At 42.9% G+C, this 576,716-nt stretch overlaps 4 protein-coding genes, 1 long non-coding RNA gene and 1 other non-coding gene across 11 annotated transcripts; 3 read left to right on the plus strand and 3 right to left on the minus strand.

Moving 5' to 3' along the window:
* The first annotated feature begins 566 nt into the window (after positions 1–566).
* Positions 567–37,296, plus strand: KCNK1 (potassium two pore domain channel subfamily K member 1). The gene is made up of 3 exons (XM_013946043.2): positions 567–1,249; positions 31,015–31,410; positions 34,383–37,296. The coding sequence occupies exons 1-3, from the start codon at positions 895–897 to the stop codon at positions 34,640–34,642; spliced, it is 1,011 nt and encodes a 336-aa protein (XP_013801497.2). The 5' UTR covers positions 567–894; the 3' UTR covers positions 34,643–37,296.
* A 57,967-nt stretch (positions 37,297–95,263) lies between these two features.
* On the plus strand, positions 95,264–288,648 carry SLC35F3 (solute carrier family 35 member F3). Of its 4 annotated transcripts, none has more exons than XM_067294735.1 (8): positions 95,264–95,485; positions 95,847–96,076; positions 228,045–228,369; positions 274,454–274,673; positions 282,001–282,126; positions 284,852–285,044; positions 286,576–286,665; positions 288,386–288,648. In XM_067294735.1, the coding sequence occupies exons 1-8, from the start codon at positions 95,433–95,435 to the stop codon at positions 288,628–288,630; spliced, it is 1,482 nt and encodes a 493-aa protein (XP_067150836.1). In that variant the 5' UTR covers positions 95,264–95,432; the 3' UTR covers positions 288,631–288,648. The 4 variants fall into 4 exon arrangements, with proteins under 4 accessions (XP_067150836.1, XP_067150838.1, XP_013800933.2 ...); XM_067294737.1 differs by having other exon boundaries at positions 288,423–288,474; XM_013945479.2 differs by lacking the exons at positions 95,264–95,485; positions 95,847–96,076 and adding exons at positions 126,781–126,810; positions 198,881–198,990.
* A 15,176-nt stretch (positions 288,649–303,824) lies between these two features.
* On the plus strand, positions 303,825–314,222 carry LOC106486809 (uncharacterized). Its single transcript, XR_010883726.1, has 2 exons — positions 303,825–303,909; positions 313,957–314,222. It is a non-coding gene; the product is annotated as an uncharacterized protein (transcript).
* On the minus strand, positions 306,173–348,667 carry TARBP1 (TAR (HIV-1) RNA binding protein 1). 3 transcript variants are annotated; one of them, XM_067293466.1, is made up of 30 exons: positions 347,839–348,667; positions 346,819–346,916; positions 345,827–345,896; positions 344,719–344,867; positions 343,407–343,459; positions 341,467–341,564; positions 339,087–339,222; positions 337,989–338,085; positions 337,009–337,098; positions 335,025–335,163; positions 333,580–333,676; positions 333,115–333,290; positions 329,726–329,823; positions 328,756–328,917; positions 327,046–327,239; positions 326,026–326,284; positions 325,736–325,924; positions 322,051–322,250; positions 321,823–321,894; positions 320,329–320,449; positions 318,736–318,846; positions 317,590–317,739; positions 315,423–315,509; positions 314,308–314,504; positions 312,745–312,826; positions 311,257–311,428; positions 310,802–310,993; positions 309,783–309,907; positions 308,422–308,558; positions 306,173–306,554 (listed from the first exon to the last, which is right to left on the minus strand). In XM_067293466.1, the coding sequence occupies exons 1-30, from the start codon at positions 348,665–348,667 to the stop codon at positions 306,389–306,391; spliced, it is 4,746 nt and encodes a 1,581-aa protein (XP_067149567.1). In that variant the 3' UTR covers positions 306,173–306,388. The 3 variants fall into 3 exon arrangements, with proteins under 3 accessions (XP_067149567.1, XP_067149568.1, XP_067149569.1); XM_067293467.1 differs by lacking the exon at positions 321,823–321,894; XM_067293468.1 differs by lacking the exons at positions 306,173–306,554; positions 308,422–308,558; positions 309,783–309,907 and having other exon boundaries at positions 310,909–310,993; positions 311,257–311,397.
* Positions 348,668–417,294: 68,627 nt separating this feature from the next.
* IRF2BP2 (interferon regulatory factor 2 binding protein 2) lies at positions 417,295–422,870 on the minus strand. Its single transcript, XM_067293469.1, has 2 exons — positions 421,478–422,870; positions 417,295–421,103 (listed from the first exon to the last, which is right to left on the minus strand). The coding sequence occupies exons 1-2, from the start codon at positions 422,526–422,528 to the stop codon at positions 420,388–420,390; spliced, it is 1,767 nt and encodes a 588-aa protein (XP_067149570.1). The 5' UTR covers positions 422,529–422,870; the 3' UTR covers positions 417,295–420,387.
* A 141,881-nt stretch (positions 422,871–564,751) lies between these two features.
* On the minus strand, positions 564,752–568,475 carry LOC136991574 (uncharacterized). Its single transcript, XR_010883727.1, has 3 exons — positions 567,942–568,475; positions 567,596–567,763; positions 564,752–565,166 (listed from the first exon to the last, which is right to left on the minus strand). It is a non-coding gene; the product is annotated as an uncharacterized lncRNA (long non-coding RNA).
* Between the last annotated feature and the right edge of the window lie 8,241 nt (positions 568,476–576,716).

Here is a 576,716-nt window from a genome sequence, read left to right on the forward strand (position 1 = left end):
GGGTATTTCCTATCATTAAAAAACAAGTATCTTCAGGGGCGGCGCACAGACTCATAGAATAATTTATGTTGGGAGGGCCATCTGCAGATTGCCTGGTTCAAACCTCACCCCCAAACAGGCCCGATTTTCAAGTTACATCCCAATGGTTTGAGGAAGGCCATTAATGCCTGCTGCCAGGATTACTTCCTGAATTCATTTTATCAGAGGAACTGAAAACGAATCTCCTGCTTCACAGAGGTCAATGCCACGCTAGGAATTCCCTTCTTCTGCTTTGACAAGTGCCTTTTGAAGTATGGAAAACTGGTGGAAGGATTTTTAAAAGTCTTTAGCTGTTGGCTTTCTTATTAGTGATGGGGGCGCACCAAAGGCAGGAAATCTTGAAGTACATTCGTATAAAAAGGGGAAGAAACCTTACTGATTTCCCCAGCCACGCACGGTCCCCGTCACAACCAGAGTTTTGCAGTTGGTTTCACTGAATTTTGGTTTGGGCTTGTAACACTCCCATACATAAGAAGGTTAAAAGGAAAAAAAAGATGTGTATGTATATGTATACAAACGTCCTTTTATTCAGCGGGCTCAAGCGTGAAACCCTCCGTTCCAGCGGCCGCCCCGGCAGGCGGCGGGGCGAAGAGGGGGCGGGGGCAGAGCCAGGGTCGGGCGGCCGTTGGCGGCCGTTGGCGCCCGCCCGCGTGCGTGACGGCGGCGGCGGCCACCTGCGCCGCGAGGCCACGTGAGCGCCACATCACCGCGGCTCCGCGCGTTCAAAGTCAGCAGGAAGAGCGGCGGCGCGGCGCGGCGCAGCACAGCGCGTTTCCCCCCAGCCCTTCAACTTCGCGGCCCGGCGCGGGGGCCGCAGCTGGCCCCGGGGCGCTGGGCTGGGCTTGGCTTGGGAAGATGCTGCAGTCGCTGGCGGGCAGCTCCTGCGTGCGGCTGGTGGAGCAGCACCGCTCCGCCTGGTGCTTCGCGCTGCTGGTGCTGGGCTACCTGCTCTACTTGGTCTTCGGCGCCGTGGTGTTCTCCTCGGTGGAGCTGCCCTACGAGGACCTGCTGCGCCAGGAGCTGGGCAAGCTGAAGCAGCGCTTCCTGGAGGAGCACGCCTGCCTCTCGGAGCAGCAGCTGGAGCAGTTCCTGCTGCGGGTGCTGGAGGCCAGCAACTACGGCGTCTCGGTGCTCAGCAACGCCTCGGGCAACTGGAACTGGGACTTCACCTCCTCCCTGTTCTTCGCCAGCACCGTGCTCTCCACCACGGGTAAGGAGGCGGCGGGGGGCGGCCCTTCCCGCCGGGCCTCGCCACCTGCCCGGCGCCCGGAGGCCTCCCCTGCCGCCGCGTTGGGAGGGGGGGCTCCGGGAGGCCCCCTTCGCGGAGGCGCGGGGGCTGCTGAGGGTTCCGCCTGGCTCCCTCCGCTCGGGGTCCCCGCTGCGGGGCTCCCCGGCCCGCGCTGGGCGGCGGCGGAGGGGCCGGGGCCTGCGGAGGCCCGGCCGGGGGCCGCGCGAGGGGGGAGGGGGGACGGGCGGCCGTTAGGCTCGAGCCCCCCGCGCAACCGTGCGCGGGAGGCGGCCGCCGCCCCGGAGGCGGCTCCCGCGGAGAGGCTGGGCGGGTGTCACGGCGCAAAAATGCGGAAAGCGGCCAGGCGGGCTCCGCGGTGCCTGGTGTCACTCCGTGCACGGAATGACCTAGCGAGGGCAGGCTGGTGTAAAGTTTCTTTCGCTGCGGAAAAATCAATTGCTCATCACGGGTGGCTGGAAAAAGAGCACACCCATAACTAATTCAGTATTTCAGTCTGAGTGGCGTTTTCATACGCGCTGTTAAATCCTGGAAGCAGCACTGAACTAGGTTCAAATAGATGTGTAGACGTGGCTGCTGGTCCTAGCTGTTGCCAAAATAGTGGGCTGTCTGCTATCTCTCCAGGAATTTAGAAATACTTTTTTTTTTTAATGAAATAAAGTGAGACTGTCAGTTTAAACTTATAAATTTATGCCTCTGCTTCTGAGGTGAGTCTGCGTTGTTTTTGGAGCATCTCAAAAGTGAAGGAAAGAAGAGAGACTTTGCACACCTACTGAGTCTCTGCAACATGGCAGTGGCTATGCAGTAATCCTGTCTGCAAATACTTAACTGGCAACCCACCTGCCCTTGGCTTCAGGAGGGCACGCAGGTATCTTGTGCTAGTGATAGCCGAGAGGCCTCCTGGAAATGACCTCTTAGCAGAGCTAAAGGGAGACATCAGAGCTGTTACACTGACTTCCCAGAACCTGCGTAGTTCCCTTGTGTAAGGGAAATCTTTTATGTAAGATGTGTATCCCAGAACAAAATTAGTGCTGTCCCCCACAAACATCTATATTGATGTCATTGCCATACATTCAAAATATGGTTTCAATTTTAATAATTTAATCTACTCTATTTATCCCTAAGAGCCAAGGTTTTAACTTTCTCTAATGCTTAAAGAGGCAGGCACTGTGCCAGGCTTCCACCTCCATGCGCCGCCCCCCCCCCCCCCCCCCCCCACACACAAATAAACTGGTGTTTTGGAAAATCCACCTAGGTGCCTGTCTCCTTCTTTGAACTTTTACATGCTTTTAGAAGTCTCTTCTTAGGCTCTTTGAAGCTGAAGAAGTCTGCTGCTTTGCTTTCTTTTTTGCTTTTTTTTTTCCTTCTCCAGTCTGGACTGAAAAAAACAGTAACCTAGAATAATAAAGAATAATGAAGTTAAATTTCAGTATTATTTTTACTGCCAGCTTCAATTTCAAGTTTAATATTTGCATAGTAAAACGCTAAAAGATAATGTTTATTTGCTTCTAAATAGCAATGGAAATTGCTGTTTTGAAAGACTTAAGGAAACATTTCTTCAGCCATAATTTTTATACACTCATTTTTATAACAGTTATGTTTCAGGTAAGATGGTAATGGACTGCTCTTTTTGTAAATACTGAGTACAGGTATGTGTGCTGGGAAGCTGGACTTGTGACAATTTTAATGACTGAATTTGGAAATTGGCTCACTGAAATAAACTTTTTTTATCACAGAATGGTTGAGGTTGGGAGGGACTGTTGCAGATCATCTGATCCAACCTCCCTGCACAAGCAGAATCAACTAGAGCAGGTTGTCCAGGACTGTGGCCAGACGGCTTTTGAATATCTCCAAGGATGGAGACTCTGCAGCCTCTCTGGGTGACCTGTCCCATGCTCAGTCACTCTCACAGTTTAAAAAAAAAAAAAAAAAAAAAAAAAAAAAATTTAGTTAGAAAAGCTTTTAAAAATTGCCTTAAAGCTAGTCCAAATTGAGGGCTTTGCCGTCTAAGTAATTTGAGTCTTTACTGCTATAAAAGATGCAATGCGCCCCCCCCCCACCGAGTGAGCACTCTAAGAGCTATATCAGCTGATATCAATGATAATGTTTTGTGGTGTGCTTTCTGACTGATTAGGACAAGTATTTTTGTTTTTAAAAAAGAATGTTAGACAATGAATGTACAAATGAGGTTGTCTGCATATTTTAGGAGTTTTCAAATAGTAAGATGGGGGCAAAGAAGATGTGAAAGTGACATGCTTATGGCATATGCAATTAAATGTTTCCAGTGAATGAAGTTTTAAAGCTATAGTCAATGTATAGTAATAGCAGGGGTGGGGAAAAGTGTGAAATTGTAATAGTACTTCACTACTTTTTTTATTTATTTTTTTTTAATAAAATCATAAAATTCTTTAAACTTAAAGCACTGAATTGTATGGATCTTATGCTACCCTGTTTTCATTCCTAATCAAATTTTCTAACACCAAAATATAATTTTTTTCTGAAACCTATTTTTATGTTCAAATTAACTTTTCTATATAATAGTAACCTGCACTTTAAAGGAAACGAAAAAGGGCCCTGCTTTTATATCTGTTCTTATACAGTTAGTATATATAACTTTTCATTTGTTTATCAGAAAAATCTAGTCCACAAACACTGCAATATATTTATTTTTAAATCTGGCAATTTCCATTTCAGAGATGAGTCAACCCAAAAAAGTTCATCATCAGGACCCTGGGATTTGGACTGTGTTAGTAACACTTCAGTACTGCCTGTTAAGACACAATACAGAATAGTTGAATTCAGTAGTACAGTCCAGGCACAGATACCCCTTTCCCCCTGCACATATGCTTTGGGGCAAGGCATAACCTGATTTGAGCATAGAGACCTCACAAGGAAACTGTTGAAAACACAAGCCACTGTTGTCCAAATTGAAAGCCTTTTAGAAAACTCTACTTCAGAAGTATGCACTTAGAAAACAAAGGTCTGAAATGTGTGGGTTTTTTTATTCCTGTGACTATCAAACTGAGGTTCATCTATTAGTCATTCATCAAACAGATAAGGCATCAAATGGTACTTCCTTCTGTATCTAATAATCTTTTGGGCTAGGCTGCTCTTAACAAAATCCATCCATTTCTTATTTTAGGTACTGGCTTTGAACTTTATGTAAAAACACTGTTGTACTTCTTGCATTGCTTCCTGTTATATATAAACAGGAACTTTAAGTCCACAGGTATATATGCAGACCAATCTACCGTGTCCATCATCTACCTAAATTCTTCCCAGAGCATACAGTTTTCAGGGATGGATTCCCCCTTCCCCTTCCCCTTCCCCTTCCCCTTCCCCTTCCCCTTCCCCTTCCCCTTCCCCTTCCCCTTCCCCTTCCCCTTCCCCTTCCCCTTCCCCTTCCCCTTCCCCTTCCCCTTCCCCTTCCCCTTCCCCTTCCCCTTCCCCTTCCCCTTCCCCTTCCCCTTCCCCTTCCCCTTCCCCTTCCCCTTCCCCTTCCCCTTCCCCTTCCCCTTCCCCTTCCCCTTCCCCTTCCCCCTGCATCTGTGCAAGAAACCTTTTGAGTCCTTTCAAATAGTCATTAAAATAAGACTGGCAAGAAGCAGGACCTGCCTGGTCATCTGAACATTCAAATATTTATGAACAGCTACTTGAGAAGTGTTGTATCATTACAAATAGTATACCTCAAATGCCTTCTCTTTCGCAAAGAGCGTACAGATTAATTGCAGAAAAAGACAACACTGGTATTGAAGACCTACTGATGGTTGCTTCTGTATTCAGGGGCGTAGTATGAAATTGGAGGGAGCACTAGGATGTTCCTTATGTTTAGCTGATTGAATTTACCAATCACTGCTTAAATGAATGCACACCTACCCCCTGTACAGAGGCCAAGGCTAACTTCACAGCCTTTTAGTTTTCTGTAGCAAGCCTGTAGGGAAAGCTTTTAAATTTTAGAATCCCCAACTCTCCTTCTTATTCCCTCAGTCCTTATTTGGGCTTTTACTAACTAAAGAAAAATACTTGAAGAAAATGATTAAAGTCAATTAAGAATTCTGAAAAATATGTATAAATAGAAGAGGTTTGCAAAATAAACACAGGAGGGCAAACTGTTGCTTGAAAGGAATTCAAATTGGCTGCGCACATGGACTGTCACAGGACTGTCACAAGCTGCCTGAAGGATGGGCAAACAAAGGATAATGATAAATGGCAGTGAAATGGACTGGATGAGGCTCCAACAAATTACAGCAGTCACTGGCAGAAGGTTCCTCTTTTAACAATTTACTCCACCCTGTAAAACTTCAGCAGTCTTGCAGAATCCTGTATGAGCAGTGCGCAAAAGGAAGGAATTGATTAATCAAGTGTTGACAATATAAACACAAAGAATATATGGTTGTGTGTGTTTAAATGGCATCTGTATTTGGAAACTCTTCGTAATTATGACCTTATGCACTTATATGTTCATAGCTGGTCTCAGTGCTAGATGTCGTGAACAATCTTGCTGAAGCCATTGTTTCTGGTTGGCTTTATTATGGGACCATCTGTGCATATATGTGTTTATTTTAAGAATAAAAATGAAGTAATTTTTGCATGCAGAATCGGTTATCTCCCAGGTAGTATATTTTCACTGTTCTTAGTGTTGTTGGTCTCTAACATCTTATTGCATATTAGTGCAATATGGGAATACTGTCAGAAGAATAGAGTAAGAAAGGAAATTACTCTTCTTATCTTCCAACACAACCAATAATAAAGTGTCTTATGCTGAAGAAAAACAGATAGGGAAGGAAGGGAGATGCCAGTTCATGAACTTATGGCCTGTATTTTGAGACATGTTTTTGGAAAGGGTCTTCTCAGTGTAAAGGTATTTTGCAGCTGTTCACAAGAAAGGAGGATAGGTGTGTTCTGGCTGTCCAGCTTTGAGTATTTTTTTCACCCATCGTGGATATAGGTTTCATTTACCATTTAGACAACAGAGGGAAGGTGAGAAAGAGCTACTTTAGGTCTTCCTCTACTGTGACAGAGCTGCCAAGATACATGTTGCGAAGAAGTCAGGTCCCAGGGCAAGACAGAGGAAGTGTGAGGAGAAATTTCTTCTAAAATGGCAATGAATATTTTTGGATTAAGATCAGACTGGACTTTTTTTCTGAACTAGAAGAGTCGAGACAGTAAGAGGAGGAAAGAGAGAGAGCTGTCAGTATTCAATGACTTATGAATCTGGTAAGGTCATTAGGATGTACCTGCATCTTCTCCAGAGTTTAGCCTGCACCAGTTCTAACGTTGGCAATAAACACGGGTGTGTTATTCTGCATTGCAAAGGATGGCACCCAGATCAGTGGCATACTAAACTCATGTTTCTGCTTGCTGTATTTTGAACAGAGTAAAGACTATATGTGTAATAGCTATAGCTAAATGCTCATAGTGGCTAGTTATCTTGAAACTGCTTGGTTGAAGAACAATGAAGATACAGTATAGTTTTTGGGAAGAGTTTTGCATTCAAGTTAAGTAGCTTATTTGAGTCTTACTGGCAAGTGATATGAGGAATCTTAGTTACATTTATTATTAATGCAAATATTTGATTCTCAAGGCCATTCTCTTTTAAGTCTGATTCTTGTAAACGTTCTTACTAATTATTTGTAAGAGAAACTAAACTATGTATTTATTTATGAAAGATACCAAATTGGGAGATTGTGCTGGAGTCAGTGGATGTACTGTAAAGGAAGGGTTAGAAATATGGTAGAAATTCAGAAGAGACCTGTCAGTTCGCATCATTTTCCCCGCATTCCTTTATCAAGAAGTGATCATCTTTGCTCTTCTGCCTCTTCAGAGGAACAGACCCCACATCCAGTGCATACTTACAGTATGCAGTACAGATCTTAACAAATCCATGAAAGATTAGGGAATGTCATGAAAACATCATGATGTCTTTGTAACACTCTTTTGTAAGATTCAGGCCACTGCGATTTCGTGACACTGGGTCTTTCATATATTATGGAAGAGGGATAATTTAACTTAATCAGAGGATAATTCACAAAGGCTTTAGAGGAAAAGCAAACTTTTATTTGTTCTATACTCAAATTTAATGTAGAATAAATAATTTATTTTGTAGGCAACAATGTGGTTAATATCCCTGAGGATGCCTATACTAGCTCATTAATACACTGAAAAAAATGCTTTTCATAATTCATATCAAATGTATGCCTGGAAACTTGTCATAAGTTACAGAGTTGTCTCTTCTATGAAAATATACAAACTTTATGATGGTTTAAGTTCAGATCAGTCTCACTAGTCACTTCTGACTCCAGCAGAAAACTGAAGCTTCATTGTACTCCTCCTCCTCCTCCTCCTCTTTACAGCTTGTAGATCGTTAAATACCTGTGATAAATTGCAGTTATTCACTGGGTGGTTCCAACCTTTGGGAATGAATTTTGTTTCTCCCTTTTAAGTAAGAGTTGTTTGTTACTTAGCAACAACAGCTACAGAAAAATGTAATTTGCTGGAGATGGTCTAGGAGACAAAGCTAGATTGTGCTGTGACAGATGTTTTCATATTGGAGTGCCAGTAAGAAACGTAAAGGGAATGAAGAAGTAGATTGAGAAAGATGCCAGAGGAGGGGGTTTACGTTCAATATGCTGACTGTTTGGACGTTGAATTAGAACGTGAGAAACCACATTCTTTAATCTCCTTTGCTTAGAGGGACTTGAATTCACGTCCCAGGAGAATGGTTTAATGACACAGGGCATTCTGGGACAGGGTAGTCAGAGCTATGCCATTGAGGCTGTCCCCTTTCAGATAATTAGACATTCACTGGAGCTGGGCCTTGAACCAAGCGTCCCACCTCTCAGGTTAAATAGTGTAAACACGAAGTGAAAGAGTCATTCTGTCTGCCTGTGTCCCTGAGTATTCCTCTCAGGGAATATTTCAGTATTTTATACAACATAGTACAGCTTCAGACTTGCATGCTGTCAAATTTTAGTCTGGCCCCAGGGTTAAGAGACTGTCTTCTAGGATGTGAGAGACTTAAGATGAGTTCAGCTTAATGCCTTTCTTGAGACAAGGATTTGAGTTGAGATTTTCTGGCTGTTTTGGGGAAGAGGAGACAAAAAGACTACCATTATGTATCTTGGAAAGCTGTAGGAGGAGAAAGGATGATGCACATAAAATATTACTGAGAAGGTAAATTGTGTGTTTCTGATCTCCCTGTCTTACAACCTAAGAACATGGGAATGTTCAATGAAATCCAAAGATAGCAAATTTAAAACCAGAAAAGGAGGAATTTATCAAGTTTTGAAAAAACTCAGCTTTTCTGAATATGTTGGAAAAAAAACTGATTTCTGTGAATATATCCAAAATATCTATATTTTTCAAAATTAATGATAGTAAACACTTTGGAAGGATTTTAGACTTCATGCTTTAGGATGCAGGCCACTCTTTAGTTACTAGAGATGACAGCTATGCCCAGTAGACTGGTCACATTACCTTTTGTGTGCCTAGTACAAAGCTTTTGCTGTTTTCTCTATCGTAGTAGCCTGTAGCAGAGAGAAAATCCGGGTCTAGCCTGTCTTCTGTTCCAGGTAGGGTGGCAGTTTCTGGCTTCTCAAGTGGGCACAGTCCTAAGCTGTGCCAAACTCCTGCTTGTGCTTGCTGAAATAAAGGATGGTAAAAGTAGCTCTAATCCATTGTTTATGCTTTGCAGGCTGATGAGTAGTAAAAAACATCTCCTGGCAGAAATTAGAGCAGCCATGGAGTAGCATGACTGTATTGTTGTTCAGAGCCATGCTGGCTGCTGATGGATGGAGTGCCTCTTTTACCACTTCTGTCCTCACTTCTGCGTGGAACTGTTCCACCTGCCTTGCTAAATTCCCAGTGATGAGGAGCTAGCCCAGGAGCTCTCCACAGGGAAGGAGCTTCTTTAGTCCTGCTACATCAGCTTTAAGGTCATTCTTCCTCTACTGAAAATCAAAGGGCGGGGGGGGGGGGGGAGGACAGCCCATTGAACTCTAGTATGGTATGTAGAGTATAACTGAGGTTGTAAATGAGTTGATGGTGTCCTACCATGGGTTTATTAATCAGTTCGGGTTTTGTAGCTGTTAACTTTGTTTGCTGTTTCTCTGTTTTTCCAACTTCCACTATCTTGAAATTAGTTGGTGTTTGTAATAGAGGGATTATGTGGCCTACTGTTATTCTGTTATTATTCTAGTATTTGGCTTTGTTTTGATCTGTAATACTTGCATCCTTTTGGAAAGGAAGAGACTAATCTCTCACACTTGCCTTTCATTAAAAAGTTTCTATTTATAATTCTTTCTCTAAGCTAGAGTTTGTATTACCATTCAGCTGTTGTCTCCAAATTGAATTCCTAAGCAAAAAGTTATATCAACTGTCAGAACACAATTTCTCAAATGTGTGCATTTGACAGTCAAATCCTGCAGTTCCTGACTTTCTGAGAAGGAATTTCACTTTTATGTGCATGTAACTTAAAAGAAGTCTTCTTTCGAATCCAAATTCTTTCCTTTTATAGTTTATTGGCTGTTTTTCATTCTATGTTTCACTTTGGCCTACTCCATCATAGTCTTAATCTTCTATGTTTTTTGGGGTAAAGGAACAGCATAATCCAGGGAGAAGTAGCTAGTTTAGCCACTGTTTGGAGGTTAATCATAAACTAGGCCACAAGCTACTCAACCATACCAAGACACTTCTTGACACGCTCAGAAATGAAATTTCAGCAATTTGAGAAAAACTAGGAAACCTGGAGAGTTTTGATGCCTTCAGGATTAGAGAGTAGCTCTGAAAGATTTCTCAGGAATTAGCTGCCTACATTTCTACTGTCTTTCTGGATCTGGCCATAGTTGCTTGAAGATTGTGGCATTTGTACAAAGTTCAACTGAAGCTCTAGAGTAGTTACTGATGATGATCCAGAAGACCCTGGGAGAAATATGTCCCTTCACTTTTTCCCTTAAGAACCTATTTGCAGTGTTAAACAGTTTGCATTTCTTACAAAGAAAAACAATGGCATGATCCTGATTAAAAAATTAACTGAGGGAAAGAAATTAATAAAATAAAACTTTTCGAGTGGCTGTGCTTCAGAAAGGTATCAGAGTGGCTTTTGCACCAACACATGGATTTTCTGTCCCCCAGAAAGAAAGATGCAGAGTCACATGTGGCTTTGCTTAAGGAAGTTTTTATACTCTGTTCAGAGATGGCTGTGGATGGTATACCACTTGTCTCCAGACCACAAATGTGTACCTGGTGAGTTTACTAACTGATGCTTCCCTTGTGTTACTGTAGTTTGTATTCTAAACTGATTTTTTTGCCAGTAGCTTAAGCAATTTCAGAAAGGTATCACAGCATCTTTTTGGAATTGGGGGAACGCAGATGTGGAAGCAAACAGCTTGCCTAGGCAGTATCCTCTAGCAGCGGCTGAGGGAGGAGGTTGGGCTGGGCAGCAGGTTTTGCCAGTAGAACAAGCCAACCTAGTCATTTTCTCAGCACCATCCTGCTTGTGTGCAGAGAAAGTGAGGCTGTGCCCTCTGAAAAAAGTTGCATGCTATTTACCAGCAGAAACTTAAACAGCAAGTTTCCATTTTTCTTCTGGTAATCATGAGTGCTGTTATGCTAATAGGAGATAGAGGCTTTCTTTATCTTCTTACTGTCCTCTACTACAAACTGAAAACTTCTGGAGTACCTGCAACTTCTACATGGAAGGTTTTTAAGTATAACTTAATATCGTTGCAAACACAGCTTTTGAGAGAACTGGTACCATGAGAATGGGGTTTTGTCATCTCTTTGCTCCTCATGTGCGTATCATGCTCCACATACTGAATGTATTTTCTGAAGATGTTAAAAATAACTCCTGAAACTAAAATAAAAAGGTTAAAATGTACCTGTGAATTTCATCCTACGTGTTAGTATCTGAGTGCTTGCTTCTGTGCCATTTAATTATTTAAAGACTATTTAAATCCAATCAGCTAAATAACCTTAAATTCTTTCACAGCAGCTACTTCACAAATGGTTTTCAAGGCAGAAATGGGTTGGTTTTTTCTTTTAGGGGAAAAAATAATAAACAGATGTAGATATTAAAATGTTGGAGTTAAAAAAAATATGTTGTCCCATTCCTTACCTCTGTAAGCAGAAACTTAATGAGAGAAGAATCTAGCTTCAGATTTCTGGCTTTTATGAATCAAAATCCATTGCAGATGGCACTTAGATTTTGGACCTTTTTTCCTTTGTGTAGGCTGTGTAATGTTGCTAGTAGTATTATGCAGAAACAGATATAAATGGAATCATTTTTCCCAGCTTCATTGACAATATTTTTAGTTTGAGGTTAAATATTCTTCACTGAGTGTTTACAGTGAAGGCATTGCATATAGTTAAAAAGATATAATTGTATGCCATTAAAATAAATAAGTTATAAATTTGGTTCAGCTTAAGTATTTCCTGAAACATTGGTGAAAACTATTTCAGGCTTTTCATATAGAAACATGCAGTGCAACTAAAAGCATGAGCACAGGGTATCTCTTTCATGCTGTTGAGGAAAAAAATGGTATGACCTACAGAAAACCGTACAGCTACTAAGCCTGCTGGGAATTGGTGCATATCTGCTTTTCCGTCTTTTCTGTCATAATATGCCTAAAGGTGACACAAGTATGCTGAAGCCAAGCTAAACACAGAATTGCAGGGTGAAGACCTCGTGCCAAGGAAAAAGAAAACAGCCAGCTCAACAGTGTTTGTAAAATTTACTGTTGTATCACTAATTTCTCCATTCTTCTTATACATCAAAGCTTATGTACTTACTATAATTATCTTTAAATTTGAGAAGATTTATTAGCAAGAGGAAGGAAATATGATCCTACTGAAGACCTCAAATAATGGCGGCACTGTTTTGTTTGGAGCTTAAGTATGTTTTTATCTTTAAGCCCTCACGGAAGTTCTTTTGCATGACACTTGGATGCTTACTTTTTTAATTTTTGATATTAGGCCTACAAGGCACATGAACACATTTTGATAGGTTGAGCTAGAATGGGTATCCTCCACCCTTTCTGGTATAGTTTGTAAAGTTTTTTGTTACTTCAGAATCACCAAATGCAAAGGCAAGGCAAAGTGTCTAATTTCTTCTCCTTCCCCATATGCTGAGATCATACTAAAGGTGGCTTTAGAGAAAGCTGTAATGGGGGGGGGGGGAAGTGTGTTTCAGAAATAGCAATGTGTTCAGGGACCTGGAAAAAAAACAAAGGAGCTTGGATGTTTAACTATTGGGGACTTCATTCTACAATCTTACCTTGTAAAAGTAAAAACACTAAAAATGTTGTCATGTTTAAGATTAGCATGAGAAGGCTATGAAAGCTCTACACTGTGTATTATTTAAGTAGCTATTTACCTAACTGCATGCTATACAAGAATGGCATAGACCTTTCCCTTTGAAGCCTATAGCCTAAAGGAAATGAGAAGACCCTAAAGCAAACCAGAAAGCTTCCATCTGTTCTAGAGTTCTGGAAGCTCTAGGCTGTGTGACTTACTAATGGGCAATTAAATTTTAAACACTTTCCAGCATGCCTTGTTACTTATTTTCATGGTTGTATTTTAACTTAATATTGGAATGCTGACTCAGCTGTAAACCAGAAATAACTAAGAATCAAAGACATATCATTGTGTTACTACTTGAAAGTCCTAGCTACTGTAAATTGTAAGAATGATGAACAGAAATGAATACAGTGCAGTGAATCATTTAGAATGGTTAACATCTGGCACTGAAGCTCTCTTGTGTGGGAATAAGAGAACGTTAAATTCACCTACATACATTTACATGTCCATTGAGCAATCCAGCCCCTCAATTTGACTTCTGGTCCACTGCTGCGACTGCAGTTGGGCAAGCAAAGAACTATAAACATTATGAGATGTTACGTTCTGTGAGTCAACAACAACTGTGTTGACAGGGAAAGGGTAAATATAAGAGGGCAAGCTCCTGCCTTACTTCATTACTGGAGTTCTGCACGTTTACATTCTGCCCATCTATAGTGCAAAAAATAAAGATTTATTTTAGTCATGCTCCTGTAGGTACAGCTATTTATACTATCAAAACTAGCTGAATGTTCAGGTCATATTTGGGGGGGGGGGGGGGGATAATTGCTATCTGACAGAATCGTGTATGCTGCTTCCAGGAAAATGTCATTTACACTAAAAGTTATCATTAGAAATAAATGTTGACAAAAGAAAAAGGTACAAACCCTCTCAACATCTCAAGCAGAAGTCTGAGATCCCAATTTTGGCCTTGTATTAGGCCATGTCCTTGGATGTTATGAGGGAGATGGTAGTAATCTGTCACATTTCTGAACCATCTTTCATCAATAGATCCCAAAGCATGTGCATAGCAGAAACTGGTTTACTGATTAGAGCACTGTTAACGTGTTCTACATCTTGTGGGACAGTGGTATTTCTGTATGTATTTTGCAAATGGGTGAACTAAGGCAAAGAGAAAACCATTTGTGAAAGATCATGTAAGAGTCATTAGTATAGTTGAGAATAGGAGCTTGTGAATCTTGTCTTGCAATTCTCTGCTCCCACTGCTAGGCCACATTCTCATACATAAAACTGATTTTTCCATCCCGCAAATGCACTTCCGCATGCTTTCATTTTCTTGGTTTGAACTTCTTTTTCTTTAGTATTATTTTTTTTTTCTGCTCCATAGTATTTTAGGAAGTTGCAGTTACATGAATGAGGACTTACAGAAGCTATATAAAAGTCTGTAATAACATTTCCATACCTTTCCTTCAGTGGAGACTGTAGAAATATTGCCACACCCATCTAGGAAATTGTTCAGTTGTGTACTTTGTGCAAAAAACAAGCAGGATATCAGTTGCTATCAGCTGATAGCGTATCAAATCCATGAATAGCCTTTGTGGGAAGAAGTTAGTGTTTGCTCTGCTGTAGCCTGCTGGTTGCCTCTCTTTGTACATGCTCAGGGTGACATTGAACAAAACGGGCTGAGCCTACCTAACCTCTCTGCCATTGAAAGGAAGATGTCTTGGACACCTGATTCCTCCCCTGGGCTAGGTCTGTCACTGACCAGGCCCCAACAGTAAGCCAAATCAGCCTAGAAAAAAAGTATTCACTTTTTTTTTTCCTGGATTAGTTTGCTCTGAGTTATTGCAGTCAGATAAGCTGCAACCAACCTAAGAGGAGGTAGACCCACACAGAGGAAAGGATCTTCTTTTTCAGCAGTGACTCTTAGATTAGATCAGTTGTCTCATGTAGCTGTTTGGGGAATGCATGGAAAGAATCAAAAATGCACAGGCCAAGTTAACAACAGATGTAGGAAAGGAGCTGGCAACCTAAGAACGCGTTTCCTGTAATGGTGATGTATCTGACAACTGCTGACCGCCCCTTGTAAAGGAGCGTCATTTCAAGCAAGTTTAAAATGAGAGCTAGCAAAGCTGAAACATTTTTAACAAGTGTCCTCTTTGCTAGTACAGGTTCCAGCACCAAAATATTTTTACATCCTGCTAGGACTCCATGCAGTATACCTTAAGCACAGACATCTCAAGGCGAATCTTATATTTTTTTCCACTTGATAACTAATGTTATCTGATATCTCGCCTAGCCTTTGAAACTAGTAAGGAAGTAATGCAGTAATGCATTGCGTTTAGTCACTGTAACCTGTTTGCAAATTCTAGTCATTAGTAACTATAAGAAACTTGATGCTTTCCTGGGGTCAGGCTCTTGGAAAGAAACACTTCCCTTGAAAAGATGTGTTAACTAGCAATTTACAAATTGCTGACCCCGGCTGTTCAGTGTTAAGCTTTTATTGTGGAATTAATCTTCAGTTTACCCCCCCACATACTGAAGTCTGAGAGATGCCACTTAAAGCATCACGTTTTCCTTAGTCACAGGTTACACTGATCTGGCTTTTTTTGTTTTGGCCAGAGTTTGCAAATGCAAGCACTGACAGGAGGGTGCTGAATATGAGAAACCTTAGTATGACTCAGTTTTCAGATGGGATGGTTGCTAAGCAGTTTCTGATACTTGTGCTACTTTAAGGTGTAGGAAATAAGACTCAAAATCATTTATCAGTGTTGACAGTCTTTGACACAATGGGTCCAGCATTCTGATTGGGCAGATGGAGCATTTTTGACGAGTTGGCCTGTTGATTTAATGTTGCCTCTATTCACTGTGTGCAGGACTATCTTATTCTGTCCCTGGGAGGTTATCCTGATGTATTTTCACTAGGAAAATCATACTGTAGGAAGCAGAAGGGTTGTGAGAATTTCTGAGAACATCAAAGAGGCACTTTTCTAAGAAAACAAATCAATGTTTACTGTTTTAAAATAAATTGCCATCAATCTAAACAAATAATATAGTATTTGAAAATGGTGAAGCATTTATGTTGCTCTGTCTGTGTCTTTACATTGTTGGTAAACTTCTGTGTCTGCAGTTTGCTTTTTTTAAATATTATATCACAGTTTGTTTCTAAATAATTTCTTCTAGTTAGATGAAACAACCTACATTTCTTCCTCCTATGAACAGAAATAGTACATGCAATTACAATGATGGGTTTTTCTTTTGTTTTCCCTTAATTTGTTGGTAGGACATACAGTTGTGATTATCCTAAGCCATCCTGATTTCTGTGTGACTAATCAAGTTTATGGTTCTCAGAATTTTTATTTACTATATGGAATGTCCTAAACATATGAATGGTTTAATAACACTAGTATATCTATAAAATGTGCTTATGGTTCAATGAGCTAGCTTTCAAAGCATTAAAAGTATTTCTCCATTGGGTCTTGCAAATTAATGTTTTATTATGAACATGAAACTGTGAGTATATTCAGCTAGCCTGTATTCGGATGGTAGAGTACCATCATGCATCATATTTTGAATTGTGATTTAGAATTTTGAATAAGCCGGAGAGCTCATCTGAAAACATACTTCACTTTAGCCTTTGTGTAAACACTGTCTCTTAACTTTAGAAGTGGGACGTTTTGGGGTTTTTTTTAATTAAAATTTGATTTTCCATATGCAATATACCTCTGTAGAAGTGGAGAATGATGCATTTTAGTGCTGTGTATTTTTGTTATTTGATCCTCTGATTTTTAGTGGTCTGTGTTAAGTTGATTTGCTTTTATTTTGCTCTGTGTGCTGTTAAATTCTTCATATTTCTCAGAAATAGCTATTAAAATACAAGGCAGAAATAGGATTTTTTTTTTAACATAGATGCATTATCATGTTTGATTCCTTTAAATATGGAATACTGAAATATCTTACAAATATAGGTAAAGACTGTCTTCCTCTGCCAAAAAAGGAAGCTAGTGCAAGTAATTTCCCCAAGTTCCATATGTCAAATCAATAACAAGATTAGGAGAATAAATTCCTATCCCCCTGCTGTATTCAGTAGATAATACTTTCTTCCATGTGAGGTTGCATTTTAATACAAAAATGCTGCTTGCGGATTTGATTTTAACTCCACAACCTGGAATTGCCTAATTTTTTAATGTTGTGTGGTAATTCTTTACTGCCCACAATACCAGTTTCATTCACTGTTTTCATGCTCTGTTCTTCCTGATGGTACAATAAAGCAATTTTTGTTTCAGAGGTGGAGGTGGGAAGCATACTAATCTGCAGCTGGTTGTTTCTATTTATTCCCAGATGGCAGGAAGAATAACAACTGTGACTCATTTCAGTGTAAGAAATGATAATTTAGCAAAGCTGCATAGGTACTCATCACTAATTAGATACCTGATTAAAGTACTACAGTACATGCCACTGAGACGTATTCAAGGCTTTTGACACATCAAAGACATATTTGGGATGGTAACAAGTGCCCATTATAATTTTTTGTAAACCTTTTGCCAGTAAACTGCACCTGACTTTTGTTCTTTTCAAGCTGAGTTCCATACCACACAGGTGCCAGGCTCAGCAGTGGCAGCTGCTCCATCCCTATAGTACCCTGTGTATAAACAAGGTCTTTCAAGTGGTAGGAGGCTGAAGTAATTGACAGAGCTTTCAAACCTGTTACAGGAGAAATTGGGGTTGAGGGAAGAGAAAGTTGCAACATGGAAAAAAAACATGGTTCCAGACCTTTTCCTACAAAGAACAAGCCCTGTCTTCTGCTACTCTGTTCAAAAGTATATATGCTCTCAGGTTCGGTGCCAGTTAGAAGCTAAATGGGTGTCAGCTGCTAAAACAGATTTTTTCCATTGGTATCACTGTTGCAGACTGCTGTATCTAAGTACAAAATCTGGAAGTATTAGTCTTGTTTAAGACATGATATCACCTTTATATTGCAGCCAAGGTTAGAGTCTCATCATACTCTGTACCATATTAACACATGTAATGAGACTGTCACTGTCATGGACAAACTACTGGCTAAATTAATAGATAATGTCATTTCCTCCTTCCTGGTCTATCAGAATCTCTGAAGCATTTCCCAGCTTAAGTTCTTTTCCTACACTGAATATTTAGGGGTTTGATTCCCAGGAAGAAGAATTGCAGAAAGGCTTCTACCCCTCTCAGTACCTTGAAGATAATGTTGAACTACTTAACAGGGTTTTGCATGAACCTGTTTCTTTGATTGCATATTAATGTTGATGATCAGTGGCTTTAAAACTCTATTTTGGTGAGAATGCTGCTGCACATGTGCTGATACGCATAGCAGTAAGAAAACTCTAACCAAAAAATCAGCACAAAACCTTGTTTCCTAACATTTCAGAGGACTACAAGTAAAGCTTCCTTGCTAAAGCCCATTTATATTTCTCTTCTATCAAATTTTAGTTTCGGAGACTCATGGAGTTTGTTCTACCAAGAAACATTCATAATAAAATAGTCTGTTGGTGAGAACCCCACTTTGGTACAGATTTTAGACCATCTGTTGCCTAGTGGGCAGGTAAACCAATAAAACAATAATTGGAGTTCTCCTTGCTGAATTCTCAGAGGAGCCCTCAGGAAGTCTAATCTTGCTTTTGACCTGTTGGTTGGCTTGTGTTCCACAGGCTTTTGTCGTTTTCCTTTTCCTGTTTTTTCCATTGAAAAATGAACCTGAGATTAGATGGAAGTAACTGTTGCTGCAAAATCCACGTTTCCTTGCTTAAGCTAAATATTTGCTAGAGGCAGATCTAAAGATGTGATATTCTTATTTTGGATAGGTATTTCTAGAAATGTGCTGTTACTGAGAGGTCTTGGGGGGAGGAGGGGGATCCCAACAGCGAATGGATCCTAGTTTGATTACAGTTTAACCCTTACAGAGTCTTAAATCTAGATTATGACTAAGAGGAACTGAATTCTAGTTGAAAAAAAGTAGTTAGCTTAAAAAAAAAAAGTAAACCCAGAAATGCATGCATATCTTTTGACTATTATCTGTGATAAGATTAAAGACTGAATGTTTTGCCACAAAGGTGTAGCAGAGCTCTGTCTGCTGAATACACTCACATATTTAGTCTTTGTTCCTGCCTTGAGCTCTGTGTAGCCGTGCGTACTCAGAGCATGAAGTCTTTAATGACACGTTGCTTCAAAAAACATGATTGAAGTCGGCAGGACTCTGTGGGAATGCAGGTCCAGCCTACGGATACCTCATGTCAGGATCAAGGTTTAGCATGTCATAACAAAAAGGAGTTTGACAATGGACAGTTTCATACAACCTGTTTAGCTTACAGCTACGGTTTGGAAAATCTAGTTTCCTGCTCACACAGGCTAAGAGGGAAAGCTTTTCCACCTGAGAGCCTGGAGAATCCAAACTTCTCCTGTGGAGTGTGTACCTTTCTAAAGGCAAGTTTAATGGTCCTGGAAATGTAATATATGCCTTAACTATAGTTCCACCACCTTTGTCTCACAGTGGGTTCCCTTTTGGTGATGGCTGGGGAGGAATGTGTGCTTTCATATAGACTGGCTGATTAGAGACCTGTGCTGGAAGGGTGTAACAGTTCCCTTGAGTTGTTTGTGTATGCTTCACTCATTTACACTGTATGCAGGCAGGATTAGCAAGATCCGGTATCCGGCTATGACATGAAAGAGTGCTTTCGTTTTCCACTTAAAGTTGTTATCTTTCGAGTAGTATTTCTCTCTGGTACTTTTACTGAGAAGATATGTTATTGAGCCAAACACTAACTAGTAATCATCCCAGATGTGGGAGGGATATATAATTTCTGTACTTATTCTTATGGCTGTACTTGGTTCCCCTGCAGCGGATTCCATCTACTGTTTATGCAGTTCCAGCACAATACATCCTTTTACTGCGTAGTATCTGTACTGAGCTCTCCCTTATTACCCCCACCCCATGTGGATCTTAACCATTTGTGTGTGAATGAGTTCAGCATTGCCTTTACTACTGCATAGTTATAATGTTTTTCACTTACTTCATTATATAGTAACTATATGACTAAAACAGCAGTAAATGTCTATCCAAATATTACTGCTTTCTAGCCATTCATTATGCCCATCAGACTGTAATCCTTTATATATGTCTTGTCTCACACATGGTGTGATGAGTGAACTTTCCAACAAAAGGAATGTGGAATATTTGGATTAGAAGTAAAAATTATTAGCATTTGTTTAGTTTGGCCCAGTTATGCCTGATTTCCCTTCAGTTTATGCAGTGTCCTCATGTGTTCATTAATGACCTGAGGTTCAGGTAGCCACACAAACCGTTAATACTGTCATCATTTATCTTTCACCAGTATATTTGCAACATGGTGGCAATTCTCAAACTATTTACAGGTGAAAGACTTTACTATAGCAAATCAGGACTGCACCTGAGAAGAGGAAACACATCCCAAATGGGGACCTGTACTTTTAAGATGTTCTGGCATGGGTCTGCTGAGCACATGTCCAGGAGTTGACTCTGGAGAAGTGCTGTTAACTTAAGAGTTCAAACTCTGAAGGCATCTGAAGTCTGCCAGATTTCTTGACCCTCGGTGGGAGAATCTGCAGTTGGGTTTTGGTTCAGATCAGGAGTGTGCTATTGAAACAAATCTCCAGATCGTTCCCACTTCCCCTCATTTTGGTTCACACTGTGGAGCAGTCTTGGAGCACACAAACAGGACTCCTTTTGGATTGAACAACACTCAGAGGTTCACTCTTGAAGCACAGTTAACCCCAACTGTTAATGGGCATTCAGTCTTTGGGAACAGATTAGAGCAAATCTGAAGTAAACGCTTGCTCCCCTATGTATAATGTTGACTTTAGGTGCACACTGCCAATTGTTTCAGTCTACAGATCCACCCTTATTATGCTATACTACTTACCAGTTTTTCTGTTACTGGTGGAAATGACAACAGGGTACTTGTACTGTTTTGTTTTGTAACCAGATTTATGCTTGAAATTTTTTTTTTTCTTTTTGAAAAATGTGTTATTATATTAGTGTTTGTGGATCATGAGTGCAACTAGCTCATAGGTGCAGCAAAGCAAAGGTATTTTTCACTCCCTTTCAAGAACCTGATTTTTTTCACTCATGTAGAAATGACAACATAGTCATGTCTTTCAAACTAGGGAAAAGGTTTGTAATAATTCATATGAAGTATGTCAGAATTTTCCGCAAGAAATAAATAAAAGGTTATTTATTACCATTTGTCATGAATACTTAAAATGACAACAGTTCCTCCAGCTGCATAACTGAAACACCTGGAAATTGTAAAGGCATGCCCAGGCCACAACTTCTGTTTTCCAACCTCCTATATCCCACCTTAATATATTAAGGTGTCCAGCAACCTTAACACAGTACAGAGATTTTTCCTAGTACAGACATTTCTCCAGCGTTGGCAGCTAGGGTGGAACAAAGGCAGCAAACAACAGACTTCACAGCTGGCAATAGAGAGAATATTCCTTGAAGATCATAGAAATGGGTTAATAGTAAACATGAATAATGTAAAGATTTTCCTGCCCTAATTTTGGAATTATGAAATGTTCTTTGTAATTTGGGAGTGGCCAGGCCTGCAAAGCTGCAGATGGTGACAGTGGTATCACTCTAGAAACTTGTAAGTGGATTTCATAGTATCAAAAGACAACACAAGAGAGTTCTCATTATGGGGTGATGGCACTGTATTTTTTTCTGTAGTTAAGAAAAAAGATACCTAATGTATCTTTTGTTCTGATCCCCATTGTTAAATTCACCTGAAAAGACCTAATGCACTTCAGATTTTCCTTGCATAATTCATGGCCAAGGGAGAATATATGAAAAAATGTGAAGCTGATTTTGAGACAGAACTTAAAATCTTCAAAAGAGAATTTTAACATGTGCCTGTTGTTGGTTTTCTCTCCAGTGCTGCCACTTTTAATGAAGATCTCTGTGATTAAGCATATTATTTTCTTTCAAATCCTTCTTTAAGTATTTTCTCTTCTGTGATTCCTATTTTAAAAAAGAAAAAAAAGTGCGAGTTAAGCAGTGGTGGTGCAGGTGGTATCTTGACTTCGTTGTATCTCACATTGCCCAGTATCATCTCACTCTTTCTTTTTTCTCTTTCTACCTATCAGTTTGTGTCCACTTGCTGGCTCATATTTTATTCCAAAGTTGTAAGATTTTGGGCCAAGGGCATCTTTTTACTCTGTTTTGGCACAATACTTAGCACAATAAGTATAAAATAACTGGTAAGAATATCAACTGTATTGATATTTCCTGTACGATATATGGAATACTTTCAAGCCATTTTTATTTTATTTTTAAGTATTTGTTTACATGCTAAATTCTAAATGCTTATTAAATTTATTAAAAATACTATAGACAAAATATTCATTAAATAGTGAATTTTAATGTATTCTTATACTGCTAAGTATTTATGTACTGCATACAATTTCTTTTATTATTTTTGCAAAGCTCTGCATCAGAAGTGATTTCCCACCAGAAGTCTCATCCTGTGCATAGGTCTGGGCCAGTAAGAACTCATGCTGTCTCTTGTTGTGGGGCTCCCAGAGAAGACATGGGGATGGGACTGAGGCTTATTTCAGGAAAAAGGATAAGTTTTCAGGGGACTAAGGACATAAATCTGTAGGAAACTAGAATCATTGCTCCCCCTGCTCCCAGCATGAGCTGTTGGGGTTTTTTTTGGAGGGTGTGGGTGTTTTTTTTTTTTTTTTTCCAGTAACAATCACCATGTTGTCTGAACATGGATATGTTGCATGTGAATATGTAGCCATAGCCACTGGCACAAAGGATGTTTAGGCTGACACATGTCATATAAGTCAGAACAGGAACCTAAGCGTGTTTTGCCAGCACCAGTACAAATTCGTGGGCAGTTTAAAGAATAACGAATGTCAGATCATCAAGCATGTTGTTTATCTCAATAGATTAACATAAATAGTGTAGGAAATAACCCTTGTCCTCATTCAAACGTTTTCCCCAGTTTCATTCATCAACATCCCCTTTTCCCAGCAGCTGTGGACAGAGTTTCTAGCTCAGTTTCTTTGGGCATGTGAAATTGCTTCATGTGCAAGAACAGGTATGTTAGGCACTATATTCATTGCAAGATACAAATGTTCTGACATACAGCTATGCTGGCAGAAAATGGTTTTGAAACTGCCTTTGAACATACAAGCCAATATATCCATGCCATTGGCTTGATACTGTGGGTTCAGATGTTGCTGACAGCCAGCCAAATTATTCATACAATCCTATTACAAAACTGACCTGTGTTCAAAGACCTCTCAGCCTTTCTTGATGCAGCAGGTGACGTTTGTGAACTTATTAAAGAACCAGGCCTTTCTGAGGGGACTCCAAACCCAGCTAGCAGAACTTCAGTTCCGAGGAATTGGTGATCTCTAGGTTTGGTGACTGATGGCGGCTGTAGGAAATGAAACCATGTTCAGTTATAGTAGATATAAATCAGTGTGTTGGAATCTCTTTTCTTTGGAAGAAGTCCCCTGACACATCTCTGGAATATCACACTGAAAATATAAATAGAAATTGGCAAAATGAAGTAGATTCTACTTTGAAAAGTAATTAGGTGAGAAATTGTTACTGAGAAGGTCCAATCCTTGTGGTTACTTTTAATTATTAAAATATGTTTTTACCAGTTTCATTCTTGTCAGGTTTGAGGGATATATTGTTATTGAAGGGAGCTGGAATAACACCAAATCAAATAACTTTAAAGGAAGTTTAAATTATTTTTACTGATGCTGTGTGAGGATGAAGTTAATGAATGTTTTCTTTAGTGGCAAAACTGGTTTAAGAGACTTCCCCTCCCTTTATCACTTCCGTAATTTTGCAGATGATACTCTTTGGGGACTGTGCTGTAAGCTTTCATTTGTGAAATCAAATAAATGTCATCTTTCTCGCGTTCCCCGAATTTTTTTAATTGATGAAACGATCTGGCTTCAGTTTAAAGCATCTCTTTGTCCTCCTCCTCCTCCTCCTTCCCCCCCGCCCCTGCACACACAAAACAGTTCCATTAGCTCAACTGAGGAGGTAGCAAAATGTGACATCCAAACAATTTCTGGGGCTTAAAAATGCCCATCATGGTGGGATTTTTCCTCTCTCCTTTCTGCCATATAGGGTAGCTTATCTCAGCCTGATTGGAAATCAAGGCTTTCAGGTGAGTTTAACAAAACTGGATTGCTGACCTTTTAATATTTACCCCTCCTTTTCTGACATACATCTCTTTTAATATCTTGTTTTAATGGCATTGCTGTGTCTCAAACCTCTGACTAAAAATTCTGAAAAATGTTTTCTAGCAGTATGATGCTACTGATTTGCACATTTTTAACAAAAGACTATCCTTCATGTCTTTTCCCGCAGTTCTTTAGAATTCTTTTTCCCATCTGTAATACAGGGAAGAGATGCTTATGTGCAACAGTGCAAGCTAAAAGGTTAGTTAACTACCTGCCTAGAATTATCACTCATTTTTAAAGCTGGTCACTTGTGTGCTTCCAAGCACACACCTAACAGAAGCAGCAAAAGCAAAATACTTTTTCTCAAAAGATGATTTGACTCTGAACAATGCTTTGGCATTTGTAGATGTGTGTAATAATGTAGCATATATTTCTGTTTAATTTCTTTCATTTTATGTAGTAGGTCACCTTTGCCTTGTAATGTATGGCACAGTCAGCTTTGGTACTTTACATAAGCTTCCTAATCATCTACTTTAATCATAACGTTGTTGATCTGAACACATTAGTTCAAGTTTCTGATCACTTTGGTTACTGCTGTGCTCCTCCTAGCAATAAAAAAACTTTTCTGGGTTCTTACTACCACTTGGATATACCATCAACTGACATTTCCCTTATGTTTTAGAGAGGATAAGAGACCAGTTATGAAGAAGGATGTTTCACTGTTTAACACAGATTCTGGAGCATGTCAAATGTTTATACAAAAATAATGTAGAAATTATGTAAATACTATTACTGGTCTTCATCACCATATTCCAGTGAGTCATGTTATGCTTGGGGTGAATGAAGAAGATTTTTTGCATGGCTTTAACATACAGCACATGAGTCACTTCATCTATTGGGGCATTTGGAGATTATGATCAGACTTCAAAGGGCTACCTTCTCTTCATGAACACTAACTCGGATCAGAAAAGGGACTAGCATACTTGTCATGTTGTGCCGCCACGTTTGGCCTGGGTGTCGTGACTCTGCCATCGGAGTAGGTGAGTCTAGGCGGAGTGTGGGTGTGCTGAAGACCTCCCCATGAGAAGCTCAGTGTTGCCACATAGGCTGGTAGCGGTGTAACAGGTCACCTTGGGCTGGGGGAATGGACCTGAGGGAGTGGCAGCTTGACAAAACACATGGGAGGAAAGAGGGGAGGAGATCGCTAGGCAGAAACAAGTGGACAGCACAAAACCATTGACTGCTTAAGGCATGCAGGGAGAGGGATGAGCTGTGATCCTGTGGAACTGGGGTCTCTGGGCTGTGAGGTCCCATTCTTGTGAGAGAGATATTAGGCAGCTGAAACCCCGAGAGCATAACAGAGGCACAAGAGAAAGAGCCAGTGCTGCCACCTGCGAATGTACCATCTAGGTTTCATCGCCGTAGCCTAAGAGACTGTTGGGGGAGGCTTACTGAGGGCTGTGACAGCTCTGTTTGCCTCTTGCTTGCCTCACTTGACATCAAAACCGTTTATAACAAACACACCCACCCTTCAAGGCAGCCCCTGGGGGACTCCTGTGTAGAAATCCAGGCTGGGTAACAAAATCATGGAGTCACAACGCACAATTGCAGCATGTCTACACTTTGCTACTGTATGTTTTATTTAGAGTCACAAAAGGATCTGTAAGAAGGCTGGTGTTTCTTAACAGAAAGAAGACCAGTTGCTTAATAAACTGCAGGAGGGACTGACTATGAAGAGACACAAAGTAGCAATGACATAGAACTACTTAGATTGGTCAAAAGCAACAACTGAGAAGGACAAGATGAGAAAAAAACAGTGCCAACTTGTGCCAAGGTAGTGCAATGTGGAAGACTAGTACGAAATGCTTGTAAATAGTGCTGGGTTTGACATAGACTGTTATGAGTTGGACATGTGAGCTGCCTAATGACTCTGGAAAATGAACAAAATGTGGTGATATATCAAAATGGAGGGAGAAAATCTCTCTTACCTGGAATACAATGATCAGTTCTGGTCCACATAAAGTGACCTAGCAGGTTAGATACAGGGAAGACAGAAGAGGAAAATAACTGGAAGAGGAAAATAACTGGAAGAGGAATCTCATGAGAGGGATACAAAAGACTGAAAAGTATAGAAAAGTTATGACCAAGCATTTTTATAAAATATAAGAACAAGAGACTGACTTGAAAGACTGCAAATAGAAAAGTATTTTATTGAACACATAATTGACCTGTATAACTCCCTGCATCAAGATCAATGTAAAAAGATTTGTGTTTTAAATGATTTTTAAAAATAAGCAGTTTTGTAGGACATTACGAGGACGTTCAAAATTACATCAGAAAAGATAAAGGTATTACATGTATTTATGTGAACGTATAACAATAGAAGTCTTCCAAGTCATAAGTTGGAGAGTAAATGACTTTTAACAAAAAAATCCCCATTTATAAGCAGAACTGAAACCCAACTGTCCATACCCTTGAGGGTTTTGCTCTTTATATGAACCATCAAGTGCTTGTCTGTCTCACAATGCTGAGCTAGATGGAGTGTTGATCTTATTTAACATGGCAAATCCTACAAGTCTTGCACACATTTTTTTATGTGAGTTTTCTTGAAAGAATGACTAATTTTTTATACTGCTAATGTGTGAATGGGCAGTAGAAAGTGTTATATACCTATGTGAGTAATACCATTTTATCTCTGGTGTCACTTTGCTTCTAGTTTGGCCAGGCTATCTAAGCATTTGGTTTTAAGCATCGGTGATTTTAAAGGAGCAATTGTTACCTGGTGTTCAGCTTATACATATCAAAATACAGCAGTCTCTAAATCTTGCCTATCTTTATAATCAGTAACTGAGTTATCAGATATGCTACATGGACAGTTTAATTCTAGTCACCCATAGCAAGTCTATCCATTTCCTCTCCTTGATAGATTAACAAAATGACTTTGTTTTAATAAAGGTAATATAAATAGTCCCCTTTTTGTGAGCATCCTTTTCTCATAATAAAGAGAATCTTAGGACTGCAGTTGTAATGCTTTTGAACATGGTGGTTTCAGCTGAAAAAGGCAAACAGGCACACTGTTTATTACTTAATATTTAGCAGAATGAGCATATGCAGGGCACTTTATGAATAGATTGTGGAAAGCCTCTGCCGTGAAGAGGTTACAGTGCGAGGAAGCAACAAAGACGCCTGAACAGAGGCAGGAGGCAATAGATTGCAAATGGCTGAACGCTGACATGGAGTGTCTCCTGCCTTGGTTCTCCAGTGTCCTCTGTTCTAATGTATGGCTGTGCTGTTTTTTTTCTAATGACTTTTGTACGGTTGAGGGCTAAGATGTATAGACTTTGTTAGGAGAAGTCACATAAGCAATTTCCTGCTGGGAAAAAAAATGGGTCTTTTTCCTTACTGCTTGCCATAGTCTCATAAATTGTGACTTTTTGCTCAAGCTTGTCAAAAGAATTGTTCCCAAGCAGTGGCTCTGGATCCTGAATAGCAAACACTGGTCTCTTTTCCACTGCTGTTGGAAGATGTCATCCTCTTACTGCTGCTGGCTGAGCTGAGCCTATATTCTCTCCTCACTGTTCTAACAGCCACACTGTATTATTACATTTCCTGTAACTGTTAGCAGCTGAGGAGCAGGTACACAGTCCCTGCAGCTAACCTTCATGTGATGTGGCAACCTCACTGGAACAGCAGAACAGATGTTAGAAGGTGGTGCCTGCTTCAGGCACCTCAACTACTTCTGTGAACTGGGAAAATTTCAGTAAGGGTTAGCCTGGTTAAGTGGCAGACTGGTTTGAGCATCCAACTTAGCCCAACCTAGTTGCAAATTTCCCTGTGGTACAGTCTTTCTGATTCTATACTTGCCTCTGAGTCTGGGTGCACTCTGGGTCGTACCTGGAGGAATATTCTGCCTGTCCTTCAGAAAGGATTGTGGGAAAAGTGTTAGAGGTATCAGCACTGGAGCCCATCCTTACTAAGAAATGAGCTGATTACTACCCGAGGTAGAGCAGAGCTTGAACTTAAAACACTATCAGCCTGTTTCGGTTTTGTTTGTTTGTTTTTTCATATATGGTATGGATATTTGGGTTTAAATTACTGAAAGTTTGGATTAATTGTGCAGTGCAAGCATACAGTAATTTTAGGAACCTGGAGCTTGCAAGGGAGTTTGAGTCTACAAGCTCAATTTCTGCTCATCACATTAGTTATCATTAGTTATCGAGCTTCATCAGGCTCCATCTTAAACATGGCTGGGTTCTTCCCCCAGTACTGACACTGGATGGCTGTTCCAAAACTCTACTCTGAAGTTTTGAAACATTTTTTGAACTTCTAGAACAAATTTATTCATGGCTACATCAAAGCTGTTTGTTTGCGTGGCAGTATTGTTCGTCTAAAACACTTCTCCCTTGGTAGTGCTTGTCTTCTGATGCATTAACAGGGAGATGCTATATCACCTTTCAGTCTTCATTCAGATGTGCCAAGGAAGCCAGCCACTTTTATCTTCCTCTCACAGAACAGTCTCTAATCCCCTGATAGTTTCAGTAACTCTTCTCTGTGCTCGTTGCAGGGTGAATTTATTCTTAAGCTTGGATATGCAAAATGAGATTGATTATTGCAGATGAGGACCGATCTGTGTCTTGTACAACTAATACATCTCCAGTTCTGCTTTACTGAAGATGCCTTGATGTGATGTAGTATTGCAGTTGCCTTTTTCCATGTATGTGTCACATGAGTCAGTGATAGACACCCTATGATCAACTCAAAGACACAGATCTATCTTCTCTTCTGAACCTAGAGCTGGAGAGCTAAGCAACCAGTGTGGGTCCTTATATAGATAGAAGATAGAAAAAGGTAGAAAACAGAGTAGGGGAAAATGGTTAGTTCTTGAAATAGAGGAAAGTCACAAGGGCTGTTCCTCAGAGGCCTGTGTTGGGAGCTGTGCTATTCAACGTATTCATAAATGACCTGGAAAAGGGGATGAACAGTGAGGTAACAAAGTTTAAAGACACTATATTTATTTAAGGTAGTAAGGATGATGGAAGAATTGCAGTCTGACTGGACAATAAAGTGGCACTTTAAGGTGAATACAGATAAAATGTGAAGTGATGCACAGCAAAAGTAATCCTAGTTTCACATATGAAGTGATGGGGTCTGCACTGATGGATGCCTCTCAAGAGCAAGATCCTGGTGTTCTGGTAGACAGTTACAAGAAAATGTTAACTCAGTGTTCAGCAGTAGCCAGAAAAGCCAGTTGGATGTCAGGGGTTATTAGCGATGGAGAGGAGAACAAAATCAGAAATAGTCTTTGCCACAGTATAAATTTATGATTCAGCTGCACCTGAGATTTCTGAGTGCAGTTCTGGTTCCCTCATCTCAAAAAGGACATAACAAACAGAAGGTGAGCATGAAAAAGCCATATATTACTTTCCCCCCTTCCCCCCCTCCCCACCTTGTGCTTAAAATAATCCTTAGTTTTTCAGTTGTTTTGAAAGCTGAATAGAAGATGGTGGCAAAAATGGGACAGGTGCTGTAAACAGCACAAAATAGGAATTGTTAGACAATTTAGCGTGTTTAAAGTCCTTAATGATATATAATGGATTTGGGTAATTTTCCACATTAAAAGAAATACCCCTGTAATATTTTTCTGAGGTTCAAAAGACTGAACTTGGATAGATTATTCATAATATTAAAATTCAAATGCAACTGAAGATTCCTGTCAGGTTAGCTAATATGGAGAAACTACACCTCACAGATCTATTCTCATGACTTTGTATGTTGGAATGGTAAGACATTTGGCATGTCCTTCATTATCTAGAAATGTCTCTATATATCTTAAGGAAAAAGACCATTTGCTTTGTTTACCCTTCTGGAAAACTTTAAAGGTCAGTATTTCTACTATTAAATTCATTAATCTAGAGGGGAAACCTTTTGTGCTCATGTAAAACCTAAAAGGGCATGCTGAGTAGCCGGTTTCACAAGGGAGCAGGCAGGGGGTTCCCAGGAAGCGCTTAGGGGCTGTCTGGTCCGGTGCCATGCTGGGCAGACTGGCCTAGGTCAGAGTGAGCTTCCTCAGCACAGCTAGCTGCAGCAGCTCTAGAAAATGCTTCATTGTACAACACTAAGATAACCTGAGTGAGCTAGCAGATTTGGGGCTGCAGAATTAGTAGGGCTTGTCTGTGCTTGCTTGCAGTGCAAACCTCAAGAGCTGTGACTACCCAAACTAGATTTCAAAAGATTTCCTCTTCCTTGCTGCAGCGAAAACAAAATACTCATTTTGTTGGTTGGCAAACAGAAGAAAGCATTCCTGGTTTATGCTGCATTTACTGTTCTTTTCTGCGCCTGTGATTTACATTTAAAACCAAGCTGTCTGGCATAGGTTGCTTTGGAAGCGTAGCTGCTTGCACTGTATACAAGTGTAATTGTACACCTTTGTGAAATAAAGATTGCTGGCCGTGATCAGCCTGTACAACAGTGGATACATTTCTATACTCTAAATAGATTATATTGATATTTCTAATACGTAAGTATTGATATTTGTTATACATAAATGACTAGACAGAAAGTCTAGTTGCAATGCAAATATGAGATTTTTACTCTGGAAATGTTTGTTCTGCTTTTAAATATCTTCAGTGGATTATCACCTAAACACCTTGTAGAAGTATGGAAATGTATAGTGTGGAATGCCAATCATAATACTTCTTTGCAATTTAAATTCTTTTCATAAAAGTTTTTAGAATGTTTTACTACAAAGTAGATCTAGGAACACCCTTCTGAAGTATATATTGTCCCAATTGACAAAGTAGGAAAAAGAAAAAGTTGCATGACGTGGCAAATCTAAACAAAAGGGAAGACAGAAGAACCTAGAGTAGAACACACATTTCCTGGCATAGGTTCCCTGCTCCTGACCAGGCACTACCACCTCCTCCAAAATAAGGTTTAATACAATTATGTTCACAATTTTGAAGTATAAAAATCCTTCTGGATTTTTACTTGTTTAGCACCAATAATTTGGCTGTATGCCTGGTTAAAAGCGACCTTCTTTGAATAGCATTTATCAAGAATAACAGAGTTTAGATCTAGCAATAATGGAGCGGTTCTTTGTCTCACAAAATACAACCAGTGTTGAATTGGTACGTGCAGTCCCAGCTTTGGCACATATCTATTTCAGTTTCAATTTCAAGCTTTTTCCATGCCTTTCCTCTGTTTTATTCCAGGTTATGGACACACAGTGCCTTTATCTGATGGAGGAAAGGCCTTCTGCATCATCTACTCAGTTATCGGGATCCCTTTTACACTGCTTTTCCTGACAGCAGTGGTGCAGCGCATCATTGTTTATGTCACCAGGCGGCCTGTACTATATTTCCACATTCGCTGGGGCTTCTCCAAGCAGGTTGTTGCAATTATCCACGCCGTGGTCCTTGGGTTCATCACTGTCTCGTGCTTTTTCTTTATCCCAGCAGCAATATTCTCTGTTCTGGAAGATGACTGGAATTTTTTGGAATCTTTTTACTTTTGTTTCATTTCCCTGAGCACCATTGGCCTTGGAGACTATGTGCCGGGAGAAGGCTACAATCAAAAATTCCGAGAGCTGTATAAAATTGGAATTACGTGTAAGTGTCAAACTGACATTTATGTATGCTATCAAAGTTTTCTGGGCTTTTTCTTTTCCCTCCATCAACTGCAGCGGTTTTGCTAGTTGCCTGCTAGCAAACTGGGCACTGTAGCCAACTGTGCAAAGAGGAGAGTTTTAAATAAGATCAGTTTTCTTAGTTAAGAAAGAACAAGCTGAAAATAGAATCCCTTTGTGCTAAATCACAGCTGGCAGGTCTCCTATTAATAATGAAAAAAAAATTACCAGTATTACTGTCGTTATTATGAAAATGCTTAGGATCATGTCAGGGACTAAGATTTCACAGTGCATCACAGAGCCAGAAGATGGTCTGTGTGACTTAAGGTCATCTCATGAAGGTGAGACAACAGGTGGCCAGAGATGAATCAAGGAGCAAAGGGAAATGAGGCAGAAGAACAGAGTTTCTTACTCCAATTGTAACAGAAGGTAGCTGAGGCTGGCATTGGGACATACCAACTGTCAGAGAGAGAAGTAAACTGAGAATAGTAAAAAAGCAAGGCTATGTACATTAAATTTAAACAATAAAACTGTTTAATTATGGTTGACACAGAAGAGAGGCACAGTGATCAGTGATTTGATCAAAGAATAGAGCTAAAAAAACTGGCTGTGTGTTGACATTCTGAATAAATATGCTGAGTGCAATATTCTCCAGAGACGATAACAGTTTTTCTGATAGGGCTTCAGTCTGCGCAGTTCTGGATCTTCAGAAATACTGATTAAAAGATCTAAATGGCCAAAATAAACCTCTCCTGCCAGGTCCATTTCTTAGACTAGTATACTGTGCTCCTATACATGATCCAGCAATCTTAATTTAGACAAAATGTCTGTTAATTTGGTTTTGCATTTTATCTATTAACAGTTCATGTCTTGAATTTGCATGTGTTGAAGCAGTGCCTTCAACTAGCCAGGAAAACATTTCACTTTCTCTTCAGCCTCTTGCCAGGCCCATCCTCATTGCAGATTTTCCCCCCTCTCCCAAGCTTGTTTATCTCATCATCAGTAGCTTTTAATTATTACTCTGCTGATCTGCAGAGTTAATTTGGGGATGCTAAATTATGAAGTGAATAGCGACAGAGCCTTGCATAATGAAGGCCTTTTAAAATTCTAGCAGTTCTGAAAAATGAAAAGCAAAAGCAAGCATTGTGGATCAAATCCTTCTCTCTTCTGATTTTTTTTTCCTGTTAACTGTAAAGTCAAAGATTCCATTTTTGGACAAAGACAGACTTTTATTTCAGTTTCAAGCTTTGGAATATTTAAGTAATAAATTGAAGGAAAATCTAAAAGAAAAAGGCAATTTTTAGTCAGTGATGTATTTCAAAAGTGTGAAATTAAATATTTTAAAATGATAACTGTGGATTATTCTTTCTTGTTTTATGTGAACAATTCAAGGAATGAAACAGTATGTATAAAATGTTTTACTCTTTCTGAATCTGTATTTTCTCCAAGAAAAGTTCTGGCCAAGAATTTCACCAAGATCTGTATGTGAAAATGTTTAATGAGTGCTATAGACTTTTCAAGAATTAATGGAAAAATACAAGTCTCCTACTAAATCAAGTGGTGATCAGCTGGACCGCGTTTCAGAAATAATTACAAAATTCTTAGTGTAGATTTATAGATGCCTTTTAATTGGCATAGCTTTGTCATTTCCTCCCTGGACTAATGCATAGCTCCCATTTGATTTCATGAGGTAAAGCTTAAAAACAATTCATAAATTTTAGCTGTAATGTTGATTTAGATCAGTACCTGGTATTGCAGTATTGATTTGATGGTGCTCCTGGAAGACAGAGAAGTGTTATTGTCAGTGAAGTACCTATAATCTGTAATTACATGTAAAATATTTATGCCTTTTGGTAACAAAGCATCCGTATGCAGATTATAATAATTAATCTGTGTTGATCTTTCAGCACATTTAATGCTCAGTCTTTGGAAGAGTATATTGTACTCATTATGCATTCAGCTTCGTGTGATTTATTATGCACTCAGCTTTACTTGATTTACTCAGTGAAATGATAAAATATTAAGGTAGTCGTGCCTATTGTTAATTTGAAGGATCAATCACAGGGACCTAATGATAACACAGAAATTAAGAATTGCTCATTTTAACACCTTCCTTGAAATTCTAGATACAAGCGTTTGGAGAGGAAACAGAAGAACATAGTGAGCTGTAACCATGCAAAGTTAGGTTTCCAAAAGTGACAGTCCATGAGAGCTAACTAGTCAGAGTCAGTACATCACTGAAGTCATCACTAATGTTATTTAAGTAACATGAGCACGATTGGATAGTATATATACTGTTAGTAAAATTTTGCAAATAATCTTCAAGGTTTCATCAGATGTAGTAGAAACTTTGTCAGGTTTTTAAAAACCACAGCAGTAATTTTACAGTAATTCTGAATTTTGTTTTTACTGCTTTTGTACATGTTTCTAGGTTCTTTGTTTTTCCACTTATTTCACAATGTCAGTTTTATTCCTATAATTTAAAATGAAAATACTTCAAAAACGTTCATGAAATAAGTGATTTGTCCTGCTAAGCTGGTACAAACAACAAATAACTATATTTACCTGCCATATTTTTACTTCTGTTTGAAACATGAAGTAATAATAAGGGGGGAAAAAAACTTTGAAGAGCACATAATCATGAAGCTCATAAATACATGAGAGAGAGTACCTGTGATAAAATTCTAATATTCTGATTGATTGAATGCTATTACATATTTTTCTCATGTACAGTTGCAACAGAACTAAACCCACTAACATTACCTTTTTTTTAATTATCTGGGGCCTTGTTGGTTGTAGAATGAAAAAGGCAAAAAAGGATTTGACAGTCCAAAGTGAGTTACAAAACTTTGAAACTGGGTCATAAAGAAGATAGGGGTGGGAAGAGCTACAGGTTTAAAACTGTTTCATCCCCACTTTATTTGCTAATAATTAAAGCACTTTTTTCATTCCTAGGTTATCTGTTGCTGGGGCTTATCGCAATGTTGGTGGTTCTCGAGACTTTCTGTGAACTCCATGAGCTCAAAAAGTTTAGGAAATTGTTTTATGTGAAGAAGGACAAGGAAGAGGACCAAGTGCATATAATGGAACATGACCAGCTCTCCTTCTCTTCCATCTCAGACCAAGCGACCTCCATGAAGGAGGATCAGAAGGCAAATGAGCCTTTTGTGACTTCTCAGTCCCCAACCTCCAATGACAGCTCTATAAACAATTAATACAGGGGCATCCAAACCATTGTTTTGGTGCATTTATGCTACTTACCATAAGAAATAGAATGCCTCTTCTTTTACAAAAATATAAAAGCTGGAAGACTGTGCTACTTTAACAGGGATTCATCACTTTCGACATAGGAAGGACTTTTAGAAAAACTGTGGGAGCCACCCTGGGAGAACAGGGAAAAACAATGTAGGATGTGGCTGGGAACTTTAGGCCATTTTGCTTGAAGAGTAAGGAGTTAGGTGTACTGCTTTCAAAGGTGCCAGAGAGAAGGGCTCGCACAAGCAACCTCATGCAACATATTTAGGAGAGCAGGCCTTCACTGACGTCGAACTCATTTAGTTGCATGCCCTGTCTTGGAACTGGGTGAAATAGCAAATTGTGACATGCACTTCTGTCTCACAAGTAGTCACAGATTTAATCCAAACACAACAAATATCTTCATCTGGAAAACATGTCTAGAGCAATATCTACCAGCCTGCTGGAGGGAAGTATCTAGATCATCCCTCTATTACCCAGTAACATCCAAGTGCAAACAATAGGAATTAAAAAACAAGGCTCAGTTTCCTCCTCTGCTCAGGGCATTTACATTCAAATTTCCTGTTTCTTTTAAAGGTCCCCTGATCACAAGAATAATGCCAGCTTGAAGAGTGTGTGCCTCGAGTCTTCTTGCTGATGCTGTTTTACTTTGTGTAAAACACTTCCGTGAGCTCAGAGGTAGTAAGACCAGCTCAAAGTGCTGCATGAGACAGGGTTTTAGGGAAGGGAGACAGCAGCATTTCAGTCCTCTCCTCTGAAATGGATAGGAATAATTTATTTAAATAAGTGGAACAGTATGAACAAGAGAACTGAAATTCAGTACATGCCATGTTCAGCATAATCACCTGCTTAAGGCATTATCCTGGGAGAGGGATGAAATCTGTTCAGCAGAGGAAGGACTCAGCCCAATTTCTTCCACAGTCCAGGCCAGTGTGTGCTCTCCACCGAGCTGTTAGGTAAATGGAGAAGCAGTGTCAACTTCATGAATGTAGGTAGCCCTTTGTCTTCTTTTGCTTTTCTAACAAGTACTCAGAGCACTTCGTTGGGAGGAGAACAGAATGTTTCGGGGCAAAACAAACAATTTTTCAGTTTTTCATATGGCAAGAAAAAAGGAAAAATGTCACATTTGGTTCAGATGGAACCGAAATTTTTTCCCGTTGGGAAAAGTCACTAAGAAGCCAAGACCCCACTCAACTTCCGGAGATGGAATCTCTTTGGCTGTAATAGAGAGGCATTTTAGTCCAGCTACCAGTCACTGTGCTGAACGCAGGGATCTCAGTGAATTTCAGTGAGCAGGAGGTGAGACTAGATGGTCATAGTACTCTCTTCTGGCCTTAAGAATCTACAAAATGAGTATTTTGCTAATTGCTTTGCAATGGACAAAGGATCTGGAGCACAAATAGCCATATTAGGGCAGCCTCCCACATATGAATAGTGTAGAGGAGAGCCTTTTCCCTGCAGTGCAAGCATGCCAGGTTGCCTGTACTTTGACTTTTAGTGTTTAGAGCTGATCATCAATATTCTAGTGTAAAAGCAAAACAAAAAATTGCATTGTGTCTAGATTTAGCTCACGTGGGAAAAATACTTGAAAGTAAATTACCCAAAATGTACTGTATTTGAGCTTAATTATAGCTAGCATCAAACAGACTTTATATCTCTACTCAAAAAAATACTTTATGGTTAAATCAGCTAAAAGTCTTCAATTAAAATTTATATTTGTAAGAACCAGAGCTAAAGGTTTTGGTTGTTTTGGGTGTTCTAGATTAGGTGAAAGCATACTGTGTTTGCATGTTCCCAGGAAAGTGGCTATTTTTATACTGCTTAAGTTAAGACAGTTCTATTTATAATGAATGTTAGCCAATATATATGTACATATATACAAAAGTATATTTATATACTGTACATATATCATAACTCAGAGTTTAACTGACTTAGGAATGGCATTTTAGATAATTTTTTTTCATAGACTTCTCTTTATATGAGGAATAATTGAAAACTATGTCATTAAAGTGACATTGGCATAAGATTAAGAGCACTGTACTACAAGAAACATTTATACTGTTTTTTTTAGTGGAGTTTTATTGATTGTCTCCAATACCTAAAAATTCAAGACTTCTTTTAATTTCAGTGTAGCATTAAGCTCTAAAGAAATGGATATGCAATTATGCACAGATGCTAAATGATATTCCAAGATAATTTTGCAGCGTGTACACAATTGCAAAATATAGACACTTGAAATGAAAGCACAGAATTCAAAGCAGAAGTGATAAACTAAGTATACTGTGATGTAGGTGAATATTTGTTATTCTAAACTTAAATAAACTCAGCTTTTGGCTGCCTGCACTATGAAGTGGGGAGTATTTTCTTTAGCATTGTGTGTTTGTGCATACTGTGCAAAATCATGTTTGCATTTGGCAAGATTATGCATCCTTTAGTTACCCTTCCTCAACTTAAGGAGGGACCATTAATGCCAGAGTGTGTTACCCAATCTTGATATTGATGGTAGCTTAATATTGTATTGATTATTTCTATAGAAAAAGCATTCCAAAGTGTGTGTGTGTTTTTGTTTTGGATGCTGACTGATTATAGCAAATAAAATAATAGTGGCATAACATTTATCTTGTCTTTATAAAATAACTACTCCAGTATTTGAGGAAATTAATAAAAAACTGTCATTGCCAGTTATCAGTAGCACTGATGAAGATGATAAGCTCCATATTCTACCAGTTTTACATCTTCATGTGACACCAACACACAAGATCAGAATGGTAAAAACAAGAATCCAGATTAGAAGAAAAAAGATTATTGTGCAGCAAGGACCTTTGTATAAAATGGATATCTATCCTGAAGGCAAACTGTGAAGCTGGTGCATGTAAACTAAAATGGAGAACACAGGTAAGAAAACAAAAGTGCCAAAAAAAAAAAGTAGCAAGAGGTAGTCAGAAAGTGAACAAGGGACTTCTATGTGTCTACGTGGAAGAAAATTGTCTAGGTCTTATCCCCACCTAACTACTCTCCTACCTTCAGTTGGTCCAGGCACATATCCCATTAGCTTTATTGCTGTCCTGAAGATGACATTTTCCATCTTCTCTTTGTTTGTCTTTCAGTCATTAAATATAGCTTAATTTTGTTACTGTCTCAAAGAAAGAAATGGCAGGCTACTCAGTCATGTTGGGGGAAAGAAAATGAATGAACCTACTAGAGCTTTTTGTTTTGGACCTGGGCCATAATCAAGAACATGTCCTGTTCCCCAAGGTCTTCCCAAAGATCACCAATGACACATTGGTGATCCTTGTGCAAGTGAACACGAGTCTGGCTGAAGGTTGAAAGGAGTTAGAGTCACTGTGCCCTTCCCACAAGGCAGTTTCAGGATGAGTGCTTTGCAGTTACCAGATGGGATAGCAGTAATGCATGGAGCACTGTGCCCCATGGGACAGTCTCCTGAAAGGGCTTGTTCCTTGGACACTGCTGTCCTCTGGGTAGGTAGGAACAATTATAAAACCCTTTCATCGATACTAAATTTTGCAACCCTGCATTACCATTAGCTTTGTAAATGCTAGTTGGGAGCATATTGAGATGAACCGTAGGTATGCAAGATTCCCAGCTGCTAAAAACATTGCTATCCTAATGCTATCCCATTGTCATTTGTTCTAGATCCTGCTTTCCACTGAAGCAAAATAAAGTTACTAAACTGGAAGCAGTGTTGTTCTAGATGTACACTAGTTCAAAAGAGGGTTTCTCTTCTCTGTAAAGAGTTCCATTAGTAATGTTCATTATTATAGCATGTATTAAAAAGCTCCTAGGAAGCCCAAAAAGGTGTTTGTTTTCATGTAGCTTTTTTCAAAAAGAAATAATTTTTGAAATCATCATGACAACCTCTGCAAATTTGCATGCTTACTAATGCATATTAAGTATTTGATATGTGTCATTTTTAATGCATAAATTGTTAGTCTCATCACTTCCTAAGTTATCATTCTACTTGCTTTTGACCATGGATTTCTTGTCCCTATTATCTTGAAAAGTCATCATGTTGCCACTGATTATGAGTGCTATAACGCAGAGTTATTTTACTGGTCATGATGCTGCTGTGTCAGAGTCATTCTCTAACAAAATCTACTTTACATGTGGACATTTGGGCCAAATGACAGATTTAGATAATGAGGAGGAAAAGTATGCCTGGGAGCAGGTGCGAAGGCTGACAGTCCATCCTCCTGAGTGGCATAGTGCAAAGCTTGTCGTGAGGGAAAGCATAAATCAGAATGATTGAATGTCAGAACAAAATCATCCTGACAGTCTGTTATGTGACTACGTAGTTTTCACCGGACTTCATTCCTTTTCACTATGAGTAAGCGAAAAATAATTCTAGAAGAAGGAAAGAGGAAGGATATGGACAAAATTAATCTGAAACTAAATTCAATAGAATTATGTTCTTTCATAATTTGTCTATAATCTGTGGCTCTCTGTTACTGCAACTGCATTGTATCAGACCTGTAAGGAAGAGTGCAAGTCAGTATCACTTGAGGCTTTTCAGCAGAAAACATTTCACTTTGCTGGTCAACCCCTTGGCTGCCTCCCTTCCTGGATTCCAGGCTGTCTGGAAAGAGAAAGGTGAACCCTACTACAGCTACACCTGTACCTTATAAACAGAGAAACCCACTGTCCTAGAGCTCAAAGCTCCCCAAACCTATTTTGTGCTTATCACAGAGGCCATATAGTCTCATTAAAGCACGTAGAATTGGGTCTCTGGGACTCTTTCTCTCACAAGGCCTAATTTTTTGTGACTTTGGTCAAGCTACTCAACCTCCTGAATTTATCTTTCCTATTTAAGAATGTGACTCAATATTCACTGCCCTTCTCTAAGCACTCACTGGTAACTGGCTGGGCCACTTCAGCAAGTGGTGAGGTGAGATTAAAAGAAGAACAGAAAGGATTCATATGCTGTGTGCCCTAAGGAGTGTTGATGGGAATATGTTAGCTGTTTCGGGGTGACTGAGAAAGCATTCACCAATTTTATTTATTACCAGTTTAGTAAAAAGCTTGAGGAATAACCTCATGCAATGCTGTGTAACAGCAACCCTCTGACCTAAAGGGAGGACAGCTTGCCCAACAACAGGGCCTGGCTGTGCCCTTTTTTGCCATTAAGGCATTTCTACATGTCCAGGGACTTGTATTTCCAGCTACTGATCCCAGGAGACTCTACCACCAAGTCTGTTATTCCTCACCCTCTTTGCCTGAGTCTCCCTCACATAGTCAGTCAGTGTGTGAGCAAGAGGCACCACGCTCAGTTGGCCCGCCAACCCCCAGGAGAAAGTTTACCAGAGACATTGGCCTCCGTAGGACTTTCAGCAGAGCTCGGTGCCAGACCATCTTTGCTCCCACAGACATCAGTGAGAGCAGACTGAGGGGACTGTTAGGCACCGGGGAAGCCCCATCCCTGAGGTGACCATGTGAGTATACGTTAACTCTAGCCGCAGCCACCACTAGTCACGCTAATTTATTTCTAAAACCCGTTACAAAGTCTGTCACATAAGGACTGTATGATTCACTCGGCTGCTCTTTCTGTATGTCAGCCAAAGTTCACGCTGCTTGTAACGTAATGACTATAAAAACTAATAGCTCATCTAGAAGAATTAAATTATTTTATTTTTCTTTTTTAAACACATTGTGGCCGTACTTCCTGCCATTATTCTGGCCTGCAATGCCATGTTATTCTAGAACTGTAAAGCTTTTATCTCAGTCATGCATTGTCAAAGATTAATTAAGATGCTTGCATAGACAGAAGGCAGTAAACTGTAATATCAGTTTAAATGGGAATTAGCAAATCCTAATTCTGTGTTCTGGGCCTGGTTTCCTCGATTACAGACAAAGATCTATTAAATTTGTTTTGCAATTGGCAGCTGTAATTTGAGGAATTCTTTCTGAAGAGAGCTTGATAAATATTGATGTCCAGTAATAAAGTACAGTATCACCTTTGGGCTTAATTCCCCCAAATGTTTAGTTAGCTGCTTTTGCAGATTAATCCTGTTTGCGTGGGGTAATAAGCCCTTGTTTGAAATCTGTTTTGCAAAAATTAAAATCCACACTCCATTTAACTCAGATTCCTACTGCATGTTCTGAGAAAAGAAAAAAAAAAGGAGAGAAAGATGACCTTGTTCCGTACCTCACCTCCCAGGGAGTTTGGTGTGGCTCTGTCATTTCCTCACAGTACTGCCGAACCACCATCAGAGCCAAGATGGGGCTGCCCAGGGGACAGCAGAGGTGGGAGCCTCTCGTAGCCGAGGGGCAGACAGGGCCACGGAGACCAACCTGTGCCGGCCACAGCCTCTGCCCCACAGGCCAGTCAGCCCCCAAGAGGAACAGGAACATGGGACAGCAGGAGGAGGCAGGAGCTGACCCCATGACAGATCCCCCAGGCGTGGAGGGATGCTGAAGGTGAATAGCAAAACCTAAAGGCGGCTGAGGGGACAGGGTAGGATTGAGAGGGGGCAGGGGCATGCAGCCTGTTCCACCCTCAAGGGTAGTGCATGCACTGGCTGCATCATGAAGAACAGGAGTGGAATAACATTGGTGTCAGGATTATCAAGGAGGGGGATTGCTTTCTGAAGTGATTTAAATTTTATCTTCCAGATTGAGCTGTGGAGGACTTTGAAATTTTCTATGAAGAAATACAGAGAAGTAGGAACTAGTGAATCTGCAAAAATTAGGAGGTGTTTGGAGCAAAGATACATTAACTTGTAAAAGCAGAAAAGGCCCTTGTGATGCTCTTCCCTCACCTTTTGCATGACCCAAAACACATAAATGGTTGCTGAATTAGGACAGATCAGATTTACAAGTCTGACAGAGACTGCCCCAGCCATCATCCCCTGTCACAGAAGTTAATTACCTTCTCTGTTAAAAATTTGCTCTTTCCTTGGTCTGGCTGCACAATTTCTAATGGATTATTCTGAAAGCAGCATTTCCGTAGGTTTGGTTATGTTGTTGTCTGCAAGGTGACGAAACTTGTTATATTAGCTATCAGCTTGCCCTGAGAAGATGAGCATCTCTCTGTCTTCTCTTTAATAAGCCAAGCAGGCTGAGCTCCTCTGAGCTCTGAATGCAGACATGTCTTTAAAAACTCAGCTCATCCCTGGTTCGGTTTTTCAACATCCATTTTTGAATGTAGACACTAAAACTAGATACCATATACTCTTCTCGGTACCCAGATGGTGCCATTGCAGAGGTCTCTGCTGTGCCATGGAGCAGGATGAGGAGGCAGCATTTCATACCGTCCCCCGTATGAATGCTGAGAGTCTCTCCGGGCACCCCCAAGTTTCCCTGTCATATATATATTAGGGCATGTGCACATGAATCAGGCCAGGGCCCTCACAGGGTGGGTGCCCTGGCAGAAACCAACCCATTTTCCTTGGTCTCCAGCAGTGTGAAAAGTAAGGGTGGGGGGGGAGGTAATTGAACCAGACCTAATTGAAGTAAGTTCTCCACATTGCAAGATTTAGTTCAACAAAACCTTCATTTTTGTTTCACGTTACTAAAGCAGCTGACATGACCACTGAGGCATCGCTGGCCATAGAGCGGGGTGGAGGCGGGGGGGATAGCGGGACAGAGTGGGGTCCCACGGCACCCGCACAGGACCTGGCACTCCCGGGGTGTAACAACCCTCAGGATGAGAAAGGGTGTCAAAGCTCAGCGAAAATGCAGGCTGGCCTGCTGAAAGGGAGATTTATTGTTTCCTTCAAGCAATCTCAGAGCAATAACTTCAGACAGGAGGGATAATTCATCATTCCTCCCGCACTCACAAGGACCACGTGCCTACGAGTGCCTCAGGCGTGAACAAGATGCTTAGCACACATTTGAGAGTAAAAATGCTCCCTTGGTACAGAAGGGCTTCTGACTGAAATGCCTTCCAGAGAGGGCATTACAAAGCGAGTGGAGATGTATTTTTATTAACTTCAGGGTATGGCTGAAAAAACTACCCTCCTTTTCATTCAGTGCAGCTGCTCTAAGGTACTGCCTTGTCCCTGTGATACGGAGCTCCCCCAGCGAGGAGCGTCAGGGACTCTCGAGCTGTGACCCTGATCCCAGCAGTGAGATCTGGCTTTGATGAAAACATAGCTGAGGCTGCAATTTCTTTTTAGATTCAAGACAGGAGACCTTACCCAAGGATACTGAGGTGGGTAAGGCAGTATCCTGAGTCAGGCACCAAGGACTTACATCTAGACCGTCCAGAAACCTGTAAGTATCTGTCAAGTTACTAGTTATTTTGATGCTGGAAGTATTACTATTTCATTTTTTCACAAAGGAAGGCTAATAAGGTTTAGGGTTTTTGTTTTGTTGTGTGTACTGCGCTGAAACAAAAGCTAATCTCAAAATGTCAATAGTTTTTCCAACGGTTTTAGATGGCCGGTCTCATCCTTTAGTCCTGAATGCCCTTAAATGGGAGTTTGGTGACTAAACAGAATAATTTATCGATCTGTAAGGCAGACAGGAGTCTGAGGCTGAATGCTTGGACAAAAATAGATCCATTGGGCAAATAGTTACCCAGGACTTCTTTTTCCAGCTGCAACAACTGAGCCTGTGGGAAACTTCCAGAAGCAATAACAGAGCCAGAGAAGTAAGAAGGAAAAGAAAAGCACACCCCCCCCAGTTCAGCGATACCTCAGGAAAATAACTTCTCTGCAACCCATGAAACAAGAGGATTTGCATATACCAAACTGACCAAGATAGGGCAAGAACTAACATTATCAGCCACAGCAGTCTCTGCTTTTTTTTTTTTTTTAACCTCTCTATCACTGTCACACTTTTCAGCCACACTGCAATCCAGGGGCTACCATTCTTCTGGAATACAACCATTCTTCTTGAATACAATCTAAGCTAAATTTTATATGATTTTTGAGGCATTGCATCAAAAACATGATTGCGTTTCAAACAGTGTGGTGTTGGCAGCTCCATAAGGAATTCCCTAAGGCCATGCAATCAGTTTGATATTTCAGTAACACCTGGCATTTCATGAGGTATGAGGTGTAAAATTAGTAGAAAAACAACATGTTGAATAGTATAAGGAGTTGCTGCTCCAATTTCAGCCAGTAATTTTGTATCTCTGTCAAAAGGAATGAAGTCTGTCTTGCTGAACTGTTTTTATAAATCCTGCTGCTAATTGATCATGGCTCTACTGTATTCCAGAAATGCGACTGGATCCTGTTCTGTTTGTATTTGTGTTACTTTACCAGAGATAAAATTACTGACACATGCAGTTTATCCTAGAAGCAGAAGTGGGTTTGAGACCTGGGAATTTTCCCTAGATCCCAAGAGCCCAAATTCAGCACCTTAACTACAAAATCTTCCTCATCTCTGGAGATGATAGGACTGTGAGAAAGCAAGAATAGGCATTGAGCTAGGATATGAATTTCTATTCCTCTCCTGCTTAGATTCAATTCATATTCTATCCCATATGCAGCAGCTCCCATGTGCACACTCCCATGGGAGCTTAGCAATTTTAACATCAGTTTCACTGATTTTGCATTCAAACTTGAATGTGCACAAGCCATACCATTAACAGTATTTCTTCTATATGATATTGTTTAATCTAAACACCAACAAAATGGATTACATGAAAATATTGTGAAAGGTTGGGAGGTGCTGGATAAATATTTACAATATAGAGAGACAAACTCAAAACAAATAAACTTGGGTTTTATGTCGGCTGTAGGTATGTGTTAAAGCCGTGGCAGAGATGCATATGTTTTTAACAAGCTTAAGTCTTACCCAGCTATCAGTCCTCCGAGAGATGTTGCTGTCAAATGGTTTAGTCTAATTACATACACTATTTAATGGCTGGGCATACTGACTCTGGAGGAGGTTTTGGTTAACCAGTACTCCTGCTGAGGAAAAAAGACTTCATGCATATTTACACAGTAGATTAGTGGCTAAGAAGTTTTCCTGGGTAAAAATACTCACTTTAAATAACAGCTCTTTTGGTTATGTTTACCTAGGCTGTTACCTCTTGGGGCATATACCTGCAATGTTTTCTGTTTGTTGTCATAAATAATATTCAGTTCTCCTGTTTTAATGAAACAAGAAGCCCTGGATGAGCATGCAGCTTGAGAATGGCTATAAGCTCCACTCTGCAAATAGTGGGGAGTATGGGGAGGTTTCTGTAGGTGAACTTTCCCTCTGAAATCAGAGAGTTTCTCCTAGCCAGATGCACTGCCATGTGTAAAAGTCTGCAGGACTTCTCTCAGCCCATCAGTTTCAAGGATCTCTCAAATGCAGACAGCAATGCCCTTCTTCATCATATTCTTTTCTTTGGACCCATGCTCTGCCAGCTGCCAAAAAATGAAATTCTGTCCCCTATCACACCTAATGGGACTTAAAATTTCTTGAAAAAGAGCAAATAAAAAGGCCATGTAGTCTCAGGTTGTCTGGGCCAGTCTGGGCTCCAGGGGCAGGCAGTGTGTCAGGTACCTGGAAGTGTTTTCCGCCATTCAGGGGCCTCCTCTGCCGCTACGGAAGCATTTCACCTGATACCTCCTGGAATTGCTAACCCATCTTTCGTGGCTGTCAGACATCTGTGGCCAAGAGTCAGCATGCAACTTTGCAGCACACCTGGATCACCCTCCTCTGCTGGCATCAAGTGATAACATCTCAGCATGTGGCAGCAGGCCTTGTGCTTTGACTCCAGGTGGGTTATGTCACACTTTTTTCCATCTGATTTCATCCTCTTCCTAGCCTCAGGACTGTCTGGTTATTCCTATGAAATTATCCAGTCACCCTTTATGAACACATGCCTCAACTTGCGTCATAGTCATCAAGGGAAATGGGCTAATTTGTGATTCGAGTTATCTCTACCTGCTGGTAACATCCCTATCAATTAATTTTCTTATATTGTCCTTTTCACCCAAGGCCTTATTCTCTTTATAATTCTCGTAGTACATCCCATCTGCACAGATTATTCCTTGTGAGTCACTGCACTAAACATTTCTGTATAGATTAGGCCAGCCAACCTACTCTATTGATGGGAGTAAACTTTTTCATAGTGCTTTCTGTCTGTATGGGTTTGAACATAATAATCTGCTATTTCTATGATCACATTTTCTATTTCCTCTTCAGTGGAAATGATGTTTTGTGTCATCTTGCCCTGCCCACTGATAAAACTGTAACAAAGATGAAAAATACAAAGATGAAAAATACTGTGTGTGCTTGAATGCAAAAGAAAGTGAATTGATGGATATAAAAATAGTGGCTTTACATAATATGAAATGCAAGATTTGACACATTTTAACCTGTTGGGTGTTTCCTCCTATTTCCTTCCCTTTCTCCTGTTAAGAGCTGGTTACTTCCTACCCGGAGCCCACAGTAGACAGTACGTCCCTCTCTGCAGGCAAACCATGCCTCTTATTTGCCTGGCATCTTTCAGTGGGTCCAACATCCTTCGCACAGGTAAATGACGGAGTTCAAGAGTTAAGAACACTGCAAAAGAGAAGGGCAGAGGTGTAGGCAAGAGAGAAAAGACATGATTTTAGATAAGACCTGAAAAGCCTGAAAGGCTTGGGGAGAAATGGAGAGACCTAGAGTCATGCTAGATCCCTAATTTGCCTTGCAGACCCAAGGAAGCTACTCCAGCATTTGCTCAGTCTAAAGCACATCTGAAGCACATTTGAGGTAGGCTGGTGGCAGAATCAGCTCATGGTGTAGTTACATGACGGGGCACACACTTCGTGCCCTGTGGACATACTGCCTGGGACCATCTAACGGCAAATGCTCCCGGCTTGCAGCTCCCATGTGCTACCTGACGCCAGATGGACACATCCAGCTTTTTCCAGGTTGGCAAAGGAAAACTGTTTAAGCTAGTTTGTATGGCTTTGCTGTGAAAGAAGATGCAAGCTCACATGAATAGGTTTAAAAGGGAGATTTAGGAAGTTACTATCTTCTAGCTGAGGTGAGGCAGAGGCTGCTTGAATCTCTCTCATCCCTCTCAGTGTAATCACATTTCCTGAAGGCAGCGGTGTGGCAAGGTTCTTGCAAGGTACATGCTACCACATCAAAATGTGGAGTGCTCACAGACAGGCTGCGAATGGGCTCAAGTGCAAGGAAACCCCTTCAGAAGCAACACAGCTGCAACATTCCTTACACCCTGAGTGCAGCCACCAGTGAGAAGAAAGGCAAGCAATGTCTAAGAGCACAAAGCAAAGCTAGCATGTTGGCTTTGGGTTGTCTTGTCCTGGCTACAAAAAGCCCAAGTTCAGCCTTTTCCGTAGGACTTCCACAGCACAGGCCACCGAATGCTCCCTGCAAGTGCTAGCCTAGGAGGCACCTGTAGGTGCCAGTCAGCCTGCCCTTGGTACCACGGCACGCGGTGCCCTGGGGGTGTCTTTGGACATCACTCACCCAGGTGTGGAGCCTGTCTCACTTTCCTTCGCTTGACACTGTCCCAGGCCAAGGCTGGCCGACAGCCGCCTGCATTGCAATAACTGATGAGCTCTTTGCCTTGCCGCTTGGCAGGGAGAATCACAGATGGTCCAGAAATCAAACACCCTTCCGCTCCAGCCCATCTCCCCACAATGTTCATTAATAAAATCGTTTATGCCAGTTTTCTCAGAAAGGTCAAACTTAGCTGGCTAACAGCTAGGGCCGAATAATTTTTCCCCTGTAATTTAATGTTGTTGTTTGCTGGCTTTCCAGGCCTGCCACTTTGCCACAGAATTTATTTCCCGCAGAAGAAGCTGGCATCTCTGTGTTCGTGCTTCTTTAATCATTTCCTGGTTGGGACAGGGTTTGCTTTGTTTGTTTGTTTGTTTGTTTAATCATCTCCTGCTCTGTTGTGCTGAGCCCTTTCTCAGTTCCTCGCACTCCCCCGCTCCATTCCCGTGCCTGCTGTTATTCTTGGCAACCGAATCAATGTTAACTGGTATATAATCAGCCTGTGTTTTACCGACCAACATTTGTTCCACTGTCAGCTTTCATTTCAGTTTCTGCTCTGATGCCAGCTCCTGTTGTGCTCTCCAGCGTCTCACTTTGATTACTTTGCTGCATGCCGTACACCATTGTTTGGTCCACCTCCAGTTGTCTCCACATTTGTTTCAGTGCAGCCTGTTGCCCTGTCTTGTGCTTGCTTCTTACCAATCTCTATACTTTGGCCGCTTTTACCATACATCTGCGTGTCCTGGCTTTCACCCACCCTCCTGTATTTGCAGGTTCATACAGTCATAATTGTGCACAGTATATTTCTTAATTTTAAGCCTAAAATTATTAAATATTAGATAAATGCTTCCTGGCAGGCACACATATATTATAAGAGGCTGGTTTGGGTGTTTGGGCATAGACCTACTTTATGACATTCTGCTTTTGATGGTCAAAATGCTAAAAATCTATTTCACTCAGTTCCCGCTTTTCCAAATTTGTATTTTATTGATCACTAAAAACATGTGTTGTGCTGAACAAATAGAAATGTAGCTACTTAGGCATTGATCTACACATTGTCTATACTAGTCTTTTCCATGGCAGGACTAGATTGTGTAAATCAGATCTTGATTTTTGCAAATAAGAGGCAGCAATTAAAATAATCTTAAAGAAAAGCTGTTTTCCAAGTGTCACAATTCCTCCCTTCCCACTCAAAACTCTCTCAGTAACATTTTTAGTTTACCTGCCTATTTTCTGAAGAAGCACCTACATGCCAAAGTCACCTTTGAAAATGGCCCTCAAACCCCACGGCAAGATCCACAAGGTCCTGAAGCTTTCTCAGGTCCGACGCTGCAATTGCAAAGAGCGAGCTGGCTGCCAATGCAGCACGGGCCACTGGCTCCTGGTAGCCATAACACAGGGACCCACCTTGTAACCTATAAGGACCCTTAAGCGAAAACCCTGGAGATTTAAGGATATCAGGATGCCAAGAAGCTAGGAAGGCTTGTACAGACCTCTCACTAACACTTAAATATCTAAAAAAGGTCCTCAGCCCCTTCATGTCGCTCTCTAAGAGTTCTTAAAACTTTACCCTAAATTCCATTCCCTTTGGTGTTTGCCCCTATTCTCCAGACCAGTTCCAACCCTTATGACAGTGATGTACATTGATAGGTATATTCATGTGCATTGATAGGTATATTCACTGCTTCTCACAGAACAGGCTGGAACTGACCATATGCTGCATTTCTTTTGCACAACGTTGTGTGGAGCACGTAAACTCCAGGCAGAAATTGTGTCTGGCCAGATAATGATTTTAACCGCCCCCCCCCCAAAAAAAAAACAAAAAACAAAAAACGCAGCGGTGCCAAGCAGGATAGAAAGGAGCACGGTGTTTAGTCTGGCTGTGGAGGGGGCCTAATGGAGTCGTGATGTCAAACCGGTAGGAAGCAAGGCAAAACAACAGGAGTAACGCAGACATAGCAGATGGGGTCATGTAGCACATTGTCTAGTCTCTAGGGGTCCCTCTACTCCAAAGTCCTGCAGCTTATACACTCCCAGGTAAGCCTGCAGGATGTGGGGTTTCATTGTTCAGAATACAGCCTGTGAGAAAACCTACTGGAAAGAGCTGGGCAGCCAGGAAGAACACTCAGCCCATAAAAACAGAAAGATAAGCCTAAATACAAATTGTTTTTTTAAAAAGTTTTCCCTATTTAAGAAACAAAGAGCTAAAACACTAAAAATCAAAGATGGTCTATAAAAGCCTTTCACATATTCTTTCCTTTTAATGCTGTGAATAAGGAAGAGATAGAAAAGTTAACAAGGAAGAAAATATTCTAAAAGAGATAAGATGCAGTAGTTCGTTTTAAAATAATTAAAGAAGACACCCTGGATTCCAAGATAAGGAAAATGAGGATGCAAAAGGAAACATCAGCTCAGTAAGAATCTGGCAGCTCCTTCGTGTGGCCTAACATGTTTTCAAAACTAGACTACATCTTCTGGTAAATACCAATGGAGAGGAAACCATAGCCATATTTTTTTGCAGCAGATAAAGCAGATATTATCTTAAAGCAGGAGTTATTATGCCTCAGTGGACCAAATACAGCCCCCAAATCACACTCAATGCTACCTTTAAGATGTTGTCATTTTCTTTTAACTAACCATGTTTGCTAATTTTACTGGATTACATGTGATGAACAGCACAAAGTAATCTGCTGATCACCTAAAAAAAAAAAGTATATATCCTCTGAGGTTCAGATAGGGCTCCGTTTAAGTGAGACCAGACAGTAGAGGTGGGTAACAGGGTAGGTAAAGGCTAAGCCAGAAAAGGTCTGTGGTTTCAAGGGTAAGAGCTTCTCCTTTGTGGAGGGTCAGGCTAGCTAACAAGAGATATCACAAAAATCTGAGCAAAACGAGCAGGACAAACACCTGGTCGAACAAGCCCTGGCAGCTTTAGCTGTGGAGTGAGGTCCTGCATGCAGCAGGGAGTGACGGTGGCTTTTCTCGGTGCTGCTGGGGCCAGCCGGCACTGGCAGTCTCACGGGCAGCCCTGCCTAGGTCAGTGTGTCCCTCTGTGTGCCTTGGCCCTGTCCCCCTCCCCAGGAAAAGGTGAGACCCTGGAGCATGTCTCCTGCTCACTGCACCTTTCTCCAGCCCTGGACAGCAGCAGCTGTGTGCTCTGGTCCCCTGGAGGCTGGGACACAGGGGTGGGGGGTGCACCCACTGCTTCGGGGCAAGCAACCGGAAGGGCTGAGGGGGTGCTGGGGGGCAAGGAGCTGGGATCAGAGAAACATCAGAGAGCAGTGCTTGGAGTGGGTATGAGGCAGGTGATCAGTTATGTTTTTAGACTCTCACACTGAAGAAGTGCTCTCTGGAGACCCAGATGGAAAGGTTAAATTGCCCTGAGACTAGAAGATGAAAGTTTCCTGTCTGAGGGGAAACAGCCCAAAGTCAGGCAAGGATAATACCCTTGTTAAGGAAATAGCAAAATATATGTATTCCTTTGATCTGGCTGGGTTTAAACCTCATCCATATGCTTATTAACCTCATCTTATCTGAGCCATATGCCTGCCTGCAGCTGCATTTCCCTTAGCACATACCAGTGGAAAAGACTCAAAATGCCTAAAAAAACCATATCACTGTTTCACATGCTTCATAAAAGCCCATCTGTCATCCACAACACTGCCATAAGTCCTCCTAACCTTACACTTCTCATGCGCGCTCCCTTCTTCTCCTGGTCTCTCTGCCATCTTGCCTTCCCTCCCTTCCAGCCACTTTCTGCTGCACCATCCCCTTCTCTCCTCCCTTATTTCCTTTTCCCTGGTCAGTTCACCAAGTGAACGGTTGCTTTTAAACCCCCTGACTTGCCAAGGGGGCTGCATGGTGAACCTCTGGCACCTTTAGAAACCCATCTGCTGGAGAAACTTTGCAGGCAAAGGAATTGCCCAGTTGTGATGCCAAGGGCATGCCAAGCAGCTGACTGCTGCTGGGTATTTGATGTCAGGGATGGATGCTAGGTCAGTTCCAAAAAAAATGAAGGCAACCTTTAGCAAAATGTAGGCTGTCAGAGACTGAAAGTCTGACATGACCCTACTATATTTATTTGGAAGGTATTTTTTGAATGAAAACATCTCCTAAAGCCTGTGGAGAGGTTGGAGGTACACGTTGTCATGCTAGAATACACCTGTAATGATATGACCTTGATTTGATCTCCTCATAAGGCCAGTGCTTGACTCAGTTTAGGTTAAGTGAAACCACACAAAGCAAGTATATTTCCTACAAGCAACAATTAAAATGCATTTCCTGCTCAATGCTAGCCAGTAAAAGTAGGACACCAGAAATCACATTGTATGTTTAGAACCTGGGGGAAGAAGGTGATCATTTATGGATGAGGCAAAGGAGCATACAAAAGAGCAGAAACGCCAGGCAAGTTGTGTCTGAGCTGATATGAAAGCCTCACCCACACAGTGGGCTTGTGGAGAGCCAGGATGTGTCCTGAGACTCTGCTTGAGCACGCAGCTTGTCAGGGACTACAGATATTGGTGGGAATGTGAGAGCTGAAGATGTGCGAGCTGTGGACAGGACTTTATCATTTCCTGAGTAAAGTGCATTTCTCTTGTACGAAGACGGTGGTCTGCCACAACATCCTGGCTCTGGGTGTCATCTGAAGGCCAAGCACCAAGCACAGCCTCTGGAGCTGCCCAGGAAGTCCAGCACAGGGCACGATGGAAAAAACCCTCAGAGGGGCCTTTCACTTTGGTGGACAACTGTGATCCAGCTGCACCACAGCCGTCATTCACTGTGTCCCCTGCCAGTGGCTCTGAGTCCACTTGGAGAAGAGGCTTTTTAGAGGTGTCCTGGATGGGAGCAGGCCTTGGGGGCATAAGGCCTGTAGTCATGACTACAGGCCTCCCCCTGTCCATAGATTTTCTCTTTGGTACATTTTCCTCAAGAACTCCTCTCCTGACCTCTTCTCAGGCCATCTCAGTTGAAGGCAGGTAAGGCTTGGAAGAAGCAGAGTCACAGGGAATGTCTGCATTTCTGCCCACAAGGCCAGGATGTCCTGGGTGACACCTTGCACCAAGCATGCTTCACAGAGGATTCAAAGCACTTTCTGAATCTGTGGCATTTTTTTGTTTTTATTTTTTACTACCAAGCCAAATTTCAGTGAGGGAATTGCCCGAGTGTATTGGTTTCATGAAGAATTGCAGCTGTTTTGTGTTCCATTTGTCAAACATTCACTTGACTGGGTTGGGAAAGGGACCACTGAGCAGCTGCAGTCTGCCACAGCTTTTGCTTTTGAGATTATCCTTAGCTGACTGTGAATAACAAATGCCTCAGGATGTTTTTTTCCATCCAGTATAGTCTTTCTCTCCCAAACTTCCTTCATAGGTGAATTAACAGAGTGATCCAGTGCCTCAAGTAGAGCCTGATCTTTGCCTGGACCTCCAGGCATTCTCTTTATTTCTAAAATTTGATTTATGTTCTAGCTAACTATGGAAACTATTTGACAAGGACTGATGTGAAGAGAAGCACATGATTTGTGGAAGGAATGTGAAAAGAGGGTAAGGGCAGAAGCACAGCACAGACCGACACAAGCTCCTATGTACCACTTTACTAAAGGAAACTAAACTTCATTAAGTGTCTGGTTTTGGCAGGTTCTTCAACCTTCACTGAGTAGTGTATTAATGAATGAAACCAAGAAGGACAGAGTACAGTTAGGATACCAAGGTGTCACTGGAGCACTGACATTACCACTTGGTACACTCAGTAAAGGACTGCTAAAAAGTACAAAATGACTGAAGAATGCAAACAGACTTAGTCCAACAGCTTCAGTCGGGAATAACACTACTTCTTGCACAAAATCTTTATTTTGTTTAATTTTAGTTTTTCATTTTAATGAAGCTGGGAGTATTTTAAGAAGACTAATTAGGATCATTAACGTTAAAGTGGTGCTCAGTCCGTCTTTCATCCCTCCTGGGATATATCCTTATCAACATTCGAGGAAACCCTCTGGGTCCCTCTGACCATGGAAGCAGGCCAGATGCACATGATATGGTGAGAAAATACAGGTTTATTGTCCTGCTCCAGGCTGCATTGATGAAGTGCACGGATATTTGACAGGTAACCCTCAGAGCCCCGGTCACATGAGTTGCTTTACCTTGGATTCCCTTTTCACCCCCTTTTTTTCACCCAAATAAATTCACCTCTGCTTAATCTTCCCCCATGGCCCCCGTTTTGCCAATTTGGCCTTAGGGACAGCCAGTAAGCCAGCAACCCCCTTTCACTATCTTTTGACATCCTTCACCTAAAGGGAGTTCCCAGCACTCCCCTTTCACCATCTGAAATGTCCAGCAGTTTTTCCAGTTACTGTTTTATCAGGTTAGTCCCAGGTGTGCTTGGCCAGGTGCTTTCCCCCTTCCCTCTTCTGCAGTGTCTGGCTTTTTTCCACACTGTTTTCCCATTAGTTCAGCCTTGGGCCAGGGCTGCCCATCTGTATGCACACCTTAACAGCTGATACTTGTTTCTGGAGACTGAGTCTTTCCTGCTGTATTCAGATTTGTTGCTTTCAGAAGTGCTGCTTTCCTTTCTCTGTTCTACCAAAAAGTAAGGCTGGGGGGGAAGGAAAAAAGGCTCCAACATTTTGATCTGAATCCTCTGAGTTCCCTGTGCGTGATGCCGGCGTCTCGCAAGCTGCCCAGCTGGCACACACAGTACACCTGGCTCCAAGGTTTCACACATTCATCATTTTTGGGGCTATAAAATACTTGCCTTCAAACCCAGATCAGACTTCCAAATGAATATTTGGTTTCCGTAGGAGTAAGTAAGGCTTTTCTCATGCACTCTTAACTGGAAGTTTTCACCATGCTGGTGGCTGGGTTATTTGCTCTTTGTGCCCTGCGTTTGCTGCCTGACTGGTGCTATCACGTACTATCAGTGAGATCACCAAAGCTCTCGGCTGCTCTTCACAGCAGAATCAATTGCTTTGATTTTTGGTCTTGGAGACCATAAGAGAAAAACCATTCTCCTGACTTCCTGCCCAGGCTTGTAGCATCTTGAAATGCTCGTTTACTTCCTGGTGTGTTTCGGTGCGCGGCAGCACTGGCAGGGCAGGTTGATGCCCTGTGGGAGGACTTGGTGGGAGCAGAGCCGTTGGGCACTGCCATGTGGCTGAGCAGACAGCCGCAGGGAGTGCCAAGGCTGCGATGGGGCTCCCCCAGCCATGGGGCAACAGGGGAAGCACACCTGGGGCCAGAGAGCCCGTCAAAAACGGACACAGAGGAAAAGAAAGACATGAAGAGGAAGGGCATTGATTTAACCCATTTGTAATTGATGTGGAGAGGAAGATGATCTTCCTGCACTATTTAACTGCTGTTGTTGAAGGTTTCTGGAAGAAAAGTCTAGAAATCATGTTGCTTTTTCCAGTGGGAAGAAGCAATTTTGAGGGAGAAGTCTTGCAAAATATATGTTCCAAGCGCCTGCGACAGGGAGCTCGCTGGTAATGAAGTACTGACATCAGGCAAATAGCTGCCTGCGAGCTTTTCCCCCACACACTGAGCTCCTACCTGAATCACTGTTTTGAGGCTGCACCTGCTCTTAGGAACTGACAGCCAGTGGCCTTATTTTACAATTACCATGCAGGACCACTTAGTAAATATGACACACTTGTTCCTGCAAGCCATAAACAGAACTATAAATAAAAGGCTTTGTGCACATTCATGGGCCATAACTAGAGAGAGAACAAGTATACACCCAAGGTCACCGCGGTTCTTCTCAAGTAATATATTGCAAAGTCTGCCTCGAGTCCACTGGTACCATTAGCCATACTAGCTAGTCCGTGCAAAACCTGACGCAGCTCGTTTTGCTGTGCAGACAACTCCTTTAATTTATGCCCCCTATTTTCTGGTGTAAGACTTAAGAGAGCACTGAACACTCAGACACAGAACTTAAATAGCCAGGAAATGAGCTTCAAAGCCTGAAGGCAAGCCTAGGTGACACAGTGCTGGGCTACGGGAGTGTCGGAGCTCGCTTGCCTAACACTGACAGGGCGCTCCTGTGTGGCTCTCCCAAAGCTACTGGTTTGCCTAGAGTATCCGAACTCGTTCAAGTGTCACTGTGTGTTCAGCATATCTATTGTTATACAATTGTATAATTATCACATATGACAAGCTTGCATAAAACAAGTGCTCTAAAAGGAGGAATCCTACCTGTTGAAGTTGGTCATGCAATGAATGGATGCTCTGATATTCTATTTTTTTTTTGTCTTGATTCTCCATCTGTAAAAAAGAGAGATAAAGTGAAAGTCCGCCAACACCAGATTGCTATGACAGTAAATGTATGTCTATTTATTATGTATTCAGACACTATAGTGTGTGTTGGAGAAAAGTGCAGGACAAGCGACACTTCTCCCATCAGGGAAGAACAGAATTGCCATGTGGTTAGACAAGTCAATGAAGATAAGATAAAGCACAGAATAATCATATTAAGAGTGCTGATTCTACTTCATTCAGTGTACAAATGGGTCCTGTAGAAAAAAACAAAACAAAAAGCAAGAAGGATCCTGTAATCCACTACATTGTTTGAACAAATGACCTCAGTTGTGATGTCTCCCAGCATTTGAATAGTTCAACCAATATTACATGAACATTAATGTCATAGGGTGTGTTTTGTTATACTCATAATCCAAGAAAAGGGAGGGAGGAAACAGATTTGTCACAGGTGTGTTCTGTCACACTTATGCACAAAGGTAAATAGCTGACATGCCCAGAGATGGCCCGTCTTAAATTTACAGCTCTCACCCTAGGATTGTAGGATGAAATAGTTTCTGCAGTGCAAATGCTGTGCGGTAAGCTGCTTATCTGGCATGATGGTTAAAAGGAAAGCTGTAAATAAAAGTGATACAGCTGAAGCAATAGCTTTATATGATTTTGGAGCCTGCTTTCTGCATGGATAAGCATATTGTTTGAATGACGGGACCTGATCCACAGCAGCTGTAGAGGGGAGGGAAGGAAGAGTGGGATGTGGGTCTGGTTTATTTATACTTTTTTATACTTCTTCCTATTTTTCACCAGTCTCCTCTGCATGCTGCTCATGTGTATATAGTGTACAGAAGTGGCACAAGGAACCTAGGATTTATAAATCCCATTAGTTCCTGAAAGGAAGAGTTTCTGGGACTGCGGAGTTTCCATTGCAACCTTCACTCATATGACTTCATATCTGTCACATAAATTAGTTTTCAAGTGCCTCAAATGAGGAAGTAGCCTGAGGGTCAAAAGCTTCAGACCACTTCTGGCTTTCAGAAGTCTGAATTAGCTTTGTGTGCCTAATGAAGATTTTGAATAAAAAACTCCAGTGAGACAGTTGCTCCATATAATAATATGTGAAAACTTCCTTATAAGCCTCCATCCACTGATACAGAAAAAAAGAAATCCAGTAAAAAATGTGTGCAAATGGTTGCCATAAAGTCATAACATGCTGGGATATCATCCTCAGTTTGACATTAATCTGGATCTATTAAGGTGTTGAAATTTTTTTTTTAACCTAATATATAATTTCCAAGCTAAAAAGGAAAAAATAGGTCTCCAGTGAATCACTTGCTTGTGAAAGGCAGAGGGACTGGCACTTTACATGGGGCATGCTGTTATCTGCTGTAATTACTGACAAATTGAAAGAGAAGACTTGAAATGCCTCTGGTTCTGTGCTGTGACCTGCTGCGAGGGAGCCTGATACCATGCCCAAATTGTGGGAAGGAACTGGATAAGCAGCTCCTTCATATATTGAAAGGGCCTGCATTATAAAGGGGAATTTCGAGTCTAAAGACACCTTGGCTGCAGCTGCCAATGGCAAAATACCTATGAAGTGTCTAAGTATTTTGATTTTCTGAACAAGGTATTGCCACCAGATGGGGATTATTCTGTGTCTGCTAGACAGATTTATCCCTGTAAAGTTAACAATTAATTTCTGCAGCTACCTACAAGCAAGTGATGGTCACAATGTAACTTTATGGAGGAAAGGAATGTGGTTCTGGCATAAGTAAGAGGAGCTCAGAGCTAGTGCTCAAAAGGCAAACGTGCTTAAAGGAAACTGAGTGAGGGAGAAAAAAGTCACAAAACATGTATGTTATTACCGATTTTTAAATATCTCTTTTGTGATGTAAAAGAATATCATTATTTAAGATTGATAATATAGACACATACCTATTGAATATATATTAATATAGCTATTAACATACATATTTTAGATATGTGTGTGTGTGTATGTGTCATTGTTATTTTTACTTCCAGCTTAAAGATAAAATTTGTATAATGGAAATATGGACAGAGGGAGTATTTAGTGAATATATGGCAGAAGCATGGACCTGACTGATCTTCTGTAAACAATATTAATTTTAAAAAACCCAACAACCTATGGCCAATGAATTTTAAGGACAAAAAGAGGGATTAAAACCTGATTGATCAACAGATTTGCATCTTGCCTCCTGAGCGAAAGGGGATCACCCAGTAAGCTGCTACGCAGGGACACTCTACCAATGTATATTGTAACACTATTCAAGTACCTACTTATTATGATAAAGAATCTACTTAGCACTGTATCCAAGGATATATAAGCAGGGAGATATCAATGAGCAGAAATAGTATGTTGTTTCTGTGCAAGATAAAAATATCACCACTGCAGGAATATAATGACCTGCTCTAGGGTTAATACTTTTTCTCAGCGTGCTTTACGCAAAAGGATTCAAGAAAGATTTAAAAACTGGGGGAAAAGGATATCAAATTTAATCTGTTCACTTAATCCAAATAGAAGTTAAGATGTGGCTTGATCATGATCCACATTTGCCTGACTAAGAGAGGAATCTGAATGTTTAGAGAGAAAAAAAATGGAAAGAAATCTTCAGTACTTTTAATGCTATCATGTCATCAGGATAAACTACCATGTCTCTGCATTCCCTGATCAGTTTGCATTCAGAGAACTTCTATAACCTAGCCAGAAATGTAATGATACAGATGAAAAGCAGTTCTGAAATTCTCTTTCTTATCCTCTGATTGTTCAAAGAATTACTAGCTTGTTAAATTAGAGACACCATGAATTGGGTAAACAGAAGCATCCAAGTATAAAAATGATTTCTCTGGCCAGTTTAGAGCAGAACCTCTGCAATTCCTGCTTTAACTCTTGGTCCTGCTCAAAAATCAAAAGCCTGGTTCAATTCTGGGCAAAGCTGAGCTGTCGTTCCCAACTGAGCTCTTGAAAACACTCTTTGTGCTCTTAAAAGCAGAGCCCAGAGGGGGAGCTTTTAATTTTTATTCTGTTTCAGGTATGTAGGAGAAATATCTGAGGTGGGGGAAAATGCTGGGTATAGAAAAGACCCAAGTAAACTTGTAAGTTACATCAACTAGTATTATTTTCAGAAATCTCTCTGGGTCACTAAGAGCTCTTGTTTAAAGCCTAATTTGGAGCTGTGTAGAGAAGTGAACAACCTACAGATGAAAATCTGCATTCTTTATCATCCTCTTCTATGGTGAACTATCAGATCTTGCTCACTGTAGAAATAATGCTTGCAGTGTGAAACAAGGTAAGAAAAACATGAGGGTAATGTAAAAAAAGTGTAATAATAGGAAAACTTTTTTTAAAAATTACTCTGGTACTATTTTCTGCCTTTCCTAATTTTTTAAATAAAATCTTACAGGCACAAGGAAGGAGGACACATCACTCTCTTTTCAGTGATAGTGCAAAAATTCAAATAACTTTAAAACCTACAGCTCTCTAAAACTGTCCCAGAAACGTACCGGTACAGACCCTAACCATGACACATCCTTCATCCTTGTCAGATGCCAGGAAAATAAATTCAAGTAACTTGACAGATTGTTTTAGATTGTTTTCATTAAGAGTAGACCCAACGTATCCAGTGTGGCTGGGTCTGGCAGAAAGTTAGTTATGTTTTCTACCATACACAAATTATGGCTTCATTAAATATACATTTAATGATTTTTAGGTCCAAATTCATCCTTTTAGCAGGTTCCCAGCAGTCAGTGTGATTATTTGTGGCAGGGATTATTTCTCTATATACATAAATGTTTCCTGATAGAATAGAGCAGATTATCAGCCTTGTCTCATGTGAAAGCACTAACTATTCATTACACATTTTCAGTCTGATACATATAATCCAGTGCTAATTAAGCCCCTGCTATTTCTGTGCTTCTGGGCAAAGTGACTCCCTGATGTTTCTTGCTGTCTTTCATTTGCAATTATGTGAACTCAATAGGAATTGGCTTTTCTCTTTCTGTTATATCATACAATTTATATTCTTAACTTGTACAATGGTTGTCTACAGAATTGACACGACTGCACTGAAAATTGCTCCTAGCTCATGAAAGAGCTGCAATTGATTTTAAAATGGTAACTATTCTTACTGCCTGTGATCTCAGAGCAGGTCTGAATACACTAAACCTTGTCTAAATTTGCTGGGCAGCTCTGTAGCAGTATTTCATTCACTGGAAGCTATGGTTTTCATTTGCAAATTTTAATGGGCCTGTGACCTCCCATGATATGAGCTTGGATCTCCTATTAATACTAATGGGAGTTGCTCTGAGAGGATAACATCTTCCTAAGAGTATCTGTGTGCAAAGATTTTGATGCAGCTTGTGAAGATGTCTTCTGAGTTGCATTAACACCCACAGTGCACAAATATATCATAAATACGCTGTTCAGATAAAGTGTTTCTGTACAAATCAGTTCTAACCTCTGTTTCTTTTAGTCCAAAAGCAGTTGTGGTTGCCTACTGTCTTTCAGGTCTTCAATGTCCTTTGTCCAGTTCTCCCCTCTAGTCTTAGCAGTTATAAAAAGAGCCGTTAATACTTTTGATCAAAACTTTCTGGTAAAACCAGCTTTCCTGTGTTTTTCCCCCTGTCAATGCATGGCAAAATGACATGTCTGTACTTTGAGTTTGCCTCAGGCTTAGCACATCTGTGGTAAATGCTATGTTGCAATGGTGGCCTGAGCTGCAAATACAGTACTTTTGTACTACAGCTGAGGTATTTTTCCCTTAGTGAGTTGCAGTGATATTTTGATGCAATGTTCAGATATGTGTAGTGTTATGCTAGTTGCTGCTCTGTACGTCTTCTGGGGCCTTCTGGATTATTTTTTTTTCTGGGATTCCCAGCAGACAACACTGTAAACTAAAGTTTGGGTTTAATTTAATCATTGCTTTTTGAGGATCCCATCAGCCTATTTTTCTCTAAGCCAAACCAGAGACGCGGAGAACACACGGAGCACTGGACCCTGTGGGTGAGGCACAGTATATCTAGCAGTCACCCATTTATCAAGGGGAGTGTTGCAGGGCAGCAGTGATGACAGCTTCCCCTCCCAGACAAAAAAACAGCACCTTCAGGAAAGTCAAAATTGCTTTTTTTGAAATTTCTGAGGACCTTCCCTGGCACTGTGGTGCTGTAGTAGCCACCTACATGAAAGCTCTCCGTGTGGTGACTATGATCCTTTGCTTGCCACACCAGATTAGCTGCACAGTGTTAGCAGTGGGCATTTTGTGTTTGGTTGATCAAATTCCAGGTGTGGTTGTAAGGTAATGGATATTTCGAGAAAGATCTGTCCCCGTGAGTCATAATTACTGGTGCGCTGAGTAGTCTTGTAGGTAAATTTGCTGCCGTAGCGTCCGAACATTATGTTGATGGGACTGCATGACAACAGGGACCTCCCACCTCCCAACGTAGGCAACGTGGGAGGTCATCCCATAGACATACGGAGTGAGCCAGAGAGGCTAGGGGTGCCAGGACATCCAGAGAAACAAACTACTGTTGCAGTGAGGACTTTTGCTCCAGTGGACACTCTGGGAAGTGGTGGCAGCAGTCATTCTTGGAAACCTGGCTTAATCTCTGCTTGCTTTCAATGGGGAACCAGCTGCAGCACAGGTAGTAATTAGGGTTAAGGGATTGCTTAGCACCTAGTCTCATTCTGCAGTAGTGCTGCAATGGAGCCCTAACTACATAATGAGGTGCCCTAATTCTTTTCTGAAAGAATAATTTTTGGATCATTTATCAGGTATTACACCATGTGATGAAACTCATTGTTTTAGTGCTCTGAGTGCACGGGGTTGAAGTCTCAGCTCTGTGTGCAGGGCAGCACACCCGTGCCAGCATTTTCAATGCCATTTGCTACTTGAAAAATGCTAAAGAGACTACACCGGGAATAGTACTGAGTCGCTGGTAGGTTCAAGGAAAATGTAAAAACTTTTCTGTGCTTTATCACCTTAGAATCTACAGTAGAGAGGAAAAATATTTTGGAATAAAAGTGGCATTAGAGTATTCTTTGCATTACTCTATAGATTTTAAGATTCTGAAAGAGCTTTGCTGTTACTCTTTCTCTGCTTACACTGCAGCTCATTTCTTTTAGGATTATCAAACATATACTGAATCAAAAACTGAGATACTGTTAGAGATTGAAGAAGTAATGGCTAACATAGCACATGAATTACTAGGAGCACAACTTCTTTGCAACACTCCTGACCTGATTAAAAGTTAGCCAAATGTCTTAAAGATCTCTGTTAATATTGTGCATACAATATTCTTCGAGAAGCCTTGTTATTGTAGCAATAATATAAATAGAAGTGGAAGAGATTTTCTTGTTTACCAAATGAAAGTGTTTGCAATTGAGAATAACTTTAAAGTCTTAATAGAATTTCTAGCTTTTGTAAACACACTGAAATGAAACCAATGATGTAGTTTAGATTTCAGTGCTCTTCCCATGAAGGAATATTACTGATACATATTTCAGGAGCTGTAGGCTGCAATGCATGTAGGTTTTAAAGTTCTCTCTCTTCCCTAGGGCATTCTTCAATGGCATAGGCATTGGACAGCCAATTTAGCAATTTCAACAGCAGTAAAGAAGTAAAGTTGGTCTGGTTTTGTGTTCATTGCTGCTAATCTGTGCACTTCCAAAGGTAAAGTTCTCAGTGCACTAACTGAATAGCAATGCCATTTTAGACCTTTTAAATCTGCCACTGTAGAAAGATAGTGTCATGGGTTTGTCATTACACTTGCACTCCCTTAAACACCTATTTTCCAGAGTTTCCAACTCTGATTGAAAAAAAAAATCCAGCAGACAACAATTTGACACTGGGAATCTCAGCCTAGCAAGACGAGAAGGATTCAGACACTAAGACTTATGCATCTAGTGCATTTCTTAAGCCTCCCAGAGTATCCTGTTGGGTTGGCAGATGTGACACAAATGTTACAGGAGACCTACACCCTTTGGAGCACAAGGTCACCTGGGATACCTTTGGGCATCTAGGATGGTACTAGACTATGTTTAGCCACCTAAATCCCATCTTTAATGTTTATCCAAAAAAGGAAAAAAAAAAGTGCATTTTCATAAAACTCTTCCTTGTGTATAATTGTGGATCAGAAACTGTTCAGCGATTTGAAACAGATAGGATTTCCCTACTGTAGCCAAACTACTTTATTTCATAAATTGTGATTATTGTGATTATTACAAAAAGAAAATTGACAGTCCTGCTATCCTGGATATTTCAGTATCTTTTGTTGCTTGTATTTAACAGGCTTTTTGTATAAATTCCATTCTCTGAACTAAAGAAAAATGACAATGTTCATTTAAGTACTTGGGTCCAAAGAAATAAGTGTAAATAAGGAACTGTGAGCTCCTGAGCAATAATCTGTCTGTTTAACTGTGTTGTTAGTCAGCTTTCATATCTTCCTCTGTTTTCTTGTCCTTAAGATAAGATTGTTACCTGCCATTGGTTTTAAAGATTCATTGGTCTCGGAAACATGAAGGACAACATTCAGGAAAGCCAGAGAATACACAGTCTAAAAAAGGCTTGTGAGAAAGCAGCGCTAGGAAAAGCAATGTCTGATGCCATAGTTTTTCCTTTGTGATTCAGGTTAAAGCTAATCAAAAAGCTTTAAGTGTGATTTGTCTTTATCTAGGTACTAGTTTGACTCACTGGTTGTACAAACCTGTCTTACACACCCATTTCTATTCAATATGACTTAAAGCCCATTGAAGTCAGTGGAGTTGGAAGCACAGCTTATATGAATCAGGGGATCTGGGAAGAAAAAAGAGGATCAGGCAGGAGTTTGTCAGGTGAGCACTACAGATCTTGCAGCTTGAAAGTCTGAGTGGAACTTGTTACTGTACAGCCCCCTTATCCACCCACACCCCCCCCACCAAATATCATTTAAATAAAGAATATATTCAGGCATATAAGCAACATGACAGTATTACAGTTGCACAGTCTGTCATAATTCAAATGTTTCCTATATTTGTGTGGCTTGCAGTAGTAACACTGTCTGAATGCATTTTTCTAGCAGCACAGAGGCTACTGGTGCTGGAAAACAGCTGAAGAAAATGAACTAAAGGCTACCCGTAAGAACAGTTTTCATTCTGCTGCTGGTCCCAGGCCAGATTAGAAAGATACTATGTGTCATTTGGGCAAAACAAAATAGCTGGCAGCTATAGCAGCTCCCCCATACTGCTCACATCAGTACATTCAAAGTTAAAACTCATATTTTTGTGGCATTAGAAAGCTCTAATCCACAAGCTCTGTGGTCTTAATGTTTGTTATAACAGCTGGATGAAATATGCTTAAGGGCAATCCTGAATACAGAGGGACGTCAGCACGTTATTACACTTTTATTTTTCTTTTTTTTTTCAAACTGGATAATGATACAAGGAGCTACAAAGCCGGCATTACTAGCCTGCCTTTCTGAGAGTGCTTAGCAGCATGGGTGCAGACATCACTTGCAGCTGTGAGTGCTCAGCACTGGGGCAGACCCGACCCCAGCATCACGTCAGGCGCACGGCTCATTCATTAGTGCACCCAAAGACTTAGGCCAGGCAACTTGCTTAACTTCACAGAGGCGCTCTATGGCAGAGGCAGGGATAGCAAAATTGTATCCCGGCAGCATTAATCTGCTTTAACCATGAGCTCATCTTTTCTGACTCGCACACTGTGTGCTTTCCCATTTCTACAACGGGCAGAGGAGTTGTTTTACAGCCCTTCTTCCTGCACAGCCTCGCTTCGCTCCTTGAGCAGCTCCATCCTGTGATCTGGAGGAGGAAGGTCCTGTCTGCATCACTGTGTACCAGCACATGCTACAGCCCACAAAAAGTGTGACACGAGTACACCTCAGTAAGGCTGCAAGGGCAATACTAATTTCCAAGCACCTTTCTTTCCAGCCTGCTCTTCTTGTACATTCTTTGGTATATAATCATTTTAAATGCAATTTCCCAGTTCCAATACTGAACAGACACTGCCACATAAGTAGTGCAAAAAAACATTTTTAACAAAAAAATGAAAACTGTGCTGTCTGGGGCATGTAAGTCAACTGCTTCATCTGTTCTCTTGCTTGCTTAGAGGATTTACTGTGCCTCTGAAGTCCTGCTGCTGCTTCAGAAAGAATACCAGGAAGAAAGGCAATAAAATGCATCCAGGTATGACATTCAGTGGCATAGACAGATGGCTATAACTGCACTTTTAAATATCCATCTTTCTTTATGCAGAACATATTACACTCAAAATTAAGTATTATTTTTGTATGATGAACAATCAATGAAACCATGTGATGCAAATATGGGCTTATACAGGCATGAAATGACTGAATGACTCACACAAGGCTCCTCTTGATAATATGACATCCTTTCTTTTTCTGACTTGAGTCTGTCACAGATCTTTAACTTCATCTTCCCTGAGATAATGCTAGTTGAATAAAGAGTTGTTTTCATGAAAAGTCTTGTGACAAGGAAGAGTTGTATTAAAATGACACTGCTAACAGAAAGGCAGCATAGTCCTTTTTTTCACATGTGACGTTGGCAGTTAGAAACTCCTGAGCAGGTCATATACTTTGGAATTGAATTGTTTTATGGCTTAAAAATTGCATTGTCTTTCTTTCTAGTGTTGCAAAACAGAAGGGATAGCTTAATTTACTGCTTCTTCGGAGATTTGTGAGGCTTCAACCAGACAGTGCTGGACTCAAAGCCAGATCCCAACAGACTTCAGAAGAAAGTGGGTTGAGGTTTTGGCCACTTGGAAAGCAGCTGGGATACCTTTTCAAAGTATTTGCTTGACCCAACACTCAACAAGGATAGTCTTGAGAAAAAAAAACAAACTTTTCACAAAGTTGCAGATGGACCTGTAGAAGAAAAGCAGGACTCCCCCTACTGAAGTAGCTTGCATTTGGTCTAAGCAGAAGTAGGGACACTGCTTTAAAAAGATTTTTACTGCCCACACCAACTCTGATTCATCCCATAGAAATGTGTAGAGTATTTTTAAGAGATATTATGGATACTTTGTCTTGGTTTGCACACCTAAGCACAATAATAACAGAGCATTTGACTCATTCATTCAGATAGTGTTGGTTTTGTTCCACGCACTAACTGGAATTTGACAGATAAGATGGAAAATATATATTTTGAATGGTGAAAGCTTAAATACTGTTATAAACAGTGTTAAAATCAAGTAACACTCTTAAAATAAAAGCAAGCTATTTTCTCAGGAAGAAATGTGATCTCTGCCTATTTCCCAGGGCTTCCCAGATACTTCAGTTTTACAACTATATCAATACGAATGCCTTATTATGCACAGTCATTGTGAAGTTGTCCCTCTGCTTCTACAGCTTCTACAATTTACTTTTATTATCCAAAGTAAAATATAGCCATAGTAATGTTTGTCACATATAGAAAACCACACACACCTTCTATAGTGCCTTTCTCTTGGGAGATGTAAAAATTTCCCATGTATTTCAGTTCAGTAAAAATACTGAGAAGAAAAGTAATCCTTCAGCCTATTTTACTGACTTTGACACAGAAAACATTGAAGTTGGAAAATCCAAAGCCTTGGGACATTCTGCTCAAACTCTATGAAAAAACATGAATGATGCTGTAGTCTTCAGGCTTCTGATATTTGAACCGAGATACATAGCAGTTGAAAACTGGTTTGTATCTCGGTTCAAATACCAGATGTGTTGGTCTGAAAGGGAAGAAAATGGCTGATCAGACTGAAGTCTTGCACACTCCCATCTTAGAAACTAGTACATAGATAATTTGGCATATTTGGATGTAATAATGGAAATTATAGTAGAAATTCTGTTTTCAGTGAGGTGACTTAACTGTGACCAGTAGCCTCTGAAGATTATCATGAAAGCTCCACAGAGAAAAACACTTAAAGACAGGACAAATCTGGTGCACACAGAAAGCTCCAACTTCTCTTAAATGGAGCTCTTCCTAAATTTATACGGCTGCAAAACCACCCCATGCAAAGATACCTGGCTGCTTGCACGTGAGCCGTGATACTGACCTCTGTCATATCCATGGGTGCTCTTGTACAGATAGCTACATTTTTTCTTTATTTTCACAGGTTACTAGTTTCTTAATGCTCATTGTGACAGTTTTTGCTTGTCCAGGTTGATGGCAGATTATAACTGAAAGTATTTACAGAGTACAAAATACAGAGTATCATAGAACCTGTCTCACTGATAGTGGCTCTTTATTACACACAGTTCAGAACCTTCCTCTGTTTAGGAATTTTTGCTATCTTTATTCAGAAACTGCATCCTTGTGATTACTTTGTATTTCTTTGCAAGTTTAATATACCTGATTAATAATAATAAAAAGGAGGGGACTTAATATTCCATTAGGTCATCTAGTAATGTTTATTATTAGATGATCTGATAGAATTAGTACAATGGTTCTGACCATATATTTTTCAAGCTGATAAAATGTGTATGTTTTTCTGTGTATGCATCTCTTTAGGTATGTCTACCAACAGCTATGTGATACTGGAAACTGGAGACTGAGAAGAGCTCAATAGTGTTTTGGAGGATCTAGGAAATCAGAGGTTTCTGCATTTTATCAACGGACATCCTAAGCCCACCCTATGAGCCGCCACAGTCTTTGCTCTCTCCAGTTTCAGACTGGCAGGAGATGGCATTGCTTCCTCAGGTATCACCACCAGGAGAGCAGGTGTGAGGGCCTACGGCAGCATCCAGCACATCAGTGAGAGCTTTGCTGCTCCCCTTGCAGCATGCAGCGTAACAGAGCGGAGCAGGTAATAAGGAGATGCGTGTTTTCCCAGGTGACTTGTGTACATCCTCTGAAGTGTCTTTCTCTCTGTGTCTCTCCTTGCCTCCTGCGGGCTGACAAGCTTCTGGTCCTCTTGGCCAGCAGCGGCTCTTTGCACAAGATGAGCACGAGTGAAGAGAAGTCTTGGCCTGGTCTTAGGGCTCTGAGAAGTGCAGGAACCCTGCAATAGCAAGCAGCAGGCAAAGCGGGGAAAAAAACTCCTTAGAATCACTAAAGCTTTTAAAACAAAGGTCAAAATAGTCTTCAACATCTTTTAGAATGGCTTTTTTTCTTTTTGTAGCTAAGGCACTTTAAAACTACTGTAGGTTTTTGGGTGATCATCCTGCTAGTAGGCTCGGAGCCAGCACAGAGGATGGGAAGTGTACCATAGCCTTGCCCATAGCACAGCCCTGCAAGCTGTCCAGGATGTTGGATACACCAAACTCATGAGCTGTAGGTAGGTAAACTGCACTGAGCCTTGATGTTTATAGTCAAAATACAGGCAGGATCCTTAATATGCAATGCATCTAAAAGTGCAATGGTTTAGTATCCCTCCTACTCTAAAGATCTCTTAAGACTGGGAGAAAACCCATGGAGCTTATATTTAGAAAAAGAAACCTTTATTCCTTTAAAATATACCAAAATAAATGGAAACAATTAACCTGCTGCTGCACAAAGTAATTTCAGTGCAATGTGGAGATTGACTCCAAAATATTGACACTTTCTGAAAGCATGGAGGCCTCCTTGAAAACATCCAATGCAAAGGAAATGCATAGTCTGATTCCCATTGTCAGAGCAATGCAAAAGAATGTCAAAGCGCTTCTGGAAATTGAGGCAGTTTGTATATCATGTTGACATAACAATACATGTTCCTAAACGTCAGTATGAATGCATCTGCAAACAGGAGAAGAGTGACTGTCAAAATCGGTCTCATACAGAAGGTAGACTTAGACAAATTACAGACATGACATACATATTGGTATTCTGCAATGTACAGAATGATCTAGTTATCAGCTAAAGTGATTGCCTTTTAGAGAAATCACCATTTTTTTTCTGGTGATGAGATGTTACCATAGTCCTCCAAATGAAAAAAATGCAATCCCTCCTACCATTCTTATAGGCATATTACAGAGATATCCCTCTCATGCTTAGTTATTGGGGAGGGGAGGGTTGTTTGGGGGCTTTGGGGCATTATTGAATTGGAAGAATGTCCTTTTTTAGTAATATTAAATGTCAGTCAGAATGTAATTTAATCTTGGATGTCCTTTATGATGGAAACAACAAACCATTTTCTGCTGAAAAGAAAAATATTTTAAATTCCTAATGCTGTAGAACTCAATAGAATTAACCAGGGGCTAAACCAACAAAATTTCTGAATATATCATTGTTACTATAGAAACATGTCAAAATCCAGAACTTCATTGTGAGGTACAAAGGAAAATTTTTCTTCATTAATCATTTTTACTCTCCAATCAATATTTGCTGGATTGGGGCCCAGGTACCCACAGGGCAGAGAGTCATAGGGGTATAAACATGCCTCCTGCCCACCTAGCAGAACAGGCTAGATGTAGAGCCAGTTTGTTCCTCAGAGCTGGGGTCAGCAGGGCTTTTCCTTCAGCCACCAGCTTGTGCATACAGAAGCTGAACTCCAAAAAGTCTAACTCACTCTCCACCAAAAGATAACTGTAACTTTGTAGTTATTGCTTCAAGATTAAAAATGTCAGCCTGAATCTCCTGTGTACACTGCAGCGCTGTCATAGCCCTGTTTTCTTGTATCCTCAGTCCAAAAGAGGCAAATTTGATATTTGTTGCTCCTTTACACAGTTTTTCATTAATGTGTGAAATGCACTCCTGCAGGGGATCACTGGGACAAGTACTGCAGTATTAATTTAAAATGTGGATGGACAACTTTACTAATGAAGTTTTGATTAATATATAAGTGCAGGCAAAGATGTAACTAAATTCTGTGCTTTGGAGAGTCAGGCTGCTTTCCTGTGCCAGTACATAGCTCTTCTTTTGGTTTTGCAGCACAGCACAGATGCTTCTGTGCAATCTGTTGTCTGCCTTGTCTGTTGCCATTTTCACGAGAAACATTGAATGCAGTTATGTTCGAAGGCAAATACCTCCAAGATGCAGACCTGATCTAGTATTACTTTTAGATACCATTTTAATAATTTTGGTAGGGACCAACAAGGTATGAGCCAGGCTGTTGGCCAGATGGAGCACAAAGAGGCAGCGCAAGGCTACACTCAGGGTGGCCTGGAGACCTGGAGCATTTTTGCTTCTGTTTCTCCATGGCAACCAACAGGAGCAGAGTGAGGCCATGGTGATCACCCGTGACATTAAGACCCATGATGCTGCCTGCTGGGAGCGAAGGCATGCTTGCCTCAGGTGACAGTCACGCTCTCTGGAGAGGGCAGTCACTTTGCTGTGAGCTGTTGGATTTGGAAGTCAGGGGAGCCCAAAAACATGCCCATTGAATTCCCTGTTACATTCATTACATGCTCCCTGCAAAGTAATGTACAAAATCTTGTGTGAAGGCAGGGAAGGACCTTTACGTAAAGCTCCTTGGTGAGTTAGAGAGGCAAGAGCACTTGCAATGGCCAGTTCTAACCCAGGGGTCTCACAGCTTTTCCCAGTCTGTCATCCAACCACATCCCCTTTTCTCCTCACCCACATGCCTTCATTTCAAAGATAAACACCCAGAAATGGGGCCTAGAAGACCTCTGTGCTGCACCCCATCCAGCCATGTCCTCAGCCTGTCCAGGACACCAGGACCCCACACAACACATCTGCTCAGTTGCAGCACAGCTGCAGCCCCCAGTACCTGACAACATGCACTTCTGGATGGACCCAGACTGAGGTGCTGAGTTCTCTCAGCACATCACAAAGAAGGTAAAATTATGTAACTTTTTTTGCAAAAGCTGACATGATTTTGACCATAGTAACACTTTCTTTGGAAAATCTTTATAGGGTTTAATAAAGATTAAACTGATAGGCTGCTAGAGAAACTATTGTAATAACTACCGAAGTTAGTAATACCTTTTCAATTGAACTGTTTCAAGAATACCAATTTAAAAATACAGTTGGAAGGATTAAATAAGTTCTCCATGGATACTGAGCAGATTTTTAAACTATCTGCTATGAAGAAAGCCAATCAGACTCTCCTTTTATTAGACACTCTAGGAATCTTCCATAAATTGCTTAACATCCAAAACTGAAAGCACATGACTTTGCCTGTATTTCCTCTGAGAATGAGTTTATTTCTAGCCCTCCCCTGCCCTTCAGTTAGTCCTGGAAGCTCTTTAGAAACCTATGGTCCTCTCTAGAACAATCTAAATTAGGTTTCTGACAGAGTCATATTCAATAGTCACAGTAACCAGGATCCAAATACTAGCCTTATTTTTCTGTTTTAAAAAAATTCATAGTATAAACTTTCTAGTATTTATAATTTAAAAATCCTCATTTTTGTTAAAGGCCCAGAAGTGATGTGCTTTTCATAGGAATATAAAAAAAAAAGTGCTACCAAGTTACAATATCTGAAATAATGAAGATGAAAACTGAAAAAAGGTATCTATCAATTTTCTTGGTGGGTAGTTTTCTAAAAATTACATTTCATACAAAGTTAAAACACAGCCTTCTTGTTTGGATATTTTATATACTTCTGGATTATAGCTATCATTAATACCAAATATTTTTTTTCCTCCATGCAGATACTTAGGTACTGTCAATGCTCCTCTCAGGCTCCTTATTGATAAACAAACAGACTAGCTCCTACAGTCTTTCACTGTGAGGAGTTTCCTCCAATCCTTGAATCATTTTATAACCATTGTCTATGCTCACTTCAATTTTGCAACATCGTTTAAGAAACACGAGTAGTGGAGCTGGGTACTGTATTCTCATAGCAGCCTTGCCAGCCACAGAGAAATTCTCCTGCCATTTGTTTGGTTTACACCAGCAATCAAACCAATTCAATTTGCAACGTGGTTTCACTAATAGTTCAAGCTGTTTGCCCTGTGGTAACCTGCAAAGAGATACAAGCACCCTTTTCTTCCCCTAGCAGCAGCCTGGCTGGGACTGGAAGGATTCTGTTTGCTTCCTCTGCTTGCCCAAATTGCCAATAAGGAACAGCTGCTATAAAGGGAAGCTCACAAAGCCCATGGGAGCAGCAAGTGGAGGTATGGCAGGTTGCTCTGCAGAGCTAGCAGTGAGAGGGGGGTGAGAGAGGCTGTTTGAAGAGTGGTTGGGTGGGGAAGGTAGGAAGCAGTCTTGGAGAAGGGTGAAAAATGATAAGGATTAATCCTTGGCAGATTATTGTGAGATCTGCATGTGGGGAAGTAGTGTAATACAACTCAATGAAAAATCTTAAGGAAGGGGAAAGTGATTTTGTTTTCAACAAAACTGATCTCGCTCATGCTTGTTCTCTCATATTGCTTGTGCTTTCAAGCATGTGTACTTGTAAGCACCAACAGAGGTTTGCCCAGGTGATCTGGCCAGGGTGATTGTGTGTAATGTAGAGGATAAGGAATGCAGAGCATCAAGTCTTCATTATGTCTCTGGGATTCCACTTAACTGGTGACAGAAGACCCATCCAAAAATGGTCTATTGCACCCTTTAGAAGTTAACAGTTATTATACTATATGGTGTGGTACAGCAGGGGAAGTCAAGGTGATAGGCAATGCTGCTGTTTCACAGTTGCTACAGCCAAGGCTGCCATTGATTATCACGTCCCTGGCTGGCTCTTCCTTGCTTGTATGTGGCATAACAAGGAAGCACAATCACTAGTTGGCACATCTGTCATCTGTGCTGAGATGCCAACCCTGACAGTCCCCAGTAGCCCCCTGGATCACTTGTGTCCTGCTGTGGTGCCCTTCCTGCATATGGCAAGGAGGTTAAGGGGTATTCAAAAAAAAAACAGTCCTTGCTGCCCAGTCCTGTGAGCGGCACTTCATTGACTGTTGGGCCCTGATGCCTGGGAACATGGTCCCTCTGGGGGCTGACTGGGAAGGCCTGGCTCCCACCCAGCCTTGGGACATTGGTGGTGCTGTGTCCTGGGCAGCAGCAAAGGACTGTTTTGGGATTTCAGTGGTATAAGGACACCGATGCACATGTTTGGTATCCTTACCTGGCATCTCAAGAATGGGACTTATCAAACTAACTCCCCATGTGCCTCACTTGGACTTAAAGGAGGTCCAGAGCTTCAGTTAGGTGGCAGAAAGGTAGCAGAGTGAACCAGCCACTGCCCTGAGACTGCTGTTTTCTGGCAGCAGTTTGTCTGTCTAAACTGACCTTTTGGCTCTTTGAGAGGAGTGGGGAAATCGTTGGTCCATGTAAGCTTTCTGGGATGGGCTGTGAGGTTCACGGGAACTGCTGGTTCTCCTGGGCTTGCCAAAAGCAACAGTTCAAAAGGCTGCTGAGTCCTGAGGTCCAACTGCTGGCCTGAAATTCCCCACATGCTCTTGCTGTAGTTTCTGCCAGTGTCTTTTGGCAGTAACTTGCCATCTCTTATTTAAGGCTGGATGGTGGGATTATGTGCTACAGACAGCCTGGAGGAGACGAGCCCCAAACAGGCCTTTTTTGGAGCTTCTGCAAGCAGCTATGGAACAAGCAATGAGCCTGTGCTTGCGCAAAGTAATGAACTATGTGGTTGTTCCTGGAGGAGGTGCAAGGTGACCATGGGTAGGTGCTTTCAGCTCTGACCCCTCCTCAGAAGCAACATAATCAGAGTTGTATCTTGGGAAGCTGCCAGTTGCTAACCTTGTGACAACTCATCATTCCCATTTGGAGAAGCCTAAAATTAAATCATAGCACAAAACAAATCACAGTCAACATGAAAAGATAGAAATTCTGGCCCAGTATAGATTAATTTATTGTTTGTGGGGGCCCTTCAGCGTGTGTCTGCCCTAGCATACAATCTTTTCCTCTGATTTGGTCTAGTAGTACAGTATCCTTGTGTTCTCCCAAGCTCATTAGCCACATTGCACGTTGTGTGCAATGTGCACAAGGCACATCATGGGTCAGTGCATGGGAGACTGTGGTTTCCTTCCTCCAGTTTCTCTATTTAAACTATACAAAATGAACTTTGCTTCTTGTGTTTTTCAGATGTTAGGAATACAATGGTAAAAGGCTAGGTGTGAAACGACTTGCAACAATTATCGTTTGAAACTAATACTTTGTTTTTAATCCTTGTTTCCTACGCAATATTTTTACTGCAAAATTCCTGCACTCACTGCAATAACAATATGAAGACATTAAATTAAAAATAATCAGAGGAAACAATTTCTCAAACTGCCTTTTTAAGAAACATTACAACATTTGTCTTACAGATTTTGTAATAAAGAAATTTAAAACAAATCATAGAGTGAAGTATTGTTTTCACTCAGGAGATTGTTTTTTGTCAGAAAGACAATTGTGCTTCTGGCAACGCTAGTCTGTGAAATTTGTAGAATGTGTTTGCCTGGATCCCAAACAGATCTAAACTCATCTGTTAGGCTGATGTCACATAAAACATTTTTGTTTGCTTTTTCTTTTGTATTTCAAAGAGCTCTAATAATGGTCCAGGTTACAAAGAACTCCGCAGATCTAGGAACAAAGAAATAATTGATTCTCTCATGAGAGAGAAGCAAACAATATCAAGATGATTGACACTTCCTCATTCTCCTATCCCCTCCTAATATTTTCTGGGTATTGTACCAATTGATTTAGGCAAAGTATCTTGTCATTGGCTAGCTTGAAGAAGACCAAACATTCTTGTTAAGTTTTTTAGCACTCTATCATTGTATGTTAGTTGCACCAGAGAAATAAAGAAGATGTTGCTGCTTTTGAAGAGTGTATCTACTAACTCGGATAAACAGAGCAAGAGAAGACAATAAGCCAAAAACTGTGAAGGAACTGGGAAGGGAAGAACAGTGTTTTACCTGACTGGACTGTGTAAGACCCAGAGCACTGTTCAGAAACTTGTTCTAATGGTTACACCTCCCTTAAATAATAGTAAACAAGAAAGTGAACTTTTGAAATCATGTGAATAAAAGAATTTGTGTCAAATGCTTCAGCAATGGTTAAAGCTGGATTTAATTCCATACATTGTGTTAACAACTAGCAATCATCAAGCTTGTTTTCTAATACAACTCCTTTAACAGAAACTACAAAATACAGCAAGGATTGAATTATATGGGTGTGTGATTACTTTGCAAGATGCATTGCAATAAGCTTCTTGATTTACAGGCAGTAAATGAGACTCTGTAATTATGCCACAATATAAAATGAGAGCAGCAAAATCAGAATGTAGTCCCTTTTTTCTAGATCTACTGTCACCAAATGTGAACTTTATCCATTTTTACTTCCATGTAGATCTAAAAAAAATTCAGTATATTAATCAGCATATAATGAGAAACAAGTAATCTAGAGAGTTCAGAAGAGCGTATCATAGCCCAGAACAGGCAGGGACATCTGGCTCCAACAACAGCAGGCAGCAGGGCAAGGCCCCATGTTATTTCGGCTCCCTGGCTCAAACCTGATGCTCTTATTGGGACCTAAGCACGTATTTTGGCATGGTAAAGTACATAGACTTCAACACAGATAGACCATTCTGAGCAGTTTTTGGAATATGCACTGCTCTATGGTGTGATCATGCCATAAGATCTCCTATTCCTCTGACAAGTACAAATTTAACAAATCTCCCTGTCCCAAAACAGCCATCTTCTCAAGACTTCAAGTTTCAGCCATAGAGGTTGAATGGTTTGAACCTTTATACTGCTTAGGCATTATGTAAATGTGATTTACAAAATACAGGAGTGATATCAAGAGGATACAATGATATGAGTTTGCTGATGATACAAAACCGGCAGGAGTGGCCGATACATCAGAAGACTCTGCTGCCATTCAGAGAGTCCTGGAGAGGTGGGCGGAGAGGAACCTCATGAAGTTCAGCAAAGGCAAGTGCAGGGTCCTGCACCTAGGGAGGAATAACCCCATGCACCAGGACAGGTTGGGGGTTGACCTGCTGGAAAGCAGCTCTGCCGAGAAGGACCTGGGAGTGCTGGTGGACACCAAGTTAAGCATGAGGCAGCAATGTGCCCTTGTGGCCAAGAAGGCCAATGGTATCCTGGGCTGCATCAGGAAGAGTGTTGCCAGCAGGTCGAGGGAGGTGATTCTCCCCCTCTCCTCAGCCCTGGGGAGGCCACATCTGGAGTACTGCGTCCAGTTCTGGGCTCCCCAGTACAAGAGGGATGTGGCACTACTGGAGCAAGTCCAGCGGAGGGCTACAAAGATGATTAGGGGACTGGAGCATCTCTCTTATGAGGAAAGGCTGAGAGAGCTGGGCCTGTTTAGCCTGGAGAAGAGAAGGCTGAGAGGAGATCTTATCAATGTGTACAGGTATCTGAAGGGAGGGTGTCGAGAGGATGGGGCCAGACTCTTTTCAGTGGTGCCGAGCGACAGGACACGAGGCAATGGGCACAAACTGAAACACAGACACTTCCATCTGAACATGAGGAAAAACTTTTTCACTGTGAGGGTGACAGAGCGCTGGAACAGGTTGCCCAGAGAGGTGGTGGAGTCTCCTTCTCTGGAGATATTCAAAACCCGTCTGGACATGATCCTGTACAATGTGCTCTGGGTGACCCTGCTTGAGCAGGGGGGTTGGACTAGATGATCTCCAGAGGTCCCTTCCAACCTCAACCATTCTGTGATTCTGTGAGTTTTATATAACCCTTTTTAGTGTAATAATTTATAGAAAGAAAAAATGCAAAAAGAAAACCAAAGTGGAACTTAACCTTTAAGGCATTAACTATTATTTTGGGGAAAAATAGGTTATTGAGAGAATTGTACTTATAGTATAATGTGCTAGTCTTTATAACAGTGATATTCTCTGAAGTATAGCATCCTTTAAAGAATAATAGTTAGCTTTACATTTCCATTGAACATGAACACTTACTACTAAAGGATATGATCTTTAGAGTAAAAAGAACTGCTTCTGAATACTCTTATTAGGAATTCTACTTCAGCTAAAGTAATCCATGGTTATTTTTGTGTTCATGTAACTGTAAATAGAGATTTGAAGGTAGAGGAAACAAATACAAACACGTTTTTGATGGTCTAAGACTCAGTTTAGGGTTAGCGTTGAGAGAAAGTGTCCAGAGCACCAGTTGGCATGGGGCTGGAAAGGGGCTGCCAAAGGAAAGGGTGGACTGCAAGAAGAATTCTTCCCTGAAAATGGCTTCATCTGGGCCAGATGATACTGAGAGATACTGATAATGAATCTCAGACAAGATCATATCATGGAAAGTATAACTTTTCAGTAATTTGAGAATAGAGACTATTTGTGGCTCAGACACTTAACCTTTATTAAACCGGTAAGGGAAGTCACTTATCACATACATAATGCATAACTGAACTATAAAAGCTTTTGAATCAGTTTTCTCCATTAGGTACATTCTGTGTTATGCTGCTGTTAGTTATGGTCTACTTGGTTTAATAAGAGGAATGTATTAACAAATTTTTCAACTGTCTTAGCAAGGAATACAAATATCCCATCTTTTTCTCTTTATGTGTGTAGAAGCTATAACTAGTCACTACTGGAATACAAATATTCATTGTGTTAATAAGTAGTATATGTCTTCTTGTGACACAGAAGGGAAGTATTTAATGTGGAAAGTAGAAATTAGAAATCGCATCATCTGTTTGTGATAGTAATGAGGACCTTTCCAGAGGTCTCAAACTTCATTGCAAATGGAAAGAAGAGACTGTAGGTCTCCTGTTCAGATGGGGCTCCTGCTTACTCCAAAGTCCTGCTTGTTTTTTCTTTGTATAAGTGGACCTGGTATTCAAAGAGGAAAAGTGGGACCAAGAGAAAGAAGTTGTGTACGTACAACTAACACTGGCAGGTTATTGTTGGACTCTCTGTTCGTATCACAAGGCTGCTAATATGGCTCCCTTTGGCCTGTGAGCTGCATGCTCTAAACTGACTACAGGTGCTTTGGTTTGCTATTATCACTGTTGAGGGAACCACTTGAGCTGTAACCCATTTTATTTCAAATTGTCTGTTTGGGTAAACTAGGTCTGATTCTTAGTTTAGTTGCAAACTAAGTGTCTTTTGCTGTGTCTTCTGACCTATAGTATCAAATCAGAGAGATCTCTGCAGGAGTGAACACTGTGATATGGATAGAGCTGTAAAGTTAAGATATTTGTCTTTTAGAGCTATGAAAGCTTTCAAAGATGGGCTTGTTTGAGTTTGTTATTGAGTTATAAAGGGAACCTCTCTAAGTAGCCTGCTGTCATTTTCCTGTGTTTACCAGTCTCTCAGATTGTTCTCTCTTCCTCTGTTTCAAGAGGAGCAGGACTCAAAACTGGCAGCCCTCCCTGCTTCTGCTTTAATTTTTTTGTGCTCTTGAAGACAGACACTCTGCAGAAGGGGTTTCTGAAAGCCCCATAAAGCCTGCCAAATGCCTGGAAAGCCAGACCTGAACTATCTTCTCAGTGAGCGCAGAGGATATGCCCGAGTTCAGATCTCAGCAGTCCTATCTAACTGTCACTGGGCAGGTTTACTGGGGGCTGTAATACCCTTGCCCAGCTAAGGATTCCAAATAGCATCCAAAGCATGATGGTTTAGTGCTGAGCTCTTCCCTATTTCTCACTCAGAATGATAAACTGCATTTAGGTGACTACCGCTGAACATAGTAGTTCATCTTCTGAAATAATCCTAAACAGGCAATAGTAGATGTACACACAAAAAAGAGCAGCTGATTTTATACCTTCTGAAATTCCTGCATTGGGATAAGATATATTAGATATCTGTAAGTACATTATTAATTTCTGAATGTGTCTGATAAATGTCATGTGTTGTAATTGATTGAGCTTTTCCAAAAACTACTTAAGACCTAAACAATAATCTCAAATTTGAACAACTCTCTTGTATACCTGCAGTAGTTACTTAAATTATCCTCTGTATCTGTGCATCTTCTGTTTAATATGATGAGTAGACAAGCAGCAAAATATGAGAATATAATTCTATTCCACTATGTTTTAACAGGACTTTTTAATTAAAATTAACATTAAGGGGGTGGGGGGCTAGTAAAACAAAGTTTCTGATAATGTGTTCTTTTTGCCTTTCTTTTTTTCACCATATCTCCCTTTTCTTCTGTGTTTTTTTTTTTTCCTTCCCCTTCCCCTTAGCTGAAGTGCTCTGAAAAGTAAAACTTGGATCCAAACTTTTCTGGTTTCAGGCTGATGATATTTGAGCCTCCACTTTAGGTCAGGATAGTGATAAGCTATGTGGTCATGATCAGAAAGAAAATTTTCTCTGTAGGTACATTAGAATAATTTTTCTTTTTAATGTCTTTGACATTTATTAATGTTTACAAATGCTAACTATGAAAAGAATGTCCTCAGAGAAGAGTGATCAGACTGCCCAGAATATCACTTCAGTAAATGATTTCAGAGGTGTTAATTACATCACAATGGGATTTTAGTGCTAAAGCCCAAATGGGGCAGCCTTTTTAATTTCCTCACAGTTGATCAAAGCATTCAAGAAAAGAGAGGAAAAAAATTATTAAAAATTTCATATCTTAAAAAAATCTCATATAGCTTAGGCAAGTGGATAAAATTTTGGAAAATGCTGCAAAGTTGGATCTGCTTTCCTTGCTGTTTGAATGCATTTTCTCTGTATTAGCGAAATGCATATGCATGTAGCAATGTCAATGTCAACATTATATCAAGCAAAATGATTTTTAGCATTCGGATAGCTCAATGCTTTTAAATACTGAAATTCTTTGTACTAATGAATCAAAAAGAACACACTTTTTTTCTAATGTTCTAAGGAGTAGGTTGTGGCTAAGCAGACCAAGCATACTCACATTTATCTCCAAGGTAAAGTTTGAAAAACAGAAATTAGATATCTGACCTCTTCAGCCTTGCTTCTAACAAGACATAAAAGATTGGATGAGTTGTCTTGGTTTGTTTTTAGTGGAAGCCATGTGTGAGCAGGCCTGTCTGTAAGTACAGAGTACACATGTGCCCACAGAGACTACCTGCCGTGCAACATGCAGAACCAACTGCATGGGCTGGGAGGAACCTCTGCCCTTACACCTCTGTGTATTGAGGGGCAGGTCACACCAGTAACGTGTCTTCCTACTCTGTACTCTACTGAAGAGTCGTCCCTAAGGCTTGATTCTGGCTTCGCTGAGCCAATCAATCAGAAAAACTGAACTAAAAGCTGAGAGAGATCAGACTTGTGTCTTTTAAAAGTTGCTGAAGGACTAGAAGGGCTTGTGCAAACAGCTTCTCACAGCTGTGCTTCATGTTCTGAGTGAGGGTACGCAAACTTCAGAAAGCTATCATGAACAAGACTTTCACTTCCAGTTCATTTCTTTATTACTAAACACTGTGCTGCTTTTATTTCTTATGCCAATTTTAGTGTCCTAAACCTGATGCAACACATACATGAACTCAGAAGCATACTGTTAAGTACGCAAAGCTAAGCAGGATCTTCTCATATGTTCCCTTTCATATGAAATACTTTGGGACTTGTTTATTACAGGTTCAGGGGATTCATCTTTCAATGTATTTAAAGACATCCAGAGATTATTTTTAATACAATTTTATTCAGCCGTGTTCCTTAAACATTGTGTCATAGTATTGGAGACTTAAGACTAGATGTTGACTAACATGCTTAAAGCAGGATTCCAGGCGCCAGGGAAAAGAATATTACAGTGTTTTCCTACATCTGTCCATAGCAGGCCTTGAGATAAATGAGAGCAAGATCACTGATTACACAAAAATAACTATTTCTCACATTGACTTTGGCCGTACAGCCTGGTCAAGGATCAGTTCTGATGCCTTTACTGAATTTCTGCAATGGATAAAGATGATGATTAAAGTCTCATATATGCAAGAAAACCAGACATTGAACTGTAGTAATTTATAAACTGCCTTTATAAACTAGTGTCCATTCTCTCAATCAAAAATCTTAGCTGTGCAACTCTGCATCTCTGCATCTAGTTCATGACAGTCTCCTTGATATCCAGAAGAGAGATTTGTCTTCCAAGGGCACTCCCCAGTGGATGGACAGGAAGACATCTGTGTCCTATCTCTGTAAGTGTGAAATGTTGAAAAAGTCTTGGAGAAAACTACAGTGTCATGAGAATAAGGACTAAGTATAACTCACTGTACCCAAATGCCAGTCAATGATTAACGGCATATCCATTGCTTGCTTTAAGAGCACCATATTCATGGCAGAGTGGAAGTGTTGTATCATGGGATTTTCATCGTTTCGGGTATAGAGTACTAACATAAAACCACCTCTTCCATAAGCACTCAAGAAATAGGAGATCTAATCACTCACACCACCATGTCCATCAGGTAGTGCTGGTTGGTTTGTTCCTAGCAGTGCTGCAGGTACGAGATGAACACCACAGCTGTATGGTAGTTGCAGCCAGCCTGAGGATTCTGGTGTTTTATTCTTCTTCTGTGTCTTTGCCTTCATTTCTTTCCTAGGATTACTCTTGATTATCTTTGTTCTGATTCTTTGTTTTATGATTACAATTTACCTTTCTTCTTTTTCTCTCTTCCCCCTCTTTTTTTTTCCTTTGCACTCAGATGATAATGCTTGTAACAAACAAGTACAGAGTTAATTCATTTTCCATTAATCACATAAGAGTCTTGATCTAGGCCAATGAACTCCACTTTAATGTTTGGAAGGATAAAGAGTACTCTGAATTTCTGCTTTTCTGTCTCTCTCCTTCCCTTTGTTATAAGATAGATGTTAAGATTGGTACATATGTTACCCTCTATAAAGTGAGGTAAATCACTTGTCTCGCCCAGCAAATAGTCTCTCCTTTTTGTTGCACTGCTTTTCTTCTGCACTACTTCTTCCCTTTTGCTATGGCATTGCATTTAACTTTCATATTAACCAAACCAAAGTACAGCAAGCACCCTTTCTTTTTCTTTCTTCCCCCCCCACAAAGGTTCTCAGTCATGTATGGTAAGATGTAACCTAACAAACTCTAACAAAACCAGATGGTGTCCTTGTGATTAGCAATGAGCAACTGTTGTACTTACTGCAGTAATGTAACTGCCCATACCTGTATGTAGGCCATTGGACCAAAGGATTTTGCCAGTTCAGGAGATTATTCTGATCAAGGGCTGTGGACTGGGATCCATGAGGACGTTGCGACAGTTATTGACGTTCTGTCATTCTACTGCAATGTTCTTGCTCTGAGACTCCTGATTCCTACAAGTTTTCATAGTGCTACAGGAAGAAATTGTTGACAAAGAACAAGTAAGCTCAGAGTTAGTCTTGGCGTAAGGAGGGACTGTTGGCTTTTACAGTTGATGAACTTATTTGATCTAGATCTTTGAAATGGGTCTACTGGTCTCTGTCATGTTTCTGATTTATTTTAAAATGAAGGCTCAGTTTCTTTTAGCTCTAAATAGAGCTTTAGCACCCATAGGCAGCCCCTTGACATCCCAGCTAGGATATCATTACACCTTTTTGTCACTGCAGAGCTTTTATGCAGACTTGTGTATGTGTGTGCATGACAAAATTAATACATTCATTGTAACTTCCAAATCACTGGAAAGCTATAAATGCATGAATAATGGAAAAACTAAAGTAGGTACTATTTTAACAAATGTATACCTGATGGGGAGTGAAGAGGTTCCTGTTAGCATGGTATTGTTCATTTTCATTCTAGCACTGATACTTGTAGATATATGTTTAACCAAGCTGATACTGTAACATTATAAACAAATGAATTGGGTTCATTATACAGGCAACAAGAAATATATTTGTACAAAAACATAGCAATTTATCTTATCTTGAAGCTCGTATAAACATTAAGAATATGCCATGAAGAAAGGAAAAGAGGAAAAAAAGTAGAGCCACCAGGGGAAAGAGCTAAAAGTGCTGGTACTTTAGGTATCTCAAAGCATGGCAAGAGCAGAACCTTCTGCATGGAGCTAGGTCCACCTGCACAAAGCCTTGCTTTTGCACCACCTGGAGGCTGTAGGCTTATGTGAATTGAACCTCTCCAGACATGATTTCTTTTTACTTATGTCTATTGAGACAGCCCAGTAAGCTGCTATGTGGGACCAGAACACATTCCAGTGGGATCCTCTTATGCTGTCAGCGCCACATGTCACCAGAAATAACGCTTTATAGAAACTCAGCATAATGCTGCCACAATGCTATGCTAAGTGAGTGCTATATTAAGCTCCTCTATTTCTCCTCTGTTCTTCCTCACAGCAAACTGTTGTGCTATTGTTTGACTATCAAACTATTCTAACCTACGTGTTTTTGATGTTAGAACAGAATTATATCACGGATCACACTTACTTCCAGCTACAAAGGGGGACATAGATAGCAAGGTCCTGCTTGCTTTCTGGAGATATTTGCAGATACTTACATTAAGATATTTGAATGAGTGAAGAGAAACTCTTGCAATCTATGGAGAGATCACTTAGACATTTTAAAATTAGTTTCAAGTTGAACAAGACTATGTGAGGTAAAACTTAGATTGAAGATATTCCTTTTTGAGTTCCCCCAGTTCAAAATGGATAAATTCTAGCTATTGCTTCTCAAACAAACCAGGTGACTTCAAGATGTCAAACAATAAAAAACTGTTTTTTTTTTTATTTTAATAGCTTACCTGAGGAGACTGTTACTTACAGATCTGATTTTTGCCAAGTTACACAAAGTGATCCTATAGCAAAGTGGCCTGGATTAGAGTTTTCAGCTCCAGTGAGAAAATGCCTATTACTTGGAGCTCTGCGATCCTTCTGTGGGTGTCATGGCTTAAGGTCCAAGATTGGACTTTCATTTCATAAAGTTCCTTAGTGATTTTAACTAAATACCTCTCACATTTTTCTTTTTAATGCTGTATTGTCACCATCTAAAAGGCAGAGTTGAAACTACCTACATCATGGAGAAATGTTATGTACATAGAAGTGATTCTTGGATAGAAAATATGATAGACAAACCAGTGACTTTCAGGTTGCTGCCAATTCTCACATTTCCTGAGATGAAACATCAAATTTCACACACTTCAGGGAATTCTTATTTTTGTTTTTCTTCAAATGGGATAGAAATGTAAGAATTGCTTCAGCTCACCTTAAAATACATATCCCAAACAACTCTATTCTGCAGTTGTAACCAGGTCCTTAATTACCCATATATATTGCCTGTCAGTTGAGGACTAAGCAACCAATCTGAAAGGAGAATAGTTACACTGAAAATACAGAAGGAGGGGTGAATTTATGACTTCTTAATGAGCCCCACAACAGTGTAACAGGTGTTATCTTGTTGCAGATAAGCTAAATTGTGTTAATTCATTAATAAATGTGGATAACATTTGTAATTGCTAGAAATTATTTAAACAGTTTAAACAGCTGCTTTCTGGAGAAATAGGAAACTGAAGCTTCTTTACAGCCTGACAATTCAGACTAGAGCTGCAAAACAGCTATAACTAGGATCTCAGTTATGAATTACCAAAGCTTGCAAGACTTCATCTGTTTTCATGAGACAAGTAGAGCCAAAAGTTTCTAGTAATCTAATCATCTAATAATAATTTATAATTATATGTATCAATAACCTAATAATCATGGAAATTCTCAGATATTTTGTCCAAAAGGAACAGGTCCTTCTTAAAGTTCTTGGCTTACTATTAGAAAGAACAGCCTCAAAATGAAAGCCATGTCACCTGCCTGCAACTCTGCAGAACCTGTCAGTCTTATTTCAAGTGACAGTAGCCTCAGCATCCCTAGTAGATGTTGTTATGGTGACAACGGAAATCTAACACTGAGCTCTACATCTTCCTGCTTATCAGTCATTAGCAACCCTGCTGCATACAGCTTCAAAAGGAAATGAACCTATGGGTTGTTTTTAAAAGCTCCTCAACGATCAAAGAGGAGAGAGATTACAAAACTGTCCTTCTATTAAAAATTTAATGCTTGAGTTTGATCTCAGCGAGGAGAAGGGAGGGAAGATAAGTCTCTTCATACACCTCTGCAGCTGGATTCATGCTTGTTTAGGGCCTGCTCATGTTCCTGCAGAAGATGGCAAAATGTGCTAGCCCTTTATGAACAGTCTTCAGTGGAGTCTGCAGCTAATGGAGCAATTTGGAGAATGAGCTAATCAGTGCTGTTGTCTGGAGTGTAAGTGTGTTTGTGGACACGTATGTCATATTGGGAATGCACTAGCACAGGACAAGAATGTGTAGATGCTGGCACTGGGTAATTTCATCTCCCTGAATTGCAGAGTTCACCCTCAGGGATGTCTTCAACCACCCTTCAGCTGTTACTGCACTTTGCTTAGCATATTAGCAGCAATCATGTCTATGTAGGTAAGCACCAGTTAAATTTATTAAGATATTTAGGAAAGGCATGGCAATGAAGTGTATGGGGGGGACAGGGGGGCGGGATTCTTAAAAATCTCAGGTTAAAAATATAGTTGCTGTTTGTAGTGCAGGTGAATACCATAGCTGCACATTAGTATTTTTTTCCCTACTGAAAAATGTGGTCAGGGCCACATGAGAGGTCTTACCCTTCTCCTCTCAATCTTTATATCAGAGGCAGTTTCTGTATATTAGTCTGTTTGGTCTCTTGTTGACTTCTCTGCAGTATATGCACTTGTCTTCTTGGCTGGTGTCATGCAGTACACAACACAGGTGGCACTGTATATAATAACTACTAGACACATCTGCAGTCAGCAGGACCTCAAGGTGACAAATGTGCACCCTGCAGTTACCCTGCCAATTCCAAAGCCAGGTAATAGAGGACAGGCTGAACTTTCTAAGAAAATGGCATGCTGGTAGCTGTTACCACTGGCAGAGAACTACAGCCTTTCTTGTCTGATATTCAGCAATTTAGATTCCACAGCACTTAGATGGTGCTCTTCAGGATGTTTAGGTGGTTTCTCACAAAGCTTTCTTTTCCACTTCTGGATAATGGGAGAAGGGTTCTGTGGTTTTTTTGGTACATTTTGGAAATGATGACTACCCTTCATTCAGATACTGTTTCTTTGCAATGAGGCTGACTCTGTCGGCCATTTTGATGACTGCCTCTTGATGTGGCAAATCAGAGCCATGGGAGCAGGCAAGAGGCACTCCCCCCTTCATGTTTCATTTGTATCTTTAAATACGTGACTAAAGAAGCCCTTCAAAAGTTAGTGCTACAAGCTGCATTTTTGGAAAGTGACACATAATATTCTCTGGAGCTCTGAGTGGGATAAAATGAGATGCAGTTGATAAGCATCCATGGGTAGGAGAGGAGAATCAGGAGTAACTTAATTTTCTCAGATGAAATGATTCTTAATTCTGGAGGAGGAAAAAAAGCTTCATTCTTAACCATAGAACAAGCATTCAAAAAAGGGAAAACAAGTCATTACTCATGCTACAGGATTTATTTCTTTTCAATCTTGTTTGATAACTGAAATGTAATAAAACGGAAAAACTAAGGAGGCTGCAAACAACGAGGTTGCTATTGACTAATACAGCACAAAACATTAAAAGAAATAATAGGAGCAAGTGCAGTGATGTTTCTCTGGACATCTAATACCGTGCCTGTGGTTTTCTGCCAAGCTTGTGGCCTGGCACATAGAACTGCTACTGCCAGTAAGCAAATGGGGACTGGGGCCCCCATCACAGAGAGCAGAGCTGGATGGGTCAGATTCTGGCCCTTGACAGAAATGTGCCTAACTTTTTAAATACCAGCGATGGAGGTTTAGCACACTTCCTAAGCAATCCACTCCTATATTTAACCATACTTACCAACAAAAAGTTTTGCTCAGGGCCTACACTGTAAGTTTCTTGCTGAGATTTAAAGCCCTTACTTCTTCTCCTATCCCAAGCAAACAGGAAGATCAGTGTAACATCTTTTTCTCATAATGAATAGCTTTAAGGCATTCATGTTAGTCTTTTTTTTCCCCAAACTAACAACTACAGTATAGTGAGGTTGTGTAGAGATGGCATCTTCTTGCAACGCCCTGTCTGTTTATATTCTGATATGCTAACCTCAGAAAGTAAAAGAAATGTTATTCCTGTGCAGTCTCATTGCCCCTGTAGGAATAAAACAGCCGAGAAAGTGAAAAAAATTCACTTTTTCCTCAAAGTGGTAAGTATCTCCTAAATGATGAACCTTTGTTACTGCTGCTGATGGCACAAGCCTGAAAAATAGTTTTCATCTTTGGCTACCTCGAAGTGTTTTTTAAAAGGTTGGTTTGTATATGATCTCATGGTGTGGTGGCATGATAAATGTAGGTTTCCTAAATGATATGAAGATATTCTCTTTGGAGTATAAGAGCACTTTGGAAGAACTGAGAGGCAGCTCAGATTTTTGCATATTTTTTCCTACTGCAGATGTTCTGGTTTCAGTTATTTGCTTTTTGTAAGGTCTATTCACTAACTGTAGAAAAGTCTAGTAAAGTCAATCCTCAGATTTACTAAATGACAAATAGCTAAATAATCACAAATACTGATCATCATCTTAATTTAAAACACCTATTTTAGGCAATGGAAACTTTTCATCAGTTACATTGTAAAGTTATTTTGTTACTTGTCTGCCCTACTGTTACAAAATACCTCAATACTAAAATGAAATAACCACATGCTACAAAAATTACTGTTCATAGAAGATGAATACTTAGTTTCTGGTGGGAGATATATCAGAGCCTAAAATTAGTCTGCTAGTCCAAGGACTATGACAATGTCAGAATAACTGCTGTTGAAAACTTGCATGTTTAGTGTGTGTGTGTGCTTATATATATACATATATATATATATATATCTCCTCCAACTCCATGTTCTGATCTGAATATTTCTGTTTGTTTTTTGTTTGTTTGTTTAATTTGACTGTAAGATTTGGCTTAAAATAGAAATAGTTTCTGTATATTACAATAACTCTGCCTGTGTGTAACACTGTTTTGCACCTGATAAATCAGAGAACCTCCACAGGCCACGGTCTCCTCCACAACTACTGGAGGGCGGAGGGAAGGGAGGTCTTGCTCAGCCATTAAAAGGTACGGGGGTAGTGTTTTACAGACTAATGCAGCATGAAACGAACTTGGGGTTTGTGGAACAACATGACCATCTCAGCCAGTGCACGGTGTGAGTGGGGCTTTTGTCTCAAAAATGAGATCACAGCAATTAACAATATAGCACGTGGGAGGAGAAGCCTCATAAAAGACCTTTTTATATTTATGGCATCAAAAGGAATAAATGCAATTTTGGTCCATGATTGGTGCCACAAGTCAGACTAAAACTTGTCATGATGAGGACTTATTTTGTTTTAGTAAAGGAGCACCATATTTAAGGCTACAAGACATTAAATTTAGTAGTGGCTGAGAGCTAAAGCTCTATTGGTATATGTATGTATGTGAATATTGGAGGATGACAAAACACTAGGAGCAGCTCTATGTTCAGGCAGTAATAATGACTTTGTTTTATAGGGCATATTTTAATTCTCTATCACTGTTTACAATAAATACATTGAAGGTATTAAAAAGATCCTGTGTGTGGTAGAAAGGGATTAGAATACCTCACAAATTGTGGAGTAAAGCACAAAATTTGCCATTTTTCAACTTTTTCATGTGTGAAATCATAACTTATCTGTCTGTATTTTGTGTAGTGGGAGAAAAAAATTACATAAAAAATAAATTACTCTGATTTTTCTTACTTCAGAGATGTGATACAGCTAAAATTGAGGTTTCTGGCACAGATATATTCTAAAAATCCTATTAGAATAGTTTGAAATCTCTTTCTTTTTCTATTTACTACAGATTCTAACCAAAGAATATCAAAGCTAGAATTTTGGCTTATCTTTATAGCTAAATATTCCATAGAAAACAAAGTTTTTCTTTTTTGGTCAGATGTCTGGCAAACTTTACAGTTAATGTGAACTAGCAATGTACCTCCAAGGTAAGTGGAAAGTATCTCCTAAGTTTAAGTGGACTTTCAGATCCATTTCATATGGTCTGAGGATCATTTTGTTTTAAGGGACATCTTAATATTCTCACTTTTTGAAAATGGCTGCTTCAAATACCGTACTGTATGATTATATCCATTTTGTCTCCTGATGCTCAGCGTTACCCAGAGGGCTGACAAATGGAGTTGAGGAACCCTGCCTGCCTCTCTGCCTGCCTTCCTCACCAGCCAAACTCTGCCCCTCTGCTGCAGTGCGCAATGATCACTGTTAAAATCTCTTAGTGATATAAGGCGGTAGAAATGGTGGGGTGCAAGTCTGCCATAAATAGTCTGCATTTGAGGATATCTCACAGAGCATATGGCTGTCAACACTTTCAGGGTCAGCCATAACTCATGTCAGCCCCTGAATTTCACTTTAAGCAATGTCATCTCCAAAAGTGCAATAGATTCCTATAGTATAGGAAGTTTTTTCAAGGACAACAGGTATATTTCAAGTTAGTCAAGGCGAGTGCCCGTCTCCTAATGAAGATATCTAAGCATGATGAGATCTCCTCCTCACCTTCATGTACAGTTTTTCATTTGCCTTCCTGTCTCTTGTTTTTCACATTGCTGATAGGGCTTAATAAGGCTTCAGGGAATCTCTCAGATTCCCTTATCAATCCTTGAATGGGAATCTTGCATGGGTCAACAAAGGAAAAGTTTGTATATAAAGACAAACCTTTCTAACTAGCTCAAAAAAATTAAGGCAGTCTACAAAAAATAATATAAAAATGTGTTTTAGCAGAAAGATTACCCACAAAGGAACACAAGGACCTACTGATTTAATGAATTTTTTGATATTAGCTTAACCAAAATTACAAGTAGAAGTTAAAATACCAATGGCAAATAGAAAAACTTTCCTTGTGATCATGTTTCTTTGGAAATACGATAAAGTGACTGATCAGAAAAGTCAGGCCACTCTTCAAATTGAGTGTCTGCCTGTGAATTCTGAGGCTATACATTAAAACCATTAAGCCAGTGGAGTTTCACCAGTGTGAAATAAGATCAGATTATTTCAAGTTGGTGGAAAACTTTGCCTTAAATTGTAATGACTTGCACTTCTCAGTTCTTTTGAGAAACACAGCTGCTTTTGTCTAGATACAAAAGACTATTTCTACCTGGAAAAACAGTTGTAAATAATATTTTCATTATCTGCAATGTTTGCCTGACGTGTGAGTAAATAATCTAAACAGTGTTTCCAAAACCAGGTTTTGAGGGCTGTTTTATAGACTGTTCATTCTGTATGATAATTGCAGTGCAATTTACTTGATAATCTAACTTTGTGCAGTTATGTATGCCATAGATGCATGATTTTCAGCAGCAATGATGACATTCATCCTGATTCTTGTGACCTTTTGGTGGAAAAGATTATGTACAACTGCTAGTGCTTTTCATCCACTTTTTCCTTTTTTTTTTTTTCTGAGCTGTAAATCTTTAAATAAAGAGTGAGGCATTGGTAAAACTGATGTGGTGGATCTATATCAGATACAGTAAATGGAAGTTTAGCTGTTTACCTTTCGATCATCATGTGACGCTGCTGTACTTCAGGTACTAAAAAATGTGAGAGGATGCTAATGCACGTGGCTCCTTCCAAACTAAGACTTTTGCGTTTAGCTTCCCAATTGGCATGCACAGCAAAATCCAGGTCTGCTTTGAATAATGCAAGGAGAAACTGGGCTGTTTTACTTATATAGTTCTGTGCAGTAAGCAGTTCTAACATGAATGTAAAAAAAAAAAAAAAAAATCTTCTGGAGAGTTCAGGACTACAGCTTTTGCAAGGTCATCTTCTCCTGACTCAACCTTTAAGAATATGATTTAAAAGCTTTTTGACTTTCCTCAGCACATGCCCTTTGGCAGGACTAAACTGCACTGCTGCCAGTCCAGCTCAATACCAAGCATGTTAATGAAGTGTCTTGGGCTTTTTATTAATTCTACAAGCAGGGAAGTCCATTCAGCAGTGACTGAGAAAGTTTTATCAAATAATCTTATTGTTTCAAATTTATCACCACCACAAAGGGATCTACTAAAGAAATACAGGGTGGAAGAATTTGTTTTCTAACACTGCACATTTTACACTAAGAAGCAGTGCTGCCTTGAGGCTCAAATGGAAAAGCAGTGCTAACTTCTGCCCATGCAGCATATAGGGATGTTGCTATCAACAAAAGAATATGAAGGAGCCTGCATAGTACCTCTGTGAACTGTCTGCCCACTGCCTGCAGTTCTTACTATTATTATTATGAGGAAACTGCACAGTCCAAGGCTAGTGACAGGTTTTCTGCATCAAAAATGTCAATTTTAAAAAGCACCTTCAAAACTAGAAGAACAAAAGTTTATCTCAAGGTTGAGAATTACTACATTCTTCTTGGGGCTAGCACACTCTCCAGATAAGCAACTTTAAACATAATATGAATGCTGTGCTCTGATTCACCAAAGCAACTTCCTTCCCCATGCACAATCCATTAATTTTTTTTTTTTCCAAGTTCCAGACGGGGTCCTTCACTCTCCCTTATGTGTTTTCATGGCTGCTGTTATTTTCTGTGTGGTTTTTCAGAGGCTAGCCAGAGTAGGTGTCTGTGGCTAGATTCCCCCTTTTCATTATCCCCTGATTGTTTGGCTTAACCCCTCTCAGCCAAACGAGGACCCTGTTGTGGTCAACACAACATGGAAAGGACAAGCCAGGATGGATACACAGATAAATACAGAAAATTTGCAAGACCAGTAACTAGCGTAACGAGTTTTGCCTTAACCTCTGTTATGTAGCCTATTATTTCTAGTGTGTATTGCTTGAAATGGGAGAATATGAAGTGATATCAAGCCTATGCAGAACATGCAATGACTTTGGGATTCAAGTCTCTAGCATTTCTCAAAAAACTGCTGTTCAGTATTTTCTGTCAATTACACCTCCTGAAGCTCTTTTGTGGTCTCTTGCTGGAAGGAGAAGAAGATTTTACCACTTTTAAAACAAATATTATTTTTTCCTCTTTTTGGATACCAAGTTTTCACTTGAACTGAGAAGAGAGGGAATGGCAGGGCTCATACACCACCCAGAAATGATGATAAGGTCTAATGTTTTTTTCTGTACTTCTCATCTAACAATAGATAGCAAAAAAACCCAGTAAGCCTATTTTCATTTTCCAGTCTAAGGGACTTATATTTTTGGCTGTGTCTGGCAAAGGAGAACAGTTCATATTCTACAGCTTCAGCGCAGTAGATTAAAATCAGCTTTCTACAGAGCTGCAGACTTCCCAGAAACGGAGACTCTGTATGTCCCTTGCTGACTGCAACAGGAAGCTACATCATAACTTTCAGAGTTTTCTAGTTGCTTTCAGCAAGGAATCTGAAATCCTGATGCTTTGGTTTTGCCTGTGCATTGCAGGGGTCCCAGAATAACCTGGGAGTTTACATTAAAGATGTGCTGCAACTTGTCTTTAATTCATCTGACTGTGCTCTCTCAAGATCTCTACTTGAGAAAGCAACTGTGAGTCTGTTGAAGGTGGTTGGACTGCTTGTGTTTAATCAGTTGTGCATTTGGCTGCTGACTGTCAGCTCTATTTTTTTGTTGTTGTTGTTCTCTGGGTTTCGATAAAACATTGAAAGGCAGTATTAAGTACTTGAAAAACATGAATGCAAGTAAGATTCTCCAGGATAGACTGGAAAGTCTCTAGCAACGTATTTTATGTTGCCAATTCAAAATATTTTGCATGTGAAATAGATTATGTTCAAAGTTGCACTCTTATCCAGACTGCATAGCATATGACTCTTAAGTTGGTCCCACTGATTTAGCTGGAGCCACTTTGGAGGTATAGTAGCTTTATATTCATGTGGATGTCAACTTTCACCTGAACTAGAGAAAATTAGTAGTTTTGCCATATGAGTGTTTCCATATATTATATGGGACTTTCACCCTGCACATTGTGTTTGTCTGTCTAACACCCCAAAGCCTTTGGAGCAGGAACGTCTGATTAATGGCTCTGGTATATACCTTCAGTGCTAAGCATAAAAATATTAAGAAGCAGGACATACACCAGCTACAGAGATTCAATCAGAATACTTGTTTAAGGAGGGGGCTGGGTTGTCTTCAAAAGACTCCAAGCTCCTAAGGGTGATTTTTAAGAACTGGAGAAGAAGGAGCAAGTTAACTTCATGCTGTAGTTTCTACAGTTGTGGTTATTTTGTTACCCAATGAATTAGCTCTACTACATTATCCTACTGCTGTCACTGTATCCTCTAAACATAAAAGTCTTATCTTTTAAAAAAATCTCATTTATCCTTCCCACGAAATGAATAATATTTTGATGAGTATAAACTTCCATCCCAGAGAGACTTTTGGCAAGCTAGTATTGATGGGAGGTGAAAATAAATACAGTTTAAATTATGTTTTCCTCTGGCATGGCATCATATTGTAGACAATACAGTGCTAATATATCTTAACGGCTGTGTCTTTTAAGAGCTGACTATCAGTCAAGCATATAACTTCATGTGGTCTAAAAGAAAAGGTTTATCTAACAGGATAGAATAGGTCACAATACTCTGTAATAAGTATTAATTGTTCCCTTGCTACAGGACACTGACAATTTTTTAAATATATTATTTCCTAACTATTCACTGCTCAGATGATTGCAGGTATTTTATTAAAGTAATGCACTAGTAAGAGGTTCAGGAAAGCTATTTATAGTGGCTCCAGTTTGGTGTTGCACAGCATACTAGGTGGCTCCAGCTTAAACTCTGAGTGAAATCCTGCTCAGTTTTGGACCCTGTTTCTTAAACAGGCATATGCTATTTAGCAAGTGTTTTCTGTCTAACTTGTTGCTTCTTTTTGGTAACATTGGTAATACTGCAATGCTTTTTCTCTCCTCATACTAAAAATCTTAAGTCAGCTCCAAAATCCCACCAATTTAAAATCATAAAGGATCCCAAATGTTATCTTTTAATGGTTAGGCATTCTCCGATGTCACATTGTCACGTTTCAGTTTTAACTACAATGTCTACTCACAATTAAAAAATGCAAACCCAAGCGTATTTTTGCTTGCATGTCTCCAGCAGCTGCTATTTTTAAGAAATATAACTTACACCAAGGTTTGATAAAATCCTAAGAGCCAGCTATGTTGATGCTGCCTCTTACTAAAGTTTGAAATGTCATTTTTATTAACCATTTCAGTGAGCCCTTTAATTTTCACTCCTATGCATTTGCTTCTCTCTAACAAGATGTCTGTCTTGTCATGCATGCTCACTTCAAGTTTGTCAGCGCTGCCACCCAAGCCGTCCAGAGTCACTCGCCTGCATGGTAGGGGAAGGTATTAACACCCGTGTGTCATTTCATTCACATCTTGAAAATGACAGTATTGGGAAAGAACAAAATAGCAGAAAAAACATTCTGGACATGCATGAGGCAGTTCTGGCACATCAAAGTCAAGATGTGGGTAGTCATCTCTGGGCAGCAAGGTACTTCACGGAGGGGCAGAGCCTCTGGCAGAGCTGAGCTTGCCTGCACTGCTAGGCACCAGCCCCTCTGCTCCAACTGTCCGGAGAGGTCGGCTGCCGCTCCATGGGTATTCCTGCTTGGTCGGCCAGCGGTGCTGACTCCTCAGTTTTCTGAGCCTTCGTTTGCTCCCTGGCACTCAGAGAGCCTTATACGACCCTTTTTACCATGCCAATGTGAATTAGTCCTCTACTGAGCGCTGCTAGCCCCGACCTGAGTTTCTGTACCTGCGTTATACTATTTTAGTACCTTCTGAGAATCTTGCATCTATAATGATGGAGAATTTGAAACTAGGTACATGCGGTATTTCAAGCAATTCTCGGATGAAGTCCTATCTTAGCCCATCGCTTAAGGCCAGAGGGAGCATGGACACTGCATACGGGGCAGTATTGGACTTGGGGAGCCTGGCTGAAATGCTGTAATGCCATTCGTGCCTGTTACCACTATCCCTGCTCCGAACGCCCAGAACAGGCTTTAAACCAAGCTAGTCATCAGTACCGGTGGATTTAGTGGACACTGTGTTTTTAGCCTCCCATCTCAGTTTAAAGCACCCCTCTGCGTTGGTTTGTGTATCTTGCAAGGCGCTCTGCCGTGCCGCAAGCAGACAGTGTCAGAGGTCTGCATGCTCGCTACACGGTTGCCCTGCTGCACCACCGTGGATTGCTTGTATTGGATTTTGGAACTGACCTCCACAGTTACAAATATTTTCATTTTCACAGGCTCAAAATAGTGGTTGCATGGGTTATAAAATAACTGTACTGCATTATTTAGTACATATATATTTAAAATTTTGTTCAGCTTTCATCTGCTCGGGGTTTTTACTTTTTATTTCTGATAATGGCACAGTGATCCTTTAATGCTACCTTTAATTGATAGTGAGACGTTGCATTTAATTGATACCAGTTAGTTTTTGAATTCAATGCCATAGTGTTTTAATACTCCAGATAAACTGAACGTGTGTGCTGGTGAAAGGGAATGATCTTTTCTCCTTGGACTTTCTCCTTTTTTTCCCTATGAGAAACATACACATGTACATAAAATTATTTAAATAATTGGAAGTATCTCTACCTATAGGTGCTCAGGTTTTGTCTTAGTAACTATTACTGTTTTTTTATTTTTTTATTGTGCATGAATGTAAGCATTTGTGTAGGGTGCAGACATATGTGCAACCTTAGGCATAACTGTGTTTACTGAGTACTTCCACTGACTGCATTTGTGCCCTAGGTGAGGTTGTGCGTAAACGTTTAGCTTGAGAAAAGTGACCGGTGTCCGCGGTGCCCATTCAGCGAAGTTACCGGGAAACGAGGACTGTGCTGCCGGTGTAGTAAGGCGGGGACATTGGGCTGGTATCGCAGGTGGGGCCGGCTAACACCGCCTGCGTTAGCCCCACTTTGGGGTAACGGCCGCCAAGAGGCCGCGTAAGCAGCCGGCGGGGCCACCCGAGGGGGAGGGGGAGGGGGAGGGGGAGGGTACCCCGCCCCGCCCCGCCCCGCCCCCCCCTCCGCGGGGGGTGCGCGGCGCGGCCGTTGGGCCGGGAGGTTGGCGGCCGTTGGCAGCAGTGGGGCCGGGCGGCTCCCCCTGCTGGCGGCCGGCGGGAGCGCGCGGAGGTGGAGAGCGCGGCGGCGGGCGCGGGGCGCGCCCTGCCCGGCCCTCGCCGCCGCCACTCGGCGCTCCGCGGGGGGGCCGGCCATTTCCCTGCTTCTCCGCGGCGAGCGCCAGCCCGCGGACCCTCTGCAGCCGCCGTCGCGCTCCCTCCTTTCCTCCCTGTCCTGCCCGGCCGGTGAGCGCTGCCGGCTCGCCCCGCCGGGAAGTCTGGGCGCCCCCCAGCCATCGCTGCTGCTGCTCCCCATGGGGATTCGGGAGTTCCCCAACGGCTCCGCGCGGGGCAAAGCCGCCAGCCTGTGAGTACCGCCGCGGCGCCGGGCGGGAGAGCGGGACGGCGGCGGGGACGGAGGGACGGAGGGTGGGAAGGGGCACCTCGCGGCGCGGCACCGCCCGCCCACCCGCGGGGTCGCTTGCGCTGGAGGCCGGCGAGGAAAGTTTGCGGCGCCGCCGCCTCCTGCCGCGGGGCGCCCGGCCGCTCACCTGCCGGGGGAGGTCCCGCCGCCGCGGCAACCCCGCCTCGGGCCGCGGAGGGCGGCGGCGGCGCCGCGCACGCTGCCGCCGAGCCCCGCCGCGGCCCCGCGCTGGGGGAGCCGAGCCGCCTCGCCTCGCCTCGCCCCGCACCCGGCGCCGCTCACGCCCCTCTCCCGGCCCTCGCAGCGGCATGCGGCGCTCCCCCGATGTCAGCCCGCGGCGGCTGTCCGACATCAGCCCGCAGCTCCGGCAGCTGAAGTACCTGGTGGTGGACGAGGCCATCAAAGAGGACCTGAAGTGGTCCCGCTCCGTGGAAGACCTCACCAGCGCGTCCGTGGGGCTCACCTCCATCGAGGAGAGGATCCTCCGCATCACCGGCTACTACGGCTACCAGCCCTGGGCTGCCAGCTGCAAAAGTGAGTCCCCGGGCGCGTGGCTCCGTGCGGGGCGAACCCGGCTGGGGCCAGGGGCGGCGTGGAGGGGGCCGGGGTCACACAGCGAGACTACGGCGTGGCACCCGGTTCAGCGTGAGTCTTTAATATAGACACAGGTTTGGTCATCTTGCATGTGGGGAACAGCCCTCACCCCCCCGTGGAAGCGCTTTCATTCTTTGCTGAGGATTTTATACGTATGCCGTGTTAATCTTTAGGCAGTTTTTGGCTAACGGGAGTGTAGGCTTAATCACTATAGTTAAATTCTATTAAGAAAAATAGAGCAAATATTCGTCTTAATATTACACTTAGTGAAGTATGTTGGTTACCTTATTTGTGACAGCTCTTTAAAAGTACCAGTGCTTTCATGCACGTATATATTTTTAGAAGTAATGTTATCAGTATCTCTTTCCATTGTTCTAAAGGTCTGTCAGATTTTCACAGTAGTTATACTTAATGTGGATTTTATGCCTTTCCTATGTCTACTGCAACTGTTTTTTCCGTCTTCCTGCACCTGAGAAAGAAACTTCCTATGATACCAATATGGAGAGAAACCTAGTCATACTCCTCCAGCACATACATGTTTTACAAAGGAGGTGATATCTTGAGAGGCTTTAATATATCAACTAGAAATATTTTTGCATGTAACACTCTTGTCCATTTTTCATCACCACCAAAGACTATTGCATGAAATAACAAGTTTAAAGAATTAATTTGCTCCTTAACTGAAGTCATGGAAGATATTTTGGTTGTCTTAATGCTGTTCATAACATCGCAGTTTTCTGTTGTAAAAAAGATTATGCTATGACAGAATTCATTACTTTGCTGGGAAAACTGGCTGTGACAAAGTGATTGTTTCTGTGCTGTGCTTTTTTAAGTATTCAGTGTAAACATTCTAATATGTTACTGGTGGATTATCATTACTAAGCACACTGGCAATCAGAAAGGGAAAGATATAAGAAAATACAGTACACAGTACTTGTTCAGTTTCTTCATGAGGAAGAGCAGTTCATGATTGCCTGATAATAGGACTTTGCTGATAAATACTCTAATACTTTTTCTGTTAGAGCCTTTTATTTTTCTTTACTGTGATTATGACAGAAGTATCTGATATTTGCTACCTTTACTCACAGGGAGTATGGGCTTTCTCTAAGAGCAATTCCATTGCCTGGATTGGGACCATTCCTGAGAGTAAAGCTTATTCAGGTCAGTTTTCAGGATCAAACCATATACTGATGCCAGATTGGGTTGGATATTAGTGCTTCTATTTGACATAGTGACTAACAGTCCAGTTGAAGTCACACTCAGCTACTGTGGCTGATTCTTCTGAAATAATAGATGTCATGCTGGCTGTTCAATTATAACCTGTTTGTTGAAATTTATAACTGCCTGAAAAAGTTGTCTAAGCAAGCCTAAGCTTACTATTCCAGTTGTGTTTTCTCTGGTAACTCGTTTGAATAACAAATTTACATGCTTGAGTTGGGGGGGATGTCTGAGGTTTCTTAAGTCTATGCCTAAAAATAATAGGTAATGGGAAGTCTACCAACCCAGGTTTTAAATTGGCAATGACATGTAAAAACAACATTCAGAGAAAATGGGCCATCTCTCTTGCTGGTGTAATACGGTATGGCTGAAGCAGAGCTGTGTTGATCTACATCAGCTGAATAGCAGACTGAATGCATGTAAATGGGGTAAATTGGCAAAAGTGGGAAGCTGGCTTTGTAACAGCTACTTAGAAACCTTTTTGAAGACTCCTGCAATTTGGACTTGTGCAGTTAGCTTTGGGATATGAATCCTTTTGACTTTACAGTTACTAGCTTTAATTAGCCCAAGAACTGTGAACAAAAATAATTTCTATTAAGTTCAGATTGCACTCTTGTACTTTTTGTCTTCTTATTGTGCGTGTTTGTAAGACATTCAGATGCTGTTGGCACTATATAAATAATGAGTATAATTAATGGAGTGCTTTAATAATGGACCTGTTTTCTGGGAAATAAATCAGTAATCTAGTCTGAACTGATCAAATTTCATCCATCTCAATGACATTTTTGTTACTCTGTCACGTGTAGGGCTAGGTCTATCTTTTTTTTCCTCACATACTTCATTTAGACTGTTTATTTAAATAAAATTGTTTGAGGTGTTCAGAAAGCTTTTGACAGTTTTTAACAAAGCTGTAGGAGGGAAACTATCAAAGAAGTTAATTGTCATGAAGTCAGAGATAAAGTGTTGCCATTTCCCCAAAACTGGCCAGGAGACTGGCTTTGTGGTTGAATAAATGACCATTTAAAACAGATTGGGATATCTCAAGGTTATGGACCAGCTCCAGTATTTAATGTACTTATAAATGAGATGGGGGTGGTCGTGGTGGAAATCAAGATTTGCTGAAGACACAAAGTGATATAGATTGGACAGGACAAGAAAGGATTCTACATTACTCTAGAGATTCAGTCAAGTGAATAGCCCAAATGTTAACAAATGACATTCAGTATCACAAATACAAGCCTCTCATGTTCTCTGAAAATGCTAAAATTACTGGTCCACCCCACAAAGTTTCATATCACTACATCAGCTCATGAAAGGGAATAGGCTGGAACTATATACAGTTCAGTGAAGACCTCTGCTTTTTGACTACACTTGCAAACAAGATTTTAGGTGCTACAGGAACTAGAGTAATATATTTTTGTGTTGTGATGCCTTCAAAGAATTTAGTGGTACAGCCTAATGAAATATTGTGCAATATTGATTGTCTCCTCCCAAAAAAGATAACAGAAGGCTCTGAGATGAGTAAGGAGAAAGAATACATACAGAGAGAGAGTCTAAAAGGAGATACTGAAGAGTTTTGGCTGTTTACCTCAAAGAGGTTAGAACAAAGGTACATAAAGTACTGGCAGGTATTGTACAGGCAAATAGAGTGCTTTTCTTTTTACTGTATCATGAGAGGAAAAACATGAACAGACAATGAAGCTGAAAAGCCATCAATAAAAAACAGATAGAAAAAGAAACATTTTTTGAGAAAACGCATCATTTGATTCTGAAACTCATTGCCACGTGCAATTTTTGAGATCAAGAATTCAAAGGGATTGTAATTTATAGTAGTGACAAGATTTCAAATTACCATATTTAGGAAAAGAATGTTGGAGAGAATATTAAACTTCATTCTGCAGAATGCAAATTAGTCTCTCTCAGGCTGGGAGGCAGACCATCTTCTTGCTGAGAGCTTCTTCCTCTGTAGCATCTAGCCACCTTCAGAAAGAGGATAGGTGTGTGTCCTGATCCAATTTGGCACTTCTTATTTTTTTGAAATTCTTACTATTGATTTTCAAGAGAGCTAATTATATGACTAACTGTTCTCCAGTCTAAATCAAATGTTCATGTCTGTCCCATAGGGACTATTTTGAATCAACTGATTTGATTTTTTTTCAAATGCAAAAAGGCAGAGGGGAAGAAACACGTGTCAGATGCAGTCAGATTACAGATTCATAATCTGATGCAGCTATGTCAATAATACAGCTCAATATTTGTGAAATCTTAGTTTTCTATCAATAAGAAATATGTTAATTGACTGTTTAACTTTGGTTAACTTCTTGGAATTGGAGTTTGGTTAACTAACTTGGAGAACTTCTGGTTCTCACCAGTATCAGTGGGAATTAGATTTCAGATGTTTTTTAAAAATGTAGTCTCTGGGAGCTTTTCTGTACTTGAGAAATACAGATGTCACTAAACTCAGCTGTCTTTCTCACAGGCATAGAAGACTATTTTAATTATGGTAGCAATTGGCAGGATGCTTGCTTCCACCTGAAACGTGCACAGCTAGCACCTTTGCCAGACATTCATTTTTCTTTGTGTTAACTAAATCTATTTTGTAATGATTCAATATCACAGTCTGTCATTATGTGATTAGTATTTTAAATACATATGTGTGTGCCAGAGCCAACTATCTCCATTTTGCAGTCTTTGCCTCTTCCTACAGATTGCCTGCATACTTCTACTCCTTGTTTAGGGCTAGAGTCTTCTAAAGCAGAGATTCTCTAATATCCTTAGCATGTGTTCCTAGATACAAACTCCTTATGGACAAATCAGGATCTGTCTCCTTTTAGATGCCCAAGAGACTACCTGGCATCCCACTTTCATTCACACACCTGCTTTGTGTACAGACAGATGTTGCTCTACATGCAAAAGCAGCAGGAAGAGAATATTTACACAGTTTTTACTCCTTTTGGTGCTGTTAAGTAGAAATAGAGCACAGTCTGTGGTTCACAGCTGTGAACATACATTTCTATGAGACCTTAACCTTGTGAATAGTCCCAAATTGTTCCAGTGACGTCCTTCAAGTGGCATGTTGTTGTTCAGGTGAAAGGGAAAGATTGTTTCCACGACACTAAAGAACTCTGGTTCCACTCCTCCCTCTTACTTTAAAAATTAATTCCCTATTTTAATATTTCTTCATCAGTATTTCAACAATAACAAAACAAGCCACACAGTGTTATTGCTCAGACTCTCAATGTAATACTCATACAGCTTGTAGCACAGTAGGTCTTGACCTGGATGTGGAATTTAAGTGCTGTCACCAATATTAATAACATATTGAAACACATTGACTTACAAAACTTCTGAACTTTGCTCAGAAAACATAAATGTCTGAGTATGAAAATATCCCACTTACTGAACTTTGATAGGCTTTCAAGATAGTACTTTAGGGTTTGTTTTATCTAATTAAAAGAATAAGCAGTGTTATGAAGATTGGTATCTACACATCTAAGGTCCAGTGCTTCCAGCTGTTCCCAAGTGTTCCTCCTTATGGTCTGTTTTCACATGCCATTGCATGCTGTCACTTTGGTACTCGGTAAAAGCAAATCTAGTGGGGATATGAATCAGGATAAAAATACTAATGCTTGAAATTTGTGCAAATGCTGTTTTGCAATACTTGTAGTTGAGCCAGAACTTAACTTTTTTTTTTTGAGGTGGTGTGCAGGAATCTCCGGAAGTTTGAAGCCAGAAGTTGAATAGCATTATTTTGTCTGGGGAAAAACATTTTCAGGACAGCTGTAGTTGATTCATGTAAAACTGATGCTTGCTTTCTAATATATAAATACTAAAGGTTATGCTATTATAACTAATGCAGTGCTTGATGATATCATTCATGTTGCTGTTCCTGAGGTTGAGTGATTATGTGAGAGTCTCAGTTTTCAGGCGAAAATACAAAGTAATCTCTAGATGTCTTGTTCTGGGAGAAAAACTTGGATAGCTACTTTAAGGTCAATCCATAGGTCAAAAAAAAGCCAGAAGCTTAGAAGAGAAGTAAAAATCTGCATTTTATTTCATTGTTTTAAGCCAGCTTTATCGTGTTTGAGACCTGATTTATTTTTTCTAATGCACTTCATTGGCAGCACTAACATAGCTTTTCTTGCTAGCATAAACATTAATTGAGGAAAGCGTGGTCACTCCTACAAGTGAAAGAAAACAATGGTAAGCAATTACACTGTAGCTTTAAAAATATTGTGCCGTTCAACTGTCAGCTGTAGTCCCCTGCCACATGCTGAGCCTAGGTGTGGTGGTATGCCAACCAGGAATATTACTGATTTATATCCACATGACAGTTCACATTCAAACTCTTAAAGCCATTTCCCCATATTTTTAGTACTCATTATCACTGAGAATAACTGTCTCCAAAGACAATCCTCTTAAAATATTTCAGAGACTTAATCATAAGCCTGCAGTGGATGTGCCAGGAGGTATTTCTCCTTGGCAAGGGAACCCGTTGCCCCAGTGGACTTTAATTATTCGGATGGTCTTGCAATTGAGAATGAATATGGCATAGCTCAATCTGGCCATGTGAGACAGAGCAAAGAAGTATGGGTGATGAATACTGAACAGCTGCAAAAATATGACATGAATGACAAGAAAAAGGGAGAGAGAAATGGAGCCTTTCAGAAGTTTCTTGTTCAAGACAATTCCAATAGAGAAAAGACATAAGGATTCTTTGGGGGTTTTTTCCCCTCAAAGTCAGCAAAATATTTTTTAGCCTATGCTAAGCAGGAAACTGCTTCTTGTTACAATATTTATCTTCATTAATCACAAATTTTAAATTTTAAATTGTTTGTTCTCAAAGCAAAAAATTTGAATTAAAGCCATTTTACTAAACATTTCAAATTGTTTAGTAAATGTTTAGTAAATTGTAAATGTTTAGGGAACATATAATAACTTGTTTACTAAACAATTTTAATTGTGTAGTGTTAACTTACCACCACTTTTAACTAGGCTTCTGGGTAAACATTTTATTTACTATCTTGTCTTCAGGGTGAAGAAACTAAAAATTACCATCCACAAAAGGAGCATTTCTTTGTTTGTTTGTTGTTTAAACAAATTAACTGGTTGCTTTCAACTTTGCTTCCGTGCAGCATTAATTACATGTCATATGTAGTATGCCATTTATATAGAACAGTCCACAGCAACTGGGGGCTGTTGGCTTCCAGCGTTCATTTTTATACCCCTTAACATAAATGTTACCGTCAAATCTTGTTATGTTAGTAGAACATACCACTGAGGTCTCCATCATGAAAACCTGCTAGTAAAGCTAATCATATGTGTAAATGTTTGTAAAATTGGGGCCCATGTTAGCAGTTTTGAGAGAGAATATTAATTGCCATTGGAGACTCCTTCCAGTGGTGAACTGTATTTTTTTTAATAGAAATGTGAATGCACTCAGTAATCAATGTGTTGAATTGATAATAATGGATTGTTCCTGAAAACACAAACTACTCTATATTGATATGGAATAATAATCAGGGAGCAAATTCATTTACTAAACAAAACAGGATTTGGGAAGTATTAAGAATTATGCACAAACTTGCATCAAGTTTATGAAATTGTATCTGTCTTTACAGAGGGGCTCTTTCTTCATTAGGGAAAATTTCTGTAACCATTTCAGAGTGTACAGTATAGTATATATTTGACATGCAAATCAGTGATTTGTTTAACAAGCTATTAACTGCTAGCAGTGTCCCCCAGGGGTCAGTACTGGGTCCAGTCTTGTTCAACTTCTTCATCAATGACCTGGATGAAGACACAGAGTGCACCCTCAGCAAGTTTGCTGACAATACAAAACTGGGAGGAGTGGCGGATACGCCAGAGGGCTGTGCTGCCATTCGGAGAGAACTGGACAGGCTGGAGAGCTGAGCGGAGAGGAACCTCATGAAGTTCAACAAAGGCAAGTGTAGGGTCCTGCACCTGGGGAGGAATAACCCCATGCAGCAGTAGAGGTTGGGGGTTGACCTGCTGGAAAGCAGCTCTGCGGAGAAGGACCTGGGAGTGCTGGTGGACACCAAGTTAACCATGAGGCAGCAATGCGCCCTTGTGGCCAAGAAGGCCAATGGCATCCTGGGGTGCATCAGGAAGAGTGTTGCCAGCAGGTCGAGGGAGGTGATTCTCCCCCTCTCCTCAGCCCTGGTGAGGCCACATCTGGAGTACTGCGTCCAGTTCTGGGCTCCCCAGTACAAGAGGGATGTGGCACTACTGGAGCAAGTCCAGCGGAGGGCTACAAAGATGATTAGGGGACTGGAGCATCTCTCTTATGAGGAAAAGCTGAGAGAGCTGGGCCTGTTTAGCCTGGAGAAGAGAAGGCTGAGAGGAGATCTTATCAATGTATACAAATATCTTAAGGGAGGGTGTCGAGAGGATGGGGCCAGACTCTTTTCAGTGGTGCCTAGCGACAGGACGTGAGGCAACGGGCACAAACTGAAACACAGGAAATTCCATCTAAACATGAGAAAAAGCTTCTTCACTGTGAGGGTGTCGGAGCACTGGAACAGGTTGCCCCGAGAGGTTGTGGAGTCTCCTTCTCTGGAGATATTCAAAACACGCCTGGACGCGATCCTGTACAATGTGCTCTGGGTGACCCTGCTTGAGCAGGGGGGTTGGACTTAGGTGATCTCCAGAGGTCCCTTCCAACCTCAACCATTCTGTGATTCTGTAATTGCATAAGATAAAGGCAAGGAATGTGGCCGCAAAGTCAGTGATGATCTACTGTAGTATGAGATAGTGTTGTGCAACTGGAGTATTATTGAAACACAAAGCCACAAAAGGACAAAGACTCTTGGTCCCAGATGTTGGTCCCTCTCGAAGTTGCATAGTACATCAGCCAGTCCAGTGATGCTAATCAGCCTAATAGCTATTTTAACCAGATTCTGGCTCATGTCAGGACTGTGTTCAAGGGGAGTTGCTGTTCCCTAATCTCTCATTAATGTAATAAGGTGTTTGAGTTTCTTATTCCTGCCATAAATCAGAAGCTGCCATTTACTTGAGGTTGGATGAGCCTCAGGATAAGGAGAGGGATGGAGAAATTACATAAAGGCAACTTTACCCCTTTGACTTAGTGTCCTTCTCTAGAGCATCTGAGGATCTAGTTTTGATCCTCTCTTTGTTTTGGTAGCTGAAGCCATAGGCTTTCCACCATGCTAATGAATGCAACTGCTCTGAGAACAGTAATACAGTGAACACTTCTGTTTTGAGGAAGAAGTTTATCTAAGAAATGTATCTGCAGAGCATGGTACCTACCTTGGAAATAGCCAGCCTTCATGGGATGTATATTCATGTAGAACCTGCTTCCTTGAATATTGTTGATTCTGTGTTTATCTTCACTTGGTGCATGCTATTTTATTCCTCAGTACATCTGTGGAAGAAAAGAGATGCTGTAACTGCATGTAAGACCAGGGTCCAGAGAACTGTTTGCTTCATGAACCATTTAACTTGTAAAGGGAGCAACTAAATTTTCAGTTTTGAACAGTGGTGCAAAGCCCTACCAATCCCACTGCAACATAAATAATAGTTAATAGAGCTGATCTGATAGTGATAAACCTAAGGGATTTATTGTTTGGTTTTTACACTGCAAGTAGCGTGTATTTGATGCTTACTGTCATTATGTCTTCTTCACACTAATTAAGTGTGCCAAAGTAGGGCAAAAGTTGAACATGCTTTCCACTTTCTGTGTATGCGGGATCAGGCCAAGCCATTTGACTCATGCACTCTCTGGCAGTGGTGCTGTTCATTAGTCCTGGGGAAGCCTGCATGCTCTACCTTGTCCGGGGTACCTTGTTTTAGCTGGGCCAGATCCATGCAGTTGTGTGAACAGAGCATGGGCTTGTGCTCAGGTGCAAAGTGAACTGATGACATGCCCCTTCAGAGATCCTGTGCTTGTGTGATGACAAGTCTTTTCATGAACATGTTCTGAAACCCTGGAGTTTGCTCTCCTTTTCCAAGCAGTAACTTGCATTCAGACCATACAGTTTTTCAGGCATTCAGCAGGGATGAGCTGCTTGCAAATTTTTGCCCTAGCTGAAATATTCAGTGCCAGAGTTAAGATCAGCCATCCAGTGTTTCCATCGTGAAACAGGAGATGAGTCTTCACAGCTTTATGACTCTGTGGCTCTCCTGCTCATTTCATGTAATGTCTTTTGAAAGCTTTGGGACTGACTTCTTAAAATATACAGCCATTTATATTAATATTTGTTTGGGCAAGTTAGCGTTTGAATCCATAGCTGTTTGGTAATCATGTTTTAATTTTTCAACTTATTTAGACACTAGTTACCACTTGTGTTTTTTGAGTAGTGCTTTCCATGGAACAGTAATTGATAACAGTAATAACAGCGAATGGGTTGGTTCCCTATATTTCTGCTGAAATTGTCTTTTGCTGTATCATCCTTCTGTATAGCATTTAGTTTTACAGCATCCCCCTGGCTTGATAACTTCTCAGTTGTGAATCTTTCTTCCTTTCAGAAACAAGAAGTTTATTAATGTAAAGGAATACGTAGGAATATGTAAAAATAAAGGATTTATTTTGAAAGGCTAGTCAAAGAGAAGAAATTACAAAATAATGTAAAAGTATGAAGGCAAACAAGAAAAAAATTCTAAACTTAGTAGAGCCCCAGAAAATGTCTTTAATCAAAGTTAGGAGTTTGGATCACTTTCAAGCTGAGCAAGAGGAATGAGGAAAACGCAGAAAAAGCTTTCTTTCTGCAAGGGTTGGCTTCCTGACACTTCTATGGGCACATGTTGTGACTAGGGGACTTTATTGCACAGGACTTGCATTTAACTATTTCTTGCATACACGACAAGGGTATTCTGTGGGCCTTTTTGCAAAAGATTCCTTTTCCTACTCTGGGAGAGTACAGGAGTTGGAATGAAACCTAAGTTAACATGGTGCTGTAGGGCTACAGTATGCACAGCTTCAGGGTTTTCAGGAGGCTATCTGATTCCTGGACAGTTTCTCAGGCTTTCCAAGTTATCCTGGGAGAATGTTTGAGGAGGATGCAAGGACATCTCTTAAATCGCTGTATTCCTGCAGTTGGCTAGAAGGAATTATGATGATCCTCTTAGAGGTGCAGCATAGAATTTGACCTCTTATTACTGCTTGTAAATTATTTCCCAGTCTTTGGAAGAACTTCGTAAAGGTTGTCCCAGAAGACTAAAAATGGCGTCAAAATTCCTAACTTTAATTGGAAAAGGAAATTTGCAATCTTGGTCTCAGTTTTATTGCAAAATAGTCACTCAGAAGTCCTTTCCTAATTGCATTGCTCATGTAATAAATAGCTTCTTTATCTGCTTTTCTTGTATCAAAGGCAGGAATAAAATACAGTATACTTTGCTATTTCAGATTTTGCACTGTGCTCAGTAATGCATGATTTAATATCTGTAGAAGCTTCTTTGTCTTTTGCAAATAGTGACAGGTAGAATGCTCTATGTTCTGATTTTACACACTGTGAAAAAAACAATGAGAAGTAGAGCCTTGTGTTTTATAGTATTTCTCCAAATAGAAACAAAAATGGGCAATAAATCATAGAAATGTGAACAAGTATATTCCCAGTGTAGAAATGCATGGACAACAAACAGGTCTTGACTCTTGTACAGGGAGCAATGCTTTGGACCTTCTGTTTCTGGTATGTGCATAGTAGAAACTGAATCTCACTGGAAATAGTTCTGTCAAACAATGTTAGGTGTTTATTCCTAGAAATAACAGAATATGGAAAGATTTTTGCATGGCATCTTGATAGGAATCTTTGATATTGATGTTATTTTAAAATAACACTTATATATCAGACTGTTTTCTTTCTGCATGTCAAATTCTTTTACATCCTACAGTAATACTTCTTTAGAAGAACAATATTGCTTGTCTACATAATAAAAATACATTGGAAGTGGGAATGATGTCAGAATCTCCAGAGAATAAACCTAGACTCTCTTAGGATTACCTAAGTACTTTTTGTTTCTTGACGGAATTATTGCACAAAGGAAACAGGGAAGAACTCCTCTAGTAGGGCATTTCTGGCTCAAGGTAATATACTCCTCAGCTCTGCACACTCCTACTAATACTACAAATATGAGAGAAATAGAAAAGCTGTTGTGATGAAACCCTGGCTCCATCCAAGTTCATGGCACTTTTGTCATTAACTTCAGTCAAGCCAGGGTTTCACCCACCAGGGTTTCACCCACCAGTTTGCCTTTTAAGCACCCTTCCTCTTTTATATGCTGAACATCTGTTCCTAAGGCAACTGCATCCAATTACACCTACCCGTACATGGTCTTTATTGTATGTTCCTAAGCACTATTGAGGAGCTCTATTTAAATTATAGAATGACTTATTTTAACAAATGTTCAATTTTAATTTTCTTTCATCTTGAACTTGGTATTTAATTAGTACTTAATAGCTTGTCCCAAAATGGGTAGAGAGCATCTACAGCAATTAAGGAGAGACCACTTTTTCTTCCCATTGCCTAGAAAGATGACTACCCAGAGCCTTGGGTGTGAAAGGAGGAAGAACATATATATAGTCATTCTTGGTTTTAGGTTAGGAGTTGAGGTTGGAGACCTCTAACAAAGCATGCAAAAGAAGCACTGGAATAGGAGGAGAACATCCTGAAACAGGTCTGCTACCAACAGAAAATTTCTCTTCCCCTGAACAGGTCATGCACTGCCCCCACCCCTTTGTTCTTGCTAAATGCTAAATCATTATTTGTGTGTTTCCAGAAGCAGTCTGGAAAACTAAAAATAGTTAAGCTTCAATTTCCCAGACTAATTTTCAAGTTCTGCATATTTGGGCAGAAGACCAGGATCCCCAAAGATTTTAGGGAGTCTAAGTTTTATTGATTCTGGTGAGAGTTAGCTGTCCAAATATGAGGATCTGTACCAAAGATTTGTTCTACCTTCTTGGTCTTTATTTTCTTGCTTGCGGAGTTTCCCTAAGATGTAGCATATGATCTGTGACTATTTGCATGTTGTTCTCTGGCAGAGGGTCTTTCTGTTGCCTGATTTGGCACCACATTTGTTCCTGAGCTTGTAGGTCATTCTTTCAACCCAGGCCATCTATTTCTTCTCCTTCATTTCTGTTATCTCTGCCACAGTCACCTCATCTACTCCTGCCTTCCCTCTCTCAAGTGCCAATGACTTTTTTTCCCCATTTACTTAGGTTTCTCATCTGTTACCTTTTTGTCTTTCCCCTGATAGCCAGCTGCACTGCACGTCTGCAGTACTAGCTGTGGATAGATAAAGATCACACATAGGAGGGAAAGAGACTCAGAAGGACTGACAACATACTGGGTACTGATGCGCTAAAAGAGAAACTACAAACATGTTCTAAATTTTCTATAGGAAGCCCAAAGAGACAAGCTGGCCAATGCCAGAATGACAGTTCTAGAAACAGTTGGGGGAAAAGGAGTTTGTGTTTAAATTTAAAAGGAGTGATGATAAATTTGTAAATGACAAAAAGGATTTTTCCAAGTGGTTTCAAGCTAAAAGTCAAACCTGTTTTTATGCTGTATGATAGGATCTATACAACTTTTGGGCACCAATACAAAAATTAGGAATACAAAGCAATATTTGTAGCACAGAGGAACATTTTTCCCAATTTGTTTGTGTGCAAGTCATTCATCTGTTCCTCGAAGAATGAAATATTAGTAAATTACATAGAACCCCTCCACCTTTTTTAATCCAGCCTTTTCTGAAGAGTCTGGGAAAGCTGTTTGCCTTTCTTTCAAAGCTCCTGCAGGTGAAATGACAAAGGGGTTTCACAAAGCAAATGCAATGTAACTTGCCCGAATTCTGGTTTTGGTAGTTATGATGTTCTGAGGTATTCATATGCCTATCTGAACTTTGGCATTAGCATGACAGGACAATTAGGAAAAAAGACATTTTGGCAAAAACAGAATAATAGGGATAAAATATGGAAATGTAAACAAAACATTCTGAATCAATTTAGTAAATAAAAAAAATACAAAACAGGGTAAAATACACAAACTCGAAGAGATTGCTATGGAAGTCTACGAGTATGTATGTGAGAATGCCAGATGAAGCATTACATTGCAGTGGGCCGAATTCATGTCTGATGTTGAGGTCTGTGAAAACTGATAAGGGAATAAATAGTACAAGAAAGGCATTGAAGAATAGAAATGATATAGCAAAGGGAATGAAAGCTTCAAGCAAGTCAGAAGAGCTAGCACTAGGAAGAAAACTAGGTTTTTCTTGTGTTGAAAATAAGTTTAAGAAGTGTCAAGATTTATGGTATCTTTATACCTTTCTCATACTCTCATTTAAGTGCATCATGAGCTGAAACATTAACACACAAACTGACTGTACCCTCAGCATGTTTTTTTAAGAGGTGAGTGCTAGCTAGGCAATCTTGTAATTGCTGTATTGTTTTGTTTTGTAGGTAGGCAAATAAAGCAACTTTATCTGACATAACCAAACCAAAAATTCAGACAACCTAGTGACAGTCTGAAATTACTCTTGCCTAGAACCATGTAAGTGCTAAAGAAGAATGCCAAGAAAATTCCTTCAAATTGAATATTTTCCTCTCTTTATACTATATCTTAAATATCTAAAATAAAAAGGCCAGATCTTGGGTATTCTTTTTGCTGACCTATGAGTAAAGGGATTTAATTGTTGTTTGAGTATTTCCCTGGTTTAGAGATTCTTTGGCCAGCAAATTCAGCTGTTCCTGCTACAGGACACAGAAAGGACAGCTCTATTATGTCAAGTAGATTTTAGGGTCAGGAAAATGGAATATGGTTGATCATCTTTGCATGAACAGCAAGTCCCTACATGCTGTTTTCTACTGATGTAGTTTAAAATAGCCCAGCCCAGTACCAGTTCAGAATCACAGGAATGGAAAGGATGGAGTAACGTATTGATGTGGTCTGTCCCATCTCCAGATGTGCTATGTACTAGGAATTTGGCTCAAAAAGGTACCCTTTTTTTCTTCCTCTCCAGATAAACAGTTGTTTTAAACAAGGCAACACTGAAATTCACAGTGTTAGCTCCTTTCCTTTGCTTAGTTTCTTAGCCTATGCATGTGCAAAAAGACGCATATCCAAAAGAAGATTGTAATCCTGATGTTACAGCATTCTGGACTTTTTCGTTGTTTTAAATATAAACACATTGGTTCAAACGCACACAAAACAAATGCATGCACGTACATGTGTATGCACACATGTATGAGAGAAACCAGTTTTAACCAGTGCTGTTGGGATTTAACAGAGTAGCCTTGGTGAAAGCTGTGTCCCTGAACAGAAACGGTTAAGTTTTCTCATAACAATTACCCTCAGAGAACATTATGTAATGATCCACACTGACATGTTTGGATGATTTCTTTACATTGACTGACTGTTCTTACAGTTCATTTTCCCCCTCCCTTTCTAATCATTTAATTCATTCCCTTGTATAAAACCCATTAGTTTTGCACTGAATTTATCATCTGTATCATAGCTATAGATTTGTTCAACTAAGGCATTTTATAGAAGCCTTAATTTAGCCTTTTCTACTGTCGCAGCAATGAATATTGTAGTTTGACAACCAGTTATTTCAAACTGCACACAGCACTCCTATTCTTGAGTGCTGTTCATAGAGAAATGGAAAAATTAATACGGAAGTTTGATAGAAAAGTCTATGTACTATGCTTTTTACCTTCCTTTTTCCGCCCAGGTAAACCTCTTGGGGGATATAGAGGGAAGGCAGCAGAAAAGAAATCTGTGCTATTTTCCTATGACTAAACCATAGTCTGCTCTGGCTGCTCTACTAAGAAGCCTGTAAGCACCCACAATATATTTAAAATTGTGAAAAGGTCACTTGCTTAGATACTCAGTAGAATTCAAAGGCAGATTTTTTTTTTAAGCATGAATTGGAATGTGCCTTGAAAAAGAAATTTCAAAATACTGCAGAAGTCTTTGTGACATACATGATGCATAATGTTGAGCAGGAGCTAGATAAACTCTGTATAATTTGAAATAATGTGGCAATAACACTGAGCTGCAAAGTGCTATTAAGTCTGAAACACAGAAATGTGATTTCAGTTTATTTCTGAATGAGGAAAACGCCTTGTCCTCGTTGTATGTCTCTCTCCAAGGCAACTTGTTGGGCTTTGCATACACTCATAATGTGAAAGTTTTAGATTTCTAAATGGTTATTCAGTGAGCTCCAGGATCCACAGACAGGATAATTACTGTTACAGAAAGATACCATTTCACCTACTATGTTTGCCAAACCCTAAATCAGATATGCTTACTCTGGGCTGGGCTCTTGCAAATCTGGACATCTTGCAAATCTAGACATCAAAACACTAAAGCATAACCCGTTACCAATGATAGCGTTCACTCCAATGGTATTACTTGTGGATATAAACATAGGAATTACCATGATTGATTTGAACTGCAGTCCATCTAATTGTTATCTGATCCTCAAGAGACAGCAATGTTAGGCTACTCTGAGAAGTTGTTTTGAGACAACCTCTCTAGGAATTTTTTTTCTGATCCTTTAAGAGTTAGCTATTAAAAATAAGGGTTAAGATACCCTCTGTTTTTGTATTTCGATATTTTACAGGTTCAGATATGGCTTTAAAATAATTCATCAGCTTGGCTATATATATTTAACCAGAACAAGATAAAAAATACTATGTAATCTATAATTAAAGATATGGGATCATTCTCTTAGACCATGCAAATAACAGTGGATATCACTGGTAGGATTGTCATTGATTTACTTCAGAATTCTAGAATGACCATAAAGATAGAAGAGGCTTAGGGTGATGCCAGCGGGTTGATATGAAATGAAATGATGTGTTGCTAAGCAGTGAGCAAAGCTTAACTAGCAAAGCAAATAACAATGAATAAATTGCAGAACATCGTCTCATTCCCTATGTGTCTTATACCTTAGGAAGCAATGTGTCTGAAATAAGAACAAGAACAGGTGATCTTTGTAAGGGAGTTTAACCTAACGTATTTATATATCTTATACTTGAAAATGGAAAAAGTGACTATACTGATATCTGTGCATCCCAGTTGCTTTGACGGAGGACAGGAAGACGAAGGTGTAATTTTCTGAAGTATCAACAGAAAAGAGACCTACTTTGGTCTTGATCTATATCCCAAATCAAATTAAAATCTGCATGTTTTTTTCTGGAAGTGGGAGATTTGTATGAAAGTATATAGTCCAGCTGCATGAAGATTTAATTGGATATTCATCCCCTGTAACTAAAAAACGAAGTAGTAAAAAACTCGCATACATAATCCATTCAAAAGTGCATCTATAACTTTGAATATAAAATATAAGTGAAAATTCATTGACTCTATTTCACAATATCATCCTTTTACAAGTTTGACTTGGATATCTTTAATGCAGTTCAGATTTTCAGTTATCTGTAAAGGTACTTGAACTCTATTGTCTTAATGATAGGATTGATTCTAACCAGTGACAGACAATGTTTTAGGGTCTCGAAGAAGTGAAATGTGGCAGCTACTGAAAAATGAAGCGTCTATATCTCATGATGAGGTCAATTTGTTCTAGTCTTATAGATATTTTTCAAAGTAGGTGCTCTATAAATTGTTTAGACATAATTAACAAGTTTAATAGACTTATTACATGCTTCAAGACAGTAGCAACTGAACAAGGAAATAAATAAGAACTAGCTTCTGATAGACTGTTAACTGAGACTGACATGAAGCCATACACAAGCCTTGCCACTTGGAATAAAAGTATCAATGGAAAATGACATAGAAACAGCAAGTGTGGTTAGTAAAGCAAGGACACTTATATGTATAATGCCTGTAATGTACTAGTAGTCTGAAGTTCTTTGCCAAAATATTTCACTCCTTTAGAATGGAAATGCTTTTTTTTTTCCAAGACAAGATCAAAATCAATTAAAAAGGAAGTATGAAGAAAATAATGTTATGGCTATACACTGGAAACACTTTCTTCCCCAAATCAGAGCACCAGCAAGGCCCATTTGACAGTGTAATGTTTCAGATGACCCAGGCTATACTAATCATTTGCCTTTTCTTGAGGAATCTGTAGCACAACATTAACCACCCAACAGTATGCAATAAGATGGATATTGGCTTGTCTTGGATACATGTGCCCAGCCATGTCTCCCTACCCTAAGATATAGCGCTCTGCATTGGCCAGGGTTTCCTTTGTTTTGAGGGAAAAAAAATTGCTTTGGGATAGTGCAGCGAAATTGAAAGTGTGATCATATATTTAGACATGTAGATTCTTTTCACTGCATATTAAGAGAAATAAAAGCCATGAATGCAAGATTTCTGTCTGTGCAAGCATCTTTGATTGCTAAGGTTTGAAGGGCTAAAATATTTTGGCTGAAAGTCCTTGGCCAATTGATACCAGTTTTTCCACTGACTACAATAAGCCTGGGATTAGATTTCTTTCTTAAATGGAGTATAAACTGCAAAATGTGTGCATATTAGACTGTAATATTATCTGCAGTGCTTGAGAGTCTTCATGTACATGTATACTGTGTGGTTCTTTTTGTCCTTATGGATATAACATAAACTCTCAAAAATAATTAATAGCCATTGGATGTGTCATAGCAAAATGAAAACAAAATGGAAAAAAACTTTCAACTTTAATGATTCTAATAAATTAGGATTTCGTGCCAATTAAAGACTGAGGTAAGTAAACTTAAACTACAAGGTATTTTATCACAACAGGCATATGTCAGGATGTATTGTCATGTAAATATTTCTTTAAGCTGATTAAATGGGGAGGTCTAAATAAAAGTCTTTACCTCAACAAATTTCCCGCTACAGGAAGAGTTGAGAAGTGGTGTGACTGAAAGGACAAAAAAATATATAGTTATTCTAGAACGTACTGGGTTCTTTAGCTTTCCTGTTATTTAGGGTTTTATTAAAACAACCTGAAATTGCATTGCTTTTAAATGTATTTGTGCACTGCTATTTTTTTGGAGAATTTTCTTTCTAAATGGAAGTATGTAGTCTGAACTCTTGTTACTGTGCTGTTGCCAAACATTTTATTTGCAGAATATTGTACATACATTCTTCCATGCTAGTTTTTTGCACTTACGGGTGGAAAAAGTCCCACTCAAAATCCGGAACTTCACTGCCACATTCTCCCTCATATGCCTCTTCAAAATTTCCCTTCCACGCTATCTAGAGAAATACTTTAACTTGGTAACAAGAGTTGGTTTTGAATACTGCTCCCAGCTTGGCCAAGAATTGGGCATATTCTTCTATTTTGCCATTACGTTTCATCCCAGATCCTGTTCTAGCTGTCGTCTTGTTATACCCTCCTTTTATTGTGTTTAGCTTGTATGCTATTGGGGGAAAACACTCTAAATACTTTGACAGTATTTTATGCTTTTACAGTATGTAGTATTATCAATCCCAGTTTAGATGAATTCTGAATGTCACCACAAGGTAAGTATTAATAACCTGTGCCTATTGATTATACAACGAAGGGTCAGTGCAATCCCTGTCTGACACCAGGAGGCTGCACAGCTGCAACCCAGTTAAACAACATGGGAGGAGCTGTGCCACACTAGTTGTTGTTAGTGGAAGGACTACAGCACCCTCAGGTCCTCTCTCACTAGTTTATGTCTACGCTGGTCAATCTCTGTGATTTGCCACAGTACCATACAGTAGCGTCCCTAATGCTTTTTAACTGATGGGGATCTCAACAACAAGTTTTGTAGTAGGCTTGTCTTTATGTACACGTATAATACAATAGGAATTTAAAAGAACTGCCTTACAAAACAAGCATATAGTTTATTCATTAGGTTGATAGTGCTATCAGGTCAAGAATATTTTGTTGTTATATTCTGGAAAACATAGAAAATGTTGTATTACCTTGCAAAGGACCTTGTAACTTTCTCCCACTCCTCCCTTTTCATGTTGGACCCAAGTTGCCCCATGCCTGTCTCTGTGACTTTGGGAATAGCCAGAGAAGTCCCTACTGACGGCTACCATGAACGCACAGGAACTCTGCTGCATTTACTAAGCTTGTTTTTCAGCAGAAAAAGATACTTTATTCAGCTTTGTCATAAAAGGAAGGTCAAAGCACAGAGTTTTGTAATAAATTTTTGTTGTTCACCTCACAAATGAAGTCACAGGACAGGTGGGGTGTTCGGGGCCTTCTGACTCTCTCCTGCAATTGAGCCATTTTTCATGCTCAGCCTGAGTTGCCACATGCCTGTCTAAGTGACTTTAGGGATAGCTCAGGAAACTGCCCCAGAGGGCTACTGGGCAGGTGAAGTATACTTCCTATTCTGGCATATTCTTCCTGTCCTGGGATACTGGGCTTGGTGCAAGGACATGCACCACCAGTACTTCGTGCAAGAGGGAAAGAACAGCTCTGGAAGGACTTACTGAAGGTTATAAACGAAGACACGACAGCAAGAGATGGTGGGGATAAATCCTACTATTCTCATGGTAGGATCTGTCTCTTATTGTATTCTGTTGAACTGGTTAAGGAATTGAATTGATAAGGGAAAATAACGCCCTTCTTAAATTTATTCAAAAAAATGTAGTACAGCAAAGCTAATTCAAAAGTTTAAACATATAATTAGATAGTAAAATAGCCCATGTAACAGTCAACTTCTAGATCTTTAAGTCTCTCAAGTTTACAGTTGAATGGGATTGTATTTCAGAGGGTGTAATCAGCTAAGTTTACCTCATAATTTGTCTTATATGCTACTCTTCCTGTGTTTTTGTGCAGACAATTGGAGGCCAGAATAAAGACTGTGACACTTCACTATGGTACAGTAGCAGTGCATTCTTGAATGCCTAAGTACTCAGGCCTGTGCTGAACTTGTGTTTTTTTTAGGTATGCAGCAATGCAAGCAGAGAAAAAATAGTCCTGGAAAGCTTAAATGATTATCAATAACCTATAGCGTGTGCATGCTGATATATAGAAACTCTTAGTTTCTGTAACAGTTTCTTTCTAAGTGTTATTTAGAAAGGGTATACTGTTACTGTTTTGTGGATTGCAAAGGAAAGCAAAAATAAGATGTTTGTGATTCATTAAACTGTTCCTGCAACAGAATACTTGATAAGATACCTGTAAGATCAAGATCTGATAAAGGTGACTTTAATGTCCCTATTAATATAACAATGATGTAAATATGAGTGAATGATTGGTGTACCTAAACATGCAAGTGTATTAGCTGGTTCAGTTAGTGATTGAACAGATAAACTGAGGTGCAAAAGGTATGTTTAAGGAATAGGGATGTGAGACTTTTTTTAGGATGTTCGCTACATTTAAGCGCCCTATTTTTCAGGTGTTAAACAGTGGAAAACAACTGATTTTGATCTTACCTTCTGCCCCTTGATTTGTGACTATGTAAACCTCTGAACTAAGGCTAGACAGGGCCCAATGGACATTCATTATTCTTGCAAAAGTCATATCAAACCTGCCAGGCTTTTACTCAGAAACAGTCTAATGGCTTACCCCTGTCTGGACCAGGTAAGATAATTAGTTCAACAAGCTGAAGTCATTTTTATCTCACACTGTTGTGAATGAGCTCTCCAGTGGGTTTCCAAGTAGTATGTATGGTGAACTCTAATAATTCTACTGTGAAGTAATGTAAGGAACTCATTTCATCCTCACATATGCATTTTCTGCTTTTCTGGGTCCAAGCTATGCTTTCATATCACCAGAATGTGGCTGGAAAGGAGGGACTGTGTGTGGTTTAATATTTAATAGTTGCTAACTCAGTGTCAGACAAAGCATTCTGGATTCTGCTGATTTTGCTGGAAAAAAGACATCTGTAGTAGTTGCATAAATGTTTTTATCTTCTTTAACAGAAAAAGGTACTCAAGAGAACTTTCCTGTTTATAACCTGTATAAATATGAGGTTGGGTGTTTTGATTTGCTACAGAAGTTTGTTACATAATGACTAGCTGTAGAATACTATTCTCTTTTCATCTTTGTCCTGCTGGGTAGTTATGGACCTTACATGAGAGCATGGGGAGAGACCTGATTACTTTGTCACGTGAGTGATCTCAAATAGATGTGAAGCCTGGGTCTTTCACCTGCACACTGCTGTGCAACCTGGATCTCTTACAAATTTCTGTGTTTTGTTTCTGTGATTCCAAGGTGGCTAATGCGTTTGGAGGGATGATGTATTAATTAACAAGTATTTGATTATCTATGTTCTTTCCCAGTATGGAAGCGTATACTGCAGGAAAATAATTCAATAACTTCAAGTCTTGTGCATTCTGAGATATGAAGTGGCTGGTGATAGGATAGACAATAGTCTGATTTTTATAAGCAAACTAAAGTCATCTCTGTATTCTCCATGAATGTAAGTTGAAGAGGAAGGGAACTACATTTTGTGTGATGACTTCTCCTTGGCTCCTTGCTGTTCTTGGCAATATTTTTTCTTAACACATGATCAGCTAGCCTGTGAACAGGTGTGTGCAGGAAACAGAGGCAACTGAACAGGGGAAGTAAACAGTTTGAGTAATGGGATCTTCTGTCTCTGGTTATTGCTAGTGATATCTCTCTCCTGTGTGATTTTTCCCATGATTTTTTTCCTTTATGCATTGCACAGAGAAGGGAGCACATGGGGCCTAGAATGAACTTCTAGGAGGATTCCTTTTCTTGGTGTTCATGCTTCTGCAGTATGATGGCATCTGAGAGGAAGGCATCTCTTGTTGTATGTCAGGTTTAACTATCCACTGTATGATATGGTTGAAACTGCTTTTTCTTCTTGCGTGTTCCAAGACTTTGGTCTTTCTACCTCTATTGAGGCAATTTAAGAGAGTTTTGTAGTGATGAAATTGTGCTTCAATTCAGAGGCATTCTGACTTAGGCTGGGAGATTCCAGGGAAACTAACAAGATTGTCTGATTAACAACACTGCATTATATTTGCCCCCTTTTAGAAAAAGGATGAGATTTTTCAAAAGCCTAAAGCAGTCCTGACATTCCCCTTGTTTTCAAGGGGACTGTATGTTGCACTTCTCTCTTACGCCTTTGAAAGTCTGCTGAGTCATCTCATTTTCTTAAACTAAATTGAATCATTCCTCAACTCCAGCTTCAGTACTGTAGGTTCTTGCCTGAGTCTTAGGATCATCACTGATGGACACAGTAAATTGAAATAAGTGTTTTCTTTCTTCAAATAAATAAATAAATATATATCTTTCATTATTTAAAGTATTTTCAGAAAGGCCTTTACTTAGATATAAGTAAAGTTTCATTATGAAAACTTAAGGGACTTTATGCATAAGTACACTATAATCTAGTCAAATAATTCTAAGTGAATTTTTTAAATGTAATATTAGAACAGCTTTGTTTGCTGCTTCAGTTTTAAGAATGTCAGATCATGACGGAGTTGGAAGTCCCTGGCTAATTACCTGGGACTGAAGTTTGTTGCATGGCTGAGCCCACTTTTTGTATTTGTAGGCTTTTGTGGGGGAGCAGAAAAAATTTTCTTTAGATGTAATAAATTAAATGAGTAAATTTAGAATTTGAAGAGCAGATTGTAAGCTCTGAAATTAGAAAAGTCTCTTTTTCAGTCTATGAATGATGATGCAGTGTGTGATTTTAAGGATCTGGTAGCTCTAGACTCTTGAATGACACAATGACTGGACACAGTCCATTACTATAGTTCAGTTTATTATGAGAAATAAATTTCTGTGTCGAGTGAACTATTTTAAAATTCAAGAAATGTTATGACAAACTAGCTTTTTGAGCCTAAGAATCCACTTCACTTAGGATATTTTAATTAAAAATAACATCAAAAGTTTGTGCCAATTTTTCAACTTCTAAATCAAATTGCAGTTTTCATCCACAAACAGCATAATAAAACCATAACATATAAAAGGTTAATCATCATAAGTGTCAAGCAGCAACTCTGTTTTACTACCTAAGAATCTGAGTAATTTACATCACTGCTTAAATGACTGTGTATATCTATATACTATAACTTGTTAAAAAATCAGCGAATTTACTGTGAAGGGCATCTTAGGTTTAATTTTATTTTTAAAAAGTAATTAAAAATATTTATTTTTAATTATATTTTTTGATTTATATATTCATTTAGCTGCTATAATGCAGCTTTCATCTGGGGAGAAACTAGTTAGATTAACATAAAACAATGTGAGAAGAATTTTATGGAGAGAGTTAGAAGTCTATAGAGAAGATATGTTAGCTGGTCTTTTTCACAAGGGAAGAATTAGAAGGTGCTCAGTGAAATGATCAGGCACTAATCTTCAAACAACCATAAAGAAATTGTTTGGGCTTTTTTTAAATTTGTTTATTTTCTGCACTCTTGTAATAAGATTATAGAACTCACTGCCCCAGGATATGCGGAAGCTAAAAAGGAACAGGGCGTGCTGGAAAAGGAACGAAGCATTTATGGAGAACAGGTCTATTGCTAGTGACAGCCTTGATGCAGCCTCTGGCTGGTAAAGTCCCTTGATGTCTAATTACTGAAGCATATATGAGGGGAGTGGTCGTTCTGCTCCTGTTTCCCATACTTTCCAATAAGCATCTGTAGTTGGTCACTGATCATACTGGTACTCCCCATTAGGGGCAAATGTCAGCTGTGCCATAGCAAATGAATCCCCTTCCTCTCCCCCTCCAGAAAAAGGACACAAAACTGAAAGGAGAAAGTCTGGAAGTCAAGGAGTCAAAAATGTGGAGAGAGGGAGCAGGAGGGGAAACCTGGGTGAAGCACCCCCACCACTCCCTGAAGGCAGCCAAGGACCGGGGCAATGCTGCCCTGTGGTGCAGGGGGATATTTAAAAAGGTAAGAGGAAAAGTACAGCTAGGATGTCAAGAGATTGTGGAGGAGCTGGCAGAGGGGTGGCAGCCTTGTGTGGTTGAAGTGCATGTGCACCAAGGGCTCCCTCTTGCCACAGAAAGGGCTTCGCTCAGAGCTCCCATCAGCTCTGCTGTGAACATGGCAGTGGCCACTGCTCTGCAGAGGGTTTTTCAGTTCCCATCCTCCTGCCCCATGTCTGTGCAGTTAGCTCAGAGTACGTGCTGCCTGTTTCCGTCTTGCACAGGCTGCCTCCTGACACCCAGAGCTCCTGTTGGCTAGTGTCTGGGCAGAACAGAAGGAAAGGAAATGGCATGAGCAAAGCACAGCATTGTACAGGTGTTTCTGAAGAGCAGTTCAGAGGGAGTGGGCTGGAGTTCATGCAGCCTGCTAAAGAGGAGAGTGGATGATGCCCAGGCAGGCCCACAGGGCATAGCTGGTAAAAGGAGCTCCTAAGGGCTACGGGTGGTGGTGGCTAAGCCCTTGTCTGCCAGGGCCTTGAGAGAGAAGAAGGTTGCCAGATTCAGGGCAGCCCCCATCAGGAGCCAACAGTGGGGAACGCTGCAGGTGGGTCACCCTGTCAACCTCTAGCCTCACCCTCTGTGGCAGTTCATAAGCTCTGATCATTAAAACTATAGTCTTCTGCTTCCTGTTTTAAACTGCAGTTCTTCAATAACTTTAAGTAATTTCCCTCCTCTTGATTACTGGTCCTTATGCCTCTGATCTTCCACGAGTGAAAATTACTGGATTTGAGAGTTAACAGTGAAGTCCAAGGAAAAATAGGTTTTGCCTGTATACCTTCCAATCTTCATAAGCTCTCCATCTCAAAAAGAAATCTTCTCAGTGTTTCTTTTGTTTTATTTTCTGTTCCTTTTTCAAAAATCTTTGAGTTTTTTTAATTTGTTTTTTTGTCTTCCTCTTTATCTAAGAATGCTGAGGAAGACTAAGGCAGGTTGCTTCTGTTGAATGACTCTCTGAAGTCCTGAAAAAATTCATTCACAGTGAGAGATTTTCCCATCTGTTGTCCTGAGTCCATATTAAATAGGTTTAAGCAGAAATGAAAAGTAAACAAAGAGTTTTAAATAACCGGATTCAGCATCCTCTTTCTCTTTATGGAGAAGCTGCAGAACTCAGAAGCAACTGTGCTTTATTCTATCATAATTTCATGCTCTCATTATTTTTCAGTTATCCAACAAAACCTGAAGAGTTAAGAGCTATATTTAATGTAAGAAATGAGGAGAAACACCCTTCATGATCTTCTGTTTGAGTAACACCTCCTTCCAAGCATTCTTCATTCTTTGTAAAGAAGGAATAAAAGAGCAACATTTTTTTTGTTTGCTTTCTGCTGTTAGTCACCTTTCTACCATTTTCCTTTTTCAGTACCAGAAAATGTTTTCCTTTCAGGCTAAACCGTGCAGACTTTTTTTTTTCTTTCTTTTGTAAGAGGAGTTCTATGGGTAAGTGCAGATAAATTTCAGTGCTGTTTTTTTGAGTTAAATATCTTATTTCATCCTGGCTCTGTCTGGGCTTTCCTTCAACTTTTCCATACTGCTCTAATATACATTGTGACATTATTTGATTCCATAAGAAAAGAAAAATATAATAGAACAGTGTATCTAGTTAACTGCTATACTTGCTCGTTAAATTCTTTGCTTTTTGCCCGCTTGGTTACTACAATAAATTTACAGTGAATGTATGTTTTCTGACATTGGTTTTGTTCCTTTTCCCTTTTTTAATATTTCTGCTCTGTTGCTATATTTTATATTTTCTTGCACCTTCTGTTTGTCTGCATCCACACATTTTCTTCTTACGAAAAGCATTGGTAATTTCATTTTTATTAGGTGCATGTGGGACTTAGGATGTATGTTCCTTTCTAAATTAACAGGGAAAGCCGAGATCATCTGTAATTCTATTGGACTTTTTAGATGATCTACTGAATTACTGAAAAAAAAATAAAATAAACTTTCTTTTAGAGTTTTGCCTGAAAGTTCCTATCTATCGCTTTCCTTGCTTTTCTCTTAGACTAGACTTATTTCTTCATTTTTCATATCCTTTCATTTCTTCAAAGTTAGGGCCTACTAGATCATTTGTGTCTGTCTTTTGTCCTGCAGCCAAAGTTATGTTATATACATAGAGTCTTTTTTTGTGGAAGCACTTAGGTATGTGCCTAAAGCTGCCATTTTCAGGAAAACTCGTATGTACCTGTATATGTCCTCTTCATTCTAATGGATCTTAAATATGCATTTCTGACACTCCTCTGCTGCAGTCTTCCTGCTCCTGTCTTACAGGCTTTTCCTCAGAGACTGCATCTGACTGGAGGATGTTATTGTTAATCTTTGGTCTCATTACATCTGTGCTATTCATGCAACCAGAAGGGCTGACCTGCATGTCAAGTGCTGAATTCTAAATTATTTCTGTGCTGCTTAGGAGTATTGATACCATTATGCTTTCCCGGCAGGGTTACTCTTTACAAGGTAGGTTCAGGTTTTAATGTCATCTTTTATTTGAAGGTTTCTCAGATGCCAACCCAAAATACTGTGCAGAGCTTTTGTAATCAAGGTTTAGAACTGATTAAATTATCTACTTGTAAACAGTGTAAAGAGTCACTTCTTTTGCATAGTTTACAATATTTTTATTATGAAGCGGTCAGGGGGATGTAGAGGATGTAGGTCTGTGGTGCAACCACATTACTGGTTGCCAAATTTGGTTTTGCTGAAATTGAGCTGGGGGGCTTTTGATCCTGTTCTACAATCGTCAGTACCTGTGAAGGTGATGTCGTAACTGGGTAACAGATAACAATTAATGCTGCAACATCCTAAGTTTTAAATTAGCACTTTCTGCAAAAGCTCTTTAGTTGTTCTCTTGTTGACATATTATCAAAGGATATGAAATTCTGACTTAAAATAAATATTATCTTTTTGTCAAACTGAACTTAGCACAGCATCTCTGAATACATGGAGAGAAGATTCACTGGAGCAAGTAATATATTGCTGGTACAGTTCTACATTTAACACTAATTTTATAGAACATTAGTAGGGACAATGAAGTAATATAAAAGGACCTAAAACATTTTGAAATATGGGCAGAAAAAAATCAGTTGAGATTGGAAAAATGCCAGGTTGGACCCAGATCTGTGAGACTTTTGCTTGATACAGCTTCGGAAAAGTGACTTTTCGACGCAGATACTTGGTAGAGAGAGGAAAAATCTGAGATGCAACAGTAATGAAGGTTGCCTGAGAGTGGGAAAAAATATTGTAGACATAAATTTACAATAGGATATAAAAAAGCCTGACTGTTTATGCGTCATCAGCCCATCCTGGAGCAAAGGCAATTGATGCAATGATAGAATTGAACTTAACCTACTTTGTTTCTGGACACCATTTCTTTAATATATTATCTAACAGGAGGGAACTCAAGGGGAAAAATATGTTTGTTAGGTGGCTGAGGGGACCAGCTTATGAGTAACGACTAGCAGAACTGAGTATTGGTTTAAAAAATTTATTTAGCTTGACTAAGAAATAATAGAGGAAAGGACAAAAATACAATGCTGATGTTCTCTTAGTTTAGCATTCAGATCCCTGGAAGTAGTCAACGGACCATCCTGCTGTTTTCCACCTGGACTATCAGAATTAGTTTTGCCTAAGAGAAACACTTTCAGGAGCAGATTGGATGTGCTTTTCTGCCTGTGAAGTATCACACCTATTGCAAGGAAAAGTTTCAGGAGGTCTTGCTGGAACTGTGTCTTTGGTCTGCTGGCAGTGATTGCATCATTTGTAATGGAGCTATTGAGCCCTGCATTGCGCAGGTAACTGTCTTTAGGAGGAGTTGATGTGTGCTACCAGTGTCATGTTTAAAAAATAGATCCTGCACTGTTTGCAGGCATATGAATAAGTTTTGCCTTTCTGCAGGGTATTAGAAGTTATTAAAAGACAATGTGAAGAGTAGAAGCTAGAAGAAATTCATATACAGGTGGCATGGGCTGACACAAAGCAAATGGATCAAGGGCATTGAAAGCCTGAGCAACTCAGAGAAAGAGCAAGCCTCCCAGGACATTTGCTGCAAATGGCCAAGCTTGCTTTGTTTTCCAGGCCGTTTAATTTAATGAATAATGACTTTTTGCCCATAATCATGACTGATGGCATACCTCTTTGTCTGGAGGTTGAGACCAGAAGGTCTGTTACTCTTAGCACAACCTTGCAGAGGTTACCTATTACTTTAGCTGACTTCCTAACTAAAAATAAAGTCATTTTTGCAGTAAATGAGACCTGTAAATATTGCAGTATAATATACTAGAGCTCTGCTATGCAAAGGCCAAGGTTCCATGCCATGGAAAACATGTGAAGGAAACTGCTAGAGGCAGCACAGCTGACTTTTATTTGTGGTGATCCTTCTCTCAAGGGTTGGGGGAAGAAGAGTGGCACAGTACATGCCTTGGCTTTTGCCATGTGGGGCAGGACCTGGGTATCTACCCTTATGAAAACCAGGAGACCTCTCTCCTGCCAGCTGCATCTGAGAGTTTGGCCCCATGTGCCAAAAGGCAGTTTCCTATCTAGCATAGTGAAAGGGGAGACTTAGAAAAGTGCTTAGTGTTGTCACGAAGACCTGAAAAATGTGATCCTATTCCAGGAGTAGGTGCTGTTCTTTCTGTTGCTCTCTCAATCTGTTTCACCTCTGTGTGCAGCTAGGGGCATAAAAGACAAAAGCCCCAAGGAGTCATTTTTTGTTTGATCTTGTTTAGGTTTTAGATCTGTCCCTTTTCACTGTGTGCAAAATGATTCAGACCAAAGATTCCTGTGAAAAACAGGAGGTGAGTGGACTGGAGACACTGAAATATGTCAGGGGACGCTGAAATAAGTCTGGGACCTAACTCCATGTCTCTTCTGAACACTGGACTAAAACAAAGAGAGGGCACATTATACTTTTCCTCAAACTCTATCCCAACTAACCTGGTAGTACTCTAGACTCTAGGAACAATCATGGTCGCTGTCTCCTCATAACCACTCATAACTACATCAGCCTCATCTGTGAATATTGTCCTCTGCTCCACCAGCACCAACCATTAGCTAACCAATTAACCTAAACTAGGAACTCACAACAGTTAATCTGCATTTGGCTTGGAGTTGTTGCTTTTATTTGAGATATAAAGATGATCTTATGTGCCTGAAAGCTTATCTTTGTTTCCTTTTTTTTCCCACACCTATAAACATGTTTGCTTATACCATCATACTATAACAACATTATTGACATTATTGGTATTCCAGTTTTGGGTTGATATGACAAGGGACAAAGAGAAGGGTGTTAAGTTTTATTCTCTAGGCAGTACAGTTACTGTAAGATATGAAAGTTTTCTAGTGGTCATAACCTCAAAGCTTGTGAGTTTCATCCAAAGTCACTTTTCTTAAGAAAGTAAAGAATGTGGTCAAGTGTTTATTTTTTTTTCTTTTTGAAGAAATGTCTGTTTTAAGTAGATTTTCCCGCTTTCTGAAAAAGAATAATTAAAAACAATGCTCAGTTTTTAACTGAAATGTAATGGCAATGATACTGATCAGTATCTTTAGTTTTTAATGCTATGTCAAAGCTTATCTTGTAGTTATGTTGTAAAATACCAACTTTATTTTAAAGGAGAAGCTGTGTTTTGGATAGCTCTCATTAGAATGAAATACAGTAGTGGAAAGTTCTTAGATCACCTGAGATCACTAATAAAATGACTACTGTTTTTAGTACAATCATTACATGAACCTTTTTTTAATTTTAATATTTGTTGGGGGAGTTAGATTTTTTTATTTTTGAAATCTGTTTGGAAATCATTTTGATGAGTATTCTTGCTGTAATCTTACTCCATTTGCTTCTCTTTAGCTCAAGGTTAGCAGCATAAATCTTCATTTGATTTTAAGGTTTTGTTGTGCTAATGTGTCTTGTAGGTTAATGAGGTCACATACTGAAGTCTTAACAGCTTTTTCCTTTTTTTCCTCATATCAGATGTTTTGAAACAATTGTTTTTCTTGCTTTTTCTCTGGACAGTATGAATCTGACTTAATAATGCATGAATGTGGGCTTTGTTTAATAAAAGCAATTGTGTGAAGAAGTCCTGATGTTCTAAACAACATCACAGGAAAGATGTCAAGAAGCTTCGGTGTCCAGCATCTTTTTGGAAGGCTTAAAAATAAAAGGGAGAATAATGTTTCTTAAAGCTTTTTGCCTTGACCTAGTTTTGTTCCCATAAATGTCAGTGGTAGAATTCCCATTAGTCTGCGGAGTAGACAACACTGAGAACTTTGAATGTGCAGAAAGGGGTTTTCAAAAGCACTGAATAAACACAAATTGATCAGCTAAATGCCTGATACCCCTGAGGGAAGCAGTGATTGCTTAAAGGCTTTTTTTTTTTTTTTTTTAGACAAACAAACAAAAACAGTACTTCTATTTCTTCCATCCACCCTTTCAAACCAGTGACTTGTGTGCAACTTCTGTGAGCAACTGTGGGAAGTTTAAGGCCTGGACAGACATTTTCTGACATACCTTGTGCAGAGGTTTTGGATGTTGTCACTCAGCCATATACCCTATGGCAAATTTGGCAGGGTCCCATTCACAGTGCAGTGTCTTAGCTCAAACCTGGTGTCACTGGCTACGCTGCTTAAAACGAAAACATTGCATCAGAGTTACTGAGAGGTAAGTATGCGTTCTCTTCTATATGCTTGGCTGTAGGGCAGGTACCTCCAGCAAAGTGAAAAAAAGAAACAATTGGAAGTAGCAAAATCTTAAATCATTGCAGCAAGATTGTCACAAAACATCTGCTGGTACTTTTAGTACAAGTCACAGTGGAGATACATTAGTTAATGTATTGCAGATTATATCATTAATAGTGCATAACAATGCACACAATCGTCTACATGTTGTCATGTGGTGATATAAATATATGGCTGCTTGTTTATTAATTGGACTTGTCTGTTGTTTTTTTCAAAGGACATTGAGAGATACTAAAGAGGATTGAATTCATGCATGCCATACTTTGCAAATAAATTATTTGTGGCTGTTACATCAGTCATGTGCCTTTTATGTTTTATTTTCATCTCTTGTACTTGTTTTTCAGATAGAAATAGACTAACTTAAGCATGCAAGAAGTTACATGTGTATATCTAAGCAACCCAATTCTTCTGTTCTGTGAAGTGGCATTGCGATAGGGGCCTGTGCTGCACGAGGATGAAGTATGAGCAATGTGTCATTCCCCTTTCAAATAACACTCAACCTGTGTTTTGTCTTGCTGTTGCCTCATCTACTGTAATTTCAACCTACTACCGACTCTAGAGGCTACAATGTGAGCCTTAATTATACCCATCTGAAGAAAAATGCCAATGAATCAGCTCTTCATCAGGCTGAATATTAAAATGTCTCAAAATAAAGTATTTGCTACATTTACAGATTTAAAAGATTCTTTGGTTGCCTGGCAACCGCAGAAGAAAATGCAAACAGAATGCTGCTTTTCAGTGATGATGGGGAGAGCAGCACTTAATTGTAACAGCAGTACTTTAAAATGGAAGTCCACATCTACTAATCCAGGTTTCTCTCCAGGTAGACACGTCCACCTCCTTCTGGACTCTCTGATCTCCATGGAAAGTAGGCATCATTAGCTGAAGGATCATTCAGCTACAGAAACAGGTGCACAAATTGCTAGTTGTATAGCTCTTGTTCACTGGACTTTGAGGACTGTTGGTGCCTCTGAGCATTTAACTGGGCTGTAACCATGCACTCCGTTGTTGCGTAGTCACCTGTCAGAGTGATGAACAGTTGTTCATCACAAATGTCAAACCTGGATCTATCTTGCTGTGACTTAAAAAAAAAAAAAAAAAAAAAAAAAAAAAAAAAAAGCTTCAATCTCAGCCACCATGGAATTATGGATTGACGAATATGATTGTTCCCTTTCTCTTTGCAGCAGCTTTTCATGTTTTGGCAAAGTGTTAACATGGTCACCTCTGTCGTCTCTTCTCCTTTTGCATCTCTGACTTCTCCTTGTAGCTCTCCATTGCTAGATCTCTGATCGCTCTCCCTGTTTTCTTCTGGACTCTGTCCAGATGGTCCGCTTTGTTCTTGACAGCTACTCCAGTCGTGACCTTACCTGTGCTGGATGTGTACATTACCTACTGATGCAGTGCAAAGGGGGAAGGACCTGCTCCAATTTGCTTGAGCTGCAGGACCACATGCCCTCATGGCATCTTAGCCAGCAGTGAAGTGTGTGCCAGTTGCTGTACCTAGGCTCACACCTCACACGTGTAGAGCACTGGTGCTGGAGGACACTGCAGGGGGGGGCACTCTGTGTTTGCCCAGGTGCACCGCTCCAGCTTTGACTACACCACAGTGGAAAGCACTTCCAGTGCTAATGTGGATGCACCCAGTAGGTCTACAGGTCTGTACTTTCAGTACTGTCCTTTTCTTTGTACATCCCAGGCAACAGAATGGCCTTGATTGCTTTTCTTCGCATTATCATCAACAGTAGCCCCTTCTTCCACAGGAATACTATCCTATATTAGCATTACTGATTTTTCCCATCAGTACACAGGCCTGCTGAATAGCATCCAACCTTCCCGGCAAGAGGTTGGTGAAATGGCACAAATGAAGCTGCTGTTTAGGCAGCTGTCCCTGCCTTCCCTAGTGTAGAAATTGCATACTGAACAGCAAGTGAACCAGAAAACAGAAGTATGTAATCACACAGTAAAATTATACCACAGCATAGGGAAGGGCAGATAGTGAAAGGGTACCTAGTGGTCCAGGGCAGTAATGCGAGATTCCTGTGCTCTGGTTTCATTTCCAAGGGGCAGTTCAAGTGCTGAAATGGTGTAAAAAAAAATAATAGAGATTTTTAAAGTGATTCTCATATATAAGAAATTAAAGCAAAATTTGCAATACATAAGGAAAATTGATACTGAAAATATGTTTTTGCCTACTTGATGCTCAGTGCATCCTACCCTAGTTGTGTTGGGGTGGGCTGGAGGTCTATAACGCCTGTAGCCGTGCTTTGATCAACTAATGTACTCTCTATTTGATGCTGCCATCAACCCTTCTTAGCTTTTAAAAATCTATTAAGTCTATTTTTACCTTTTTCATGGTCGAATAAGATAGAAAACATGTGTTATTGTTTTTCCTTGAGAGTGTTCCCTTCCTGATAAGGAGTAGAAAAGTACAGGGGCAGTACAACTTTCATAATTTACTGTTTGGTACTTAGGAACCAGCTTCTCATATATTACCTGTCTCTGGCCCCACTATGTGTTCTTTCTGATGTCTGGACTTTGTAATTGGCCTTTACATTTTTCCAGTGAATTCCTGTAATACTTTCACAGGCTGGATAAAATTGTAATTAAAAAAGGAGGATGTTGCAAGCCCTTTATTTTTTTCTCCATTTTATAAACTGGAGTATATGAAGACTATACTGTATGTTTACTTTCTTAACTGTGAAAGCTCCAGATTGCATAGAGCTTTCTAAAGCTTCAGATTGTGTAGAGGGCTTTTTTCTACTAAGTTACATTTCAAAATTCTTGTCTAAGCTGGGATATCCAGTTCCAGGGCTTCATTGGTATCCTTATCACAGAAACAGTATAGGCAAAGCTGAGGAGTAAAAGGTCTGAGCAGTAGTTGTAGCTACCAATGCTATGCCAGATACAGCACTTCTGCATGTCAAGGAAGCTGACTGCTTACAGTTCTCCAGCAAGATCTGCTGGTGGGAGCTTTGGGGCTTGTGCTTCCATGTCACTTGAGCAGTTTTGAAAATCTCACATTGAGGTGCCTGAATATGAATTCAGAAGCCTCATTTAGGCTCCTAAACAGTTCATTCTGCTTGTATTTAAAAAGTTAACTGTAGCTTTGTTAAAAGGTTGCAAATCAAGATTACTTTCCTTTCTTAAGGCTGGGCGTTTTTGTTGGGATGGATTTGTATTTTGTGAAAATAAAGAAGCCATAATCTTTAGTGCCTGATGCTACAGTAATAATAAACATACTTCATTTTAAGTACAGAAGTAGTTTATGGAAGATTTGGAGAGTAACGATATGAGTAACACTTCACTAGTGTCTGTTTTGCCTGCAGGCTCTTTTTGTAAATTGAGGTAACATTATCCAGCAATAGCAACATTTAAAAAATACAGCATTTTCAACTTATTTCATTGTGAAAGTTTATCTAGAATGGGAGCAGGATAATTGTTGAGATAATTTAAGGCTATGAAAAAAACAGATGAATTCTTTTTTAAAAGGGAAGTAATTTTAAATCAGTTATTTAAGCTGAACTAGATGTAATCATCTTTCCTTGGTGTTTTCAGTCATTTTCCTCCTCTCCCTCTTTTTTCAGTTGTTTAGTTTCCCTGCTGGCCATCTTTTTCCTTGTCTACCCGTTTTTCATTTACTGTATTCATTCTTATCTTGGTTTTACTGTTCTGTTCCTTGCTGATGCAGCATTGCCAGCTCCTTTGATTTGCTTAAACAAGCTGCAGTGCAAAAGGCATACCTGTGTCCTGCAGCTTTGCTTTGAAAGTATGGAACCTGTCCTAGGCCCTGTTGTCTTTCAGTGTCAAGGGCTGGCAAATGTTTTAAGGAAGTGCTTCTCAGCAGCTGTTGTGCATTACCTGTTATGACTGGTCAGCAGGATTTTCCCTTTAGACTTCAATCTGTAGGCCCATAAACTTTTCTATAAAGTGTCAGACATCTGCTGTCAGCAAGGTGATAGAGTGATAAGCAAAACCTGTGTTGATGAGATATTAATAGGTGTCTTTTAATAGGTGATCTTCTGTGTTGAACAGCAGATGTAATTAATTATTCCCAACAGTGGAAGTATTCTAGCAGCAAAGATAATCAGTTCATATTCACACTAGTGCATATATACCTGGGCGGCAGCTGCTGCTGCTGCTTTTCAAACTCAGTGCAGTTTCCCTAATAATTTTATTAGCAGTGCCTGAAAGCTCATAGAGAATTCAAGGTGAATAAGCTGACTGGCAAAGAGCAGAAGCTCCACAGGCTCCCTGTGCAGCCCATTTGCCTTAGCTCAGAGAGAAGGCAGATGACATAGGTCAGGGTAATTCATTACCTGTCAGAGACCAACTGTAGCCCTGGACCTGTCAGGCTCCCTGCCAGGCCAGAGTGGTTCTTTGGACATGTAAGAAGAAGGAATGCACTGGCCAGGCAATGCGTGTGGGACATGGCTGCTTCAAGGGCAAAAGCAGCAGTGCAGAGGTGTCTCCTGTGAGTCTAGGTGTGGTATCTACTGTCTTTCCATGAAGCAGTTTAAAGGTCTCTCCCCAGGAGAGAAGCGGTCAGCAGGGGCAGTGAGGTAGGTATTCGTGACTGACCCATATGTGCTCAATAGTCTCTTGAGTCTAGATTCTAAGTGCTGCAAGAGTAAAAACATTTTCTAGTATGCTGAAGATAAATATTTATTCAAGTTTTCTCCTTCTTGCTGTGATTTGCTTTCAGATTTAGTATTAATGATGGCATTAATATTGAAGCTGTCTACAGTAGGGGATACACACAGTCTTGGTGACAAAAAAGTTTTGATTCAATGGAATTGGTCAGACGGTGCTATTGGCAAGGTAATTCATCAAGCGGGATTGCCACTGGGTTTTTTTCCAACCTGTTTGGCTGATAATTCCTGCAGACCTGACCTTTGCCATGTGACCTACTGAGCAACAGCCATTTGTCCAGAGTGGGTCAGGGTGTTTTGCAGATGTAGCCACCTAAGAAGAAATAACACAACAGCGTTTTAGCAACTCTTTGCTTGATATGGAAAAGCTGTACTAATCTCCATATTTGAAAACAAAGGCAATCGTAGACTAGCCCTATGTGCTTAAAAGCTGTAATCATACAAAATGCAGAATGCAGCTTGAATTAGACTTAAATGCCAGCAAATCCAGCAGCCAGGAAAAAAAATGATAGGGATTTTATGGTCCAAAAGCCAATTAAAGCTTTACAGAGCTTATAGAAGAGATTTAAGCTTAAAGCCTTCATGAAAGCTTGCAGAACATGCCAAAGCAGAAAATAGCAACAGTTCGCAGAAGCTAAATCTTTTATCCAAAGTGAACTCTGTCATCTCAAATTGTCACTGTTTGTAATCTGAATCAAATACTGAAAGTACACTTATTAGGAAAGGAAAAGTTGAGGTTGGGGAGGTAATAGGAAAATGCTTAGGAAACTGCATGTGATCACCCATCAAAAAAAAATAATCCTGATCTTCAGATAGTGGCGTTATGTCAAGTTCAAGGACAATGTTGAATAGTTTCACTTGAAAACTAACTCTTGCATTAATTGTAATTTGCCTGCTATGCTCAGAAAGAGATACGAATCTAAGTCTTGTTAAAATGTGCTTGTTTGGAAACAGTTTATAATAAAATCTGAAGGCGAGAGAGAGGGATTTGTGAGCTGAGAATTCATAATCCCAGTGCTTTGAAGATCTTTTTTTCTTCTCCATACCCGAGAAGAAAACATTGGGAACCATAATTTATTTCATAGCATTTAAAGGAACAATTTGTTCATATATAGTCTGTACATCAGTAGGATTCGTTGTTGTGCTGCTCCTGAATATATAGTATTCGTGCTGACACATGCTTCAGGAGGCTCAGCTTTTTACTTGATGATCCTAATTATTTTCAGTAGGTAAAGGGACCAGTTGTTAATGAAAACAACCAAAGCAGTTTTCACCATTAATAAGTACTGAAGGCATCAACTATGGGCAAGGACACTACTTCCATTCAGTGCGTGCAAAGGGCCTAATATAATGTTTTATACCTTTTTAAGCATAGTAAAAATATGATTAATATTAATAACACTAACATCATTTGGCTAATAGAAGCATTTTGTAACCAAACCTATTGAAAAGAGCGTCTCAGGAACACTCTATCTCTATTATGCACTTTAAACTTTTCTGAAGAAAAATTTTGAGCTGAGCGTTTGGAACAACCCAGAGACAGCTGTCCATATGGACTCCCACAAATGAAAGATTTGTATTTAGCTGCATCAAACTGAGCTCCCTGTCTTTCTTATGATGGCTGCTGGATTTGTTCGGGTAGACCAGTGATACAGACCCTCTGTCACCCTCTGAGTAACTGGCATGTTCTGTATCAGTTGTGGGAAATTTCCTGCGTCTGAAATTTTATGTATTCATTCTTAACACTTTTTCTTATCAACAATTAATGCAGAAACTCTGATGGTCAGCCCAGAATGACTCTTGAATAGTATATTACTCCATTTTCTCTGATTCTGTCATTCACTTTTACCTTTTCATAGTTAAAAATTATTGGATATTCTTAGTAATTAAACTTTTTAAAATTAGATGTGCTGTTAAATGTGCTTCTGTTTATCAGGTGAACTTCTCTTTTAAAAAATCTGGCAGGAAAAATTCATTCATTCCTACTAATTCCCTTGATTTTGATGGGATATAAGCTTAGGCATTTACTTCCTAATCATTTCACTTATTGCTTCTAGGAGGTGAAGGAAAGACTAGAATTTAGAAAATGAGCTAGGAGAACTGTGCCTGAGATGGCATAGCCAAGCATGAATCTGGGATCCGGAGACAGTTATGTGCAGCCCAGACGAAGGAAAGTCAGACATGAAAGCAGTCCTTGGAAAATGAAGCAGAAAAGTCTGGGTCTGGTTTGACATTCTCCCTTTCAGAGCTGTAAATGGGTTCCAGGATTCATGAATCTCAGCATTCCTCCACAGTTATTAAATAACTATGCAAACCCATGTGTGCCTCATGCCCTGTCTGTGCTAATCCTGTAGCGGGTGTCAGTTCTTTCAGTAGCTCAAGTAATAGGTGTCTCACTAGTGCTTTCAGAAAAATTTCACCTGGCTTGATGAGTGAGTTTCAGTAGGATGCTGTGATTCATTTTTTCTCACTTTGCTTTCACTTTAGAAGTAGTGAATTACAAAGAAATGATTATTTAAGTGGATATCACTAAGAAGGAAAAGTGGAGTAATTTGGAAATGCCAGACTCCAGGCCTGTACAGCCTGGACATGACCCAGTTTGTGTAGGTGGGTTCACCAGAGTCCATGAATCCAGGCCACTGTAGTCTCTTATAGCCATTCAACAGACAGCTCAAAACACTGCACCTTTCATCTTCTCCACAGACATTTAGTCATCACTGGCCATAAAATGCTTTTGATCCTGTAATTACAGAATCACAGAATGGTTGAGGTTGGAAGGGACCTCTGGAGATCAGCTAGTCCAACCCCCCTGCTCAAGCAGGGTCACCCAGAGCACATTGTACAGGGTCGTGTCCAGGCGTGTTTTGAATATCTCCAGAGAAGGAGACTCCACAACCTCTCTGGACAACCTGTTCCAGTGCTCTGTCACCCTCACAGTGAAGAAGCTTTTTCTCATGTTCAGATGGAACTTCCTGTGTTCCAGTTTGTGCCCGTTGCCTCGCGTCCTGTCGCTAGGCACCACTGAAAAGAGTCTGGCCCCATCCTCTTGACACCCTCCCTTCAGATACTTGTACACATTGATAAGATCTCCTCTCAGCCTTCTCTTCTCCAGGCTAAACAGGCCAAGCTCTCTCAGCCTTTCCTCATAAGAGAGATGCTCCAGTCCCCTAATCATCTTTGTAGCCCTCCGCTGGACTTGCTCCAGTAGTGCCACATCCCTCTTGTACTGGGGAGCCCAGAACTGGACGCAGTACTCCAGATGTGGCCTCACCAGGGCTGAGGAGAGGGGGAGAATCACCTCCCTCGACCTGCTGGCAACACTCTTCCTGATGCACCCCAGGATGCCATTGGCCTTCTTGGCCACAAGGGCACATTGCTGCCTCATGCTTAACTTGGTGTCCACCAGCACTCCCAGGTCCTTCTCGGCAGAGCTGCTTTCCAGCAGGTCAACCCCCAACCTGTCCTGGTACAGGGGGTTATTCCTCCCTAGGTGCAGGACCCTGCACTTGCCTTTGCTGAACTTCATGAGGTTCCTCTCTGCCCACCTCTCCAGCCTGTCCAGGTCTCTCTGAATGGCAGCACAGCCCTCCGGTGTATCAGCCACTCCTCCCAGTTTTGTATCGTCAGCAAACTTGCTGAGGGTGCACTCTGTGCCTTCATCCAGGTCATTGATGAAGAAGTTGAACAAGACTGGACCCAGTACTGACCCCTGGGGGACACCGCTAGCTACAGGCCTCCAACTAGACTGCACCGCTGATCACAACCCTGTGAGCTCTGCCATTCAGCCAGTTCTCAATCCACCTCACTCTCCACTCATCTAGCCCACACTTCCTGAGCTTGTCTATGAGGATGTTATGGGAGACAGTGTCAAAAGCCTTGCTGAAGTCTAGGTAGACAACATCCACTGCTCTCCCCTCATCTACCCAGCCAGTCATTCCATCAGAGAAGGCTATCAGATTGGTTAGGCATGATTTACCCTTGGTGCAGCCATGCTGACTACTCCTGATCACCTTCTTGTCCTCCACATGCTTGGAGATGGCCTCCAGGATGAGCTGCTCCATCACCTTTCCAGGGATGCAGGTGAGGCTGACTGGCCTGTAGTTCCCTGGGTCCTCCTTCTTGCCCTTTTTGAAGATTGGGGTGACATTGGCTTTCTTCCAGTCTTCAGGTACCTCTCCTGTTCTCCACGATCTTTCAAAGATGATGGCGAGCGGCCTAGCAATAACATCCGCCAGCTCCCTCAGCACTTGTGGGTGCATCATCCCATCGTGGCCCATGGATTTGTGAGTGTCAGGTTTGCCAAAATGATCTCTAACCCACTCCTCCTCCACCAAGGGAAAGTCTTCCTTTCTCCAGACTTTCTCTCTTGCCTCCAGGATCTGGGGTTCCTGAGGGCTGGCCTGAGCAGTAAAGACTGAAGCAAAGGCAGCATTCAGTAACTCTGCCTTCTCTGCATCCTTCATCACCAGGGCACCCACCCCATTCAGCAAAGGGCCCACATTTTCCCTAGCCTTTCTTTTGCTACTGATGTATTTGAAGAAGCCCTTTCTGTTGTCCTTGACATCCCTTGCCAGATTTAATTCCAAATGGGTCTTAACCTTCCTTGCCCAATCCCTGCATACTCTGACAATGTTCCTATATTCCTCCCAAGTGGCCTGTCCCCCTTTCCCCTTTCTGTATACTTCCTTCTTCTGGTTGAGTTTTGCCAGGAGCTCCTTGCTCATCCGCACAGGTCTGCTGCCCCCTTTGCTTGACTTCCTACTCGTAGGGATGCACCTATCTTGAGCCTGAAGGAAGTGATGCTTGAATATTAACCAGCTCTCTTGAATGCCCTTCCTTCTAGGGCCCTAACCCATGGGATTCCTTCAAGTAGGTCCCTGAAGAGGCCAAAGTTTGCTCTCCTGAAGTCCAGGGTTGCAATCCTATAACCTGTAATAAACTTTAGACCTATTCAAAGGACTAAGAAACACAAATATAACTTGCCATGAGAACAGGAGATGGAAGACACTGCTCATGTTTTAGGTCCTGCAATAGCTGAAAAGTTGTTAGTTAAATTTCCCCTGAACCATTCCATAAGGAGGGAGAACGCAGTCTGATATTCTGGACCCAACATGTGAACGTGTGAGAAGCTGCATCAGTCAGGCACATGAGAGATTGAAATGTCACTGGAAATGCCCATGCTACCCAACCATGTACTTTTTTCCATCTATAACCAAATTGAGTGCTTCAGAAAAAATGGGAGAGAAGTACAGAAACCATGTTAGACTTGACAAGAAGGAAAAACCATCAGATAACTTGCAGAAACCCAGAGAACTGATTAACACAACATAAGTATGATGCAGACAGTTTAAGACCAACCATCTACAAAAATGTTGCAGTTCTCCCTTAGCAATCCGAGCAGGGCTCTGCATCTAGATAGTTGTTTGCTAGGTTTCTCCATTGCTCCTGGACAGGAATTAACTGCAGCCACCATTGCATGTGCTCCAGGAAGCCTGTACAACATGTCATTATACGTATTGAAGAGGTGCTAGATTTTCTCAGCACCCACTCAACTCCTTTCAGGACAGAAAATTGATCAGCTCTGTAGAGCCTGCATGCCTCTATTCAGAAGAAGGTGGCTTGGCATATTAAAACAGCAATGAACACAGATGCTTGCCTTGGTATCCCAAGGTGCTACAACAACCACGAGCTCTAGGAGGAGTTGATACTGCAGGCTTTTTACCTTCCGCTTTATGTACATAGCCTGTATATACGGTACAGACAGAACTGTTGCTGCAGAGTCATCTTTGTGGCAAAAGGAAATTTTATGCATGTGTGTATGAAGTAAAACTAAATGGAGAATTTGTTTAAAAGGCAAATGCTGGGCTGGATATTACTAACAGAGATCTGACCATCAGATCTCATGGAAGGCCAAGCAGGCCCTGCTAGAGGAGTGTAGACCTGACTGCAACATCATGAAAGCAGTGAGGAAGAAAAAGCCAAGTATCAGCATTCCTTAGGTGTCATGCCTTACAGCTTGCTTATCTGCATGTACAGGATGCTGTGCTTTTAAGAGGCATAAATTTTATGCATGATTATATTCTTTGTTTATAAATAGACATGCTTATACAGAAGAACATGCTTTCTTATTTACACAGCTTTCTGTGCAAAGCCAGTTTGCAGTATTAAGTAATCTAATATGTTCATAGTACTCGTTTCTTGCATAGGAACCAAATGTTGGTCATTCTGATTTTCAGTTCTCCTTCAGCAGGCAAATTTACAACATTCTTTCTGTGTTGTTTTGTTCTCTTTTACACATTCAAGCTAGAGGTTTTCTAAATCTGACTAGCTTTGATACAAGTCATAGAACATGATTTTGTGGTTAGAGACATTTTGAATGCAACTTGTTTAAGACCACAGTTCAAACTTAGAAAAACATGCTGATATTCCATGTGACCCTGTCAGAATTAAAAAATAATGAGCCATTGGGTGGAAGTCAAGAAAAGTGTATTAACAGTCATATTTGCAGACTTGAAACTGTAGTCCTTTAGACAATTTTTTAAACTGAGGTTTCTTTTTGCCTTATAATTGTTCAAGCATTTATTATTTCTAATAAGATTATTATTAGAAATCTATTATTCTAGAAGTGTAGTAGTAATATTCTGAACAATTTTCCATTTCTGAAGTCTCTGGCTGTCACTGAAAAAGTAACTCAATTCACAACGGCATATGATTTTGTTTTAAAAAAATAGATGCTGCTCTTACTTACCACATGCTGAATAATTACTTTTTCAGAGTTATAGAATAAATGAGAACAAAAAAAATCCAAGAAATGTATCCCTCTATTGCAACTTACTCATTTCATTTTGCAGACAAACTTTATAGGTTTTCTTGTCAAAGAAGAAATGGTAAACAGGGACAATATAGAAATTGAAGACCTATTTTAAGAGGTAAAACTTTACTTTGCTGCTGAATAAAAAGAGAGTAAATACCGTGTCTGTGGAGCTTACAGATGCTAGAGCTATGAATTATTACTAGGAAAGACAAGTGGATAGGAGTAGAAAAACAGACAGAAGCCTATTGGGAAAGTGCAGACTAATACAACAAGGAATTTGAAAATGAATGCAGTGGAGGCTCTAGTTTATCAGAAGAGATTAAGCAGTAGATAGATTCTCAGGAGCACATCTGCATTAATTAGACCCTACTTGAAGCTTTTATGGTTTGCTTCAGACATTGAAAGTGTTAGAAATATTTTTCTAGATTACAGCTGGTTTTATGATGAAACTGTTACCACTGTTTTTGGTTTTTTTTAATATATGTGAGTGCAGAGACCCTGGGTTACTGTAAATAGCAGAGTTTATACTCCAGATTCTCTCATTTTCTTGCCTGGGATCCAGTCTGGAGCAAATCACAGCTGAAGAGAGTTTTGGTGCTCTCGTATTTATCTCCGCTAAACCTCTCTGCATGTTGCAAAGGCAGTACAGGCTGCAATACAGTTATGTTCTGTTTACAGCTGTCCTCTGAAAAGCTCCAAGAACAAAACCACACTTGAGATCCCCTGCTTGACTGGAATGGACAAAACTGTAAAGAAGCTGGAGGTTATCGTTCCAATGTGAAAGCTCTGTTTATGCAGCACCCACCCACGCTGGGTCTAACTCTTCTCTTGTACTTGCTTTCATAAACATCCCTACCTGCAAAATTCTCCAACAAAATATTTTTTAAAGGAATAAGAGAAATATATTACACATTTCATCTCACCCTCCAGTGAGACTTCCATTTACTGTAAACATCAGGCAAGTATGACAGCCTTCTTCCTGTAAAGAGGATGATAAATTCTGACTTCAGGGGGAAACACAGCTCAGCTACAGTCAGTGGCAAAACTCCAGTGGACTTGAGCGGAACTAGGATTTGGCCCTTAGTGTCCAACTATCTCATCCGTAACTAGCAAAGGACAGAATAAAACATGGAAATGCATGTGTTTATACTTTGGATTTGTTCATCAGCTAACTTTCTGTCAGGTCCTTAAAACCATCTGTGCTTTTTTTTTCAGCTCAGGGAATTGGATTACTGCCACATTCACGTTTGAAAAATCCGAGGCTTTCAGTGCGGTCCTACACTGAAAAAATGAGTATGTGAGAATAGCACTTTGTACCTCAACAGATAGGTACAGTCATGGGTCCGCATTTTAGAGGCTAAAGTGTGTTCTTAATGTCTGTTAATTCTGCTTGCCCTGCAGAGTCTGTACAACATAGAACAAGTACACATTCTGTCCATCCTTTATCATCATCAACACATCTTTTCTTTTCCTTTCTGTCTATAAAACTTCCCTGTGAACTCCAGCTGGCTGTTCACAAATGCTTTTGAATCACATGAGATGATGACAAATAGATTGTACAATTTCACTGCAGCTCAAATTTGCCAGCAGCACCTTGGAATCAAGGCAGTCAAAGGCATGGGATGCTACGTGTGGCGACTCTTCTTTTCAGGCCTGCAAGAGTGCTTTGGAGTTAGGATGAAGAGAGGTAGCACACACATTTCAGAGCTCATGGTTTTGGTGGTATGCAACCTTAAGTAGGCATCAGTGGCTCAGACCAAACTAGTTGGTGCATCTGGTCGGGCTAGAGACATAATTTCAGAGGAGAAGCTAAGATTTCAGTTTCATCTCAGGAGTCCAGAAACCAGGCCACTAAACATGCCCTATAGTATTAGGGGACTGATACTTTTGATCTAGGTTGAAACTGGAGAGCTAGCAGCTGGGAGTTGCTTTTCATTAGCAACCTGAGCAGACTTCATCCCATCTGTATAGGATAACAGCTTGTTAACTTTAACTTCTTTTTTTTTAATATCCTGAAGGTTTCTGAGATGCAAGTGAAGATTTTGCTAAATTCTTTTCTTAGAAATTTTTGAATAAGAACCTATACAAGAATGAGTAATGTGACTGACCAAACTGTCATCTTTAAATGTCATTAGAGATGCTTGCAAGAAATCCATTTTATGTTGTCTACCTGGATATATGTAAAAAGAAATTAAGATTTTCCTGCAAAGGGTGCCTTTTGCCACAAGACCAGCAAGATAAATGTTTTATACAAACTAAGTTAAATAAAGAGCTTCCCACTCATTCCTGCTTTGCCTCAGTGCTGTATCTCTTCCCCTACAATTTCAGAGATTGTTGGATGGTGTTTTGCTTTTTGGTGTGTTTCTCTGTAATCGGCTTCCACAATTTGGAGGTAAAATTAAAAAAAATTGTGTAAAAAACTTTGTCCCATCAGGATTTGTCTGTTTGCCTCTGACATATACAAAGTGTGTTTGTAACATGTTTTTCTAATAATCAGAACATGTAAAGAATGTATCATTTAAACTATTGTAGACCTCATTGTGACCTCTGCTAGAAATACTGGAGAGAGCAAACATCAGATTAGGGAGAGAAAATATGGCAACAAATGGTTATTTTGGATGTTGAAATCTTGCAGTTAGAAACAGTAATCATTTTTTCCTAAACTGACTCTGGGAAAAGAGGGTTTTTAGAGGAGCTGGATAGGAAGTGACCTTAAAGAGACCCTGACAGTATTTGTCATAATATTTTCCTTCCCTTATATGGTTTCTGCCTTCACTGCCTTATATCCAAATCTTCCTGTCTCCTCCTCCTTGAGACCAGTCCACTAAACTACCAGCCATGCTGAGTCTTACTGTCAAAATACTGAAAAATATATGTGTTCTAGTATGGTGAATTTCCATGTGCTGTTACTGTGCTTGTTACAGGACAAACTTCTAGGACAGTAAATGTAATTGAATGAAAATGGGGATTTTAGTGACAGTATAGTAGGCAATAGTACATATGAATGGAAATTTGTGGCTAGAAGGAAACACTAAGGGAAAATGTGAGGATATGAGCTAGAAGGATGCATGGCAGTGCAAGAGAAAAGCTGTTAAGGCAAAAAATATGATAAATATTATTTACTTGATTTTTAGTTGGACAGCAGAAGTGTCTGGGAATGGAGAATTCTTTTCCAGAAATTCTTCTTTCTAACCCCCTATTATCTTTCCTTACTCTCCATTTGAACTTTTCCTCTGATAACAACAGAGCTTGTCATCCTTGGTGTTAGGAGCTGAGCCCAGAAAGTGTATTGGAAAAGCAATGCCCCTGCTCCCCCAAAACTTACAGATAATTTCTAGAGAGCCTTGACAATAAGAAAAGCAAAACTGTTTGATTCAGTGGAAGCTGTAGGATCAGTTGAGGAATTAAAGAGAGAATTAAGAAGGGAGAAGAGTGCAGGAGAAATGGCTTGAATGCAGGTCACACCCTTAATCTAGCCACACTTCAGTTTTAGATGATAGTTTGAAATCCCTGAGGAAACGGCTGGAAGATGGTCTGGTCTTCAACCTAACAGTATGTCTTGGACAGGAGCAGAAATCAGAAGCGTTATGAATTGCTGACCTAAAGATGGTATATATACACCTTAAGGGCTGAATCTAAGATCTCAGGTAAGTTCATGAGTCAGGTAGACATGTACAGTTTTATTCAAAGAATATGTTTAGATCGGTGATTACAAGCATTACAGTTAAATCAGCCATCTTCAGCAAGTTGGGTTAGTAATCTTACCCCTACTGGGTGCTCCAGTGAGGAGTGCTGTGATATGATGTGTTTCCTATCTGTTTATCCATGGATCACAACATCCCTCTACAAAGATGTGATATAGATTGCTTAAGCAGGTATTTTAGCCTTGTCAGCGGTGGGAGGTGCGCAAGGACTTGTGCAGCAGGTAATAACTGTGTCATGCAGGATGGCTATGCCCAAGTCTGCCACTGTGCCTGAGAGCCTGCAGGCAGCAGGAGGCCTGGAAGGGTTCATAGAGGCAAACTGTAGCATAAGGGTGGCCCATGCACTGCAGCAAGCAGTTGCTCTGCCTCCAGTCTGGCTCAGCAGCAGCCCACCGAGCAGCCAGGCGATCCCAGCTGAGGAGTGCCATGCTGTAGTAGTCAAACATGTGAGAGCACCTAGTGATGGTGAGCAGAGACGAAAGCAGGGAGGGAGCCAAAGTCAGAGCCTGAAGACATGTGGATGTCAACAAAGGTCTCCATAAGCTTTTCTCCATTGGAATCTCTGATAAATGGGGTAAAACAAAGCTTTTGTCCAAAAATTACTTGGAGTTGTGAAGAAGAAAGTGATATAAATGTTTTCTTTTGATTTTTGAAAATATGCCAAATATTTTATCAACATTTAAGTAGCTATAAGCAGGTAAAAGTGTAAATTCTGTACTATGAGAAAAAACACTAAAATTGTTAATATTGTTTAAAATTAATCCACATATTTTAAGGGTGTTTTAATCCTGTTTTTGACCAAATCTATACCAAACCCTTCTCTCTCTTTTATAAGAATGTGTAAGAAAGAGAAAGCATTCTTTAGGATTTGCAGACCTAAGAATTTGAACTGCCTTTTTTTGTACGTTAGCAATTATTCTGTTTCACTTACAAAGAAGCTTCAGAAAATCCAAGTAAACCATAATGCACTGACCAAAAGATGTGTTTGTGGCCAGTTTCAAATCCACTTTTAGACATGTGAGAAGCTGTGATACAGATTTGTGAAGGTTATTTGGCTGATTTTAGTTCTAACACTGAAAGCATTATAAGATTTTGCTTGTTGCATAAGTACAAATCCTAATGAGGATAGAATATACATTTAGAGAGGGATCCTGATTTGGGCACCAGGCTTAGGCATGCACTTTAAACCCTCATTTCAGTAGAACTGCTGTTTTATAAATGTGTATTTTTTCAGAATCAAGAATAAACCTTTCTAAAGAAGGTTTGTGTTCTGCCAATAAATACTTGGAATTGTACAAAGAATTGATCATTTCTTTCTGAATATGACCACTATCAAAGATCCTCGTACCTTTTATATATGTTTGTGCAAAGTTACAAAGGGACAACTAGTTGCTCCCATTGCTGATGAAGTGAACCCTGGAGCGATGCAGGAAGTTTAGCAAAGCATCATCACATGAAGGAAAAACTCCGATGGCAAGAGCTGGTCAGGAAGTGCATCCTGCTGTATGCTGCAGGGCCCAGCCCTTGACAGTTCAGTCCGATGCTGTTATGGCAGTGAGAGTGAGATAGCCAGGAAGTAGGTTATGGTATGGATCTGTTGACAACCACGTAGTTACTCAAGCTGAAAGACTGCAGTAGAAATAATGGGATAGCTGTCTCATTATGAAGTGGAGAATTTTGACTCCTCTTAACCATGCACTGGAGAGACTCCTGATGTCAAAAGTACATAGGTGAGCATGACTGGGTCAGGGATGAGCGGGAAGATAGGATATACTCACAAATTATGAACAAGAAAATGTATATGCTTCTTCCTGATTGTGTTTTTCAAGTACCTATACACAATTTTGGTCCCCTTTGAGCTTTCTAATGATCTCATATATCATGTCCTTTGAGTGCTTTCTTTTGAAAACTGACCTGCCAGAACACTTTGGGACTCTTTGTCCAGCAATATGCTGTAACTCTGACATTATGTGCTAGAGCAATACAGAGGGAGGATAGTAATCTGTGCCTGTCAACTTTTTTTCTAACCCAGTGCATGAACTTTGTAAAAAAAAATGCCAGATCACAGATTCATCTAAGTGTGTTTTTTTCTGGGAGTGGCTGTTATCAGGTGTTTCAAGAACAAGGTAGGAACAAGGCATACATAAAATAGGGATTTCCTGGCATGGATTGGCATTCCCTGGGAGGGAATGACTTCCCTGCTCTTGGAAGTCATTTGACCATGGTCTTAGGGGTTTACAATGAAGAAGAGAACACCAGGACCTCAGGTCACATAAATGGGAGGAGGGAAGCAGCCTGATTATGCGCTAAGGGAGAAGTGTCTGTGCACAGCAGCTGCTGAGTAAAAAGTGCTTGATGACAGGACCCTCTGAGTACAGGTCACCCCCACAGACTGTTGTGAGTGTTGTGGCTCTTCCCTGCTCAGAGACCTCCTGTGCCTGAGATGGTTCACAGGTCAGGCTGACCAGCTGTGTTTGACCCATGAAATTTGGAGCATCAGAGAGACTGCTGGATTGCAGTGCAAACACAGCAGACAGAGGCTCTGTAATGAGGAGTCAGATGAATGGGTATTGCATATAATGCCCAAAACCTGAGCCATCTTCCTGTGGTAGCACAGGTAATGATGAGGCAAAGTCAACTTTAGCACACACTAACAGGGACCCCATTGTTGCCCTTGCAAGTTACTGCAACTGTACTAATACATTTTACAGTCACAATTTCTTTTTCTTTATAGACCTATCCACATATAAAGCACAAATACTTTTCTGTAATAATAGGCAGTGCCCTACTTACATGGTATTGACAGTATTTTTGATATATCACTCTCGCTCTGTTTTTTACTTTCCATTGCTTGAAGTGACTCCTTAGAAACTTCTAGGTAGCATACTTTACACTGTCACATTTCTTTCTCCATTGATTTGTTTCCAGTGGAGCCAAAACTTCAGCCTGAGCATAATTATTGATGCAGCCAACAAAGTCCATGTAGCTCTGAGAGTACGGTTTAACTTATGCTTCCTTCTCTGACTGGAAAGATCTTCAGAAATGGAAGTCCATATGATGTATCTGTAACTTAAAGGGCAGTTGTTTGCCTCGGATTTTATTTTACTGTTTGTTGGCAACACAGTGGTCAATATTTCTTTCCTTTATGTCTCTTCAGTAGGTACTTAATCTTGGGAATACATTTCCAACCAGACAGTGATCATTAAATAGGTCAAATTTAGGGCAAAAAATGCTTGTGCATTGTTTTTAGTGCCTTATATATTTTTAAGTTAATTTGTTCTCCTTCTTGAGTAACTTCTCATCCTGACTAGTTCTTATGTACTATAGTTTCCATATCTTTACCCAAAGGCAAAAAGCCTGACTGATCTCCTGAAGATAAATAATTGCTGCTGCCTGTAATCTTAACTGCACAGGATTAGTTACTTCTCATCAGGAAATATTTTCTCAAATGCTTCTGTATATTAAACATATACAAAGGGATAAAGCAAAATAAAATTAAATTTAGCTGCAGGGAAAAGCGTAGCAACATTCTGCATTTCATTGAATAGGATGCATCTGAATGCATAGTATTTGACAAAATCTTTTTTTTTTAACTGGATTTTAACTTTAAACATTGCCTCGCACTTGAATAATTTCCCTTCTGTTTTTACATTCAGCAGTCCTGTTTCTGCACAGATCTGAGCGAGTGAAAGACTGTATTTGCAATGTGTAGCATAGTCCTCCTTGAGTATGTGTTTTGTGTGCAAGAAGAGCTGTACTAGGTCATACCAGAGGTCCATGTACTTCAGTATCCTCACTCCATCGATGGCCATAAACAATTTTTTACTGAGTAGTAAGATAAGGACAAGCCTGTATTAATACCTCCCTCTACTCTGCCAGCATCTAATATCTTCAGCACAGTGATTTCCTGGGCCATGTGTGGTTTATTATATTTAATAGCCTCCAGTCAAATTCTCTTCTATGAATTTGTGCAGTTTCCCCTTGAATCTCTGTAAATTTTGCACATCCCACAGTATCCTTTGGCAAAGATATCCACAAATCTACTACATACTGTGTGACAAACCACTTCCTTTTGTTAGTGGTGAACCTGATTCCTACTAGCTTCATTTGATTCCTGCTAGTTCTTGTACGGAAGAGACAGTGGACACCAATCCCTATCCAGTCTTTTATCCAGTCATGACATGTATTATTTTGGTAGACCTTTTTCACATTCCCCAAAGTCATTTCTCTCCCTGACTGAAGAGGTCTAGCTTATGCATTCATTTCTTGTATGGAAGCCATTCCATAGCTTTGATCATCCCTGTTGCCCTTCTCTGAAACTTTTCCAGCTCTACCATTTCCTTCTTCAAATGAGGTGACCAAAACTACATGCAGTATTCATGGTACAGCAACCACAAATTTATATAGTTGCATACGATGTTTCTAGTTTCATTCTCTGTTCCATTCCTAGTAATTCCTAACGTTTGATTAATTGCCTTTTTTGCCTGTTGCTGGGCATTGAGCAGTTGCCATGAGCTATCATGACCTTAAGATCTCACTTCGATCTGATAGTGGTCAACACAGCCCATCATTTTATGTGTGAAGCTAGGATTGCTTTTTGTGATATGCATCACTTATGTGTGTGAATATACATGAGCTGTTGAAATTGGAGTCCCCAGTAGATATCCTGTAGATTTGTCTAGGCTACTGAAATAAGGCAATGTGAGTTTGGAGCTGGCTAGTGCATTTTATCTCTTTTTATCTGTCACCTTAGGATAGTGAGAAATGAACACTTTTAACTTAGATTTAAGTTGTCAGGATCCACTGGAGTTTCTCCAAAACATTTGCCTCAGCTGGATAGGTAAAAGGTGTTAACTTGTATCTGCATGAAGAATAAAATCAAGCTCAGATCCTTTCTAGAGGGGAAGACAAGTTAACTAATGCTGACCTGTTCTCAACCACCTGTTTGCATCTCAACAAATCTATTGTGTCTGAGTATCTTCTGTAAGTTTCCATGGGTTGCTGTAGGGTTCTGCCATGTACCATGCATTAGATATTTCATTGGTTATACTTTCAGATTCAGATCAGAAAAAGAACTATTTCTTGTGTTGTTGTTTTTTAACAGACTTTGACCTCTATTTTCATTTATTCAAAATCCATGTTGTACCACTCACCCAGTGTAATGAGGAATTAAAATAAGCATAAATGAAATTTAAAGACCATTTTTGCTACCATTATTGTTTAAAGTGCTCTTGGCAGAAGTGGTAATCAGAGTCCTCATGTTGAACATAAAAATAAAGAAAATTATTTTATCCAGGGCTGAAAAACAAAAAGCATGAAGTATAATTGTATTCTTAAGCATAATCTGGGACTAGTTCTAAATGAAGATTGCATTACCATAAAAGAAAAGCATTTTTATTTATTTATCTAGTGTTTACTCTTTTGTTAGATGTCTCGTTAGAAATTACATGAACTGAGCATATAAATCTTCTTTCTCTTAGAATATATTTTAGCACAGGCTGCTTCACTTTTCCACTTTTTGTTTTGACTATATCTCAGATACAAGTGTCCATTACTATGAAGTACCTGGCCACATCTGCAAGTAATTTTCAAGCTCTTGAACTATCCCAGGTCTTTTCATTTATTAGTTGCATTCAGATTTTCCATCCTGTGTTTACCTTCATTATATTTGTGCATGACATCCATTCACACAAAAAATACGTGATGGTGTTATTCAGTGAACAGCTGGGTTGTCTTTTTTAATGAAGTTTGCTTTAAAACAAAAAGAGGATGAAAAAAATGTATCAACCCTTCCTCTGTCTGCTGCAAAGAAACAAAACAAGAGACCCTAGAGCGTACTCCCCTCATACCCATGCCTATAGACACCTAAGTATGCCCTTGCATTTTATTTGCTTCATTAGGCCTAATCATCAAAATAAAGTTAGTCCTGCTTTCAGAGCTGTTTGCATTTTTTATATTTAATAGTCCAGCTTTAGTTGGAATTTTTGATGTATGTGGAAAGAAAGATGAAAAATTGAATATGAACAGTCTCTGGAATCCAGTTCTCTCCTCCTACAGGAGTGCCCTGGCTTCGTCTGTGCCTCAAAGGGCCATGGCTCTGTTTTCCACAAAATGGTAACAGTTTATGAGCAGGAATGGAAAATCCTCTCCCTGATTCCAGAACAGTCTGTAAGCCTAGGTCAGGGCACTTTTCGGGGATGTGCACTGAGAAGCCATCTCCCCTCTAGCCGTGTGGGCACTATAACCACTGAACCACTGGGAGCTCATGCCAGATCCCATGGTGGCTTCTCATCCCTCTCGACTGCTTAACTGCCAAATTTCAGGAGAGGTTGCTAGCCTATGTGGCTAATTCTGTCAGTCCTCATCCTCTCTATGGGTTTGGACTGGATTCTGCTCTGAAAGTCAAGCATCACCCTATTTAACATCCTTTTGTGAATCAATCCCTAGCTCCATTTCATGCTCTGAAAGCAGAGAAATGCAATCTGAAGCCATTTTAAGGCCTCCTTGTAATATCATACATAGTCTTATGTGGCTGTGGTTGTGGTGATTATTTGTGCTAACTTACGACATCTCTTGAATCATGCAAGTAGGTAATAATAGGTAATCTCCATTCTGTAGATTTATCGTAGATTTTTTTTTTTAATTCTTAGGGATGAGAAAATATGCAAAAGTGAATTCTGCTACAGAAAGTGTCTTGTCCTTGTAGACAATAAAGGAGCTTAAAAAGCTTCCGACAACTCATTAATTCAGATTTCCAGGAATCAAAAACAACCTGAAACCTTTTCATTATGCATGATAAAAACTCTAGTAAAGCATCCATTTCTCACCCCTTTGACTGTCTTTCCTGTGGTACTGTCTTTCATGAGGGAGTGCTACTCTCTAGAGGTGGAGTGGATATGTTTTTTCATTTGAAACAATATATATTGTGGACATCCAAATCATAAGCACTGTGTCATCTGCACAGGCAGTAAAATAGGTGAATAGCTGTTTGCACCAAAGTAATTCCAATCAGGGATGAGAATACGTGCGGTCTTTGAAGATAGTGAAGTACTGGCTGGGTTACTACTGCATACTGGTGTGAGCTGAGCTTTTCATCCCCAGCTCTGGCATCTTTCTATCTGGTATGAGGAATAAAATGGAGGCTTTTGAGGACAACTTCCCTAGTGCAAAGGGCAGACAGCAGCTTCCACCCCATCAAGTTTTTAAAAGGGTCCTTTCCAATCACCTAGCAGCCTCAGATCATAAAGGCCCAAAGTGGCCCTCAAGCCACTTAGTCTTCTATTACTGGATTGTGTGCAGTGCTATGTCTCTGGAAGCACAGCATCAAGGGTTAACCTTAGAGGTTTATTTCATATAAGGCATGCTCACGCAGCACTTAAGAGTTTTTCAGTACAGGTGAAAACAACGAAAATTAAGAAAATGCTTATAATTAAGTAATTTTACATATCCCAGGCAGCATCATTTTTAAAAAGCTCTGGACAATTTTTTTTAGGCAGGTGGCTAGAGAGTTTGGTCAAACAGGAGGAATTATATTGTGTACAGTCACTGACCCTTTTAGTACCCACCCCACTCATAAAATTCCCTTCCAAGGAAGTAAAGGGTCTGGTAGATGCTACCTATCTTTCTAGACAAAATTTTCTAGTGCCATTTCACACAAAATACACAGTTACATCAGACAAATAACAGCAAGAACCTGTTCCACAGTAGATAAAAACATGGAACTGTACTGCTTATCCAATTTCCCTTCCTAGCTGATATAGTGAAGTTCTTACAAAGACTGGGTTCTTTGCTTCCTCCATTTATGTCTACAGAACAGTCTGTCTTATACCTCCCTGGGCAGTCATCCTCAGTGAAAAAGACAGTGAAACATGATTCATTTTTGACAGTGTCATAAAAATGAAACAATCATTCTAAATGCACAGAAGCTATCTGATTTACTTTCTTAGTGTTTTTATATTCACAACTCAGGAATCACTAAAATTTGCTTCCAAATGTTATACATAGATCAATTTACTTCAGATATTTTATAAAAGTACAACTAAGACTATATTGTCTACTTTGGGTACCTGCATAATCCTTTAATTCTGAATGCCGTGAACACTATAAAAACAGAGTACAAGGTTTCATCCACTATCCTATCATTTTAACTACAGTTAAATGGTATTATCATGTATTACTGGAAGTTTCAAAAATATTTTACTATGGAAAACTATCTTCTATAGATAGTGGATTTTAATCAGTAAAAATAATTAAAATAATAAAATAATTTAAATAATTTAAAATAATTTAAAATATATATACTTTTCATTACAGTTGCCTTGATAATTACAATTTATAACAAAGGGGTAGCTACCTTTCCTTAATCACATAAGTTAAATCACAATGCACGGCTTACTCCACTGGGCTGATTACCTTTTTTAGAGCAAGTCACAAAAAATATGCACAGCATGAAGCTAGACTCACAGCATTATAAAACAGAAGATCCTATCTCTATGCTGCCGATAAAACTATTCCTCAGCGTGCTTCAGGGCATTGCCTACTTTAAAGAGGGCCTGGTGAACAATTTTCTAGCAGGTAGCTAGATGATGCTGGTTTCAGGACCATATGTTTTCCCTACAATGTTGCAGATAAGTGTAGAAAACATATGATGGGCTGCTTCTTGCATGTGATCCTATTCTGTATGGCAGCAGTTAAATCAGCCTTTGTGTAGCTGTTGTCTCAGGCCCAGTATATCCTCTCAATATTGACCTTCATGCTATTGCTGGAATTTTTAGTAAATTTGAAAAGTAGAATGGGGGGAAGAAAAAGGCCACACCCTGAGCTAGAACTTGTTGGACTCTAGTTGTCAGGAACATCCGTGTGCTCCTTAAGCTGTTGTAGTTTCCTGTTAATTTGTCTTCGTGTGCCAACTGCATTTTCAGTGATAGCATAATCCATTGGCCTACCTCGTCTTTATTCCCAGTCCATCATTTTAGAATGAAGCATGACTGGAAATGATCTAAAAAATATTCATTTTTCTTCTCGTTTCTGTTGTATGATGCTGTATAACTTCCATTCTACCAGCTTTCTTTGTGTCAACAGTTTCTCTATTTGAGGATTCACTGATATTGGTACTAATCAGTTTCTTATTGGGGAAGAAGGTAGAAGCTGGTAATTCTCTGCTGATCTAAGAGCCAAATGTTGCTTTTATTTTCTGTCCTTTATTATTATAACCATATTAGGGGAAGGTTTTTGACCTTTGTTTTGTATTTTGACGGTTTAAAATGTTGATTTAAACATACAGAATGGGGATATGGCTGGCATTCTGTGAGCTGACTCTTCACTGCATGATTTCTAACACAAAAATCTGCACATTCGTTTTCTTCCCTTGGAAGGGGTCAGTAGTTTTCATGTGTGCAGGACAAGTGGCTGAGTGGCCTCACCACGAAAATAGTACCCTGGGCTCTGCCACTTGGCAGTAGGTTCTTGAGGGCGAGAGAAGTTTGCTTCAGCTGTTTCTTGCTAGGTTTCAACCTCAAAATTACACGAGAGGTCCTCATTAATGAATCAGATGGGACTGTGAGATTTACCCCATTTCCGTTTTGTACTTGAACAATGTCAAGGGAAGTTCATATCAAATTCAGTTTTTTCTAAGAATTTTGTATTCAGCCAGACAGCTGAAGTTACTCCACCTTTTTATTAAATAATAAGATCCATGAAGTAATATTCTTTTTCTCTACCTGTTCTGCATGATAGTATTATCCCTGATCAGTCTTTTGATAGGAAAACAGTCCCTCTTTGTAAAAGAAATCATCATATAACTATCATGTTTGCTTGATTTAGATCAGATTTCAAATCCCTTTAGTTTACCTTGATCGATATTATATCACCAATCTCCTAAAAATTAAATTAATGATGGTGCAAGTCTTCATATGTATAAACTTAATACATTGACACTTGGTTTGCCTACAAGTAACATCTCCTGTGCTATCAGATCATCAATATTAGGAGATTCCTTGTGAGCAGCACCTAAGAACCCCACAAGAGTTAATAGCTAAAGATAGTAGTGCAAAAATGGGGTTCAGAGTGGAGCTGTGGAGAAATAATGGCTCTCTCTCCCCTGTACACTTTTCCTCGATACATCTGTGGCAGTATAGTGTTTGAAGGTCTGTTTCCTTGACTTCTGTATCAAACAACCTCCAAAAACCTTATTTCATAGCACACTGAAGTAGCATAGAGCCATGTGTTGATTTATAATGTTATTCAATGGATATTCCTTTCAAGGTTACACTAAAATGAATTTTTTAGTGAAATTAGGGTTCTGAAATGTGAGTCCAGAAGCTGCAACCTGCAAGTTAGTTGGCTTAATATAAAATAGAATTATTTTTTCAGAGCCACATGCTTAGTTAAGCTTTCAGCTTCCCAACAGATGCACATATAGGCAGCAGCTTTGAGCCCGTTGGAACCATGTCTATGCATAAAATGTGTTTCTCAGAATAAGCAGTTACAGAACTGAGTTTTTAATTTTTATTAGAAAATAAAACACCTGCAGCTGCAGGAAATGGTCCTCATTTTGATCATTTGAATTGTTTCTCAGATATTAGAAAAGATATTTTGCATGTATCAGAATGTTCAGAATGTTCAGCTGCTCAAAGCGGTTAGAAAATGCTAAATACTTGACTGTATTTTATCCTGTTTTTAATAAATTTTGTTTTCACACTTTATTGTGCATCAGTTAAGTCACACACACTTTATTGTATCATAATAAAAATATTTGGAAAAGAGCTTGAAAATACTGAAATGTTTTACTGGAGATCATTGAACTCTTAATGATAATTGCTAGCATGTTTATTTCTGAAATGTTTTACTGGAGATCATTGATTTGTTAATGATAGTTGCTAGTGTTGATTTCTGATTTTTGCAGATGAATCTCCTTATTCCAATGTACAGTGCAAGACAGCTTGGTATTGACAAGAATTAATTTTTGATCTTGCTGTATCTTTGTTAGATTTCACTTCCTGACATTTAGAAAATAACCCATTAAGATACCTGGTGGATGCAAAGAAAGATTTTCTATTGAAGCACAGATTTTAAGTTAATCTATCCGAAGTGGTAGTGAATAAAGAAAAAGTAATTCAAGTTAATTTTATAGAGAAGTGTATGTACTTTGTAAGCCTTTCCATAAAAATTGATCTGTTTTAGGTAAATTAAAAAAAAAAACTCTCCATGCTTAATTTTACTTTAATCTGGTCCAATTTTGAAGAAATGCTGTCAGCTTAGAAAACACACTTTTTTCTAAAATATTTTCCTATATGTGTTATTTTTTAAATTTGTTTTGATTAAAATGAGACCTAAAAGTAGGTATACAATTTAGCAATGCCCATTTGTCATAGTGTTTCAATCTGCTGGTGTTACAAGTTCAACTAATAATGAAGGTCACTTGTAATCAAAGAAGGTGAAGGGGAGGATAAACTTATCTCTTATTCAGTATATGCTCACTTTGCATATATTGTTTAGAAATAGATTACTCTTTGCATTCAATAATTTTCCCCTCTGATTTTTGGGAGACTTTTACAAAACAAATGGGGAAGAGGGAGAGAATAAGAAAATAGATTGTACAATTACAGATGCTGGATTGAAGTATTAGACTTGTATTGTAGGTGAAATTACTCATTTTTTTAAAAAACGTTAGTAAGACTTAAAATTTACCTTTGCTTTAAAACTAATCCATATTTAAAAAATTTTCTCTGTTCTTCCACAACAGTATTCTTTCTTGTACATTGTACTAGCTTTTAATTCATAATCTGGTCATAGCATGTTTATGTATTTTGTAATAAATTTTTCTTTGTAGTATTAGAGGGTTTGGGGTGTGACCTATCTAGATATATGTTTCCATGTATGTCCCAACCTTTATCCAATTGTTAGTTTTGAAAATAGGAAAGACGTCATTTTAACAAACACAATAACTACATCTTGCTTAACCTTAGTGTCTGGTGAGTTCTACCAGAGTTTATGCAAGGATGAGCTGGCTACGTCCCAAACTGAAAGGAACTGAGATGGTACCTCTTGGCTCTGGCCAACAAGATGCAAAAGCAGTACAGATTACACTGTACCTATTGAATGAAAAACTGAACTCATTTGTTTCTCAAGCTGATATTTAGTAGACTTCTTAATCTCTCTGAGTTCAAAAAAACTGTTTCTGTGGTTGCCATGTGGCACAGTAGCATCTGGCCTTTGTGCTGCCAGTGTGATTGCTCATTGGAGTATGGACCTGTGGCCATTGTTCCAACTTCAGCACTATGCTGCTTTGCTTTTGGGGTGGAGTGTGTGTGTGTGTGGTTTTGAAGACAGGACAGGGACGGGAAGGGCTGAGTTAGTCTTGATCTGCTCTGTTACAGATGGAGCATTACTGACACCTATAGTTTGGATTCCCCACACAGTACTGTTATAAACTCTCTTATGGAACTTCCAGAAATGTTCATTATTTAGGACTAAACTTTTAAAACTCTGTTTCTGTCTGCTGATAACTTTTCATGTTTTTTAGCTTACATGGAATTGACTGTCCACAGCATCAGACTGGGTCATTGGTTAGAGAATGGAAATATAGTTGCTGTAATGACATTAAAATATGTAGCCTTTTTTTCCAGCAGTGGCAGTGCTAGAAACAGCCAGAACTGAGAAAAGGAATATTTCCCTGACTTAAAATAACTGTCTGCTTTCAAGTTTGAAGTGTTAGAATAAGTCCTTGTCAAAATGGATCAGTAAGTGTGGAACATATGAAGCCGTCAACAGCACATTAGGAAACAAGAATGACCTTGCCATTTCAGACCAAAGGTCCAGCTAGCCCAGGATCTTATCTCAAGTAATGCCAGTGCAGACTGTTACAGAAGAGTCTCAGACAGTGCAGGCATGCAGCTATAGCTCCCCAGAATATTCTCCCAGGCTCCCATGATTTGAGGCTCAGGGACTTGCTGAAACAAAGGGTGTATCTTTGTGTTTGACTGCCTTTGATAGGCATGGTAAATATGTCACAAAGTCCTGCCTGGGTATCTGCCCTACAAGCAAGCTTGCATGTGTATTAGGACACAGCTGGTCACTGAACCTGGTCCATCAAAGTGGGGGACAATCCACATGCCCACACACTGCTGTTTGTTGACACTGATGTGGAGATTCATGCTCATGTTGTAGTTTCCAAGGTTTAAAGAAAAAAGAAAAATAGTTAGAGAAAAGTAAAAAATAATTTTATGCATAGCTGCCCACCCATTAGCAGGATTTGAACCCCAGACCTTGCATACTTTATTATATTTTGGTCATTTGAGCTGCGCTCAAGTTTGGCTAAGCATCTTGAACATCAATGCCTCTAGATGACTTGCCCCCTTTGGTTCACAATGTAAGACCCAGCAGTGGGACAGAGCACTGTGGGATACCAACCCTCATAATTTACTGCGCACTTAATGAAAAGAAAAACCCCATGGAAGCTGAGTCATATCAGGGTGAGAGCCAGCTGCCTGGTTGGAAGTGATTGCAGCTTATTGTCTACTTCACATTAGCTACTGCATCTACACTGACTGCAAACTAGACCCACCTGGATAGACAAGCCCTTAGCTAGCTCTTTTCTTCCTTAGCAAGGAGGATGTGAGAGGGTTTGTTTCACTCTTTTTCAGTATAAGTAATAGTAACAACAATAATATTTTATTGAATCTATGAGATGTTGAGAGATGCTGATCTTGCTATCCCTTTTTTCACTGCATGATTCAAGGTTCCTTTGTTCTCCCTGAATTGGTGGGAGATCATAATTTGAGTCTAGCAGGGAATGTGGATAGGTTTTCTTCTCTTCCTGCCTGCTCTCCTAAACATAAAGGATACTACCATCTTTCTACACTGTGAACACACAGAGAAAGAAACTGAGCTCACATACTTTACAGATCTGTATGGAAAGAATCAAAAGTGATGGAGAATGTAGCATGAATGTTATGTTCACTTGTCAAGGTGGATGTATACAGCTTTCAGCAGTATAGGCACAAAGCCATAAAGAATCAGAACTTAGAAAACTAAAAACTGCAATGGAAACAATTAGCAGAGTATGCATAAGATTCTCAAAACGCAGTATTTGCATGTAAATAAAGGTGAGTCCATTTTGAAAGACACTCCCTATTGGGAGTAAGGTTGGAGCCAGAAATACCTTTAAAAACAGAAAGTCTTTTCTAAATGTGACCGTGCTACATTCACTTAACTGTATCTGACATGTCTTCATCTCCAAGGATTCCCTGAATCCTAACCATTATACTGTTCATTCATTTCTTCTTAATCAGGTTCTGGCAAATCACCATTTCAGAGATCATTTTTCTCACATTTGTTTGACTGAAGGGTCTGGCATGCTGTAACTCATCACTCAGCCACATCATGCTCATGATGTCACTCCTATAAATTACATTGTTTTCTTTATATTTCTAATATTTTTGGTGTTGGTCCCTGCAGTATCTGATGCATAGCAGCTTAATACATTGACAAAAACCCTTTAAGGCAGTGTTTCATACAGGGCTGCTCTAGCAGCAATTGTAAAAGAAAAAACAGCTCTGGTGGCATGATAAAGGGCAGTCAGAAGGAAGAACAGAAAGGAGAAAGAGGAGGGAAGGGGACAAGAAAGCAGTTATTGCTCACGTGGGGAGACAAAAAAATCAATTGATAGGAGAGCTGGCAGAAGTAGTAATTATTCACAAAACTACAGGATTTGTCACACAGGCTTGAATTAGGGAAGAATAATATGTGAAAGAGGGAAACAGTAAATGGATTTTAAAGAAAGGAGTGCAAAATCATACATGAAAAAAAGTCCTAGGTTTGGAGGTTTGTTTGTTTTTTAAAGAGAAGACAAAATGGTAGCTTGTGTTCTTTCTCGCATTACCCTGATTGGTGGGTTTATTTTATCTACTTTTTTAACTGTATTTTATTTGTCTATTTATTTTCATCTATCTGTAGATGACTTTCTGAAATAATGAGGGTAAATGTTCCATTATGTGCAATATTTTGTCACCACATATATATAATCCTGGATATTAGCAAGAAACAATTATTTTTTTAGCAGTACCAAATACCCTGCATTGGGCAGCTCCACAGCGAAAGCAGAATTGCAGGTTCTGTACAAGCAGCTTGCCAGACAACAGAGATAGGGCCAAAACCCAAAGCTGTGGTTTATGACACCACCGTGTAGGTGTTTTGTGTGATATGGGCTTTAACATGTAGTTTGCTAAAAATGTTTGCGGCATAAAAGGATCCTGGTCTTTTCTGTCAGATAATGCCAAAAGCTTTATTGAATCATGTTTCTGCTGACCTTGAAGGCTGTTCTTTTCCAAACTGTTGTGAAAATTGTCTGCATTCACAAAAGGTTTTTTCAACCCAATTAGGGCCAGGGAGGCAGTGTTGGGATTAGAAAACATTTGAGCAAAGAAAGCACAAACTCCCTTTGAAGCCTTTTGTAAATCACCCTACATGTATCTTTGCATTTTTTTTTAGGTAGCACCTCCTTCTGTATATCTCATCTTCTGCTATCCTGGTCAGAAGACCATGAATCTGTAATTCACAGTCCTTTACAAGATCTAACGCTCCCTCTGAGAGCCTGAGTATACTGTGGGAGTACTGCACCAGTGCAGAGTCCCATCACTTGCAGGCCACTTTATTACTGGAAAGCTGCATTTTTATACAGTGTGCAGAGCTATCGATCTTTGTCTGGAACCTCCAGCATGAATAAATCAGAAAGCAGAAAAAAATCTTTTGTTATTTGGACCTCTGAGTGCTCAAGGAGTGAAAAAAAATTATATAAAATTTGGCAATATACTAGTATGATCTACATTTGATGAATATCCTGATGCATATAGTTTCAAATGGTCATTATTCTAAATGTATATTACAATTTAGTGCATACTTAAGAAAAGAAAGTTAAGTAAAGAAAGTTAGTGTTGCTTTTGCACTCATACCTTATGTATAATCCATCATGTGTACCAAAGCATCCAGAATAAAGAGACTAAAAAGTATAGAAAGGACTTGGCTGATTAATTTTGAAAAGCTTCTTCACACTCTTCAGATCTATGAAACCATTGAGCATTGATGGATGTGATGGTTGTGAGAAAGCTGAATAAACATCCTAGAATAAGGTTATGAATTGCCTGAAGAGGAAGCATTCAAGAAGAAATGCCGATGATTGCCTGAAGGGGGAAGTAAGAGCATTTCTTCCTAGTTCAGGTTGCATGCTACCATCACCTAATTAGTGGATCAAATACCTGCTAAACTGAGGTGTCTTGTTAACTTGTGTTCAATTCCTTAGTACAGAAAGGATATTTTACAGCTTATAAGTCATATGCTTAATTTCACAGCAGGCAGTTAGTAAAGTAGTGAAGCTGGTAAAATTCCATCATAGAAAACCAATATAAAAGAAATGAAATGGCAGCATATTTTCACTGCAGGAGGTATACATTTCAAGGCTGCACTATACACGTTTACTTTTTAATACAATAAATTAAATTGTAAGGAGGAAAGCTAATTGTACATGGGCTTGATTTTAGCAGGATTACACTGAGAAAATGTGCTGCTTTAGACTTCAAATTAGACTGCTTTGACTTGCTAGAATCTGTCTTTTCAGATTATGCAGAGATGTGCTTCTGAGACCGAAGGAGCCTCACTCGGGCAAAAAAAACATTCTGGGAGTTACATTCAGTGCTTCAAGCCAGTGAATGGGAAGGTTTTGCCCTCAGAATTTACATACTAATCTGCACTTTTCACACATTGCGCTCATCTCCCAGGTGGAGCCAGTGCTGGAGAAAATGGCTGTGTGTGTGTGTAAATTCTTGATCTCCAGCTAAAGTCTTGGTCTTTTTGAAAGATACAGATTAATTTCTACATAATCAGAAAGCAATATCTGTGCTGAATCTAATAATAAGAAGGGTCTATTGGGAAAGGAAATTCATATCTTCTGTCCATAGTCAGAGTTCAGTTATAAGAGCTGCAAGTTTATCAGTCAGATTTCAGAACAGCTTCTCTGGAGGTGAATTCATGGATATTTTTCTAGAAACTGCAGCTCAAATTATGTCATCCTGTAAAGAAAAAACAGCATCGGGGCTCAGAAACCTTTGTGATGATCCCTGTGATGTCAAGGTTTGCCCAAGAGGAGAAGGCTTGAAAGGGCTTATTATGTCTCAGCTTAGCAGATTCCAAGAGACTTGGGTTGGTCAAGGGCCCCTCTACAGAAGAGTTCTCCAACTTGAGTGTAACTTTTCTTACTCCTGAAGAGCTCGGTTGTGACAATTGAGACTGAATTTTGCACTGAAACCCAGCTGCTTTATGTGTTGGATTGGGCTTTCTTTAAGAAAATGATTTGCCTTAGGCTGCTTTCCTTAAAATATGACTCTTCCAGATGCCAGTTTTCCTTAAAGGAATAAAAGCTGGTGTCTAAATTGGCTGTGTTTAGTTAACACTGCTCCCCAGAACTCCTGCAAAATCACTTCCTGCAAAGCTGCCCAGTTTCAACCCCAGGGTTGTGGGAGATTTAGGTAGCACTTGAACAGAGATATGAATTATATATTAGCTCAGCATAGTTTTCTGCTGTGAAATAATAAAACACATACTCTTAATAATTACAAGTAAAAATACAAATGTTTTTAATGTCATATCCACAGTCAAAATATTGGCCATATTCTCTGACAATGGGGCACCTCTATAAGATTGTATATTAAGAAAAAAATGGGGCGAGGGGGAATACATTCCCAAATGCTTCTCCATATTGAGTGGCTGGTTTCTGCCTCCATTCAGCTGCCAATGCCAGCCAGCCGCCCACTGCTTTTGTCTTTCAGACAAGTATGTTGTTCTTTTTCCCAAGCTTGAGATGTGCAATCTGCCTCATTATTTTCATTCTCATCATCCTTTAAGTTCTCTTCTGCTCTAATGCCTGCAAGACAGTTATTAGTGGCTAGTTTGTGGTGTGCTGTGGCTACTGCCTGTCTTGCTGACCCATGCTAAGTCACAGTGTGCCATAACTTTGTGTTACCTTTTGTCTCATACCGAGATTTTAATCTGGGCTGAACCCAGCAGAGCTTTTGTTATTCCCAGGGACTCAAGTCAACAGCTGATTAGATGAATTCTTAAAAAGTGGAGGTTCAGGGTAGGCTTTCAGATTCTGCCAGCTCTTTTGGGGCTGACTTTAGGAGAGATTTCCAGCAAAGTTACTTGTGATTGCTCTTGTTATGAGCAGAGGGCTCATACACTTCTAGTATATATCATGATTTTTATGTATTTCTTTAAAAACTTCTAACAGAAATTGTCTCTGTACTTGTGTTGAAGCAGGACCATGTTTGGATAAGCCTTGCAGCCACTATCAGCCTTGAGATAAATAGCTTGTGTCCAATGCATTGATCAACAATCTTTAACAAAAATAAATGCATAACATGAAACATCTAGCAATTTTTCTGCCCTTGTTCATTTTAGTAGCTTTGGCTTCACTTAAGGATATCTTGAGTCTCCATCATTTGAGGAAAGCTATAAATTGTTCCATTGAGAACAATATTTGTATGTGCTTTGAATGTTTCTTGGTCTTTTAGTTTTGTCTATAGACTAAATGGTATAGAATTGGACTCTATAGCAACAACAGCTTACAAGCAGAACTGTCAGCTTCCTCAAGAAAAGCAGCAACACCATTAGAAAATGTGCAGGTCTTTGGAAGTGACATCTGCATCCTATGATAGTGATATATACTGTGAGTTGCCTGTCATCAAGAGAAAAGATTCTCCATGGTTTAGAGCTCAGATGAGGTCAGGTCTGTGGCTTACTGAATAACCACTGTAAGTTCCCCAAACTCACCAGGAGGTTCTTTAGGAACTTTCACATTTGTGATATGGACAGGTAAAAATGCAGTTCCTTCTCAACAGAAATATGTTTAATATCCCTTTACATCCAGCAGATATAGCCTCTGCTGGGGCCATTTACCATCCAGTCAGAAACAGAGGCCGGAAATCCTTTCATTAATACAGCAAAGCCTGTAGAATCTTCAATCTTTGCTGCCTTGCATTTGGGTGATAAGAAGCTTTTCATAGCAATGTGTGTCCTGGGTGAATTCCCTGAGTTAGTCCAGCTGCCAGAGGACCCTGTCAAATACTCTCGGAGAATCATCACAAAATGCATTAATAAAAATATATATATATACATATATAAACTTGGGGCTTTGGACAAACTGATGAGTGCTGACCAACAAGGTCTTCCACAACAGATCTCGTTGTGTATATATATACATTCATCCTTAGACATCCATGGAAAGATTTTTATCCGGTGCCCTGCTTATTTCTGAGCCTCTCTGGGGAGTCAAATTCACACAAATCCATCGAGGAGTTCTAGATGCTTTCTAATCATCTCAAATGTCACCATTGTTAGAGGCTTCTTCTGTCAAGCCTGAATTATTGGCTCTATCAATTGCAAGTGAAAAGGTATTTTTCATCTTCTCAACCAATTTTGCTAACAAGTGGGGTTTGACAGTTCCATTCAGGATGCTGATAGCTTTTATTCTAGGCTTCAGAATATGGTTCCTCAGGGAACACTCAGAGAAGTACAGCAATTACAACTTCTGACTGTGCTTTCCTCACCTCTCAGTCTGAAGCAGAGAGGGATTACCTGACATAAGTCTTACCCAGTTGCCAGGTGACATATTCGTGTTCCAGGTTCTCCGGTTACTGCTGTCGGCACATTGGTGCACAGATCAGGTTTCCTGCTGGCAGTGAGTCAGGCTGTATCAATTCAGCACTAAACAATGTTGTGTATATGTGCCAAGTTAATATAGGTACTGGAAGCCTTACAGTTATGTTAACAGACTGCTCTAGACTGCTTTTTGGCTTAGGTGCCGTTTTAAACTGCCTATACCATGTCAAGGACCCAGTTTAGCTGGTAGAGAATTAGTCCTTATGTCCACACTAAACTGCCTCATGCTGAGTGGACATACTCTCTACTATTGTGTAAGTTTTGTGGGACAGAACTATATATTTCCTATTTTGTATTAAGATGATCTTAGGATTTTTCTTTTCTTCCCATCTGCCTGCTTGGAAGTGGGCATACATCTGCAAGCCACTGAATACTTCTGAGTTGAAAATTTTCTGTCTCGATGAAATATCACTTGAATTGCCAAGTAATATGTTTGGTTTTCATTTTTCTTTTCCTTCAAGCATACTAGACAGTTTTGACTGTTGTTTTCCATCGTGGCAGCAAGTGGATTTAATAATGGCACTTACATGAGAAGTTGTTTAGATCTGTTAATAATCGCTGCTTTCTCAGGCCAGAAGTTACATGTTATGTTAAATTACTGCTGCCCCTTGCCTGGCCAGGAGCTTTTAACTGCAGATACAAGCTAGTGGGGTCAATGATTATTTCATCCCCTGCACTGTCTTGCATTCTCCTTTTAATCATATGTTCCTAGCACAACACATGGGAGGTAATATATTTGATGGACCTGAAATGAAATGATGTCCTTTCATAAATATAGTACTTTTATCTGGAGATTAATGTTATGCGCTTCATGAGGAATCCTGTAGAACATGTAGCTAGCCAAATTAATATCAGAGACTTTCCTATTAACTGTAACTGTTTCACAGGTGAAAAGCATTGCTTTCTCCCCTAGCAGTTTTATTAAGGACATTTGTTCTGAGATTTTCATACTATATTAAATCTCTCAAACCTGTCTTTCAATGTCAGCTGATGGTAGCAATTTTACTGCTGTAACTCAATTCTAAGTTGCTTTTCCTGCTACAGTCACAGAAATCTGTGATATTGGGAACTTTCCTAGAAAACTGTTTTCAGCTTTCTTCTCCTTTTTCTTTTGCCATTTGACACTTATTGAGGTGACTGAGTATGATCTTAAATTAGGAATATTAGATCCAATCTGACAATAAAACAGTTCTAATATATCTTGGTCTCAATACTATATGCTTGGTCTGCAAGACAGCAGAGGAATAAGTGTTTTGGAAGGGGTACACCATGCCTTGAACCATATGGGGACAAGTCCATAAAAGGCAATTCAGTTCCATGCAGAGGGCCCCACAGAAGCCCTGAAGGAGTCTGCTCCAGAGTCATGAGTGGGCTGTCACTTCAGCACAGTGCTGGCCTCGGGCTATGTGACCCCATCGAGGGATGAGGATAATAAATAGCCTAGGCACAGCACCATGCTGACACAGTATTCCGAGGTCTCCCCAGTTATATTTGTAGAAGTATCTGCTATTGGTGTAGGATTACCATCCCACCTGAGTATTCCCAACACAGTGGTCCCCCTCTGTTCAGATGTACCACAGAGAGCTTTTAAGACAGTCTTTTGCACCCTATGCAGGAAAGCAGAGCATGACGGGTGATCTATTAGCAATATCCCATATTAAGTTTGCCAAAACCCTTCCTTTGACTCTCACAGGAAAGCAGAACATGCAATCTACTAGTAAATAACTTGGAGATGAGTAGATAGCAGGTGACAAGAGCACAAGGTTACGATACTTTAAAGACTAAGCTGAAATTCATAGGATTTTTGTTGTATTTCTTTGATCTTTAATTTTCATTTTACTGCATAATTTCATAGTACTGTTCTTAAAAAGAATGCTGTTGGTGGTATGTGATGGTGATATGGAAGACAGGAATTCAGAACAAAGTGTATTCTGTCCTATCAAAAGGCACATATAACCTATTTTAGACACCCTGGGTGTTGTTCTCATTTGCATGAAAACCCATTTATGTAATTCTAGCAACATAAAGAAACTTTAGAAGATGTTTTTGCATGTAATTTATACCCAGAGAAATATATAGGGGGGACTGGCATGAATGTAAGACTTTCAGTGAAGAAAATCTGAGCAGAAGCATTACAGAGAGGTGTAAGGCACTAGTACCAACCTTTCAGATTCTCCTATCTTAAAGATACATTTCAGAGCACAAGCTGTGTGATCCAAAGAAGTAGCAGTGGTAGCACTGAGAAGAACCTGCTGTTTTCAAGCCCTCTACTTCCATGTTTCCTGTAAGGAGTTTGGAAGTTGGGGAAGGGGCGACAGGGCTGTGGAGGAGACATCTGCTGCAGGCCAATGTGCCAAACAGCCTTGGTGAAGCTGTGAGAGCTGGTAGCAGGGAGGACAGAGGAGTAGCAGGAGGGGAGGGAATAAATGGGGGAAGCCAACTTAAAGAGGCTCGAAGATTGTAAGAGTAAATAATAATAAAGTGCGTTTCTATTACTCAGTACTGAGTTTGTTGCTTTAACACTGAGAGGTAGGTAACTCAGGGTGACTCCCAGGAAAAGTAGGTTCATATAGCCCATTGAGGTTTATGCTGAGATGGCTTTACAGCATCTTGGCAGTTTAAAGAACTCCTTAAAATTGATGGAAATGTCTTCTTGTTCATTGTTACACTGTTCCACCCTTCCAGAGCATTTGGAAATGAATTCAGTGTCACTCAGAATCAAGAACACTGCTCCATACCCAAAACTGACATCCAAATGGTTCCTGTGTAATCTGAGTCTGGCAGCGTAGGTTCATATTTCTATTCCCAACCACTTAGCTGGGGGAAAATAGAGGCTGCTTCTTTTTTCTTTTTTTTTTCCCCAGAGGATGGCGGCACTGAATAACTAGCAAAAGTTACTGTGCAACACTAGAGCAAAATATTGTGCCCTTCCAGACCCCAGATCCTTTCCTTTCGCTCTGACAAAGCTGGCTGTTGGTGCTGCTTCATGACAATATGCTTGCTAAATTCTGGATGCTTCTCACTACAGGATTGTTGCATAGTTTCTGTTAATAATCACCTTTCTAGTCAAATTAAATGAAGAGGTGTGCTAGTATGTGTATCATGAGACTTACACAGTGTTGCAATGCAGGTTTTGCAAATACATATTTCCAGATAACTTCTAGCTGCAATAGTTGATCAGCTGATTAGGATGGGAGATGAAAAATAAATGGGGGAATGAGGAGGGGTGGATTTTCTTGGCAGTGTCTCGAAGCCTGAAACTTAGCGGCCAAGCTTGCTATCCTGCCGTTGCTATTTCTTACCACTTACTAGCTTGGATGCTGGGACTATTCACTAATGGAAAGGCCTGCATGCTGCTTGGAGGGTCTGTCTTTGAAGTTAGCATCTGGGTAACAGATTCTCAGAGGACTTTGAAACACTGACCTCCTTTGGCTCCTGGTGAAAGAGGAGACTTAGATTTTTGTTTCCTTTACTCCCTTGAGAATCTACTAGCTGCCCTGTTGGAGGGCAGAAGTCTTTCCTACTCAGATGTTTCTTCAGGCCCAGATTTTTGGATATATATCCAGGCCTCCATTTCACTTTATACTGCACTAGTAAATTCGGTATCAGCATCTGCTACTTCGTTAGACATTCTGTATTTTGATTGCTAAGCATTCCAGAACTGCCAGTCAGAAATCCAGTATGAGGGAGGCTTGAAAATCAGTAGATATAATAATAAAACACCTTTTCTTTATTTTTTTATATATCTGTTTTTGTATTCTGAAATTCCAGAGTGTACTCATATCAAGTTTTTGATCTTTTTCCCCCTAAACAACAGGACAAGGAATGTTTTCGAAGGTATTTCAGATTCTCACAGTTCCACATCCACAATTATAGTAGAAACAGAATAGCTGATGTCTTGAGAATCTCAATGAAATGGAGAGAATTGACAGTGCTGTAGATCTCCCACAGAGCCTGAGCTTGATGAAACTGGTGAGATTCTTAGAACAAAGATTTCATTATGTTTATTGCTATGTTTGGATGTTTTACAGCCAAAAATGCATGCATCTTTTTTGGTACTGTGTTGCAGTCCCCATAGCTGCATTGATGCTTCTCCTTTGCAAACTAGCTAGTGGATTGCTGTCTTCTTTTAATTTTGTCTTACAAAATCTGATGTTTCCAAAGGTACACCTCATGGCCCCACATATTTTAAGGGAGAGGTAACTTGTTCCTAATAGCATGCTATTCTTGTTTAATATACTCTGCATGTCTAATTTCTAATCAAACAAGACAGTTTTATGCCGTATCATCATTCAGACAATATGGTTATGAGGGCAGGACAGTGGAGCAAGAATCAAGCCATTCAGGTTATAGCTACATGGACCAATTCAAGCAGCCATGTAGCTGCTATGCCTGGAAGCTCATTAAGTCTGTAAACTGTGTAACCATGTTAGAGCTGAGCTGAGCCTTTCAGCAAACACACAGCTGACTGCACCCAGCCTTGCCGACAAGCCCTGAGAGCCTCTTGCCAGCACTGTCACTGATGCTGTCTGCCTCTGAGGTAGCTGCTGCATCTTTTGGTGCCTGAGTGTCCCCACCTGTAAAAAGGAGACACAGTAAATATTCACCCTCCTTTGTCAAGGGGTAGAAATGCTCACTTCCATTTCGATGGTGGAAAACACACATATGCATACATATACATATACATATATATACATATATATACACACCAAGTAACTCTAGGATTTATTTTGCACAAGGGTGAAATTCATAACTCTAGTTTTGTTTTTGTTTCATTTCTGAAGCAACCATAAATCCTGCCTGATTTTGATCTCATATTTCTCAGGCTTCAAATCATCATCCATTTATCTTCTGATTTCATGCACTGTGTGGAGTGTTCTGAGTTTCCAAGCAGCTTCCATAAATTATTTAGAACCGAACATGTCATGTTAAAAAAATAAAAGCAAATAAACAGAGCATCTCTGCTGGTGATAGAACCCTGAGAATAAAACCAGAGGGGTTTGTGCTCCCTCTTTTGGTCATGGCCAGGCAATGAACAGTCAAAATGTTACTCCAAAGCCTCTAATAGCAAAATCTTTGGTATGACTGGGTGCTGAGATGATCCACATGACAGGACACTTTTCAGACTTCAGGAACAAAGTTATTATTTACAACCACAGTCCAAGGTTAAGGAGAGAGAAGAAGGCAGCTTTCTTGCAAAGCATATACTAGCATTTGGAATGATCTGCCAAAGGAGTAGTTGTTGTATGGGTGTTTAGTTCAATATACGTATCCATGTAGGCAATGGTTAATGAATTTCACCAATCACAATGGGAAGCCACAGCACACAAGCTCAAAGTATTATTTGAAGGCTCTGAATACTTTATCTTACCTCAGGTCTTCTTCCCATCAATCCCTCTCAAATTGTAACTCATTTTCTGGAAACCTGTATTAATAGCTTTCTCCTGCTCTGTACAAAACTCTGAAAATGTTTATATATATCATGTATATGTATGCACACACAAGTTGATATATATCATGTGTATGTATGCACACACAAGTCCCTCTCTCTGATTAATCAAAACTGTACATGCCAGTCCTTGAAAGAAGGTATGGACCTTTCAAGAAAGAGGGACTCCAGTGACGTGACTTCTGTACAATTTTACAGTAAAGCATGCAATTGTAATTTGCTTAAATTTCTTCTCCTGTTATGTAGAGAATTCATAGATCCTGAATTATAAAATAATTCAGCTTTCTAAGCAAGACTGTGATCCTAATGCTGTCCATTCAATGACATTTCTATAGTCATCTGTAAAATCAGGAAAATGACTTTGCTGCCCTAAGATTTTCTTGATTGTTAACATGCAAATGACAATTTTTCTTGAGGATGCTAACTTTCAAGCTTCTAAAAATTTTTTGCCAATGATAGAGAGTTAAAAACTACATTTCTAACTGTTCTGCTTTTATCACAAGTGTCATTAGAGTTTTCTTAAAGCCTCAAACCTCGAAATCAGAGATTATAGTTCCATTGCCTAATAAGAAAAAATAGAAAACCATAAACTTTGAGAGTCCTCTTCAAAAACATCTTTTAAACTCCTCTTTTTTGAATCTCACAGTTGTTTAAACTAGCCATGTTGTTTGATGAAGGAAGGGCTCACATATTCACAGTTCAAATGCTTGAAGGCATTTTAAATAGTAAAGAAAATAAGTTACACTCTAGAGTGGAGGGGAGTGGGGACTGCCGAGTGCTGTTTGCTCTCTCAGCTGCGTGGGTTGAGAATGTTCCCACCCCTCTTGTGGGGAAGGCCCTGGAGAGCCACGCTGTGGCTTTATAGAAATGGTGGTCAAACACTGGTGCAGGTTGCCCAGGGAGATTGTGGAGTCTCCATCTTTGGAGACATTCAAAACCTGACTGAACACAGCCCTGAGCAATGTGCTCTGGTTGACCCTGCTCTGAGCAGGAGGGTTGGACTAGAGGATCTCCAGAGGTGCCTGCCAACCTCAACCCTCCTGTGATTCTGGGGTGAAAGTGGCCTTTCACATCATGGAATTAGTAGCCTACCTTGAGTCCTCCTGGATGCAGGGAGGGTCCAACAGATCATCACCAGAGTGAGCACATTTCATGGGCCCAGAACTACTGAGAAACAGTGGGTCATGGCTCAGCCAGTGTCCAGCAACATTATTTGTGCACCTAATAACAGCCAAGGTATGACTGGTGTTGGTGCTGCTCACAATCCTGCATTGTGCTGTTGTTTCCTGGGATGGCAACTCCATGACTCTTTCTGCCTCAAGCTGCTTGGAGCCTCCTGCTGTCTCCCAGTCCTTCCCCATCCTCACTAAATCACAGCTTCTTGCAATATGCTAGAGCGGCAACATTACTGAGGATGCTGAAAGCATTCCTTTACATGGGAGTTTGGTAAGTTGGTGGGAGAGGAGATGCTCGTGAGTTGGATAAAATAAGAATTTTAGAAACCTGTCTCTAGTCTTGCAAGCATTTTTCCCCAGGACAGTAGCTGTAGGACTTTGGCACCCTGGAAAGTGTACTTTTGTTAGATCAATTCTCTAGAGCCACCTCACAAAATATTGTGGAAATGAGCACTACCTAGTGACGCTTCTTGGGAAGTGTGGCAAAGCAATGAACTGAACTCTTTAAGCCTCTCCAGTCTTAGGTTAGTACTAAGTGGTGTTGCATGTTTAATATTCATAGCACAAGGAAAGAAACAGAGCACCGTGTCCAGCCAGCCCCCTGTGTGCACCTACAACTTCACAAGGCTGAATAATATCTGGTAGATGCATCTCCTACCCTTAAGCTCCGGTTCATATGCTCCATGTGTCTTTGCTGTCCATGGAAGCTACATGTGATCAGGAAGTCTCTGAGCTGTGGTTATTGAAAAATCTCTAAAAATATATTCAAATGGGAATAATATAAATATATAGGTAAATGAATCTTCTGCTTTCTGGGTTTGAGGATGGTATCTAGTTCCTTGTCATATTGACGGAATGACCATAATATGCCTGAGCTCCACTGGAATTCCTCCACTTATGCTGCAAGTTTCAGGATAATTTTCAGTTTCTTGGATAATTACTGCCTATAAATCCCCCTCTGAGATACTCTGGAATTCTGTAAGTTTTCTGTTACAGAAAAAAATGATCTACTTTAGTGTTATATTGCATAGAGAGTGACTGTTTGCCTTTTCTTACTAGAGTTTTTGCAGTTCTTTTTGCAGATAGAGATGAGATGTTTATAAATGCCCGGACTCCTCTGTGTTGAGACAGGATAAAGCAGGATCCATATCTGCATATAGATCTTTGTGCCCTATTTTAATCAGATTAATATATGTTGCTAAATGTTTTTTACAACATCCTTTTCTTACAAATTTTCCAAAATCCAGCAAGCTCATGCATTCTCCAGGGACTTTACCTGTTTCCCAGTTAATCATTAGATGCTCTGACCACTAGGTACTGCTGTACCTTGAGAGATTTTCCAACGCTGGGAGAATCTGGCCTCTAAATTACGTTCCTTGGGATTCTAGGAAGTTCAATATTGGGAGGTTAATGCTAAAATGTGTGAGAAGCAGCTTCTCTGGCACCTCAGGAGACACTCAGTTGTCAAACTAATCCCAGAGACTATCAGTTTCCATGGTTGGAAGGCTTTATTGGCGCAAATATAGATTGGGGGGGTTATTAGGATTAGTCATTCTATCTGAACACAAGGTGGCACTGCAGGAATGGATTTTATACTCAGTTTCGTTCTTTGTCTGAGTTTATGCTTTTTGTGGTGTTCTTAATAGGCTACAGAGGGTATTTTTCCTTTCATATCAATGTTTTCAGGAATTAGTATGGACATTTTTACTGTAAAATGAATAGAAAGCAACAATAGCAGCATGGCCTAACTGATCCCAGGCTCTAGAATTTTTTGTCTGAAAAATCTAAATAATCACGCTTCAAATACCAACCCTTCTGCCTCCTGAAAGCTCTCTCTTTCTTTGATGTCTACAAAAATTTGGTATGTTGAGATTGTGGAGTATCCAGTCTGTTGACTATCTTGTTGACCAATATGGGCGTCTTTTCATGTTCTTTCTCATCCATCTGCTGTTTCTCTCAGTTTTGGTTTGCCTTATGCTTAAAGTGTAAGCTCACTGGGCCAGAGGCATTATTTTCATTCTGTCTTTTATAGCACCTCACACAATGCTCTCCAGTACGTGATAGGACTTCCAGCAGCTGTTAAAATGCACATTAATTGCAAGTCAAAATCATGCTTTTGTTATTGCCAGTCTCAACAAAGTCATCTCAAAGACGATATATATCCAAATGCATGATAGCCAGTTAAAAATTTATAAATGGAAGACAAACTTATTTTATTGCCAGCTCAGGTGTGATGTTTTCAAATCTCTTTTGGTTGCAAATATAGTAGAACAAGTTGTTCTACTTACTTTGTAGCTGATTTTCTGGAGAGCTTGATTCTTTCCTTGCCACATCGTGTAGTACTTATGAAAACACTTACATGTGGTCACTGTTCTCATTGTTGGATTGCATGAAATGTACCATGCACATGCAGGGTTTTTCTTAAGTGCTTTTTCTCAAGGTTTTCATAAATACTTGTCTGATTGATAGAGCTGGAAATCCTATGGTCAGCCATAAGCATTCAGAAGTCACGAATTGCCCTTCACAGTCATGGCATTATCTTACTAAACACAATATATTTATTTCTTCTTACAGTCCTGAGCCTGAATGTTGTGACTGTGTTTTACAAGCCTGTTTTTTAAGGACACAGTATATGCTTAGATGGTAGTTTTGAGCCTTTTTTCACAGTGCTATTAAGCTAGAAACATTTTTGTTGCAAAATCTGAAATACTGAAGTGATCAGTTGATCCAGGAGCTGAAACTTTAAAAGAAGAAAACACATTCTGAAACATAATAAAAAAATGACAGCTGGAAATGTTCAAAATTTTGATCACAGAACTGCCATGGCACTAAAGCCTAGCACTGGAGGTTTCTCTATACTTTTCTGACAACATGCTTGCACAGCACAATGGCTAATATTAAGAGCACCATCTCTTCTCATGTGTTGCCAATACCTGTCAGGTGACAACACATTCCCACTAGTCCTGAGACAGATCAGAGTCCAGCTAATGACCTAAGCTAAAAACTTGCCTCCTAGTTTCAGTCAGTTGTGCCAACACATGTCAGTGAGATTATGTCAGATAGTCTTATCAGTGAAATTTTATACTGTTTTCAAATAAAAGCTTGCTAGTAATGGCTCATGGTACTCCACAAGAAAATTTGAAAGCTGACAAAAGTCCATTGATCCAAAAGACCCTCAAAGCCATTTCTCAGCTATTGCTAATCCTGTAGGCAGGTGTTCTTAGGTGTCTACACATCTCTCCTTGGCCATGCACAAGGCCACCTGCATGCTGAGGATGAATGTCCCTGGGCTAGAAAGCAGTGGAGAGTCTGTCTTAAACAGTAATCTTGGGTACTTGAAGTTGTATTCTCAGACTAGGCATTTCTCTGACTGAAATTGTCAGAGAAAAATGAACCCATTGATATGTTTGTATTGTACCTAAAAGAGAAGCTATCTAGACATGATTCTGTTTTTTTCTGGTGTATGGGAGAACACTGTCTCTCTTGTTGAAGCTTTTTGTTTTGTATAAATAACTAGACTATTCTTGCAGTCAGAGAAAAAGAATCAGGGGGTTTTCTAGTGTTTGGGACACTTTGTTCAGAAGCAGGGTCAAATCACTCCTCCAATAAACACTCTATATATACAAGTGAAGAAACTGAGAGAGGTTTTCCCTTAGACTCAGATGGGCTTGGGAGATCTGAATCCAGATAGTTGCTTTGGAGCAAGGGTTTGAACATGATAATCCATATCTCAGGTAAGTCTTCTGATCCTTAAAGAAACATACATCCGTATGCTTTCCTGTATCTTGTATTGGGTTCTGCATCTTGTATTGGGACCCACAAAATTCAGGCTCACTGACAAGGCTGGAGACAGATCACTTCACAAGACAAGTCCTGCTTTGGAGTTTTAGCTTGTGTTGGATCTCTGAGCAGCTCATTTGCTCTCAGGTTGCACTAGCCCTGAGTACACGTTGTGCACGCCACTCAGTGGCTGCTCAAGATCCTGCGATAGCGAAGCAGCAGTTTTGAAGGTGTCAGTGGTGCCGAATTAGCATATAAGCACCTTTTTTTTTTTTTATTTTTTTTGGATGATCGAGGCCAAAGTGCCTAGGAATTCGCTTGCTGCAGATGTCAGCTCAGTGGCACGTTCTGGGAAGGCTTGGAAGAACTCTGCTTTATAAAGAGGATGCAGGTTTGGGAGTGGTTCATACCTGAATAGTTGCAGGCTTTTTTTCTGAACTAGTTTGAAATGTGATGGCAGCAGAACTAAAAGTAAATACAGAAGCTGTATGTCTTATTTTGTTCAGTTTTACTATTTTCAAATATGTGAAAATGAAGCCTGGAGAGATTTATGTATATTTATTAAAATACTTAACTAGGAAATCCCCAGTGAAATGAATCATCTTGCTTCTTATAGATCCAGAGTTGAGAGTTTCTTTGACAGTATCGTATTGAGAATAGAATAAAAATATGTATTTACTGAGATTTTTTTTCATGTGCCAAACAAGTTAGGAATGTATTGTCATGATTTGCTCTTTACACTGTTGACAAGTGTCTGATTTTCCTTTTGGGCATAGTAATCATCAAATTAAATTAACATATCCTGCATGTTAATTGCAGTGAACATCAGTTTGAAACCATTTTGGAGATATTAGGCTCAGTTCACTCTTTGATAAGATAACTAAGATAGCTAAACATTTCACATTGCTTCTGTTTCGATCTTCAGTCTCTCTGCTTTATAAGGAGACACCTGGTAATTGGGTAATAAAACTTGGAAAGGTGATAATGGTAGGCTTATTTTAGAGGGTTTTTTCTTTAATTATAAGATAAAATACCAGCAATCAGAACATCTCAAAAAATGATAGTGCCTGGAAAACAACAGTAAAGACTGTCAGTGCAACAGGGTTAACTCCATTCTTTTCTGATTTGGACTAGCAAGTATGTTAGTGGGTGGACTACAAGAGAAGCATATTCTTGTGGCTTATTGAATTACCGTCAGTCAACTGAGTTGCAGTAGCTGACCATGTGCCAAATTGCACAGTAAAGCATATTAGTTTAAACCACTTTCACTGGAGTTTAAGCTAATGTATTTTGTCTTCTGTTTAGAGCAGGCAGTGAATGAACACTGGGCCAGCTGCAGTGACCCAGCTGGTTGGGAGGGCAGTATCTCACCTGGGCATGACTGTGTGACCTTTAGTCTCAGGTAATTAAACCATACCTGTGCCTTGTACCTGTCATAGCAGAGTGATTTTAACCTGGAAAGTTCGTGGTTATCAGAAACAGAAAACTGTAATAATGAAAACTGAAAGTATACGAAGTTTCCTAATGGTAATTTAGTGGATCTCAGCTTGTTTAATACAGGGTCAGAGCAATAGCATGAATAGCATGAATGAATTTTGCAGGAACAAAGGCTCTTTTAAATAAATATTTACAGTTGTTGGTTTCCTGTAGTTTGTCAAGGAAAGAGCTTCACATACTTGGTTCATCTGCACTCAGTGATATAATCTCTTTACTTCACCACCAGCCCCAGCAGTTCAGGACAGCTCTCTTCAGACAGCTGCCTGCCATGTGTAAATAGTAAGTTCCATCCAGAAACAAAATGGAGAGAAGCTTAGTAAAAACAAGAATGACTGAAGGCACAGATAGGATTTACTGGGGCACCACAAGCACTAGAACAAATGGGGTCCCTGAAGCAATGGTGAGATTAGGAAACCTGCCATTCATGGCCAGTGATAGCCGCCTGTCATGCAGCCATGCTGTTTGTCTAAAATTTGTGACCCAGTGGTCACATTTTCTTCCCAGCATCATCTTAGAGGGCCATAGAACAGATCGCAGTACTGACTAATATTTCAATTTATATTCATCATAAAATAAGAATGGAATATTAGATTACAGTTTCACAATAATTCCGTAATTACACAATTTTCTTAAATAACTTCTTAGAATTTATATCATTGCTATTTTCTAAGTTTGTAGCACATGTATAGTAGAAGTCATAATAAGGTTTGCACCTATGCTTTAGTCTGGTGTTTTCTTATTTTCTGAGCACTTTCCCATGCCCCCCTTAAAAAAACTTTAAAAAACTACTCATTTCTCAGCAACAGCACTGTGGTTGTGATTTCTAATTAGCGCAGTGCCTGTGGTGAGTGGTATACAGTGATGCTGTTTCACTCTTCTAACATGAGATAAAAGGTCCTAACACTTTATACTTCTCAATAAAGACAGACTATGGGTTGTTTTTCATATTAAAATAATTGTTTTCACTGGAATGAAACAAAGGATCACGACCTACTAATGTACTCCCATTGTTTATTGAACTTATTAGTGGAGTCTCTGGACATTTACAACCTTACGGTAAGGAAGAGGGACTGAGCAACAGAGATAATTGTAAAAAGTCTGATAGGAGATTATCTTCCAGGAAGCTCATACAACACTTCAGAGCCATTTTGCAAGCAATTTGACATGAGCAGGCATTGGCAGAACTCACATTGTTTAAAATCTGATTGTTATTACTGGTAGCTCTTCTGATTATTGTCTGTTGACTTCCATCAATGCTTGTGTAGCTTTGCCTTTTACAAACCAAAAAGAGAGCAAATGTGTATGTACAGAAAGGGGAAAAGAGGCAGCTAGGGACTCTGTAACTTCCCACCCCATGAGTACCACGTATACTCTGCATGCACTGGAGTACGTGATATGGGGGTATCATCATGGCCGCACAGCCCTTTTATCTGTGTGTCCTGCTCCGTAGATTTTTGAATTCACATCCACCAATGTTAACTGTCCCACAATGTCATTTGCTCTAACTGGGTTAGAGCACACACAAATGCCATCAGGCAAATTCAGAATACAGAAGGAGCAAAGCCAGCCCTCCTGGCTCTCCTGTGCCTGCTCTCCCTTCAACCCCCTGAATTAATCTTAGATTTGGCAAATGAAGGAGATGGTTCTGTGGACCTCATCTTGTGCTTCTTCTTTAGGCAAATCACTATCAGAGTCTTTGAAAGTTTTGGGTGAATAAGGACTATACATATCTCAACAGCACCCATTTTAATAGATGAGACTAGCCTAGCTCCAAAACAGCACAATTTGCAGCCACCATACCACCCTTTCTGTGTTTTGAAACCAAACATTTCAAAATGTGTAAAATAAAGCTGTAGTCCTAAAACCATATTCAGTCATCTTGACACCTCCTGGACTTTTTGCTCGCAAGAAGTTCTGCAAAAGAGAAACAGAATTCCAGCCATGAAATCATTACAACCATCAGGCTTGAAAATGAAACCACTTAGTTGGAAGTGACAGTACAGAATAAGGACTCTAATTCGCCTCATTTTCTGTGAGGTTCAGTATCCAGGTATCTTCTTGTCTGTCAGTGCAGCTCCTTAGTGCTATTAACACAGTGAAGTATAGTGCATACAATGTATAGTGGGGTCAGTTCCCAAATGAACTTAGCAAATGCTTGTCGGTCTTTAAGAGGAGAACAGGGTGTAATGAATGAGTCAAGGCTGCATTTTTGTCTCTGGGAGAGCAGAGCAAGATGAATTATTTGGAGGACCTTTATTATATAAGCTAGAACTATGTAGCAAAACAAGGGACTATTCAGCCTTAACTCCTAGAGAATAACCATTAGTTCATTTTTGCTGAGATGTATATTAAACCTGTACCTCTTGAATCCACAGTCAATTGGTAGAAGGTGGGGGGGCTTTGAGTTAAAAAAAGTAATCGGAGCTGCTGTGTTTGGGAAGTCTCTAGGCCTTAAGGGCAGATTTATGTCATCCATAAAGATGAACAGCCTAAAATTGCTGGCATTTGAAGAGATGTACTAATATTACAGCTGATTTGGTTTTGAACCAGTCAGACAGTCTCCAGGTTCTGAAAAGTGGGGAAAATCATCTCTTCCTATTCATCTCTTACAGTCACTTGCCTCTCAGGAAAGTGAGAATAGGTTTCTTCCAAAGAGGATAATGCTCCCATTCATTGGCCCTGCATTCCTTATCAAATCACAGGTATCTTCCTTTCCCTTCTAAGGTCTTAGAAACTTAGTTTTCTGCCTTACTAATTATTTTTGGTAGTAGCCTTTGACTTTGTTGCACTGACAGTATCAGCAGTTACCACTGCCTGTTCTACTTTTTTCTCAACAACTGAAAAAACATACAAGATACCGGTGGCTTCAGTAGCAATGGTTACATTGCATATATCTCATAAGCAACAACGGAAGTGTGCTTTTAAACTAACTCAGTTTACAAAGGAGAAATACTTGCCTCATTAGTAAAATGACAACTAAAGTATGTATGTCAGATAAGTATCTACCTAATCTAGCTAGTAATATCTGCAAACCACAACATCTCATCGCCAGATCAGTCACAAATGTGTTTGCCAGATATGCGAGTGTGAAACAGAGCCCTGCAAAATTCTTCAGGCAAAATTCTACCAGAAACATCTATTGCTATTTAGTAGCTATAGCGAAGAGCTCCTTGTTAAGGACTGACAACTGTTCACTTATGCAGAGAGTGTTTGATTTATCCAGCTGTCCAAAGACAAAATCCCTGTGGATACGTTAGAAACTTTTTCAGTTTCTACAGTATTGATCACCCCAATGTCATGGCTTACATGCAAAAATCTTTGATTGTTAAGGAGTTAGGTTGTACAGACTTGGGGCATTCTGGCATCCCTATTTTACAGGATTATATTGTAACCATTCAATTTAACTTTTTTCCCCCAAGACACTTCCAATACTACTTTATTTTCGCTTTCAAATATATATTTTTTCTCACCAAGAAGGTATCTTCACACAGATGTAAGCACACCCATTGATGTATTTATATACTAGTGATCTAGGCCCATTTGAATTGTAATGAAAGACAAGCATGTACATGGATTGGATTATTGCACCTCATTTGGCAGGGAGGAGGAATTTCTTAAAATGTGCTATCACTTGTCATATGAGCCCATTCAGGTTTTCTTAAATACATAGAGAGCAATACTGCTGCAATATCTTTATTGTTATTGACATAGAGTTATTATATTTTGCAGCTCGTGAATTATTTTGAGGAATTGGCTTATGATAGCCAACTGAGAGACTAAAACTAGAGTAAAGAATAAAGAGAAAGGAAAAAATATTAAAAAGAGACTAGAAACTCTGCAGCTTTAGCAGCTAGAGTGCCACATATGCTTTTTGGTTGATCTTTTTAAAGTGCAGGATCCTGTTGGCACTTGTTCCAATATATTTGCTCTAATCTTCAAAATATTGAGCTGAGAGGAAGGTGTGGCAGAGTAAAGGAATGTGAATTTGAAACACTTAACAAGCCTTTTATAGAGGTTTATAAGATATGCTTAGATTTTTATCCCCTAGAATTTTGTCTTTGAGTTTCTTGAATTTGTTTTCTTCTCTTTAAAACTTTTCTTAGAAATGATTTTGTTTATTAGGTAAAATGTGGACCTTTTTGGTGGACCTTTAGTGTTCTTGTTCTTATGAGTCATTGCCTTTTTTGTATCGCTTAATTTTCACTGTTTAAATGTTTGCATTAATATTGATTCCCCCAAATACATAGATACTGCTTTCCCCATATCAAATCAAATTTAGCTGGCTTCCCTTAGTTGGGACTGTTCTAGGTCTTCTTTTCCTTCTGGCTCCAGCAGAGCTGTCTGTTGCAGTTCTCTAAGTTTCTGCTCATCCTCCTGGGACCAGGCTCTGCAAGGGGTAAGCCATTCCCACACATCCACAGCACAGACTCTGTGCTCGCTGACTGCTGCAGCAGCCCAGCATTTCCCCAGGGAGAGGACTAAAGCGTCTCCCTCACACAAAACCCCTCTGTTCTGCCTCAAGAAGAGAGTGAGTTGCGTGTGTTTGTGTGTTTGCATGTGCAGAGACAGATTATTGTACCTTGTTGTTTACTTAGTGGTCAGTCTCTCACAGAATTGAATGACCTGGAGTTGTTGACAGCCTGAAGTACTGTAGACTACTCTGGGACTTTGCTGGCAGGGTTTCAGCTCTGTTAGGACATGTTAGGAGATACAGAGGTGGAGGAGCCTCTGGAGCCTCACCAAAACCGAGCCAATATCTGTGCTCTTGTTCTCCAAGGCTCCACTGCAGGCATGTGAGGGTTGCCTGCTGCACATACATGAAGCATTAGGCAGCCGATGAAGCTCCCAGAGCAAGTGCTGGCTTTGAGAAGTGCAGCTGTGTGGAAAAACTTCATTCAAATTGCAGGTTGACCAATGTAAAAGCAAGTAAAATGACATACTGATGTTGAATACCCTCTGAAACATAGATTGCAATCGTTTACTTCCACAAAACTAAGTGCTTTCTGGACAGATGTTCTCATGTTGTTTAAAATTAAAAATATTACCAAAAACAGGAGATTATTTCAGTTATGACATCTTTTAAATGATTTGGCTGTTTTTATGAGAGATAACTGACAAATGATTTATGTGTTTGAATATTGTGCTTTGGAAAAGTCACTTGCAAAATTAGTAAGTCTAATAATATGTATTTCAGAAAGGGTAGCAGGAATTAATTTACTTCCCAGAATGTTCCTTGATTTCTGGTGAGTAATGCTTCATACTCAGAGAGTGATTAGCAGTATGTTTAAATCTCCCACCATTTATCATAACTAAACTCACCACCAAGTGCCAAGCATATTCAGATGTACTCGTAGCATAACAATTTTTGCTTTACAAAACTATCTGCAAAGTTCTGTATGCCCCTAATAGACTGTAAGCAATTATTATTAATGAGACTTTTAAATATTTCTTTCCATTGTTTTGGAGGGTGTTTCAGCACTGCATTGCTTCAGTTTATTTGAAACCTTAGGGAGTTTTTTAACAAAAAAGATGCAGATACCTATGCTACCATTTAACAGTCTTTTTTAAAGTTGCATAGCCATCCATTCTGAGACCCTCTGGCTGTGTTCAGCATAAGATCCAAGAGAGCTGGGAATGTGGGGGAAGTGTAATTTCTTGTGGTTTGTGTGGCCTGTTACAAAGGACATTTGCAGAGCAAGGGATACCTGGGGTGTAGTAGCTATCTAGACAGTCTCAGCAGTCTAATAATCTGATACCATCTTAATAGCAGCTGACTGAAAATATCTAGTACAGTAATTTCCTGTACGAAAATGTTTTTACTGCAAAATCAAAACATATTGTGAAATATGCACACTGTAGGTACTTTTAATTCTTGAGAGAAAAGATTGTTTTACTAACAGTGAAGTATTTCATTTGATTTTACTGTTTTAACTTTTAAGTTTAGTGTATCTTTTACTGTAGCCATGGTATTTCATTACTGAATGATGAGACTGTTTCATCTGAAGCTTGAATCATTGAATTATTTTCCAATTTCAGCTCAAAATTCTTGTTTTCCAATTGTCTCATTCCATTTCTCTGAGATTCAGCGTGTCTGTTTCTTTGTTTTTTTAGTCACTCGTATTTCTTGGCCTCTTTTTAGTGTCTATAGTACAAGGATGTTATTTCTCTTAAGTTTCCCCATTCCTTGACTTGTGACAATCCAAATATAGCTCTGAATTCCAGAGTCAGAAACTTCTCACTCCAAGCTGTTTTTTGGGGTTGACAAAAATCTACAGATTTTTTTCTTACCTATTTAAATCTTACATATTTAAGAAATGATATAGAAAGACTAAAAAGTATTGCAGGATTTTAATGGCCATATTTGGAGGCAGAAAGGCCACTGGGAGAAAGATGTCTTAGAGGCTATCCTACTTGCATAAAATGTTAATCACATGGGATAAGATCCAGTCTGCCTTTCTGTCTTGCGTCTAGGTTTTGCAACTCTGTATCTGACCATCTAGCATGCACCTGAATTTTAAATGTTTAGTGAAGAAGTCCTCCTAAAATAAGCACCTATGTTCCCTGTCAGATGAATGGAAACCTCCAAAGTGCTGTAGAGAGGCATCCTGTATACTTGAATTCAAGCATATAAATAGGTCTTTATCATTCAGCTCAGCAGTTTAATACAAAAGGTAAGTTTTACTTTAGTAACTCAATAGGTAGATCTCTCTCCTGGTGAGAAAATGAAATGGGAAAATGAAGATCTGCTTATGTAGCAGTCACATCACTGGCATGTGTATAAGAGAAAGTGGGATGTGATCTGTCCATAATTCCATTCAGAAACATTCCCAGGAGCATTTCGTCTTGTGCCATTACTGGGGTAGACAGTTAAAAAATGGTTATTTTTGAAAACTTGCTTAAACTGGAAACCATAAAAACAAAGAGAATCTCTTAGCAAACACATCTGCCTCACTTTAAAGGGCAGGTATCCTTTTTTTTTTATTTATAACAAATGAATTATGAATGGTTCTTATGCCAGTTCTGCAGCAATACTTATGCATGCGACTTTAAAGACACGGGGTTTTCTTCGTAATAGTCCAAAGGGAACACTGTCAGTAATCAGAATTCTATTTGTACAACAGTTTCTGTCTGATGAGAAAAAGATAAAATGCTGATATTAATATTTTAACCTTAGTAATTTGAAATAACTGTTCAGCAGTATTTTTCAGTAGTAATTTGAGAGACCATCCTCAAACAAATAATGAAAGAAAAAGAGATTTTAAAGAATAAACATGAATCATGATAGAAATTAGTTCCTTTAGGGGCATGGAGCAAACCTGTTTTTGCAAAGATGATGGACAGCATAGCTCCCTAAGCCAGCTGTTTTGAATAGATTCCAGTTTGACATGGGTTGACATTATTAACTCCATGGATGTGAAAAAGACTTGAGTCCAAAGAAGACTTGAGTTTTAGAAGCAAGTAAAAGAACACCCACAACCAGAATTGGACAGGCACGTTCCTGTTACTTAGAAGAGATTTTGATACAAAAGTTTTCTACAGTAGTTCATTATTGTAGGAAAGGTTGCCATCATAATGAAGTACCCAAAGATAATAGGAGAGGAAAAGCTGTGCCTGGAGCAGCCCTGTGCCGGCACAGCCCAGGGTGACAGCTGACAAGCCGCACAGCCACAACTGCTGCCCAGCACTGGAAACCATTCAAGCTGCTTTGGTATTTGCTTGGGGAGAGGACAAGAACTGGTTTCTTTGGCAGTACAGGGCTCATTTCTGTCTTTTCATGCATTCAGCTGGGAAATGAAAAAGTACGTGACTGAGCTGCATATAGCAAGGGTTGATAAGGGCCAGAAGTGTATTACTGTCTAGTGTGTGTCCAGAAGTGCTGCAGCTCAGGTGCAGGTGAGCAGTGGCATTCGCCTCCCGGCCCCTCTAGTCCCTTTCCTCTGCCTCCCCCTTCCCAGGGCTGGCAGGGGTGTCCTTGGGTGTCCAAAGACATGTAGTCTTTGTTGCAATTTTGTATTGCTTTCAAAGAAAAAGTAATTAACTTTTAATCCACTTACAAGGTAAAATCCAGCATGTTATTTGATTACTTCAGTACTTCTAGATTGCTTTTGTTTTAGGTTTTCAATGTTTTGGGCTTTTTTCAAGAGTTAAGTGTGATTTTACAATAAGCATTTAAAGTCCATGGAAGAGTACAAACAGATCCATAGAAAGTTGTTTAAGATGATACATATGAACCATAAAAGTAAAACTATTGATTCAAAATGTTTATTGGGAAAGAAGCTGAGAAGATGTGTGGATGTTTATAAATTATGGATATTTCACATAGCTAAATATTGCCAGTGAGCCTAATGTTTCCTCTTTTAAATTTCATTTCAGTTTTTATGTCTTTTCTAGCACATTATAGGATTTAAAAAATGCAAACCATTACTAAACAGGAGATTCACTGGTGTACTCTGTTCTGAGATGAATGTCAATTTAAGTGCAGAAAGCAGCAACTGTTCAAGAGGATTATAAAAGTCAATATTTAGACTATTATCGGTGTCTAATAAAGCTGGTTATGGAATAACATTTAGCAGTTATGTCAAGTGTATAGAAGCAATGGGCTATTTGTCTACAAAAAAGGCTCAGCAGAAGAGCATTGCTACCAAATATTATCAGAATAACCAGTGCTACCACAATCCCTCCTGCTTGAAGGAGTGTGTGTTTCTATAAAATTAATCAAACTGTGTTGATATTTTCCTGTTTAACAGGATTAAAAACAATTCTATCAATCCAGTAAGCATCCTTCTATCCCTGTGTGTCCTTGAAAATCTTTATCTTCAGTTATTATTTTTTAGAAGTCTTTGGCTCCTAAAATAGTCAAGGAACATTTTAAAATGCTATTCTTGTATTTTTTAATGATTTTTTGTAAAAAAAAAATTATGAAAAGCTTTTGTGTGCTTGCATCCATCCAGCACCTGGAACTAACTGCTGAAAGCTGAATTTTAGGGCCAGGCATTTCAGGTTAGTGAAGCACCTGAAGATGCAGAGAGACAGCTGTTGTTATCAAAGGGGTTTCATGGGCCTAAATCTCATCTACTTCCATTAATTTCAGTGCAAATTAGGCATATTACCAGCTTCTGAAGTTCCTACTGTATACATGTCAGTGTCTTCAGGTTTCTGACTATCTTTCAATATCTGGCCCTCAGGGTACTTTATTTAGTTAACTGATATTTGTAATTTCTCATTTACTTGAAATTACGCTCAGAAGCCATTCCAGATTTTTTTTGCAAGATCAGTGTTAAGGTTACAATGACTTAATCTTACAGTATTTCCCACTGGGAAGGTGAAATATTAAGACACTAATATTAAGATTTTCCTCTGCATGTCCTTTTCAGCCCTTCGTGATACAGCTGCTGAGTTCTTTTCAACAAGTTGGCTGTGCTCTGAACAACAAGCTTTCAGGTCTTCAGATATTGCAGGAGGAGCACATATTCCGTGTTGCACTGGGAGCAGCTTCTCTCTGGGGTGGGTGGTCTGCCCCTCTCTGCAAGGGCGATCAGGACTCACCAGTTTGAACCCTTGAAGCAAGAGGAAAAGAAGACAGCACAAGTGGTGGAGAAATTAAGGAAAAAGGGTAAAAGACACTTTCCTATTAAAAAGCATTTCTATTCTATACAGAGCACATACCGGCATGCATTACCCTGACGCCTGCCTTGCAGAGGCATTCTTAATAGCTATCCATCTCTCTTCCTCATTGTAACTGAAGAGAGAGCATCCCTGCTTATACTATGGCACATCTGTATACACAGAAGTAAAACACATTTTTATATTTTCTAACTTAAAAATGAATTTCATTCAGTGACTTATGTTGGTTGAATTACCCCCAAAATTGTGTCCTTGCTATCAGTTTAGAATCCAAGTCTAAATATGGCTTGGTTAGACTTTTCATCCATAGCCTGCTTCATTTCATTCCTCTGCCAGGATATGATCATTTCATGATGCTCATTCAACAGCACGTCCTTTTCAGCACTTCAGTAGACCAGAAATCAAGTCATATGTGGCTTTTCCCCCAAAAAAAGAAGTCAGAATTATTCCTTTCACACAATTTTGTGAAATCAGAAAAAGAAATTGCAGTAAGAGGTAGTTTTAAATAACAGATTTCAAGTTTCAAAATAGTCTTCTTGTGACAGCTAAGAAGTGCTACTGCAGCTCAGCTTTTGGGTGCATCTGCAAAATCAGTGAATGAAAAATCAGTAAGAGTAAGGAGAATTGTTCATTCAGCTAACTGCATTAGTGGGGGGACCCCGTCAACAAAACAAGGAAATTTGAACAGTGCCTTTTGAGATGCAAACCAAATGTAGTTGAGTGGATAGGTTTTTGTCAATTCAGAACTTGAAATAAATAATAGTACCTACCCAAAGCTGTGTGTGGCAATAAAATGATCTTAAAATCACATATTTTAAGTCTTGTGGGTAGTACTGAAAATGGCTGTATATCCTTAGAGACCTCTGAGGAGAAGTGCACCTCAGCGGTTAGTCATTGATCAGATTTTTGTCTAGGAGAGACCTGACACAGCATTAGACTTACTTGCAAAAGTCAGTGCATGTGTCACCTACAGCAGATCGCAGTTGTGATGCTGAGTTTGAAGTATCTGGTTATGGATTGCTCTCAGCAGCTTCAGAAAGAAACTTAACCAGTAGGTTCAGGTTATGCTATTTATCAGCACATTTGCTGAAGGGAAGGATCTCTTTTGTGGCCTGGGAGCCAGGAGGTCTGGATCTATTCATGACCTGTTCTGTGACCTTGAACAAGTAAGGTTAACCTCTCTGGGCTTCTATACAGCTGGTATTACACCTATGCTCAGATAAAAGCATTGCAAAGTGTTATTAGTGTAGTCATTGCGCTTCTTTTTTGAGGGCATCTTCACCTTCAAGGCAAGGGAAATGTCAGGAGGACAAGCAAGAGAAAGTTTGTTTTTTTTCCTCATGCAGTCGTGTGTTAATAACAGCCTCATGTTCAAATGTGCTCAATTTTAGTGTTACAGACATCTTTCTTCAAAGGAGTAAGTGTCACCCTGCATGCAGATGGCTCAGCATTGTCTTCCCTCCACCTCTTCCCAAAGCTTAAGGTCTATGAGGAGATGCCACTCCTCCCTCTTTACTGGGCATCTATTTGATGCTCCATCCAGGCCCTAAGCAGTCAGCACACATCACCTGAAGGCTCCTTCTGAAGCTTGCTCTGTCCCCAGGGCAACTCTGTGCAGAAGTGGGAAGCAGAGGGATTGCTTTTAACCAGTTTCTGGTCGCAGTAGCAGTAGGTTATACAGTAATGCTGCTTACAGGGCTGTGAGTTTCTATACAGGACATCCCTCATGGACAGGCTGCTCAGGGGGAGATGTGCACTCCCACACCCGCATGTAGGTCCCCATCCAGACTATGAGGCATCCCTAGACTCCCAAGGGACCTTGCTGCGAAGCCCCAGTCCTCAGCAACCCGCATGGCCCTGGCTGGATTCAGCAGGGGCTCTGCTGTTCTCCTCGTGCTGACAACAGAAGGCAATAAACAGGGTCTATTAGGCTGGTCTAAAACAGTGGTGTTTCTGTTAGTTTTCACTTGTTGGAATTAAAATAAAACCATTGTATGGCAGATCCAAAGGCTGTGCATATGTGATGGCTGAGCAGTTCGTGTTTAATAAATAATACTGTGAACCTTATGAATGTTCTTCAGTAGCAAACCCTCATGTAAACTGTTTTTGCTGAAAGAGAATTTCTGAGATGAAGCAGGAATGGGATTATCTCTTATCTATGGACAGTAGAGGGCAATATAGTTACTCAGATCTCGATAGCAACAATTGCAGTTTGAAGGTTGTAATATACTGACATTTTTAGTAGCTTACCTGAACAGTCCATCCACTGCTAATCATACAGATTTCTGCAAATCATACAAAGGACACTCATTCTTGGTTGTATGTTAAAAAATACATGACTAAGTAACATTATTATATCTGAACAATGCAAAAAGAAAGGATCACAGATTTGATTTTCATTTCATATTATGACAAATTCTGAACCCATCCCATTCTGAGCTAGACTTACAGTTCAGGCTGTGGATGGGAATTCACACAGAGGTGACTGAACATTTTCTTTCTGACCACAAAGCAGATGTAAGATAGTATTTCATTTTGTCTCTAGCTACGTGCAAGATAGTAATAACAATGTACTAGATAATAATAGCAAAACCAAAAAAACAGGTTAAGGAAACTGGATCACTGAAACTAGTTAAAAATGACAGTGTTCTATGTGCTGCTCTGGGGGTGGCTTTCATGGGAGAAGAGGTGGGTGGTTTTGATTTTCTGCTACCCTGGGACAATGGGAAAATAATAGATGGAACATGAAAATTAAGAGCTGTTTTCTTTGCTGTCTGAGACAGGGAGCTATGAAAGTCTGTCCATATTAATATTACAAGGGATAGAGCAGTGTTTCTATTAAGCTGTTCTTCTATGATTTCTCTTTCCTGCAGCAGCTCTGACAGATAGAACAGCAGCAGAAGGTAAAAAAATAAAATGAGTTTACCTGGATTTTTACTGCAGGGCTTTCATCACAGAACAATGGTGGGAGGCACAAATAATAGGAACACACTGCCATCAGGCAGAAAATTATTAATGTAGAAAACGGTCTTAAGATCTCAAACATATGATATCACATGCTGTATAATAGAGTTTAGCTATCCCTGGCTCTCATAAGTTTCAAACAACAGCTGAGAAGAAGTCCTAATGCCTGAGACCACTGTGAACTCTGGTTTTCCAACCTGAAGCAAATTATGGAATTGCTGTACCCACCCCCCTAGTTGTGGCACTATTATTTCTGCTTTGCGTTTTAGGAGTTTTACATCTTTGGCTGCTCACAATTCTGTGAGCAATGAGTTGAATGAACTTCTTATACTTTGGATCTAAAATCAGATCTGAATTTTTCAGATTTTGCTTTTTCAACAGTTGACAAACTCAGCCTTAGCCTCTACTAAAGAAGGTATTGTAGATGTGGCTGCCCTGGGAAAGCTGTATCAGCAACCTTCCTAAACATACACTTTACCCAGGAGATCTTTTTGCCCATACAGCTTATAGCAATTCCCAGAAAAAAAAGTAAGGTAGATCAACAAAAGGATTTCCTGCCAGTATAACAACTATACTGGGGCTTTTTCTGGTTTAGTTGTATACTTTAAGGACAAGATATTTTTTAACAGTCCTAACAGGTTCAGTTACTCCAGTGGAACCTCTTAAGTGTAGATCAGGTCTTATCAACACCAGGAGAGTATCAAGCAGTAGCAAGCTTTCTGCTCCACCGAAGCCTAAACAGGAGGGACAAGAGATGCTTTCCCTTTCCATCTGAAAATCGAGGGAAGGAACAAACTCCAGATTTTTCTGGTACTACAGTCTCTACAGAAACATGGGGCATGTCCATCCCTAAAATGAAAGTGTGACTTTAGCTACTTTTGTCCACTTGCTCCCACTAACTGGCCTGCATTTCCCATAGCTGTGAGGACACAGGTTTTAGCACATACAAGCACCCAGCCTACATACCGAGATGCCCAGAGGCTCCTGCTGCCATAGCTTGTGCAGAAGCACTGCTGCCGTGGTCCTTTCCTTGCCATGGCTGCTCGGCCCAGCATGGCTGACCCAGCCCTGGGACCAGCTGAGCCTCCAAACCTGCCTTCACTGTGAGGTGCCCACAAACCCGCAACACCCTGCCCCAGCAGCATCTCAGTCCTGAGGGAACCGGCCTTTCGCCCTGCCTCTGCCATGCTGTGATTTGTAAACTCTGAGTCTGCGCATTTTAAAAATTTGAGAACTCACGATGTCCCTCTCAATTGCAGATTTTTTGTTTGCACTGCCTTTCATTTCACCGCAGCCAGGCAGGGTTACTCTTGTTTGCTGTCTTTTTTGTCACACAGCAGGCCACAGCAGGTGATAAGCTCCTTCGCACCTGCTTTGCCAGGAAGGTCTGTTATATGTTTACCTACCCCTCAAATTATAGTTTAAGTGTTTTGTTTCATCTTTTGGTTGTTAATAAGATTTCAAGCTGAAGCCTTTTCTCAGACAGCATTGTAAATGTTATTTCAATTAAACGCTAATGCATTAGTGGCACTTCCAGTGAGGTGAGATTGCTTGCCAGAGACATAAATGTTATTTACAATAAAGGCAGTTAATTGATGTTGGCATATGTGGCATCACAATGTTGAAACTCTATCTGCATGACTGCAAGTGAAAGCAGAGGTAAGCAGCGAGGGTTTCTTGACTCTCCCACCATTCCCAAGGTTGTGAGCTTTTGCTTCAGTTGTGGGGGGAACTTCACACTAGGGGAGCTGTGCCTTCCTTTCTGCATGGAGAGCTTTGGGCAAATTGCAGGAAACACTAAAACCAAATGATCATAGATGTCTATTGGCAAAACTTAGCCCTAGCTATCAGCTTTACTGTTCTGCCCCTCACAGGGTCTGCAGGGTCTGGTTACCAAAACCCCTTGCTGAGGAGAAAATGAGCCCTCCATCCCCTCTCCTCCTTTGCAGTGTACATACTTTAACCAGGCTGCCTTGCTAGCCTAGAAGCACTCTGCTTATTGCTGCTGTAGGGGCAGGGAAGAGAGTCCCTGGGAGGCAGGCACCCAAAGGGAGGGAGGAAAAAGTCTCAGAGGATTCAGGAGAAAGAAAAAAGCAGAGAGATATACTGGGCTAAAGAGAGTTGGGAAGAGGATGTCTCTTAGCTTAGCTTAGCTCAGCTCTGAGAAATACTAAGTTAATCATCCTTTGTATGGCACAGAAGCAAAGGGATGAGGCCATCAGTTTGTGTGTGTGTGCTTTTTGCTCATTTCTTAGCTGCCCTAAACACTCTCAGAAAGAAGCCACAATAACAGAAATTAGATATTGATGAAACTTGTCTTGGAGAGCATTTTCTGAAAACAGTCTCAAGGTATTTTTCTTGAATTGTCTGAATACCTTCAGTCCCTCCTCTCTGCAGCAGTTTTATGAGATCATATTCTGCAGTGTGGTCTTGCTACTGTGTATTAGGTATTACTGATTTAATTCCTACCACAAAAGAGATGCCAAGGCATTTCCAACAATATACAGATACTCACATGAACTTGGACAGAAAATTAGGTTGACAGACCCAAACTAAGCAATATAATCATGAATAGATTTACAAATTAATAGTAATGTGGTAAATTTTGTCCTGGATGCTGGACTTTCTGAGAACTTGAGGTGTGTGTGACATTTTCCAGCCACTATCTCAAATTCATTTTCCTTCTAAAAAAGTAGACTGAGAATAGGATCCGTCTACAATAATATTGGGAAAATTTTTCATTCAATGGATCTTTGTTAAAGAACAAAAATTGGAAGTGATATATTCTGAAGTAAAACAATATAGTAATAATAGACCATATGGAAACAGTTGTGAGTCTTATGAATAACTGATAGGAAACAAATGTCTTTTTTTTGTCTCTTCCGCTAGTAAACACTTACAAAAAGAACCTGTCTTCTAATCATACTCTCACTTGGTGTTAGCAATAAACAGCCATTTGTTAACAATGATCTGTTTTGATAACTCTGTTCTTTGACATTTCAGGCTTTCTTTCCTTGAAAATGTTTCTCTGTGCTACCAAAAGTACAGTTAACTCTTCCTATGTCGTTTACAGAACAGTTAGGAGTTCACCTCTTCATATTTATTTGTGCTATTCCACATCCAAAATAGTCAATAATCTCAGTTTTAACATGTGCTATCCTGGAGTGCTGTCCCAAATATTCAACAGTAACTCTTTACTGCTCAGTTATAAGGAAATGCTGTTTTTCGGCCTTCATAACTTGTGAAGGATTGGCAGATGAAAGTGTCAAGCTGCAAAACCATTGACTTGAAATGGAAGGACAGTGGTAGGGTAGAAGAATGGGAAAGGAACAAGGGGACATCACACTTGTTACAGGCTGGGGCACAAAGGAGTCACCCTATAGACAAGTAAGTGTTGTCTTTTGGTTAGAAAACAGTGTCAAAGAGCACAAACCATGAGCTACCACGGGACAATCTGGAGGCAAGGTAAGCAGCAGCTCTGTTGCCACTGCATATGGATCAAAAACAGGGATGTAAAACCAAAAAGAGAAGGCAAAAGAAAGGACCCATGGAACCACTGTGCATAAATCTGCGAGTATGATACAGTTATGCCTTATGAACAGCCACCTGGGAACTTCTTTGTGTCTCTCTTGACTAAGTTAGAGACATGAAGGGAAAGCCTGCTAGGCCAACTATAACTGAAGGCAGCGGCTTCGGGGATTTCCCTCTCCAGGGATTTACGGCCTCCAGTATTAACTACTTGCTTAGCAATATAACAGACAAAATGCAGAATGCATTTGAGAACTTTCTGTCACCTTTCCTTTACAGGGTGACCAAGGGTGGCAGGATCACCCAAACACTCCCAAACATGGTGTTTTGGTGCTGAAGATCCCACATTCACACCACTGTGGTAATGTTTAATAATTCTTTGTACTTTTATGAACACTCATCTAAATCAGAATTTCATAGAGAAAGTGAAGAATGAGGGAATTCATATTTATTTCTGGTTGAAGGGTGAAATCATGAACAAAACAATATTTACTCTCTCTGTTTAAATTGCTATTGCTTTTTTTGAAACTGAAGCTCAAAACAGAAGGCTTTGAAGCTTACCTTTGGTTGGTTATTTTAAGCATTTTGTGGGCTGCAGCAGAGTAGGAGGGTATCACTGGCAAATAAGCTTTGTAGTTCTGACAAGGAGTCTTGTGACATTTCAGAAAGTTGGATCCTTATGCAGCAAAGGGACTGATATGTGGTAGCACCATTTCTTATGTGTGAGCTTCTTCATTTGGAAAAGAAACTTGTTTGTTTGGTAGCAAGGCAACTTCTGCATCATCCTTGCAGATGAAGAGAGCTATTGGCTCAGGTTGTTTACATGCTAGTGCCATACAGCGTGTCCAAGAGACATACCATTGATTCTGCCTGAGGATCTGCTGGTAATCTTTAAAAATCTAGGTCCATATAGCACATTCTAAAATAGGAGCAGGACTGACACTGTTAGGCAAACATTTAATTTACAGTTACATTTTTTTCAAGGCTTCTCATAAGAGCTTTCGGACTTAGACATCTAAGAAACATGGAGGGTTTCTGTTTCTGGAAGTACCAAGACTAAAAGGAACTTAAACATGTAGGGACAAATGATTCACTCTCCCAGTTTTCGCTTCCCCCTCCTCTCTAAAATATGGAAAGACTATAAGGGAGCCAGCTTCTGTTAATTTGTCCATGCATCTTCCTCACAAGGCCTACAGTGGTTTCTTCTCAAAACACATATGAGAGAGAAACTCCCTATTGAGTTCATGCTCACTAAGTTTACATGAAAAATATGTGTTTTTTCTGAACTGCAAACTCACTGGGGGATCTTATGCAAGAAAGAGTTTGATACTATTACCCATAATAGCAAGAAAGAGTTTGACACAATTACCCATAATAAAGATTTTTTAAGTGGAACTTACTTGGAAAGGGTCATTGATGACATGCAATGCAGAATAAAATCCCAAACGGCTGCCCTTAAAGCTGTGCCAGCTCTGCAGAGCTAAGAGAAATACAGTTCTAAGTTGGTAGTTTCACCTGAAACCCCTTTGAATGAGGAATAGGGCAGGAATGTGCGTTTTAACAATGACTTTGCTGTGACTCAGTAATAAGGAGAGTTGAGATGCACTTGAATTTCAGCCTCTGCACTGCATCATGCCCTGGAGATAGAGAACAAAATGAAAGAGATTTATGAAGCATAGAGGGTTTGAGATACTCGCACCCAAGAGCAACTGAAGTTAAATGTCAAGTGCACTCATTCCTAAAGGCAGAACTTGGTTTATGAACACATGCAATTTGGGGGCTGACTACAGAGCTTAGCAAATGAAGTCGGAAAAAGATGGCAAAGTGTACTTAAAATACCACAGATATAACCCAATGCACTGTTTGATGGCTGCTGTCCTACAGACTTTACAGCCCAGCGGAAATGGGGCTTCTTGAAACCTTTCTGATTTTCTTAGTCCATGAAAAGTGTGAGTCAAAATATATTTTTAGCTGATAAATAGTCAGTTTGGGGGAGTTTAGTCCTATCCCATATATTTGTTTCATGTTATTTATTTTTCCTGCCTAGTAAAAGGTGCTGCTAAAGAAATCATACTTCTTCTTAAAATGCAGTATTTTAAAAATATGTGGAGAGATAACTGGTCCTCAGTTTAAGGAGTGGAAGGAGAGACTTCATGTTCAATGTCTTTTATCACAAGGAATAAATAAATTCACAAGAGGCATAGCAAGTGGACACCTGCAGTACGGTGCTGTGAAATTTCTTTATTCCTTGTGATAAAAGAATAATTATAGTGTGCTTGTTTGGACTGGCTGCTTCCTCTTTTCATTTTTCTATCCCTTTCCCAAGATCTTCAGGAGAAACTCCTGAAGATGTCCTGAGAAACAGCTAACAAAAGAGGTGAGGAGGAGAAAGGAGAGGTATTATTTCCTGTCTGAAGGGCTCACTGGATACTGTAACCCTTTCTTTCGTTCACTGGATGAAATCCTTCCCCCCATGACAAAAAATTTCATCTTCTCTTCAGTCCAGGCACAGATTGCGCCCAAGAGTTCTTTTGCACTGATGTTAATTAGCTTTGGATCAAACTCACTGCATGGAAAGATGTCTTCAGAGACAGCAGAAAGGTAATTTCCTCTGCAAACAGCTCTTCAGAACAACTAAAACTCTAAACTTTGGATTCCTGACTCCTCAGGGAGTAAGAGAACCAAAGGGCACTGGGTTGTCCCAAATCTTTTTCAGATACTACAAATAACAAGTTTATTCTACTCTGGATTTGTTCTGAATGATAGAAAACAAAGGCAGAAAGAGGAGCAGGAAAGAGCACCCTGCAGTGTCTGTGTACCTCTCTGCATGTGGCAGCCTGGGCTCTGGGTGCAGACTTTGCAGTGGTAGCCAAGGTGTCTGTTCGGCAGCAATCCCCCCTCCTCGGAGCAGGCCTCTAAAACTGCCTTGCAGAACAGGCAACTTAGCTCACCACTGCTGCATTGCCTTGGGAGCTCTCCTAGAGCCTGAATCTACCCTGGTCTTCTGTTTAAGATGGAGTGTCCTCTCCCCCCCTACCTGTCTTCTCACTCCTGGTACCCACCAGCATGTAAATTTTGCACTTATGAGAAAATGGCTGTGGTGAGGGAGCATTTTTTCCTCTTCTTTTCTCTAGCACCAACCTCTGAAATTAAAAAATGCAAATATAGCTGGTGAGACCTTTCTCCCTCCTGGGCTTCTCTATTTTATAATCCTACTGAGTTCCTTAATTAGCACATTCCTTCAAGTTTAAATAGCTAGTGCGATTTGTGAAGTTGTAACTGATAGTAACTACATTTCTAGGACTGTTGCCACATGTATATATCGTATATCTGAAATATTCACTATGTGTATCCTAATAAAATCAAAGCTTTGTGTTTGATTTGAGTTAGTTATTCAAAGAGAGCACAAATGATGTGCAGCCACACAGATGATATTCTTGCTCAGACTCTTTCCATGCGCTGTTTTTCCACCCTTTCGGTCACTTCCAGGGGCTCATGCCCTCCACGGCACGTAACCTTTTCTGTGCTTAATCGCTGCCTAGGTGATCCCACACTATCAACAGCCACACTTGACTGCAGCAAATACATCTAGCAATACTTCAAGCAGAATTTCTCATCTCAGCTCTGAAAGGCATAACACAGAGATCCAAATCAGATCCGTCCCAAAGTGATTGTAACAACCAGTCAAAATGGCTGAGTGGGAAAGAAAAACCCTATCATGCCTTGTGTAAAAGTCCAACACATTTTGGCTACTTAGAGTCCAAATTCTAGTACTCTGACAGAGGCCTGTCATCAAAGGCAGAGCAGCAGTTTCCATTTTCTTTATGGTAAAGATCAAGCCAAAGAGAAGTTTTTGAGATAGGCCGCATCTTAAGTGCAAAATAAGTCACAATACGGTATATCATCACTTCCAGTCCTGTCTTCTCATATTTGTTCAGTATCATGCACCAGTTATGCATGAATGCAAGGGCATCATGAAGAAGCACAAGTTTTATACTAAGTTTTATAATTTAGTTTTTTGCTAAGTGTTGTATCACTAAAATTACTTGAATAAATTGTTTAGTTTTTCTTCTTGCTTGCCTTTTAGTTGTGCAAAATGAGAGTGAGTTTTCAATTTTAAAAAGTGCCTGTGTGAAGATTTTTTATAATACATTGTAAGATGTCAGGTGTCAGATTATAAACATGATGTTCTGAAGATGTACATGTTTTGCATGTTGTTCCCCTATCAATATTTTATCTGAAGATCAGATGTCAGATAAGCTGTTCACAGATAGGACAAGCCTGTGCTCTTTAAACTCTTGCTCTGGCTTTCAGCCTCCGCTGAATACTGTATGCATGCCTTCCAGCACCTCAGACATTCTGATTCACTGCTGAAAAAACAGTGACTTTATCAAATTCTTCCTACTTAGGGAACAGATTCTCTTCTGCTACAGTTGCAGGGACTGCAGTGGAAATAAACCAACTGAGCATTTGGTGTGTGATCCAAAGTCATCAAAGTCAAGGGCAATTTTCCCATAGACTTCAACAGTAACTTTTCCGTTGACTGTTGTGGTGTTTGGATCTCACCCTTAAGACCAGACTGTAAACACCTTACTCCTATTGGTCAATAGACATTGTTCACACAGTAGTTTTGTGCAGATACGCACAGGAAAGTCAGCAAATCTACTCATGCAAGTAAAAATTAATACTGGAAATATAAGCCTTACAATCCAGCTGTAGGTTTGTCCCATAAACTGTTGCTGATGCAGTAGTGCACAAAAGCTCAATGTAAATACAGTAGACTGTTGAAGTGCCATCATAAGGAGACTGTTAGCAAGTTTCATTTAATGCTAATACAGCTGCTAATGCTTTCTCTTCCCTTTCTTACTAACTTATACAGCAGACAGACAGGCCAGCTAGTGACCATACATTTTGATTCTTTTCCTGTTACTTTATACCATTAATCAGACATGTAACTGGTCCCTCATTTGTGAATAATTAGATTTTGGTGTTTGTCAAATGTGACAAATTGCACACACAATATTAATATTTGGATGTCAGACCTAACTGTTTTGATTGTTGATCAGATCACCTTAAAAATAATAATATTTAAGTAGTATGATCTAGTTTTGTGTGGCTGGAATCTGAAGTCACCGTTGGTATCATTTGCACCTTTCATATTCTACTGCAGAACAGGCAAAAGGGTGGTAACTGCTGGGGAGAAGTTTTATTGCTCATTGTTACTGGATTTCTTCCTCTGGATGGCACTCATCTTGGGTAAATAATTTTCATTTTCCTGGGCCTTCACCTTTTTCCCATGCCAACTGTGTTCCAATACTAGGTAGACTCTGATACAGTGGAATACATGGCTATATTAAACAGTAGCAGATCCTTCAGAGGCCAGCAGATAGCCAGAGAACCTAAAAACATGCCAGGGTTGCTGAGAGGACAATGAGATCTTTCATTAAAAACACTCTTCTACATTGCTTGAAAACGAGGTAATTGTTACAATTAAAATTGTGGCAATTAAATTAAAATAATTGCTACAGCTGTCTTAAAAAAGATTAAAATTAAAATGACCAGAGGAGAATGGAAAACCAGAGAGTCTACTTCAGCCTTAGCCTAAATTTGTTGTTATGATAGCACAGAAGGCATTAAATGCCCCTGGTAAGACATGTGAACCAGCAGAGCTTCCAAAGGGGAGAGTGGAGCGTTTCTGCTCCACTGAAATTCTTTGAACCCATCAACAGAAACAGCAGAGGGAGAAGTGCTCACTCACAGATTTTCTCTGTCAGTGTGAGAGTCACCGGGTGCCTGCCCAGGACGGCTGAGCAAGGCCTGGTCCTTCCAGAGCCCCCAGTGCCTGAGCACACCTCCGAGGCTACTCTCCTCACTTCCTGCAGGCCACCAGGGGCTGCTTGGGGCCGGCTACCACAGTTGAGCTTGGGGAGTCATGGGGCTACCCATGCCCTGTCACTAACTCATCCTCTAAAGACAGTATAAGGTGACCGTATGGATTTTTTATTATTTGTTTCCACGCTGTTTTCTACTTGTAACAATTCACCCTCCCCAGTAGGCACTTTCCTCGCCTGCTGTCTTTTGGGAGTCCCAGCCATGTCTTAGCTTGCAGGTACCCAGACTGTGTCTGTAGTACCGCTTTATTTGAACCCGTTGCTTCTCTGTCTCATGAGATGTAAAGTTTGTCAGGCATAAAATAAAAAAAAATGGTGTTGTTTAGCAAAGCAGTAGACTACATTCTTGGCTATAAACACGAAAACATAGTTACAAAGAAGAATTTTGAAAAAAGAAGATACAAGATAAAACCAAAGATGTACTTCAAATAATCTCTTATCTAAACTGTCATCTTGCCTTTTTCTGAGACATCTCCTAGCTGTTACAGCCAAGGGCTAATCCAGGATGCTGCATTCTAGACTGGAAGAAATTCTGGGTCCTTGGCACATGATCTCTTCCAGAGCTCCATGTTGGAGTTTCTCACTCTAATACTTCTGAGATGTCAGGCTGGCAGTGTGTACAAATGATATGTCAAAGCAGTTCTAGGATCTTCTCTTTCTTATTAATCCATTTAGTGAAACATATTGTATTTGCAGCCTGGGAATGTGCTTGCAAAATTATAACGAATGTAATGAATGTGCTTGCCACATTGTTCAAACTTGTCTAGGTTGGACTATGCAAGCCTCTCCTGATAGGATGGATGACTTCTCACCACAGCTGCGCCCTCCTGCAGAGGAAGCTGATTAAACTGCAGTCTCTTTCTGTTCCAGACAGAATGATTTGTAATGTGAACATTTTCTCATTTTTATAGGAAAATACAATTTACATATTATGAAAGGCATTACCTGAATGGTATTTTGGTCTCACAAGTACTTTTACAATAAAGACTCATAGCTGGGTTTCTATTCAGATCTCCCTTAACATTAATTACATGAAAAAAAGTGACTTAGTATTTTGAGTTCCTTGTTTTCTCTCTCTTACTTTTGTCAGATTTATTGACAGGATTAATCACATTAAGTCAGACTACCAAATTAAAAAAAAAAAAAAATCCTCAGGGAGAAAAAACATTTTTCCTGGGCCCCATAATGAAGTACCATGGTTCCCCTAGCTATAAATCCGTGATCTATATACATCAAATTTAGCTGTAGTGGACAGTTCTGGCCATCCTGTCACAACCCAACTTCAGCAGGACCAGGAGAAACACAGGGTGGGGACAAGACAAGACCAGAGACATAGAGAAGTTCCAGAACAAAGAGAGAATGGAAATATGGAGTTGTTTCGTTTAGAGAAGCATTACATGGGAGTGAGCAAGGTGAGTGCAGGCAACATAAAAAATATTTTAGGGACCATGTTTCAGACTATTTGTGATTACTCATAATACAAGTACAAAGGGAATTGTTCTTGTTTACTTACCCAGTAAAACAGAGAGGCAGCAGCTGTGATACTGAGAGAGAAGAGTATTTTTCACATGGTGCAAAACTAACCTGTGGGACTTTTGCAATAAAAGAGATACTGAAACAATGAGTTCTGTAGGACTCAGGAAGGGATGGGACTTTCATGTGAAGTGAGTGTTCTCCCAACAGCATTAGCTGAAAGAACAAGAAACACATGTGCTAGGTATAGATCAAATAGATAACATGGAGAGAAGGAGGCTAATCAACATCAGTTAAACACTGATGCTTGTTCTCAGCTTTAAATATCTACTTAAACCCACTCAACAAAGCACTTCTTAAGCAGATACAGAGCTCTGAAGATGTGCTCAAGTCAGTTGAAGTTGAAGCTTCATTATGTGACATTTTGTGTATGAGCACTTCTCCATAGCATGAGGCCTGGAATTGAAACACGTCATGGGGTAATGTCAGCAGCAAGCACACCATTCATCAAATTATAAACCACGCAGGGACGGAAAGTCTGAAAAGAATATTGAAAAAAAACCCAATAAAATAGACCCTTGGTTGAGATATATAATAAATCATTCTGACACAGTCTTACATCTTATGTATTATCCCCAGTTGTTTTGCCTTTCAGATCCAGGTATATTTTGAATCCTTCTTCCTTTTCAGCTTTTCCCTAATTTAGGCTGGTCTTCCCCAGGGCAGAACAGCAAAAATTTTTCCTTCGAGCCTGGAGGATTTTCTCCATTCCCTTTCATCCAGCTGTACTACATGCAGCAGAAGTAGCAGTGACCTAATTATGGCATTTCTGTAGTCATTAACATTTTATAAATGATCTTGTTTCTTCTTTGACATGGTCCAATTCCAGCAGCAGATTGTCTCACATTCCTCCCCATTACTGGCAAATTATTACATATTTGGCATTCTGCACCAGGTGGAGTTGCAAAGACCCTCTCTTTCCTCATTTGGTTTCTTAATGGGTACTGCATGTCTGTTAATCTCTTTTTTAGATGTAGTTTGTTCATGTTCATATGCAGTAACATGCAGGCAGAAGAATATCACATTTTTATTGTAAATGACAAGAGAAACAACAATGATTTCTGCTTGCTCTCCAGTACCTTTCACCCCAAAGATTTCTAAATATTACCAAAAAAATATATAAAAATAAAACCCTTCAGTACTGATTTGACAGCCATTGTCCATCATTTTGGGTAGTTCTTTCAGCATGCCAAATACATTGTACTTACTCTGGGTGGGAAATAGAAAGGAAAGGACAATTTCTTTAGTTGAAACACAGAGAAAACACAGGAGGTTAAATATTTTCCTATACCTTATGCTGAATGGGCTAAAATGAGTGAAAGATAAATATGAAAGGCAGAGCATAATGACCCTGGTTGTTACCAGCGTATAGTGACTTCCATACTAACATTTACAGTAAGCTCTTCAGTGAATTTGAGTGACTTTTCTTGAAGCAGGGGAAATAATTTCGAAACTGTAAACTATCTGGTAGTGAGACAAGAATGACTCAACTTCTAATACAGCTCTGCACATTGAAATGCAATCAGTTTGCTAGTAATGCAATAGGACATAGCCTCTCTTCAGTTAAAAATTCTTTTCAGGACATTCAGCCCAAAATGAAAATGCAATTAATTGTAAGAGGTGTAAAAATCTCTGTGAAATAGCACATATGATTTTTTTTTTGCTTTGCATTCAGTGACGCAAGAGGAGAGTGTTAAGCATACCTGATCCGCACCACAAGTAAAGACTTTTTCAATGCAAGCTGATGTACTGAATTCTGGTGGCCTTGGATGATTAGAGCATGTGGTAAGCTCTTGTTCAAGAGTGAATTGTGAAATAGATGCTTCCTAATAAGCAGCAAAATATGACAAAGTTATGTTTGATAAGATACAGTAGAAATAAGGATGTAGTGAGATAAAAATGTATAGCTTGGCTCAAAACAGTGATCAGATAGAATATCATTATCTGGGTGTTATCCTCACTGAGAAAAAATATATGTTGGAGCAGTTGTATGATTCTAGAAGCTACAGAAGGCTGCTTTTTAAGCAAAAAGGGATTTAAACCAATAATCCTCACACTGCTTAAGGATTTAGACAGTTAACAATAAGACATTAACTGGCAGTTAAATTGGCTGAAGCTTAATATAGGGGGTATAGATTCAAGAAAGCATAAACAGACAAAAGCTTATTTTCTTATCTTTATGTATATTATACACTGCCAGAAGGGGGAAAGCAGGGTCAGCTGCTTTTATATATCTTTAAAATGTAAAACCTTAGCTCAGATGAAGCAGCAAGTATTATTACTATTCCTGTCTTGCCTACACTGAAGCACAGAAATTAAGGGTGACGTTTCATCTAAATATCTCCCTCTAAAAGTTAGAGATGTAGTTTTGGGGATTTCTCTGTAGTCCTTTTGTAATTAATGGGAAGAGACTGTGTAGAACGGATCCCATCCCAAGGTGGTCGTTTGACATGAATGGGTTATGTTATCTTCTGGTGCCCCCTGTCTCTCCCTGTGAGCGGTAAAGGGAGTGTACACTGTACACAAGAGTGGCAGTACAGTGGTCCAGCTAACCCTGGATCCTGCCTCCAGCCATGACTGGAAGTGGAGGCCTAGGGAAGAATACCAGAACAGGCAAGCACAGTAGTTTAGACCAGAAAATCACATTTCAGATAATTAATCTTAAGGGTGAGCAATACTGTCCCAGTCTGCTACTAGACCCTCGTATCTGGCATCCACTACTCTAAAATGTCATCCGTGAATGACGTGAATAGAATATTACTGCAGTGAAGACAGGCAAAAATACTAAGGGAGCTATGTGAACTCATGTTTACACCAAATACACACCAAAATGTACATCACACCTGGATCCTGCCTAGACAGCAAACACAGTATTAACTTTTAAAGTAATTTTTTTACGCTCTTAAAATAATGAAATGGATCCAAGCTATCATGTCAGACACTGTTCTGGAATGAGTTCTGTTGAATTTATCTCAGCAAAGCCAACTTACTCTCCCAAATTTCATCTAGTTCCTCCCTTTCTGTAGCCGTAATTGCACTGGTAAATTCTGTGTGCTCCACCTGTCTGGTGCCTTTGGATCGTTATCTTCAGATAATGCTCTGTTTGTTTTGTCACACACAAAAGTGTCATTCAGAAAATGTTTCCCACAGATATCCCTTTCATGACCTTATTTTACACAGTGATTGTATGAGTGGCTCTTAAATGTTTGGATGGCAAAAACTATTCTGAGTTCCTGGTCAACAAAACCGAGAGTCTTTCCTCCTGCTTGATTGGTGAGAGCTTATCTCAAGTTTAGTCATGCAGCAGTCTTAGTTCCTTGTAGATTTAAAGATGTATTTTGAGTCTTTCATTGATCTCTTGCAAGCCATCCAGGCATGATTTGGCTACTCTAATTGCAACCTTCCTTGTTGATCCCAAAAGTCCAGAAAAGAGCACAAGATAAGCTTTTTGATGGGAAGAAGAAACCAGGAAAAAGCTTGTCAGTTCCCATATATAACCTTGTGCCCTGGGATGTATATGTGTTTTCCAGTTAGGGTTTCTAAAGCTCCTTTAAGCGCACTAGCTATGCTCTGTATGGTGATTAATGGATTCAGTGAATATGGCTTAAGAGGCCTTATAACCTCCTAATCTCCTACATATGCATTTGATTACTGATTTTCTTTTCCTTTCTATTTTGTTTTTTTAATCCTCTCTTGAAAGTTGATCCTGGATAGATGCCATTACTGGGGAAAAGACTGAGCAAACAATGGGTTTTGTATTTACTTCTGAATGCAGATGGAGCCCTGGCTTATTCCTAGAAATATCTGAAAGAGCCAGAGAGTCTGAACTCTGTATAAATCTCTATTTTTTAGCTCTCCATGAGCAATATTTAGTCTGTTTTACATTTTGCTTTGGTAATGCTAATATCCAAGTCAGGTTTAAAGTGATGCTGTACACTGAAGAGTTATTTCTTTTCAGTGAATTATTACATGAAACAGCTATAAGTAATTTGCAAGGTGTTTTATACACAATTAATCAGAAAAAAAATTGTCTGGCATTGTGGTTTGGGAACTAGTTTTATATTTCAAAGCTTTGAACAACTGTGTGTTGCATTGCTGAAGTCCTATTCTGAAGACTATTCTATGAAAGAAAAGCAGTTAAGAAAATATATGCTGCTGCTGCTGCCTGAATTATTACATATATCTGAATAACAAGGTCCCAGCCACATTTGCCTCCTGCCTGAAACTATATTCAAACGTGCTTGTAATTTTAATTACTTAGAGCAAAATTCAAGTGATTTGTTAATAACAACAGAACCCTAGGACAGAATTATAGCTATGTTTTATACACACTTTGGGGGAATGCTGGTGAAAATATTATTCAGGATATAAATCTGCTTTCTTGCTGCTTCATGAGTCAGTGGAAATTTAACCTGGGATACAGATCTGAATCCGGTGGAACCGAGGGAGGGGAGAGGAGCATGAACAGCCGCCTCTTTGGGGAAAGTTTAATTGTTTCAGATTTCAGAAAAATGATTCTGCCATCAGCTGCAGAGGCTGGAGCCTTGCTAATGAAGGCTCAGTACAGCCTAGAGGGAGATGGATAGGCAAATTGCGATCTTAATCCTAGCATCACTCAGGCATCTATCCAGTTCCCAGCAAAGGTCTGAACGTGCCTCATCCTGGTGTAAATTAGAGCAGAAGCTAATGTTCCCCACAGTTATGCCAAGAACACAGTGCACCGGCCAGGGAGCCCCGGATAAGGTGCCACTCTCATACTCTTTACTCCCACTGCCTCCTCTGTGTCTATTCAGCGAACACTCGTATCTGACAGGTTTGCCTTGCGTGACAGGAGGGTTACAAGTCAGCTGGATTCACCAAGGAATTTGCTCTGGTGGCCAGGGTGAAAGAATCAAACTGCAGCCAAAGAACAAATTCAAATTCTCTTTCTACAAGGATACAACTTAACCCCAAACACCATGTGTTACAGGACAAGCAGCCTCACTGTAATAGAAATCAGTGCTTTAGTAGCCTGTTGTTTACTCCATCTAAAAGGAACTGGAACAGCTGAATTCCCACTCTCTATCCCAAGCACATGTGGACTTTACTCACAATGGGCAGGTGCTTCAGATTTTTTGAATTAGCCCAATATTCTTCTCATTTCTGACTGCAAGTGTGCTTTGTATTTATCTTCTGATGCTCATCTGAACTATTGTCCATCTGTCTTTGGCTTATCCTCTCTGCAGCTGTCCTCTCTTTCCTTCTCTATCTTGGATATTTCTGTCTGATGCTTTGCACACTTTTAGCTTCCCTATGTATTCTTAGCCTATCACGATTCTCCTTCCTTCTAGTCTATCAGCTAGTATTTTTAATGTGCCTGCTTTTTAAATTTAGTTTCCTTTTTAGCTGTGTTACTGTTACTGTTTTATCAGAAACAACAGTCCTGGTACTGAGTACTTGAAGCCAATGGCAAAGTTCCCATAAGTTGAAAAGAAAATTGACTGAGTCATGGGAATATAAAACCATGTGTGAATCTTATTGCAGAAGTCCCTGGTACTGTTAATTAATGATCCAGATCCATTCCCCAAAAGCATTAACTAAATCCAGTCTAGAAGGTGAGGGATTAATGATGAACAGTAGAAGTTTTTTGCAGAGACATCTTGTTATTGTGCAAAATACTGGACTTACAGCATAGAATGACACATCTTCAATGCTTATAGCCATTGTCACCTAAAAACTAACTTGAAATTTCTCCTCAAGTATTTTAGAAAATACAGTCATGCTTGTTTTAACAAAATCTCTACAAATTTAGCAATTGCTGGCAAGTACAGGGCAGCAAGAGCCCTTTGTATCTAACTGAATTTATCTAATAAAACATAATCTTACAAGCCTACCTTGTTTATTCAAAGTATCACTACTGGAAAAGTCTTCCATTTTTCCTCAGTCTCATGACTGTTTTGTTGAGGATCATTACAAACATAATGTTATTTTTTCTATATAAAAGATCAAATTCAGTGCAGGATGGGCAGTAATGCAAGATATTTGAGGTAGATTATACTCTTGGCTACTTGTACATTCATTTGATGCAGCTGCACTGAAGTCTGTGGAATTATTCTGGATCTACACTGTTATAAATCTGGTTGTATCCCTGGTGTTTCATATGAAGTAGCTCCCTTCCAAAAGGACAAAACAGCCCTCCTAACTTTTAGAGCCAGCCACAACCTGGAGCAGATGGCTTGTTTCCCATCTTTAACTCTCTTCTCTAATCAAAGCTTCCATGACCTTGAAGCAGTCCAAAGGACTTTTAAACTTTCCCTGTGGTGTTTCCCTGAACATGAGGCAATATACCTTTCCTGTAGGTATTAATCTGACCTTATATTCTGCAATGCAATGATTAAATTTTAAAATCATGCAGTCTATAAAGAGGAATATGAATCAATTTATGGACACCTAGAATATTAAGAGATGTATTTCCTCATTTACAAAATGCTGTTTTCACCGTCATTTCCAAAACTCAGATTTCGTGTGTGACCTAAACATCAGAATTATTCCTGCAGTATTGATAAATGGCAGTAATGATACATTCACTCTCTGCACTATTAATAAGTTCATCTGCTTTATTAACAGAGGGTGATAAATTATAGATAGTGAGGATAGATATGCTCCAACTATTTAATAATAATAATGCTTGGCTCTTTTCAGGGCTTTTCATCATAGGATCTCAAAAGTGCATTAAGGAAGTAGCTAAGCTACATCCCAGGATACTCATGAGTAACTTGTAGCAGAAACTTAACTCAAGCCATGTCGTATGTTAATGGCAGAGCCTGAAATCGAGTATGAGGATGCCTCTACTTGTAATATACTTAACCACTAGGTGCTTTTAGATTTTATAACACTGGGGAGGAACCGTGTCCCACCTCAACATTTCTCCTTTTTCCCTTTCCCTATGCCTCAAGGCACATATTCTTCTGGGAAGCAGGCTTGTATTGCTATCTCATATCATAGTATAATAGCTGGGGCACAACTGTATTAACATCTCCCTTAATAGCAGTTGAAAGAAGCAGGAGAAGCCCAACTAGGAGAGAAGTAGCCAGCAGGCGCAATAAGAAGCCTTTAGCCTCTACAGGAGTGGGAGACTGGAGTGGTTGGGACTGCAGGGTAGGGAAGACATAATTATAAAGCACTTGGTCCTAAAATGTTCCTCTCTATAATGCCTTTTAAATACAACCTACACTGGAAGCAGGAACTCAGTGTGCCAAACTGAATGGCCTCTCTGAGGGCAATCAGCACGGCTACTCATTTTAATCATTTCTTTTAGAGGTCCCAGGAAAATTAACCTGCTGCTGCTGCTTCCATGGCCCTAACTTGCTGGTTCTTGAGGGTGAACCCAGAACTCCCCCTCTGCAGGACCTCACCTGGAGCACCAAGTCAGCTCCTGTAAGGAAGCAGGATAGACTTGAAAACTTTCGGAGAAGAGGCTGTGCCTGTGGCATTATTTTTCAGCCTCATCTTGAATTCTTCTGGATGTAGCACTGATAGTTTGCACAGGCAGAAACTTAAAATCACAGAGCAAAGGGTAGGAGAGCTAGGGAGGTGCACAGCTTTTGGACAGCTTCAGCAAATCTACTTTGAAGCCATGAATCAAGGTCTAAGATAACTCCAAAAATCCCAGTAATAGCTATTAAGGGTTTTGATGGAAATGAACAATAAAAAAACAGTTGAATGTTTTTTTCTGATTGTCTGTGTAACTTTATAAGTGGATGTGGCATTCAGATCACACTGCAAGCTTTTTAGCATTAGCACAGGGAGAAATTTGACAATGGAAAGATATGAGAGAGGAAAGGAAAAGACAACTCCAAGAAAAAAATGTGAAAAATAAAGAAATGTGGACAAAAAGTACAAATGTGCAGAGACACAAGTCTCCGACAAAGTTCAGAGTACACAGAGCAGAACAGAGAAAAAGTACGTTTCTGCCTGAATTATTTAAAGTTTTTTTTAATTATATTCGTCAAAGTTTTCAAAAACAATCTTCCTGATAAAAGGGAAACACAGAAATCTGTCTGGACCTGCTGCTCTTATGCATCCACATCTGGATTTTAAATAGGCAACAATTTTCTACTGGCAAGTTGTTTACATAGGCCTAAAGTTTGCCCAGTCCAAAGGCCACTGGGAGTGCTTACATCCCTGCATTTGGGATCCTTTGGATCCCCAGCAATGCCAGATAGGTTTGAAGCAACTTGGCAAAGCAAACCTCCTTTAGACTGTTTCTTGTGTAAATGTAAAGTTTTATTCATAAAATTTTCCAATCTCATACCTGCTCATGGGCACTGAATTAACTTTTCTTAAAAATTCAAAATAACTTAAAAAAATCACAAAATATTTTCCTTTACAACATGGGTTAAGACATAAATGCTTCCTGTCAAAATCATAAAGCACAAGTCTAAAAATGAAAGGCATATAGTCCAATATTGAAGATCTGAGGCTTAAACTAGCTTTTTTATTAAATTATGTGGAATCAACCAGACTTAATATTATTAGAGTTAATATTTTATGAGATTTGGAAATAAAATTCATCAGTTCTGTATCCTCCACTAATGCTCACAACAGCTATAAACACAGAAGGTAAATGAAGGAACAAGCAGGATATCCTCATCAGGGCTTTACATCCCTTTCGGGGAACTGTTGGGTGTATGGTCATATGTACACTCTACGGACTTTATGGACATCTGAAATTTGGCTGTTATCTGTAGCACTGTATAGCTGATCAAATTTGGAGAAAGAGCATTCAGTTATCACAGTTATTACTCGATCTGTGCTCAGTGCAGACTGGCAAACACCTCCAGCCAGTCAGTTTCCCTTTCTTCCTCTTTCCTTTACTATCTTGTTCTGAGAATTCAAGATATCATACCTAAAGTAACTGATCTACTTTGGAACAGAGAAGATAAAGACATCATTGTTACGGCCGGGCTAATATTACAGAGAAAGACTGCATATAAATTTGACAAAAATTTGAATTTGTTTTGAGTGGATGATGTTTAAGTGGAAAAGGAGACTACTGGTGAATGTTCAGACAGCAAATTTTAAATGCATATTTCAAAATGATTGCAGGACAGCAAACATCACTTCCAAAATAGCTGTTATTTGTGTTGGAAATCTGCTTCTGACAGCTCTGTTTATTTAATTGGGAAATGAAAACAGATTAGAAAGGTATTAGACAGTAGCCAAACAACGCTGATGCAACATTCAGATAGAACAAACTGCTCACAGACTAATAATTATCTGCAGAGAATATTCAACAAATAACTTCAAATGAACTAGAGGAAAGGATGATCTGTTCTTGGACAAAATGTGGACAGTGTGGGTTTCTAGCTAATGTTCTTGCATGTATTTGGCTTCTTGCAGATTAATTCGTTTTGGCATGATATGTAGCCTGTTATGAAATTGGCTACACAAGAGAAAGTCAACGCTGTTTCCTTTAGGGTTGCTAAGCGCAACAATTATTGCACTCAGGGTAAGGCAGGTGCTTGTTTTGTTATTGTGCTATGTGGCTGATATTTTCATGCACAGAGTAAGACAGGAGCCTAACATGGATCTCGGTTTGTAAGCTTATGCATCTCTAAGGGCAACAAAAGAAATCAGAGACTGCCAGAGTTAAAATGCTCTGGGATCCAAGTCAAGCATAGCCATTTCAAACTTTGTTAGACCTGATTAGCTACATTTCACAGACACATGGGGCAAAAGATTTCCAAAAGCTTGCAAGGTGGTTAGATGTCCTATCCCCAGTTTGAAATCCTTGTCAAGTAGATCCTGCTTGTCTAACTTGGTGCCTTTTGAAAGCTTTTCCAGGGTGATTAAACTGAACATTGAGAGGAACAGTCCAAAGTGCCATGGTTATGCAAGGTGTCCTCAGAGGAAGGAGTTTTAAAGGCTCGTATGCCTCCTAGCTCTCTTGCCACCCCAGCTGAGAGGGGTGCCCCCCTGTCTGCCAACCATCCCCCTTGGATGCCGCTGTAACCTAAGCAAAGGGAGTTCCAGCCAGCCACAGGAGACAGAGTTTTTGCCATACAAGCCTTTGACATTTGAACCTCTAGGCCTAAATAAAATAATGCAAGCCTGAAACCTATTAATATCCCTGTGAATCCTGGAGTATTAGATACATGCACAGGTGAGTTAGATAACATGCTCTGTCAAAAAAAAATCATCTGGCTCTTTTTTAGCATGATTCTCTAGGAGAGCAGTGCCATCCTTCAAGTAAAATAATGTACTTTCCATCTCTTTCCTATAAAAACAAAGAGAGTGTAAGCCTTGCAGAAAGGAGAGTGGAAGTGCCCAGCAACAATAAAGATATTTGAATAAATAGCCTTTCAATGTATATGAATGTCCCAGTGGTGACAAGATAAGCCAGTAGAAAAAAAGTCTGATTTTCCTCTGCCTAGCAGAGCCATTTACCTCTCGTAAAAACTAAGTGAAATTTGGATGAGAAATGCTGATCTCAGAGTCTCCTGCACATATAACACAGGTTAAGATGACCATGGAAACTAAACTGAGAGTGGAAGCAGGCCCAGGTTACCTGGGTTCTGCTCCTTACTGATGTCACTTGGTTCTCTGAATCTGAGGAAATCACTTAGATTCTTTGGCTGTATTTTTCCATCAGTGAACCTGTGAAATTTCTTCACAGAGGCAGTGTGAAATGAATTAATATTTTATAGTGTGCTTTGAAATCCTCAGATAAAAGGCACTGTAACGTTGCAAAATATTTATGGACATAAACATCCAAAGCAAGATCTACCTCTTTTGATGTAAATTCTTTCAAAGATCAGAAACTAATCGGACTCCTACATAAAATAGCCTAGTGAAACAAGGTGGACCTATAGTTCCCAACATACCTATGATCTGTAACATCACAGGAAACCGAATAGATCAGATAATCCTAATCATAAAACCAGGAAATAACCACGAAAGCCATTTTTTTTCATTTGACTGAGCCCGGCTTTTGAGGTCTTAGTGCTAAGCATATCAATACTCTCCTGAAGAATCACTTTGAAAGGAACCTAATGATTGTTTGATAAAGCGCATCCCAAAGGCTGACACTGTAGAGGCACAGGAAATGCAAACGAACCCCAGGGCTTCATTAGTCTGCAGATCACCAGATGAGACCTTTACAAACTAACAGTCTGGATCTGACCCACCAAGAAAGCTGGGCTCTTAAATATAAATAGCCTGTCTGGCCTGTAGAAGTAAGGTGGTGTTTTCCCACGGTTTGCTAAACAGTCTGTCAGGGCCACTTTTCAATAGCTAGTATTTACCTAATTAACAAATACTTTGGAATGTTTGTGGAGTGCTGATGGCTGCCTGGTCTTGTTTGCCAAGTACACTCATCTCAGTTTGACCAAATCTTGGGAATTGTTGAGTATTTGCATCTTTGACTACTGACACATCTCATATTTGAATCTGGTAAATGCACTAAGTATTTTCATATCCATAAAAGAAGTCAACAGGAAAAAAGGGTGCTGAGCCCATTGTGCTCAGCATCTTGCAAAACCTGATTCTTTGCTTATAGCTATATAATCCTTTCTATATTAGTGTCATATTCATTCATTAGAATCTGTTTTCTCCTGGATTAACTTGCATTCAGTCCTGTTAATGAGTACCAGTTAAACTCTTGCATATCAATAGAAGGGTAAATCTACCACAGATTGTTAGTGTGTCATGACTGTGGATTGTAATATCGTTTCTGAAAAAAATATGAAAAAGTTGCTACATATGAGCAGCATCTAGTTGTCAAATACCATATTTTCTTTATTCAGTCTGTGAGTAGGTACTGAAGTATTCTGTTTAATGCACAGAGATGCCTCAAAAAGAAGTTAAGCTGAGTTAAGAAAGCTATAGAGTATGCTAGTGCAAGTTTTAGAGTATGAATAAAGCAATGGTGTATCCTCATCGTGGATACCGTGTCTAATTTTGCTCCCTCTGTCTTAGAAAGGACACAGCAGGAACAGAAAGGCTGTGAAGAGATTTGTGAAAATTACTAAAGGCATGGGTGAAAATCCGCATAGAAGAGCGACTGGATTTACTTAGTTTCGAAAGAAAATACAGGAGGGCTATAATATGGACGAAAAGAAATGGATCGGAGGATGCGAATTGTCTTTAAAACAATATCAAGGAAACCAAACGGGCAGGCGAGACATCTGCGACGGCTGCAAGGCAGTGCACCCCGTGCCGTGCCGTGCCGTGCCCGGCTGAAATCTCCCGCAGCAGCAACCGGAGGCCGGGACCTGGCGGGGCCGCGCACCCCGAGCCCGCTGCCCCGCCGCCCCGGGGCGGCCCGGGCTCACCGCCCCGCCTGGCGCCCCGGCCCGCGGACGCCGCGGAGCTGGTGCCGGTGCCGGTGCCGGTGCCGGAGCCGGAGCCGGAGCCGGAGCCGGAGCCGGTGCCGGCGGGAGCGCCCCGGCCCCCGCGCTGCCGGGCGCGGGGGCTGCGCGGCGCCCCTCGCCGCGGCGTCGAGGCGGGGACGGGCGGCCGCGGGGGCGGGCGGGGGCCGTGCCGCTGACGTTGGGTTTGCAGCAGCCCCGAGCGGCAGCGGGCGGCGGGCGAGCCCCAGCCGCCGCCGCCGCGGTGCTGCGGCAGAGGGCGGCGGGCCGGGAGCCGGCGGGCAGCCGCGGGGCCGTGCCGGGAGCGCCGCCGAGGAGGGCTCCGGCGGCGCCAGGATGTAGGCGCGGGGCGGCGGGGAGCTGCCGCTGGTCACGGGCTCGCCATGAAGAAGCACTCGGCCAGGGTGGCCCCCCTCAGCGCCTGCAACAGCCCCGTCCTCACCCTCACCAAAGTGGAAGGTAACGCCGCCGCCCCGCGCCGCCGCCGGGGGGGCGACGGGCGAGGTCTGGCCCGGCCGGGGGCGCTGCCGGGACTGCCCCGCCGGGGGTCCCGGAGCCGCCGGGGTTGCCCCGCCGGGGGGCCCCGAGCCCCTGGCGTGCCGCGCCGCGGTCCTGCCGGGGCGCCGGGGCGGGCGCGCGCGGAGGCGGCCGCTGCGCGGGCCGGCTGCGGCGGTGCGCGGGCGAGCGGCGGCGGCGGCGGCGGCGCCGAGCAGGGGCTGCGAGCCGCTGGCCTCGGGGGCCGCGGGGCGCCCCGGCCCGCTCGGCTCGGCTCGGCTCGGCGCGCGGCCCCGGCGCCCCCCGCCCGGCCCCGGAGGCAGAGCCCCCCGCGGGCGCCGGCGCCAGCCCCGGCGCCGGCCCCGGGCAGGTGCCTGCGCCGCAAGGGAGCCGCGGGCTGGGCAGGTGGGAACCGCCGCAGGAGGGACGGGGGCTGAGGCACGGCTCTGGGGGACCCTCCTTCGAGGCATGCTGAGGGAGGCTGCGGCCCTGCCTGCTGCCCATGGGTGAGGGGGAGCCGCCAGGGCTGAGGCAGCCCGAGCGCCGGCCCTGCTTCGGCCCTTGCGCCTGGTCGCGTGCCCGGCAGGTGTGGCGGCAGGCGGGTCGCAACTCTGCGGCCGGGAGGGACGTTAGGAGCAGTGAGGGCTCAGTATCCCTTCAGGGACCTTTGGGGACTGCAGCTGGGCTACAGTCCTAGAAAGGGGCAATGATGTGCTCAGGAGGGGACCCGGAGAGCTCCGAAGCAGGTTGGGAGGCCGGGGTGAGGAGCTGTGGTCATGGGGCAGAGACCTGTAGGCCATGTCCTCAGGCAGAGCAAAGGACCTGAGTGAGGGCACAGCAGGCGAGATGGACCCAGGGAGACTGGGATAGGAGGAAGAGAAGGAGGGTGCGGGTGGGGGAGAGAAGTCCCTCTGCAGAGTGAAGATGGAGCTCGCTTCCTGAAGGAAGGGAAAAGGGGAAGCTGTTGGTTTGGGGGTCTACTGGGGGCATGTGGTAAGATCAGGAGAGGATTGGGGGGAGGTGAGAGAAAAAGGCTGGCTGAGAGGAGTGGTGGGAAGAGAGGCAGAAAGGGATGAGAAAGCCAAGGCAAAGGAGGAGAAGAATGAATCAAAAAGGGGACGAGAGAACAGTAAGGTTAAATATGAATGTGAGACTCCATGGAAAGCTCATGAGAAAGAAAAAAGCAGAGAAAGAAAAATTGCAAAACAGAAGAAAAACAAAGGGAAAGAAAAACACTAGCGATAGCTCCGTGGACAAGAAAGGGAGAAAATGCAGAAGTGTCCAGGGGTGGGGGGAAAGAACTAAAATCAGCAACTGAAAATGAAAGATCAGGAATTTCAGGTTGTTATTTTTGTTTATGGAGAATACAGCTGTTGCATTTCTCCAATAGAAAAACCTCCTGCTGTAGAGACAGAAAAAGGGATCTCAGCTTCCTGACAGAAAGCAAAAAAAGGCCTGATTTTCTTTACACTATAATAAGAATAAATAAAAGCCCTTGGACTAAGCCCTGTGCCCAGTAGTGTTTGTCTCATGGTTTGCACTGGAGGCTCCTCTGGGCAGGGAGCATTTCTTCCTTTCTCTCGGTGCACTGGACATGCTTTATGAATCATGAATAATAATAACCCAGTACATTCCAGCTTTGAAATGTGGGTCATATCATTCCTTTTCTACCAGTTCAAATACAGTTTATTATCTACTTTATATAGAAACAGAAGCAGCACTATCTTTCCCTGTGTTGTAAAATTGAACCCTTTCAAGCATTTCCATGTCACCTCTGCATGCCAGCTTTTAGATACCTTATCACTGCCCAACAGGAACTTTGTTGACCTAGTTGGACTTTTCCTTCTTTAGTTCAGATTCTTTTCTTTCTGTTATCATCAGTGACAAAATCTAAATTACCTTGATGGTGTATGATAGGGCCCAGAGGTTGTATAGAAGCAGGTAAGACTTCCCTTTGCCTTTTGTTTCTTTTTAATGAAACAGACAGGCTCTGTTTGAGAGTTTCTCCTTCCAAATCGATTGACATTTCCTTTGAGACTAATATTGACTAATTTTGCCAGCTGGTGTTTAGAGCCACATGAAAAAGCCAAGATGTAGTCATAGACAAAAATAGTCAGGCAGTGGGGATGCTGTGGATGGCTTCCTTCCCGTGGTCTGACTGCTGTACCTTTGGCAGAGATTTGCCTTACCAAAGTTCTCTTGTAGGCAAATTCCCTTGCAAAGGTATAGCCAGTGCTTCAAGAGCAAGACAGCAAAAACTTTATTCTGCTTCGGAAGTACGATTACTCCTCTCCCCTATCTCCTGCTACTCTCCCCTATCAACCACCATCAAAGCCATTCAAGGATCTTTGGCAGAACCAGTGGGAATTTGTTTCACTCCAGGATAGTTAGCCAAGAGGAGCCTTTCATTGATATGCATTGCTGTAAAGCCTTCCAGCATTGCCTCTATTTTCCTGTCTGTGCAGTAGCTTCTTTGCTTTAAAAGGGAGATAAGGACTTTGTGCACCTTCAGAAGCGTGACTGCCATTTCAAATTATTTCAGAGACTGAATCATCAGTATGCACTGAGCTTGCTCTACCAGCACTTTTAAAGGCAAATGTAGCTACATGTATCACTCAGGCAGGACCTATAGGGTGTTTTTTTCTGTGCCTGGTACTTTAGATTTTGAGACATGTACACTCAGTGCCTGGTGATTTATGTGTGTCCATCTTTCTGTTGTTTTTATCAACAGTTTCCATCCCGCAGTGGCCATTCCTCTCAGACCAGCCAATGGGCTGGTTTTACACTGTTTGCATGTGAAAGCACAGTGTGCTTTGAGGACTGCCTTCCTCTCCAAGGAAGGTAAATGTTTCCATCTGTACTCTGTGTCTTGGGATCTTCCAGAGATGGGTGGCATCAACTTTGACCAGAAGATCCAGGGCCATTACCTTGCCAGAGAAAACCCAGTTGCAGTCCCTCCCTACTTAGGGCTACTCACTTCCAGGTCTCTAGTGCCAATGAAATGGTATTGCAGCCTCCCCATAGAGCACGTTTCCAGTGCATTGTTCCATACACCGGCAGATGCTAGCCTTGATTCAAGCTCTCGCTCTTCCCAGAAAATCACCTGATTGTATCAGATTTTGGACATTAATGTTGGTATCTGACCAACGTTAATTAAAATTAAACTTCCCTTCATGCCAGGGAAGTTACACTGGTGCAGAGACAATCAGAATCAGGCCCTCCCTCAGAATTGTTTGACTTTTATTTGGAAACCATCCAGTCATGCAGCTGCCTGACAGGTGTTACTCTGTCTTAAATCTGGGGTTGTGAAGTAATATGTTGGTAGCACATAGCATAACCTTGGACCTTCTAAGGCATGTTTAGGTATGTGGCAGGACAGAGATGGTAAGAACAAAAGGAGATTACTGAAAAGCTATTGTGCAGAAGAATGTAAATATATGGTACTGATCCGAGTACCATATCAGATCCACACAAGCTTCAGATTTGACCCTTTATTTACAGTCTGTCAGGGACAGCAGATCTGCACAATAATTTTGGCCATCCGTAACAAATGAAAATAAACTAAAACATGTACAAACACTCTCTTTCTTACAATTACACCTCATTTAGTTCTCTCTGATTATATTTATTATAATCATTTGAATTTTGTTATTCTTCACTGAGCGGAGGGATTAGTGGAAGCAAAGGAAATGTGACTGGTAATGTTCAGAAGCTGCTTATAATGTAAATGATACCTCTCTTCTATCATTATGCATAAATGTCTAAGCTTTGATGCTGTGGAGCCAGGTTCTGCCACATGCTCATCTGGAGTAACTTTGTTTGCATCACTGGAGTCACAGGGAATTTGTGCAAGTAGAAATGAAGAGATGATGAGAATGAAATGATGAGAAATGAATTTGGCCTTTAATTTATTGCATGCCTGCAAGGAATTCATCACACATGCATCAACGCTGTAATCACTTTAATAATAAAACTTTCACTTTTTTAGTAAGTACAGACAGAAGAGCTCAAGCACAGTAAAAACATTCATAAGTAGCAATATACCTCCTTAAGACATGTGATTTTTATTATTGTCGTTTTGCAGATAGGACAGCTGAGAAACTGCAAAATGAAGCAACTTGTCTAAAAACAAACAGCACATCTTTTCACAGGACAGGAAAAGACCTAAGGATAGAAATAGAACCTAAACTTCTGGCCACAAGTGGGCGCTCTCTCATGAAGGGATGCAATATGGGTGCTATAAGACTTTTTTATATTGAAGTCAATGACTTCTTGCATGTTTCCGATAAAACTTCCTTTTTAGGAAATAAGCTCAATGCTGCACAAATATATCTTTGGGTAAACTACTATAGAAAAATTAGCAGTGCTCTGCTGGACTCATCTAATGGTTTTGGTAATCAGATGGAATCTGGCTTTTACTTTCACTGAGCAGTAGGAGAGACCCCATGAAAATTTGGCCCAGGAGTTAGTATTTATAGAAGCAAGAGTTGTGCCCACTTGTTTTTTGTTTGTTTGGGTTTTTTTCTGATGCGAGAACTTTAAAGTATAGAAATATATAGTGCTTGCTGTTAAATGCTTGTGCGCTCATGTGCTCTAAAAACAGAACAAGCTGGAGCGCGGAAGAGGCCAGCCAGTGGTTCAGTGCGATGCCAAGGTTCTTGGGTTTAGTGTGCTTCCCCATTTAAGTGGCCTTCAAGGGGAATGCATGCTTAGGTTTGCAGGGAGCAGATAACTTGCAAAATGTTTGCTTTTGTTCAGGCTGTCTTCATGCACAGAAGACAACAAAGCTGATTCTTCGATGTGGACATTCAAGGTCAGGGCAGAGACCATCAAATGCACCCTGTACTGTCTCCATAGATGTGGTAACAGCTTTCAATCACTCCTGACTGGAGCCAGGCTAAAGCGAGTGACCTATCGGTGAAAATGAATGGGTTTAATAGAGCTGGGGCTATGTGTACAGGTACAGGAATGAACAGGATGGTAAATTTGTAGTGTATCTACTTTTTCTTGGTACTGGCCAGCATGTACTCTGTTTTCACAGAGTAAACTCAATGTAACTTATTCCCTTCGTGGAAAAGGGGTACCCTTCTTCACATTTACTGTGGGTGCTGAGTGGTAAGTGCACATAGGCGATAATTATATGCCGGCTTTATCCTGTGGCAGCTCGCTTTTGTGCCCAGTTTTCCAATTTCTTGCAGTTAATGCAACAGTGTATTTGAACAGATGTCCAAGATCTTGTTCCAAAGGAGTGATGGGTTTCTTGTTGCATAACACCTGGCACACTTCCCGTATGACACAGTGCTTTCTGAGACTTTAAACAGGTTCAAAATGAGCTGCCTTTAGCTATGCTAGGCTTATTCACTGGGGATTCCAGCCAGCGCATCTCTGATCATGTCCTACTGGTTACTTGATGTACCATCTCACCTGTGCAAACTCATAGGCTATAGGCTTAGAGGTGACCCGTTCGTTCTGCACTATATGTCCCCTCCCAAAATAAAATGAATATTTTGTTGTTACCATTTTGATGTTACCAAACTGCTAGATAATGCCAAAGTAGGAACTTTAATGCATCGTGAAGCAGAAGGATAAGTTATTAAAGATTCATCTAAGGTTCCTTACTTTCAGTGGCTAAAAGGAGCCAATATGTACATACGATAGACAAAAGATATTTTCATTTACAGTGGCAGGACTTAAAAATAACAGCAACCATTGGATCATCTCAGACTTTCTGCAGATCACAGATCCTTACATTTCACCCACTAAATGAAGCAAGATGCATTTTCTAGTCATCTTGAATCAATTTAGGCATATACTCTCAAAAAAAAGCAGATTACTAGTCCATCTATTTAATTATAGATTTCGCCCATGAAAAGTCAGAACGAGGACTAGTAAAAAAGAAACATGAAGTCACCAGAATGCACCATTCATCATCTCCTATTTTCATTTTATTAATCTTGTAAAAGAAATTTCGGTACCTCTTTCCTAATGGCTGACAATTGTAGGCAGAAGGATTTATAGCATAGAAGCTGTTCAGAATAAGAGCTGGAGTTCAGAAAAGACTGTAGAAGCTCAACAGAAAAGCATATGATAGCTCAGCACCTATTTCCAAGCAATTTCCCAGTTATAAGGCACATGCATAATATTGTTTATATTATGGCTGTCTTCCATTATACTCAGTGCAGCAAGTTATATACTAAACAGTTCCCTCAGCTTGGCTGGAGTACCATCCCCAACCTTTAGTCCAAAGCCTGGTTAATCTTTGTTAATTATAAACTGTGAGATGCCATTTCAGACCTGGAGAGCATCCTGTGGAAGACAGGATTTGGCTAATAATGAAGTAATTTACTTTGTAATCTTCACTGAATTTTGCTGACAGTAACTGCAGCATAAGATCAAAGACAACAGGAAACAAGGCATTTTTAGCACTGCAGAGTATGATAGCTTTCTTCTAGGCAGAGATAGCCACCAAATGTGTTGGCACCATTAACTGGAGAAGCCAGGCACCTCCTCCAATATTAATTGTTCAGTTACAGGAACCAGCCATGGAACTGCAATCTGCTCTGCCTTGTCATAGTGCAGAAAGAGCATCTCCTGTAAATCTTATGAGTCCTACTAGAGGCATGAACTTCTCCATGGGATCCAGCACCCTTTGGTGAGACAAATTATATGTTGACTCTTTGTGGAGTAACAAGAATATGTTTTGCTCATTATCACTATTTCTGGCCAAATAACAAACTTGTCCAATAAAAAAACTGTGAGCCCCATAAGCCTCATAATTCAGCCATGGAGAAAACAGAAATGAGGGAATATGATCTTGAAATACCTTTTCCATGGTCACCTCAGATTCCCTAGTGCAGCTCGCAGCAAGGATAGCATTGTATTTATGGCTGAAAAAAGTATGAATCTGACTTCTATAGCTGACTGAAACAAATGAGGAATAGCAGGTTGCAAAAGCCTTTCTCACTGAAAAGAGGAAGAGGCAGTAATTAGAGAGAACATGGGAACTAGAATCCTCGCATGTAATTGCTTTTTGCTAGGACTTATACCAAGTGCCTTGCCACCAACATGGGTGTAGCCAAGCCTAGCCTTGTTGTGAAAGGACACCCAGCTTCTGCTGAGCTTGCCGGTGAGAGGTGAGGAGACATTCCTCTTCCCTCTTTTGGTCGATCTTTGATCAGCAAATCATGTGGAGGCTTTGCTGGATATATGCACGTTACTCCGACCATTGTGAGCCCATTCAAGTCCATGTCAGGTCCACTGTAATGTCTGGTTATTAGTCGATAGAGACCAGATAGTCCAAATGTCTCGTTCTGAATTTAGGACGTAAAAAAAACATTGTGTGTAGGTTCAATAGCAGGTTAACTCTGTATCTTAAAACAATCAGCTGGAGTTAAAATTCAGTATGTAAGAAACCAATAGACTGCAGCAAATGTTCTATCTGAAACTATATGTACTTAACCATCAAGCAGTTGGGAATTTTAGAAAGCTCTAAAAGGGAGAAATAACATTGTCCTGGTTTTGATAAAATGCAGCCAGCATAGGCTGCACAATTAGCACAAATTCACTTATCAGTAAGCATAAATGCTTGTATATATGTACTGATATAAATATATGTTATTTATATCAGTATAAATAGCTGAGTGGATAATAGATTCCCTTGGAGATTAAGCTATTACTCAAGGAAGACATTTTCTTGCCCATGTGGCGCTCAAACTGTTGGCTAATTAATGTAATAGCTTCCTGTAGAGAATCCAGTCTCTTTTTAACCAGGACAGACTATCATCTCTCAAACCTTTGTTCAGGGTCATATTTGACACAGACTCCAACTCACAGCTGCCCACAGAATCCAGTTTTAGTCATTGCTTATTTTTGTTCTGGTGGAAGCTCTGCTTCCACAGAGATTCTGATCTCCTCAAAGGCAATGGCAAAACTCCCACTGACCTAACCAGATATTTTGCTGTAAGCTTTAATCCAATTTTTATTTAAGAAGGGAATGACGAGTAATGAACAAATATGAAAATATCTCTTCTTCCATACTATCAAGAATATGTATCTCATAGTTAGGATTATTCTTTACATGTTTTCCTGATACAACCTTGCAGTACCATAATGCTGATACTATAATAAACTTCCAGTATTTTCATTTTCACTCTGGACTCCAGTCATGCATTCTGATTAAAAATACAAAGGAGAGCATTTAGGGGGGGAAAAAAACCCACAAAATTCAAAGCAGAATATCATGTTTTAATGATACCCATTTGAGTGCAGCACTTTTAACAGAATTTCTAAGCAGTTGCCTCTGAGGATAAATTAAACCATCCCTTTTTTTGGATTACTGTCCAAATTGCTGCAGTGTGGAGCTGATAATTTATCAGCTGTTCCTGTATCACAAATGGGAATCAGAATATATATTTTGCAGGAAGTTTCGTGGGAATATTTGACAGAGGGAGAAAGGAGTATGTATCCCAGGGAGGAGAATTTAGTGTATATGCAACCATATCTGCAGACCTATTATTTAATTCTAATTCTTTTAGTAAGCTTAGATTTAGTATTTAGCAAAGGACAAAACAAGAATTAATATATGATAACCATTAATTAATATATGATAACCATTGGTGAGCACTGGAACAGGTTGCCCAGAGATGATGTGGCATCTCCATCTTCAGAGATATTCAAAAGCCATCTGGACACAGTCCTGGGCAGCTGCTCTAGGTGAGCCTGCTTGAGCAGGAGGGCTGGACTGGATAATTTCTGAAGGTCCCTTCCAACTTCAACCACTCTGTGTCTGTGTGTATTAGTGATAGCAAATGATAAAACTGTGAGTAGCACTTTAGGGTTTAGCAGTATCTGTTACAGGAAGCTCATGTCTGTTTAGCACAAGTTAAGCTACACAGAAGTTAGATGATCAGGTAATATCAGTGGTGTGAGCACAAATTTCCACAGACAAGAGGTCAGAAGAGTCATCTTGATTGCCTAGGAGCCAATAGACTTATTTTTTACCCTGTTGAAATTAAGGTGAGATGATCAGATCAAATTTGAATAACCTGCATAGATTATCATAACACTTTATTTTGTCTAATTAATTAATTTATATAATTAATTCCAATAACAAAAGAGGGTCTGAACTCAGACTGCATTCCTCTTGTTTTGAACCTGTGTTCTTACAGAGTTCCCCATTTACAGATACCTACATCCCTCTTGAAATTTATTCTGTAGCCTCAAGCAAATTCAGATTTTTTGACCTAATAGGTTAATTCCCTGTTTTTTTCTTTAAAATAACCTTTACTTTGGGTTTTAAAATTATCATCTCATTTCTTTTGTTAAATTCATTTATATTTTGTACCCACCTAATCATCATTTGCATTCATTTCACATTATGTGGTACATACCTTTGCTAGGTCATGCCTGTATTGATTTATTCTTTATTTAGTCATCCTATTTCATGATCAAATTATAAAGTAAAATTATTTTTATCTGTCTGTAAAAGCAAGGTATTTAAAGAAAGTGCTTTAATCTTTTATAGATTCCCAAATAGTGTCTAAAAATCAACATATGTGCAATGCCATTTTGACCTAATATACTCATTTAGAAAGTGATTTAATAATGGTTATGGGGGTTTTGTCATTTTTACATTATGATACATTAGCCAGTGTTCACTGAAAAATATCATACTGGTCCATTAGACCTTCAGCACCAACCATGGAAATAAAGTTGGGATAATATACACAGACAAGCCATAGTCATTGCAACGCTATGCATTACAGTCCCATCAGCTAGCCACCTAATAGAGCTCACAGCTTATGGTTAGGTACCTAAGCACAAGTTCCACACAAACAGCCACCATACAGGGTCCAACAAAAGGCCTGTCCAGCTTGTCTCTTTATCCAGTCTCCAGTTCAGTGAGGCTGACTGGCAAGGTGGTTTTTCCAGCATGAGACACATCCCTTGCGCTATGGGTGTGCTGACCCTTGCAAATTCCCCAGATGTTGGAAATGGCTGTTATTTTGCTGTTTTCTGTTTTGTTCCTAATAACTCTTAGTAACTAACTTGCTTTTTGTGGCTGCTCCTGAACACTGTGTTGCCATTTTCGTGGAATGGTCTGGGAAGACCCCAGCTTCCCTAGTGGAAATGGCCAGAGGCCGTCACTGTGTGTGCAGCACGAGGATTGCTTTTTCCAACCCGCACCTCTTTATCTGTACACGTCTCGTTTTACGACCCAGTCACTTAGCCCTTCGTCCCTAACAGCTGGCCCTTAGCTCTGCTACCCTGAATAACTTCAGTTCATCAGCAGACTTGGTCACCTCACTGCCCCCCTCCTTGTTCAAGGTTACTTATGAGCACAGTGAGTGGTGCAGATCCCCCAGCAGAGCTCTGCAGAACTGCAGTTACTTCCTTCTGTTGCTTTATGTACTCCTACCCTATTTCCTATTTTGTACTGAGGCATTTCTCCATTCCAGCACCTTGCCTGGCTGTTTTAGTTTCCTTAAGAGCCTTTGGAGTGGGGTTTTGTCAGAAGACTATCTTAAAAACCTAGAAAGAAAAAACTTCATCTCATCTGTTGATGTGCATGTCGACCCCTTCAAAAAACACCAGTAAGTCTTGTGTAAGTCTAGCTTGTCCCGCAGGTAACACTGAGCGGAGGCCTGTGCATCATGCCATGCTGGGATGCCCATTCCCCACTATTGCTCACTCTCTCTACCACTCTGTTTCACGGTTCAGCTGGCAGCTCAGTGGCTGAACCCTTTTTTCAGAAAGTGGAGGAGGAGCAGGTTCTCCTCTTCAGTAGCTCAATGTGGAGTGCTCTCTCCTAGCCATGGGAGCCCCCCCGTGCTCAAAGGAACAGGACTACCTCCAGCCCAGGAGGGTGCCCAAATCTCCAGGCCCTCCAGTGCCCTGCTAGAAAGGAAAACTGATCTTAGCAATGCTGGTTCACTGAGGGCAGAATATCTCTTGTTTATTGAGAAGGAGTTAAGTGAGGAGATCATTTGCCAAGAAGAGAAAAAAGGTCAGATTCTAGGCCTTGTTCTAGTGTATATTTCGAATATAGAATGGAAATATTTCTTGGAGTTGTATCTTAAGATGACAGATACAAAGAAATGTCTCTGAATCCTGACAGGGGTTAGATGTAAGAGAGGTGCAAACCTGTTTAGGACTCACAGCACTTAGGCATGCCCAGGAGCAAGTATTTTGGCATCTGAGGAGCTCTAAAGGGATTGCAAGAAGGAAACAGCTGGTGCAAGCAGCCTTGGCAAAGCTATAGCTAATTTGGAGAAGATGGAAATGTCCCTTGATGCAGAAGTTAGGCTGTGTGTGTTCTCATTACTATTCTGTGCAGCAGAAGTTGGAAAGGTCAGTACAGGGAGATTGCTGGCTTCTGAAATAAAATATTGCAGTTCCTTAAGATGAGCTATGAGGACGGTCAGCAAAAGGTGAGACCATCATTGACAATAGCATAAGAAAGCTGCCCTAGCTACTGGATGATCTGCCAGGTGACAGATGACTCCCTAAGACTTCACTCTTTAACCTGACCAACTGTGAAGGAGATGACTGGACAACATATCTGAATAAATATTAACGTATCAGATTTAGGCAACTACAGTGGCAGTTAGAGACATAATCCACTTTGTGGATTTGGCCCTTGATCTTCTCTTCACAGGATGATGCCTCAGCTGTTTTTAATAGCTTAGCTCAAAAATCCTGAGCGGCTAAATAATGCATAGTTTGTGTGGTAGAGAGAAATGGGTTAATAATGCTCTGAAGAGTTTGTGAGTCTCCTACTGATGCAAGCAGTATTCTGTATCCAGAAAGCTGTCACCAGAAATCAACGTGTGTATTCTGAGGTATAGTTGTAAATGCTATGTAATTGTTTTGGAACTAATTGTCTCCCACTTTTTTCTTCATGTTGTAATTATTGAAGAATGGCTGAATGGCAGAGCTCAGAGAGTTGTGATTAGTGGCACAGAGTCTAGTTGGAGGCCTGTAGCTAGCGGTGTCCCCCAGGGGTCAGTACTGGGTCCAGCCTTGTTCAACTTCTTCATCAGTGACCTGGATGAAGGGACAGAGTGCACCCTCAGCAAGTTTGCTGATGATACCAAACTGGGAGGAATGGCTGATACACCAGAGGGCTGTGCTGCCATTCAGAGAGACTTGGACAGGCTGGAGAGGTGGGCAGAGAGGAACCTCATGAAGTTCAACAAAGGGAAGTGCAGGGTCCTGCACCTGGGGAGGAATAACCCCATGCAGCAGTAGAGGTTGGGGGTTGACCTGCTGGAGAGCAGCTCTGAAGAGAAGGACCTGGGAGTGCTGGTGGACACCAAGTTAAGCATGAGGCAGCAGTGTGCCCTTGTGGCCAAGAAGGCCAATGGTATCCTGGGCTGCATCAGAAAGAGTGTTGCCAGCAGGTTGAGGGAGGTGATTCTCCCCCTCTACTCAGCCCTGGGGAGGCCACATCTGGAGTACTGCGTCCAGTTCTGGGCTCCCCAGTACAAGAGGGATGTGGCACTACTGGAGCAAGTCCAGCGAAGGGCCACAAAGATGATTAGGGGACTGGAGCATCTCTCTTATGAGGAAAGGCTGAGAGAGCTGGGCCTGTTTAGCCTGGAGAAGAGAAGGCTGAGAGGAGATCTTATCAATGTGTACAAGTATCTGAAGGGAGGGTGTCGAGAGGATGGGGCCAGACTCTTTTTAGTGGTGCCCAGCGACAGGACGCGAGGCAATGGGCACAAACTGAAACACAGACGCTTCCATCTGAACATGAGGAAAAACTTTTTCACTGTGAGGGTGACAGAGCACTGGAACAGGTTGCCCAGAGAGGTTGTGGAGTCTCCTTCTCTGGAGATATTCAAAACACGCCTGGATGCAATCCTGTGCAATGTGCTCTAGGTGACCCTGCTTGAGCAGGGGGGTTGGACTAGATGATCTCCAGAGGTCCCTTCCAACCTCAGTGATTCTGTGATTCTGTGATTCTGTGAAGAGGAGGGTACATGCCAGTCAAGGCTGTGAGAAAATATCTTGTCCTGTTCTGATCCCCCTGCATGTTACAGGTACCTAGAGCTCTAGCTGTTGTGAGGGTCAGGCGGTTTCTTCAGGAGTGTACCTCAGCTCCTTCTCTCCTATTTATTATGAGCATATATTATTTCTTGCAAGCTTTACAAACTTCTTCTGTGCAATGCTCAAACAGCAACAAAACATTTGAGAGGCTTGCAAAATGCAAATGCCTTGAGGATGGCTCATTTGTCATTGTCAGTGAGACCTGTGAGGATTCTTCCTTTTGTCAAAATTATTTTCAGAAGCCCTAATTTAAAAAGCCGTGTAAGAATGTGCTTACATTCAAGCACATTCATAGTCTGGGGAAGCTGGTGGAATTGTACATTATCATTAGGCACATGTTTCAGTCCCTAATAGACTGGACCTTAGTCTGTGAGGGTCACTTTCTTGCTCTGAAGGATTGGCAAGGGCATCTTGCACATTTGTAATACTTCTTTCAGTCATTTGCTAACTAGCTGGCAACAGCTAAAGCAGTTCACTGATGACAGCTATGTATGTTTGTGTTGAGGGGCTCACCTCTGAGCCTACCAATGTTATCTCCAGTGTCTGCAGTGACTTTAGTCTGGGTTCCTGACAGCAGTGTTAGGACTCATCTCACCCAGCTTCAGACACCTACAGAAGGAACACCTACTTCTGAGCTTGTCGGCCAAGACTATTTAGAGCTGATGAGAGAAACAAGCACTTGGAGAGGGTGATTCATCTGGCTTGTTTTAATCATCTGCTTCAGGATGAGATAAATCGTGCTGTGGAAATGCTTTTTTCTGTCTACTAACTATGCAGAAAGTGTAAATGACTGTCTCAGATGTACAAGTCTGCACAGCAGATGTCTCAAACTGCTAAGATGAATGACACCCTTGGTTTCTATCAATATCACATGTTTAGCCTATACAATGAGGTACAGTGTGGTCCTGTGGTGAGGGGGGCTAATTTCATGGGCTAGCCGTGCACAAGAGATTTAAGCCTTAAAACACTTCTGAAGTGGTCTAGACAGGCTTTTTAAAGGTGATACTACTACTGGGGTGGATTTCCTCTAACCCAGTGCAAGCATCTGTAGTTAGCAAGCAAGGGCACTTCATCTAAGGCATATACCTTAGGAGGGATAAGTTTGTTTCCTTGGACTCAGCAGAGAGCCTGGAGAGCTCAGGTATAGATGTCTACTGCAGGTGCCTGAAGTCAGTTGAGAGGGGTCTCACCCTTATTGTTCCCCTTACAGAGGAACACAGAAGGAGGGCAGTTTTCTGGGGGGCATCTTAGTGGGCAATGGCATTAGCAGTAGCACTGGAGGTGATTTCCTTCCATTGCTTCTGAATACCACGGGAGAGAGGTTGGGCTAAGAGGAAGAGAGGAATGATTCCAGCTGGGACTAATGAAACAGGAGAATGAACAAACAAAAGGGAGAGTGAAGAGCTAAATTTAGTAAAAGAAAGATAAAGCATTTTTCCTTTATCTCAGCATCTTGGTTTATTCTTTTGGGGGATACCATAGCACAGAGAGCAGCCTGCTGCAAAGGGCAAAGGAACAAGCACACTGAAAGTCTGGAGGAGGATACCCAGAAATAGAATTCCTAAATGCCCTGCCTTATCCATTCTGGAAAGCAGTTTTGCCATCCCTAAATTGATTTGGAGTCTGGTACCAGCCAGCCCTTGTGCAGTGTTGGAAAGAGAATGAGGAGCTTCTCATCCGTATGCGGGTTTGGTGTCACCCACAGATGGGCATAGGGACTAGGCAGGGAAAGCTACAGCTCTGGGTGTTACACATGTCAGCTGCCAGGAAAGTCCCGAACAGTGAGAAGATGGGACCACATGGGTTTATATCCTCTCCTATAGCCACCACAACTTCCAAAGACAATCCAGCTTCTTGGGACAGAATAAGTCCCAGGCTTCCTCCAGGACAGTGCAGAATCCACAGGGAAAGGCTATGACCATTTAGCATCTAGCCTTCAGTGGTGAGCACAAGAAATCATGCACACATGGTGAAGTTTCACTGGAGGACAGTTTAAAAAGTCCCAGCTTATAACTCTTAATCACTAGGGCAATGATTTTTACCAAACAATATAGGGCTCTCTCAGTCCGTCATCATGGAACCCCTCAGGCCTGGGATAAGCTTATACTCCATCCAGCAAGCAAATTAGATTACCAAAGAATGAACATCCCTAGAAATTTAGGCCTTGAGCTGCAAGATCACTTTAGAAGTAAAGTGGTAAATGCAGGATTGTCTTTTGCAGAGGGTGGACATCTCTGTTCATGTATTTAACCCAAGGCTAAATGGATGTGGATGAGTCATTTTGCCTATGGACTATTGAGAATATCAGTAAAATTTTGCTTTATTTCATAGAGAATAATTGCCATGGAATAGACATAAGACACAGTGATATTTGCACATGAGCTGTCCACATGAACAGACTGGCTCATGAGTATTTGCACAGTATAAAGGGGAGCGGGACAGCAGCCCTGAGCCCTTGGTGGGGAGAAGATCCTCACCACAGTGTCCGTTGTAGGGTGTCCACCAAACACTGCATTATTTTCTATTGAGTGTCTGATGGATCAGATAGTGTACCTGTGATAGTGTCCACATACTCAGTGAGTGCCATAACCTACTGGGCCAGAGGGTCAGACATGTTATCTTGCTGTCCCAGTGGCCAGTTCATAATTTAGGAAGAACATTACAGCTTCAGTGTTGTGGTTCAGAGTGCAGACCCATCTTGGGATGTCATATACCCTAGTGGCTTAAGGCATGTTCCCTCGTGTTAGATATCTTTGACAGGAGGGGGTTAAATACTGGTTTCCCACATCCTGCGGGAATAAGTGCAGAGAAGGGAATGAAGAATACTCTTCTGGCTGTCTTCTGGAAGAACGAAGATTTTTGTCTAACTTTGGGAGCCCTTTCACAGACGTTAACTGTGAGTGAAGAAAGGCACTTTTTTGCACTACAACAGTGACACAAACCCTGTCCTAAGCCTTTCGTAGAGGCTAGTTGAGATGGCTCTTCACTTAACATCTGGGTTTTCATGGATTTGTTTTTTATGTGCCCTTGGTTGCACAGGAAGCATGCCAGAAGGACAGCCCACTGTCACTGTGGGGAGGTGACAGCAGAGGGTTGGATGCCAGGACCTGGGCTGTCCTTACCACTTGTGTACTCCTGTGACTTCTACTGGCTGCTTTGGCCCCTAAATCTGGGGGAAGAGCGGAGTTTCCACTGCTTAGATTGAGATGACAAGAACTGCTTTGTGGGTCTGTTCCTCAAGGCTTAGATTCTCAAAGAAGTCTGGGTACCTAATTCCTGCTGATTCTCTGCAGTTTGTTGTGGTGTGCAAAGTGTTTGGTGTTGCAGTGCCAAGGCTCACTGCAAAAGTTTGCAGGGAAGCTGAAGATTCAGTAATCACTGCAGGATTTGTGTGGTGGACAGTAAACACAGCACTGGCAGCTGCACATTACTTTGTGAAGTTAAGAGAAATAAATGTACTGTTATTCTGTAAGCTGAACTCTGACCAGTCTATGCAATGAATGAGGCAAGACACATTAGCTACATGCAGTGATGTAAAGAAAATGTATTAAAGTGATTTTGAACAAACAAAGGCTTCACAGACAGCTCTATTTTATTTCTAGCAACTTCTAACTTTTAGCAGATAGGTTGTAACCTTTTCAATATATGCCTAATACAATGTCATGTTAACTTTGGATAATTCATTGGCCTGCTGGTGCATCTCCGTTTGTGTGGGAAGCTGCTCACATTTTTCTCTTGAAAACTGAAATAAGTGAAGAGATCATCAAAGTCCCCTCCTCTTTTAAAGCTACTCAAAAAAACACCAAGAAAACTCTAGATATTTGTACCTTTGCTGCTGTACTCTTGTATGCCTCTTTTTTGATCCCAAGATACCAAATAGAGGCCACAGTTTTGGAAACCATTCTGAGTATTCAATATGATTGGGTTGTTTTTCTGTTATAAAATACAGCTTTACTGGGCAAACTTATGGTACTGTTACCTTAGATCATACCTTTCTCACCTGTAAATAAATAAATAATTGGTTCTCTCCCCTGGCATAAACCTTTTGTTTACTAATGTATTAGCTTGTACAAATACAAAATTAGGTTAACATGAAATAAGAGGTATTAAAATACTGCCCGTTCAAACTACTGATTCCCATCAGTATAAGGAAGGAATTTTTGTGTGCAGATCTCTCCTCCCAGACACCGGGATCAGGAGTAATGCGCGTGTGAAACCGGGCTTCCCGAGCAACGTCCTCAGCTCAGTTATGCCAGGGCAAAGCTGAAGGCACGGTGCTGAGCCATGGTTGGTGCAGGCCTCAAGGAGAAGTTAGGGCTGCCTGCTCTGAAATGCTCTTCAGAGCACCGATGGGTTTCTCTAATTGTTGCCAATCGCTTACAGCCTCAAAAGGGTGGTTTTGCTAGGGACTACTGGCATGCTTGGCAATCCAAGCGCAGCATTAATCATGCTACTTACTTTGCAGTGATCACGCTTAGCTGCAAGAATAAATACATTGTCCCCTCTCTCCTCTTAAAGAAACACCATGTTGCATAAGCTGCCCAATTCTATATTTTACAAGACAATAATAATTGCAAGTGTTGCTATAATCCTCTCTGCTGCTTTATTAAACTCAATGCCATATTTTGCATTCATTTGCACGTCCTAGCAGCATCAGTTTGAGTGGTCTGTTACATCTTTCCATGTACATCAGAACAACATGTAATTTCACTTTCCATTTTGCCCAGTGGCTCCTAAATCTAGAGGTAATAATTATTATTTACACTGTAATTGTGCCTCAGTTGGGCTGGATGCTTTGTGATGATCTAAAAATGAACGACATTTTGTGGCAGGATCTGTATTTCATTGCGGTAGAGCTCTGCATGACTTCAAAAGGACCCAGGATCTGAAAACTGAACTGCTGCCTGGTTCTCCTTTGTAAGCCTTGTTTTTTCTTCTCCGCAGGGGATGAGCGCTCCCGGGAGTCTCCAGCCCCAGCAGAAGCACAGATGCAAGCTGGGGCAGAAGGCAGTGGAAGGGTGAACCGCTGTTGTTGGAAATGCTCCGTGATGCAACTCAAGAAGTTTTTCTGGGGTGTCGCTGTGGTCCTGGGTGTCTGTTCCTCCTGGTCAGGTTCAACCCAGCTTGCAAAACTGACCTTTAAGAAATTTGATGCACCCTTCACTCTAACATGGTTTGCAACAAACTGGAACTTTTTATTCTTTCCTTTGTATTATCTTGGACATGTTTTTAAGTCAGCTGAAAAGCAGTCTCCAAAGCAAAGATACAGGTATGAGAGCTTTTGTTTTTTCTCCTGTGACACTTGCATGCTGCTGTATCTCTAAGCAAACATTTTACTCGGATCAGTCTGTTAAAACAAACTTGCAATTGTTTTCCTCTTCAGTGTTGTTAAAGGGTGGTTCTGAATTCATTCTGTGCAGTCTGCTAGGTGGTATGTTACTACTCTCAATACAATTTGACTCGAACAGTAAGAAGTCCAGGTTTATTTCCAATACATGTAAGTCATTTAATGAAGGTCTGCACCTTCAGTCATTACTTTTCAATAATTTTCTGTCCAGACTTCTGTGACCATCATTTTTTTATTATTGGCATTCTTCCTCTACCATACAGCTGATTTCTTTGGCAATCTCTGAGTAAGCTAAGAAAGCTGCTCTTTCCAAAATCGGTACTAGTGCAGTTCCTTGAATAGCCAAATGACAGGTATTATGGTATTTTCCTGGCATTATGCCCTTGACATTAAGGCCAGACTCTGATCCCAGTTATGCTTGAGCTATTTTGTTTATTTCTGAGAGGAAGCACAGTCATAACTGAAGACAGCATTTCATCTTCAGTACACCTTTCTTTTTTTATAGCAAGCCTAAACCTACGAAGTGTAAACCCTCTCATGAAAATCCCTGAGTGCCCAACTTCCATGAAGGGCTGAGGATGGTCTAGCTGCTTGCGAGAGTGCGCCTGGCAAGTGCTCCTTCTTCTCATCTAGTTTTAGGTCAGGAGAGGTGCCTGGGACAGGTGGGATAAATCAGCCATCAAGAAGCCCCATGGCAGAGAGCCTCTGCTATACACAGAAGACTGTGAACAACACTTTCCCCTTCTGTTACGCAGCGGGACTCATGTCCCTTAATGAAGTTGCTCAGAAAGTGAACAGCAAGAAGTACACAGTTCTCAGCCTCCAGTTGTGCAGCAGTGAGGCAGAAACTCACGAAAGGAAAAATCAAGGAAATCAGGGTACTCATGAAATGCTATACCTTAGATTACCAGTGTTGAGATTATAAACATTAAAACTGTGCTGTTTACCTATCGTTACATTTTCTTAATCTTCTAAATCATCAGGGGGCTGTGGATAAAGGGATTTCACTGTTTATTGCAGGTCCTAGAGCAGCACTCAGAAGTTTTAAAGAAATTTCTGTAAGATACCATGTTTCCTGCTTTGCACTTCAGACTTCAGTTTCTACTTGTTGTTTACTAAATAGCAAACATGGGTGCCTCAGATGAGAGAAGTATGGAGGTTATAAAAAGCAACAGTTTAATCTAAAAGTAATAACAAATGCTAGCCCAAAACAACTACCTTTTAGTTTCTTTGGTTTGTAAGTATTTCTTTTCAGCTTCCCTCAGATAGTGTTTTAAATACTGATAATTCTGGGGTGAGCAGTTGCGGTTCACCATATTCCTGGGGTTAAAACCAGAGCATTATACTCTTCATTGCTACAGTTAATTGATACAGCTGGTAATTTTATGTCTTCCATTTAATTAACTGATGACTGAGCTGAGCAGCAGGTGCAAGTCTTACAGCTTATTTGGGATGTAGGGGGGAACATCACTACAAATATGCCTGCAGCAGGCTTAGTAAAGAACGTGCATTTGTGTGTCTGAGTAGCAAATTGAATAGGGTTAATTTGCAGGGTTTTTTTATTGGTCTCAGGGTACGGACTTGGCTTTGTTTCCTAGCTTTGCTGCAGATGTGGCGTGTGCCTTTGAGCAAGTCTGTGCAAACCTGATTCCTTCACACTTGCTGTTCCTTTGGATGGTACAGTCCTTCAGAGGGAGAACTGTCCCTTAGCATGTGTTTATGTAGAGTCTGCCTCGGTATGTCCATTATCTAAACCGAGATTTTTCAGTGGTGCCGTGCTAAGACTTACCATAGTAAGAATTATTGTTCATCTGCATTCTCCATTATGACTGAGATTTCATATGCACATGTCAGAACACACAAGCATTGGAGCCCAGCATCCCTTCTTAATCATTCCCTCTTTTTGCATACTTCTATATTTATATATGTGTGTGTATATTTACATACATGCATATATATATGCATATATAGATATCAATGTTGAGACTTTGCAGCTGTATGTGAGGCATCACTGTCTTCAGGAAAGGTTGTACTCTAGGCACAGTCAGACATGTTAGGAAGGCTTTGCATGGGCTTCAGAGTGCTTAAAGTAAGACAATTCTGACCTGGAACTAACAAGAAACTTGCTCAGTCACTTGCTTCTAATTTTATCCTCCATCCTCATCTATATTTTATTCATTGTCTGAGCTCTCTGGCAGGAATTTGCAAGGAGATAAACAGGAGAGTATAAAGTGGAATTAAGATGTCTAAGTCACCTCATTAGTAAGGTAAATGAAGGGATTCTCATGTGTTAACTACATAGGCTTCTAAAATCCATAGGCACTAACATTTTCTTGGCAGCAGAGTTCCCAAGGACACGTGCACAGCTGTCTCCTTCTCAGCAAGGCGGGCAGCTCAGCCCCTACCCTCACCGCAGCCCAGCAGTGCCTTCATACAGGCGCAGACTCAGGGCACGGCTGCTGCGGGGCCTGATCCAGCAGGTGCGCTTTGGGCACACGTAGCTATCCCTGCATGTAGTCATTCCTTATGAAACACATCTGCCCCTGCCACTTGTATAGGCAGCCAGCACGGGAGGAGGAAGGTGCCTGTGTTGTTCGCGCTCACGGGGTAAGCAGCTCGCCCAGAGCCTGGCTCCCTCTCCTGCTGAGCGCTCTCACCGCTGGGCCCCACCTGTGCTCACTGCTCCTTCTTGGCCTGCTGGCTTTTGAGGAGGTAATGTTTGCAAAATATTCTAAAGCATATTTTTGGCATAGTTTTACGTTCCAGTATCCCCTTGTCTTCCCTTTCTTCCTAAAAGTTTTGATAGCAGCTGTTGAGAGCTCGGCAAAAGCTAGCTGGGAAAAGTTATGATGCTATAAACCTTTTACAGTTAAAGGATATGTAAAGAACAACAGTCATGAGGAAAAAATACATAAAAGAGGGATTATAAAATGTAATCACAGTGAAAAAGGAGTCTGCCCTCTTGTACAGATATATGCTTACCCTGATTAGTTAAATATACCATCCAAAAACCTTAGTATGGTTTTAAATTCATATTCTAATTAACGCTGCTATTCCAGAGACATACTATGCCATATATATAATTTTTGTATGCTTTGTAATCTCACATAAGAACATGCCTGCTGCAGTCACAAATCAGTTTAAAGCTGTACAGTTTTTTTCCCCATTTTTTAAAACATATATTGGTAATAAATTTGGCACCAAAACCTTAGAGTAGCACATTACATTTAACAAGAGATTTTTTAATTTTCCTTATAAGATTTTGAGTATTAAACCATAATGTAAAGTATTAAGGATTTCTGATTCTACCCTAGTGCATGGTAAGGAGCTTTCTGTGTAAGCTCAAGTAGAATAACAGTTTTGTCTGCAGCACGGTGGGGGAGTCATTCATAACTCCACTGAGACAATGTTGGATGTTTCCAAATTGTATCCAGACAGAACATGACAAAGAATAAAATCTCTTCTGGATCAGTACTTTTGGTGATGAATCAAGGCAGAACAAAACACATGTGTTCATGTACAAACTATTCTAGGTTCCCTATGCAGCTCCATTAAATTTAAGAGTTATGCATAAACTGTATATCAGGGAGAATTTGTCCCATGATGGGCCATGTACAGGTCGCATGAGACTGCGTTCTTGGTAAAGTGACTCAGAAAATTCTGACAGGCCACAGAAGAGCACTCCAAGGTTACCTCCACCCTCTTACTTCTTGTTCGAGTGCTCACCAGCTTAAAATAAAATTACAGTAACTAGATTAACATTAATTTAAAGTGTTGTCCAGTCCAGAAATAACACATGTAATGATTTATGGGCCTAATGGATCATTTGAGAGTACTTCATTTTGTCTTCATACTTTTTGCTTCCAAACTGCTTTGTAAAATGACACATTCAATCTGATGAGCTCTCCTCCATCATACTTATATTACTAATTTATGAGGTAACATAAATTAAAAGCACTGGAGCTTAAAACTCCCTGGCTATAGGGAAGATGAAATTAAAATCTCTGTAAGATATTATTTAGCTTTGCGTATTTCTAGGCAGGAGACAACATATCATAGCTCTTACACAGATTCGCTCTTTGCATACCAATGTGAGAACAACTGGGGATTCTGTGCACACAGTAGCAGCAGAATTCCTCAGAATGCTTATTTATTTTGACAGTATGGTTTTACCTAACAGTTTTCTGACAAGTAAAGAGCAGGACTTTACAGAATGGTTTGCCTGATTATTTGTTTTCTTTTAGATCATGATTTTTATTGCATACAGCAATAGGGCTAAAGGAATCTCTTCTACAGCCTTGAATAAAGCAGATGTGTCTGGTGAATGAAAGAAAGAATCATCTCCTATATCTGGCACTGATCTACGTCCACATTTGAACATGTTTTAACATGTTCTTTTTCACTGAATCAGTCTCTGTACTGCCCCTGAATTAGCTGCCACTAATCTTTCAGAATTTGTGGGTATTTCTTTGAAAAGAAAGAAAAAAGTTGAGGGTAACATTGAAATATAGTTTTTTCTTTGGAACTCAGTCAAAATACTGGAGGTAGCAATGGAAGAGGACTAATGTGATCTTATTTACTCTGATATACATACAATAACTTCACAAGAGTCACCTCTGATGTATATACATAGGGATTCAGAATTGAGACTTAGATCTTCTGTGGCCAGAAGTGATCAGTGCCTTAGCTTCACATAATGTCCAAGAAAATGTGGGCCAATTTTTAAATATATTTCATACACATTTCTGCATGGAGGAGATGAGACACTAGTCCAGCATCCCCATCTTGACTCGCATGAAAGTGCCACTTAATGAACCATCAACACTGCGCTCCTCTGTGGCAGCAGTCAGGGAACTCAGCCACGCAGGTGCTGGTAACCACCTGATCATGACAAAACTCTAAGCGGGGATAAGGTCAGAGCCTGATTTGGCAAGAGTGGATACCTTTTTGCTGTTGATTTTAAACATTTTGTATTCATGAGTCTCTCTTATCCAATGGCATTAAAATGTTGCAGCGTGGTTGACTTTTGGCATCTTCCTGATTTATGCTGCTACTTAGGTGAGAACATCACCACCAGAACATACCGTATTACCAGAGTCATAAATAAGCTACAGAAACGTCCAGACATGATGAATACAAGTGTTTTAGCAAATATCACCCAATGGAGCATCATGTATTTTTCCTTTCAAAAGCTTTCAATTTATAAATTCTATTTTTAATTCACTATATCAGCCTGAAACTAATACTTATTTACTTTGTGTTCCTCAAAATAAAATTATTTTACAATTCAAGTTCACATTAGCTCATTGGGGAAAAAAAAAGAACAAAAAGAATGCTTGAAGTTAAAAGATACAGCATCTGATTCTTACCTGATTTAGACAGATACAAATCAGGAGTAACTCTAAATTAAATCATTTTGGTCTCCACACCAGTCTGTCAGAACTTATCTTTGTGCTTGGGATCAAAGCAATTAATTAAAAGAAGATGAGTATACTGTTGCCTCACATAACTAACTGGGGCTTACTCTTATAGAAGAATGCCTGATACATTGTGCAAATTGTTTATCACACTTCTGGTTGTCTATTTCTACTGCAGGTGTCTCAACTACTGTTGGTCGTGTGTTATTCATTGACAACTGTATCCTCTCTCAGATTGTTTTCACTGATTCTGCACTCTTCTCCCAGTACTTTTAGCTGAAAACAAGACCAAAATGTACTATTAACAAGCACTAGGTAGCAGTAGTAGTGAAGCTTTTTTATGGAACAGCATGGTGTAAGTGGTAAGGGAGATGCTGAAGGGCATCTGTCAGATGCCCTACCTGCTTTGCACAGAGTCAAGTTCAGGCATGGAGTATTCATTTGGGCTTAACTCAGCTGAAGCTGAAGCCAAATTGAAATCAGTAAACTTTTTGCTTGATCATGTGGCCTACACCAGCATAGGAGCCATAACAAGGATGAGCGGTTGCATATTTTCTTTGGGAATATCAGGGTTCTAATGCAAATGTATTGTGCAAAAGGAAATGTCTTTAAAAAAAATGGCTGTTTGGCTTCATTTGTATAAATTGTCACAGAATTGTTATCTGCTGTCATCTTGGGAGGCAAAGGAAGGGGCACCAGCCTTACTGTGATAACCACCTAACCCACATACTTTCCTGCCATCTTGCTTTTCACCAGTTCTGTGACCATTTTCTGCCTCTTTTTGGATGACCCAGAAGGATGCTGTTTCTGCAGCTGGAAAGACTCACTGGGACTCTGTTGCCAGATGTCTAGCTTCCTTCCTTCCTGCTCAAATAGATGCTGTTGTTAACTTCAGTTTCTCAAAGTTGAGAAATTACTGCTTCCTGATGAAAACCATTGGAGCCCCTCTCTTTCCTTGTGAGGATACTGTGCATCCCAACAGGCTGGGAGTCCTAAGGATCACAGCACATCCCCCACAGAAATTCTGGAGGGAGCACCTAACTACTAGCTTGAGATTTTTGCTTTTGCTAAAGGTCCTAGCAGAGCTATGCTGCATTATTGCCAAATTATCATATACGCCATCAATTCAGCTGTTTCCCTGGGGAGACTTCTCTCAGGTGATTAATGAATAATGTTATGGTTTCTGGCTCTCTGTGACTCCTGGTGCAAAATTTTCTCAGCCAGCTGTCTATAATGTGCTCACAATATGCCTGTTCTTGCAAAAATATGTAGTCCTCAGGCTTCAGAGTATTTCTGGAGTATCTTCCTGTTCACGTAAGTCTTTTCTACGCACTGGAGACATCACCAGAGGTTAGATTAGCAAGGAAATTTGCCTCAGCTGGCTCCTCAGTGCCCTACTGCATATTGCAGCATTGCCAGCTTGGACCTCAATGCCCAGGTTCCTCGCAAAACACATGGGGAGGGTAAATGCCTACAGAGGAGATGCAAAAAGACTAGGAAACTGGTGAGGTAAAAAGTAGGAAAGGTTGAGGAGAAAGAAAGAGAAAGTCTGTTCACCAAACTTTAGTTGTTAGTAGTAGGTCTCTCACTTTCTCCCCTCTATTGGAAGAAAAGTTGATTGTATTGAAGACATCTTGCTCAGGGAAATCTGTAGCTGGGGACCCCAAGTACAGAGAGGGGCCTCTGCCCATCCCAGAATTAGATGCCTAACCACATTTGAAGTGGCACTACTCTTGATGTTTTCTACTGGAAAGTTTAAAAAACTTCTCCCTGACCCCTGTACAAGCTGGTAGTTTTTCTGTTCCCCATATGCCCAGTAGGGGATCTTGGTACCTAAATCAGGGCTGATGATGACAGTGGCTGGTAGAGTGCCCAAAAATTAATGCCCAAGTCCCAACTTCTGTGGAGGTAGCTCCCACTGTGTGAAGCTTGCTTGTGGGTGTCAGGCACATAAAGTGGCATTTCTATGCTTACCTCCCTTTCTAAACCTGCCCCCAGCTTTTCCCATCTCCTGGAAACACCCTTAAGAGAATTTCTTTAAAATTCTGTTTCAGAAGTTTGTTAATTCCATCTATTCAGGTAGTTAACACTCCCTGTGAGAGCTTATGTCTTAGCCTCTGTGTGAAAATGGTTGGGGTTCCTTTTTAGGAAACCAGTCCCTTGTAATTCAGCCTCTCAGTTTCTTGAGAATGTACTTTGAGATTCCCATGGTATTTCACAGAATCACAGAATCGCTGAGGTTGGAAGGGACCTCTGGAGATCATCTAGTCCAACCCCCCTGCTCAAGCAGGGTCACCTAGAGCACATTGCACAGGATTGCATCCAGGCGTGTTTTGAATATCTCCAGAGAAGGAGACTCCACAACCTCTCTGGGCAACCTGTTCCAGTGCTCTGTCACCCTCACAGTAAAAAAGTATTTCCTCATGTTCAGATGGAACTGTCTGTGTTTCAGTTTGTGCCCGTTGCCTCGCGTCCTGTCTCTGGGCACCACTGAAAAGAGTCTGGCCCCATCCTCTCGACACCCTCCCTTCAGATACTTGTACACATTGATAAGATCTCCTCTCAGCCTTCTCTTCTCCAGGCTAAACAGGCCCAGCTCTCTCAGCCTTTCCTCATAAGAGAGATGTTCCAGTCCCCTAATCATCTTTGTAGCCCTTCGCTGGACTTGCTCCAGTAGTGCCACATCCCTCTTGTACTGGGGAGCCCAGAACTGGACGCAGTACTCCAGATGTGGCCTCCCCAGGGCTGAGTAGAGGGGGAGAATCACCTCCCTCAACCTGCTGGCAACACTCTTCCTGATGCACCCCAGGATACCATTGGCCTTCTTGGCCACAAGGGCACATTGCTGCCTCATGCTTAACTTGGTGTCCACCAGCACTCCCAGGTCCTTCTCCGCAGAGCTGCTTTCCAGCAGGTCAACCCCCAACCTGTACTGCTGCATGGGGTTAGTCCTCCCTAGGTGCAGGACCCTGCACTTGCCTTTGTTGAACTTCATGAGGTTCCTCTCCGCCCACCTCTCCAGGTCTCTCTGAATGGCAGCACAGCCCTCTGGGGTATCCGCCACTCCTCCCAGTTTTGTATCGTCAGCAAACTTGCTGAGGGTGCACTCTGTGCCTTCATCCAGGTCATTGATGAAGAAGTTGAACAAGACTGGACCCAGTACTGACCCCTGGGGGACACCGCTAGCTACAGGCCTCCAACTAGACTCTGTGCCACTGATCACAACCCTCTGAGCTCTGCCATTCAGCCAGTTCTCAATCCACCTCACTGTCCACTCATCCAGCCCACACTTCCTGAGCTTGTCTATGAGGATGTTATGGGAGACAGTGTCAAAAGCCTTGCTGAAGTCTAGGTAGACAACATCCACTGCTCTCCCCTCATCTACCCAGCCAGTCATTCCATCAGAGAAGGCTATCAGATTGGTTAGGCATGATTTCCCCTTGGTGAAGCCATGCTGACTACTCCTGATCACCTTCTTGTCCTCCACATGCTTGGAGATGGCCTCCAGGATGAGCTGCTCCATCACCTTTCCAGGGATGCAGGTGAGGCTGACTGGCCTGTAGTTCCCTGGTTCCCTAGTTCAGACCATGATGTAGTGAAAAGAGCTTAATGTTCATGTCTGGTGAAAAGCTTTCTCCTAATCTGAAGATCCTTATTCCAGTGAGGATCTCCTCGTCTGGCTTTTATAGCCCTCTGGAGGGCTAATGGGGAATAGAAACTAGGTGCTCCTGATCAGAAGAAATGCATGTTCTTTAACTATCCTTGAGCCTGGTTTGCAAAACCATTCCACAGATGATTAGATGAAATGGTGTCCTGTAATTTTGTCTTGTTGTCCCATTAATTTTTCATGGTAGAATAAAAGATGCTCTCTCTTCCATATCTCCAACAGATACTCTAAAATAACTATATTATATACCTAATATGAGGTAGTGGTGCTTGAGGCAAGGACTAGAAACAGAAGTAATTGTTCTCGTTATCTGAAGACAGCGCACATGCGATGAAACGGTGTCTTTTTGTAATGATGTTCTTGCTTGAAAGAATGTAATGTCTTCCAGCACTGAATGATCTCTGCTGGTGTTTAAACTTTAGGCTAATAGCACTTCATTAACTTGCTCTACCTCTGGTTAGGAAAGCAAGGTGCTGAACTTCCATGCTTCTACAGTTTTTTCAGGAGACCTCATGAGCAAATCCACCCATACTGCATAACTGAAAATACAGAATCAAAGAAAGCAGGACTGAAGGGACCTCAGAGGTCAACTCATCCATTCCCTGCCTCCAGTGCACGATCAACATGCACAAACAGAAAAGTAACTGCATTTTATGATTGGCAGAGGGGAAAAAAGGGACCCAGGAAAGAGTGTGTGATTGTGTTTACTGTGTGTAGAAAGAATCAGAAAGCTGAGTGAGCATGTATAAGCTGTTTTTCTAAGCGTCATAGCATGAAGGAAGGCAGAGGTCATGGCTGCTCTTTTTGCACAAAGTGTTTTACCTTAGTCATCGCATCAACTATTTTGACACCCAGTGCACAAATTTACTAAATGAGGACTATCCTAGACAGGTTCTCCCATGTTGTTTACAGCAGCAACAAAAACAACAACAAAACTCAGGAGGCAGTGATAAGGAAGTGTATTTCCCTGCCCTCCCCCCCTCCAATCTGCGTCAAAATATGTTAAGGGCTGCTACCTTTAAAACTGCTTTAAAAAGCAAGGTGCTTGTATGGTAACAGACTTTGTAGCTGTAATTAACAGCTCTCAGTAAAGATAGATGATACAGTAAGAAGTGTTTGAGGCTGGCAGTACTACAGAAGTGGAAAAAACCTTTTTGTCCAGCTGCCTAGTGGTTATGGACTGAGTCCAGAGTTCCCAGCATTGTTTCTGGTTGTGTTAAAAGACAGCCTCATATAAATGCACAAGTACCTGGCTACAGATCCTGTTCAGTCAGGATCTGACAGAGCTGGCCACCCTTGCTTGTTAATCAGAGCTATAGCTAGTAAAAGGGAAGAAATAGCCAAAGATGAAGGCTGGCAGCAGCATAGGTATATGAGCAGGGTGCTGTAAATTGGAAAATCCTGCTAAGCAGTTATTTAATATTGCCTGTGAACATCAGTAGATTTTTGGAGGGAAACAACGGTAAGATACTAGCCGATGGGCAGATGTGTTCATATATGTACTTGCTAAGATCTACAGCCATTCCCATGTTTTCCAGCACTAACACACCTTTCAAAATGGTGGTTTTCTGCCGGAGAATCGTGCAAAATGCCATCCAAAATGGCAAAAACAAGCAAAATGTGGTTTTGTTACCTGATTTGCCTGCTTGAGAAGGCAGTTAGTGAAGATTGCTTCTCTTCAGTTTAGCTAAGAAGAAGAAACAACCTTCCTGGCAATCTGTTTGTCCATCTGTGGCATCAGCTGAAACTCAGTGAGTTTGAAGGAAATAGCCTCATACACTTTATGCCCTTAGGGTCATTACCATGTCATTTGGGCCTCTTATACTGAGCAAGCCTGTAATGATCAAGTTCACTGTGGCTTTCTTATCCATTCCCTCTTTCCCGTATTTCTGACAGAACTCTTGCCCACATACTCTGTCTGAAACACTTGCGTTTAGCTTTATCATTTGCTTTGTTTCCCTCTCTTAAATGAGGTTTCTGTGAAGTTGGCTTTGGTTGCTCGTGGTTTGATTTCTGAATCATGTTCCTTCTCTTTAGAGTTGGATGTTTGCTTGCTTATTTGCTTAAGCCGCTTATTTTGCAAATGTGTAGAGAATGCTGTAACATTTCCTTTCTATCTTTGAAAATCTTTCACTTTGTCAGTAAAAAGCTAAGGCTCCCATTAGGTGAATGGGCCCCTGGAAGTCTAAATGAGTGATGACACCCCCAGTTTCTTTCATCAGAAACAACTGTTAAAGCCCAGGCACCACAAGTCGTTGTGAATGCCCCTTCAGTGACAGAGCAGTATTAACCTTTCTGTAGTACGTTGCTAAGACAGGGTGCCCATGGATGGTGTAAGCACACATCCATTCGCTACAATAGAACCTTGTTCCTGCAAGTCATCTGGTGTTTGTCCTTGCATCACATCTAACAAATGTTTTACTTAACCAGAATACTGTTTTTTTTCCTTAAGTCTCTTCATTATATCCATAGGACAGGCCACTCAGGCCAAATGAGAACTGGATCATGCTTTTTTTGCATTGAAACTCCAGCTTTCTGGATTAGTCTACCTTTTTATGCATTCAGCTGGAATGCATATGCATTTCCAACTATGGATCATTATGAAAATTATTCAGCTGTCCTGTTAAATAACACATTAGAAAATAGGCCAGAATTGCACTTCTACTTTCAGTACCTCTTAATAATACCTTGCATAAAAAGGAAGCTCCGGCATTAATGCTGCCAGTTATTTTCACTATCTAACAACTGGTTGCTGTTGTCAGATCATCTCACTACGATATGCTGAATGCCACGTCATAGAGTCATGGAACAATTCAGGTTGGAGGGGCCCTCAGATGTCTCAAATTGTCACCTCCCTTCCATTAATGTACCTACAGATCTACACTTGATCATGAAATTTTTAGCAATTAAGGGCAACCCTCTGAAAGTCTTACAGCATTAAATAAAGAGCTATATTGATTTCATGGATTTTTCAAACAACTTAAGCAATCATGTAGCAAAGCCATGCTCTTCTGTAGTTCCAAGTGATTTCTGTAATGCTGTTACTTTCAGCCTTACCAAATTTGACATGGCCTTCATAGCAGAGCTGGATTCTTCATCCTGTAGAATGGATAACCATAAGGGAATATGAAAAAGGGCCATTAAATCTTGTATGGCATGGAAAAGGTGAAGTAAGAACTAGATGGCATCAAACAGAATGAGTGAGATGTTCAGACCAAAGGAGGTGTTTTTTCAAACAGTGTGTAACTGAGCTGTCAGGAGTGTGAAAAATGAGAACATCCTGAAAAAGTGATTAGTGCATGCTTGGAAGTAGGAGTTGCTGGGGCACATGCAGCCTGTTATGGGAGCAGATTGCATGAGCTCTGTCAAAACTTAAAACTAACTGTTGGGCAACATACAAACAATAGTTTGTGTAGCAACACCACATCTTCTTCTGAAAGCTTAGCTAGATCAGTATATCATATATTATTCCAAATGACAGCTTGCTTAGTGTATTACAGCTAATGTTAAGAATCGTGTGACTAGATACAGATTCTTAACATGTGAGATGCCAAGATCAAGGCACAACAGCCACAGAGTCTTCTAAATTATAGGAATCCAAACTAGTAACTCAGAAATATCTACTGAAGATTTAATCATATCAGCAAAAGCTATTTTATGTGTTAACAGATTTGTTTCTTAAGTATGTTCAAATAGAACTTACCAAACTGTTAAAGATGTTTTCTTGGGATCTTTCAAAAGGGAACGTCAAACTGGCTTTATTTTTAGGTAAACAGGAATCATAATGAGGACATTCCTCTTGAAAATTGTATCAGTTATATGAATACTTAATTGTGGAGCTAGCTTTGGCTGGCAGGTTTGAAAATATTGTCTGCTGCTTTAAATTTCTTAAATTTTGTTTTGTTTTCATGATTCAAAAAAATTAACACTTGGCTTCCCAGATATGTTTGTTGCAAGCAACTGGAGACAAGTGGTTGCAAGAAAATGGAAAAAAGTGTGTTTCGTTCACAGCAATTCTACTGAAAGAAATTGGTCTATCCATCAATGTGGCTTTAGATACTTTCCACTATTACACTGCTGGTATCTGAAACCTCATTAGCCAAAAAGCCTTTGTCTAGCGCGGAACAGTAATTAACCACAGATTTTGGGCACATGTAGGAACATCTCGCTAGGGAAATCTGAAAAAGAGAAGACAAATAATGTCTATTAGTCAATATAATGTCACAATCTGAATGTGCAATGGCAAATCTTCCTTCCTCAAGTAACTCAGCTACTGAGCACTACAGATAGATAGCTAGTTTGTATTAAGCTGCAAGCATAGCTTTTGCCTGACTTTGGCCTAACCAGCAGTGACCAACCGACTTCTCTACATGAAGTGTGCTCATGGTACCTACTAAGTCTTGTACAGCTGACAGGAAAAAGATGCTATAGTTCATTAGTTTTGTCATTCTGTATAATTCATACGTTTTCAAAGGGAATGGCACTGAAAGCTTTGTAGTACTGAAGGTGCATAATAACTGCATCAAAATTGCTCATCTGCAGCTAAAGTGAGATAATTGCCTAGGCATATTCGCCTTTCCAGAAGAGATTTTGAATAATAAATGTTTATAAAACCATTCTGTCATCATATTATCCAGTTCTAACCCCATAAGCCAAACTCTCAATTCATTTACACCAGAAATAGCTCTCATTGGTGCATTTCTGAAGTCAGCAAAGATCAGAACCTGCACTAGCTTAAATCAGCTGGTCTTCGCTCACAGCTCCCCCAGCAACCCTTATGAACCAAATCGAATAAGAGTAATCAGCAAGCACACTGACTTCTTGTTAGCAGAATTTTCTGTGTCTTTAATAATTTAACTTAATTAATGGAATTTAGGGGCTCAGATGCTAGTCTTTAGTGATGTTGAATGGCCCTCCTTCCTGAGGGGCAAGTCTTGTCACAGGGTTAGAATTACAAAAAGACTGAGACATATGCCCCATCCTGAAAACAGGAATAAATATCTATGTGTGGTTTCAGGTAGACATTTCTTTCTCCTTGGGAACCTCTATCCTCTCTCAGGGCTAAAGGCCTGAGCTGATCCATTCTCACAAAATATAGATGTGCTGATGATATTGTGAGACTGGCAGCAGAAGGTTAGACTCAAGACCATGTTAATTAGCTTAATCATGGCTGATCTAAGCTGCTCCCGCAGATAAGCTCATTAGTACAGACTCAGCTCACCGAAGGCTTTGAACATGATCCTTCTACAGCTGATAAAATGCAGACAGCTGTAAGACATGTCCTGCTTGAAGTCCATGCTTACCTGTTCAATTCCCTCCTTCTCCACAGTGATGCGGTTTATAAATGTTTCTGTAATCTGGTATGCTCACTTTTCCTCACAATTAAAAGTTGAGAAACAGCAGTGACCAGAGAGAGGATTTTTTGGTGCAACTCTGCTGTCTTACGCTCCTCCAAGAAGGAATTAATTGATTTTTCCATTACACTTGATACAAATCATATTGATGTCCTGATCATCCTCAGTATGCCTGACTGATATCTAATATCTGCCCCATGATCTTTGCAACACCTCTTGTGCCTCTTTCATGATCTCGCTCAGTGACTGGAACTGCATGTTCTAGCCTAGCCATGCTACAAGTGCTAAATGAACAAACATGGAGAGTTTATAAAGGGGTAAAAAATGTTTCAGACTAGATGACAAGATCACCTGCTTTCTGCCACTTTGTGCTGCTTATCTTTCTGTGTGAAGGCAGGAGCTGCCGTTTCTTCTGCGGGATCCCTTCAGCAAAAGAGCCATCTGCTTGTCCCGAGGTCAGCTTGCTCTGCAGGTCTTCAGCTCATAAATCCTTGTGTGTTGTAGTGAAATCTCAGCATGTTGTACCACTGGGGCACTGGAGTCCTGCTGAGCACCTTGGCGTGGAAAAAGCTGACCAGCTCTCCAGAACTGGGAAATAAGCCAGCAATCCTGGAAGCTGACTAAGCTGGCATTTGCCCGTCACCTAGACTTGTGATCATCTCTGAGGTGCATTGCACATCTGCATCTGTGTGGTTCTCCGAATCACCTCACTGGCCGGGTGCACTGTATTGCTAATAGGCAGCTGGGCACCGCGTCTCTCTTGCTGTCAGCACTGAGTTATATCCATGACGTGGGAAAAACCTCTGCTGTGATCTCTCAGCTACTTTGAATACATCTTCTCTGAATAAACAGAGGCAGAGAACTGTACTGGTGGAAAGACAGCACTAACTGTATTCTCCTGAGACACTCACTGCTGATGATTAATAAGAAAGTGCAGTAGCAGAACAGGTATCACCTTTGCCAGGTTTCTGAATAAAGAATTTCGCCTTCGAAATTGAAACATCATTGCTGCTGTTGTCATTCTTCCTGTAAAACATTTTGAAAAGAAGTTCAGAAGCTTTGCTAAAATTGGTAACAATATGAACTATTGTTCAGTACATTTTTTTTCTCTCTCAAGGACTTAAGCTTATTAAGTAATGTCTCTCTCTCTCAGTTTCATCACAGAGCATTAAGTTTTGATAAAGGGTTGAACCCCACCATGGAAGATCTTTATTCTAGTTGTATAGATGAGGCTGGACAGAGCCAAATTTAACAGTTTACCCAATGCACAGTTACAATAAAATGAGCCAAGTTATGTATGTTATAAATCAGGGTGGTTCAGATGGGGATATCACAAGGCACTGTGACTCTGAATTACTCTGTTACTGAGACTCAGGAGTTGAGGTATCATGATATTTTAGACAGCATTTTTTAAGGTCCTGCTGTTGGATTCTCTTCTCTTACAGAAGACTGGTGAAATTGTAATGGCTCAGACAGAAAGAGTGGTGGGTCAGTAATGAAGGCTTTTGGAAATGTCTCCTTATGCTTGTATATATACATATATACACACATACATGTATGTATGTGTGTGCATATATATATAGTATATATGTGTACATGTATGTGCACATATGTATATGTGTGTGTATATGCACTATTTGAATTTACATGCTGAACCACTGTTACCCTGCAACAGCAGTGATGTCCTAGAGGAGTAACAGCAGTTTTATTTCTGATAGTCTCTGAAAGTTTCCCCAAACTCAGCTTTAGTCTGTTCCCCATGCAGGCTGGTTATGCCTTGTTTCTACCCCCATCAGCATTTTAGCCTCATTCAGTCAATGCTGCCCCAGAGAATGAAGCTAACTAGTCCATTTCTTCCCACCCTGACCTGGGCATCAGTGTTGTTTATTTCCTGAAGAAATACCTGCATTTCTTAAGTAACTAATATATTTGAACCCAAAACTACAGGTTAGAACCTGCTAATTCCATAGGATCCTGTGGCAAAAGTGATTTCTGCAGACATTCATTTCTTAGCAGAGGAATATTTAAAATAGCAGTTGGACATAAGTTGCAAAGGCAGCTGAAAAACCCTATACCCAGCTTGAATTAGGGAAGTGAGTAACCTGTTTGATGAAAAGTCATTATATTGTGGTCAGTGCGGCTCAGTGTGCAGGGTTCAACTTCTTTCGGCTCTGGAAACTTTTCTGAAGGATCTCTGGGTGCAAGCCCTGTAGGACAGCTCAAGCCCCTCGTACAGCAGTGGGAGGGCAGCCCTCCCGCAAAGGTGGGTTGCTGCCAGCCAAAGACCTCACTGCTGCACTGAGCTGTGCCACTGCCGAGTGGACAGGCGACGTGGTGTGCCCCAAAAATATCCTGAGAGCAAGGGGCAATGCCCACCTGGTGATCGGGGGCGTATAGTGCCAACTCACGTGCCTCTGGCAGGGTTTAGGCCTGAAGGTCTTGCTAGTGCCCTGAAAATCAAGGAGCTTTCAGGCATTCCCTGTCGATGTGTCTCTTCATGGCTCTGGGCCAGACTCTCATCTCAGTTTTTACCACTTTTCATTCCACTACCATCTCAGTTTAAGTCTAATGCCCTTGATAATAAACTGGAGATGAGCCAGACCTCAGCTTCCAATCTGGCCTTTATGGTGCATCAGGACAGCGTCCTGGCCATTTCAGATGCAGAAAAATTAAAGTCTTGTTTTTCCATTAGGGATGAATTTGACCAGGGAAGGAAGGGTTTTCCTTTTTTTAAAAAAAAATCACATCTTCATTCTCCATACCCCTAAAATTAAAAAAAAGAAAAAGAAAAATCTTAGCTTTTGGTAAATGGTTCTTCCTCCACAGCCATATGCACGTACTGCCCCTCTTCGCAAATGAAAAACTCCTGCCAAACAATTTTTTACAACTCTTTTCTGGCCTAGAATCCTGTCATGGCTGATGCCATGTTTGAGAGACCCTATGCTTAGTTGCCTTAACCTTTTTATCTCTATTTTAAAATTTAAATTTGATCACTTGAAATTCATTGTGGAATTCAGTGGGAGCTGACAGTCTTCAGCCTGCTGAAAAAGTCAGTGTATTTAAGAACTTGAATATTAATTTATGCTTTTAATTCAATATGACCCTCTTAGCATGTCAGTGTGAAGGTAGAGAAATCCAGCAATTCCTTGCAGCTTGCCCATTTGTGCCTTCTGCAGATTATTTGTCAGACTTCTTTTATACTATCTTCATGAGAAATTTAATGAATTTCATCAACACCAAATCATTTGTCTCTGTTGATTTACTTTCTAGGATAATTTATGTATGCATTAAATGTGATTGCAGCAGTTGCCTTACACATGTAAACCTCAGTTTTCAATGACCTTATGGGATGCTCTAAGTTTTAATAACAGCCTCACATAAAACACCCCATTCTGATAGTAAACTTGAGAAAATCTGGATACAGGGAGCTTAGTAAAATAATAGTTGACTTGTTATTTCACAAATTATTCTCTATAATTAGGGAAAACCATCTTTTAAGATACGCACTGATTGCATACCCATACCTTGGTATATGCATCCATGCTGTTACATGTGCCATTGGTCCTGAAGGGAAAAAGTTAATTTTTTTTTTTAAATGAAGGGGCATCACGATAATACAAAATCCACATCAAAAATGAAAAGTAAGAATTATTAGGTAGATTTGTTTTTATCATGTACCGTCAAGGCATTATTCTATGCTTTCCCCTTGGGTGGCTAATGTTGTTTGCTCTGCAATGTACTAGCTCCCCTCTCCCATATAATCTTGAAGTCACCTGCTCAGCCTGTTTCACATGCTGCGAATATTTTGGTTTATGGCTCAGCCCACCCACCAACTATTTCAGCTACTGAGATGCAGTGAGCTAATTAATGCCTCCATCATCTTACACATTTGTCAGATGCTGTGTGATGAAATGAGCAATAAACACTTACCCTCAATCTTCTTTGTCGTATTCTCTCTCCCAGGCTAGGCACTGGCTTAACTCAAGCCCATACACATTTTCCTTGCTAACAGTTCATTCGTGTATTTTTGTCCTATATTTATTTACTTCTAATTCCCTTCCGCTCCTAGTGTGCGTGCGAGATTAAATCTCCATTATCTGAGTCTGTATCTAGTTTGCCTAGTTCACACAGCCATGTAGGTATCGTTATTGCCTAATATTTATACGGAATCAGCATCCAGCAAACCCTGATCCGCACCAGTGGCTTGTGCTAGGTGCTCTTGCAGCAGGGAAACAAGCACCATGCCTATACCACAGAGCTTGTGGTCTAGATTGATGAGAAATGCACAGAACTGCACACAGATCTGCCCAAATCTGGTATTTTTCATTCAGCTGGTACCAAGCACTGACTTCTGCAGCTGCTGTTGAGGACCTTGTGGCGGCCAGCAGTGGTGCCACAGTCTCTGCAGAGGGAAAGTCAGGGCAGCGGCACGAGGACATCGGGGGATGCTTTTCTCACACCTGGCTGAGGCCCATGTGCCTGAGAAACACAGCACATAACAGAGCAGCACAGAGTGGCAGATGAACAGAAGCAGCATAATTAAAAATGTCCTTGTAGATGAGGATAAACTCAGGATTTTCAAGAGGCCTGATTCTTCTTCTGCTTGGGATCAGCTTCCTGCCAACAAAACACCACAATTTCACCCCACGTTCATGTAAGAATATGATGCAAGATGTTCAGATTTTATTAATGTCAGTGAAAAAGGAAGGACTGTGTGAGAAGCAGAAAAATGACAAGTCTCCCTGTGAATTGCACATCCATGAAGACTTGTAGCACTGAGCCCAACATGGACTGGTTTTAAACAAAAGACATTTCTGAAATCCAAGTGCAGGATACTCCGTTTGAAAGAAATCTTAGAGTCTTAGAAAGATATGTCTGCTTTTCCACATAATGCCAACAAGTTATCTGATTAAATTAATCTATGTCTGAGTTTAAACTGGGATAAGTGCTTGCAGAATATGTAGGCTGTGATACATCCCCAGCAGTAATTCTGTTAAATTTTTCAACACCCCCTGCTATGCATGTGTAAGGATTCACAGGCACACCAAGACTGGCCAGCTGACTGTGCTCCAGTCTTCTGCTTTCAAGCAGCCTCAGAGCAGGGCTGTGCCTCCTCCTTCCATGCTTTCTGGTACCAGACCAGCCATTTTCATTTTCCAGACAATCTGTTCCACATGGCTGCAGTTGCACTGACCATAACTGCGACCAAAGAATATCTGATCCAAATTACATAGCACATTCTGATATTGGCCTCTAGAACCACAGTTTTGGGCAAGGGCCAGAAGAGCCATTTTGTAAGTATAGTCTAAGTCCAGGGGCTTTATAAATCCATTATAAAAAAAGGCAGGGAGAGCATGCCCACAATCCAGGCCTTAATAATGGCTATCTAAAGTCCACTTCTCTCTTTGGTGGCAAGCTGCAGGGTTTGTGCAGGAGCTCACTCCTGCCCCTACGCTTTCTGCAGTGACAATGCATTTGCACTGTAATATAAGGGAGCAGATTTTTCACTGACACCTACACAGCTGCTCTGGAAGCAGAGTGTTATCCTGGAAGTCAGGGTCTTAGGTCATTTTCCAAAATGAGGGAAGGAATAAGCACATCATAGCAGTAGCAGGTGGAAGACAAATGCAGCCGGTAATTTCATATCTGACAAATGCTTGGCTATCTTTACTGCAGTTCAGCATTCAGAAACAGCAAGCAGGAGGTATTCTCATTGCACAGCCCTTAGATTCTGGCTCAGAAAACCACATCATGCAGTCCCTGTAACTCCTTCTATCTATTAGATCCGGGAGGATGCCATAAACTGCAGCTATATGCCACAGAGCTATTTCATTTTAGCTAAAAGTGAATATTGTAAAAATGAATGTGCTGCATGCTTAGCTGACGTAAATCAGAAGAGTTTGATTTCTATAGTCAAAAAAGTCAAAGAACAGAAATGACTTTTGTGACCCTAAATCAGGTTATAATAGATGAAAGTCTTTCCTAACCTTTTTATATTTTATTTTAGAAATTCTTTATTGTAAAAGCATGTTCATCTGTGCTATAGTCAATCACATGGTATCTGAGCATCTAAATGTAAGAAAACTCTTTAACAAGGTCTATTCAAGACATTTTATTAAAGCCATTACCAGAGGCACATCAAAATGTAATGAACACAGAAGCAGATAATGATCAGAACATTTCCGGCATGAAATGCGTAATCTGTCCCAATTAAGGGAAATACAGGTTAAAATTTGTCATGGCAGCTTCAAATGTCACATTCACATTTCTCAGACAAATGCAGATATTATGTTCCTCAGTCACTTCAAGTTTACTATCAGCAGTTGGTTTCCGCCATTTAAACATCAAATGACTTTCTCTCAACTTTTTTACACTCGCTAGATAGTGTAATTCAGCCATGGGTAATTCTGACTCTGACTCTTGTTTGTGACTCTAATTCCCAGAAGGTAGTTTTACTGTTTTCTTTCAAGAGATGTAGTCCTAGTAAATCCCAGCCATACTATGGAGCAGTGCTGACATTGCAGCCTGTATGGATGTTTCCTTATCACAGCAAGAGCTCCAAAACTTGGCAGGGCAGGCTGCCAAACCACACACCGGCAGGGTGCCCCCTTATCCCGCAAAGGCTGCGCTGAGCTGAACGGATTGCAAGGGGCTCATCACAGGAGTTTGTATTATTCTTTCAGAGACAACAGAGCAATACTTTAGCTTGCACTTAGACCTAAGCAGTTCAGAGCACTTTAATTAATGAAATGTTAATTAATTCCCACTGCTGCTGATCAGCAGGGAGTTACACTTGTGCTGCAGGCTGATAAACTGAGTGAGGGTGCAGTCTCATGCATCCAATGTGGATGAAGTGGAAGAGCAGGGAAGAGCACCAAGGAGGATAAGAGCCTGTAGAGAGCTGCTGAGCACAAGAAATGGCGGGGTGTCCCAGGGAAAGGGTTTCCTCCTGTGCACTGCATTCCCTGTGCCTCTGCTGCGGGCAGCTGTGAGAGACACGACAGAGCTTGGCTAGACCCACTGTGGTAATTCTGATTTACAGGTCCAGCCCTTCATGGCCACCCGTGGGTGAGTTCCTCACTGGCCCAGATGGGGCAGAGGGGAAGGCTTACAATGTATTACTATTTCAATAAATGCTGAAAACACAAGTATGGCATTTGGACCAGCAGATGGGTTTTCCAGTTCATTAACTTGGAGTTCTGCATTCTGCACCTTGTTCAGGAAACTCCTGGTGTTATTACTGCTTGCAAATAAGGCCTCCTTGCTGGTTTCAAGTCTTCCCTGAAGTAAGCCTGAACTTTCCGCGATGGCTGAGTTGAAATCCTAATATGTAGATTCACAGCCAAGATTAGGCTGGCGCATTAGACGCTAGTGAGGCACCAACTTTCTCCTCATCAGGACAATGTTTCCAAAGTGCTTCTCTGGACAGAACTGTTTTCTTTATGCAGAGGATCACACAAAGCAGAGCCAAAAGAAACTGTTTAGTAGGCAATACAAATATAAAAGAACAAATACATAAAAAATGTCACAAGAAGGAGAGCAGTGTATGCTGTAGCAGTCTGATCTAAAACACACTGACATTCCCCCCACACATTCATTGTAATGACAAAACCCTACTGCTTTATATTTGTGTACTTCTGTGGCACCAGGATCTGGCCAGAGACTTTTCATGTCTGCCACGTTTTGATGATAGCTCCACCATCTCCAGTCTTGCAAGATTAAAACTTTAAAAATTTAAAACCTTCTAGTTAAATATTTTAACATGTAAAAAACACATAGGTCAGAAGTCTGAAACACAGTATCTGTGCAAAGCTTCAAAGCAAATTTCTTCCTGGCCTTCAAAGAACAGCTACGTATCCCATCCAATCACATAAATAATCATGGCTAGCGCTCCGCTTCAGAGGGGCGCTCATGGCTTTCAGCAGTTTTTACAGCTACACGCACCATTTTGTTCTACCATCTCAACTTCAAGTCTGTTTTTTAAATTCATCAGTGAGATGGTAGCAAATCTGAAGCCTCCTTAAATTCTGCTTCCCTAGAATTTCTGAATATCCCACACCACTGTTGTCATTTCTGGTCTTTCCAGCAACTTCAGATAGATCTCATTTTCTTATAACCTCTAAGTAATGTAAACACCTCAGTGTCATAATCTCTTTGTCTACTTCTGGAACTAATCGATTTCTATCTGATCTCTCTCTTCCCTTACATTTCTTCTCTGTTCTTTTTAATATCATGCTTGCTTTGCTTCATTCTGAATGAGGCAATCGAGGGCTAATAACCCCATTAGGTTATTTATATTCTTATTTTGTCTGTAATGAGAATGTTGGCTGGAAAGTCCAGAGTAGGACATTGATAGCAGCAGGAAGAAAAATCAACATCAAATGTGGTTGCTGTAATAGCCAACAGCAGAGGCAGAACAGCAACCCATGTATGTGCCACTCCACACTTCCAGTAGAAACCAGGTAGGCAAATAAAGTTACACCATTCTGGAATAAAAATGAGCAGAAGACTTAATTGCCTTGGCAGCTGATGCCAGCTTTAAAGACCTGATCCATCCAGTGCAACAATATGCATAAACCAGTTGCTGCAGCTTTTTGAATCTGGGGTATTTGTTTGCAATTCCTTCTGCTTCTAGACCCCAAATCCCCATCAGCATCAGCAAGGAAGGCTCTGCTGTAACTTATCATTCCTGCCAAGAAGCAGGAGGTGTCACATCCTCTAATATTTAAAGGACTTGCTCATAGCTCTCCTCTGTTGCTGGCCACATCCCAGAAAAGATGTGTATGGGCATGTGGCTGACAACACCTGGAGTTAGCTCCAGGGTAGCTGGAGCCATCTTTCTACTCCCTCAGTGTGCATATCCAGCCCATGTGTGGCATTTTCTCCCATGCAAATGACACAGCTTTCAGGGAGAGAAGGAGCAGGGGCTCCTTCAGAAATGGAAGCTGCTGGCCTGACTGGAGGAGGAGAGGCAAGGAGCCCAGGTTTCAGCAAGTCTGAAATATCAAGGACTTTCCACGTGGATTATCTGGGAAGGTGCAAGGAGTTGATGGAAGGAGGTGGAAACTTTCTGAGCCGCAAGAGCAGACACAAAGCATGTTCCCAGAGCTGCTCTGGGATATTTCAGAAGTCAGCATCCTTTCTGGAGGGTGCCTCAGCATGAAACGCCAGTCATCCTGCTCAATCTCACTGGAGGGTGTGAAGGAGGAAAGCCCACAGCCTACAGAATGACAGAGCATGAAACTGAGATTTGACTTCTGAACCATGTAAGATTGAGCAGCCCTTTGATCCACAGAGATAAAAAGAGCTTGAAAGAAGAATGATGAGGATGCAGACGCCTCCGAGTGCAAGGAGGCTGCAAGACAAATACAGCTTGCATCCATCCTCTGGAGCTGTCTTTGGCACTCAGAAAGTAAATGAAGTCAATACTCTGTACTTTATGCTTTGAGAAGCGTCTTCAAAGAAATTTTTGTTTTTACAGAGGATCCTCATGTAATACTGCCCAGAATTTTACAGAATCCTTTGTAACTCTGAGAGGTAGGGAGCAGAAAATCCCTTATAGACAAAGCAGCTGAATGGGCACAAATGTGATCGCTATAGCAGTGTTAGGTTTATGGTTTCTTTTAAATTTTCCTCTTATGTATCTTATTTATAAAGATAACTATAAACTGTATTGTTAGGATGTGGAGAGAAAAAAAACTCTTATCTCAAGACTAGTTCTGTATTTGTTATGACGCTTGGGCCAGCAATGCCTTTTATGCAGTCACACTAAACAGTTGTTAAGGGATAATATAAAGGATGATTAGCAGACTGTACAGGCAAATATTTTCATGTTCCAGGAGCTATTTTGAAATTTCAAAAGAAAACTTGTTCCAAATGGATGAAAGGTGGAATCCAAGAGTATTCAGAGTTGGGTAATGAAAATAAAACCACATCTCAGTTCTTTTCAATTCTTTCTTAATACTTCATGTTGATTTTGATCTCTTTCATAATTTTCCACTGTGGATTTAGTGAACATTCATTTTGAATTCAAAAAAGAGATTTCACTTAAAATGTTCAAATGGACAATTTCAAAACTTCTTTCAATATCTTTTGTAAAAGTTTTCTAAACCTATACTTTTCTTCAAAAGCTTCTGTTTCAGAATTAGCATTTTGTTTCACCAAATTGTTTCACCAAACATTGAATGAAAATGAAAATTTACAACTTTATTGACCAAAAGCTGTGGAACAAATTCTCAGAGATACAAAACACATGAGTTCCCACAGCTCTTCACTGAAGCCGTCTCTACCTAACTTCCCATGAGCAGTCTCGTGGGATTTCAGCTGCCGTGGGTCCATTTCTGCACTATCCAATCTTTCTCTACAAACACAGTGGGTGCCAGTATTGTTTTCAATTTTTCCTGTCTCCTTTTTGGATGAGAAAGTGTTCATATGGGGAGCAAAAAATTACATATTTCTCCTGGATAGCATGTAATTGATTTTCAAGTCATTTTCAGTTATTGTATGCCACTTGAGAGACCTAAATGTACCAGTAATGCAGAGAGAAGCCATTCAATCAGTGTTACAAATCACTCTGTTCTGACCTTTTATGCTAAGGTCTTGCACTAAATTAATGCAGCCAGCAATAAAAACATATTGTACAACATGGTTTTTGAAGAAATAACCTATTGGGAGAAATGTCAAAACAAGTAAAGCTGTTTGGAAATAGGAATCTTAGAAGTGCTCTACATTCATATTTTATAAAACCGCCTTGTTGGCACTAAAGTCATCATCTGTACTCCTGTATATAATGTGACATAAGACTGGTGAGTTTCCAGATTTCTTACACACTTAATTTGCAAAGATCACTACACACTGAAGCATGCTGTTAACCCAGCCTTTGGGATGAGGTTAGCTACCACCACAGTGTCTTGGGATTTCCCGACTTCACTTCCACAGGAAGTTCAGGACTCATTCACCTCCTTCCTGTGCTGCTCTGAGAGACTGGGATGACATTGTTGAAGGACAGAGAATAGGGAGTATTGGAAATAGGATGCTCTGATTTCGTATTAAATGGACATCATCAATGCACTTTAAAAAGCAAACAAACTTCTGAGAGAAAAGATTCACCTGCTGTTGATACAGGATACTCTGAAAATGACCATACATGAAAGTAGTTAGAAAAGATTATTTCCTTTCTGTATCCTGGTTTACTTAATGCATCTAGCTGCAATTTGTGTGTCATAAATGTCAGCTTCTCTGTTGTGTCAGTGAGCTCTCAGCTTTCTTTTTTGTGTAACTTTATTTCTTTTCTTTGACTAGATGCCAAGTTGATGCTGTCTCTTTTGGTATCTCATGAATCACATGCCTTCCTGTTCCCAGCTGTCCCGGTATCCGTCCTGGTGCTGAACCATTAGTACGTAGGCTGTGAGGCTCATTTCTTTCACTCCTTCTCTGTACCGCATTTTGATGCTGCTATTGAGTGGGGAGTTACTGAGCCAATCATTTATGCCCAAGGCCTGGTGTCACTCGCATGAAGGGCTATGGGCTGGCAATATTTTGCCAAGCTGGAACCACATCTCTATGCAGAGTCTTTCTCACAATCTATCAGCATACAGGTCCAAAGTATATGGATGTTTGAGTGTACATATAAGTATTTATAGGTATATGTTTAAATAATAGCTTGTGTAGCTCAGGGTGCTTGTGTAGCCAGTGTTATCATTGAGACATTTCTCTTCTCCTTGCTATTGCCCCTCATCTTGCTTAGTCCCCCTCCCTAAACACAACAGCCCTGCCTCCTCTCCTGTCAGTGCTCGGCTTCCAAATCAGCAGATCCAAAACCCCAACACTTCTGGAAGCCAAGAAATCAGCCATTATAAAAGCATTTTATTCTTGCTGACTGCAACTGAGCTCACTTTTTGTCTGCCTACACCAATCGCTGCAAAAATCTAATTCACTGGAGGCCAGCTGGCCAGCTTCTGTGAAATAAAAATTTCATTTTTACTCTTCCAAAACATAGTAACTGATTCAGGTCACAGCTGAAGAGTACAAGCTGGATATAAATCAGAACAGTCCATGCTTAAGATAACTGCGAGTGATCACTGCACAGTTTCAGACTCTGCAGGCCTTTCACACCCAGAACTTCCACTGACGTCAATGGAAATTTTGGATGATGACAGAGAGCAGTGACAATGTTGACTCCGGCAGTGAAAGGCTTGAGAGCCTACTGTTTATGTTTTCTCTGCCTTAGTTTGTATATGCTGTCCCTCACCACATGCTGAAGGCTACACAAATGCATGACTACATTTACCTCAAAACAGTCCTGGGAAATAACAAGCCTTTATCCTCACGTACAGCTGCCAAGTTGAGGGGACACAGGCTGACTGGGTGACTTGGCCAAGTTCATACAGGAAATTGGTGATAAACCTTCATAATGGACCTCAAATGCAACCTCTCAGTGCTCTTTCCACTGCTTTCCCTGGAAGACTTTTCCTCTCAGAACCAGAACTGCTTTAACATTGCTCAAGGTGCCTCTACAAACAGCTGGAAGTTCTCTGCTGGATTCAGAGAACTGCCTAATCTGCTAAGGTAACATTAATAACAATGTATTGTTTTGTTTTTTTCCAGAAGCAAACACTAATTACACCAATTTCAAATAACTGACCCTTTTAAAGGGCAATATTTGCATTCACATTCTTATGTCAAACCAGGCCATGCAAAATTCAAATTAGCTAGCTTTGGCCTGTGTACACAGTGCACCTCAGCTTTGCATTTGCAGTGTGCAGTTGCTGCATTGGAGCCTTTTTTTTCTCTTGCCGACGCAGCTTTAGTGCCTGCCCCCAGACCAAGTCCCCTGTTCTTTTAGACTGACATCAAGCAGCACCACCACTTCCCCAGTGCCGGGACAAAAGGGTTCCCATAATAGCTTCTCAAAAAGCTGTGGGTGCAAAGAGCTGCCTTGTCTGCTTGAGGGCACATCAAGCAGACAGCAACACCCGCTCAGCCGTAGAGCAGGCGAGGCCTGTGGCTACACTGAGCAAGTCAGCAACACCCAGCAGCAACCCGGGCCCTGCCCTGGGCGTCTCCCCATGCCAGGCTGGGCTGAAGCCCTGCTCTGCTGCCCGAGGTGCACCAGAGGCTTGTGTTGTGCTGCCCTCTGCCTGGAGTGGGGTTAAATTGCATACGCCTCACCTTTTGCTTTTAAGAAGCAAATTAGGCATTTAAAGAAATGAAATTCTAACTGTGGAAGTGCAGTGAAGTAAATTCAGCTCATATCAGAGAAGCACAGAGCAGCACTGCCACTGGCTTTGCCATAGGAACACCCGACTGGAAATTGAACAAGAGACTAATGTCAACCCATTGCTCTGCTTGTTTTTTTTCCTTTTGCTGCGCTTGATAAAAGTGAGGAGCAAGAGCCCTCTGTGGCTCAGTCCCTCTGGAGACTCGGCAGCATATCTGCTGGGCCATGTGGCACTTTCATGTCAGCAATACAGCTTGAGCTCCTCACCGGCATCCAGGAAAGTCGGAATTAATTGGCACTCGATTGTGCCAAGCAGTTAGTGTCCCATTTTTGAAGACTGCCGTCATTGTGTGGTGTGTGTTATAAGCTGGAATGGTCCTACTGCAATCAGGCTTTAAGTGCACCAGCTCATGAGCAATTCAGTTGGGTTGAAAATATTCACAAGCGACAGTAACCGCTTGCATATGTAAGCATGCCTCTTTCTTTAACTGGGCCTCCCCGTCTTCATTGCCCCTGATGAACCCATTGCTCTCTGGCCCAAAAGTGGCATGGCTAAAACTCTAGTATTTGCAAACATAATGCATGGAGTAGCTTTGGGAAAGCAGAAGCGCAATCCAATATGAGCACAGACCTCTTCTGGCAAACCCTGCCTTGCAAATGTGGATTTCATGTGTTTGATAAAGAGCTGAAGGAAAAATCTTGAAGGCTGACAAACTCAATACAAATAATATTTCGACCTAAAAAGACATCAGTGACCACTGTGATGAAAGCTTTCATCTCTCTTGTGTTGCTACAGATGACTGATGACATGAGCTGTTTCTCACATTTGCTCTGTTCTTGTTGACCTCTCCCCATAGCATCAGGATGGCTCTGCTACCTGCAAGAGGAAGTACCACCACCAAACCACCTGTTGAATGGCAGCCTGGCACGTGGTACTGCCTTAATATCTGTCCTGCAGAATTTCAGATGTTGAATTTATAGAAGTGACCAGTAGATGCCACTACATCTTCCATACACCATACAACGCAACACTGACCTTTGTTCCCAATGCGCTGCGCAGTACAGGGTTTGAGTGACCGGCTGCTGTGTTAGCCCCAGTATGGCCAGCTGAGCGAAGGCTGGTAATGAAGTCCTAAGCAAATGTACGTGTGCAACTGTTTCTTTAGCTAGCTCTCATTGCCTGTCTCAGAGCAGATTTCTTAATGGTATATCTGCTGTGATAAAATTATGGAAGTTAGAAAATGAATACCTTGTTACAGGTGAAGACATACCTCCCTGAAGGAAATAAGAGAGTGCCCACTGTTGATGAGAAGGACTAAAGGCTCTGATACAAAGAAGATGACCAAATCCAAAATGGGTGACCATCTACAGTCTTAATTCTAATCAGATTTCCTGTCAATCCTTTGGATCCACTATGTAATAACATATAATCATAGCTTAAAAATGACTCAGTCTGCCTTTGAGTCACAAGCTTAATTTACATCATCCCAAAAGATGTTCAGCGAATGTATTGCTCCCAGACCTGCTTTCTCACAAGAAAATGAGGGTAGACTCAAGGCAGAAGTTATAAGGAAGATTCAAGGATAGAGTGAGCTTTCCAAGCCAACCAGATTGCCAGTTTGCTGAGGAAAAGTCTGCCCAGATGATGGAATTTGGCTTCTTTGTTTTTTTCACAAAGATGATCAGAAATAATTTGGCAGACACAGACCCTGTATAATTTTAATCTGCCTCCTCCTACAGGACAGATACTAAAAGCTAGGAACAGGCTTTTCTGTTCACCTTATTATAAAAATTCCACACTTTTCCCCATAAAAGACCATGTTATCATAACACCTTTGCTAGGGTCCCGTCACACAGAGGTCTGGTGAATGAGGAATCAACTTCCCATATGTTCCCTCAGACAAATACAACAACGATACCTCATGCTTGGTGTGTTACTTGCTATCTAAATCCTCAGCAATGGACAGGGCAGAAAACTAACTTTGAATAAAAAACAGTTTATATTCCTTATAATTCATCTCATTTAGAATAAATATTAGGTAAACAGAATGACTATAATCCTTAAAAATGTAGAATCTGTGGCTTACTTGCATTTTTCTGTGGGTAAGATGGAATCTAAGATGCGTTGAAGATATTGTTTACTTAAAATACAGTAAAGAGTAAGGCCTGGGGAGGGCAAAGTAAAGTCAGGGTGGCTGCTAATGCAAGCAGGGGGCTGGACTCATGCACTTAGTTTGTAACACTTAATGCTATGCACATACGTATCAGTTCTCTGTCTGACCAGTTACATGAAAAATGTGTGTATTGCTGCTTTCAGAAAGGGAAATTCTGAGGAGAAGCTTTAAAACAAAGTAGAGGGATGTGATGGGTTTTAGATGTGATACTTTCCTCCTCCTTAGAAAGTTCTTTTTCACTGTTAGATGAAAGGAATTCATCACCATTTGTAGTGTGACCTTTGAGGCCTTGGGCAATGTTGGTAAGCTTACTAGGAGAAATTCCTGCAGGATGCAATTGTACTGGGCAAATGCAGTTTCACTAGCTCTTGCATATGGCTATGGTATGAATAGGGACATCTAGGATAAGCAATTGGAAATAATTTTTCCATCATCCTCAGCCTCCCCTTCTATAAATGATGAAAACAGCAACCTTTGCTGGAAAACCTCACGCTAACCCTTAGCACACAGAACACAAGAACGGCCACACGAGGGGTGACCACGGCTCCATCTAACTCCGCTCTTTCTCCAGCAGCAGCCCGAAGGTGCTTGACAGGGGCAAGTGAAGAGTCCTTAAGGAGCAAGGACATATGATGCTTTTCCCAACACACTCATGTCTCCAGGTGTTTGAACTTGGGAATTTTCTGAGGCTAATAACTCACCACTGAATGTGCTTTTTTGACAGCTCCCGTGTACTGCGTTGCCATGGAACAGTCTGTGACGGCCCCAGGATCTCAGTCCTGGCCATCACTGCATGTGCAGCATGAGCATTGTTTTTTGCCACTTCCAGCTCTTCACCTCCATCTGTACACTTCTCCACCTGCCATTTTACAACACTTAGCTCATTGTGCCTCACAGCTGGCCCTTAGCCCTGCTACCCTGAATAACTTCAGTTCATCAGCAGACTTGGGCACCTCACTGTGTGTCCCCTTGTTCAGGTTGCTTACGAGCACAGGGAGCGGATCCCCCAGCAGAGCTCTGCAAGACCTCAGTTACTTCCTTCCGTTGCTTTATTTACTCCTGCCCTGTTTCCTATTTTGTACTGAGCCATTTCTCTATTCCAGCACCTTCCCTGGCTGTTTTAGTTTCCTTAAGAGCCTTTTAGTTAGGACTTTTATCATCAGTCCTTTGGAAATTTGCACAGGGTATATTAACTAGATCACACTTAGGCACATGCTCACTTCAGTGACACCCCCCCCCCCCCCCCGACATTTGTAAGGCAGTACTTCCCTAAGTCATGTTGACTCATCCTGAGCAGATTATACTCATCAGTTTGGCCATTAATTCTGTTCTCATTATAGTTTCTACCAGTTTGTCCAGTACAAACATCAGATTCATAGGCTTTTACAATTTCTTATCTCTCCCTTGGATCCTTTTTAAAAAATCAGTGTCATGCCTTTGGCAGAAAGGCAGATTCAAAAGCAAAGCTACAGATCACTGTTACAAATTCACCTGCTTCATCCTTGGGCTTTTTTGAACTCCTGAGTAAATACTGTCTGGCAACTTGCTACTGCTCATTTTGTCAGTTTGCTCCACAGCTTCTCCCACAGTCACTCTAATTGCAGGCAGATCCTCTGATAAGTCCCCTCACAAAGATGAGACGAGGCATGGAAATCTCCCTGTTTCTTCTGCTGTGAACCCTGCTGCTGAGAAATCACTTGTCTCCCCTGCAATGACCTGATCTTCTCTGAGTGCTCTTGTTGTACTCTGACCATCAGTTGCTCTTACAGGCTCTGGCAGGCAGCTTGTTCCTTGTGTAGTGGAAGAAAGACTGTGATTAGTTTTGCTAGCTGCACTTTCTTGGCCTGCCTTCTCGTGTTTTTACATGTCACTGTCAGAGTTTATGATCCTTTCTGTTCACGCCGTTTGGACATGACGTCAGCTTTTGAAGTAACATCCCTCCCTCACACCCTGCTGTTTAAACAGGCTCGTTCCCTTTTGCTCGTCCTTGTGAGAGACAGCAGGAACTGGGCCTGTGCTCACACCATGGTGCACTTTAGTAATGCTCAGGCGCCTGTAAAGCTTTCATTGCCCTAGCTACCCCTTCCAGCTACTTTTTAATGAGCTTCCCTGTTTTTATATAGGTCCCTTTTTTGAAGGTGAGCACAGAGGTAGTGGTTTCCTCAGCCGCTGTTGCTACATGGGGGAAATGTCCAGTTGAAGTACATTGCGGTCACCGGTCCAGTGCGGCTCTGACTGAGATTTGAACCCAATCCCATGCACTACCCTGGACCAAGTCAAAGGGTGTAGCTCCTCTTGTGGGCTCCATTAGCAGCTGCTCCATGAAGCAGTCTTTGTACCTAAAAAGCTAATCTCTGCAGGATGCCTCAGAGTGACGTGTGCCTGGTCTGCAGGTGTTTGAAGCTTACATGTAACAACAATATTACGTTTTAATTGTACAGTGCCAATTATCCAGAAGAACACAAAGTACCTGTATGTTCTGGGTACTGTGCAGATTATCTGACTCACCTCTAGGGTGTAAAGGCAGGAAATGTTAGATAGTGCACTGTGTGGTAACTTTAGCTGTCTGATTGCAAAGTACATGGTGTCATGTTAAAAGATTCTTCGTGCTAGCATTGCTGCATTTTCCAAAACAGCATCTCCTCTCTGGTCTGATGGAAAGCCAACCAATGTGAGCCTGCCCCATGCAGTAAGATAAAGGCATGACTTCAGAGGGACAGCCTGCAATAACCGCAATAACACACACGGCGTGAGCTCGGCTTGTGTTAGCGGGCAGATATGATTCTGTGGGAAATCTACTGCAGTGCCTGCTCTTACTATAACACCCAGTGCTGGTCCTTTCTCAGCGCAGTGGTGTCACTGTTTGACTTTTTACCTTCTCTTAAGACTTTCGGTTGTGTCACTTCAGAGGCGGCTAGGAGTCATGCTGCCAAAATGACAGACCTAGGCACAAAATCCTACAGAAGCCATTAGGGACTTGCATGGGCTTCGAGGTCCCGTTTTCTCCAGGCTCCTCTAGCTGGGAGCTTGTTGCCAAACTGGTCTTCCCTCTGCCAAGGACTCAGTGCCTGGAGGGGAGGCGAGGGGAAGCACTGGAGCCAGGGTGAGCCCCAGCCTGCGGGAGCAGACACAGCTAATGGGGATGGGGGAAAAGAAACCCCCACCCCAGGAAAGGTGTCCGTGTCCTTGGACATTGTTATTAATGGCAAAAGCACTGGGAAGGACAGAGACCCAGGCCTGAGGTCGGGCCTGTCCACTGGTTTGCCAAAAACACAGGGAAAGGGCTGTCCCAAACGCTTTTCATAAGGGATAAGGAACTTGGCACTATAATACAGAAAATCCAGTAGGGTTGGGGACATCCGGCCAGAGAGGGCCAGGATGCAAGGGGCCAGCAAGCAGGCTTTGGCATGGCCAGGGCAGCGGTGGGGCAGCTCAGCCCTCCCACGCCACAGCAGCCGTGTCTGGCAGACGAGGACGTTGATCAAACCGCTGCTGAGTGTGTGCGTGGGTGCGTGGGAAGCCTGTGACTCACAAGCACCTGTGAACGTATCCCTGTGCACAGAAGGGAAGAGTAACTGCACAGGAAGGGGCAAGCAAAGTGCTAATGAGCAGCCTGCCAGCCCCTAGGGCACAGGTCCTACCAGCGGGATCCCAGCCGATACCAGGACACAGAGGGATTCACAAAGTGACCCCGCACAAACTGAACCAGAGGCAGCAGGCTCCAGCTGGCAAAGTCTCCAGCAGCTTTGCAACGCTCAGCTGAATCATTGCCAGTGGAAAAAAAGGCACAGGCGGTGGTGTATCACCTTACACCTGGCTGGTATTTCATGCATGGGCTGTAAATCCCCGCTGGCAAGCAGCCCGCTCCTGCTGCCAACCCTGCGCTGCAGGCCCTCAGGGCCAGGGTGGGCTGCCCATGCGCGGCGATACGCTGGGAGCAGCGGTGAAAGTCTCACCAGCTCTCTTAAAATCAGGATTTTGCCTTCCATCATTAGTCCTTTGTGTGTACAAACTGCGGGAGTGACCTCCGGTGTATAATTTTATATGACGTAGGACCATCACGTGGGGGAGTAATCCATTAAGGAACCTCCAGACTTTTCCCCATGCTTTTACAACACCCAAGCCCTGCCATGCCCAGTGTTTTCCTAAAGCAGTTTACAGTATGTGGATTTTCCCTGTGGTTTGGTCTTGTTCTTTTAATTTTTTTTTTTTATGTTAGTTTAAACAGTCTCTCATTAAGGTTTCTGAGTGCGTGCTAAGACTTGTCTTGGAAATATGCATTCAGGTGGTTTGTAAGATTTGTATTATTTGCTTCTTTTGGAGCCATTCTGGTGTGTTATGTAAATCCATAGTTGAGCATTTCCTGGGACCATTTACTGTGCAAATGCATAGTTTGGCACATGTACAGTGCTGAGCAAAACTAATTTCTTTTGCCTTTCTGTTTCAAAGAAAGATCGGCCAGGAGATTTTTTCTTTAAATTTAAGAGAAGACAATTTCCTCATTTCATTTCTTATCAGAATGAGTTTTCTGCAAGTGAGCTGCAAGCTCCTGAAATAGATAAGAGTTCCCAGGCAGAACATTAGCCCCAAAGTCTGTGCAGGAACGAGTAACACTCAACATCAGACACACCATTTAAAAATGGTGGCTGTAGGCTGGATGGACTTCTGCAGTCATTTCTGATGAACTTGCATTTAATAAAGTGCTTACAGAAAAAATATGCATGGGTCTATGGGCACGAACAAACTATTAGATTATTTTAGGTAATGTTCATTTTGAGAAACTACTTAATATCTTAGTTTTCAATTCATGTAATCCTGTGGGTTTAGTAACAACCCCAGGTCTACCTGTTGCTGAAAGCTTCAATTCAGGCTGTTTATACCTGTGCACATTCTGTCCTGGCTCTGCATGAATTCACCCACAGAGCTGCGGAAAGCAGAGCTGCATTACCCGACATTGCTCAATGCCCAGGTTTGTGCCTTTTTTTTGGAGTTCCGATCAATTGCGTCCCAAGACACAAGGCCTGGCCCTCAGCCTGGATGTTTTCCAGCTTCCACATTTACAGGCATATTTTCCAGCTTCCACATTTACAGGCATATTTTTTCCCAGCAATGCTCCAGGTACTCAGCACTGGGCAGGATGAAGCCATAGCAAACTTATGGCATAGAGGCAGGCTTTCCCTGCAACTTGCAGTGCTGCCTTCTGGCAGGCAGCGCCAGCAATATCCACATCCTGCAACAGCTCCCCTCAGCCACCTGCCCAGAGCCCCGGCTGCCCACCTGGGGCACAGGCGCAGTACGGCCGAGCCCACCTGGTTGGTCACCCCTTTGCAACCAGCGCTGCTGCTTCACCTCTCCTGCCTGGGCCCTGGCTGCATCCCCAGGCAGTGCCAGGGCAGGATTTTAGGAATGGTATGGGACAGAGACTGTTCCCATTAGGTACCCTCATTTGATGGGAAGAGGTTTCTGGTATGGCTATAAGCCATGCCCGGCCACCTGCATGCCAGACCAGAGGACATGCCCTGGCCAATGGGTTGATGAGGTAGGGCTGGTCGGCAGGAGGAGGGCAGAGGTTTTTGGGCAGCATCCCTGTTTGAATAGCCTGCCCCACTCTTCCCCGAGCCAGAGGGGAGATCCCAGTTGGTGAGGGACAAAACTCACTGCTCTGGCCCAGAGGCACAACAGGGTGGCCAGCATGGGACCATGGCGATCTTTGCTTCCAAGCTCATCGCTAGGCTGCAGGCAGCATACCTGACGCAGCATGTGCAGTGGAGCGACTGGCTGTTTGGACTCCCTGGAGCGCAACTTTTGTAGAAATGCTCTGAACTGAGCTGACCCTGAAGACAAGAGCAATCAATTAAAGAAAGTTTTCACTGTGAAATCAGCTGTGGAAATGAGACTTTTATGATAGCCTGCACTTGTTACACTGTACTTTCAAAGGACAGGGTGTTCCAAGCTTAAGATTTTCTGACAATGACCAAGCATTTCTTTAACTCTTCAAAAACAAATCTGGTCAAGAGAAAATGCCTGATCTTGATGAATCACTTACTGAGCAGCATAATGATGCCCTATCACCAGGCCATTCACGTGGACAGTGTTAGTTAAACAGCAACTCCAGACATGCCAGACCCTCAGGGCCTGCAAGGCATTGCCTTCCCTTGGCACTGACATCTACCTGTCAGGCTGCAGGTCTGATCTCACACTAGATGAGGTGCAAAGAGGAGACCACAGAACCAGGCAGGCCAGGGGAAGAAGGGATCAACCATGCTGAGAAGGGGACTTCATTACTTGAGGAAGCTGACTTTGCAGCATGGTAAAGCAAGAGGCTATTTTAGGTAGGTAAACAGGGCTGACTGCAGACCTAAAGGGAGCCAGAAGTTAGTTTAGTCTCCAACATAACCAGACAAGTCTGGATGCTCACTGGGTGCCTCTCCCAGGAGCAACACTGCTGCCCAGGCTAGTAGCCAAGGGCCATGATGAGCCTCCACAGTCAGAAGGACAGGCAGGGGTCACCAGGACCACCCAGAATGGGCTGGGACAGCTGCAAAGCAGAAGCTCGTAAGGAGCTTTATGCCCTCTCAGTGTTAGGAAGCAACTTCTCTGAGCTTCTCCGGACATGCAGGAGGACACCTGGAGGCAGGGATATGAGGCTTTTGTTTTAAGAGCCCTGGAACCAGAGGGGTAATAAAAGCCACTCCATGAATCCTGGGCACCCCTCTGTAAAGTGCTGAAGCTGGCAGATTTATTCTCGGTGCTTTACGATCTGGGACACACCACAGGAGCCTCCATGCAACTGTTCTGCTGGCATGTGAACCTGCAATGACCCTGGAAAAAAGCGCTCAGAGGCAGTCTTGATAAGTAACAGAAGTTAGTTATAAAATAAACATGAGAAAAAAGCAAATGCCCAGATCTCAGAAGACACAGCCTATAGGCATTCCTCATCCTGGCTCCTTCAAGCAGTCACTGACTTTCTCTCTCATGCCTCAGTTGGCACATCTGTAAAATGGGGATCCTGAAACCAACCTTCACTTGCACAGTTCAAAATCTGTCCATTGGAGAGGCTGAGATTGTTATGACTGCCCTTCACATGAGCGTTGGGGATCCTCAAGGGAGAGGGAAGCTGAGCTGGAGATGCAGTGCTATTCTCCGGAAACACATCATGTACCTTTTTGGAGACCATTTTTCAGAATATTTTAGCTTAACATGTATTACATATCTGTACAGTAGTCTTCTACCTAGCACCACTTGTGAGCTTAATGCACAGGGCATGCTGGACAAAATAACCCAGGATTTTTTTTTTTCCTCCATTTTAAGAAATTAAATGTTGTTGCTTCCCTCTCTTCTATGTCTATTAACAATTGCCTAGCAAATATGTTTTCTGTAGAAGTTTTTGTGAGGAACAGTGAGCATTAAAGAAAAACTCTTGCTGAAACCTTTAGGGAACCTAAAGTCTTTGAAGACTAGTAGAACAGATCCAAAATCCAATGACAGATTTTTAGTGTCTGTCTTCTTGTTCTTTTTTCCCTTCGTTGTTCGCCCATAATTTGGGGGTTAAATTGCTGCATGCATTTTCCCCATGGGAAATTCCATTGCTTCATTTTCTAATGTTAGCTGTTCTCTCATTGCCACTGTGTCCTATTCACCCCAGAAGTACCATCAGAGGCATATAGTTATACATCACAATTTTTCTTGAAGTTTTTGCCAGTCACCGGTTGGAATTACTTAGGAAAGCCAGCAATGTCTTTCCTCTTGAGGCACAGACCTATTTTAATGCAGTCAAAACAATCAGTTCTGAAGTATAATCAATATTCATCTCCTTAGGATATGCTAAGAAATGCATGGCCAAATTTAAAATTGTCTGATCCACCTGTGTCAGATTCATCAACATAAAAGTTCTCTTCTCCTTTTATCTTTTCATTATTGTATATAACATGCACACATTAATCATTTCTTGGCATAGTTGTGGCCTCAACCTACATTCTCAACCTACACTGTAAATACCAGTTTCCACTTCTGACAGCATCAGATGCTTAAGGTAGACATGAGTACCTCCAACCAGTCTAATTCAGGGCTGATTCTTGTGAGTTGTTTCACTGTAAAACAGCTGGTCAGGGTCTGCCTTGGTCAGCCTTGGGAAAGGTCACCAAAGCAGAGCTTCTGTAGAGTTTTCTTATTCATCAGTCTCAGAGCACATCTCAGGTAAATCCATCTTTCACTGCAGTTTACACAGAGGTGGGTAGTCAGGACAGGCCCAAGAGTTTGGCATGTTACCTTCCCCCCCTGCCATCATCCCTGTTAGTGTTATGGCTGCTAGGAGCCATACAAGTCCACTTGAATTACAGTGTCCTACTGAGTTTTTCAGTACATACCGAGGCCTGAGCTTGTTCCAGACAAACCTACAGAAGGGGACGAACTGGAAGTCACCTATTGGTTCTCCACTTCCCCAAACACAAGTGTCTGCATGGGAAGAACAAGGCTCTAATTTCCATTTGCAATACTTATTCCTTGCTCCTTCTAGAAGGACTCAAGCCTGCCTCCTCTGTTTCCAGGAAAGGTGCCTTGGCCACCAGATACAGACTGCTTTGTGAGGCCTTCACATACACTGGCTCAACCTGTAGGGAAAAATTAAAGAGTTGGAGCCACAGGAAAGCAGACATGAGTGTGCACCTGTAGCCCACACATTTGGGTACTCACCTGCACACTTTCATATCCCATCACAGGCCTCAGTTGTCTCAGGCCCAGGCAAGCTCCCTTGCTATCACACTGCAGAGCTGTGTTGCCTGGACATGTGCTCCACATTTATTCTTTGCAACAGGAGTGAATCAGGGTGCACTCCTGCCTCCCAAAGGCAATTAATCTGATGGTTGCTGATGGGACTTCCCTAGCAGGCATTAGCAAATCCTGACAGGCACCTGCTGGGCTGGGTGTACCAGGTGTCCCCTATCCTTAATGGGCCCATGTTGTGATGGACCTGTAACTCTCTACTTAGAGGCTTCACCCCTGCCAAAGTCTTGGGGAGTCTGGTCCTCAGCCACTTGTCCCAGGGTGCCCTGACAACTTAGTGTCCCCTGACAGAAATCTATAAAGTCACATGGGAACAGCACCAAGGCTGCTATGACACTACAGAAGCTGTGCTGCGATGACAGGTACTACAGAAAAGCCTGAGCCGTAAAGACCTTGCTGTGTGTATTTTTTTTTTTACTCTAAATTGTTTGCTGGTTCCATAGTCTTTCATATACTAGTTCTTGTTTTCCTCATAATCTTTCTAGTGTTTATCTTCATTAACCCAGCAAATGACAAATTAGCTCTGCCCCATTATGTGCATCTCCAACACAACAAGACCAACAAAATATTTCAGTCACTGCAACTATGCATCCCCAAATGAGGTAAATCAGAAGCAGTTAGTGCCAAAATTGCATGCTAAGTAAGTAAGAGTTAAACATATTAAAAGCAGGTGTTGCAATCAAATGAAACTTCCAAATAAAATAGGACAGTAAAGCGCTACTTCTTTCCCATTGATCTCACAATTACATGTTTAACAAAATTCATCTCTCACTGCCTTTTTAATCTTTAACTGCTGCTACGTAGTTGGGATGTTTCTCCACAACTTTGAAGCTGGTGCTAATGAATGTATAAGATCTACCAAAGCAGAATGAGTGCATTTCATTCCCATTTTGCACAACAGAACCACCTACTGAAGAGGAAAGGTAGGCAAGAACCAGAAGACACACACTTAAGTGGTCCCCCAGGCCAGGGGTTTGGCCCCTTTGTGCTTCAAAACAAAAGTATGCCAAAAAGGTTAATAAGCTATTGAAACTGCCATTACATATTTGGGAAAGATGCAGCAAAATAGAAAATATGTGTGAGGAATATGTTCCAAAAGGGAATCATTTGTGCAAGTCAGTTATTTTTCCTTTCCAGGTTGTTAACTTTTGCTACCATTTTCGCATTGTCACAGTGTTCATACTAGAACCTTCTGGTCTGAAGCAGGTTTTGATCTACTGCTGCTTCTAGCAAGTGACTTTTTCCTTTCTGGACTGCACTGCTACTTTGTTTGACCTTGCAATGTCTGTACCTGCAAATTGAATAGGGCTAACTTGCTCCTGATTTTCACCGGAGTGAGCACAGGGCCACTGGGGTGGAACGAAGCAGCCAGTGTGCCAGCGAATCTGGCCTCTTCATTAGCAATTGGCAGGCAAAACATGTCCTGCTTATCCCTGTACCAATTAGGCTTGCATGGATAATTTGCAGTAGCACTGTTAACGTTTGTATGTTTTCCATTCACTGTACAAAAAAGAGATATGAACTAAAATGTCATACCTTATCTTATGGGGGACTTGAAAGTCAGTTACAGCAAGCAGAAGCAAACAAGCGAGATAGGGTGCCATGGATATTAAAAGAAGACCCTGATGCCTAGAAGAAGAACAAAATCCCTGGCTACCAAGTTGTGTAGGGGCTCAGTCCTGCAAGGGAAGAACCGTCCCCAGGCAGCTCTCACTCCCCGCTGCATGCGACATCCTAGTTCAACAGCAAAGCGGGCTCTTAGGAGGCCCAGGGAGATCAGTACCTGTAAGTTTGGGTTTTCAGCTTCCCCAGCCCCTCCCCAGCCTGGCTCCATGTGCGAAGCAGGGTGAATTCAACCCACTGCTGGCCAAACAAAACTGTATCAGCAAGGCAGTTTTGGGGCTGCAGTGATGAGCAAGACTGGCAGTTGTAGGATTTCTAGTAATGCCAGCAGGAGTAGGTTTGGTCACTCTTTGATCAGAATTTCTCTTTTAACACCAAGGGTGGGATTTCTCTTACCAGACGTACCCTGGAGGTATGCATGTCTGTTCCTTGCCCTAGGCTCCCTTTAGAGCTGAAGGTGGGAAACAGCTTCTTCCTGGTTTCAGTTCTTCCAAAGGTAGACATCAAAAGCAGCTCAGGGAAATGTATCTCCATTGACTCTAAACAGAGCCTGGGGTACTCAGCTGAGAGGTAAAAAGTTACTTGTACATAGTTGAAGTTCAGTAAGAAGAAACTACCCGCTACCATTCTGTTTCACAAGGACTTTGCTGTCGCTTCAGAGCTCTTCCTGGTTATTACAACCGCAAGTGCACACATTTGTCACTTAGGGAACTGACAGAGTGTGGAGGAGGCTTCCTCTAGCTGGATGTCTTGGAGGTGCATGAAAAAATATACACCTTGTAAGTAAATCAGGTTGCTTTCCATTAACTGGGCCATTGTTCAAGATAGGCTAGGGGCTCTCCCTCTTGTAGAGGTGTCTAGCTGTATATAGGCAAGGAGCTCTTTGAGATCTCCACATGAGTCTTAGGAACGAAGGCCAGAAGTAGGTGCTCTGGGGCAGGGGTGAGAGGGAGCCCAAGGAAGACCTTGACCAGCAGGGGTTGTGCACCTATGGCAACAGCCCAGCTCTGCTCTGCTTGCTGGAAAGCCAGCTCCAGTGTCAGGGTGCTGGGCGCAGGCCTCAGCCACGGTCATCTTGGCCGATGTCATGGCTATCAACTGGGCTGCTGGCCCTTGAGGACACCTTGCAGGGCAGAGCGGGGTGACGAGACATCATCCCTCTTTGCCACCTGCCCGTCAGGGCTGCCCACAGACTGCCCCCGCCTGCGGTGTGCCAGCGGCATCAGGCTGCCAACGGGGCAAGGGCAAGTGCCTGGCACAGACCGTGCACGTCCAGGTAGCCCTGGCACCAGCAGAGGTCCTGCAATGTCCTGCCAGGCAGGTGGACAAGCAAGGCTCTGCCCTTTCAAATCTCAGGGAGTGACCCAAGGAGGTTTTAGGAGGCTTTGGACCCTCCTACAAGGGTCCACAGCTCCTGAGTTAGCGATGCTGAATGCTTGCAACCTGCCCTCTGGGTAGGGAACCTGTGGATGTTTTTTCACCTTTCTTAAAGATATATATTTTCATTGCCAGATGAAATTGTTAAAATATTTATATGCAGGCTCTTTTGGTGTGTTCAAGCATGCCTGGATAGCCACAGGGCACAAGCTCTGTTTTTGAACGGATATCTGCCAGACACTATCATAAAACATCAGAATACTCAGTGGGTATAATGTACCCACATGAAATACTGGACAGCAGAAGCAACTGTGTCCAAAATCTGTTTTCAAAATATTTAAAGTTGAAGGTAGGTTATTCTGGAGTGATTTCATCCCCTGATTGTTCTGGGATACTGTGCAGGTTATATCACAGTCCTGTCTGGCTCCCATAACTGTTTATCTAATGTGAATGAATACACTGACAGCTCTTTTCATCGAACACTTCCTGATGTGGCTTCACAAGCTGTGTTATGGCTCCAGGAAAAAATGAGTTTCTCTGATAAGCTATTGGCAAACCTGGGGAGACAATTCATTGTGAGGGAGCTGTTATGCAGTCATCCTTGCACACCAAAACTATCACATTTCTCTTAATTCTCCTCAGATTTCATTTAAGATGCTAGGTCCGAGAAAGCCATTTAACCTGTGTGCTAGCCCCAAAAAGCGTGCGTGGTTTGGCAGTGCACCCATTGGGCTCAACAGTCCTTTCAGGCACTGCGCTGGGTGCGTACAGGATGTGGGGTGAGTGCCAGGCTATGCTGCCATGCAGATCCAGTGTTATATGTTGGAAAAGAACCAGTAAGAGGCCTGGAGTGTATGAAAAGCACATGTTTCTTATCATGTTTGAACCACCTTGTCTCATTAAAGCAAGTCGCAAAATGGAAGTGTCTTAGCAAAAAGCACTTGTTGTACAAAATAGGAAACGGATTCACAGTGATAGAGAACAGCATTTCCTGAAGTATTAATGGTACACCATTTCCTGAATTTTGACCTGATTTCTGACCTCTGGCCATATTTGCTGGTAAGCGAGTCAGAGATTTTAGATGGTCTTAATTGTGTGGCACTAGACCTCACTGGGCTGTTGTCTGTGCACATGCACAGCAAAAGACAATCCTTGCCCAGGAGAACTTGAGCAATAAAGTAAAAATAAATAAATAGTTAAAAAAAAGGGGGGGTTAATGGTGGGAGAAGAATTGTAGGGCCCAAGAACAAGAGAGCAAGGTGGGTTCTGGATGAGAGCTTCAGTTTCGCTAACGCGTGGTTTGATATTCATCGTAATTAACTTCTCCAAGAATGGTTTCAGAGACTTTGCTAGAAAGGAGCTCTCTGGGTGGACATGAAGAGGAAGCAGAGAAGATAGGGATAAAAGAAAATGGGCAAAAAGGGAAGAATTGACAGTGAAGAGCAAAGGGAGGAGAGACATTCAGAAGGGAGGGAGACTGAAGCCAGACAGCTAAGGTGGGAGGGCAGGAGCAGAGGGGGCCACAGCCACCAGCATAGGAGGAAAACAGCATGGCACAGATTGACGTTGCAGCTCAAGCATGGCTGGCAGTGGCCATGCTGCCTCGCTGCCCCAGGACGGCACGTGGCAGGGGTGCAGGTGAGCTGCACAAGTGGCTTGGTTTGGAAGGCCCCAGCCTACCTCCCGGCTCTGAATGAGGCTCTCATTTTGGGGCTGTCATTCCTCTGAGGGCCATTCAAGATACTTAATTCCTCATTGCACATCGTTGCTTGCCTGAGCTGCTCACCCTGGAGCCATATCAGTGTGACGTGCTGGGCTATGTATAACATAGTGATACCCAATTCTATGCATGGGGAAGAGATTTTGGCAGGAATAATGTTTTTTTCCCGAGAAGAATGAATTCTATTTTAGTCCTTTTATTTGACTGAGGCCATCCTGTCCCTCTCACGCTAATCTTACTTACTGTAATTGCATTTAAACTGTGCTTGTGCTTTTTGTCTTCAAGGCATTAGGCTGGCTGCCTGTGACACACTAGCAGTCGAGCCCTTGGCAACATCCAGGTCTAAGACCGTAGTTGAAGTTCTGACAAGTCACAGACCCAGGATTTCATTTCTAAATGTCTCTCTGCATTCACTTCAATTCCCTCATGTCTCCTGTGCCAAGTGGCTGGCGCAGGCAGTGCTTTGCAGGGCTGAATACAGGCCTCCGTTTCAAGTGAATATAATGTTTGCGAAAGGGGCTGTCTGGAGAGCGAATCCGCAGCACATGTTCAGCCCAGGCAGCATCTGTTAGTGCTGCAAGCATCCCTCAGCTGCCTGCTTGCACTTGCAAATGCAGGCCTTGGTTCTGTGAAGAGCCAGGGATTCAGATGAAAGTGTCCATCTGCAACAGCCAAAGCCAGAGTCATCAAACCCAGAGATGGGCAAGTTCTGCGCAGCCATAAGTCAGGCTGACCAAATACCAAAAAATAAAAATAATGCACTTCCTCTACCCTGCAGTCTTATACCTGCTGCAGCAGAAGGGGTGTAAGCAGACAGCCCATGAAGGGGGCTCCTCCATTACGATGACTTTCTCCCCCTCCAGACACAGCTGAAGTCCCATAAAGGGAAGTAATCCTAAAGGTGTGTGCAATCTGGTTACCTGGAGAGAAACAGGTTTGTAAGCAAAGCCCAGTGACCTATTCAGAGGTGTACTGAGACAGCTGAATAAAACCCAATAATGCCAAATTTCACATATCCACAAGAAAACATACTAAACTACTTTTACTTTTGTAGAAATACATAGAATTAGCAATGGGGAAAATCTGAAAAGGTTCAGAATAGGGATTGGTTTCTTTAGGTGATCACCTCATACAGCCCCATCCTCTGAGAAAATGGATCAAAATCAAGCTTTCGTCAGACTCCAGATAATGAGACCCACATGAGCAGCCTCAGGAAGGAAACAGAGCTTGAAATTCAAGGCAGCACTGGAAACCTATTTGGCATTCATTGTCAGGGCAAAATTTAATTTTGTTCATATTTTATCAAAGCACCTCATTAAAGTACTTTAAGGCCTCAGGGGTTTTGCAGGTTTGAAAACAAGCAAACAGCACAGGCAACTGCCCCATTATTTACTGCTATCTGAGCACTTAGCTAGGCTGCAGGCTGTACCTTTCCCATCGCAGACTACTGCATTTCTTTTTTACATTATTGAATTTCTGTGTGTACATCGTAACCCCCAGATGCCAGTTTTGCTGCACAGCAGAAGCCAGTCGAATGCAGACTTTACCTTGCACTGCCTGCAGCAGAGGTGGCCCCTACAACTGCATCCCTGACCCTTTTCGCCGTACGCTGCCTCCCCAGAGCTGCGGCAGCTCTCGGGCTTGGCGACACCTCACCTTGTGTCCTCTCTTCCCCGCCAGCAGCTCCAGCTCTCGGCACTCTCGTGCTGTTGCTCACTCCCCAGGTCCTTCATCCAGCCTTCTCCCAACCTCATTCTCTCTGTCAGACTAAAGTAGGTGCCCTCAGGCTCACTAATGTCTTCCCTGTGCCCCCGCTTCAACTCTCTTCTTGTCAGACTTGCCAAAAATAAACCATTGGCATTTTGCTTTCCTGCACCACAGCGGCACCTGCTCCTGCTGCCTCCTGCTTCGGGACTCACAGCGTCCCTTGCCCTCATCCTGCTTCCCCCGGACCCAGGCATAGCCATGGGCTCCCCCATCACTACTGCTCCAGATGACTCAGCCGCTTCCTGGAAAGCCCCACGGCAGAGGGGCGAGCACGCTGTCACGGCCCGGCCCCCCACGCCGTCCTCCCCACTCGCCTCTGCTCTGCACCATCCGCTCAGCTGGCAACGGCCTCATCCCACTCCACTACCCCGAGAGCGCATTTAGCCACATCCTGCCCCTCCGGTGGAAAATCCCAGGGCCAAACTGGGCCCCGACAAGGCTCCTCCAAACCCTGCCCTGGGTGCCCTTGCCCTGCGGCTGGCGGGCGGCAGCATGGCCCCCGACTGGGGCAGGCACGGCAGGGATGCCTGGGCTTTGCTGCCAGTCCTGACGCTGGCTCAGCGCTGGACCCCTCCGCATCCTGGTTTCCACAGGCGTGATATGAGAAGAGCAACATCAGTGTCTGAGATGTCCAGCTGTGGCATGCTCACCACAAGGGTGAAATTTAACCCCTGGCTTCACCTCTTGCTGTCCTTTTGTGCTTGCAACCCCCCGCACGTTCGTATTCTGTGCAGGTGATGGCTGTTGCACAGATGCTGAAACTTGTTTTGTTTTCCTCCTCTATAAGGTGTGTGCTCTGTCTTCCTAAACGGAAAAGAAGAGGAGCAAGAAATAAAGGAAACCCATATATTTGCTACACCCTGTGCCTGGCTTGTGTAATAATGCTGCCTTTCTCTCCTTGTTTTAGGGAGTGCTGCCGATTTTTTGGAGACAATGGCTTGACTTTGAAGGTGTTTTTTACCAAGGCAGCACCCTTCGGTGTTCTTTGGACACTGACAAACTACCTTTACTTACATGCAATAAAGAAAATAAACACTACGGATGTCTCCGTGTTGTTCTGCTGCAACAAAGCTTTTGTGTTCTTGCTTTCATGGATCGTTCTGAGGGACAGGTTCATGGGAGTGAGGGTAAGTGACTCCTTATCTCTGTTTCCCTTCCTCCCCCTCTCCCTTCTGCCTTTCCTTTACCCCTCTCCTCCTGCTGGTTTAGTTGAGCACCAACTCCTGCAGGTGGCTGAGCCAGCGCAGAAATCCATAGTGAGGGCGAGCTCGTCCTTTCCCGCAGCCGGGCCGGGAGTGCATAGCCACCTCTGAATCTCTGGTCTCCTGCAGCCTGGTGTCTTTGCGCATTTGTCCTCAGAAAAGAGGTAACTTGGATGAAGGATAACTGGTAATTTCATTTTGCTGCGAACATTCATCAGTTTTTCCTTGATCTCTTTTGAGTGAAAATTCCCAGGCCTGTGGCATTAGACCTAACTGTTTCTAACTGTGCATTCCTGCAAGCCCGTACTATGCACAGGGCATTTCTAGTCCTACCTGTGAATATTTTGGGCCCTCTCCCCTCCTGCCTGTGTGCAACAGCAGCCTTGTGGGGTGGCACTGTCACCCTTTGCATCCTTGTTGGTCTTGTGCTTCAGCTAAGAGAAACTCAGGAGAGGAGAACTGGGCTTCTTTTACCTTCTGAAATGTGTGCATGTGTCAGTGCGGGAGGACCACTATCACGTATGTGCGCAGGGATCCAGTTTTATAGCTGGCCAGCAGTTGCAGGGTATCCCAGCTTGCTTGGGACAGAACTGGCTGCTGACATGGAGGCAGGTGCCAGGACTTAGCCTGCTCTTTCTGGGTGGGTTTCCCTGCAGATGAGGGGGCAGCCCAATGGTTTCTTTATGCCCCTCATCCTAAATCCAGCATAAACACTGATCCATAGTGGGATCAAGGCATCTAGCGCTTAGCTTGCCTCCTCTAAGATACCCTCTGGGGCCTAGGAGAGGTGGGGTTGTCTCGCCCAGGCCAAGGTAAAAATTTAATTCAGGTCTCCCACTTCTTGCACCGAGTGGAATGAGCAGCAGGCTGCACACGGGGAGGTGATGGGAGGTATCCAGCATTGCATTTTAGGGGAAATGAGACCTCTGTGAGGAGGCCGGTCCTGTGGCACAGGGGCTGTCTCTTCGCAGGTGAGTCATAACACCCTGCAGCCCCAGGTGCCTGCCGGCTGCGCTGGATCGGGCAGCATGCCCGCCAGCCCCGCACGTCCAGCGCTACGGAGCAGCTGGGCTGCCGCAGGCACAGGCAGTGGCTCCCTGCCGAACGCACTGGCGTTTTGCTGGCCCTTGACATATGGTGCCCTTTGGCAACGAAGCAAGGCTGGTGGGCAACCGTCCTTCACCATGGTGACTCACCGGGCCAGCACTAAGGTGTTTACACCAGGGCGGAGAGTAATTACAATAAAAAGAGACCAGTGAGTCATTCCTGCCTAACTGTATCAGCAGACAAGTATTAATATTAACAATAATTATGATGATAATAATACCTATTTCCTCTCCCCCCCATTTGAGGAGCATTCTGCTCACTAAGCTGGGCAATGTTTTTAGTGCTCAGAAGAGTTTTTTCTACCTCACTGCTTGGAGCAACTGAGAATTAACTTTACCAGAAGTATTTCTCTCTGGCAGGAGAGCTTGGACAACCATGCAGTTATTGCAGCCAAGAAGCTGCACAGGGGATCATTGCAAATTGTACCTGCCAAATACCCATCCTCTCCAGCTGGTGTCTGCGCTTGCCCATTAAACTTCCCAGGTAGCTGTGCTTTGAAAACAAATTAACTGTGTTTGAGTACATCGGCAAGAGTATCCTGAAATAATCCTGGGGGCAGGGAAGTGTCACTGTTATCCTAGCCATGCTGATAGAGGTGGAAAAAAAAGTTTTGTGGTCTTCATGTTTTTTCTTGGTGCTGGTCAGATCCCAGGAGAGGAGATGTGCAATTGGATGACTTCTGCTTTCTTGCATTTACAGGTTGTCCCTTAAATCATCGCACTATGGGTCTGCATGGGCTATTTCTCACTTCTGGATATGACTGGTTTGGGGTGAAAGAAGCCAATATGTATATGGATACACATACAGACACATACATGCAAGACCAAGGACAATTTTGTGAATGGCTTGTGCTCTTCTGGGGTGAATATGTGTAAATACCTGGGTGGGTCCCAGGGACTCACCAGGAGGTTTGTAGCTGGGCTTGGCCTTGTGCCACTGCAGGTGACAGGTGCTGATGGATGAAACCTGCTCTGGATTTTCTCCCACTTTCCAAAGGGGCAGAAAGAGCGGAGCACACGAAGGGCTGTGGTCTCAGTCATGTCTTGCCCTGGGAGAGGTCAGCCTGCCGGAGACCAACGTCTCCAGGTGAGGCAGCAGGCAGGGAAGCAGGCGGCTGTGCAGTGCTCCCGCCACGCATCCCAGCCGCTCACCATCGCTCCTGGCTCTAGCGAAGGGCGGCGAAGGCTGCCTCGCCAGCCGCCTCGCTGCCCTGCCCAGTGGGACACATGACTCACCCCGGCCCCGGCCACTGATTAGCAAGGAGCCCGGGTGCAGGGAGAAGGGGCTCCCAGCAGCACTATTCACGCTTTGGCAAACTTATTATTGCTACTCCAAAATGTGTTGTGTTTTCCTGACCTGTGGCAAAGCGCGAGTAAGGGGATGCTTGTCCCTAGGGATTGGCAGGGATGGCAGCGGTGGTCCCCCACCTCAGTGTGGCGCCAGGGAGCGCTGGGGATGCACCTCTTTGTGAAGGGCCATCTGCGGGGAGCGTCTTCTCCTTTTCTTCTCGGCTGGCAAGGCAGGTTTTCTGCCCTCCTTCCTGCCTTTCTGTATAGCTCATGTGAAAAGTGGCTCAGCCTGCAGTGCAGCGACCAGCCTGGGACCTTGGTCACGCTGTGCTCAGGGGCACCGTCAGGGCCCAGGAGGAGATCTCAGGTCTCCCCTCAGCAACAGAAAATAGAGCCAACAGCTTTTGAACCTGTTTAAGCAGACACCATATAATGTGTTTCCCTTTGGGTAGGAACATACAGAGAGGCAAGAACTTTTTAACACATGCTAATACAATTGCTTGTGATCTGCAGCAATCTGCTGATTGTATACATCAGGTGTGCCTGTTCACAAGCTGAAGTAGAGCCAGATGCACAAGGCCAGCATCGCAGTGGTATTTAAGCACTTACAGGTGTCCTGTTTGGCCTATCCTATTTGGAAGTGCAACTACAAGCACTTAAATCCCAATGTGGATGGAGTTTAAGTGTACGAGCGGGCTACAAAATCCCAGCTTTGCTGCTTAGATACTTGCAAGTCCCTACATCTCCTGCAACAAAGCTGCACTTCTCCCGCTTTCTGATCACCTTGCCCAGAGTCCAGGCTGGGTTGTCCAGGTAGGATGTGAGGGGTCCTCTTCCTTTCACACACGGCAAACATGTAATGAAGCTGTGCATGCCCGAAGCATTCCTTCTGTAAGCCCTGTCACCTGAAGTCCCAAGGCATTTGCAAATAACCACAGCCCGGTAGCTGTGGTATGCCATGATGCAGGCAGAGCTTAACTGCTGCTAATGACATGCTTGATAGACAGGTTGAAAGGCTCCCAGAGAAAAGGTATGTGACACTTCTGACATGCTGACAGACTGAGAGGTTAGTCCAAGACCCATCTGATAGTCATGACATACTTGATAAAAGAGGCAGGAACTTCTGCCAGAGCAAAATCGTTTGCAGACTGGCTTTATCTGCTTTGATCTTTGACTCTAGTGTTTCCCTTCATGGTACAGTAAATAAATAAAATAGTTCAGCATTCAAGAGAACCATCAGTTGCTAGCATCTCCTGCGTACATAATGTATAGACAAGCACACCTGTCAGTGGGACTTTGAAAAAAATACATTATCAAATCCCAAATCATGACTTCCTTTGCAACCAGACGGAGACCTTGTCTCCAGGGAGGTATTCTGAAGCCAGCCAGCCCCTGAAGTTAAAAGCAAAACTTGATGCTTGCTATTCTTGAATTCATTACTGCACCCTTTTCCACTGAGTTTCTACTGCAGCAGTTCACTTTATGGATGGGCCATGGAGGCTCCAGCTGCTTTGCCACAGCCCAAGGCAGGCCCTGGCTCTCCAGTGAAGGGTGAACAGACCACAACAGGTCTCTGATGGAGGATTGCCCAGGCTTGAACAGATGCTGCAGGAAATGCTGCAGCCATCACTTTTTTTTCAGTTGCCTGGTCTGTAGCACAGGGGATATTAAAGGGCTGAAGATGCCATCTTTCAGAGGAGCCCTGGGCACACACCTGGAGACTCTATGATGAGCACCACTGAGCCAGAACAAAGGTCCATCTGCCCCGGGAACCGGTCTGCAACAGCTGCCAGTAGTGGACACCTAGAAAAATGCATCTGAACAGGAAAAGCCTATAATGATATTTCTTCATGAGACTCCCCAGCCTCCAGCAATTTGTGGCTCAAGGACTTTCTGAGACAGAAGTGATGTTCATGCAGTTAACAGTCCTTGATGGATTTTTTCTTCTGTGAGTTTATCCTTGTAAACTTTTCACATCCACAGTATCCCACAGCAAGAATTTCCATGGTGAAGACAAATCTCCTTTGGTTTGTTCTGCACCTGCCACATGCTAGTTTCATTTGATGCCTTTTTTTTTCTTGCGCATCAGTATCCATGCAGACTGTCTGGATATTCCTTCAGTTCTGCCTGTTTGAAATAGCCCCACTTTGATGTAGAGGAATGCACTGGGTTTTTTTCTCTCTTTGCCTTAAGAAAAGAAGCCTGTCTAGGACTGCAGGGCCTACTTGCACAGATACCATGCTTTCCATTAGAAATGGATGCACTGCAGCTGTGTGTGGAAAGATCCTATGCAGACAGGGATGCAAGCCAAGATGCCTTATCTGAACCTCCCGAAATTCAGCAATGTGCACACCCAGTCTTTGCAGTTTGGATCTGGCTCAGCTCTAATCAGGTCATAAATCCTTTGAGTATCATTTGGGCTGCAAACTGCTGTGTGGATTCAGCATCTTCCGAATGTGCTGCCCACAGACTTTGTCCTGTGAGGGGCTGAACAGGGTGAGGGAAATCCTGCTCCTCCATAACCCTCAGCTCTGTGTATTCAGCATCTTGTGCAGCAATTTCTAGACTCAAACCCCTTCTTACTGAGATAATAATCATTAAAAGTTGTATTTTCCAGGGAGTGTATTTTTCTGCTGATTTTGCCTTTTTTCAACCCTTATACTTCTATGCCATTCTACAGAAACGCCTTTGGAAAGTACATCTTTTTTGCAAAAATGGGGCATTTTCCCCTAAGAGGGATTGCAGACATTGGTATCAGTGTGCAGGAGCTGCCTGCTTGATGATTTTCTGTGGAAGCTTTTACAGGAGCATTTTCAGACCCCAAGTTTCAAAATTTGACTGTACAGCTGTATGCTCCAGCATCCCTCTGCCTCTTGCCACATCCTGATGCCGGATCACCCAGGATCTCAGCTTTCCTGCTCTCTGCTGCGGCCTGTTACATGCTGTAGCGCTGATTTGGGGGTGATGAAATGGCCCCACATCTCCAGAAGTCCTGTAACCTGATTTCAGAGCTCACCTACCTCAGCCTGGTCCAGCTGGCTGTGCTGGTCCAATCAGCCTAGGGTGCTTCCCCATCCCCTTTTCGCTGCAGGACACACTGACAGCGAATGTGCTCGGACAGCTGCATGTCACCCAGACCTTGCCCCGGCTCAGCCTGGGGAACGAGCTGCAGCTGATGGGACAGGGTTGTGGTGGGGACCTGCAGTTGCTAAAGGGGATCTCCCTGCAGCAGCTTTCTCATTGGTAGTAGCAGTGTTCAGGACATGGTCTTTCCCGCTGCGACTTCACAGCAGCCCCAGAATCTCTGGCACTGAAGCAGGGCAGTGAGAGAAGGCTCTTGGATGTGCAGGCAACAGCAGCCTGTGGTGGGACTCATAACCTAGGTCTGGCCCCAGGAGAGGGTTTGCTGGCATTGAACTAGCTATCAGCCAGAATAAACTAATTTATTCCAATCATCTTAGAAACATCGCTGCGACTGCATGGCCAAAGAGATTGTGGTCTAGGCAGGGTGTCCCTGCATGGCTGCAGAGCCACAGCAAGGATGGGGCTGCTGAAAGGTCTTGTCATCCAGAAGTACCACCTGGAGGGGCTTGAGGCATCTGGCAGGACAGTCGCAGGAAAGCCAGGGGTCTCATGCTGACAGGAAAATCTCAGAGGTAGCTTGTTCCCCTCCTTCACAAATGATACCGGTCCCTGGACGAACCACCTCGAGCATTGCTGTGGGTCAAGCTGGACGACTGAGCCTCTCTCTCTGCTCCGAAATGACACCTCTGCCTCTACTTCTCACCCTGGCTCTGTGCTTGTGCTTTAACCACACTATTTAGAAAACACTACCAAAATGTTGGGGAAGCAAAGTTAGCAAACCTTTAGGCTGGGGATTAGCTTATTTTCCCATCCTTTTCCTTCTAGGTCTTGAACTGGCCAAGTTTTTCTTCCCAAAACAGAGCCCTGTGTCTGCAAATACCCTGATCTTGCCTCCCCCTCCACTCTGTCCTTGCCCCCGCGCTCACCGCCAAGCGCCCAGCCAGGCCACTGCCTGTCCCTCGCTCCCAGCCAATGCTGGCTGTGCGTTCACAGGCTGGGATCTGCAACCACATCTCCATGTCCAACGAGCACAGAAGCCACCAAAAAGCTACTGGCCCAGTGCCCCTCAGGCACCCAAGCCCACGGAGGCTCAGGTGTGCCCAGGCCTCTCAGTCGTACTCGTATTCATTGCAGTGAGGCACTGCAACACCTTGAAAATGGTGAAATTCACCTGGCAGAAATAGTGCAGTTGGTCTGGGCCACAGCCGCAGGTGGTGATGGACCAAAATGTCTATAAACTCTTGTGCCTGCTAAACCTCCCTCAGCCCATCCTGCTTCTTCCCCATGTCAGATGGCTGATGGGCTGAACCTGAAAGTAGCTACATGAGTTTTATTTCCCTGTTTATTTCAACAAGCCTTTTCCACCAAAACCTCCTCAGGATTCAGAGTCGTTCCTGCAGCACCAGGGAATTTGCATTCGTGTGTTACAGTCACACACACACTGCAGGACCAGGCCAAGGGGACACTCAGCGGCAGAGATGAAATCCCCTCTTCAGAGCAGTCAGAGAGACAAGACACCAAGGACAAGCTGCCCTGATGCCGCCTCTCCGTCGCTGCTGCCCTGAGGCAGGCCCGCAGCCCACCAGGGAAGCGGCAGGCGGGGGGCCAGCACTGGCTCTGCTGGGACGGGCCTAGGGTTGCTGCAGCTTTCCTGGTAAAAAAGGGCAGGAGCAGATGATGCAGAAATACTGCCCTCTCATGAAAAGCCACCCTCGTGTTTTCCCATGGCAAGGTTGCTCAGTAACACTTGCTTTCTATTTGTCTCCACCCAGATCGTGGCTGCTATATTTGCTATTGCAGGAATAGTTATGATGACGTACGCTGATGGGTTTCACAGCCACTCCGTTATTGGGATAGCCCTGGTGGTGGGCTCTGCCTCAACGTCTGCTCTCTACAAGGTAAATACATCGGGGTCTCCTCACCCAGAGAGATGCCAGTCACCCCCTGTCATTGACTTCAGTTGCTCCCGTCTCACTTCGTGCAGTTCATTGCCACATGCCCTTCTTTGAGGATCTCTGCCATAAACACAATGACTATAAATGGCTCAGGTATTCACTTACTTTGGCTTCTGCCCTCACTCTGGGTAAAAATGCCTGCTCCTTGGGGAGAGTGCCCACAGGAGGCATTACAGATGTCTTGCGCTTCTTGAAAAATGAGGCTGCTGGATTTAATCACACACTCTGAAAGTGCCCTGCAAGAGATTTAGCAAAATCATAGCTTCTTTTTCAAGTCACCGCATTACCTCCCTTGGCCAGTCCTCATTCAGTAGCATACATAGCCTATGAAAATCAAGGAAATAATCACATGCTTAAAATCCAAAGCACATGCTTATGTATTTGCCTCTGTGCTGCTCATGGCACTCAGAGCCATTGTCCGCAGAGAGAAATGAGCACTTTTAGGGTGCAGTTCATCAACCCTAGCTCAGATGTGTACACTGGGAAGAGGTGTCAATATCTCCATCTGGTCTGATGAACTGCAAGGCAAATAGGCCAGCTAAGTGCTGCAGCATTAACCCCGGCAGTCCAGGGAGATCCACCAAACTGAGAAGCAGCCAGGTTCATCCCTCAGCACGGTGCTCTACTGCTTTCCACTCGCTTTTTCAGATAGCCTTAAACAAGGGAACTCATGGAGTTTCATATTGCTCTTTCCTCTAAAACAGCATTTCCTTCCAAGGTCAGGCAGAAACATGGCCCTCCAGACTTGAGGAAACACCACCAGAAGGCAAAGAAAATACTTATTCAAGGCTAGAGCTTGGCTCTGCCCCATTTCCTGTGGCACCACAGCTCCCTGGGGTCAGGGGTCTTGGGGTTGCTCCACCATGTGCAAGCAGTGTCCAGGCGTGGAGAGGTGACAGCAGGGTGTATCCTCCTATGCTTGAGGACACATGGAGCTGGGCAGCTGAAACAAAAGCCATGCTGCTGTGGCTGTACTGGCCTTGCTTGCTGCAGTTTGACTCAATTTCTCTAAGTTCAATGCAAGCGCATGCTAAAAGGGCAGGCAGGTGTAAGTGTCCAGCAAGCTACACTGGATGGAGCAGTACCAGCTCCTCATACAGCCCGCCCTGCACACCTCCTCCAGACATGGACAGGTCAGGCTGCCTCTGCCAGCTGCCTCCATGCCTGTAGCCAGGGCCATGGCAACATCCTGAGGTGGCAAATGAGGAATAACCAGCAGTCAAGACATTTTGTGCTATAATGCAGCTGCACCGGCCAGTTATGGCTGTGTAGCTGGTTCTGCTTCCCTCCTCCTGAAGCATCACTGTGCTGGGCCAGACAGATACAATTCACCAAAAAAAAAAAAAAGAAAAAAGAAAAGGGAGCTGGTAGCAGCCCTGCTAGACTTGCTTGAGGTGGTCTAGTTAGACATGAGGAAGAGACAGCAGACCCTGACCATGCAAAACAGGAAAAGGGGTGCTGGCATCCCAGAATGAAACAGTAAATCACAATCCATCGCCAGTCTCCATTTGCAGCACGTGTCAGGGAAGGCTGTGCCTGGAGCACATGGGATCCACCAGATCCTTGCAGGTCTGTGGTGGAAAATTCATGCAGATCCCAGCACAAGCTGAGGAATGAGGCAGCAGGGGTGCCCCAGATGGGCTACTCACATTCTTTATTTCCTCTCTTTCTCTCTTCTCCTATTCCTTATTAGCAAACCAAAGCTTTTAAATCACTCTTTGCAGTCCCCCTAATCACTCCATCAATGAGCTCTGGACTGTCTGGTTGCTGCAGTATCGGCCTTTTGGGGACAAGCCGATCCCAGCCCTGCTGCTCTCGCTGAGGGCGAGATGTCGGGCCCTGGTAAGGCTCAGGCCAGTCTGCCTCTCGCAAGAGGGTGTCGCCAGCTCAGCAACCCCGATCAGTAAAGTACACCAAAATATTACTCTTATCACAGCCTGCTTCTTCAAGGTAGCAGGGCCCTTCCTTCTTCAGAAAAAATTGGGCATGCTACAAGTTAATGTAAAACTTGGAGGCTTTAAGCCTCATTTACTTCCTAAAAAATACACTGTAAACAGTCATCAAGCCATGAGCCTTTCACCTGGTGGCCCTGCAGAGCACCCGAGGGAAGGCAAGTCCCACCTCTCAGTATAGCCTGGGGAAGCGTTTCTCCATCCAGTGTCTAGGAGGAGGAGGAGATTCACATCACAGAAAAAAAATCCTCCCAATTAAAGGGGATTGATTGACAGGCAAGTCAAAGCAAAGGGAATGAGGGGCAAAGGGAAATCCCTTCAGAGCAGCCTGTCATCCCTGGCAGTGGTGCCCCTGCCAGCCCACTCACCCAAGCCACAGAGCTTGCAGGCTTGTTGGGAGATGCCGGGTCCTGGTAACAACCCACCGAGCCTCCTTCACACGGGGTTTGCTTGGCAGCTGCCCCCATCTATGTGCAGGGGAGCACCCAGAGCAAGAAGTCCCCGGCACACGAGCCGCTGGGCAGAGCTTCACTAATAGCAGTCACAGGTGTCTGGCCAACGCTGTTACGTATGTGCAGCCCAGCACCACTCCACGTGCAGTCCCTCTGCCCTGAGCAGGGCGCCAGGCGCTGTGGGTGCCAGCCTGCCACAGGAGTGGTACTAAGTGACAGCAGGTACAAGAGAGCTAAACAAGCCCGTGTGTTCTTCTCTTGCAGGTTTTATTCAAACTTCTTCTGGGCAGTGCTAAGTTTGGAGAAGCCGCCTTATTTCTGTCTGTGTTAGCTGTCTTCAATGTCCTCTTCGTTACCTGTATTCCTGTCATCCTTTATTTTACCAAAGTGGAATACTGGAGCTCTTTCGATGTCATTCCTTGGGGAAACCTTTGCGGATTTTCAATTCTCTTATTGAGTAAGTATATGTCAGATGTTTGTAATGCTCAAGGGTGAGAGAGTGTGCCAGAAACCAGCCACTGAGGCAAGCTGTATATCTCTGACATACAGGAACTGTCTTCTCTATTTCTGAACCTGTTTTAGCTTGAGAAATCATGCAGAAGGTCCACTCTTACACGGCCTCGGTTTGGCTGTCACCAACCAAAGTATCATGGCTTTCATTAGACCATGCTGTGAGACTAAACTGCAAAGTTTGTTCTAACTCCTACCTGTGAAGTGTCACAGGGACAAATATGCTTGCCTGTGCTGTCATGGGAAGGAGCTCGTCAGGGAGGGGTGTCACCATGCGCTCATCAGTATTCCACAGGTAATCAAGGCACTGGCTGGGCCAGTCAAGGCCAACCTCCAGCACCTCTGGGGACTTCAGTAATAGCAAATGGCTCCTAAAGCGTAGGAATCTTTAGAAAATTTAGCATCACATAGCACTGATGGGAATTTGGTAGGTGGCACTTCTTACTTCAGCTGCTGCTACTTTGCCACCAAAGGACCTCAGCTTGGGCGGGATGCTAAATCCAGGGTCTGATGATTCATAATCATCAGAAATGGGGTGCTGTTCCTTGCTAAACCATGTGTGTTGACTCTGGCGCCGCAGTTGGTCTCTAAACTGGTTAATGGCATCACATCTCCTAAACTGTTCCTTTAATTTCAACTGGAAATAGTGCATTTCTATCCCTGTCCAGCATCACAGTGCAGTGCCTTTTACCCTAAGCAGTCACCCTGTTTGACTCCAGAAGTATCTCCAGTTTACTTATAAGTGGACTAAATGGAAGTTTTCTGTAAGGAAATAGTGCAGAATTTGGCAGGTGATCACTGGGATGTGTGATATAGGTATATATTTATTAGAAATCAATCAGAGCCCCAGCTGCTGACATATTCTGTACTGGTGAGGCTCTTGTGACTTTGCTAGAGATAAATACCATAGATCAAGGGTGCATTTGGTCCAAAGCAATTCCTAATTTGTCATAGGACACTCCACGAATGGTGTACGATATCACAGTGAAATGATATTTACCAGGTTCCTGTGAGGAAGAGGGTTAGAGTTACAATATGTTCCACCTGCAGCTGCAGACAGCTTTTTTCATAAGAAGTATCCAGAGAGAAGTGCCTGTCTGGCTGAAATCTCCTAGATGAAAAATATTTAGTCTTTCAGCAGGAAAAGGGGATCAGTATAGAAATTGGGAATAGCCCAGGAATCAAGCTTTATCATTTAACGCTAAGAGAGAGAAAATATCCAAACCTCATCCTGATCCTGCTGCTGGACCCCGGTGGGCTATACAGTCTGCTAGAAATAGCAATGCCTCAGACAGATAGACATGCAGCAGACAAACATCTGTGTACAGGTAACTTCCAGGAATACTAGCAGGAGTTAATGTGCAGCCTATGTGGACAATGTACAGGGGGAATAACTCAGCATTTTTCAGGTGACAGTCTCTTTTTCCCGGTTTCACTGTGAATCTAATAATAAAAGGTGATTTTCTTTCTTTCTTCAGCATTCAATATTCTATTAAACTTTGGAATTGCTATTACGTACCCCACCTTGATATCTCTTGGAATTGTACTGAGTGTCCCAGTAAATGCAGGTAAGAATTTCTGGCTTTTGCATCTTAGCAAATACACAAAATCTGTGGCCTTTCAAATATCTAATAGGTATATAAACAAATAGCTTTAATAAACATGTTTTGCATCTTCTCTTTGAAAACTTATGAAGATGACACTGATTAAAAATGTATACTTTAGGGTTAAATTTGTATTGTACAAAAACACATGAAAATTCATTATTTCTGTAATTTCTTTTAAAGTTACTGACTGTTTGAAGAAGCTAGCATACTGAAAAATAAAGTAGGTTTGAAGTCACTCATCTCTGGGTTGGGATGAAAACTCATGGAGGAAGCAGAAGTCATTCTTAATGATTTCCTTAGGGCAGGCTTAATACTAAATTCAAAGCAATAAGATTGCTTACGTTTTAGAGCTGCAAATGTGTATCAGTAATTCTTCTTGCCCTGGGTAAGTAGTATAGCAGGTGCTTAACAGTGCCAGGATTATCAAGAAAACTGGCCAAGTTGATTTTGGGCACAGCCTGGTACATTTCTCTGACCGTTTTCTGAACCACTGAGAACCAAGAGACTACGGGACTAAGAGGGCCGGGCAGGGGAGGGCACATCTGCATCACCTCCTGACACCTCCCCCAGATGCTAGCAGGCGGCGGTGGAGCCTCCCAGCCATGGCGAAGGCACCCTGCCGCTGGCTTCCCTGGTCCTCACACAGAATCCCTTGGCAAAGGATGCCCTGGCACTGCTGATGTGCCGTGCCACCCTGTGCAGAGCTCCCCGTGCACCCAGGCTATGTTTGGAGGCAGAAACAGGACAGCTGGCATCCCCAGGGAGGTACAATAGAGCAGGGGATTTCCAGATGCTGCCAGCAAGAAGGTTGGTCTCCTGAGGCTCTGTGGGTAGTCGCAGGAGTGAGAAAAAACCACTCCAGAGCGAGGACCTCATTTACCTCTCCCAACCAAAGACACCTAAATCCAGCACACTCAACTAGTGTCTTGGTGGGGGCGGCAGCTCCCAGCTTTGCACTGACTCCATGCACACAGAAGTGGCTCAGGCAGATGCTCACCTACCATTTTGAATTAGCTGTCACACCTCCAGAGGCACATGGGAGACCTTGACAAATGCTAGCAATCATGTCAAGAGTCACAGCACAGCAATTAGGGAGCGCTCTCTGGATATCTTTGCATAGAGTTAATAATGAACACAAAGACAACGCAGTGTTCTCTCATTCAAACGTAATGCTAATGGCTCTTAAATCATCAGGGATGAATGCCTGACTTTGGTACCATACACCAGAGTGCTTGCATGGCTCAGTCTGCCCTGAGCTTCTTGCTCAGCAGGGCAAGCAGAGGGAGAACTTGTTATTGCAGGAAGGAGCTGCTGTGCCAGGGAAGGGAAAGGCCCCCTTCTCTGCATACCTGGACATCAGCAGGAGTCCCTGGGCTTGTTGGTGAATGAGGGAGAAGATGCTACCATGGACAACAAATGCAGCTCCAGGGAACATCCCCTGTTGTCTCCTGCGCTCACAGGCAAATTTTGTCTGCTTTGAACTGAGCTGTATCCTGCTCTGGGCTAAACCAGGAGTAAGAGTAGGCTCCCCACCCCCATCTCCTCCATGGCCATGTTCTCCTGTGCACCATATCCAGCACCTCAGCCCAGCCTTCAGAGTCGGGGAGGTGAGGGGGGGGGAAGGGAATACTGCCCTAATGCTTTGTCCCACATAATAACACCAGTTCAATGTCCCATACAGTTGTTGATCACTACATGAGTGAAATTGTCTTCAATAGTGTCCGAGTAATCGCCATCGTCATTATTGGCCTGGGCTTCCTCCTGTTGCTCTTGCCAGAGGAATGGGACGTCTGGGTGATAAAGCTCCTCACACGTCTCAAAGTCCGGAAGAAGGAAGAAATCCCTGAAGGGAATGGAGACATTGTGTCAGGACTGCCTAACAAAAGCCGGAGAACTCGCCCCTCCATGTCATCCTTTGCTCATTAAATGCTCTTTTTACCAAAACTCTGTGGTTAACCTTATATATGATGATGCAAAGGTCTTTTCTTTGGAAGAAGCACACCTGTCCAACATGGTGTACATACTTGTACAGTTTTGATATGATCACCATCTAAGGCATCAAGTCTTGGCATGTCCAGTTTGCTTGTACTTTTTTCACATCAGACCTTTCACTTAAGTAGTACACTGAAAAAAAACTGCAAACCAAGAACCTCTACTCTCTTTTTAAATGAATGTAATATATAGTCAAAATATATTTGCATAGGTTATTTTAAAGATTGATTTTCATGAGAAGCAGGGCAGACATTTTGAACATTAGGTACTGAATGATGCATTGCACACTGTGATTTAAAAGAAACAAATGCTATGCTACATCACATGTTTATTTTTGACCAGAGCTGTACTCTGAAAGTTTTCAAGGAACCAAAAGAGAATCTTTTTGGGAACAAGAAGGTGGGGGGAAGAGCAGAGAGAAGGAGGTTTAGAAATCACTCTGTGTAGATGAGCACATTACACTAGAACCAGATGAAAATTCAAGTGTTAAAATGCTTGCACTAAAGTGCTAGAGGGGGAGCAATCTAGAGCCCAGATCTCCTTATACTGCACATGACTGTAGTCCATGTTTAAAATCATGCAAGAGAAATCCAGTGCCTTCTACAGAACTCTTATCTTTATCCATGTAGGACCAGGTCCCACCACAAGACACTTGCAATGCAGAGCCCAGGCTTGCAGCCCCAGGGGACCCCAAATTCCCACCGGCATCAGGACATGCCCCCCCCCCCCATATGCACTGTGGCTTCTGTGGGGACGCACGGTCCAGGGGGCTGCAAGTTTGCACCCAGGAGACCTGATTCTCTTCTCACTTGCACAGGCTTTACCCCTGTGTGGAGCTGCACTTGATTAACATTAGTGTGAAAAAAGGGGAATCTTGGTCATGTGTGGAAAAATCTGACTGAAAATGAGCAATGGAGCTGACAAGAACGTGGTTGCTACTGTACAGTCTGAGAATATGGACTAAGGGGGTGAATCGCCAGTTGCTTTTACTCCATAATTGTGAGTGTTAAGAGTTAAAAATGTAAGATATTTACATCAAATGTAACACTTTTTATGAAACTTGTAAGCACCAGGATGTTTACTTACGCGATTTTGGTTCGCCATTAAATTTCTATCTGTGATAGATCACATGCTATGTAAAAAGGGAAAAAAGGTTATAGTTTACTATTTTTGAAGTTTACATTGTTGCATACGAAATTAAAGTGTTCTTTCGAACCACTGCCATAACCCAAGGGTCCCTGCTGTCACTGAAGCCATCTTTGTCTCAGGCAGGGGTGGCATCCACTTCAAAACATTTGAGCAAATCGACTTCAGATTCCATTATCTGTTTGGCAAAGCTAAATAATAAAAGATTTTAAACTCAGTCTTGGTCAATGTCATCTGCTTCCCTCCCTGCCCTGATTGAACCTTTGCTTCAGTTTTACTGTGGGTGATATTTAGCCAAAGCCGTAAGAAGGGAGAGACAAGACCATCAAGCCTTCAGCCAGGTCTTGCAAACCAAGCTGCAGAGAAGGAGGCTTTCCCTCTGTTCAGAATCTCGCTGACTTCAGACACAAAACTAGACCTTGTCCATGACCACGGTCCGGAGAAGAACAGGCCAGCCCTTACTGTGCTTGTCCTCCAGTCCACAGGCATTGCAATGACCTAACCAGGCACATGCGCAGTTGCTAAAGAAAACTGCAGCCTCCATCATGTGGTGTCCCACTGAAGGTGACAAGACTCCAGGCAGCAACATAGCTGTACTGCTTGCAGTCGCTCCTCTAAAGCAAAGTCTGTAACATCCCACTGGGGACAAATAGGTCCAGAGGGCTCACATTAGGCATCAGGAAACACATGACCAGCAGAAATAGACCAAAGGAAAAGCTGCCCTTCCAAATACAGTCACATGAAACTAGCTGTGAACAGCCATAAATGCATATGCTAAGAGGTATTTAAAAGCTATGGATAGGACATGGGGATGTACATGGGTAACAAGGCACTAACCCCAGCTGTATGTTCATTTGGTCTCTACATATCCCTTCATGACCAAATAGGCACTAAAGACTTGCTAACAGAGATTACACATGCAAGCCAGAACCTGAGGCTATGGGAAGCTGCTCCCAACCATTGTGTCAGTAGCATTACACACCTGAATTTTTAAATCCCTTTCTTTGGGAAGCATGGGAGGGTAAGGTATAGGACAGGAGCACAGGGACAAGTCTAATAACCGGTTTGAGGGGCACACACCTACAAACTTGAATTCAAGGCCCATAGTTTAACGCCTACTGCGTTTTCTGGTATATCACTTTGTCATCCTCTAAGTATCCCACACCGCTCCCCAAGCTCCCTGTCCGAGACAAGGCAAAAAAAGAACGTACAAAGGGTCATTCCATTTTCCATATTCCCTGTAAATTGCATCTTACATAATCTCTGCACCCCATTTACTGTGCACCTGATACAATCTGAGAGGTATCCAAAGGGCTCTAAATGCCTTTTTAAAAACTGCACCTAATGTGCATTAACTCCTAAAAGGGCAGCAGATTTTTTTAATATTCAGTAAGGACCTTGGAGGATTTTATGTACCATAATGGATATCAGCATCAATAAAATTTTGTGATTTACAAGATAGAACTGTCATTGCTTCTGCTGGCTTATCCTTCCTGAGAACAGGCTAAATAAAGGCAAGGGCTGGGATTTCAAACAGTACTTTATTACAGTATCTCACCTGAGTGGGAACTGCACAAACTAGATTTACCTATTTTAAGCAATTCTAAACTACATGTAGACAACTTAATCACACAAAATCACCTATATTTTTAATGCAATATCTTGCCCTAAAGATAACCACCTGATTTGAGGGTAAGCAGTTGCTTAACAAAAATTTCCAGACACTAAAGTCCAGAGTGTGACTGGGAGAAAGTCAAGAAAGCGGCATGCCCCTATGGATACATGTGTCATTTTTAGGTGCGAAGTGTCAGAGATCTGAAGTTGAGGAACGACAATGCTAGAAGGAACTGGAGTCACTGGCTCCCAGTAGAACGACAGGGCAGACAGCAAACCCTTCTGAGCTGACACTGGGATGCAACTGTGTCACTCTTTGGATGATGGCAAGATTGAACCCTCCTGATCCCGGATCGTTCAGGGACTCGCAGGACAAATTAAGTACCATGCAGGTCAGGGCTGTGTTGCGGCAGACTCCCCTGCCTGCCCTGAGAGTCAAAGTGCTGTGCAATTCAGTTGCACTGTGTAGATCTGGTGTTGCTCTGCAGGGCAGTACCTACCACCATAGGAGAGAGCAACCCAAGCCAGCATTTCTAGCCCATTCTTGACCACCTCACACCTCCTCCTGAGGCAGAACTGCAGGTCCCTGGCAGCATCAGGCCTGGCTGCCTGGCTTCTCCGAAGCTAGACTCCTGCATTGCCACTGCATGGCTCCTGCCCTTGCAGCACTGCCAGCCAGCATCGTTCACCCTTGTTCAAGTGCTGACCTGGATCCTCAGTCTCCCACCCCATCTTTGCCCTCACAATGTCTCCTGGCTCCTTCAGCAAAGAGGGAAGCCAGTAATGATCAAGAGCGCTTGTTAAAGCAGCAAGTGAAAGAAATCTCAGGACAGTAAATAGCAACACCAGACTCATCGCAGCTGCCTGCTTTCACTGCCACACAATGTAATAGTGAGGAATCCAGGGAAGGAATAACAGTTCTCCTCCTCCCCTGCAAGTCTTCTTCCTTGGCCTGTTGTCTGTAGTGTTGTCTCATGCTGCTGCCTTTATCATCATTTTTTTGTTGCAGCTCTCCAGGGATTGCATGAGCCTTTCATCAGCACATAAGCCAGAGCTGGGCTTATTATATTAGAAAGTTTCTCCTATTTTTCTGTCAAGGATGGCTGGGTTCATGTCTGCAGCCTTCCAAAAAACAGCTATGAAAGGTATAGATCCAGCCACAGTACTAGACAGAAGAACAGAAGATACTGAAACCAACACGTAGCTTTACTATTTTAGGGGCTGAGAGTAGATTAGCAAGACCTGTGGATCGCCAAGTTCTGGGGCAGAATGAATGTTTCCTGCAAGCTCATGGACAAGTCACTAGCCCCCAGCTCTCCAGAGTGCTCTGTAATGAAGCTAATGCAAAACTAAGTTGGTCAGGACTAATATAAACAGTAACATCAACCCACAGGGAAGGTAACATCACCAGATTGACCCTATTTCTGGTCAAAAATCTTTCTGCTCACTGTACTTGCAGGCCTGAAAACCCACTGGAAAGTGAAGGTTTCCTCATGCAGTGAATACTGAAGTCTTAATCTACTAAACTCACTCTGTACCACATTCCCAATAAACTCAAACTCTGCACAACAGAAACATGTGAAAAACCCCTCTTCACTGAAAAGGATGTTACAGATCTGCCATGAATGTTACCTATCCTTCGGTCTGTGTGCATACTATAGTCACAAACTATGGGGAGAAAACATCTGGCTCCATGTTCCTGATTTCTCCTGCAACGAGGAAGGAGTCCTGCAAGGCCTCCAAAATTGAGCTACTGCTTGACAAAGGCCAAGACTGAGAAGCTCCTTTCACAATCCAATCCTCATAGAAGTGGTCTTTGCAGAAACTGCTAGCAGTAATAGATTTTGATGGATGAGTTTAATTAGCTCATCATTATTAAGAGAAACAAGTAGACTTTAGCTGGCATGTTCTAGGGCACTTCTGTAATAGCCTGTACCTTAATCAAATCTTGAACACTAAAAAGGAAAATAAGAAAAAAAAGAAAGAGCTGAAAGACCCTCTGAAAGAAAAAAAAAATCTTCTTTTAGGAGGAAATCACATTCCTAAGGAGGGACCAGTGGCTCAAAGTGAAGTTTCTGAAGATAAAGCCGCCTCATGTTTCCCTCTTCCGTATAAAACTCTGTTAGGGAAAAATATTAAATATGATGAACTGCAGTCTATCAAATATGCCTTGAAGAATTTTTAAACAAAATACTCAAAAGCAGCAGCACAGAATAAGCTTACTCCTCCTTCTTTAGATGGACTTGATATTTATGATTATGCTACCTATAAATGAAATACATCATCCAGAGCCAACAGGATATCAGTCAAAATAAAAATAGGACTTTCCTGGTCTTGTATATTTTTTACTGGATACAAAAAGTTATGAAATGCAAAGGAGGACTTTGCATCCAAAACAAGAGCTTGAAATGAGACTATGCTTAACTCAGTGAAAAACAAATGAAAGTCCTTTAGTCAGCTGAAGTTAAACGACCTGAAGACATATTTGTCTTAGACATTTGATTTTTCTAATATTTCAGAATATTTTTAAACTGTTAGGCTCAGGGGAGAATCCAGAGGGGACAATCCAGATGGAAGCAATGTCAGCAATTCAGAAAATATTACCTATGAAGACAAGCTGAAGGAATTGAGTTTGACAAATTCAGAGAGATCAGACTCGGGGGGAAATGTAATATCAATCTTTATATAGGCAAAAGATTATTCTAAAGAGGATGGAGACCAATATTTCTGCATGTACACTGCAGATATGCTAGGATGGAACCAACCTACTTTTCAGTAATGGAGAGTGAAACTCATAACAGCTAATTAAAGTTTGAAACAGGCTTAAACAAGGGAGCTTCTGGAAGTCTCACTTTTGGGCATTTAAGAACATGTTAAATACAATCCCTCTGGAATAATCTAGGTATAACTCATCTACCCTACTGCTGAACTAGATGATCTCTTAAACTTTCCAGCCCTTGATCTCCAGGTTTCCCTCCAGTTCTAGATTCAGCCAACCTCACAGCTCAAGACAGCCATCAGTGCATTAGTTGGGAACAATACTAAATAAGCTGCAGCGGATCTTTCAGGCAAATGATACATAAATAGGATTAAAATGGACATGATTTAATACTATCCACTATAAATTGAGAAATTCTTTCCTGAGTGAGAACAGCTAATTTAGAGCCCTTCACCATGAATTTTAGACTTTTTAAGCATGTCCATTACTCTGTATTTATTAATTCTGAAAGTCAACAGCTATTTTACTGCCTAGTTACATGACAGTGAAAGATTCTCTCTCAGTTTTAGCCTTTATTCTCCTGAATCAGTAAAAAAGGATGATCAGGAAATGTTCTTTCTTTTCCCAATCATTTATGAGTACATACAACAACATTGGCCTCACCATAGCTCCTTTTATAATCTCTCTCCACTTGATCAGCAACGATTTATTCCTACTCTCCACTCCCTACCTCACTAACCGACTATTAGGCCACAAGAAAACCTTTTCTTTGGACCCACAATAGCTTAGTTTCTTTGGTAAGAAACGAAACTCTTCAGAAATCTGAGTACATTGCTTGCCATCCTCTGAAAAAAGGACCAAGATGAGAATATGGAAAGTCATCCATCCATCAGACTCCTCTGAGCATGGAAGGACAAAACCACTGAGAGATTGAAACCTGGTTCTTCTCCTCAGCCTCCCCATAGGGGAGGAGTGCCTTGGCTAACCTCCTCAGATTATCTACACCAAGCTCCAGGTTCTGCATGTACCCACAACTGGCCCAGATGTTTAAGACGAAAAGATGGACTCCAGTGAGGGACAAGCAGCAGGATTTGTCAGGACTTACAAACTTTGGGCTTCAGCTTTCATTTCCTGCCCTGCTGGCCACTAGCAGACAGTTTGGGCAAATACCCCGTAAATATAGCTTTGCTGTCTCCCAGCAATACATCTTACTGTCCCTCTGGCAATGATTGCTTCTGAAGGTGCCAAGTCTTTAATGACTGGAGCCTAGTGAGCAAACAAAGTAAGCTGTTTAATATTCTCCTTGTGGTTTTTGGCCGGTTATACATCTTCAGTGCTTTCCTGACACGTAAACAAAACCATCGTCTTCTCCTTGTGAGATTTTGGATTTGGTCAAAGGCATGCCAACTTGCTAGCTTGGCTGCTAAGAAAATTGACATTGATCTTTGGAACAAATACTCACCATGTTTGAAAACTATGTTGCCTTTGTGCATGTGTAAGCAATCCCATCTGATGAAGTACACTGATGCTTCACTGGCAATGTTTTATAAGGAACATAAGGTAATCAGTGTAGCTGATGTACTAAAGGTAACAACTGCATGTGAGTATTCAGCTGCATCTTTGATAAGGAATTTTAGGATGCGTTTCAGTCTCAGAGAGAACTAGAAACCACTTTTTAGCTTTCAGTAAATAACACACCACAGTAATCTGAAGGCATCCAAATGAAACTCCAAAGACAGTTTTCTTCTTCCATTTGCATGGCTTTGAAAATTGGAGTCTGCCTGCAGAAGAGGCAGATTCCTAGCTCCCCATCTGAGCTTTCTTACAAAAATCTGAACATTAGCATTGCTGCAAAGCAAGCTTGTTTCATCCCTGGTGGGCTTGGAGAATTGCTAAGCAGGAGCCAACAGAAGAATAAGAATTAGCTAGTCTTCCTGCCCTACCATCACTTGCCCTCCCCAAAACACTCCTTTTTGTTTTCTGCCTTCCTAACAACTGAATAAAAATGGAATATCAGCATTAAAATAAGTGCCTGTAATTAATGTAAATGACTACATCACGTCAAAAGAATCCTCAGCCTCCAGGGTTTTTTTTCTTCTTCGTAACTTCCACTCCTCTTTCTAACCTAGTGATTTTCGAACTGCGTTCCACAGACTACTCCATTGGTGTCCGTGCAAGGTAACAAAGAAAAAGCAAGCCTTTTCTCAGTAGGCTTCAGATCACTAAACAGAGGTCTGGAAAAGGTGAAAATCCCTGTTCTATCCATTCATTCTCCTGCTGTCTCCACACCAGTCTGCACAGAAACTTCCCAGTTAACCCCCTTTCAGCCCTGCCTGGCAAACCTACACACCAGCCCTCAGACACATGCGGAGCTACCACAGAAGGCTGCAGTAGCCTCTGTCTGTCTCTTCGTGTCTCCATTTGTGTCCGTTCCTCAATGATCCAAGCCATTTACTTAATTTTCTATGTTCATGTCTCTTTTGCTCACAGTCTAAACGCCACAGGTCAGGAATCTTCATCATTACACCCAGCAAAGACAACATTATGAGGAAATTATGGTAAGAACCCCAAGACGCACTTAGTTGAAGAAGAACATGACAATGTCCGTTTTCTTAGGGATTCAGAAAATTAGTTTGCTAAGGTCACCAAAAAAAGATAACATTTTCCTTCTCCTCAAACACTCCTTCTCTATTTTTGTATTGTCGTTAAAAACAAATTAATGAAAGTAAAAAACAACATGAAATCTATATGACATAACAAAGAAAACAGTGAGTGCTTTGTATAAAGCTACAGAAAGTAGAGTAAAGCTACAGAAAATATGGCATACATTTCTTAAAGATTTAGAATTTGATATGCCACTTTCAAATCTTTATTTTGGTATTTTAATATTATCAATGGCCACTGAAAAGGAAGCTTTTAATTACAAACTGAGGAATTCATTAATTGTCTACCAATCCTTATGCAATTCTTCTCCTACATGCAGAAAATTGTTGTTCCAAAATCAGTGGTCATCTCTGAAGACTTTGATTTTTTCAAGAGGGGTATTTAGTTTTAAAAAGACTTTTAAAAATATTTTAAAGATAAAAATGACATTTCTATTAAAAAGTGATTTACCTGAAAGAGAATTTCAAACCTAGTAACAACCTCAGAAAACAATGTAAGGAAGAACTGAAGCTATAGAGATGTCTGAACAATTCCCCTTTGCTAACGAAGACAGCTACTAGACATCTGCCCTTGCATTAGTCAACTGCATCTTCAGCGCTGACACTACTGCCAAAGGTAACCCATGAAGATCCTTTTGAAAGTAGAATTTGAAATCGGATCATATCCTAAAAGATCCCAAGAGATCCACTCCTGGTAACCAAATTCTCATAATCATAGCAAATCAGGCTAGAATCGAACCGGAAGGGGACCTCCATAAACCTTTTCCTGACTGCCATTTATCTTCTCACTTCTTAAAAACTTCCAGTGATTGGCATCCAAAACCTCTCTAGGAAATTTTTCAGTGCTTATATGTGTCATGAAATAGGACTGCCGTACTTTCAGGCAAATTTCTTTTTCCCATCCAATGCTTGCCCTCAATGCACTTAGATAAAAGTCACTGTTTTAAATGAAATACTTTTTTATTTATGGAAGACCTTCCCAGAGAGATGACTCATGTTAAGCAATCTCTGTTAAAACATTTTCAAAGAGGAGCAGAAAGAAGTGACTGAAATAACCACTGTCTGCAGTTATGGAATTTCTTTGCTTAATTTTATCCTTTTTAATAATAAAAATAGGCAGATTTAATCACTGCAATTGTTTTGCTTTTTTCTTTAGTGACGGTGTCTAACCATGCATAGTCAGGAACCTTGTGAGACCAACAGAGTGAGAGTTATATCCTTAACCAACATTTGAGAAGGAAGAAAGAGAAAATACTTATATATGATTATCTCACACTATACATTTTTGTAATTTTTATAATACAATTGCTTAGTGCTTAACAACTGAAGAGAATGTCTCAGGCTACCTCTGGTGAGATTCTAGTATTATTTCTAGCAAAATAAATAGTTGAACACAGGGCTATAATACCTAAAGAACTCCATTTTAAATTAAATTCCCTGAAAATTCATTACAGATAAGGATCATAATTTGAGGGAGGCCACATCTGAGTCTTCCTATGCCAGAAAAACAAATTAATTAAACTGCCGGTACAAGCACAAAGCTGAACACAGCTGGGGAACTTCAATGACTGCTTAGGGGCACCTGCAACATGCTAATGCTTCAAATGTAAATGGAGAAATCATTACAGTAGCCAGTCGAGAATCTGTTGGATAAATTTCAGCTAAATACTGGGTAAATAAGTCTGTAGGCAAGGAGAGATCTGTAAGATGTTAACTGGGAAGCAAAGAATATACAACACTATATTCCAATCAATAACAGCACGTACAAAAGAATCTGAGAGCTGAACTGATATATAAATCACCACAGATCTCACCTTAATGCAGTTCTGGAATTTCGGCAGAAGATGATTATCCATTTAACATCTCAATAATTACTAAAAAGAAATGTAATTCAAAGGCTTTAATTATGGCAGACAGCTCACCGAACAAATTTGGAATTATTCAAGCTTTCAAACTTTCTAGAACATTTTCCTTCATCTGGCTGTTATAAACATGCAATTTATTAATTAAGGGGCATATTTCTCAAAGTAAGACTAAAAATAGATACTTTGAACTGGCACAGGAACAAAAGAAATCCACCACATTATGATAGCAATTTAACCAAATGGCAACATTTTCATTAAAAATATATTAGATAAAAATATTAGATAAAAATGCCTTTTTTCTATTCCTGTATGTTCTAAAACCAGATTACAAAATTTCCCTAACAGCTATTATACAAAGTTTTTTACAAATGCCTTCAATGAGTATTTCCTGGTCTACAGATTATTAAAGAATAAACTATTTATCATAAATATTCAGAATGTGCTATGTAGGCTTTGTGATTAATTGTATATAATCACATTACACATCACATCACATTTGCTGCTGGTTAGGTGTGAACCCCAGCTAATATGCTCTGCTAAACTTGTGTGGTTGGAGTGGAAGCGATGGCATTTCGGAGTTTGGGTGGAAGAGAAAAACTGGACCTGGTGATACACAAAACTGTCAGTACAAGCAAGAGTCACCCACAACATGTCCAGGAGCCACTGACATAGAGGAACAAACTAAGGACTGTGCTGTAATACCAATTTTGTCAGGGCTTGGCATGTAGTCTTGAAATAAGAGTCCCTCCCTCTCCCTGACTCAATTTTCTCACCTATAAAATACAAAACAACCCCCCCAATGCTTATTTAGTTACAAGGCAGAATTGATCAGAGGACTAACTAGTTATTTTAGTTAGGGCCCAAACTTCCAGTCTTAACTTTGGTAAGCGTTTATTTCTACACACGAAACTTATTCAGTAAAGTTAACATTATTTAGGGCATATTCAGATATTTCTCATGAAAACAGCTAGGCCAGCAAAGACATCATCATCCCCCAGTTGGAAAGTACAGCCTCCACTGATGAAGAGAATAGTTACCTGAGGACTCCTCATCCACTTTTGGCAAAGCTAGGCCAGTGGAGTTTGCCCAGTTTAAATTGGTAGTCTGAGTTAACTGGTATGCTCTAAACTACTAGCCAATTAGAACAAAACAAATTTCTCTATTTAGTTCAACCCTTCTAAATAGCTGTTTAAGTACTATAAATATTTTAAGAACTATTGAGTATTTGCGCAGTAAAACCAACACAATATAAATTAAATTTTCTTTTATTACTAACACCACAGAATTTTAACAAGCAGACCCTAAGAATTTGCCATCATGTTCACAACTTCTGGCTAAGGAGCCAACCTAAGGAACAATTTTTCTTGTCAGGGAAATAGGTTTCTCTCCTAAAACCACATGAATATTGCTTTCATCCCTAAAATTGCTGATTTACGCAGGCATTGGGTATTACAGCTATTGGTTAGCCATCTGACACCATTATTAATATACTTCATTCTGTCAGTTAATATTTCACTTACTTCATTCTGTGATACCAGCAAATGCACAACAGTATTGAAAAAACTTGAAAAGCAAAGACAGACATGTCTTTGTCAGACATGTCAGACATGCTGAATCCTACAACATTCTTATAGCCTTGTTTACAAACAGTTCAAGTCTAGTACATTAAACCATTCTAGATTAATGTTCTTAATTTTCCACTAAGGAAGAACCATGTGACCTTTAATATTGAAGTGCACTATTATGTATGCATTTCTCTCATGTTCAAAATTTAAATTCTCTTATGTCTGTTAGATAAATTAACATCTTAACTAAACCTTTCAAAACCTTACTTGGTTTCTATTCAGATACTTTTTATTAAAAAAACAAACAAACAAACAACATCCTTTTTAAACACATTCAGCATAACATTCCTCAGCTCTGCAGTGTGTGCAACAACCTGCAGCTGAGGGTGGAGGAAGAAGCAGCTAAATGTAGCAGCATCCTCCACTGACACAGCTAGACAGGAGATCCATCTACAGACAGCTTCTGTTTAACAGAAGCAATATATTACAAAGACAACTAAAGGTGAGTCTGAAAAGCTCAATATTGTAAATTAGTCACTGTTTAGAATTAAGTCTTGGAGCTATTAAAAACTTCAGTGCTCATCCCAATTCCGATCCTTTGATACTCTTGGTATAGACATTGACTTAAGTCAACAAAGGCAGGTTAAAACCACATTAAAAGAGGACAGTGCTGCACACTGCAGACCACATGATTCTCCCTGTACATTACCTGTAGGGGGTCATGAAGGATTGGGCTGACACCTTTTACAGCTTTATTGCTGAACCTCATTTTTCCCTTCCCAGCAGTCAGAGGCACCTGTGCAAATGAAGCTGGTGAGCTGAGTGGAGAATCCTGACTCTGACCATTCAAGAAAGGCAGCAGAGAATAGAGATACTGGCTTCAACAGTTTCTTAAAGAAGGAAAAGAAATAAATGGCCACAAACCTATAAAGATATAATGAAAAACTATCTGAACTATGGTAAGTGTAAGGTTAAGCTCTATACTCTACAGGAAGAGATCCAAACTCTGGACCAAAATACTAAGAATTAGCTTTTCCCTTTACAAATAGAAGCTTTGCTAATTCAAAACAAAAAGGCCAACATGTCACTAGCGGGGAAAATATAATGTCAGGGCTTCGACAGGCAACTTCTGGCTAGTTTTTCTCACAGTGATTAAGACTTCAAGCCCACCACCACCTGTAAAGCAGGCACTGGAAAGGCTGAGGCATCACCTCTACTCCCTTCTGCTGCCTGCTACAGGAGCAGCATCCGGTCATGGGGAGGATGAACAGCTGGGGATAAAACACCAGCCTAAACCATGGAAACAAGATTTGCCAGAGCTCATTTGTTATAACCTTTTGCTTTTGCTAATGGCCATGAGCTGAGGAATATCAGACATCCACAAACTCCTGCTGAAGTTATCTCAGAGCTGTCAGCGGCTCAGGACTGCTCAGAATTAGGGCCTTATTAAAAACATTTCCCTAGTTGTTAAAATTACAGGCACCCCAAAATTGCAGCTCTGTGAGTTACTACGGAAACAAGTGCCACGGCTTTTGAGACTACTAAAACATTTAGCAATTACAGGTGACAGATGTATAAAATAAAGAAAAACTATTAATTACACAGTTATAGTGACTCCCACAATGAAACTCTACTGATTGCCAAATAAAATAATGAACCAGAATTTAGTCCTACATGTTTTTTACCAGAGTCCCAGGCACTGGCTTTGTGACTCATGTTGCTGTTAGGCTGAGTTGTCAGACACCAACATGGCTGATCTCAAACTGCCAATATTATTACCTTTACTATGGGTAAGTTTTTATTACACTAGGGTAAAACAATTATTCCAGTCTTGCTTTTATCATTAGCTTGGAATTAACACAAGAGTCTGTCAAGAGAAGCATTTTTAGAGTAATTTTTATAAGGGCAACTTATATATCTTTCAGAAGGTAGTGAGCCTTGTTAGTTCTAGTTCACAGAAAATGGGCCATAAAACCCACTGCTATGTACTACTGCTTAGGTGTGCACAGTTGCCTATGTATCCACTAGAAATCTGTCTGTGGAGAGTCTTTTTGTGGCTGCTACTGCTTAATGCCCTTCACCCTTACTTATCACTTTGACAACTAATTGGTACCTTAGCTGACAGTCTCAGCAAAGAAAATAAAGAATGTATTTACCACAAAAACTATATTATCCCTCTACAATTAGAAATGACCAATTCCAGGGCACTGCTAAGAGTACAAAAGCCTTGAGTCTGGGGAAAACAGTGTGACTTCTGACAAAGCTGTAACTGTCTCCTACAGTAACAGAGGGGACAGGGCTGACAAACACACCCTTCTCAGAGTGCTAGATACACTTAATCTCCTGCTCACCCGGGACTTCCTTCTGCTACTCTTCATGTTTTGCAGAACGCACTAAGGCAACAGGATGATACAAGATAAAAGCCCAAACTCAATTTTAATAGGAGTGACGAGGTCCAAACTATCAATTAAGCTGGAATTATCTAGTATAATACTTGCTTGTAGATCTCAAAATAAAGGCAAGTTGTTTTTACAGCGAGTTGAACTTCCTGGCAAACTGCTGGTGGGCTCTGTGTCCTGCATTTCTCTTGTGTTGCAACGAGAGCAACAAAACACAAATTTTCAGCGTAAATATTTAAATCGCAGCGACACCTTATGTAATTAACAGGCACAACCGGCATTAACCACTTTATAACCAAGCACCTTTTGGGTTCTAAGTAGATATATTTTTAAATGCATGTCTCTCTCTCACCCCTAAGCGAGAAGGCAGGTGTGACTTTCAGGAATCGGGGGAAACGGTAACACAAGGCTCTGTGGGGAACAAAGCTGGCGGGGAAGCCCGAGCCCGGCGAAGCGGCCACCACCGCGCACCCGGGGCGGCGGCCCGCGCCGTCGCCATGGCGACGCCCCGGGGGGGGCACACGGCGCCGCGGCCAATCGCGGGCCGGCCCGCCCCTCTTACCAGGTTGCGCGTGCGCACTAGGAAAGCGCCGTGCGGCCTCTTTCCCGAGGCGCGGCGCTTCCGGGGTCGTGACCTTCGCCGCACAAGGCGGGCGGGCGAGCGGCCGGTGAGTGCGGAGCGGGGCCGCCGCCGCGGTGTGCCCTCAGGGAGGGGAGAGGAGAAGCGAGGGCGGCCCGGGATGCCGAACCGCCAGGGCGGGGGGCAGTTGCGAGGCGCCATCCCGCGCCGCGGCCCCGCTGCCCTGCGAGAGGTGCGGGCCTGCCGCCGCCGCGCGAACGGCCGTTAGCGCTGCGCCCCCCCCACTCCGGCGGCCGGTAGTGCGCGGGGCCGCCCGCGCCGGGCGAGCTGCGGGAAAGGGCCCGGCGAGGCAGGGGGAGGCGCCGGCCCCGCAGCGGTGGGGCGCTCTCGTCGCGCAGCGGTAGCTGCGGTTCTCTGTTTGGCCTGTCACTGCCCTCGGCTGGCACTCACCAAGGACGGTGTTTACTCAAATAATAACCCTTCCCCCCCGTTGTTTTTTTTTTTAATCTGTAGTAAAAATGTCGGCACCAACAATGGAGGAAAGAAAGGCTTGCTGGGGAGCTCGGGATGAGTTCTGGGAATGTTTAGATAAAAATAGTGAAGATGCATCCAAATGTCAGAAGCTAAGATTATTTTTTGAATCTAGATGCCCACAGCAATGGGTGAGTAATGACAGCTCTTTACTGGTCATAATGTACTAAGCCCAAAGCTTGTACTGTATGAAAAGAGCATTTATTTGCAAGTTAACAAAAATGGGCAAATAATTGTCTACGCTGTTAATGATGGTAATCCAGTTTCTTGCATTGCAGAATGTATGCAGTCTTAAACATTCTCATAGATAACTTGATACTCTTGTCAAACTTGATTTGCACACTTTTGGCCTTATTGGGAAACTAAAAGTCCTGAGCAGACCACTAACTGGTCCAGCAACTACAAGAAGTCATGAACGGTATCATAAAGGGAAAGGAAAATACTCTTCCAGATAAATACACATAGTAGTCTGTATGTTTCTAACATCATTATTAAGATAATTAAAAAGTTCTGAAAAATACTTGGAAACTCTCAAAAGCATATAGAAACTACTATCACTAAAGAAGAATGGCTAATGTGGAAGTGAGGTGACATCCAGGGCTTCAGATGCCATGCAACTATAAGACTCACATCTGACACTTTACTGTCCATAAAAATGCCCTTTCTCATGCAATGTAATTTCACTCTGTACCATCTGCTTACATGCAACTCTTATGTGCTTTAGTTTTCCAAGCCCAAGCTAGATTTTTTTTTTTTTAATAGCCATTGCTTCTGAATAACAATTGTGTCAGAGGAGCTGTACAATTCCTATTTGAGATAGTAGACTGAGGTCAGTTAAAAATTGGCATGTTCACAGGGGCTGTTCTTACTTGTATTGCACATATCAATAACTGCAGGCAATGAATGAAGGTCATGTAGTCTGCAAAACTAGAAAAGCTGCTGAATTTATATTACCAGTAACCACTGTTCACAGCAGTATAGATCACTTATGGAAAAACAGCAAAATGATAGGCTAATTTTATTAGATGTCCATGGAAGTAACTGGAGGGCTTTTGACAGGGAACTGAAGTATACTTTCAAAATGGCACTCTTTAGTGTAGAGAAGCAAGGCATTCTTAGGGGTTAGGGTCCAAGTATCCCCGTTACAAAAAGATGGAACTTTATTTAAGTTCAGTGATCAAAAACTGTTTATTTTTCAGTCTTGTTATGATGTATGAAGCCCCTTCCTCTGCTAGTTTCTTTTAAGCAACACAAGCTATTTCTGTTTTTAAACAGGTTAAATACTTTGACAAAAGAAGAGACTATTTAAAGTACAAAAAAAAGCTTGAAATGGAAGGATATCTTCCACCACAAACAACTGGAAAGTCATAGTTACTCTGCTTTCAAAATACATCCAGTGAGAGTAACTTTAAGGAAAGGAGAAGCATGACAAAGTGACAGAAGCTGCTGGAGCTAAAGAACTGATAACCTGATGTCTGTAAAAATGCAGGCTGCTGCTCTTGTTGCAAAGTCTCATGTGTCTGCTGAAAGATGGTCATGGATGGCTTTTTCATGAAGAATGAATCAAAGAAATACAGTGCAGGGCTGTTCACAAACCCACATGTTTGCAGAATTACAATCAAACTGTTTCATGGGAATTAATGAATGATTATATAATCATGTAATGAACATATTCAAAAGAGTAATAAAAGTGCTTTTCAATAGGTGAGTTACCTGTCCTAAACAGAAATGCCCCTCTAGGCCTTGTGAGAACTCTGGTGAGAAGGGGTGGCACTGTAATTTGTACCCATCATTTGCCAAATCTTTGAAAATATTTTAAAATACAGTCTAATTCAGATGTTAACTTCACCCTAAAAGAGCAGAGGTACCAAGACTTAACACATCCTATGTGTACAACAGACTTAAGTTACATACTTTGAATACACTGATCTATAAAAGCAGTTTTTTTATATTAATCATACAGGTCAATTTTGAATAAATATCTGTATTAACACTAGGGCAATTATTTACCATTATTTTCACATTATGGTCTTTTATATAATTCAGTATTCTTAATTGATCTTACTGAAGCAACTCCACTAAAAATATAGATTGATATTTACAGCAGGATTAATAAGCTTCACCATGAAGGGCACTTGAACAAGGAAACTTCTTATAACAGAAGTTAATTTGTAAAACTTCATATAATCTACTATATCTAGATGCTGGTGGTATTAAATACTTTACTCGGACTACAAAAAGTCTTGATTGTGGTTATATGAAGACACCAATTTCAAGCATGGTTGTCACAACCAAAGTAAGCACAGTTAAAATCCTATGTTTTGAAGTAAATTGAGTTGAGTGTTGTTCATGGTACTATGTTGATGTTCTAATAGCAGTAAATTACACACCACATGCAATATAAATAATATTTATTACCAATGCAACAGTTATATTTAATGAGGTAAAGTATTAAGGCATTTAAAAATCAGTCTGAACTACAGAGAGTAAAACATGCAGAAGTTCAGTATCCTCATTCACCCTGAGTCATATCTCATCTATTCAAAATCTCATGTTATAGCACCGTAAGAAGCCCCCCAGCTGTACTATAAGGCACGAAACTCTTGGCAGTCATTTTTGTTGTTTTTGTTTGATCACTTGTTGCCTTGTGTACTCCCAAATCAGCAGAGCTCCACTTACATGAACATTAAGTGATCGAATAATACCCTGTTGAGGAATTTCCACACAGACATCCAGGTGATGAATCAGGTTTGCTGGAATTCCTTCATGTTCATTTCTAATAAAGGAGAAACAATAACTTAAGTCTGTGAAAAGAAAGGTATTCCAGAAAAAGGAAGATACAAAAGTCACAACAGCAACCAAGCACCATTTGGAAAATACAGCACCTGCACTCCATATAACTGATGGGAACTTTTTTTTTTTTTTTTTTTAATTTAAGCAGCATTGTAAATGCTATCCCTCCTTGTAACAAGTTATACATTACTGAAACAAAAACAACAAAAACAAACATAGGAAGTCTGACTAAGCTTTGATACAGCCAGCCAGCTTTTCACCTCAAAAGCCGAATCAAAATTCAAGGAAAGTTGACTTTATCTTAAGTCTGAAACTTAGGGCTAAAAAGTAACAGAACTGCAGGGAGCTTCCTACTACCAAAAGTAAGGTCACTGAAAACTGAAATTGCTGAATTATATTACTAACATAATTACTGGATGCAAAATATTGCTATACAGTATTAACTCCACTTTTTAGAAGAAAGAACAAAGACGTACAGTAATTCCTTAACTTAGGTGCCATGGCCGGGCCACGTACAGGATGTCCTTCACTCAGCAACCTAAAGATACCTTTATACTGTTACTGTCTTTGTCTCTAGGTTTTTAATTCTCTGTCCTGGAAATACACAACAGCTAGGTACTGCTTGCACTACAGGTGGATTAGGCAGTCCAAAGTTTGGGAAGCAAAAATGAAGTAATTATTTCAGCACCGTCTTTTCATGACATTCACATTTCTACATGGAGAATGTGAGAAAATGGATAGAGCACTCATCTTCACTTCACTCGTCCAGCAACAGCTGAACACCATGCAATAGGTCTTCCTCTCCCCCTTTATTTTGAAACTATCCATATAGCAAAGTAAGTGGCTATAAATGAAACGACGCAGGGCATGAGGCTGTTGGCACAGGAGGGGAGCTCAGCTGCCCACTCTACTTGTGATGTCTTGGTACAAGGGGACCCGACACTGGCCAAAGCATTCAACTGGAAATGTGCTCACTCTGAAGAGGTGGGACATCAGAAGATACAAAAGGTTTCTAGTAATTAAAACTATGTTTTTTAGTTAGAAGAGAACAAAGTAATTACTGAAGTGGGGAAAATCAAATTCTGAAGCAAAGTTAAATACAAAAAAAGTTTGAAAAACAGAGGTACTTATGCCTATTTTGTCCTAAAAGGATAGGCCCTTCCTCCTGATCTCACTCAGTGGTCCAGCAATTTCCAATAGCTTTCTGGCTTGAAGACACTTTCCTCTAGATTCCTTGAAGTTCCTTTGTCGCTTCAGTGGCTTGCCTGGTTATAGGAGCCGATTCATGCTTTTCTCTGACATCCTCCCACAATCTGCTTGTACTGTAAACGCCATACTTGCCGTTTCTTCTCATGCCTTCCTCCTCCTTCATTTTTAAAGTTTCTCCTAGCTACATGTGCTTCTGCTCCTTTTTCCTTCCCCGTTCTCACTGGATAAGCAAGGCAAATAGGCAGCCCTCCTTCCTGCTGTCTACCCACAGCCTTTTGGTAGAACATACAGGTCCCCATATTATTAAAATGAATAGATGATACCTCTGTCACACCTGGAAAACTAGAATCCATACTGCTGCTACCGCCACTCATAAGAAAGGAGTTACTCTGTATAGATCAGTCATGAATTGTGAGGAAGAGAGGAAAGGATCATTCAGGAGCAGAGATCAACATCTCCCATTCCTTACTACAAAAAGCCCAGCTCTTTCCTGTTTTCCCAGTCCTTTCCAGTTCTAATTCCACCTCTGCCAGGGTCACTTGGTTTTCACATGACTAAACTGCTAACTAGTAGAAGGGCTGCTGGATGAATTGAGAGGTAGATTTACCAAAAAAAAAAAAAAAAAAAAATTATGTTCTTACCCCAGCAATAATAGTGACTTCTCTGGGAAGCAATATTCTGTAAGATCAAAACTTTTAGCTGTCTGCTCCACACCTATGATAGTGTAGCCTTCTGTTTTTTTCTGCTGTAAATAATCAACAAGCTGAGATGGTTTCACCTGTACATCAAATGGAAAGAGAAATATACAAATATTTAAATACTGCTATTTGTAATCTTCTAAAGTTACTGTAAAAACAATTTACACAGACCCATTTTTAGATTAATACCTTTATCCCCAAATACTGTGTCCATATACATGGCCTACCATTTAAAATTTCAGCAGTAGTGCAAAAGATATCTATATGTAGGTAATGCCAGGAAAATTTATTCCACAAATAAAATGAACTAAGGCACTTCTCTGATTCTGACAGCTACAAGCCTTAATCAACATATCTGAATATAAAAGAATCACTCTTGCATAAGGACAAGATGGTAATTCTTATTTAAGCTGATATCCCTTCCTGAAACAATATAATGGTTAGCCAAAACCGAAGCTGACTTGCCTTACAAGCCTGTTTTACAACTTGTGGTAGCTTGAAGTGAGGAGTTTCTAAGTACTTTCTTTGTCCTTATTTCTAAACTTCCTATTTGTATTAGATGCCAGTTTTGTCATGCAGCAGAAAGTCTGTCATCAGTACAGTGCTGTGCAGAGGTTAGTTATGAAAACTATTAGGTATAAGAACACACATGTGTCTATTGGCATTCTATTTTAGGCAGAATACAATACAGCTATATTGTTCTGAGAACAAATCTTAATATGCTGAAAATAAGCACTGTGTAAAAAATGAACATTTTTGCACTGAATTTTTTCAGGTGACTTGCCAAAGCCAGTCTTGAAAAACAGGTTATAAAATACAGCCATCATTTTTTCTACAGAATGCTAAAGATATAGGTTGAAGCCCTTGTTTTGATAAGCTGGATAACAGGTTCTAAAAGCTTAGCAGAAACTAGCTTCAGGCAAACTCAGTGGTTATCCTCATTAAGTTACTAAAAAGCAGCAGACCAACCAAGATAAACAACTGAAGCATTGTTCAAGTTTTACAAATGAACATTAAATTCCGATGCACAACTATAAAACAGAGTTAGCTCTAACAATGGCAACTCATATAAATCAGTTAATCACAACAATATGAAAATAAAAGTAATTAAGCTGTTTGTTACCAGGTTGACCCAAAGTAACAATTATTCCAAAATACTCAATATTTAACATCAAAGATAACAGTGGGAACATCTGTTAAAAGGTTCATTTTTGTAAGAAGAAAAAAGTAAGACTGAACTACACATCTGATTAACTGAAGTTGCAGAATACACTTTTAAGCTATTAAAGCATGCTTCCATTCACCTCAATAAGGGGGAGCCACTGCTCTGCAGAAACACTAAGATGCTGGAACTGCTTATCTTGTACATAATGAAGACTGCTGACAACCAGTGCAGATGCCCCAAATATTTCACTTGTACGACATAAACCTATTAACAGAAGAATTCAAGTGATTGTTGTATAGAAAATAATATAAACACCAAGCTAGAGGATTTGAGCAAGTGAAAAAGGACAAAATCTGAGAAAAGTCTATCATATTAGCCTTCTGCTTTTAATCAGCAAATTCAGGTGCTTTTTGTATCTGTTCCAAGTCAGACTTTTTCCATAAGTCTTACCAGAAAACAATTTTTTTTGTAGCATATCAGAAAGATAAAAATTTTAAAAGTACTATGCTTGATAATATGCTTCTAGGGTATTACTATAAATTAATATAACAAAGTAATGGATCAGTATACAAGTTTAGGCAGACACACGCACAGCAGCTTTTAAGATCTAAATTCAGTACCAGTTAAATGAAAGGCATTAGAGAATGATACAGTACAGCATTACATTGCAGACAGCACCAGCTTGTGGGCTTATCATTAACAGTTTCACTGTAGTCAGTAGAACTGCGGACAGCAGCAAGCACTATGCCATGGAGTATTTGCAGGATTTGTTATATCACAGCTTGCACAGTATCATGCAGCAATACTTTAAATCAGAAATGGGCACCTTCCTGTCATTGAACAGTTATGAGAAACAGTAGCATGTCTACGAGACTTGGTTTAATTGTTATAGGAAAAAATGCAAGAGCAAATTATTTTCCTTTAACCATATATACAGCTGAAACATTCAACAGTGACAAAGAATCCACATACAGTAAGAAACCAAGCTTGATTCACAGCAAAATTTTGTTTAATTAATGCACACTATGTGTGACTTTTTTTTTTTAAATTTAACAAGTGAAAAATAAATCTTTCCCTCTTCTGAAATAGATAACATTTCTTTTGGTGAACATTTTTTGTAGAATAATGATCTATTTCTCAATGCGCATTCAACCTTACCTCCTAAATTGGTAGGTTTATCAATAAGTGAAGCCACTACAATCAGTCTGCTGTTTGATTTACCAAGTTTAGCCGCACGATCTTGAAATACCAGTTCCAGGTCTGAACTAGGAGTACTATTTTTCCAGGGTATGATCTTCTTCTGAACATCTGTCCATTCTGTCTGGCTATCCGTTTCAACCAAATTTGAACCTATGAAAATAAGTATTAGTCATCTGGATATGCAAGTGGTAATCAACTTATTGCTTCAGTAAAGAAAAGTATTCGAATGATATTACTGTAAACAGTCATCTGCTGTCATTTTATAGCACATACTCTGCTCTCCTAGATACAAGACTCCTTTAGCACAATAGCACAAGGATCATGTTCATGCAGAGATCAGATTTAATACAGAAATATACAGCTACTACCAAATACAAATAATTTCATTTTAATATCTATTAGCTATATTTTACCCATGTCTTGCTGAGACCAGTCACTTGGTTTTAGATCAAGAAGTTCAGTTCGAGAATGATACCACTGAAACGTTGCTGGCAAAGGAATGTCAGTGAATCTGTCAAATTTACAGAGTGAGATCCATTCATCTTCAGCAAGTTCTGAAAGGCGTGGAAGAGTGTAAAATATTGTCTGAAATGTAATACAGTGTTATTAGCAAAGTATCACTAAAGTAAGCAAGACAGATATAAAATTACCCAGAGGTTAATTTACTATTGCACCTCTTATCTGTCATGCTGTTTTTATACTTTTTTCTTGTCACAAGATATAATTTACTAATATATCTTTCAAATATTCACCACTTTATGTATAGTACTATTATCCCAAACTTTCATAATACTGTTCTCTAATGAGACATTCTTTAAGGATTTGAATTTATCTCAAAATCTGCAATACTGAAGAATTACTTGTATACTTTTCAGCACAATAGTTCTGTCAAAATGCATCATGCATGACACACTCAAGAGTTTTGGTACACCCTTATAAACTTGTAGCAGATAATGTTGATTGATTTAATGTCAAGAGGAATATGGTCAAAGCATTAAAATCCAACTCAGCACTACCAGTACAACTAACCACAACCAGTCAAGGGGGAAGATGCATACACCGAGGGAAAGGCTGAGTAAGATGAAAAGTTTAAAACCCAGACTTTGTGGTTATCCTTTTGAGATGCACCCTAAATACATTTAAATACTTAACAAATACTAACTCTGCTTTTTCTTTCTCCTCTTCAGGATTTTCATTTCCAAATTTTATCGAGTTGTCTCCAGCACATTTAATTGTTCACCAAAATAGTTCACAGAATGTAGGTTTTCAAATAAATAAATAAAATTCCTTCTCTGAGAAAAGACATTGTTTGTGCCAGAACACGTGCACCCCTTTTCACGTTCATGTTTCTCTTCTATTTTCAGTCTAATTTCTATTTCTATCTCTTATTTTTATCTGCACCCTTTTTTTCGTCTCAGTGCTTATTCAGCTTTCAGTTATTTAAGACATGGCAAAAGGTGTAGCTGAAAAACGTTATAGAAGTTATATACCTGTACTCAGTTCACATTAAACAACAGTTCAGTCAAGCAACCTCAAATCAGTTAGAAAGGCAGATGTCTTCAAATCCTAACAAACGATGTGATAACCTAGATGCACTTGAGTTATTAGAAGTAACTTACCAAGCCACACATAAAATTAATAGATTAACCCATATCTGCCTCTCCCACATAGATGGGCATATTCACCACACACACCTTTTTTCAATTGACTTAACTTTTTAGCACAATCTTAACTAGAGAATTAAGCTTCAGTCTTAGTCCAAATCCATTACATTTTTGTGAAGCCATTCTTCAGTGTTTTAAATGAATAATAGTTGATCATTATTCATCCTACATAGGAACATATAAAGAAAGTTAAAGATACAGCTGAAAATAACATTGATCGGTATCTTTTGAACTTGCCTCTAGACTGTAATCCCTAAGTGGATGAAACGTTGCAAAGAAGAAGTGATCTTGGATTCGCTGCCAGTTCCTTCTAGCATTCCTGTAATTCCAAAAGTTAATGCAGGATGTAACAAAAATGCAACATACTGGATTTTTGTAATTGTCAAATTATAATAAGGCAATCTGATTTTATTTACTGTACACTATATGGGAAAAAAGATTACTTTAATAACTGGGGACATTTTAAAGACACAGCATTCAGGAAGTAAGTTTTATTCATGTTTCAATTAAGTCCCATAACACATCTCCAAATTCTGTTACTAGGAGAAATAAATTTGGCAGGAAAGGGGGTCCCATCTAGCCCCTCAAAGAAACTGAGTATTAGGCTATGATTCAAGTGACCGATTTTAAGCTATTAAAGCCCACTATTAAAAAAAGTCTCCTCCTCAGCAGCTTGTCTCTATCCCATATCTTGACAAACCAATTTGTGTGACTAAGCAGTGAACTAGATCAGGGTAGACTTTCTTTTTGCCTGGTAATTTTCCAGAAAAGACCAATCTGTCAGTAGCAGTCCCTGTTAATATTAGCTTACAACATTTGTCAGAAATTGTAAATAATTTTAAATAACTCATAATAGGCCTAACAAAGGATTGTAACACATAAATAGTACAAAGAATTTACTTGTTACATTCCAAAATAATTAAGCAGAAAAGCATTTATGTAAACCTAATTTAATTATCACTCAAATTATTTTCCTAATTAGTTTATTTTTCTTATGCAAAGGTTATTTGAAAAGTATTAATACTTAAAACATTTCACATTTTAACATTTGACATTTTACTGGTATCAGGAATTTTGGAATAATGATTCACATTTCTTCAAAACCCGCTGGATAAAAAGACAGAGCATATCTGACTGTCAGTTTTTTACCCTCCTCCTAAACTATGATACTGTTCAAACATGCCTGCATTTTTCCTGTTGTGCTTTCAGACTGTAATGCTACAGCAGAGATTCTGCCATACTTCTGAATAGGAATCAAAGTGAAAAATCTTTTAAGAAAAGTAATGCATAATTGAGAAGTCATTGATGTTTTTCTTTACAAAGCTAAAAAGTGAAAATCTTCTGAAAAAAAAAGTGTTAGATAAAATATTATGAGTATTTTGTAAACATATACTAACAAGCTACTCTCAATTAGACACAGAACAAATTAATATTTGTTTGTTTTTTCAGTTTCTGAGAACAAAGCTTGAAGCATGATGAAACTCTCTTTCCCAAGAGACTAAGCTCATCTTCCTCATACCCCTCACAGCTGCAACAACATAACCCATTCATATTCTCAGACAGTTATCATAAATAACTTTCTCTTGTGAAGCAAATTAAATGAAGCTCAGAACAGAAGATGGCTTCCAGCACTTCATTTTCTTTGCTGATGATTAAGACTTCAATTTCCAAGTATTATTTCTTTTTAAATGAAACAAATAAAACCACAGAAATTATCAAGTGTTATTTTATAAGATTAAACTTACTGCAAATGGCTCAGAAAAACAATCTTAAGCTGGAAGTCATAAGAATGTTACTAACCCTGCGCCATGCATGTTTTCTACTTGTTGAAGGCTAGATTCAATAACTGGTGTCAGAGCTTCAAATTCTTCCACATGCAACATTTTGCACATACCCCAGATTTTTTTAAGGGCAATTAATGCATAAAGTCGAACACTGAAATTGTGGTTGAAACACCACTGTAGAACAACTATGAGGGCTTTCTTCAAAGCTGGTTTCTAAAAAATAAAAAAAAGAAGATTCTCTCATTTATATTACGTCTTAGTGTATTATTTGGTAGTACAAAAGGAAGAGTGGCCCAAGATACAACTGCTTCTCAGAAAATAGCCTTTCAGAAAGTCCAAAGCTTTGACAGTATTTATGTGCATATAAGGCCTCAGAACATGGCCTTCATTTCCTTCATTCAATATTTAGCTCACAAGTGCATGGAGCTACAAGCTCCACTCGTGCTGTTTTGAAAATTTATTAATTTGCTTTAAAATCTAGTGTTCTGCATACATGGAAACCTTTACTTACTTCTGATTTTCTACCACTTAGGAAGCTGGTCTTGCAAATTATGCAAGCAATCACCAAAAATAACAGAAGTGCCTGGATTGCCATGGATCTGTAGCAGTTGGCTCCACATAGTATCTGAGAGTATTTTATCCTCTATTTTGAGAATTAGTTTAAAAAAAAGGGGGGGGCAGGGCCTTCTGAATAAAACATTCTAAATTTAATGTGGAGTAGTTATTTTCAAAGAACCCCATATCTGAGTGCTCTTACTTTATAATAAGATTACCCTTTTCCAGGTTATCCGGGTACAATTTCATGGGGATTAAATAAGTAATGTAAACAAGGGGGGAAAAAAAGAGCATCCACATGTTCAGTTATACTGGAATAGCTCTTCTGGAAAAACACATGTGCAATCAGGCCCTATATATTCAAAACATCTGCCATTTACAAAATTTTCAGTAAGTCAAATACGATACAGAGGTGATGGGAAAAGTTAGTGTTTTCCATATCAAGAGAGACAGAGTATCTTTGTAAGAAGACGTAAGTATTAAAAAGGCTCTGAAGACTAGACTGCAAAAAGGATTTTTATTTCAAAAATCCACATAAAGTCCAACTGAATAAAAAACATTTTTAGTCAAACTTACCTTCTCAGAGGTATTTTGAATAATGATGTCAAAGTGTGATAACACTGATAAAAATGTGCAGATGCTTGTTTTAAGCTTTTCTTCATCCTAAAGTAAAAGGGAATATGACGAACAAGAAATAAATATATCTAAAATGCTTTTTATACTCCATAAACTTTCACAGTGTATTATGCAGATTCAATACCTGTATGTTTATATCAATACTTACCAAAAACTATGGTGTTTCCACAGCAAAACTTACTAAAATACCAAGTTCTTATAGTACAAGATCACATTTTTCCCTAACACATTATTTGCTTTTTACTGACACAGTAATCAGAATGAAGTACACAACCGTGCAAATGAGTTAAAATTCAATCCAAAGTTAACAAATTTTCTTCCACTCCCCCCCCCCCAAAAAAACAAAAAAACCTCAAACCAAAGAAACAAAGACACCTTCCCCCCACAACCGCAAACAAGCAAGATGGGAAAATCTCATTTATTATCCTATTCACTCAACTTTCCTGCAAGAATTCTGTAAAAGACAGCTTAAGGAATTTTGTGCTTATGCTGCACCCAAACTGAACAGGAACTTATTTCCTACACTTCCATTCTAGTACTTTTTATATTGTATTAAATTATCTCATTAAAAAAATCCCGCTGAAATGAACATGGGAAGAATGTTTCCTAAATATTTGTCAAATTCAGATTAGTGAGAACAATTAGATCATACTGTCACAAGATTTAAACCAAAGAGAATTTTTAGATTAATTTGATCTTCTACATATCAAAGGACATTGAACACCATTGTTTTATTACAATTCAGATAAATGTAAGTTATTGGGCACAAGTACACCTTCCAAAAGTATGTTCTCTCAACCATTGACCTTCACTGTTAAAAATCTGTACTATGTGTAATTTAAATTTGTCTGACTTTACCTTTCAGCCACTGGTTTGTATACATCTTTCTCTGCTTACTGAGCTTTTTTCAGCAAAGAAAATTTTTATATATTGTAATCGTATCAGAGACTGAGTCTCTCACAGCAAGGCTTTTCTTCAATCCTTTGAAAAGAATCTCCAAAATTTTTTAATGTTCTCACATTTCCATATGCTTATAAAAACTAGAAAATAGCCCAGGAGTCTTACCAATATTCTGTATTGAAGGAAACAGTTTCCACACTCCTGTTTATAGGTAGTTTTTATTAATCCTTTTTGCCACAGCATTACGCTGGATGTTAAAATTCAGGTGAGTTTTTCCAGTGTGACCCTGAAAGTCCTTTTCAGAGTCAGCTTTTCAGGATAGATTCTGAAAGGGACCTGTATTCCTTTTCCCTAAATCTACAGGCTTTCTGCTTCCTATGTTAGAGCACTGTGTTTGAATGGGCTCACTGTGATTCAGTGCATTTATCAGCATGAAGTCTCTGCAACTCAGATGGTTCCTCAACTAAGAGTAACAGCTGCAACTCCTCCAGCATTTGGAAGGAACCCTGAAACACTATGAAGTTATATCCTTTATAGCACTTTTCATCAATTCAGATAGGCCTTGCAAGCCCTTTTTGTGCACTTAAATTATAAATTGTACTAAAAAGGACAGATTTTTCCCATGTGCAGAAAACAAAATAGAACATGCATCACTAGCAAGGAAAGATATCTCATAGGGCAGTTTTAAATATCCGTCACGGGTTTGGGGCAAAAAAATATATATATACACAAGTTTTTTTTATTCTTGTCCCACTGTTTAGCTTTCAAAAATAACTACAGTAGCAACTAGGCTATCAGATAAGCAAGAAGGCATCTACAATTCACTATTATGGGTAGTTAGAAGCCGCAGAGGCACCACTGTAAGTATTCCTGTATACTGAAGGAGATGCAAGCACATGCATATTTCCTACTCAGCCCAAATGAACAATGCTACCTAAGAAATTCAACCTCATGAATATAGACTACGTATATCTACAGTTCAAGTCTTATGGATAATTACTTGGAGAAGAATCCAAGACATTAAAAAAAATGCTAATACATCAGAGATCTCACTTAACTGTTAGAGGAGTTTTTGGTACCATATTCAAAATTTGCCTCCAGTTTTGAAAATGCATTACAAAACACAATGAAAATAATGCTGGGAAGACAACCTATAACTTTTTTTGTTCAAATTGCTCTTTAAGTGAACACTGAAGTTCTTACTTACATAGCAAAAGCAATCCCAGAATTTATTAAGAAAGTAGGGGTATTTATGTAGACTCAAGATGATAATCCATTCTATGAAGTATTTCACAGACGCCTGGTTGTTAACAAATCCAGCCTGAAAAACCTTGTTAAGGGTTTCACACAAAAAATTCTGAGAAAACAAAATTAGATAATCATTTAGCATATTGTTACAAAGTTATTTCAATGAAGAAAAGTAAAATCTAAAAAAATATCCTCGCCTTTACAGCGATATTAGAAGTATCTTTTAATACTCAAACCAAAACATTTTACAGTCATCTAATTTCTGTATTATACATATTAATCAGTGCAGGTTATACTTTTGGGCATGTATTTACACAGCGTGTAAAAAGTGTGTAAAGGCAGCTGGGATCAGACAGCAAAATGCTACAGAAGTGTTACTACAGCATAGGAAAGTTAAACAAAGCACACATTAGAAACAGGGAGCGTATGGTTTTCTATTTGTCATATGTTAAGAACTGAGGAAATGAAGATTTGTTTGTTTTTTAAAATAACTCTTCACAAAGCATATTTAACATCATTTTAACTGACAGAGAAAGACTCCTGATAAAGAATGCCTGAACTTACAGATATGCTGCTACAGTACAAATATAGCGCCATTAAGGAAAAAGGCAGGTCACCACAACGTCTCCATAGGAGACTGAATACAGCACCTGCCTCATGCTAAATTTTCACTGACAGTTTGAATGTAGTGTCAAGAGAACACTACATTCTTCATGACTTTATGACAGTTTATCAAACCTTTCAAATTTTTTTTTATGAATAAACATCAGGTGAAACTAAAATTTCTTAATTTTCTGAATGTTCATATAGTAGCAGCATCTTTACTAAATGAAAAGCTTTAAATCAGGTAGTCAGTATGGAGTCTTAGCAAGCCTCAACAGAAAAGTTGGTCTCCTATAATTCACAAATCAAAGAATCAGTTTTCAGTGACCTCTAGAAATGTATCTTGTTCTTACAGTCTAAAGTCACACAAACTTCCATATGCAACTACAGAGATCAAATGTCTTTTATACCCTAATATATTTCATATATTCAGTTTCCATGACAAAAAAAAAAGTATTCTAGTATGTAGATTTCTTTAAGAATTCAGAAAAAAGTGCAATACCTGGTCAAGCTTTGGAAGAAGAACTAGAAGTGTCTGCCATATCCGATTTTTAATTCTATGCTGTAAAGAGTTTGCATAATAACGTGTTCGAGATCTGGATACCAGTTCATCCTAAAAAGAAATTCAAAGCTTTATTACCTATCCCTCACAACTTTTAAAACTGAAGAATTGGAAATATAATATACTGTACTGAGAATGCAGCATCTACTGCATAGCCGGTATCGGTATTACATATTATTTTAAGTTAGGCAAAATACATAAGTTCATTCATGTATTTAGAATTAAATTTTGAAGTTTGCCCATGAGAAGTGCTGAATGTTGGCAAAATATACAATTCTGCTTAATATTTTTACTTAATATAAGAGCACAGAAACATTAGGTATTGAGTAACAGAGCAGAAAGTTGAAGAATTTACTCAAGAGCACAGCACCTACTCTATATGAACAGTTAAACATAATAATGCTATATAAATTGGAGTATGAATCTGTCAAGCGGTATTAAAGACACAAGCTGTCATTTAGTAACATAAAACAAGTACTAAAGATCCTAAGTGAAGAGATGAGTATACAAATGAATACATTTCTACTTTAACATCTACATATAAAACGCAGGTTTAGCACTGATACTGGTATGCATTACATCTGCTTGTTATTGCAGCTCTAGTTGGAGACAGCAACTAATATTGTGCAATAAAGAGAAGCCTATATGAAAGAAAATAGATGACACAAATGACCTTTAAAAAGATTTGAAATTCATGTTCTTAATTAACTTTAGATTCTTTCCCTACATACTCTGTTTTGGCCTCCAAACTATATGACAGACAAAACTATTTCCTTGATTTAAAAAAAAAAAATTTTTTTAATTGTTGATACAAGTCCCATATTAATACTAAAATGCAAAGACATTTTATTTTTGCATGTTTAATCTTCATATTTAAGACAGGAAATCCACTTTAAAGCTTAGGCAACTTTTTCCACTTGATAATCTTACAACACAACTAACATCCATTCTTCTCTAATAGGCAGTTGGCAGGAGTGACTGAATAAAGAACTGCTCGTCCCTTGTTATTGGGATAGAACCAGAATGCTATCCTACCAGAATAATTTCTGGGCATGGGTGATATTCTAGCTGCAGCTGTATTAATTTACCACTAGTTTTATGCTAGTGCCAATGCATAAGCAGCTATAGTTTAAATGAAAATCAGACCCTGACCTTCTTTTGCTAAGCTCATTTATAAGGTCTTCCACAGAGAAGACCTTCAATAGCTCTCTTGATTCAAAAGGTACTTTGCAAGTGTTGAAGTGAAATTCAATGTTTCTAATAGCCTAAATGCATTTTTTTCTGCAATTTGGATAATGTGCAGTAAAGTTGGAACATCCACTAAACACAGAGGAAACAAATCTGAAACAAACAATTCTTACCCCTTCACTTTTACCAAATTAACTCCTGTTTCATGTTAAAAAAAGTGTTTTACTGGGCAAATCTAGACAGGCTATATAAACAACTGTAAATACATCCTTTCAACTGCAAATATTTTGTATTTCAATAGCTATATTAACATTACATTTATATACCAAAAGAAATAAAGTTTACTTTATCAAGTAGTTTGATGACAATGTCTTCCATAAACATCTTATGCAAGATATTCGATCCATCCAACAAGCAAAGAAATTTAATAGCACAAACTCGCACATAGTGATCATCTCTGTTTGTACTGTAAAATATTAATACAAAAAAGTCAAACTCTCCTTATTCAGACATAAAGATAAATCCTAAATTATTAAAAAAAAAAAAAACCCACAAACTTCATCTTAAACATGCATGTGATGTTCTCATGCTGACAAAGACTGACCCACAGAAGAGGTCAAAGGCCATCTTTAAGACTGATACATTTTGTGTTTTGGCAGTTTAAATATTATTAAACACACAAGAGAAAGCCTGAATTCTGAAATGCACTATAAACACCATGTAAATACTTTGGGAAATCTAGAAAATGTAATTGCAATGCACAGCAAACATAGTAAGCCTCCCCTCTGTCATAAAGGACTGAGTAGTTTTATGGTCACCAAGCTGAGTAGTGAGAGAATATGACAACACCCACAATCAGAAATTTAACATTTGTCCATCATTGTTCATGAAGAAAACTAGTGCGCTCCAGATAACTTTCCACTGTTTCTATCCAGAGGTCTTCAATAGCATCTGACTGCTTAAAATACTTTTCAACAGAGATAGCTGTATCATAAAAAGTTTTGGTAAGTACTGTGCATATAATCTTAAAGCGATTTATTTATGCTGACAGACCTTTGGTCAAATATTCCAGTCCAAAATATTTGATTCATATTAGTTTGACAAAAAAGTTATTCAGGGACATCTGAAATAATTAATGCAAAGAGCAGAATTAATTGCATTACAGGTAACCAAGTATCACATAGCTGCAGGCTGTCACAACCAGACATATGGAAGCCAAGAAGCTCTTGGGAGAAAATACAGAAGTACTGAACTAGCAGTAGATCTTTAGAAGCTCAGGTTTTAGCAAATACTAATGCTTCCCAAAAATGCTACATTGGAACTGTTTCTCAGTTTTTGCTCCATTGAGAGTCAAGCTGCAAAAGAGATGAGTTTTCCAGGAGCAAGCATATTCTATTCAAATTCCCTGTTTCAAACTGGAAGCAGTTTCCAAAACTAAAATGGCTTACAACCAATGCTAAAGTATGGCCACATTAATTAAAGCGTAAGTTTCTTACTGTCTTGTCTACAATGATGAGATACATATCAACACACAGAATGATAATATCTGGATCTTGAAAAGCATTACTTTTATGAGGTGAAATAATGAGAAAGTAGTTATTTCAGTCCTATTCAGGTTAACAAATGGGATGAATTTTCTTGAAAATACTTAGCATTTTTCTGCATCTTGTATTTGATTTCTGAATGTAACGTGACGTATTTGCCTTTTACAAATATTTAAGGTAATGAATATACTTTTAAGAAACTGTCTGCAAAAAATAGCATCATTCCTATTCCAACCTCAGCAGTAATGAGGACTCTACTCGGACTAAATGTAAGATGTATCCTCAAAACGATTACCTTTCTGTAACAACATTTGCTGCACATTTTTCTCCAAGATTTTCTATGAAGGCATGCACATCCTGAATAAGTCTTCTCAGATGAAAGAAGAAAAATAAATTAGCAGAATAGCATATGAAAACTGTTTTTAATTACCTCAAAACTTGAAACTAAGAAAACAGAAAATTATAACAAATATAATCAAGCATTCAGATCTGATGAAATAAGACTTTTTTTTTTTTTTTTTACCTTTGATCTCTCCTGAACACAGTTCCAAAGACACAAGCCTCTGTGATAAGCTCACAGTAATTTCCAGCATTTAAGAAAGTATTTTTGAAAGCACTTCTGTCATCAAAAGTGGAAAATATCCAAGATCGACAACAATGACTAATGACTATATTGAAGACTCCAGTCCTTGTAGTGGACATATCTATGAGCTTGAAAATTATCTGAAAAGAAGAATAAAAAAGGTTCAAAATTTAGTTTCCAAAATAGCTTCCAAAAATGCAGGAATTAAAAAAAACACTGCAATATTATTCTAATATAGTAGGCCTGATTCCCTTCTTCATCCAAGATTTGCTTAGATTAATAATGCCTTGAATCTACCTACAATTCCCTGATTATGTGGGCAGGTGAATGGGAAACAATCAGCCTGCTGCATGCTTATGTTAACAGATGACAGAACAAATCTTTACATATATAGCTGTAACACATGCTTTTAATATGAACCTCCTGACAACTGGAACAAATGTATCCAGGCTTACTTCAGTGAGTACACAAGTCTGGTGCTTCTATCAATCCTTACCAGGTTAGTAGAAAACAATGTTTCTAACATTAAACAAAACTTCTTCCATATGTAGCTATATCACTAATTCTTCTTAATGACAGCTACCTCCATGTTCAGGTTGAAGTTCGCAATTTAGTTAAAGTGTAAAAGTGTCTCTGTACCATTTCCTTAATCATTTTGTTTTTTGGGGGTGGGGGGGGTGGAAGAGACATATTTAAAATATTTGATCTTGATATTTACATCTTCTCCAAAAAGAAAAAAAACAAAACAAAACAAGAAGAGAAGAGAAGAGGCCGAAGAATTTTCCTTTCCCCCTCCCTCCATTATGCTAAGTGCAAAGGCAAACTTCAGTTCCATAGGAAATTTTTTCTAAGTTGAAAGCATTTGGATGAGAAGGGGGAAGATTCAGAATGAAGACAGTTCAGGAGTGTTTTTCATAAATTTGTTATAAACAACATCAATTATAGCTACTCATGAGAATGTTTTTTTTCAGAAAGTGCAAAGGCTCTTACAGGATAAATCTTCTCTTCCCCCTCCTGAATGATACTTTTTTGATAGAGTGAAACTTCTTTAACTGCAACCCTGTGTTTATAGAGAATGCTGTTCTGAATTATTAAGGATTAAAATGTCCATGAAGAGGTTAAATTGAAATATTGGAATGCACTCTGAAGCACTTTCTGCACAAAACAGTAAGAATATATATATATATATTTTTTTTTAAGTGCAAAGAGAGGCATTGTAACTTTCCTTTAATGCCGAAATTAAACTATTCCGTTTCATCCGAGAAGCAGCAGCATGACATTTACAATACATTTCAAAAAAACTGGAATGCTTTTTAATTGTTTCATTACACAGTAAAAATTCAACACATACAAAAAGAATTTAAGTTCTAGCACAATTAACATTTGCACACATCACAAGAAAAAGGAGAAAAGAAGCAGAAGAAATGAAGCCCAAAAACACAGTGCTCTGGGCACTTCTGTGGAAGCCCTTCCATATTTTATCATAGCAATATTCCCTTTTTATGGCTCACAAAAACCCCTATATTCCACTCCCTCTGGCTAACATTAAAAAGCCAAAGTGCACTGTGGTAGACAAGCTTTTAAAATTGTATTTCTGTAGCAAATCAGTATCAGACAGATCCATTTTTTCTGTCTCTTTAGCTAAAACTAGCCACTGCACAAGGGGTCAATGGCAAAAGAGACTGCCAAAGAGTGGGATAAGAATATACATAAGTAGACACCTGCTTAGGAACTTTATCTTCATTTTCTTATGAAGGGGCAGAAGGAGGCTCGACCAGATGCCCTTTGTTGAACACAGAAGACCTTCATTACCTCCTTGATGCCTGTTGCCATGGTATGTCCCACTGCAGACAATGGGATAGCTGTCATAGAGACTCAAGACTCTCAACATTGGCAGAATACACCTTACATAAATATGTCTGAAATACTAACACTAAAATTAAAACAGTAGTTCTAAATATTTAAATGAATTTTAAGATCAATGAAAAATAAAAAACTAACTACAGCTCATCAGTTACCACAACACTGAGCATGTAATTGCCAGTTACAGATATTCATTAAAAGAGAAAGCTAGGAGATTTCAAGGACTTAAGAGATTCTTTACCTAGTATTATCATCTTTGAATACAAATCTTATTTTGGCTTGGGTCCACACTGAGACTATGAACGCTCAGTTTTATCTGTTGTCTAAAATAGATGACAGTAACATTTGTCTGCAGCAAGTTTTCCAAAAAGATCAAACAGAAAATAAAAGGGTATTATCTTTTAAGATAATTAAGGCTCATATGGACATATTACAGCAATTTTTAATTGACAGGAAGTGCCTATTTTTCTATATTTTAATAAAAATCATTTTCGGGTGTTTGAGCTGAAAATAAAGCTTATATATTTTCTATTATTTACAGTACAAGTCTGACGCCAGGATAGGACAGGAGTGACTTCAAGGCAAAACCATGACGCATTATAGGATAATTTCTGAGCTAAGCGCAAAGCAGCACACGACAGTAATTCTATGCATACGTATATATTGGTAACTACTTTATAATGTATTACTGCTCAGGTAAAGTCTCACAGTCATTGTGGACTGTTCTGTGCAAAAAACTACTTGGTGCCCAGGGAAAAAAGCAACTGAAAAAAGCAAAAAACATGCAAAATTCTTTAGAAAAGTTATGGTTAAGTGTCTTTCCTGTGAATAAAGCCACGCTGCACCAATTTCTGATTACTGAATACAGTTTTAGTGACTCAAAATGAAAAAAAAGAACTACATGATATATGTGAGGACTTACGGAGTACAAAATATTACATACATCTCTCAAAAAACAGTAAAAAAAATGCATCTTTTGTCTTCCAGAACATGAAGCTGGTTCTACCACAAAGTATTGAAGTGAACTATGATGTTTCCTACACCCAGGGCCCCCTCAAAAAAAAAAAAAACCTGCCAAGTATTTTCATAAAGACTAAACTATTAGAAAAAGGCATACTTTTTTCAAACAATTAACAGTTTGGGACAGCTCAGGTGGCAAATCGTGGACAAAATTCCAGAGTAACTGCATAATGTAAATATAAAACAATAGCAAAAAACCTGTATTAACCAGACTAAAACCTCCCAATTTTTTTTTGGAGTCACAAGATACAGAATAGTCTAAAAATCAAAAGGAAGAGTACTTTTAATTTCCTGTGTTACAAGAACAAAGAGATAAGGACTTTCATTTGTAAGCCTTTACTCTGAAGCTGCTCAAGTCAGCAGTCATCAAAAGCTAATGATAATTTGGAGATATACAACTGGTATTTTATTTGTATTGCAGAGCAAACAGTTGAAAGAGATCTGCTATTACCATAACCAGGAGACTCAGAAAAAGGTGACTGAATGAGCATAAAAGTTTCACAAATCTTTTTACTTTCTCACAGAATACAATTTATGCAGTATTTTTGCTTAAAGTTCAAATTTGTTTATCCTCAATCTAACGTTCAGATTTTTTGTTCTTAACACTCTCAAACTACTACCTTTTAGGAAATGAAAAATTCACCACAATACCTGAAAGGAAAATAAAAAGTAAAATATATTTTTAAGATCCAAATGATAAAAATTTATGTCCATTTCCCCAAAAAAGAATTCTCAAACTCACCTCTTTTATTTTGGCATATGCTTGACCCTTCGCACTTGCAGCAACAGCTAGAACCTCAGTAGCAAAGATGAACTGAACAAAAGCTTTTAGATTAGACCAAAATATTAGCTGTGTATTGCTCAAAGAGGATATAATTTTCCAAGCCAAATCAAATGCTTCTATGCAGAGAAACTCTGCTGAGTCCAGAAGCTGAAAACAAAGAGAAGCGTTACATTTAAGGGGAAGAAAAAAAAAGAAAAAAAAAAAAGAAAAGAAAAACTATTAAGATCTTGCAGTGTTTTATCTCTTACCTTGGGAACAAGGACTTTCATGGAGTCAAACACAGGTAAGACGTGGTCTGAAGGAAGAATAGTCAGGGCTTCTAATGCAGCTTGTAGAATTTTTGTTAACCTTTCGACTGTGGACGATGACAATTCCAAAAGTTTGTCTTCCAACACTGGCTCAGCAGTATGAAATTTAGTTAAAATGAAACGAAGGCAAATCCACTGGTCGTGAACATAGCGTGCAACTATCTTCCCCCATCCTTGAGATGTTGGTTCTTCACATAAGCTGCAAGAAAAATATTGTTCTTAAATACATAATATATGAATGTCATATTTATTTAAATTATCACATACATACCTAGTCTACTAGGGAACAACTGAACTGTACAAACTCACTACATTTCTTCAAGATGGTAAAATTTACACAGGTTCAAGGGGAGTCTGGACAAGGTCATGGAAGAAAAGTCTACCAAAGATTTTTAAAAACAGAAAAATCAGCTCTGGACTCATGTAGTCTCATGAGCCATAAACTAGTAGGAGAGCATTTCATGGAAACATCACTGTATGCTTGCCTTGTTTACATATTCTTCCCCAGGTATTTTCTGTGGCTTGCACAGCAAATACCTTACCTTCCTCAAGGCTTGCTCTGGGCTTCTCTCCCTCCCCCAGTAGTAAAAAATTTCCCCTTCAACTGACTTTTGTACAACACCCAAAGCCATAGCATGTACAGACACTGAAGCTGGTATAAGTATCAGTAGCTTTCAAAGCTAGTTCAGGCTACCTAGCACTAGAAGCTACATAGCTTCATAGTAGTAGACAACTGAGCTACAGAACCTTAGGTCTGACCTGTTATGGCTGCTTTTATGTTCTAAAACCTGAATCTGAAGACATAAAAGCAATTCAATGAATGCTTTGTGTTCAGAACTCTTCATTTTTACCTTGGCAAAAATTACCAAAGAAAAGAACAGGAAAAACAGCATCTTAATCACTGTTCTACTCTAATAGGATTTATTCTGAAGAACTACTCAAGCTATAGCACTGACATACCTACTTTTTTCTTCAACATAAGATGGTTTCTTTAATACTTGATTATACTGAGAAAAGGAAATAAATTTCTTCAGGGCATCCACAGAAGGCAGAGATTCAAGGTGCACTTCAGGCTTCTGATTCATAACCTCACAAACTACTGTCAGTGAGGCCATGCTAGCTACTTTTTTAATTTGTTCTTTAAGCTTCGGCTCCTAATAAAATCAAATCAAAAGATGAACAATGAAACATACACCAATTTCTTCGAATATAACGTGAATGACCTATCGATACATTCAGTAATCCTCCCATTTAATCACCCGATATATCATAAGGTAGCAACTCTGCATCATCCTACCTCCTTATTTTCTTATCCTATGCATAATGAAACTTTGCTTAGCTGGGTCAATGCAATCAACCACAAGTTGGAAATGCTGAAGAAAATAAGTATACACCTTGCAAATTACAGTCACCTACTCATCAAGTGCAGGAGCCTAGCTTGACTATGACAGAACACTTCTATCTTACCAGCTAGACATTTATATATTGCTGGATAGCAGTCAGAAAGAAAAATGGGTCCCTGTAGTTAAAACCCAACGCAAGCACACAGATAAAATATGCAATACCACGTGCTAACTGCTCCAAGATGCTAGAAGGCTAGGACATCCACTATGATTATTTTGTGTAATAAACACATATGTTCAAAAGGCATGAAAAAAAGTTTTAAGAAAATAAATATTACTACTACTAATGATAAATCTGTCAGCATATAGTTTCTTAGCAGTACTAAAAGCTCAATATTATTTGGAATATCTTCAAAGTACTTTTTTTTTTTTTTAAATAATCTTAAACTGAAGATGTAGTGTATGTGCAACTGAAGAAATTCTCATGACAGTATAATTCCCACCGAATTCAAAAGAAGCTGGAAGAGGCCCCCAGTGAACACTAAGACTGAACTGAAAAATCTTTACTTAGAAACCACTGGAAAAAAGTAAGTACATAATTCACACAGCCATCAGAGAAAAAATTTTAAGTCTTGCTCTTTGTTTCCTTAGAAAAGTAAACCTAACAAATCAAGTACTTACAACAATCTTTTTTCTGTATTATTTACTGTTCTTGATGAATAATTCAACCCAGAGAATACCAAAAATTATACTGCACAACAAACTTTGTCTCCTTTTTATATAAGGCATATATATTCAAAAGGTAAAGAAACATAAATCTATTTCAGATATACTATACTAATACATACAACCATGGGACAATGAACACAACCACATGAAAAGCCAAAGCAATGCGGGGTTCTTGAATTTCTTTTTATGTGTATGCTCGAGTTTGGAAATTTGATAGTTCATTAAGACACACCAAAGGGTGTTTTCAGCCAGTTACAATTTTTCTAGGTAGGATTGGTTCATATCTGAAGAAAAGGCTTTTGAGTACACATAGTCCATTACCACAAGTAAAGCTTTACTTCAGTTATATAGACTTTTAAAAAAGCTAATATAAAAAAGTACTAAAAATATAAGCTTTAAATACACTGCAAGTATTTCACATTAACATTACGCTGCTGACTAATTACACAATGTATACAATGTATATGGGAATATACAATGTATATGGGAATTTATTTTTTTTTAACATTCATACATATATGCATCCATCTTTCTCTCTCTCTCTCTCTGTATAAAAGCAGTTAATCTTTACATTGCTGTTGTAAATGTATTAAATTACCTCTTCACAGTTTGTCTTCTGAAGATTACGAATAGAAGCATTTGTCAGGGAAAAAATGAAATTCTTGATAGATGGTACCTTTTTCCAGCTGACTTGCAAGCACAAATTCACTACCTCCGGAATTAAAGCTAAGTATAAGTCACAACGATCCAGATCCCCAACCTAAAAATGCAGAAACAAGGGTAAATTGAAGCATTAAGAACAGAAGACTTAAGCTGAAAAGAGAGAAAAGTAATAATAATAATGACAGCAGAAGGAAAAGAACAACAACAGTCACTGCAGTTGAACATCCTTTTTTGTAAGGTTGTTAAAAAACAAACAAACAAACAACACCCCACACCTAAAAGAAAGCCAAACTTTTCTTCTCAGCTTTTAGGATCCCCTCTAGTTCAGGGCTTTGGAGTAGGCTTTAGTAGAGACAAGTCTGGAATTCTGGAAGAAATCTCCACTTCTTTTAATTCATAAATTTACTTCCCTTACTGGGCTCAAAGGAATGACAGGAAAAAACACATAAGCTGCCTGAATACCAGAATCGGTGTCAAAAGCTAATCCAGTTATCAGAACATATCACAGCTCTGCAACCCCTACAGACATATCTTGTATAAGGGTGTGTCTTGCACCTCCTCTTCAACTGGATTTTCTCTCATGCCTGTATCTTGCAAGTTTTACGTCTTTTTATTTTTACTCTCCCATTCTCTTGTATTTGCCACTTCTCTCCACATCATAATTCCACACCTGTATGAAGCCATTCACTCATGGAGCCACATGCAGGAAGAATTTCTGCCTTATTTTTGAGAGGGAACACCTCCTTTTTTGCTGAAAGTGTTCTTACTGTGCCCATTCAAAAAAGTTTCTATGGAAATTTATTTTCTAGGTATCTAAATATTTGATTTGAAAATTTCTAAAAGCACTGGTAAATGAAATTAATAAGCAAAACCACAACAAAGTAAGTCTTTTAATAAATACTTACAGTACTTAACTCATTTGTAGTAAGCCGCCGGAGAACAAATTCAAGAATACTCTCCACAGGCGTCATTAAAGATTTCCAGATAAAGATTAATACCCCATCTGTGTGGAAAGAAAAATAAATGTATAGACATATGGAAATGCACTTTGTTAGAGAGCTGTATTACATCATGTGGACTTAATTGAGTCACAATGTCAACGTTATACAGTAATAGGTACTCAAATACCTAAAAATACCTTAAAAACCAGCTCTGTACTCTTTAGCAGTATAAAACATAGGGCCAAAAGAATCAAACTGATTATATCCTTTCCTCTGCTTTATCACAAATTAACAAATTAAAAAAAAAAAATCAAAGTATAATTTTCCAATTTTTAGCACACACTTTCATCCTACTTCCACCCCTTCCCACAAAAAAAACCCCCACCCTTAGTCATGAACTTACTCTTGAATAAAAAACAAAGTTTCCATATTCAGCAATTAACTGTATGCAAGAAAAACATAGCCATCTATTCTAATATACATGTAACTGAAAAATAGGTTTTGTTTTTCATTGTTGAAAGGTAGTTCAACTTTGGGTAGAGACTAATCTTGTATGACTTCAGTCTAAAATAACTTTGTCTTAAAATTACAAGCAAGAACACAAGGTTATAATGGAAAATGTAACACTTCTGCTAAGAAAAGGCTAAGCTACAAGATACAATGCCTGTGCATAGGGCTTCGCAAACAAAAGGACGCAAGTATATAACAAGTGTGAAATAGGTCACTCTGCTTAAATGTACTTAGCCACAAACACACTTCAATCTATACTTCAGGGGTGACGTCTAGCTGGCACTGAAAGCCAAAGAGGTAACACATCAATACCAAAACAGAGTTAAATTCCTCTATGTGCCCATCTTGTTCTAAAACATCAGGCATTAGGACACAGAGCGTATACCAAAGAACAAATAACAGTATCTAACTGATATTATTTGCTAAGAAACACGAAACTATAACACAGTTGCAGTATTTAGGAGAATTACCTGGAGGATACATCTGCTGATTTTTTTTTTTACTTGACCTCAAGTTACACTTAATACAAAGATTATTATTTTTAGGATACAGAAGACCTTAAAAAGCAAGAAATAATGAACATATACAGATTTTCAACTTCTGGAATTGTGCTTACTTTCAATTTTCCCAGTTAAAATGGTACATTGTGCTACATTTCTTGCATACCTAATTTGAACAGTTTAGTTTAATCTATGTCAGATTATCACATTTCATACTGTAATTTCTTCTAAAAATGACTTGAGTCTCAAACCACTAAGCAGTATTCTGCAATTAAAACTCAGAAATTCTTCACTAAATGTAAGACAGAACAAAATCCAATTCACAAAGTGTCTAATGCTATAAAAAATAAGTTAGCAAAACAAAACCCACTTAAAATAGCGAAGTCTAACAACAGTACAGACAGGAAGGTCTCCAGAAAAATGCTGTTGCTTTATATCACCATTATGGTATTCTTACATAAAGCATTCACCAATTGTTAGTACTTTTGTTTCACAAGCTAAAAAGATTACTTTCTTCTTCGCTCTCATTTTATCATTTCCCATTTGACAGATAGGACTTATCACTGCCTTTTTAATCAACGTGGCAAGAAAACATTTGTATTTCACAGCATTATTATTATTTTATCATGATCAAGATGGTCAATTCACAGCTCAGGAAACAAGATTTATTACTTGGCTCTCCTGTGCAGAAGGGAGAGGCATGAAAAGACTGTAGGAAATAAACAAGTATGACTTTTCTTTTCTAAAATTATCTCAACATGAAAGGATATAACAGTTACAAGTCCAATTCTGAAAGCCTCCTGAAAGACTCTGCTGCTGATGAGCTGAATAGAGTACCTACATGGGCGTTCAAAAGGACAAAGGCATTGTGTTGTTCAGCACTACAGCACCTTAAGAATTCTAGCAGCAGAACTTAAAATGCTAAATTAGGCATCAGAATTCTCAAAACAAAAGGGATTGATTATGTCTACCTCAGCAAGCAGTGTGGCACTTAAGGAAATGATTTATAGAGTAAAATACTTGGTACTAAAAACCTAACATGTACTCGATATGCATTTTGGAGGGTTCTGCTTCAGGCTTGCTCTGGTCCAGTACTGTGGACTGAATGTGCACTAGCAGTTGGAGCACGTCTTTCAATTTTGTTTCACCTGAAATGAATCTACTTTTGCATTCAGAGATCATCCCACAATATAAACTGTAACAGCCTGCATAACAAGTGCTCAGCATTTCAGCCAAACAGCTAAAACTCAAGGGTGTATGTGTTTGTGTAATGCATTTCTAAAAATGAGTTTAGGCACTTGCCTCAAGACTGCATTTAGACATCTTAATGAAACTGGGATGCAGTACGTGAAATCATCTTCTTTATTTAACAGCCTAGATCTCTGGCCCCTACCCCGTAACTACTTTTGTATTTCATGTATTAAAACCACTGGACTGAGAAAAACTCAAAAATAATCCGGGAACCAAATGCCAAGATTACTCTTCTTCCAGTTGAGCATCCCCATCATGAGAATTATGTTGCCATTTTCACTTGCTCTCATGAAAAATTCATAAATCTAATCTGGCTACAAATTGACCAAGTTTCAACAGAAAAAATAGTGAGGACTCTGTAGCTTTTGTTCAGACACTCCTGAAAGAGCTACAAGTTGAGGCAGTCAATCTGTGGGGGGCCAAAACTCCTGGACAGTCAGATCAACAGTCTTGTGCTTAAGTGGGCACCTCTTTGCTTTTAGCCAAGGTCAAACTAAATCAAGTAAGCTAAGCATGCCCATTAGAATCATGCCTAATATCCTGAAAGGACCTGAGGAAGCCTGTATACTGCAGTCTAAACAGCGTTAGTTGAGAAACAAGTATCTAGGAGTCAACTCAGAAAAGAGTACGTGTAGCACGATTGCTTTATGTACTAAGGAAAGGTTTTGTCAGAACCTGATGTAACTAAGCAAGTTAGATAGGGTTTTTGTACTACTTTCTTTTTGAAGCCTCTAAATGATTTACTGAACCTGTACCTCGGCAAAGAATGGGCCTGTAATTATTTGTAGTTTGGTCCCATTCTCCAAATTCTGACTAACTGCAAATCTAATTCTAATGGATGATGACTGCTTTCTTAGATGCGCTCCACAATCTGAATTCCCACACCTTGGGACACCTTCAAAAGGGCCCCCATATGATTGGGCCCACAGTTTAATTTCATAAAAGCTATGCCAGATTGTCAACTTTTACATTCATTGCTTCTAGGCTAGTATTAATTTAACAATATAGCCTTAAAACAGTAAATACCTTGGTTTTAAGTTAGACTAAATAATTAATTAATATAAGACACAGTATACTGAAGATATCACTAACCATCTTGTGGATTGGAACATTTTAACGAACGAGTCTGCAATAACTTCAACAGAAGCTGTAGGCTTTTATCTGTTTTCAGTGTCGGTATGTAAGCATTACTGCCAAGTTTCATCAAGACATCCAGAAGAGGGTTCAAGAAAGCCTTTAGTTCAATCCATTCTATGTTGCTTTTTCCACTATACAAAAACAAAAGTTAACAGAAAGTCTTCTTCTGAGTATCTACCTTAAGTGCTGAAGTCACTTATGGAAATAGGACACAGGTTTCCAAGTCACTTAAATATCTTTAGAAATGCTATCCAGTAAGTTTGCAGCCAGTTAGACAAGCTCTAAGTAACTATCAGGCTAACCCAAAGTCTCCTGAAATAAACGGATTGACACGAGTAGGCTTTTATCGGACCCTGGGAAAGGAGGCAGAGGGGAGTTGAGAAAAAAGAAAGAGTTGTAAAATAAGATATTTATACTTACCTGTATTTATTCCTCATCTCCTCCACATCTGCAGCCAACAGAATCATTGTTGCAACAAGCTTAGCTTCAAACCAGTCAGGCATAAAGCAATTTTCTCCTGATTAAAGATATTTTAAGGTTTCCACAGCATTTAAAAATATCTGCATATTAATTTTTAAGCTTTTGTTTTATAGCTTAATAAACAATAATTAGTATGATAACAACTAATGTTAACATTAATATTACTGCCAAATTTTGGCATTCTTTTATCCAAATACAAGCTAAACAAAGGCATTTTCGCTATGCCTTGTAAAAGGTGATCCTACTGGTCACTACATTGAAATCAATTTTTGGCAGTGTGTTGGATTATGTAGTAGCAGATTCGATAGACTTCACTTTCACTTTTTGAAATACAGCAGGATATTCAAATGAAGTTAAACAAGAACATAAATCTGTTGCGCGTCTTCAGAAACATCAGCTGTAATTTTAACCAGCTAAAAGTTATATAAAGAACTACAACTGTTCTGTAAAAGGAAATAAAACATGAACTTAAACTGAAGTTTCTCTCTTCGTTGATCTTTTATACAGGAACACAGGGTTGGGGGGGTTGTTTTTTTTGGTTTGGTTTGGTTTTTTTTGGAGTGATATGCTTTTAGCTTTGGCAATTTAGAAAGCAAAACTGTGAAGACACAGCACAAAGCAGCTGGACTTGGCAGGTATATATATATATTTTTTCCAAATGACTGCTTACAAACTAAGATGTATATCAAACTACACTTACAAATTAAGATACCTATCAAACTAGAAAGTTACAAACATCATTTTTAAAAAGTGAAATACATAGAAGATGTTTGCCTGCATCTGCAATCTGTATCTGCAATTCCATGGCAAAGGACTAAACACACTTTTCAGGAAGGAGAGAAGACTTGCCAAAATTTCTAACACTCAATTTACCTTGAAATACCAATAAACAAAAATATGCTTACAACATTTCTGACCATAAGACAATCAGGTTAAGTTTTTTGGGCCGCATGATCTTCTGAAGCTATTTATCATCAGCAAATTCTGACCTAGTTTTTATATCTTCTATAGGTATATATTAAAAAATGTTCCTTTTTTGATATTTGACTTTTGGTATTACAACACAATATATAAATTGCCAAGTTTGCAGTATTTAAATAGCAAATAATTGAGCACTACACAAGTTAGAAAGCATCCAAACACAGACAACATGACATTTCTCTTCTGAAAGAAAATGATAAACTGAAGTTATAGTCATCTAAAATGTGGCAGTGAAGAAAAAAGTCCTTTCAGAATTTATGAATCAAGGATAGTACAAATTAGGTAGAATTTAAACAGGTAAAATGTAAACATTACCTCTTCTAAAAACCAAAGGATTTTCATAATTAAAATTTTTTTTTTTTAAACACATTTAAGAGGTGAGTATTAATAAACATTTAACTTACTTTCAGATACTGGTGTCTTAAGGTACTCTCCCACAAGACTGCGTACATATAAACACAGTGATGACATCTCTTTACACTCAAAATCACATTTTACAGACTTTCTGAAGAATCTGTCATTCACTTGCAGCCAACTGCAAAGCTAAATTAAAACCAGTATGTTACTATTTAAACATATCTGCCAGCTCTGTAGTGACAGAACTTTACCAACGTAAGAGCAGTACACTAAAGCACCATCAGATATAAAAGGTTTTAATCAACAAAGCCACACTTTGACAGGTGTGACAGTCACTTGAGCTACCTTGAGGCCTAACACACTACTTCCTCTAATACAGAAAAAGGTTCTTCCAGAGAGTAATTCAGAGTACCTAAAAAAGGAGATTATTGGTACCAACATAAGGAAAAAAAACCAATTCTTACAAATAAGCAAGATTGGTAAAAACCCAATCATCTCAAATGGGACTTCTATGGCCAAGTACTACCTAATGAGAGCTGCACTTTTTTAACTCTTCTGCTAAAATCAACTGAATAGGATAATGTGTACAACATTCTTAACAAGAGGACATTATGCAAAATCATTTTATCATAAATTCAATAAATAAAATCAAATTCAGTTCAATAAAATCAAAAATCATTTATCATAAATTGCTGTGACTCAAAGCTATGGCTACTTATTCAGTTGATTCTAGTACATCCTCTATGTGAAGATTTCTTCTTTGACACTTTATCGCACCATTGTGCATCTTTGAAATACACAGGATATACATCCTCCGGAAATTTAAAATTCACAGTCTCACTTTACATACTATGCATGTTTTTTTCTTGGAGATTACTCTGTTATTCCTGCCAGTGCTAGGTTCATCCAAACAACATGCAAATCAGAGGCAGCTCTTATACAAAATTTTGGCCTATATATTGGCCCATTCAGAGACTATCAGGATCCGCATTATCTCAGATAGTACATTCAAAAATAAGAGAAAGGGAAAATACGCACAGTACTAGCAGAGTATCATTCTAAAGATTAATTAAACTTACAAAATATTGTTCTTTTCCATCAAACGGAATTTTACAAAAGACAGTTGAGGGGAAGAGGGGAGAAGCAGAGAAAAAAGTAGCCATAAAGAAGAGAATATATATAATATACAGAAATAACTGTCTGTAGAATCTGATGACAAGAGCAGCTTCATCTGAGGATGTTACATCTACCTTGTATTCTTAATAAAAGTAGAGAGAGAAGCCCAAGTCGTGGCTCTGTGGATTCCATAAGATGCCCTGCTTCACACTCTCTCCATGAAGTTACCAACGATCTAGAGGAGTGAGCATGGATCCCTAATGGGAAAGATTACAGATACTAGTACAGGCTTACCAAATACTGATTTTAGTTCCTACAATAACAGCAAAGGAGGCAGAAGATGAAGACTGTGATAAACACATTGAAGTCTCTTAAAGGACCAGTATTCAGGGACCAAAAGTCTGAGTAAGAACTGATTCTGATTTGCATTTGAATATGGTTACACCCAACAGCTGCAATGCTGACATGGACTCTGGGAAACATGATAAACTGATGCATACAAGCACTGAAAGAATACATTCCAGCACTTGCACCGCTCAAAAATCTAAAAGAAACTCTACCTCAAAAAAGCTTTCTCTTCTGCAAAATTAAGAATCTCTGCAAGAAGACAGGAAAAGCCAAATTCCCGCTCCCCCCCCTTACCTTCACCCACTGTGGTGGTACAACTTAGAATTCTTCTGCTTTGAATCTGCTGAATAACTTGTTGAGGGTTAACATTAACCCCTCTGTTACATTAAAAAACACAGCTTCCAAGGGAAATATTTAATACCATTAGGACTCCACATCCAGAAATTCCAGAATGCACCAGCGCAAAAGTAGCTAACTATTTAAATATTAAATTAGCAATAACAAATCCTGCATTTGTACAGGTATTAGAAGATATCCGATGAACATAAAACAAGCTTCAGCTCTCACCTCCATCCATAACATAGTATCCCTCCTGAGGGACTCCTCCGGTCTAAGGGACATAAGAAAGCTTGCAACGTCTGGGAGGGACACTTTCTCCTAAAGAAATTGATCAAGATACAATAGTTGCCAAAACAATATACAACTGATAACATCTAAATGAGGACTAGAGATGTTTGCTTTCATCTGCCAAAGGTTCAGAAAGAAGAAATTGACCTTTTCCTTTCCATGACACAGGTTCATTTTTAGCATCTTAGGTACCAATCTACCTTATCAAGGAACATAAATCAATTTTTTGAAGTATTAAACCTAATCTCAACACTGATACACACTGAAAGTTAAAGAACCACTGAAAGAATAGTGCTATCCATTGATGACATCTTTTAAATGAAGGTTCATAGCTAACAACCTCAGTCACTAATAAGTCTTATTTCTGTATTTCCAACAGGAAAACCTGCTCAGACATGTTTATAACCAGAGGACATAACATGGAAGCCAATAATCGAAGGGGAATGCTGACCGTCTACTCATTTGAGAAAAAAGTATGTGTAAGACAACTAAAACAAATACTTTGACTACTGAACAACTAAGTTCTTACTATTTCAACATTAACTATAGTTTCACCATTCTGCTATTGTAAGTACTTCTATTCTCTTAGGTACTTCAAAATCCTGCTGAAACTCAAGTTTATGCAATGCATATCATGATAGAATATTGTTATGTAAGTAGTGCATAGAAACCCTACACCAAAATATAAATGAATAAATGAAAAAGGAAAGGAAAAATACATTTTAAAGAAATCAGAGTTAACACAAGCTTACTACATACTTACATAGTACAAACATTTGTGTCCTTTAAGTAGTCACTAACAAAATTACTAATCCAGCAAAATCAGCTGTTCCATGTTCTATTTAGCAAAAAATTTTTATACACCATTTAACCTGCAAAAGTGTTAGTATATCCTTATTACACTAGGAAGAAAAACTCACCACATCCGTCAAATGCATAGCTGTTTGAAGAAGATAGCATTGAGCAGCTCCCCGCAACAAAATCTGATGTGTAATCATAGTACACTGTAGGACATCTCTGCAAACAGACAAGTATGCACCATAGAAAATATACATTAAAGAAGTTCAACCATTTTCATATATTTGATAGCTATTTTCAACATATTAGATTGTATCTATTAAACATATTCCACAAAGAGTAACACATCCTCTGCCCTAAAGAGCATACAATCCAAAACCAAGACTATTTCTAAATTTATTCTCAAAAACTGAAATTCAAACTTGGATAAGGATATACCTGACAAGATCGAAAACATGGAAAAAAAAATCCACAAGTAAAAATCTCTATGTTCACATGGCTAGTAGTGTAAATGATAATTTAATACTTGCATTTCCATCTCTCACAAATATAGAAATATGTATGCCAACAAATTCTCACTCTAGCACACAACCGAAAAACTCTAGATGTTCTTTTATCAGCAGAAAAGTGTATCTGACTGTTAACCATTGTTTTCTTTTCATAAGTTATTTTTCTCCAATATCCCTTAGACCACTAGAAAATATTATTTCAAAGTTCAAATTTGATTAAACTGGAATAATTACTGATTTTTATTACCTGTTGAAATGAAAGCTGACACTTAGAAAATATTGTGGGTACTACTGAAAACATGCATGCCTAGAACTTTTGTCTAGCTTTTTATTTACTGGTCCCTCAAGTTTTGATTTTGACCTCAGCTGCCATTAACAAGGTTTTAATATACTTAAAAAAGAACAAAAACAAAGATTAACACATAACAGGAAGTATGGAAGACCAGTGAAAAATGATGCCAAAAAAAGAAGTGATGACAAATGAGTGAAATGCAAAACACACATTTTCAAGTCATGCAGCGATAAATACAGTTGTTAAACTGTTTTCTTTTGTGCACTAGACATAAAAAGGGGGAGAGAACCTTCCATTGTCACAGGTAACCACCACTTCCTCCCAGAAGTAATGAGCATGGATTAAATCCTGGCTTTCTAGATGTTCAGTACCTTTCCCTGTAAGTAGTATATAACAACCTGATGCAGTAAGCATTTTACCTTAGAGCATGAAGTCCGTCAGTGCCCAGTATTTTACATGCAGGGATATATGCCAGTGCCATAGAAAGAAACAAAATGGGAACAGCACACCAATGCCTACTTGCCATCTTCTGAATAAACTTTAACAGGAAACTACCTTAAAAATAAAAGTAAACAGAAAATAAACATTTACAACTGCAACATGAAGTACCACTGTGTAACAAGCTTGTAGTATCACAGAAATACTTTAGCTGATTAGCTTGTTTCAGCATAAACTTCTGCTTTCATACCAGGAAGTCAGGTGTGATTTCTTGTTCTCCAATGCATTTAAATGACAAGGACGCCAGCAAGAGATTGTTATGATGCAGTCACGCTGCACATTTAGGATCATTTCTGCATTGCTCAGGCTAAAAGTGCAAGACCAGCCTTTAACTAGGAAAGCTCACCAATTGTTATCTGACTTACAGCTTAAGGGAAAAATAAAATATACTATAGTTTAAAACCTCATAAATAGGTATTTAATTATGCTATAGTATATTTTATTATGCAAGTATTATAATGTTACACAGTACCATTAATTTATTGTGCAGTAACATGTAACAGGGAAGAGTCTAGCTTTTATGGCCAGCCAGATAAATTCTAAATAAAAGCTATAAAGATACCTTCTATCTTCAAGTACATTTCAACTGTATTCCAGCAGCTGAACTTTTCAGAAAAGGTTGCTTTGTTTTATTTTATTTTTTAAGTTTTCGTTATGGAACAACAAATTAGCAAAATGTCAAGATGAAAGGAGGGAGTTTGGGGATTACATTTTGATGAAAGAAAAAATTTCCTAAAAAATGAGGTAACTCTCTAAACATATTCATTTTTGTCCCTTCTGCCTACCTCCTTTTCTGTCCCCATCACACCTCTCTTCCCTCTTCCCCTTTCCCTAGTCCCTTCTTGTTCCATGCAGACTTAGCAAAACTCTTCTCCTGAAAATAGCTCCAATACATTTTTACTTTTGGTTCAAAACTGAACTGGGAAAGAGAATTTTACATTTACAAACAGCAAAAGAAACTAAAAACCTCAAGTGTGGCAGGTGCATTTTAGAGACAAGAGCTCTGACTTTGCAGTAAGAGACTCAGAGCTAGAGAAATGGCTCAGTCCTCTGGTTCTGATTCTGAAACATGAGTAGAAACTCAATTGGCAAAATAAGGCCACCAGTCCCACTTCAATCTATGAAAACTAAATGAAAGACAACAGAATAATTTTCCCAATTACTTTAAAAAAAAAAAAAAGTATACTCAAAAGAGAAGTTTGTCAGTAAAGCTATCATGTTTTGAAAGATAACATGATGAGGAGATAGCCAGAAATAAAAACAATTTTGACGCTGGTGATCTGCACTCTTCCTCATTTTCAATAATGGATTTTAACTCTGATTATTTTGAGCATTAGGCAACACTTTCCTTAAGCTGCTTCTCAGTGTCTGTGATGGTGGAACAAAGTACATGGGGATTCCACCAGACTTGACCAGTTTACTGTATGCTGGCATGGCCAGAGTAGGCCTTGATAGGCACCGCAGCTACAATTCAAAGAAGCAGTCTCCCAGTCTCTCAGAGTTACCGATCACAGACTCTCCATTTTGTAATGAAAAAAAAATAAAAAATAAAAAATGCATGCCTAGGGACACAATAAATAAATCTGACATCTATGGCATTACAAACACGTAAGGTGTGCTTCATACCAGAATCTGCACCTGTAGATACAATATATGGATAGTGCTAGCTCTACCCTAATTTCATCTCATCAGACCAAATGTTAGATTCTAGTCTGTCAAAAGTTGCTCCTCTCCTTCAGCCTACACTACCACCAAAATTTGGAGGACATCTCAGAAATCTTACTGCACCCACCATCACAACAGAAGAATCTTTATTCAACTTCTGCTTCAGCACTTGGACTGGCTCTTTTGATGCCTAATTACAGAGGTTATGACCAAAAAAGTGTGGCAGATAGACTGGCTCATACCACAGTGATCAACATTGGAAAATCAGAATAATTCTAAAGATTTTACATACCACAGTATGCAAAATACCACAGCACTGACAAATAAATAAAAAGAATCTGAAAATACTGTTCATCTTCACTGTCTTCCCCCCTAACCCCTGCCAAGTCTGCCTCAGTTTCTCCTAAAACAGTTTGGTAGTTTAATACTGCAGCATCCCCCAAAGCCTCTGAAAAATTCTCTATTCTCTGAGAACTCCACTGCCACAAGGACAAGAATTACTCCTTTTCCTCAAATAATGTAGGAAAATAGTGGTAAATGCTTACATGAGATATGGAAAATGGATCCATGGTTTCTATTTGATTTATTAAAAAAAAAAAAAAAGAAAAAAACCAGAAACATCAAATTGAAACATACCTTTTTCTTCATCTGGAAGGAGCATGAGATAAGTGGTCAAGAACTTCTGCAACCTCAATCCTAAAGGAGGACAGGCTCCCATTAACTGGCCTGGTGTCCTGTTGGGTTTTAAAACATCAAATACACAACTGGTATGTTAACAGCTTCAACTAGGATTGCCCCTAAACAAAATCAAAGCGTGGTTCAGTGGTTAATTCACTCCAGAGACTGCTCCAATAGGCCATACAGATGGAGTGCATCAGGTTGCTTCCTTCACTTAGGCCAGTTTTCCAACAGCATCCAACAAACACAGGGAGGATTGAGAAGGTCACAACAGTAAGCATCTCCCTGACCACCTACAAGGATGCGGTGTGGCATCATCACACTAAGGCATTCAAGTACAGCCTCAAGCAAGGCTGCCCACTATCAAGAGTATTGTATGTTGAGCCCACAGTAAGAAACTGCACTGCCAGTTAAACTTGATGCTGGGCACTCAGAGCATGCCAGAGGTCTCCGGGTGAGTAGGTTACAAAGGCCTGTGCAACAAGATAATTTCTCCAAGTGATATGCAGTGTGGATGTGACTAGTCTGACTGGGGGAGCAGTGAAGACAAATTACCTATACAAGTGTGCCAAAAAGCAAGGACTTCTCTCTGAAACAGATTATAAAGTCAGTATAAACAAAACTATTGATCAGCACAAGAAGTTTTAACTAAAGATTCAAGAAACATTCCACAAGACAGACAGATATAACCTACATTATATTTGAAGTCTCAGAACTCTAACTATTAAGGATTAGAGTGGGACAGTCATGAGATACTACATTAACTGTAACAACTTCGCATATTCTTGGTATACCCAAACATGTACCTCTCCCCTGCTTTCAGATATATCCCAACACATGTTTCATCAGGAATAGAGATGACAGAAGACTATGAAGCACTGATCCAACACAATTCTGACAGACACCTCCAAATAAAGCCCACCAAACACTCAGAACTTCTAACTTTCTAGAAGTGTATGCCCATGTAAATAATACTGCAGCCAGCTAATTCTGAGATGATAAATGCATAACTGCAGCAGGTGCCCAAACAGAAAAAGTCACGCTTGTCCTGCCGTGTTCAGAAGAAACAACCTATTTTGATTATGCTTTATACAGATAGCCAGAACCACCAAATGCAAATTGTGTACCAGTTTAGCAAGTGACAGTCACAAACCCTTTTTCCTCCAGAAGTGCATAAATAGTGTGAACTTTTCTAGCTGCCTCCCCAACAAGGCCAGCCAATCAAGGCTATACCAGCACTGTTCTGAACTCACTTTCAGTTTGCTAGCTGTAACCCAAGCCATAGCATCTGGGTACTCAGCACTTGACTCCCCATTCTCAGTAGTTCCCACGCAATGGACAAAGGACTGAATGCCATCAGTACAATGAATGCATAGCAACCTGCAACTCCTCAAACTTTTGTTTGTTCTTAGTGTATTTACAGCAAGGGAGGCTATTGTCAGCTTGTGACCTCAAATAGTTTCCTGGGGAAAAGCATTCATTCCCCAGAAAATCATGCACTATGGGAAAAATTCTCCTATCAATTATGAATTTGCAACAATTAGAACAGCCCATTCTTCCTTTGTGGCAAGAAAAAGAGAACATAAAAAAAAATACTTCACTAAATTATAATTATTCTCTTATCATATCTCATTTTGTTTCCAGATAAATATTTTAACTTCAGGTGTAAATGGGACCTTGAGGCATCCCTATGTTGCTATTGCTACGATGAAATTCAACCCATTTCATCTTACTCATAGCCACCCACCTTTCCTAAGAAATTCTTTTCCTATGAGGGAATTTAGCAAACAACATTTGTATATTAATGTGTCTTCCTTTATACAAGATTTTACCAACATACTCATATCAGTATTATTAGAATACATTTCCAATAATATATTTAATAATCAATATCTTACCTGCTATAAAGAGAACTTTCTGAGAGGGCATCCATTAATGGTCCGATAACAAACTGATAAAAGAAAACAAGAACAACAGCTAAATACACTTTCAAAAGGAATTGCTATATAGAGGCCAACTAGAATTATTTCACCTGTCCTTAAAAGGACAGAAGGAGTCAGAAATTAGAGAACACCCTCACCAGCAGTAGCGGAAGAAGCAGCCAAAGTACAAGGAACAGAAGAGAAGTGGGAGCAGGAGAATAAACAAGCAAAACATTTTTCTCGTTAGGTACATTTCACAGAGCATTATGAAAGGCACAGGCAAATAAGAAATGATTATAGAAAATGGATGGGGGAACTGATGACACTCAGCATAAAAAGAAAAAAAGATATTTAAACATGAAATAGGAGAAAGACTACAGCCCAACACTGTTAGAAGGATTCTGGAATTTTTTTTATACACAGTGCGTGTGAGTAGAGGTGTGCGTATGCACAGAGGTGTGTGTGCACGCACATAGGTGTGGGTGTGCAGGTGTGTGTGGGTGTGCAATATATGTATTTATTTATTTTAAGGTTGACTGGATTTCAAGTCAGCTATCAAGAGGCTGACTTAATTTGTAGAAAGCAGAAATGTTAGCTTTTGAGGACAAGGGTCCTTCTATGAAAGAGAGAAGGAAGAAATAATAGTGTAACACAGACCACTCCTTACTAAGGTGTAGGCTGGCTGGGGAGATAACCTACACGCAATGCTAATAAAAACTAGCTTAAACCTACAGTATTTCATTCCAAATGTAAAATCTATATGTAAAATATGTAATATACTGATAATACTACAGAGATATTCAAACCTCCTCACAAGTAGATTTAAAAATGGATCTTCAAAATCTCTCCTTGAGTAGGAGACACTGTGCACAAACCTAAGGTCTGTTGAATAAGTTTACCCAAGACTCTGCTCAATGAAGACAATCAACAGTTCTGGAGAGGTTCAGAGCTCCAGAAGTCTGAAGCATCAACGTTCCCTGCCCCTACCTCCGCTTCGAGATTTTCATTTCTGATAAGAAATGTCAATAAACTGGGTGCTAGCTTCAATTAGAGAGCATTAGTTTGAAACATGGGGGATAAATGACTGCACTTTTCCCACTAGGGTGGCTGTTTTTCAAGTAATTTTATATTTGACACCACTTACAAATATTGCTATCACTTGTACAGCAAAATATGAGGGCATTTTTATAGAATTTGTCTAATTTCAACACTATTGAGGTAATAATGTAATAGATAACACAAGCTAATACATGTTTTTTCTGGCAAGTAACAGGGAAGGCACCCTTACCTCCAAAAACTCAAGTGAATTTGGAAGATGCTTTGTTTCATAAAGCTCCAGAAAATGAAGAATGCCTTCCTTTGTCAATGTTTTATTCTCGCTCTCAAACATTCTTTTATAGATGCACATGTGCCAAGATGGGTGAAACAACCAACAACCTGTTACACAAGCAAATTCTTCTAAACCGATATAGAAACAACAGTGACACATTAGCACACTCGTTTACGCAACAGTACACTTTAAGGAAATATCAAACTAACACACAAGTTACTGACACCCTAGTTAACATGGCAGCGCACAACACATTTCAGAACAATGACTATAGTTATTTGATTTATAAAAATACCCTAATAGATCTCCAATGCAACAAATATTTATTTACATGGTTTTTAAAAGTTATTCTCTGATTTTAGTAGTTACAACTTAAAACTACTAACAAATATGAAAAATGTGTCCTCTTCTGCAACTGTCTTTGTCCCAAGAATGTCACCTGCAACACTCAGTTAATCATCTTTCCACTTTACAAATCTGTGAATTTTAATTCCTAAAAACTTGTACTACCTAATTAGATGCACTCCATTTTGCTCTATAAAAGATCGTATTACATCCTTCACTGTGCTGTCTCAGCACTCATTTTATTCCTCTCTCTCCCCCTACTACTGAGTTTGGGTTTTTTTTTTTTTTTTCCTTCCCCCCCCCTTCTTTCACAGAGTTGTCCAGGTAACTTGGCTCAGAAGACCTAGCCCAGGAATCTCTGGCTTCGTTTGCTTTCACATTAATTTAAGTAAAAAAAACACAGTGGAAAGAGACCCATTTAGCTGGTCTTAGTTGATGGAAAAATATTTCATGATAATGCAATAAGTAATTGTCATATGTTAAGATTTCTTGTTGTACATTTTTTGTTATATTGTATCTCTGAGCAGAATGGTCCTGCCCGTGCATGTTTGCCAAGCTACTATGCACAGTGCAGACTCACAGATGATGGCATGGCCACCCAAAAAACAGCTGATTTGAGAAACAAAACATAACAAAGTGCTGCTACTAAAACTAGGAAGAAAATAAAAAGCTAGAGTTCACAGTCTAATGTTCAGAAAAAGTTTGAGAAGAGCTGCCTTACCTTTTTTCCCTGATATAGCATGCTCATACAAGCTGTTTAACTTTGGTAATACTGGCTTTATGACATGGATCTGAAATGTAAATCAGATGTTACATAAGTAGTTTACATCTCAAACCTAAAATCCAGTGTTTAGTCATGGGCTAGAATTTATTACCAAGAGCATTAATATATTAATTGCTAATGTAACTGCATTTAAATAAATAAGTATACTCTGACCCAATGCCTGTGCAACTGATCCTAGGATTTGGTACGTAACACTGGTGTGTTAAGACCTTAGTTCAGCATTGAAGGAAAAAATATACTTTTATGCTACTGCATCACAGCAATACAACTTCCTAACAACTAACAATTTTATTCATAGAAACTGCAACATGGGGTTTTCAAATAAAAGAGCACAAAACTCTAAAATTAAGCATTTTGGTAAATGTTATTTTTCTTAGTTACAGGACAATTACACACAAATAAAATAAATTGCAAAAAGGGAGTCACAACTGATAATTAATACCATAATACCATGCAGTTATACAGGCCTGAAATCAACAGGAAACTTTCTGCCAAGAACACTGGACTTTCAGTCAAGCAACATCATTTTCATGCAAGGCCTCACAGTGCTTTACTCTAAGGATGTAGTGCCCTCTACTGAAAAGAGGTTACGGAGTGCAATAGCCTGATTTTCGCCAACAACCCTAAGATGTAGGGTACCCATGGTCTTACAACAAGCTGCAATCCAGGTTTTCCTTTCTTAACTCAATCTACTGCTTTAAACATAATTGTTTCAGAGATAGACAAGAGTTCTAAATTTATTCCAAATGAATGACACGTGCTCCATGTTCAAAACTTAATTTAAAATCAAAAAATATGCTTCTTAATGTAAATTTAAACACCCTCAATTGTTACAAATGGATAGATTTTATCTAAATATTTATAGTATATGTACCAAAAATAACATATCACATAAACTATGATAAGCATAGATTTTAAGACGCCCTTACCTGGTTTCCTTCCAAAGTTTCCATTATCAAAATGTAAGTTTCCCAAAATTGTAGAAGTTTTTCATTCTTCTCAACAGACCACCAAAACAAACTTGATTCTAATTAAGAAAAAAAAAGGAAAAGAAAAAGGTTATTTAAACACAATTCCTGTAGCACCGTTTAGGCAAAAGATTAAATGCAAAATCCTGACTAAGATGGAGAGTGAGCCTTGTTTTCTCCCCTGCCTCACGGCTACAGAAATAAGAAGCTTTGCCTCAGCAAGTCCATCATAGAAAATTCTACATGGAAATGTATGGCCACAAGACTTTCGATTTATGATTTCCACGTAGCAACTGGTAGAATAGATTCAGTTGCCCTTGCATTTTCTGAGTCAGCTCATTTGATTAAAAAGACATGACAATACCCCTCAGGATTTACAGCATCCCCTGCTACAGCTCCCCTCTCACTCACCCCCTCAAAACCAGGGGGCTGAAACTCACCAGGCGCAAACTCTGTGCTCAGCACTGGCAAGAGCCAACACTAACTTTTATCACCTTAAGCACAGGGGTAGGATGGCATCTATTAGTGTTCCATGCCTTAAAATGATGATTCAGGTATCAGAACGGTGAAATTAAACTCTCCCCAAAGATTAATAAAACCTTAGAAAGCTCATGCAAAACAATATACTAATTTTACAGAAGGGTACAAGACGGGCTAGGTAGCTTTCCCACACTCAAGAAGTGCTCCTGAGGGAAAGAAACACAACCATGCCAACTGGTGTGCATGCGAGCCGGTGTAAGCCTTACAGCATCCCGGATGTCCTGAAAAAACTACTTTAACGGAAGCTTTTAAAGAAGCATTCATCCTCCACTGAGGGCTAAGCTAGGGCTTCCCACCCCTTCCTACAGCTGCAACAAGGGGGGGGGGGGGAATAAATAAGAACCATAAGAAATAAGGAGTCTCTAAGCAGTTCACCCCACCACTCAACTCCAACCCCTCCCCGAGCCCCGGCAGGGCGGTGCGCGGGGAGCACCGCCGTACCGTCTCCGCCGCGCGGGGGGCACCGCAGCTCGGCGCGCTGGCTGGCCGCCGCGTCCACGGCGCGCTGCAGCAGGTAGCGGCCCCTCTTGCGGCACAGCGCGTCGCGCTCCGTCAGCCCCTCCTGCACCACCCGCCAGAAACGCGGGCAGAGCCGCGCGTCCAGCGCCGCCGCCCCGAAGAGCGCCTCGCCCAGGGCGCTCAGCGCCAGCAGCGCCCGCGCCGCCCGCGGGGGGGCGCCGCAACCGCCACCGCCCACCAGCCCCTCCCACACGCGCCGCAGCGCCGCGCCGTTGCCGCCCAGCGCCGGCAGCAGCCGCGCCGCCACCAGCGCCGCCGGCTCGCCCTCGCCCTCCTCCCGCAGCAGCGCCAGCGCCGCCACCACGCACTGCTCCACCAGCGCCGGCTCCTCCAGCCGCGGCGCCGCCGCCACCAGCGCCTCCACCGCCGCCTCGGCGCCCGGCCCGCCGCCCGCCGCCAGCTCGGCCAGGGCGTCGCGGGCCAGGCGCGCCGCCAGCGGCGCCCCGCACAGCTGCACGCAGTGCCGCAGCGCCCCCCGCGCCGCCCGCGCCAGCCGCAGCCGCTCCGCGCCCCCCGCCGCCGCCTCCCCGCCGCGCAGCAGCGGCCGGCACCGCTCCAGCGCCACCTCCCAGGCGGCCCGCCGTAGCGCCTCCGCCTCGCCCGCGCCGGGCGGGCCGCCCGCCGCCAGGCGCTGCAGGAGGAGGCGCAGCGCCTCGGCGCGCTCCGCGGAGAGCGGCGCGCACACAGCGCGCAGCAGCGCGCAGGGGTCCCCGCACCGCGCCAGCAGCGCGTCGGCCAGCACCACCTCCATACTGCGGGCCGCCGGCGCGAGAGGGGGCGGCAGGCCGCGTCTGCGCAGGCGCCGCCGCGCGGGCGGGGAGGGGGCGCCTCGCGGGTGGGGAAGGGGGCGGGGCGCGGGCGCCGCCCCGCGTCGGCGCCGCCCGCGCGCTGTCAACGGGCGGCGCGCGCCGGTGGCGGCCGTTGAGAGTCGCGCTCTCCCGCGCTCCCGGAGGCCGTTGCGCCGCTGAGATGGTCAGAGTGAGGGGAGTCGAGCTGTGGGGTGGCGCGCTGCCGCCTCGCACACGGACTCCCGGCGCGGTTAGGGAAAAGGGAGAGCACGCAACGAGCTGAGGAGCAGGGGCGGGTGGTTCCCATGGGCTGGTCATGGAAAAAGCTGCATGAGTTTTGTGGCCATCACTCAAACTTTGAAAGGGGAAGGAACTTCTGGAAAGCTCTGGCTTCTGGGGTCATGGGATTATGTGATGTTATAAGTTTACACTTGCACAGATCCATATATACATATGTACATGCACATTTGAAAGTTTCCAGTCATCCTGGTTGCTAGGCAAAACTTGACTGTATGTGTCCTGAAACACTGAGCACAGGCGGGCCTAATAGAAGCACCCCAGATGCGTATCTTTCAGTATCATGTTTGAGGGGACTGAAGTTCCTTCATTTGAGACCTAAGAAATATACATTTGGTGCACGTTACGGCACAAGATCAAGCAGCAGTAGATACACCAAGTGCTCTGTTCTCCTGTCTGTCACACTTCTTGTTGTCATTTATGCCAATATAAATGGGCATTTTCTAGCTGTTTAGAACTGTCTGCATTGGCATTGCAGAATACCAAAGATCTACCTGCAAACCCTACATCTGCCTCAAATGACAGTGGGGCATGTTCCTGGGCACTGAATCTGTGCTGGTCCCCGCAGTCCCCTGCATGCAGACAGGTGGCATCTGAACCGGAGAACACTCCGAGACAGTTTAATTTACTAGTTACAGCCACTAGTATAGCCAAAAGGTAACTAAGCAGAACAAGCTGGTTTCCAGTAAGCATCACTAATTCACCATATAGGTTATACAACTCCCATGAAAACATTTTAGGGATCAGCATATCAGAAATGGTTGCAAACCACTCTCCTAGAAGACATGGTCATAGAAAATGGCAAACCTAGTCCTGTCAAAGCAGTGGACAAGAAATTCCCTGAGCAGCAGCGCGTGGTTTGCAATGGATAGGGGGGTTACTTTGGCTAAATAGTAGCTTCTTAGGTGTCTAATGAAAACGAAATACTTACTGAAAGTTTCCAGGTTGAGTTCCCACTTGATCTTTCCCTCCAAAGCACATGAATACACTCTCCCTCCCTTTCCTGCCTACCCACTTCCTCAAAACTTTTAGAAATTCAATATCTCTGAGTCTACCAACTGCAAAATGGCTGAAGCTTCTTATTAAAAGTGGACATATAGTGTGACTGTGTATGCTATATATTCTAGGATAAGAAAGTGAAAGGGAGTTATTTTAAACCAGTTAGCTAACTAACATGGTGTAAATATGCATTAGCATTCTCTATGTGTTTGGTCAAATGTAAAATACATAACTCTAAAGCCCTGTTATGTCTGGTTAGATGTCAGCATTTAAATTTGAACCATTTTACTGCTGATCATCTTACCAGACAAAAAGTAGAAATGGGTGAGAAATTAAGCCAATGGGAGACTGGACTAGCGAGCTCCTGACTGGAACACGATGCAGAAAGATAAAGAAAAGGACAAAAAAGCAGAAAAGTGGATATGGCTTAAAGAGAAAGAAAAGGCATAATGGGGGTCATAAAAAGGAATGTTTTTCCCTCTGAGTGACACTGAATACACCAGGAAGGCACTCAGTAAATAATAGATAACAATTTAGTCAGTACATAAATGCCAAGCTCTATGCTTGATCTTTTCTGTAAATCTTCCATTAACAATACTAGTGGTTCTGCCATGTGCCAAGAGTGGAAGGTAGTCCGAAAAACTTTATACTTTGGCAGACATCACAAAAAGATGATGCTTTCTGCATAGGCTGAGCCTGACACTTTTGCTGTATGCCAGGGATGGCCAAACCTCCTGTTCCGACAAGCAACATATTGTAATTTTCAAATGGCAAGAGCCACAGTGTTCATACCCTCACACCATACTGCCTAACTGTCCTCATGCCAGGACTCTAAATTTGTGCCTCCTAGCTCTACATTTCCAAACACTCACCCCTATCTCCCCAAAGGCCTCGTCCCATTCTGTTTCCCTCATCCCCCAAGGCTATCCCAGCCCCTCCTCCCTTCTTCCCAAGACAGCTCCACTCCTAGGTCCCCAACATGCAAGGTGCAGTCGCCTCTAGGATCTCAAACCGCTTTCACCTATCCCACACCTGCCAATCCCTCACACGCTCTGCACTACTATTTGGAAGATAGTGTAATATTCTGTACTTTCTGACTTACCCGCATTTTACATATCCTCACACTGCCTATCACATGACTTGGTTTGACAGAGACATATATGGGGAGAGAAGTCGAAGAAAGCCTGGGTGCACGCTGGCACCCATCAACCCCTCAACAGCTCACCTGATTTAGTGAGACACCACTTGCCCACCACCTACTGGTATACGCTAACTGCCAGATCTGAGAAGCCATGGGGCCAGAACAGCCTCCAATATGACCTGGACTACCCAGAGGGAAACCTATTTTATGGCAGCCTGCACCTGCCTGACCATAGTCTCCTGTGCTATTTCCATATTCTGGGTACTTTGGATCAACTCAACACATCCCCTCCAGCCTCAGCATATCACCTAGACCAAAGATTGAAATAGCTTGGGTTTTTTGGAGGGGACAGCCTGCAGCTGTCTTCTTTAGCTGTGTCATATAAAATGTTCTCCCTCAATCAGATTCGTCTATTTTAGAAAGCTGGGACTAAGAGGAATTACCTGGATCATCAAAACCAGTCCAGCACAATAGCAGACAGCCCTGAAATAAATGGCCAGTCCAGTCATGTCCTTTTTACAGGCCACTGCTATCTATATGCCCAAAAATACTTCTCAACTCTCTGTAACAGATGTAGGGATTCCTACACACTCTCCTAACTAGAGCCTCTCTGTGTCTTGCTCTCTAGACAATTACCTAGCCTATGGGAGGTAGGACAAAGATTAGGTGCAGTATTGCTGATTCATATCTGAACTTTATAGTGCTTTTAACAGTGCACTTTAATAGTGCTTTTGCTGACTGTTAGGGTTTCCAGCATGTGACCAAACTGGGGCTAATTTTGCAGCTCAAATGCTTAACACTGAGAGTTTAACAGGGTTTCATCAGGATCCAGTCATAATATTACACTAATATAGCAATACAAGAGGGCTACGATGCCCTCTTCATACCCATAGTTAAAAAATCAATGCCTTAGTTAACTTCATGCTCTTTTCTACAAATGTATATGTGTTACGATGTAAATGTTTTTTACCTGTGACCACACAATTGGACAATTCCATACTAGGAACATTCCAACGGATTATCATTCCAGCAGTTGATCATATTGGAAAAGGACTGTAGACAAAACTGCAGTTTAAAGTACAGACAATCAGTTATAAGTCTTGGAAATGCCCATGTACAATTTTGGAAACGTATCATACAGTTGCCATAAAGCCACTGTTGAGCTGAGCCACAACACTAGATTATTAGACACCAGGACAAAATTATGTGTTTAAAAAATTTAGTCTTGATGGCGTGAATCTCACAAAATACCTTTCTTCTCATGAACGCTCTTACAATCCCATACTGCCACCTGCACATTTACAGATAATTTGGCACATTTCATAAAAAGGAGGACTTAGCTGACTCGGCAGCACAATTCTTTCCCTGCTGGAGTCCATGGGATCGTGCCTGTATAGTGTAAGGTCTCTAGGGGGACTCAGTACATAACATTACCCTTTTCTCTCCTCTTCCACTGCGTGCAGGAGAAGTCCATGGGAGATTTCTGAAAAGGGGTCATACAGAAGATTTCCCACCACATTCCTATCCCATTATAAAATGGGCCCACAGTGAGATGCACAGATGTGCTGCTTACAATAAGTTTTACCTGGTAGTTAAGTATATTCATATCCTCTTCTAGATTTCCCCAGTGTTGTCATGCAACAAACTGCAGTCCATGTGGCTCTTACATGAATCTCATTGCAGGACAGCACTTGCAATGAGGAGCATACAAGGGAAAAGGGGACTGGGTGCTATGGTAAAGGTTCATATCAGGATCCCAGGTGCAGGCATAGAGGTATTTTCTAAGTTTAGGTGAAGCTGGACAAGATCAGTAGAAGTGGAAGGACTAAAAAGGGGCTGTAGATGAGAAACTTCTGCCTATCTGTCAGGGTCAAGGAAAAGAGAGTTACAAGAGGTGAGAAAGGGAAAGAAGGCTGCCTTATTTTTGTCAGTTTGCTGTAGTTAAAGCCCATGAACCCTTTTGCTAAGAGGGCTAGGAGCAGAAGTCTTCAAACTGAAAAAGAAAGTAATTAATGTATAGCCAAGAAAGTGGGTCACAACATTTCTACATGGTGGTTCTCCTGATCTCCTCACACTCAGTTTCATTCCCCCCTCTACACTGCTCTAAACCTCTCTTCCTGCTCTTTCACCTCAATATGCAAACATGTTTTAAGCTTTCCCATTTTAAAACAAGATTCAGCTTGTCTCTCCAGCTACTGCCCTGTCTTCCTCCTCCTTCTCATTTCTGAACTCACTACCCATTTACAACTACTCTGGAATTCACCTGCTCCAGTACCATTTCAGACCCTCACTGACCAGTTTCTTGCAGTCAACAAGAACTGCTCTTAGCAAAGTTTACAGCTAAGGGAAATGAAGTGTTCCACCCTCAACCAGTTTCAGCATCATCTTCTTCCAGTCATCCCTTGCTTTGTTACTCCATCCACTTGCCACTCAAATATTCTTTAGCTCATACCTTCAAAATCATCTTCCCCTCCTGCCTTCTGTGAACGGGTCACCAGGACTCCACTGTTGATTTCCCTGTTCCTTTCTCAGCTTTCCTTTCCCATCCCCACCTCTGAGTATTCTCAACCAAAAACGCATAGTCCACTTCTCTATGCGGACTATGACCACATCTGTCTTTCTTCTTGCAACTCTCACACACCTATCAAAACTAAAACTTTAGTTCATCTCTTTGACCTCTTTTGAGGAGGTCACAAGATTAAACCATCAGCTTAAACTCTAAGGGGCTACAGCAGAAGTCCTTATTTTCCATCCAGATTACTCTTTACCCCTTTTTTGATCACCAAGGACTCATCAGTTCCATTACCTGAAAGTTAATTTCAACACTGACTTCATCTGGGATTCTTATATCTCAGTCTGTCTAATAGTATGTCTGCTATTATTGCACACATGTACTTGTTGAGTAGCTAGCTCTCATGTTTCTATCACCAAACTCCATTGTGAAATACAGACAAACCCTAAATCTTGCAAATTCTATTTGCAGAATTGTCCCCAAATAGGCCCATTCCTGTCTACCCACATACTTAATATTATTGTCTGGGCTGTCACCCTACCACATCAATATCACCTTCCATGGCTTTAATAAAAGCAATGTTAGCCTAATTAGATCTTGCTGTTGCAATGGTCTGTTTCTTAGCCCGCTGTTTTGACCTTGCCACCTCTCCCTTTATGTGTCTCTGCTGGCTCTCTCTTCTGTGCTTATCAGACATATACTGCTTCTTTTCACTTTCCCTTTCCAGATCCATTACAGTCTATCCTCCCCCATCCTCTTATCTAATACCAAGACATCCACTTTCATAGCCATGCTGCCATTCTTATTAGACTTTCAGGTAAGCACCTTCATGCTTCTTGCTTTTCCTCATGCTAACTCCCACCTCATTTTCCTCTTTCATCTGCCAAACATTCCTTTGTTGTGACACCAACACAAATTTTGACAATGGGTAGGCAGTTCATGGTCTGTGAGTACTGCCTCCTATGCGGAAAGATAAGCTGATCCCCTATCTGTGTATATCTTGTCATCTGTTTAGGCTATATATTTCCTAAAGCAAAAAGCATTGGCTATTGCCTGGTGGCAGTGGGGCCTGGGGGCACTACTGTAAGTAGCAAGTAAGAAAAATAGTAATTGCAATAAATAAAGACAGAAAGGGATCAGAAACTGGCAATGTGCCAAGTCACAGGGAAGGAAATAAAAAGTAGCCTGAGTCTTGCAGCTGAGCTTTTTATAGGAAGAGAGTAAAAGGAAGATGAAAAGGTGGCTCACAGAGATAAATGCTACAAGAGCTAAAATTTTTGCAACCTTATACACCTGCACTTCCCCACATACATGCAGACTTGTAATCCATGAAGAGCTAGGTCAGATCCAGCTCTACATTGAAACTTCAACTAGACCCATCTCTAGAAGACTCCTTAAGAAAACATCAGAATGAAGCCTTCATGATCTCTGCAGAACAGAAGATGGTGCTGTTGTCATTGACATTTGCCTTCCAATTTTTTTCTGGTGAAAAGAAAGCCAAGTGGTAGTGGAGAAAAAGAAAGGAAAGGAAAGATATAGGAAGAAAGGTAACTGCCATCTACCTTATATTTAACGTGAGAAATTAAGAAACTCAAAGGTTTTCAGAAAACAAGATGGACTGTCTGATAGCCCTGATCTGCAGTTTTCAAGAGGTGTTAGCACAGAGGGAGGTGTAAAAGCAATTAGGAGAAGCAGAGAGGCAGCACAGACCTTATTTTTGGATGCTGTCTTACCCTTTTCCCTCAAGATACTCTCATCTAGGTTTAGGAAGGTGCCAAATACTGTCAGTTCCCCACTAACTTCATAAGGAGCTATTATTAATCATTAACACCTGCAAAGATCAGGATCAGTGTGTCTCAAGCCAGGCATTTGAAAACAGAGACATCAAAAAATCCCATGGAACTTTCCAAAAAATTGCTTAAAATAATTGGAGACAGGGAAGGGGGAAGATCAGAATCAGGCAGGTAATGAACAGCAGTGACTGTACAACTCTTGCATTCAACCATGGCCTGTTCACGCTTTCAGCATTATCAGGGCCGCGCTGCATGGCTTCCTTTCTTTATTTACTCTAGCAAGAAATAGTGCATGAAGGAAAAGCAGTCAAGATATACCTGATAAAACAGATAATGCAAAATAAAAAGTGCAGAGGTAAGAAACAGTGAGGTACTTCTAAGATCATACTGTTAATATTGGACTGTGATGTTACCCACATCCAGGCAAGAGATTCAAGCCTGAAATTCTTCTTTGGCAGAGTGGTACAGCTACACTCATCAGAAGCACCCTGATGTTCATGCACCTTTGAGGGTGTTCATTTTGAAAATAAAGCCAGAGCTCTACAATTCTAACACTCTCAACATCCTCTGTTCTGAAGCAGGATTTAAAGGCAGTGAATGGAAAGCAGTTGTGTTCAATTAAACATTTGTAGTGAATAGGAAGTTGCAAATCTGTACTATGTGGTTTTATAGCATAAGCTAAAGAGGGGAAGTTAAGCTGATAAATCTTGAGTTAAAGTGAGTGCAGTAGAATGGTCTGGAAAGGATAAATTAGAAGAAAGAATTAGATATAATCCTTCACCATCTGTCTTTATTTTGCTAACCTACCTGACAGGACACTACTGAGATCTGCAGTCATTTTTTATCTGCTTCGTGTAGCTGAAGAGTAGTTGCCATACAGACTGGAATTAAAATGCTTCCCAGTAACAGCCTGCTTTCCCACTGGTTGACCCTACTTTCCATTTGTTTTCTTTTTTTGAAAAAAATTAAGACTTTCCATTCAGCCATGGGCTACACCATTCATTTTTCACCCTTCCCCTTCACTAGGACTCAGAGCCAGGTGGTGAAGCTTAAATAGATTTTGCTGTTGGCTCTTTAGGGAAGTAAGGGGGCTGTTAAAATGTACAAAATCCATGCTTCTCCAGCTGTCAGCCTGAAAAGCTTATTTAGGTCTGGAAGAAATGTGACAGTTGAGAAAATGTCCATGTTGTATCACATAGTTTCTCCATAAGAACAGCCTTTGTCTGTAGGTCTTCATCCAGCAAATTATGTAAACAGGAGCTTAACTCTAAGCACACGCATAAGTACTGCCTCTGGATTTTAGTGTACAGAGGATTCTACTGATAATGAACCAGATAAGAGGATCTACTGTAGTGGGGAAAATACTCCATACCTTCTGCATGAAAATTTACCAGCTGCAAACCCAGGAGCCTTTATTGTTTTTAAAAGCTTGATTATAATACTAGGAGTACAGCCTCACTACAGGGGGCTGATAAAAGAAACCCAAATGTAATAAAACCAAACCACAACATCATTTCTTCACTTCAGGAGAAATCCAGTTCTCACTTATTTCAGGGGGAATGGATCAAAATTCCACTTTATCTTGGAAGAAGGAAGGAAGAAAGGAAGAAAGTGGAAGGAAGGTTCTACTTTACTTTCTAGGTATTTTTCTTCGCAAATGTGAAGGTTTGCAAATTACTATCTTTTAAAAGGATGGCAGAATGTGGATAACTTTGTAGTTCCTTGGCTTAAGAAAATACAGCATAGTTGAATAGCTTTTCAATGGTGAACTAAAGTTTATCTGGTATTTGTTCTGGGGGCATAAAGGTAGCCCACTTTATAGAGAAAAGCTGTCTTTCATTTTTAGATGAGTGGAGAATTTGGCCTGGCACTGGTTGAGAACAAGATCATTTCCTTAGGCTGACGTTTGGAAATGAAGGCCACAGTCCACTGCTGCCCTCCATCTTCAACAGTCATTTACATCAAAGTAAAGCAAGGAAAAACATGTTTAAAATACTCCCCCTTACAGTCCATAGTACTTTATGCTTACCTGGCACTGGCACACTATAGAGCAATAGTCAGTTGTGTCAACATGTAATTTTCACATTTTATCTTGTAGATTTGACTTGAAAAACTCTCTCCAAGTTTATTTTGGATTTCCCATACTAAAAATAAAGACACAAAACAGCTCATCAGTTTATCTGAGAATAGAAGCTTTGAAAGCAATAGGCAAGAAGCTCTAGTGTTTTGAAAACAGCCCCTAATGCTGTTCTTTCTCTTTAATAGGGATAGCTAATCCTCCCTGGTTTCTCATGTTCCCAGTGCTTCTCTCAAAGTAGAAGCTTGCCAGTTATGCTGCAAAACTCCTGACTCATTCCAATATCATTTAGGGTCTTCTTAATTGATTGCGGGATATCTTCAAAGTCAGAGGAGGGCTCTTGTTTGATATTGTAAAAGGCTTTCTAGGAAGTTATAATGTCTTAATTTTTTGTAATTTATTTTAAAGATAATGGGATCAAAGGACAAACCCCCAGATCAGCTCATTTTTAGAAACACCTCACTTTTACAGTCTCATTATAAAGAAAGAGAGTGCTTTTTTTATTTTTAAACTTGGCCTTGTAGGTCCACCATGGGTCCTTTTCCTGTCCTATGTACAGGAATAGTAAGCAACAGGTATTTGTTATATTGTCACAGCATTTCTCCTTTGCTTCAGCCTTTAAATCTCCATCTTGTAAAAATGCTAATAGTCTTTTACATGTCTATGAGATCCTCCATTAGAGTCCATTCGAAGTACTTTGTTGACAATAATGTATAAAGCCTCAAAGCACCCTGCTGAGGTATGTATTACCACATTTTACACTCAGGAAAATGTGCTACAATAATCACACAACTTGAAGACCAAAATAACTAGTCATCCATAGAAACACTTTAATGGGACCCACTATTCAGAAGCTGAATCATTTTCTGCAAGTATGGCTCTCTTCCAGTAGCTGTCCAGAAACGGAAGCATCCAAAATAACTATGCATCTCCGAGAATCTTTACCTTAAGATGTTTTCTCCACACCCCACCACTACATCTAATGAGTACTCCTTTTTAATCAGTGTCTCATAATTCTTGAAGCTTCCCACAATAGAGGCATGACATTATATTGTAAAAAAAGCTTTCTTCACAAAAATACTTGAGATGGCCTTTTTTCAGAAGTATTTAACCTTAACCTAGTGCCATCCTGGTTTCCACAGAAATTAATGTATAAATAAATGCTGAGCAAAGCTGTTTCTCTGGAGTTCTTGCAGTCTTTTTTAGCATATAACACATGATCACACTGGAGTTATGTTTGGAAGCCCACTCTAGAGATCTCTGACAATTCTCCACCATCTATGCTTTAAAAAAACAGAATTTACGGATCCTGGTGCAGATTATTCCTCACAAAAACATGTTGAAAACAAAAGCCACAGAGAAAACTCCCAACTTTTGGTTAGCTCTGCAAGTAAGTTCCAAGACAAACTACAGCAAGAGTCTCAATGTCATTACCAGGCCAAAGTGCACGTTCCTCCTTTACCTTTCTGATAAGATGCCCCTACATGGCCAGTTAGAGAAATACAGAGATAAGAAAGGGTAAATTAGAGGTGAGATAAAGCTTATTTTTTATCAGTACAGTATGCTTTTACTTTAGAAAGAAAAATAACCATAAATGACATTTTTATACTCATAACAACACATCAAACCTTTCCTTTCTCTTAAAAAAATAGCCTCATATCTGGCAATAATTTTGGTAAGATACAACATTTCATTAAGGATTAGCAATATTTATTAATTCTGCCATTCATTCAGGACTTCATAAGTATCAAAATATACCTAAGAAATGAGGGAAAGGGAGAAGACTGAAATAAACATGTTCTTAAAAAAGAATCTCAGAATTTTGATTACTGCAATAACAAAGAAAATCCAGCAGATGGTAGAAGGAGACCACAATGCTGAAAGGAGTGCTCTTGACATTTTGTTCCAGTTATGGCCATTAACCCTTAAAACAAGTTACTGTCTCAGTATTCATGATGAACTATAAGTGTTTAAAACAAAAATAGGACCAGAATTGTTTAGACTATGCATTTTGTACTTAAAAATTAGGTGAAATAATGTAAGACTTATTTTGACTAATGTTGCAAATACATTATTTTAAGTGTGGAGCTTAGGCTTCATTTTAAAGCCAATTGACATCATAACAGTAAAAAATCACTTGAACTAATAAAAATGATGGTGGCTGCTTTTATTTTGTGTCTGATGGTTGTTGCAGAAGGAGTGTATTTTATTTGTCTTGTTTCTTTTTTTGTTGTTTTGCAAGCATTTGGATTTATGGTTCAAGTGAGTGGCTGAAAATCATATCTGCACAACCCAAAGATGTAACAAGAAGGAAAGACATTACACTTTCCAGACCATATTTCCGCGCTGAGTGACAAGACCCTGCAGAGCTCCCTATCTCCAGCAGCTTCCTGTCGTGAGTAGTGAAGACCTAGAATCCAGGAATGTGTCTGCTGTAATCCTAAGAAATCTGCGTTTAAGGGGGGCTGACATTTTGTTTTATCTGGTTCATTCTTTAAATATTATCTCTAATTTCCATGTCTTGCTTACGTCATATAAAAGCAGACATTAAACATCTGAGAGACAACCCAGATCAGAGGCGTCCAGATTTTTCTGTGTAAAAGATGAACTATTATAAAAAACAGTATCAGTGCAGGGTGTTACTTTAATTTTGGTGGCACTTTTAGTAATCAGAATGGACTTCAGAAATACCAGGATAGAAATGTAGGCAGGGGGACCTCTCTTTGCTATGCTCCAGGAAAGCACTAGATGACAAGGTTTGTCTGAGGTGTCCGTATGTCTCACCTCTTCCTGCCCACTGGGTCCACCCTGAGGTTGGCCATCCCACAAGCATCCCAAGCATTCCTTGGCCTTAGCAGAAGGCCCATAAAAACACATTCTTCAAACAGCTTTCAAACAACTGAGATTATTTTACTACAGCAGGCTGAAAATAAAACTGATGGGAGCTTAGGCCCTTTTTTGGTTTGTGCACCTCTTAGTGTCCCTCCATCGGAGGTGTGCACCTCTTGCTGCTTGGCTTCAAGTGGGTTGATGGTGGTTGGTCCCTTTCGCAGACGGGGTGGAAATAGCCGGGGGACTCCCACCGCTCTAGCCTGGAAGGCTTGGCATCAGAACAGTCTTCTACAGTCTTCCAAAACGAGCGGCAGTTCCTTAGTCAGGCTCTAAGTGCAGCCCCATAAAAGGATATATTTATAAGGTGCTCTTCGAGGGCTCCCAAGATGTACTGCCGACACGTCTGTCATTCGTTCTGCCTGTTGCAGTTGGTAGGGGAACCCAGCCTGTGACCATGGTGCAGCCGGATGCACGGGGCCATGCTGCTGCCCACCCCACTCACACTCCCAGCCCAACCTGCTGGTTCCCTGCTACCTGAGCTTTAATGTTTGAGCACTGCAGGCTTTACCCCTTCTTCTGTGCCTCCTGTCTTTCTCACCAAACACTTCCCAAAGTGACATTATCATGTACCTAAGTGTCCATGTCTATGACAAGTCCCAGTCAGGCACTTCAGTTTTGTAATGTTTCTTCTGTCGCATTCAAGAGAGCAGAATTAAACATAAATAACATAACCTGCTTACACCTATAATGTGCCATTACATACCCTTAACATCTGCCTCATTATATAGATAATGTATCACTTTTTTTTTTCTGACTCTTAACCTCTTTTGGGAGCAAAGATCTCTTCCTCTGTGTCTGAAGGGGCTGTTCTTTCGTGCCTGAGTATTGTACTGTCTCTTGTGTATACCCGGAAAGGGGCTTAGTGTTGGAGTGAGTGTATCATTCACTTGTGATCACAGACAACTGTCTTCTGGTTGAGTTTTTCAACAGTGTGTTTTCTATTCCCGTACTCACTGGTCTTTTTCTTCTGCTTCAATCTGTGCCCTGCCAATCAGCTCTCAGCAGAGTGTGTAATTCACTGCTATCTTTGTGTCTTCTGTTCACAGCAGGTTAATGTATTTGAGGTTTCAGTGAAATACATATTTACAAATGCTATATTACATGAGCAAGGACTCATCTGCTCAAGAAAATAGTTTGTATCCCAGAACATGATCTGTCCAGAGGAAATAGTTTTGATATAAATACCTTCTCCTGGTGGTAGTTCTGGGAGGTCTTTATTTCATCACTCATGGGAGGCTTTGGCTTTCATATGTTTCTTCTGGTTGTCTGTGATTCCTTTCATCACTGCTAATCACATTAATGATACCACTGCTCTAGGCATCAAGAGCAAATAGAGGTGGGCTTTCTGTGAGATCGTTTCTCCATTCAAGAACAGTTATGCTGTGTATTTTCCATGTATTCTTTGGCATTAGTAAAATTTTAGGAATTTTAAGTGCTAATTTGGCTTTGCCATTTGGTGGCGATACTGTGGTGATGATTGAAGTGAATGAATTTGGGGATGAATTACAAGCAAACAGATCTGCGTTCCCACAGCATGGAATATTCTGCCTGCTAAAGTGCTTCACTGCTTTAAACTCATCCTCTGCCCGGAAGTCTGAACAGCAGTCTACAATAACCAGATTTGGGGAGGTGGCGTTTCTGTTCTCCCCACAGACAGTGGGGAGGCTGTGTGTTTCCACTGCTTCTTTTGCTGGTTGGCCCACACATTCCACAAGTGACCATCAGATGTTGGATACTCTCAGTCACATTAGGTCGGGATAAAGTATCACTGGCTTTCTATATCCAGACTGCAGTTCCGGAGATGGGCTGGGGAATTCACAGGAAAGTTTCCATTCCTTGCAAGCTGGGTATTATGTTTTCCTGTACACTCAACCTGCCTTGATAGTTGCAATATCCTTGAAAGGCAGTGGGGACATTTTCCCCTGCTTTCTGTCCATTCCAATATAAAAATGGAGGCGAGCATGTTATTTATTCTCAGATCCCTTCAAATCCCTGAAGAGGTGAACTTGGCTTGGCTGAGGCTTTCTGTGGCTTTGCATCGTTTCTCTCAGATTCACATTCAGCTGCCATATTTCTGAGTTGGGTGCAGTGGCAGCTATATCCTTGTGAGCCTTTTTCTTGGTTTTGAATATTCAAAATATAGTGTGGATACTTCAGAGGCATGTGCTGAAGGTGATGTGGAGCTGCCAGCAGGAATTTAAAAGTAGTTTCCTATTCATTACACCTTCCACTTGTAAAGATTGTTGAAAGATGTAGCTTTTCAGTTTGGATGTATCTCTCTTGAGCTGGAGATACTAAAACTGAGGTAATTAGCAAGTGGAACCTGCCTCTTTCTAAGAGGTAACACTCTTCATTAGCAACATGTTATATATCTGCCTTTTTGTTAGAGGTGGGATAATTCATCATCTGCTCTTCTACATATGTGATAGCTGCATCCTGTGAAGATACCAATTGTCTATACTGCATCTTTGTCCGGTAGCTATATCAATGATTTGCACATATGTGAAAAATGTGGAAGAAATTTTGTCAGATAAGTTACAAATCCCAGTAGACTCTGAATGGACTGTGGGTATTTAAGAGTAGGAATCTGTTGTATTGCTCTAGTTTGCTGAGGTCAGTCCCAGCCCTTGGGAGATCAACAGATGTCTCATGCAAGGCACTGCAAATTGTCTCAACACCATTATGGTTTTATTCAACTTTAGATCTATTCCCTGACTCTTTCTAACTGACAGATGAGGATGGGAGCATGATATATCACAGCTTCTGCCACATGATCTCTTCCTCCATCCTCCGAACATCAGCAGCCATTACACTGATGCCTCAGCGTCCTTTTAATACATCTTGCTGACAGCGCTGATGCTCTCCCACCTCAAGGCTGATCCCAGTCGCATTCTCAACCATCTGCATCTGCACTTTTCCTGGATGTGGTGAAGTATTTACTTTCCGTATGCAACAGTTCTTATCAATATCCCATGTACCATGAATATATTTATTTTTGCCAAGCTGGGTATTTCCTCAGTTACAGGCATTCAGCTGAACACTTTTTTAGTGCTTGTTAAAGCTACCTCAGCCTTTGAAAAGGGGTAGCCTGTCTGGCTTCTCAGCAGCAGACATGCTGCTTATGTGACTTGTGGCAGCCCCACAACATTAGGAAAGATGCCTTCCTTTTCCATTCCCTCTACTGCTCCAATTATTTTTTCCTTTAATGCTGTAGTTACTCCTGGAGGCGGGAGTTGTAAAGATGGAAATAGATGAAGGTGCTTATATGCCTGGAAGACATCCTCCCCTTCAAACACCTCTTCATATGCCTCCTAACAGCTTCATTGCAGGGATGCTAGTGAATATTGCCAGCTCAGCATTTTATTTTTAATTTGTTCTGCTTGCACTGACTATGTGAATTGTTTGCCTGAAACTTAGTGCCACTGTGTGTTGATGAATTCACTGGGTGTAGCTGAAAACAGAGGATTTGGTCTTGCTTGCAACACTGAAATATCACCACTTCCAAGGAATTTGGGTTGCAATTTACTCTGCCTAATGGCACTAGGACATTGCATTGCTTTAATTCAGCTTTGTGCAGTTATAATTCCCTTTTCCTCTCTAGCATAATTCTCAGGAAGCCTTTGCAGCCTAGCATATTTAGTAATGTCCTCCTGTCTCCCTTGCATTCACTTTCCTGACTGTTGGAGTGCTGCTGCTGTCTCTTGGCACACAGCTCGGAGTTTTATTTTTGCCCTTTTGCACCATATTAACGTCATCACTCTGCAAACTTTCCTATCCTGCGCACATTTTTCTCACAGCACCAAAGGTCTTTCCTGATGTTCTCCGCTTCAGATTTATGCATTTGCTTTTGATGTTATTTTATGCATATCAGTTCTACCTTCTGAGCTAGTTAAGTCCACCCTGCTTATGCTCTGCTTCTGGATGGCTGCTTTTGCAGCAGCTTTGGACACACCTGTAGTTTAGTAGTAGTGAGGACAGCTGTCCTTTCAGCAGTCTCTCTGCAGCCTCTTTTTTCCCACTTACGAATCTACCACTAAGTACTTCAGGTTTTAAGATTTCATACTCACATGAGTCAGCCATTTTCTGCACAGTTTGGCAGCATACCAGTCTATTGTTTCTCCAGATTCTTGATTACACAATTGTAGGGCAGATACCTTCTGTATGTGTCATTTTTCTGAAGACTGGAAATGCTTCTGAGACACTGCTAGGATTTTACGTGGAGTTTTTCCAGTCTGCAGTTGGTATATATCCAGATGCAGCAGGAGCACATGGGAGCCATCGCCCATTACAGCCAGCAGTGCGAATGAGCTTATTTTGGCTTCCTGTTTACCCAGCCCCATGACAATGTCTTAGATTTCCCATGGGACTTTAAAGAATGGCTAACAGAGCTATTGCTAATACTTCCTTTTCCATTTTCTGCAAATTTGAGATAGGATCTGGTGTGTACCCATGAGGTCTTCTCTGTATCTCTGTGTTTTGGGGGACTATGGGATTATCTTATTTTTTTCAGTCTTCATAGCTGCCCTTGACACATGCCAAATTAATCTCTTTTGCCATCATATTAAGTGTCCAGGCAGAAGAAGAGAGAGCCAAACGCTGCAGTGTTCAGGCTTTATTCTTACCTCCACATTTACCACCATCTTTCCTCAAGCACTGCTGGGTGGGAGATGTGCCTTCATGCCTGTCCACTACATTACATACAAGTATAAAGTCCAGCATCTCAGCTGGCCCTCATTCTGCAGGCAGGCCCTGACTTCCTGTCTCCAGTTCACTGCTCATACTTCTGTGCAGCCCCTGTCTCTCTAAGAAGCCCTATCCCCTTTAAACTTTTTATCTTGCATGCCAGGAGTTACAGAGCCTTCTTCAAGGTAGTCATTGGCCTGGGTAACACCAGTGTACTGGCAGCATAGCGCTCAACAGCACAGCTGATTTGGAGTAGGGGAAAGACGCCTACTAATGAAATAGCAGATATATTGCTGTGTCTCAGATAGGGTCAGGTGAATCCTGATCTATGTCTCGAGGTACTTTCTCTGCCTGTTTCTGTTTCTGCTGAGCTCCCATGCTCATTTTCTGAAGCTAAGGTGGGGAAGGCATTGGAGCTGAGGAGCATGGAGTGCGCAGCACAATTTGTCTACCCAACACAGCCCCCATGCCTGGTGCAGAGAATCAGGAAGCCAATGCTGGCAGCTGGTTGCTAGCTTCTCCCCTTTCCCTCCTTCTCTAGGTATGCTACAGTGGTAAGAATTTCCCCTACTTTCACAGAGCTACCTCCTCTTCTTCTAGAGCTCCCACAACCCATGCCAGAGAGAAATTGCCCGCTCTTCCTTTGTGGTGCTCCAGGTGGCTAGGGCAGACACTAATGAAGCAAGGAGGGAAGGGTTGCTGTAATGGAGACTGTGGATTTTGTGCAGGAGTCAAAGCAAGAGGCAGCTGTGCAGCCTGAAAGATGATCAGAAGATAAAATGGCAAAGGCTGAGTTTTTAAAGAGATTCTTATACCAATTAGAAGCCTGAAATCTTCCTGGCTTGCCCTGCCCCTGAAATTCAGATCAAATCATGCACTGAGTTATTCCCACAGAACAACTGGAAACTGAACTGGTCAGATTATCAGATAGAATAAGTCCACTAACTTCAAGGGAGCTGCTCCCTCTGTCATCAGAGAATCTGGGCCCATGACTGTGAGCTGTAGATTTTCCACATGACCGTTTCCCTGGGACTTACATCATCCCCCTGCACAACAAGGGGAGTCCAAGGTCCCAGTGTAGGAGGACTTTAAAGGAAGCAAAGCAAGAGACTCAATAAAAGCCCAAGTTCATGCTGCGCTTCCACTATACCACCTGGTGTAGTAAACTCTTGGAGCAATATCTTCTCACCAACCCCATGGGATTGGTGCAGGATCTCAGTGCTGAGCCTTTAACTCACACCAGAAGTGGGGGAAGTCAAGGTCCCACAAAGCAGCTGTGCCATAGCTTTGCTGCTAGCCAGCTCCCACCCCAGCTACAAAGCAACACTCACAGGAGCAGGGTACAGATAAAGAATGACTTAAAAGCATTTCTCTCCCTTATCCCTGTCTCCTGGTCTGCTGTTCATTAATATAGAAAGGAATATTCTATATCTCAGCCTTAAGGTGAGAACCTGAGTTGTAAAATGACATGTAGGGTTTCTAGGATGAGTAATGCCAATGGAAATGAGTTTTAGAAATTCTGCCTGAAATCCCCAAAGCATGACATTCACCCCTGGGCAGAGAGCCTACAGACGGTTCTGTGCATCAATTAATAGGTGTCAAGTCACCTATTCAGCCCCATGTGGGCTGCTCCATCAGTGAGATTCAGCTAAAAATCACAGTTAGGAAGAAGAATTTCAGTGCTGCTATGAAGAAGAATGATGGTTACCTAATACACCTCTCTTTGCAAAGGCATGAATTCAGTGATTTACTAGTTCCTTCCTATTACTGACTACTGTGATCTTATACACTGTATATCATATAAACAAAATAAGAGCTTTGGTGTGATCCCTCCCCACCCCCTGCTGTCACCCTGAGCCTTTTTATGTGAGGGCTGAAATTCTAAACTGTTTGTTTAAAAATTGTCTAGATAGCAGAGAAAAAAGTCTTAAAAATGAGCCACTAATTATTAGTGTGAATGCTTTTCACATCCATCTCCTACTAACTATCTCAATGGAATGATTCAGTTGAACATCTCCTTGTGAGAAGGTCCATCTGTCATACTTCTTTAATTTTTTATCCATTTGTAAAGCATCCCAAAACCTAGCCAGCAATAAAACAGCAAAGAAATTGCCCAAGGCATCCTCTTAAAGAAGCAGTATGGGCTGGATTCTGTTCTGCCAGAGATCAGTCTAAATCAGTAGTTATTCCATGATGTCAGTGAAACCGAACTGCTGAAATGCAGAGGAGAATCTGGCCCCATGATCTAATTCCATGAAGAAATTGCTAGTGTAAATAATGCCTGTTGCTATTCAGCTCTTTTTTTCCCCCTAAAGTGCTTTAATGAATAATGAATTTTATGAATAAGCTTTAATGAATGACTGAATACATTTTAATGGCTAAACTAATAAGATCGTAAGTTAGAACACTTTCCTTCACACTTTTCTCTCTTCTTATATCCCCACTGCCTTCCTTTGCTTCCTTGAAACAGAACTGCCCCTTTTAAACTACCCATCAATCACACAGACAATTACCACATCCTGACATACTGCAAAAGTGGCCAGTTTATAATTCCAGGAATGGACATTCCATGTTTGCTTTAAACATATAACTTATGTTTCAAAATGCAAGTGTTCAAACAGGACAAAGTTTTAAGCACTTCTTCCTTCACTTTTTTCCCCTGAGATTAAAATCCATTCATTTCAATCAAGTCATTCAGAGGAGGGCTGTAAAATGAATGACATAATTAGCCACTTAATATAGTGCATATGGAATCTTAATTCCAGCTGAAAATCAGAGAGGCTTTTCTGAGGCTGTTCTCTGGCAAAAAAAAGTGGTATTTGAAGACAGCCAATGTTTTTCATTTTAGTGCTGCTTTTCATGTCTGTATTCTCTAGTGCTCTAAGCATTAATGAATTAAACTTCTTGACTTCCATGGGAAGGTAGCATATATGTCATTACAGATGGAAGAAGTCAGGAACACAGTGAGACTAAGGAGCCAGTTTTGCCAGGTTACATTGCAATCACAAGGAACCAACTGTCTACTCTTCTTATTAAATACTATGGGAGCCAGTTTGGGGAACAATTCTTCTGAAATTCCTTCCAAGTGGTTCAAGCGCAACACTCAAAAATGGAGGCACATCCAATCAGTCAGTAGTTCTGGAGGTAGTAAGTCATACACCCAAAGTCATATGAATAAGGTGTATCTCATCCAGCAGCAGTTTTCACCAGTGCCTGCTGACCAAAGCAATGGGATGTTATGGGTGGGGCTTAAAAATTAATCAAGATAAACAAATAAAACACCCCTTACAAGAGAGCTAGAAGGCACCTGGGCAGTTTGCTATCTGATACACTTGACTGTCTTTGTAACCAGTTCATCCTGTCCAATCCTGCTGGTTCCCCATTTCTGTTCTGCTTGTATTGCCATACTCTGCAGGCTTTTAACAATGTTACTGAGTCAGGTAACACTAAAAGATGACCCATTAGCCAGTTAGATTAAATAAGAGACACCAAACAGCAGATAATAGCCAAAGGGTAGGGAATGAGAACAAGTCAACATTACTTAAGGGGTTAGCAAGATGTTCCAAAGTGTAATCTCAATGTTCATTTAGTTAAGTAAACGTACAGTCAACCCCCATTTGCCCAAGCCTTGATTACACGAAGTAATCATTTCTTAGGAAAAAGGCCACATTTCACCAGTGTGGATCATTGCAATGAAATACTCTTCCCCAGCACACCCTCTTCCCAGCTTTTGGTAGCAACTTCATTTACCTGCATTGCTTTAACTTCCCATCCATTTCTTTCAGATATATTTGCCATTATCACAGGGGACACAGCAGGAAGTGCTATGGCTTTGTTGTGAAAAAAAGGCCCAAGAAAATGATGGACAAGGAGGGAAAGGTTAAAAAAACAGTCTTAAAGTGTTGAAATCCCCTGGCATTGGTCTGCACCCCAAATTACCTCAGTTGTACTCTTTTCTTTTTTTCTTGTGTGTGTGTGTGTGTGTGTGTGTGTGTGAAAATCAAAACAGCTATATTAAAAATATACTTACTGGTACAATTCTGTCTTTTTTCTATTCCTTTTTATGCAAGGATTGAACAGATCTTTGTAAACCTGATCTGGTCTTTATATTTGGGCTTCCACATGGAATTTTTTTTCTTTCCTAGTGTCATATTTTGTTCTAAGTGAGGGGGTGAAGAGGAACTTCCTGATCCAGACTCATGGAAACATTTGAGGATTCCCTCATACCGCATTATGTCAATCACATGCACTTTACTAGTTGTGCAACTCCAGTCACTGAACATTGTTCCCTGAACAGCCTAATCTGGCGCATCTAGATGGTGGGGAAAAACTTTAAGCTGAACACACTCAGCAAAGCAGGAGCAGGTCTTTGCAGAGATCAGGAGCATCTAAACTCTAACAGTTCATGGGCCCACTTTCCCAAAGAGTTGTCTGAGTTGAACAGAAGGAACACAACATCCTGTATCACTAGTAGCACATTCAAGATGGAAGATGTGCACCTAGGTGTTGGGTTTTTCTTCCATGCCCCAGAAGCAATAAAAATCAGCAGAGCTGTTGGCTGTCCAGGGGAGAGGTACAAGCCTTGCAACACCACTGGAAGCCCCTTTCCAGGGCACTTAGGCTGTGCAGTAGCTTAGGCCAGCAGTTTAGAGAGTCACATGCCAATCTTTCACTGTGATTGCTACACAGGATTGATTGGGAAACAGGAGGGAACAGTCCTGTTTTTCCAGTATTCCGGCTTTTGGCCTCTTGGGGACTTGGTGCTGAGGCAAAAGCCACTGCTCTGATCTTTTGTGTAACCACACTGCTGGCCTTGCACTCAGACTCTCTGTTAACTTCTCAAGCCCCTCAGCATTTCACATTGCAGCTCTCCAGTACAGTCTTCAGTTGTTAATCATCAGACATTATTGCACTGAAAGTGAAATGCAAACATTTTATTTTTAGGTATTTATAAAGGTCCTATTACAACATACCTGGCCTCATATAACAATCAATAAAATGCACAGCAAAGGCCTGCACACAATTAAATAGACTCACTACTGTGTTAAGCTGTACAAGACCTCCAAAATCATCCTTTCTGACCAGAGCCTGAGCCAACACAGAGCCTGGCATCACACTCTGACAGTCAGCATATTTGGAAGCAAATGTGAGACCAGCCACCGATGCCTGGCAGTCCTGGAGGTATAGTATTACAAAGACTCATAAAATGCATCTCAGAGTACCTTGCTTCCACGCACCATTTTTTCTTCCCTTCAATTATCTGATAGCTTTGACCATAGTAAACAACCCCCACCTTGGAGCAAGAATAACTGTGTCACAGAGAACATGGTCCTTTTAGAGTTCATGCGGCTACAATGTTGCTCTCCCATGTCTGTCACACACTGTGCCATTGCACATCTGGATTGCCCCCATCTTCTTTGTGCATGCCCTTTTCTGCTGAGGGATCACCTTGACAGGATGCTGCCCTCCACCCAGCTGCTGGTGAGCAGCCATAATGGCACCTTTCCAAGAGAAGAAACTGATGAACCATCACCTTTCCCCAGCCAACATCAGCAGGGCCCTGGCTTGACTGCTCTCGAAAATGCTCTGCCCAGATGGAAATTCCCATTTGGAGAACACTCTCCAAAATGCGAGTATCTTAAGGACATTAGTGGGCAAAAACAAATGGATGAGTCTATCATCTCCTCACTAACTTGACTTCAGGCCTAGTTATTCCTGTTGTGCTTATTGTAATAGCTTACCTCTGTCAACAGGAGGATTTATCAGGGCAGCCAAGAGCTGAATGACTCAGCACAGTTGGACCTTAAGGACTCCTTTCTGTCCGTGGACAGACAGAAATCTGCACGGAAGATGGCGTTACCAGCAGTCAGCCTGAAACTGCTGCAGAAGGCAGCTCTGCCTGCCCTGCCTGGTAACACTCCCCAACCCACTCTATGAGGTACAAGACACATGCAACTTGGCAACATCAAGCTTTAACATGTTTTCCCGCAGTATTAAATCTTGAACTACTGGCCATGCTTGCCACTTTTATGTCACACTTCTACCCTCCATGTTACAAACCCACAGCAATCTCCTAATCTCCCTCTTCAAGAGGTCAGCAAAATGGGGATTAATTAAAAAAATGTGGAATGGATTGCACAATTCACATGCTTCTCATAATGGCAGGTGTAAAGAAAAATAGTAAAAAAAGTGCATGAGGCATGCTCTCAGTGCTGGCTGGTTGGGAGGACGCTACCCCTGCCCATTTTCCCAGGGTGCCATTTCAAACAGAATGCTTTTAGTGGGATTTGTATCACCCTGCTTTAGATACCTTCATCTGAGCCAGCCACCCTTCATATTCAATCAAGAGAAATAGGCATGTCTGGGGTATGAATCATCTGATTTATTTTATACAGCTCCTTTAGACTAAGATGAATCACACCCTAGAAGTGCTTATTTTTCTCCATTGACTATGAAGGGAATCAAGATGAATACTCAGATATAAGCATCTACATTTGGTCAGATGACTCTCACCGTGCATCTTGTGGGAAACAGCTTCAGGTAACAACCTCTGCACAGGCAACCACTACGCTGCCTCTGTCTGTCACTCACCCATCCCATAGCCTAAAACCAGCACAGTTGTTCACTCATCCACCCACCCCAAAATCCATCACCCACCCAAAGCCAGCACAGACATCTGAACATCAGACTTTGCTAGAAGAATCTATATGAACTGATGGGAGAAATTATTAGGAAATACATTACTGTATTGAAGGAACCCCAGAATGGAAAAGTAAAATTGGAATAATGTGCATGGAGGGAATTATCTTAATTGATATAGAAGACAGGATCCTATGAAAACACTAAGTTGAGGGGGGAGGGCCTCTCATTTCCTTTGGCAGCTGTAAAACCAAGGACCACAAAAAAGAAGAGTTATCAGTTATCAGCAACTTCTGAATTTTTGACAAAACACAAGAAAAAAGAAGAAAGTATCCATTTGGGGAAATGGTGAATTCACCCCAGAAGGGCCTGTGAAGGCAAAGATGAGTAAGGATGTTCCCACACACCCAGAGCCCCAGGATGAACAGAGCATGGGGAAGTGGCTGTGGCAGAGCGCCTCTTAGCAAGACTTACAGCACTGCCCTCCAGCTGCCCTGTGTCCTGGGACAGGGGAATACACTGCACTGGGACCACCATGTCAGCTCGCGTCACTAATGGCCTTTCTCCCCAAAACAGATACTGGTTGAATCCATCACTGGCAGCAGCCTGTGAGTTCTCCTGAAGCCTAGCCCTGATTCAGTTCCATCAGTCTTACATTTGTATGGTATTCTTTATTTATTTGCTTTTGTTTGTACCATTAGCTGTCTACTACTTGTATTGATTGGATACAACTTGTCTGAAAGATTTCACTGAGGATGAGTTCATCTCATGAACATATGAGACCCAGTTCACACTGTGTTTTTTAAATGAAATCAAATAGAAATATTATCTTGCTTATGATACATTCATTACCCGCAACTAACACCAGGCCTCATAATACCTCCCTGACACTGCTTCCTTGACCCATCAGGGCATTTTCATAGACATCCTTTGTGGATGTCCTTAAGGTTCAGAAAGTCTCCCTGTGTCCTGCTCCCAGGCATGCCCTCAGGAGCACTCCCTCGCCCTCAGAGGTGTCCAAAAATACTGCACACACTTCTCACGAGGCAGGTACTTGCCAGAAATAACCAGTGTTTCCATTAGACATGGCTATCTACCCTTTGGTCTTCCAAGCATTCACTATACCCACATTCTTCAGCTACACAAGGGAACATTCATCTGCTCCTTTCTCTGGCCCAAGTAGCCAGCAAGAGATTTCCTAAGTCAGGGCACAGGAGGACAAGCTGGATTTTTGAGACTGACAGAAGGAATCATAGCACTGTTCATGTCTATTAGTACACACCTATAAAACATCCAGGACAAATAGAAGTTTTGGTTAAAAACAAGCAAAAAAAGTCTTTATAACTTTGATAAAGTATTAAAAGATCATTTTATTTTTACAAAGACAATTTAAAACATCTGGAATCTCAGATAAATCTCTAGATGCAACATTTTAGCCCAAGTTCCATGATATTCGTGGAATTTCCCCTGCACTTAACTCTTAACTGAGCTGCCTGGCTGAGGTGAACCAGGCTTCTTCTCTGTGTTAGGAGAAACAGCTGGACACAGACCTCTGCTCTGTGTGGACAAACACTGTTCGCTGATGAGCTTTTTTCATATGAAGACATTTGGCTGAGCAGCCATCTCAAAAAAACAGGTCTGAGTTTCTAATTACCCTGGCGTCATGAAAGGACGTACAGTACCCGTTGTGTTCAGGCCTGGCATCACACTCGTGTGCTGCCATAGCGCCTGTCACCCTCTCTGTGAAACGTATGGGTTGGCCCATCTGCAGAGGACCAGTTTCAAAGTATACTCTGAAAACAAAAGGCAATATGGCCAGCGCTAGGTCTGTAGCTCACTAGTACACTAGTTGCCTCCAGTGCTATCATTTTCTCTTCCACCAGAGAGGGAGATGGGTGAACCCAAGGCAGCTCTCTCCTTCACATTCCAGCCTAAGGACCTGTGTTAAACAGCAGAAAACCATTCCTTCCTACCCGGCATTTCCTTGGGCTGCTTCTGACCTTCTTTGCTTATTAGCAGCAGAAAGTTGTGCCTTATGACACCTGCCCAGAATATTGAGCATTTGGCTTAAAAAGCAGAGAGTCATGGGGAAACGCTGACTACCACCAAGTCCCTGTGGAATCCTCTCCCAAGGGGAGTACCTGCAGACACTCTAGCAAATTGGTATGGAGGTACATAGCTTGCCATAGCTGCATTCAGTGCTAATTTAATGGAATATTGCTGCAACACAAATAGAGGCAGGGATATTTTCTAGCCTTCCAATGACCAGTTTCAGTGAGCCATTTCAGACCATCCTGGAACAGAACAACTCGGGTTAAGTTGGTGTACTTAGACCAGGTAAAAGAACATGATGTAACAAATCCATACCAAACTGAGGACAGCCTGCTTCAGACAGTCATATTTAAAACCTGGTCACCATAGATCCTGAAGCCTTTCCCAGCCATCCTGGCATCACACAGGGAAAGAGGAGATAAATCACGCAGTTTATACAGGGCTTTGTAGATTGCTGTCGATGCTGGGAGGCTTACTCCTACATCCACTGAGGTCACTGGCAAGGTTCCCACTGGCTTCCCTAGGAGCACAGGCAGTGAGTGTTGAACTGCACACAGAGACAGGGAGGGAGCACACTCAGAAGGCTGATAGGATGAGCACAGCTCAAAAGCAAGCTGGCACCAACCTTCTGCTGCTGTAGTTACTCAGTGAGCAGTACTCTTGTGTGACAGAAATTTCAGGGACTCAAATATCACTGGGATTCTCAAAGCCTAGCTTTCAGTGATACAAAAGACCTCAACTTGCAGATTTTTGGCACTAGGAGACAGTTCATTCACAGCACCATAAAAATTCAAACCTGTTCAAGAGCTGACCTTCATTCAACTCTCTATTTGAATAATGACACAAGCAATCAGGGTAGAGCAATTGCGTTTTCAAGGCTCTATTTCTGAAGATTTTGCCGTGTATTTAACTTTACCTCAGAAAATCCCCTTTGTAGAAGGCAGGAGTCTTGTGTTATATATAGAAGTGCATGATAGCAAGAGACAGACAGGAGCCACAGGGCTGACAATAGGGAAGGGTCAGGGCTTTGAAGACAGATTTGGGGTTTGTCTCACTGAGAAATCTGAGGTTTATAGCAGATGAAAAGAAGGAAGGGGGTGGTTCTGGGAGGGATGAGTTATGAGCTCTGTTTCAGAGAAGGAACCATTTCACTTTTGCTTGCCTGCCCCACACCACTAGCCCTGCTGCAGGTGCTCCCCCTCCTGCAGGTGGACCCACAGGGTAGAGGGAATCCCCCCAGCAAGGGACCAGAGCCCTGCAGCGTCTCCTCCCCCACTGGCCTCTGCAGCAGCCAAGTAAGGCAAAAGCAGCTACAGCTAGGGTCAGTCCTGCCTCCAGCATCTTTGTTCACTGTGTCAAGCCCAGCTGCTCAGCTGGGGCCCTGCTCCTCTCTCTTGCCGGGTGGGTAACCTACAGCCAAATGCCCTTCAACTTGGAAGTCAGCACTGTCCACCTGCCTTCAGCATATGACGCTGTCCCAGTTTTGGATTACTCCTGTGAGCCATGTTTTTTCCACCTCCCTTTCCACCCTCCCCAGAAGAGTGGTGCCACTGTCAGAGGTAGCATAAGGACAAGGGTACAGCAAATGCCCATCAATAGCCGTCTCTGACACTGAGCAGCAGATCCGTGGTGACGCTGGCGTGAGGACCAAGCCGCTGAACAATGTTTATCGCTATGTGGCATTCAGGCATCACTGAGCCCACAGGAGTGCCAGTTGTCCATCCTTCCCTAGAGAGCAGGGGCAAGGTTTCGCCCATACTCCCTGGGGCTGCCTGCCTCCTGCTGCAGCCCTATAGCGAGGGCTTCATGTTGTCCCACGTAAGGAACAGGCAGATTGAACTGAGTCACCAAGTCTATCTAAGAGTAAAACTAGGCATGCCAGTTGGAAACCAGCCAGGTGGCAATCATAAGCACAACCAAGCACATGGCTTAGGCAGGAGCATTGGTCTCTCTCAGGATGTACGTACATGGGCACATGCAAAACCTCAGCTCCCAGTCTGAAGGACTCAGTAGTTTGTTCGCTGCTAAATCAGGTTGCTCAGAAAACCATCTCCTACCCTGCAGCCCCGATATAACTGCAGGCAGAGACCTGGGACTGCTCAACCCCCTACGAGTGCCTCCCTCCCACTGCTGCCTGGCCATTTCAGGCATATTGATACCCCATGCAGCTTAAGGAAACAGCTCTCTGTAGGGTACTACGCAGGAGGCAAATTCCACCACTGGGGTCAAATTCCTTGAGTAAAGAATTTGGAAGTCCTTCAATATTGGATAAAGACTGCAAAATAACAGAGCTCACAGTCCGCTTGGCAGAAGTGAGTTTTAACCAGCAGAGCTTCTTTCTGATCTGACTGTCTTGGTCAGTGGACTGTGTGAAATGCATATGACAGTGATAAATTAGCACGAACTCTTAGTGACACTCCTTGACCAAAATTAAGTTACTCACCAAGTGATTTCTTAGAATGACTTCAGCTTGTTCTTCCCAAACTATTAAATTACAAGTGTGTGATTAATTACTAAAGCAACTGCACAGCAAACTTAAAATTGTCACTTAAGAACAAAAGGTCTTTAAAATAGGAGACATTTACTTTCAGCTAAAAGGATGCATGTTCTAATGTGGTAAACTGTACCTTACTTGCATTTTGATTTTTCAAGTAGAAAATAGCTGCCAGTTACATGGAGAAGCAGAAAGGTGAAAATGTCTTTGGACAAAAACTCCAGCTATTTCTCAAAATTGGCACTAACAAATGTTTTCTGGAAGCTAGAGATCACTGCACACACTGTCCTAGAGCTTTCAGGCATTAACCTGAAGTTATTGTATTTAACTTGAATTCCTAAAGCAAGGTCAGATAGCTTATCCCAAATGTTAGCAAATTCCAACAACTAGTTTAACACAGATGCTTTCATTCTCTCTAGTGGGACACTTCAGAGGCAAAAAAGGAGTGGTTTCATGCAAGACTGTTGCTTTCTTGGTTTATGCAAACAGCAGTCACATTGCGGACAGGCTTTTTGCTTCATCCAAATCTGAATGTAAAGGCTGTGACCTTCCCCCAAAATGTATTAAGCATGGTCTACAAAGATATATAATTTTTTAATGCATAGGGCAACGGGAGACACTAGATACCCTGTCACTGAAGTGTTTTTGGAAGAGGAAAAAGAGCTATTCAGCATTAAAGATTCAGGAATGTCTGTTGACATATTAAGGAAACAACCTCGGGGGACAGCTGACACGGCTCCAAGAAGCATTACCAAGGGAACAGTGACGCAAATGTGTTCCATTTTTACAGGCTGGCAGCTCTCCAGGTTCTCTCGCCTGATGTCTGATGTAATGCTAATCCCTCTCCGGGTTAGCGCTCAGATATCAAGCATAGCAGCTCACTCTGCTGCAATCAATATAGCACACTTTTTATAGAAGAGCCTATAAAAAAAATTCTGCTCTAATATACTAGGAACATGTACAGTAGAGTAACAGCAGGGGAAATCTAATGGCTAACCTGGAACTCACCCAGCGTGTGCTTTTGTAAGCGTACATGTGTGTGCACAGACTCGTGCACAGACCCCCAAATACATTGTGAACAATGGCAGTCTAAGTGAGGGCCACACATTGCAAAGCAGGGGCTGTTCATCACATATAACAAGAACCATCCAACAGAAGAAAACATACAAAATGGGCCTGGAAAATAAAATGTGCTATCAGTTACAGCATTGAGTAAAATGTTCTTGTGTGTAATGATGACAACATTTTGCACTTCTATGAATACCAAAGGGCTCTGTGGATATTAATGAAGTCTCATGGCAATTCTGGAGGGTGGACAGTAGAGCCAAGGTGCACAGCACTGAGGCTGAGTGAAGGATTTGCAGTGAATCACTTCATTCAGCACTCAAAACCCATCAACCTCAGCGTCAATGTGACAATTTCTTTGTTAACTGCCATGAACACCAGTACCTTAAGACAAGAAATGAGCAGGGGAGTATTCAGCAGAGGAATTCAGGGATCCTGAATTACCACATAATTGTCTGAGGAGTGATTTGGCTTGCTCATAAGAGAAGAACGATGAAACCTTCAGTAACCTCTAGCGAATACCATCCCAGCTTTACACCTCATACAATGGAAAGTCCTTCCATTCCTTAACTGCACCCTAAAACCACTCCAGGGCACTGGCTTGGTACTAACTGATAATGCAGCTTACTGGATCATCAGCCTACCTCCTGTAAGTGATAGCCCCAGACCAATTTATCTCACAGGACACTGCTCTCATTTCTAAAGTGGTTTTTTTGGCTCAGAGAAAATTTTGAAATAAACTATAGGTATCAAAGTAGATGAATTCCAGCCTGTATCCAACACTTAGTGTGATGTGTACCTTTGCAAGCCAATGCATTGCTTCCTTCTACTACTCCTTTACCAGGTAAAATTTAAGGGGAATTCTAGGAAAGCAGTACGTTAAAATAGAAGCTAATGTTCCAGTAATATTAGTCCTTGGATTAACTCCTGGCAGACATGAAAAGAATATTAAATTCCTCATTCAGGGTTTCCTGAAGAGGTCTGCTTCACAGAACAGCCAGCTAGCTGCGGTGGTATTGTGCTACTTACAGAAAAATCCAGCCACATGGCCTATAGAGACTGAAAGGGCAACATGCTCAGCCACATCCTTTCCTAGGCCACACTCAAGGCAACTTTTGCATAGCAGCCAGGGTCTATTTGACTGAGTAGCTGCCCCTGCCTTTCACTGGCACCAAAAATGGAGAGAATCGGTGTCCTTCTACATTAGCCCACTACTATTCAAAGCCACCACGTGGTGTCAAGCTCCCCTGACATGCTTACCAGCACCCAGCTGTCATCTCACACATCTGTCAGGCATTTCTATGCATTTCTGCCTCCTCTGGGAGCTGCCATGGCACAATGCTGTTTCTGGCTGCCCCTTCCTCTGCTGCGTTATCCCCTGACAGCTGGGCACCAGCCAGAGCAGCAGTAGTTTCGGGCGGCAGGTGGGAGGCTGCAATGTGTGGAGGCTTTTTGGGGTCCCTCTAACAGACAGAAGGGCTCAGGAAACAAAAGAAGGAGGACAAGAGCTGGGCAGAAGGTACCGATAAGGGCAGGGCAGATGTGGGAAGGCAAAAGCAGGGGGAGGACAGTGCTGAGCCTTGAAACATCCTACTTGACATCTGCTCCCTCACTCCCCAAGAGCCACAAAACCTCGCGTTCACACTGCCTTCACCACATCTTCTCCCTCGCACCCCCAGTCCCTCTATCCCTCACCAGCACAGCTCCTGTTTACCACTCTGCCTCCTTCAGCTTCCACACCTCCGTGTGTGTTTGACATGCATGTATGTTCATCCTCTCATGACTTCTTTAGCCGCTGCATAGGGAGGGAACTTTTTTTAGGTAGAAATAGCATTTCCTCTCCAATCAGAGGTATGTTTCATAGAGCTGCAAAAAACACAACCACAAAGTCCAAGCACCACCTTGCTTCTGGTCTACTCGAAGGAGGCCGGGCCGAGGTGAGGGCACACACTTCTGAGAGGACCAGGGGAGCCAGCAACATTATCTGTAGGCCAACTACATCTTCTCAGTGGGGTTTTCCAGCAGAATGAAAACAGATGCAGACCCATTACAGTGCCTCTGAAGATGATCTCCAGCCTTTAACCATTCCATGGTTCCTTCCATGTTGTGTCGGCAGCACTCCTGACGGAGTCCATGTAGAGTATGCCCAAACCAGCCCTTTGCCTTAGGGAATGTCTGAATTTCAAAGTGAACAAAAAGTGGCTTCTGCTGTAGTGCAATACTTTTAATAATCAAGTAATTGCCTGTAGTTTTCAACAAGAATACACTTTAAATGAATTGATAGTCTTACTGCAACAGCCTCATAAAACAGACAAGTGGAGAACATTAATACAATTACATTACCCTCTCTCTGATTTGTGAAGAGGCAAAATGTTTGATGACCAAAGAGCCTTTACTTTTAAACAGATAACTTAACTGGTTTTGCTTACACAAAAGTAATGGAGGAGCCAGAGCATGTTTCCTTTTCAAAATAAGTAAGAAATAGGCAAACAGGTTAGAATCTTTCAAGCAAGAGAAGATATATTTCAGTATACCATATGCATGTCAGTGCTCCAGACGTGCCTTCAGTTTGTAGCACATGTACACATGACAGTGAGGGAACTGCAGGCCCAGTTCTCCTCACTGGCAGTCAGAGATGACCTCATGGAATTGTGATAGCATGCCAATGTGCAAAGAAAATCTAAGTGCTTCCTATGCGATCTATAGGACATTTGCACGATTTTTAACATATGTATTTATATTTCCTTAATAGTTTGTGAAATGCTTAAGAACAAACACATTTTGAAAATGTTGATGTAATTACAGTTTGTTGTGCTTGAATTCTGAATGGAGAACAGTCTCCATTATTTTTTCCACATGTCCTTACTATATTATATTAAAAACATATTCTATTCAGTCAGACATGTGTTGTGTGCTTTATAAATACTTTGCACAGTTGGAAACATTCATGTTTAGCATGTAACATATTAGTGGCAAAAATCTGATTGCCATCAACAAAATGCAGAGAACAGCCTTTGCAGTAAATGGTCTACATTCTGATCATGGAAGGTGATCAGCAGGGGATCCTGCGTGGCCAAAGGGATTGGTTCTGGATGCACATGCAGCTCAGCTGGGTTCCTCTGAACCCTGCAGAGTGGTGGGGTCTCCTCTCCAGGCAAGACACAAAGTCCAACCGAGAAGAATCCAAACAAGTTAATACTCAGGTCTAGGTGGAGTTGTAGTCTTACATTTTAAAACACAAGATACATATCAGTTAGTGTCAGTGCCCTGCAAGGTTCAATGCTTTCCCAGCCTCTCTCACACTTATGGTGTGGTCCGATAATCTCTGACAATCCAATTACTGTGACTCAGGTGTTACTGCGCAATCTTTCTTACTCAAATCACTCCACTTCTTTGGTGTAGTCCTGGAGTTATTCAAAGAATTAAAACAAGATCATCGTAGAGGGTCTTTTAAAAAAAAAAAAGTTCATGCAAGGTCGATGTTCATAATCTCTAGTGACCAATTAGTAAAACTCAGTGGTTTTCAAGGCAAAATCCTTAGACGAACTTCACAGGAGTGAGAAAATGGCAGCTTTTCATTCTCAAAGCAAAAATGGTCCTGTGTTTTCAATGCAGGAATCATCCTTACCCAGGCCACTCCATGCAGCAGCTGGGGATTTCCACATTTTTCCTATGCATAAACAGAATAAATCTGGGGTGTGGACTGGTCTCCTGCTCCAAACCCTCTGATTCTGTTCCAAAACGAAGGCCCCATCAGATGCAAAATAAACTCCACTTCCCAACTAGAATAATATGTGGACTGCGTGCAGAGACTGAGTCAGTGGGTAGGTGGATGGATTCATGTCAGTTCCATATTAATGGAAGGGTCAGAAAGAAAATGCTAGAGTGTTATGTAGAGCTTCCCTTTAGGATGTATCATCCTATGCCACATGAATATACATGGGCAGCTTGTGAGCGATACAAGCCATGCTTTAATGCCTAATGACATCTTGATATGACAACAGCATGGTTTGACAGCATGCAGGAAGTACTGTTGATGGAAATAGGCATTTAGCAAATGAAAAACAAGAATTTTTTTTCCTGAAGAACACTGAAATATGAACATGCTTTCATGAATTCATGGGACTGTGCCTCCTTTTATTCTTGATAACAATTGTGTGGCAACTGGCAATAGTTTTCCTCACTGATTTTCATGTTATGCTCTCTTTTTGGCATGTGGTTCCCTGTTCCAGACATACAATGATTGCGGGCAGGGCTGAGACATCCGAATCCTCTTGTGCACCCTGCCAAAAGCAGTACCTGTGCTCCCAACCCAGTGATGTGACCATGGTCTGTGCAGGCTCCCCACCCCTTCCAGCTCATCTGTTTCAGACCAGGGCTTCATCCATCCCCATATGTTCTGCTGGATGGAGAACAAGGCTTTTCTGAATTTGGAACAGGAGAACCACAGAATATAAAATCCTGTTTCTACAGCTAGTGAAGAATCTGCTTTAACCCAGAGCACTGAGGTCTGAGTTTTATTTCACACTCCTGCACAAGCATGAATTTGCTAGAGAGCAAGTTGCTCATTCTGTTACAACAAGATTCATGCAGAAGTAAATGAACACTAACCTTGAACAGTAGCGCCTGCATCAAAAGGTATATTTCTTACTGTCCGGACACCCAGCAAGGAAACCACTTAGCCATATGCCGTAAAATGAAGGCATGGCTTGCTAGAGGGCTGCACTGAGAGCTGGCCTAGCAAGCTGGCCTAGCAAACAATGTCCAACCGTATGTTCAAGGAAGTCAAAGAAAATGACACTTCCTTATCTACCTATTATGCATTCTTGCTCTGGTCTGCTGCGTGCGGCTGTGCTACTAAGTCCCTGGCCATCAGAGGAGCCATGCACCCATCTGACTAGTTGGAGCCACTCCACCCCAGGTCATTACACTATGCAATTATGACTCCAGACTTAACTGACACGGTAGACATGGGAACTGAAAGTACAAAAACTCCTAACCTCTGATCCTGTCTCTAAAACAGAATCCCTCGGCGGTTTTAGGCAAGGTACTTAACATCTCTGCCTCAGTTTTCCCATTTGCAAAAGGGGGCTAATAATACTCCGCCACCTATTCCATAGCAGAGTTCTGAAGATTCATTACTTTATATAAAGTGGCTAGAAGATGAAAATGTGCATGTAAGTGCCAAGTGTTATTACAGTTACCCAGTATTAGCTTCAGTTTTTGAGAATTGCTTTCCTTTTTAAAGTGAGGGAAAGTATTTCTTTTAGTCTACCAAGATTAGCATTCTGCACTGCATTTTCTACAAAACTGGGAGGGAAATTTGGGAGTATGAGCGAAATGGGGAAAAATGTGTCCCCTTGGATCCCAATGTACCTTTCACATCCTCGCTGGAAATTGATTTGAAAGTGCCCAACACTTGGTACAATTTGCTGCAGTCAGAAGGCAAAAATTTTATTCTTTCAAGAATGTTTTATGAGCCCCAGGAATAAAACAGCTCTAGAAGGAATGGTTAAGCACAATGTGGAGAGTCTGATTTTCCCCAGAGGTAGAGAAATCATTCCAAGCTTTTCTTCAATTTGGTCATGAAACTTTAACAAGAAAATTCTGAGGGCCCCTTCTGGCACATCAGTAGAATATGTACATTAAGACAAACCAGTGGAATGTTTTGTTTGACCAAATTATTTCCTTCTATCTCAAATGAATTAAACGTTAGATTTTAAGTGACAGTTCCAGCATGGCAAACTACATTTATAGCAATGCAGTCAACATTATGCTTGGTCAGCATCTTTAAACAGACCCACATAACCATGTTTGACAATATGACAGTGATGGAGAACAGGAGAAATGGTCATTCTCACACTAGCTGGGCTGCGAGTACAAGCTGCAGTAAATGAGTGCAACAAACAAAAGAACCAGTTCAGTATTTGCAAATGCTAAGATTATTGGAAACAAAGGAAATGATTTTGTCACTATAAAAAAAAAAAAAGGCCTTTTATGATTGCTCTGAAAAAGCCCCCTGCCATGAACTGCTGCCACTCCTAAGAATTCAGAGCATTCAGCTAATGCATATGGCTCTGCTTCCAACTTCATTAATACGAGATTTTTAGCACTGCAGGAGCACCTCATGTACACACTGGATCAAGATCTGGCCTAAGCACACAACTGTGTTTCTGTTGAATTAGCCAGAGCACCCAATATGGTATTTATGCCAGTTTTATGCTGACTGGAGGAGAGAGGTTACCTAATTCTGTATGATGTCTGCCAGAATTTGTCAAACATATTTGAACCATCATATTAAGTTTGTGCTAGTTCAGTGCTTTGCACTGCGTGGCTGTGATGTTCTGGTCCAGCACAGGGTGCTGTATGCTAGATTTACTGTCCCATGGAACCATAGTTTAAGACATGCAATGCAGTTAACATGTCTTGCTTACATTAACTAGCTGTGCCCCCTCAATGTAAGATACTGTTTAGGTCCCATATGCATAGCAGGGATTATATAATTCCAGAGAAAAAGCTCTCCTTTGACGTATACTCCAGGGCTCCATGTTTCTCAGTGATGCAGTAATTGCCAGGTCCATGTGCCTCCTGAATTTAAAATGTTTCTGTCTCACTTGAGTAAGTAAATAAAAGACACCAACTTAAAATAAGCAAGGAATGGAAAAAAGAGAAGAGTCAGATCAGAACAGAAATCTACTGTCCACTCCTGCTTTTCTGACTTCCCATTGAAGGGTGTGTAGAGCCAAGCCACCCTGCACTGTGAGTTACTCCACTTTCAACAAGCATTGGTCAAATCTTGGAGAATCAGAGCCAGCTTTGGGATGCTGAGGCATGCTGGCAGGAAGACTCTGCTGGGATCCTCCCTTCTTCAACGTCCCTCCCAAGCAGAACAGAGCCAAGTACTGCAGAGTGGGTGGGGAGGTGCAGAAATCTGTGTGCCCCAACAGCTTGCCCAGGCAACAGAGAGGACAGCCACACAGACACTAGGGCTGTCAGCATCTGAGACATTTTCTAGCAACAATTCCCTCTGAAGGGAGCAGACCTTCAGACAAAGCATTGTGACACATTCTGGTGAATTTTAGGCTATTTTCTCTTCCTTTTCTTCTAATTACTTAGTCATGGAATCCAGAATAATCAGACATAACTGGTCAAAAGAGCCACAGAAACAAAATGCCTCTTGGGACTTTGCAGTACAATGTTGGACCAGTAAAAAGACACTTCACTAACCTAAAAGCAGTGCAAGTCTCTTTGTTTTACCTGCTTTCTTCCATATATCTGTCTTATTTTTCCTCCTTCCACCTCTGATTTTTCTTGTCTTCTCAATGTCATTTTTTCCTCTCCTGGTTCTTATTCCATCTTATAAAAATACTTTATTTCTCTTGCTCTTCATGTAACTCCTTTTCTTTTCACATGGTATTGCCTACTTCTCTCTTTTCCCCCCAGTTGTTCCCATTCATTCCTGGCCACCATCCTCCCCAGTTTCTTTGCTCTTGCTTACCAGTTCTGCCTTGCTGTTCTCTCTACCACAGTCCTCCCTGCCTAGTGTTTTCTTTCCTTCAGTTTCTGACTCCTTTTCCCTGGGGAAATTCAGCTCTCTCACTCCAGCTCTTATATCTTCCTGTTCCCCATTCTTGTGGTCCTTCCCTTACTTAAATGTTATGTTATTCTCATTCCCTCTCACCTCACTTCCCTGCAAAGCTCCCACATCTTTCCCCATGGGCTAACCAGCAAAATGTCTCCCAGAAGCCAGGGACGCCACAGGAGCCACAGTCAGGGGAGTGACATCTACAGACAAGAGACTAGGCTGAAGAGAAGCTCTGTTTGTACACGAGTGAATTCATGGGGAGGTTATTAATTGCACTTATCAGTTTGGTGTGGTTTTCCTAAGAGCAAAGGGTGGATCAACAGAGAGGAAAATCCCAGACTTCTCAGTTTCTTTTTCAGACAGCTATGCCTGTTACATCACTCTTATTAATGCTCCCCTGCTTTCCCCAAAACCATCATTGGTGCTACATAGACAACAGGCTGCCGGTTGCCCCTTTCCTTGCCCCTCTCAGAGGTGGGGATGGTTGCTGTGGTCAAAGGCATGCAGTGGTAGAGCCAGATCCCCTCTTCCACTTATGCTGGTATGCAGCTTGGAGCCGCGTCAGCGCTTTGGATGAGATGCTCTTTCCTGTGGCTGGAAGTTGCATCAGAAGCTCACCACAGAGGACAGCTGAGCTACCAGCTAGCAACTGACAGGGTGCTTGCGCTGTTCTTCCATTAACTTTACCCAGGTAAAGTTCCCTGCCGTGCTGTGAGCTAATCCAAAAACGGGAGAGCCCCAAACGTAGAACCCAAGTATTGGGGCTGATTATTGGCCAGATAAAAATTATGCTCAGTATGCTTTTAAGTTGCTATCATATAACCCCTCTGCTAATGGTCAGCTTCCATGATCTCTTCACAGCAAAAAAGTCTGGAAACTACCAGGACTAAATCTTTGCCAAGTGCAACATCACTAAGTCAACAAAGTTGTGGTAGAAATACATTTATCCCATTGTTAGGGATGGGAGAGCCAAAAATAACAGGGATGTTTAAGGGACAGCCACAAAGATCCCTAGATACTGGGCAGCCAAGTTGAAAGCTCCAAAGGCCATTGCCTTGCAAGAGCAGAAGCCAGGCACAGTCGAACAACTCATGAACATTTGCTTTTCTGCTTCAAGTCCTTCCCACTCCTTTCCTTAAGAAATGTAGAGGATTAATACTAATTCCTTATGGATGCAGAGCCTAAATTCACACAAACATGTATGCAGCAGGCAAACAATACCTCTTTTAAATCCGCAGAGAAACTCAGATGCCAAAACAACTCACCTCCAAGTACTTCACCCAAGTCTCACAGGAAGGCTATGGCAGAGCCCAAAATAGAGCCCAGACCTTCTGACTCCAAGCCATGGGCCCTAACAAAAACACCAGTCCCCCCCCACCAGCCCTCTGTTCATACACTACATTGACCAGACTGGAAAAGGCATTCAAAATAAATAAAGCCCCCTTCTCGTGCCAAGTTTTAAAAAACATTTTCTTGTCATGGCTGGTTGTTTTTCTCTTGCTAGACGTTAGGCAGTCTCCACAAAGTGAGACAGCTTTCCTTTCAGAATCCTCCAGGAAACACAGTTGTCTCCCACATGTTACACTTAATGTAACTCAAACAAATGTTTTAGGAAATTCCCCCTAATTCAGTGAAATTGTTAGCTTGGCAGTGGTGCACTGGAAACAGGACTGAAAGATTGTGTCGGATTTTTTTTCTTTTTAGAGTGTGCAGGAGAGCTCAGGCTTAAGACGAGCTGCTGAGGAAGACAGAAACTCATGTTACATATAAAGGATTTGGCAGGCCTGAACACAGAAATTTCCAGAAGTGTTTGCGTGGCAACAGCTCTGTGCCAGTCCACATTTTTGAGCTATTCTGGCTGGATGCCCAGCCGACAAGAAAGTCTTGTATCTCCACACAGTTCATTGGCTTCCCTGAGGAGTTTCCATACTGCATGGCAACATTGGATAATCTTATTTGTGCGCCAGAAAAACTCCTGCTACTTATACTGTTACTAAATACCAGATGTGCTTAATAAAGAGTAAGTGGAGCCAAACCTAGGGTAATCACATAACCTATCATTAACATTTTCTAAAAACAAAAATGCAATTGGAACACCAGATTACTGTTTTGCTTTGTTTGCTTTACGCCCTATTACTGGAACCCCTAGGGTGCTGGGAACGGAGCGCGGTAGGAGTAGACAGCTCTGGCACGGCTGATGACATTGTTTACAATCACACCCCTGCACATCTGAAACATGTGTGAGAAAGTAAAGGCTAAGCAGATTTCCTTTGCACTCAGCACAAGAGCCGAGAGGGAGGGGAAAACTGCAGCAGGAAGTCTACACCGAGTGAGAAAGTGCTGGAGTCATATTTCTTTATCCTGTGGAGGTGGCTGGGGGAAAAGAAATAACAGCAGCAGCATGAGTTTGGTCCTTCATGACCTGCACATCCCCAAATCCCTGATGCACAAGAATGCAGAAGTGGGTCTTGTTCCTTGAGGTTTAATGACAACCCAAATCCTCCAAGCCCATTTAAAACACATTTTTGTGTGAGTCAGGGGCCTAGTCACCACACAAAATGTGTGTGCACATTTATTATGGATTTAAATGGATGTTGCACATGTGCACATCTGATGCTGACCAGACCCTTGAGGAAAACGGTTAAGTCATGGCAATGGCAAGTGAATTCTGCTGGGACAGGCTCTTAAAAGAAGGAGCGATACAAACACACTGCAGCATTTATAGTCCCTGTGCAACCCCTCAAAGCGGAGTCCTGGTGTGATTCAGCTCAGAGCCTGGAAGAGCTGTGAGTCACCCTGTGCAGAGGGGGGAAATGAGATGTGGCTGAACAAGCCAGTTTCTCCCACGGCTGTTTCTGCAATTGACATAGAGAAATGGAGTCAAACGAATAGAAAAGAGTTTGTAGCTTTATTTTAGTGTCCACTGCTACCCCAGTGGAAGAGAAGCCTGGCAAACACGCATCACCAGGATTCTCTCAAGGGTGGCCGTCCCTCACATGTCTGCTTTCTCTGGGCTCGCAAAAATGAAGGTGACTGGAGATGGGAACAGTGAGAAGCCCAGATCTTGCTTATTATGCACACAAAGCTGGGGAGCAGTGAGTCATCCTCATGATGCAATACCCACAGTGGTGCCATCACTCTAGTCCCTAAAGGAAAACTGTGACCCACATCAGTGGGAGTCACAGCTAGGCAAAGGCAGGATATCTGAACCCAGGAGCCAGGCCAAGGGAGCGGGGTGAGGAGGTCACAGCAGGTGTCAGCCCGCCACAGCCTGGGGAGTAGAAGGCGGCCACCCCTAGCGCTTGAGGCTCCCAGTGCGGCTTAACCCCAGGGCTTACCAAAGGCTGTCTTCTACCTGCAGGAAGAGAAAAGTCAGCAGGTCAGGGAAGCACGATGGACTTGATCCTGCCGAGGAAACCAGCAGTCCGTGCCCTCCCCACTTGGCCCCATTTATTGCATGAGTTTTGGAAAAACAGGCCCAGACTTTGTTTCACCTCACAAATTCAATAGCGCTCATCTTAAAGGCTGAGGCAAAGTAACACCGAGTCACACTGCTGCTCTGTGTTGCCCCGAGGCCAAAGAGACAGCATAATCCTCCACTTCCCCACAAGAGCCAGCTGCACAGCAGGAGAGAGTGAGCAGCTGCTTCTGCTTGGTTCAGGATTTTGCCTGATACAAATATTGTCAGTCTGGCCCTTAGTCACTGGCATCAGAGGCTTAGGGCAGCAGACTATTCGGGGCAGTAAAACAGCCATGTCTCCACTGCCTGCTTTGCCTACACCATGGTCCTGGAGGCCTGGGTGTGCTGCAGCCACCCCTTTGAGGTTGGGCTGAGGAGGACAGGGCTGATCTGTGGGGGAGTGGAGCTTCCTTCGCAACAGGCACCTGGATCACCTGGGTCCTCCCCCACATCTCTCCCTTCCAGCTCCATCCTCTCTCCCATCCCTCCCTTTCCCATGGCTGGAGTGGCTGTGGCTTTTCAGCCTTCAGGTGTCAAGACTCGGTTTTGCATATGCCGCAAAGAGGCCTCAAGCAGGCTATAAAAGTGGGCTGCTGCACATCCTCGTGTGTTATCATGCTTGTTGCCAGCACCTTTTCTGTCTTCACCACCTGCCATAATTTCCTGGTTGAGCACAGCCTGAGTTAGCACTGTGTGCAAAACTGCTCGCCAAGTCAGCACAACTTGAACAGAAAGTTGCAACTTTTCACAGGACCACTGCTTCCTACCACAAGTCCTCCAGTGGGAGGTGAGTGGGTTTATGTCTGCCTAGTAGCATACACTCTTACGGCACTATAATTAATGTCAGACAGATAGAAATGTGCCCTCATCCCTCACACTTTGTCTTACTGAGCAGTATCCCTCTCCCCACCCAGTACCAGTGAAAGCAGGAGAGCTGAGCTGGCAGGAGGGAGGCACAGACCACCACTCCAGTCTATGGCGACAACGATGCTACAAGCACCCCAGACCAGCCAAGCTCAAGTGCCCCCAGGAACTTCCCCTCTCTCCCTGCAGTACCAAACGCTGTTGGTGACAGTGATGGGTTTCAGATGGGGTTCACAGCAATCCTAGAGAGCAAGGAGAGCTGCATGTGACCTGAAAGCCAGAGTCACTCAGAGCAAGAGAGAGCAAGCCTACTCCACCCACAGCAAAAGCACAGAATGACCAGCTTTCCCAAATTAAAAACCTGGGACAGCAGTGAAATATCCAGCAGTTCACTCCCTTGGCTCCCATGTGCCCACTCCCTGTGATCCAAATGATTTGGTATCAGTGGAGCTGCTGGTTTGTGGGAGCCTCACCCCACCAGCTGTAGGCAGTATGTAATACAGCCAGGAGGAAATTAAGTAGTGGCTCCCCAACACTGCATCAGTGTTTCCACTTCAGGCTTTAAGGATCTTCTAAAAGAGTCAGGAAATAGCACAGGAGAACAATTAATCCAACTGTATAAAGGCCTTCCTTCTCTCCCCTCCCTGCTGCCTAGATGCCCAGGTCCCCTGCCGGCCTCTCCCCTAGCAGTCACCTCCAGGCAGCTGCTTCCCTCTCGGCCTCCTCTGGGAGGCTGAGGAGAAACAAAGACAAGGCCCATGAACTGCAAGGATCCAGGCGCTGGCCCTAGAAACACCCTGTCAAATCTCCCTGCCACACCACCTCTGCATAGGCCATTGAGTTCAGTTTGTAGCTGAACCAAAAAAAAAAAGTTTTTCCTACAGCACTTCCAGGAGTCCAGCAATTGTACTGCTCTTTGAAGTTTGGTTTGTCTGTCTGTTTTGAAGGGGAATCCATAGAATGGTCCTGAAAGCGAACACCTAGCTCCATCCCTAGTTGGCAACTGGAAGTTCAGACTCCTGCCAAGCAGTCACAGGGTACTCCACAAGCAGCTTGCTTCATCTCTCCACCAGGAAACAAACTCCATTGCCAACAGGAGACCCCATTCTGTTTCCTCTGGCTCCAGTTCCCATAGGCTCAGACTCATACAAGGTCAAGCCTCACTGCTCAAAATTTTGGTGAAGGCCTCATTTCTTGGATTTAGTGCCCTTCTTTTCTGAAAGAGAAGTCTTTTAACTTGTTACTGGCATATTGTCTGTCACTATAATCTCTTCCTTGCTATGCTTCATGTTCAAACTTGCCACTCTAGGACCACAGGGTCCCAAGAGCCCATAGGACAAGCCCAGCCCACATGATAGAAATATCATAGGCAAATTTAATACAGAGCACTACTGAAGTTTACTTGTCTTGAGTTTTACAGGGGAACTGGATGCATATGAGGTTTTTCTATTCTACTGTGGCAGTGTGTAGAGGCCAGGCAGAAGTAGATGTCCATTTCCTAAGCCATTGTACACATCTAAAACATGGAACAGTCCTTGATGCAAAGAGTTAACTCTAGAGATACAAGACAAAAAAGGAATTGAACAAGGAAACAGAGAGGACAGAAAATGAGTTTGCAAATACTGCCTTAGTGCTATGATCATTGTGAAAAGAGGTGAGTTTTGAGGGCTTTATTGGAACACACCTGAGGAAGAGCTGTAGGGAAGGAAAGAGTAGGGAGGGCAGATGAGAGGCTAGGAGGAAGAGGAAGACAACATAGACAGGTCCCAGTGTATCTTCTTCTGTTTCCCAGCAGCCAAAGGGCAGAGAGGTACAAGGGGCACAAAACGGGTCCCTATATACTCAACAGAGATGCAGGGGGTGACTATTTCATCACTTCTTAGCTGGTGAGTCTCAGCTGACCCCTTCTTCCTCCTTGCCATTGGGTTTCACTGTCTATTTAAGCAACTTCTGCTAGCTTCCATCAAAGCCAAAGCTGGACAAGTGGGCAACACAATGTCAGGAAACAATTCCAGACTAATGCACATAGGAAAGCTTTGCTAGAGCTCTCCAACATATTGACAAGTTTTATCTTATCTGTTGCCAGTCATGACAAAAAGCCGGAGGGACAGTGAAGGTTAATCAGGCACTTAAAAGAGCTCAGAACAAGGGAATAGCCAATTACACTGAAGGACATCATATCTGCAATTAAGGGTGAACTCCAAAAACACAGTAATGAAGAAAATAAGCTGTTTCTCTTCCCCAGCCCTGTATAAAAAAGGCTCTCCACTGGCCACAACAACAACTATGTGGAAGTGTCATTCTCCTTCATGAGTTCCCACCATCTCCTGAAGGAGGGAGGATGAGCAGTAAGCCTGTAAGTATTTACAAGAAAATGGCTTAGTGCAAAGTGCTTCTGGGCACAGCTCAGTTGCCAGTAAAAGGTGTGATGAAAAGCATACTTTCTTTGATGAAGCCTCAGTCGAGTGGTTTATGGGTAAAGGTGAATCTAGTATATATCATATTTGTCTGATGGTAAACAGAGACCATTTGTGAAATCCATCTGACTCGATGTTCTGAGAAAATCTTCATGAAACATCTGTGAACTTTGAAATACTCCATTGTTGTCAGGGTTTCAGCTGGAAATTGTTCTGGATGCGAGAGAATGTTGGGTCACTAATGGCTTATTTCTTATTAAATGCTTCAAGTTTAGGGGCAGAAAACATTAGGTGAAGATAAATAACAGCAGCTTGTCTTTTGCTTGAGTAGTAAAGACCCAGGTTATTACTGTGTTAAGAAAATAAGTTTAAATATGTGAAAAGTATTTTTGGCCTTGTAGAACAGAATGACTCTATTACTAATCTAGGTTAACAGGCCCTAAGATTTAACTGCTCTAGGCCAAAAAGGAAGTTAGGCATTTTGTCTAGGCACTGGAAAGAGACTCAGTGTATCTATTGTAAGCTCCTGACTCTGTCCTTAACATCCTATCATTTTATCTCTATTGCTTCAATATAGCAGAGTATTTGAGAGCACAAAAATGAACTGATTGTTTGTGTGTTTACAATTAGATACAGTGCTGAATGACCCTTAATCCCATCAGAAATGGCAGGCATAATGTATCTCTACCTCTGCGGAGGAGACTCAGCTGTACCTGGCTTTCCATCCATTCAGCATGGAGAGAGCAGTTTCACACTCCAGAGAAACCCCGAAAGGAAATGCTGAAAAGATATAAAGGCTACTTCTGCTAAACACCCTTTCCAGTCAGTTCTGCTCATGTGTAAAGCTTTACAGGTTATCTCTGAGATTTCATTGGGGCAGGGGGGAATCACCACTTTCCTAATTCGATCTCCCCTCATTGGACTTTCCACTACTTAGGGCCATCCATCACGGTCTGTGCCAGCCCAACTTCTGTGAATTCAGCCTTCTCTCGCTTAGTTTTCTCAGCTTTTAAATGATAGTAAAGTCATGGTCATGACTTAAGCCACTGTGAAATAGGGGACTTCTACTCTGAAACAGGAACCTCTATGAGCACATCTCTCAAAATAAAAAAAGGTGTGAAATAAAACTAGCGTAGGCATTTGAGCACTGTCTCTGTGTCACGTAACTGTGATGTTGGCTTAAAGTCAGCAGTAGTAAATTCACCCATGCAAGCTACTAAATCAAGTTCAGATGCCCTCTGTAAGAATTCTCCCCAGTCTACGTGTCTACCTTTAGTTAACCGGTGCACACCTGTGGGTACACCAGGCATGTTTGTCTTTTTTCCTTGCACATGCAGACTTGAAAACAATCAGGAGCAACCACTGGCCTCACCACATGCTGCAGGGCATGGCTGGGAGAGCCCAGAGTCATCGGTCTCACCCCCTCAACTCTGTGGCTCAGCCACACGTGCTATGGTACATTCACAGTGGCTGAGGGCTGATTACATCAGGGATTTGGGGGTGATGCATTCAGAAAGCTGTTTCACAGGCTCACCCAGGGATTGCTGTGGCTGACTCTGCTTGTTCACATCACCTGCCCTGCCTGGAGCAAGGACTGGGCTGGCTGCGACTCACCATGACGTCTGCTGGGACACAGGTGAGCTTATGGCAGCTCCACCAGGAATTTCACTGCACTTCCCTCACAAACGCTGCCACGTGGAGGAAGTCACTAACAAGCTGCTCTCCTAGTGCCAGAGGGGGACAACAGGCTCAAGTCCTCATCCAGCTATGTCTCTTCAGCATCACGTTGGGAAAGGGTCAGGAGCCTCACCTTTCTGCTCCCATCCATGGAGGATCTCCCTCTCTTCCCCACTTCTGAGCTGCATTCTGCCAGCTATAAAACAGTTGCAAAAAAATGGTGTCCAAACACCTCTGAGATAAGCTCCATGCAACTCACTGGAGCAATAACAGTTACAGGCAATTCTGCAAGATTTGGCCCAAGCATAATCAATCGTTCTTAGCATGACTAAGCCCAAATCAAGGGCAGAACACCTGCCATCAAGCAAGCTAACAAAGGCACAGTAAGAAACCATCCCACCCCTCAAAGTTTAGCATTTAAAGAATCATGACTGTGGGAGAAAAGGAGATAGTTTTCTTCCCATGTTACTGAGGAGGAACTGAGGCAGAAGGCTATCAGAATCTCCCAGTATCACATAAGAAACATGTTGCATGAGCAGGAACAAACCCAAATTTCTTCATTCCCAGTCCCATGGCAACCATCATACTATCTCCTGCTCAGTATTGGCCATCAGGATCCATTCTGCCTTTTGAAATGGCAGCTAGTTTTTAATGGCAGCTGCCTATATTACTCCACTAAGCAGCATCTTTCTTTATTTTACAAACTCACTTCAAGTTTCCTTGAGTACCCTGCTGACACAGGGTGAATTTCTGAGACTAATCTTTCCTCCCTTTTCCCAGAACAGAAACCATCTGGGACTACTGAGATATCATCTTGTGGCACTGGCTGACTTTATTCTTTAATGAGTTTCTGTGTAACAACTTCATGATGTTTTTCCTGGGAGGACAACTGTCTCAGCTAAAACCTTGTCTCATATATTCCTTCATAGAAGGAATGTTTTATGCTAAAGCTCTTGAAAGAATTTCCTTTTGTGCTCTGTCCCCACCTTTCTCTGTTTAATTCCTCCCAAACGTCTCTCTGATGCTTAACCTGCGGGTCGTCATACTCACCAAAAACAAAGCAAAATGCTGGCTTGAATAAGCTCAGGATACACAGATGTCACTTCTGAACATTAATAGGCCACATGATACTACCAACTTTATTTGATCCTATTTGCTGAAGCAGTCTGAATTTCTCAGGGGCAGGTTTTTTATCCCAGTACATTATTGTTGAAACCCATCAAGCAAATGGGAATGGAATGGAAGCTTGAATGGGCTTGTTTAATAAACAGGCTAAGTAACTCATCTGCAGTATAGCAATTTTGCAGTAAGGCTGTGTCTTCCCTGTCCTGTTTTTCCTTAAAATTCCTTAAATTTCCTTAAATTTCCCCTCTTTGTGGCATAACAGACAGTCCAAAGCAACTGTGACCGTTGTTTGCACAACGGTGTTGTTTAACATTACTTAGAATTACTTACCTTGGTTATACTAACCTCGTTTAAAATCTGGTACCTGAGCTCTGCCCACACCAGCACCCTCATGTTTGCTGTTACTACTGAGACTGCTTTGGCAGGAGTTATGTTAAACCACTGTAGGAAAATGCTAGCATGGTTGAATCTTCGGCTTCATGCTGACTGCCTTTGCCTGATGCAAGAAACCCTTGCTGAGGCAAATAGTCTCATTTTTTTGGTGGGTTAATGGCCTGGCAAACCAGGCAGGCAAGAGTAAGCCCTATTTTACAGGTATTTCTCATCCTACTTGGCACTGCTGGGAAGACCGGCCCCAGGGGCAGCTGTGCTCTTTCTCTGAGCAAGTGACATTCAGAGCAACAACCCACACTCAAGCCCCAACCTCCAGCCTTGGGATCTGCTGGTGATACAGTGGCAGCTCCCTAGAGGCTTCCCTGCTGCCCTGGAGAGCTGAGCTATGCAGTGAACCCATGGCACCTGCCAGGCTTGGAAGACGCAGCCCTGAGCTTTGAGGATGGGAATGCCCCTGTGAGCTTAGGAGCAGCACTGGGCTTTGTTTACTCCCCTGCCTCCTCCCACAATCGAAATAAGGATCGAACCCACAGCCGGCGTGAACCAGCTCATGGAAATTCAATGCAGCCCTGCCAGGTAGCAGCAGCTGAAGAGCTGGCAGCAGAATCTATTTTTTATACATAAAACTTGCTGCTTTGCACGACCTTTGCTTTCACAGCAATGCCAGCAAAGCAGCCAAGCTGCGTTTCCCCTATGAAAGTGTGAATGTAAGACTTTCTGCTGGACACATGCATCAAAGAAGTGTTCAAGATAGATAACAGCTATTATCTGTCACAGTGCCATTTTTACACCGAACAAACAGTGTGGGATCACGCTCTGTCCCCCTGCTCCTTGCCTGCTAAAAAACAACTGAAACTAATTACATACCAGAAATACCAACATCCCCACAAAGCCTCTGCTGTATGGAGGCTCTCTCTCTCTCCCTTTTTTCCCTTCTGTCTGATTCACCAGGTTTTTGGCAGCACTCCAGGATTTCGGGCAGGCGGGGTGGGGAGCAGAGAGAAGGGGGGTTTGGGAGGGAAGTAACTTCCTGCGCATACCAAGAGCCTCATTTTGATCTGTGATACTGCATGCTCATTTCCACTTCACAGATGCTGCTGAGCTGTGCCACAGAGAGACAAATTCCAGAAGTGGAAGGGAGCGTGGTGGGGAGAGGAAAGATGAAAGCAGAAAAGAGCTGCATTTATTAAGCTGTTTTTCTTTCGGTGAAAAGAAGCATTTATCAGTGATTTCATATATCATGTGAGACGTGGCTTCCTGCCAATTTCTAAGGATCCAAACAACCCACTGACATCATACACTAAATATAGAACAGCTCCCTTTAGGTGAATAAATAATGCAGATGCAAAGGCACAGGTCTTCAGTCACATATTTATTATGATCAGACGGTCAAATTCTTATAATCTAAAGAATAATGTCCAACTCCAGCAAGGAGGGATAGGTGAAGAATGCAAAACGGCAGACAATAGGTGATTAAGCAGATTTCCTTGTTCTCTGCTTTTTCATGCAGCTACATTTTATTTCTGCAGTAAACCATGTTACAGCTTTTCCAACACAGCTCTGCTGTGTCCCTCCCTTTTCCTCAAAGCCAAGCTGTAACGACAAGAATGGGTGGGGAGAAACCGAACAATGAACACAGCCAAAATGTGGAAACTTCCCTAGGCGCTTAGTGGGGAAAAAAAAGAAGAAAGAAAAAGGCAAAAAAAAAAAAAAAAAGGCTCTGATGAGGCTATGCAAGCAGTAAAATAACAGCATCTCAGTATGAAGCAGAAGTTTTCCATGCCCTTTCAGACAGAGGTTTTAATTAGAGTCTCCCAGTGCTAATCATTCTTGATTCCTCTAGTATTTTTAGTTAAGGCACACATTATAACTAGACAAGCAAACCTGTAGCTGGCTCTACAGTAAAATATATTAGGTCTCAGCGTCCAAAGAAGGATTAGGATTCATAATAAAATCCAGTCGATACTTTTCCCTTCTTTTCCTTCCAATCAAAGGCACTAAGTAGGAGGAAGAGTCCGAACCCATTTTACTGGGGAAGAATGGAGAAATTAGAGTAGGAAACAAGAAGACAATGCATCATAAAGGCTGCCACAAGGTGTTGGATCAATGACAACATCTGCATGAATTCTTTTCTTCACAGTCTTGGATACAATAGAAGTTGTTACTATGGAAACTGGTGCAAAAGCATCAGGCAGGAGGGAGAAGGCTATAATGAAAGGTGGAAAAGTGAGAGAATATTTTTAGATCACTTAGGAGGAACGCTAGAAAATGACATCATCCTATCTCATTATTTGCACTAGTGCTATACAACACATTGTGGCATCTGCCCCAGGCTGTTAAATGGAGAAACGTTATTATGTTTGTGAATTATAAATACTGCAGTAAAACTTGAGCTTGGAAGTTATTAGACATCACTATTCTGTAATAAAGAAGAACATTTAATACACTGTGCTGCATGGATTCACTGTAGGATGCAAGAAGCATTGTGTCTAGGATTTTAATATTCCCAGAAAGTAGTTATGAGTCATCCTTTTATTGTTATTAAGAAGCAAAATACAAATAATTTTACACATTTGATATCCCATACATCAACAAGACTTTTGCACTAAAGAAACATGGCCTAATTTTCCAGGGTGCTGCATGTTAACATGTTCTGAGCAAATGTGGAGGTAGTTGTAGATCCTCAGCACTGCCAAAAATCCTATCATCCATTTCACATGTGAAAGCCTCATTAATTTCAGAAATACCAAGTGTACATTTCATTAGCTGGATTTAGCTGGTTAGGTAGGGCCAGATCCCATTTAGAGTTCAGGACCCAGTAGATACCCTAGGCATCTACTGAATATAGCCTTGATTCAAAAAAAAACCCAAAAAACACAAAACACAAAAAACAGTTCTGACACATTTGCACTAGCTTTCCTGAATCAGGGGGTCCTTTAGAGGGAGCTGAGAATGATGAGCATGTCTGAAATGAATCAGATTAGCCAGCTAAGCCCTCCCAAAATATACATGTATATGTACATGTGTAAATGCGTATATATATGTGTTTGTGTGTGTGTATACACATATATATATATACACACACACACGTGTATAGGTGCAGCAGCATTCCCATGTGCCAGTTCCCAAATGTTAGCCCCAGCAACTCACAGGATCAACTCCGAACACGTACACAAGCCTGACAAGTCCGTGTCTTTCAGACACTGCTGCTGACTGACAAACAGAAAAGAAAGCCTCCAAACTTTAGAGGTGAAACAGGCAGGGACTTGTCTGCCTTGCATCAGAATGCGGGTGCCTGGAGCCTGCTGCGCTTGAGGGGGTCGAATCATTATTCTGGTCACACCACCACCAGTAAAGTTAGAAGGGTAAACCCAGAGGAATGTGTTTCTTGTGACTGCAAAACTTGGAGCCTGCTCACTGCACTGGAATAATGATCAGTAAATGCCATGCTCGGCTAGAGAGTATACAGGAGCTGTCAAGGCCACTGGAGCCTGTCATTGGAGATGGGCAGGGATTGAAATTCCCAAGCCACGCAGATATCCATGGACACTGCCAAAATACCTCTGGGTGAGTGACAGGGCTTGCCCTAGCTTTTGCCCTGTGCAAAGTAAAACACACGGGCCCTCAACCATTTGTTTTCACACTTACGACTAAGCCCTGTGTCAGCAGGCATGAGCAGGAGCCGAGTAACCAGAGCCGCGCCGCAGTCTGATGCCAAAGGAGCAGACATGGGTGCAGGCAGTGTCATGTAGCCCTGCTGCAAAGGGTGAGCTACACTGACGTCATTTTGCAGCGCTCCTCCTAGGTGAGCTAAAAATACTCTCTCACTTTCCCCCTTTCATCCTCCCTCCTGCCTGTGCCGCCCACCCGAAGGGGCGGTAGCTGCGAGGGTGGGCCCGGAGCACACGCAGGATGTGTCAAGGGTGTAAGTCCTCACCCTCTGCCTGGCCAGCAGTGCCATAAAAGGCACTCATGCGCAGCCTGACAGACGCACAAACCAACTGGGGAAACAGAGCAAGAAATAGCACAGAGCCTGATGGCGGACGGATGGATGAGCAAAAATACAAACAAGCCAGAAAGTTACCATCTGGTTGCAGGCAAAGACTGCTTAAAACAAAGACAACAGGTAGAAAAACCTGATTTTTTTCCCCTGTGCAGTCATAATGTGCAATTATTCTCTCTAAGTTCTCCCTCTTCACAAAAGATCTGACTCCTTAAGTATATAATAAATAGTAAAACGTGGATGTATGTGTGCTACTTCTGACCCACCTTCAGGGGAGAGTAGATGAATGCTACCCCACATAGCATGGCTTAGACTACCAAGAGTCCTACAGAGCAAGTCTATGGGGCAGGACCAGAAAAGGTGAGTGAGTTTAGCTGAGCTGAGAAAACATAAAACATATTTTTTCCTAGTGTACAGTCTTTTAGCTCTAACATCTCTGACTATGCTGTATCTAAATCTCCTGACTCAGCCAGGCCATGACGGAGACAGCAGCTTTTGTTATGATTTGATCGGCTAAATTGATCTATTCTGCACATGGGCTACATTCAGCTTAACATCAACCGCTTTTCCTAGATAGGATAATGCCCAGAACAATGTTGAATAACTGTTCCTTTTTTTCTCTCTACTCTTTTTTGGCTCTTCTCATTTTATTTTATTTTTGAGGAAGGAGGTTAGGTTTCTACATCTTACAATATTAGTGTTGGATATGGATGAAACAATGTTTCATGCAATTTATCATTTAATTTGTATTATATGTTAGCTTTGGCAGTGCAGGCATTGTAATCATGCCAGTAAAGGAACTTTGATCTGAATGAATGTAAAACTCAGCCACTCTTGAAGTATGGTTGCAGATAATAATTTAAATATTAAACAATTGCCTGTGGTTTTTGGGATACAGGTGCTGTCCATGTCCTAAATATCACACTTTATAAGAGGCACAACTTCTTTGCAAAAATCAAAGACCATTTTAGGACAACAAATGCCTTGGGACAAGGAGTTGCTTTCATGATTGGAATTCACCAGACACATTTTGGGTGCTGCCCCACTCTAAATCACAGTGTCACAGACATGTATGGCCAGAAGGATCTCAAGAGATCATCCAGCCCCTCTTCCTCTCTCCTTTACACTCTTCCTGTCTTCCCTGATACTTGTTTAACCTTTCTTAAATATCTTCAGCAACAGGGACAGCCCTTTGCCAGGGCTCCTGCTAGTAGGAACATGTTTTTTCTTAAGATCTAACATAGGTCACTCTCACTAAAAAACACCTCACCTTCTTCTCTACCTACCTGAAGTCTAGTTGGTCTAATGGCAATCTTTACATATTTGACATGTTGCCATGCCTTTCCTTATCCTCCTCTTTTCTAGACCAGACAAACCAGTTCTTTTAACCTTTCCTTGTAAGCCATGCCTTATAGACTACAGTCATTCCCCTGCTTTCCTCTCAGCTCTCTCCCATTTGCCTTCATCATCCCTAGAGTGTGATGCCCACAGCTGGACACAGTCCTCCACTTGTCTCAGTCCTGAGAAACAAGGAGTGCTGACTTCCCAGGCCCCACATCTGGCATGCCTGCTAGTATGTCTTGGTCTCCCCCTTCCCCTTTCTGAAACAGTGGCACGCTGCTGATTCGTATTCAGCTTGTGATCCGCTTGCCCCAATCTTTTCCTGCTCTATCGCTGTCAGCCTGGCCCTTCTCCATGTTGTATTTATGTGTTTGATTTCTCCTTTCTAAGTGTGTACTTTGCACTCCCCTGTATTGCATTTCATTTGATTGATCTCCAACCATTTCTCCCATTTGTCAAGACCACTTTGAATTCTAGCCCTCCAAAGTGCTTGCAAAGTGTGCTTCCCCACGTGCCGTTACCCGCAGATTTTATAAGTGTACTTTCTATTCCATTATCCCAATCATTAATGACAGAAATAATAGCAGCACAATCCAGCTCCTTCTGCGTGCTCGCTGCTCTCCCTTCCGACCCTCCGAACACCCGCCGACCCTCGGTGTCCGGGCGGCGAGTCCCCTGGCCTGTGAGCTGCAGGAGGCAGCTGGTTTGCCGCAGCCCCCTGAAGACAAGGGCCAAAGCACATTGCCACGGGCACGTCAGCTCAGCTGGTGCCGGCTGCATGCACTAGGGCCTTATGCCCGACGTATTCATGCCTTAGTCTGAAATTAAAAAGTAGCCCTTGCCCAAGAAAGGGGCCTTTCCCCTACACCTCGCTTTTATGGGGGAAGGCCCATTTACTCCAAATGTTTCCAAGCAGCAGCACACACATAAAGGAAGGACCACCTAGGGCAAGATTTCTGCAGGCTGTGCAGGTCTCCAAGAGGAGCAGGAACAGCATGCTGGCGGCCACTCGTTTCCCAGCTGCCTTTGGTCAGTGCAGATGGAGGGACACGGCTAAACGGAGGGGGAGAAGAGCAACTTGGGGGGGGGGGGCTTAGTCTGGCTCTGCAGGACAGCCGAAGCTTAGGCTACCAGAAATATTTACTGAACCTCTTTGTGCCGCTTCAGATCCGACTTGCCAGGGACCCAGCTGAACAATTAAAGGAAATAGCAGTTCAGTCGCAGACTTTAGTTACAGCACACTTATAGCCCTGCCTTCTATGAATAAAATTAATCGTTCGCACTGATTCTCTAATCAGCCCAATCCTCAGAGGTGTAAATTACACTGCCAGATGCATAATCAGGGAAGTTTTCCAAATAAACCTGGGGAGAAAAAAAAAAAAGACAACCCATTAAGTCTCTTAATAATGGCTGATGGAAGCAAGGGCTGTCTGAAATGAGTACAACACCGAAAGGGGTGGTCGTAGCTGTGCCCTGCGAAAACAGAGTGGGAAAACAACCACGGTGGAAACAAGGGCTTAAATTCAGGGTGCCGACATCTGCGCCCCTGCTCGGTGGCCAGCCACCCCTTGCCCAGCCCCCCGGGGCTGTGCCTCCCAGGACTTTGTCCTGACACGTGGAGCAGCCCCCTGCCTGGCCCCACGGAAAGCCCAGCCGGAGGCGGACTGCCCTTGGCGCAGCAGTGACGGCCGCAGAATCAGAGCCTTCAAAAGGGAAAAATAAAACAGCAAAACGCAAGTTGTAAGTAAGTCTGTTGTCTGTGAGACCTAGGGGCACAAAGAGAGATTAGGATACAGCCCAGCCTGCTGATTTATGTACCTACTCTTTTATAATGTAAAATAAAAATAAAATGGATTTCAGAAAATAATGGTAAATATTTGATGATATAATTATGTCTTATTAATGCAATGCTCTTTATTTTGCAAATTAAATTTTCACAGGAATTCATCACCCATTTCATTTTTATTATTTAGGCTGTATGTCACCATTGTTTGTTATGTATTTTCATAACTATTTGATTAATATTAAATGTTTAAAATGAAAACTCCATTTATATTTTAGTTGTAATGGCCATGTGAAAAATATTATGAATATGGGTGAGTATTTATGGCCCGCATTAGTTCTTAGTATTACTTTTGATATTTTTATTGCAGTACAGGACACACACAGTTCATTACATGTGAAAAATAGTTTAATTTTCAGCAGCTTTGTAATGATCTGTAAAACAAAGAGGTTTTGGTGCCATTGTGGCTCTGTCCTCCCTTCAGCAGCGCACCAGCAGGCCTTGCAGCCCCTCTATTGCTCCCGCTTGCACCTCCACTCTTGCCTCCTCGCCGCCGAACCCTTCTGCTGACGTGCAGCGCATGGGGTGCAGCCTCTCCTTCTCCCCGAGCCCTTCTTAAAGCCCGTTTTTCCCTGCCACTTGGAAGCCCTTGCAATGCACTAACAGCTTGGGGGAGCCCACGTGGGGACGCACAGTTTGGCCGCCATGCCGTCCTACGCTGCCAAGCCAGAGCAGGTAGGCAGGGGCCAGGAATTGCTGCCAGCGCCGGATGTAGGCTGACCTTGCTGTCGGGTGACGGAGGGAGTGTCTGCAGGGGCATTTGGGAGCAATGAAACTTTCCTAGGCACTTGGAGTGAACGGGGTGAGTGACAGGCAGCCCGGTAGGAAGGGAAAGATGAAACGGGAGGAGGCGAGCAAGCGCGCCTAACCCAACCTGTCTGAGTGTGCAGAAGCAAGGCATGCGTGCAGGACTACCAAGGAGTTGTAAGCTTTGGAAATCGTGACAACACAGGTATTGTCCGCCCAAACTTATAGTCTAGATCACGATTGGGCAAGAGCTGGGGAGAGCGTTAAGTACCAGCAATTACTCTCACTGGTCTGTAAGGCATCTTTCATGTTTGTTGGATGTTGTAATGAAACCAAGTCTGTATGCTTTATAACTACCCAGTACTGAAGAGCTCCTTGTGGCTACAGAAGGTGATCACTTATAGAATAGTAAGCACTGTTTCGCTGGGGATTTTAATTTCTGAACAGGCCTAGTATGAAAGACCCTGGTACCTAAGGCACGGGGAGCAGAATTATGTTTTCTGCTGCAGTTTCTCAGCTGGTTTCAAGTGCCTAAGGTTTTCCTCTGTACTGCAGAGAAGTGCTGTGGCTTCCATTAAAAGAAAAAGCAGAAAAGCCACCTGTACCCAGCCCCCCCGCAGCTCTCTGCCAACCCACTATGAATTAGGCAATACCATGCAATGTTTTCTGATGGATTGAAAATGCCACAGTCATTAGTGTGCATATGTAGGATGTTCATCCCAAAACAGGCACCTCTGAAGGCCTTATATGCCTTTTGCTACACCATCTTGGCATCCTACAGAGAAAACAGCTTTGACAACTCCCTTACAGATTTCAAATGTCACTATATTTCATTCCAGTCACAGAATGTGTGTGTAGGGCATCTACTATCCAATTCCAGTTATGTAGGTATTTTACTGGCATGATAATGCTTTGCCTGCAGGAAGAAAATCGGATCCCAGAACTGGCTAAACATACTAACAACAAGAGAAGACAAGGAGCTGCAAATGACAACATCCTGTCTCCACTATGACTCCAACTGGTGGAAAATTACAGGTCCCAGTTTCCTTGGGACAATACCACAGCTTTACTTGCCTGACTTCCTCTTAAGGACTTTGATGAAACACATCTTCTTCCAGGTTTCTTGGGCTTATGTGAGACACAATGGGCTTCTGCTATACACCTTGTACTCATTTACAGTGGCACAAAGTGAATATAAAACTTTACCTTTTGTCACGATAGCTTCCTATTCCATTGATAAGACTGACTAGCCAAGGCAACCAGCTTTGATGACTGGTCCATGACACAGCATTATGGTCCTAACATTCGCTCAGCTATTCCTGCGTGAAGACTACTAACGGTGCCAGACCTGTGCAAGTTTAACAGGCATGATAAATATTTCTCCACTTTAAGCTTATTCCTCCGTTTCTGAAAGGCTGCCAGACAGACTTCCTACTTCTGTTAAGGGTAATATCCCTTATGAGTTCACTTAGCAAGGCGAGCAGACAGTACACAGTCAGTAACAAAAGGCTTGTATTCTCTTCTGTGACTGCTGAAGTGACATTTCAAATAGGCAGAGGAAATGTTACTGAAGTTACAGAGTTTTAAGTACTTGAGGTAAAAGCGACTGCCTCCCTCTCCCAGCGAGCACTTGTTCTCAAGAGCTTGTCCTGATTTTCATTTCAGTGCCACGCGCTTCGGAGGCATATCAGACATGGCATTGCAGTGAGCTGGAGCCTCTTGTTTTGGATGATATTTAGCAAACTATTCTCTGCTGGAGGTGGCTGAGGAATGTTCAGGCTGTGAGAGAACAGGCACGGTGCGTATGGTCCCATACACTTTTTGTATTACCAGTCATCTCTCTCTCCCTCACACACACACGCACATACACAGTCTCTGCCTATGGAGACTGCTGAAACAGCACAGGATGTGCATAGCCATGACCTCTTTGTTCCAACCCGTAGCGGACCACTCAGTCTGAAGAAGTGAACCCAGATCTCAGTTTAGGCGGGGGAGTTGGGAGCCCATTTCTAAGTACTGTTGAAACCCCTATCAAAGGTGTGGAGCAAGTCTGGCCTTCCGTTTTGTCGGCATACTCTGTGCTGCTTTTCTTTTAAACACAGAGATCTCAGAAAACAGTGGGTGAGCAGTGTATGATCCTGGAGAGGAATGGGAGCATGGAGAGGCTCACTGTAGTGCCAAGGCGAACGCGGCAAATCAGCAGGAGAGCCACACAACATCTGGAACAGAATTTGTGCCTCCCAATTCCCAACACCACGCTCTGCTCTCTAGGTTGCCTCTTTCCATCAAGGACAGAGTGCTCCATATTTCTTAGCCACCTTTGTAAAATAGACTGGGGGCAGGGTGTCAAAATGAGAAGCTTGATTAATTTGATTTGAGAGTAACAACTGCCATGCAAAAGAGATGGCTGTTTGGCCCCTGGGTCCCATCTTGCATCTCTGCTAACTTGAACAGCAGGCTGTTTTCCTCAAGTCAGAAACTATGCTTCCCTTTGGCTGGGGGCTTCAGGATGTTTGAAAAGAAATAGAGCTCTGGTATGGAAACCAGCAGCAAGAGCTTGGGAAAACAAGTGAATTATACTGTTAAAAATACACAGCCCTTCAGAAGAAATGAAAAAATATAATTGCTTCTAACTGATTACAAGAAAAGATACACCCTCATTCTCAGCTAGTGCTAGACAACGCACAGGAGACACTGTACGACTGGCAAGGCACAGGGGGGTGAAGCCGATCAAGCCCCCTCGTCCCCGTGCCATTCACAGAGTGCAGAGCCTCGCTGTTTTCTGTGCCGCTACTGTGCGGCTCTCTGCAACAGTGCCAAGGCCACAAGGCTGCCTCTTGCAAGCTCTGTTTGTTTCTGGAAACTCAAATATTTCAGCTTTGAAATCATGACAGGAGAAGGTGCTTTACTTAGGGTTGAAACTGGAGCCAAAATCTATTCCTGGCGATGACTTGAAGCTAAATTCAAGGTCAGAAGACAACAAAGAGTTCCTACTCTATTGGTATGTGCTATCAGACAGATGCTGCTGTTGCTCTTTCTCTGACAGTGACAGATTTTAGGCTTAGTATGCCGCCTTTTCACGGGCATGTTTGTTTTCTCCTCGAATCTGCATTACTCTCCTAATCTTTGCCCCCAAATCAAGTTTCACCTGCTTGTGCCCTCCTCCAAAAGATACAGTAAAGTGTGGATAGTACAGATCTTTACAATAACAGCAACCTTGTTCTTGACTACAGATTCAAACAGCAATGAGATGGCAATTTTACTTTTTAAACACGCCCTGAATAGACTCTGGTGATGGTATCCAGTGCAATGAATGGAGCAGTTCACATGCAGCCAGTCCATATGGAGCACTTGCACCAAATGCAGGAAGCCAGGGACAGCAGCAGAGGACTCGAAAGTTGAATCTGGTCAGGTAGTCAGCAACCAGCTGGAGCGCAGCCCTGAGCTCAGCACTGCAGGACAGCTGAGGTGTCCATGGAGATGTGTCCCATCACTGTCCTCTCCCAGCTGCCTGGATGCAGCACTGCATGCTAACCTTTGCGGTGGCTCTGGGGAGCATGGCCCTGGTTTGCAGCACTAAGGATCTGGCTCCTTTCCTTAGACAAACAGTGGAGGTCCTTTTCAGGGGCACAGTCTGACTCCAGGTCTCCACATACTGTGGAAGGATTCAGGCTCCCTCGACATAAAGGCAGTTTATTACTATTCCCATACAGCCATTTCCACTTGCTCTTCTCTGGAGCGAGACACCCATCTCAGCGCAAGACTGAATGAAACTCCCAAAACAGCTGCCCTGCTACCCCACCCCAACTGTTCTTCCTTCACTTCATCTCAAGAGGATTGTTTTTTTAAGGCAACTTTTGGTGGATATTTGGCATGTAAGGAGACTTCAGTAAGAAAGGCAACAAGCAGAGGGTTATGAATGGTGGCCGTGGGATAGACAAGTCAGAGATAAATTGGGACTGAGGAAAGGAGAGCCTGGTGCACTACTGCCCTATGGGCAGAGGCGGATTAAAGAGAACAGTTGTCTGTATTTATAACCTTACCCACACCCTGCTGCGCCCGAAGAGGAGTGAGAAAGGATCACAAGACCCTCACTGACTAGGTCTTGGGAAAGGAAGTCTCTGAACTGTGAACGCTGGACATCCTCTCTGGGGTCGGCATTTTCCATGCTGTCACTCCTGCTGTCAGTCACGGGGGGAGTGCTCTGGTTGGCCGATCCTCACTCCTGAGCCTGCAGAAAGACATTTCAGAAGCTCAGAGAGCCAACCTGAACAGAGTCGGAGGGAAGTTGCTTCTCTGGTCCCTGCCCCTCACTCCCTGCTGCCTCTGAGGGCTGGAAGAGCTAATTGATTTATTACTATTACAGCCCTTTTCAGTTTGGGTCTATGTTTATGTTTACTTTTAGGAGTCAGAGATGGTACAGATGGCTAATTTGTTTGTTCAGTATTGTTCTTTCTAGCTGCCTAGAGCTGTTTACGTACTTCTGTATTTGTCATGGTTACCGCATACTCAAAATCTCAAGTGCCTCTTTTCCTCTATGGTGGAAAGCTTACAAGTATCAGTTGAAAAATCATGACAATTTAGAAGAAATCTCTCCTTCGTCCTCCTGTCCCTTTGTTCATTGCTGCTCCCTTGCTGTCTCGGTTTAGGCTGTGAGCTCTTGGAGACAGACAGCTAGCTTCAGCTTTGAGGTTTCCCAGAAAACATAGACAAGTGGGTTTCCCCTGGCTGTGAAATCTCCTAAAATGGGTCAAATCCCCTGCAACTTAGAAGAGGAGCATGAGCAGGGACAACTACTGCCTCTTGATGAGAAAATTGGGGGGAAAAAATAGCTGTATTTGATCCTGCAGCAGCTCTGCACAGTCGCTGAAGGTAGGGAAGAGCAAGAACGCTGATTAGCATTACCAAGAATACAATTAGTAGACAAGACTATTTTCAGTGGTGTCCCCTCTCCTGGCTTGTAAAGACACAAATGCTAAGAAGCCTAGAGTAGTCACTTCCTCCATCACAGGCAGTGCATGGCTTATATTAGCACAATGCTTCAAATCCCCTGTAAGTCCTCCCAGAAAGGGAGAGTAAATATAGTTTGTCAAACAGTTATCTTTAGCACACTGTCTCGTCTGCCAGCATGGATCTTTCTGCATGACCTCTTGCTAAGTCAGGGCAATTTCTTCTTGTTTGCTTACTCCTGCCTGCAACGCTGTACCCAGAGGGGAGCCAGGACTCCCTGGGGCTTGGGGAAGAGACCGCTTCCACTCCTGTCTCTGACCAATGTCGTCTATGGACACAGCTGGCTTACTGACCTGGAGGTCCAGTTTTTTCCATCTTTTTTAAAACGCAAAAGCTATTAGATGTGAGTTCACAGAGAAAGAAGGTGAAGGGAAAGACAGAGAAATCCTGTTCTGCTGCTGATCCCTTTTGAGCTCCTACAGATGAGGGGCTTGGCGAGTCCCCCTTCTCTACAGAGTCCTTTCTAATTAAAAGATGGGGCAGGAGATGAAAGAAACACACAAATAGCGAGGCACTTCGCTCTTTTGATGACACCAGCAACCAAAAAAGACCAAGCGCGCACCAGGTAGCAGCTATACCAGAAAGTCCGAGGCAGAGCTCCCTTTCCCCAGTGCAAGATGGAGTTGCACCAATGCAGCAAGTGTGCCAGCAAGAGGACAGTCAGCTCCAGCACGCTGTGCTGGCAGCACATACTGAGTACATGGGAGCCCTGGGTTTCACAGTGCGTCTCCGGTGCTACTAGCTGCACTGCATAATAGCGAGCAGTGACGTCCCTCCACACAAAAATCCGCTTGTCAGAGCCATTAGTTTTCAAACAAATAATTTCCTTTTTTTTTTTTTTTTTTTTTAAATCTCACTTGGACTCTCATCTCTTCAGGAAACTGCCACAGGCGACTGGTATAACACAAAGCTCAGCTGAGACTCAGACATAATGAAAAGGGGGAGATTAGAGAGTTAATGGCCACAGCTGCTACTATAAGCTTCACTCTCCCCTGCTCCACTCTGTTTGAGAGGCATCATGTTGCAGCTACTTCCCTTGTGCCACTCTATCCAGCATCACTGGGGAACTCTCCAGAAAAAGAACAACATAGTTTTGGTGCTGTCTGCCAAACTGAGAAAACCAATCATGCTCTTTCGTAAGGAGGCCCCCTGCTTCCTTGTGCACAACTGAATAAAGCTCTTGCAAATTCACAGAAGCCAGATCCTCATCTCTGTTATGCTGCTGTAAATCTACAGCGACTCCACCAACGCAACCAACAACAGCACTGCCCCGGGTTTACGCCAGCAGAACTAGGACCAGGGTCGACCCCAGCAAGTTGCTATTCATTTAGTAGGAGCTAAAGAGGGAACAGCTGACACCCAGGGAGGCTCAGGGTCAGCAGAAATTGCAGTTATACCCTGGGGAAGGGTAGCAAACCTGATCTTGGCTCAGTGTCAGCAAGGGGACAGCAGGAGAGGATCTGCCTCCAGCATCCAACAGACTGCTGCAGAGGATTAAATCTGACAAACCTCCCTCTATTGGCAATAACCGAGGATAGCTCTATTAAATATATATATATGAGAAACCTACCTGCTGTTGAGTGGCTAGCCAAGTGAAAGTCAAACATCTGCATGCCAGATATGCTGCGTATAACTGCACATATTCCATGGCTGAGCCAACTGCAGAGACAACATAACTGCTTTTTACAGAATGGGTTGCAAGAGAGGATCCATTTCACATGCTCTTTTTCTCTGTTTGCATTACCTCCATTTTCTTTTCCTCCATTAACTGCAAGTGAGCGAGAGAGGAAGGGAGAGCAGGCCCACTTCCATGCTTCCCATGGGACGAGGGGCAGCACATCTCCCTGAAGGCAGGGGTGTTGCCAAGCCTTCATTTCCCTGATGAGACCTTTTTATCGCTGGTGAGGCGATACCGACTGCTATCCTGATTAACAAAGCGCCTGCCCCTTGCAGTTCTTGCCCTGCCCAGCACCCACGGAGATGCTCTGCCCTGGCTCTGGGCAGCCGTCAGATGCTTCCCCAGGTTGCCCCGGTGGGCGAGGGTCTTTCCCTGTGTGCCCTGACATCCAGGCCACCCCATGGCCCTGCTGCAGCTGCAGCATCACCCTGCGCAGAGTGGAGTCAGAGAGGCAGCTGCATTTCCCCATGCAGAGGAAATGTCCCATGTGGCGCCTGCCTCCGTCCCTTCCTCACTGGCTCTCACCCTGCACAGCTTTCCCCACAAAACAGCGGAGCACTAGGCTTTGTACAGGCTTAAAAAGAAACATTTAAAAGCATGTGATGTACTCATACAGTAGCAAAGCTTGAAATGAATTGAAAGCAGTGTGGTAGTGCCAATGCAAAAAGGCATATAAAGAGAAATTAGAGGAGGAAAACCAGGCACATGGCTCCTTTATTCACCACAGCCAAATTCCAGCCAGCCACATTTTGGTGGCCAGCCTTATTCCTAAGGGATATCCTGACTCTTGTGATACACTAATATTTCCAGAGGTGCAAATGCACGCGTGCAATACAGACATGCTGGCGGCAAGAAAATCACCGGGGGAGCATATCAAGTGATTCAAATGGAGCTCGCTGCTTCAGCCCAGGTATTAGGTTTATTCTTTTACTTTCCTCAACTTTGAAGTCGTTGCTGAGTTTATGGCACCTTCCAGTTGTCTGACACAGTTACATTTGCCACGGTTTGCTGGTGGGTCCAGCAGAGATGGAGCATACCCCGCTGTCAGAGTCAAGCCATCTCCTGCCACCATCCAGGCGGGTTTGGCTTTCCAGGGCTAACAAATCTCCTTCCTGTTAGGACACTGCTAAGAATACGGCAACGGTAATAAATGGCTTCAAGAAACTCTCCCAGCCCTTCCTATTTATTATAAACCAGTGAGATGCCAGTCCCGATGAGCAAAATCTTAACATATATTTGAGATTCTGCTTGGAAATGCAACTTTTTCTCTTGTTATTGGCAAACGAGGGTTGTATTTGCCAGGTAAATTCATTTGAAACAAATCATTATGATTCCTTAAATGTACATTTTGAAACTTAGTTTAAATGTGAATTCTCCAGCAACATTTCTTGCTCATTTTTGTGAAAGGGCAATCAAGCTTGCAGCGACAACAGAAAAAAACCCCTTTGCTTTACTTCAGGGTGCAAGCAAGCACTGTGTGGAAAAGGCCGACCAATGAATCAGTAACAGCGTTAAGTCCTTCACTCGCAGAGCTCTGCACTTCTTTCTGTTTATTCTGAAAAGCAGCTGGGCGGTGAAATACCCCAGGCCCTGAGAGGAGCGAGGAGCCCTTCAAGAGTAATGGCATGATTCAGCATTTTCTTCCGTTCATTGGTCATTCACCTGCCCCTCTCCTTGCCCGTTTTTTTAAGCACGCCCTTGTGAAAAAGCTCAGGACAGAGCAACTTTTCCCTGCTCAGGCCAGATTGCTCCTTTATCTTGTTTGTACATACCCAGTACCCTGAAAGACTCAGGATTTCTTCTGAATAATTTATAGTATATGGAAATGATAATAACATATAAATCTGCTATGATTTAATTAATTATGAATAAGTAATAAGGTAATGCTAGCAATAAATTTAAATGAAAAAAACTATTTATAATGAAATTATTTCTTATAAATAGAGCAAAACTGTGTGTTGTAACTCGTAATTTACATTTAGGGTCTGATTCTTCCAGCACTTCTGGTGTGAGTAATTTTACCCAATGGAACCGTCCCATGGAACCAGTGAAGTTGATGACAGAGCTGTTTGCAGGATGGGATCCCATTTAGGTAGGTTATAAAGAGAACCGATTGCAAAGAAAAGGTGGCTTTTTCTGTTTTGCTTTTTAAACCAACTAAGGGCCAGCCATTCAGTCCCTGAAAGATCAGCTTTGCTTTTCACCTGGAGAGTAAATTCACCTGATTTTGCCTTCCTTAAGCCCATCTTAAAAGAAAAGAAAACCCAAATGACACTAACGCTGTGTCATACGTATTCTTTAGCTTATCCTCTGCAACCAGTTAGCCTCAACCACTCCTGCCTGCTGCTATACAAGGACAGCACCTGATCTGGGTCCTAAACAGTACACTTGTAGGCATCCTGACAGCAGCAGAAGTTTGGTTACTGAGAAGGGAGGAGAGAGGTGTGCCTGGAGGAACGTGCCAGGCACCATTCAGCGCAAGAGGCAATAAAATCAAGCTGCCATCACTAGTCCACTCTTGTTGCCAGATGAACCTCAGTACAAAAGTGTGATGAACAATTCAGACCAGCCAGCTTCCAGCTCCCACAATCAGCAGGCGGAAGTAGGGATGGCACCCAATTTAGCCTTTTTTAAGTAGACGGTCTCAATGTGGTCCTTTATCTCTGCTTTGAAATCAGACTGTTTTTTAACTCTGACTGGATGCAAACTGCTTTGTAGAAGCAATGCTGGGTTTTGTTTGACTGTAAGCGGTAAAGGATGCATTGTTACCGTCACCTTCTTGAAAGGGGACAAAATGAAAGGGGAACAGATCTTGCAGTCCTGCATTCACAGACCTAAATCAGAGTTTTGCTCAGGTATGGAATTCAAGGTAAGCTGGAAAATACACTTTTCAGTCTGAACCCCAGCTTAGCTCCACCACCAAAAGCCTCGTGCCTGCCCCACGCACCCCACCTTGCAGCCTCCGGGTTTCCCTGATGCTGCTCACTGGCGCTCGAGGATCACACTGGGAATGAGATTCTACTCCCTGTTTTTGGCAAAGCCTTAAAAGCATATTTCTGCCATTTCTTTTCCTGTTTAAATGCATCCTGTACACCCACAAGGCCTGAGGCACTGACACCTCTCCAGCAATGGGGAAAAAAACTCTTTACCTTTTGCCATTCTTACTACCGGAAACCTTAATTAGGCTTAATAAAGGAAGAGGAAACCCTCTTCCAAAAAAAGGTAGCAACATTTGATAGGCCAAATGCCTCCATTGTGCAGGATGAGGGTGCCAGGCGCTGCGAAGACAGCAATCCTCTCAATGCTTAAAACAGGCCAGCTCCCAGGGAAGCTGCGGTGGGCTGGAGCCTCTCGGTGGCCTGGGGTCAAAGTCACCTCGGCACACAGCCGCTAAAAAGGGAATCCAGATGATTGCTGTTCAGCAGCCTACACAAAACAGATTTATTGGTGTTGCTCCAATGTTTAGTGGACTGTTATCCATCAAAACCAGCACTAAAATTGGCACTCTTCGTAGAAAAGGAAGGGATCCGCCCCAAAACACTAAATGTCAGGAAACTTTTGTGACACAGGATGAAGAAACACATGGTGCTCTTGCAGTTCAAAATGTTCCTGCTTGGAAGGTAACAAACAGACAACGTCAGTCGGCAAGGCTGCCAGCCCCACACCTCCCTCAGCACAAGGACCACACAAAACCTGCAGACCCATCACTGTTAGTGCTCCCCAAGAGGTGGCCCAAGGCCAAATGACTAACCACCCAGCAAGCACTCCCATTCCCAGAAAGACTCTACCTGGAAAGCCTTGCTATAAAGATGTGGCTTTTGGGAAACGACTGAATCCAAGAGAAGAGGAGAGGAAGAGAAGTGAGACCTCCACATCTACGAGTTATTGTTAACACAGTCAGACAAAGAAAACTGGGCAGAAAGCCGCAGTAGTCCACTGAAGAACTTAGCAGAACTGATGAGATTTAATAACTGCCTAGATTATAAAAATATTATGGGGGGCATAGTCAGTTCAGTTATGGACACAGGTTATTTGTCTCTCCAAAGAAAAGGAAAGGACTTACACAAAGATATGGGCTCTTGCGATATGAAAGTAATCATCTAAACAGCCACTAAAAGCAAAGCTAAAAATCATTGTTCTATGCTATTCATCATCATTTGTTTCCTGTTGGAAAGCCAGAAAGCACAGCTTAGATGTCTAAGCAGAAATTCTGAACTGATTAGACTTCCTAGAATTACAAGTTAAAACCCCAGCAGGGCCCATTCAGCCCTCTTCTTCTGAGGCATGTGAAAGTTGATACCCATCACAGTTACTGCATGAAGTATTTTCTTTGTCCAGAGTCAATAAAGATAGCACAGTACTTTCTGTAAGAAAAAAACTCCTCCACTTGGTGATTTCTGAAGGGAGATTTACCCTAACTGTATTCTAATAGGAAGAATCAATTGTATTCGTGAGCCTTAATCAAACGCCACCACAAAATCACAGGCAAATATATTTTTTTAATTATAAGAGCCCAAATAGGTCTTAAAAGTGCAATGGAAAAAGTGGCACTTATGCTGGTTTGGCTTCATTATGATGCATGAAGTGGGATCTGTAAATGCATGAGTCAGTGTGGAAGAGCTGATTTATTTCCTGATTTTTCTGAAGTGAAAGAAAGGTGATATTGAGCATCATCTTTCCCTGCTCCCGTTGAATGCCTTTCATAGAGTATCTTCGTTTTGAGTTTTTTAACTATTAGCTGAAAGGATGGTGCATCTTAAAAAAGAAAATCATTTGTTTCTATTGCTTAGTGGCAGCTGAATTAAGCAAGTCAATAAAAATAAAAAGAGTTGTAAACAGTCTGGACAAAATTAAATGCCTCTTTCCATTAAGCAGTTATTGTTTAATATCTGTAAGTTCTCTTACTAACAGAGAGTTGGAGAATATGAGACTCCTGTAAAAAGGGGTTGGAGAAGACTTGAATTTCTGGTGGAAAAAAAATAAGGGAATTATTTGTTTTGACAAAAAGCCCTTCAGGCCTTCTTCAAATCATACAGATGCTAAAAAAAAAAAAAAAAAAAAAAAAAGACAAAGAAAAACCCCAAAGCCACGAGAGGAAGAAGAGGGGAAAAATCCAGTTTTCTTTGCTACATCCCTAACTGAGTATGTGGCATGTTCAGGCCTCCCTTAAAGGCTGGCAAGCTGCCGCCCCCCGGGGTGACCCAGCCTGCCCACTTCCCAGCCACCAGCAGCTCCCCGGGCCCCACTGTGCGGGAACTGGAGCATTTTTCTGCTGCTGCAAGGAAGCAGACCTGGTGAACCAATAACCCCTTTCATCTCTGTTTACTCATCTTTTGTTTGTTTTTAAATGGTTGCCAAAAGAAAAAAAAAAGGCATGAGGCAACTCAGGGTGGGGGGGAGGGAAAAAGTGTTTTGTAGTGGAAAAGGGTAAAAAAAAAAAAGCCTACTTCACATTTTCCAGAGTGTGTATTAACAGCTGAAAGGGTGAATATCCTCGTCTCCAGCCATAGTGCCTGATGTTTCAGCAAAAACAAGAGGCTCAGGAGCATTTTCCAAGGGAAGCCACAGCTCGCAGTGATCCCAGGACACAGCCCCGGCCCCATGGGGGGACCCAGCCCCGCTGAAGCCCCCCAGCCTGCCCTCCACCCCGTCTCCCTTTTTTTCTTGCGGAGGGCCTGGGAGGAGCAGGGTGCCCCCCGAGGCCAGGTCACCCCTGGGGGTGCCCGTCCTCCCCAGCAGGGTGGCGCAGGGAGGCCCCGGCGGCTGCAGTGGACGAGGGCCGCAGGTCCTGGGCAGGTGGGGTGGTCCCTGCCCGCAGCCCCAGCAGCTGGCTGAGGTGGGAACGAGGAGCAGCGATGCTTGTCGCAGTGTTGGCTGGGTTAAGAGTGGGGGGGGGGGGGGGGAGAAACAAGCACTGAACTGTCACGCTTTCACGAACTTTTCCTGGCTTTTCCATGAGCTTATTTTGTATGGCGTTTCCATTCTATGTAGTACTTTGGGGTTTAGAATTTAGTCTGCAATACCAATCTCTACAAAAGCGGTTCTCCGGCAGCAGAAAAAAGCAAAATTACATGAGGCTTGTATAAAGATAACTGCATAGTTATGACCCTGTCAGAGGGGCTCCACTGCACCTATGCAAACAAAATAAGAGTCATGTGGCAGCAAACATGCATCTAGTGTTTTCTAAATGTCCTACTCGAGGCATCTGTACTTTCTCTTTCCTGGAAGGAAGGCTTCCATGAGTGTTCAGCCTCTTAGGGGGATGAAAATGGTTAAACTTTGAACCACGGGCTTAATACTAGAAGCCCAGGGTGTGCTCAGAAGCCCATCTGAAGGCAGTGAAAGAGTTACCTCTGGAGCCGCAGCCCCAGCGAGCCCGGCGTGATGAAGTGGATAAATATGTTCTCCATTCATCTGCCGCACAGCCTGACCTTGGGCCGCGGCAGAGGAAAGGCGGTCCCCGCTCCCGCGAACAAAAGACACGCGAAGGAGGGTGACTCAGGAGTCCTGGTGGCCCACGTGTGATGGATGGGACACTTCCGAATGATCACGTGGCCGGGCCCGGGAATCAGGAAGTGGAACCCTCTGCAATTCGCTAACTGCATAAAATTAATCTATACACTGCTCAGATACACTTTCCTTTCAACTGCCACATTCGGAAGGAAAACAGAAACGTTTTGAGGGAAATCTTTTCTCCTTGCCTTGTTATCTCTCGGAGCGCAGGCTGGAAGTTGCAGCCTGGCCTGCACTAGATAGCTTTTTCTAAGCAAACAAGAGTCCACCGTGGGGCAGGCTTCTAATTATTTTTCAATAGCTCTCCATGAAGCTATCTAAATAAGAAAGCTCTGGGAGGAGCAGTATGAAATGCTCAGGGTGAAACCTGTTCAATTCTAATTATCAAACGTCTCCTACGAGTAGGTCCTGTTCTGGTGAAACATTCCCTGAAGAAGCTCAAGTTGTAGGAATCAGGAGTACAAACGTGTCGATTTATGACAAACTCGTTTACTGTTGGCGCCGTTAACTTATGAACTGCCCAATGTCTCCTCTCTCTGTTTTCACAGGCGCTGCTGCTGGGTGGTAACTGCAGCTATTCCTCAACGGCCAGGAAATTTTTAGGCTGGGGCACAACACAGGAGCTCTCAGGATGGCTCAGTAGCGAATTAAAAATATGAAGTGGCTGTGACGAAGGTCCGCTGGGCGAGCCGTTCCCAAGAGGTGCCGCTGAGGCCGGGGACAGCCAAGCGGGCTGGTCCCCCACGAGAGGTCCCACGGGCAGCAGCCACCCCTGCCAGTGGGACAAGCCTTGGCCCCAGCGCCAGAGGAAGGGATCCAGGGGCTCTGTTGACATAATAAACCACTAGAGAGCACTCGCAAATGTATTTATACCCCTTTACTAAATGCTAGTTCATAAAAACACACGGTTGCCATGGCCTGGTTTACAGCACATCTAAAAAGAGAGATCCAAAACATACCAGGTTTTCTGAGGCCACCACAAAGGCTGTCAAAGCCGCCCTTGTGCTGCGCCTTTCCCACCCCCTTGGCCCTTGGCAGACAATAGCAAGGCAAGGGGAGGGGGAGGCCACGGCCTTCGGCCTCGCTTCTGCCCCTTGTCTTGGGAGCAGGTCACCCACCACCCCCTCGACTGCATTTCGGCCCTCCTCTCCCCTGCGCTTGCCCCTAATGTTGGCGTACTTTCAAGTACGTCAGGGACAGTGCTGAAAAAAACACTGATTCTGTCCCTGTATAACTGCACTTGCACTACTAGCTTTTTCTTTTATTTTAAACAGAAAAACACAAGAAGTGTTTAAAGCTCCTAGTTTCATTTTATTTAATGCCAGAAGTAAAAAATAGGTAAAAAATAGCAACGTGTTAGTTTAGCAGCTGGAAAGGAAAGCATAGTGCAGGTGATATTCCAGTAAAAAGTAACTCTAAAAATAAAAAAAAGTAATGAAAATGGGATTTGAAAAAAAAATAATCACACATTCTTCATTAAAACACTTTGTTTTAATACTACACAAATTACAATATCACCTTTTAAAAAGTAATATTAACAGTAGCACTGTTGCAGCTGAAGCACTAAAATTAAAAAAAAAAAAAAAAAAGGTTGTAGCCCAGAAAACAGTAAACTGGTATAAATGGAGAATCCACTGGAGTGTTATTCTAAGTCAGTAAAGCAACAAAAGGGAAAAAAGCAACATTGAGTTCAACAAAAATGAGATATGTATAAAAAAACCTCACTGTTTTTAACCTTTTTTTTTTTTCCTTTTTGTTTTCTTTTGCAGTTATGAAGATTGATGGTATGGATGAGAATTAACTGGGATATCAGGACTGGAAGTCAGCTGAGCAAATATAGCCACTTTTAGATACTTCTTTTCCAGCTATGTTGTTTCTGTGCCACCACCTAGTATCACAGGCCTGAGAGTTTTCATCATTTAAACTACTTCAAAAACCACACTGAAAGAAACAGCTGGGCTTGCAATATATCGGTACACTTCCTTCAGACACAAGGTGAAGCGGAAGGCCTCTCTGGAGCGTCACGCCAACATCAGCCCCAAAACAAGGATCAGCTTTTCAGTAGCAGGACAAGATGCCCCTCTCTCTCTCTCTCTCTCTCTCTCATCTCAAGAGGCTCAAAGCTGGACCATCTGATAACACAGGAGGGTGTCCTTTTTATGTAGGCTTTTGTTTGTTTTTGTTGTTGTTTTTAGTAGGGATACCACCTTAATCATAAACATGAGCTTCATACTACATGAGGTATTATGCCAAGCAACTTTGAAGAACTTGTTACCATCTATCAGCTCAAAAATCCATTTTTTTAATAAAGTGCCTAAATACACATTTACACAGATCATAGTGGTTCCAAAGAATCCTTTACAGTTTTTATATATATATGTATATATATAGGTGTATATATATATAATGTGCATTTTCTTCAAATTGGCTAAATGTGTTTACATAAGACACCAATCTTGACTATAGGTATAAGTTTTAAAGCGTAATATTGACTCAATGAATTTGTTTATCATGCAAGTCTTATCTAATATTACATTGATCTGTAATATGGAACACAATGTAGTGGGTGTGCTCATTAAACATTTCATAAAAATTACTGTGCATGTGCAGTTCTGATTTTCAAATATTAATAATGACAATTTCTTTTAAAAAAGAAGTCTTCCAAAAAAGATCTACTCTGCATTAAATTGCAGTCTGAACATTATCACAATAAGAACAGTGGACTAAAAAGCATCCAATAATTCTTCAAATTATAGTCAGCTGAACAGACTTCTCCTCCTCGAATAGTAAAAGCATTTATTACTTTGTCCCAGGGAAGGGACAGCCTAGCCACCCTTTTGCTCAGAAACAACTGCTCATAACCGTGTTATAAACACCTAAACATAAGGGCTCATACAGCTGCAGCATTGCCAACAAACTATAAACAGCACAAAAACATCACTGTAAGACTCAACTATTTCTAGCAACCAATGATTTATTGATTTTAGAAGTCTGCTTGGTGATGCAGAAGCAGGATCAAAAGAAGTGGCTTTACAAAAGAGTTCTCCAAAGTAGCTTAAAAGGCAGGGCCATGGCCATTATGTGAAGCCCGAAATTGCTTTCATTTCAACCAGTTTATATTTTCATTTTCAAAGAATAGCATTAGATTTGTCTCAAGCACACGTAATAAGGAAATTACAGGTTTCCTCCACCCACATTTGGGCTGTCACTGATATGCCCAAAGGCGATCTGGCAGAACCTCAGTCACTGCTGTCATTGTACCACACTGTACCTGCCACTACTTGGAAATATGATGTAAGTGATAGTAACAATAGCAACAGTACTATAGGTGACTGATAAGCAAACTCAAAGTCCGCCTGCACTATCTGAAAATTAAAATAAAGTAAAAAAATTCAGTCTCTCCCCCACCTCCCCAGCATAGTTCAAGCAAACGAAAAAACATAAGTGATGCTGAAGACCTTCAGAGATGGCAGTGCTCTACTGGTGTACTCACCAGTAATATAATTAAGTTTGTCATCAAAATTCCGTATTATAGCATGTAACTGGTGAATAAATGCAGTTTTGTAATCTTACAACTGATCACGTGAACTGCGGTCAACTTTGCCTTAAAGAAAAAAAACAAAACAAAAACAAACCAACCCAAAAATCGCTAACTCAACAGCGCCTCTCAGACACCTCTCCACATCCTACTCTGAAGGCAACTTCCTTTGAGAAACACAGAGGAATTTTGGACTCGATCTGGCAGATTCGCTATTGCAACACAAGATGAACGTTTCCAAGAGAAACCCCTCATGCTCCCTAAGCTCACCTTGCCCACAGGATGCAACAACAGCATCCCCACATCAGCTATCGACTCTCCTCCCCAGCCGTCTCAGACCAAGCCTGCATGCTACCAGCTCTATACAACAGGGGCCAAGAATAAGGAATCACAGACAGTAAGGCAATCTTTACAATGTCAGAAAGTGTATTTGGCATTAAAAAAAAAAAAAAAAGAACGAAAGAAACAAGGGCATACAAATACAGCTAGAAGCATTTCTGGTTTGCCAAGTGCTCTCTAAAAAAAGCAGCACAAGTCACAGCCTACATTGAACAGTAACTGTCACCAGGGAAGCACAACAAATAGTTGCTATAACAAAAGGGGGGGAAAAAAAAAGAGAAGAATTAGAAGAAATGCCTTTATAATAAGTACATACCTTTTGTCTTCAAAAAATATAGAAACACAATGTATTCAAAAAAAATCAAAATTATACAGCCATGTTTATGAAGTCTACATTTCCCTTGTCTTGGAGATATATATATATTTATATATATATATTTATAGATATATACACAATTCAAGCAGTTTTAGTTTAAAGGTGACGTTGGGTTGTGAAAGGGGAAAAGTCACGAGTCCCTCTCTTTTTTCACTTTCACGTCTCCCGCGAGAATGGTGGCGATCTCGCCCTGCATGAAGGCCCAGGGGACGTTGGAGCCGACCAGGGGGCACTTCTCGCCGCTGGGGCAATACACCTCCCCGCTGGCGCCCTGCTGTTTGATACTTTGTCTGGAGCAGGGGAAGCAGAACTTGTGAGAGGGGACAGAGGGGCATTGCACAAAATGGGTGTCTTCCAGGCGCTCATGGCACAGGGTGCAACACAAGGGCACGCTGGCGGCAAGGGATGAGTCCGGCAGGCTGGTGGGGTGCACGGGCTCCAGCCCGCCCGCCGCATTGGCCCCCTGGCTCGCCACCTCCCTGCCGGGGCCCAGCCTCCTTTGGTTCATAGCAGAGGGCGAGGGGGGGCTGCTGCTGTTCCTCCGCGTGGTGGAGTGGACTTGGTTGGCATCTTTGGAGGCATGGTTGCCCCCGGCATTGTCCGCGACTAAAATGAGCGCGGCCATGGGGGACTGGCCGTTCTGGGCCGCCTCGGGCGGCGTGGTCCGGTTGGAGTGAGGCGAGGCGGTGGGTGGCGGGGGGGACATGAAGGAGGTGGCGGTCAGGGGCATCTTCATCCCGTCTGACGAGGTGGGCAGCCATGGCTGCGCCTCTCCGTTGATCTTCGGGGGTCCTGCTTCAGCCTCCGGCTCGGGCGAAGTCTTCCTTTTCCGGGCTACCCGGGCCCCTGGAAACGTGGAGGGAAGGGGAGGAGAAAGAGTGAAGAGGAAACTCAGTAATGACATGCCACTGAGCGCCCGCAGCTCCGAAGGGGAGCTGCTGCCACGCAACACCCCCAAAGGGTGGCACAGCCATCCCTGAAGGGTGCTATGACCGTCCCAAAGGGTACCTGCTGTGGCCGCCCCAAAGGGCGGCACGGCCGCCCCCAAAGGGTGCCGTGGCCATCCCCAAAGGGTGCCTGCTGCGACTGCCCCTGTCGTGCAGGCCCACACTCCCCAAACCCGAGTGCCGCCGCAGCGGGTGCACCCCGCAACACGGCATGGGGGCCGCCTGCCCTGCCCAGGGCCCCCCGCCCACCCCACGCACCGCCGGCCACCTCACCTGGCTTGGCCACGGCGCCGTTGGTCTCGTAGCCCAGGAGCCGGCCGCTGGGCATGCCCGGCTCCTTCTTGAACTTGCTGTCGAAGGGGGGCACGGCGTGGCCGCCGTGCTGGTGCAGGGCCAGCAGCGTGTCCCGCACCGTCTTGGGCTTGGCCAGCCACTCCTGCTCGCCGCCCGGCCGGGCCTTGCCCTCGGCGCCCAGCTCCGCCGCCGCCGCCGCCGGCAGGCTCTCGGCCGCGCCGCGCTTCTCCTTGCCGCCGCCGCCGTCGTGCTCCGCCGCCGCGCCGCCGCCGCCCGACGACGACGACGACACGGAGCCGGGGCGCTTGTGGCCCAGCTCGCCGGGCTGCCCCGCCGCCTGCCCCGCCGCCGCCGCCGCCGCCGCGGGCGGCTGCTGGGGGACGGGCACGGCCATGGGGGCGGGCGCCGCCGAGATGGCGGCCAGCGAGGCGGCGGCGGCGGCGGCGCGGCCGCTGAGGCCGCCGATGGCGGCGGGCAGCCCGGCGCCGTTGACGAGCGGCACCAGGGTGGGCGGCACGGCGTGCGTCCGCCGCGGGTTGGGGCTCTGCCGGTTGAGCTCGGGCGGCTCCTCGGGCTTGGGGAAGCCGTTGGGCACCAGGATGCCGTTGACCTGGCGGCCGCCGCCGTACTCGGCGCCCAGGCGCGGCGGCGGCCGCTCGGCGGCGGCCAGCGAGTAGCGCTCCAGGGGCTGCGGCGGGGGCCGCGCCGCCGCCTCCGCCGCCGCCGCCGCCGCCGCCGCCGCCGCGCTGTGGCCCAGCTGCTGCTGCTGCGCCAGGATCTCCTTGGCGGTGAGCGGCGGCTGCTTGGCGTGGGGCGGCGGCGGGGCCCGGCCCTCCTGGAAGCCGTGCGCCCGCTTCAGCTGCCGCGCCGTGTCGATGACGAACTCCACCCGGTCGGCGCCCTCGTAGTTGACGCAGCCCCGGCACACGGGCTCGGTGAAGTCCCAGATCATGGCCCAGGGCATGCGGGGCAGGTCGCACAGGTAGCACGACTGCCTGCGGGAAGCAGCCGCCACCGCCGCCGACGACATGTCCCGGCCCGGGGGCAGCAGCGAGCGCCCCCCGCTCCGGCTCCGGCCTCCGCCGCCTCCGCCCCTGGCCACCGGAGACCCGACGGCGAGGCTCGGGCTCCGCAGCCGCAGCAGGATCGTCCGTCAGCTCCCCTCCCCCGCCGCTCCTCCTTTCTCTCGCGAAGGCGGCGAGGGCCCCCGGCAGGCAGGGTCGCCGGGCGGGGGGAAGCCCCTTCCCTCGCTGTCGCGGCGGTCACCGGGCGGCGCGGGCGCTCATCGCCGCGGCTCGGCTCGGCTCACGCAGGGCTGCGGCCGCTGCCGCCCGCACGGCTCCCCCGCTCGCTCGCTGGCTACTACGGGGCGGCGCGGGGCGGCGGGGGCCGGCGCGGGGCGGGGCCGGCGCAGGGGCCGGGGCCGGGGCCGGGGCCGGGGCCGGCGCTGGCGGCGGCGCCGTGCCGTGCCGTGCCGAGCCGTGCCGGGCTCTCGCCGCCACCGCCGCCTCTGCTCTGCGCGCCGCCGACTCGGTTCTTCGACAGTGCCGGGCCGCGCCTGCGCGCTGGGCCCGCCCCGCCGCCGCCGCCGCCGCCGCCGCCGCCGGGGCCGCGCTCCCGGCCCTGCCCGGCCGCCGGGGCCGCGCGGCGCGGCGCGGCGCGGTGCGGCGCGGGGATCCCTCCTGCGGGGGCCGGGCGCGCCCCCGCCCCGTCTGCGCCTGGCGCGGCGGCCGGCGGCGGGGAGCGGCGGACACGCGCTGCGCCAGCGGAGGGGCGGGGGTGCTGCTGATTAATTTTTTTATTTTTTTCCCCCCCTCTCGTTATTTTCTGCACCACCGACGGGGCTTCGGGGCTTTCTTGAAACGCGTCACGCGCAGGGATGCCCCCTGCAATGCGGGGCCCGCCCCCGCTCGGCTCCCACCTTTGGTGCCGTCCCCGGCCGTGACCTTGGGCAGACCCGCCCGGGGCTCTGCCCCGCGGCCAACAGCTCCCCCCCGGCGGCCGGGGTGGGGGCAGGAGCCGCGGCGCTGCCGCCTCGCCTCGCCCTGCCCGCGCCCCCTCGGGGCAGGGGCCGGCTCTGCGCTCCGCGACCCGCGCCAGGGCAGGAGGGTCCATCATCATAAATAAATAAAAGGATTACCCATCTCGATTTTTTTTTTTTTAGCTGTTGTCATTTTGCGCAGGAAATAGGACATTCTAGATTTCCTGTCTTTTTCAACCACAAACCATCGGTTCTCTAATACAGATTGGCAAAAATGCACACAGAATAAATAAACGCCGTCCATCCCCCCCCCCAAAAAAAAACAACCGAAAACTCTGCATTTTTCTCCGTCCCGCTTCCACGCTCCGAAGACCTCATCTGCCAACTGCATCCACACCGGGGGAAAAAAAAAAAGCGTGTGTGCTGCAGGGTAGCACACGGAAAGGGGGTGTTATTCAGGGGGCGGGCGGCGGGGCCGTGCCCCGCCGCGCCCGGCAGCGCCCGACGGCGCGGCCGCCGCGCTGCTCTGCGCGCTGCCGGGGCCGCCGGCGCCGCCGGGGCTGCCGGGGCCGCCGGGCGGGGGGCGCTGCCGGAGCCGCCCCCGCGCCAAGCGCCGCCTCCCGCTGCTATTTCTGGGCCGGGCGCGCCGCCCCCCTCGGGAGCCACCGCCCTCGGCCCCGGCGGCTCGGGGGGCGGCGTGTGCCGGGGGCCGGGCTCCGGCTGCGCCCCCAAAGCCGGCGGGGCGCTCGGCTCCCCCCCCGCCGGGGTGAGCAGCGGCCCCGTGCCAGGTGGGGCGCCCTGAAGGCGCTTTGCTGTTAAACCGCCCCCCATGGCCCTCCGCTGCCCTCACGGAGCCCCCCGGCCCGGGACGCGTCCCCCGGGCACGTCGGGGCCGCGGCACCGCCCGCCCTTCTGCGGCAGCCGCCGGGCAGCCCCGCCGGGCCCCGGGGAGCCAGGGGTTAACGCCGCCTGCTTGCACAAAGCACCTTCCTTTCGCATTGCATCAAAGTCCTTTAAAGCTGCTTCTCTCCTCCCCCCCCCCGCCGCTGGAAAGACGCTTTATCCAGGCATGCTAAGTAAACAGATCTTTGTTTTCGTCTTCCACCCACTGCCCTCTTTCTCCAGCCCGGAGCTGGAGGCTTGCCAAGCCGGCTGCAGCGATTGCTGCCTACACACACACACACACACACACACACACGGAAGAAGCAGGGTTTCTCGGGTGAGGCAATGCGCCTGCAATTGGCAGGGACAAGGCAGGAATTGTAATTGCACTTCATCATGTGATGGCTTATGAAAGAGGAAGTTCGGATGTTTTAGTCACGTACTCCTTTGCCCTCTTGCTCTAGCCTCCAGGTTCTCCAAAGGAAAAAATTACATATATTTATATATACTGGTGGAAAGCCAAGAAGCAGTGTGTTTGCACATTTCAGATCATGAGCAGAGCGCAAGTGCTAGCCGAGGCTGCAGGGGAAGAAGAAGAAAGCAAAGCTTTCAGCTGTGGCAGGCTTTTAACTGCAGGACAGAAAATGTGATCTGTATTTATTTTACTCTATTTCTAATGAAAACTAGATGGTTGGAAAAGTCAAAATGAGCACTATTACGTTTTTGCTGCATTTGCTGCCTTTGAATTCATGCTAGTGGATAAGGGAAAAAAAAACGTTATGGAGCTCAATGTCGAAAAGCTGATTTAAAAAAAATTGTGGCAGCGCTACATAGGAAATGTGGTTTACGTATCAAATCACATACACAAAAAAGTCCTCAAAGCTGCTGACTGTTACAGCACTAACTGCACAGGAATCAAACAGATAATGCATTTGTTTCTTGCATTTCTTGTTTCTTTTTTTTTTTTGGAAACAGAAACCAACCTTTAGTGCCTGATCTCTGCGCAACACCCCTTGCTATGACACACCAGCGCTATATATAGGAACAGCGAGCGCCGGAGGACACCTGATGGGGCACGGGGCTGTGCAGGGCCGGGGCGGTGCAAGTGCTGGCCATGGAGCACCATCCTGGCATGGATGGGCCGGATCCGGCCACTCGGTGCCCCCTGCCCCGCCAGAGCCCAGGGGCCACCCCGGCTACCAGCCCCCAGCCAGCACTGTGCCCTCACAGGGGCACTGCAGGGTGTCAGGGGCTGGTGCCTTGCCCCATGCCCAATGCCATGGACCCGGGGAGGAGAAGACAGCTCAGTGCAGGGCAGCTCTTTAAAATGTACTCTGTCCGCCAGCCCCCATGAGCACCACGGAGATCCCCTTCTCGCCCTGCGTTTTTGGTGTTTCTCACCCCGCCACACTGGGGTCTTGCTGTTTCTCCGCTCCCCCCTCCCTGCAGGCTCTCTTTTCCCTTCCCACCGTCCCTCCCTGCTCATGGGAGCAATTGCATGGAGTCCCTCGTCCTTCCTTTCCTTGCCAGGTTGTGTGCCAGCCTTCACTTCACCTGTGTACCCATTCCCGTGTGGCCCTGCCTCCCTTCTCCACCCAAACCCACTCTTCTCGCCTTTGCCGCTGGGCTCCTTCCATCTCCTTCCCATGCCCTCTGCATTCCCGTTTTCCTCTGCTCAAGGATTCCCCCTTCCCTTCCCCTGTCAGAGATCGGCACCACTTCCTCCGTGCTCTTAGTTACACTCTTCCGCCAGGTGCAAGAAGCTGTGCAGGGTATTAGCAAAATGGCCAGAGCTGGATGGAAAATACAGTTATGCTGGAAGGGGCCACCAACTACCCTTCTGCCATCTATAGCAAATTACAGAGCCTACTTTCCCCTTTCCCAGAATTGATAGGGGAGAGGCTGAGAATAGTCCTGGAAATTCTGGAATTGGTCAGAGGCGCCTGAGATTGGCCCAAAGAGTCAACTAAAGAAGTGCCATCGCCGCTGACAAGTTAGGCCACGCAAGCTTAACCTGCTAAAACCTGACATCAAATTACAGCCTTTGCCAATGCATGGCCGGGAGTCCCGTCATTACATATTTGTCATAATGTTTGTGGGGCCTCTGCTCAGAGGTGAGCTCAGGGAGGAAGCAAGGGGCTACGCCTCCACGCCGCGGCACCTCCTGCTTTTGTGACCTTTCTGTCTTTTTCATTCTTACTGAAGACGGCAGGTTGCTCCTGAAAGGTGAATGAAATTAGGTTTCAATAGGCTTCCTGCCTAGGTGAGGATTATGTGCTATTTGCCAAACAGTTCAAAATCCCCTAAAGCAACTGCAGGATTTTGCTTGTAGACAGCTGCTCATTTTTGCCTGGCCAAGTGAGTTAGCAGTAGCCATTTTAGAAACACTAAAGATTTTGGTTTTCATTTAAAATGACCCATTCTTTTGAAGGGTGGGGAGTGGTGGCTTTTTACATATGGATTTTGAAATGTACAGTTCAAACATATACATACATATGATGTACTGCTTCTGTGTTGATGCTGGTTACAAAGCCAGCCTCACAGCACACTGTTCCAGAGAAAAAGAAAGATCTGGCAAGAGAGAGATGCCAGCCAGCTCGAAAATGTGTCAAACTCAGGGGAAATTGAACTCTCTAACCTAAGAACCAAGCCAGAGTGAAAGTTAAAAGCACCACACCGAAAGGCAGTAAATCTTCAAGAAGACAAAGCAGACTTGCTTTTCTTGTGCCACAAGGTTTTAAAAAAATATTTAAAATTATTATTATTTCAGAAAATAACATATAGGACAAATACATGCTTTAACCACCAGAATTATTTACTTCAGGAAGGTGAGCAGCATTATCCTTTCAGTGACCCCATCTAATAGTGTCTTTTTTAATGCCATAGGAAAAAAAAAAGGATAATGATACAAAGGACACTAGAATCAGGAGCAGCCTGTTGACATAAATGGGCTTTGGCGTAGGCTTACGTTAAGCCACTGGTCCACTTACAAATACATATAACTTTATTCACACAAGCATCACTACGAATTTCAAGCCATGTGCATGTATGTGCTTGCAGCACCAGAGCATGTTTCCCGGAAAGCTGCTGGCCAGCAGCATCTCGCCTGCGCCCGTGTCCCGCGCAGCCACGGCTCGCCGCAGAGCTGACTGATGGTGGCAGAAGCTAGCAGAGACACTGGCAGCAAAATACGCCCCAGAGAACAGAGGGAGGTCACCACACACCAGCTCCATTTGAGAGAAAACGTGTCAGAAGATTGAGAGAGACTCAGGCAGCATTTCAGCATCTGCATTTTGCTTTGCAAGGAGGCCTTTTATTAACTCCTCGAAGACAGCTGAGCTGAACTCCACTTTCTGGTTTTAATTTCTTAGTAGCTATGAGACACCATGTAAGCAGGAGCACTCGGAGAAGGGAAGCAACAGAAGGACACTGATAAACTAACGTCATTAGTTCACAGATAAATCCTGAGATGTGAAATGCTACATCTGCTTTTATTTTGACATGATTTTCGTGCTAGAAATTTTAAGGCACATGTATGTGTGCTAGTTACCAGGGAATCACAAAGAGAGCAAGAGCCTGGATCCTGCAGCTTATGCTATATTGGTGGGCGCTATCCTAGGCAATTTGGAGCAAGAATTGCATGACTTTTTGGAGAAGGAAACAATTCTGTTTTTGACTGAGCAGTTGACTTTACCCCCCGCCTTTTCTAATAGCAGTCGAAAAAAAACAGCAAGGAAAAGATCGTGGAAATACTTGAGAAATTCAGAGGTTCCTACACTCTGAAGAGAAACAAAAACTTCAGAGAGATACTTCCAGATGCCAGATGAAAGGGCAATTGATGTGGAAAAGCTTCTGCCCGTTATCCCTGGAGAGGGTGGATAGGCATGTCGAGTTATCCCATTTGCACCGTGCCGTGGCGCTTTGTGGCACGGGCCACAATCAGCAATTGTTTGGGGCTATAGGGGAAGGGGTGGGAATGCGCCGGCTGGGGCTTCCCGGGGCACAGGGAGAGCAGGCGGCCGGGTGACCCCTTCCCAAAATAAACAGGAAGCCCTGGGAGCCGTGACCCCATGGCGACACCGCGCTGGCTCTGCTCGCTGCTCTCCATGCACCAGTTCAAAAGGTTTCCCAGCGCCCCTCTGAAAACTGGACAAGGGCAAGGATTTCACAGGAAATGTTACAAAATGAGAGTAGAAACACAGGAACTAGGGCGATTATCTGGTGAAAAAATTACAGAGGTTTTTAAAACTCCTTCTGTTTGAGCCTCCAAGCAGTCGTACTCCACGTCTGCATTTTATCCTCTCAAGCCCACATCAACACAACACGCAAAGCACTGACTCACTGCAAAGAAAGGCCAGAGTTTTCCTTTTTACATACATTGAAAATCTGGTATGCCTGAGCAAAACAAGAACAGGACCCACGGGAAGCATGTGCCAAAGTATTTCTAAGGCTGCTTGGGGAACTGGGGCTCGGTAACACTTTCTGCAGGTTCTGGAGAGCTTGTGGCGAGGTGCTCACGGCTCACAAAAGCGGAAAGCGAGGCCCAGGCCTCCTCGAGGCCCTTGCCAGGACTGTTATAGCTGTTCCCAGCATGGGAGTTCCCGTATTACTGAAACTTCCCCCGGAAGCAGCAAACCGGCGTTAGCTGACAGCTCCAGCTGGCGAGTCACCTACCAAAGTGGCCAGAAGGGACAGCGGTCCCCAAAGGCTTCTCCGCGCTGGCCACCAGGCTCAGCCCCGCGTGCTGTGGCGCCCGGGATGGTGGGTTTGTGCCAAGGCCGAATGCAGAGCAATGGCATCTGAGGTGCAAAAACCTCCCTTTCGGCCCAGGGCTCCGCAGGGGCAGCAGCCCCCAGCAGAGGACGGGACGGACAGCTGGGAGTGGCGGCGTTTTGAACTGCTGCAGCAAAAGCTGCCAGACCTCCTGTGGCACAGCAGAGATGACTTTCACTTGTGAAAACAGGACCAGGTTCCTCCAGTGGCTTTTGGCAACGTCAGGGGAGACGTAACCCTTGCCCGGACCTGCACCCCAGGGGAGCAGAGCCAGCCCACGCAGGACCCCGGGGGGCTGTGTCTCCCTGCTTGGCAGTGGCAGATCGGCTAGCTCGGGGACACCTGACAGGAGAGGAGAAGAAAAGGAAGATGGGCCTCCCCTTCGATTACGCGCTGAGGCAGCTGCTAGGGTGGCTGCTGCGATGCTGCAGCCGAATTTTGTCGGTATCAGACCCTGAGCCCTGGCTCTGTCCTCGCGGGCTGGCGAGGCTCGGGGGCGCTGAGCAGCCTGAGCACCGGCTCCCCCGGGCAGGTCCTCGTACAGCCTGTCCTCCGCTGCCTCCCCCCCTCCGCAGGGACGTCTGCTTTTTACAAGAAGTGCCACGATGCACCGAGCTGTGTGCAGCTGCTGCAAGAGAGAGTCTCCTGAACAGACCGGTCCTTTCTTCCTTTGGGAGGAATTTAGGATATTTGCACCCCAGGGCTGCGAGCTATTGTATTTGGTTGCAGCCACTGCTCCAGGCACATTTCAGTACAGTTGGTCTGCCCACACTTCTGGTTGTTACTGCACTGGGTTATTCCAATTTTACAACATGACAAGGGTTAACAGAAGTGTGCCCAAACATGAAAAAACATGAAACGCAAGTGAAACTTGTGTCTGCCCCCACTTTGCTCCCTTTCATTCATCTCCCTCTTTTTCTGCCAGATGCCCATGTTGTGCCCTCCAATCCCGGGCAGCCCCTCGCCGGAGCTCTCCCGGCAGCCAGAGGTGGGCAAAATGCTCTTCTCTGTGCTCCAGCCCCTCAGCTTACGTGTTTGCTCAATACTGTCCAACACGCTAAGTAAAAACAAGTAAAAGAGGGTGTTTTTATCTTCTTGTATGTTCTGTCCTATGTGTAGTATACTACTGTGTAGCAAAGCTAAGGAGAAATATTTGCAAGTTCAGGGACTAATGATATGTTGTAATCTCTTAAACAGCAGAGCTGTGTTGCATTACTGCATCCTGTCCACCTTTACTTTCAGGCAGAAAGATCAAACCCATCCCTTTTCCATGCGCCTACGTCCATCCTGCCCAAATGCTCACACTGAGCTCCAGAAAGAGGTGCCTGCTATGAAGTCCAATTAAATTCATATTTGATGAAAAGTATACCTGCAAAATTAGTAAGTGGTAGGACTATGCTGGAACTGGCAATTACATTCAGCCTCCTTTTCCGGATATCAGTCATTAAAACAATGTGCCAAAGGCTGGGCCCTACATATCACTTAGTCTTCCAAATGGGACTAGCTGAGGGGCGGGGGACCAGTTATCACTGTCACAGGACCTGCAGAGCCAGGTGTTGCCGAAGGACAGCTGCACGCAGGAGCTCCCTTTAGTGCTTACCAGGGTCCCTCCAATCATCTCAGCAGCAGTGTAGACATGGCTGAAAAATTGGATTAAAGCCATCTGCTTCATTTCCCATAGGCCACTGTGCAGCTCTTAGATGTTAATAACTTCCGGATATTAAAGATGTGTGATGGATTTGAATTGCTGATCCAGAGGCAAAAGGACAATCACCTTCATCATCCATTTTCCCTCTGCCAGTTACTATTTCTGTTAACTGCAATTCCACACATTATAATTAAGGGGGAAAAATACAGACCAAATGAAAAAGGGTACGAGCTTCTCAAAAACATCTCTGTACTAGCTGCAGCCTGACTCAGCCTTCAATTAACATTCTTACTTAAAATAGTTTTGTTACACTGCTTTTGTCAAATCTTACATAATACCGGGCCAAATCACCACCCAGGAGGGCCATGCTGAAGACAGGAGCTGAGCCATCTCCTGGGCACCATCTGATCCTTCCTTTCATCCGGATGGCCTTGGAAACGGGGGAGCTATGAGAGGAGAGCCTATAGCATACCTGGAGCCACAGGCACAGCCCTCCCATTCGTCTTGTCGCCGTCAGCTGAGATTTCCTACCAGGATCTGAAGAGGTTGAGAGCTGAACCCATACCTCATCCAGATTGGGATGATGACCCTGCTTCCCTCTTGAATAACATGGGGAGATCTCTGCCCAGAGCTCCTGTTTCTCTTCGCTGCAGAAGGAAGTCCTTATGGCGCAGTAGTGTTATAAAAAACATTTATTAAGAGAATGTTTTTTTCTGTTGCCCATATCGGGCCTGGGTTCTAACTGGTATAAAACACATTGTGTGTATGTATGTATGTGTGTGCATGTGTGTGTGCGCGCGCGCGCGCATGCAAAATAGAAAATGAAGGTTCCCATTAAAATTTGGAAAATTTGCACATGGGATGCAGGTATGAGGCAAGGAAGATACTCCCCTGTATATTTCAGTTTAGGGGGACTATGTTTCATTTTAGGCAATTACTGTCACATTTATACTTATGCAAACACCTATGGAATCATGGAAATTTCAGTCTCAGTTTGGACACCGCTGCCAAAGCAGTACAACGTTTTAAATGAAGAGAGGAAAGCAAGGAGCTGGGCTAAACCTATTATCACTTGCCACCTCCAACCTGATGAAGCTGGTGAGCACACCAGGCATCATTCCTGCCTGGGGTAGCTCCACCGAGGCACTGAAATTGCACCAGGGCTGCCTTTGGCCCAGGGTGAGCGGGCACAACCCCATTTAACATGAGGTCCTGCAGCTGAGGAGCTGACAGATCGCCACCGCGCTGGAGAACATCCCGTCTGCTCAGCGAGGCTCAGAGTCCCAGCCCGGGACATCCAGCCCGCCGTCCGCACTGACCCTGTGTGCTGGGGAAGGAGGTTATTCGCCCCCAGCACAGCCCTCTGCTGAGCAGCTTTGGAAACTCCCATGAACTACAGAAAGTCACATAATGGACTAAACTCCTCTTCCACTGGAAGAGCCCACCGTGGCACACAACCTGAAGAGAAGTAGGTTAATACAATCAAGGGTCTGTCTTCTGAATTTTATTTTATGACAAGAGTTACGTGTCTTGGCAGACTTTTTGATGAATAGGTCAGCAGGGTGTGGAAATGTATTGTAAAGCTTTCTGCATCCTTGCACATGCTTTTAGTTGCCGAGGGTATTGCCTGCTACCTCCCTTGGAAAGGTTTAAAAGAAAATGCAAATCATAGGCAAAGGGCAGAGATACATTTTTTGTAAATACATTTGGCATGGGGTTTAGACATTCCCTTGTCATTCATTAAACAACAAGAAAGAACCCCCACTTGACTTTGTAAGTTATGAAAATACCAGTTTCTCTGTTTACAGATGGTAAAAACCCATCGCAACCTGCTATGTTTGCATCCGGATAGCATATATAAATACCCATAAAATTGTCTTTGCCTCTGAATTGGTACAGGGCAAGTATGTGAAGCATTTGGACTTTTTCACATCTTCTTCCAAAACTAGCAGCAGTAACGAAAATACATTGTTTTGCATACTTCAAAAAGAAGTCAATGTTTCTGTGCACTCTGGTTTCAGCATCAAACTTATACACCTGAAACACGAGAAAAATAGTATGACCAAAAGACTAAGAAACTCTTCTCAGATGTAACCAGATAGGTACCATTTGATGGACTGTACTGTAATACTGTACTGTAATACTTAAAATCCTCTGTAACCAAAGGCATGTCAAGGCATGCCTGTTTTGAACACTCTCAAGACATCCAGCCCCCATATTTTACATACCCGTCTAATTACATTCATATGTTTGGTTTCATATTTGACCTTTCCATTTCAATAGATTGCCAAAGAAAACACTCCTCTTCCTAGGTCTGATACAAAATTCAGATGGAGAGTATGTGGGATTCATGATCACTGTATTCACATACACACACTAGAGTGACAGGCAGCAATATACAGCACAACAAAATAAAAACATTTTAAAAATCCCCAACGCAAATGTGCACTTTTTAATTTGAAGTACAGTCTGGGTTCTTTCTCTTTGCCTCATTTTTCGGAACTTGGAGTTCACATCTCTAATCTTTCCTCCACAGCCAGGTGAGCCAGTAGGTTTCAGCTTCTCTTTGTCAGAAAGAGAAAACTATTTTCATAAAAGTCACATCACTGCAGAGCGAAGGACCGACTCTTCTCAGCTGGGAGGACCTTTGTCACCGAATTTGTTAGGCTCAGGTTTGCAGGCCACCATCAATGGCTTTAAATGTAACATCAGACTGCACGAGACCGTGGAAACGCTGCAGAGAAGACACCATCCACACAGGGAAATTCGCTCTTTTTTTCCTGCACTAAACTCTCTGAAGAAGCTAAAATGAAAATTCCCATCACTGTCAATGAGAGCAGGATTGGTCCTTTTATAGATATAGATATAAAACCAGATAAATATGATTATTTGGAGCTGACTGCATGTACTTCAAAAGCATGCTATTTATGAGAAAAAGATCTGAAGACAAAATGATTGCTAACTTCTGGCCCTTGTTGATGTTGTTTAGGGGAAGAAAACAGCAGCAGCAACAGGTGCAAGGGGGAAGTGGCTGGCAGCCGACACAAGGATGGGTTTCACTCCTGGCCCTTTCTCAGGCCAGACAGGGGAGTTTTTCCTGAGCATAGTCTGCGAGACTGGATCCCAGCTCCTCAGCCTTCAGCATGTTAAGATTTTTAGATTTAAGGCAATATGCCTGGAATGTGTTGGGTGAGCTGCACCTCCTCTGTGTTTTAATTGGACAGTAGAATTCAAATACCACGCTGTTCGGCTCTCATTTAGCACTGTTATTACAGCCTTGTTTGCGAAGCAAGAAGAGTAATCCTCATTTAAAAATAATAGTATTGCAGAACTAGGAAGCAGATGGTGTTATTAAATACCTGGGCAAAGTCGAAGGTCACAATGCTCTAACAATGAACAAGATATATCGTCTATCTCTTAATAGGTAATCTCCTACTGTAGGATATTTGTAATGCTGAGCAGAGTGGCAAGTGGTATCTTGTCCAAGCCCAGGTAAGTCTTCCAGTTAAACAAATATTTGGCAACAATATTTTTGCTTAAATTTCGTTGCTACCAACACATCAGAGAGAAATAATAATGTTCCATTTGGTCTCCTAAACCATCCCTTCTTTAAGCAGCTACATTATGTTTTAAATAGACTATAATAATTTGAGCGCTTATTGATAGTTAGCTGACATGTGGGTTAATTTAAGAGCACACAGAGGCAAATCCTCAGGTGATATAAATCATTGCAAGTCTGCTACAAAGTGCTTCTCTGATCTGCTTCAGAAAGGTACCTTGCATGTGAGGTCTGCTCGCCAGCCAGCTTTTGTTTACCACAGAGATCTTCAGCTATGCAGCATTTTCCTTTCTACTCACCGGCACGCTCTCCATGATAAAACGCGCATTTATCTGTGCTGATAAAATTGAAATTAAACTGCAGTAGTATGTGGCCAGGGCTCTCCTTGTTGCATGATCCAATAAAATTCTCAGTCAGAGGTCCCTCTAAGGATTAATTTTATATCATAACAACTGCACTTTATTTTTCCCTTGATATTTGCCTAGCTTTCAGTGAACTTTCCTGCTCAGCTGATGGGTTACTATTTTACTACCTTAATGGAATTCCCAGTTGTGAGAGCAACTCTGTGTATCTGTTAATTTTACCCATTTTTTCCTCAGCTGTTTCTTCCCTGTCACTATGCATTAGAGATTTTCCCAGGCCAGCGGCACTAACAGGGGTGAACCTCACACGCTCTGGTCTCTCTTCAGGAGGCGAGTGCTGCCCTGTGAGTGGAGCGTGCGCTGCACAAAAGCGCTGACCCCCCTCAGAAGAATCTCTCCCCCGGGCTTATAAAAGTCTTACCTTGCTCAGCCTGAGCGCTTGTTTGACCAGCTTGGACGCTCAGCCCCCAGCAAGGAGGACCACCCTGCTAAACAGCCACAGCCATTCTGCCTAGGCCCACTTATATTTTTGTCTGCCTGGATCTACACCATAAACCCAGCACAGAGTAGCTAACTCTAGTTGCCATACCTTGCACTTATAAAGGACGTACTCCTTAAATGCAGCTTACCTTCTTTTTTGCTATTACTCTGTTTTAGAAGCACAGGCAAGGCCTTCTGCATTATTTTCAGAGATGTGGACCCTAAAATCATCTCTTCTGGGGACTTCAAGGGAGCCAAGGAGGCTGACAACTGCTCTTCACGGGAGGTTCTAGCTTTAGTTTAATTACTGCGTAATGGCAAATCCACTGGCGGCACAAATACAGCAAAACAGAGAACAATAGGAAACCTGCGACTTGCTACGTTAGTCTCCCAGAGGGCAGGCAAGAGATAGGGAGCTCACCCAGCATCCTGGCGCTGCCAATAGTTTCACACAGTACTTGTCCTCTGTGGTAATTGCTCTCCTGCTAGGAACCGTGAACTTGAGAACAAAGTACATTTTATTATTTACAAAGCTTAGATGACAATTACAAACAGATGGTGCAAAGATGACTCCTAATGCATAGTGATCAAGGAATTTAATATTCATGGCTAAAGGCCGGAAGATTAAGTAAACAGATTCAAATATGCAAGGGAAAGTATCTTGTAACAATGCATAAAGCCAGCGAGGCCTTTTGTGCCCTGTTACCATTCGGGTCAGTGCAATTAGCATACAGGGAAAGATTGTGTGAATTTTCCAGTCTTCTGGAAGAGTTCAAATCAGGCAGCAAAGGAAATCCTAGGAAGGTTTTTCTGCAAGACTGAGGAAAAAACCTTCTCTTTTGCTATTTAACTTTTGTTTCTATTCAGAAGCACCTTCTGCAACAGAGGACTGCAAAAGCCGAGCATGCTCTGGTATGATGATGCTGCCCTTATGTAAAGCAGTCTTACCTGAATTGTGCTGTTGTTTTAACTGAGACTGGTTGGATGACTTAAGATTATTCACTGGAGCAAGGGTTGTGGCATTGGAGCCTAACCACACAGCTTTGCAGTTAATGATACTTCTCATGGCCAAAGCAGGGATTTCACTGGTGCTGCTTTCACATGTAGTCATCTTGCAGAGCGAATTTCAACACTGATGAATATTACTAGTCAGGTCCTCAGTATGAATCATACTGTCCTTCCAGATGACTTTTTCTTTCTGCTGTTTACATCAGAGGTACGGAATTTTGATGCTTTTCGTGTATGTGAGTAAAAGAGTGTTTCATATGAGAAGTGATTTCCAAACTCACTTAAGTCATCTCTCTATATATTTCCTTTTATTTTTGTTGCTGTTCTCATTTTGAATTTAGTGAGATGTTTCTAAGAAATTACTGACTGAGCACTGAACTGAATGTATGGCGGAAAAGAAAAGCAGGGGAAAAAGAGTTTATTGATGCTTGTTGCTGGATTGTGCCAAAAACTTTGTTTGATCAATCTTCCATAATCCTTGCTTAGATCAGGTTGCTGAATAAACAAATTATTTGTGGTTTGGTCATCCTGTCCCCTTATGCAATGGCTCAGCCCTGAGAAGATGTGCTAATGGAGCCAGCGGTTGTGGCAAGAACAGGGCAGCAGCTACGTAGGATTTGCCTCCTCGTCCTCTCTTACAAAAGCCCTTCACAAATGCAATGTTGGGTGAGATTGCCATGGCTTACAGACAAATGGGAGAAGCTAGGAGCTGGGAGAGGGCTGGAGGACGGCTGGGCTTCAAGCTCCCGGGTGCAGACCGTGGTGGCAAGCTGCCAAACAGCAAGGGCTGCTGCACGCGGAGGTGCGCTCTCCTCCTGGCACGCTGCCACTGCAGCTCCAGCAGGAATAGTAACACCCAAATCTCAAGAAAAGTCACTTTTTGCCATGATCACCGCTGTTTGGCTATTCTGCTTTCATCTTCCTTCTGTGGTTGTATCCACTGCAGCTGTTCCTGCAGCTGCCTCCCAAATCACCAAAGACATCTGGCACCTTTGGCCACTCTTTTTTAAGATCTTACTTCTCTGTAATGTTTCTTCCACACCACCTGACAGGACTTGAAAATGGTTCGGGGTACTTGAATCCATATGAAGAACACCATGTGAGGAAAGTAGCATTTATTCCTGGGACTCCAAGTCTCAGATTTCCAGTGGATCCACAGTGCCCCACGAGGGAAGTCATGCAGCACATGGCATCTGGGGGGCAGAGCATCTCCACAGCTGCCCTGAAAATTGTCTGGGTCTGTAATAGGCAGTCCATCTTTGTGGACAGCAGTAGCTGATGAAGTTTTAGACATCTGCACACACATCTGGAATTATCCCAAGGCAGCTCCCCCTCACCTGACCTTGCTACAGCTCTGTGTGGATGTATTTGGTTGGTATAGTCACACCAGCTTAGATATGGTCAAAGATATACAGCAGAGAAATCTGCCATAAGAATACAGGCTTTGTTAGTATGGATCTGCACACAAGTTCATCAGCTCCATGACATGTATGGGACATTCATATGGTGAAATAGTCAGAGTTCCCCTTGCAAGACAGAAAACACTTCTGTATGCTCTTCTGCAAGAGTCTATTGCTGTATGAGGAGGTGAAACCCTCTGCAATGCCTTTACTGCTCTTAACTGTGGGATAGGACAAGCATTAGGACTATGCTAACATAGTTATAAAAATAATGTGCATTTAGAAGCATCCAAAGCACAAAAAATTGGCATTGCCCTCTTCTTTGCCTTCTCTTCCTTAAATATGGAGATACTTAAAACAGCGTAAATAAAATTCAAGACAGCTAAAGAGCAGTCCACAGTGCTGAAATGCTCCTGCAGTCCAAAACAACTCCATGCCAGCTATTTAATTTGCCATATGTTTGGTGTGGTTTTGGCAGAGTCAGCATGAGGATTTTTGGGCAGGCCTGCAAAACAGTTTTTCCTTGCCTCCACCCAAACGTGACCAAGTCCTGTCTGCTGTGATTGCACCACTGCACAGGGTCAACCCTGGCAGTTTGGGGCAGAATTAGTCAGAGGGGCCCCTGGAGCAAAGCCCAAAGAGAGCTGATTCATTTTCCGTTAAGAGTATTTGTGTTAAGGAGACTGTAGGAAGATGACTTCTTCAGCGTCAAGGAGAGCTGCTATTTTAGTTATCCTTCCCATAATGCATTAATATCTCCAACGATTGCTGCTTGCTTTCGTGCTGGAGAGGCAGCTTGAGGAGATGATAAACAGCAGCAAAAGGAGAACCCGACATGAACCAGAGCCGCAGCAAAGCCAGCTGGTACTCAGCAGTACAGTCCACTGAAACGCTTTCGTGCCGCCTTCTGACTTTTCCACTCTGGTTTGGTTTCTGTTTCTTTATGGCAGGTTTCTGTTAGATTTACAGAGGAAGCCGCTGAGGTGGGAGCCCAGGGCAGCCTCTGACATCTGCCTGCACTTGCAGGCTGCCGGCCTGGCGCTGTGAGGTGCAACTTGTCCTGTTCATCGCAGCGGGGGCCAGGTGATGAAGCAGTTGTCCAGCAGTGGCTGAGGACCCAGGAGGTCCATGCCATGGCACAGAGTCCTTCACCTGTCCCAGCTCCAGGGAGGGCAGTGCTGGGCAGGGGGCAGCCACCAGCTCTGCACGCTGCTGCCTTGAACCAGCCAGCACGAGTTGTCAGAGGCTGTGAATCAGCGCCTGGAGAAGCATGGCTTTGCTCCCAGGGTTATCTGGTTTCAGGGGAGAAGGATATGGACACAGCCCACCTGGCTGTGAGCAGGCTCTCCCAGGTGGGGCTTATTTTTCATTAAAAGTGAGTGGGATGCACCATGCAGGTGTGTAGTCTGGCAGATGCCATCCAGCTCAGGTCCAGGATGAGTCTAGCCAACAGACAGAGAAAGAAAAAGGAATTTAAACACACCTCTCTGCCTTTCCGTAAGCAGATGCCAGATGGTGGGAAGGTCCTTCCTCCATCTGCCCCATGTTCAGAGCACATAGTTGCAGGGCAATAGCAGTACCTTACAGAGAAAAGTCACATTCCCCCAATGGAGGAGCTTTGCAAAAGTGCCATGGGGTGTCTATTCACCAGGCACTGTACTCTAGGCTAGCTGACCTCAGGGAATGCCTTTGCCAGGTGAGCCCTCCAAGCACAGATTTAAAATGCAGATTTAAAAAAGCCCAGCTAGCCTGGAGGGCCACGGTTCTTCCCTTCCTTTTCGCTGAATTAATTGCTGGAAGTGTCGCATCGCTGCACTGCAGCCAGGCGTTTCATTTCTTCTGGAGCGAGGCATTAGCACTTGGCCTTGCCGCCACATTTCTCTTCTCTGAAACAGTGTGCCTGACTGCCTGGATTCACCCTGCCACCAGGACGTGGGATTTGGCCGCACGGCCATGGGAAGGAAACACAAATATGCCTTTAGTCAGCCTCGCTAGGTGCTGTTGGCTGTCAGCGTGGCTTCTGTTCCACTGATGGGTGTTTGCTGCTGCGGTGCTGGATCCCGCGTGCTTAGCCCAGGCCGCGGCTCAGCGCGCACACCCTGCACGCCTGGCCTCGAACGCTGGCCGAGGGGAGCCGGGGAGGCTGGCACCACCGCCACAGGCACCTCTGTGGGTCCCATTTTAATGGCATCGCTGAAGATTTTACAGGTCTCTCTGTAACAGACGAACAAAGGGGAAATTAATTCAAAGCAAGAGAATTAACATTGCTAAATAATAAAAACATCGCTAAATAATAGCAACTCGCCAGCCTCTCCTGTAGAAGCAGAGGTCAGCGGAAAGAATTAGGTGTAGAAAAGGAGGAGTAAGGTGGCAGTGTGAGGGAAGGAGTCCTCTGCAAAGCGAACCCGAAGGATAAAAGGCAGAAAGAACAAAGGAAGAGACGTTAGGTGAATATGACAGAGCAGATGCATCACTTATCAGCTCCTGTGTCAAATAAAATTCCTAAGCGTAAAACAAAAGCAATGACTAACCTAAAGCTAAGGACTAGCCTATAGAAAGGGGCTGTGCCGGTGTAATCAAAGGGCTGACATTAAACCATTTCAGTTAAACCGGTGGACATGTGGGCTGCTGATAGAAAAAACGTGACTTTACAGCTTCCAGTAAAGGATCGCAAACACCGTGGCCTCCTGGTGCAAAGTGCTGATCCTGTGTACATGCATGCTCCTATTTGTTCAAAAGCTATTGCTGAATTAACACTGTACTGGCTGTCTTTATGCTGGATCAGACATGATCTGTCTTCTGACAGGTGGTTTAATGCCAGCAAAAAAAAAAAACAAAAAACCTAGAGCCAGAATAAGCACATGCTACACAATTTTGGCTCTTCCAACAAAAATATGACTGGGGGTTCACAAATAATCCTGATCAATCTTATCCTGGGTACTGCCACTGTCTTATTTTCACTAAAATCAAGGCTATTTCCATTTATAATTAAATATATGTCAATGCAAATGTTTCTAGCTCTTTAGCATCGATATAACTAGTTTTCCCAAAGCAATGCAAATGCCAAGAGAAAGGATGCTCATGACCCTTCGGGCACTGACACATTCATTTAGCAAACATCTACCCTGGTCTCAGGTGTCAGAGTGCCACAGCGACTTGCAGCAGCCCCAGTGCCGGGCTAGCAGAGACCTTTGCTGCAGGGTCTGGGTCAGCCAGGTGACCGGGGCTGGCGCAGGATCGCGCAGGCAGCCTGGCCGGCAGACAGGAGTAACCTCCGGCCAGCGAGTCAGTGTGGAAACCTCCTCCCACAGCTTTATTACTGCAGGGTATGTGTTTACCTGTACACTCACCCCAGCCTACCCTCCTCCATGGTTTAAACTAGCATGTCTGGCTGAATATTTCAGATGACTGAGCGTGTGTTCGCTCCTGCCACCTCCAGGAGAGGAGCAGCGCGGCCAGATGTAGGCGGCAACGTCTAATTGCAGTTAAATCCGCACCAGCTCATGAGTCAGGGCTCTGACTCACAGAGACAATTTAGTGTGACGGGGACGCAGCTACCGCTCCAGTCATCTGCCCTGCCTCACCGCATGGACACAAGCTGGTGAACGGCTTTTGCATCACCGCTGCTCAGACACCAGCACAGCCAAGGCAAAGCTGCAGCCAGTTGCATTTGAATTAAAACAAGCTGCCAAAACCCAGGGGCACCTCAGCCAGGGGCACCCTGAGCAATGCAGACAGCAGGAGGCATGGGTGTCCTCAATGTTCGTCCCCCTGTTAATTGACCAAGTTGTGACCCCCAAGCCCCAGGTGCCCTCTAGACTGTGTTTCCAGTGCAAAAGGATGCCCAATTTTTACACTGCTGGGTTGGAGCAAAGAAGCATTTAGATAGTAAGAATTAAGCCCCACGCATCCTGCAACTTCTTGAGGTTTTGCTCTTTTTTTCTCTTTGAGAGAGAGAGACACTTTAGATTAGCCTTTGATCACTGGAGATCAAGAATATTTCCACCCCTACAAGGTAAGTCTGCTGGTTACAAGGGCAGCTCAAAGGAAATGGGGTTCCTGTGAAGGCCTAATTTTGACTGCATCAGTTCTAGTATGAACATTTCAAGCATTAAAGGAGTGTCTGCATTTTAAATGTGTTCTGTGCCACACAGTGCTCCAAAAAACTCTTCAGTTTAGGCCAATCCCAAGGCTTGAATATTAATAAGGAAGGAGTTTTCTTATATGATCAACACATATTGTCCCATGTCTTATGCTTTCCTCAAACTTAAAATGGCCTAGTGCATTCACAGGGAAATCTCATGTCATGTCAGCTGTAATTACAGATCAACCATGGATAGATGCTATGGCTAATCCTGCTGAGCTGGGATGCACTTAGAAGCGGTTGCCAGCACAGCTTTCCCATCAGGAATTGAGTTTATATGGGCTTAATGCTATTACCATCATAAGTTAAAAGGATGAAGGCAGGCCTGCCACACTTCCCAGTACCGCTGCGATGTTTCGAGAGGTACAGTTGTTCTGGAGCAGCCACGGTATTCGGGCTGCACTTGTGTGCTAGTAACGCTCCAGCTACGGACACAGCCAAAAGCATGATTTCTGGGCTATGTCTTCAAGGACTTTAGGTGTGTCTATTTGAATGAACTGGGACAGAGCTGCTCGTCGTATACAACAGGGTATTAAATTTAAGTTACAGACTTCCGTAGCAGTTGCTTCATCCAAAATCTCTGCCACTGCCATATCTCAAGTCTGCAGGGCCTAGCTGCCAGGAGGGAGGTAAAGCACATTTGCTCGCCTTGTATTTGCACTGTGAGTGTCTGGGAGGGCAAATCAGCAGAGCAAAACCAGCGGTGTTTGCTGCTCCCGGAGGCTGGGGCCCTGCCTGGGAGGTTTTTGGGATGGTCCCAAGAGGAGCACCGAGCCTAGGTAGAGAGGGGTTTTCACAGCTTAATTCCCTTCCCTCACACAGAAATAAAGCACAAAGCCCCTCTGTTCTACCGTGCCCAATTGCCTTGCCATTCTCCTCCGCAGTTACGTTTTTAATTTCCTTTCTCTTTTTTTATTTGTTTGCCAGGATACAGATGAGAGAAGCCAGCACCCTTCTCATTGCCGCACATTGATTGCAAGTGGCGCGCTGCCCTGTGGAGCTCGTGTCGGCGTGTGTGCACTTCCCTCTCGTGCGAGCTCGGATGGGCGAGCAGAGCCATGGGAGCGCAGGGCGCTCCGACTTTTTCTGCATTATCAAAAGGTGATAGTTTAAAAGTTTCTTCTGCATTTCGTCCTTTGAAAGGACATGTTTAGTGTCACTGCATTGCTTTGGATATCTGTCATATGCTGGGTTGAAAGCAGCACTAAATGGGACAGCAGGTTTAGTTTGTGTCTTTGAGAAAAAATCTTCCTTTTATTCCTATTGCATTGATGTTGTAACGCTCTCCCTCTCCAAGCCCCTACTTACGAACCTCTCCATCGCTTTCTGCGTTTCTACTCTTTACAAGTACGATTATCTTTAACAAGCCTCTGGCTTCTCAGACTCTGTCTGAAAGGAAGGCAGGGATGTGTGATGAAACCTGATATGGGGACAGTTTTAAAGGCATTTTTGTCTTGCCCCTTTCCTACAGGCATTCATATGAAGCTGGTTATCAATTCTTTGAATTCTTACGTCCAGAAAGTGCATTTCCTTAGAACAGGTATGAAAATGTTAACGGTGAGCTAACCGACGTAAGAGAGAAACATTTCCAATTCTTCTTTTTCAGTGTTTTCCCAGCTCACAAAAACCTCTTCTTTGTGTCTGAGACTGTGCTTGATCACAGATCAATAACGACACCCAGAAGCATGTCCCAGTGCCTCTCCCTGCCGCTGCCGACCTAGCGGTCACTGAAGGCAGCAGGAGCTTTGCGGCTGGTGTCAACACAGGAGACAACAAACGTCTTTTCTCCCTCTCCACACAAAAAAATCCCCTGGGTTAAAAAAAAGGATGAAACTAACTGTGTGTTTCAGTGGCATTCAGCTAACAGCCAACTTCCTTACGCTTTCATTACATATTTTCTGCACTTTCAAATGTATGTCCCTTCCTCTTCTGCCCCCCACCTCCCTCCAAACATTAGCAAATCTGGAAATGACTAACGCAGGGAGTCATACAGCTCCCTGCTGACATGCAGCTCTTCCTCATTCCCCATCCCGCTGCCTTCTCTGACTAGGAGCCACGGGTTCGCCGCTGATAGCCCTGGCCAGGCGGCCGGCGGGTGCAGCCTTCCTCCTCCTCCTTCTCCTCCTCTGAGGGAGCCCCCGCTCCTCGTGGCCAGAGCAGGGGCCGCCTGACCGGCGCGCACGGTGTGGCGTGGGGCTGCAGCCCTGCTGGCCCCGCGGCAGGGGGAGGAGGGACACCCAGCCGCGACAGCTTTACTCCAGTATTTACTTCCTCTTCAGAAGCCAGGCCTGTTTCCATTCAGCTGGTGTTCTGAGGCCATTTCCGAAAGTTTCAAACGGGCTTGAAAGCATTGCAACAAAAGCAACCAGGAGATTTCACAAGGGGCCTTTTTGCTACAAAGCCAAAAACACATTTCCCCCGTGCCTTGTGAGCCTCTCCGGAGACTCACGCCAGCCCTGGGATGAAGCCCGGGTCTGCGGCTGAGAGGAGGCGGTGAGGGGCACCCGCTTGCACCTGCCCCCCGTGACGGGGCTGAGCTGCAAATCAAATCGGGGAAGGGATCCGAGTTAAAAATATTTTTCTCTTTTTGCTGCATTATTTTCAACCCAAATCAGTTCCCCGCTGTGCTTCATTTCAGAGTGCAGCTTGGGGAGGGGGCGGGAGAGGGAGCCAGGTGCTGGCGACAGGGGCTGCTTGGTCTGACATTGCCGCCAGAGGAAAGGCATGGATGACCCACAGCCGGGGCAGAGGCTTCCCGGGAGAAGAAAACGCTGACGCTCCTGCCTGTGGGGAGACCATGCGAAACCCCATCCGTCCGTGGAGGGTTTTGCCATAGGGCTTCGGGAGGCGGGGAGCACCCCCCGCGATCGTCTCCCTGTGCCCAGTGCTCTCCCGCTTGATTACAGGTTGTCTAGATGGAAAAATACAGGTTTTGCTCTTGGAGCACGAGCAGAATAACATGCAGCGCGCCACCCTCAGCGTAGCGGGGAACAGATGTCCGTACCTTTTCAAGGGGGGGGGGGTTCTGCCTCTGCCAGGGCTGCCCCTACCTGTGTCACCTCCCTGCATGTTTTTACAGTGCAGAGAGAGGGTTTAGCAGTTGCTGCCCATGTGGTATCTACTGCATCAGCTGGACTTTGATTGCCCAGTGGAATTAAACAAAAGTCACTTTGAAGCTGTCGGTTGGTAAGAAAATAATTTAAAATTAAACCAGTTCTGAAACTATCTACCACAAGTGGTTACAAGCCTCAGTGTTGTAAAACTGGACTGTTTCCTCTTTTCCTCACAACGATTATGTCCTTGATTCCTCCTTTAGGCTTCTTTGGCAATTCTTGCATAGTAATAAAAAGGCATGACGCAGCATATGTTTTGTGGCTCACCTTGCCAAACAAAATTACAATGTTAGTGTAGCTTCTTTGCCTTTGCATAATTAACTCTACAAAGGAGAAAGAGAGAGGGTAAGCATTTGTGCTAAGATGAAAGGAAAAACAAGAAGTATAAAAGTCTGTTTTAAAGTAGTTTCTGTTTAAAGTAATTCTTTTAAAAATGACTTATCTTGAAACTGTTACAGACAATTAGGGAAAGTCATACAGTTTCTAAATGTCTGTTGTAAGTCTGCAGCTACATTGCTAAGGTTAAAAAAAAATAGATTCTACTTCGAGCGTTCACAAACATGGCACTGCAGAGCATCATCTGTGTAACATTTGCTGGGGCCAGGAGGAAGAGGGCTGCAAAGGAGCCGTGCCATCCACGCCCTGCAGGCTCCTGTGGCATCATTCTGATTTTTAGTGGCTTTTAGGTCAGTCTTTGGGTTATGCTAAACTGCACTAACTGCCAACAAAGGAAATTTAGTGTGTGCGTGGGGGTTAAATTGAGCTTGAGGTGTGCCCAGCTGTTCCCACATTTTCATCACCTTACTCTTGTCACCATCTCTCAGGGCCTTGAAAGTAGAGCACTGACAACCCTGGACAGTCCAAAGAAGGATTTCCCAATACATAGGATGATGACAGGGAAAGGGGAAATCCTTCAGTCTATGGATCTGCCAAATTTGTTCCAGGAAAAAAGCATAAAGCTGCCCCAACAAGCCTACTCTGTTTATGTTTGCTATTAACTAGTGTTATAGCTGAACTGTGATTCAAGCAGCCTGATTAGTTCAAGTAGAGAACGTTACAGACTAGCTCCTATTCTCATTAATGCTAAAGACAAAATTCCCAGCAAAAGATCTGGCCCTTAGTTTCTGGAAATTCCCTAGGCAATCCAACAAAGTCAGTAAAAACTGAAAAGAAATAGATGAGCAAAATTTTGCAATCAGCTATGACAGCTGGCAGCAGCAAGGTTGCCCAGGTAGAATGGGGATCCTGCACTTCTGTTACGTCTCCTTTGCTTTTAGTCAGCCTCCAGACATGAAACCTTGTCATGCTTTTCTATCACACCCAACTCAACACCCCATTGTGCAAAGTGTTGTACAGTCATAAAGACTATGGCAGTCTGCCTCAAAGGTCTTACAAAGACCTTTGCACAATGTCGCTGCAGCCAAAACTTGTTTATTAAATGCTCACTTATCAGAAATGAGGTCCAATCATTTGATAAGTATTAAACATGCTAATGCATTAAATACACTAAAATATTGCCTGCTTATCCCAACCCCTGTTTACCTAAATTACCTTCACATTCACTGTGGTATGCTATGGATGAGATTTGATTGCATTTGCTAATTATAGAAGAGTTGAGCCAACATCAGCTGGTGTTACTACTGCACTAAAATATTTTGGCAAAAAAAAGGCATCATCCACAGCAAATTGAAGTTATTCTTCGGAATGAAGACAAGAGGAGTCTCCAAATACAATGGAAAAATAAGTCAGTGCTTCAAGAACAGAAAGAGGGAGAGTCAATGATGTGGAAGAAAGTGTGATCAAAGCTGCAAAGCGTAGTTCTGTATTTGACAAAACCCATCTTGCACAAACCATCCCAGGAGGCTAAAATCACGGTGTCCTCTCAGCTCACCATAGGCATAATTTCTGCCAGAGCATCTACAAAGCAGCTGCCATGCTAAAAAGAAATAGCATTGGTACCTGATACACCCCAGGTTCAGGGAGAGCCCATGAACCAGCCTGACACATGCTGTTTTGACTGGCTACCCAGGTATTAAATCAGAATGGCCAACCAGAGGATCTGCACTGTTGTGGGGCTTGGTTCGCCACAGCCTTCTTGACAGTCCTTTTTGAAAAGAACAACTCAGAATGGTTAACAGTTAGAGAGAGTGTCATTACCAGCAGATGGTTTCTTGAGTAAGAGTCTGAAAGTTGTTGGGTGTGTTTGCTTGGTTGCTGTAGAGGTTCCTCTTTCCCTAGAACACTTCAACCCAACTTCTTTTATGGACCATGTCCCTTGTGGTTCTCGTGCCCTCAGGAGCTGACGGGGGAGCAGGGAGCACCCAGGGGACATGTGATCTGGTCGCAATGTGCAAGGACAGGCAGCACAGTTGGCACCTGAGTAAGCGTCTCTGAGACGAGTCAAAGACACTTCATACACAGAGAAGTGCTCAGCTCATCTCCCGAGTGCGAGCAAAGAGGGATTAATCAGGCCTTTCCCCACCAACCCACGGCACCTGCTGAGTACAGTTCTGCTGGCGGACACCTTCCTTCAGAGGGCAGGAAAGGCTTTTGGGACGCTCTCTCTTGAGTTCAGATAGGATTCATGAGGAGACTTCAACACTTATGGGCAACAGCTTCCTGTTTCGGATGGTCACTGTTAATTTTACAGTGGTGCATGTTCAGTAGTTGCAACCTTGGTGCACTGCTGGGCCCAGCTCGCTCTATCCAGGGAGCTGAGTGCACAGTTGGCTCCTGCGCTGCAACTAATAGATTAAAGCTTCCAATAAATCAAGTGTTTTACAAAAGCAGGAATGACTGATTTCACAATGTGATTAAAATCATCAAGGGAAAACATTTCAAGTGTTCAATAATTTACACTGACCACCTGTACTTTTAAAGTAACTTTCCCCATTCAATTTGCTTAACTTTAAGGGATTCTTGCCATGTTCTTGAAGCCATTTCCTCCCCTCATTTCAGCTCTCATTGCTCCTGAACACTTTAGTAATAAATAAAAGTACTGTAGTGCTGGAGATATTGTTCTGGGGATGAAAAATGCAATGTGATTTACTATAAAATAGTCTATGCAGGCAGCTGATCCTAACATGCTCTGCATCCTTCCGAAATCAAGATAATTTGCAAAATATTATTGCAAAATTGGGTTTATATTTCAGTTTCCTTTTTTATGATTCTTATTTTTAAGCAGGCCTTTTCAAATGAGTTTTCAGTTAGTTTTTTCCATGCCTGCTTTTCACTCTAAACAGTGTTAGAAAAAGCATGCCTACTTGTTCTTACTTTAGTTTTGGCAGGTTTTATATGCACATTTGGAACTCTTATCACACCTTACAGAAGAGCTGGAACTGTTTGTTTATTTATTTATTTTAAACTAGGAATTATTTTCTCTCCAGCATGCTTTGATCCTCTACAAGGTCAGCTCTTTGTCTCTGATGAATTAATTCTTCAGTACAGACAAGAATTGAATTCCTAAAATAAAAGATCAGTAGGAAAAATCCACACACACACCCCCATTTTGACAAAAGTAGTAACAAGCTAACTCCTTCCAACTCACACGAGAGTAGAAGAAAAATTATAGGACATATTCATCACATCAACTGTCATCATTCCATTAAAAGTGAATGATTCTTGACAATTTATGCCACCAGAAGGTTTGCTACCATGTCTCTGTGATGCAAAATTCATTCTGGAGTTATTTGTTCAGGCAGGCAGCTCTGCCATGTCCCTTAGTCAAGGCTGAATGGAAGTGCCCACATTAGAGGCAGGGAGAAGAGGGAAGACAGGAGTGACGGGAAGTCGGGTGCAAAGACATATCAAAGCCACATCTGTGAGAGGGGAAAGCAGTGAGTGCTTAGGAAAAATGCCTACAAGGGTAGGTGACCAGCAGTCCTGACCTAGATCTTTGTCATTGATGGCCCTGGAGGACTTTTTAGCCATGCATTTGTCCAGCCACGTTTTAACTCTGGTTTTACATTGACATGAGCAGCACCCCGTGGAAGGGGCTCCATCACTTCTCTGCATGGAAAGGTACTTTCTTGTCTCTGTTTTAAGCAACCTGATCCTTCCACCTGATGGCCCCTACTTTCTTCGCGGTGAGAAGCAGTAGGTTAACACCTGCTCTTCCCCACCTCTGCGCCACCCGAAACTGATCTCCACCAAATCACCCCGTCACTGTTCCTCCATCAACCTGATGAGTGGCAGTTTCTGTCAGCTCTCCCTTCCCAGAGCAGCACACCTCATGACACATATGACACAGACAGACATTTGGGCTCCATCAAGGCTTTGTCTTGTTAGACAGGTGACCAGTGTGGACACATGGGCTGCAGGAGGAGCAGGCCAACTCCAAGGGCCCTAGCTGGGGCACCAGAAGTGCTGTGGGATGCAGCACAGGGACATCCAGCACAGCCTCTGCCATCCTGCCGGGGTCTAGAATGAGTCCAGCCAAGAGGCAGAGAAAGAAAAAGTAATTGAAACCCATCTCTTTGCCCTGTTTAAGCAGATGCTACTGCTTGACCAGGGAACACAACTGGCTGCCCGCTGTATCATGAGCAGCTGATAGCCCATTACCTCTGCTTTCTGGCACCGCGATACCACCTGTTCTGAGGAAGGCTGTCCCCCATGGTCATTTTCACAAGCCAGTCTTGAGTGAGCTTCCTTTTATATCACAACATTTCAATTAAAGAAAATATTCATCAACTGATTTAAGGTAGAGAAGGTAAAATATGTATCTGCATAATTGCATAATACAGAAAACTTATTTTAAAAGACCCCTTACACCTGAGTGCTTTATCTTTTTGGATTCCAATGGCATTTTTTGGTGTTGTGATTAAGCAGAAAGTTTGACAAAAAGAAGCAATCTTTACCCAGGTAATGGTATCCAAAACAAAACCTTTCTTTGGACAAAAATCATTTCCTTGTTAAGACATACTGGAATGGAGATGGAGAGTGAAGGAGCTGGGAAAGGAAGAGGAAAGGAAAAGTCGACCATTTTAGAGAACTCCACACATTCAGACAAAAAGATAAACACATATAGGAGAGGACAAAGAAATAGGATGGACAGAGTGTGCTGAATAGGAATAATTCCGTATTAATGATGACATGAATGCTAAATAGTCAGTGAAATCTAAGCATGCCCACTTTATGTGCTTGGAGACTGTTGGTGCTGACTTTCCAACTACAGCTTCTCTTGCAGGTGCACACATTATCCTCACTTTGCCAAGACACAAGTTAGGGTAAATTGTCTTTCCGGTTATTTCTGCATAAGTGCTAATAGCATGAAGAGTCATGGGACTGACGTGTGGCTTTCTATCCTGTCTCACAGAAGTCAACAAGAGGTTTGAACCTGGCTGCAGTGGGTGCCAGGTGCTCGGTTTGGGGCAGCCAGGTCTTCTCAGAGGGACATTTTCATTGCTGCCAGTTGCCAGTCCATTTTTGATCCAGCAGGATTAACTATGTTGCCATCTCAGAGCACAGTGGAAAGTCTCTCTGTTACAACAGGCTCTTGCCTGAGGTGAATTACTTTTAATAGATGTTTTGTTTCAGGAAGCTTGAAATGATGAGCTGGCATTGCTACTTTTGATTTTACTTTAGGAAAGATGAGCTACAATATCAGGGGGTTCTTTGCTTGCCAGCAGTATGATTTCTTTTAACCAGAATAACATTTGCTTAATGTAAATATGCCAGTTGTCTACACCTCTAGGTATATGTTTAAAAATGATAAATAAATTACCCATCCATGGCATCCATGGGAAGCTTCTCAAATCTTCCCACAGCTTTTCACAGCTTTTTTGAAGCATTATAAAGTCTGATCCAAAGTCCAAAAGCATAACCGGGAGAGTTCTCCAGTTGATGTCAGTGGATTCTGGATTAGACCATAAAAGAAACGTACTACCAAAGCAGTTTGTAAATTTGTGTTTTTATGAGGAATCAGCTTTCTGAGACCCAGCTGAGTAATGGAATATGCAGCATTTAGCATTGCAGCTCACCCAATCAACCACCTGTGATTGGTTTATTCTCTTTGAGGTTTGAAAGTTTCTACACTTTCCAAAGGAGCTTCCTACAACTCAGAGCAATCATCAGAGGATGCATCAGATCAACTACTGCTAGATAAGGACATGAAATCAGACCTGTTTCAAGAATACCAGCTATCAGCGGATAGTCACAGCTCTTCCATAACAGTTGAAGAATGTTTTCTTTTTATACAATTCTATATCAAGTGCATATAGAGGAGTCAGTTATGAAATTGTACTCATATGGTTGATTGGGATGTTAGAATAAAGGCAAAAACTCCCTTAGAAACCATCCCAAATTTTAGGCAAGCATCCATGGGAACTCCAGGAGTTCTCTTTGGTTCTGGGTATCCCATAAAGAAACATCAGTTCTACTCAGTTAAGTAGCTGCTTCTTCACCCTAATGCCAAGACTTGATGTAGTGGAGCTAAACTATAGCGAAGTAATGGAATCAATAATGTTATTAAAATAACTTGCAGAAGAGTTAATGGCCACCCTGCCAACAGTGCTTACAGGCAAATAGCTTCGTGTTTAAAGGCTCTTCAGCAAGAACACATCAAAACCACTAATGACAGCCGAAAGCAAACTCGCCTTCACCCAGCTCAAGGGAGCTTTCCCAGAAGAGCACAGGGGCTGGGCAATTGGCAACCACCCCTCACTCAGCACCTAGGACCTCTTGCGCATGGGAGACAGCCCTGGGCTCAAAGAGGGTCAGCTTGGGTGGGATGGCAGCAAAGAATATAGGAGAAGCAGCTTCCACAAGCAAGGTTTTTACTGGAAGTTTTGAGCGGGAAGCTACATTTAGGTAAAGCTGTTCTAGCATTAATCCAGCTAGGGTGAGATATTACCAGGAACAATGCACACAGTGCATGTATAACTGGCCGGAAAAGATTAATCTAGTCTTGAAGGCCAGATACATCTTGGTTGGCCATTTAGAAGCTGGAGCCATGTTCAATAGCGCTTCCAGAGCACGGAGCACAGCGAGTTCTGCCTCGTAATGAGGACTCCTTGATGCTGTGACAGTGATGATGAAATAGCTCTTATTGGCTTGAGCCTCCATGATTAAAAACACACTTTAATGTCAATGCTTAATTGAATAAAGAAGAATCTAATTATCTGTTTATTACACATAGAACTTCTAAATGTTTTGTAAAGTTTAAGCCCTCTCATTGTACATAGACATAATAGGTACCATAAAAGAATCCTGAGACAGGCAGATGGAGAAGATAAGTATTTTAATAACATGTTTGTACTGTTCATGCTTTACACAAATAACACAAACATTTTCACCACTATTAGCAAGATGTCCTGAAATTTAATGACAAGTTCATAGACGGGGCAGATAATTGTGAAAGGTAATATTAATTTTTCCTGACACAAGTGAGTGCTAAATATGCAGGGGCGTATCTGTTCAGCTGTATTCCAGTACTCCTTTTGTGCTCTTCCTTGAACTGAGTACAGCTATCATCTCTTTAACTTCTTCCTGACTAGATACTCTGCAAAACTTGATTGTGGAGGTGAAGGTGAAAAGTTACTGGGGTGAGAGTGACCTTGAAGTGGTAGCATTCATGACTTCTAGGAAAGGAGGCAGGGAAAAAAAACAGAGACAAAACAGGGGACTTCAAGGATACAGACTTGAGCTAACTCAGGGTGTCACTACACAAGATCTCAGGGGAACAAATCCAAGTCAGAAAGGACTTTTGGAGAGTTGACAGCGCTCTAAGGAAGTTGTATGGAGGGCACATGCACAAAAGAAGTGCTGAAGAACTACCTGTGAACTGCTCAGTGCTACTACTTAGCACAAGCACCAAAGAAGGCTAGTAAGAGATGAACTGGATAAATCATGAGCTCTCCATTAGCTGCAGAAGTGCAGAGGAAGCACACAGAAAGTGGAACTGGGTCATGTTACTAAGTATAAAAATATAGCGTAAACATGGAGGAACAAAATGAAAAAGTTTTAAGTAATGCAACATGCAGTGGGCGTCAGTGTGTTTATTAGTAGCAGAAAGAGGGCCAAAGAAAGAGCAGGGCCTGTGAGGAGAAGGAGTTACTGGGTGATAATGCAAAGTACACAGAAGTGTTTGACACTTTTTTTTCCTTCAGTCTTTACTCAAAGTTGCCCCTTTTACGATATGTTTAACACAACTAGCACAAACAGTCAAAGGGTAAGAATACAGGAGAGAAAGAGCACATCAGAGAGTGTCTAAATAAGTCAGATATTTTCAAACTGGCAAGGCCTGATGAAAATCATTTTACCATACTGGGAAAACTGGCTGAAGCTACTCGAAGCCATCAGCACAGAGCTCAGAGGCAGGGGGTTGTGTTTCTTGCAGACTGGGAAAGGCAAACTTACACCTACCTTTAAAGGGGGGAGGGGGAACAGGAAGAGCCAGGAATCAGAGACCAGGCAACTTAATTTCAATTCCTGGAAAAATACTGGAAGTGGTAATTAGATAAACTATTTTCCAGCACCTAGAAGACAACAAGGAGACAAGGAACAGCGAGCACTGATTTGACAAGAACAAATCACATCAAATCAATCTAATTTCCTTCTATAGTAGGTCTTATATCTTGATTTTAATATGGCTTTCACCACTGACTCACCTGACACTTTCATAAACAAGGTAAAGAAACATAGTTTAGAAGAAACTGCTATTAGAGGGGTGTATGGCTGGTTGGAAACCCAGACTAAGAGCAGTTATAAATGCTTCACTGTCAAACCAGCAGTATGTATCAAATGAAGTTCTGAAGCCATCTGTTTTATGTCTGGCAGTGTTCAGTATTTTCATTAATATCTTTGAAGAAATAAGAGTAGAGAACACTTATTAAATTAGCATAGGACACCACAAAGAACAAGCACTTTGGAGAACAGGATGAGAATGTAAAACAATCTTGACAAATTGGAGAAACATACGGGAAAAGAAGTGCCATTCAGTAGGGACAAAGTGGAGCTCTGCATTTAGGTAGGCGTAATCAAGTACTAAAAGATGAGCTGGGGAACAACCAGCATAGCAGAAGTTCTGCAGAAAAAGATCTAGGGATGACAGCTCAACATGAATGAACACAGCCGTGCTGCAGTGAAAAATGAAAGTACTATAATGAGGTGTATAAACAGAAGTACTGTCTGTGACAAACAGGAAATATTTTTTCCCCTGTTCTCTGTGCTGTGAAGACTTCAATTGAAGTGTCATATGTACAGTCTGGGCCACTACAGTTCAGGGAGACTGTGAACTTACTGGAGAAAGTGCAAAGAAGAGCAATGGGAATGGCCAGAAGTCCAGAAAAGGTGTCAAGTGGGAAAGACTGCATAATATAAAACTGCAAAACTGTATTGATAAGATCATCTGGACCAAAGAAGCGTGTGGGCAGTGAAGACATGGTAGTGGTCATCTAATATATAAAGCTGGAAGGGAGTAATCTCATTTCTAAGTCCATTTGGGACATGAGAGTAATAGGCTTAAATTAGAGCAAAGGAATTAAAAAACCTTTTTAAGAGTAAGGACAGGGAAGCACTGGAATCGGTTGCCTGGGAAGTTGTAGAATATCTAGCATTAGAGGTTTTTAAGAACAGCCTGGAAAAGGCATTAGTCAGTTGATCCTGCCTGGGGCTCAGGGAGGAGTAGGTGGCCTACCCATGATCCTTCCAGCCCCACCTCCTACAATTTCCAAGACTGGTTAAGCTTGGCGATTCAACTCACAGCCTGCAGCTGAATGTCTCAAAGGCCAGAGTGCATTCCTCCATGAGGACAACTGAACCAAACAGATCAATTGTAACTTTAGCTAATGAAATAGCTTTGACTAGAAAAAAAGGGACAGGAAGACATTAAACAGCATGAATCAAGTCAGCATAATACAATGGGATGACATTATTTGCCTGCAGCCTACTTGATGTTGTCCACCAACAGAACTGGCATCTCATTGCAACCCTTTGGAAACCTGTTGCTACGGGGTTTCCTCTTGCAGCCTGCAGCACAGCATCAAGGCTCTGAAGAAATACCCTCAAACTCTCTCTTCCTCCTCTTTTACCTTGTACCTTTTACCTACTCTCTAATCTCCTGTCTGGACTGTCCTGCTCTGGGAAATGCTGCCTGTTTGCTACCTTCAGTAGAAATCCTTGCTGGTGCCCCAAATGCCTCTCTTGGTTATGAGATTCCCAAAATGCACAGTTTCCTACCTTCCCCTCAGGTGCCTTGAAATGCAGCTCTGTCGCCTTCCCATCCATGTTAGCCCTCCCCTTAAAGTCCTCCATGCTTTTATGTCATGCAGTATCATGGCCATCTCTGCTTATCAATCTCTTCAACTCTAGTCCTCCGCTCTTCCCAGGACTTTCCATTTGCCACTTTAGACTTTCGCACCTCATTACAGTAATCTGTGCTTGCCATTTCCCTGGCTGCCCACAAAGCCTAGTGGTTGACACAGGAGAAGGAAACTCCATCTCAGTTGAAGTCAAGATGCAAAGAAGTAACTCTGGCAGTCCTCAGCAATCCTGTTCAAATCCTATCTCTAATCCAACTTCCTTTGAGATATTTCCTTTCTCCCCTGACTAGATTACTTCATCTCTCTCTTCTCATGATCCAGCCTCCTACATGTAAGGCAGAATTGATGGTCAAAATGGTGCCTCCTGACTTTAAACATCTAAAGGTTACCTAAGAATGGGGGCTTGTGACACAAGTAAAAGCATACTGTATTTTTAAATAAAAGCTGCAGGCTTGATCCCTTAAGCTTATGCCCTAGGTATCCAGTTGATTATGCACTGTGTAAAAGACACTCAGTGTGGATATGTGTGTTTTACCATCTGTCAGGTTCTTGTTAGCTCTGTGTACTGATGTGCCACTAAGTTCATCAATACACTGATACTCTCTTAAGGCTGGTCTCCAAAACGAAACAAGGACCCATCTTATTATATGGCCACTGAGAACCCCCTCTGTGCTTTGGTGTTTGTGGAGATGGAGAGTGGATGCGGGCTGTGGCTCAGAGCACAGACACGCAGATGTAAAGGTTGATCTGATCACTGCATGGTGTCAGTGGTATGTGTCTCTATAACCACACTCGAAGGACCTTTCCCCTCTCCTTCCAGCTCTTCCACTTCCCTTCCCAAAAAGAGCTAAAAAAACCCAAAACAACAGCCAATAGAAACTATCACGTTTGGGGAAAGCTCACAGGCAAATAAGTGAATGCAGTACAAATATTTCAAACCAGAACTGCTCTAGATGACCTTGCAAGTAAAATATACAACACCTAATTCTCTAAATATTATGATGGAAATGACAAAGCAGGGAAATAGCTGCTGAGAAAGCACAAATGGACACTGGTTACAGATTACACAGATTATCAGAAGAATGTTCCATATCATACAAAGGACATGCTCAAATTTTCTGTTCAGTATTAATAAAAGATACCTGAAATCAGTAGTGCCAATGATTCCTTCTGCGAATATTGGGCAATATATCAGATTGCAGCTTGTTTCTCATCAGCACCCAGGAACCTTGTTCCTCCTGCAAGAACAGACAAAATTTCCATCAACTTCAGGGGCATAGTCCAGGCAGCTTTCTGCACCTGTTCCGCAGTTTAACTTGAAATCTAAAATAAGGCATGGTTTGTAATTTTATTGACAACTACCATTCCTATTAGCTTTCATATATTTTTAGGGTTTCACAGAAAGAGCTGGGTTTGGACCTGTTTCATCAGTTGTCCCAGAAGATTGCACCCAGGTCTATAGTGCCCCCACCTCCAGCACAGCCGACAGTATCTTGGGCACAGTACTGTGCATGGCCAAGGGGTCAAGCAGAAAAGTCAGGGCAAGCAACCTGGAAGCAGTTCAAAGGGAGAGAAAGGCTTGGCAGCCTCAGAGCCTCTGCACGCAGCATTGGGCATGTGCTGCTGGGACTCATAAGTGGAAGAGGAAAGTCTAAGTGTTGGCCTCCAACAAGCTTCTGGAGACCAGGGTAATGGGCCGTGAGGCAATTACTGCGGAGTCCCAGGCCAGGAAGCTTGAGCAGAAGAAATGTTATGACAGTGCAAACAGTTACCTCAGTTGCAAGTGTGATAGGAAGTGACATTGCAAACAGAAATGTAACCTGTCAAGGCCACAGCTCTATGCTTGGGCTCATGAGATTGTCTTTTAACCAAGATCAGTCCCACAAGTCTCTGTTGTCACTCTCAACAAGAGTGTCAGCTCTCTCAGGTTGTCTCCCAAAAACTGAAGACGTCTGGGCACAACCTAGGATGCCCAGTCCTTTCTCCCAAGGATGTCCAGAAGACTGCTGACTATTGTTCCGAACAGTAAAAGCTGTGTAACGTGTCTGAAAAACCCCAAGAAAGCCACCTCTGGAGCTCCAAACCTGCCATGTGAGCGAGGCCGAGAGACAAAGTTTCCGCCACCTGTCAGGCATCTATGCGTGCATGTCAGGCCCTAATTATAGTCAGCAGGACCATGCATTTGAGATATGAAAGCCTTCAGTGCCAGAGCAGGCATTGCAGTGCCACAGGGGAAAATATTACAGTGAATTACCAGAAGCCCCAGAAGAAATAAAATCATAGCTAAAGGAAATAACACTGAGGAGCACAACATTTGACTTATAAGTATTGTGGTCTGAAGCATAAACTCAAACAGTACCAAGTATTTGGAAAACTGTACGCCAGCGGTAACAAAAATAATCATTTTGCTAAAGTATTCTTTACCAAGGGTAATACTCAAAGACATGCATTGATTAAGGCAAAATCCATGGATGCTGGCCCAGCACTGGAAGGGCTTGTAAGGATGAATGTTGGCTCCATGCCCACTAACTTGGCATTTGAGGTGACTAAGCCTGCAGGGCTAAACAGGGCCACCGTGGAGCTGTGTGCGTGTCTCCCTCCACACTGACCTTGCAGGGGGCACAGCCCGGCTGGAGTCAGCGGAGTCAGTGTAGGAAGTCTTGGGCCATGAGAGATAGGACACCTCCCATATGGGTCGCTTGCTGCATTGCAGCCTGGCTCCCTGCAACCAGGGAAGAGGCATCCGCACAGGGCTCAGCTCAGCTCAGCAAACAGACCATCTCCGTCTCCCACCAGTGAGGGAAGCCTCAGTCTGGGTCAGCCAGCCCTTCAATTAACTAGCTGTTCTGCCAAAACCTTCCCAAGAGTGGCTTTTGTAATCCTCTCTGACCACCAACAGAGGGGTAGGTGGGGAAGAAAGAAATATTTCAGTGATGCTGCTCCTCCCAGCTCCTTAGTCCCCTGCTGTTAGGGGGGGGCAGAAACCTCAACAGGTCACTCACGCAGCCTGGGAGGGAGGTTGGGAGGAATTCCCATGGGCAACTCCTCGAGGGCATAGAGGCAGGAGAACCCAGTGGGCTTTCGTACCTCTGACTTCGGGGAATAAAACTAAAATATACCTTGTCTCTGCCATGAGAATGAAAGAGAAGAAACTAAGTTTCACGCTCCCTTCTGCACTCCACTGGGGCACAGATATGACAGCAGAGCCAGCAGCAGAGTGCAAATGTCCATGGCAGAGGCAGAAGCCAATGGATAAGAGATGGTTTTAGAGGCCACTGGGGAGACAGGTAGTGGAAAGTGAAGAAAATGAAAGCCAAGACTGAGGGATCAGGGAAGAAACCAAGGAGCTAAAAGCCAAGAAGCTCCAGAAAACATGAGAAGAAACAGGAGAATAAAAACACGGGGGAAAGAAGGAAAAGGATACCCAGAAAAAAGAGGAGGGGAAAAGGGAGACAGAAGGCAACTGAAAGCAAAACTGGCAAAACAGGCACTGCATAGTCAAGCTCTTCAGAGAAGGGACCATTTTTTGTTAGTTGTGTCTAATAGGGTCCTAATCATAGACATAGCCATAATAGAGTTGTAGAATAAAAAGGTAAGGGGTAAAACAGATATACAATCCAGAAAAAAGGAAAATTAAAAGGCTGAGAGAACAGGAAAAGAAAACAAGGGAGGGACATACCAAAGCTGGCTGAACTGTCTTTCTTAATGTTCGATAAAGTTACGCCCTACAGATGCTAGAAATTTAAGAGGCACAAATGCTTGCATTAGTGCAAAATCCTGTGGAAATGAAAACCATTTTGAGGGAGAAGATGTGATTCATGAGACAGGCATCCAGCATCCTTGGGGGGGATGTTATGCATGGCTTTAGCATGGCACATCCATCTTTTTGCAGCGTATGCCAGGAACTTTCTCAGGCTCACCTGAAACATCTGTCTCTCATCTACAAGGCAATCGACATTCTCAGCAAACCCCTGTGTAACCGCCACAGGACATCTGGGGAAGAAAACAGGGCGTGTGGAAAAGAAGGGGCCATGGCCAATGGCAACACATAGCAAAGCAAGCGCCCCATGTGACGAGCAATGCTCGGAGTGACGAAAGAGTACGCAAATCTTATCCAAGCTGTTGCTTTGCTCTAAGCCAGCACAGTCCAAGTGGCAGCCATGGGGCAGACCAGCCCCAGGAGACCATGCCACTTGGCTCACTTCCTTCTGAGGGGAGGCAACTGAGCCCATCTCCTTGGGTGGCACAGGCTGCCCCACAGCCGGCCGCCCTCCTGAGCCTTGGCCTGACCTAGCCAAATCCAGCCCACGGTGCAGCACATGGAGGGGCTTAGTACAGCCAGAGGCAGTGCTCTGAAGAGACACGAGGCCTTGAAATCAGAAGACAGCACAGTTGGGCCAACTCAGTCCCCAGTACAGCTCCGCAACTGGGATGCAGCCCCTGCCACTGCCAAGCCTAATCAGTGCACCCTGTGGATCCAGGAAATGTGAGTGATGCCTGCTCAGTGTTTTGCAATAAGTGGAAAAGCCCTCAAGTCACCTGCTCATGTTGCTACTGACCTGCAGACTGGTGTAGCAGCAACAGCCACTTAGTGAACTTAAAGTAAGAAAGGCTGTGTGTGAATATGCCATGGCTCTGAAAACTCTGTCACAAAAAATTGTTCCCAACATCTAATTTAGGTTCTAAAAAGCCTTTTGCTGGTGTGTGTGCACACATGGATATGTACAGAGCAAGACTGAAATGCTGCTCCCTGCCCTTCTGTCCCCTCTCCCATGCTATACACACACACACACAGAGGCCGGCTGCGCTCCCAGCACAAGGACCAGCGCAGGGGAGGAAGAGGAGGCCAGGCTGTTCACAAAGTTTTGCACTGCCAGAGCCAGCTGTGGGAGTCACTGGATGGCTCCATCTAGAGCAGCCTGCAAAGATGAGTCGGCTGCACAGGCGAGGGCCAAGGACCGCCCTGCCGCGCTGGGGACAGGGGTGCCAGCACCAGAGGGATGTGTCCCCTGCAGACCTGGAGGCAAGGCAGGAGGGACCCCTGTACTAGTGAAGGTAGCGCTCAGCTCTTTTAGCACTGTCTCTAGCTCATCAGCACTGCATTTCTGAATGTCTCCCGCAGCGTGCTCAGCAGCGTTGGCTCCATTTACAAGCCACCTTTAAATTAAACAGAGGCATAAAAAAAGCCATTGATAACCATGAAGCCTAAAGTACAGGCCAAAATATGCAAACAGTTCAAATGCACTTAAGCCACATAATGGCTGAGCAATTGAAACAGAAAAGGAACATGTATGAACGTGACCAAAGAAGGTAAAAAACTTTTTTGAGTGCTGTTTGTTGCGGATGGAAGAAACTCTCTATTAGGCAACTGAGCATGTGAAAACCTTGAGCTAGTTAACAATATGCACAACATTACATATACACTGGAGGGAGTGTGGTCTGGGCATTAACACAGTTCAAGCAAGTGCCCTTTCATGTATTTCCCAGGAGCCTGCACAAATACTTGAATTTGTATGAGAACTTCAGACTGTTCTGTAGGAAAAGAGAGGGCACAAGGGAGCCAGATGGCTGGGCTGACCCATGACTGCTGTTCCCAGATGAAGCAGGAACAGATCTGGTGGAGGCAGGGAAAAGTAAGTTGTAGGCAGGTCACTCCATGCTCTGGATATCTGCTTTCCTTCTCCCACCACTGAAAAATGTAAGTTTTTCAGCTGAGAGTCCACCTTTCCCTTTAACTTATACAATCCTTTGCATAATGAGGTCCTAGCCTCAGGCCTTCAGGTACCACTGCGGAGAAAAGACAGAAGTAAGAAAGATACTGTGCCTCCACATGAAAGAAGACTTTAGAAGATAGGGTGCCGGTGCCCCAAACTGCACCACCACAAGAGATGCAATGCAATGTCTCCATTTCCTCCCTGTTATTTCTCTCCTCTCCCACTCCGACTTCCCAGCACACTGGAAACCCCAGTGCCACATCACTCGCCTTTTGGTTAGAGACCTGGGCAAGGTCTTTGGATGGCCTGGCTGGCTGGATTACACAGGACTTAGTATCACGCCTTTGACCCAAGAGCAGAAAGTCACAGGAGCGAATGGCACAGGGGGCAGAGGAGCAATGGCAGCTTGAGTGGGCAAGGCGGCCAGCTAGACTAGCAGCATCACAACCACCCCACTGTGGTCTGGGCCTGAACCTGGAGGGCTGTTGCTATGAGGAGCTCCGTACTGCCACAGCAGTGCTGCAGTCTGCAGCTAAATCAGGACTAGCACAACGAGATGGCCTGACCTGCAACCACGCTTTGCAGCAAGGCCATCGCCTGCAGCCCCCAGCTCTGTTGCTGCTCTCACAACAGTCTCTGCTCTTCCAGCACATCGGTAAATAACCACACGCAACCCACATAACCGATGCAACAGACCAGGGCTGAACTGCCCCTCTCTGCCCTGGGTTTGGGGGGCTTTTTGTTACAGAGCTGCCCTTACATAGCTGTGGTCCTCCCTGCAGGAGGGCCCGGGGTGCTGCAGGAGGCCGTCCCAGGGAGCAGTGGGTTTCCGCACACCTCCCTCTGCAGAGCCATAGGGTCTCTGGCAACAGGAGGCCGGTTCTGATGTCTCTCCTTCATTTCGAATCCTTTGTTTACAAAACTCTGTAAGAAAACCCCGAGGCAACGGATTGAAACTCTGACACTGGGGAGGGAGTTATTCATCTTCCACGGCTGGTAATTCTGCCCACCAGCCTACGCTGCTCTGTGTCAACAGCATCAAAGACATGCAGCAGAGCTGAAAGGCTCAGCGCAGACACCTGGTCTTTCCTACAGGTGCTAAAGACTTGTAGCATATGGTGTAAATATGCCTACAGGAAGGTAACTGTGACAGGGACAATGGCTAGCAAACACATGTGCCTTAAGGCAGCCTCTGCTATTATTCCATTGCTACAGAAGTGAAATAACAACACCATTTTTATTGCAATACTGGAATCCAACAGTATTTTCCACCTCAAATGCTGGAATGCTGCACATGACACCCATTTGCAAGGCAACAGTCCCTGAATGCTGGGGCCTCTCTTTGGTTTTGTGGTCTCTGCTACTACTGCAAGCAAATGGACAAGGCAAAAAAGAGAAGACAAAAGACAACCAAAACACTGCTGAAAAATATCAGATAGTAACTCTTAGGACTAACCCTAGGTATCAAAGCAGTTGGCAGCTCTATTCTGAAAACACGAGCCATTTTGTGAGTGTAACAGCATTGCACTTCATAATCGCTTCCATATTTGGCTTTATTGGCTTATTGTGCAGAGCCATTAGAATCAGGATTGTCTCTTATGAAGCTGCTAATGGCATGCAAATTGCATGAAAGATTTCTCTGCATCAATAGAAAACAACCTAGTAAAAAGTTCTTGCATAAAAATTTGCATAAAAATCTGCTACAAAAGAAATACTTTTAAAGTAGCAAAAGTCCTGTATGACTGAGGAAGAAATACATGTACAAAATACAAATGAACATCAGTTTTGAAATCAAAGGTCGCCTATCTTGAAGTTGCTCAGATCCCAAAGAATGGATGTGCTCTATCTACTTAGATATAGGGAAGAAGTGGATCATACAATACCGTGGTTAGAGCCAAGCAAAAAAGGCTGATGAATATTTAATGCAGTGAAAAGTGCAGCTTCAGGCTGACCAAACCTGAATTTTTGCTGAATTCAGTGAAGAGCTGTTGCCAAAATACATATATTTGAATAAAATTAATGGTCTAAGCAGCCAGTTCTATGTGATGCACTTCTACTTTTCATGCTGGAGTGATGTTTTGAGACTAAAATTTGACCTTTAGTAAGGTAAAAACACTCAAATTATCATGAAGTATTTAGTAGCGAGTCAAGAGAAATGCTGTGTTTAATCTGCCGTGTTATTTTGTTTGGCTTGTTTTTTGGGGGCGTGAGAAAAATAAAACCTTTTTGTCTTGGATCAGCACTTTCTTCCTCTCACATTAAAAAGAAGACAAGGAAAAAGAAACATTCTCTGATCACCATCTCCAGTCAAGACAAGAGACAGGTGAATCCACAAAAACAATAGGAGAGTCCTCCCCCAAATTCATGCCACATTTGAATTACAGATGAAGTTGCATGGGGGTATGGTATTCTGTGCCCACGTGGGAAGTCCCAAGTCCGGGAACCGTGGCCAACCCATGTGGACGTGCCCTGCATGAACCAATACTGTGCCATTAGTGGCTTTCCATCACTAATTCTGACACTGCCTGGGGGATCATCGCTGAGGAGTGAGACACTGGGATGAAGGGGATTACTAAACTGGACTGAAAGGCTGGCAAAAGGAACAGCAGACAGACCACGGCCTCAGGACAGCAACCAAATCACTGTTGACGCCAGTGCAGCTGTGATTGCAGCCCGCTGTTTCCAGTGAGCAGAGTAACCAGTGTGCAGCTAGGATGAGCCTCTTGTTGCTATTTAGCACGTGCCCCCAGCACAGCCACACTGCTCAGCACACATGGTGTAAGCCCTGCTTCCACTAGTGGCAGAGCCCCCGGACCTGCCCCAGACCTGCTCTTTAGTCTCCGGGCCCTGCGCAGCTGCCAGTTCCCGGCACCACGGCGGTGGGACGCACAAGGCACAGCAAAGGGACTGGGGCCACTGAGCAGAAGACCGTGACAGGGGGCATTCCCCATTTGCACACGCATTGGGAGGATCCTGAAGCCAGCAAGGACGGTCAGTCCAGTTCTCAGAGGAGAAGGTGGAGGCATCAAGGGCCAAAGAGCTAAGGAGCAGCAGCAGGGCTAGATCCACGGCCCTGCAGCAGCCAGCTCCATGGCAGCCTGGGCTGCCCTGTGGACAGGATCGCAGTGCTGCTCAGGTGAACGTCCTTCGACTCGTTTCAGTGGACATGGGCTGCCTTAGGGACACCTGCTATTCAAAGCCTCGAAGACAGAGGAGAAAAGCAGCATTACTGGAATTCCTTTCCCTTTTCCGCCCAAAACACCTCTAGGCAACAGGAGCCAAGCGTTGCCCTCAGGAGACTGCAGCCTGGGACACTACTTTGTCTCAAGCACAAACGACTAGGCTTTTCCTGAAATAACATTGATCTCTTGCTTTGCCACCTGCTGGGCTAACTGATATACATGGAGGAGCCTAAATAAAGAAATGCAAAACTCATTGCCCAAGCTTTTCCTCACCAGTATCTGCATTCTTTTGCATTCATTAAAAAACAAACAAACCTGTTTCCTGATAGCTAAGATAGCAGGGAGAAAAATCTCAGGGTTTTTTTGTTGTTGTTGTTGTTTGGTTTTTTTGCAGTTGCAAAAGGCACTCAAATATTACAGAGAGAAGCACCTCTAGAGGACTAGATATAGAGATTAGTCTATCTGGTAATAGAAGGAGATTATGGGAATGCAGAACAAACAAGAAACCCACTATCTCCATCTCTCAGGGATGGGAGGAGGGAGAGAAGGATGGGAAAAGAAAAAAGCATCAGCTTCGCTCTGTCAGCCAGATCCTAGAGAGAGAACCAGAATATTCTCAGTCTCACCCAGAGAGCAGCCACGGATGGACAGGGCAGATGTAGGGCAGAAGAGCTGAGACACAGTTCCACTTTTTACAGCAAGTATTAGGTGTCTTTGAGAGAGCTAAAAGAAACAACAATTTCAAAACTAGTATAGAAATTGACAGAAAATAGCAAAAAATAACTTCAGATTATAGGGGTATAAAGATAGAACTGGAAGCTGAAATGCTCCTTGGCATAGACCTAGCAATCGGCAGGAAGTGCCTCATATCCTGTTCTTTGTATTGTTCTCTGAACTTGTCTGGTGGCTGGGAAAGTTTCTTCCAGCAATTTACCCCATCCTTACCCTGCAGCTGGCTGGCCTGCGAGCGTTTATTCACTTCCCCAGGCATTTCTCTTACTGTCATGCTCTTGTTGCACCAAAGGGATTCACTGGACTTGGGGAGGGGGGCAGTTGCAGCCTGCTCACTGCCAGAGAAAACTTACATACCAACATTTTTTAACCACAGGGAATAGTGGCCACAAGTGCGTGGGTAAGTGTGCTCTCAGCTGAGGTACAGGTGGACTTAGGAGGCATTACAGCTGCCTTCCGAGAGATGAGATGCATTTCAGTGCTGTTCCATTATATACAAAGCTGCCTTCCCTGCCTCTCAACACAACATAAAAATCTTAGCACAAAGAGCCGTGGGTTTAGATGTGTAATTGGATCAAATTGTGTGTAATGACCCTGTTTGGTCTATTGTGCCTTTGTTTTCCACCACAGTTTGCACCAGAGCAGGTACCGTGTTTACACTTCAGTCAGGGTGACCTGACTTCTAGCCATGCTGGTCTTATTCTTCTCTAAATGGAAAGTGCATGTCCTTTGCAGAGGGCTGAAGTCCACTTTCGGGCAGAGGGCTGCCCCATGCTGCAGGTGAACAAGCCTTCTGCCTGCACATGCTCTGCTCAGCCCTTCAGGACAAGGCTGGATTTCATTGCCAGAAGCTATAGATGATTGCTAAAGTGCTGAGATAAATACAGCTAATGGTTTGGTGGACCAGAGGGTTCAAGAGAATGGTATGCAGGCAGCAGAGCTTTAACCCGAAGGTTACAATTAAACCTAGCCTGAGGCTAGCTGTTTAAGTAAAGCAAGTCTTGTTTAACTACAGGAAAGAACATTATGTAATAGAAATCTGATTGCGTTGAACAATACCAAATGTAAAGGCTATAGTTTATGGATTAACAACAAGAACTTATGCTATGACCTGGAAACTCATTGTCTGGAACTGACTGAAAGTGAAAAGGGCACACTGGTAGTTAATGATTTGGGGCACCAATGGGATGCGTGTATGGAAAGACAAGCGCACTCCCAGGAGAGTACGTCTGGCATAGAAAGTAAAATCCCAAAGCCACCATACAGGTCACTTGGCATAACCACAACAGGAACGCAACCTGTGCGATGTGTAAGCTGTCCCCAGGACGGTGGCCTCAGAGCTGCTCTCGCACAGAGAAAAGTACCAGGCTGCTGAGGGTGATGGGACGGAGGGGAGTCTCCCACGGAACACCAGGCAAAAGTTTCATCAAAGGCTGAGGGTGAGCATCTCTGATGCTGCAAATATCTGTGGTCATCAACATCGTGGAAGGGAGGGAGCTTCCCAAACTGGATAAAATTTCTCTATATGTCACAAGAGAAACTGGATTCGCTTATGGATATAGTGTAAAAGGTTTCTACCTGGCAGAACAGTGAGGTTCTGAAAAGCTAGCTTTGTGGCAGCCAGGCTGGATCAGGACAAGAGCAGTCTGAGGCCGGGAGAAGCCAGGATTCAAAGGGCATCCTTCTTGATTTGGTCAGCCTATGGAAAAAATAGAAGCTGAATGGAAAAGTTGTGTAGCCATTTGAACTGGTAAAAAAAAAAATCCATGTTATATGCTATTGGAACTCTTCTAGCACTGGAAGTAGCCAGCCTTTGATCTCATGCTTTTAATGCACTCAATAAAAGACACGATAGCTGCAAATCCTCTCTTACATTATTGCTTACTTGGCTTAAAGACACATAGTGCTGTCAAGGACATCTCCTGATGGTTACAAGAGGAAAAGAAGAGTGAAAGAAAATGAATGATTTCATGGCAAAGACTACCAAATGCCGTGAAGGGCAGGCAGACAGGAAACATTGATGCTAGGTGCAAAGAGAACTTACACTCCCTGTCCTGTGGGCCTTATACTCTGTCCTTTGTCACAACTTGACATATCCCCTACAGCACTACATAAATTGCAAGTAATTTAAAAATACAACTAATTACTTTGGAGAGATGTTTAAGCACCCAAATGTTCAGTAGCTACAGGACACTTACCAATGCTAAAGGCAAATTAAGATGTAATTCAAGAGCAGAACATCTCCCCACAGGTGCCCACGCCATTGGTGCTGGGGGAGCCTGCTCAATGTGAATTGCCAGTGGGACTCTTAGCATTTAGTATTCATATTGCCAGGGCCCCTGGAGCCCAGGGTGCTTAGAGCAAGAGCCTCTTGCACGAAACACTGTCTCTGAAGAACAGCAAGCGGGTTTCTGCCTCAGCTGCCTGATAACTGAAAGTGGCAGGCCTTACCTACACAGCTTAGCCTTTTAAATGTTTCATGTGCTGAAGGGATTTACAGAGGAGCAAAGCAGAAATATTCCCTCCGTAGAGAACACCTGCAAGATTATTCAGCTGCCCAGAGGGGTTTTGCAAGGGGACAGAAACTGAAAGTATTTTGGGCTTCCTTCCTCAGAGGAGCAGCAGGGGAACGATTTGGCGCTCCCCAAGGGGCTGGGGTGCAGCAAGAGCTGCCGTGATGACCACCTTGCCTCCCCACAGAAAAAACGGGGCTTGAGTGTGCTGAGAGCGGTACAGCCATCGCCCCAGAGTCGGCACTGGGGCCAACCCTGCCAGCGGTGCCCCGGTCATGGGCCGGGGGTCCCCAGCAGCCGAATTGGGGCTCAGCTGTGGGGCACCGCGGTGGCTGGGAGACCGCATCCCTCAGCGGGCTGGTTTCGAGGCACCAGAAATCCCTGTGTGGCCCCGCGGGCTGCCGCAGCCGGCTGCTTTCTCTGCATAACCTGCGCCCCGTTCCCTGGCATGGAGGTAGATCCACAAGAAACAGCAGCTGTGAGCTCCCTTAATATTTGAACAGTGAGGCAGAATATACCACGCAGCCCAGGCACCATTTCTCAGGAGCTGCGAGGCAATATGGAAAGAAAAGATGAAAATAACGTTGTTGTGACAGGGCTTTCAAACACAGGAGTAATTCAGAGGATGCCTCCTGCCACACAGGAAAAAGGGAAAAACGCACGTGAGGAGAATATTTCACAGCCCGTGGTGTGGACGGCCTCTGTTTAATAAGTACCTGGCTGTAGAGAGAGGGGCTACACTTACAGGAACCAGCAGCAAAGGCAGCACAAAAAAGGTGACCAGCCAAGAAACCCGACAATTAATTTTTTGTGTAGGATGTGTGAGAAAACTCTCCCTTTCCTGTGGCACATTACCATGGGCAACAGAGAGCTGCCCGCAGCTGCAGGCCCCCTCCGACACCGCAGCTGATCTGAATAGACGGAGGCAGACACTGCTGTCACAGAAATGCTGCCGAAAATCCAGATGTATGTGGGGTTACGCTGGATTTATTGGCAAATCCTGTGTGAGATCAGAATCAGGCCAGCATAGCCCTTCTTAGTTCATTTGGTTTTTATGATCTAATTTCCTTACTTTAACTCTTTTTTTTCTCCCCCAGCATCTTGAAAGGAAACAAAGAAATGAGCTAACGTGCCAGCGTCTTAGACTCCTTTAAAGGATCTCTGTTTAATGTTTGCTCCCTAACCTGCTTTCCTTGCTGTAAAGTCTCTCCATTACAGTGATTTAATATGCATGCTGAAACAAGTTGCCAATTACACTGGTGTTAATGATAAGTGACTCCAAAGAGATTGCCCTAAGAGCAGAATCTGGCTCTTCTTAGCAAAGAGGTTGCTGCGCCAGCTCTGAGCCAAACAATAACCTCATGACTTAAAGCATCTCAGCCATTTTAAGTGTTTTGTTCCCTAACTGCAGAACAGCACTGAGCAGGGGTAGCCCGGGAGCAGCCCTCTGCAAACCACATGTTTCTGCAGCAAGATCCACACCTGCCCCGATCATTAGGAAACAGCTCCTGGGGCTTTTCCGGGGTGACTCGAGGCTGCAGAAACCCTCTCTGAGGGACTCTGGCACCTTTTGTGCCTGGAGGCAGACACGATGCTGGCAGAGGCAGGGGAGAAGAGCACAGCGTCTAACTCTTCTTGGGCTGGTCAATCCCTCCAAGCCGCCTTTATCTCAGCCCTGTGAAATGATGCTCTTGCAGGTGGTTCCCCCACAGTCTTGGAGTGGGCCCTGGTTGGGGGGGCTGGCATGGGCTGTAGCAACAGTTAGGGTGTGAGGTCCATGCAGGCTGGACCTTTACTGCTGCCTGGGCTCCCACCAGCAGAGCTGGGCTGTGGGCTGTGTGCACTCCTGTGCTAGCAGAAGCTCACAAAGGACCCAGAGCCAGACCAGCAAAACTTCACGTTTACCGAAAGGCCCTGGATAAGCTTTGGATGGTGACTTCAGGAGAGCAATAGTGTGTGGCTTTTTGACCAAAGGCACACTGCATCCATCTAGTTTACTGGTCTTCTTCTGATTTAGACCTAGCTTTGAATGGCAAGGTGAGGGATTCTCATGAGGTGAAATTTTTACAGCTAAACCACATTTTGTGACAAGCTTCCAGCTTGTCTAAGATCCCCCTGTCAAGTTCTATTTTTCAGGCTTTTTGTGCAAGAAAGATACTTAATGGAGGAGCCTCTCTAATGTGAGCACAAGCAAGGAGTACAGAAGACACAACATGCAATCCATAAATAGAGACACTTTAGAGGCTTGTTAAACATTCACGCTTTTTGCATAATTGATGACTTTCCATAATAGATATGGATGATAAACAGCTTTAAATAAAATGAAAATTTATCAGTGTCATATCATTTATCAGCATTATGTTAAACTGGAAAGTATGGGGAAAATATTATCGTGACTCAAATGAAAACACTCGGCAAATATCACAGAAGAAAGAATAATTTGGAGGGCTGCATCTCTGCGTTCATGAGGATTTATAATGGGACCACCAACAACAAAGAACCAGCAACAGAAGCTCAGAGCCAAAGAAAGAGTTGTAGCATCCAAATGCAAACCCCTGGGTTGAAGAGGGAATGGATGAAATGTAGGGCACAGGCTGCACCAGAGATGAGAACAGGCAGCACAGCAGCCCCTCAGACCTTAAAGTCTGTCTGCATGTCCACCCTGCGGGGTATACTGTATGAGGAGAGGGAGGAACAACAGGCAGGCTCTAGCACAAGCTCTCGCTTGTCTCCTGTCACAGTACATTCACTGTTGGTCCGAGGACACCTTCTCTGCTGCTCCCAAGGGCTGACAGCAAGTCAGTTCTCCAGGGTGGGTCATACCATTTAGTGCTAGTCCTCTCTAAAGTAGGCAAGTAAGACTAAACAAATCTTCTAGGCTCCTGCCATACTCTGTGGAAAGGGAGATCTGCAGATCTGTCCCACTTACCTTACCTGAGTCACACTTTGCAAGATGCCTCCTCTTCATCCCCCATCAGAAGAGCCAGAATGATTAGCTTGCATCGCTCATGTAACTTCCAGGCTTCTGTGGCTAGCTGAGATGAATCCCACCTCTGAGAAAAACAGGGTTTTCTCAAGGGATTTTAAGTCACTGCAAATTACTTCAAAATAGGGATGCTCCTGTGTCAGGAAGGTAAACAAAATTTCTTGCTTATAATGGCAATGGGAGTCATGAGGCACTTTAATGTCTTGGCCACAGACTGCTGAGGAATCTTCTGTGCTCTGAAACTTTACATTCCCCATGATTTTTCAAAAATAATTGACAGAGGCTCAGAAGGTCATCTAATTCTCTCAGGGTCCACCCTACCGCAGTGTGCTTGTGCAGATAGGTTTGATTTTTCCAAGTATTCCCCTATCAGCTTTTTACTGATATCTTTGCTGACAAGGTCAGTCAAAAGACAGACCAACCAACCAAACATAACAAACATTCTTTTGAAAAAGTTTAGGAACCATTACAAAATCGAATGTGTTTTTTACTTGCCTGCAGCATTTTAAACCTGTGGATGGAAATCAAAGCTTTCTTGTCACTTGAAATACACACTGTGCTTGTGAAACGAGGGATAATAAGCGCTTTCTCTAGCCAAAGGCCAGACAGACTGCAAACAGCAACCCAGTGAGCTACTTCTCCAGGATATCTCAGCTCTGTCAATGGGAGAGGGTGGCTCAGCCTCCCGGACACGTCCGCAGCTGCGTAAGCTGTCAGAACGGCTCCTGCTCTTCCCCTTTGACTTCAGAGGCGCTATTTCAGCTTATATAAGCTGTGAGCCTGCCAACCCCCCCCCCCCAGCGCTCAGAGCAGGGCTCCTCCGCGAAGGCAAAGAGCACAGCAGCAAAGCTTTTACTGCCCAGCCCCAGTATGAGACTGGGACTGATATTACGAGAATAAAAGCTATTTATACTTGGAGGCAACAGGAGTTACCATCAATCAGCATGGCTTTAATAGAGAGCAAAGCATCCCAGAGAAACTTCTGTTGCTCTCGCTCTCTCTCTCGCTCTCTCTCTCCCTTTTTAATACAATTGCAAAGCCTGTCCCTGACCTCTGTTGGACTTTGCTCCTCTAGCTCCTTCTGAGGCCCATGAGGCATCCTACTGACTTCGCTTACCAGGGGTCTGTGCCAGCAGGTCCTTCGGCAGGACTGGGGCCCGAGAGAACAAAACAGCCAGCCCAGCAGGCCTGGCTCGGAGCAGTGGAGCTGAATTCTTGTGCAATCTTCCTTGAAACGAATTCAAGTTGGCTGGGAGCAGAGCATTTGCGCATGGTCTGAAAGCTGGATCGAGTACTATAAACAAAGGGAAACAAAAAGAGAGAGCTAGCACTGCATCCCACTACAAGGGGTTTGGCCAGCGGAGTAACGCAGGCATCTGACCTAGGCCAAGCAGTGCTGAACGCTGTGACGAATGCCTGCAGGAAGCGGGGGTGCGGCGCGAGAGGTCCGGTCTGTCAGGGACCCTGTGACTGGGACTCCCTCTGTCGTCAGTGGGAGCACTGGGTGGAGGTGCTAACAGCTGGATGGCACAGAGCGCTTGGTGCCGAGGAGCTGCAAGCACAGAGAAACAAGAAAAGAGAAATACGTTGAGGAGACAAGAACAGAATCAGCATATGATCACAGAAGCATGTTCCTCCGGAGCAAATGCAAGCTGGCTGGAGAGGAACAGGGAGACATCCCCGCTTCCCATGTGCACCTCCAAGCAGAGGTGCTAGGGAAGACACGCAGATGAGAATGAGCTGCAGATTGCAGCTCCCATGCAATGTAAGGGGGGAGGGGTATTCACATCATTTCACTGCACCTGCTGTCAGGGACCTGGTCTCTCCGTAAAGGTGATGGAGGGAAGGAGACTGCTCTACTTTAGGGGCTCTTAGGCATATAAATTGGGTCAATCCAGTTATTTTGACTGCACAGGAAGTATTTACACCATCCAGCTCAGGCACCCAGCTACTAGACAGTCTTCAAATGCAGTGGTGATGGTCTCTGGGAGGACAAGACCAACACAGTCCCGCTTGCACTGGCCCTGCAGTTCACCTTTTCAGAGCTGCACAGAGCAGTCCCTGCACCCAAGCCTCTTAGCTCCTCTGCAGGGAGCATGGCCAAGGAAAAGGCTCTGTGTGGCCAGGGTATTTCTATGCCTCAGCAGTCCTACTTGGCTAGAACAGCCCCTTTGGGCCATTAGTAGTCGGTGTAAAATAGAGCATCCTTCCAGCTGCTCTCTCTGGTGCCAGCCACTGAGCTCACACTCACTGGCCCGGAGCTGGAGAACCTCAGGGCTGCCAGAGAGCCGCCTCTGCTGCTCTCCAGGCTGAGCACTAGCCACCGCTCGGCAAACCCAGGCAGATGCGAGTCTGAGCTGTGTGATACACAGAGCCTCATCCCCATGCTAGGAGGCTCTCTCCACCCAGAGCTAGTTAGACCATGTCTGGCAGGCTCAGGCGGACAGGAGACAGACAGCAGCAGAGATGGGGGGAGTCACAGGGTAGCCAGTAAATGATTAGAGGATTAAGGCTGACTGATGGAGAAAGTGAAAAGAGCTAAATACATATAGTTCGGCTAAAAGATGACGGCTAGAGAAGACATAAGTCCACAAGCAGCAGGTGTGTTCAGAAACAGGCCAAGAGAAGAATGGCTGAAACCAAATGCAGGGTGAAATGCACTCCCTAACAGCACAGAGCATTAGACAGTGATGGAGTTTCCCAAAGGAAGCCCCATCACTTGAATCATTGTAAACTAGGCTTGACAAAATACTGGATAATATCCAAGGGGGGATAACTCTTCATCAGCAAGGAGAGAGAGCAGTGAATAAAATGAATACCTGGGCCTTTTCCATCTCCATGAATCTATCTAATGCACTCACTTTCTTTCAGTGTCTGAAGAAAAAAAAAAAAAAAGGGAGTAAGTGCCTTTCCTTTGCCATCAGCACATTTGACGCATAAAGCCAGGCTGGCCAGAAGCCCGGGGCAGAGGGCACGGTGCCATCCCCATTGGTGCCTTGGAGCAGAGCAAGTGAAAGGCTCTTGCCGTCTTCTCACGGAGGGGCAGCCCCGCTTCGCCAGCCCTGCAGGCAGGAGCAGCACTGCGGTCTCCCTGCCCCTAAGCACTGAGCCAAGCCCTGAACCTGCGGCTTGGCCTGACCCAAGGTCTTAGAGACAGCATGGGACCAGAGCAGCCTCTGCTCTGCTTTGCAAAGCACTTCCCGAGCTATGTCTTACATGTGTGAAAAAGCTTTGAGAAAGGTTGACGCTTGCCTTGTCTTCCTCGGTGTGCTTGGGCCAGACCAGGCACCAGCGCAGCCTCTAAGCATCCAAGTCAGATGAGGAGAGCAGGTAAGGGTTACACAGTGAGCCAGCCAGCCGCTTCAGGAAGGAGTGAAGCAAACTGCATCAAGATGAGCTGCCAGGGGAAGGCACTTTTATGGTAGTGAGCTCATCGATCCATTTATGATTAAGCCCCAGCTCTTGTACAGCATTTTTTATGTAGAGCTGGAAGTACGCTAGCAAGGCAGATGAGTATTGCTGTGGGGTGAGGCAAAGCACCCAACACCACGTCCTTTGCTGAGACACTGTGGTTATGAGGCTTTTCTCCTTTGGCTCCTTTTGTTGTCCATGTGGAGGGGAATCCGTGGAGGGTGACGGAGCCGGTGCCCCAGTCCCAGAGCTGCCTGCTGGGGCACATCTCTTCCCATAGGGCTCTGGAGGGAGGTTAGGGACAGCAGGCACCAAATTCGGGGCCCAGAGCCACTTGGTGTCTGTATCCCTCCTGTCCTTTTAGAGGGTGGCAAGGGAAGGCAGGCAGCTAAGTCGCATCGGAGTCAGTGTTACAGCAATTTAACATCTTGGTGCCATGTTCTTCCCATTAAATTACATGCCTCCAACGACTATATCCCTGGGGAAGCACGCCGACCCTGCCGGCCCAGCTCCCTCTCCAGGGGCACCGTCAGGCATCCCACCTCCATGGAAATTGTGGGGCTTCATCTGTGAGGAGGGCAGGGGCCAGTGCCCACTCTGGGAAAGCCACTTATGGCACCACGGCCTCTCTCCTGACAGCTGATTCTGTAATTATTTGCTCGCCATTAATTACTAATTAATTCTTAGGACTTCTTCTGTTATTAACAGGTGGACCAGGGCTGGCATGGCTACAGCCAAACACGCTGCCTGGTAAAAGCGTATCCTCATCATGGTGCAAGAAGCTATTCAATTTCAGGCCATTGTCTTCGGGCCACTAACAGTTCATAAAATTCCAGGTCTCTGCACAATAAGCAGAGTTCTCCGAATGCTATTAGAAAATCCTATTTCTAGTCTGTTATGAAACAGAGGTTTTGATGTGCTGCCAATTTTTATGTGGAGCTCTGGAAACAGAACACTTGCTGCACTGTAAGCCATCGACTGAGCAGCTCTTACATAAAGCTTTCTTAGCAACCCGTGTTTATCGTGTATGTGTGTGTGGGTCTGTCCATCCATCCGTGTGTGTGTGCGGTGGAAAAACTGAGTGACCCAGTAAAAAACTGGACTGGCCAGCTCTTACCATTTGTTCAGCGCTGACAAACATTCAGTGGTTTTCCAAGACAGAAAGTAAAAGCAAACAAAGGAAAAATCCTATATGCTGTGCTGTGTATATACAGCATGGTATGTGGCTGAGATGCACACAGACGCAGGTAGCTGTGTCTGTACAGAGAGCTAGCAGATACACACACGAGCACAAATCCTAGATGGGCAGCTTTTTCACCACTGACTAATCATTCATTTAAAGCACACAATCCCCTTCAGGCCTCTTCTACTGGTTTCTCGTACGCAGTGATAAAAAGAAGCAAACATCACATCCTGCAGTCCCCGCCAAGGAAAACAAGAGCGCTACCGCGAAGGAAGCATATTTGAAGAAAAGGGATGCAGCCCTTCCGCGCAGGCTGGCTCCGACCTCCCTGCAAAGGGTTGTCACAAGGTGGGAGGAGGGAGCAGGACAGGCCATTTCTTGGTTATTGCCCAAATTGCCCAAAGATGATAGCCTTCAAGGCTCTTTGACAGTGGGGAATGGAGCATTCCTGTGTTATTTAATTGGCAAAGAGGATAGCTGGAGAGATGAAAACACCTAGGAGTGAGCAGACATTTAGAAGCAGAAAACTGGTCTGAACTTCAAGGGGGAAGACAGGAAATGCAGTGGTTTCTTCTGCTCATCTCTCCCACTGACCCTTCATGGCCAGCTGCAACTAAAAACTCTCCTAAACAAAGTCCTTAGTGTGGAAAGGAGCGATGGAAAGTGTGGGGAAGACAGATGTGAAAGAAAGGCACGCTGCGTGCCCAGGGCCAAACCTCCCTCGAGGTCCCGAGCGGTGCTCCAGGCCTGACCCAGCCTTAGCTGCGCAGGTATGGCCCTGATTTCCAGCTCCACCAACACCGAAAACTCCGTCACATACATAAAATAAACCACCCTCGCCGGTTCCCCAGCGCTTCGCGGGCCTGCAAACTGGTTCACGCATCCAGCAAGGGGGGGAAGGAGGAGGAGGAGGAGAAGGAGGAGGAGGGGTATCCGCAGCCAGCCAAGCCCAGCCGGGTTGCACAAACCCGGCCGCGGGCTACGTAACGCCTGCGCGCCCGGCCACCGCGGGGAAGGGGGCGGCCTCGCCTGGGCCTCGCGGGGCCCTCGGAGGGGCCAGGGCAGCACGGGGGCGCAGCGGGGGTCAGCCCCCGGCTCGCGGGCCCTTTAAACGGGCGCCCGTGCCAAGGTGGCTTCTCTGCGGAGTTTCATAAGGAAGCACATGACGAGGGCAGTTGGAAACCACAGCGCTGCGAGCGCTGATTACAGCCTGCTGAGGAAAATGAGATTTTTATCTTGCAGGAATTCAATTACGAAAAGAAAAAGAGGAAAAAAAAAAAGAAAAAAAAAACCCACGCACACAGCCCGTCTGGCTTCGTTCGCCTCAACTCACCACACTTTGGGGGTTTTAATTTAATGAGAAAGGTGTGCGAGCATTACCTAAAACATTGTGCTTTTTGTTGTTTTTTTTCTAAAAAAAAACAACACAAAGTCACCCTGCTGGCAAATGAATGCAGCAGGGATGATGTCATTGGAACAGTTGGAGGAGAAAAGAGAAAAACAAGTCTGTGTGTGCTAATCCTGTTTGCTGCCCTAAAGGGAATGGAAAGCGGCCAAGACGAGGAGTTCTGGGAAACCATATAAGGGTGCCAAACGCGCCCCGCCGCCAACACTGGGAACTGACATCTTTGTTCTTTGTCTCTTGGCGGGCTGCCAGAGGCCTCATTTCGGCTCTGCAGCATGATTACACTGGACGTCTGCCAGCTGAGCTCTCTGAGCCCCTTTTCTTCTCTGTGAGCTTTTTGCCAAACGTAGCAGTTGCCATGGCAGTGGAAAGTAAAGTAAAAAATACATATAATAATAATGCAGACATATAGATAGGTAGGGAGATTAAAAAACAACAACAACAAAGTGGAGGCATGCCTTGCTCCAGATGCACCACATGTGCAGATATAGAAAGCAAGCAAACCTATTAATCAAAGATTTCAGAGACGGAGGGAGTGAGAGCAACAAAGGCTGAAAGGTGACGTGAGGATAAAACAATAAGTGCACGCAGGCACACACAAAAACGGCCCAGGCAGGCAGGGATGGGGTGACCCAGTGATTTCCTCCTCTGTGTGCATTCGAAATTGCAGGGAAGCAGGATTTAAAATAGCACAACATGGTGGCACTTTCACTATTGCTTGGATTCTCTTTTTTATTCCAAGTTAAAAAAAAAAAAGCTGTTTTGAAAATGGGAAAGGGGGTTTATTTATAAGTGCTGCATAGCAGAGGGAACCATGCAACTGAGATTTGGTGGCTCTGGGAGGGGGGTAAATTCTGTTTCAACCAGGGCCCAGGCCAAATTGTATGATTTCCAGTCGTGCTCCAAACAGTTAACAAACAATCACCGAGGAGCCTCAGGTTTATAATGAGTATTTTATTTAAATAGGCAAGTGCTGCCAGGACCCGGTGGGCAGACTTACGCACATAACAGGAGAGGTGTGGTCCACACGCTCACTTTTTCCACCTGGGGAGGCAGAGGGTAGTTTCATTTTACAAAGGAGCTATGTACAAAAAGTTCGCTGCCCAGTGAGCTACAGTTCACCCGACTATTTATAACCGGGTTTCTTCTCCCCACGCCTGCTCCGCAGGGAAGCGGGGCAGCTACTGGGAGATGGCAGTAGCGTTCACAGCCAGCTCCCGCAGCAGATACAGCTGGCATGTTTTTGAAGTCAAGGTGACGGAGAGAGGCACGGATAAGTTTGCCAGGACCCCCGGCACCAGGGGCCCTGACACCCGACCCGTCCCCGGGGCTCCCAGAGCCGCCGCAATAGCTACAGGCTCCCTGCCTGCCTGCCCGCCCGGAGGACGGGGATCATTTACCATGGCTGTACATCCCAGTGCCTCCCTGGGCTGAGGAACAGCTCAGAGGAGCCGCGCTCCTCGGCCCCCCGCACAGGGACAGAGGGAGCTGGACGCCCGCCCTGGCTCAGCTGCTGACTTCCTGTGTGGCCATAAGTCACTTAACTATGGTTTACTTTAGCTTCCCATTTGTAAAAAAGAGGATGATTTTCCTTACTTATCTCACAGATGGGCTAAGCGTCTTAAATCATTAATGTCCATAAAGTGCTTTAGTTTCCTCAGATGGAAGCTCTTACTGATGTGCGAAGTATTATTAGGATTATTCTTGCTAATAAACAGGAAAAGCAGAGCGGTTTTATTTCTTGCTAGGGCTTAAGCAGGGCGCAAGAATGTGCAGGGTACAGGAATATGCTTATTTACCCCACAGCCTCCAAAGACTCACAACGGCGGCAATGCCTTGTGAAGCACTGCGCGAAGCGCCCTGTGCCCCGGCCAGCAGCAAGCCCACTGGCACGGCTCCGAGGGCAGCAGAAGGCTCCTCCTGGAGCACTTGGATGCCTCCGCACCGTGGTGCCTGCGGGACAGCCACGGGGCAGGCACTCTGGGGTACCTTGCGCTCGCAGGGACCCCCATCCTGCACCACCTTCCTGACTTCCCCCACACTTCAAGTGTGCCCCAGAAGTGGCAACCTGCACGGACGGTGATTTTTGCACTTCTTTAGGTGCCCCAGCAACCAAATTCTTCCCTCAAATGCATGTCAGCAGAAACAGCGGGGATAGCATCGGTGCATCACGTCCAGCAGCCCAAAGGGACAGTCTCTCCCATATTGCGGAGGAATTGAGGCACAGAGTAAGGCGCAGGCTTGTTTAGGCACGCTGCTGAGTTAAGAAATATTGCTCTTCCATCCCCTGACAGTCAACGGGGAGAGGGAAGCACATCTCAAGAGCGACCGAGCCCACCCAAAGGTCCGAATCAGTCCCTGCCATTCACCCGGTGACTACCGAGGGCCCCTAATGCGACTAGGCCTCAGGCATATACAGAATCAGGCAGGATAAATAGTGACTAATTTTCCCAAGGTTACACAGCAAGTCAGTGGTGGAACAGGTCACCTGCTTCCACGATGCTCTGATCAGTTGTCGGGACTCCATGGAAACCAGGCTGAGCTCAAATTGCAGCTCAGCCCCTATCTGGGTGATAACACCGCGCTGTGTTTGTTAGTAACCAGTGGATTGTAACCTAAGGGAAACTTTGCCAGCATGCTTTCATATATTACCGCTTGGCTGTAAAAAAGAAAAGAAATTTCAGGGGGGTGGGGGTTGGGGGGGGCTGAGTTTAATGCTACTTAGTTCTGGCCAAGTTAATAAAATAGGGTCTGAATTAATGCCAGGCTACTTAATTCATTTTTATGCAAAGTGGCTGGGTAATTCCACCAAAGTTTTCTCAGCGGGGAGCAGAGTCAGCTCTGGCTTTGTCAGCTCCTGCATGTCACCTTCCCGGCTGGTGACCATGGCCGTGTCCTGCAGCCATTCTCCAGGGGACCTGGACGGCAGTGAGGAAGAGGAGGTTTCCCCTGGAGAGGCAGCATGTGCAGGGGACCTTGCAATGAGATTCATCTTAGTCCAAACCCAGGAGGGAGCCTGCTCTCTCAGGCTACCGGGTGGTGCAACTATACACCAGCAGCAAAGGTGGTTTTATCACAGCCACTTGTTCTTGCAGGTCAGTCCTGCTTCCTTTGAAGTACCAGGGATTTCCTTCAGCCATTGAACGGGAAGAGGCTGGACACCACCACCCCTATGTGCTTTGGCTTAGGCCAAGAAGACTTGTAAGGATTAAAACCACTTGCCAGCTCATAGGGCCACAGCAGGGCCAGGGCAGCAAGCAGACCCCATAGGCCCGACTGGCTCCACTGCTCAAACCCATTCTGGACCTAAAGGGGGGCAGGATTAGGTCTGCAGTTATGGTCACAATGTTTGTCACCAAAAACCATCAAATTGTCACCTTGTGCCCTAAAACCCAAGCTCCAGCTGGGGAGCTGCTCTGCCTTCAGGGCCCCAGCAGGGATATTGCAGCCTCCCTGCAGCTCCTCCTTAGCTCCGAGAGAGCCGTACGGAAGAACGGAAGGACTGGGAGGCACTTCCTCCAAAGGTGAGAAACATCATCTACCTGCAGTGACCTTCCAGTGCCCTGTGCAGCTGGCTGCTTTAAAGAAAACCCTATGCATTTCACTATCTCACACTTCAGCTTCAGTGAAAATGACATTTGCAAGCACATCACTGTGCCTGTGCAAGCTTCCACATGGTCCCTGAGATGCTACAGTTCATTATTTCCCCCCTCATTTCTAAGCCCAATTTAATTCCTTTACCCACCTGCATGGCAGAACTAATCACTCGCAGGCGTTACGCTGGCTGGCACTAAAAATCAATGTACAGGCGGATTCCTGTTTGCACTCTGAATCATCATGAGACTCCAGAGCTTTAAATGGGAAACAGAACGCACTGCTTTCTAGATAGACAAATGAAACTTTAACCAGTTCTCTAGCTTTAGAAACAAGCTCTGAATCATGCACGGGGCAAGATGCCAGGAGCAGCTCAGCTCCAATCCTGGCTCCACTGCTTACTCACTGTGTGGCCTTCAGAAAAACTCTTAGGGGGTAAATCCTGTTTCTTCCTCGTTCCCTCTCGTAAGCCCCCCCAGCGCAGCGTGATTGCAGCTATTCTGCAGAGAGAGATGTGCAGTGAGCCGTAGGGCAGCCATCTCGTCCTCTCCTGGTGCCGTGGGGCCCTGCTCAGCACTGCTGCTCCCTGCCAGCCTGGGTGAGGGGGCAGAGGGGCAGCGCTGGCGGCCTGGGCAAGAGGCAACACCACAGCACTGGCCTTGCAGGGGACTTCTTGCACTTGAGGATGGAGGAAGGAAACGTTTCCGGTAATCTTTGATATCACGCTCCTCAGCAAAACATGGCTCTTGGGCTTTCTGCCTCTTGTCCTCCACCCAGGCTCCATTCTCGACCCGGCAGACAAAGGTGTGCCCAGTGCTTTGGGCGAGCAAAGCACCAGAGTGGTGCTGAGCGACAGACTCCCAACCTGCCAGGTGGCAGCTACAAAACAAACGTCATGAGATTCCACACAACAGCTTCTGAGCTAAGAAATGGAGATCCCTGTGTTACATTAATAAAAGCTCAGATTCCTAGGTAAATACAGTGCATTAATATTTATTTTAAGAAGCTTGGAATCATGATTTAATGCTGAAGAGAGAACTATTCCTACACTGTGTTAGCAGAGCTTTTTCTAATACAATATTTCCTAACTTCAGACATGGTAACCTAGTAAGCTCCATTACCATGCTAATGCTATATAAAAATGATCCTTTATTATAAGTCATACTGTACACCAAAAAGGATATAAATAGAGCCCCAGTGCAGCACTGGCATGCCTCATATTTCTCTTGGTTCACATTAAATGAGCCACTAAATTACAGTGTCCTTCTTTATAATATCATCCTGCACAGTCAAGCATTTTGTGTGTTATACAGGACTGTTATAAAAAGAGAAATTAGTACGGCTGGTTTAATACAGCCAGGTCTGCCATGCATGTTATAGGAGTGAGTGTTAAAATAGATCAGAATGAGCAATTTCATTGTCCTTTCAAAAATCCGTCATTTGGAACATATAATTTGAGCAAGGATTTGCTAAGACCTGATAAACAGCTTCTTCAGGAATGATGCAGGGTTTAACTGCCCCTTCAGCTCTGATAACAGACGGGTGAGGTCTGAACGGGAGAAGAGGCAGAGACATGCAGCTCCATCCTCCCTGTCCTGCTGATGCCCCTCCAAGGGCACGTGGTCTTCAGACGCCCTCAGGAGGGTTTGGGGGGATGGCGCAGCATCTCCCTGTCAGATGCCACGTTATCTTAGGTCCTGAGACTGCTGCCTTATGACAGCCCAGGACAGGCCTTGTGGGCACCCCTCTTCAGAGACTTCCCTGCCTGATGTGACAGACCTCTGACCTATCGCTTGCTGGGATCCGCTTCTCGGGGAGGCCCTTCAGCAGCAGAAAAGATACGACTCTATGGGAGGGACTTTCTCACAAGCAAAAATATAGTGCTGCCTTGTTTTTCAAAACATTTGCTGTATGCCCCTCCACCACAGCAAAATGAAAGTCAAATTCTGCCTGGCATAATGCCAATGAAATTTGGGTGCAGACTCCACTGTTTATCCCAGGACTATTCCCCAGTGATGCTGGGGATTCATCTGACTTACAGTAGTAAACATCTAGGCAAGGTCTGACTTGCACTGAAGTCAGTGGGGAGCTTGAAAACTCCCCAGGGCAGGTGTCCTAGAGGGGCAGAGCAAGGCTGGCCCCAACCAGAGACTCAGAGAGGCACACTCTGACTCCTGCTCCTGTTTTGGATTCAGATTTGCATTCTGGTTTTAGTCTGTTGCTAATTCCTCCGCTAACAGCATTGGAGTTATCTGTGATATAGATGAATACAGATGCTGCCAGATTCATGTCCTTGCTGTGTAACGCTGACAATTATTTAACTTCCCCGTGTCTCACCTGCAAAAATGCAGAGATATTTTCCTCACAGGATTATTGCCTGCCTCTTTGTAAAGCAGCCCAAGCTTCTCTCTGATAGACAGCACTACAGAAATGCAAAGGGTTATTACTTGTACTCCAAAATTCAAATGCAGTATTCAGACTGGGGGGGATCCAGCTTCATATTCATCTCTAATGATGGTATTTAACCTCACCAAAGAAGAAAACCCTCCTACAGTCTCAGGAGTTTCACATGCCTTAAGGGACACTTAAAGTAATTCAGGTCAAAAATGTAGGTTGTTTTATTTAGAAGATAAAGGGTGAGGAAAGGGAAGAAGGAGAGGGAAGGACGAAACAGACTGTTGCAAAAGTAGGATCTCCATAAAGAGCTTTTCAGGATTTTTCTTTCAATTTACGTGAAGTGGAGTTATCTGAGTTTCAACATTTCCTTGCAGGCTTTGCTAGGTCCCACCTCAAGCTGTCTGGGAACCAAGCAAATTTCTGTCAGTGCAGATATCAGGGGCCTGGCAGAGTGGGTTTCACAGCTGGATTTAAGGAAGAGAGTGTTTTGGAATGGCTTCCTGGCAAAATGGTTGCCTTTTCCTCCTTCCTGCAGGTCGGTGACAGGTCGCTATGCTTCTCTGTCACTGCTTACTCGTATTTAGGACAGGTGGAGTGTGGGAATTGCCTCCTGCCAGAAGTGCCATTTGAGCATGCACAGCAGCAGCTGGGGAGGGATTTTCTGTAAGTGGCAGCGCCAGCTCACACATTGCACATGACGGCACAGATCTAGTGCGGGAAGGGACTAACAAACCTGCCTAGCTGCAGCAGCCAAGCTGGGTGGCATCCAAGGAGCCCAAAAGTAGCATAACTGGTTGGTGAAAAGTAAATCTGATTCAAAGGCACCTAAGTGTTCGTTATCTGCAGAGCTGTGCAATGCTGGAACACTTCAAGAAAATTTTGAAGCCAAGTTGCCTGTGGCAAAGGAATGTGTCCCCTTACACATTTTGGGAGGCTGCAGGCTCTGTGGCCTGTGTGGATGACTAACAAAGCAAACTGTGCCATGACTAATCAATGAAAACTAAAGGTTTCTATTACCTGCAGTGCTTCATGACTGTGTGAGATAATATAAAAATGGCAAGCAGCCTCCTGGAAGTGAAATAAAACCTCTACAGTGCAACCCTTGTCATCATACCCCTTCAGCAAAATCCTTAAGCAAATTAGGGTTATGCAAGCTGTGAAATACCCAGCCTTAGTGCTGAATGGAGTAAGCTGCCAGGACCATGTCTTGCTGCTTCCAAAAGTATCCAGCTCATCTTGGCAGGCAGGTTATAGATCTGCTGAAGTTTAATGTACAGACCCCAGTGGCAGGGAGGTAAAAGGAACAAAAATGAGCCAGAAGGCTGACTCCCACCGACATTGCTGGGCTGAAGCCTGCGTATGGAGCAGGCAGGGCTCTGGCGAAAATCCTAAGGCAGCTGCATCCCTTCCTCCCACCTCTCCCGAAGAAAGGGAACCGCCTGACAGAGAGCAGAGTGCAGTGCCTGATGAACAATGGCTAGCTACCAGCTGGCACGGGTCTAACCATCCCTCCTCGAGCCCCCTTGCCAGTGAAGGCCCGCTTGGACTTGTGCATCCACTGTTGGCTGGGAAGCTGGCAAGGAGATGAGAAAGATCAGATGTGTGACAGAAAACACGGTGAAGGCCTCGGAGAGCAAGAACAGAGGCAGAGGCTGCCAGCAGGCTGTGGAGGTGACCACAGTTTGGGTGGGTTGGTTGGTTTCCTTTCAGATAGTCCAGAAACTGGTTCGTACCTCACTGTCATCTTTAAAACCTCCTAAACTCTTGGATTTAATAGGAAGCTGCCGTTGGTATAGATCCTTAGTAAATGCACACACACATACATATGCACGCACATCAGCCAAAATAGCACAGCTGTCAGACGGAGCGCCTTGTTCAGCGTGTGCTTGGCAGCAGGAGGCTTACAGAGATGGAAAGGTGAGAGCAAGAGCATTGGCTCCTGCCATCTCTCTGCCCCTCCCTCTCCTCAGCCCCTGGAGAAAAGCCGTTGTAGCACTGCACCATCAGAGAGTCATTAATTTCGAGTCCCTGGGCTAAAATTGGTCTTGCGCAATAGATATGAAGCCAGGCACACATGAAGTAGTAATCAGCTCATAAAGGGAACGCTGAAATCTGATGTCTTTAACTATTCCCAGGGAAGAACAGGGCATGACCTGCACAGCCTGGATCACCATCTCAACATCCTCAAAGCCTAAAGAGTTTTGCTTGGCCCATGACAGTGATAAAGGAGCAGACAGGAAAACCTGATGGTGTTTAGATCTCGTAATTCAATACAGAACCATTTCTGTCATTTAGAAAACATTTATTAAAAAAAAAAAGAAGAGATGACAATGCAGCATTTATCACAAGAGGACAGTGATGTGCTGCAATATCCCTGGGCAAAGGTTACATTAGATGATGGTGCTATTGTAGTTAAGGTGGTAAGCTAGCATCTGTTACAAGCCCAATTTTTGCCTTTCCTCCTTAAAAATCCACACACAAAATTGGAGTGTTAGCTGCAACATTGATAAAGGAGGTCTGGGGTCCCAAGGTAGAGTTTTGGGTCAGATTTAAAGTAAATCAGATATGAGACCTTAAAAATAGCAGTGTTCAGCAAAGGAAGTCTCAATGATTTCTTTTCTACTTCGTAACCACAAAGACAAACAAAGGAGAGAAGGAAAGCCAGAGAGAGAGAGAGAGAGATTAAAACAGCTTTAATTTTAGGACTCGTCTCATCAAGAGATAGTATGTGACACCAAAAATTAGTCCAATTAAAAATGTTTATAACCTAGAGCTACTTAATTAGCATCTCCAAAAGTTTTGTGATGTTTTCCCTGCTAACTTCCCCTCTCCCGATGTGTGTGCACACCAACTCTGAGCCACCATGCAGAGTTCAGAGCAGGCAAGGTCACCGCTCTTCTGGGCATATCCCAAACCTGAATTTTAGACTGTTGGGGCCTATCAACTTCCTAGAAAAATATTCATTATGGAGGGTCTTCAGATGCTTCCAGAATAAAATGGCAGCTGAGCAGAGTTGAGGGAAACTGAGTTTTGTGTGCAATTACCAACAGAGGCAAAAAGGTAGGATTTGGAGGACTACACCTTTCCACAGCTGCAGACCTCTGTCCCAAGGTGCCTTGGCAGGTGAGTTTCCAGGTGTCTCCACAACACAGGCAATATTCTCCAGGGAATACTGGAGAATTCCCATTTCTTGATCTCTGACTTTGTGAACAAACAAATGAGAAGTGAAATCCAATCTAAGTCATCTCCCCAGGCTAAGGGGCCCCGCAAGGCAACCAGATAACTCGTGTCCTTTTATCTGTAGGCACCCCACGCTGGTACTGGCTTTCTCCTTTATTTAGTGTTTTTCACCGTTGCCTTGGCACTGCCAGCCGGCTGGCGGTGCAGGGTGAGGCTGGTTTCACCCTTTGCAACCAGGATAGAGCACTGATGCCTTCCTGATCCAGTGGGCAGGGTTTTTTCCCCATGTACACGTAACTGCGGCAGACGCCTTCCCCCATCCTCCCATCTATTTTACAGCATGGAGAGACTTAGCAAATTAGAAAGTTAATGACAAATGCCTCATTAGGACTGCGCATTCTGCTTCCTGCTAAGAAAATTGTCCCCCAAACAATCCCCTTCACAAGCTGCTACCTGCTCCAGTGCGAAGAGATACACAGCCAGACATGGGGCTGGGTATCTTCAGAAGAGGAACCTTACCGAGCTTTTGTGTTTCTGTTGCCATGGGAATATACTCATTGCTTTCAGAGGAGTTTGGGGAGCACCAAGGTGCAGGAAATCAATATAGAAAAACGCTGGGATGTGGTACACTGCAACAGCCACAAGCCAGGTAGCCTGGCAAATGGGAGAGCTGAAGAGAGGGGTTTTCTGGCCCTGCCTGAGAGCTGTGTGTGGCCGGCCACAGCATGGCTTTCAGTGGCACATCACCGTGGCCACCCTGAACTGGTGGTAGCTTTTCAGCCACTGCAGGGGCAGAAGTGCTGTAGTGGAGACCTTAAATAGATGAGTCACTGCAAATGGCAATCCATTTCAAAAGTCTCTGCCCTAGTCTTTTAGAGCTGGAGGAGGATTCAGGAATATAAGCAAGGAGACTTCATGTCAAGAGCTGGCTGAAGCTTGAGTTACCCTCACTCTTCCTCCCCCCATTTTCCCTAGTCCCTTTATGGAGTTCACGGAGAACATTCTTTCTGCTCACTTTGATTTGCAAAGGACTGCAATTTTGAAGACGTAGAGTCAGAATTAACATCTCATCTTCCTGCCCAAACAGCCATCTAAAATGGGGTGGAGGGGATGTAAAAAATGGCTGGATCAAACCAAAGGCCCCACCTATTATTCTGTTTCTAACATCTTGTGGCCCTGTATATGCATTGCACCACACATAAAGGATTTTTGAGTTGTCTTCTGAGGTCTTAAATGTAATAAATAATAATTTACTTCTTTGTTATAAATTTCTGTTTATAGGCTATACCTATACAAGACATGATGCTAGACCATTAAGACATCAAAGGCTCCACAGTGCAGGAATCCTACAAAGGAGAAGTCAACATGATTTTTCCTGGAGCTCATTTCACTATAACAACAATAATAATGACTTTTACATAGTGCCTTTGATCCAGATTGCCAAAGCACTTTGTTCTCTGATTGAGAAATTACACATAAAATAGGATTCAATTTGCCCATCATTGGCATGGGCTGGAAGGGTCAGCCTCTGATGATATTCAGCAGCTCAAACAACAGTTTATCCACATAAAATCAAAGGGGAATTTTACATTTGGGAAACGAAATGTATAACCACCTTAAAGAGAATTTGGCTAAAATAAGTTAAGCTAACAGTCCTAATAATGTGAAAAGTGCTTTAGGATCTCAAATAAGCCCAGGTAGCTAGGACACTGCTGCAAGTGTATTTGTAAAGAAAGTACCCCCATGACAGACAGCATCAATACCCATCTAGGGGAAAAATGCACTCACCCCAGGCTGAACCATCACCCCCATTTGATCAAGGTAACTTGCAGTATAGTTCACACCAGCAACATGCTAGAAGAGGCCAGGCCAGTGCCAGTAAGACTTGGCCCTGCCTGTTGGATGTGCTCCCTGTGTTCCTTCTGCGAGCGAGAGGCAAGAAAAGATGGAAAGGATAATTAAAACCAAGCTAACAAGGAGAAAGCAAAGTATAATATAACAAAATGGATCTAAATACAGTAATTATGGGATCTGCAGCACACTATATAGGAACTGCAGGTCTTTTTGATTAGTACTGAAGCCTCAGAATTCCTGGGTTCATGGCCCACCCTGAAAATTGGGGTTGTGCAGATATGGACCAGGGAGAGTGAAGGATTACTGTGGCTTCTGACAACTGAGCGCAGCATTGTGATGTAACCTCTTTGCTTTATATTTCCCCCAAATTACTCCTTGTCCATTACTGGCAAATTAGCACAGCCTGGGCTTAAGGAAGGGATATTGTATAAGAAAACTTGAGAGAACAGGAACAAGTTGGTTCTCATCAGAAAGGCAACCTCATATCTTCAATAAGTCATGGAGCAGAGACTAAAGACTCTAGCCTTCCAGATAATCACATCATAACCAAGACTGTTTCTTTGATGGGTCTTCTAAATTATAAATTAACTTAATCAGTTCTGATCTTGGGAAACAAGTGACATTAGAGACATTAGAGTGTTTTGACTGTGACACAGTCACAGAGGGTATAGGCTATGTCTATGTTAGCAAGCAGAGCAGCACAAGAACAGAGCTGGTATGTTTCAGTAGGTTTTAGTCCAGATTGACTCTAGGCTGGAGCCCTGGCCTGAACACTCATTCACGTTTAGAGCACATCAGGTGCACTCCTGGATCTCATCTCCCAATCCAGCTTGTGCGCTCCAAGCCTGTTACATGGTGTGAATCAAACTGCCATTACATGGCATAATCAGGAGATTTGTTTCTAAGGAATAGCCCTCATCCAAACGAAAATGTTAATGCAGAGGCACCTTACGCGTCTGAGCCCCATCGCCTTAGTGATGTCTGAAAACCAGTTCTGCCCTGCCTTCCCAGTCCCATCTTCACTCCTATCCCTCCTTAGAACCAGGCTCCTAAGTGAACTGCTGTTCTCTGGCTACAAGATCTAAGCTCTCGCAGGTGGTGAGGAAGCAGAGTAGCAGTTTCTAATGTTTACAGAGGAGGACAGACACTCCAAAACGGACTCATCTTGGCACAGTGAAGCAATGCCTATCTCATCCTTGTGCTACTGTGGATTCAGTCCCTGGTTCTGGACCAGAGCAAAGCCCTACAGGACACAGAGCCCTGAGAGCTGTGCCTTGCACCAGTGGGGCTTTCCTCAAGCGTTTGGCTTTGTGCCTCTGTAAACACCATCATTGCAAATAGGAGCTATACTTTGGGTTTAAACCAGTTAAACTGCATTGAAGAAAACCTTTGCTGCAAGACTCCAGAGATTACTAGTCTGCAGGCTGAACAATAGCTCCCATTTTGCTGCAAACTGCTGTTCTCTTCTGGAAGTGGTTAACTTTGAAATGATGTAAATACTATTGTGAACCTCTTTGACTCTCCCTACTGACAGTCTTAGCATTCATCTAAAGTACTTCTCCCACAAATCCACACTGCCTCTCAAAGAGCCAAGAGTGCTTGTTGTCCCCTCCTCAGCTGCCAAAACCCTCCAGCTGCCTCCTAATTACCCCTATAATGTGATTCTGCATATCCAAAACATAGTTCTGCAGCACACTAAAAATTAAAAATTTAAGGAAAACATAAAATAAAGAAATATCAAATTAAAGAGCACGAGGGGTGCTGAAGCAACTATGTTGCTAATTTTCCTGTTTAATTCAATGAAAGCAGCTATTTTTTGATCCAAAACTGCTGTACACTGAAGTGCCACGCTTGAGCACAGCTGAATGTCAGAGATTCATTGTTTAAGGTCAGAAGAGACCATTATGGTCATCAAGTGTAACCTATTGCATAAGAGAACCAGGGAACCTCCCCAGTAATTTCTGTGGCAGGCCCATAACTTCTCTTTGAGCTGCCACGCATCTTTTAGAAAGTCACCTAGTCTTGACTTAAAGACTGCAAGGTCTAGAGAGTCTACTGTCATGGTAGCAAAGACATATCTATGGTTAGCCACCCTCATATAACGTGTACTTTTTCCTCTTGTCTGCATTTGGCTTGCCTCTGTTTCTAGCCACTAGATCTCACAATGTTTTTTTTTTTCCTTCTAAATTAAAGTCTCCTGTCAGACATCTCTTTCCTACTGCAGTACTTCTATGCTGTTATCAAGCTGTCTTATAATCTCCTCTAAATTATGTGAAATAGATCAGACCCCTGTAGTCTCTCACCACAGGGAGTGCTTTGTAGACCTTGTACTGTTCTTTCAGCTCCCCTCTAAATCCTCTCATTTAGCCAAGCTTACCTTGGAGAGTGGGGGTCTTTGCACAAAACCCATTTCTTCCTCAAAGTTCACCAGACCATCAGAGTAGAAAGTCAGTGTCCTTAGTACATGACTGCCCTCTGTAATGACGTGCTCTTATATATAAACAGAGAAGAAATGTCCACAACACTCAAAGATCTGACCAACATCTGATTACTTTGCCCTAGCTCTTCTGGTGGGTTAATCAAGATGGCTGGGTGAGTGGGGCTAGCCACCTCGCTGGTAGGAGATGGAAGAAGGTAGGAGATACAGGTAACCACTCCTACTTGACTCAAGCTATTACTAATAAGTCCAGAGTGTGCCTTACCTTCCTTTCTGCTCTCCTCAGTGCCAGCAGGCAGGTGCACTTGCCTGACTAAAAGGTCCTGGCTCTTGCCAGGTGCTTAAAATATTTCTCCCTTCCACCTGACTGCACAAAAGCAGGCTATCTACATGCAGCTCCTACTACATCCTGTCAAGCCAGCAAAACTTCAGGAGCAAGCTCTTTTATGTGCATTTATTTATTTTTGGCATATCTGATTCTGGTTCCATGCACGTTGGGGAGTGGGTGAAAAAAACATGCAAAGATAGTAATTAACAGGGGAACAAAAAGCTAAAGCAAAGATTGGAAGAATGGCTCTAAAGGTTGGATGTCAAGCTGGTCAGGCGTGGGACGAGAGGGAGGTTTCTGTTTGCCAGGCATGTTCACCCATCCTTGCTTGTTATACTGTCTGGTTTCCATATATCTTTTATCAGACCTGAAAATGCAAAATGCAAAAACTCCATAGATAAAGCAGGAAACTAGAGTTTCCATCCTCTGAGTCCCATGGATAAACACCATGCATTCAGTAAGGTATTGCTGACTCAGTCTTTTTGGGTTGTGCTCACTCTGCTACAGGACATCATTAGAATGGGTCGAGATATTTTGTTTTCATAGCTTTTTAACCTTTTCCTTCCCAAAACCGTGTTTATGTTTATTTTGGCACCTTGAATGTTTTGAAGAGAGGATTCACTAAAACATCTTTTTCCCTTAATCCCATTAAGTCAGTCTCTAATTCTTTCCAGGGCTCCCTTCTGTGGAGCTATTTCCTCCTGGAATCATTTACTTTCTGTGGATTGGGGGAATTAATGAGGCAGATTCAGCTCTCATTTTCATCACTGTAAGCCCAAAACAACTTTAGTGATTTCCTGGAGTTGATCCAGATTTTACTGGTGTAAATGAGGTCAGAATTTGGCTCACTATGCTTAATTTTGCTGAGACAAAGAGATTGAAAACAAGAAGTCCATACAGGTTGGGAAAGTCCAGTTGGAAGTGGGTGAATTATGCAATGTCATTGAAAGATTCAGTTTTGCATTTTCCCATTAATAAGATGTGTTGAACACCAGCAATATTCACATATAACTTGAGGACTGGTAAGCAAGAACTCATGGAAATAAATCCAAAGACAAAGAATATCAGGAGACTTGGCATTGTCTAAAGAAATGGTATCAACAGGACAAACATAAATTATGCCAATGCAAAGGAGGACTAAGAAACATAGTGAGAGATCAACAGGCTAACTCATAAGTCTTCTCTGACCTTAAAGACAAGAAGGAAAACAGCAATAAGGGCAAATGGCTCAGGACTGGTATAAAAGGTAAAAAAATAAGTACAGATAAAATCAAAAAGGCATGAAAAGGGGACATAACCAGCACAGGACAGTAAGGCAAGCAGAAAAATATTCTAAATGTGAACTAGTAGTCAGAGGAAGGCCAAGGAAAGCATCAGTCTGCCACCCACTACTGAGGGCACCTGGAGAAGGGGCTGGCCCACCCAGGGACCCCCTGGCAGCTGTCACAGAGCATGGGTGGAGGTGCGCGGACTCCTAGCAGAACAGCACTCTGCTTGGCTTCAGAAAGGACAAAACAAGAGGAGAGAGTGAGCTATGACCAGTCAGCTCAATTTCGGTTCCTGGAAATGCGCTGGAACAAATAATTGAACAAACTAATCGTCAGCACCTAGAAAACAACAGAGGAGAGGAACAGGCAACACTGATTTGCCAGAAGCAAATCATGTCAAACTGACCTAATTTCATCCTACAACGGGCCTTGTGGATAGCAGTAGAAGCCTTATATCTTGACTTTGATAAGGCCTTTGGTACTGTCTCACTTCACATTACTAGAAGTAAGCTAAGGAAACACGACCTAGATAAATTACTGTAAGGGAGGGGTGCAAAACTGGTTGGAAACCTGTATTCAGAAAGAAGATATCTTTGTCGAAATGTAAGGATGGATTGGGTAGGGTTCAGCAGGGGTCTGGCTTGCTCTAGTTTTGTTCAATATTTTTATTAACTAGTGGATGACGGAATAGTAATCATCCTTATTAGATATACAGATGACACCAAGCTGAGATGAGCTGCAAGAACAGGATTAGAATTAAAAATAATCCTAACATATTAGAGAAAAGTTCTGAAAAATAAGATGCAATTCAATAAGGACAAAAGCAAAGCTGTGCACAGAGGTAGGTATAATCAGCTGCACAGGGACAAAATGAGGGACAACTGATTAGGAAGATGTGGAGGGGTACAGCAACTCAGAAACCTGAAATGAATGAAAAATGCCATTCTGTCACAAACAAGGCAGTCACCATACTAGGTCGTATGAAGAGGAAGAGCTGTGCCTATAAAATACATAATTGATCCTTCTGCTTTATCCAGCACTGCTAAGATCTTTATCCAACTCAAGACAATCTGGAAGAAAGCAAGATTAAAGGTCTAGAAAACAAGACTTACGAGGAAAGATTTATTCAGCCGGAGTTGTTTACTCCAGCCAGGAGAAGATTAGGGAAGATGCAATAATTTTCAAGTATGTAAAAGATATCTCCAGAGAAGGAGGGAATAATCTGTTCTCCACATAGTTCTCTGTATCCATTGTGAGTGTGGCAAGAAACAATGGGCTGGAACTGCAGCGAGATGGATGAAGGTTAGACATTTGGAAAACGGGAAGGCTAATGAGCACTGGACCTGACTGCCCAGCAAGGATGTGAAACCTCTATCCTTGCTGGGTTTTAAGAGCAGGCTGGAAATTTCAGGAATATGTTTGGAATCGTACCTCTTGAGGTCCTTTCTGGCCCTGTTTTTCTCTGATTCTGTGATGAATGATGTTAAATGAATATAAATTACCTCACACAGGGACACTGACGTTCAGGCTCAGTGATGAATAGTGATCAATGACAAACTATCAGATTGCTGGGAGGCATCCAGTAGGGTTATTACTAGAAGCTGGTGTTAGCTCAAGTTTTATTTACCATCTTTATTAATGATCTAGAAAAAGCCTTAGGCAGCATGTTTATTAAATCTGCAATTGATGCTACATTGGGGAGGAGATACAATCACCAGCAAGGAGTGGAATATAACACAAAAGGACAAAAAAGATATGGGACATGGGGAGAAAATGACCTCGCTTGAAGAACACACAGACTGATATGTCTAGGGAGGAAATATTCCAAAATTAAGATGCCCTATGGGAGAAGGAGACCCAAATGCAGTGAAAGACTTTGCAGGGTTAGCATACAGAAAATTGGACGTGAGCTTGCAATCTGTCACACCAACAGAAAAAGTCTCTGTACCATTTTGGGCTGCATGACATATCCCAGAACTGTTTCAGTCACTCTTGTGCAGTCTTTCCTTCTGAATATGTCCTGACCAAAGTGACCAGCAGGCTGAAGGTGGTGCAGGGAGAACCAGCAAGAATAATTAAAAGTTCAGAAGACATTCTTATAAGGAAAGAATTAGATAGGCACAGCATGGCTAAGGCCAGGTCTACACTTCTGTTTTACTTACATAAGCATGTCAGAAATTTTTTCCAGGCATAGTTATCACAAAAAAATCAGCCATGGTATTGGTATAAGGTATTTTATACCAGCATTGATTGTTTTGCTTGGTTAAAAAGCAGTTTCAAACTAATATACCTGTCTACACATCAGCTTTAGCTGTGCCAGCCAGAGGGGAAATATTACAGTCCAAAACATCCCAAGGATGCTAGGATAAATAAGTTTTTTTTAATGTGCAAAAAGTATAATTAAAAATAACAGTGTAAAATTTAAAAAGTTAAAAATGGGGCTAAAAGTCAGGGCAGATTTCCTGAGAAAGTTTTCCAGCAAGTCGCAGAACAATTTCCCAAGGAGGCAGCAGGCGCCTTGCAGTTAAAACTAGAATAGACAGAATAGGAGGAAACAAACCACAGAAAATAATCCTGCAGCAAGACAAGGAACAGCCCATGAGAGCCTCCTGGGCCTTTTCCGTCTCTGGCTGCCGGGGCACATACAAGAACTGCACTGTGCAACAGCTAAGATATCACCCCCACAGCATCTCAGAATTTACAACCTGATGGAAGAGAGTCCTCAAAAATGCTTTTTCTGCCACGCAGTTGCAAAGAAATTGAAAACAGATTTGTTTTGTGTGACCTCTCCAAAAGCAATGCTGCGTGACCCCGAGTCCTCCCTGCTGGTGTTCACAAACAGGACGTAGCCAGCAAACACAATTTCCAGAGCCACGCTGACATTCATTGATAATAGAGTTGCATAACCAAATCAGCAAAACGAGCTGTATCCTTTTAGCTGGGGAGAAATCAGTGTTTCTCAGATGGACAAATCAACAGGAAAAGCAATGCTATTTTCAGGTTTCTGAAAAGGTATTACTGACAAAAAGAAAGAACATCTATAAAACTGCACTTGACAGAGTCCTTTAGAGACAAGATAAAGATGAGGGTTTTTTTCTAACTTGTGATTTTGAGCCTTTTCACTCTTTGTCCAGCTGGCTTTTGAGATTGAGGTCTAGGAGTGCAATCGTGTGTTTGTCCCAGCTGATACTGGAACGCACAGGCTTTGAACGATAAGACTTTGTTCTCTTGCCAAATGCAGCGATGCTTGTGCTGGTGCTGAGAAAAAAGGAACAAACGCATTAGGAAGTCACCGAAAATGAAATGATGGCTCACTTCAAGGAGTGTAGCAGCATGCTGTGCAGATGGGTGAACTTTGCATGGCATGGGGCACCACAAAGAGGAGAGACCTTCAGAAAGACACCCCTAGTTCCCCCCACACTTGCAATATTACAGACCAGACAACCTTCAAATATGCCCTGGGAATCAGCAGGCACCTGAAACACTGGGTAGACGATACCTGTTGTCACAGCTTTTGCAGGGGATGTGGCAGGGTGCTGTGTGAGGGTGCTTCTTGCCTTTGAGGAGCAGTGATTGCAAAGTAAATGTGGCAGCTCTTTTCAGCAGAAGGCTTGAAGTGAGCCTCAGCAGCGGGGCCGACACATAAACACCGCTGGGCAGAGCTCACGATGCCAGCTACAGGCGTGCAGCAAGGGCATGGAAGTGCGAGCCTGCGGCTTGCTGAGCAGAGGGCGATCCAACTCCTAACTCTCAGCCATCATTGAAATAGAGGGAGCAGGGAGGAGATTAATTCATGAAGAAACTCGAGGGAAAAATAGGCAAGTGGAATAAGCCCAGCAGACTGGAAGGGTAAATTTACTGAACCAACACCCTTGATTTTAATGGGGCCTCTAATAGCAGGGTTAGCCTGGCAGAATTTGTTATCTTCCAGAAAATGTGAGAATCCCACAAAGAAGTTACTTTTACTTGCACAACAATGAGAACCATGGGACCTTCAGTATGAACACAACTAATATAAAGCAGAGCAGATGTTACCTTAAAGTCTTCCTCAGCTCACAGGGAAGGATTAAGTGATATGAAACCACAGGAGTAGCCCCAGTGGGGAAGATTACTTCATTGGCATATGAGCTGTTATTGGAGTTAGGGGAAAGGGCTGGTAGTTATGTTTTATATGCTGAGACCAATTATACTGAAAAGCATAGAATACAGGGGGGTGGAAGTTTAGGTTTGGGTGGGAAGTAGATTAAAACTACACGGATGTGTTACAACTGAGCAAAAAACAGAGACACAGGCAGGCAGACAGACAGAAAGTGCATAGAGCAACTAATACAGGTTCAGCACAGGATTCAGCACAGGATTCACGTGAGCTAATCCAAATGTGTCTCAGGCCAATAAGTGCACAGCAATCGCAGTGTGCCTGTGCTCAGAAGTGCTGGGAACAGCAGGAACAAAGGGTGGGCTCTTTAACTCTCTAATTCTCCTTCCTCATTTTGCAGAATTGCCACATGCTGAAATACCAAATGATGTATGAAATGAAAAATTGCTCCCCAACCCATGCATATAGATGATGCAGAGAGTATTTGGCCGTTACTTCTGTGCAGTAATATTTATCTACATTAATGCCTCACTCAGAGGTAGCTAGAAATGCTCAGAATGTGAGTGGCAAGGGGATCAGAAAAGAGAGCACGGAGGAGGGGAAAGTTGGAAGGCAGGTACTTAAGGAAGCAGATACAGAACCTTTCCTTTATAAATCACCAGCTCAGTTCTGGCCCAGGTTATTAGCAACCGCAAGGCAATATTCTGGCACCCAAAGAGAATCAGTTGCCTGTAAAGAGCAAATTCATTTAGCAGAGAAATTTCAGGGAAGTCATTGACATTTGAAGCCTACTTAGAGGCCTGCGTGAAATAAGCTGGTGGCCTCAGTCCAGCGCCTAGTGGGAAGGTATTTACGTGGCGAGAAAAGACCAGCAGAGAGGGCACTCTGTGGGGTTGTGGGAGCAGACTGAGCAGTCGACGAGGCAGAGAGGCACTTGCTCCCAGGACAGCCCCAGGTCCGGGCTGCGGCTCGTCCCTGGGCTCTGCGGGAAACGTGCAGCTGCAGCCTGCTCGGGAGTGCTGCTATGCCCTGAGAGGGCTTCAGTCTCTATCCTCATGGAAAAGCCTTCTGAAGTTTCCTAGAGAATTATAACCTTTCCTACGGGGATTTTACATCATGCTATCCAATTTAATAGGAAATTATTGCTAGCCCAAAAACTCCTATGAAAAAGGTTTCATTTTTATTAAATATTATAGGCTTTTCTAGACATTTCTTTTGAGTGCTGTTGGCTCCATTGCTGTTTAAATCTCCTAGAAGCTTCCCTCAGGACAGGGCTTCAAGTCTATCCCTTTCCAGAGCACAGCACTCGCTCCAAATTTCATTCTTACATCAAACTACGCTGCACTCTTTGATGGGGGCTGTTGCCTGTTGCTCCAGGCTCCTTTTCATCTTGGTACTGCAGATTACACTGAGCTAAATCTGATGCAAAAGGGGCTGTCTGCTAAGGCAGAAAAACAGTGCAGAGGAGATAAACATGTGAATCCGTCCTTTTTTTTTTCTTTAGAGAGAAAGGGCAACTGTATCCTGTTAGAGCCAATGAACCTGATAGATCAAGAACAATAAAACAATGCAGGCAGTAAAGTCTCTGCGAGTGCTCACAGCGTGCCTCGGCTGCGTAACAGACTGCTCTTGAACTGACTACAAGGACTACAGAGTCCTCCCACACCTAGAAGTGCAGGCTAAAGATTAGAGAGGCACAGTAACAGAAATGAAAATACCGCACTCGTTTCCAGTTTGGGAGCAGTGTTGTAGGAGCCCGGGCACAGAGGGGTGGGTAAACTCAGTACTGCTAGTGGCAGGAACAGGTTTGTAAAGGGATTCATGATGGAAGAGCTTGAATCGAAACAGGGAGGAAAAAAGCCTGCTTTCTTGCAGAGCCTTCTGTTCATTCGGTGTCTTTGGCTGTTTCCCCCAACGTCATAATACAAGTCACAGAGCTGCAAACGTCCTCACCTCTCCACATGCAGAAAACACAACGCTACCAAACACTGTCACATTACCACACATCCCCAAAAAGAAAAAACATCAACGCTTTCTAACACATCAGTCCTCCGGCTATCCTAGGTACTATGCCCGAAGGGTCTGCCTGGCTACTTAATTTGTAATCTCTATGCATGGGACTGAGTTTCATAACATGTTGGCCAAGCACAACATCAGCGTTTAGCAGACAATATTTAGCACTGCTGACTCACTGGTGTCTGCATATGGGACTACATACGGAGAGGTCTTCCTGAAACTGTGGGGGGGAGAGTAGGTGGACCCAGCTGAGTGTCTCTTGCAAGCACAACTATCCTTGCACAGAACTGCGAGCTTGTGATATGGACCCAACTGCCAAAGACAGGAGAAGTAGCAAGTGACATACACTCAGCTGAAGGCATAATTGTGCTCAGCATTAGCAAAATAAAAAGGCTATGTGGGAGCTCAGAACTGCTTATAACATCGGATAACGAAGTACCTTACACTCAAGCAGCCACAACCCAAGGAATTGTGCAGTTCTAGAAGTCATACTCAGTATGTTCATTTTGCCTCTTCTCTTACACATTTTTACCTCCCCATCATCAGAACAAAGCAACTGGAAACTGCTGATAACTACCTCTGCCCTTCTAAAACTTCTTGAGTACAGTTATCTCTCTTGCTTTGCAGAAGACTGTGGGTCAGACTTGACCTTCAGATACCAGGGAGTCAAGAGGAACTGCAAATATTCATCCAAGGACAGGTTTTGGCTCTCTGCCTACTGTCTGAGGTACTTTGTGTTGTCTCTGAGTGATAACACACTTCCATGACAAAAAAATATATTTTAGGATAACACTGAAGATGTGATCCACAGAAACTTAGCTATCAAAAATAATGACTGGGAGGTCTAGAAAACTCATCTGCTTTCTGACCAGGGCTTTCAAACAAGCAGGATCTCTAAAATGGTCAGTCCCAAAGTCCACACAAACCCTGCTGCATACAGGACAGCACATGGGAAGTATTAGCTAGCTTGATGGGACTCGCCAGTTAAAGCACCTAAGTCTGGGATAATGCTACTGAACTTGAAGTTATCCCTCCTAAGCTCATGCTAACCTGGGATACCACACTGACCTTCTGTTCACCTCACAGTCAATCCCACTGTCTATTAGGAAGTACTTTGACTGATAATTTGCTACATGCTACTGGTGGATAGGAACATCTGGCATTTGCTACAGGAATTTAACTAAAAGGAACCTAAAGTAAGGCTTTTGGTTTTGCATATGTTTTACATGTCATACATCTGGGCAATACAAGAGTGTTGCATACATATCCAAAACTCACTTGCACACACTCCCTGTTAATTCTACAAAAATATCACGGACCAGCGTGAACATCTGTGAGTGACATCAGAAACCTCTAGGAACAAATTTAAACTTTTCACAAATTCAGTGCTGAAGAGAATTCATACATAATCACCTAACATTACTTGGCAAGAATATCTAACAGTACATGAGGATCACAGATCTATTGATTAGATGAATAAGCATGTGACCAAATGGCCCAAATTAGCGGCCAAGTCTCCCCTCCTCTGACGCTTGATGATGAAGCAAGCTGGGGCTCTGTGGCCATGCAGTGGCAGTCAGAAACGGAGGAGGTTGTGCATGTGGCCTAAGGTTAAAGAAGACTGTAGGCTCAGGGGCTCTCAGCTCAGAAAACAGGAAAAAGATTTTGTAGGAGATAAAGAGTAGAAAACTGGGCCCAAGTGACCCAAGCATCTAAGGCTGGGATTTGCAAAGACTCCCTCTGATGTTGGCAGCACAGAGCTCCCCACGCGCAGCCTGGCTGCTGCCAAGGCTCCACAAGCCATATGGCCACCCCTGCACAGGGCTGGCCTGAGGCTCACTAGCCCTGGCTCCTCACCACCTGCTGTTCCCTCTCCTCCAGCTCTACCACTGCTAGAGCTGGGGTCACACCACTCAGGACTAGCCTGCAGATTTCTGCCTCAGCGGTGTGGCACAGCAGAAACATGCTTAAGTCGCTTGAGTCTTAAGCATTAAGTCACTCGTGTAAAGTGGAGATTCTTAATCAAGCCTTTTTTGGAAAAACATTCCTGCACAACGTGTGACTCTCTCTCCACTGAGCTGATGAAAACTGTTTGCGACTACTCAGAATATATCTCCACAACTTTTCCCTAGAAAATCCTCAAATGCTCTTCCCTGAGCATGTTTTTATTTAAACCCAAAAAGAAAACAATTTTCACAGATTCTGTAAGTACTAGAATTTATGAGGTCTCTTCCACACCCTACATATGACTTCAAAATTTTACTGGAGCTCTGTGAATGGAGAGCTTGTTAGGGAAAGTTGGATAATAAAACATTAGCACTTGATTCAGTCTTCACCTTTCCAAAAATTTCTAAAATATTCTAGCCTAATATTTTCCTTGCAGGTTAACAGGAGATGATTTGGACATATTTCACTTCAGACAGCGAGAGCACTGCACATAGCCAACCCTTTTAACTCAGAAGGGTCTGAATTCTGGAATAGGGCTAAGCCCTTGAAAAGTCCAGAAATCCACACGTTCTCTGCAAAAACGAAGAGAGCTCTCGCTTGGCACCTTTCAGTGCCATCCCACCAGACAGATAATGGCAGACTCAGACGACCTGCTGTCAGGAAGTACTGAGCCCACATGGCAGAAACATGCATCAGCAGTGTCCAGAGGCAGCACACATATAAAATTGCTATCTATATTTGAAATGTCTCAGTTGCTAATAATATACTTAAATGAGGTGTCCAAAGGGTGATGAGAAAATATGAGTAAAAACTTATTTATTGATTCTGCCCCCTTGAGCTCTTCCTCCTAAAAGATACCAGAACTCCAACAGAGTGAAGAAATCAGGAATTTAAGCAATAGCCAGGAACATTTTTCTCTAGGACACAGAGAAGCTTTTAATCAGGTGCAAGACAGCACATTTCAAGGCACAGAGCTGCAGGAAGAGTGTGGGTGCTGCAGGTCACCTGTTGCTCAGTCCCAGGTGCCCATGGGCACATGGAGTTGTGCTTCTCCCATGTTCTCCCCATCCCTTATCCAGCCTTTCTGGAAATGGTGCCAGTGGTCCGGTCATCAGAGCCCAGCACAGTGCCAGGAGCAGGGAGACTGCAGGCTAGGAGAGGGACAGGATGCCTCCCCCACCTGGAAAACTCAGTGCAATTCATCAGTGATAAAACAATGAGGGCCCACGGTCATTAATATCTTAGTACTCTGATATCTTGCTGTCAGAGCTCTGGTACCTGTCAGGCTGCACTGTCTTTTAGGATATCTCATGCAGTTATTCATTGCCAGGGGCTAGGAAGGTGGAGCAGAGGATGGATCACCCAACACTTGCTCTGCTTCTTATGTTCTTTCTTTAAGCAGCTCCTCATGGCTGCTGCCATTGCCCAGACCCAGCACTAGACAGACCTTCAGTCTGATGTGCGGCAGCCCCTCATATCACACCCCTCAGCACTGCCTTTCCGCAAGTGGCAGAAATACATATGTGCGTCAGAGAAGACCAGGGAGCTCTCTGCCACTGGGTGATTTGGAAAGCTTACAGGAAGTTTCTTGTTTTACAGAGTGTTCACTTGATGGATGAAGTACTGCAAGCGAGTGGCAGGCTGGGGCAGCTTCTCACACTGCTCTCCCCGTCAGCACACAGCCCAGGAGCTGGGGACACTGGTTTTAGATCATTAAAAGGATCTAATTTATGCTGCACAAGTGCTTGCATTTTGCATTTCAGACAGCTTGGACAAAGAAAAGAGAGTGAAAGTGATTAAGAATCACACTGTCATCACCCTTTCCCTCCCACTTCCATTGTTCTGGCGCAACACTCTTTAAAAAGCATCAGGACTACCTTTGGGAGCAGCAGTCTTTCTGCTATTGCCATCAGACCTGCTTCTGATATGCTACCTCCCACTATATACTTGCATAAAAATCTGCATTGAACACAAGTGGTGGAAGGGAACATTTGCTCTCAAATGCTACAGCACCAGCTGATGATGCGTGGACTACACATTACCTGATTACAGATTACTCTTTCCTGTGCGGTTCTCATTTGGGGTGCTTTAAGCTATTCCTTTGTGTCTAATGTTCTGCAGTAGGCTCCAAGTGGAAAAGGCAATGCACAAGTTAAATTCCTGGCCAGCTGCAGAAGGTTGGAGGTCACCTTCCTGAGACACTTTTTAATATGCACAGAAATGCACACTGGATACAGTGTGGTGCCCAGCTCTGCAAACCCTTCCAGTGGCACAAGAGAGGGGCAGCAAACTGTGGCCCAGGGAGGGCAGGAATGCAGGATGGGCTCCAGCATCAAAACTCATGTCTTGTGAACCTACGTCTTTGGACTCCTTGGCTCTGAGTGATCACTGAACAACACAGCCCCCTCTTTGTTTTGACTGTCTAAATCCCTATAAACAGGGTGCTTGTTCTTTTTTTCTTTAACATCCTTTGTGGTTTCATGAAAACGCCGGATGCTGCAGAACGCTGAGGCATGAAAGGTTCCTCTCTTTATCCTGTCCTCCCTGCCCAACAACCACACTAAAAAGAAACCACCAAGTAAAGTGCTCGCAAATACCTGGACCGACAGCCCTGGTGATGGAAAGTTCTCCAGTTATTCATAGATCAAATCTAGCCTGGGCAGCAGCTGTGCAAGTTTCCCAGCTTCACCCTGCCAGAGCTCATTGAGCTTGACCCGAAGGGGCCCACCTCGCTGTCAGCTTTCTGCACTCATTCAAACCCTTGGCAGCACGGCGGGGTCTGCCGGCCAAGTCACCAGCCACGGGGCTGCACTCCGCGAGGGGGACACAATAGCAAAGCGATGTGTGGGGTGGTGGCTGGAGCTACACAGCCCATGATATTGGGGAGGAGGCAAATCATGATCTTCGGAAAAACATTTCCAAGCCAATGCTGCAAGCAGCTTTGTGGGCGAGAGTTAAAGCTTTTCATCATTGAAACCTTAGGTTCCTGTTTACCAAACATTTGTTCACTCTTTGTATGTTTGAGTGAATGAGGAAATGAACCGCAAGGCTGGGCACAAATGCCAAAACCCTGCTTAAGTATGTAAATCACCCTCATGCAACTTTTTGTGCCTACTTCGAGGTTGAAAAACAAATCCCTCTCCTCGGATTTGTTGTTTCTTATGAGATTCTGCTGCTTCCTGGTTCATCGCAGAGCCACCATGAGCGCAGCCTTTTCTTTGCTGGTAGCAAGATATGGCAGTTCCATCACCACTTTTACAAAAGCAGGCAACTCACTGACAAAGCTAGACTTTCCCCTTCCTCGGTGTTTCCACCATCAGTCATATCCTACCTGGGGATCACACCCCACTGGAGCAAGCAAAGAGAGAAAAGAGACCTAAATTATCCTCTCCAACCTCAGTGCTCCCCAACACTCAGTGCTGTCTTTCTCAACGGGGGGATCCTTCCCTGGTCCTAGGCACATTTGTCACAGACTTCTCCTCATGACTGAGCAGGTTTTTCTCAGCAATCTCTGTCTAGTAACCGAGTGTCCAGAACTGAGAAAATCCTCTGAAGTCCAGAAGAAGCTCCCAGAAACAGATACCTCCCCAGATCTGGAAGGGGGAATAGATTTTGCATTCCCAATGTAACAGAGAAAAGACAATCACTTGAGAGCATGCTTCTTCAATGGCATTAGTAGAGGAAAACAGGTCTCCATTTTGTCTGAGGTCTCAGTTATATTTGTGGCAACCTGGGTAACTCAGGGGAGGCCAGAGAGGCGGATGCAGTGTGAGCATGAAGAGGATTGGGCCCAAACAGCTTTATCATAAAAGACAGGAAAATATGTAGTAGCTGGGAGCAAGGACAGAGGCACCGCCACCCTGCTCACACTGCAGCCTCCCTGGGTAACGTTTCTCACATCCACGTGAGGTGGCAAAAATATGAGGGCGCCTGCCCCGCTGCAGGTAGAGGGAATAGCTTCTTATCTCAGGGGGAACGGCTCCGTTTCACCACATACAGTTTCCCACCACGTCCAGACTAACTACATTTGTGAGACAAACAGCTCAGGCTGTTTTCTGAAGCTTAGAGCACACGAGGAGGGAGAAAGGACACAGCTGTGCTGCTTCCAGCCGTTCTCAACCCAGGAAGGTCACAGTCTCCCTTTCAGCAGCTCAGGAGCATTTCAGCTCGCTCTGACCACCATTTCCTCTCTCACCCTCTACCTCTTTGCCTCTTTTTGTTTCTGTAAAGGCCTCTCTGCCTCCCTCGAGCGCCGCTGCTCTCACACATGAGTTTGAACAGCAAAGATATGAAATGCATGAACAAGAGAGGGAGAAAGGGCTTGCGGGGGCACACGAGCAGGGAGAGGCTGTGCAATTCAGGGGAAGTGGCTAGCAAGCAGGCACCTGCACGGTCCCGCTCAGCTCAAGGTACAAACTGCATCTCTAAAAACAACCAAGCAGCAGCAGAAGGCTCAGACCCGGAAAAGCAGCACCCCAAAGGGGTATTTGCAGGGCAAAACATAGGAATCACCAGCTTGTCTGGAGATCTTTGCTGAGGTTTTTTTTCAGCTGTTTTGCTTTGGGAAGGTGCTCTGTGCGAGGGGGCAGGTTATCCATCTTCACCCATTGCCCATGCACGTGCGGGCGCTGCACCTGCACCCAGGGCTGCTCCCAGCAGGTTGGGGCTGCCACCCCCCTGTGCAACCGGCTATGGGAAGGGACGTCTCTGGGTGCACTCCAGTGCCAAAGGCTGTGCAGCGCAAGCCAAAAACTCCTTTTGCTTTATCTTAACGTGATTAGAAATCAGCTTATGCAAAGTCAAAAGGAGGGACGAGGAAGGGGCAAAAATTTCATTGAACGCAATCATTACAAAAACTTGGCAGCCAATAGTGCAGACACACGATCGAGGTCCAGTGACTCCCACGTGTCTTCTCTCTGCTTGTCACAACACAAGGGGAAATGCCTTCTCACACTTAACTGCGGTTCAAGGAGGTTGAATAGGCATGTTTTGCCTCACATTTGCAAAGGGCTCCCTGCACATGGTCGGGCAGCATGCTCCATCTGACATGCAGCAAAGCACTCAAGCACCCAAAGTCCAAATGAACCAGCGTCCCCGTCCCAGGCGGAGGTGATCGCCTGCTCCCCCTCGCTCCCGCACCGCCCCAGGGCAGGCGGAGGGCCCCATGCTGCTTTTCAGTGAGCTCCCCTCCTCACCCCAAGCCTGGCGGCTTGGCCTGTGTAAGATCAGCCCTTGGCCCAGGAGAAGAAATCGGCTCCATGTTTCTGTGGTGAGTTAGTCATCGCTGCCTGCCGTAAACACTCCCATCCTTGCCAGGCAGGTGCCAGAGCCTTGCATACTCCTCCTTAAAAGCCCGAGATGGCAATCAGAGCCACTGACCTTTGCCTCACGCTCCTCCTCTGAAGTACCTTTGCCACCCTACGGCAAGGCTAGCAGTGGCCTTGGAAGGTTAGCCAGTTCAAAATAAAATAAAATAAAATAAAATAAAATAAAATAAAATAAAAATATGGCCCTTTGAAATGCAAATGCAGAGCACAGGGGGCAGCGCTCCTCCTGCCCGGATGCAGAGGCTTGTGGAGTTACCCGCACACCCCACACAGCACGTGCACCCCACCGCAGCAGCGCCAGGGCACTCTCGAGGCCTTGGCTAACACCCCTGACAGGCAAATTGTAATAGCGAGCGTCTGAAAAACTGCGAATACTCTCGTCAGCCTAAACTTTCTTTGGTCAAAATTTCATTATAAAAAATTCCAGCCCTTTATTGGCATCTAACCCTTAAAATGCTGGCCCTCCCTAGACCCCTTCTCATTTCTTTCTTGCAGCAGGTATTTAACCTCTCTCCAACTTTACACTTAACCCCTTGCAAGCCCTGTGTGTGCATATCCACACATGTGATATATGCCTCTGTTTTCAGAGGTGATAAAAACATGGGCACCAAAGTCAGGCTGAATTTTAAGCTAGTGCATACCCAGCACACACTCAGCACCATGCCCTTGCCAGCTGCAGGTGGGTACCTAAAACAGAGATACCTCAAAACACTGGACTGAGGAATACAGCTCTGGCAGATGCACACATTCATGCACGCATATACACACCCTACATAGCCATGATAGTAAAAGGCAGAGGAGACAGTCTTCAAAAAGCTAATTACACGCAGCACCTACTTAACTTTCCCAGTGCTGCTTTTCTAATAAGTGGGGTTGAAACAGATTTTTGTTACTCTCAAGGATGTTTCACCCCCATCTCCTCCCCTTTCTTCCCCCCCCCCCACCTGCAACACCCATTACATTTTCATTCCTCAGTTTGCTGCATGCAACTCGACCTTCTATTAAAATTCAGGCTGGGTGATCTGATGTGCTATTAAAATTCAGAATGGCTGCTTGTGCCTTGAATTCCTCAGTGGACAGTAATGATTTTGGTAGTTGGTTTCATTATTTATTTTCTGCTGTTCCACAGAGGCTTTTGTATATCACACCTTCATCTTGCTTAGGAGACACACACAGCCCAGCACAGCTCCTCATCGTATTAAGTACCCAGAAACACCTGGAACTTATTTGCCTAGCTCTGCTTCTACTATTTATGCTGCTGTCTTTGTCCCCTGTGGGGAACTTCTCCTTGGTGGTGTCAGCAGAGTAGCATGTTGCTGTTGCAGTCACTCATGCAGGAGCTGGGTCTCAGGGCCCTATCTCTGCGCACACTTTTTATTCACCCAAACATCTCTCCTGAAGTCCTTCAGGCTGCTGGGGGGGGGGGGGGGGGGCATGCTCTTCCTGGACACCTGGAAGAGTCACTGCAAGGGCACCTAGTCTGTTTGATCCTGCAAACACTGTTTCTATCATAGGTTGCACAGCTGAAATCCAGACGTGTCGTCCAAAGTACTTAAAAAGGCTCTTACCTCATATCCATATAAATGTAGTTACAATGGTTTTGCTCACGAGCGCAGTTTCCAAGGGCTGTGCGTCTGAGCTTTGCCACACAGATGTTCCCATTCCTAACCATTTTCATTGTTTTTTAATCATTATTATAACCATTATTATAATCACTCATTATGATTAGTTTATGCAAGCTGGGGCATGCTCTGGTCCCATGATGGGACCTACCACTGTCCTGACTAGCAGGAAACAGCTATGCTACAGCCAGTTTCCCAACCTGAGGGAGTTGGGGGGGAAACCTGGGGGACCAGGACCTTGAAGTACACCTCTGAACATATTGTCCAAGAAGCTTAAGTGGTGCCAGAGATACATAGGCACCCAGTTGCCATGGATTTCAGTGAGTGTAAGAGACCAAAATGCCTTTAAGCGTTTGAAGTATAACCGTAGAGGTCCATGTTGAGGTCCTCACAGGATCAGGCCTGGTACAGGTAGGAGAAAAGTATTCCCTAAATAGGAGTTACAGCCTTAGTTTCAGGTAAGATGCAACATGTTGACTAAGCAGACAAGGGTGGAAAGTGGCAGAACAGAAGAATAAAACAAATGTTCGCAGCATACTCAGCAAGGGTTTCAACTCACTACCTGCCTGTTTTACCACACTGGAGGACTCAGAGACACGTCTCAAAGATATTAATACATTTTTCTTAGCTTTGTTTTTCTGCTTCATGTGCCTCCCAGAGACATTCATATCAAGAAAGTATCACTGGATCGAGCCATCTCCTAAATTTTGCACCAGCCAGGAATTTATATACCACCAGAAGCTCAAATCCAACATAACTGTCTCTTCCAAACAGCTCCCCTGAGACAGGGAAAAGTGTAGAAACAAATACAAACAGAGACAAGTACTTATAATGCAAACACTAGGCACCTGTGTGTGACGCAAATTAGCTACCCCCGCTACATACACATGGAAATCTGCCTTGCTTCGTCACTGCCGTGGAGCAGGATTGTTGCATTGCAAGTATTTACTGTGTCCTATTGGCATAACAGAGCTACAGTGCTGCATAGTCCTAACTAAGAAATAATAATGCTACTTTTTAATTGGGAACATATGCATATATAGCAACTACTCAGGGAAAAAAAACAGTACCTGCTCCATCCCTTTCCACTGCTGGGGAAAGCAAATCAGTTGCAATTGCTGTTATACAAAAGTGACAGTTCACTTATTGCTCATTATGTCTGGTTTTGTGGAAGGATCCCCCACAAGGTAGGTGGCAAGGCCCATCTCATACTTGCTTGGGTTGGAGCGTAACCAAGACTCAGAATTAGCAGCCCAAACCGTCTTCCCCAGACATTATCACAGGCATACTCTAATAATTGGGAGTCTCCACATTTTCTTCCAGGACCTCCACCAAGGGCTCACTGTGAGCCTGCCCCTGCTATATATACTGTGCCCTCAGCTCTGGATAAAGGCCAACAGGCACTTGGTGGAAGCGAGTGCTACAACAGAGGCTCTGTCACTAATTTCCCTAGCTCTATCCACAAATATACGTATAAAAAAAACCCAAAACTGCAAGACTGCCACAGCTAGAATGCATCTCAATTCACTCTGCATATTCATTTCCTAGTTTTTGCTAAAGGCCTTTAAAAACATGAATGTCCACCACAACAGTCACTGCCTCCTTGTGTTACTTTATTTTGGAATGGGTTGCCCTATAAAGGATTAAATAGCTTTATGAAGTATACAACTCTCAGGTCATTTGGCTAAGTCAACCAAACTCACTGTCCTATGGTCTCCATTACATTTTCATTAAATCTAAAATCATTTAATATTATATATTATAAATAAAATGGCTTCAGAGAGTTCAAAGCTAAATAAGACTATTGTATTAAGAGCACAGAACAGCCTGATGCTGTCTTTGCAAAAAACACTGGAGCACCCAAGGGCTTGGTCTGGCCTCATAGAGACACAGCATTTCTATGAAATGGCTTTGAGCTGAATAAGCATTCTGGGTATTAATATGCAAAACAGGGCATCGCATATGGCTTATGAAACACCTATTCATGAGGATTAAAGATCTATTCTCAAGGCATTGAGCTTTCCACTACAACCAGAGCCACTAGACTTCAAATTCATTACCATAACACACTTGTTGGAGAAAATAAATTGGATGGCTTCCCTTTTTATTAGCCTCTCCCTCTAACTATTAAGATTCAACCTCATACCTAGCTTCACTAATGATGAGTCTCAAAAGACTGAATCTAGACTTCAGAGCAGCACAGCCGGTCTGAGTAACCTGTGGTTCAAGGTGAGAAACTCGCATTGGATTAGACCAAGCTGCAACCAGATGGAAACAGTGGCCATCATTGGGGGTGGTTTCCCCCAGCCAAGGCTGACAGCGATGTCTTTCCAATAACCATGCTAGCTGACCCATTTTGTGCATCATGTTCCCTTCTACCCAGACAGACTGCTGCATGGTTCCCAGGCAGGTCCTACCAACCCACGACAACGTGCTACAGTCCCACTAGCATCATTAGCACTCAAACAAGGTTGCAGACATTATGGACCTGATTACACTTAGAAGAGGACCTTAATGCAGAGTGACAAAACCCTCTGTGGTCTTTTTCTATGTATTTTACTTAACTGAAAGTAAGATTTTTATTTCTAGTCATATATATATATAGTTATAAGTGCATACACACACACACAAGTTTGATTTAGTAACAATTCTCCGTTGCAAGGAAACATCATCTCGCATTGCAGTGCAACATCATCCATCCATGCTCCGCTATTGAAAAGCGAATGTCTACTGGTCGAGGAGGGCAGGTTTGTCACTGTGAGTTTGCTCAGTACGAAAGAAATGATGCAGAGAACCGGTCAGGTTTATCTGCCTAGCGAATCACAGCATTTAGCTCCTCTGATTGCTAGCTCTGATCTGTGCTCCAGATGGAAAGCAAAGATTTTGGTCTATTCCAGGGTATCCATCCCTATTTTCAGAAAACATTTCCCTAAGTAGGCCAAAAATGTCTCTCAAAGCTTGAGCTTTAGAGGATACATTTGTAAGGCAAGACATACATGAATGGGGTGATCAGCTGTTCTACTTTCCGTGGTATTGTCCTAGTTCTCAGGGAGCCAATCTGCACTGCACCTCCCAGAGAGCAGAGAGGCCAAATGTCCTACTTTCTGTTCTTGGTGGCCTATTTGTCCTACCATGGGAAAGTAAGGTATGTGACTACACACATGAGAATAGAAGAAACTCTCCCTGCCACAGGCCTGCACAGAAGGCTAATGTAGAAGCAAAAGGTCCAGAATGCTTCCAAGTTGCATTTCAAAATCCTACCATTTTGCTGTCTATCAGTTCAGACTCCTGTCTTATAGCTGTGTCAGGATGCAGCAAATGTTAATAAATGTGGTTTCCATGTCCTCTGATGTCTCCTCCACTCTGAAATTTCACCTTGTTAACACATGCAATTCACCACTCAGTCTCAGCTAGTGTGAGCATATTATCACTTAGTCCTGATTCAACAAGACAGCTTCATCTACACTTAAGCCTATCCCCTGTTCAGCAGGGCAATAAAGGACATTCCTAAAGTATTTTTTAACTCTATTAAATGTGCACTTAAACTTAAGCATGGATTTAAATGCTTTGCCGGACTGACGCCATGATGAAAAAAAGGCTAATATATCAGAGGACTAAGCTTTGAACTGAGAATATTTATGTTCATAAACTTCAGAAATATGTTTAGATACAAAGAATTGCTTCTGGAAATGCTTGACAAGCATAAAAGTAACACACTCTCTAAAGATGCTGCTCCCAACTAGTGGTAGCAGCAGGCTGCTTTGAGAATCCGGGCCTCAACAAAACAACGGATGGACACAGCAGCTTTCTGCATTGTCTGCATTGAGACCATCCATGCACTTTATCCATCGAATATCCACAGACATTCATGAAAACTGTGTTCATAAGTAAGGACAGAACTTGGACTTCTCAGAGCTTATTCAGCTTTTTAGAACTAGGTATCTTTGTTATCAAGGTTTCATACAATCCACTCAAATCTCTCTTTCTCTAGATATTCAAATCCCATGGTGCTAGTGACTACCTTTACATGGATCCTTTTAAAATCTCCTACAGTCCAAATGCTGTATGGCTGAGTTTCCTGATCTTTTGTGGGTTACATCTTGGTAGATAAAGAAAGCTGACCTGACAGATCAGATCTGCTGTTTCACACCCTCAGTTTCACACCCTCTGCAGTCACAAGCTGCTTTGCATTTCTCTTTACTCTGCAGTTTCAAACTTCATAAACCTTGAACAGAAGTTTGATCATAAGGTATCAGGGACTTGGGGGCAAAAACAAGAACCTATCCTCCTCAAAGCATCAGCTCCATCCCCAGTATCAATTACGGGCTTTTATAAAAAATGGATAATGCACTTTCAAAGAAGACATATTGCCTCCTATGTTTTGGCATTTTGGTTTTAGTTAAAAGATAAATAAACTTCTCAAAAATAAAGGTTTTGGAAATAGAATCTTACTGCTTGCAATTTGAAAAAGCAAATCATTATTAAATTTGCTTGTGAGAGCAGACTTCACTTGTTCTTCACTTTCTGCACAGATAATAATAGTGGCTTTAGCCATTTCATTGCTGTAGCCATGAATAGCTAAGAATGGAAAAAACAACATCTGAAACAGGGTGAGCTTTTGATGCTACCTCCATATGACAGCTTTGAAAAAAATCCCACCACTGGTGAGTCACTAGCATTCTGCACATACCCCCTGACAAGAGCAGGAAGTGTGGGCACACGTTATATATAAAACCCAGTGGCAGTGAGAAGTTTTCAATTAAGTTTATACAGCACTCTCTCTAACGCTACCACATCCCATCCCCACTGCGGTCTGTTGCACATCTGCAGGTTCCTCAAAGTATCTGGCTGGGCTGCTTGCAGAAATGTCTTTGCGCTTCCTAGCTATGTGGGATTTCCTTGAATACTACGAATACTTAAGAAAGGAGCAAGTAAGCACCCTTTAACACCATCAGAGGAGCAGACAGACTGCAACAACGTGTCAGGGTCAATTAATTCAGAACTTGGCAGAGTCACGTGGCTTTGTGGGAAGAGTGTGGCTATTGCAGCCTTCTGATTATTCAGTAGCTATTAACCAACAGACATATGCAGTGACAAGGGATGGAGAGTCTCGGCTAATATGGGCAGGGGGGGAGTATCCCCACAAATTCAGCTTTTTCAGCACCAGGACAAGACAAGGACCATTTACGTGAGAGAAGCAAGATACCACCAGGGAAGCAGCTCGCACACCCCCTGCCTTGTTTGGCCACGCACTGAGGCAGGAATGCTCTGCTGTGCCCAGCACAGCTGAAATTTAGGTGCCGCTGAGGTTTAGGTGACAGGCAGGAGGGGAGGCCGGTGGCAGGGCCAACCAAAGAGCAAGTGGCACAGCCCCACAAGGCAGCCAAGAGATAACGACCTTCACGTCGCACTCCCCCAGTGCAAACTCGGCAAGGCAGCTGGGGCAAGCAGCAGCAGATACTGCCTCTGCCCGATATCATGCTATCAGGACAAGCCCCGCAGAACATGGCTGTTATTTTCTTCAGAGGATGCTTTTTTGGCACCCGGTATACAATATGTTGCTGTCACCCTTCGTGACCACACTGTAATCTCCTCATTCCCTGCTAGTGTTGTTGTTCCAGTTTCCAAGGAGTAGACAAGGAGGATTTGTTCTTCTGGAGCAGAATAATTTCTCACGAGGGAAGAAATGAGTGGAGACAGACTCAGGAAATTCTTCACTTGTCTATTTTTATTTACGGTATAGTTCCTGCTATTACCTTGAACAAAAATAGCACAACAGCAAAGCTGCAGCCAAATTTACTTTGCCTTTCTCCAGGAGTCCATCAAACCCAGCGCCCTGCTCCAGATCCCCAGCACTGTGGCCTCCCAGCCCCAGCTTTCTCCTGCTGCTTCTCCCTACGGCCAGCACCGATTTAGCCCCACTAAGATCAGCAGCAGCCCTGAGGAGAGGTGCCAGCAGTAGCCCCCACACATCGTGTGTTTGCTGGGTTACACGTCATGCTGGGCAAGCTTGGATGAAACAACACTCACAGCTCTCAGCAAATCACATCTGCACTTGAGGGTCCTGATATTGCCGACAGCAGTGGGCCAGGCCCAGTGCTGGCAGCGGTGAGATGATCCTGACTGGTGCACGCTGCCCTGTGGTCACCCCCTCCAGGGCATTAGAGTTAAACCACCCTGTTTTAATATTGACCAACAGAAGCAATGGGTGGTGATATGACTGTAAAAAAGTAACACAGGCTATACAAAAGTACTGGTGAAAAACAACAGGGGAAAAAAAAACACCTCACAGAAGCAGTCCTGTCTCCATGGATAAAAGCCTCCAGGTTGAGAGGTTTTCAGGTTTCCAACAAAGTTATATTACACCTGCCATGACACGTAAGAAAGAACAAGTGGCAACATCTGAGCTATCCAAAATCTTTTGGATGGGGCAAAATCACAGGCTATTTTTAAATGCTTCTCCTTTAAAAAGCAGCTGGCAATTTTCACAGCAGACCTGAGAGTTTTGGACATCATCTTCAACTCCATCATGTTTTATCATCATAAAAAAGGCAGTGTGCCTTTTACATAGCCAAAGACCTGCCAACTGCTTCTCACTTCCTCCCCAACAAGGACGTACATGTAGGACAAGATTTTCAAAAGCATCTCCAGGCATTAAGCTCACATCTGTTGACCATCAATGGGACGCTGGCACCTAACTCCCTTAAGCTCCTTTAGAAATCTCATCCTTTGATGTCATTTCAAAGGCTTCAAAGCTCAGGTTTGTCTCTTTGAGACAGGAAAAAAAAAAGGAGGAGTGCAGGAGTGCTAAAATAACTCATCTTAAAGCACTTTGCCTAGTACTACCCCAGTGTGGAGCATTACTCTGTGACACTCAGTGGCTCATGTGGAAGGAGAGCTGTCCCCCGCCACCGCTGCCTGATGGCACCTGGGCAGATCACCTCACACTACTGCGGCAGACAGGAGCCCCACTGAGGGGCAAGACCACAGCCCAGGGGCTGGCGAGCACCGCACCAACCACCCTCTCCCAGGACAGGAGAGGATGGGACAGCAGAAGGCAGCAGCTGATCAGGCAGTGGTAAGGAGGCACCTGCAGCCAGGGTTTGGAGAGCCCGTGGCAAAGGAGAGACATCTACCCAAGGATTCAACGTGCTCAGCAAACAACTTCCCTGCAGATATCACTCACGCTCGTCCCTGTTTTATAGCCAGGAAGCCGAGGCATGGGGAGTATGCAAGACTTGCTCAAGGTCAGAGGCAGAGCCTGCTTCTCCTGGCTTGACTTCAAGCACATGCCCTTTCTTTCCTGGTCATCTCTGCACCTTTCCCACATCTGTTTTCCCTGACACTAGCCAGAAAATCATCTTAGAAACATTTCAGCCTCAGAGATAGGAAGTTGTGGCTACAAGTTTCATGGAAATAGGCAGCTGGATAGGGTCTTTACAAATGCTCCTCTGAGGAAAAGATATGGCACCTTATTGGGCATCAGAGAATCCAGTCTTCAGCCAACGTCTCTCCCCTGTATGGGTCTGCAGGGTTTTAATGCATGCAAATTCTGAAGGTTTTTTCTATGATTATGGTATCCATAACAGTCCTAGTGGATGAGTGGATTCTCTAAGGCCTAGTAAGATATGCTCATATTTTTCAGCATTATAATAGTTCAGTTCAAGTCAGCCCTCAGTACCACAAGGACAGTATTAATCCATTTGGGGGGGGGGGGAGGAAAACAGCCTTAAACAGTTCCAGCATTCACTGCATGTTTTTTTTTCCTCCAACACAGACCAGACAACCAAAATGAAAAGTTGTATTTGCTGTTTTGTCTTGGATGTGAAGAGGTGGAGGCTTTTCGTTTTTTTGCCAATTTTAATATGCATTGCTACAAAAAGTGCTATAGGCTAAACCAGATCATCACAACACTTTCTTCTTTTCTCCCATTAGAAATACTTCCTATTTAGCATTTAGTTTCAATTTCAACAATAAAAAGATACCCATGGAGAGCTCCAGGTACTCCAAACACATAACTACCACAACAAAAAATCCTCCCAAGACATGGCAAGTGCTTCCCCTTTGCTCGTTCCCCCGGCTCAGCTGTGAGGCAGGTTCCAGGGGCAGGAGAGTCTTGCTCCTGAAAGCCAGCAGTGGGGGTGGCCTGCAGCTCATCCCCTGCCCTCGCAGCCCACCCTTCCCAGTGACGTCATTTTTGCAGAGAGCAAGGCAGGCGCCAGCTCCCATTTCCATTGCAGCATTCCAGCATGCCGATAAGGGATTTATTTTGATTACTATACCTAGGCACTCCAGTCAAACAGCCAGGCCCCCAGTGCACCAGATGCAGGGCAAAACAAGAAACGCTGAAGGTCACCTCCTCCCCAGTGAACTTGCAGTCTGGGAGAGAGCTTGCACGAATACCTTAGAAATGTAAATATCATCCTACAGTTTACTAATGACCTCAATGAATCAAGAATGGGCCCTTGTTTACCTTATGAAAATTTCCCAAAATAGCACAGCAAACAGAGACCTTGCTTGTGCCTCTGTGGCCCGTCAGCACTTTGCCATCCCCATGATCCCACCTCTGCTCACCAGGACCAGGGGCAGCAGGGCGCAACCCCTCGGGGCGCCCCAGCCCTTCACTCACACCACAGGAGGGACCATGCTGGGATCATTTCCAAGCAAAGCCCTGACTGCTCCTTCCTTGCCTCCTCTGGCTTTCAGGGGACCCGGCTGCATTGCGCCTGCAACACAGCCAGCCTTCAGGTCAAGAAAGGGAGGGAAAAAAAGTATATTTGAGAACTTTAAGGAAACAGGGATTAGTCAGTGCTGCTGCTTGTTCGGCTGTGTTTTATTGGCCTCAAGAACATATTCACTGGAGGTGTAACAGTTTACACAGCTTTGTGGCAGAGACGCCATTCATCCCAATGCGTGCTGAGATGTAAGCTTCCACGAACTGCTGTGGGTTACTATCCTGCAACCTTTACTCATGAAATTAACTCTTAGACACCTAAGAAATCCCACTGAAGTCAATGGAAGTTCTCATGTAATTAGATACTGCTTGTACCTCTTGGAGCAAGCAATACATGAGGAAAAGGGAATGCCGGGCTACCCATAAATGAATAGGTATATTGTTTCTGCTTGCCTGCCTACAGTTTTATTAAGTGTAACATCTTTCATAAGATATTAGAGCTGGTTGGCATTTCTCAGCCAACACTTTTAAAAAAATTTTTCAGCCAAAAGTTGCCTTTTGAAAACCTTCTGGTGGAATTAAGAAGTACCAACTTTATCAACATTTTTTTCTTCACAGAAAATGTCTGATTTCTTTGACTGTTCCTTATTCCTTCTCCGTTCCTCCAACTCAAGAAAGCAAAAAAAACTATTACTTATAGGACAGTAGGTTCTGATGCAATGTTGATAACCATTCAGTAATATTTCCCTCAACATTATTTGCTTTCATCAAAATCCTCGGCTAATTTCATACTCTTCAAATGTAAACTTCTTAGAGAACTTTTTAATTAAATCAGGGATCTGCACCCAAACGTTGCCAAAGTCTGGGGGTTGACTTGGGTCCACGGTGGGGCTGTACGGTGGCGGAGCTGGGTCCAGCACCAGCACCCCATGGGAGCTGGCTCCGGGGTGAATGGGTTCCTCTCCGACTGAAGACAGAGTGACAGGACTGCCAGCACTGGCCTGGGTCAGTGGGATTTGCACATGGTACATAGGCCAAAGCGGGGTGAAAGGCAAGGCTGAAAACCTCAGCACTGGTAGAGCGGAGGCAGTACCACCCCCTCCTCTCCTCCCTCCCAAAACTGCTGCTAGGGCAGCTCTTCTCAGGTCTACAAAACCGAAATACATGAGAGAAGAAAGAGGCCCACGAGAAAAACAAACTACAGCTGTACAATCATAAAGGACTAATTTAAGGAGCCTAACATAAGTATTGTTGTGGGCATTGTAATGGCATCCTGGCTGCATCCATTATGTATGGAAACAGAAATGTGCTGATTCAGCTGTGAAGTCTTTTGAAGTGATGGCAGATGAATTTGCACTAAGCCTTCTTCTGTCAATTCATGTTTTCAACTGAATAGACACGTTTCTAACAAGCCACCACTTCTCCAACCTGACAAATGGTTTTCTAAGACCATTCTTCTCTCTCAGCTGTTTGTCACTCTCTCGTGTTTCTTCAGGTATAGACATTTTTTTCCCAGCAGAGCACTCCCTCTTCCTCTCCAGCCCATCTGGCTATGCAGCACCACATTGCAGAAACTCTACACAGCACCAAAAAAGAAAACAGCTGGGGAAAGGTTACCATCTCATATGCCCTCCTCCACACATGCTGTAATCTGATATGATCAGTTCTCAGTATCAGGGGTAACAAGGACAAAGAAGGAAAAGCAAAACACAAATAATAGAAAACACATGTAAATTAGGCTCCAGGAATGTACTGCTTTAATACCTTTACCTTTGAAAAAACAAATTTAAGACACACTATGAGGTTATAAATAAAAAGAAAAAATTCATTGTGGTATACAATATACTCTATAATGGCTCTGAAAGGTTTCTTTCTCTCTGTTTTCAACATGGCACATTTAATCCACAACTCAGATAATGCACCCACAGATAATCGAGAGTTGACTGTAAAAAATCTTTTTTGAATGACAGCTTTAAAAGTTCAGGCACATCTCTCATGACAAATCCCCTAATTATCATTTCCATCAATAGACTGCTAACACACATTCCGGGCACTACACTGAGTAGGAGAAAAAATGCAAGCCAGAAGTACCACAGGCTTATCATTTAGATGACAAAAAGTCCAAATTCTTAGCAGTGTTACAAAGGCCAGCAGTCAGCTCACACCGGAATGGGATTTTTACCTACCCACGTCAAGATTGCCTAATGCTATAAGTCATGATAAGAGACAGTTTGTAGAAGTGACCCTAAAACCCATGTTTCATGACTTAAGCCAATCTCTAATTACCAGTGGCCACAGAAAGGGAAGGCCAACAGGGCAGAGCACATCGGTGGGGCTCCAGCTCCTTCCACAGGTCACTGCCAGAGATGGACGGCGAAACTCAGCCTGAACTCTCCCTGGCAATTCCTATTTTCCTAGCAAGATGCATGAACACAGCCCTAAAATAAAACTAAACTGCATTTTCCCCACGTGCAATGAAAAGCCCACCTGATGTGCTGATATAGGTATAATCATTGGTGACTTTTCTTCAGCGGTGAAGCTGTCTTGCAGAGGCAGTTTAAATTTCAGGACCGTACAGTTCAACCTGCCATTAAGACAGAGCCAGTCACATAGTTCAGATCTGGATCTGATGAAGTTTTCAAATACGTCCACATTTCAGCATGTGTTGCAGTATGTGGTTTGTCTCTGCCCATTATAAAAATAATTACCTCCAAAACGCAGCATTCTACCCAAGACTAGATTTCAACTTCTGCCTTAAGCAAAGTTCATAAATTTACATGTAAACTAGTCAGAGCGGCTGTTTCATGAAGGGATGGAGAAGCCAGTTCAGACCAGTTAACGCTCAGCCTCACTCTTACTCTGGCTGAGGAAGAGCAAAGCATCACCTGGAGCCCTCACCACCTGTTTGGGTGCTGTTGCCTACCCTGGCTTGGCTGTAACCACAGTAGTAAAACCCACCCAGACTCCCATCTCCGATCTAAACCTGAACAGATACAACTGGTAGCACAAAGCCTTTCCAAGCCGGTTTCTAGCTGGGAGAAGCCCAGTTTGAATGCACATCCCCAGACAAACCAGATCACCTCTCCAAACACCCGTAAGCTGTTGGAGGGAGAGACTCAGAAATGTGTATCCAAAAGCCGTAGCCTGAGCTCACCTCTGGCCAAATGCTGGTGACTCATCAGGGATGAAGCTCTGAGCTCAGGAATTTGTTTCTCGCTCCAACGGCTTTACCCTGACAGCCAAACGCTGACCCGGGACACCCACGCAGAGGGCCCATTGGCCCCCACAGAGCACAGACAGCACTAGAGATAAACACCAGCCAAGAAAGCGTTAGCAGAAAATGGAGGAGTAGGATTATGGGAGCAATGCTAAAAAATTCTATTTTTGTCCCTTCATTTTACAACAGAGGTTCTAGTTTGAGTGCAGCATTTCTTCTCCACTTTGAATCACTGGGACCATTTTCAATAAGCTGTGTGCTACTATTCATAAAGGCAGGGCAGTTTCTCGGTGTCTGCCGGCTGGCAGCAGGGAGAGAACAGAGCCGGTGTAGCAAGGCAGAGTGACAGCTCGCCGGACGCTGAAGCAGCCCCCGAGGCATTGACTTTCCAGAGGTTCTGCCATCGCTGCTAATGCTACCAAGCTGCCCCAGGCCTGCAAAGCAGTGATAACGATTCAGGCCAGCCGACCGACCCAGACCTACACCACTCAGATGCCTCGGTGAGGAGTGCAGCATGGAGGCATAAAACAGATAACAATGGGCTCTGTGAATTTGTTAATGGAAAAGCACTGGATTCCCATATTTCTGAACACTGGCTGAAACCAGCTGCATCACAAGGATGTCAGGATACCTAAAAGCTATCAGCACCTAGGTTTACAACAGTGACAAAATGTCTCCTGCTCAACCTCCAGCCAGAAGAAAGTAACACAGAAAAGGAGAGGAAGAGAGAAATCCTTTGAAGAGCTCCATGGAGCTTCCTCCTCCAGGAGAGACAGTAATTCCTCTCTCTAGTCAAAGTGACACGAAGGTCCAGGGCACCGTTCTGGCTCGCCTCTAAGTCCAGACCTAGCACTGGGGCATGCCAAAAAAATGCCTTCCCTAGCACCCAGCTTGGAAGGAGATCGGAGCCCTTTCTCCGAGTCACTGGCCCCCCCGACCCTGCAGAAGCACGGTGTGTATGCGGCATGTGCCGGGAGTGGGAGGGAAGGATGCCAAGTGTCCTCTCCTGCTCCTCCAGCACCCTTGGGTCCCCAGGCCACTTCTGTTGGGAATTCATCGCTGTGGCTTCGTCTTCAAGGCCAAAGAGGCAGGAATCTACCAACGCCATCGGCCACACAACCCAGAAAGGCAAATGATGATTTGGAAGCAAAATATTTACCTAGCAGAATGGGGTAAAGTGCAGCAAGTTTTATGAAATCCACTGTGAAACTCTATGTGCACATATCATTTACCAGGAAAGCCCTTAAGTATTGTTATAACAGAGGTCTACAGAAAATTCTAAAACAAAGAAGCTTCCTAACCAAGTATCCATGAGATTTTATTGCTTGCAGACACTGGGTCATAAGGAAAAGGCTGCTTCTTGCAATGACCCATTTACTTTTCCTCTTCATGGCTGTGCCTGATCTCATTTAGGAGATGGAGTTGCCAGATGGAGTCAAAGTCACCACTGTAAATTCAGCCTTTTTTCCCTCGTTTCTTGAAAAGCACCAGTCAGTACCACGTCAGGAAAAACAAACAGAGAGGTTTGCTGAGGATCTATTTAAAGCAAATCATCAGCGGCAGTTCCAATAACAAAACAAGGGCCAGCACCAATGTTGTGACAAAACGGGGGCTACCGTGTGCAAGGAGGGCCGGATCATTGCACAACTGCAGTGAGCATACCGGCTAATGGGCTTCCATGCTAATTCAGCCTTTACACTTTCACCCAAAGAGGTCAAAATCATGGTGAGAACACTTGTGGGGCAAAGCAAACACTTCAGAAAAGGTCAGATCCAAATAGATACAGCTCAGCACTTCAGTTCAGTATAAGATGTTTGCAAAACAAGTGCCATTTCTCCACAGACACACGCAAGTTAAAGGGAAAGCTAAATCCTCAGAAAACAGCCCAGCCCAGCCAAATTCCACACGCAGCTTTCTGAAACGTCCCTCCCCCGGGCTGGCAAGCCCCAGGCTATGCAACCCAGCAGGACGCAGGAGCCAGCAAAGAGAAGCAACCTGCTGAGAAAAAGTGAAAGTCGCTGTGAGCGGATGATGCTTGCTTTGCTCTCATTGCTGCGGGGAGATCAGGAGGGAAGCACAGTCCCAAAATGGTGCAGAGGAGGCCTAGGCTGAAAAAAATCAGCTTCTGGCATTGCATCATTCAAGCAGGCATAGCTCAGCTCCAGTGGCCCCCGTAGCCACCAGGCTATTTAGAGACAGCCACCACCTGAGGAAAATCTTGGAGCTCAACTCCTGCAAGCTGACATCGCGCCCTGTAATTCAGTAGGGACACTCGGAGCGACCTGAGATGTCGGTCTGGGCCCTTCATCTCCTCTCATCTGGCCCTGGGCGGTGGAAGATCACTCTGGCCCAGAGGAAAGCTGGCCGGGACCACGGCAGTGGAAGCAGGCTGGGGGCTGCCAAAGATGCCGTCCTGCTCAGTTGTCTCCCTGATTGACAGCACAGGCCACCGCACACTACACAACGGGCAGCCTTGCACCACAAGCGTGCTCAGCCCAGGGAAGGGGCTAATAACCTGTCCTCACCTCACGGGAGCATTGTGAGGCTGATTTCATTAGTGCATCTAAAATGCTCTGACGCTCTCCCTACAGAGCACGAAGTATTATTAAACAGCTCCAGCTGAGAGCGTAACAAAAGCCAGGCAGAGCAAAGCCAATAGTGCTTCACTTTTGTTTATAGGAGGTATTCTGCTGATACTATACCCTTGGGAAATGGTAATGGTAATGGTTAGGAAAGGATATTTGCTACCGTGTAGACTCAGTGCAGTGATACTGGCCGTACCTTTAAAAGCAATTTCATGGAAATGGCTGGTCCAAGGGGACTCTCACGTTGTCCCACTTACAAGCATGCCAGCACTTGTCCTTTTCTCCTGCAGCTCTCTTTCCTGTAAAAGAGATATTCATAACTCTGAGCTCCTTAGCAGTGAACTTAATCCAGCAAGTATCCAAGACATTCAGGAAAAGAATTTCATAGCATTGGAATTTTTCCATGCCAGCACTTCTTCATCCTAAGATAAATGGCTTTTACTTACAAGGCTAAAGGCTCTATTATTTTCAAAATACTTCTCGGCTTCAAAGCAGCAGTGGAAATTGGCTGTGCACCTGGCCAGCTGATCCAGCCTGAATTTGGCCAAACTGCAAAAGGCGTCCTTCTTTCCTGCAGCCGCAGTGAGTGGCAGTTTGCTGTGCAGTGGACAAGCAGGCTGGAGAGCTGATGTAAACAGGCTAACAATTAATCAGAACATACTTAATCAGCGCCTGGTCAGCACTGTGCGCTGAATTTCCAAACTGGGGAACTGGTGCGTGTGACACCTGCCAAGTGGGATGACAGGTCCTGGAAAAGCCTCCTTCAAGAGATTTTGCTTTCAGACACCTGGTTGCCATGTTGGGGTGACAGTGCCCCTGCCCTGGAGACCTGCCGTCTGTCCCATGAACATGAGCCGATACTGCCGGACAGGTCTCCTCAGCAATTTGGGAAAAGGTCATACTAGAAAAAAACTGCTCCAAAATACCCTGTAGGTGGAATATGCTGAATCCAAACCCCTTTCAGACACTTCAGTGTTGTATTTTGGCAGCCTTCACCCCTCTGCTCGTAGACACCCCTAAGGTGCAAGTGATGCTCTTTCAAACGCTGGATGGGAACACGGCTCTCGGGGCTCGAGCACCCCCCGGAGCACCCGTTTCTCCCCACCCCTCGCCAGCCTCCTGCCTCTGCTGCCCCACAGCTCCTGGCAGCTCGGCACCAAGGCTGTCTGCAGGAGCTTGCACAGCACTTGGCCACATTCAGCTTGACCCGAACTCGTGTTACTGCACTCTCAGTTTCGTGAGCCCACGGTCATAAAAAGAAAATGGATTTGCTAGCCGAGGAGGAATGAGGGCCTGGGAGAGCTGATGCAGAGCAGACTGCCGAGGTCAATGGCTGGAGCACAGTGCTGGGGGAGGGCACGCAATGCCTTATGTGGAAATGTTTGCATTATTTGGAGCAATATATAGTTACATTGAGCCATTAGCAGCTGCTGAGGCTGTTTACTGTAGCACACAGTCCTAGACCTATTAGCTCAGTGCCTGACAGTGACCAGATTCAGAGAGAAATGACTGCAAAGCCTGCAGTCATATTTATATCTTTGCCAAAATCCCAACAATACCTTTCCTAATAAGTCTGGCACAGAAATAATCATTTAAAGAGCTAAAAAACATAACATCCGCAGCCCATCTTTACAGCCGGAAGGGGAGTTTTGCGAGGCTTACGTTCTAATCTTTCATAGTCCCAAGCGCTTCCCTCCTACTTCACAAATAGTCAGTGATTTATTTCCTGAATAGCTGGATGCAAACGCGCTGTATGCAATTGCTCAATAAGGAGACTGTAGCTTTACAGCCAAAATCAGCTGCTCGTAACATCTATCCTGTCAATGGGTTGGACCGGGAGGCAGAAAGCAGCAGAAGCAACCATCTTGTGCTTGCGGCACAGGCAGGACTGCCCGAACAGGTGTATTTCGCAAGGGGCTTCCCCTTCCCCCCCGCCCCCCCCCCCCCCAAGGTGCTATGCGGTTACGCTGCGGCCCGTCGTTGATGACTTGACAGGACCTTGTCCCAGTTTCCACCGGCTGAACTTCAGGGCACACACATTTTGTTCTGCACACGTTCAGACCATTGTGCACAAGGAGGAACAGGCTGTACTGCCACATCATGTTTCCCAGCAACCACCAGCACACCACAGATGAGCCTTAACTTACTAAGTTAAAAAAAAAAAAACAAAAAAACCCGCTCATTAGCTGTTTTCTGAGGACCTGGAGAAGGAAATCTTTGCTGGAAGGAGAGCTGGATGTTGGAACAACATCAACGCGGCGAAACATAAGTTACGCTCCACTGGTTCACATAGTTTATGACCTTGGCTCCCAGATAAGCCCGTGTAATTTGATTTTCAAGCCTTGTGTTTTGCAAGCTGCAGGTACCAGGTGTCGTTGAAGGTCAGCATTGAGGAAAGGGCTCTCCCACAGTTGGGAGAAGGTTACAGAGAGTGATTTTTATGCCACATAAGCTCATAGATGATTAACAATTTTCTTTCAGTTAACCGCGAAGTTAATAGTTATTCAAAGCACTCCATTGTAATGGGAGTGGAGATGGAGAGACGTACTACATTAACCATTAATCTTGGACTGTGCAATAAAAATTAAAATGGAATATGGCACATAAGTATGATTAATTTCTGCTTGCAAAGGGAGAGGGTGTCAGTGTATACTTTGGGTGGGAGTGTTTCCTTCTGACAACGAGCTGCCCTGATGCAGGCGAGGATGTGCTACTGGAAGGCAGTGTTCAGTGCTGTATTTTCCTCTTTTTCAAGCTCAAACCACACTTCATCTGTTTCAAACCCTACCTTGTTAATTCTGTACCTCCCAAAAATCTCTAAATTTAGTGTTTTCTCTGGGTATGGCGAGGGGAGAAGGCTAGGGAGTGGCTGGATTTTTTTTAAGTTGCAAAGGGGAAAAGGAAGAAAGAGGGGCTGAACTTGGTAATTCAACAGCATGAAAGAAGGCTATGTCAGTGAAACTTTTTCCAGCCAACACCCACTGCAGCGTATAGCTCCAGGGGGAAGAAAGGAGGATTTCATAAAGAGCTGTGCCTCTTTAAAGCCCCTCTTGCCTTGCACCAGCTACATCTCTAGCTGCAGCAGTGGTTTGAGCTCCGCACTACAGACAACTGCAGTGCCCAGGACCCACCAGTGCTTTCCCTCCTTGCCCTGTGGCTGCTCCGCTCCTGCAAGGCACTGCAGTCCCACTGATATGTGACCGTGCGTGGAGACTTGCTGAGGTCAACGCCAGCAAGTTTATTTTCCATTTGCAATGTCAGTGGCAAACCTTCAGAGGAAAAGGAGAGCATTAGAGATAGGTCTGAGAGGCAGACTTTGTACTTGGAATATCCCACAGCTCAGTGATGTTTGGCTGTGGGTTTTGATTCCTGCCACAATAGAAACAGAAGAAGGTTGCAAAATCTGGGTCTGGATTTAGCTCTCCCCTTTTCTTCTTCCCACTCCTCCAAGCCCTTCAAAAATCCTTTTGCTGCTCTCACTGGGAGTTTTTTTTCTGAACTGCTCTGCAGCTAGCATGAGGGCTGAATGAATGGATTTCTGAGAATGAATCAGAACCATTTCTAAGCCAAATTCCTCCTACAATTCAGATATACCTGAGTGAGTCTTAACACTTATTTTCCTTAGGAGTCAGTACTACCTTGTACTAGCCAGAAGTGGAAGTGTTGCGCTATTGTAAATGGCTAGTTGTTTTTACAAATACTTTTTCATCCATGGGTGTTTCTGTGAACTGTACTAAACCTCCAGCTGTCTATAAGTCAACACTCATTTCCTAATGCTTTCTGCATTCATTCGACAGTCGTGCCAACATAATGTGTTCATTAAAAGAGAAACTAGCCAGCTCAGGAGAAAACACTAGAAAGTTCTTACGAGAAGAGAATCTCATTTCTTCTTCTCTTCCATACTGCTTTTGGACATTTCCAAAATGCACTAACTGATTATTCTAGCAGTGCTGCAGTGCTTTTCAGGTGAGGGGCTACATGCCATGCAGCTTTGGCAGGCTCTGCAAGCCGATGGGCGCAGTGGAGCGGAATACATCCAAGTTTCTCAAACAGCCAAGAGACACGATGCCTCATGCAACGGCCACTGACACGCTCCCAGGCTGGCTCCTGCTTGGCAGCAGCAAACCTTCTCTGCAATGGGGCATGCCCGCGGTTTCATTCCTGCCTTCGCCCAAAGCATCCCCAGGGGCAGTCTTTCACAGCATCACCCCCGCAGCAGGGTGCTTTTTTAGGCAAAACCCTGAGCTAACTCAATAGGCAAGTGATGTTGATGGGATGGTGAGAAGAGCCTGGGGCCACCCTGCATCACCCTCCAGGGTGCAGGGGGATTCGGGTGGTCACCAGGTCAGAGAGGGAGGCTGCCCTGAGCCCTTCCCTCGCTGGAGACGGACAGGGACATGGGCACAGCTAAGTTACCCAGCACAGAAAGGCACCAAATAAGATGAGAAGGAAGGAGAAAAGAGGCAGCTATTCCCCTTATGATCCCCAGCCATATTGCATGCACACAAGCTGCCAGCTCGCAGGCAAATATGAAACCGGACACCTTTGCGGGATGCCTGCTGACCCCTTGGCATGGCGTCTCCTATGCCTTTCATCTGGGGAGGGTTGGGGGGAAAACGCAAGTCAGAGTCGAGCAGTGCAATTCAGCCTCTGCCCTGCCCTGCTGCTCTCCCTTCCCCTTGCCCGCGTGGCGCGCACTCTTGTTTTCCTCTGTCATCAGCACCAAGCAGTTTTGAGGCGATATTTGCTCTGCTCCCTGACCTGGTGTTGATGGCCTGGCATCTCCCAAGGGTCTCTCAGGCTCCACTGTCCTGTTTAAATTTGTAGCCAATGCAGAAGTACTGGGGAGGGAGGGAAAGAGGGAAGGTGACGTCCTGTTCGGGTACTGCAAAGCCTGTGTCCACCTGGGCTATGGGAACAGGGTGTATTTAGTATATTTACCTTTGAGAAACAGAGTTAGGACAAAGAGTGAAGTCATAAACCTATATGTAAGGGCATATCTATAATGGCTCTGTAATTGCAGGGCTTTAGTGTACACAGTTAATCTACAACCCAGCTAACTCACCTGAAGGCAGTCAAGGGGTGGCAGTGAACGGATATCGTCCTCCTGCCCCCACACAACCCCAGCCTCCACACACTGCTCTGTATGCTTATAAAGAGTTACCTGAGGTCTTCAGGATGAGGCCTTTTATATCAATGACCATGGTCTGTTTTCCAAGGCTAAGGTGCATTTCAGCACCAGCTCCAGCATCCCGATACCTCAAGAGGATCTGCTGCTGGGCCAGCAGCACCCCATGGTCCAGTGGGAGCTGGGCACGGCGCCCAGCGACAGCGATGCCTCGTGCCAGCACCAAACCCAGCTCTGTGACCAAATTTTATCACGACTCTACCAAAAAAAACCCAAAGTGCTTAGATGAGATTCATTCCCAGTGAGGATCAATCTTCTGGGAGAAAAAGCATTCAAAAAGAGGCTAGAAGTAGGAACAGGTAAAAAGGAGCCGACTCTGCTCTGGCTAATGACAGAACCAAAAGTCCAAGCCATTTTTCTGGAGAAGAACCAGGCCCAACATTTGCTCTGCAGATGTTAGGAAGGGCCTGGACATTGTATGTGAAGGAGAATATTAGTAGCATGCTACAACCAGAGAAAAAGAAAAAAAAGAGCCAGCATTGCAGTTCCAAAAATGAATATGTTGTGAATTATTGTGAAGTCACACTTAAATACAGGTATTAGCCCAAAGCTGAACCAATGGCTATCTAGTAACTGTATCTAATAAAGCACAGTCACGCTGCATTTACATCCCTCCTCAACTGCCCACCTCCTCCACGTCTATTTACTAGCAAAAGTCTTACAAAAAAAATATGCATTTGCTGGAAGGGAAGGTATAGTAGCAATAATGATACACCGTGCACAAAATGCACGGATTCAGATCCTGGCTTGCTGAGCAGAGGGCAGAACTCAGTGCCCCCAACAAGCACACTCACATCCCTCTATTAAGGGGTACTTGTGGGTACACGAAATTCATTTTCCCAAGTCATGGCATGCAGCTGCTTCTGCATAGGTCTCTCTTACAGCCTCCAGACCTTCCCCAATTTTGCGTTCTTTTCCCCACTCCCACTAAGAGTACAATTTTACATTAAGATGCACGCAATCATTCTCTGAAATCTCACCCTGTTCCCAATTAGACAAAAGCGCAGTCTAATGCCTTATGAGCCACCGCAGCTAGCACCCCTGTTAATACTTAGAGCTGCAGCCCGTGTTGCGAGGGCACGAGGAGCCACAGATCCTCACACATAAGTGCACACCTCTCCAGAATAACGGTGACACAGACTACCTGGATCTGCAGTAAGGCTTCTGTGTAGAGCTTGCTGCACCTGCTCTGTGGACAGACTTAGCAGTCTCCAAGGCTGCAAAACTAGCAATCTATAAAAACCATGAGTCACTTACTTACTTAAAAAATTGCATATCTGTCCCGTTAAAAATGTTTCCTAAAACTGCACCAACTTGGAGGCCTTAAATACTCAGCTGTTTACCAAAATTTAAAAAAGTGCCCCATTCTGTTCTTTGGCAGCACCTTTTGATGCATGTATGTATTTTGCTATGTCCCTCATGTTTAAAAAGCTTCTTAGTGGAAAATAGGTACCAACAAGAGAGAAAATGGGAAAAGAGGAGCTGCAGCAACTGAAATGCTCACCTGTTATAATACAAAATAAACTCTTTCCTCTCACAGAGAGTCGCCTGTCTCTTCTACTCTACATGGATAATCTGACAATTGAAAAAAAAGGTGAGGGAAGCCAGATGCTTCATGCGCTTTCAATCCACTGAGGACAAGGGAGCAGAAGAATACGCTGGCACCATCTGACCTTGAAACAGTGACTGAAGAGAAAAGGCGACACTGAAATTTCTTCAAAAGGAAGTGATTTTTGTCTCTGCAGCCCAAGAGGGACTCCATCTCCCTAGCAGAGAAGAGTGTGAAGGCAGTTTATCAGCCTTAGATTCAAGAGTTTCCAGTAATGAGCCGAGAAAATAGGCCATGCAAAATCTCGGCTGAAAGGAACAAAGGGATGAGCCGCGTGCAGACCCTCTGCAGCAGAAGTTCATAGCTGGAGAGGAAATTGAAAGCACTCGAAAACCCAGTCAGGATTCAGAATAGCCCTATTATCTGACAGGCAGTGATACTCAATGCAAGGCCAAAGGAAAAGTGAGCGCTGTGCTCAGGAAGTCGTGTTCTTGGGGTAAATTCCTGGTTCTACTAGAAAATCAAAACTCTTCTTGACTTCAAGGGGCCTCACACATGGCATGGGAAGCCTCCACAGACACTGTGAGGGAAACTTCATTAGCAGGTGCTGATGAAAGTGTCCTCTGAGTACTGCAAACATACGGAGCGGTTAGAAGAGGGAGTTACAGAAGGACCGGAGTATTTTGCACGCTGTCATGGCTCCGACTAGATTACCGGAGCAGAATTGCTATGTAGGATTTGAACATCAGTGGTGGCCTTGAAGACATAATCAGTCCTTGAAGAAATAATTATCTGATCAGAGCTTTTCATAACTGGTACATGCATATAAAGAAAGTTACATTTGGAGTAACCCTATACACTGTCTCACTGATTTCTGCTCTATGGGAAGTCAATAAAAATTGACAGTACCTCCATGAAATTATTGTTCCTTGGTCACACACATTCCAAAAACATTTGTTCCTCTGAAAAAAATACACGAAGAGACAAGAGGAACTTTATTCTTTACATGTAAGTGAAAACATTGTTAAGAAAAGCTTTTATCAGGCAAGGCACCCTTTCAGCTAACACTGCACTTGAAAAGATCCTTGAAGGCAATTGCCCCGCTATCCTGGGTGTTCCAGAGGAAGAGAAGGGTGATTAATACATGCATTTTCATTGCTGTTTCTCCTGGGAGATACTCTGGTTTCTCATTCTCTTTCTTCCCAGACTTATCTGGTGACTGATTACACTAAAATGCCCTTTCATAAAGCTGTATTAGAATGCCAGTGCATGCAGCAAGGGCCATCGAAATATTCCCAAAGCCATAGAAAAGGCTGACAATCTGTGAGATTTTAGCATAAGCTCTGACCCAGTATACTGCAAAACAGACGAATGGCACTTCCCCCAGGGCAGGAATCGCTGCTGAAGTTGCTGACAACTCTCTGTTTTGTAACAGAAATGACTGGTATCTCATTGCTGTCCCATTCTTAATCACAATTTAAGAAGAAACTTTTTTTTAACCTAAATTCCAATCTGAAGATGTCCAGAAGATCCTTGACCTATCTCTCTTCTGGTAGCCTTCACGGTTACTGGTAATGTTGTTTATCAAGATGCTGCAGCATTATTTCATATTTGTAAGGCAGAAGGACTGATGAGTCCGACCAAACCCTGTTCACATCTGGCCTGCGTGGACCCCAGCGACAGGGAGAGGCAGAAGTCTCACGGTCAGAGAAGGAGCTCCTTGTGGGAGCAGCAGGTCTTGTTGCCAAGTCAAAGCCAACCCGTGACAGAAGGCAGTCTGTTCAGTTTCTCTGAAGTTCACCTATATTTGCTCTTGTTGTTAGCTCCTAGCAGACACGCCGTTTAGTCAGTTTTGGTATTGCACAACTGAAAGAAAATAGGAAAGCACCCACAGGAACGGAGCCAAGTCAATAATGGAGACCGATTAAGCAATACCTGCACCTGGCTGTCAGAACTATAAGATACTCTCTTTAGTAATTACAGAGCAATTATGAAGTTAACAGCAATTTCAGTAAGGACATATATTTCACAATACAGTTTTATTCACAATCCATCAGGAACAGTCACACCAAGGAGATGCAGCTCTGAAACTAAACTGTCCTCACCCCTGCAGGCATAATTCTTCAAATGCCAATCTTTGGTGGGGCGGGATCTCACACTAAGTCATAATTAAATGATTATTTATTAACAGGATGTAATAGAAGCTGTACTTTAATGTGACTAAAAAAAAATCTTCTTTTAAGATAGGTAATGAAAGCCAAGATGAGATGAAGAGTTTGGGTATTGGGTTTATGAAAGCTCAGGTGGGCTATAATTCTGCAAAACCAGAGACAGATTAAAGCTGGGTTTCAATGTATCTGAAGACATCAAAGTCTGTTCTGGGTGATCTGAATAAAAAGCTCCAAATTTTGTGCCTCTTTATAGCATTAAAATCAGGATGATCTCAGTCTATCCAATCCATCCAAAGAGAAAACAAGAAACAGAAAATTATCATAAAGTCCAGAAAAAATCTACCTTGGAATTTAAGATACCAAACCAAACTCAGGTGTAACATGCATTGCTCAAATGTCTGCTGAAGTTAACAATGCTGACTTGCACTAAAATCCAACTTTGGTCCAAAATACTGATCTGCAATTTCATGCCTGTTCTGAGAGAGAAGGCAGTCTGCCTTGCTCCAAGCATCCTGTGGCAGCACAAAGCTGAGGTCTTCTCTTGTGGCACTGTTGCTTATGGCCAGGGACAACGAATGTTGCCTCATTGCCATTTGGTAACAGAGACTGGAGAGATTATTGAGCAAGTGACTCCAGTTGGCTGCTTCAGCCACCCAATCTGACCTCCTGCCTGAAACAGGCTGCCGAAGTGTGCACAGCAGCAGTGCCCATGGGGAGGTCTCTTGGTGTCACTGAACTGGATTTCTAAGTACCACAGATCACATCCAAGCTATAAGCCTTCCCATGGTCGTGCACCCATCTTGACAGTAGATGACATTTTAGCACTAACAGGCCATTCCCCCCCACCTTGTGCTACCTCCGCAGCACGCTACATATGAGTCCACCCTCACAGCCACCAAGGAGAAAGGGCAAACCAGTCTACACAAGAACATACAAAGCATTCAAACCCTTAGGAGGGAAAAAGGGCATGCAGAACATCTGCATCGGGTGAAGCTATACTACCAACATGTGGATACAAGCCACAGATTTCCTTTCAAAGGGACTTTCTGGGCAAAAGCAACCAGTCAGGAAGTCTTCCATCAAGCCTAGCATTAATATCCACACTGTCTTTTTTATAGCTTCTTTCAGGTTTTATTTCATTCAAGTAGTGAAACCTGTTGTGGTTTACTTTGATAAAGGTAGTCAGTCACTCCACATTTTCAGGCAGTAATGATGTTTTACTATCTCTTGCTGCATCACCAGTAGGGCTGAAAAGGTGCTATTGTGGTTTGACAGCTAAGATGATACATCATTTTACCAAGAGGTATCCAAATATCTAAGTGTTATATAAAGATTAAATAATTAATTCTCAGAACTTCTGGCAGATAGATAACCAAGGATTATCCCATTTTCCAGACAGCGTAAATATAACAAGATATGGTTGTAAGAGCTACCCAAGGTTCACTGTAAGCTAGTGAACCTAAGCACAGATACTGTGAAAGCCAAAGATTCACATATTCTACACAACATTGTCACCATTCAGTGCAGTTAATGCCCTAATAAATAATGAACTGGTAGAGACAGGGTCTCAGGTTCATGGAAGACATGTAAAACCTGCCTTGACCTGTCAGTTCACTACCCACAGCTGAGAAGCACTTGGAGGGCTCTGAGGGAGGGAGACAGAGGAAAAACAAGATGGTCATGGAAACTCTTACTCTTCCATCCTCTTCTTCTTCAACCCCTTCTGACCATCAAGCATCTCCTTAAAGACCTTTTCATTTTAAATAATTTATAAAAAGTATTTTTATCAACTAAAGCTAAGCTAGTGGATATATACACAAATGTGCACATGTGCATACGTGCATAGACATGCACTAACACAGAATCACCAGGCTAAACTTAGCAAAGGCCACAATACCCCATCAGTATAACTCCTCACTGCCTTTTCCTCCAGTCTCCTATTATGTCAGCTTTTGTTATGCTTTATCTATACCAAGATTACATCTCTGGAGCAAGGATTGCACCCTTTATACATTTCTCTGATGTGCCTATGGGATTAGAGACACCAAGCTGAAATAACTCGAGTCTCTCTAAGAGGAGCATGCTACCCTTTTGTATTTTATGGAGGGTCCCTGACAGCGAGAAGCTTTAAAAACAAAGTGCTAGAAGGACAAGCCATATATCATCTTTAAATTACAGCATTTCAGTGCATTTCACATGCTCTGCCCTCTCCGTGCTGTTGCCTTATAACAAGCTGCTTGTTGCAAGCACAGCCAGGAGACACAGAGCAGGAAGACCCAAGCAGGCTAACGCAGCAGAGAGCTCAGCCATCAGATCAGCCCCTAAGCAACTTTCCCAGGAGCCAGAGGCACACGCTGCTGACGCCCGGGTACAACCAACTCCTCCAGGCCACGGGATCTGGCACTGGTGCCACTCCAGTTCCCTCTCCACGCCGCAAGCACCACACATGCCCCAGCCAATTGTGTCCTCAGCCCAGCCTGCAGGACCTCAACCCCTGTTTGCACAGCACATCTGCTCCCACTTAGACAGGCTTAAAAGCTACCAAACCGACAGTCTTGCACACAACGTTTTCTTCTCATCTCTGCTAGTGTATTTATTTCTCCACAGGCCTCTTTCTCTTATCAGTTATTTTCTTTAATAAGTTTAAAGTTAGCAGTTTCCTCTTGTCTTCATACCTCCTATTTACAGTCCAGATTCACTTCTGTTGTCTTTTTTCCTCCTCCCCCCATTATCATCATCTTTCTTTTCTTTTTCTTCTGGTCACCCTTTCCACATTCCCTCTGACAGCCTGGCCTGGCTCTCCCTCTCATCCCTGCCTGAACCTGGACCTGCTTTCCCCTGCCCTTTCCATCCAAGCCTGGGAGGAGCTCTGACATCCCTTCCAGTGCTGAGCCCCTCAGCTCTTTCCAAGTCCTTTCTATCCCCCCACCTGTCCCCATCTTTATCCCTTTCCAGAACTGCTTTTGATCCAGAGTGTCTTTGAACTACATTTTAAAAGACCTAAGCAGAGAGCCTGCTGGCTGAAGCTGGCTGGTTGCTCCTGGCACTGGCCTGGTCACTGTTCTGCTCAGGAGCAGACACCCTCTCAGCAACTTCCTCCTTCAGGGAAACTGCAAAGGGAGCAGTTGTTGATGCCTCCTGGTTTTAGGAGACAGTGGTACACAACCTGTCATGGACCCAGCATCTGCCTCACAGCCCACCAGAAATCCTCACTTCCAGTGGAAACCCTCACTCACATACTCTGGAGAGCTGTCTCAGAGTCCTTCCTTAAAGGACCTTTGTTCTTAAGGTTGCTTATTTAAACAGTGCAAAACAAGTGAACAAATTACCATCCACACTTGCAAGCACAGAAGGAAACCTTCACCTAACAAAAGAGCCAGCAGGTCTTTTGGCATTGCCCTTTCTATAGGTGGTTTCAAAAACAGGGTGCAGCTGCCCTGACACTGTCTCCGCAGCAATTGGAAGAGCCCCTCTGGGTGCTAGGTGCCCATGTGGACAGAAATGCAGCCTGGTTTGGTAAGGACAGCTGAGATGGAGCCCTCAGCATGACTGGCAGAGTGCCCTTTGGGGTCACTCATTGCTTGCCAGGGAGAACAGAGAGAGAGAGAGAGAAACAGCTGCAAACAGCTGCAAACAGCTGCAAACAGCTGTCACAGCTGTCCAGGGAAGGTCAACACCGCCCAACCCTCCCCTGTCTCCTGCTGCTCCTTCGTGGTGTGACCGCAGCAGGCCGAGGTCAGAAGATGTCTGCAGACCAGCTCTGCAGGGCCACGGTGCTTGTATGCTCCAGGTGGGTGTCATTCACTTCCTCTTACTGTAACATTTAAAGACAGTATTTGTCTTGTCATATCTTGCTGCAGTTTCTTTGTGGCAGGTTGCCGAGGGTGATGCTGGGATGTTTATTTCACCCTTTTGTTAAAACAGATGACAGCTTTTTGGATGACCCTGCTGTGGCTTATAGAAGCTCTTCAAAAAGCAGAATGGAAAAAACAAGTTGATCCAAAGGAGAAGGGAAGAGATACAAGCTGAGTACGTTTCTGAGATACCTGGACTTGCACCAAGGAAGGATTTGCTCCATCGTGTGAGCACAGCTCCCATCATCAATGCTATTGCCTCCCACTTTGACAGCACTGGCTTGCACACCAAATTACTCCACAAGCCCCTGTGCAACAACTGTCTGGAAATCTGTTTTCATATCTTGATACAAACTGCCACAACTGGGATTTTTTTTCACTAGTTTGTTTTCTTTTCATGTGATAGCATTGCTTAATGGAAGTCATGGGGGGCCTGGGCTAGCTTAAGTGTTATCTGTTGAAAGAGGGAAGAGGCATCCAGTGGCACTGATGAAAACTGCTCTAGAGTGAACAAACTATTAACAGAGAAGGGCTGATATCTCCTGGCACTGCGTGGGTCTGAGGCACTTGTAGGATATGGTAGCTTATTTACAGTGTGGGGTTGCGTCCCCAGCTGCTCTGGGGAGGAAACTTATGCTGCCTGAACATCACCCCTGCACTGGGCCCCGAAGGGATGTACTTCCTCTCCTCCTCCCCAGGGATGGAGCACGTGTTAGCCTGGTACACCCAGCGTTTGTCATTTCCGCATCTGCTGAGATGAAGGCTGTGTTGGGACATAGCATCATGGTCAGCCTTACACCAATCTAAGAGCACACTGCTTCTGAAGACTGTGGTCCTATCCTGCTTTCCAGCCCTCCTCATACCCTCCTGCCACCTCCCTCAGGTCAGACCGAGGGCTCAGGAAGCTTTGGGGGGACCTGTCTCAGCTCATGAACCCTCCTGAGAGCTAGCGCTAACCCCCAAGATTGTGTATTTCCAGCTGGACCAGCAAGCTGATTCAACACACCATGCAGCCCCAGGACTGCTCACGCAGCACATGGGGGCACACGGACTGGGGAAAACATAGGAACAGCCTCTGGCAACAGCGGCATCATTTGAGATGAGCTTGGCAGGAGCACAACACGGCAGCCAGAGGCTGCCCAGACAGGGCAGGGGATGCTCTGCCCACCCTGGTGGCGCAGCCCTGGGGCTGGGCACAGCTCTGCCTTGCAAAGATCCTTGAAGCCTGCCCAGTTTCAAATCAAAACTGCTCCACCACATTTTCAAATTCTCCAAGAAAACAAAAATATAATTTTGATTTAATTAAAATATTTAGCTTTGGTTGTACTCTTCAGCCAGATTTCCTGGGGAAAAGGTCAAGGGAGTGCCCGGGATGTTGGGACTGAGGTGATAGGAGGGTGGACAAGAGCTGAGGTAATACAGCAATATGATGGAAGAGGACTGAAAGTAAGATGATGCTGGGGACTTGGTAAGAAACTGCAGATGGCAAGTGGTGGGAGGGAGCCATAAGGGATATGGTGGAGGAACTGGGGTTGTTTCAACAGGGGTGTGGAAGATGAGGGACACAAATCTGTAAGAAATCAGGCTTTGTTAATTCTGTAATGCATGGAACAAACTGCTTCTAAAATCTATGCATTTCATATCCTGAACTAGGCAAAAATTCTGGATGAATCCAGCTACCTCCAAATATTGTGGGAAGGGGATTTATAATGTAAACTCACATCTCCATGTAAAAGACTCAGTCCCTACCTCTGAACAACAGGACGAAACAAAGCCACAGATCCAACATCCCCCAGACCTGGGGAAATTGAAGTGTGCAGCCAGGGCCTTCCATTATAACACAAACATCAGCATTTCAGACCAGCCAGCCAGCTGCAGATGCCGTATAAAGAATATTTCCCAGGATACTAGGCTGCCCAGCTGGCAGCAGGTACAGTTACAGTCCTGCTCACACAGGCTTCAGGTCAAGCCAAAGGTGGCTACACTGCTCACCTCAGCTCAGCCGCCTATCTCCCAACATAAAGAAAAGCAGAAATAAATGATCTGTTCCCATCATCCATATAGAAATGGAGGCCATCAGGGCAGGGATGAGGATGCACTAAGGAATATTCAGTACCAAGTATTCATAGCTTCCACAACTGTTAATTTTAACATTGCCAAGCAGTCCATACCATGGGCACCTGGATGGCTTGCAGGATGTGGCCTGCACACATCATGGGAGACAGCTACTGCCTTGGTGAGCCCAACTACACAGAAACAAAAAGGCCCAGAGGAGGAAATCCCATGTACCGGTGGGGACCCAGGGCTACAAAGGGTCCGGGCGCAATCTGGCAGATGATGTAGGCACCAGCACAGGAGTCCAAGCCTGGAAGCAGACATGCCAGCTTCCAGCACAGTGCACCAGGGAGGAGCAAAATGTGAGAGCGAAACTGCCTGTTTTCAACCACATGGTTTCCAGCCACGTGTTTGGTACCAGCACATGTAGCTGAAGAGAAGACATTGAGATCCACCTGATTTGTGGTTGCCTCTTGCAGTCAAATCTTCTTGCTGCTCTACCACAGCTACCTGGAGCATGAAAAGGCCCTGTGGCATAACCCCGACCAGAGCAAGCCCAAGCAGGGCATGGCCTTGGGCACCTCTCGGCTCCCTGGCAGGGTAGGGCTGGTGCCATGTCCCTCCTGAGCATCTCCACTTTGTCTTTCTTTCACTTCCCAGCAGAAACAGAGGAGATGCAAAAGGAGGGAAAAGCTGCAGAAATCGTACTACAGGTATAAAAAGGGTAGGCAGGGCTTGCAGAGAGGTGGATTTTAGGATGTATGTGAGAAGTGGGCAAAGAGGATGATAAAACTAGAACAGCTTTTAAAGAATTTAAATGTTTAAAAAAATCATTTTTGTCTTAACAATTAGGGTTAAGGACTCGGTGGACTTCGGCAGCTCATTTACTGTGTCCCACTCATCAATCACCGCTCGAGCTGTTCAGACCAGGTGGCTGAAGACATGAGAGGCAGGCTGTCTGCAGGAGGAGCGCTGCGGGATGAAGCCAGGAGAGCTGCCTGCCGCTGAAACACCTGTCAGGCGGGAAGCAGCTCAGGATGGCCTGACCTCATTGGCATCACAGGGGAGACATCCCTAATGCTGGGCATATGGGTCTCCTGCTGATCCCAGTGAAGCCAAGAAAAAAAATTAGCCCCCTTTAAGTTCCAGGGGAGCAGGGCAGCGCAGTGCTCTGTGGTTTTGCAATACTCCCATCAACAGGGCAACAGCCGACACACAGTCCATTGAAAGGCACAGCCACAGGTATGGTTTAAAAAGTAGCTGCAGCTGACATATCCCAGCAGGAGCTGCTCTCCAGTGACCTGGGGAGCTCCCCTCATGCTGGTTCACCACTGAACAGCAGCCTGGGCGCTTGGGTGCTTTCATTTCCACCATCCAGGTGTTCGCATAACTCTTCATGGACAGGGAACGGGATGCAGCTGAGGGCCCAAAGCAAAAGTTGAGACTAGGATCTCACTCCCCTCACTAGGAAGAGGCATTGTAACAAATTTGGGGCTCTTTCTAAACTCTCAAAATAGGGTGCTGAGAGCAAAGTGCCCTGCTTGCCATCCCTGTTTCTGGGCAGCCCTTACTGTACCCTTTCAACCCTGTCTGAAAGGTATGGCCCTTGCCAGATTTGTAGCTCCTCTCTGCAAACACACTATGAAGTCCTGCCTAGAAAACATTACAGGTTGCCATCATTTTCACAACATACTGACTTCGCTATAGTGCCTTTGGGCAGATCACAGTAGATTTACTGCACTTCTCCAATGCTATTTCCTTAAGTGCAGCGAGCATTCTGCAGTGAGATCCTGACAGTTCCTATACCTTTTCTTCTTCACACCAACCAATTTGCAGTGTGAAAAAGATGAGATCTTAAAAATGGACAATTAGTGCCCTTACTAATTATCTGTACTAAATGTCTCAATTAGAGGCGTGCCCAAGGGGACCTTAACCAAGCTGGAGTTAGTTGTGCTAAGCTTCGTATGATGCTACTTCTGCCCCTAGAAGTGTACATGTACTCCAAGAGGTTATGAGAGACTTTAGTACTAATGTGACTCAGGTTAGTTTTCAAAGGGGTAAATTAAAGAACCATGACTGCCAGCTATCAGCTGAAAAGCAAAGCCAGTATTATTGTAACCCTTCTAGGAATTTAACCTGCACATACTCATCAGATTCATTCAGGTTTTGCTTTCCAGGGCCTTTGCTACTAAAAGCCTTGAGAAAATACTCTGTATTATGTGAGCTGCACATTCCCAAGGTTTGATCCCACTCTACAACTCCCCATAGTGTTTTTCCTTCTTCCTTACAAGTGGTATAACCATGATTTCTGGGTTTGAGATCAATCTGAAAAGGAGATTCTCTAAGTCTGCATAACTGAGAAGTGGGAAGCTCTGCAAAAGATCCTATTCTTCATGAAGAAAAACTAAGCTTGGGTGACATAACAACGTGGCTATTGTCAGCTGAGGATCTACAGTTAAGTTGAATGGGATTACTGAAAATTTGGAAATACCAGTTGAGGGAAAAGAGCTAGCAAGCATGCAAAGGAATAACATTTTGGTACACGAGTAGACTGGGAAGATGATAAGTTTGTTTGAAACTTAAAGCAGTACCACGCTATTAAGGAATCAGCATCAGCAAAAAAGAAATCCACTATTTATAGGGAAGACAAGTAATTATACATTCAGGGTCAAAGAAGACATTTACACTGAGGTTTCTTAAGAAACAGGAGAGCAGAGAGTAATTGACTGTCTAGACAAGGCCCCTGCTCAATCTCTGAAATCCTGTGATTTGGCTGAGTATGAACACATTGGTCAGGTTGGTTAAACACAGCTAGTTCATGGACATCAGATGTCGGAGCTCAAACTGGCAGTCCTACGTGGACAGGAATGCACAGATGCGGAGGAGGTGGGTCTCTGGGCACCACGGACTGAGCTGCAGACACCAAGCCGAAACACCCAAGGCCTGAGACTCTTCTGGGGCACCAGGCAGCCTCCCTCCTCCAAGGCTTGGACCTGGTTTTAAAAAACGTAGGGCAAGCTACATTTTCTATATGGTCTAGCTTTGATTTTCAGCAACAAATTCTGCTTTATTAGATATATTTTTGCATCTGACCGGCAGAGAGGCAGACAGGCCAGTAGCGTCAAAGGAGGTCGGCCAGAGCCAGCCCCAGAGGGGCTCTTTGGGTGCAGCTTGCTCCTCACGAGCCCCCAGGGCCCGCAGAGGGACAACACGCTTTCGGTGAGGTGACAGGGAAGGCTGGGGGAAAGCACACAGCCCCGAGGACGAATGTATGACCTCCCCAGGGTAGCACCATGCCTCTGACACACCTGGCAGAGCCTCACAAAAAGTGATTTTTCTGGCCTGATGCTCTCTTGGCAGTGCAGCCTCTCAGCTCTCAGCAAGGCTGGCAGGGTTTTAGGCAACACCAGTGCAAATACACTTAATAAGCATTCATGAGAATAGCAAAGAGACACAAGAGTGGACCACAGCCCCTAACATAGCAAAAGAGATGCTTCTCCTCCGACAAGTGGATTTGCTAAGGTTGTTTAAAAATGGCTGATTGCTACTACCATCAGCAGAAGTCTTGTTGTCGCTGGAGATGCGAAACTGCCATCCTGTTTTCGTCTGATCACAAGCACAAGATCCACCTCCAATGGATCAAGTCAAGTTCATGCTCTGCGCTAATGCCAGGCCGGCTGTTCCTTCCTCTTCTCACACACTCCCACATGCACATTGAGCAAATGGCAAAAAACCCTTGCTCTGGCTATTTTCTCCATCCTAACCCTCCTCAGTCTTTAAAAAGAAACAAACAACAGGAAAAAAAAGAACCCAAGTTCCCAATTTTTTGCAGGAAGCTTTGATGAGTATTTGTTTTGCTTTTCAGTTTAGCGTACATGCTCTTCATGGAACTGGAGGGCATTTCCCCACTGAGGAGAGCATTTCTGTTGGAGTCAGAGGCCCCACAGTTGTTACAATTCTCATAGTTAAGAAATACTGCCACTGTTGAGAGAAGAAGAGGGAAAAAATGATTACCAAGAATGAAAATCAAGTTTACATTGGCAGTTCAGGTAGAAACTTTGTTATTAATGACAGTGTGCCAGCATATTAGCCTCGTAAGGACTGCATGGATTTTACTCACACTGCCCTGAAATATTGGAGATGATTTGCCTAACACGTAGAAGTGTGTCAAATACTCATCTCTAACCTATATTATTCACACTAGTTGATGCAGCTCTCTCTGCAAAAGAAGGTTTGCAGTGTTCATTTATTGTTACAGGTCTCAGTTACTGGACGACCACACAACATCTCCTAAAGCTCCAACCTCCAGACACTCTGGCAGTGCACAGTTAACTGCTGCATGCACAGAAAAATCACGATGGTACATGAACTTTTGTATGTGGCCCTGGAACTGTAAATCTCAGGTTAACCATGTGAAGTGCAGGGGGAAAAAAATGCATATCAGATAGGATACACTATATAGGAAGAGAAAATGTGTCTGGGAAGGCCATGAGCACTCACATATCACAAAAAGCAATTTGTAGCCATGATGATGGGTGTGGTTAAAGGACTCAGCTAGAAAAGCATGAATGCTCTGCGGGAAATGGATGGAGGAATCAGGACTAGTGAACTCTTGCTGTGAACCCTGCTGTGAAATGGCATACAAGATGCTGTTAGGGCAACTGCAGCCTATTGGCCACCACTACCAACCTTTCACACACTTCACTGGGGAAAGGTCATGGGTTGTTTTTGTTTTAATTCCCAAGGTCATATCTTGTTTGCTTCACACACTTCCACGCAGCTCACAATCTACATGCCCAGGTCTCTCCACTCTTATAAACACATCCATATATAGCATATATTCATTCCAGCTCCATACTCATAAAGCAAAACACAAAGCCATAAAACACCTTTTTGAACTCCAGCTGTGGCACTTTATGGAAGCATTTGAAAACTATTATTTTCGGTGAATGCATTGGGGTCTCAGGCATATTATCTCCGTTTTGAAGACTGATTTAGGATGAGATTCCTACCGCCCTGCTCATCTGGAGCAGTGCCATACTCCAGGAGCAGTAGTGGTTTCCATGGGACTGCTTGTGGAGGATGTCTGAACAGCACAAGGAGACTTGGACACGCAGATAGGAAGCCCACTCAGGTCAGGATGCTGAGCCAGTAGACTTGATCCCCAAACCAGCCTTTGTAGACAGCTGCCTATGCTAATTCCCCTGACAGAGCTCTTGGTAAGGTTTTGGTCTTCCTCTCGCTCCCTTGCCCTGTGGACTCCTTTTTATTATTTAACCTCTTTTTCATTACAAGGACCATCACCATAATGCTTCTGTCCTTGAGAAGGTCACCTGCTTGTAATAATATGGTACTTTCATTGCCATAGTCAGTTCTGGATCCTGCTTTTAGCACACTTTCTAACATCATTGAATAATTTATCCCATTTACAGAGGAGATAAAAGGACTGCAACAGTAAGTGACTTCTCCAAGGTCATACGCAAAACTGTGGCAGATCTGTGGTGAAGCACCAGCTCATTTTGAATTCTTCTACATGGCTTGTCAGGAATTTGCACAGAAACCTCCAGTTTCCTTGTTTGTCTTTTTGAGCTCTTCTCGGTTCCACCCACATCAGGAGAAAAAGGCCTTTCTTAATTTAAGAAATGTGTATGTCTCTTTGCATACTCTTTCCATAATATAATAATTTGCTCTTTTATAATTGAAAAAGCCTGTAGTTTGCCAAAGCAGAGTCCCCTGCAATTGTGCTAGCATTACAGTAAGTGGCAGTGCTTTGGACTATTGCTAAAGATATATGCACATTGTTCAGTGAGATATTGTTCTTTTCATCTGGTTACAGTTAATTCCAGCATTGCTTTCCCTCCCAGGCAACTTTTTTTTCCACTTAATTTTTTTCTAAACCTTCATTCTGTGGAGGAAGAGATTATTTATTAATATGATATTAATTAATTGATTTCATCACTTTTTTCATTTCCATATTTGCTTCCTTATTCAAAAAGCTTCACTGTTATATTGTTATAAGGAAGCAAATATACTGGCCAGGAAGTTTCTGTCTGTACATTTTCCTAACATACTCTGAGAGATGACTCTAGAAGGCCATACATAGGATTGGTTTTGGATAATATAATATTCTTCTCACTCTTCCTAACCTTCACAGGTAACTGGAAAAATATTAAATACTAAATACCATTTGACAAACACCACCAATAAACCCAGAAATCAGCCAGAAACAGAAATGCTTACTGATGAAGAAAGCATTGCTCTTCCAATTATCTTAAAGCCTCCTCCAAAGACAAAGAAATGTCTCATTTCACAGGTGGGGAAGATGAGGAGCAGGAAGATTACATGGCAGGTTGCAAATCATACACCATGGGAGGGAGTGTAATGCACATCCTGCCCGTGGGAACACACGCTCACCCAGTATTACGGGTGAGGCCTGGCACTCAGCTTCTTCTATACCCCAAAAGGTCTCTCTGATATCAGGGGCCTCTAAACCAGCACAGGACAGATGAGAGAGCTCCGAGGATATTTTTTTCCCCTCTCTCAAACCCCAAAAGATAGTCACAAGCATATGCTGTGCCACACCTATGTCTAAGACAAAGCAGGAAAGAAGAGCAGTCTTTGCATTACATGGGTGAAACAAAGGAGCCCTCTCCAATTTTTCACGGGGTGGAGAGGTATGGATTGCAAAGGCTCCTTTGAAGAGCAATTAGCTGTAGCACATAACTGCTTCTCTTTCATGGATGCCCAAACTCCCTAAAATTCATTATTCTGGAAACCAGCTAGAAAGGCGGAGCGAACAGGCCACATCCTCAGGGAGTGTGAATCAGCGTGACCACTCAGGCTTCAACTAGTTGCACAGATTTACTTCCACCAATGCTGTGGCTGCCCGAGACAAGGGAGGAGTGGTGGGCGAGCACCAGAGACACCCGTTGTGTTGCAGTGCTGCGTCCGCAGCTGCACCCCTTGAAAAATTAGAGAGGGCTCCTCTATTTCATACATGCACCTTGATATCACAGGGACCTTTCTGGATCTAGAGAAAGGTGAGTGTGGCACTCATCAAGGAGCAGCAGACGTCCCGTGCCACCACTCACCACCCGCAGCAGGCTTCTGTCCTGCTATCCTGGGCTGCTTTGCCCCCCGCTGGCCTCTCGGGTGTGCTCTGGAGGGGGACATGTCACAGCTGACACTTCGAGCGCTCAGTGGAGAACAGGTAGACCCCGCACCTTAGCTTCTGTGCCTGCCTGGGGCAACGTTTTGGTGTAGGGCTAGCTGCTTCTCTTCGCCCCCCACAGGGCGCTGGTGCTGCCCTTGGCCCTGTGCCCCGTGGTTTCTGCTCAAATCCGAATTTGCCTGCACCTCCATAAGCCATGCTTTGCACTCTTACTTGTTGTGATAGGCATGCTATGATGCAATTTGTGATAGGCAAACTGTGTGAAACGTGCCTCAAAGAAAAGGAAGCTCTAATTTATGTCATGCTCAATTTGGTATGCTGAGGAGACGGTGAGGCACGATTCACAACTTTTAGCGTTTCCTTTGCTCTGCATTTTAGCACTAGTCTCCCCAGCCTGAGTACACCTTCCCTTTCACTCTAGCTTGCGTTGCTTGTGAAAATGAGAGTGAGATTTCTGCTTCACAGTGAACCTAGATGTCTCAGGTACTGTGGCAAAGACTGTAGCTAGTGCCCGCTCAAACTCCATTTTCATTGGAGAGAAACAGTGGATTTTCCATGCCTAACAGCTTGCATCTGGGATCCTGTAGGACGGGCAAAGCAATTTTTCAAAGCCAGCTGGTCGCCTAAGCTTGGGCAATTGCTGTGGGGCCATCACGCTTTGCACAATTTGGAGAGGAAGCCCTCTCAGCCTCCCCGACAGCCAAAATGGGGTTGTAAAAGGGACTGAGGTCGGAAATTTATGTAAAGCCTGTTTCTTTAACTTGTAGACTGAAATCTGCCTATAGAGCTGTGTGTCACAGATCAGATCTGATGGCTTACAGTTTTCCCCAGCTATTCGGACGTGTAAGGCTTTTTTTAATCTATCGTCTCCATCCCTTGAAGAGATATAAGACTCTCTCTCTCTTCCTCCTATTTTCTATTCCACTCCTTCCCCAGGCGTTCCCTCGAGGCCCTGTGTCTCAGACTTACTTCATCTATTTTTGACGAAGAACAAAGGGCAGGTGGTGCCTGCAGAAGCTGAACGAAAAGATGGACATATCTAGCACATGCCAAGAAAATAAACACCAAGTCTCCAGAGCTGCCGGATTCTCTGGAACTGTGAGCAACTTGCCACTTTCTTCTTTTGAATGTGCTTATTTTTATGAGCTCAAAGAATAAAGTATTGGATGTTACATAGCAGCTGCCCCAGGAAATAATTCACTCATTCCATTGCTGCAGACTTCAAGGAAAAAAAAGCAGTGAAGGGGAAAAAAAGCCAATTTCTCTGCAAACTATCCAGTTTCCCAGCAGCTTTAACAGTCTAAATGAAAAGAATGTTTTGGTTTGGTGTCTCTCCAATTCTCGTGGTTTCGTTGAGGATTTTGGAGAATGCATTTACTCCTTTGCTAACTGCAAGAACAGATTTATCCTGCAGCCATGTGCTGAATGATTATACAGGCCTAGAGGGAGTCTGAAAGCATAAACATTTACTTCATAAAAGAGATTCTGCAGACAGGAGGCCAGAAACAGTTGACTCTGGGTAATCGTTTGTGCTTCATTTTAAAAAAAAATCCTTGTTTGCCAGAAGGCAGAGCAGAGACATGCACACACTTCAAGAACAGGCCTTTGCCACAGTGGACAGTGAATAAATCCAAAGGTACCTCGTAAGAAGGCAGGCTGTCGACTGAGCTCTATACACAGCATTTACAGCACAGCCATCTTTAATACGGAAAACCAGACCCAGACCCACGTCTCACTACGCAGTGCTTTGCCTTGACTTGGACTGGGGGAACAAACAAATGGAGCCATAGCCAGTGAAACCCCTGGAGCTTTGTGTCTCCTGTCCAGATGCTGTAATGAGATATAAGCTCCTACTTTAGTTTTCCCACAGTAGGAATACCAGTGAGGACCCATTTCCCCTTTACAGGGCTATTTATTTTCACAAAAGTTGTAAGAACATAAAGTTGCTGAAATCTCCACCCTGCTGGCAAATTTGATTGAAATCTGCCAACAGCTGAAAGGTGTTTGTCAGGGACTTTCTCTAACTCACATGCAGAGCAAGACCCCACAAGCCTTGCTTTCCTAAGAAGCCAGGCAAAAAGTGCAAATGGAAGTGGAAAGCTATAGCAAGCGGGGCAGTGCCACCCGGGCAATCTGGAAGAGGCTCACCAGCCATCCCACAAGTTGTGGGCATGCACAGTTTTTTAGGGATGACCTGAATGGCACTAGCTGCCTTTGACGTGCGACATTTTCCAGGAAAGCACCTTGTGATTTCTCATTGCAACAGCAAATCACAACACAGAGCAAAGAGCCAAAGCCAGAGTCACACACAAAATGAAGCCCTCTGTGGCATGCCTTGCCATCGCACTCAAATTATTTTCTCTTCCAAAATGAATAGGTAGGAGGTCCCATCCTATCTGCCAGAAAAGCTAAGCACAGATCAAGTTGAAAGAAGACAAAGCAAAGCCCTCTGTGATGTCCTTCCAGCCTGTCCTTCCCCTGCCTGGGACGGAGGGGAGCTGATCTACAGCTTTGCAGCAAACTGGTAGGATCACTGCACCACCCAGCTCCAGTGCCGCTTATGCTGGGACATCTGGGTGCAGAATGTAAATGAGTGTCTGTGAAAGAAAAGCTCTGGGGAAGTTTCAGTTTTGTTTTGTTTTGTTTTTTTAATGGTGTGGTGAAGAACTAATGGAGTCTTGTTTGGTCTGGACAGTCACTAATTTTTTGTCTTTCCCTGTCTGCTTGACTCTTTGGGCTAGCAGTTGCTGATGCTGAATGCTCCAAGATCACTGAGGAAAGTGTTTTAGGAGACTTCCAGCCTAGAAGCAGTTTCCCGAGTTGGTCTAAAAGAGGTCTGACTATGTGGGGCACAGGATTGCAGGGCTTATAATTGAGTCCTAGTCTGCTTTTCCACACACATTGATGTGTGTGGATGCACTTGATAGACTGCTTTTAGATCTTACTGCAAAGGCAGCAGTTTTGGTTTGGAATTTTGACAGAGATACGGGGCAGGGGGGAGGGGGGATATTTATAATATAGTGACTTTCCAGCTCCTGAGCAAAAACAGTGGTTTTGATCTGATCACAAATATTGCTAGATCTCAACAAATTCCAAAGTTTATTAAAGGACAGTCACACTCTGTGCACGGGACAAGGAGCTGAAGGGCTGGTGAATCATCAGCATTATCATTACTGTATACAAATCTAAGCTATCAAATTGCTGCCCTTAAACAGCACCATTCTCCCCATTCTCTTTACAGATCACCTGTAAGTTTTCTGCCCAGATGAGGAAAAAAGGGTGGAAGTTTAAGGCTGAATGGTAGAAGGATGGATGTGCAGAGGATGCACACAGGAAACAGAGGAGAAACTAATCTTCCTAGGCATCTTCTGTTATTAGTGAAGAGAGACTAGCACTTTCTGAGGACATTTCAAAGCTTAACTGAGGCATTCTGAACCATACCATGCAGAAGCTACTTTCTCTCCATCAGCCAGCCTGAAGCTTGCCTCTGTAGAAACCTCTTTAGACTGAGTACCTTGGGGCTGATACTGAGATTTGTTGTCAGGCCAAGAAAACCTTCCTTCATCTGCTTCCACTCCAGCAGCCGAAGCCTGCCCCAGAGGTGATAAGTAGCATCCTCTGTTGTAAAGGCCTAAAATCTGGATCAGCACGAAGCATCAGATGTTATAAAGAAGGATCATCCTACTTAATGAAGCAGACCAACGGTCCAGGGAGACTGTGAAATCTTAATCCTTGGAGATATTAAAAATGTGACTGGACAAGGCCCTGAGCAACCTGATCTCACTTTGAAGCTAGCCTTGCTTTGAGCAGGGGTTTGGACAAGAGACCTTCAGAGGTTTCATCAAGCCTACATTAAACTATGATTCTGTGATTCTCCTTCACAGAAAAGAAAGGAAAAGGGGTACAACTGTTATTTTCAGTGTGTCCCATATTGTAGATTTAAGTAAAAAACTCTACTGAAACATAGTACTATACGATACACATTTCTCCCTGCAGAAAGAGGACTACAAACAAACAGCACAGGATAGAGAGTGGTGGCACATAACACACCTAAGGAAAGCATCAGGTAGAGCAGAGATGGGTGCAATATAAAATCTATACAGAGCAGAGCCAATAACCAAACCTCCCGTTGCCACCAGCACTTCCTGCAGCCTCCATGATTGCTTTTAAATGAAACCTGCTATCTCAGATAACCACTACTTCGCAAGATGTTGCATAGCCAGCAGTGAGTCTGTGGGCTTAAAACAGGCAAGCATAAGCAAGATCTGAAAAGCAAATGGTCCTCTTGGGGCTGTCACTCTCCAAAAGTTAACTCTTAAAATTATTAATTTCAGGATTCCCAGGTTTACAGGCTCCAGGCTTCGTGGTTATTTTCAGTCATCACCAAAATAAAAATCAGTTTCCACATGCGTACATTTTCCTCAGACTCTCCCACCTACTGGCCTCATCATTTTCTATCAGGAAACCCATATTTATACTCATCTGGCAAGGACATTATATTTCATCAGTTTTGCCAGCAGTGCCAATTTCCCCTCCTTACAGTTCTACTCAAAACTGCTTTCATTTCTCTTGCCTTATATTTCTAAGTAAAACAATCAAGCACAAATTCTAAGTCTTCCAGTTTCCCTCTTTTCCCTCCCACAGTAGTCACTGATGTCTAACCACAGACGTCTGTGCTTCTTTTCAATAGCTGTGGATGTAGATGCCCTATAAAGTATGCACATGATAGCACAGGGAAATTCCACACACGTTTTTTCCATCTAAAGATACACTGGTTCACATGTTACGTTTATATTGGGTCTGGATCATGTCCTGCCATCATTTGCAAGGAGAAATCCCAAGGCAGTCAACAGAGGCTTTGCAAGCAGAGAGATGACAGAACTTGGCCCTACCAGTGGAATATCATATGATATATTTCCTTTTCTGTTTGCCAAATTGATGTTAAGAAGGGGTTATGCACTAAGACAGTCATCATAACTTTCAGAAATAATCAGCAGCCATTTTTACTGAAACCTCAAAAAACACAGTAATTAATCAGAAATATCACTGCTTTTTCTGTAAAGTTACAGTTGCTTCTATTTTACTGGCATTGCATCACAGAGCAGTTTCTCCACCGTGAAAGCTTTGAGAAAGCTATTAATTTATGGAGAAAACCTTTTTTACTCTTCTCTTTTAATATTCTTTTATCTGGATTTTCAAAAAATACACAAACAAGCAATACTCAGACATGACATAACTGAATGCCAGATCCAAGTCCTTATTAGGTTCCAGTGTCCTCTGCAGTCACAACCAGATGTGTTACATTACAGACTGAGTCATTCCCTTGGAGGACGATTGGAAAGGATATAAGTGCATTGAACAATCTGTTCCATAGGGGCAGGCACACTAAATTGAAATGCAGATAAGATTGACACTTTGATGTAAGCATGCTCTACTGAGGAACAAAGTCAAAGTAACAGTCCGAGCTCTCCAACAGCAACTGAATTCAAAGGGAATATTAATGCAGTTACCACATCTGCATCTGATTTTCCTTCAGTGTTTCCTGGTTGTACTGAGTTCACCCACTGGAGAGTGACATAACAGCATGAGCCGATGGGAAAATATCTTGAGATGGAGGATAAGGAAAAATTGCAGAATACACAAATAAATCAAGGAGAGAGGGAGGTGAGTTGACCAAGCCCTGCATTTTCCACTCATGAAATTTGAAGAAAGGCATTTTTAGGACCCCCTCTGTCCCACAGACACTCTCGCACACACCTGGAAACCCAAACCACAAGGCTTGGTCTTTAGCCATGCTCTTCTGTAATGGATCTGCATCACCTCAGAGGGCTTGTTGGCACAGGGAGGAATACCAGTATGTCCTGCTGTGATATTAAAGTGCTAAAGCACATCGAACTACTCTGTGTGTGTGTGTATACTCCCAAAGTAGACATTGCACAGATGTTCCCACAGGACCCAAGCTAGTGTCTCTGCATGATACCACACAGGCAGACCAGCTCACTCAGCTCTTTTGGGCATCTCCAACAAGATATACATGTAGGCAAGCTCTGTGCCTTCAGGTAGCATTAAAATAGAGGACCAAAGTCATTTTATTCTAAATGAATATTTAAAGTCCATGCTCTTCAGATTCATGATGATAGGCAAATTGCCCTGACTTGCTTGAGGACATCCACGTTATCAGGCCATAAAGTTATGTGTCAACAGTTCACAAGTGGTGCCCTAATTACCTGTCTCTAATGGCGGGGGCTGTGGTATCTGGCAGTCAGCTCATACAATACCTTAGCACTTAGGTCAAGGCACAAAGGCTTATTGAGTTGCATGTTTTAGTTGTATCTGGTTTCGTACAGAAGTCATGGACAAAATATTAACTGCAGTGATGGAGGTAATCTGGGGAATTTTAAAGATTTCTGTTGAATTTTATCGCACTCAGCAATGTGCCTGCTTGAGTTGTAATTAATGGCAAAATGCCCACTGAGTTTGATGGAGCAGGTCCATTATACTGCACTGAAATTGGCATGAGAACATGAAAAAGGTGACAAGCCATATTCTCCTCCCACTTACAAGTACATCGAGAGAAACCCCACTGCATGAGAGAGAGTTAAGTCATTGTGGACCCAGTGCAAGCAAGAGGCATATTGGGCCTTTTGCCATTAGCAGAGCACAGAAATAGCCCACTCAAGATACCTACATATGTTGGGAATGAGCCTGAACAGGAACCCTGAAAACCTGTTCCACCTCACCATTTCCCCTGAATTGTGGGAAATCTCACATTCAGATCTAATCGGTCCTCAAATATGCTGGCATGGGGCCATCTGCAGATGCTGCATTTGGGAAGCAATGTCTTTGGGAAACAGTGACTTCCGCTTTCAGGAAGCAGTATGTAACACCGTCCCCCACTACCCATACCATTTACATCGCAGATCTGTCCAGTCTGCCCACTTCTCCTCCAAAATGTAGAAGGCTGAGGATTTGTCCAAGAGATGATACAGACAATACCACTTGGAAACCTGCCCTGTCTTCAGCAGAAGACACCACTGATGAGATGAGACATCCTGAGGGAAGGTGCAATCTGAGGTGTTTCTTTGTTCCTCAGCCCGCAAGTGCCGCTAGCGAGCATTGCTCACTATCTCACTTGTTCAAATCATGACTGCAGATCTGCCTCCCATGCCTCATTTTGCCCTCAGAAAAGCAGGATACAGCCTCTGTTCACAGAGGCTACCTGTCACAGGGTGCTGCTGTTATGGGCAGGTGAGTGCTACTCAGAGACATGGTATCTGGCATTATGGTTCTGAGTATGAGATGACGTAAGGACTCCATAGTAGTAGAAGTTGAAGATTATGCCACTATAGAAATAAACAATTGCGTAAGGAGTTCAGTCTAAAACTTCTTTAGCCATGATTTTAATAGATTTGTTAGGGGTTAACTAAAATCAGAATGTTTCCAGCATGCACTTTTTTCCTTTTTTTTTTTTTTTGATACTTTGCTAAGTCAAGTATAGGGAAGGGAGAGATGTAGTTCAAAGAATGTGAGCGAATGATCAGTTGACTCAGTCAATCAATTGATTGACTAAATACCTTCAGTTTATTTTCACTTTTTGACCAACTAAACATATCTAGCAGGTTATAAATCAGAGCTGTAGTTAAAGGTCCTCTGAATTTTTGCTGGGCTGAAGTTCAAATTCCCAGACTTAATTCCTGTTTCAAGAATTTGGTAGCAGATTAGATCTATGACATTTTACCCTTCTCGTCTTCATCAAAGATGATAGAAACTGTGCTGCAAGCAGTGATCAGATCAAGCTTCTGCAACACTGGTAGCATGAATCTCATCATTAGCAGCTCTATCATTTGAATTGTGTATATGTTTTGCTCCTTGTGGCTCAGACACAAACATTATCCTTAATCTGAAGGTTGATCTAAGCTCTGTCTGGATCCAGATCAATTTTTTCCTCTGTCAACCACCCTCTATTTAAGAAAATAAAGTGAAAAACTAACACAGTCCCTCTTTACTTGAGCAACGTTGTCTTTCAAATGACAATCTCCCCCATGGCTCTGTTCTTAGGCATTTATTCAAAGGAGCTGGTGTAGCCTTTTTTCGTAACTTCTAAATTCTGATACAAGGGAAATTAGCCATTGTTCTCCTTCAGTATCCCAGATTTTGTACTATTAACATTCAAAAATAAAATAAAGTTATGGCCAGCTGTGAAAATATTAGCTAAAGAAGTTGCAGATGTTCCTAGGGGAGCTACTGAAATATTTTGGCACCTTTGCTCTGTCATTAAAAACAAAACACAATAGTTGGTTGGGACTGCAGTGTGAGTTCAAGGGGAAAGAGAAAAACAGGAAAGCATTTAACAGTGCTAATAGGGAATGTGGGTTCAGCCATATAAGGTTTTCAAAAGCACCTAAGTGACTTCAGCTCCTAAACCCCATGCTCTGCAGTGACATCTGGCATTTATGTTCTCAAGCCACAGCGGGTAACTGCAGAGAGACCTGGATTTCAGCAAAGGTCTTTAGTGCAGCCTGTGGTGTGTCTGCATCACAGGCTGCTGCACAGACACTACTGAGTGTTGATTAGCAACTACTGAGACAGCTTTAAACAGGACTTGGCAGAGGCTAAGGTATTGTGGCAAGCAGGTACTCTGACATATGCACTGCTGTGGATAAACTTCTTCTAGCAGCTAAACTTTCTGAAGCTAGCTCCGGTCTCGCCACAAGACACTACCTAACTTCAAGCTAGCTCAGGTATTGGCAATGGGGATATAGCTTGAGATTCAAAGGACACTAAATAGCTTATAAAAATATAAATAGGGGGGCCCTCAGGCACCTCTGAAATTTTTGTTCCTAAGAGCAGGGGCTGGGCCATTCTGCATGTTGCAGAAAAGTGTAAATTGCTCTGCCTTAGGCCAGGCAGGAGGAAGCTTCATTCCAAAAGTGAATTCTTCCCGCCTCCAAATTCTTTCATCTTTCTCTGCCTGCCTCCTTCTGGCCCATCTCCGGTTTTCCTCTTCTTTCCAGATGCTACAGGAAACTCCAAGGATCCAAGGATTCTGCCCTAATCCACCCTTGGGAAAAGAAGCAAGATACCTAGCCAAGTTGGCAAGGGAGATGCAATCAAAGAAAGCCATATGGCCCGGAGATAAGGAGGTGAGCAAATCAATCATTATGTGACATGATAGCACTGGAAAAAAATGGGACTTACCCATCACAAAAGAGTCTAGAAGAAACAGCGAGTTCAGTGTGCATCAATGCATGCCCTAGAAATGGGGAGCTTGAGTTTCTCGTCCCAGCAACCAAGTGCAACTCAGTATTTGTGCAACATTCTGCACATGGCTTCCTGCCTCACAGAAGGCCACAGGTACACGTTGCAATATAAATGTTAATTGCAATCTCAGAAATACCTGAAGGAGTTTTTCTTGTGCTGATGTTCCCCAAGTTAACCGCTGGACTAACATTAAATAGAAACCCTTTCCCCCTTTTCTAATCTCTAATAAGTCAACTAATCTATCCCAAATGAATTGCAGCATTTTTCAGCAAAACGGGTTGTCAAAAGCTCTTTCCTCTACTGCAGAGGTTTAAATAATTGGACATTTCTGCTGGAAAGCTAATCTCTGATCTAATGGATGTCACATAGTTGAAATTTTCCTCAGTGTTCATTTCTGCCCAGAAGACTGAGCACCAAGCTGCATTCTCTGCAAACAAAATGTCCATCCAAGAAAAAGAGGTTACTGCACTCAGTACAGTATTTAAAATCTTGATATGCCATCAAGTATGCATGACAAATGCTGGAGAGGAACAAAGTTTACAGGAAGAGAAGAGCATGCATGCTTTGGAGAGGCAGAGGGGTCCCAGCCCACAGAGTTTAAGTCCAGCTCTGAATTTTCTCAGAGTTCCTGACTGCTTGGATGGGAGTTTTGGTCTGTGTGAATTGCTGTGAAGAAGGCAAGGAGGAAGGGAGGGTGCCTTTTCTTCTTTCCCAAACAACATCTCAGCCCGTCTCAAACTCACCCGCCAACATCTAACAAGCAAAGACAAACAACATCACAGCTCCACAACACTTAAGCTTGACTGAATGACGACAATTCCACGTTGAAAAAATGAACATCAGAGCCTTCCACAGCTGCATCAACATTATCTATAAAAAAGCATGACACTACATGAAGCTTTGGCTGTGCAAGCCAAGACCTAAATCAGCCATGGTTTGGAACAAGGCCATTTCTGAATTCTCGTGTAAAGTGATGCTGCCATATTGCTTACTTTCCACTGAGGTTTTCCACAAATTAACAGCTGTAGCAGACTCCCAGAAAACAGCAACTCTTTCCAAGTCTTTCTTCTCTGAAAATGTTGTTTCTTCATTTTATTCTTCCCCATATGGAAGGGGAGAGGAGGGGAAAGAACTGAACAGCCCTATGAAACAAACAAACGAAAAAAGACAGACTGTGAGAAAGATTAGTCACAAGTCTTGCCTGGAAAGAGAGTGGTTATCAGAAAGCTGTAAAATTAAACCAGGGGTGGGCTCAGTTTTTCTTTTCATTGTACCAGCATGGTAGGATGGAGAATCAGACCCAGGGAAAATATTTCTGGAGCAGCCCTTCTGATTTATGACCATCTCAGCCATTCTGACAAGATCAGAAAAGTGCTGGATCCTTTCCAGTGGAGCACCACCAGAGGCCAAATCATTCCTATTTAGGGAAAAACAAAACTTCCCTCTGCTTCAGTGAGAATAATGTTTGGCACCAAGCACAAAGAAAACTGCAGTGTTTTGGTTGGCTTGCTGAAGTGCAACTGAGACGGAAAGGTGATACCAGGCTGCTCTGGGTGGCTTCAGATCATACTCTTCTCTCTTGATTTAATCTTGGACATCACTAGGTACCACATAGAGTGATGCAGAGGGATTCATTATAAATGACAAAAAACCCTCTTAAACCACAAGTTGTTTGATTTTCAGTATGCACAGATGGCTGTTGACTCACTTGAGACAGGAAAGATGGAACTACCAGACTGGCAAGAGCATAAAGACTTTTAGTATTAGAAAACACATATTCAGTGGATTGCCTGATAAAGATCTATGAGCTACAGTATAGTACTAAGCGATACTGTGCACATAGATGGGGCTTTCCAGCTGGTGGACTCTTGGGTATTATCTACTTGTGACTACCAATGTGATGCACAGATGTGGCTTGTTACGGGTACTTGGGTGTAACACCTGACGATAACATGGTGTTGCTTTATAGAGAACAGCAGTAAAAGGCACTATTTGACAGGGGACATGGCACCCTTGAAAGGCTTGCGCAGCTAGGCTACAAAGTTGTCTCACCGCAGACGCCTCAAGACGTCCTCCAAATGCAAGGCTGCTTTGGGAGGGCCAGCAGGGAGCAAGGATGAGGGGCTCTGGGTGACGCAGAGCCAGCCTGCACCGCTCCATGCCTCCTCCCTCTGCTTTATGTCTGCCTTGATGGCAGCCCCGTCAGGGCAAGGGTAAGTTTTGCTCATCAGCCTCCAGCCACAGTTGGTGTCCTTCCTCGCAACTACATTGCATGCAGCAGGGCAAAGCCATTTGCTAAATACTGGAAGGAGTATAGTGCAGCTTACCCAGTCTCCGGCTTGCAACTCCTCCTGAGACACAACCTCCAGGCCCAGCCACCACTCTCCAAGAGCCTGCCACAGAGCACAGCTGCCTCCGCAGCAGGGTGCGGGTATGCAGCATCCCCGTCACATCGTGCATGGCCCAGGGCAGAGCGCTGAGCTGCAGGTGTCCTAGCCTGCGAGACAGATATCAAGGCACACCGTACTGCTTCTGCAAACAATCTCTCAGGCCAAATTGTCAGACCAAAATGATCTTACCTCTCCTTCCAAAGAGAGGAATGAGGTGTTGCTAAACATCTCCTGCTGGACTGAAGAGTTAGGATAAAATTGTCTCCTCATCTACGAAGTATGAGCCAAGCAAGTTAGAACTATGCTGGTTTTCCATGAGAGGCCATGAGATGTTAAAAAGCACAGCTTGAGAGCAGTATGAGAGTTGAGTATAATTCTGTAACACTTTTCCTTTGTAAATCTCAAAGCAACTTACATAGGAGGAAAAATGCCATCTACTACAGGTACAGAAATAGGCATGAGGTTTGAAAAGTAAAGCATATCGAAGTGACTAAGGACTGTAGTCAGGCTGCCCACACAAAGTGCTTATCTTAGGCATCAGAGCTGCTCTTGTTGGAGGCCAAAGAGTAATTTCGATGCTGGCTGCCTCCCTCCAAAGCCATTAGGAGAAGAGGTTGTGAGACCTTGTGCAAGCTGCCCCCCAGGCCATGCTGCCTACTGCAGCTCTGTTGCTGCTTCTCACCTCTCCTCCACGGGTCATCTCCACCCTGGCTCTTGGTGACTCAAGTGGCTTCTCACCAACTTGAACAAAACTCCCGGCATCTTTGCCATTCCTGGGCTAGATACCTGTAGCAGACTGCCTGAATATGACCCTACGTGCCTCAAAATCTACATGCCTTGGAAAGTCAACTGAAACAAGCCTATGTCACTTTGGTTTATGTTGCTATAAACTCCTACATGACTAGCCCCAAACTGTGCCACATGCATCAGAAGCAAAACCAGAAATCAGCTGTGCTGGCTCCCAGAGCTGAGCGCATTGGGCTGCACTACCTCCTCTGACTCATCTGCTGCAAGCATGTTATCCAGTCATAGCAACCAATCATCACAGTCAGGAAATAGGTATTGCAAAGCCGAACTTCCTAATTCCAGCAAGTATAGAAGGTGACAGCTCTGGGTCAAACAGCAAACTGCACCATATGGTGATCCACCCAAACGCACAGCAACCCGGGAAGAGGGTTTGTCGTGTTGCTGCGGGTCCCTCCCCGAAGAATGCCTTTTATCCCTGTTTTGCTCTGCTCAGTATCTGAAGGCTTGCAAGTCGGAGAAAGACTTCTGACATGGATCATATGCAAAAGGAGCTACCATCTATTAACAGCTGATTCTCTAACTCAGGGAGATCTTTCTTCAAAGAATTTTCTTCTGAAAGTATCAACCTACTGGCACATCAATGGAGGCTCTAGCATCAAAAATTAGTAGCCAGTCCTTAGCCTGCTTTAATACCAGCCTGACAGCTGTACAACCACCTATACTGTTCCAGAACTAATCTTGATCACCCCAGTGCAGTTCGGGTGGCAATTTAGGCTATCTCAATCATCATCTTGAAATCTTTTTTTGCACAAATTCAAAACAAAACATGCCGTACTGGGCTCAGCCCCATGCTCTGCTCGCCCTGCCTGTGCATGGGGCTCTCTTTGTGGGGAAAAACCCTCTCGTTTGAGTTCTGACCCAGGCAGGACAAGAAGGCCAGGGGACACATCTCTGGGCCTGACTGTCACTCACAGCATCAGGATGCCAGCAAGGAGCCGTCCTGCCTGCTTCAGCCGAGAAACATGATGCACGTTCAGGAGGAGTCTTCTCTTTGTAGGAAGAAGGAAACTCATCACAAGATTTTGTTTTTTTAACTTCAAATTCAGAAGCTTCTGCCATCCAGGTTAATACTGACCAGATTTCCTCAAATTTTGACGGCCATCTCATATCCTGTATGACCTTGTGCTCTTAATCAAGTTTGTCTGTGGTCAATGCCCACTTTGCACAATAAGCTGAGGAAATGAACATAGCTTTCTTGTATTTCAAGCACAGCCACAGGCTGTGAGTAGAAAAACCCAAACAAACACACAAATAACATTGGAGAACAAAGAACCTGATTGTTTCTCCTGACCCAAAGTAAAAAAGAAGAGTTTAAAATATCAGTTTACTAGTGAGGGGCTCTGTACTCGGTGTGAATCTCCAGTCTCAGAGATGTTCTGTCATAATGTTCTCTAATTGTTTCCAATACTTGACATGAGTATTTTTGGCAGTTAGTTTGTCATGAATTGACACTTATTTTGTCAACCTATCTTCAGTAAAACTGCACCCCCCTCCCTCCTAGTAGACCTGTCAGAAACATAAAATTACTCATTACAGGTTTCCAAGAACCTCCTAAAGCCAGCACTCAGAGTTTGCATAACAACCATTGTCGACAATCCACCTACAACAGCTTAAAAATACAGTTTTGAATGGGTGAAGGGAGGCCAGGAGTTCTCAGAAGGACTAGTCAGATTCAGGATTTTATTAATAGAACCGGAGGCGTTCTCATGAAGAGAAAAAAAACCCTCTTGTTATCTTAGCTGTCATCAACAGTCACCTTTTCAAAAACAGACAGGCTAGATGCAGAGTATTCCTGTAGATGAGCAAACAGAAAGCTTTGCATAAAAACATGAGAGCAAGAGGGGGACCAGCAAGCGCCAAGGATCATTGCTCAGGTCCATGTTGAGAAAAGTTCTGTGTGCAGCTGCCTGCTTTGTGCGTGCTGGCCTTGCTTAAGTGACTCTTTTATTTTCTCTTTTTTTAATATGGTGCCATACATTCCAGCCAGCGAGAGCTAATTGTCAGACAAAGGGAGTGCACGGAGAATGCATATAAAGCTATTTGTGGCAGGGGCTCCAAAACTCTCTCCAGTAAAATAATGCAATTACATTAATTGGAGCGCACAATAGGCGCCACCTAAAATAGAAGATTAATAAATACGGCTCAGCGATGGATGCCAGCAAAGGCAGGGAGTGCGACAGCATATGGCGAAGAGATGGATGGAAATGCTGGCTCGCATTTCTACCGGTCGACGGCAGGGAAGTCGTGCCCGAGCTCTGCCGGCGTATGAGGAGGCGCTGGAAGGACGGGGCAGAAGCGGCGATGTGGGGCTCCCCCCTGAACTGGAGCTCCTTCCTCCAAGGGAGCGAGCAGGGAGGCCTCCCTGGCCAGCACGGAGCCGCGGCACCACAAGGAAAGGGCTGCCCCGGCTGTGGGCTTCCCACTAGCTGACACCACGTCCGCCAAGCTCGCTGTGGGACGGAGGGGGCACGGGGATGGTGCTCCGGGGAGCAAGGGGGCTGGTGGCAGCACCAGGGGAACGACAGGGACATCAGCACAAGCATCCGGCGGTGCTGAAAAGCCTCAGCTCCAAATGAGCAGCAGCACTTGTAGTCTTTCCCGAGCCAAAGCACCAGCCTGTTAGGTTCACCATTAACAACAGTCCCCGCAACTTTCTCAGCCTCTCTGTTTACACAAGCTAGAGCTTTCGTACATAAAACTCTTAAATGAAAACATTAAAGAGCAGCTGGCGCCTCTTGGAAAACTCATAAAAAGTCTGTTTCCAAACAGCGTTGCTTCTATACCATAAATTTCTGCATTTCTCGCTCCCCGCTTCCCTTATTTCTGAAGACATTTGCATGAAAACAGGAACTTTGTTCATTAAAGGGCTCATCTGCTCCTGCTGTTTATTTCCCACCTGAAGCCAGAGTCCCCTGGGTATGACATCATTAGTGCACGCTCTGGAAACGATTATGAAGTCACAAGCAGCGGATTCGGACTCCAGGCAGGGAATAAACAGCAGGAGGAGAGACTCACGCGCGCTGCCAAACCCCCAGGTCCTTTTCCAGTTTTTCCCAGAGTGACATCCCATTGACTTCAGTGGGATCCTGACCAAAACGAGGCTGTCGGCACTTGGTCTGGAAGCTGGACGTGCACTCATAACTGGGATCACCCTGACGGCTGCCCTCACGCCGACCGTCCGCCCTCAGCAAGCAGCAGCGGTCGGCACAATGTCTGCCGCTCTGCCCGAGGCTCCTGGAGCTTCCCCGCACACTGGGTGTCAGACACGAGGCGCCTGCGGGAGCCGTGACGCCGAACCTTCCCAGGGCTCCCAGTGCCCCTCGTCCTCGCCCCATGTGCTGCAGGCAGCAGCAGTGCCGGAGGGGAGCCCTGCAGCTGGCGTACCAGCACCTGCAAGCACCCGCGCCGCAGGGATGCCCAGCCCCGCTGGCGCCAGGCTGCCCCAGTGCTCAGCTGTGGGCAGCAAGTGGCCACTCGGGTCATGGGAGCTGCTCATGGACACCTCGCAATCGATTGGAAACACCTCAGCAGACAGACCCATAGGATAGAAGGATCTGTTTTGTGTGCAGAGGTAGAGAGAAGAAATACAGGAGCTGAAATGTCTGCCAGTTTGGGGATGGGAAGACATAGCAAAGATATCTTTTCCCTAAATAGATCCAGCAGTGCTAATGCAATCTACATTTTTCACCTACTGTTCTGAGAAAAGCATGAGAAAATGATTGTGAGCTTCCAGAGTTTCACTGAATCTCTCTTCAAGTATAAAATTTCCAACACAGTTGAAGCCCTTCCCTCCCACCACCAGGCATGCACAGCTATTATAAAGTATATAGGCCAAATACTGCTCTCTTTTAAACTGACTCCACTTCATGGCAGTGGCAGATGCCGTTCCATGGGCTACATATTTTTTATGGCTCCCTGCATGACTTCCACAAAGCTGCATCATTGCAGCCGAGAATATAATCATCTGGCCCTGCATAATCACCACTCCCCTTCCAGCAGCCTGCGGTAAGCAGACGGCTTGCCTTCCTGCCTGCCTACCTTGGGCCAAGCCAGCGTCTAGTCAGGGTTGCTAAATACTACTGTTATTGAGCAGACATCGCAGGATGTCTGAGGATGTATACACCCATAGGACTGGGATGTGGCTGAGTGGCCGGGAGCAGGGACAACGAGAGCCTGGTTATACTAGTACTGCACTGGGAAGATGGAGGCTGAACGTGGGACGGAGCAGATACAGTCCTTAAGGGGACTTCTGCAGTTCATCCTTGTACTCCAGGCTTTGAAGCCTTACATACGTAGTACTACATCTTTACTCAGTGCTGGTGTTGGGATCATGAATGGTGTTTCGGAAATACTGACTAGTCATCCCGTACCAGCACCTAATATTTGGTACAGCAGAGGGGAAAAAAAGAAAAAAACAAAAAAGAGATGTATTTATTCTTGCAAATAGAATCAAAATTCTCCCCTCAGTGAAATCATTTGGATTTGATGGATTATCGCTGGCCTAGGTTGAATATGCCTTATGTTCACGGTGCTCCACTTACTAGACCTGGCCTGGACTTGGTTGTCAGGAGACCCTCGCCCAAAGTCCACAGAAAAGTGACTCCGCGAGTGCTCGACACTCACAGCCCCAGCGCCATACATGCCCCCCACCGCCCCACTTTGCCACCGCAACACAGCGAGCGGCACACACCCCACCATGGTACCCCCTTTCCCTCTAGCTCCCCGACAGTGCAACGTGTAGGAACTGCATCGCCCAATTTCCTCCAGTTTAGTTCATTGTCAGGTGCCAAACAAGCCCAACTGTTTTTGTTGGAATTGGCCTGCAGTCCCATCATGCCTTACTTCCTCTGAGCAGAATAAGTGTTATTTAACAGGCAGCTCTGATTACTTTGGAAAGATGTTCATTTTTTTGAGAAGAGGAGAATATATCGAAACTGATTGTATTGGCTGCTTGTGCCTATTTTTTCTGGATGGCCTTCTCTCTTCTTTGTATAAAACATCAGATACAGACCTGGGCAGCTTTTCAAGAGGGGCACAATGCCACTGTCACATGCAACTTACATAATGGAGTTGTCACCTCTGTCATGTTAAGCTGGCAATAAAAGGAAATACAGGCACACTGGGGAGAGGTGTCCACACACAGTTACCCCAGAGCACACCCAACCAAGTCAATAAGAATTTGTCCAAAATAAGTAACAGCAGGAAGAGCTGATAAAGCTCCTTTTGCTGCTGTTATTTATCCCCCTAACATACCACCTGATAACACAACTGAAGCCTGTTAAAGAGGGGTTGCCCTCCTTCATTTCTTGATGTGGGCTTTGAGAAGACAGGCAGACAAAGAGTAAATATTTCAGTGCAACTGCAAGTGTCTCTGACTCATCATATCATCATAATTTTTCTGGGAGCCACTGGCTTCATTCTCTTTCCTCAGCCCTTCCCTTAGGACAGTTCACTCCAGGAGCTCTGCATTTTCTCAGAAAATCACTAATGTTCCCTATAAGAATTGGTATTGTTCATATTAAAGACAAGAAAGCAAGCGAGAGAGAGGAGCCCTCCATTCTCCTGTCTTCTAACCCTTGTTTTTCCATTTCCTTACTTTCAAATCATAGTACAGTGAATGTTCAAGGTCTTCCTCCCACCTGCTTCTCCAAGGCAGTTTTAAATTAGCCATGATTTCCTTCTCTTCTCAGCCTCTCATTTTTTCCTAAGTCTGTACTATCAAATCCTAACGCCCTCCTTTCCTTTTTGTTATTCTAGACAGCCCAGCATCATTCTGTTCATTCATTAGGACACTTCCGCCCACTCCACAGATCCAGTATTCTCCACCTCTGCTCTGCATAAATGCTTTCATCTCCACATTAGTCTAGCTCTTGCTTCTAGCAGCTGCTTTTTGCTTTTTTTTTTCTTGTCTCTTTTGTGAGCAGCCCTTCCCACTCTGCAGGGCTGCCAAGTCTTTCTGAGGCGAAATATTTCCAGGCAGAAGGACAGAGCATGGCGAGAGCAGCAAAGGTTGCTTGCTGCAAACCCCATTTTGTTTATTTCAGTCTTAAAAAAAATTGCCACTAATTCCAAAGGGGCCAGCCCTATGCTCTGGGCATCTTTACAGCAATTAAAACTACAATGTCATTGGTATTAATAGCAAGAAATAGCAAAGGCTTATTCCACTACAACTCCCTTGGTCCCACAGTGCTCCCAATGACAATCGAAACTTCAAATGAAATTAAGAAGATCCCTCCCCAACAAATGTCTTAGGCAACCTCCCTCAGAGGGAAACTGAGCCTTAAGGCATGGCCAGAAGGTAATGAATCCAGGCTGCTGAAGGCCATGGGAAAGTGAATCCCAAACCAGCAGCTCCCTCTCCATATATGAGAGGACTCCAGGTCGCATCCCTTTCCCAACCTCAACAAGGCTTCGCAACACAGAAAGGGGGAAAGGCAAGCTCTGTGGCCAGCACATCCCAGACCACACACAGTACAGGCCAAATTCCCTTCTCCAAGGAAAGACATGTTCCTTGAGAGTACAGGAGATGGAGAATAGTCTTCAGGCCAAAGAGCACTGCTGTCTATTCACAGTCTCACCAAGGTCTTCCACACAGGCACTGAGAAGATCCTCATGCCAAGGCATCACAGAGCAAGTCATGCTCTCACAGTTTGTGGAAAAGGGAAGATGATGCACAGGTTTGTGGGTTTATTTCTGTGAAGGAACTGGATCTGAGTCACTGCAAAAAAGTTCGTTCTCCTATTACACTGGGCTAAAGGAAGCCTCCAGAGACTGAGCTTTATTGGAAATAATCTTTTGCTCCCTCTAGGTACAATGAGAGGACCTGTGTTTGGAGGCTAGTGAGCCCAGCTCTCAGCTCTCACAGGTAATTATTGCAAGTGCTACTTGCAAGGTGTGGTAGCATCAGACCTGATCACTGCCAAGTCATTTGACAATACAAATCTGGCCCAACAGAAGCTCATAGACCCAACTGCTCACCTGCGTGTTCTCCTGATTTAGCAACTGGCCATGCTGATCTCCAGAGGCAGCTCTCATGTGAGACAGCCAGGCAGCCTGCTCTCTAGGAAATGTCGGGAGGTGCAGGGTTTCGCTCTCACCAACGGATGTCCCTGGGTTTCCACAGCAGGCTAGCAGTGCTTTAGGGGACCACAGGGAGCACCAAAGGGAGTAAGGGAGTGGCTGACAAAGGTCCCCAGGATGGGAAGGCACAGATGCAGGAGCCACAGAGCAAGTTTTCTTACCTCAAGGCATCCAAATGGTTTAGGAAAGGGTTATTTTTTGGATCCTATGCATCTTTTCAAAGTATCTGTGAGGCAAAATGTTCCCAGGTCCTACAGCAGTCTGATTAGTGTTGCCATAACTCCATCCCAGAAAACACATGCTCCCAAACCCAGCACAAATTCCCTCCTGGATAATGCTCCTCTGTTCTCTGGCATTCTGCAACAGGGATATGATCCAAGTCCTACAAAGCAGTGCTTTTGCCCCCAAAACACCCACTAGGCTTTCTGTTAGGAAATAATGGCAATACAGAAGATGCTCCTGAGAACCTTAGAGGTAGCTTGGCACAGGTCCTGCATGTGCCCACATTGTGCTCAGAGAAGACCATGTCACTGAAGTGATCGTCCCCCTCAAATGCTTCATCCCAGAGTTTGAGCGGGCCGGGACCCTCCACAGCAGCTCAGCAGGCCCCATGGCAGAGCAGGGCAGACCTGGGGGAGCAGTCCCGGCACATCTCCACTGAGGACTACCTCTGCCGTGTCACCTGGCTGTCAACTGTAGCAGCTGACTTAAGGCCGTTGAGATTAAAGGTGAAAAAGGCCTCGTCCTGAAAATATCCTGGGTGAGGCAGGCACACCAGAAGAACAGGGATTGCTATGATAGGCAGTCTAAACTTGGGAAAACTGGCAGCCATCAAGGAGAGGTCCAAATGCAGAGAGCATCCCTGTGAGCAGAGCAGGCTGCAGCCCCGTCTGAGAGGAGAGTGCCCCATGGAGGCCTGGCCCAAGTAGCGAAAGCAGTGGGATGGCTGGTCAGACTGGCCACAGACAGACCATGCCACAGCCAGCACAGCATGGGCCAGGCCAACATTACCTCCACAACACAGCTTCCAGCTGGTACTGTGAGCTGATGCTGGGACAGATGCTGAGCCCAGCCATGGCTTTTCTAGTCCAGCCCTGGACATGATCTCATCTTTCCATGGCCTTACCACTCCTCTCTTACTGCACCTGAACCACTCTCCACCATCCACCAACCGCCAAGGCCCACAGACCCCACCACCACCTCCTGCACCCACTCACCTCTCTCTAGATGGTCTCTCCCTCCCTAGACTCTTCTCGGGCTCCTCACTTTATTACTTCTCTTCCCACACAAGGATCAAGGAGCCATAAATGGATTAACCTGTGGCAAGATTTAAAACTGTCCCATCTTTAAAAAGCCACAAACGCACTGCAACCTGTAAAAGCTATTCAGTCTCGCCACAACAGTGACACATTTAGCCCTGAGGAATAAGGGCTAAACTTGCCTGGCTTTCAAATGCAATAATATGTACGTGCACAGAACTGTTACAGTGCAATTTACTCCAAGCTGATGCTCCATTTATCTATCCATAGCCTTGGCATCTTGCTGACTTTACACTCCTAAATCACTCTTCTTACTTTCAGCACACTCCCCTCCTTTTAATTCTGCAACTCTTCAAGCGAGCTCTCACACTAATGATCTCTGCATACCTCTGCATTCTCAGTTTTCAAAATGCTGCCCCATCTCCCTTACCATGCAAACATGTTAAAGCACAGAGCTAAAATGTCATGCCAGAAAAAGCAACCAAAGGTGTTCTGGTACATGTAGCAGTCAGCATGCCCCGCTGGTGGAGCCTACCAGCATGTAATTAACATCCCAAGTTTCTGAGCGTGATGAGTCCTGTTCCTTCTCTTGTCCAAACTGCAGAGACAAGAACCATCATCCTCTCCAATGTCTCACAAATCCTGAAGCCTATGGGGGGGACGGAGAGATGGAAAGGGAAAAACCATCATGCTGCCTAGCAAAACCATTGTTATGACCTGGGATCTCCTCAAGTTTGTAGAAGCAGTGATTGCCTCTTACTGGAGTGGGCAGGCTGTCCTATTTGACTGAAGAAGTCTTACTCAGATGCAGTCATGGAGACCTTCCCCTTAAACATAGAAATGAGCCCAACACACATATGCTGTGATGAAGAAATCTGAGGAAGGCAAAATGGAATCTGAACACAGCAAAAGAAGAGAAGTTTGCACACAACAAATAGCTGTAACACTACAAGCCACTTCTTTTTTTTCCTGCTTGCCTGCCATACTGAAAGCCTTCTCAGTCTGCAGGCTTTTGTCCTCTGGGTTAGGGGAGCAAAGGCATGCAGCACTGCATGCTAATTCTGCTCCGATGCTACAGCAGTGACTGGACATTTCAAACCTAGGGCATAAAAGCCCCCATGGGCACCAAGCCCAACCTCGCTCTGCTGCGTTCTTGCACAGGCATCAGAATCAGCACAGAAACACATCAGCCCAGGACCAGAATCTTTGATTTATTGATTGATTTTGAATACATTGCTCCTCTTACACCTCCACCTCTCTCCACAAGGACACAAGATCTTTGTGCTCTTCTGGTGACTTCATTTGTTGTACTTCACTCCCACAAGCTATATGTCAGGGATCAGATGACTGACTTGACCCAAACTGGCTGACAAGACTTCTCATCTGCTTGGCATGGCATTTAGAGAAATCGATTCACTGAAGTGTCAATGTTACATTAAATTTAGCTGTGATTTCCAGGCGTGCCTGGAGAGGCACCATCACAGTCGGTGGGCTTATTGACAAATTCAGTAGACAGACCAGATGTGAAGAAACTCTGGGACTGAGCATCCGTTTCATTTCCCCACACTCCGAAGGCGAATCTTCCACCCTGCCGTGTGCGTGACACCTAGTATAAAGAACAAAGGTTTTGATTTTCCAGGGTTGTCTCCCGACACTTCTCACAGGCATAAAACTCACCACTGAGGTTCCTCCCAAGTAATATCAACACTACCCCTTCCCAGGCTTAAGGGACATTTAAGTCTTTTTATTCTATAGTTTAGCTGTTCAGCATTGATGGGATACATGCAAGTGTCAAGACAGATGCAGATACACATAGAATGTGCCACAGCTATGCTAAAAAGACAAAGCACAAGAAAAGCATTTAAAAACAACCCCCTTCCTAAATGAACACCCATCACACAAAAACACCTTTCCCTTCAGGTCCATCTCTCTTCAGGCACGCAGTCCATCCCTGTATTGCCTTTTTAAATCCTGCTTAGCCCTGCTGCTGAACCAGCCTTCAGCCCACTCCAAAGCCCATCCACTTCATCTCCTCTTATTATCAGTAGTTCCTCGGAGCATCTCCCCAATTTTCCTTCTCACAGTCCTTACACTAAACTTGTTTAGCACCTCTCTTTTTTTTTTTTTTTTTGTTCTGTTAATAATTTTCCATTCCTCTTATTTTGCTCACTTTTCTTTAGACTGGAGGAGGGAACAGGCTCTGCCAGCTTTAGCAACCTCTGTCCAGTAATGCATCGTCGCCAGCAGGCCAGGGATAAGCTCTGCCAGCACCCGACCTCTCTGCTGCCAGAGAAGCAAGCCAGCCTAGGCAAGGGCGCACATCAGGAGAAAATCTCCACAGTGGCCACTGGATCCCACAGCTATGGAATACACATATTTTTCATAATCTACAGAAATTTCCCCAGATTATAACACCTGCGAAAAAGTATGTTCCAGTTCTTTTCCCCACCTGCTCAGCTCGGTAAGATTGAAGACCTGTTTATGGTAGATCACCATAGAGTAACAATGCTAAAATGGAAATCTACAGTTGTTTTTGCCGCTAGGGTCTAAATAAAACAAAAAGACTCAAATAAGGCTAGCCATAGTTTGGCTAAGACTCAAACCAAAGATATCAGAATGGTTCAAGTACTTTGAATATTTTAAGGTACATCCATCACTAACTGGAAACAGGGCTGGATTATTCTTTGAGCTTAATTAGAAGTAACCTGCAAAAGTGAGCATGAAAACTGAAAGCACCATGGAAACGTGCTCTGAATGGCTGCACTAACTGGGCTGTGGAAGGGATTCAGCACAGGAATACGTATATATATACACATATATCTGTGTGTGCATGCATATACATACCATATATATATATGCATGTATATGTATGTGTGTATATATATAAAATCTCTCTGTATATATATAAAATCTCTCTATAAAAAAATCTATCTATCTCTCTATACACACACACACACACACACACACAAAGTGAGTTCATAGTTGGCTAGCTTGTTCCAGGTCAGCTGCTGATGTCCCAGAATGCACCATTCTGGGACATTCTGAAATGACAGGCTTTCTGATATGAAAATCATTTTGTAGTTTCATACTTCTGGTCCACAGAGTCTTCCTCTGTAAAATTTCTCCTATTTATTAATTGCTTTTGCATATGACACTGTTTCCAAAGCTCCCCGCGTCTCATTTTCAGCATATATTCCTGTAGTTGCTTCGATATGCAAATTTCCCGTGCAAGTCTCTTTGAGGTGCCATATCTGAAACATCCATAAGCGCTTTTATGTCACCCGGGGGCCACGGCACGGCTTTGCCTCCCCGTTCCAAGAGCACAGCCGAACCCCAGCCCATCCGCCTAAGAGGCTGGTAGCACCTAGGTAAATACCTCCACTTTCCGAGCCGAGCCCTGTCAGTTAGCCGAACTCAAAAGCCCGACATTCACTTCTTTCACGTGCAGGCTCAGTGCTTAGTCAGCTCTTACAACAACGTGCAAAACCTCTGCTAAAAGAGCTGCGGTAGAAAATAGCTGCTCGGTAAGTCTGAGGTGTCAGAAGCTTCAGGGTAGGTGGAGGCACTAACAGGAAGGCAGGAAACCCAGGCTGCGAGCGCCAAGCTCGTGGAAAGGAAACCATTTCCACTCAGCGCAGAGATTGCAGAACAACACTGACACAAGGGCCCGGGCACAGCCAAAAGGCATTTCTTTCTCCCCTTTTAATGATTTCGGGCCACTGCAGCTCAGCACGCCAGGGAGGAAGTGCGGGTTAGCCTACATTTAATGCTTGTCACGGTTCTTACTATTATGCTTGTGGGGAAGGGAGGCAGAGGATCTATAAACATATTTCACACAACCGCGTGTGAAATAACCCAAATAAATCACCCTGCAAGGTCTTTTCTTTTTAAGAGTTGGCTAGTAACCCTTAATTCCTGCTACAATTAGCATGCTAACTTATTTACGTGTTGCAAAACCACAGCTCACAAAGAGCTGTTGTGCTGACTTTCCACCACAAACCTGCGAAGTCTGGCAATTTGTTAAATCAGACTTACCTTCCCTAAACACAGTGTCAGATGCTTGCAGCAGCGTGCAGGCGGCTCACACAGGGGCTCAATTCTCCTTGCAGGTTCTCTGAGCTGATCACAGCTCCAGTAGTCGCCTCCTTGCAAGCCAGGGCAGTCCACCCTGGTTAGATCTGGGACTAGCTCTTCCAGATGGATCTGAATGGGAAAACACCAAGCACCAAGGACTTGGAGTTAACGAACCCCACAGGAATCCCCACCACCAACCCCCACCCTGGCAGCTGCTGCAAGGGAGCTTTCAATTTTAATCACAAATTATTTTCATGACAACCCACAGTAAAACTAAAACAAGCATCACAAGACAAAAAGGCCTTACTTTGGTTTACAAGTTTCGTGCAACATCCTTTGGGGGTTCTAGTTCAATTCCAGGAAAAGCAAATAAACAGCTCAGATAAAGCAGATGCATCTCCGCGTGCTCTGAGCATGCAGCGCTATCGGCTCTGTGTGCACTGCGGTATGCACCAGCGGTTAGGTTCTCATGTCGACGCTTCTGGCTAGTACGATCAGTGGTTTACATTTTGCTGTGTCCATGTACGTGCTTTTATAAACGTCACTGCATGTAGTACATCCCTCCGTCTTGCTGACCAATCCACACAGGTAAATCTTTTACAAACCGCTTCTACCAGACACTGTGATTCTGCGATACTAGCAGGGTAAACTGGTTGAGCATTAAGTGAGGAAAACCAGAAACAAGTTACGTTTGAATCTGCAGTATCCAAGTGGCTTGACCAAGGTATAAATATACAGCTGTAAGCATACAGACATTTAGATATGTGTTTGCTTCTCTGTGTGCGCACATGTGATTGCAGTGTGGTCTGATACACTGCTACGCTACCTGATACACTGAAGCCCTCACTGCAGATATCAGCTTCTTTAGTGATGGTAGATTATTTTTCAGTTTCCCAATCAGTAAGCTAAGGATTTATTCATCCTTCCATCCATCCCACAGAGGTCCTGTGAGGATAAGCTAGCTAGGTTACATAAATGTTACAAAGGCTCAAAGTGTTAAGCCTTAGGAGGGAGTGGTTTGAAGGAATTTCTGCAGCACCGCGAGGGAGTGCGGCGTCCGTTCAGCGGAGGAGTTGCTCCAGCTGATGTACAGAGAGCTCCCTCACTCCCCTGGAAAGTCACTCCAAACCAGATAATTCCTAATTGAATGCATACTTTGAGGAGACTCATATATTCTGTTTTTCCTGGAAAAGCAGCAGAGTTGCGATAATTTCAGCAGTGAGTACACTGTGTGTCCTGTACTGTGTGGGGCTTCGCCTGGGCTCTGGCCCATGTAAGAAAGAGCTTCCCATCGCCTCCAAAGTTTGTAGATCAACAGAATTTAGGTTCTGTTTTATCTCATCTCTTTTCCTGCTCTGATCCTTGTGGCTGACAAGAACGGAAGTTTCCACATCCCTCTTTCCAAAAATATGGCGGGAGCATTCCATGTACTTCGTGGGACTTGCTGCACGTCACAATTAGCGTCCTTCGTCAGCAGGACAGAAATCACCTAAATCACAACAGCAACATCACATCAGCAGGCAAAAATCTCCAGGGAGTGCGGCAATTAATTTACCTGGCCAGCATCGTACTACAACTACTAGGGGGGTCAGGAAGGAAATGACAGGCAGGCACCCACAGCACCCACCGGACTCAATGGTACATGGAAATCAAAATCCATAGCACCAAACACAATGGTGAATTTGCAGCTCAACGGCATGCCCAGCGCTGACATAAAGCAGCAAGGACCGACAAGGAACCCAAGGGTCTGCATCCGCTCCTTCCCCTCTCCCGCAGCAGCCCATTCCCAGCACATGTGGCAAGGAGCCGGGTTTGCACCCGAGGAGGCATTGCAGGCGGCAATGCGCCAGTGCCCCTGGAAGAGACCTTGGCAGGGAAACAAAGCCGTCGGACTCAGTGCTGCAAGACAGATGGAGGCAAACGACAGAGTGAAGGGAAAGAGATTAATTTTCACCCACGCACCAATATTGGCTGAATGAATGAATGATCCCCCTGGTCACAGACAGCCATAAGCTCCAAATGTTCAAGATGAGTAAAAAAAATCCATGCACTGCTCAGAGGTCCAATTTATTCCATTTCAGCCTGAAGAAAATAACTGAGGTTCAAATCATGCTACCTTTTAGCCAAGAAAGAAATTAAGAATGAGTAGGACTGAATGGAAGAAACAAAGGCAGCGCTCTTGGACACTTCAGCAAGTTTTCAGTTTCTTCCTTAATAGAAAGGGGCAGCAAGGCTGTGGACTGGACCACCAAAATATTTTTAAATTTCCTACTAATTGAAGTTTCCACTCGCATAAAATTGTATTCCATGTCAGTACATTCCCCTCTGATTAAAATCACATCACTTTAATTCTTTACCTTTTTATTGTATAATATGAATTAAAAAGTCCAAAACAAAAAGTCATTGCAAAATGAAATGCAGAAATGAAGTGCTCCATTCCAACTAGAAAAAAAGGGAACATTTCAAACAAAATAATTTGGTTCATATATTTTAATAAGCAAATCTGTATCACAACTAATGCAATCCCATAAAGACTGTTTGTATTAATAAAATGGTATTTTTACAATGATGAAACATTCTTTGGCAAAGTGTTCAAGCAGGTTTATTAGTGTCATTAAGAATCCTCTCGCATTCCTTATTTTTCAGCAACTAGTAAGGAGGTATGTTCAGAATTTCATTATTTGAAAATGAGGCAATAAATAAAATAAAATAAAAAATAAAGACTAATTTGTACTCCTATAATGGTTCCCTTTCCAAAGCTTCAAAGCAGTTTACAAAAAACCCCAATGATTTAACCTTCACACCCCTTCTGTAATGAAGCTATTCCCCCATTTTATAGCCAGGAAAAATCTCTCTTAAGAGAGTCTCTGCTCATTTCAGATGCTTGTATTCTGAGTGCCAAGAGCCTGATTTACCACAATTTATTGTGCTTAAAATCGGCTAATATGATAGGTACTCAGTATTTCTAGCAAATAAGACCACAGGCATCTCAAATCAGCTATCCCACACTACTGGAATCTGCTAATGATCTGGGGTGAATTTGGGAAAGTTGGAAACTGAACCCATGTTCCTCAGCGCCAGGCTTCTCCAATTCCAAGATGCAGTCTACAAGATGCAATGCCTTTTACATTGTACTAGTCTTTTCCAACAGCACATGTGATATTTTATATGTTTTATTAAGCAGGAGTAAGTGCTCCATACAGAAGCAAATTAACTGTTTGATTGGGTCAATGTTCTTTTGTCCGTTTTACAGCCTATGCATTCCTGTTGGTCTACATTTAAAGATACAGAAGAATTCCTGGTATTTAAAATTTTTTATTTTTAATATTTTTGGTGCCAAATATGACAGACGTCTATACACTTATGGAAAAGACAGGAAAGCAAGGCTGTTTCTGGGGGAGAAATGTTTCTTTCATTTCCTTCCCTCTTTAACATTGGTTGATACTAATTTTAAGCCTTGTTGGCTCTCCACAGTAAGGAGGGTGAAATATCTTGCTCTTTCATCCATAAAAGTATCAAATAGGTGCAGCTCCAATTTTAAAGCAACCCCACCAAGTCATTTAGTTCAAAAAAGGACCATGGCTTTCACAGCAACATAGGATTTGCCATATCAGATGCAGCAGACTGTAGGATCACAAAGTCTTACTCCTTTATTCTAGCAGTGACCTATATTTCATCCTGTGCTTCAGAGGAAGATGAAAGGCCTCCATACTGCATCCTAAACATAACCATATGGAAAAATGCTGTAGAGTTTAAAAAGAATAAGCAAATAGGGTTCTATAGAAACACTACGATACTGTAGAATTCATTTCTAAAATCCCATAGGAATTCATAGGGGATTATAATGCCTTTGATTTTCTACATCAGGGAAATGTTTTCCTGCTCTATCGTATAGGCAGTGATGATGAGGGGTTTTCAGCATAGAAAGCATGGAAGAGAATGCAAAAACCTCTTAACGCCCAAACCTGAGAAATATCAAGTCCCTAAACCACTATTTTTAATACAGGTAGCCCAAGATTTGGTTTGTACCTTCAGAATTCTGTAATGACAGTAACTATAAAGTCTCACAGCTAGCACGAGGACCTATGAGGACATTAGTAATAGCAATAAATGCTGTTCTGCATGAGGACAACACTTATCCAAGGAATAAAAAAGCCATTTTAGAGTATGTTGTGTCTTATGTAAAATTCCCACTGCATTTGCTCAATGTAGCATTTAAGGACCTGCTCTCAGACAACACACTGGAATCCATCCTATGTGATCAAATGTGGCTTTGGACATCAAGAGTGCTCCAAATAATGCTTTATCTCCTGGGCTGTCCTTGCCCACGGGGTCCACGTACTAGGTCTGCGAGAGCTGCCCTCCTTGCCCTGCAGATGCAGGGCGGTGAGCGCCCAGGCAGCCTGCATTGCCCAAACAGCCCCTTGCTCACAGGGCTCCAAATGCCTGCCCTCGCTGGGCAAGGAGAGTGTGTGGTGTCCAGGCACAACCCTTCTTGCATGTGTGTGCGCCACAGCATTTTTTGCAGTATTGCCACTTTCCCCAGACACGCCGTCTGTGCAGGAAAGGGAAAACCCAGCTATCACCGCTGCTGGTGTTGGGCCCCTGATCTATGCTGTTAGGCCACAAGCTCCCCCTTTACGAGTGCTACCGATGGTCGTAATCTTTCGGTCAACCTCTTTCCTACGTATCTCTAGCTGTCAAAATGCACCACAGGTCTACAGATGTATAGCTGCATTATGAACACGTATACCAAATATTTTCTTTTTTTTTTTTTTGTTAACTCTGGAGATAATGGATAATACCTGGACATAATGTTCTCTGGCTGTCTGGTTTGTTACACGTTCACTCAAATCAATAAAATGCCTCTTCCCCAAGCATCTACTTTAAAAGTGCCCTGGGTAAACTGCACAGAGAGTCATCATTCTGCCTCTCAGTTGCACAATTTCAATGCTCCAATCTTCTCGCCCACAGGTGGTAAACGCAGCTATTGTTTTGCCAGTTGGTGGTGTTACTCCTTTTTTGGAGAGCCTCATGGACTTGCATGTTGCTGCCAAGGTAATGCATGATGTTACACAGTCTAGAAATCAGCCACGGTTGTGTAATGATATCCTACCACCGCCAAACAACTTAGGACTGCGTCAGGCCAGCAAAAAACAAGCCTGGAAGCTAAAGGAGGGAAGATTAAAGGAGAGAAGAAGCATGTTTTTTAATTGTGCCTTAGAATTTCTAATCTAGTTAATGGCCCTTCCAGCCCATCTTGTGTAAAGAAATGAGCATGTGGCATGTACTGAAGGAGGATCAACACTGACACACCGACAGATGCGCTTATTGGCACAAGAGACTAGATTACTTTTTGGACTGGATTTTTGACTTGCTAGCTAGCCAGCAGCAACTTGCCTTTTTGGAGGGAAAGGGAAGGATCAAACAATTGCAGCAGAGGAATATTAGTTCTCTGGCACTTAATCTTCTTCCATTACAGATTCTTTGCTTAAACAAGAGACAATGCTGCCATTCCTTCCCCCTGACTCACTGGCAATTCTTGACCCATCTCTGTTTTGCTGCTTTGGAAATTTTTTGGCCTGGAATTTCATCAGCCCTGCCTGCCCTTTTATCCTCTGTCTCAATATTTTCCAATGCTTCTGTCTTCTTCATCACTTCCCAAAGCCTCTCCATGCAGCAGAAGTCTGCAAGTTACCAAAGTAACTAAAAGTTACATATATTCAGCTTGATACCATACAACTTTGCCTGCCTGTTTGGAGAATATCCCAAGTGAGCATCTCCTGTTGCACAGCACCCCAGAGCATGCGGCAACCCGTGCAGTGAAGAAGGTGGAAAGCAGCTGTCTGCCGAGAGGGATGCAGCTAATGTTTAACAGCAGGCACATAAAAGCGAAGTCTGTTCCCTTTACTCAGGAGAGTAGTCCCACTGGCTGCCACAGGGCTGTCCACGGGAGGAAGGCAGGAGTAATTGGGACAACTGAATTCTAGGTGGTTGAAGGTGGGGGAATGTAATACGTGGGGAGCCTGGCCAGGACACTGGAGATAATGCCTCAATGAATTGCATTAGAGGTGCCAGGGGAGCTTTCATCATGATATTAGAGTGCTGCTGGAGATTTCATACACTGCTACCATTCTCCTATTTTTTCTGGAGTCTGAGCTACATCTGAGCAAAGATCGACCCACACACACCTCCTGTCCGGAGCACAAGTGCCTGCACTACCCCAGTTTGCAACCTTAAAAATCCCCGCGGCAAAGTTAGAGCACAGGAAAGTGAAATGAGGGAGGCATCTGGGATGACGTTGCCATGTTTAGCACCATAACTGGGCTGCAATTTTCACTAAACTTCTTGTCTTCCTTTACTCTTTACTGCTTTCCCTTCTCCCACATGTTGCCCCTCTGCACATGGTTTCCTTGCTGCAAGGCACTCTTCTGTTTTCCAACACATGTTTCCAATCGCTAACTCTCTCCCTTCCTCCCCAGTCCTCTTCCTCTCCCCGTGGCACATTCCCAGCCCCTTTGATGGTTCCTCTCTCCAAGCTGCCCAGGGCCACTAAAGATGTCTTGTGTTTCCTCTTCTTGTTCAAGGGCAGCCACAAGCAAAGCCAGTCAAGCCAGCCTCTCCACATGGTTCCCAGAAGTATTTAGGGAGCTGTTGGCAGAGGTTTCGTAGCCCTCCCAACCGGGGAAGCTGAAAAAGTTCTGGAGCCATTTGCAGCCTGCAAAGCTGCTGGGAAGGGCTGTCCTCGTCAGACCACTGAGGACACACAGGGTCTCCCCTTGCTGTGCTGGGCAGGTGAGCCTGAAACACAGGCACCAGCACCCCACAGAGACATTTGCCCCCCAGCCACAGGCATCCAGCCAGGCTGGCACCTTGGCCCCAAGGTGCTGCCCTAGCCTCGTCCCCGCCACAGTGCCCTGCAGGAAGAAGTCACTGCCCAGACACCTTGTCTCTGCTTTTGGCAGGAGAGGGACGGAGAGCATTGCAGAGCAACAGGGACACCAGGCAGCCAGGATGCTTCTCAGGGGATGCCTGCACCAGGTTGGGTCGCTGGCTGTCCCCTGGCCAACACTTACTATCCCTGTCTGATATCTCACCTGCCCAGCGGCCTCCAACTGCCCTTAGCCAACGTTACTTGGCACACTTCCTGCTGCAGCCTGGCTCCAGCAGGCACTGGGCCACCCCAGGGGGTTCCTCTCCACTGGAGAGCTCCAGGTACCACCAAAACAACTTCCATCCCATGGCCAAACACAGCGCAGAGTTGCATGTCAGAGGGTGTCTCTCTGGAAGATGAGTGTTTATGTACAGAGAAAAGGGCCATGCTCAGAAATAGTCCCTGCTCAGCAGCTCCTGGGCAATGCTGAGGGCCACGTTTTCAGAAGACAGCAGCAATTTGAGGAGCTCTTAAAAACATCTGGCTCCAAAAGTGTCTGCTTCATGGGTCAAAGGTATGTCTGCTGCCTCGCCTCCACCCTTGCTATGGAAGGTTCACGCTGCTTTTCTAAAGCAAACAAACAGAAACACCTCAGTCAAAACATTCCTAACCTAGAGAAGAAAAGCCAAGCTAGGAAGAGAACAATTCACCCACCTACAGATGAGATCGCTATAAAAACAACCACATAGGAAAAAGGCTACCCACTTGAAGGGGCGAGTTAAGCAAGAAATAATGAGGCCTGCCTTACTTCCACCCTCAGGAGACAAGCCAGCACTCCCGTGTGTGGGCTCATGAATCCCAGGAAGGGAGCCAGAAGAGCCACGAAGAGTCTCCCTGCCTAATCCGATGGTTTAAATAGCTAGCACTCCTTCTAATGTGCCTGCTCCAAAAGGTCTCACTGCTTCACATGGCCAGACTGCTTTTGCAATTGTTTTCTAAGCAGAAAGTATTTATTTTTTTATAGGGTGAACAGTACAAGTGTGCAATCACTTAGTACTTCAGTGTACTGAAAAAAAACCAACAATTCTTCAGAAGTCTGCATTTCTTCAGAAAGTAATGTTTCCACTTCAAGTTCTCCAAATGCAAGACCAATCTCTGGGAGTATTTCTTTTCACTCTTGCTCTTATTGTAAAAATAATAATTTCTGTCACAAGTATTATTAATAGCAACAAGAAAGTCAGGAGGTTCTTACATTTTCTGTAGACTTTGAGCAAGTGAGAAGCTCAATTCAAGTGAGTTACTGTAGATTATAAGAACAAAAGTAAAGCCCCCATGAGACAACATGGATGGAGCATGCTCCTCTTCCATCAGTCTGCCTTTGACTCTGCTTTACAGCAGCTACCTGCAGCTACAAAGACCAGGTTTTAGAAGGCATTTCCTAAACAAGTAACTCCTGTTCGTGCCCTGCCCTGACAAGGCCGTATTCAGCCAGCCTCCATGGGGTCTGCAACAGACCTACTACAGCATCCTGTTCGAGAGACAAGTGACTGAGGCCAACACTGCTGGACTCTGCTTGCCTGTAAAGCTGGTGAGGAACAGGAAAGGTGTCACTCAGGCTGCTGGCTAGAGGTGTCTAAGGACTGAGTTTCACAGGGTGCTGAAGCCAATCTAAGTCTGGGCTACCACCAGAAGAGATGATCCTGGCCACCCACCCTCCCCTCAGCTATGCATTCCCTTTGTGCCAGCATTAACACCCATGCAATGAGCTGCACCAGGGGCAGGAATCAGCTGAAAACCAACCTGACAAAAATAAAATCAAGTAACATTTGTTTTCAGTGAAGTTTGACCTCATTGACCATGCAACTGTGTGCCAGTCAGGGAGGAGGCAGAGCAGGGAGGAAAGGGAGCACGATGGTGAAACTGGCCTTTTCAGCAAGGTTTTGGGCTTCAGTTCCAGCAGATTAGGAAATCGCAGGCCTGCTGCCTCCCTCCATTCAAGACCTGGAGAGCTGGGCCCAGCTGCTGTGGAGAGCAGACAGCTGAATTATCCATTGCTTCTTGAACATGGGTACCACAACAAGCCTTAAGGGTTGGTTTTATATATCTCTGCAAGTGCCTGGAGATGGATCAGGGCCCCAGCATGCTGAAACGCAGTAGGTGCTCACTAGTCCATGCCCACAAAAACTACAGCTTCAAGCCAAGTTTGCA

The sequence above is a fragment of the Apteryx mantelli genome, chromosome 3 (genome assembly GCF_036417845.1).
Source record: "Apteryx mantelli isolate bAptMan1 chromosome 3, bAptMan1.hap1, whole genome shotgun sequence".
Lineage (NCBI taxonomy): Eukaryota > Metazoa > Chordata > Aves > Apterygiformes > Apterygidae > Apteryx > Apteryx mantelli.

What these genes read in the sequence shown, in the direction of transcription:
- KCNK1 (XM_013946043.2), top strand. Translation starts at nt 895, where the DNA reads ATGCTGCAGTCGCTGGCGGGCAGCTCCTGCGTGCGGCTGGTGGAGCAG. An exon ending in CACCGTGCTCTCCACCACGG is followed by an intron (nt 1,250 to 31,014) that starts GTAAGGAGGCGG and finishes GTTTTATTCCAG; the next exon opens with GTTATGGACACACAGTGCCT. An exon ending in GTATAAAATTGGAATTACGT is followed by an intron (nt 31,411 to 34,382) that starts GTAAGTGTCAAA and finishes TTTCATTCCTAG; the next exon opens with GTTATCTGTTGCTGGGGCTT.
- SLC35F3 (XM_067294735.1), top strand. Translation starts at nt 95,433, where the DNA reads ATGGGGATTCGGGAGTTCCCCAACGGCTCCGCGCGGGGCAAAGCCGCC. An exon ending in TCTCCAAAGCAAAGATACAG is followed by an intron (nt 228,370 to 274,453) that starts GTATGAGAGCTT and finishes TCCTTGTTTTAG; the next exon opens with GGAGTGCTGCCGATTTTTTG. An exon ending in ATTTTCAATTCTCTTATTGA is followed by an intron (nt 285,045 to 286,575) that starts GTAAGTATATGT and finishes TTCTTTCTTCAG; the next exon opens with CATTCAATATTCTATTAAAC.
- TARBP1 (XM_067293466.1), bottom strand. Translation starts at nt 348,667, where the DNA reads ATGGAGGTGGTGCTGGCCGACGCGCTGCTGGCGCGGTGCGGGGACCCC. An exon ending in GAGATGAGGAATAAATACAG is followed by an intron (nt 333,291 to 333,579) that starts GTAAGTATAAAT and finishes GTTTTTGTATAG; the next exon opens with TGGAAAAAGCAACATAGAAT. An exon ending in GCAAATGTTGTTACAGAAAG is followed by an intron (nt 320,450 to 321,822) that starts GTAATCGTTTTG and finishes AATATTTTACAG; the next exon opens with TACAAACAGAGATGATCACT.
- IRF2BP2 (XM_067293469.1), bottom strand. Translation starts at nt 422,528, where the DNA reads ATGTCGTCGGCGGCGGTGGCGGCTGCTTCCCGCAGGCAGTCGTGCTAC. An exon ending in CGGCGCCGTGGCCAAGCCAG is followed by an intron (nt 421,104 to 421,477) that starts GTGAGGTGGCCG and finishes CCACGTTTCCAG; the next exon opens with GGGCCCGGGTAGCCCGGAAA.